The 558,184-nt window shown below is 39.7% G+C and overlaps 5 protein-coding genes across 25 annotated transcripts; 3 read left to right on the top strand and 2 right to left on the bottom strand.

Moving 5' to 3' along the window:
- Positions 1–155,502: 155,502 nt before the first annotated feature.
- On the top strand, positions 155,503–384,517 carry Mycbp2 (MYC binding protein 2). 17 transcript variants are annotated; one of them, XM_075950190.1, is made up of 85 exons: positions 155,503–156,100; positions 174,628–174,703; positions 189,591–189,806; positions 196,320–196,473; positions 200,995–201,191; positions 203,167–203,409; positions 203,624–203,695; positions 205,363–205,459; positions 209,352–209,425; positions 209,550–209,688; positions 211,509–211,585; positions 212,363–212,567; positions 213,763–213,927; positions 216,126–216,284; positions 217,444–217,648; positions 221,888–222,033; positions 222,343–222,444; positions 228,973–229,080; positions 235,180–235,299; positions 237,872–237,953; positions 244,426–244,543; positions 248,194–248,398; positions 248,872–249,025; positions 249,645–249,817; positions 251,514–251,639; positions 251,723–251,850; positions 254,863–254,954; positions 256,735–256,869; positions 258,348–258,431; positions 261,369–261,465; positions 262,739–262,931; positions 263,309–263,583; positions 267,656–267,877; positions 271,463–271,654; positions 273,750–273,956; positions 275,414–275,545; positions 278,842–279,020; positions 280,611–280,753; positions 282,134–282,234; positions 282,831–283,049; positions 285,485–285,710; positions 286,685–286,803; positions 287,357–287,444; positions 289,466–289,515; positions 292,413–292,585; positions 293,097–293,241; positions 295,514–295,729; positions 296,279–296,334; positions 300,204–300,319; positions 303,420–303,517; positions 304,192–304,308; positions 306,513–306,653; positions 311,762–311,836; positions 314,072–314,188; positions 315,155–315,287; positions 316,408–316,530; positions 319,083–319,262; positions 333,230–334,873; positions 335,725–335,894; positions 336,451–336,695; positions 339,288–339,455; positions 342,680–342,837; positions 345,115–345,314; positions 346,089–346,238; positions 347,715–347,875; positions 348,823–348,979; positions 349,131–349,355; positions 351,717–351,782; positions 353,027–353,266; positions 353,676–353,774; positions 355,579–355,659; positions 356,896–357,162; positions 357,795–358,078; positions 360,720–360,816; positions 362,512–362,631; positions 365,663–365,764; positions 366,443–366,571; positions 366,916–367,048; positions 368,888–368,991; positions 373,143–373,331; positions 374,074–374,181; positions 375,393–375,602; positions 378,126–378,233; positions 379,426–379,591; positions 383,692–384,517. In XM_075950190.1, the coding sequence occupies exons 1-85, from the start codon at positions 155,799–155,801 to the stop codon at positions 383,805–383,807; spliced, it is 14,184 nt and encodes a 4,727-aa protein (XP_075806305.1). In that variant the 5' UTR covers positions 155,503–155,798; the 3' UTR covers positions 383,808–384,517. The 17 variants fall into 17 exon arrangements, 16 of the variants coding, with proteins under 16 accessions (XP_075806305.1, XP_075806301.1, XP_075806300.1 ...); XM_075950186.1 differs by having other exon boundaries at positions 314,072–314,296; positions 319,107–319,262; positions 345,118–345,314; positions 353,676–353,765; XM_075950185.1 differs by having other exon boundaries at positions 314,072–314,296; positions 319,107–319,262; positions 345,118–345,314.
- A 6,065-nt stretch (positions 384,518–390,582) lies between these two features.
- Positions 390,583–409,354, top strand: Fbxl3 (F-box and leucine rich repeat protein 3). Of its 4 annotated transcripts, none has more exons than XM_075948986.1 (5): positions 390,583–390,914; positions 394,847–395,195; positions 398,636–398,758; positions 402,150–402,321; positions 406,876–409,354. In XM_075948986.1, exons 2-5 carry the CDS (start codon positions 394,848–394,850, stop codon positions 407,517–407,519), a joined length of 1,287 nt encoding a protein of 428 aa, XP_075805101.1. In that variant the 5' UTR covers positions 390,583–390,914; position 394,847; the 3' UTR covers positions 407,520–409,354. The 4 variants fall into 4 exon arrangements, with proteins under 4 accessions (XP_075805101.1, XP_075805097.1, XP_075805099.1 ...); XM_075948982.1 differs by having other exon boundaries at positions 390,600–390,732; XM_075948984.1 differs by lacking the exon at positions 390,583–390,914 and adding an exon at positions 391,080–391,300.
- A 3,008-nt stretch (positions 409,355–412,362) lies between these two features.
- Positions 412,363–420,762, bottom strand: Cln5 (CLN5 lysosomal BMP synthase). Its single transcript, XM_075949411.1, has 4 exons — positions 420,519–420,762; positions 417,585–417,750; positions 416,011–416,236; positions 412,363–414,201 (listed from the first exon to the last, which is right to left on the bottom strand). The coding sequence occupies exons 1-4, from the start codon at positions 420,632–420,634 to the stop codon at positions 413,693–413,695; spliced, it is 1,017 nt and encodes a 338-aa protein (XP_075805526.1). The 5' UTR covers positions 420,635–420,762; the 3' UTR covers positions 412,363–413,692.
- A 15,529-nt stretch (positions 420,763–436,291) lies between these two features.
- Acod1 (aconitate decarboxylase 1) lies at positions 436,292–443,592 on the bottom strand. The gene is made up of 5 exons (XM_075949215.1): positions 443,535–443,592; positions 441,480–441,641; positions 440,720–440,809; positions 439,057–439,262; positions 436,292–438,379 (listed from the first exon to the last, which is right to left on the bottom strand). The coding sequence occupies exons 1-5, from the start codon at positions 443,544–443,546 to the stop codon at positions 437,386–437,388; spliced, it is 1,464 nt and encodes a 487-aa protein (XP_075805330.1). The 5' UTR covers positions 443,547–443,592; the 3' UTR covers positions 436,292–437,385.
- Positions 443,593–496,480: 52,888 nt separating this feature from the next.
- Positions 496,481–502,646, top strand: Kctd12 (potassium channel tetramerization domain containing 12). Of its 2 annotated transcripts, none has more exons than XM_075950319.1 (2): positions 496,481–499,174; positions 499,222–502,646. In XM_075950319.1, the coding sequence occupies exon 1, from the start codon at positions 496,709–496,711 to the stop codon at positions 497,684–497,686; it is 978 nt and encodes a 325-aa protein (XP_075806434.1). In that variant the 5' UTR covers positions 496,481–496,708; the 3' UTR covers positions 497,687–499,174; positions 499,222–502,646. The 2 variants fall into 2 exon arrangements, with proteins under 2 accessions (XP_075806434.1, XP_075806435.1); XM_075950320.1 differs by having other exon boundaries at positions 499,219–502,646.
- The last annotated feature ends 55,538 nt before the right edge of the window (positions 502,647–558,184 follow it).

Raw genomic sequence — 558,184 nt, 5'->3', positions numbered from 1 at the left:
AAGCATACACAGACACACATAAGAAATAAATAAATGAAAACAGGTCCTTAGTGACTATGTCAGCATGACCACAGTTCGGACCGGCTGCAGTATTAGTGACTATGTCAGCATGACCACAGTTAGGACCGGCTGCAGTATTAGTGACTATATCAGCATGACCACAGTTAGGACCGGCTGCAGTATTAGTGACTATGTCAGCATGACCACAGTTCGGACCGGCTGCAGTATTAGTGACTATGTCAGCATGACCACAGTTAGGACCGGCTGCAGTATTAGTGACTATGTCAGCATGACCACAGTTAGGACCGGCTGCAGTATTTATGGTCATCATTATTACAGTCGCATTTTTTCTCCTGTTCTTAGAAGAAGTTAAAATGAGAAGACTTCTCTGAATCTTAGAGCATTGCAGACTTCAGGCGCTGGGCCTAGTAGTCCTAGGTTACCTTGAAAGTGGGGTTTAGAGATCTAAATTCAGAAAAGTCCTAGGCAAATGTAGACAGCTAGTCATACTATATGGGTACTCATGTCTTTTGTGACATCCATCCCACAAGGTAAAATACTGAACTCGGAGGACCATCCAATCTTAGCCAAGAAGTAAATTTAAGGTCCCTGCTATCATATTCTACAGTCATAATGTTAACTTTCCCCGCCAAATAGGGATAAGGAAATTTGTCACCTTCTTCATAAGGTTATTATTATTATTGTGATGATGATTAAATGAATAATGTTCACAAAAATACCTTGTTACACTATAAATGCTGTTAGTGCACTGTCTGATGAAGATTAGCTTGGAGGTTCTTAAGTTCTCTGCTTCCATCTCTTGGTGTCAAACGTACGTCCATCGGTATTGTCATAGCCATAAGGGCTCATCCATGTAACCTGGAAATAACTGACTCAGGAGAAAATGTGAGTCCCTTGTCTCAAGGCAGAGGCAATTCCATGAGGATAATGTACTCCTGGGGGCTTACTGGAGGGGTCTCACTGAAGCTCACTTGGCACACAGCATGTCCTTGCTCAGCTTTTTCTGTCTGCCTCTCCATCCCTCACTTCCTGCTCCGGAGACTACACCTGCCACAAGTCACAGACACCCAACTTTCCTCTCATGCACTTTTTCCAAGGAGCCATATACAAGGCTAACAGCAACCACCATAGCCACTGCCTTCCTAAGCTTGGAGTCACTTTGGGACCTCAGGTTCCTCATCCACAAAAAAGGCAAAGTCAAGCTGTTGTGAGAACCAAATGAGGACACACATACCGTGTTAAATCATGGCCCAACTCCACTGGTACTCAATAACTCTTTATGCCTTTATTGTTTTGCCTTGGAAAATAGAAGGGAAAACAGGAAAGGGAGGGAGAGTTAGGAAGGGGTAGGGCAGGTTTGAACATGAGCAAATGGGTATTCAGTGAGCATGGGACAGTCCCTGGCTGGCTCAATTGGAGGTTGACAAGCTGTGTTAGGAAAGTGGAGTAGAGAGAAACCTAAAAACAAGCATAGGGTTATTGAAATGGTTCAGAAGATAAAGGTGCTTGCCGCCATGCCCCATGATCTGAGTTCAACCCTCAAGATCTACATGGTGGAAGGAGAGACCTGACTGCCAGGGAATGTCCTCTGACTTCCATATGTGTGCTGTGACAAGTGTGGCAGGCACCTGCACACACACACACACACACAAATAAATAAGACAACACATATCTCAATTATTCACTAATTTTACCTCAACTTTAGTCCTATTTCTTGGGATTCCTGGCTTACACATTTCCTGTTTCCAAATAAAATCCGTAAATTTTCCTTCTTAGCTAACAAGGACATGGAACATCTCATCTGACTGAACTATGATTCTGTGATGGTCAACATATTTAATGTATATTTGATAACACTTGTGTGAAGATCACAAGTTCAATTGTGAGGCCAGGAACAGTGGGCAAGTAGAGAAAAGACATATATTATCTTTTTTACTGGGCTGTCTCTTCTAAGAAGCTTGGCTTCAATAAGCAAGACTTAGTCTTTCTCTTTTGTTCCCCCTGTAAGATAACACAGACACTGCCCAGCTATTTCCTACACTGAGTCCTGCCCCCAAATCCACATGTTGACCTCTAATCTTACATCAGACTATGGTGACATTTGGGAATAGTGACTTTCAAGAAGGGGGAATTAAAATAAGGCCTTTGGGGTAGCAAGGACCATTCACCTGCAAGCCAAGGAGAAAGGACTCAAGTGAACACATTGACACCTTGATTTTGGACACCCAGCCTCCAGAATTCTCATACAATACATTTCTGCGGTCAAGCTCACCACGTCTCTGTGTGGTATTTCGTTATGGCATCCCTAGAAAACCAACCCAGGGATTGTGAAAGGAATGGTGAAGCTTCTCTAAAGTAGTGAAGTCGTTTAAAGATCTGGGTGCCACACTGCCCCTAATTTGTGCCCTCAGTGTCTTCAACTGTTATACTGCACAGAGCAATTACTAATATCATAAACATACGTTAGCTGAGCCCTGGCTTTGAGAGCAGAATGTACCTCATGGGCATTATCTCTCACCATCCGGTGAACTCTGTGAGGTGGCTATTATTGCCGACACTCAGATAAAGCATGTGAAGTTCAGGGACAGGATAACTTGTCCAAGGTGCTCAGCAGCAGAGGCGGACTCCTCAAGCAAAGTCAACTCTTACCTGAGCACCCAGTAATCACGCTTGTCATGAGTCACTGAAAGACTAGATGGGTACCCTGGAGATAGAGTGACAGAGAAGAGACACAGTGCTAGCTGGGGGCCTGCCTGACTGTAACACCTCACACATCCAGCAAGTTCTACTCACAATGCATCAGGACAACCGAGGCAGCCTTTCAAGGAAGGCTGCAGATGAACCTTCACAGAAGAGCCTTTACTGTGTATTCTTGAACAATATCTGGGTTATAATACATATGTCAACACAAAAACCTGAATGTAAGCAGTCATAGCAACATTTTTTTGTAATAGCAAAATCCAGTGAAACTAATCCAAATAGCTATCAAACAGTGAATGGATACATAGTTTGACTTATCCACACAATGGACTATTGCTCTCAGCATTGGAGTATTATTTCATGCTAGAACATGGAGGAAACTTGAAATAGGCTAAATGAACGGAGCCAGACACTAAAGAAATGTGAACAATAGTCTATGGAGTGTGAACAATAGTCTATGGAGTGTGAACAATAGTCTATGCAGAGTGAACAATAGTCTATGGAGTGTGAACAATAGTCTATGGAGTGTGAACAATAGTCTATGGAGTGCGAACAATAGTCTATGGAGTGTGAACAATAGTCTATGGAGTGTGAACAATAGTCTATGGAGTGTGAACAATAGTCTATGCAGAGTGAACAATAGTCTATGGAGTGCGAACAATAGTCTATGGAGTGCGAACAATAGTCTATGGAGTGCGAACAATAGTCTATGGAGTGCGAACAATAGTCTATGGAGTGTGAACAATAGTCTATGGAGTGTGAACAGTAGTCTATGGAGTGTGAACAGTAGTCTATGGAGTGTGAACAGTAGTCTATGGAGTGTGAACAGTAGTCTATGGAGTGTGAACAGTAGTCTATGGAGTGTGAACAATAGTCTATGGAGTGTGAGCAATAGTCTATGGAGTGTGAACAATAGTCTATGGAGTGTGAACAATAGTCTATGGAGTGTGAACAATAGTCTATGAAGTGTGAACAATAGTCTAGGAAATGTGAACAATGGTCTATGAAGTGTGAACAGTAGTCTATGGAGTGTGAACAATAGTCTATGGAGTGTGAACAATAGTCTATGGAGTGTGAACAATAGTCTGTGAAGTGTGAACAATAGTCTGTGGAGTTTGAACAATAGTCTATGGAGTGTGAACAATAGTCTATGGAATGTGAACAATAGTCTATGAAGTGTGAACAATAGTCTATGGAGTGTGAACAATAGTCTATGGAGTGTGAACAATAGTCTATGGAGTGTGAACAATAGTCTATGGAGTGCGAACAATAGTCTATGCAGAGTGAACAATAGTCTATGGAGTGTGAACAATAGTCTATGCAGAGTGAACAATAGTCTATGGAGTGCGAACAATAGTCTATGGAGTGTGAACAATAGTCTAGGAAATGTGAACAATGGTCTATGAAGTGTGAACAGTAGTCTATGGAGTGTGAACAATAGTCTATGGAGTGTGAACAATAGTCTATGAAGTGCGAACAATAGTCTATGGAGTGTGAACAATGGTCTATGAAGTGCGAACAATAGTCTAGGAAATGTGAACAATGGTCTATGAAGTGTGAACAATAGTCTATGGAGTGTGAACAGTAGTCTATGGAGTTTGAACAATAGTCTATGGAGTGTGAACAATAGTCTATGAAGTGTGAACAATAGTCTATGAAGTGTGAGCAATAGTCACGCTCTCAGAAAAAAATTAACTTGTGCTTTTTAGAAGCTGGGAAAAGGAAGACGCTAATGGAACTTTGGGGCCAAAAACCTTCCAGAATTAGATAGTGGTGATGGATTACAAATTGGTGAATAAAAAATAATTAATTTTATACTTTCAATTGAATAAGTAAACTTTCAACTGAAAAACCCCGAACTAAAACCTGTCAGCAAACACAAGACACACGAGAGATTGAGGGACAGCCTGATTTTGCCCCCATGGCTTTGCTAGAATAAAATGAAGTAAGACTGTATTTTACCAAATTACTTTAGGTCAATCAGGACTTATATCCATCCAATCGTTGAGAAACATCCTTGCTTTAAGATTCCTGGTTCCTGACCAGACCCCAACGTCTATTTCTGGTTTGGAAACAGAGTCACCCATTTTACAGAAAAGCATGAATGGGACTCAAGAGAAAAATGTCACTCCCACTCAAGACTACATCCATATGGATTAATAAGGTGGTACAGCAGATTGCGTGACAGTAAGAAAATGTAATATTCTACCACGGGGAACAAACCTATAACTATTGGGTACTATGTTTTCTGATATTTCAGTTAGTGTGCTATACAACAACATATCATATATATCCTTTTTATAGTAAAAATTGGATAAATAAAATATTTAGTGCATTATGATAAGTATTTACTAGATATAGTTTATTTACAAACAATTAAATAATGCAAATATCTACTCCTATATAATTGAACTTAAAATTCAACGTACAGAGGACATACTTGTGCTCATTTAAAACACATAAATCTCATATTATGTGTGCCATGTTTTATCCATACCACTTACGCTAGCTTTCGGAACAATTATCTCCTGCACGTTGTAATTTGTCTTACCATCTGCTGGAATGTTAATAATGCCTACTGGATCTTTATACATATATATCTTTATACTGGATTTTTTGTACTTTCTACTTCCCTCCCATTTCTATGCCATTGTCTCTTATCCCAATTGGATCCCATCTTGGGCTTCTTGTTAGCCCCCAGAACTTTCTATTTTTCTCAGACTCTTATAACCTGTCTCTCAGTGTTGCTCCGTCTTTCTGACTCCTAGCTAGCATAGTAAATTATGCCTGGGTGAGGATCACATGAAGGCTGAGCGGTGGCTCAGAGGAGACTGTGAGCTGTGGTTTACACTCAGGCTCAGGCTGAGTCCCAGCTGGGACACTCATTAGCCACGTGGACCAAGTTATTACGTTGTCTCTGCAAAGTGGGGGTTAGATTGGGCTTAGAGGGTTATTGTGAAAAAAAAGAAAGTGTTCTATAAATTATAAATACTATAAATCATCTAAGTTGTTCTTATTGTCTGAACTCTCCCCTTTCCTCACCAGAGCCCACAAAGGCAACAGATGCCTGGGCTGAGAAGAAGACTGAGCGGGGCATGGGCAAGAGACCGAGGACAATCGAAAGAAAATGCTTACGAGGATTGGGAGCCAGAGAGCTGCACACCATGGGAGAGGCAACCAGGCTGAAACCACGTATCCAGAGAAAGAGAGCAAGGCTCCCCCTTAACTGCTTACTCCTAGACAACCCCAGAGGTTCTATGGTAGAGCCCTTGAGTGTTTACGTGACATCCAAATTCAGTCATTAACAGAGAGGAAGAGGTGAAGGCCTGGAAACTGGACCAGATACCTATCTCCTCTATTCCAGCCTTCTGAAGAATAATACCTCACTACTAAAGTATGAGAACGCCACACCTTCTAGGAGGATGTTGGGTCTGTCTTGTTGGAGTTAGTCCTAAACGTGAGGTGAAGAGGCAATTCCTGTTGTTTTGTTTGGTCTTATATGCAGCACTCTGTAAAGAATTGACGATGTGACTGCCAGGATCTTACCCACCCCTGCATTGTACCCAGACCCTGGTTGCAAACCTGATGATCTGGGGATGCAGAGCTATGAAAGATGGCAGCCCTGCGCTCCTGTAAAAAGGATGCCGACAAATGTGCCTGCACTCAGAATCCACACTTTTATTAGGTGAGTGCCAAGTACTAGATCCATCATGTCTTCTGTCAGCTGGTAAGTCACTCAGTATATAATTGGTCTCACATGTGGGACCATAGAATGTTTCTTTATTTTTAAAATGGATTTTTATGGTCAAAAAACGAGACCCTGCTTGGACCACAGAGTGTGTTCAAAGCCAGCCTGGGGAAGTGAGTGAGATCTTGTCTCAAATTTTAAGGAAAAAAAAACATTAAAAGAAGACTGTGGATCCTGCTCAGTAGTAGAGTCCTTGCATAGAATGAAAATGAAAAAGAAACACTCTCAGGATACCATGGCTGCTTCTTTTTTCATTAAAAATACTGCTCACATGTTTTTTAACTGTGTAATTCTTCTGACATTTCAGGGTCCATCAGAGAAACCTTGTGCACATGGGAAAGGTTGAAAAGGAAAAGCCCAGACACAGGGTAATCAGGATGTTCTCAGAGACTCGTGACACAGAATGGTGGTCTCTCTAGTGTCTATTCTCCACAGCCCCCTTACTTAAAACCACACATTGAAGCTACAGGTGGATACGCTTATAGTTCAGGCTATCAAGGCTGAGGGGAAGTCCCTCTTCACTTCCAGCTGCTCTTCTCCGAAGGTAGGAGTGCCCATCTTGGACTTGACAGTGTCATAAAGCTACCACAAGTATCATAGGTTATCTGTCTTTAACTTTTCCTTCTAGAAGAACAACAAAGCTCCTATCATTAGAAATTAAATTTTTTTTGTTGTTGTTGTTTATTACTCAAGCCCGATGCTCTCCTTCCATGTTCCTAAGATGTATGTAACAAAATAGGTTTAACATCTGACAGAGGTCAATGGAGAGTCATGATTCTTATCTTGGTGAACAGCACATCTATCTGTGATCTAGGTTTTTAGCAAAAGGGGCCACTTGGTGAGTTGGTACCATGTGGCAGTTCCTGCGATCGAGTGCATGATCTTATTTAGTTTTCTCAGATGGGTACTATTATCTCTAATTATAGGAGTCCAGGTTGTAACCTGCACAGATTACAGTGAGTGGGGAACCGGGACTGTAATTAAGTGTGTATGACCATAATGCAGTAAGTGATTCTATATAAACTCAAAAGTGCTATCTGATAGGGCCAATATAATGCATACAGGGAACCACTCTGGTACAGCAACAGATGAGCAGCAATGGAAGGGTGGTTGGGGTAAGAACAGTAATAAAGGCCAACTCCAGCATCTTCAGACAGCTCAGCCTGGAGCACCTCAGCTCCCACCACACTACAGCCAAAGTAGTTGTGATAACGCTGCTCCCCTGGGGCCATCTTGCTGCCAGACCGCTGAGCAATGCTTCCTATGCATTTCCAAAACTAATGCTGTTCATGGACGCAACCTAGATAACAAAGGAAGATGCATTGCATGCCCTGTTCAGGTCATAATTGTTCATTAAGAATTCTGTTCTTCCTCTGAAATAAAAAAATGAATGATACTACAGAAATTATTTTTTCTTTTTGGTTTAAGTGTTATTGAAATAATGGTTGTCTGCTCAGTGGTTGAAGGTGGGCAGAGTCTGCTGTGTGGACTTTTGCTGTCTCTCCTACATAACTTTCCTCAGCTAACCCTCGTCAACCTGCCTTCTTCTTTGATCAGTCCATTTGGTGCTCCAGAGCCATTTCTAGATGCTTCTAATGCCTCTGTAATGCAAGTCCCTCTCATCCAGTTCCACCTCCTCAGACGCTCTACTGCAATGGAACTCTTCTATTCTGCCCAGGATAGAAAGTAACATCATTTTAATGGACAGATAGTTCTTAAGCAGTTATTTAAAAGGGATCAACAACATACATTTGAAGAATATTCTTGTTAAAAAATGACGTTTGGGGAATGCTCTGTAAATCACAAGACTCTCAAATTGAATGCTAAAAATTAACTGCAGCATGGGACCAATATTCATCCCTAGTACATGAACTGGTTTTTTGGAGCCCATTCTCTATGGAGGGATACCTTGCTCAGCCTAGATACAGGGGGGAGGACCTTGGTCCTGCCTCAACATGATGTGACAGACTTGGTTGATTCCCCATGGGAGGCCTTATCCTCTCTGAGGAGTGCATGGTCGGTGGGAGGAGGGGAGGGAGGGGAACTGGGATTGGTATATAAAATTTAAAAAAAAGATTGTTTTAAAAAATAAAATAGAAATAAAAAATTAACTGGAGCAAAATCATATTTTTATGAAATTCTTGAATGGAATTACTTTTTAAGGACTGGAATTGCCTAGATTTTAAATCACTCAGCATCCAACTAGCTCAGACCACTTTAGTAGCCTTGGTTCATCTAAGTGGGCTTTTTCTTAAGTGCCATCTTCCAGTCTCATTTCCGTAAAGTGTATAGTTTCCTGGGAGAATGATGAATCTCCTCAAACAGCTGCTGCCCGCTTCTGTGTGGTACAGTGGTACCATCAGCAGCTCTGCCACTCCGCTTCCATTTCTGTGAGACAGGGTCTTACCATGAAGGCCAGGCTGGATCCCAGAAGCTGCCTCCAGTTCCCAGGATTTGGGACTACAGGAAAGCAACTATATTTTAAATATGGAAATTTCCAAAGTCCTTACAAGAACATTGTGGTTTGTCAGTATTGTTTGCAAATGAGGAGACAAAAACTCAGACACAGGATCCAATAGCTCATAGCCAACCAGAGTTCTGGACTAGAAATTCTCATTTTAAATCTAGTGTTCTTGCCACAGTGCCCACATACCCATAGTCACAGTTTAGAGAGCCATAGATGTATTGTTCAACATTCAAGGTTAAATCTTCTTTAACTTCCAAAGCCTAAGTTTTGAATTCTAACCATGAAGCCAAAATTCTCAAGGACAATAGCATAAACAGAAGACAACAAAGTCAAACTAAAGCAAATACCTAAAACTGTCACCCCCCAGCCTAGCTTTCATTTCCTCTCTGTGGCTCAGCACCAGAAGGCGGTGCTTCACATCCACTGTTCATACGCTCTGCCCAAAGACATCCGTCCTTGGGGTTTAGATGAAATCACTCTTAAGCTCTGAATCAAGAAACCATCCAAACTTCTCAGTTCTTGGATGCTTCAGAAACCCTACATCCCTGCTTCTTAAATCTGCACTCCGTCCGTGTTCTTTTTGTCCCAGTTGTTTGTGTGGGCATTCAGTCCAAGGCTTCATGAATGCTAGGCAAGCATTGCAGCACTGAGCTACATACCTGGAATTTTATGTTTTTACTAATGACATTCCCTGGGGCAACTTAAATGTCCATCAGTTCCCCTTGCCTATCCTGAACTCCCTCGGTTTCTGGAATTCCCTAGGCCACCTCCCAGTTCAGCAACCATTTCTTTTTTCATCTTTGGCTCTTCTCACTAAAATAGACTTTAAAAATCTTACCCAAAGATAAAAAAACCTCTTGACTCGGGGGAATAGTACCTTTATTTCTTTCTGCTAGCTTTCTCTTAGCATTGTGAGAACAAAAACTTAGACTGGATGGATGAGGGTTATAGAGAGGGAACAAATGGAAGGTGAACCGGAAGAGGAAAAAATGTGAATCTGGAAGTAGATGAATACAACAGAGGATAGAGGAAGAAAATGGAAAAGGTAAGGAAATTAACCCTGTGTCCTAGGGTAATGAGTTTCTGTTGTCTGCACATCATCTCATTTAAGACTCACACATTTCTAGGTCGGTAGTTCACAGTGATTATCCTGATTCCATAACTACACGACATGCCACGACACTGTGAGAGCTGGGGAGTAGAATGTGATCGTCTGAGTGAAAATGCTCGCCACAAGCTCATGAACTTGAGGACATGGTCCACAGTTATGGTGCTATTTGGAAATGCTTGGGTGGTTCCGTCTTCAAGAGGAGGTACATCCCTGGGACGGACATTGAGATGAAAAAGTCTGACCCACTTCCGTCTTCAGGAGGAGGTACATCCCTGGGACGGACATTGAGATGAAAAAGTCGGACCCACTTCCGTCTCCAGGAGGAGGTACATCCCTGGGACGGACATTGAGATGAAAAAGTCTGACCCATTTCCAGTTTGCTCTCTTCCCTTCATGCTTATTTTGAAGATGTGAGTTCTCTGCTTCCTACCCCAGCGCTATGCCTCCACTACGCCATCACGAACTCTGATAGCCTGGAACTATAAGTCAATATTAATTCTATCTTCTTAAAGTTACCTTGTCTACGGTGTCCTATCACGGCCAACAAAGAGCAGTTAATGCCACTGCTGTGATTAAAGTAACATCAGAGTCATTGTACAGAAAGCTAGGACAAGGCATTGAGAGACCATTATCTCAGGATGAATGGTTCGCCTGGGGTTACACAGCTGGTGAATTACACAGTGGAGGCTCAAATTCAGACCAACCTAATACCCAAGCTCCTGTTTTAGAAACGGCAAACTAAAGGGGGCAGTGAGTGGCCAGTTACTGGGTATGGCGAATAGAATAACAGCCCCTTTGCAGCGGACTCTTGTGAAGGGGCAACAGCTGCATGAGGCAAAGCACATGTTCATGACCAATGACACCAGAGTATTAGGAGATCAGCAGAGAGGAGCAATCGGATAGGTTAACTACTCCAGAATCCCTTTCCAATTTAGGGAACTCCTCATGCATTTATGGAAATGGCTGACATTTTGGAAAGCAATGAGAACATTTCCCTAGGACAAATATCTGTAGAATGGGAAGTAGAAAGAAGTGCAGCGGATGTGGTTTAGAAACCGGTGTAAAGGCATTGGCCTGAGTGGTATGTACCTCGGTTTATAGAGAAGCCCTGGGTATGCTGTTCCTTGGAAATTACTGTGACATGTGGTATCACACAAACAGCAAGAGGATGATGTCTGTAAAACTATTTTTAAAAGAAGAATAAGAGGGAGCCAATAATGACAGACCTGGAAAGAGAAGAACTATCCTTAAAGAGCTATTATCACCCCCACCAAAACCACAAAATCTGAGGGAAGGAAAAGACAAATAGCTATTTCTAGGTGCCTTAGCTATTTATATTTATTTTGATAAGCCCCTTAGGTTAATTTGTAAATGGGTTTGAGAGAATAAACATCTCTGTTGAGTCTAACCCAATGGAGGAAAAGCCAGCTTCTCAGCTGGTCTTGAGTCAGCCTGCTAGGAGGGTTAGGAATGGGTCATTTGTTTTCTCTCGGGCTGGGAGCCTAAGCTTAGCATGGCAATCTGCCTATTGGTGATGAAAGGAACCCAAATTTTAGCACAAATGAAATCTTTTTCTAGCTAGATCTCTGAGTGCCTCCAATTTTCTATATCTCTATAACTGCCTCACATAAAATTGACTTTCTGATGGTTCTTGGTTATAACACATGAAACCCTCCTGATCCTTGCTGCAGGGTAACCTGACGTTTCACCTTAGTGATATCCTGATTACTGGGAGAATTGTCCATTTCATCCGACAGAGACCCTGGTTTAATACTCATTAACAAGTCATTAATTCTACAAAAATTACCTCTCATCTGAGTCCTATCGTGGACCATTTCTAGCTCCAGTGGATTCAAGGCCAAGCCAACTGGGGATAGCCCCTTTGAACTTTTTGCACACAGATGTCTTTTAAGCTTTTGCACACAGCATCCCTAATGGCGAACAGAAGAAACAGGCTTATGCAGGTAGTTTTCCATAGACCTCTTCAGTGAAGTTAGTTTTTTATGCATCCATACTCTGCTTATCATGTAATTCTCACGCCCCATCAAGGAGCCTGCTACAATCTCCTGGGATGTATGCACTGCAATGAACTTGGTAACTAGTTCACTGTGTTCTAGAGTAACATCCACATAAAAGAGATTTACTAACATTTTAGAGCTGAGAACGCTGGGTTTAGAGAACAAGGATAAATTATTTCGATTCTTAGCGTTCTTGAGTGTGCAGTTACAAGGACCAGTCAGGACAATTGGTTTTCTTGTCTGGATACAAACCTCCTGGCATTTCACACACAGCTATAGCATTCACTCTTCTGAGTAATGATCACAACGAAAGGGCAATCCATCTCTTTAAAGAATCTGACAACTGACATAAAACACAAGCATTATAAATAAAGCCGTCATCTGCAAAGCACGTACCTGAGGAAGAACCACGCCCAAGCCTGGAAACCATAACAGATTTGCACCATGGCAAACAAGGCACACAGGGCAGCTGCAGATGGGTGTATAGGAACTAATATCTGCCGCCTTTATTCATTCAAAGTTCTTGAGAGGAGAAAATAGAAAAAGATCCCCAAATGGCTGAGAAGTGGGCTACTGCCAGAAGGGAAGCTGGGGGGGGGGGGTGGATAGCTCCAATTTCTCTCTAAAACTCCTGGGCTAAGGATCTCACCTCCTTGCTTTTAAAGAGAGCTTGGGGTTGAAGGATTCGCCACACCAGATGCTATCTGAAATCACGTTTTCTTGAGCTGACTGCCTGGGGGACTCTGCGGAGTTCGTTCCTCCGAATGTACTCAATCATGCAAAGCATTTACAAAGTTCCCAGGAATGGGAGTCTCTCAAGAAGAGCAATCAGAATACAGAGCCTAAAGAATGGCAGCGGAGGTGCGGAGGATGCTGACTGTGGGGGCCAGACCAGAGCCTGCCCTTATCTACCAGACAACTTCATGCCAAGGGGCTGTTGGCACTTAATGTTTAACCCTACAAATACAAAAAAATAAACAGGCCAAGTCCAAATGCCAGAAAATGAAAATGTATTTCTTTGTCAAAATCACACCACATACATGAGCTTTGTCATATATTGCTGGGCAAGGACACTCTTGTTTATAGATCACTTGTGGTCCTTCTGTAAAGATAGAGTGTAGTTTGTTTTATTACTTCTTTTTATATGAAAGAAATCTGAGAAGTCATTGAGACGATCTGATAAGGCGAATGACAAAGATCTGACTTCACGTTCTGGTTCTGCTACTCCAGGCCTGGGATGTTGCCTAATACTTAGTCTTTGTTTTTTTTCATCTTGAAAATTCAAAGGTGGCTCGGTGCCTAAAGACCTGATTTGATCCCTGAAAACCAAGTTAGAAACATTCAGTGTGGTAGCATATGTCTGCAGTCTAAGCTCCCTTGCAGTGAAAAGAGAGGCAGAGGCAGGGGGACTGCCCTCAAGCTCGGAAGGCCAGCTAGACGGTCCTACACCGCACAGCAGAAACAGAAGAGAGATGCTGCCATAATCCGGTAGAGGAAGAGAAATGGCTCCCGAAAGTTGTCCTCTGATTTTCACATACGTGCTGTGGCATGCACACGCCCATCCTCACACACGTATCACAAACGTACAGAAATACACACACTAACAACAATGATGGTAATAAAGAAGTTTTTAAAAGAAAATGTAAAAACTGGACTATATGATCCATAGTTCCCTTCCAGTTGAAAATTTATGCCAATAAGATGCTAAGATTAACATATACCTAAATTTCTATAAAATTCTGACCTGTTTCCATGCATTCTCTGTATATCTTGACATCTAGAATCCAAATGTCTTAGTAAACTCTTAAATGCTTAGCTTTTCCAATATTTTAGATACTAAAGCATAGCCAGTATCAGAAAGGCTGTATATGTGTTGTCATCTACAGAAGAGGAAGACAGTTTTCAACTTCATGAAAAACAAAACTGCACTCCACATATCCTGGAGCTTTCTGTCCTAAACATGTAGACAAACCAAGCCATCAAACTCGTCAGTAAACCTCTGGGAACTGAGCACTGGCACGTCCCAGCTCCCGAGACAGTCAAGAAAGCAAGGAAACCTCTAGCTCTTAAACAGAGCCAGATTTGCAGGAGAAAGGGCTGCTACTACAAGCTGGACTTGGTTCCCACTACTCTGTATCATAAACAGAAGTGATAAAAGAAAAAAACGTCAGACAAGCCAGCTGGTTTTCCAGGAGTAAGAGGGGCAGAGAGGTTGAAAATTGCCTCTGCAAACTCTAATCTATTCTCAGACTAATTCAGAACTTCAGAATGTAACATAGCAAAGTCCTCACAGACACCTGTGAAGAACCACAAATTTCCATGCCATCCCATCCTTACTCCGTCCCATTTTTCTTATTTCAGAAAGTAAGGTTGAATGGGTTTGCAGTATTTGTCACAGTTGAGAAAAAAAATGACGTTATTTATACATCAATAAAGTTTAAAATTTCGCTAGAAACATCAGCTATGAAAACAGGAAGATCCTTTTATAAAACAATTTTATAGTCACTGGAGAAAACAGACTAGTGAGTGCTGAGTGAGAGCTTCATTATCTTTATGTGAAGTCGAATTCCCAAGCTGCCAGCTCCCACGGGAAACTCAAAGGCTCTCCGTCTCTGTGATGCTATGATGTGTACCACAGCCAAGTTAAAAGCCATGGGACCTGCAAGTGCGGAGCTACTGGCATACAGGATGCTCATCAGAGGCCGTCAAATTTAACTGGAAACAAGTCAAAGATAATGCAGACAGCCCCGATCTGAATCGTTTGGAGGGAAAGCAGAGAAAGTTCAGCGCGAAATGCAAAGCAGCTGTATTTATCTTTGCAAGTAGAACCCAGCTTACCTTTCTTGCGCAGAAACCCAGGACTCTTGCCTCACTGGCCAGCAGCGATTCCCCAAGAGGATCTGACTGAAACAAATGGGCACCTGGAGCTTCCTAGGAGCCGTTCCCACCTCCACTTGACTCTGTTAATGAACAGCTTACAGGCTTCTCTCTCAGCACTGAGTCACGCAGGGAGGAGGTAGGCGGTGTGAAAGAGGGTGTCGCCTTGTACAAATACCAGCTCAACAGAAACAGTCTCATTCACAGGGCTACTGTCTCTGTTGGTGAGTTCTTCATATAACTTTGGTGCTGTGCCCCAAAATGCTCTCTTTTTACTTTTTTAGCTAATACCCACAACACACGACACTGGCAAGCTGGGATCCCAGCCAACCACTTGCGAACGTGCTTTTAAAAGCAAAATGAAACCTCGGGTAGAAGGAATCTCTCCCTCCATCCCTCCCCATACTATTTGGGATGTGGGGCCATAGACATCTGTACTGCTCAGTTGGGAAGGGAACATCTGCACGAAATCTAGGACCAGAAGATACAGAAGGAATCCCTTACAGAAATCCCACATGCAGAACGTTTCATAGAGATGTCAGGGGACTATCACAACCCAAATGTAAGACTCCTCATCCTTATATTGTTTCACAATGTGTTTTTTTTAATGAAATTTAAAAGAGAGCCAGCAAGATGGCTCGGTGGGTAGAGGCGCTGGCTGCCGAGTCTGATGACCTGAGTTTGGTCCTCAGGGCCCACGTGGTGAAGGGAGCAAACTGACTCCTGCAGGCTGTCCTCTCAGCACATGCAGACTCTGACATGCGTACACACACACACACACACACACACAATACAATTTTAATGAATTTTTAATTTTTAATGCTATAAGAATGGTTTAAAGTTCTCTTACAACTGATGCTGGCATAGCTTTCATAGCAGCAAGGAGGACTTAAGGAAGCTTAGCGTTCTGGAACATGGCTAAAAGGAACTGGATCATCTATGCTTCCTGGGTCATCTTAAATCATCAGCACACCAATTAACCTCCTTAAGGCTGCTCCTAAACACTGCAGTCCAGCTTAGCTGTGCCTTCGACAAGAAAAACGGATAGACACATCCAGGAGGGAGAGCCAGACAATGCAAGATGGATTGCAGCTGATTGCAGGAGGTCACTTCCTGAATGAGCCTTAATCCTAGGCTGAGGGATTTTGAAAATCTAAAGGAATGATGGTTTTTATACTGAAACATATAGCTCTGACTTGTAGTGTATGTAAACTAGTTACATGTGATTTTTGTATGTCTTTGTGTGTGTGTGTGTGTGTGTGAGAGAGAGAGAGAGAGAGAGAGAGAGAGAGAGAGAGAGAGAGAGAGAGAGAGGATAGGGGCTGTTTGCGCGTATTCATATGCTGGAAGTTGATCTCAGGTGTCTTTCTCAGTTGCTCTCCACCTTATTTATGAGACGGGGTTCCCTGCTGAAAATCTCCAAGGATCCACTCTCTCTGCTTCCACTACCACAGGGCTAAGGTCATAGACATCCACTGTACCCAACTGAGCGTAGGTCTTCACACTTGTACTAACTGAGTCATCTCCCCAGCCCCCTAAACTATTTTTTAAGATAAAATTTAAAATTTTGTCGTAGTGACAAGCATGGATTAGAGTAAGATTGGATATTAATAACCCCCATGAGAAAATTAGAAAATCAAATGTGACCCATCTTCCATAAGAGCAAGCCAATCCAAATCCCTGCATCGATAGGTACGTGGTCTCCAGGCCTCACCCCCACAGTGAGGAGTTACTGGCATCACAGAGGAGACTCATTCTTTATTAAGGATATGGCAGCTGGTATGTTTCCCATGCTCTGGCAGATGGTCTCACACCCATGCACATGGGCAGCACTAGCTGGGCTTAGCATGCAGAAGAAAAATGGGGTTTCACTTCATGGTGAAGTTCAAAAAAATAGCTGTCCAAGACACATTTGACATACTTGAGCTTACAAACAATTACTCCTTTCTGGAATGAGCATCTCTCTGTCAGGACCCCTGATTTACTAAGCCAAACCAGTATCTTTCAACTCTGACTCAAAAGAGGACTCATTCGAAACACTTGAGCGAAACCCAGACTTCTTCACAGTAGGGGGGCAATCTTCAGTGAGACTGTCTGAAGCTCGAGAATTCCAAGGAGTGGAAAGAGGTCAAATATGAAAGTGTCTGGGCGTGGTGGTAGCTGGGTAGGTGTGACCTTAGTTTCTCTCCAGCCTGAACTGCAAAGCCTTGACAATGCTTGGAATAACCGGGCTTGGTCAGCCACATTGCACCCTAGGTTCCCGAGGGCTCCGAATGAAAGTTCAGAAGCTGCAATGGCAATTTTATGTTGGGTGGCCGTGACAAGATTGGTGGCAGCTCCCTACAGAGATGAAATGAGGTTTATAAGGCAAATCTGGACTTGACAGGATTGCCCAATAGCACTGTCCACTGTATACCCTGGACCCTGTCCCTCAGATATCATAATGCCCTGCTGCTTTATCTATGTATTCTAAGGAAATACCAGCTCCTGTGAGCACTTATTCCATATAGCATTGGAAAGAGAAAACAGGTATTATACTTTCTGTGGGCTCAGCATTGCTCTAAAAAGCCTTCACATATTATTTTAATAATTGTTATTAAATGACCATTATCTCTTCATCTCAAAGTTGTTTCAAAACTGATAAAGACAAGTCATTATCTCTAGTCTATTTTTCCTGAAATTTGGGGATTTTTTTTAAAAGAGGACTCTTCATTTTTCTTCCAGGTTAGTAAAAATGTGTAATATACCTGTTAGCACAAAAGACATCATTACAGTGGTGATTACAGAATCAGTTTCTCTTGTCTAGGAGTAGATAGATGCCATAATTAATGAATTGCTGCCAGCACTGCTAGCGCTGGTGCATTGCGTAATGCACTTCTTCATGTGCCATCAGGACACAGGCCAGGAAGAACACAGCCCAGATCCATGCGTGTTGTGGAATATTAGTTAAAGATATATTGCATTTGTGTATGCTGGGGAATACTTGCTTAGTGATGCAAAGATGGATTGCATTCTTTTATGTTGCATTTGTTTAACAAAGTTGTGTTACTTTGCCTGCCTAAAACACCTGATTGATCTAATATAGAGCTGAATGGCCAATAGCTAAGCAGGAGAGGGATAGGCAGAGCTGCCAGGTGGAGACAATAAATAGAGAAAAGGAGAAGAGAGAAAGAGGGAGAAAAAGGATAAGGAGTGGGGGACACAAGGAGCCAGCCAGTCACAGAGTAAGAAGGAAAGAGAGGTATATAGAATAGGGAAAGGTAAAATCCCAGAGGAAAAGGTGGATGGGATAATTTAAGTTAAGAAAAGCTGACTAGAAACAAGCCAAGTTAAGGCTGGGAATTCATAAGTAAAAATAATTTTTATGTACTTATTTGAAAGCAGGGTGGTGAGCCCCTAAAGAACAAAGAGTAAAAATTAAAAAAAAAAACTACACATGTGAGCCTGGGTTTAATTTCCTGTGGACTCAGTATTCACTATAAGCAAATCATTCAACCCTTGAGCCCATGTCCTAGATACAATGAAGTTTGTAACTACTGTCTCTTTCCCAAATGGATGGATCATATTATGATGTTTTTGTTATGAGCAGACTCTAAGCCTGTGTTGTAGACAACATAAAAAGGAACCAGGAAAACTCGGTTTGCTTTCTGTGTCTTTTTAAAGCTCAAAACAAGTACAGATATCTTCTCCATAATGAACACAGCTCTGGTTTGGGTGATCCAGGGCAGAGCTGGTCCAGTTAATAGCAGAAAGAGGAACGGATACAATCAGATGAGGGAGATCTATAGCTTCTTGGGCATAGTAGCGCTTGGGGTTCTTTATCTGAATGAATGAATGAATGAATGAATGAGGACAATAAACAACAAGTGGTTTAATTGGTATCAAACAAAGGTTGGTCTCTCTTAACAGAAGTTTAATATATCTCATTTAAAATTATGATCTGATTTGCTTGTTAGACTTTTCCATCTCTATCTGGAAAAATACATAATTAGCTCTGATCCTCACTGCTTTCTTCAAACAAACATTTCTTAGTATTTTATAGATATTGCTCAAATAATAATTATCATAGCTATATTTATTGTCCAATGTTGAAATCTCCATCATCATTGCCTCCTTCTTCACAGTCTCCTGATGTTCTAATCACATCCAATTAGTTGGTCACTGGACCAGACTCTTAATTCTACATCTCTATTTGATGGGACCTCCCTTCTACTTGACTGCCATTGCTACTTCCTTCAGACTTCCCAGTCTTGAGGGGGAACTCTGCCTCTGCCTTTTCTCATTTCTGGAGATCATCTAGATCCCCTTGAGACACTCTCTTCCAGATATCATTCCAACTCTAGTTCTGTCAGCACAGCTCTTACAACAGATGAGGGTCCTCTTGTCTCCCTCTTATGAGGATGCTTGAGATAAAACTGGGCCTTTTGTAGACAGTCCAGAATGGTTGCCTGGACTCATTCTCACTAATTTAATCACATTTGCATAGTCTCTTTTGCCAATCAAAATAGCACTTCTCCCAGTTCTGGAATTCAGATGTGGACACCTTTCAGAAGGCCACTATCCAATCTTCAGAATCTATCATGTTTTCGTGTATTTACAAGCTCCCTAAAACGTCATCAATTTTCATGAGTTAAGGGGATAAACATCTCATTAAGTAGATAAAAGTTCAAAACGCATATAAGAATTTGAATGAGTAAATCAATACAAAACAGAACACATTCTTGTGACCTTCAACTTAAAATCGATGGCATATTTGTGGTCCCATCTAAAACTTTGTACTCAAAAACTGCATAAGAGAGTAGGAGTGTGGTTTGGCAATCTTGGAAAAAATACTACCTAAACTATGATAAATTGCGTATGTTATGTATGCACATACATGTACATACTTCCATTTACATGTGCAATTTCTATTTATACATTCTTTACACATATGTGACACATATCTACCAGCTTCTCCAGTCTCTCTCTCTCTCTCTCTCTCTCTCTCTCTCTCTCTCTCTCTCTCACACACACACACACACACACACACACACACATACACACATACACACATTGAAAGTGCTCTCTGAACACTTTTCTTTGCTATCAGGATGCATGCAACTCGAAGGTGAATCTGAGTTTATTTATTTGTCTTGAGTCCTTTTTAAGCCTGACCTAGTTCTAAGAGACAGTATATTGTTTGAATGCATTTGTATTAACTAGGGCCAATGAGGAAAAAGCATCGAAATGAAATGGAAGCCAATTGACTACTTCTTCCTTAGTGTCCCAGGCCTTCACTGACTAGAAAAATGTGGCTCCCGTAGTTTTTCCTCTCAGCTGTGTTTCTGTTACAATTTTCCTTTACTTCACACACATTCTCTCAAACCTCCTGAGTCACCCAAAATGTGACCTGGCTTTGTGCCCATGCAGCCTCTGAGAGCCCTCCACTCCCCACCCTTGCCCCTCTCCTGCCCGCTCGCTCCTTTGCTCAAACCCTCCTCACAACCCATCTGCCAAGTGTCTCCCAGTCCCTGTGCCCATGTAATCAAATAGGTGCATCTGATTTTATTATCTACTTTCAGATAGTTCTGGAATTTTCAAATCTTCCAAGTATTATTGTAAAACTGTGAGTGATTCTTTACTGTAACAAATCTGTGATTATTATTATTCTCTAATTGTGTCCCTGGAAAACGGTGAGTTGTAGATGCTTTGACATAGCAAACCTTGTCAACCTTTTAATTTTACACCATTTCTCCCAACCAAGAGTCTCACATTCTTACTGGAGCAGTTATAACTAAAGGCTATTGAGAAAAGTTAGATTCGATAATTTGAGAATTGTAGTGTGAATGTGTGTATATGAGTATATGTGTGTGTATATGTGGTTGAATATGTGTGTGTGTGGTTGTCTGTGTGCGTAGTGTGTGTGTGTACGTGCAGACACACACCTCCATGCGCCTGTGGAAATCAGAGACAACTTTGTGAATTCTCCTCTTCTAGCTTGCTGAGGCAGATGGGTGTCTATGGCTGCAGTTTGTGCTAGCACAAGCCAGCTTGCAAGGTTCCAGGCTATCTCCTTTCTCTGCCTCCCAACTCGCCAGAGGAGTGCCGGGATTGCAGCTATGCACTATGACATCTGGAGTTTGACACAGATTCAGAGATCTAATTCTATCCATCAGTGTCTTTGTCTGCTCACCTATCTCCCCAGTCCCAACCTGCTGCCTTAGTTCCTGTATCTTGTGCTCCTTTAAAGTTTTATATGCTTTTAGGTTTCCACCACTGATTTCCACTTTGTCTTCCATTGTGTCTACTTAATAATTGCTTTATTTGGGAACATTATACCTGCTAACTTTCCCATGTCTTTCATAAAAACAAAATCCAACTTTATCAGTTCTGTTACTAACACCAGATATAGAGAAGGTGAAGGCGGGCTAAAACATGACTCAGCTACACTTATCTATATACAAGTATTGCATAAATGATGTAATAACAACTTGAGATTCCAAAACTCTCATTAGCTTAAAACATGACAACTAGTTAAAAAAAAATACATCTTATAAAACATCTCCTCCCCATTAGGAATTTTCTTAAATTCCCAAGAATTTAAGAAACCTTCAAATCTAACAATAGAGAATATAACATGGCAGTCCTTGATTCCAGCATAGATGGGGCACAGGCTCATGGCAGCATCCGACAGTAAATGTGGGATGCCTCTCATGTGCAGCTCAGCCAGAGACAGGACATCTTTCTCTTAAAGGCTACTTAGGAAGTATGTCATTTGGGGCTCTGCTGGCCATATGCAAACCCCTCAACTCTGCCACTGTAGTGTGAAGAAGCAGCAGCAGGCGACATGGAAAAGGGAGAGCATGGCAGAATGCCCAGCAGCAGCCGTGGCTGCTGACACTTAACCCCCGACCTGTGCAGACCAGTCCTATTGGAAAGATGCGGCTTTTGCTTTTCTCTCCCTTCTTGTTCAAGGAGAAGTTAAAGAAGAAAAGGGGGATAGGATTTATCAAATATTTTATTTTATAAACAATAAAATGAGCTTCTGAGTGGTCTGGGAGACTTGAATAACATTCATTAGCTTAGCAGGCAGTGGTGATGCTCGCCCTTAATCCCAGCACTCGGGAGGCAGAGGCAGTCAGATCTCTGATTTTGAGACCAGTCTGGTCTACAGGACTAGTTCCAGTACAAGCTCCAAAGCTACAGAGAAACCCTGACTGGAAAAATTAAATTCATTAACTTAGTTTGTGTGGAAATGATATAGCTGTCCATTTAAAACCAGGGGATACATCTCTACCATGCACCATGTCAACAAGCTTCCAGCCTTATCTGACTTTCTTTTCTCTCTTCTTAATTCTCCTCTCTCCCGTTCTCCCTCAATTCCTCCCTCCTTCCTTTTCTTTCCTCCTTCTCTCCTTCCCCCCTTCCTTTCTTCTTTTTTTTTCCTTTGGCAGTGTTTCCCTATGTAGTCCAGGCTGGCCTCAAATTTGCTGTCCTTCTGCCTCACTCTCCTCGGTGCTAAGACTACAGACTCAGGGCATCTCATATCAGCATGACAAAATACTGTCATCTCACAGGAATAAAAATGAAACCTGAGACTTAGAGACCTTAAGAACATAGCTAGAGTTTGACAGCAGGCAAATGGCCAGAGGAGGAGCTCTGCTTCTCAACATTTCTTCCGCCCCTCCTCCTCCTGCTGCCATCTCTCTACTTATCACCCCCTGCCTCGTGTACCTGTGAGAAGCCTTTACAGTCAAGTCCCCATAGGCTCTGTGCTGAAAAGTCAACCCTCAAATTCTCACCAGTCTTCGGATCTCCCTCCCCCTCCAACATCGCCACATCACCTGACTCGTCCATCCAGCCTAACTATAATTCTGCAACACAGAAACAGGGAGGGAGTCTTGACTTCACACACCCATGGCCAACCCTTCAGAGAAAGGCTGGGGAGTGTACATGTTTGGTCTCTGTTACGCAACAACATGAATCTGCAGACAGCCGTAACCACAACCACAGGGCCTGCTAAGCAGAGTCAATGGACTTCAAGCTTCTTCTCTATTGTGGGTCTCTTGGTAAAGTTCAGTGAATCAGACTATTGTCCAAAGCCTCTGAGAGCCAGAGCAGGTCCCCAGAAAACTAGATTGAATTTCCTTTCATTCACAGCCAAACTCTGATGCTCGTAGGAAGCTCACCAATATTGATTACATGAGGACCCACCCACTTCATTGGACTTGTTTTCCCGGAATCCCTGACCAGTCAGCTAGATGAAGGTGCATGCAGAGGAATAAAGAGACACTCAATGCGCACTTCTTCACTCATTAATGTTTTTCTTTATGAACCTTTGATAAGCTCTGTAACTAGACTCCATCCTTGAAAGAAAGAGCCATCAAAGTCTGACTGGCACTGAATGGCAAGGCAAGAAGAGGAGGAGACAGTTTTTAATCAGATATGTTCATGTTGCAGAATCAATTATTGCTCTTCATAAATTCTATTAATAAAAGCCACTACTACTGACCCATTTCCTCACAGAAATGGCTGTAATCTATACACTCTGATTTTTACCTTAGATTCTAGAATAAGGCACATAAAAATGTGTTAGCCTCAGATTGCTACTACTTAAAAAAACATGAGTTCTTTCACTGTCTTTTCTTTACCAAATGAGCCCCATTTTTTTAATCTGTCAAAGTAATTCGTGACTGTTAGATTAGAGAGAGATCACTAGTCTTTCAGGAAAAATAACTCCCGTTAGGTCCCAATAAAGCCTCTTTTGTCCAATCTTTATGATTTCCAATTGTTAAAAAAAAAACAAAACTGTAGTGTCCCTTGAGTGGGGCAGCTCATAATAAACACAACACTTGATGGTGATGAAGCCAGAGTGGACTCCAAAGAGGAGTTTGACACGTGCCTTTGTTTCCCCCTTCTCAGCAGAGGCCTGGGGAGAGTGTGAGCTTCTGTGGGCACTCCCGGAGTAACCCCAAGAGCAGAAGGAAGGAACACCATCACATGCCACATGACTGTGGCTTGTCGAGACCAGAGGCCCACCACAAAATGTTAAAAACTTGGTCAGTCATGGTAAATGGAGCAAGTTGGGCACAGAAAGACAATTACTGCCTTGTTCTCACTTAAGTGTGAAAGCTAAATTGTCAACTTCGGAATCCAGGAGCAGGACTCTGGTTACCAGGGAAAGATGGGGGCTAGCGGGTGAGACAGACAGGAAAGTCAACAGACCTAGAGGGGAAGTCAGACAAGAAAAGTCACTTCTAGCATTCCATAGCACAGTGAGGTAACTGTGGTTGGCATACTTAATTAACAATATTTCAATATCAATATCACTATTTCAAAATAATAGAGATGATTTTGAATGCTCATAACACAAAGAAATTATAGGTATTTGAGGTTGTAGATTATCCCAATTACACCAGTTACTCTGATCTAATCATCTTTTAAGGTTGACACATTGAAATGTCACTCCATATGCATGTAAATGTGCAAAATTATTACGTGAGAATTTAAAGATATCACAGTAAAAGAGCCATCAGTAAGGACACGTGACTGGGGGGTTTGGTCCTGCCTCAACTGAATGTGCCAGGCTTTACTAACTCCCCATGAGAGGCCTTACCCTTTCTCAGGAATGGTTTGGGGTGGGTTAGAGGAATTCAGGGGGGAGAGAAGGGGGAGGGAGAACTGTGGCTGCTATGTAAAGTGAATAAAAACATATAATATAAAAAAATTGTAACCACAAAAAAATAAATAAAAAGACAGGTGACTGGTCTGTTTTCTTTCTTTCTTTCTTTTGTTCTTTCTTCCTTCCTTCTTTCCTCCTTCCTCCCTTCCTTCTTCCTTCCTTTCTTTTTTGTTTTTTGTTTTGTTTTGTTTTTCAAGACCAGGTTTCTCTGTAGCTTTGGAACCTGTCCTGGAACTAGCTCTTATAGAACAGGCTGGCCTTGAACTCAACAGAGATCCACCTGCCTCTGCCCCTTGAATGCTGGGAATAAAGATGTGCGCTACCACCACCAGGCTAAGGGAATCGTTTTCTAAAAGTAAAAGAGCTTATTTTAAAATAATAACCAACAACTACCATTTACACACACACACACACACACACACACACACGAGGGGGGCCTGGGGAGGGAAGAGAGAGGGGAAGAGAGAGGGGAAGAGAGAGGGCTCTGAACACCTCCAGGTAAAATTCAAACTCCAATAAACACCTGAAGTAAGACTCCCAAGCTCTTCTGCCCTTTGCTTGTGGGGCAGCTTCCTGGTCTCCCCAGAAAGGTATGCAGCCTGCTCCCTGGGCTGACCCGCCCTCCACAGAAAAACTTGACAAGGCCTAGCAAATACACTCTCAAAGGCATTCTTTGGGGATTTGTGTGCAGGAATTTGGCAGCAGTGTCTTCCCCATAAGGTGTGGCACAAAGAACAAGTTCCTCAGCCAGAGGCACGGCATCATCTAGAGTTTCTTGAAAGGAGAAACTATTAAGTTGTATTTACCCTGAAATCCATATTTATATTGAAATGTCTATAGACTCCTTCTGGTACTGATAAGATTAAAGAAAAAAATTACAGTGGCAAGTGATGTTAGACTAACTCAGGTAAGGCATGGACATAACACTGGACACTTTGCATGAATATCCCCTGGATCCTCTTTCTTCACAGGCTTCCCTCTGTGAAATATTAGAGATACCACTGTCCTTCTGCAGGCCAGAGCAGTCACTGGAAAAAGCAAGGACTCAAGAGGAAGAACTTGATTCCAATTTCGTCTTTTTGGACTTTTATTTCTACTAGATTCAAGTTGAAGCTACCCCCGTCTATCTTGACATGTGGTCTGCTTATTTGTGCAATTTACTGCCCTGCTGACCTTGTCATGGGTGCTGAGGAGCCACATGTCGGGTGGGTGAATCATGGAACCTGCAGAGATGAGCTGTGCTACGTGCCATCCTGGGCCTTGTTGACTCAACAGGAGTCAGCTCTCACGGTCTGTGAATCACTTGTGAACCATGCATGACCCTCCTGGAGTTTGTAAACAAGGAAGACTGAGTGGGTCATCCACGGGGAGAGGCAAATGAAATAAATCAGCCACTTCCTATTCACCATAATGACCACCTGAAAAACAAGAAAGATACAGAGACAGCAGTTATATAAAATCCTCAGGACGGTAGCGCAGGGACTACGTCACAGTCACCTGTAGGCAGTCTATGATCATTGCTGACTGTTGCCGGAGCAGAAGAGACTCGTGAATAATGGTCTCCTGCCCTTCTCCCTCTCCAGCCCACTCCAGTGCAGAGCCTGTGAGCTCTGGCCTCTCAGCTTCCCCTCTAATCATTGTTCCTATTTCCCCAGAGGATACCCAGGGAGAAGGACTCCTGGATAAAGATCAGCTGCACACTGTGATCCCTACACCAGATAGGAGAGGAAACTGCAGTCTCTGAAAAGGCTGTCCATCAGATGACATCACAACTGAGAGGTGAGCACAAAGGAACACTATCCAAAACATGCTTGATTCCACACTCCCAGAGCATAAAGTCACTGTGACTACAAACCACCTATAGATATAATTGTGGTTACTTTTTAAGGACTATAGTTGTGTGATGCACAGATTATATAAACACCATCCACAAATATACCAAGCAGGGGTGTTAGTTTAAAAGAATAAATATATGAAAGAAACATACTAGATTAATTTGCATTACCCTCTATAGACCACATAGAAAATTAAATGAAAAAAGTGCTTAGAATATGAAACTCCAAAATATACATCTAAAAAAAGCATGCAGGACATGGAGTGGGGATTATTAACTTTACTCAAAAAAAAGTAAAGAAGTACTAAATATATAGTGAGATAAAAATATTTTATAAGTTAAAAAATATGTTGATAGTATTGTAAAAGAAGCAGCTAGCTTCCATCACAATTTATTTTCCCTTTATTCTATGATAACAGAATTGTGAATGAGCCCATGGCTGCCCCGCTGCAAAAGGCAGTTCTCAGGCCTTTTTAGTATGGTGTCCTAATGTAGCTGACTTCCCTCCCACAGAAGGTAAATTGAGACACTGCTTCCAGCATTTATCGAGAGCACTTTCCCTTCCCATTGGCCAAAATCTGGATGTTGCAACAGGACCGCTCTGCAGGTTTCTAGGCTATCAGAGGCCTTTACTACATCTATGTGATTTAAATGTGATTATAGTGCATAAGAATGTAAATTTGAATTGAGCTATATAATTAGTCTTGTTGTAGGGAGGCCGTTTGTTGGTTCCCGGCTGCTCAGCCCTGAAATAACCGCACAGAAACTACATTATTTAAACACTGCTTGGCCCGTTAGCTCTAGCTTCTTATTGGCTAACTCTTACATACTAATTTAACCCATTTCTATTAATCTGTGTACCACCACGTGGCTGTGGCTTACCAGGTAAAGTTTCAGCATCTGTCTCCAACAGAGCCACTTGACTTCTCTCTGACTCTACTTCCTTTCTCCCAGCATTCAGTTTATTTTTCCCTGCCTACCTAAGTTCTGCCCTATCAACAAGCCAAGGCAATTTTCATTATTAACCAGTGGTATTCACAGCATCCAGAGGGGACTCCCACATCAAAGTCTGACCATTTTACTGTGTTTAGGTTTTGCTTCACATAAAGCCTTTTTCTTTTTCTTTACAAAAGGCTGAGCTGGCTACAGCAATCCAACGTTGGTGAGAACATCTAGAGGGAGGCACCACACTTCAGGCAAGAGATGACACTACTCTGAAAGAGAGTGATGAGGAGACGAACATCAAAAGGGCCTTGAACGTGGAGAATAGTGCAGCACACAGAATGTAGTGGGTGATATATTTGCTTGTGAGTGCAGAGAGAGATGTATGAAGAAAGAGTTCTTGTGTTCTAGATCTATTCCAATAAACTGACACAGGCGGTGAGCCTGAGAAGTCTGGATCTGAGCTGTGAAAAGACTCTCCCTCTGATCTTCACGTGTAGTAATATGGACGGTGGCGGGGCTGCGTCCCCATCACCCCAGCCGCCTGCCCGGCTAGCTTTTGCCCCAAAATAATTACACAGACACTGTATTCATTTAAACACTGCTTGGCTCATTTCTACCTAGAATCTTCTAGGCTAACTCTCCCATCTGGACTAGCCCATTTCTCATCATCTGTATAGCGCCGGTCTTACCAGGAAGATTCTAGCCTAAGTCCATCCTGGGTCGGAGCTTCATAGCGTGCATCTTCCCTGGAGCGGGGAGCATGGCGTCTCTGCTGCGTCTGCTCCGGAGAGCAGAGCTGTCGAGTCTGACCTCACTTCCTCTTCCTTCCAGTGTTTTGTTCTGTTTACTCCTCCCACCTATCTCCTAACCAATGAGAGCCAAGTAGTTTCGTTTTATTTAACCAATGACCTTCCTCCATCATTTCCCCTTTTTCGGTTTAAACAAAAAAAAAAGGCTTTAACTTTAACATAGCAAGCAAAATTACATATAACAAAACAGTTATCAAGTAAAAGTTACATCAGAAACATTCATACATATAACAAAATTGACCGTAAATCTCTATCAATAAAGCAAAATCTATACTAATGCAAATTATTTATATCTATATCATATCCCCCCTTTAAATGTAAAAGAACATTTATAAACAATATTTTGGGAACATGGGCGCAGTTTTTTCTCTCCAAACTGCTTCCTGCTAAATGGGGGCGTCGTTAATTAGGTCTTTCATGGTATAACCTGTGTGCTAGTTTCATCTCAGTTGGCAGTTGAGCAAAGCAATTTTCTGAAGATGTTCACAGCAAACCTTCAGGAGGACGTGGTCCATCATACCAAATTGGAATAGAAGAAATGAACAGGGTCTCATCCTCTGTGAAAACAAAAGAAGACTCTCTCCAAAGCATCATATCCTTAGACCCAAATTCTGAAGTCATACCCTCATGATATCCGTTCTGGTTACACTTGGCAGCCCATATAATGAAATGTCTCTCTGTACTTAGCTCCTTCACAGTCAAAAATTTTAAAGAAAACACAATGTACATAATCCAGACTCTCTGTGAATTTTCCATTTTTACGTGGCTTATATTTCTTTATTTCTTTTAATCTTTTAACTATCTGTACTCTGTCTCTTTAAAGACTTTACCTTTTTTTTTAAACCATTAACTTTATTCTCTATATTCTTTTTCTTCTCTTTCCCAAGCCTACGTACATTCATCCAACAGTGTGACTCATTTAGTGGTCTGAATCTGTCCTATTGTGAATCTGCAATTTTTTACTATCCAGGAGCACTTTTGATTTGCGCCTTTAAATCACTAGGCACTTAAGAATCTAAGCTGTGACATTCCTAAGTTAACTTTTTGCTTTTTGAGCCTATATCTTTGACCTGTAGACCAGGCTGTCTTTGAACTCTCAGAGATCCGCCTGTCTCTGCCTCCCAGGCATTGGGATTAAAGGTGTGTGCTACTACACCTTGAACTCACAGAGATCTGTTCGTCTCTGCCTTCTAGGCACTGGGATTAAAGGCATGTGCTACCATGCCTTGAAGTCACAGAGTTCAATCTCCCTCTGCCTTCCAAGTGTTGGGATTAAAGGTGTGTACACACAATAACTCTCTTCCTTTTATTTTTACTTTAAGAACTTTAACTTTTAGCTTGCATATATTTTTAATACACTTTAAACCATTCAGAAATTTTCTCTGTCTTTGAATCTCTCTTTACTGTATATCTCTCTTTTTCTGACCACATGAGTCTTTAATTTACCAAGCAATCTCAGTAGGACTATAGGCGTGGCTTTGCCAGCTAGATCCAGTCCATTCCTTAGCTTTCCAGCCTCATGGCGGATATACAGGCTGCAGCCATGTTTATAGCCACACCTCTATGGGCCAGCGAGCTACAACAGACAACACTCAAATCCTCTCTCAGTAGCCGGCCCTCCTGCCTCAAACAGTCAGAGTTTGCCCTGGCAGGATGGCCCAGAAAGCCGGCATTTTAAAACAACACAGGTTTGTTCCTGCTGCTGAGTCAGGAAAATTTCAAAATGGAGGACGTACCATTTTGTGCTAGCTCTGGGGCTACCAGGTAGGAGCGGCACTCAGCACTTTAATTCTGAGACTGAGCGTGCAGCACAGAAATTCTTTTCATCCAAGTAACATCCAAATCTGACACGCAGAGCACTGCGCAGTCTGAAAACACGTCTCTGTATGGCGGCAGGAATCCGCCATGCTCTTCCGCCTGCCTAAGCCTGATTCGGCCGTCTGCCCAGGTGCAGGCGGGGAGTGCTGAGAGCCATCAGCACGGTCTCAGAGCACTCTCCTTCCGATCCCAAGTGGGAACACAACATAAAGCCAGAGTTTGCACTGGCGGCACAGCCCCAGGAAGCCACGCTTTGAAATGACACAGCGTTTTTTCTGCTGCTGTTGCCGAATCAGGAAATCTCTCTACAGCACGCCACCAACAAACAGCAAAAATCTGTGTTAAACTCTCTCTCCCTTATTTTTAAGCCTTCTCAGGTTTTTTAAGTGGGTTTAGTCCATCACGTGGGGCGCCATTTGTAGTAATATGGACGGCGGCAGGGCTGTGTCCCCATCACCCCAGCTGCCTGCCCGGCTAGCTTTTGCCCCAAAATAATTACACAGACACTGTATTCATTTAAACACTGCTTGGCTCATTTCTACCTAGAATCTTCTAGGCTAACTCTCCCATCTGGACTAGCCCATTTCTTATCATCTGTATAGCACCGGTCTTACCAGGAAGATTCTAGCCTAAGTCCATCCTGGGTCGGAGCTTCATAGCGTGCGTCTTCCCTGGAGCAGGTAGCATGGCGTCTCTCCTGCGTCTGCTCCGGAGAGCAGAGCTGTCGAGTCTGACCTCACTTCCTCTTCCTCCCAGTGTTTTGTTCTGTTTACTCCTCCCACCTATCTCCTAACCAATGAGAGCCAAGTAATTTCTTTTTATTTAACCAATGACCTTCCTCCATCATTCACGTTCTTTGGGAAAAAAGCATGAGATCCTCAGCCAGGATTTCTAAGCATCATGCCTTTCTCTGTGTCTCCAGGTTCACCTAAAACACAACAGAGCCGGGAACACACCAAAACCTCTCAGAGAATTTCTATGTAGCTTCTTGGTATCATCACAGAAAAAATTAAATGAACAAATATTAGCTTCTCATTTCTCTCCCCCAAATAATCTTTTGATTTTATAACTGCTGGTAACGTGTGATATAATCCTGAATTTTACTCTTTTGTATACATTGCATACACATTTCTTAAAGGTGAATTTCGGGTATGTAGTGCCATACAGAATACTTCACTTCCCTAAGAATCCTTCTCCACTTATTCATGCCTTAAGCTTCCTTCCCTAAGGCTTACAAACCACAGGTTTATCTTACCATTCCTATGATTACTATTCCTATAATTCTGCCTCCTCCCAAATGGTGGATTCACTCAACATGCAGACTTCCCAGATTGACCTTTTACACTTTGCAACATGATACAACTCATTTCTTTTGCTGAGTGTTAAAAACAAGAAATGTATGCTCATAGTAAGCTTTAACATTTAGACAAACACTTTTACTTACCAATAGCCATCACACATATGCATGTATGCACAGCAACATATATACACACATATCAGTCACTTAAGATTTACACTCAGCATTATTAATGTGCCAAACATAAGAAACACTGGATTCTGGAGCAAAAACCATTTCTAGTCTTCTCAAGCTATGTTTATAGTCTTAGGCCAATGGAATCAACAGGAGTGCACACTGATTCCACTTTAAACTTGTTTTGTTCTTAAAATAATATTTATGGAGTGAAAAGAGGGTGGGTATACAACTAAAAACAGGTAATCTATTTTTATTGTATTTTAATTGTGTATGTTTCTTTTTATGTACATGCACACATGTGCATGCAGGTACCCATGGAGACCAAAAGAGACTATTAGGATTGAGCCGTGAATGAGTGATCTTATACTGTTGAAAGTCGAAGCCTTGCTGTGGAAAAGGGGTCACATACATATTTTTTTAAGGAATGTATTGCAACTAGAGAGATGGGGAGGGGAGAGGAGGAAGTCTCTTACCTAAGGTAGGTAGCTGAGTGCTGGCAAGTAAATGTCGGGGGTGGGAGGAGATTGAAAAATAATTTACACTATCATAGTATCAAAAGGAAGATTGAATCAGACAAGAAACACCATCGGATGCTAAATCTAAAAAGAGATTTTGATGAAGACCAGAAACTTGGCATGGACTTAATGGGTCTTACCACACATGCTGCTAATTAATTTCAAGGTGAAAACAAAGCAATTATACAGGGTGAAAACTAAGCACCACTTTCACTGCCTTATTGACATCAGGAGAGAGGAGCAGACACATAGGATGCCTGGGGAAGGACACGGTGACCTCGGAGAAGCATCTGGTGTAGAACGCATACTTGACTCTAACTAAGAAAAAACAGAAGATCAATGAGGAATATTCGAGTAAAAAGGAGGACAGTGACAGTCTTCAAAATGTTATTGAGACAGAAGACAATTGAAGGTTATGGAAATATCTGAGCACAGATCGTGTCCTACATTGGAGGGAGAAATGCAACGAAGTAAGGGGTTGAGACCTTCAAAAGGCTAACAGCTTTGTGGCCCCAGTGCCTCTGTGTGATATTCCCTTCAATTGTAGGCTGGATTCTTATTATTCAGGAAGATATTGCTGCTTTTAGGAAATGTCTAGGGGCTAGTGGTGCATAAGAAAAGGACTGGGGTGGACAGTTTAATATTCATATAATGGTTAATGTGTGGTGAGGAAACAAACTAGCAAAGACAGAGTAAAATTGCAACAGTAGTTGAATCCAGTGGAAGGCTGAAAATGTGCTCTGAATACTCTTCATGTTAATTTTTAAGTATGAAATTATTGAAAGATCCAAAATCATAATTAAATAGTTTTTAATGAAGCTTGTGTTAGAAATAAGCAATTTCCAAGAGTTCCTTATCTCCTATAACTGCAACAACTCCTTCTAGGAAGACTTTAAACAGTGGTTAACCTGTGAGTGGTGACCCTTCTAGCAAACGTATATCTTAAAAAAATATTTACATTATAACTCATAAAAGTAGCAAAATTACAGTTATAAAGCAGCAATAAAATAATTTTATGATTGGAGGTTACCACACCATGAGGAACAGGATCAAAGGGCTGCAGTGTTAGGAAGATTGAGAACCACTGCTTCCTTATGATTTTGCATTTTTGTTTTTCGAGACAGGATTTCTCTGTGTAGCCCTGACTATCCTGAACCTTGCTCTGTAGACCATGCCAGCCTCGAACTCACAGAAACCTCCTGCCTCTGCCCCCAGAGCACTGGGATTAAAGGTGTGCGCCTCTACCACCCAGCAAGAGCCACTGCTTTAAAATACTCTCTCAAGACATTCCTGTCTTTCATAATTTCCCCAGCATCTTTCTTTCAAAATAAAAAACAGCTTTAGCATCACCTGGAGTTACACTTACAGTGATCATACCAAGAACTTAATGCAGAAACAGATTTCTACATCCAAGTTCAGGGAGTGTTTGAGTCATCGGTGTCCTGGCTCCTTCTGTCTCTGTGTCCTGCCATGTTTGTACATCTGTTTATCATCCTTGAAGGCTAAAAGTTCCAGGATTCTGGTCCTCCAAGCTTGTTTCTGAAGCACCAGCCATTACATCCACGTTCAGGAAAGCAAGTATCCATTGCTAAAAAGACTTAGCTAGGCTTTTGTTGTGCTGGAGTCCTGGGACCCCCAAGAAGACCACCACGGAGCCACACTTTCCAATGCAAAAGCAAGGTTTCATTTATAACAGGCGAGCACAGGTCCTCTGCCTCACAGTTTGGCACAGCAGATGGAGGGAAAAGGACCCCATCTACTATTGTAAGGGGTTTATAAAGACAAAAATTACAAAGCAGTCACAAGGTTATAGTTTCAAAATACAAAATTACGTATATCATAATTGGCTAAAGGTTAGCTAAAGCTTAGCTGTTAGTTCCTGATAGGCTATTATTATCTAAGGCAGATAGCAACAGCCCCTCGGTTATGTCCTCCAGACATCCGCTGACCCTTTGCTAACCTCAGGGGCTGTTTGAAATATTACCCAACTGATAAGGGAAGTTGGGTGGTCAACATTCTCTGTCTGACTCTGAGTTGGGAGAATAGGCTGTAGTCAGCAACTTTGTATTAACTTAGGTCCTCCGTTAACTAATACTTCCTCTAAAGAGGGGTCCCATGGTCTTCAACTTATCCTGGGAGCTGGAGTGCCAGCCTTCAGCTTTTCCGTGGCCTTCAACTTATCCTGGGGGCTGAGGTGCCAGCCTTCAGCTTTTCTGTGGCCTTCAACTTATCCTGGGGGCTGAGGTGTCGGCCTTTAGCTTTTCCAGCCTTTCACTTTCAACCCCAAACCTTTTCTTTCTTTTTTCTTTTTTTTGAGACAGGGTTTCTCTGTAGCTTTTTTGGTTCCTGTCCTGGAACTAGCTCTTGTAGACCAGGCTAGCCTCGAACTCACAGAGATCTGCCTGCCTCTGCCTCCCGAGTGCTGGGATTAAAGGCGTGCGCCACCACCGCCCGGCCTAACCCCAAACTTTCTACTTCCTTCTCATTGACCAGAATTTCACCTGACGATCACATCTAATTTCAATAGAAGATGGAAAATGAAACTGGGGATTGTGTCTCCTCTGCCGTCCGGCAGGATCACAAATTTACAGCCTGCCTGGGCTACAGAGCAAATTCACACCCAGCCTGGATAACTTAGCAACACCCTGTCTTAAAATATAATGTAGTGAAGGGAGGGCATGGTATATAGCTCAGTGGTAGAGCACTTAATAGCACGTTCAAGGCTCTCAGCTCAATTCCCAGTACACAGAAAGGAAGAAGTTTTAATATAAGGTTGGGAATTATCAATATCTAAACACCTATTGTTGTAGCATTTGTAGATGTTTTATTTATGGTACATTATTGTATTTTGTCTGCATTCATATCAATATTGTAGCTATAACAAATAGGTTTTGGATATGAAATACCTCTACTTATTTGTTGACAGAGGTTTCTGTCCTGCCCAGTCTCACAGCCGTTCAGTCCCAAAGAAACACACAGAAGTCTACATTAATTTTAAACTAGTTGGCCTATTGGCTCAGGCTTTCTTATTTACTAACTCTTACATCTTACACTAACTCATAATTCTTGTCTGTGTTAGCCACATGGCTTGGTACCTTTATCAGTAAGGCATTCTCGTCTTGCTTCCTCTGTGTCTGGGTGATGACTGAAGACTGAGCCTTTCATCTTCCCAGAATTCTCCTGTTCTGGTCAGCCCACTTATACTTGCTGCTTGGCTACTGGCCAATAAGCATTTTATTAAATCAATACAAGTGACAAATCTTTACAGGGTACAAGAACATTGTCCCGCCGGGCGATGGTGGCACATGTCTTTAATCCCAGCACTCGGGAGGCAGAGGCAGGCGGATCTCTGTGAGTTTGAGACCAGCCTGGTCTACAGAGCTAGTTCCGGGACAGGCTCCAAAGCCACAGAGAAACCCTGTCTCAAAAAAACCTAAAAAAAAAAAAAAAAGAACATTGTCCCACAGCACTCAGTTTTGAAGCTCTAATGCTGGCTCGCGGAGAATGGCACTATAATTAGTCATGAAGGCAGATGAAATCGTGTGTCATTCATAGCCATTGACAGCAGCCTCCTGACAATTCAGGTTGAGTACCATGAGCACTCCACACAGATGCCCTTCAGTTACAGAACGCCCTCGAGAAATTATTTCTCCAAAGTTTAATTTGGTTATAAAACATAGCTTTAATTTTGGTGCTGTTGAAATTTATTGATGATTACAGGTCATAGAATATGAAAGATATTAATCAACTGAAATTTTTAGCAACAATAAAATCTAGTGCCAGAGAGATGACAAAGACATCTGCCACTCAAGCCTGATGATCTGAGTTCAATCCCTGGAACCCAGGAAAAGAAAGAACCTGCTTGACAAGATTGTCATCAGGTCTTGTATGTGTGTGGTAGCATATGCACCTGTCCCAACACATTATCATAGCATTAATAACAGTAATAATGATAGACTATAAAAACCCTTTCCCACTTTTCAGCTCTGAACACTGAGAATTCCTTTATTTGGATACTAAAACAGTTAATATTAGATACATTTCTGATCTCATTTAATCATTAAATAAGGAAATAGCTTCATAAATAATTTCAATAAAAAAACTATGATTATTTTTTATGATCATGGGAGCAGGCAGCCAAGCATGTCAGGGTTCTGAAAAGTGTTTCATCTTTCAGGCATGCATTAGCCTGCAGAACTGAACTGTTCTTCAAAAAGCAGCAAGTCACTCTCTTTGTGTGTGAAAACATTAGCTGAAAGAGAAAGCTCATGCACAGAAAGAAACAGAAGGAACAAGCAGTCCTATAGTTTTATTTTAACAATATGTTAGACACTTTGTAGACAGAGGCATAAGAGTGCTAATCAAAGATCCCTGGCCTCACGAAGCCTTCAACCCCAGAGAGTTCTTGCTTGAGTTCTTTCATGTCATTAACTCCTAAAGCTTACACATCTGGTCACTATGTTTTTGCACTAACAATTAGTCCTTCACAAAAATTTCCACCTTAAATTTTAAATCTAAAAATACAAAGCCCAGAACCAATATCTTTAGTAGTTATGACTTTTATTAAAAAGTAAAGTTGCTAGTAAAAACTAATAAAAGTAGAATAACACTTCTGGTAAAATAAAATGTTCCTTGACAATTTATTTTATGATTTTAGAAAACTTTTTATTTAAAAACTTTTTTCATAAAATACATTTTCATCACGTTTTTCTTCTCCCCATACTCCTCCCAGGTTTTTCCCCACCTTCTTACCCACCCAATTTCATGTTCTCACTCCTTCTCAAAATAAAAAAAAAAAAAAAAAGTAAAACAACAAATAAACCCAAAAATGCTAAAGTGAAATTAAAAGCCTAGAGAATAAAAGCCACGGAGCACGTTCTGTGTTAACTAACTCCTCCTGCAGCCCTGGGTCATGGTTGCTATATTCAGTCACACTGCATCGGAGAAAACTGATTTCCCACTGCCAGCAGGTGTCAATTGCAAATAGCTTCTTGGCGTGGGGCCTTGTGTCTCCTTCGCCTTCTCAGAGCTGGGACCCCATCTGATGTGAGCTTCTGCAAGGTCCTGTGTGTGGTACCACAGTTCCTGTGAGTTCGTGCGTGTATGGTCCACTGTGTCCTGCAGGCACTGGTACCTTGTAGTCATCATCCACCGCCTCTGGTTCTTGTCACTTTCTTTTGTTATGCCTTCTCCCACATGGATCTCTGAGCCTTAAGGGGAGGGTTTTGATGAAGACATCCCATTAACAACCGAGTGCTTCAAAGTCTATAACTCTCTGCACATTGTCCAGATCTCTGTGTTAGTTTCCATCTCTTGAAAAACTTAAGCTATCTGCAGCACACTGAATGATGCATTGATCGATGGGTACACAGTGTGACATTAGGAGTCATTTTGTTTATAATAGTGCTATGCTTCTTTAGCTGAATAATAGCAATACAGTTTTTCCCCTAGGCCCCTCACCTACCTAGTCTCAAGTTCTTGGCCACTTTAGCAGTATCGGGTATGAGTTGCATCTCATGAAGTAGGCCTTAAATTCAATCTAAAGGTGCTTGGTTACTCCTATTCTCGTGCCGCTATTGCACCAGAGTGTCTTGCAGTAGATCACAAAGTTTGTAGATGGGTGACATTAATGGTTACCTTCCTCCTCCAGTAGTGTAGAGTACCTTCTAGTTTTGTGAATGGTAGTTAGTAGGGATGAATGGTAGTTAGTTAGTAGTAGTCGGGCTCCAGCTCGACTTCTGCATGTTTGATGACAAGTAAGTGAACTTTACCATCAAGTTATGGAGAGCAACCAATAGCCTTGGGGCTTGTAGTTTTATAAGTATATATAATAATGAACTATCCCAACTTGACCAATGCTTGCCTCACTGTATCAAGCAACTCTGAATTGCAAGGCAATCATCCGGCTATTTTTTTTTCTATTTGATGGAACAAACAACCAAGCTTAATTTGCTTCTAACTTGCCAGAGAGTTTGGCACTGTGGGATGTTTCAGCACAGCTGCCTAGCATATTGAAGAAAATGCTACCTCAAGTCAAAGGTGGGGCTCCAGGACAAGTAAACAAAAGCCATGCCAAGAAAGATGAACAAACCCTCTTTTGAAGATTGCCGCCAAGTGTCTCTAAGCCAAAAAAAGCATCTCACCCAGCCTTGCTTCATCTCCACCGTACCTCTTCCCTTCTTAATACCAAGGATGTCAATTACAGCCCAACAATTCTCCCTGAAGTTTCAAAAGGATATGAGGTCTACAGGTAGATAGTGAAGGGTGAGAATGATTACAATATATTGTATGCATGTATGAAATTATCAAAGAATTAATAGAATAAAATGGATTGTTTCTTAAAAGAGAAAGTAACCTTTAATCCCTAAAAATAAAAAGATTAAAGAATTGGCTAACTAAAATCAGAATGATGCTTCTTTGCTGTCAGGTTACTCTCTGATAGAGAGCAAGCAAAGACAGGGCATATATGGTGGCCTGTGGCATTGCTGGGAGTACAAACAATTCGGTTCACAGTGCATCTTCTTGTCTGGGAAAAAGGCAGAGGCGTCGCTTGCTGACGAGCCCAACTAGATTCTTTGATTGCTGCATCTGTCACTAGGGAGAGCCATCTAACCTGAAAGGTGAGATATCGAATCTTGGAAATGTGTTTGGTGATGCATTGCCGGCCTTTGAACAAAGGGGACTTTGAGTGGGTTCTGAATCACAGTTCCAAAGCATGAGGGGTATCATGTAGATCATTAGCCAAGTAGCAATACTTGCCCAGTAACAGTTCCTGCTGAGACAAGCTTTGAATGTTGTTTTCTTCTACAATACTGAAAAAAAAAACCATAAAAACAAACAAAACCAGGTGCCCAGGCATAACCAAAAACGGGACAAAGATGCTGTTTCTGAGATAAAAATGGGGTGCAAAACACATGAAATCTAAATTTTCCTAGATTTCTCCTTCCTTCAAAAATGTTGTGTTATACTATAATGAAGCCAACACTTCATTATAGTAAATTATTCACCTATAACATACAAGTTGAGTCTGTAATCTGCACACCTTTATGATTGCTAGTATTAAGTTTAAATACAATTTTTAAAATATTCCTTTTATTTTTTGAGATTATATGATGACATCATTTCTCTTTCTCCCTCCTTCCAAATCTTCCCATATACCACTCCTTGCTCCTTTTCAAATTCATGTCTTATTTTTCATTAATCTTTGCTACATACATGAATATGTATGTATATACATGAACACTTATTTATTTATTTTATTGAGCTCTCTATTTTTCTCTGCTCCCCTCCCTGCTTATCCCCTCCCCTTTAACCCTCTCTCATGGTCCCCATGCTCCCAATTTACATGCTGGAGAGGTTGTAGGGTAAAGGGAACATTCCTGCACTGCTGGTTGGAATGCAAACTGGTACAGCCCCTTTGGATATCAGTATGGCGATTTCTCAGAAAATTAGGAAACAACCTTCCTCAAGACCCAGTAATACTACTTTTGGGTATATATCCAAAGGATGCTCAATTGTGCCACAAGGACATGTGTTCAACTATGTTCATAGCAACATTTTTGTCAAAGCCAGAATCTGGAAACAACATAAATGCCCCTCAACTGAAGAATGGATAAGGAAAATGTGGTACATTTACACAATGGAGTACCACACAGCAGAAAAAAATAACAACAGCTTGAAATGGATAAAATCAGGCAAATGGATGGAACTTGAAAACATCATTTTGATGAGGTAACCCAGACCCAGAAAGACAATTATCATATGTACTCACTCCTAAGTGATTTTTCAACATAAAAGCAAAGAAAAACAGCCTACAAATCACAATCCCAGAGAACACAAACAACGATCAGGACCCTAAGAGAGACATACATGGATCTAATCTACATGGGAAGTAGAAAAAGTTTTAAAAACTTTTCAAAAATGTAGAGCTGGACATTCTATACAGAAAAACACATGACCATGTGCTTGGTCCTTAGAAATCCAAGTATCTCCAGGAAAAGGAGGTGTTGGTGGTTTAGAGAGACGGAGTGGGTTCAAATCTTTAAAACGACGAGAGGAATTTCTACAGCTTCCTTCTGATGAGCAAATTCATCGGGCAGGACGTGTCCGTGTGTAAAATTCCCCATGCATGTTTCACATTGAGACACTAGAGGGAAGCAAAGCAGGAAAAATAATAAAGACTCGCACATTGTGCTTCTGAAAGAAAATCATTGTTTTCATTCTAATGTATTCTGTCATTTTGTTGGGTGAAAGGAGATTAAATTATTTTTTTAAAAAAAGTTCGGATTTGATCCCCCCAAAACACCAAGTTCACTTTCCAAAAGCAGATGTACAGATGTGTCTCAGAAGAGGCCTTACCTCTGTTGGAGTTGAGAAAAACAGCAAAGCCCAAGTCAGGTTTGAGAAGGGCTTGAGTTACACAGACCTGTTATTCAAGGCTTATTCAACTCTGACTTCTTTCTCCTTTTAGTGCACCAATGTTTTCAGAAACCAAGGAAGAAGTGCACGACTCAGTGTATTCTCAGTCCTCATCTCCTCATCGAGGAAATGGAATGTGAGAGCTCTGTTATATGTAGTAGTAAGCTCTCTGGGAGTTCCTAGTGGCTAAATCTTCATCTGTTGTCTCTTCCTTCTCTTCACAGGAGCTGACGAAAAGGAAATGAGCAAACTTCAGGTGAGAGAGGGTTCCTCTTCTGCCAAGTTAGTGACTACATTCAAACATGTTTTACAGGTGGAAAACTTAAGGATTAGTTTGACTCACTAATGGTGAATGGAGACCCGAACTTGAACCTGTAATGGGCTTTATCAACTAATCTTCAAACCAAGGGTTTTTGTTTGTTTGTTTGTTTGTTTGTGCTTTGTCAGGACAGGGTTTCTCTGTGTATTCCTGCTGTCCTAGAATTTGCTCTGGAGACCAAGTTGGTCTCCAACTCACTGAGATCTGACTGCCTCTGCCTCCCAAGTGTTGGAATTAAAGGCACGCACCACTAACACCTGGTTCTAAGGGGTTATTCTTATTGAGGGAGAAAAACCCACCATGTCTCAGCAATTTGTTAGACAAATTTGGTGAGGCATATTTGAGTTTAAGACATATAAAATTCATGTATATGTTATGTTTTTTCTGTTTGTGTCTTTGTTTTGGTTTGGTTTTTGAGGCAGGGTTTCTCTGTGTAGCCCTACCTGTCCTAGAACTTGCTATATAGACCAGGCCTCAAACTCACAGAGATCTACTTCCCTGTGTCTCCTGAGTGAGAAAATTCAAGATGTACACCATCATGCCCAACATGTAATGGTTTTAAAGACAGTTTTAAAACAGGAAAAACAATGTGATTGATGCTGCTTTGCTTATGATGTCTTTGTAAAGTCAAAATTTGTATGTCAAAAGATCTGTAAATGTTTATTTGTAAGAATAGTGAGAATACTTGAGTGTAACTTAGTTCTTAGTCTTTTCTGAAATTTTAACAACTGAGATTTTACAAATTCAGGCTCAAATTTAATGATGCTTAATTGCCTAAATTTTTTCACTTTAGTAATAGACCCTGAAAAAATAATTTTGAGTGGTAGAATAACTGAAAATATTATACTTGTGTTTTATTTATTTATGAGTTTCAAAATGGAACAGTTTCCACAAGTCCTAAGGTCTGTAAGAATTACAACATTAATAGTAATAAAATGATTGTAGCCCTTTTTTTTCTATCGTTGGGTTTTGAAATTGGCATACTCAACTAAGAATTACAGAATACAGCAATCCCATGCCCTACAGATATTTTCCTAAGCAGAGATGGAGAGTCTGTTTTATGCTACACATTTACAATGTGTGGAGTGGTTTCTACAATGTCAGTTCCATGGGAGAAACAGTTTTCTTTCCCTTGCTAGTACCGTGCCTCTTGGTGTGGGATACAGTCGAGCACAGAAAGCTTGATGAACAGAAAATGAAAAATACATCCTCAGTCTGAAAATATATTTCCAGTAAAAGCTGCATTAAAGCAACAAGAGAATCTGAGTGGCATTAATTCTGAATTTTCTGACTCAGTGAAAGGCCACCTGGAGCGAGCTATGCAGAGGACTTTGAAAAATGAAGAAGCACATGTAAGCCAGAGGAGCCACTGAAGTATTAAACATGGAAATACTATTAGCATTACCCCGGTTTACAAATGGCTGAACTAATTTATTTTAGTTTCTAGGAGAGGAGCAAGGTTTGGGTTGGCTATGGAAACAAAGACAGTGAGAGACTGGTCTTTGTTCTCACTACAGTCACGGGCAGAGATCACAGTCCATAAGTAGAATTAGGAAACATACAGTTCCATGACCTGCACTGCACGCCTTTGGGATTGACCTTTCAGAAAATGAAGAAGCAACAAACACACACAGAAAAGCTGGGGTTGCATGGACAATGTGTCCGGATGGTGAGCTTTCCCAGCACCCCAGAAACATAGCATATTTTTACACGTAGCTGATAGAGGAGGCAGATTAACCATCTCATCTTGTAGAGGGTTCTGTGCAGGAGCAGTCGCACATTGCAGCAATCTGGGAGGAGGAAACTGTGGTCAGTACACACTGCCAGCATCTGTGGAACCAAGGGAAGGCCTTGCTATCCCCAGGGATGTGAGGCACTGTGTCTTTGACATGGCTATACTAAAGTCCACAGCACACATTCTTTCAGGACTTCACCTGCTCCCCATCACACCATTTTTATTAGATTGGCAGAAGCAATCTAATATTCCCAATCTAATCACCCCAACATGAGAATTTCTAAAATGGAAACGAAGTACACAATGTCAAACATTCCTCATCTCCGTGCATCTCTGAGGGTCTTGACATTAATCAGCTTCTGATTCAGCTACAATGGGGTAAGTCCCACCCTTCTTCATTCTAACTGGTTGATACCAATCTACTAGTCTATGCCCTGATTGGTGAGTTGCAATATTTACCTGTTGCCTCTCTGTCCCATCAGTTCAGATTCATATCTTTTCATCAAATGAAAGTTTGACACCCACGTTTTCAGGCTTTGCCACACTGGAACAGGTACGGTGCAGCCAGCTGTACCAGGAATAAAAGGTATCGCAGCAGGCTTAAAGTGAGGTTTTAGAAACTAGAAGGGCGTTTAGGTGGAGCACTATCGTGCAAATTTCCCAGCACACCTCCCTTTTGACTCCCACATTGAACCTGGCATCTGTCCTGAACGTCTCGTCATACAAAATGTAAATGAAAACACCACAGAGCCAAGGCTTATCATAATACACAGGATACACGATTTTTTTTATATTTTTAATTTCACATTGGGTAGTAGGGAAGGTCACACTATATTTTTAATCTGATGTGTGATCATCCAAAGCTACATTCAACCTTTCTTTCTGTGTTTAAAGTAATGTGTCAGAATACTTGCTAAGTATTTAAGTGCACTGTGCTCTTTGTTTTCCCCAATAACTATATGAGTACCACAGCTGACCCTAGTTTAAATACGATGAAAGTAAGGATTTGGGGGCCAGATGATAAAGCACTGGAATCAGTCTGAATGAGAGCCTGAACTCTTAGCCATTTGCTTCCTTCCAGCAGTCCTTCTGAAAACAAAGAATTTCTAAGTTTTATTTTGGATTTTATTTTAGAAAAAAAAAGTGAAGATCTCTTCTATAATAAGGTAACAAGATAGTTCTAGCTTGGTATGGGAAGCAGTCCTACCTTGAATGGACCATGGCCCAGATCACAAAGAATTATATAATTTCTGATTTAATCTACATGACAATAATTTACTTTACCTGTGTGCATGCATGGTCCTTTAGAGAATTCATGTACTTTATGCATCTATCTACCTTCCACAAATATAAGTTGCACACACAACTCTTTCTTCATGCAGCCTATAGGTAATGAATATATAACTATTAATACATACTTATTTTATTATTGTTTACATCCTTCAGCTAAGGCTTAGAGCATGTCAGGCAGACCTCTCCTTTGTGCTCTGAATCACTTGGGGGTGGTAAGGCATAGCCATATCATCAAGGGCTTTCTAGAATGGGTGGAATAAGGAAATGTACCTGGAGAGGAGAAACACCTCCCAGTGGTTCAAGCAATCCTGAAACAGCCAAGGTCCAGAAGCCCAGAATGGCAAAATGGGTGACCTCTTAACCTCACAGACAGAGCACCAAGTCAGAAAGTGAATGTAAAAAGTGGGGTGCTCTGGATTAAGTGAAGAGGTTACGGCACTTGTCCCACGGATGATGAAAATGTTGGTACCCATAATCCTATTCTGTGAACTTTAAAGTAAACACTTGATTAGGAACAGTCAACATTAAAAACTCAAGCGCAGTTCTTAACTTGTGGTCTTCATTTTTCCACCTCCAGACCAGCACACAAGGAAACTTGTGGTCTACATTTTTCTACCTCCAGACCAGCACACAAGGAAACTAAGAAAACCCACCATGGGAGTTTCACAACTAGCTATCTGTCCACTTATGGAGGTCACTGACAATGCTGCTTCTTTGCTTTCGTTGTGAAGTTACAGATTAAAATTAATGGGTTCCTTTGCGGGAAAACTCAGTAAATTTGGGGGACAGAATGACTCAAATTCTTAGGTAAATATCTAGGTGTGCGTGTGTTGTATCGGTTAACAATATTTTATCAATTATTTGAGATTTGAGGATGATGCATTTTAGTATTTGCGCCCACTCCTTCCTGTAACTCTTCTCAAATCACCCTACCTTCCTACCTATTTTTCTTTATAAGAGTTGCCATAGCCATGGTGTCTCTTTGCAACAATAGAAACCATAACTAAGGTAGAAGGACCAAGGACTAGGGTATTGCTGTGATAGGCCTGATCTTGTTTTTGTTTGGAATTAGATGGACTTTGGCACTTTGGGTAAGGAAAGCAGTAGAACGTAATAAGCTCTGCTTAATGGGCCACATTAGTAGGAGCATGGAGAACAGCGGTGCTCAATGTGATTCGATGAACTGTGGGGATCAAGAGGTTTCAGAGGAGAAAAATATTAGTATGTAGCCTAGAGATTGGTCTTATGATATTTTAGTAAAGATAGTCATTGCCTTTTGCCCTTGTCTGAAGAGTCTGCCTGAGGTTAAGTGTACAATTTTGGATTAATTCCATTGGCAGAGGAAATTTTAAAACAGTTTAGGATAGACTCTGCTAGTTACTAGGGTTAATTCTGAAGAAGAGATGTAATAAAAAGAAGCAAGTTGAGCAAGGAAAAATATCTGAGGAAAAAAAGAGCACTAGAAAGCAAAATGGAGCTAAGTTCTGTGTTCAAGGAGATAAACAGATTAAAAAATGGAATAAATGAAGTGGTGACCTCAGGGCAATGTCTTACCCAGCTAAGTTTCCAACTTGTTAAAAAGAATTAAAGAAAAGTTTAGAGCCGGGTGTGGTGGTGTATACCTCTAATCTCAACACTGGAAAGAGAGAGGTGGCAGATCTCTGAGTTCAAAGCCAGCCTGGTCTACAGAGCAAGTTTCTTGACAGCCAAGCTTAAGCAGTGAAGGACAGAAAACTAGTGAAGATGTAATTGAACAAAAGGGCCTTGTTCCAGTCCCAGCAAGCAATGGAACTTTGTAGCTTTAGCCACGTGGTTCTGGGTTTAGAGTTAAGGAGAGAAGAAACAGGTTATTATATTTGCCTATATGCCTATAGAAAGTCACTGAGGCCAGGCATATGTTATGGGTGTCCCTGAATGGAGGCCTAGTAAAAAAAAATTGGATGAAGTTATGAAATTGAAGCCTGGATTGCCCTTGAGATCCCAAGATATTAAAGATACAAGAGTCATTTAATAACTCCTGAGGAGATCCACTAACAGGGAGTGAAACCAGCCCAAGAAAAATAATTATGTTGCAGCCAACAAAACTGAAAAGGAGCTAAAGATATGAAGAATATTTTGACATCAGACATGGAGATGCAGTTTGGAGCTTGCCTGGTTAGTTTTTAGTCTTGCTCTGGTTCAGCATTTCCTCACTCTGTATACCCCGTGCCATTTTATGTTGGAAGTACGTGATCTGGTTTTTTATTTTGATTTTATTGGAGATTAAAGCTAAGAGGTTTCATGAATCTCAGAAGAGACTTTGAACTTTGGACTTTTAAACATTGTTGAGACTGTGATAGGCTATGGGGACTTTTGAAGTTGGACTAAATGCATTTTGCAGTGTGATATTGCTACAAGCTTAAGGGGCCAGGGAGTAGAATGTGGTAGTTTGAATGTAATTGGCCCCCATAATCTCATAGGGAATGGCACTATTAGGAGATATGGATTTGTTAGAGTGGGTATGACCTCGTTAAAGGAAGTGTGTCACTGTGGGGGTGGGTTGTGAAGGTTTCTATGCTCAGGATACTGCCCAGTATTTCAGTCAACTTTCGGTTGCCTGCAAGATGTAGGATTCTCACCTACTTCCAGTATCACGTCTGCCTGTATGCCACCACGTTCCCTGCCATAATTACAATGGACTGAGCTTCTGAAACTGTGAGGGAGCCACCCCAATTAAATGTTAATCTTTATAAGAGTTGCCGTGGTCATGCTATATCTCTGCATAGCAATAGAAACCATAACTCAGACAACTTCATACTATTATTCCCTGGAAACTACATGTCCTAGTTACTTTCTACTGAAGTCATGAAATATCATGACTGAAAGCAACGTGGAAAGCAAAGAGCTTATTCGGCTTACATATCCCCAACTACAGTCCATTTAGAGAAGCCAAGGCAGGAATACAAACAGGGTGGGAAGCTGATGCAGAAGTCATGAAGAGGAACTGTTTACTGACTTGTTATTCATGGCTTCCTCAGTCTCCTTTTTTTTGTTGTTTGTTTTTGTTTTTCGAGACAGGGTTTCTCTGTGGCTTTGGAGCCTGTCCTGGAACTAGCTCTTGTAGACCAGGCTGGTCTCCAACTCACAGAAATCTGCCTGCCTCTGCCTCCCGAGTGCTGGGATTAAAGGCGTGCGCCACCACCGCCCGGCTCAGTCTCCTTTTTTTAATAGAACCCACGACCACCAGCCCAGGCCTGGCACCACCCACAATGGGGTGGGTCCTCCTACATCAACCATTAATTAAGAAAATGCTCTAGATGCCTGCCTGCTTACAGCCCAATCTTCTGGAGGTATTTTCTCAGTCTAGGTCCCCTCCTTTCAGATGACTATAGATTATGTAATAAAACTCACCTGGACACTAAGCTTAAGTAAATAGTAGGTGAAGAACTGGTGGGGTGACTGTACTGGGAAAACTGCTTGCTGTGAAGACCTGGTTACCTGAGTTCAACCTCTGGAGCCCACATAAAGGTCGAAGGAGAACACCAGCTTCACAGTTATCCACTGACTTCCATGTACTTGCTCTTGTTGCCTGAGTCTGCTTGTTCATTTCCTGGCCACCCAGACCCAAATAAGCACATAGAAACTGTATTAATTAAAACACTGCTTGACCTATTAGCTTATGCATATTTCTAGCTAGCTCTTAATCTTAAATTAACCCATTTCTATTAATCTGTGTATCACCACATTGTTATGGCCTACCAGTAAGATTCTGTCCGATGTCCAGCGTCTGTCTCCTGCTGCGGCTACATTGCTTCTCCTTGACTATACCTGCTTTTTTCCTTTATCTCTGCTTGGTATTCCTGCCTTGCTCTATTCTGCCCTGTCATAAACCCAAAGAAGATTCTTTATTAACTAATAATAATAAAACATATTTACAGCATACAGAAGGGAAACCCTCATCATGCTCTTTCTCTCTCTCTCCCATGCATGTACACACACACACACACACACACACACACACACACACACTCATACACACCCTATAATAATCATAACTTCAAGAAGAAGATGAGGAGGAAGAAGAAGAAGGAAGAGGAAGAGAAAAGAGTTTATGACCTATATAAATCTGGTAGGAATAATAAACTGTAGGTTTCCCCTGAGAGATGCTAACAGGGGAAGAGCCTCTAGCCTTCACATTAACTGTACCATGGAGTTGTCCTGTTGTTAGTTTAAATATACAATTGACAGACTTCTGATATGGCCTACAACTGTATAAAACTTCACCTTCCTGTGTATTGGATGAACCAGTGAATATGAAGCAATTTTTTATGTTTTTCTATGATTACATATGTTACTTAGGAAAGGCAGGGGTGGGGAGATTCACAGAATTAAGTCTCTAACCAATTAACCCTGAGTTCATCAATAAGGAAACTATCCTGGGGAAGAAAGATCAGGATAAATCAAGTGAGCCCTTTGCATGGAATTCTAAAGGGTATCCCTAAAAGGAGAGATCCCTGTGGCCTTGAAAAAAAATCAAGTCATAATACATCCAGGGACAGCAGAAAAGGAATTCTATCAACAGCTACTTTGGCCCAGTCCCAGATTAAACCACAGACAAGCATCATGTGAAGTGAAGCCTTTGAGTGTGATTAGGGACTCTAAACTGCGGCAAAACTACTGACCCACAAAGATGTGAAGTAATCTGATCTTTTAATTTGCTAAGTCTGTAGAAATTCATCATGCATTAATACAGTGTTTAAAGAATTTTTTGTAGTTTAAAAAAATAAATTTGGGCTCCACTGCTCTGCATTTTAATGGTTTGTGCTTTTCTGGAATGATCTCTGTTGCGAAGAGAAGTTTTATCAATAAGGGAAGAAAACTACACTGTAGGTCTAAGACAAAACATTGCTACACCTAAGGCTCAAGGAACTCTATGGAAGAAGAGGCAGAAAGGTAATATGACCCAGAGAATCAGGGAGTTTGCTGTGAGGTTGTGTCTCCTGGCAACATCAGAAGCTACAGCCATAAAGTCTCAACAACATTACTGTCCAAATATGAATTAAACAAGGAAGACATCAAAGAACATGCCAAACTGAGTGGGGGAAAGGCCACAAGGCCTCAATTCTCACAAAGTACTACAGGTAACTAAGTAAAACTGGGAGCAAGAAGGGTGGGTCCTCCCTAGGGAAGAACATGCTAATTGTCCAGTATCAAGCAGTCATCCATAAAAACATACATACAAGTCACATTATATGGGCTTAACATTATATTTAGGGATACATGTGTATATACAAATACATATTTGTAGTAAGGAAGGAGCTGCTTGTTTGTCTCAGCTACCCCAAACTGAAATAACCACATGAAAACTGTATTAATTAAATCACTGCTTAGACCACTGGCTCTAGCTTCTTATTGGCTAACTCTTACATACTAATTTAATCCATTTCTATTAATCTGTGTATCACCACATGGCTGTGGCTTACCAGGAAAAGTTCCGACATTTATCTCTGGCGGGGCTACATGGCTTCTCTCTTGTTCCTCCCTTCTTTCTCTCAGTGTTTAGTTTAGTTTTCTCTACATCACCTCCCCTTTTCTGTTTAAATAAAAAAGAAGGTTTTAACTTTAGCATAGTAAAATTACATATAACAAAACAGGTATAAAACAGGAATTACAGTTAAAATATTTATATCTACTTTATTTTTATCATAACTAAGGAAAACTTTAACTATAATTATAAATTCTTTAATTCCATCAAAGACTCCAAAAGGATATAATATTACCTAATTAATACATTATAAGTACATTATAAGTAACTTCTAAAACTCTAGAATTGACAGAGACATCTCACTGCCTGGACAGTCACCCAAAGTTCTTTTGTACCATTGTGGCATCCATCTTCAGCCTACAGACCTACAGTACCTTCTATGAAGCAGGAAATTTCAAAGACAGGTCTACCTATTTTGGTAGTTTGTCAGGCACTTTTTTGTGTGTCCTGTAGAATGTCTGGCAGACTGTTTTCCTAAAGCAGGAAACCCGAAGGATCATCTTACCTTTAGGCAAATTTAGCAAACATTTTTCTGCAGGTCTTGCATGTCCAGTTCATCAAGCAGTCCAGGCAAGAGCAGTTCCTTGCCCAAATAGCTAACCAACTCCATAAGGAGGCTCTTCAATGCCCATCTTCCTCTTGAAGTAGATTGGTGCTGCCAGGAGCAAATGCGTCCCATTGTCATCAAAAAAAAAACCCTAAATTCTTAAACATTTTAAATACCATATTCTATAGTCTTTGAAAGGTTTGAAGAATGCCTATCCATCTGAAATATATCTATGTACACCTAGAAAATCTAACTAACATGACTACAAGCTTGACTATTATAGATGATTATTTATTATATTACATTTTTAAATGAGCTGCACAAACCCAATACCTTAATCAAGAGCAGAAATATACATATACAAAATTGACCTTAAATTTATGTCAATAAACCAAGATCCATACCCATGCAAATCTCTATCACATATCACCCTTTAAATGTAAACAAATATTTATAGACAATATTTGGGAATATGTCCATAGTTCTGTCCAAACTTCTTCCTGCTGTTTATTGGCAAAGTATATTTTTGAGGTGTGTTCAAGGCAACCTTTCAGAGGGTCTTGATTCATCAAACCACATTAGTCTGGAAGGATTCCCAGGTTCTCATCCTCTGTGGAAATAAAAGAAGAACCTCTTTTCCAAAGTAGCATATTCTTAGACTCAAATTCTGAAGTCAAGATACATATAAAGTATATCTGTTGGTTACTTAGCTCTTTCACAGTCAAAAAGTTCAAAGAAAATACAATAATATACATAATCCAGACTCTCTGTGAATTTTCCATCTTTACATGGCATGTTTTTCTTTACTCATTTTAATCTATGACTATCTGTACTCTGTCTCTTTAAAGATTTTGTTTTATCTTTTAAAAAATGATTTACTCTTTTTTATAATGCTATGTACTCTTTTTCTTCTCTTTCCCAAGCCTACGCACATTTCTCCAACATTGTGACCCATTTGAGGTCTTTTATGTCTGAATCGGTCCTATTGGGTGCAAATTTATAGTAAGGAGGGAGCTGCTTGTTTGTTCCGGCCGCTCCAAACCAAAATAACCACATAGAAACTGTATTAATTAAAACACTGCTTGGCCCATTAGCTCTAGCTTCTTGTTGGCTAACTCTTACATATGAATTTAACCAATTTCTATTCATCTTTGTATCACTACATAGCTGTGGCTTACTGGGAAAAGTTCCAACATCTGTCTTTGGTGGGGCTACATGGCTTCTCTCTTGCTCTGTCTTTCTTTCTCCCAGGATTTGGTTTAGTTTTCCCTGCCTACCTAATTTCTGCCCTGCTATAGGTCCAAAGCAGTTTTTTTTTATTCATTAATGGTATTCACAGCATACAGAGGGAAATCCTACATCACATATAAGTATGTAATAACAATTAATGAAAAAAAGAAGTCATGAATTTGAAGGAGATGAGGAAGAAGTATATTAAAGGATTTGGAGGGAGAAAGGGAAGGGAGGAATGTTGTTATTAAATCACAACTTTAAAAAAAACCTTCTGGGTTTGAACTGAAGAATAAAATCAGTAAGGAAAATCAAAATAGGAAACTCAGGATGGGCTTCTAGGAAAGAGGATTAAAACCTTTTTTTTTCTTAATCTGTTAACAAAGAAATAAATCTAATATGAGGATTGAATCCAAAGTCAGCCAGCTCAAGGGCAAGAGCTAATACACTCTGTGTAATTGAACTGACAGTTTCTGAAACAGAGGTGTTGAAAGACAAACCTGAGTTTGAACCATGTATCTCTCGCAGAACTAATTCACTGAAACCACCCCAGACACCAGCACCTGTCATGGCACCCCACTGATTAATGATAGCAAAACTAAGTGGAAAGAGAATCTGAAACAAACAATACAGCTATCTATCAATCAAACGCAGAGATGATAATATCCACACACCGGGCAGGGCTCCATTCTAGCACTGCTCCATGGAGACCTGCTGCGCAGCTGAACACTCAGGGCAGAGGAGCACAGGGTCAGTTAGCCTGAGGGCTCAGAGAAACGTGGCATTTACTGAGTACCCACAGTGAGCTAAAGCCTCTTCCGTGTGTGCAGAACTTCCATTTTAATGCATTATAGACTGACAAAGACGTCTTTCTGCAATGGCTATCTGTCTCTTGCACCAATCAATGGGGCGAGAAATCGTTTTTGAATACTTTAAGCCTCCAAATCATTCTGCTTCTTCCAGGAGAGTGTAAGTTGTTTGTATTTACTAGCTTTTGTATTTGACAATATGCATTATTTACTATTTCCTCAAACTGTGTTTTATGTAGGTCAAAACAGTAAGCCTGGAATTCCCACAGCAGCCCTATCCCCTCTATTTTAATCCCAGTGGGCTCCATGAGAAATGAAGACCAAATGACCCCTCATCTCACCCCTAATATATATTTTCCCCATAGAGTTAGTCACTGCCTGGTATATCCTACATGTACTTACTAATTTGTCTTCTTCCTCTAAAATGTTACTCTACTAAGTATGGAATTTGTATTTGTTCTGTTCCTAATAATCAATCTTCAATGTATATAATATAGTAAGCAATCAATTGTTAAAACAAGAATCAAAATTAAAAATAGTCTACTACACAATGTAACTATACCATTCCAGGCTATTTTTTTCTGAAGGACTCTAGGTCAATATATCAGGGAGATACTTGCCCATCAATGTTTGTTGCAGCCTTATTCTCAGTTGCTAAGCCATAGAATCAACCTAGGAACTCAACAACAAAGGAATGGACAAAGAAAACAGGTTATGTATGCACAATGGAATTTTACTAGGCATAAGAAAGATCAAAGTTATGTTATTTGCAGGAAAAAAGAATGTTGGAGACCAGCTTTGATAAAAATGCCACTTACCAGGGTTGGGACGTGGGGATTAGAAAAACAGTAAGGAATACAAAGACACGAGTGAAATAATAAAAACAGAAGCATAGGGTAGTACCGGGAGGGAGGTCCAGTACTGAAATTGGCTGCATTTAATTTCCATTTGCTTAAAATACCCTGATTCCAAAAGGTAGGAGTAAGATTTAAAAAAAAAAAAACCTGCATTATCATGATACAAGGAAATGAACATACCAGTTGAATATTGCAGGCTACATTCTTAGTTAAACATTCTGTTGCTAGAACAAGACAAGTAAGGCTCACATCCTAGACCAAAACATTCTGTAGGCAAACCACTCCCTGGGTGGAATCCACAGTTATCTCCCTAAGGGCTTCTGAATTTAATAGCATCCTTAGACTTTTGTTTGGGATATAAACATATTTACTTCTCTATTTCTGAAATAGAAGGGCTGGCTATTAGCCACACCTGTTGACAATAACCTTGAGAGAGCAGAATTCTCTGCTCTAAATCTAGGTGGGAAATCTGTTTGAGGTAGAAGCAGACAACAACCTTGAAAGGAGCAGAAGTAAATTCCAACTCTCTGGTTTTTGGTCAGGGTGGAATGGGAACAACTTTGAGCAAGCTAAAACTCTGACCTTCAGACAAAGTAGAAAAAGGCTCACATTTTTGGGCCTCCACAAAACACACAACTGAAGATACATTAAATGAGTCAAGCTAGTCTTGGAATGATAAATATCTGTTTTCTATCATTTGTGATCCCAATGAATGAATGTCTGCATGTGTGTGTATCACATATATTATACATAAAAATAGAAGTAATATATATATGATATCATATATATATATGATTCATAAAAATAGAAGTGACCTATTTTTCTATGGGGAACAAAAGGGACTAATATTAGGAGACATGAGAAGTGGGAGGAGAGGAACATGGGGGAAGATGTTTAATACATAACACATATTTCTATGAAAATGTCCTCTTATGCAAAAACAATTTGATTTTCCACTTTCCTTTAGCTCCTAAAAAGACATAGTAAACTCTAATTTCCCCCTAGATTTCTGCAAGTTTATTACTTTTAACTTCACTTGGCACTACTTTATAGACAGGATTTTCTATGTACATATAAAAGAAACTGACTTTAGCTAATTAAAGACGATAATAGAAATTATTCTAAGGTTGCTGGGAATTTCACATGATTCTCAAAAGGCTTGAGAAGCATATTTATGAATGTTTCAGCCATAACCAATTCCAAGACTACAATTTATTAAGCAAAGCTATCTGGAAGTACCTGCTAACACCAGACCCCATAGCACACTAGGGAACCCTTATGACTAGACTCTGCTGCTATTGTCTTTGGGAAATGGTTGCTACACCACTCCTGAGTGTTCAAATATATTCTCAGATGCCCAATGGGCAGAGTATGTGGCCCTGATCCTTAGCCTAACTCCAGGCCCTCATACAAGTGTATGGAAAGATGAACAGTTAGCATCTCATCTCAAGGAAAACATTTCCCAGAGAATGGGTTCTTATGCTTGCATAGGAAATAAAACTTTAAAATAAAATGTTTGCATCTCTGCTTCAGTGAGGCTTAGTGAGAAATGGCTGGCACTAGCTGTAGCTTCAGCTTGTCCATTTCCTTCACTTCCAGCTGACTGCCCTCCTCCCTGCTCCCTAATCCTATTTGCTGCTTCCCTTCCATTCCTCACTAGTCTTTCTATTTTCTTAACATATGCATTTATTACCTCTCCATTTCCCATTCTAGGTTAGCTATGTAAGTTTCTCAATGACAAAAAAAAAAAAGACATGAAGCTGTGTTACACAAATTAAGTACAATAGGATGGGAGCCAGGTATTTCAACATCTAAAGCTAGTACTTGAAAAAAGAAAAACATATAGGCATCCTCCTGAATATTAACCTTCAGCAGGTGATGAAAGGAGACAGAGACAGAGACCCACATTGGAGCACCGGACTGAAATCTCAAGGTCCAAATCAGGAGCAGAAGGAGAGAGAGCATGAGCAAGGAACTCAGGACCGCAAGGGGTGCACCCACACACTGAGACAATGGGGATGTTCTATTGGGAACCCACCAAGGCCAGCTGGCCTGGGTCTGGAAAAGCCTGGGATAAAACCGGACTCTCTGAACATAGTGGACAATGAGGACTACTGAGAACTCAAGAACAATGGCAATGGGTTTCTGATCCTACTGCACGCACTGGCTTTGTGGGAGCCTAGGCAGTTTGGATGCTCAACTTACTAGACCTGGATGGAGGTGGGGGTTCCTTGGACTTCCCACAGAGCAGGGAACCCTGATTGCTTTTCGGGCTGGGGGGGGGACTTAGTTGGGGGAGGGGGAGGAAAATGGGAGGCGGTGGCGGGGAAGAGACAGAAATCTTTAATAAATAAATAAATTTATAAAAAAAAAGAAAAATTCCTCAAAACATAATGTATTCAATAGGCCTCCTCTTGGCAAAACATTCTATCTGACTTTTTGTGTATTCATGCCTATTCGCTCCAACTATAATTATTCCAAATTGTTAATTATGTTTAATAGTACATTTCCTCCAAAGCAGTAAACACATACAGCACATACACACAGACACATACAGAGAGAGATCCACACTCTGAATTGACATCCAAAATTATGAATTATAATTATAAGCCAAAATGAGAGATAACAGCATTTTATGCTAGAAGAGTTCCTCTATGTAGCCTTGGCTATCCTGGAATTTGCTCTGTAGATCTGGCTGGCCTCAAACTCAGATATCCACCTGCTATGATACTTTGTTTATGACCCAACAAATAATGCTTGCCTGAGGATCAGAGTGCAGAGCTAGCCACACTTGCTAGCCATAGAGGCCAGGTAGTGGTGGCACATGCCTTTAAATCCAGCACTTCAGAGGCAGAGGGATCTGTTAGTTCAAGGTCACGTTGGGTTACATAAAAATAATCTAAAAAAGAAACAGAATTCATACAAAGATGATTCCAGTATTTGGAACCCCAGGCCTTTAATCCCAGCACTAGAGAGATGGAGACAGGAGCTCAGTGCAGTCAGTCTGAGAATGAAGTCTGAGGACAAGTTCGTCCCTTTGGTCTGAGCATTGGGAGAGGTAAGAACTCTAGTGGCTGGCTGCTCAGCCCCTCTGATCCTTCAGCTTTCACCCCCTGATAGCTGACTCCGAGTTTTTATTATTAAAACCAAACAGAATTCATGCTACATCCACCCGCCTCTGACTCCATGTACAGCCGTCCCTGGCTAGGTTTCATTTTCCTTTGATTTGGGCATTTCCAAGAAATAATCCATGCTAAGATCTGCTGTGTTCTCATATCGAGCAAGGTCAAGTCATCCATGCAGTCTGTCTTCACACAGTCCATCTTTGCGTTGTCTGCTCAGGGACAAACTTTTAATAGTGCCCTGAAAAAATCCAGATGGACCCCTTGTCCTTCTGCCCTGGGAGTATACACCAGGAAGGTGGCCATCAATGAACCAGGACACAGGACCTGTCTATCAGGTAACAAACGCACAAGTGCTGTGACTATGACCTTCTCCAGCTCCAGAGCTGAGAGGACAAATCTCTACTGTGTATGGTGCTCTTTGTCACTTCCGTGTGAGCACACTAAGATGACTTTATTCTATCTTAAGCTGACCTCAGAGACTGTACACATCATGACACCAAACACAACATCACAATTAGTAGCTCAGACAAAATTTCCACCTACGGAAACTAGGTCACTTCACAGAAAAACAAACGGTAGTGTTTGCGAAGGGCAGGGTAGACGCAAAAGCATACTAGGTTTCCTATACAAGTCACCCACAAAAAAAGAATCAAGCCACTAAAACCAGCTCGAGTTAGTTAAAATGCAGTGATAAATATATTTAAAGTGTGTATTATTTTTAAGCCACCATAGCAGTGAAGGCTATTCCCACTAGCCTTAACTAACTTCCTAAAGTATAATTTTATCAGTTCACTCTTTCCCTCAGATTTCTCACTGACTCTCAAAATAGAACCCGGCTCTACAGAAATGGAGATAGCATGTGAGCGCTAGTAAACAAAGCCTGATTTAATTCGCCCAGCAGTCCCTCCTCCACTTGCCCAGTGCAAGAGAATGGAGTTTCTCCTGTTGTCATTACCACATATTAAACAGTCTATCCTCCTAGCAGAAGAGGAAACCGGGCCTCCTAATCCTCCTCCCACGCGATGACCCTAGCAAGTCCTGCGGCTTCTCAAAGTTCATCTTCCGCATTTGCAAGATGACGAACGGAGACATTAGGTTTCCCAGTGCTGAAAGATTGTCATCATTGGGTTGCCAGTCCCCTTGGACGTGTTCCTCCCCACCCCATGCTGGTTCTTTCCATTTGGCTTCATTAGTCAAAGTCACCGGCCAAAGGAGAAAAAAACACAAGTTGTACAGCTGCAAATTCTGAGTCAGGTAAACAAAATAATAATAATAACAACAATAATAATATAGTTACTCAGCATTTGCATAATGTGTTACCTCTTCAGGCAATTGTATTTGGCCATTAATCAACACGAAACGCCATCATAGGCTGTAAGAAACAGTGACATGGGAAATTGACATCGACAGAATTTTTTTTACCAGGTCAAAAGCAGAACAAAAGAGAAAGACATTAAAATATTAAAATGGGGAATGTATGGCTATGCTTATGCAAATCACAAGCCGTCTTTCGGAAGGAGCATGAGGCAGAACACCTCGGAAGGTGACAGCAAAGTCTGTCTTAGACCCATTCCTGTGTCTGGGTCCTTCCCCTCTGTATTCCACTCGCTGGGGGACTGCAGCTGGAGACAGACTGTTTTCCTCCTTTACAGGTGGCCTGATGTGGGCCCTGCTTTGACCTTCCCATAGGCCCCTTCCCTCTTACCATTGCATTCAACCTGCCCTGCTCATTCCCTATGCAAGCCAATGTTTCCCTTAACCTTCAATAAACCAAGCATTAAAATCTGTCTGTCTTGCCTTCCACACTCATTGTCTATCTGGCCTCTGCTCTTCCATCTCCTCACTCACAAACTCTCCTCCTCTTTACCCAGAAAGACTCCTCGAACCATCCTCCCTCCCTTTCCCTGTTCCTCCCGGGACTCTGTCCACCCCGCCTAGGCCTACCATTTCCATTTCTGTCTTCACCTGCTCCCCCAAGCCCATTCTATTGTGTTCTGCCAAATTTCAGTCTTTCCTAGGCCTGGTGTTTCATCTTGAACGAGTGAGACTCCTTTGGGAAATCACAAAAACCTATCAGCTTTGACATAACATCCCAAACCCCATCTTCCTCCCCTCATTTAAATTTCAACACATTAGAGGTGACATTAACCGATAATTGAACTTTAATTTGGGTAAAGGAGAAAATTTTGTGGGATTTCAGAATAAAGTTTTTAAAATAGTAATAACCAAATAAAATGTTATCTCTGGGGCTGGGGAGATGGGGAGATAGTTCCAGAAAGTACTTATCTTGCAAGAACGAGGACACAAGTTCTATTCTAAGATCCACATAGAGCCTGATTTAATTCTTTAGTTACTTGATTCTTTGTTTTTTTTTTAGATAAATATTTTTTATTTGTGTGGGCTTGACATGGGGAAGGTAGGGTAAGCCTGACCTAAGCTCCCAAAGTGGGTGGCTTAGATGCATCTGCGCCCAGGGAGATCCCCAGACAGCTAAGACCCACATTTAAAAAAGAAAATGCCGAGCCTATTAGTGCTTGTAATCCTAACAGCAGTGGTAGGTGAGAGCCCTGGAGCTCACTGGCCAGCCTGGTCTCCTTGACAAGTTCCAGGTCAGAGAGAGAACCTGTCTCAAAGAAGAAAGGTAGGCAGCTTCTTAGGAACAACACCCAAGCCTTCTGACACTATGAATGCACAGGTGCATAAGTACCACCACACGCACACACACAACCAATGTACTGACTATTATACAGATACACGAGAAGTAGATATGCAAATAATAAAAAATGCCAGCATGTCTGTTGCAGTAGAGGCATAATTTCAGAAAAAATATTACAAAACCAGGTGCCACCCTGTCATAGTTCTATTAGAAGACAATAAGACTGGATGTTTACATTACTAACACTGTGTATTTGAGCCTTTTGCTGGACAGAATTATTCTCTTGATATCTTCACATGCTGCACTTGTGTGTAGTACACAATGCTTGCTGAACAGGACTGCGGCATTCGTTAAGCCTAGTGCCAAGAGAAAGATTTAAGAGTTACAGCTGAACTGAATCTTAAAGGATGAGTTGGAAGTTCCCATGAAAATAAAATAATAAACTAGGATTTGTAAAATCATGGCAGTGTGAAATGGTAATAGCAATAACGACAGCTACCATATGTAACATCTAGTATCCCAGGAAGTCTGCTAAGTTTAATGCTTACATCAATTGCGCAATCCACATAAGCATAATCTTATAGCTGAAGCTGAGACATGCAATAATTTATTTAAAATAATAATAGCAACAACATGCATGCTACATCTGAGCAATGAAACTGATACGTGCGTGCATGCGCGCGCGCGCACACACACACACACACACACACACACACTCACAAGGGACAGTATGTGCCTATTAGCCAAAGCCCTCAAGCTAGATCACACTGGACATTCCTTCAAAACCAAGCCAGCTCCTGAACCAACCCACTCATCACTACATTGCCCCTGTCTCAGCGCCCCTCTGAGTGGATAGCCTCTGTCCTCACACCCTTGTGACGACCGTTTTCGTGACTCGGCTCTCCTATCTGATTGCTGCTCTTGGGGCCTATCCCATCTTTCCTTCTCTCTGCTACTAGTTTTTCTGGTTTTAGTTGGTATGTCTCTGTTTCTAGTACTTTCTCATCCTGCTGCCTCTGTCTCATTTTTATGCCTTTTGAGAGAAACTCACTGTGGTAGGGGAATCATCTATAGTCGCCATTTGTGGGTTTGATCAACCCAGCAAGCAACTCCTATTTTAGTAGAGTCCTAGTACAGACTAGGGTAGTGGGAGAACACACATACTGCACGGTAGTGGTGAACCAATGTGTTCTCTCTCCTCTCTCTCCCTCTCTCTCCTCTCTCTCCCTCTCTCCCTCTCTCCCTCTCTCTCCTCTCTCTCCTCTCTCTCCCTCTCTCTCTCTCCCTCCCCCCTCTCTCTCACTGTCTCTCTCTGCCCAACTTGCCCATGGACCAGTGAGTCATTTGGCCTAAGATAAACAAGCTCAGAGACCTCTACAGCTCAGTGCTTCCAAGGATCAGCAGAAGCAGCAAGCTGAAATGTTTCTCACCTGGTAGAACTTTTGTTGTTCCTCTCTATGCCCCCAGACAGACAGATGCTCCAGGGAACTCTCTTTTCTAAAGCTCTTGTAGGCTCCTGTAGTTATGAGAACCAGCCATCTATCCAGTGAGTTTCCTATTGAGGTTAAATTAAATGGATTCATTTTCTATTGTTTGCAAAGAGGAACGCAAACGGAACTACTGTCATTTTGGCCCTCACATCCGAGCTGCCTTTGGCGTAAGCTCCTATACACACTCCAATACAGTAAAACCAGGCTGGCAAGACCATGGGACCAAACTCACGGCAGCTTCTATCTACAGACCCACAGTAGCCCCTACATTCAGGAAGAGGCAGTTTCTCCTCCTCTCACAGAGTCTAGAGCAGTATTTCAGGAGAAGTGGTGTGGTGTTTATATCCTGAGGGGATTAAGACAGCGACCAGCAAAAGTCTGAATATACCTGAGAAGGAAACAGGGGTGTAGACAAAGATGGAGATAGACGTAGCAGAAGGATCCTTTTGGAAAATGAGAGGCATCCTTCACCCTCCCCTGGAGAGAAGAGATAAGCCTGTGTCTGTAAAGGTAAGCATTTTCAGTTACTGAGAGAACAGCATGGAGTTATGTAAATAGTCTGTATCCTCTGGAAGGAGAGAGCCAAGGTCGTCGGCTGACTAGAGTGTAGGAGTGAGAGGGGCAATGGCTAAGATGACTGAGGTCTTGGAAAAGCTGCCGCGAGAATCTGGCAAGGGAGGCCACTGGTAGCTGGCAGGAGGACCCTCAAGCTGCAGAGGCTACTGCTTCTATTTGCATCTGCTAAGAGCAATTAGCCGCACAGACACATTTCAGACAAAGGATGCACAAATCGTCCCTGAAATTTTTCCAGAGAAAAATCAGGGACTTGCAAACGGGAACTGATTTCACAGAGCAGCAAGAGATTCAGTGTAGCTTTTCAATCTTGCAGCTTTGCAACTATTCAAACTGAGCTCCTTCGCTGGTCCAGAGAAACTGGTCCAAAGGAAGCGGGAGAAGGCTGAAAGTTGTTCTTAGAGAATTTGGATGTTTGAGACGAAGTTGTCAACTTCGCATACCAAAGTATGACAGAAAAATTAGGCAAAAATACCTTTACTGGATACTTACCAGATATCATATATTAACTACCAGAGCATTTAGAATTGATATTCCTCTCAACAAGTTGTTAAAAGTGATTTTTTAAAAATTATTGTTGATGGAAAATGTACCCATCAAAACGGCCCTTGTTTTTACTGATGAGAACAATGGAAAGCTTGTGTCCCAAGCCTCTCAGGAATAACACACCCGGTTTGGACACACTGTGTGTGCGGTTGTGCGCAGGGATGCACACGCAATGATTGACTCTTAACACGCCCCATCTGCTAGATCTGGAAAGCAATCGCCCCCATCCACCCGGTGTAGACTTCATTGTAGATTGCTAGTTAGACTCAAGTACACGTCAGGAAATGAGTAACCGCATCAGCTGGCCAGGCCCAAAAGAAGACAGCATCTGGACACAATTCAACATGCAATTTCAGCTTTTGTTTCATTTTGAATGAAAAAAAAAAGTTGGCTGAACAAATACCTACTTAAATCCTGAAAAGCTGGTGCTCGCAAAGAAGACTCCTGTCTTATAATCAGAGTGGCGGGGGCTACCGTACTGAATTTCAAGGATCTGGGTGGAATTCCTGCCGAGATCTAGTGGTTTCAAGTCAAGACAAATTGAGTCAAAATAGAGATTAAAATCATTTATCTCTTGTGCTCTTCGCAAACCCCAAAGCATCACACTCTTCTGGGATGACTCTCAGGCAATCGGGTTTTTATTTGAGACAGGATTTACTCTGGGGAGAAAACAAAAAGATAATCCATTTGAAAGTTGATGTAACTTATCGCAGCCGCTAGAGGTCAGTCACGACACTGAGGATGAGGGGCGAGTGCTCCGATTACAGCCTTAAAATGAAAGCCGCTGGCACGATTTTAAAAGCATTTGCTTGAGCAATACAAAAGAGGAAGAGAAAATGACATTTTGCTGATCCCGTTCATGTAACCTTAATGAGAAACAGCAGTAAACAGGTCACACGAGCCTGTGCACGCTTTCATTTCCAGGAGAGCAGACTGCGGCCCGTGCCATCTGATGACAGTTGGAGGACCGTGATTCAGCATGTAGGATGCAATGAGGTCAGGCTCTCAATCCACTCTGTGATTTCACCTGCCTACGAAATAGCAAAAGATCACGGCGGCCGGGCAACCGCACCACAACAAAACACAAATCACTGCCACCTGACCTTACTGGACCTTCCACCATGGCTGCATTAGTAGGTTGTTCGTATGGTGGTGGTGGTGGTGGTGGTGGTGGTGGTGGTGGTGGTGGTGGTGGTGGTGGTGGTGGTGGTGGTGGTGGTGGTGGTGTGTGTGTTCAATATAAGTGACGCTTTTTTAGATTATGAAGTCAAAATGATTCTTTATTTTAAAAAATCCCCACAGCTCTATTTAACCCACGCTATTTGTGGGAGGTGAGGAAGAAGTGACTCACAAGGCCACAAAAAATGCTTGTGAAAACGCAGAGAAATGGTGACAGGCATTGAAGCACTGGTCTCTGAAAACACACGTAATGAACTGGGCTGGGGGTGGGGAAGACACAATCAAGAACTGATTCCAAACGCTAGGGAAAATATCTGCTCTCAAGCTAGTAAAGAAGGCTAAGATCCTGAAGCATGAGTTATTTTCCGTTAGTTCAATGCTTACATATTGCTCTTAGCCATTTTCAGACAGAAACGTCTGTGTGCTGTGTAGTGCACCAGGAAGCATTTTGGACGTCTGCTATTGCTGAACTCGTTGTGGGCATGTGACCATTGAGTTTGCAGATGTTAAAATTAACTGAAGACCCCTCGGGGACTCCAGGCACGCATGTGAAGAAGGACAGAAGTCCAATGCTGAACTCTGATGGCCAGTGTCTGTCCTTCCACCCATGACAGCCTGGATTCTTGAAGAAAAGGTCTCTGAGATGCTTTGAAGAACACCCAAGGCTTAGTTCTTCAAAGTAAAATGATTTGTCCCAGTTCGTTGGCAGGAAAAAGAAATGAGAGAGAAACTTAGTTCTGTGACCACTTCCCCAACAGTCTGTCTAAAACATAGCTGCAATTAATTTATTGAACATATTTTCTCATACTCTATTTTTAGAAAACTGCTTCTCACATGAGTACAAAGAGAAACAAACCACACGATCAAATGTTAATATGTTCTGTCATAACTCTTTGGACCACATTTTGCTCTAACTCCTCTCTGAGAATCTCTGTGACCTTGGACTTGCTGTTCCTATTCTTTCCATAATAGTGATTTGAATGGGAACAGTAGAACCAGCAAGGGTAGAAGGGTCCATTGGAACCTTTCTCCTTACAGTGAGAGACAACTCCCACAGTTCCTGAAGAGAACCTTCGTGGACCACAGGCTCCGAATAGCAAAGGCGTTTTATAGACCTACTTCTACGGCAGGCAGAGAGCCCAGACTGCCCAGTGCAAATGCACAGGCACTTATGCAAGGATGAAAGCCCAGGTCCTGAAGTGCCTGCAGGTTTTAGATCTGTTGATGCCCAGGTAAAACGTGCAGTTGAATAGATGGCAGACATTTCCCTCTGAAGCTTGCCTGGTCTTGCCAGGAAAGAGAAGCGCCCCTCTATCATTCCTAATTGTACCTTTTAGACTGTTTTATAATTACTGCACACTTCTGAAGCGGAGCTGTGTCTCACACATCCAAAAACTTCCCAGAACTATATTGCTCATTTGGAACTCCCTGAAGGGTGACTGCCTGAACGAAGCTGCAGTGCTCAGAAAGGAAGGGGCTCACCCCACACATTTCCCCAGTTACCCCTCACTTGTAACATACCTCAGTTCCATCCAGAGGTGCAACCCAGAGCTTACACAAATGTAAGTGAAAAATAAACTTGATGTCAGAATAAAAAGTGAAATAAAGCTCTGTTTGTTTTTCTCAGAGTTGAGAGGAAGACCTCAAAATTCATTTTGATCACTTAGTAAATAACAGCACCAGTCAGGAAAAATAAGTGTCGGGTGCTTGTGTCCAGAACCCCATCCTCCCTTCGTATGCTCCTTTCCCTACTACTTTCCACTTTTTTCTCTTTTTCTCCACTATTACACTTTTAAATAGATAAAATGAAAAATACAAAGTAAGGGAAATGTGAAGGGACCCAACTGATGTGGGATTTCCATCTGTAAATGTTCTGAAGATGTTCTATTGCCATTGGTTAATAAAGAGGCTGCTTTGGCCGATAGCTTAACAGGGTAAAGCCAGGCAGGAAATCTGAACAGAGATGTAGAGAGATAAAGTAGGCGGAGTCAGGGAGAAACCATGTAGCCTCGGCAGGAGACAGGCACCTCCTCCGGAGTCCGTGGAATCTTTGCCGTGACCTCGTGGAGATGCACAGATTAATGGAGATGGGTTAGTTTAGGATATAAGAGTCAGCTAGAAATATGCCTAAAATATTTGCCAAAAAGTATTGCAAATAATATAGTTTCTTTGTGATTATTTCGGGTCTGAAGAGCCAGGAGCGAACTAACAGCCTCAATCTACACCCAAAATTCCACAAAAATGGCCCAGTGTAATGGAATTGTCTTCAGTGTGCAACAACAGGGTATGCTTCACTGTGGGGGGAAATGGCAAATTCATAACTTTACTTGTCAACTATGTATATTTTAAAAGTCAATATAGTTTCCAAAAATGTCCTTCTTTACTTAGCATACGAAGTAACAGGTTTCTTTATGGCATTCCTTGCACAGTTTCTCTGGACCTCCCCAGTCCTCCTTCATCTCCCTGCCTCTCCATCACCCTTCCTCCTCATACCCTCCCCCTTTAAATGTCACTTTTATTCTATTACTCTTCGTACTCCTTCCCTCACAGCCCGTTTTTCCATTCTCATGGCCCCTTCCCAGTTCCCTGGCCTCTGCCCACACTCACTCCCACATCAACACATGCTAATAAAATTTGGAAGCTAGGATTCGCATATGAGGAATAACACGTGGTAGTTGTCCTACGCTATCTTATTCATAATATTTTTCTAGTCCATCCTTTTGTCTGCATATTTCAATTTTCTTTACGGCTGAATGAAATTCCATCATGTATACGTGGGTGCCACATTTCATTGTCCAGCCCCCTGCTGATGGACACCTAGGCAGATCCATTCCCTTGCTATTTGACTTTATTTCTGTAACTCATTTTACCAAAACACAATAGTTTCCCAACTGCATAGATTTTCTAAGGCATTATACATGCTCTTCAAAGCTACCATGATTTTTTTAATGTTATAGGATCATTTGATTAGTAAAATCAAAGGAGGGAGCTGGCAAGGTGATTAAGCAGGTAGAGTCACTAGCTGCCAAGACTGATGACCTGAGTACAGTCACCAGGCCCACATAGTAGCAGGAGAAAAATGACTCCACAAGCTGTCCTCTGGCCTCCACTCACAGACACGCACACACACACAAAAGCACGTGTGCACTCACAAGTGCCAGACTGGTCTACATATGGTTTCATGACAGCCAAGGCTACATAAAAAGAGCCTGTCTTTAAAAAAAAAAAAATTAGAATAAAAGGACAGATTAACTCATGACATCTGTGCCCACAACTAGTTACTTTTTCTCCAAACTATTTTTCCTTTTCACTTGAGGACATTGCTAAGTGACATGTCACTGCCGTTTTCCCGTGGGATATAGCCTGGTGCAGGGTGTGGGTCAGGGGAGTGTAAAGAGACGTGATGTGGCTTCTGGGCTCAGCACCTCCCTTCCATAGTTCTTCCTCTCTTCATTTTTCCACCTGCACTTACTCAATCTTAAGGATCCAGAGAAGCTTCTAGAAGCCTAAATTGCTACTTGGAGGTAGGCTACCCAGAAGACTTAACTAACCAGGCTAACGCTACAATACAAATATTAAACTTAACTTGGGATTTTTTTCTATGCAAATGTTAAATTTTGAAAATTTGAAGATACGTTTAACTTTCTTAAATTTTCCAAAAGCCACCCAGATTTTTTTTTCTCTTTTAAAAAAGAATATACCTAAAATTTCCGCCAAAAGTAAGAAAGTTACTCCTATCTAATTTTGGCCTCTGCCAGGCAAATTGCCCAACTGAGGAAAGTGACATTGTTCTAAAGATCTTCATGGGGGGCGTTAAGCTGAAAAGAGATGGGTTGAGCTCCCTGGCAGTGTGGTGCACATAGCTGCTGGGTTCTCCCTGCTGTTAACCCAGGCAGCATCAACATGGTGAAGACACTATTCAAATAAAAAGTTAGTACATACGGGGACTGAAGACATGGTTCAGTGGTGAAAAGCACAGACTGCTCTTCTGGAGGACCTGGGTTTCATTCCCAGCACCCACATGGCAGCTCACATCTGTGTGTAGCTTCAGTTCTGAGAACCTGATTCCTCTTTCAGACAATACATGCAGGCAAAATACCAATGCATATAAAATTAAAAATAGATAATTTTTTAAAACTCGTAAATGTAAGCTACATGCAGGAAACCAACCAGGAGGGTCTTTCTCTAATACATAGGTAGTCGGGACTGCGTAGAGACCCACAAAACACCGAGGTTTATTAGGACAATTAGTTAAAGGACACAGGAGGACAAAGTATGACGAAGTGGAGAAGGAACATGGGAAGGAGATGAGAACAGAAGTGTGCAGCAGGGATCAGAAAAATCCCTCGAGACTCCCCTAAAAGACTCCAAAGTACCCTTAAGATTCTGACCACGAATGGGATGGAAATAGTAACAGCCATCTTGGACCCCACTTTCCAGGCCTTCTCGGTATCTCATCCATTTTATTCTCCATCTCCTGTGCGTCTATTGTCCCGATTTTGTCACTATTCCTATGTGCCCTGCTCAGACTGCTTCCTTATCATGCCATCCCCCCAGCCTTCTTGGGAGACAGCAAATGATTTTCTGATTTTGCATAAGAAGCTTGTAGCCCAGCCCACTAAACTAGATGCAAAAGGCAGACTGACCACTTTCCCGTTCTTCTCCAGGCTGTGCCCCACAGGAAAGCCTCAAGGTATATCCCAGATCTCTGCTTACAGTCACAGGAACTCTGACCTGCCGCAGCTCAGCACAGACCACCCACCACGCCAGACGTTGTGTTTCTATGCAGCAATTTTGTTCAGATATGAAAATAAGTAACTCTTGCCCTCAATATTTTTTTTTTCTGATTCTCTGGAATTTGCTGCCACTGAGGAAGATTGAGCAATCGATTTCTCTGAAGGGAACACCCGTTTTTCTGGGAAAAAAAGTTAAGCACATTCCTTCCTAGAAAAGAAAGGAAAGACCGAAAGGCTTTTGGCAAAATTTTCAGGCCTCATTGTCTAAGAAAATGACATTTCACAATTATAAGATGGTGCAGCAGTAAATGTTTTGATTTGATACTGTCTGTTCTCAGCAAAGGGTTCCCAGCTCCCTTTCCTCTCTCACTTGTCCCTGAGATGATGAATTGGCTAACACTTGGATAGCCATGTCTTGTCCAAGACCTTGTAGAGATGAACAGATGCCTATACTTAGTGCTTCTGTTTAAGGTCATTAGACTAACTGGAAGCAGGGCTTATCCTATGAGCCTTAGAACCTTGAGCTGGTTGGTGACTCTGCCCTTTGTTTCTTTATCTATGAATGAGAGGAGAGTGGTAGACAAAGCTATGATCTCCTGCACCACCTTGACCGCCCTCTGAGTCAAGAGAGACTCTTTATTTCTATAGTTATAGTTAGCCTCAATGGAGGGACTTTCTTAGTATAATACTGGGATCTTTATGACCTCTTATTCAACAGTTCTCTATCACATTGCCCTGATTGATATCCAGAAGCAAATTTTGTTATTTGATAAAATATTGGCTATTTATGCTCTAATCCCTATTATTTGAAATTATTCCTTTAAAAAAAAAAACCTCCATTGCTTCAATTGTCAGTCATATGCACACACCCTCCACTTACACAGACCACGTTAGGAGTAAGTTAGATAGGTACTCACTTCGCGTGCTTGCTCCTTACTGCACAGTACAGCATCCAGAAGTCAGTACGTAATCATCATGTTTAGTGAACAAGGGCACAAGCTCAAAATGCGCTATGAAGCATGATATTGATCTTGCTGGCCTTGGGGTGCTTCCCGAGAAAGAGGAGATTCCACAGAAGACAAAAGGACCCTTGTGTCCTAAAGCCAGATCTGAGGGGAATGCTGATGAGAGGAAGGAGTCAAGATGGACAGAGAGCAAGAAAGGATTTCAATGACTTCCCGCTAAGAACAAATTCGGCAGCCGAGGGATGCAGTAGAGAAACATCTGCGCCTGTGCTTTTGTATTTCAGTATCCCTAATAGACACATTGAGCCCGAGGCCATTCTGACTGGGCTTCCTAAGCCATTTGAAATGTAACAAGGTGTTAGATCTGTGATACTTATCTCCCTGTGGTAGTGCAAGGATTAAAGTGGATTAAAGTGCATCGTGTCTGTACCACGCTGCTACAGAACAAGCATTCGTGTTGGCTGCCTGGATCCCGCCTCTCCAGGAATCTTCAACATCTCCTTTGGCACACATTGTTCCTTTCAACCTTTAGACGTAGCCTCAGAGCTCATGTTTAAAATAATCTCCCGCCGTTGCATCTTTCCCTGTTAGCCTCCCTGCTTCTCTGATCCCCGTCCACAACAAAGCTCCCAAAATGAGCGCCCCTCTGTTAGTGGTTGGCCCACCATAATCCAATTACAGACACTGCTCCTTCCAGGGCCACCACGACTTCCCCATTGTCAGAAACCAGAAGCACATTCAGAACCATCTGTCTTTGCAGTATCCCACATTCTTTAGTACTCGTGACTTGAATTCCTTTTTCTTGATCTCTCGCACACCATGCTCACCACAGCTCCTCCCCATTGGGACGGCCACTGCTTTGTCTCTGAAATGCGGACTCTTCCTTGTACAGTTGGTTTGTAAATGCTGCAGTTCCTGCATACACGGCCTTTTAAATGTCTTTCAATATTCTCATCCATCTCTAGTCTGTTTTTGTATCTGTTTATATGGCAACTTCCAAATTAATATTCTCTCGTTTTTGTATCTCAGTTGCAGATGTTTATGTGGCATGTTTGCACTCATGTCTTACAGATATCATAAGCCTTTTGTGCAGAAAATCAGGTTCCTGCCTTTCCCCAGTGCACCCGAACCAGCACGTTCATTTTCCATTCTTTTCCATCTTGATAAGTGGAGTCCTCTTTGTCCTAGGAAATAGGAGGAGATTTCTTCCTTAAGTATCATGACCAATGTACCAAGTTCTGCTTTTTCTCCCAATCCTTCTCCTCTGAATCATCTCTACTTCCTTGACTATGACCTCTGCTTCCACCATCTCTCATCTAAAATAGTCCAATCCCCATCAGCTTTCTCCTATTGTATTTTTTTTTTTGATTTTCGAGACAGGGTTTCTCCGTAGCTTTTGGTTCCTGTCCTGGAACTAGCTCTTGTAGACCAGGCTGGCCTCAAACTCACAGAGATCCGCCTGCCTCTGCCTCCAGAGTGCTGGGATTAAAGGCGTGCGCCACCACCGCCCGGCTCTCCTATTGTATTTTGCTAATTGAATATAATCATAGCCTAAGAATATAATATTTAAAAATAATTTCGGTCATAGCAAATAGAATAGAATTTAACTTTTCCAAATCCAACTCAACATATTGAGCTTCTGTCCACATAAAAAATTAAGTTTCTTATCCTTACCAGGCACCAAGCACATGGTTCTTGTCTTAGTCACTATTCTATGGTTGTGAAGAGACATGGTGAACAGCACAGCTCTTTGAAAAGGCAGCTTTAAATGGGGGGCTGGCTTACAGTTTCAGAGGGTTAGTCCACTGTCATCATGGTGGGGAGCATGGTGTCAGGCAGGCAGGCATAGTGTCAAGCAGGTGGATCCTGGAGTAGCTGTGAGTCACATCCTCATCCATAGGCAGCAGGCAGAGGCAAAGCCCCCTCCCAGTGATACACCTCCTGCAACAAAGGTGCACCTACTCCAACAAGGACTTACTCCAAATCTTTCCAAAAAGTTCATCAACTGGGGACTAAGCATTCAAATATATGAGCCTGTGGGGTCCATTCTCATTCAAACCACCAGAGTCTCCTCCCATCCTCTGCATTTACTGAGAGGTCCCCATGCCCAACCTCTGCACACCTAGTCCCCTACATGAATAGCTTCCTCTTCACTTGCAAACTCGTAGGATCTCTGAGGGCCCCCATTTAACAATCATTAGGATTTGATAACCAAACCTAATTCCTTCCTTATTCTTTCCTATACCTTGCTCTTTTCTTTTTATATCATTAACTTGATTTGTATTTATAGAACCAACATTAGGCATTGGCTGCTGCTATCTAGCACCTAGCACAGGGCTTGGTGTATAATCTGCAAATTACAAATTTATTTTTTTTATTTTCAGCATTTTTAATTTTTTTCGTATATGTTTGTCTGTGTGCAGGTGTGTGCATGAGAGGACAGCTGCCCATGAGTCCAGAAAAACAAAACTGTTGAATCCCCTGGAGTTGGAGTTACAGGCTGCTGTGAGCCACCTGACATGGGTGCTGGAAATAGAGACTGAGTCCTATGGAAGAGCAGTAAATGTTCTTAGCTGAAGAGTCATCTCCACAGTCCCCAGATAACACATATTTCAGGAGATACTATCATTACTTAGTTGCAGCAGTATTGAAATTTACAGTAGCATCATCCTACAGATCTTATAGCCAAGGGTATTTGGGAATTCAGAAGCATCTGACACACCTGGAAGGATTTGCACTGACACCTGAAGTCACATGCTAGTATTTTTAGTGAAAGTTACAAACATCCACATATAAGGTCAAGTCTAATATAATTGGCAACAAGGCTGTGAAAACAAAGGTTTTGAGTTCTTTGATTGAAGTGCTTTTGTTGTTCTTGTCCCCTGGCCCCATGATGCTTAGCTTTCATGAGCAGTAACTACAGAATGGATACTCTCATCGTTTGAAAAAAACATTTGTCCTCCACCTGTATTGAATGGAAGGACAGTCACAAGACTTGAGAGGAAACACTGACCCTCTGGACGACAGACACGAACTCTCCACCACGGAATTCGTCTCACCGAGATGATGGCCTCTGAGGAATATGTCAAACTCTCCATCTTGAAATAGATTTGGGCGAACCTGGCTCTGCTGCTATTCATGACTTACAGAGCTTTCCCTTATGAACTGTCCGTAAGCTGCCCTGTGCATTTCTGTCTGCACCTCGAATGTTTCCCCTCTAAACTCAAGGCAGCATCACAAGTTATTAAGTAGTCTGAGCAGCAATTGTTTTATCCTAAATTGATTTATCTCTAAAATTAGACAATCCTGAAATTTTCAACTGAATGTTAGTAAGTATTAACATTAAAAGGCTCATGCTAAGGAATTTTAGAGTCCATCAATAATATGCCTAGATACTTTCAATCCTGGGCACCCACCTACCTTTTAGCATCATTGTAGGTGTAAATGCCTGAGATAAATGTCACACAAGTGTTTGGAGGAGAAGCTTCATTATAAACACCTGATAGGCTATTGTAAATTTCAGAAACAACAGTACAATTATTCCCACACTGGTATCATTGCCTTGAAATTTTGACACTAAAAGGTAATCTTGAAAATTATTATGACAAAAATAAATAGGAAAAATAAGACTTTTAAGGCACTATAGAAAAGTGACAGAGAAACAGTTAAACATTAATAGGAAAAATGGTAGACAACTAGAGAGATTGGCTATAACAAGGAAGAAACTATTTTGTAAGTATCTTCAACTTAATACCTAAACATGAACCTCTAAATATATCCAAAATACAAAAGGCCATGGAATGTTCCTATCTTTAATGTAAATGGGGATTTTCAAAGATGGAATACTGCTCTTTTAAATTTATATTTAACACTTGAAATTATAAAATAAATCCAAAGTTAATTAACTCTGCTAGTTCTGAATTCAAAGGCACAATGGTGTATCCTAACATGAAGGGCCTGCCAAGAAAGATACCCAAGCTAAAACAAACAGAAAGCTTCCACACGCATGCTACTAAACATGAGAGGAGTGAAAACTTAGAATTTAGGAAAGCTGAGCTTACCCCATCTGAAATTATGAAAAAGGCCAACCATGAAGCTATAATTAAAATAAGTTTGAACTTTGTCCTTTCATTTTTCTAAATTGTGGTAAAATATATGTAACGCATAATTTGCCATTTTAACCAGTTTTAAGCAGCAGATATTTTGTGGCTTTGCATCCATTCACTTTGCTGTGCAGCTAGTACCTTAATCCACCCCCAGATCATTTTCATCTCTCATCTCTCAACGTGACCCTTCCGGCCACTTCACAAAGGCTGAATCATGCGACATTGGTCTCTTGTAATTGTCATTTCACTTTGCATAATGTCTTTAAGTTTTATGGAAGAAGAATTTCAATACAGTGATGGTGTATTCTGTCCTATCAATTTCCCACATTGGCTTTATCTGTTCATCAGTAGATGGTAGAAAGCCCCTGTGCTGCTTTCTCCCGTTGGTGACTGTGAATTCTGCACCTTCTAAACTCTTTTTTAAAAAGTGTTCCTTGTAAAAATGCTTTCTGGAAAATTCTCCAGCAAAGCAGAACAGACACCTACTGCAGTCAAAAGAAAAATCTAGCCAGGAGTGATGGTGGACATACTTGTCCAGTTATTCAACAGGCTGTCGTAGACCCTGTCTCAAAAAGAAACTAAAACACATGACAAGTCAGGAAAGATGCCTAGTTTCCTTGTCTAATACTGCAGTTACGTTCCAAAGTCACAAACTTCATTCGCTGAAAGTATATTGTTCTTTTAACCATCCGCTCTGCCAGGCATTAATTTTAGAGTTCATGTAATATATTGATTGCCATTAAATAGCAATTCTTGCTACTGAAAGATAATATCCATTTGCCAAACTTACCAAGACAGTAACAAGAACAAAGGTCAAATACTTATTTCCTGATTTAGTAGGGAATTAAATTTGTGTCAGCACTTCAGAATCACTATAGTCCAAACACCAGGTAGACTATGGGATAAGTGAGGTTCTATTTACGTCCTATGAAAAGGTTATTTTTAAGATTCCCCTATATATGACCCTATGAGATGAAGTTTGAATGAAAGACTCCCAGACATCATACCATAAAAGTGTAACATGGAAGATACCTTCAAACTTACCATGGGAAACTCCATTTTGTATGAGGCCAAATAGCAGCAATTTTCCAGCATATCAAATACCCAGGTTCTGCAAATCATCTTTAGAAGTAAAGAGATTAACCAGCTCGTAGCATCGTACATCTTACCAAAAGGAACAGCATGATACAATTTAGTAATTTTTCTAGGCAACTTGTTGAGAAGTTCTTTCAGATTTCCTGGCCCCAGAGACTAGAGACCATAAATCCAAATCTGCTACGCTTTTAAAATGGATGAGTTTATCAAAGGGAAAATCTTTTGGATAGCTCACCTTATTGAATGCTTATCCGAAGTGAACCATCGTTTTGTTCAGGAATACTTGCACCTTTTCACAGTCGAGCCCTGCTTCATATGATGAAGACTGGACCATCTCTCCCACATTCAGCTTCCATCTGCATGCTCAGGGCTGCCTCTCAGTGAGATTTCATCTTGAAGCCACTGCGGACTAGCTGTAATGGAAGTCCCGTAAAGCAATTCATAGTAAGACACCCGACTGTTGCTACCAAATGCATGCCACTCTGAGATGACAATGCTGACACCTGTTTAAAAATGCTGTTTTGTCTCTCCAACGATATCACAGTTGGCAACAGAGAGGAATAAAGATAAGTCACTCATCTTGTTTGTCTAATAAATGATTCAGTCCAAGTTACAAATGCTAAACAAACAGAGTTTCTTGGTTCCTGGGGAACAGGAAAGCTGTTTATACTTCCAAAATAAGATGAAATTTGAGAGTGTATTATTTTCTTACTTTTTAAATATTTGTACTCACTGGGCCTCTGTTTATGCCATTGGAATCTTCTGTGTGCATTTGGTGGGTAGGACATAAAGTATTTCTGAAACACAGAAAATGAAGGGATCTGGGAACACACAAAATGTGGAAATAAACACTGATTATATGCATATATACATGTGTGTAGATAATATATATTTATACACACAAAAAATAAACTCAAGAACATATGGCAATCAGGCAGGAAGGCTCCTGTTGCCTCCTGTCACCTGCCATGGCCTGCATACAGAATGTTTCATCTATAGGTTCTTCCTTAGTGGGTTGAGAGGGTTGCAGCAATGCTTTATTGAAAGCCGCACTTGGTTTTACTCTCTCGACGTCACAATTATTCAGCAAAGTATACCTCAGACAAGCAAACAAACAAACGAGATAAAAAAGAAGCCAGTTAAGCCTGGAGATTCAATTTTCCATTTCTGACTTAGATGAGGAAGGGCTATTTTTTCCTAAGACTTTTCCTAAAGCGGCCAGCTGGCTTGCGCTTCATAAGCCAGTTCCAGTGTGTGCTCTTGTGTTCACAGCTGAGTCTCTGTTATTTGGCAACATTTCTTGGTTATTTAACCTAAATGGAAACAAACAGAAACCACAGTCATGTCCCTGGATGAACGTATAGTCTAGTTCATTTCATGAGCTCTTACTCAGCAGCAAACATTCGTACAGATCACAAGCAAAGTGAGAATTCTCAGCCTTATTTCAGCAAAGGCTGAAAGTATAAAGAGAGACTGTAAAGATGCACAGCTCAAATCCCAGTCTGATTGTTGATATAGAAACACGCAAAATTAGTATAAACACACATGCACATGGAAGAGTGGAACGGGCAAAACCACACAGGAGTGATGCTGGGCGACGTTGCTGAGGCAGGTACTCAACTTGTTCACAGAATTGGGCTTCTGCCTTTGTCTTCTTGCAGTTCTGGGGATTCAACCCCCAGCCTTGCCCATGCTCTACCACTGAGCTAGATCTCCAACCCCCAAACCCTTTCTAGAAACAACAAACAAGTCTGCAAAACTCTGCCCTCATGCTTCTGAGAACATATCTACATTCACACCCACTTGTGCCAGTTTTCCTTCAACAGTGGATAGTTTTGTAAGTTTGTGATTCCGCATGCATAAAAGCTGCAGGTCACCAGGCAGTGGTGGCAAAATCCCTTAATCCCAGCACTTGAGAGGCAGGGGCCCAGGCCATTCCCTCAAAGGAGTCCACAATCATAATACACATTTAAGGAAGAATTTTCCTTAAAGTGACACTATCTGGCAGTCATTAAAAAGCATTTTGCCAGGCTGGAGAGATGGTTCAATGGTTAAGATAACTGTTGTTCTTTCAGAAGACATAGGTTTAGTTCCTAGCACCCATATGTAGGCTCACAACTTTCTGTTAAGTCCAGCTCCGGGGGATTTCATCTGCCGTACCTGGGCACGAATATGGTGCACATACATGCACGCAGGCAAAACGCTCGTATACATAAAATTCAAAAGAGAAAAGGAAAGAAGAGGGGATGGAAGAGAAGAGGAAGGAAGGAAAAAAAGGAAGGAAGGAAGAAAGGAAGGGAAGAAAGAAAGGAAAGAAAGAGAGAAAGAAAGAAAAAGGAAAGAAAGAGAGAAAGAAAGAAAGAAAGAAAGAAAGAAAGAAAGAAAGAAAGGGTTGCTGATAATCTGTATCTCCTTGAACTTTTCAGTGACTTGTCCTTATGTAATTCTCTTCTCACCATGGGTACCTGCGCTTTTCATATTTAATCATATGCTGTTTTTGTAACAACTGTTGTGGATCTGCGCATCATCTTTACTAATCAAGAACAAGAATTATTCCATTTTCCTATGGCCTATGGCCTCATATCCCTTAAAGCAAACTCAATAACTGGCATCAATTAAACAAAAATCTCAACAATCAAAACACACATTTTAGTTGCTTTAACCCTGTCTCAAAAAAAAAAAAAGAATTAAACCCTGTGGTGGTGGCACATGCTTTTAATCCCAGCATTCAGGGAGACAGAGGCAGGTGGATCTCTAATTTCAAGGCCAGCCTGGTCTACAGAGTGAGTTCCAGGATAGCCAAAGATACACAGAGAAACCCTGTCTCGAAAAACCAAACAAAAAAAAATTGAATATCCATTTTAACATTCTGTACATTATTTCCTATTAATTAATATTGTGAAATTTCTTGGTTACATCAAGAAGAAATATGTAAACAAATTTAAAGTTTTTTGAAATATAAATTTGGTGTCATTATTTCATAATTCTTAACTTCCTCTGCTCTGAATATGATCTTTAAGCAAGTCACATTTATGGCCAGTTCTCAAGGAAATGTCTTTGCTTGAATGTTACAGTCTGAATGTCATCTACTAATAAGATTGGAATCCACATTATTTAATTTCCTACTAAGGGTCTTGCTCCCACAGGTTGTTAATAATCTCTTGTCTGCATGACCTCTTTCTCCTAGTAAACTGTGGATTCTTCAAGGACAGAATCCACGAGATAGGCATATTAAGTGTTTGTTGATGAGTTGCTATGCAGTTGAAACCATACTGGTCTAAAATACAGCTCACTGGGTTCATGGTATTACATCACCTCAGTGATTACAGTTATACCTTTCATTCCAAATACAAGATGGCAGTGTATTCCTTTGATTTCCATGGAATCTGTAAAGAAAAAAGAACAAGGATAAATATTATAGAACACAAAATAATATCCATGCACCATTACTAAAGACATCATCTAGTTATGTAAAATTAGTAGCAAAAGTGCAAAATATACAGTGATTTTTTTTCAGAACCAGCAACAACTACCTACCCAAATATTCACATAAAGAATTTGAAAGTATAATGTACTCTTAGGTCAGGGCCTACATGTATTACAGTTCTTCTGTGCTTAAAGGAAGGAAGATCAACCAAGAACTTTACCAAAACTTTGAGAAAGAATCAGAATCGTTGTGGTTATTTGTTACAATAGGAACAGTAAGCAAATATAAGATCACTAATCTCTCCAAGGTCTGTTCCAAATGCTAACAGTGCACTGCGATCATCAGAACTACAGCACAATCCATACTTAGAGGAGTCGAGGTAGATTAGAAATAGGAAGGGGCGTTTTCATGGTACAGTTTCTCTGGGGGACTCGCCATTATCAGGAGGTGTTTCTCTAGTTACTGTAGGTACGCTACTACCTAGTTAGTCCTGTTCATCTTCCTATCCCCTCTGAGCCCTTTCAGTCACCCTGGTGGCCTGTGTTTATTGGGGCTGATTTTGTTCCAAGACATCAAGCAAAAAGAAAACTACAGTCTCTGTTTCAAGAATCCCTTACTCTTCCTTCATCTGTTCTTCCTCAAACATCATTGCAAACAGGCATGGCCCTTTAATTTTATAAATTCCCATTTCCTGGTATCAGGTGTTTGCCAAAAATGCACATTATTAAAAACAAGGGTTTCTCTTCTCTCATCCACAGCAGTGGAGTTAAATTTTAGGTGGCATTTTCTGTAAATGCAAGCTCACTGGTCTAAAAGCCGAAGAGAGGGGACCTTGTGACTACCCTGGGAACCCAAGGTGGGAGGAGCAGGGCTGCAACACACAAACTCATTAGAATCATTGCCAGCCAGATGGTCAGGGCCTGGGTTGTGTGGTTTTCTGTTTTGTTTTGTTTGTGTGTTTGTTGTTGCTGTTGTTTTAATAATTTTAATAAGGAATAATGTTGATTCCTGCTTTAATAATAGAGCATCACAATAATAATAAATAGTCCTGAGACATCAGAGTCCTCATTCACTTCTGAGTTTAGTGTTAGTGTGGAATAAAGAAGAGATGAGAATCTGGTGGGTAGTTGAGTCATCTTTACCAGCTTTTGCCCTGGCAGTTCTCACTGGCAAATACTCAGTGGGAAGGAGCCTATTTTCACTGCCCCGGGGAAAACTTGAGCAAGGAGACATGGTTGCAACATTGTAGAAACTGAGAAAGAAGGCAAAAGGAAAACTGGCCTTCACTCAACTTCAGAGCTGTTTGAAAAATGACTATTATTAGAAAAAGTCTTGGGTGTTAATCTTGGGAAATTTCATAAGTGACACAATGTTTTGGATCCTCCTTTAAGAACTTTTGGCTTCTGCCTTGGCTGTCTTCTCTTATCCATCCCAGAGGGCTTCCCAGAAGCATGCTTCCTGGATCATAGCTTACTGCTCAGGGCTTCCCTTCATTGGAAGTGGGTCCCTTTAAGTCCCAGCTCACTCTCTGTCAGCAGCTACCTCTCTGCTTGTCAGAGGCCTGTCTTCCTCAGGGACTGTTCTTCCCCATGCTGGGTACCAGTCCTGCCCTGGAACTTGAGAAATGCAATGTAGCAGATTTCCATCATTAACAAAGAAGCTTATCAAACAACAGGAGTCAAAATGGTCAATGCCCTCTTTCTGGAATCCCCTGATTCTGTGGGAGCAGCAGTAGGGATCTGACACAGAACATCATAGCAAGCTGAAATCAAGCGAGTACGATGAGACTCTCTCTTCTGACTTGCAGATGAGCAACGTGTTGGGGAGAGAGTGAAACATCATGTCATATGGTACCTCAGGTGGGTTTGGTTGACTTGCATGCCTCTTCCTAGCTCCTATGGTAACAGAAGGTACCATGCAAGCTTCTAAAGGACAGAAGCAACCAACAGTCCTACCCAGGTATGACGCCGATGAACCACATGACTAGCGCTTTTTGTTTGTTTCACCAGATTCAATTTTAGAAGACTCAACAACCGTTGCAAAGGTTCACCCTTCTTCTCCACAGCAACAGTTCCCTGCTGACAGAGATGCTCTTCGTCCGCCCTCAAAAAACAGCCTAATAGAATTTCACTGTCGTCTACAAACAGCTCTGCCTGGTGTTTATTTTTAGACCCTTAAATGCTTTCAGTACATCTTTATAACGGAACAACCAAATTCATAAAGAGGTTCTATACATTGTTTATTAAGTGACAGTAGTTTTCAAAATGATGTAAACACTTCCACTACTGGGCATATTATGCTGATCCTGAGCATCAGTTTGTAGAAATTAAAAGGTAATTTCTACAATACAAACACTATCATCATTCCTATAGCTATAAACATAGCAACATCACATGGGGCCGATAGCTGCCTCTGAAAGCCGCAGGGAAAGGTTTATTAGTAGGACAGGCTGCTTAGGAGATGGTTGGTCGATATGTCTAAGGCAGAACAAACCATTGTCTTTATTGCTATCCACACTGGGGGAAGCTATTTTAAAACCACAACCCAGGAAAGAGTAAAACATGCAAGGCGATCGTTGTGGCAGTTGTCCTTTTAGATCTATCTTTTCTGGTTGCCACTAGCAACAGGAAAATTAAGCTGAAGGAATTTTAATAAAATAAATACTGCTTTGTACGTACTGGTAAAATATCCTAGTGCTTTGTAAAGTGAGTGAGAGAAATTATTGGTCTGAGTTTTCTGGACAGAAATTTTAAAAATCTTAAAACAACAGTCATCAATCATGAGATGTGAATGTTGGAGCCGGGAAGAATAAATATCTGTGGAGCGTGTGGAGCATCTCTCTGCTCTGCAGAACCTGAAGCAGGGAGATTTACTTCCTTGGCACTCACACACAGAGGCAGAGATAAAATTAAATATCCAGCGTTTGAACTGGAAAGGGATCTGAGCTCCAACAATGCCGACAGAAATCCTGCAGGCTTTGATCAGCTGAACACATTCGACCTTGTAAATAAAACCTTACTAACCAAAAGCTTTAATAGCACAAAGATGAAATAACCGAAGCTTAGTCCAGCATTAAGTCCTGGGCAGGATTCTGGAGGTTTGCCTATCTTTACTAATTTCTTCCTCGTGTGTCTATAGATCTGACAGATGATCAATCTTCCTATGGAGAAAAGTTTACTGAAAGAAATACAAATGAGTGACAAGGAAAAGTAGAACCTACCTTTGTGCAATTTTATTTTTTTTTAATGTTTATGGGTAATTTGCCCAAATGCAAGCATGTCTACCACATGTGAGTCTGGTATCCACAAAGGCCAGAAGAGGGTATCAGATAATCTGACACTGGATTTTTAGACAGCTATGAGTCATGATATGGGCCCTGGAAATCAAATGCTGGTCCTCTGAAAAAGCAGCAAACGCTCTTAATCACTGATGCATCTCTCCAGCCATTTGTGTGACTTTAAAGGCCTTTTCTTTTCATTCTGCCACCCTGGTTCTTAAAGACAAAACATAAAACAGTGTTTATTGTCCAGCCTCTGCATCAGAGGATCCAGGAGGGTTTCCTAGGTCCCAGGTGCTTCACTTACATAATTCTTCAAAAGCACTGCAGGCCATAGCACACTGTGGCCTTGTGAAATAGGTATTTAGAATACCAGCATGGACCCATTGAGGGACTTAACTGAGATTACAGAAGCACTAGGGGCCACAGCTGCCATCTGAAACCAGAGCTGTCTGACACAAACATGTTATTTATGCCCTCCCGTTCTGTCTCTGACAAGACACAACCTTCCAGTAATGGTGCCGTATGTGTGTCAAGGGCGGGGAGTGAGGGATGTGTACCAGCATCGTGGCAGATGACGGGTGTGTTAGGGTGGGGGGCGAGGGATGTTACACAGCACCGTGGCAGATGAGGGGTATGTTAGGGGTGGGAGTAAGGGATGATGTACCAGCATTGTGGCAGATGAGGCTTTCCTCATTGAGTGCAGTTTGATTTTACAAGCTAAAGTCTGACCTCTGGCAAAGTCAAACATGTATATATACATTGAATGTTGTTGCATAACGAAATTATTGTGTATGTTCTACAAGAAAGACTATATATCTTCAAAAGAAGAATTTTGGCTTCTGTATACATTAAAAAACAAAATGAAAAATACAATGAAGCAAAGGATTTTCTGGACAAATTATATCGGATGAAGTGTTGTTGCTCCATGGCGGCTCTCTCTCTGACTCTGCTTTCTTCCTCCCAGCATTCAGTTCTGTCTTCTCCACCTACCTAAGTTCTGCCCTATCAAGGGCCCAAAGCAGTTTCTTTATTAACCAATGAAAGCAACATAAAGATAGAAGGACCTCCTACACCATTAACTGGTTGTCGCAGTCAAGTTATTTAAGATATCCATCACCTTGGATAATTACTTTTCTTGCATATGATGATAAGACCTGCTTTAGAAAATTTCAAGTATCAAAGTTGTTGGGTCAAGGGATTGGGGGTGGGTTTAAAGAAGTTTGGGGAAATCCACTTATGAAATTCTTAATTAAGAAAAGTATGATAAACCTTTAAGTATAAAATATAGCTTTGTTGAGTCTAGTCACCATCTGGAATTGAATCTCCAGAACTTATTCAATCTCTATAAGTGAAATTTTGTGCCATTTGACCAACATTCTACAATGCATGAGTCATCCTCAAATTTCACAGCATGGAGCAGACTCCAGGGCCTTGTGGCACAGGACTGTCATCCTATCTACTCTGGAGAGGGAGCCAAGTGGAATGCAAGGCCAAGGCCTGTCTGTGCTACAGAATGAGTTCAGGTCTGCCTAGGCAATTTGGGAGGATTTATTTCACAGTCATATTTAAAAGAAAAGAGAGAGCTGGCAGTAATAGTGTAGAGGACACCCAGCATGCATAAGGTCCTGGGTTCAGTCCCCACACTGGAAAGGTGAAAAAGACCCAGCAGACTCTTTTCAGACAACCTCTTGATTTTGCACTAAGACCAACTGGAAAACTGAAGGCACTACCCATGCCCCATGACCTATGCCCCATGACCCATGATCTATGCCCCATGACCCATGCCTGGAATCTATATGGAGCCCCCCATACTGCTGAGAACCAACAAACGAAAGGTCAGTGGAAAGACAGAGTTGTTCGTCTAATTCAGCCGAGTAGAAAAATGGAGAATTCAGAAGCATAAACACACGATTGTCGAGTAAATACTAAGAATTTAAATTTCAAAATACTATTAAAGGTGCACAACATGGTTTGTACAGTCCTTCAAAGGAATGTGTGTTCTCACATGATGTGATGACCTTGTGGGTGCTCTCACGGCAGACCTGTGGTCTTCACAGCCGACACCCCAGTCCCCTGAATTCTCCCTGACCCTTGACTTGGTTATATTTCTCGACTCGTTTCTCTGTTTCACTGATATCTGCTCTTATCTTTATTTGCTCCCTTTTCATTGTTTTCTCTGTTTTCCATTTTCTAGCTTCTTGTGCGCACATGTGCACACATGGGTCGGAGCCAGAGGTCAACATCAACTGTGCTCTCGAGCTGCTCTCCTGCGTGTTTCTTGAAACAGGGTCTCTCCCCTAACTGGAACTCACTGACGCAGCCAGACTCGGAGCAGGATGGCTCCAGGGACCCTCCTGTCTGTGCCTCCCCAGCACTGGGTTAGAGAGTGACTGCTGTGCCCAATTTTCTGTGTGAGTTTAGGGATGTGATCTCAGGTCCTGGTAACATGTTACTGCCTGAGCCACCTTCCCAGCCCCATTTCTACCTTCTTAAGGCAGACCTTAAATTGTTGATGATAGATCTTCTTGCAGGATAAAAGAATTGAAAGATTTTAAATTCTCTACCAGTACTGATTTTTCTGTGTCCCATAGGGTTGAAAATGTTGTTATTTTGTCATAATTTTAATTCGAAATGTTTTCTATCTTCCTCATTCCCTCTTTGATCTGCAGGTTATGTAGGAGTTTGCTTTTTAGTTCCTTATATTTGGAGTTTCCTTAGATATATATTTGATTATTGACGCTTAATTCAGTTCTGCTGTGGTTAGAAAAGCAACTCTATATGATTGCATTCCTTTCAGGTTGATGATGTTGTTTAATAGTCTAGAATAATTGAAGGACCATCCACATCTTAAAGTCATACACATTTTGTGGTTATGTGGTATAGTGTTCCATAAATGCAAGCTAGGCTGTGATGACTGACCACCTTACTCAGATCATTTATGACCTTAATTATTCTTTTGTCGGTTGCTATATAAACTAGTGGTATAAGGATATTGAAATCTCCAAATATGATTATGGATTTTTTTATTTTTACCTTTAATTGTCTTAACTTTGCTTTCTGTATTTGGATGCTGTATTAGTATTAGTTATATGAACATTTAAAATTATTGTGGCTTTCTACTCCATAGATCCTTTTAACATGATAGACGATTTCCATTTGACTCTAATAATGTATTTTTGTTCTAGTATCTGTGTTATCTGACATTAACATAGTCACTGCAGCATCGCTGTAGCATTAATTCTAATTGGTATTAATAATAAAATCCCAGAGTCAGATATAGGTGTGAATGCTGAAGATTAGAGAAGCAAGGCAACCAGCCACTAGAGAGACCTTTTACCTGTCCCAGTGATCAGACCGAAGGGGCGGTCTTGTTCTCTGATTGTCTCCTTAGACTTTGTCCTCTGACTACATTACTGAGTTAGAGTCCTGTCTCTTCTACCCCGGTGTTTATGTTCCTAGTTGTGCAATGGAACTTTTTACTTTGGGGTCTTTTATTTTTGATCTCATACAAGATCCACGAGGTGCAAAGCCTAACCCTAAATTAAAGTTTTTCTCTTCCTGAACTGGACAGATGTTACTAATTCTATTATCCAAATTCATCTAACTGAAAAGTTATGACAGAAACCCCTCTCTGGAAAACCCCTGACACAGCTCATCCTTTGTTAAGTTGAATCTTGTTGCTACTAGATGGAATTGAAATTCACATCAATGGAAATAATTCAATCAGCTAAAAGGGTTCTGAGTCACAGCAAAGGAGGGTTTGTGGAATTCCATGAGTAGTTGTGAAATCAGCAGCAAAGAATTTATTATTTACCACGCTGACCAAACTACCTATTGATTTTGACTATACTGATTCCAGGGACAAAATCCGCAGCCCAGCAGAGCACACAGCAGGTGCAGAAGAGAAGAGTCTCTCAAGTCCTCGACCCTAGACTTCAACTCCAGGTCTTCTATTTGCCAACTCTGCAGCCTTGAAGATAGTCCTTAATCTCTCTGTTACTGCTGCAGCCATCGAATAGGAACAGACGGTTTTAATGTGCACCTTTACTGTAAATGCTTATAAAGCATTTATTTAAGCCACATAGCAAATAATGTTTATACTGAACAAACAGAAAATAACGTACCCCTTTCGGTGGCATCATTACTATTTTTATTTATATACTTATCTGACCAAGTTCATTGGAAACATGTAGTAGCTATTAAGGCTAACTTAGTAGACACCCTCGGCAATATCACCCAAATTCAAAAGGTTTTATTTATCCTATATATTCATGGTGCTTCTAAATCAACAGAGGAGGAAGGACTTTCAGAACTTTTTTTTCTGATAAGCATATATTCATAGTAGGAAAAGATTTATTTACCAACCACTGAGAATAACCCAGGCACTCTGTGCTAGGTGTCTTCCCTGCAACAGCCATTTAAAGTAAAAGATGATGGAAATGAAGGAAACTGAAATGCCTTTGAGAATTTGCCAACGCTGCAAAACTGGAACTTGAGGTTTATTTCTAGAGCCCTCACTGTCTGACTTTGTTCAGAGCTTTCCCCCAAAATATGCAAGCCCTCTCTTGGTCTCTAGTCCTCCCCTAGTTCACCCAGAGGCCAATCCATCGTAAGCACCTGCTCAAGGATAACGTCAACATGGGCCTGAAGAGAACGGATCTTGGTTTCTGGAAACAATATCATTCTGAAGATGCTGTGAATTAAATCCTATAGCAAGCAGAGAATAGCCAACACTGTAGCAGGCATTCACAAGCCTGACAACGGGTCAGCTTTTCTTCTAACACTTGCCTATGGCCGTCACTGTACTTGCCAGCATTCTCTCAGCAAGATGCCTTTGCCTTGGTTACCAAAGGAGAGAGCAGAGCCAGTTCCCATCTACAAACCTCACCCACGCTGAGTGACTCACCCTCAGAGGGAGGACAGGGACAGGATTCAGCTTCAGGCTCATAGGTGAGAATTTTCAGGATTATCAGGAACATTAGACAGTGGTGTCCCCTGAAATAACACATTTTCAAATGCATCTGGGGACAGGGTCGAGGTTGAGGGCTTGTGAATGGAAAGAAAACATATAGTTCTCCCAAAAATAAATAAAAATAGTCTTTGGTACTTATTTAAAATAAAACATTAATATCACTCCTAAAAGGCATACTGTAGTAGCAGTGCCATAGTCAACACAGCATGGTTTAATTGGCCTGGGTATGGTAACACATGCCTTTGATAAGAGGCAGAGGCAAACGGATATCTATGAGTTCAAGGCTAGCCTGGTCTATATAGTGAGACCCTGTCTTGATATATCAATCTCTTTAATTCCTACATTTTTGGAACATTCGTATGTCTAAGTAATCCGAGACCAGGTGTTCAAATGTAAACTTTAAGAAGCCCTTCATGAGAAACTATTGCTGCCCTACTTGAAAGATAATTCCTGGTGGGCCTGTGAGACAGCTGAGCAGGGAAATGCACATATCAATGAGCCTGATGGCCCGAGTGTGGTCCCCGGGACCCACAAGGTGGAAGGAGAGAACCGCCTCCTCCACACGTGTGCCTTGTCATGAGTACAACCAAACACATATGCACATACATGCACAAAATAAACAAATAATTGTAAAAGATTAATTAAAATTTTAAAAATGCATTTACTGACATGGTCATTTCTAGTTAATTGATGTTATCTGTAGAGACATTACTTCCAACAGAATCCCTACATCCTTTGCTTTGAATCAGGTTACCCTTAAATTCCTAAATAACACAGGAGAGCAGTTTCTGTGGGTGTGTTTCTGCATTTCTGTATGTGTACACATGTAAATATGTACATTTTTTTTCCAGCACATAACTGGAAAGGAAATAGAATTCACCTGTATGTGACACTAGATTTGAGTAATTCTCCAGTGGCTCAATAAACACAGAAGATGAAAAATCATTGAAGAATTCATACACTGATTTAGGGTTTGGTAGTTTTGTTTCCAAACAATGAAAATACCCAATATAAATTATATATGAATCATAATATAAGGATGAAAATAATAGCCAATCAGTCTAAAGCACTGCCCTTGAAAAGTAGACTGAGACTGACATGGACAGTGAATAAAGTATAAATCAATAGATGCTCTCATTTTCTATATTTATGAGCTAGACAGAAATGGAAATTTCTTAGGAAAGACAAAAGGACACTATTCCTCCGTGCACATGTACACACAGAAAGACACAAGCCACAAGATTTATGTATATATACATTTTATGGTACCCAAACTTAAGTATGCCAGGCCAAAGAGAAGGTTGATTTGGAAATCTATTTCTTTTATTTTTCTTTCTTTTTCCTTTGTTTTGTTTTTGGTTTTGGTTGGGGTAGGGCAAACAAGGGGACAGATTGTCATTCACTCTGCAGTCCAGGATGTCTCAGAATTGCAATTATCCTGCCTTCGTCCTGAGACATACGATTACAGGCATGAGACACAGTGCTTGAAAAAAATCCACTATAATGGATTCCAGGGCTGAGCTGGATCTTCGGGAATCCACCTAATTTATTCACCTGGCAGAGGAATTTTTCTAAGGCATCAAAGGGCCAATGTGAATTGACTGAGGGCTGAGGAAATAATCTTGATTTTTATGATGTGCCCTTTGTTGCTATTGTTTAGAAGTGACATTGCTTCTGTTTGCTTTTTTGTGTTCAGATCATTAATATTGAGATACTGAGTTCTTGGCTTTGCCAGACACCAACTAGAAACAAAACACAAAGCCTAACCACAGATTTTTAGTCTAGGGACATAAGCATGTCACAACACAATGACTTTTATCCCTCTGTTGAGCTCTGATCCTAAGACTGGAATGCTGTCAAAAGCAAAGCCGGTATAATTCAGATCTGGAAAATCAGTGGGGTTCTGAAAGGATCCCGTTGTCACAGCAACCCAGACTACCCCATGTAGAAGGCCACTCTGACAGGAAGCACTTCTCTCCAGGAACTTGGCTCAATTAATCAAAAACATGGCTGCAACCCTAAGGTCTGGGAACTAGGCTTTCTACCAACCTCACAATCTGTGGGTTGTAGAATTAGTCTCTCTGGGTCTCATATAACCTCTGCTTTGTATTAGTATATGGACTAAAGCAGGTTCTTTACCACACCTTGTGGGTATGGATACCACACACAGCTAAGTTCAGGATGAGGATTAAATGAAGTGAGCCATGTAAAGTAGCAAACACACTAATAAATATCTGTTCCGCATCCTCTTTGACATCTGAAACATCAATATTCTGACAAGTTTGAGTTTAGTGATTTGGAATCATTGGGGTTTTATTTAGTTCTTGTTTGTATACTCACTTCTGCTCTCTGTGTGATTATTTTCACAATTTCAAAAAAATAATGTTTTCCTCACAAGTCTTTTACAAACACCATGTAACTAAAAGCTAATGAATCTGAGGGATGCAGAGCCACAGTTAAATATATATGTGCTGGTTCCAGAATTCACCCAGCTGCTCCTCACCCTCAGCTCTCACATGTCTGATCGGATCAGTCTTGGAATTAGTGTGTATCTGTACAGTGTGCTCCCTCTTCTCCACAAAAAGCTATTGGGAAGTAAATAATGTTTGTGGGTTTATTTTTATTTTGTTTTGTTTTATTTTCATAATCTGCAGTTTCTTGCTATTAAGAAAATGCAGCAATTTGGGTAACAATCAATGGTTTGCTTAAATTTCTTAAGTGACTGTTTCTTTACTCAAATACCTATCTTATTCACAAATCCACTTATTGTTCATTATTTTGTCTTTTTGTTGTTGTTATTTGAAATAAGCTCTCATATAGTAGAGCACTGTGGGTCTTGTACCCTGTAAATGTTTGTCACTTACATTGTTTAATAAAATGCTGATTGGCCAGTAGCCAGGCAGAAAGTATAGGTGGGGCGACCAGAAGAGGAGAATTCTGGGAGGAGGAAAAGCTCAGTCTGTAGTCATCACCCAGATGCAGAGGAAATAAGATGAGAATGCCTTACTGATAAAAGGTACCAAGCCATGTGGCTAACATAAACAAGAATTATAAGTTAATTTAAGATGTAAGAGTTAGTTAATAAGAAGTCTGAACTACTAGGCTAACCAGTTTATAGTTAATGTAGACCTCTGTGTGTTTCTTTGGGACTGAAGGGTTGTAGGACAGAAACTTTCTATCAACAGTAGAGGTTGTCACTGAACTCCTGATCTTCCTGCCCCCACTTCCTAAGTGCTTCATAAGCCTATATTTTCAAATATGACAAGAAAATCGATGAAATAATACATTTACAGTGTCTTGCATGCTCTGGTATTTTGCATAGAGAAGTTTAAATATAAAAGATACTTTCTGAAATAAACCATAAACTAATCCTGGATAGAAACATAGAATTACAACAGCCCAAATTTTGACATCTAAATGAATGGAAGGAATTGCTGTTCTATCTGACTATTTTGACAGGACAAGTACAGATACCCAAAGGAACTGACACATCAAGTCCCTGGGAACCATTAGTAGAAACTATCCTTAAGGAATCTGTTCTTAGAGTGTGACTGGCAAGATGCACAGCAATTAACCAGGTAAGTACGTGGAATGCACCTTTAAACAAGAATCCTTACATGATTAAAAAAAACAAGCCAAATAACAACAACAACAACAAGAGAAAACAAAAAACATTGCTTGTTAGAGGCTACTCGGTGTGAATCATCACAATTTACCATCACATAGCTTGGTTTCCACCTGTTGTAATCAAGTATTTAAGAACAGAAATTTCAAGGGGAGAGGTAAGTATACTCTGCCTTATAATTTTGGAGGTTTCAGTCCAGAGTTTGCTGACTTCCTAGTTCTTGGACCTGTGACATGGCAAAGCATCATGGAAGGGAAGGCATTCGTTTTAGCTGTTTCTGAATCTTGTGAAGAAATGCCTGACAGAGACAATTAAGGAAGGAGATGTTTATTTTGAATCATTCTTTCCAAGTGATTTCAATTCACTGTAATGGAGAAGGCAATGTGGGGTAACTCCATCCCTGGTGGCAGAAAAGTGAGTTGGAGATCTTGTTTACGCTGTGGCTGGCCAGAAAGCAGAAACTGATACTAGAATCAGAAGTGGGTATGTCCTTCGAAAATCCATGCATAGCGATCTATTTCCATCAACCAGGTCTTATTTCCTAAAGGCTCCAGAACCACCAAAATAGAACAACAAACTATGGACTGACTATTCTAAACAGAAGCCGAGAGGAAACATTTTAGATTCCAGTCATAATAGTGCAGCAAATACTCTCACCTCAGAATGCCATAAAACACTTCTAACCACTGGTACACACAAGCAACAACACAGAACAGCACGCAAGAAGGATGCCTGGAAACGTCAGAACAGAAACCAGTATAACTAAGCAATCAGCATATACACAGGTATAAATAACCAGCCCAGTGCACTATTTAGAGAATTAATGTCAGTTCTACTCATAGGCACTTAAAGATGATTAGAGAGTAAAGAAAAATTAGTAAGAAGAAAGAACATAAACCTAGACTGTAATGGAAGAATTTGATTTTAGAAAAGAGACAGACCTTCTAGAACAGAACCACATACTCTGTATCAGTTTTAGCAAGACGCTGAGCATGGTTCAGCTTGGATATCTGCAACTGGATGATCTCAGTGTGGACCGATGATGATGGGATTGGTGCGATAAGTTTTCACGTAAAACTGAACCTTCAGATCGAATGGGATCACCTACTTTAGCTGACCTTAAAACGAACACCATTCTGTTAGTGCAAACAGCCTCTAGTCTCCTTCGTTCTTTTTCATTCCCGACTGATTGAATTAGCTAGAGTTGGTCTCTGTTGCATGTAAGATAATAACTGGAACACAAAACAATTTGCCACAATATCCCAATTAACGTTATCTAGTCTCACATCTTAAGAACAAACTATTGTTTACTCATTAAGTGTTTTTGCAGGTGTTTTTGGAATTTAGGAATTTAATTTAGGAGTTTAATTCTGAAACATTTTAATGCAAAACGGAGAAAATTTGGCAAGATTTTCCTACATAAATAGTAAATGATTCCCTACACCCCATACACATGCACAAGAAAGACGCCATTTGTTGATTACTAGCATTGCTAAGTTGTAACACTGTTTCCTCCACAGCTCCATGGCTTTTCTTTCCGAAACGTCCCTCCTTTCCCAAAAGAATGATTTAAATTTCAGCTCCACCAAGCCTTCCCTGTTTCCCAGACATAAGTAATCACCCAAATCTGCGATTCCTGGCAGGGCCGCTATCGTTGGAACAGTGCTTTCGGCTGCCTTGAGTTGCAGATAACTGGATCCCTTGAATAATTCATCACAGGGTCCTCATCATGAGGTACTCATAGCGATGAATATTAAACACTGAATTTTATGATATTGACCCCAAGGTGACTATATTAATAACATATAATAAAATGCTTATTGGACCTAGAAGTTCTTTTTTTTTTTTTTTTTTTGGATTTTCGAGACAGGGTTTTTCTGTGGTTTTGGAGCCTGTCCTGGAACTAACTCTTGTAGACCAGGCTGGTCTCGAACTCACAGAGATCCGCCTGCCTCTGCCTCCCAAATGTTGGGATTAAAGGCGTGCGCCACCACCGCCCGGCTAGAAGTTCATTTTAAAGAAAGTAAAAAACCACTTTTTTTGGACATCGCCAAGCAAAGTAGAGCCCTGGAGCTATGCACACTGTGCCCAGTAGGTGAGTGATTTCCACATTAACTCCAATATTAACTCTTACAGAAATCAAGGCTAAACAAACTTCTCTGAAGGAGGGTGGAGTGGCCCTGATGCATGGAAAAATTTGAGGTGAGAGTTATACGATTCAGTTTTGGGGGTGTGGTCTTTTAAAAAAATAGTTTGAATAATTTCAAACATTTTCCAAAAACTTCAAGATCCATTGATACTTTGTTAATTAAGTAATACCAGAGTTACTGTGGGTGTTGAATCATCTATTTTGTTTAAGTATATTCCCAGTCAAGTTTATCTGAAATAAGTGTCCTTTGTGTGATGCTTCACAAACAACAAGGCACTTTCGCTTGTATTATGCACATGATCCATACACCAAACCTGAAAGGGTCTCATCTATCTTCCCGAGGTCACATGACTGTTAGGGCAGTCTAGGAGTCATGCCCAGTTCCTCTAATTCCAGAATCTCATAATTCTTCTTGCTACATCATTCTGCCCACAGAAGAAAAGCACCGATGTAGACACATGCTTAAAATGTCAAGTCTGTTCTCTAAATAGATTGATGTTCTTTTAGAAGATCTAATCACAATCCTGGAGATTTAATTTTGTTGTTGGTTTAGCTCTAAAACTCTTTAATGAGAAAATAGTTGACAAAATTTACTTTCAATAGAAGGCAGAATTAGCTGAATATTTTAATTTACATTTTCTATGGATCACAAAATTGGCCCAGAATTCTGACAAATATGTATATAGATTTTAGCTTTTAAGATTGACAGGGATGCATATGAATTTAGTTTGAAGTTCTTAATTGTTTTCTTAAGTGGTGAGATCTTGCTGTCTGCTCTTTCCCTGGTCTCTTCACCTACCCTCTCTGAATGAACAAGCAGAAATAAACAGGACCTTGAGAATTTAAGCATCGCCTTTGCTCCTGGAAAGAGTAATTTCATCACAGAAGAAACACACAGAAAAGGAAATGGTACCAAGCAATCTAGAAAAATATTAAATTCTGAAGAGCATGAAGACTGAGCCATACACTATACAGGGAAAAATGAAGTTTGATTGAAGTTAGGCAGCATGGAGCTTCATGCTTTAGGGAAATCAGGTAAAACAAAGAAGGAGACTTCAGAGATTTCAGAAGAACACAAGAGTGAATGCTAGAAAATATCCAAATTGACCACGCCAAGCACAAACATGACAGTGCTTTTCACTATAAGTTGGACTGACCAAAAAGAATTATATTTGGCTAAATTTGCAAGGCCAGGAAGCAAGCAATTACATAATTGAATGCGTACCTCATATCTTCGCTCAATTCATTTTGATTAGCTACAGAAGAGTTGAAGAATATTTACAAGATGTTTTTCTGGTATACATTTCAGAAGTTTTAAAATATGCATGCATCATTTAGACACAGTGTCTGGATTTTTATTGCTTATATCTTCTTTTCTACTCTTGCAATATAGACGCAAATACAGTGTGTTTTCTCATAAATAACCAAACTTTGTTATGCAGTCTATATTCTTCAAGTTTTCAGTCTCTGGATCGTGAAATCAAGGACATATTTCATACTCAGACCCCTGACGCTAGACCGGATTGCCTACAGCCAACACCTGAATCAGAAAGCCAGCAGAGGAGAGGATGCTCTGCAGCACCCTGGCTTCAACACAGCCTTGAGATGCTTCAGGCAATGTCAGCACAGCATGCAGTCCATCTATGCAGGATATTAGCTACTACGGCATTGAACTTCACTTAAAAACACCAACAGGACTCTCTGTTCCTCCCATATTTTATTGATTGGTAGCTAGATTGGAACCCAATTGTTAGATAAGCATTAGAATGTAGAGGTAATATGGATGGGTTGCATCACATGTCAAAAGATCTGAGTAACAACAAATGTATTTCTTGCGTTTAAAAACTTTTATCAACAAGAAAATTTCTAAACTACAAAGGCAAATATAAGCTGTTTAAAGATGCTGTTTAGAAGTGAATGTACACACGTTACTATCTGAATTTTTTTTGGGTGACTTAGCCACTCAGCTCAAGCACACAGTGTTGTAAGCAGTTTATAAAATATTTAGATGACTCAAGCAAAGCACTGATTTGTTTTAAAATTTGAAACTTACCCTATTTTTGTCATACTTGTGATATCTGTATGTTTCCACTGGTATAATGATATAGCTATATAGATTATTAAGAAACCTGCACAAATGTCATTGCATTCAAGGGAAAAAATTCATTTTCAAAAAAATGTAATGGCAGCTCTGAAAATATTAAAACTTTCTATCCATTAGGCCTTTAACAGCTATAGATCCCAGTATGCCCTGAGATTGCTTTGTCTGACTGTTCCAAAAACTAATGTCAATAAGTCTGAGCACACCCATTAATTTCAGAAATAAAGAAATTGGTTTCATTAGCACCAAGGAGACCATAAGCTGGAGGATGAGTTTGTCCACTGGAAGCCAAACTCTTATGTGAAGAGTCTGGGGAGCAGAGTGCTCGGAGAACAGTGTTCTGCAGAGATGTCTGCGGGAGCACGGCCAAGGGCCAACGATCTGCAGAGGGAAGAGAAAGGGAAGGTGCTGCCGTTCCACAAAGGAATGAAGTCCCAGACACTGCAAGGGAGACCAGAGAAATAAACTACAGGCAGCTTTGGCCTAGAGCAGGCAACAAGACTTTATAATTATACAGCCATGGTAATTAGAGAAGGCCCAAGGCAAACTTTCTCTGTCTGGGGTTGCTATTGACCCTATTGCCTTGCTTTACCTGAGGAACATACAGGGTTAAGAGGAGGAGAAATTTTGCCCTTCAGGCTCTTCCTTTCTTTAGACCCCTCTTGGAAATCTTTTGCACCTCTCTGAAGGAAAATCCTTGAATTATTAACTGTTTACCTGAAGCCTATGTATTTGTGCCTTGTGACTCTGAGTAACCCATCCAGTATCTATAGCATCTCCTCTATCCAAGTTTGGACATCTTTACTATCAAAAAGAATCCTTTCCAACTTCAGTCACTTTCATCACTGAGACTGCTGTAGAGTTGATTAAGAGGAGGTCAGTTGCTCCTCCGAAAGCATCCTCTCTGCACCCTTGGGATGTCTCCATCTTCTCTCAAAGTGTAAGACAGCATCTCCTTGACTACAGAAAGCATGTTGCTAAGAAGCACTTTTCTGTGCTTGCTCCATGACAACAGCACCATCAATAGAAACAGCTGGGTGGTATAATTGATTCCTATCTGTGATTAACTTTGGGGCCTTTGCTAAAACCCAGCAGAGTCGATCTGGAAAACAGTATGGTTTGAGGTGAATCAACATTGTAAGAAAAATCCAGAAACTCCTGCTAAAAACTGTGCACTGTCATTAAATATACTCACATGTAGCTAGCAAATAAATACTGTTCAGACAATTGAGTTCAATTACCCTACAATTGAAACAATACAGCATTAGAAAAAGCAGCATTTTAGCTGTCAGTACTGGGCATTCCCCCAGTCTCCCATTTTATTTCTTCAGATGAAAACATTCATTTTCTACCTCTAGCAGGGTTATTTGGGACTTGAGAACTAAATAACGTTCAAAATTCTATAGTAGCACAATTTGTCTGAAATAATGGAGGATAGCCGAAAATTTGTGTAAGTCACATGATTAGCAGACATTTATACAAACAAATGATAGCCTAAAGGTGGAATTTCTGTTTTATTATGTTTCCTGTGTCTAAAAATTCAAAGACGCTCAAATCCGTTATCAGGCTTCTTGCATGCTACCTCATCTTAGATGTCTGTGTTATCTTTCCATATCGGGGCTCTCAGCCTCTTGGACACGTCTTTGCATCTGCAGCCCTTTAACAATGGTGAGTCAAGTTAAGTGAATAAAATTACCAGCTGTAATGAGTTCCCAGCAAGGTGAGCATTTTTATTGCCATTGATAGGGAAATGAAAGGATTTGTGTGAACATTCTCTGCTTTTCTAACATAATCAAAGTTCAACTCTGCTGATTAGACCTTGTCTTTGGAATAATTAGGACCCTAAGGAATTTAGCATATTTTGCTTACCTAATGTTAAATATATAGCATGCTCTTTCTATTAGAATACATTCTCTTAAGGGAACAGTAAACATCTTTTTTTTTCTTTTTTGTCTTAGCCAAGATACACAATAAACCTGCATGAGGCAGCTTCTAGAAGCACACGAAAGCTCATGGCAGTAAATTAATTTACTCCTAAAGGTCAGACTCATCAGACGACTCATTCATTAGCTGCTGGATTTGTGTGCAGCCTGGAAATGGCATGGAGGAATCCCACCAAAGGATCTCTTCACCCAGCTCAAGAACAGCAGAAATGGAGCCTTTCTACCTCCCAGGCATGCATTCAGGGCTTTGAGTTGACCCACCCCAACATCTAGCCCATCTATGACCTGCTAGAGGGTGTGAAGGAACTGGTTTTGTGGAACCATAGCCACAAGATCTCCATGACTTGGGGCAACAGCAGGATATTCGAGAGAAGTTTCAATGAGGGTCCAGTGTTGATGATGTGCCAGAAGCCAGTGGCCTTGAACCACACTAACAACTCATTACACAATGAACATTTGCAAGTAAAGCTGTTTGGACAAAAGGGTTCACTGCATGCCACTGTGTGGTACATTGCAGCTCCCAACTCCACTAAGACCAATGGAAAGGTGATGGAAGAGCAGGAAACACAGAGAATTGAAAGGGGGGTTGTTTGTTTGTTTGTTTTGCTATTTTATTTTTCTTTGGTTTTTTAATTAATATTTTTATTTTTAATTTTTTAAACTTTACTTTTGGAGAGGACATGACAAGGGTGAAGGGAGGGTATGGAGGGACTGGAAGGTAAGTGGAATTGGGGTGCATGATGTGAAATTCCTAACAAATCCTGGTTCTTATTGACAGAATGAACTCTGGCTCTTTCATGAGATCCTGCAATTAAATGGGGTCTGTAAGCAGCATGTTACAAATCGCTTAATGGAAACATAGACCCACTATGTCCCTGGAGCTTGGGCAGTATGCATGGCTCACAGAGGTAGTGAACAAGCCTCTATGTTGGATTGGGCAGAACCATGGAGTTTGTTCTAGCCACACTCGCTTAGCATAAAAAGAAAAGTACTTCTGGTCAGAAAATGATTCCAGATACTCAACTAAGACAGATTCAGATGAAAAAGACCTCTGAACGGGTCACAGTGTTGGATAGATGTACATAGGCTTGGGAGAGAGAAGAAAAAGAAAATAGACAGCTATAAAAAGAAATAGGCTTAAAAAATAAAACAGTCTTTAAAGAGACAGTAAAGCAGTATAAAAGAATACAATCATAGATTAAAGGACTAAAAAGATAATCCATGTAAAGATAAAATATACACAGAGAATCTGGATTATGTACATTATTGTATTTTCTTTGAATGTTTTGACTGCAGAGAGATATTTGATTCTGGGAACTGCTAAGCTAAACCAACATAAAGGTATTTTGACTTCAAAACTGGGGTCTAAGAATATGTTGCTTTGAAAAAGAGGTTTTGCTTTTGTTTCCACAGAAGATGAGAACATGTGGATTCCTTCCAGGCTTATGTGGTTTGATGGAAAAAAAAACCCTGAAAGGTCTCTGTGAACCCTAAAAATATACTTTGCCCAACAAACAGCAGGAAGCAATTTGGAGAAAAATACACTCAAATTCCTAAAATGATTGTTTATAAATGCTTATTTTCACTTTAAAGGGGTTGATTATAAGTGATTAACAGTCATAGTCAATTTGTAAAAACAAAAAAGGAGGATATGCTATAGAGATGAATACTTTGCATTGGTATCAATCTTGGTCTAGTAATACATATTTAAGGTTGATTTTGTTATACTGTGTATGTGCATTTCTGCTCTTGTTTAAGATATTGTGCTTGTGCAGTCCATTTAAAAATGCAATGTATAGTTAAGAAATACAGATTAATAGATAATCATCTGTAATAATCAAACATTGTAGTCATGTTAGTTAGGTTTCCTAGCTGTGCAGAGAAAATTTCATATGGGTAGGTATTCTTCAAACCTTTCAAAGAGCTACAGACCACAGCATTTAAATGCTTTAAAAACTTAGACTTTTTTTGACAATGAGACATATCTGCTTCTGGCAGTACCAAATACTTCAGAAAGGTTGAAGGGATTTGAAGAAACTTGTTATGAAATTTGCCTTCAATGTGACAAGGCTAGCCATTTGGGCAAGAAACTGCTCTTGCCTAGAATGCTTGATGGTATGCTGTATGAACTGGACACGCAGGACTCACAGAATAATGACTGCTGAACATTTCAGAAGATGGAATGGTCCTTCAGGGTTCCTGCTTCATGAAAGAGTCTGCCAGACATTCTGCAAGACAGAAAGTGACTGACAAACTGCCAATACAGGCAGAACAGATCTTAAATTTTCCTGTTTCACAGAAAAGTCTGCCAAATACTATGGGGCTGTAGGCTGAAATGAATGCCCAAGCATTACAGAAGAACTTTGGGTCACTGTCCAGGCAGTGAAATGTCCCTGTCAATTCTAGAGTTTTGGAAGTTGCTTGATTGCACTTCCTGTTTACTTAAGTAATATTATATCCTTCTGAAGTCTTTGATGCAGTTAAAGACAAATTGTTATAGTTTTCCTTAGTTATGATCAGAGATAAATAAGATATGAAACTTTAGACTCACAAAGATAGGATAGATGAAAGTGTATTTTCCTTAATTTACTAAATATAAATGGACTAAATGTTGTAACTATAATTCTTGCTTAATAAATTCTTTGTATATGTAATTTTATTACGTTAAAGTTAAAGTCTTCCTTTTTAATTAGACAAAAAAGGAGGGATGATGTGGATGTCCTTGTGCATATGTGTTGCTTTTATTGGTTAATGAATAAAGCTGCTATGGTCTATAGCAAGGTAGAATATAGCTAGGCTGCAAGAGATATATAGAGAGAGTAGGTGGAATCAGGGAGATGCCGTATGACTGCTGAAGGAGAAGGACATACCAGAACCTTACCTACGGTAGGCTACAGCCTTGCAGCAATACACAGATTAATAGAAAAGGGTTAAGATGTAAGAACTAGTTAAAAATACACTAGAGTCATTGGTCAAACAATGTTGTAATTAATATAGTTTCTGTGTAATTACTCGGGTCTGGGCAGCTGGGAAATGAATGGGCATTCTTTAATTACAAGCATACTGTGATGTCTCTTCATCACTTAACAGAGATGCTGAGAGATCCTACCTAATCTCCAGAATTGTGTGTATGATGACAAAATCTCTTCAGAAGGAGTAGGGTATAAAGCATATAATTATCAGAGACTGTGATCAATTAGGCATTCTGGATAGGAATTTTATTCAAGCATAGAATCGACACTTTACAATAAGTAAAAACTGAAGAAATTGCTTTAGTTTGGTTTCATTTATTTATCTTTTTTTTTTATACAGGGTTTCTCTGCGTAGCCTGGGCTGTCTTGGAACTCACTCTGTAGATCAGGCTGGCCTCAAACTCACAGACAGCCACTTGCCTCTGCCTCCTGAGTGCTGGCATTAAAGGGGTGCACCACAACCAACCAGCTTGAAATTTTGGTTTTCAAATTGAATAAATTTAGTGTTTGGTTTGTTTTTTTTGTTAGAGTTTCCCAGATATACTGTGAATTTATCCTTATTAGATCCAGACTTATAACCACATGAAGCCAATGTGTTCTGTGAATCCCTCGGGTCTTGTACTCATATCTACTTATAGGTTATTAAACTTTAAAAGTCATAAGTATAAAGCGAAGCCATATTCTTATAACCTAGGAAATGTTAAGACTGCAAAAATCATGGAAAGCTTCACACACCCACAGCCTCACACCCACACACCCACACATACAGTCTTCTGCCATAAAAACATACAAAGGCATCTGAATAAATCTGAAGCCCTTAAAATGTGCTATGTACACGAAAAGTCCCCAGAACTGTTTTTAAACAGCTACTGTGACCTGTGTATCTGAGCGAACAGACACACTTGCCACTCTGCATCACAGGGAAGAGGGGCAAATTATTCTCTGTTTCTTCCTTTACAAGCTGTGCAACCACAGGGAGCCACCTAACTTCCCAGAACTTCAGTTTCCTCCCCTGGAAAAAAAATTTTATTAAATTAAGAGATTACATAAATTGCTTTCCACTCAGTCAGGAATTTTAATTTTATAGTCTCAATATTCACACAGTAAACCCCTATTATGAGACATTTGAAACAAACCATATAATTTATATTCAAAACAAAATGTTAGGAAGAAGCCAGTGTTAGAACTGATATACTATCCTCTTAAAGCCTAAAGACGAAGCTGCCAAAGAGAGAAATGACATGAAAAGAAAATAAAAGATCCTTCTATCATTAAAGTCTCTCTTCCTACCTGCTCCTGTCTGTATAATTCTCCTGTGGTAGCTTCTCTGAAACTCTGGTTGGATTTTCCAGAAGCTGGTGAAGTCCTAGCAAAATGAGAAGAATAGCAGTTGCCTGACCTCCTTCACAGAAGAATTCAAGAACTGTATACAGGTGTGATCTTATATCAGAACTGGAAAGAACACAGAGGCAAGCTTTTTAATGTCTACCACGACAAAGAATTTTTTAAAAGCATTCAGACTAGAGGTGCTGCAGAGGATCGTGGACCAACAGGAAGCAGAGGGACAACTCGGTTGCAGCAAGTCCTTTTCTTTCAGAATCTCTTGTCAATACATGTTTAACTTTTAAGTATCTCTTTCTTGGTTTGGAACATACCTGGCCTGCTCACCTTTGGTGATTACCCCACCACCAACCAGCTGCATAGGAAGAAAAATCAGGCATGTTTGCAGAGAACAGATAGCTGTATATGTGTGTAGGCAATTTTGTCTTCCCAGAATTACCAGCCTGTTCTAGCAGTCAGGTTTAGGGAATGGAATGATGGAACCACTTTGTTCAGACGAAGCAAAACATCACCATTTCTCTTGCTTGTGCAAGTGGAAGCAACATGGATGTCCAAGAAGATGTACCAGGGCTGTTGATGATTACAAACAGTGACAGACAGTGTCTACGGTTGTCCTGGGACAGCTTAGGACATGTTCCATTAGATATCATACATGGTAGTGTGGACCGAAGCAAAAGGAAACCTCTAACCTTTCTAAAAAGAAAAAAAAATATTTAAATTAAACCAAATTTGTGAAGGGGTGCAACAAAGAGTCTTTTAAAACCAAAATATCATCTAAATGGCTGAAGCTTGACTATCAGGAAGACAATGGTTTTAAAGACAAAACAAAGTTTAAAAGATTCACTAATTATTTTTATCGTAGGTATACTCTGAGCTGCTTAGACCACCAATGGGTTCTTTTTTTTTTCTTTCAAAATCAAATATAGGAAGTGAAGAATCTCAGTACTTTTCTTTAGAACATGCTACGAAGAATGCAGTGTTTCAGAAAAAAATCACGTTCTCCAGTGGAGTTTAAATAAGAAAATGTCTTCTTTCTGTAGCTTGTTATTCTGCATCTCTCACTAGCCCTTGGAGACAAGCTTGGCATATTTCCATTTCCTAATGGATGGCTACCCTTTAGACCTGGTGTACTGTTATAAAAGAGTGTGGACCGCGAGGGGTGCACCCACACACTGAGACAATGGGGATGTTCTACGGGGAACTCACCAAGACCAGCTGGCCTGGGTCTGGAAAAGCCTGGGATAAAACCGGACTCTCTGAACATAGCGGACAATGAGGACTACTGAGAACTCAAGAACAATGGCAATGGGTTTCTGATCCTACTGCACGCACTGGCTTTGTGGGAGCCTAGGCAGTTTGGATGCTCAACTTACTAGACCTGGATGGAGGTGGGGGTTCCTTGGACTTCCCACAGGACAGGGAACCCTGATTGCTTTTCGGGCTGGGGGGGACTTAATTGGGGGAGGGGGAGGGAAATGGGAGGCGGTGGCGGGGAAGAGACAGAAATCTTTAATAAATAAATAAATTAAAAAAAGATTAAAAAAAAAAGAGTGTGGAGAAGGTGAAACCAAAAATCGTAGAGAATCAGTCCTGAGTTCTCCTCCTCGGTATTGACTTAAGAAGCAGATAGACAAGCAGATACCATTATTGCCCAAACTTTTCAAGTTCTGCAGTATCATAAAGCGTTAGATGTGGGGGTTAGGTAGTCTTTGTAACTCCCACGCGTGATGCCGTGAGAGCGCTTGCATGGGGCCCAGGATGACGCTCTCCACACTGAAGCTTGCCCCAGTGTAAGGCTGCTGTATTCATACCCATGGATATCAAACATTCATATGCATCACTATTACTCCTTTAGACTTCCTCTGGGAATATTAAATATTCATATTGGTTGAAATTGTTCTTCTGTGTGTGGTTTCTGAAAAATAATTGAATAGCTTTAAGCTTAAGCTTCGGGGCAGGAAAAGCCTGTCTAGACTATGTATGTATCTGTCTAATGACAAATCAGTAAGCTCTGAAATCAACTGTAAGTGATGTTGGCCACTCTAGGCACACTAAAAGTACATGGCCACTGGATATCTGCACAAAAGAAGCAATAAGGACGTGTGAACACCACCCTTCAAATAACAAGTGAAGCATTGGGTGGTAGTTTCTTTATGACAGATTTAGAAGTCTCTTGGTTTGATTCTGGTTCTCTATGTGTGTATGTCTCTCTCTCTGTGTCTCTGTCTCTCTCTCTCTCTTTGTCTCTCTCTCTGTCTCTCTCTCTCTCTCTCTGTCTCTCTCTCTTTCTCTGTGTGTGTGTGTGTGTGTGTGTGTGTGTGTGTGTGTGTGAGAGCTTACATGTGCATGTGGCAATGTAACTGAGCAAACCAAGACCAGAAAAGTTATTGATTGTAGTTTCTTCACTCCCAAAGTGCCCTGCAAGATGCATAAGCAACTAAACAATTTAGTTAAAACCCTATCAAGCCACTAACTGAATTCCCATCAGCTCCTGCTAAAAACAAAACAAACTGCCATTTCAATTATCTACAAAGGGACACAAGTCTGAGGCTGCGATTTCAAAATTCCTTCTCCAGATAAGCCATTTGGCCACAGACTCTAGCAATTATTTCCTGCTAAAAGACAGAATTATATTTTCTCCCAAGTGACAATAGACAGAAATCACTCAAACTCTAAATAGGACATGTCTGGGCTGTAACCAGATTATCTTAATTGTATAAGTCAAATGTTTTTATATTATATTATAGAAGCAAGCAGCAGGACTTCAGCTTTTGTGTGTGCATACAGCCATATGCAGTCCCTCAAAAATGTCGATGTGGGCATGTAAAAGCTTTAAAAGCAGGGAGGTTGTCCATTTTTTAAAAACTAGATAAATAGGGGTGAATTTTGATTGTATCTTCTCTACCTCACCAGTACAGCTCTCAAATATAGTTCTAATTTTTCAGTTGATTTTCATTAAAAAAAACCCACTTTATTTTTAGCCTTCTATATCAAAGATCCACACAATAAAAAAGGATTCAAGGTCATAGTATGTAATGAACTTTAAAAATTCAAATAGCCAAAAATATTTCCTATTAAATGTGTTTAAGCTATTGTTGACATTTTATTTTCTGTCTTAGAGACGTTATAAAAAGCAATTTTACAGAACTCCTTTCTCCAAATACAACTTGCCTATACTTTGGTAAATATTGGTTTTCCTGGTAATGTGGCTGGAAGGAAAGATTCAATCTGCTGGGGGAAGATCACAGTACTTAAGCAGATGTTTAAACATCTGTTTCTTAGTAAACAAATAAAACGAGCGGTCCCTCGTGAAATGAGTATCTACTGTGTGACATTGCTTAGCTTGTGTTGAGCAGTTGGTTATACAAATTAGAGGATAAAGCCAGGGACTTGGAAGGAGTCCAGAGACGAAACAATGACGCTCCCAGTGACTGCTTTTGGGCAATGACGACACTGGGTTTAGAGCTGACTTGATGTGTGTGTTCAGACTCAAGTTTATATAAATCATAGTGAAAACAGAAACCAAAGATTTCCAGAAGGACCTTGCAGACTGCAGGCAACTGCTTTGCTTAAGCCCGTGAAGGAAGGCATTCTGGCTTCTGTGGAAACAGCCAGAGAGCTGCGTGCCAGTCCCCAAGGAGGAGGCTGATGTAATGGTGCCATCGCCTGTAGGTTACCAAGCTGCAGAGAAAAAAAGCCCACGGGGCTGTTAGCAGAGCTGATACTGCTTTTACCGGGTCTCCTGTGGAAACACGTTAAGTGGGGAATCAGAGCTGAAACTGCTGCCTGCACAGATAGACTGCACGGGCAGAGGCGTTCTGCGCGTGCTCACACCGAATTCCACCCCAGGAGAGTCTCCTTGTGGAGCATGAGATGAGATAAGGACCCCTCTTTTTGCCCAGCTCAGGGACCAACCTGCAGAAGAGCACTGGACTCAAATTCCAGGCTCCAAACTCTAACTGATCATCAGGCTTCTTTCTGAGATCTGCCTCCTGGTCTCCCATCCGTCCCTCCTTCCATCCCTCTGTCTCCTCAGTGGGTTTAGCTGTCAACGCCTTTCTCAAGCACTTAAAGTCTCCTAAATTGCCTCTCTTCACGTTTCCAGCCCATCCTTCGAGAATAATCTGTTCAAGGTCACATTTGCTCTTCAAATACAAAAGTAATGCATGTCTGCAGGAGAGATGTTAAATAGAAAAAGGCAAAAGGTTTAAACTAGATTGCCTCCTCTTTTTAGTGTAGGAAATCCCCTTCTTGTCCTGAGGTCAGCTCCATCTGTAGCCGTCATCAACATACAGGAACATACATTGTTACTATTGTTTCCTCACATGAAAATAGAATCAGGCTATGACTATGCTTTTACAATCTGCTTCTTGTTTCATTTGCTTCAAATTTCTACATACAAATTTGCTTTCTATCTGCTCTAGAAATGACCTTTAATGAATAGTCTGTATCCGACGCTCCTATTTTCCTGCGGAGAGTTCTCCACCATTTTTTCTATCCACAGATAGGAAATAACATCTCTGTAACAAGGACACATCATGATCAACGAGATTATGTTGAAGAAATTCTGATTTACTTACTTTGCAACGATGCAACTCACAAGCACACATAGAATCATTTTGATTAATTCTTCTAAATTATTGTAAATATGAAGCATACATTAATGTGCAAAAACAGTAAGAAAGTACTCCTTCTTAAAGATCATCCCATTATGTGGTTGATAGAGAAATCTGTCATCTCTGTAAGCCAAGAGGAAACCATAGCTTCCACATTTTTCAGAGCATGTCATGATCCAACTCCAATTAAGAAACAATTTATTTTGTGCAAAGAGACAAAGTAAATGGCTCACAGTAGCAATCATTTTGCAACCATCAGAGTTTGAATCCAACAGAAATATTTTTTCACAGATGGGTAACTCCCAAGAGACCTAATCTCTGCAATTGGCCCTTAGAAAATCTGCATTTAGAAAATATTTGTTGCAACACAGAAAAATATTTTATATTAAGCCATATTCTAACACCAAAGTACAGAAACAATCTTTAAAAATACAGATTATTCAACAACCCAGACAGAGTGAGCATAGGGGTTTAACACTGTAGGCATAGCTGCTAATGAAAAGCACTTCTTCCAGCAAATGTTCTCTGCTGCTGAAACTGCAGAAATTCTAGAAAGAGAATGCATATATTGAGAGAGGGTGTGAAGGAGATAGTTCAAGATTATAACCCTAACCCAAAACTCAGGCCTTCTGAGCCCCTCCAGCCTGCACCATCTGCATGCGGTGCAGACAATTTTGTGGAAGCAATGAATGGACATGTATACAAATCACTGCATTATTAATGTCCTTCACACTGGGAAGGTAAATGATGAAATGCTTCCCAAATTAGCTTGACATGAAGATGTGGATTTTGTAATCCACTAGGCTGTCATCATAACCGCTGAAGTCCATTCAAGCAGAGGTCCTACATAACTGAAGAGAGTATGAAAGGGGTCTGCCAAGCGATTCGTAATGAAGCTGAGGTCAGCAGAAATCAGTGGGCATCACCACGACACACACAGATCAAGTGTTCCCAAAGGACTGCCAGCATCTGCCTGCACACCTGAGTCTCTGCTCCTTCTAATGACAAAGGCAATTAAGCCGGGCATATTAAAACTGCCTTCTCGCCCTTTAATGGCTGTACATGTTCCTATGTTCTGTGCCTACATTTATGTATAATTATCATGCTCTCTCCACAGAACAATGCTTTCCTCATTGTCTAACACATCGCTGCATCTTTTACAGTATGTAGCACAGTTTCTGGTACTACGCGTCCAGTAAACATAATATAAACAGTATGCACTCGCAAGTCACAATAGGAAAACTATGTTAAGCATAAAATATTATCTCGAATAATATCACATAGGTAGTTAGAACAAAATATTCTTTAAAACATTCAGTACTCATGTGAAGATGGTATACTAATGGTAAAGTACATCTAAGACGTGGTCATTAGTAATTTTTAAACCACTACACAGAAAAAAACAGCTTGAAGAGTTTGCATAAACTGATAATTGGTCTTCTCACATTCCTTTGCATAATTATAGTTCTTACATTAGATAAAAATTACTGCTGAGAAAAAGGGGGCAGGGCAGAACAATATGCACAAAATAATGAAACTTGTGTAAAATGTGATGTATTTATTTGCATATATTATTATACATATATTATTATTTCAGAGATAAGCTATACATGAAGCTTATCTCTGAAAGAATAAGTAAAAAAAAATCAGTAAGTAGCTATTAAACCATATATGTCCTTGTGCATGTTTTTAATATGTCCTTCAGAGCTAAGCAGGAAATAAAATATGAAACATCCCCCCCTGGAGGGGGGGCAAAGTCCAGATCAGTTGATCTGGTTATGGGTTACTCAGATGCTCTTACTTAGAATAAGAGTCATATCAATCTCATGGTTCTGAAATATCCAATTTGTTCGTATTGGGTTTTATAAAGAATTCTCAAAAAAGAAGTTGATAAGATTAAGGCAGAGTATGGGAGCCTTTAAATTTCACTTGCTTATATGTGTATCTTAGCTGTTAAGTCATTGATAAGTAAGCTAGAGTCTATATAATCACAGAGGTTAGGTAGATAGTAAGGGACTAGAGGTTGAGGGATAGCTCTCCCTAGAAAGGGGAAAGAGAATAGACAGTTTTGGATGGTTGAGCGTGAGGTGAAGGACAGAAACAGAAGGATCAAACAGAGAGGGGGAGGAAAGAGGAAGTGATAAAAAAAATACAATGAGGGACAGTTAAACCAAGGGTCATTTGAGGGATTGTATGGATCCCTAGTACAATAGAACCTTCCTGATATATTTATATATTAATATATATATATATATATATAACATATACATATTAAGACAATCAAATTGAAATCACCAAATAACAAGAGAGACAGAGCCCTAACTGGACACCTCTTGTCACCAAATGAAGCTTAGAGTACTAGGGACGGGTTACATCTAATTGAGTTGGTGGCCAAAGGGGTCTAATGGGAATCTCCAAACAATCCAGGCTATTGTCAAGGCTATTGGTAGCTCTCCACAAACTGACAGTGAGGCCACATTGCTAAAAACAGCACCTATACAACTCACTGAACATGGAGAAGTCAAGCTGGTGCCTACATAGATTCTTCACTCGTATTGACTAGCGTTCATGGTACAGGAATACACTCTGCACCCTACCAAAGGAGAAAGGTAAAATGAACCCAGCTACAAACCTTCAATCTATAATCCCACTAAGAAACACTGGTGCCATAGTGGCGCAATGCTTATGGGAGCAATCAACCAATATCTGATTTAATTTAAGGCCCATTCTAAGAAATAGAACTCATACCCAGCATTGCTTGGGTCACCAAGAACCTGAGACTAGACAAGACAAGGACCTAAGGGAAAATCCAATGTTCTGCTAAAAGAATGTAGCAATAAAATGATTCCTAAGGACATTCTGCTATACTCATAGATCAGTGCCTTGCTCAGCCATCATCCGAGAAATTTCCTCCTGCAGCAGATGGGAAAAAATCCAGACACCAACAGCCAGGCAATATGCAGAGAGTGAGCGACTTCATGGCTTAGGGAACTCTGTGGAAGAGAATGGAGAAAGAATACAAGATCCAGAGGGGATGAAGGACACCAAGGAATCAAGGCATTCTAAACACAACAGTGCAGGCAAACATATGAACTCATGCACAGATCTGCAAGTTCTAGAGCCAAAAGGAAAAGTGGGATCATGCCCCATCCCTAGCCCTGAATTTATCTCTAATTGATAGTCTCACCGGTAAAGCAAACCATTCTTAAGAGCAAGACCCCTGCCCTCTAGTAGAGGCCAACAAAGAACAAACTCAGCAGCATCTTTGAGAAAAAAGCAATTAGGAATCAAAAAGTAGCATCATGATACAATACTCTAAGCCAAGATCAGTAGCATTGTCCAAGACATTGAGGTAAGGAAAGACAGCAGGGAGCGTATGCAAGACAACCCAGAACAGCAAAACTAGATCCAGGACCCCAAATGGAGAAAACGTCCACACATGGGTTTAGAATGACCACACCTTCCTTCTCAAAATGCAAAGATACAAGAAAGGCAATGGTCGATGAAGGTTATCTTTAGAAAGATCTAATAACCTAAGTTCATGAGATAGAAAATAGAAAGGCAGTGCAGGGTGACAAATGGCACCCAAAAATCAGATACAGTAGCCTTTTACTAGCCCAAGAAACTTAGTTAAACCTACAACTTAAAAGAATCTACTTCCAAAACATCTGTGAGAACATTTAGAAAGCTCCCCGTAAAACTTGCTGCTTACCACCCTAATCGATAACATACTATCATCTCTAACCAGAACGCACCACACAGACTGTGTCACGTGCCCAGACATGGCTTCTCCCTTCCTCTCCATACACATACCGTTCGATATGCCCACTGCCAACACTACCCTATGTTATACTTTCATTTCCCTAAGCATCCTCGATTCAGTAAGACAAATTCAAATTGCACATCTCTCGTCAGGGCCTTTCCAGTCATCCCCACTTGAAATGATTTCCTACTCAACTGAGCTCTCTGCTTTCTCATTTGACCCCCTACACTGACTTGTATTAATTATATTTCATGTTCCTATGATTAGTTGAATTGCTAACTCTTTGAGGAGATAGCGGTTGTACTCAATCACTTTTTATCCCGACTGTTCATTAAACTATTACAGGATTTATTGAATGAACTTAAACTTGGAATTGTCATCTTATCTCTGTGTCTCCCTAATTTCAGAATATGTCCCACTGTAAATTAGCCATAAAAATGATACTCAGAATCCAGATTCATAAAATATAACCACTTGTGCATTTTTTAATTTTGTCAATGTACTTGTCATCCTTTTCAAAGCACTATTGCATTGCTAGAATTTAAAAGTTCTGTAATGGCTGAGAGTGGTTGGCACACACCCTTAATCCCAACACCTGGGAGGCAGAGGCAGGTGGATCTCTGTGAGTCTGAGAGCAGTCTGGTCTACATAAAAGGTTCCAAGACATCTAGGATTATATAGTGAGACTCTGTATCAAAAGAAAAAAAGAGTTTGAAGCAATTTTCTAATAAATGTAATTAGATCAAAACTACAAGCTACAGGGGTAAAAAGCACAAACAACTTTTTGGTGGTATCATGTTCTGATTTCCAAAATCACATAATCATAGATAAATCAGAAATAAAAAACACAAATCGTATATCATTTTAAACATTACTTATAAGTTTACCACTCAGAGATAACTACTAATAATTTTTAGAACATATTATTGCTTCTCTAGAGTTACTCTGTGCAGCCTGTTTCCACAGGCCTTTTCTAAATGAAACGAGCCTCCTGGCAGCTTTCTCTTATATGACACTAACTGCCCCACCCCACCACCCCAGCTGTAGATACATCTGCCTAATGGAACTCATCACCAGGATGTCCAGAAGCAAACACAGATCAATAAAATTAACCAAGCAACTACTCTAATAATTTAAACCCGAAAAATAACCCTCCGGTTGACAACCAGCAGGCTAGGAATTGGAAGAGGTGCAGTGTGCTCCCCGGCACATCAGATGTCCTCGAGGCTGGAACTCTTGAGCATGCCGGTGAAAAGCGGGACAGAATCTGGAGAGCTCCGAGTTTGGTGGCACATCCTATCGCAGCCAGTAGAAGCTGAAGCAGGAAAACCACAAGTCCCAGACAAACCTGGGCTATGTGGTGGGATTAGGCCATATCGGGATAAATAGTGAACCGCGGTCGCTGAATGTATAAATCTGATGAAGTGGTGCTACTGAGCCTCACAAATCCGGTGCCCTGGAGGCTCCTGAAAACCAGGAGTACCTCCAGCTCCGGACTTTATGACATCAGAGGCAGAATGGTTTCCACTACCGGGGTTCCCAAGGGATTTTCCCCTTTAAGCATTCTTCTGGGATCCATCAATCCACTACTGAGCTCTTTCCAAACATTTTCTATACAATATATGTATTTCAAAATATCTACACTATTTAGAATCTTACATCATTTGAGATCAGTATGCCATTATGAGATATTAGAGGTTAATGTGCTTTTTCTGTACAAACAAATTTGAAATATTCTATCAAATCTATTTAATATATCATACTCTCTATTATTGAGCATATAGTTGTGTCTAGTTCTATTCTACTTATAAATTATTCCTTAGTTGCTACTTTAGGCATATATTGTCTTTTCCACCTACTTTTTCATGATAAGAATACACTCTTGTCATAGAATTGATTTAATGAGGTCACTGAAATTCTATACTTTAAGTTTTATGCTGAAAATATTGATTAAAATCAGCAAGCTAGAGTTTGGGAGCAAAAGTGCTGCTGTATTGTACTCTATAAGCACAATGTGGGTTACTCAGAACACAGATGCCTGATGTGGGCGTCCAAGGGTAGACTTCGTAGGACCCATGGACCTCCTAAATTTATATGCAAACATTTGTGTTTATGTATATATTTGCATATTTTCCTATTCAACTCCATAATCCAAAGCGGTTAAATATGTCTGACATGGCAACTTAGTCTATGAAACCAAATCATAATATAGAATGCATATAATGCACTTAGCATTATGCCTAACATGTGAAATTTGAAATAAAGTTAGTTAGCAATAACTTCATACACCAGATTTTTATTGCATTTACTATTAAAGTATACCCACAGAAATGATAATTTCTTAATGGCCAAATATTTTTAAAAAAACTTGTAGATCTATGTCTAGACTCCTCGTGTACAACTGTAGATTTATTTTTTTTGGTTACTTATATAAAAAGAGAGTATATTTTCTGCTTGATAAGGTAGGTGATGGTGGGTTAAGAAAACAATTGGTGTGAATAATTCTGATTAGGAAATTAACCACTGTATTATTTTCTCTTTAGCAACTTGCTAAAATTATGCTTAATCTTTATTGGTTTGATTGTGGTCATTTAATCTTTCTTGTGAGACAGGAATTTTATCAAAAAAAATCACCTATGAAAACTTATGTTTTATATATCCTAAGCTAAAAAACATTTAAAATGTTTACCAATGCATTATGCATCATATTTTCAAACTTACCTATTCATTTTAATGTGCCTGAATGTTTCACTTACATGTATATATGTGTACCACATGTGTATCTGGTGCTTATGAGGGCCAGAAGAGGATATTAGAGTTCTTGGAACTGGAATTTACAGATAGTTGTGAGTTTTTATGTGGGTGCTGGAAATCCAATATGGGTCCACTGAAGAGCCGTGTAGGAAGCAAATGGTTATGGTCCATGTTCAGTATGAGCTGCTCTTACGGTTCATTGGAGTTACAGACAAGCAGGGCTGCTAGGCCACTTTCTCCCCTAAATGGCTGCTGGTGCCTGATTGAGTTTGTGAATTATAGGTCATCTGTTATATCACTAAGCCCAGAGTCACAAAAGTGGGGGCCATTGTAAGTCCCAAAGTGTTTATTGGATAAAGCTTTGGGTCCTAGGTCAATAAGATGGGGAGTTTGGGAGGTGCAAATCTCAGCCCAGAGAAGAAGAGGACAGAAACTTCTCAGGTTTGAGCAGTTTTTAAAACCACCCTCTGATACTAAATCAGCATGTTGGCTATTGTTTTTCTGTGCTGGTTTCCCTTTCTGCAGAGTTGCACATTAAAAACTGCTTCATTTTCACTAGTGTCGTGAATTTATTATCTTATTTCCAAGAGCAGCAAGTGTTCTTAACTACTGAGTCATCTTTCTAGCTCCATGTACTGTATTTTTAATGATGGGATTGCAGCAACATTTCTTGAAATTGTCTTAGGGTCTCTATTCAAAACACAATTTGATTGTTTTCACCAGAAACATTCTTGACTGTCTTTGTTAATGTGTGGCCCACAATCTGATTCAGTATTATTAACATAGACATAAATAACCAGTTTACATAAAAAGCACAACTATTTCTTAAAGCCCTAGGGCTATCTTATTTCCTATACTAATATACTCCTAGGAAATGCTGTGGAAGTGTCTGGAATGTCTATTGATCATGAGGAAGAAGGACCATATATCAACTATGTTCTCTTCTCAATATGTAAATCCTAAGGCTGAGCTCAGCTCCTACATCTGTAAAATGAAATTAACGCCTGTTTCACTGATTTAAGAATGAAACGAAGTGCATACATAAAGTCAGTGTAAGCAGAGACTGCTCATTTGTTTCCCGGCTGCCCAGACCCAAATAATCACACTGAAACTTTATTAATTACAACACTGTTTGGCCAATAGCTTAGGTGTATTCCTAGATAGCTCTTAAATCTTAAATCAACCCATCTCTATTAATCATGTATTACCTCATGTATTACCATGAGGCTGTGACCTACTGGTAAGGTTCCAGCGTCCTTCTCCTATGAAAGCTACATGGTTTTTCCTTAACTCCACCTACTTTCTCCATATATCTCTGTTTAGATTTCCTGCCTGCCTTTCCTATGTTATGCCATTGCCTGAAACAGCTTTATTCATCAACCAATAAAAAGCAATAACACCAATAAAAGCAACACATATGCAGAAGGACATGCCACATCAGCTCAGTATATGACAGCTCAGTATAAATGCTTGATAAGTATGTATTATGTTTGAATATAAATTGGGCATCCTTAGGGAATGTAGTACAGCTCATATACCAGAATAAAGTCTATAATAATCTCCCAAGAATTTGTGACAGATTTTCTGGAAATAGTTCTATTGGTAAAATCCTCAAAGAAAATATGGAGAGATAGCAAATTCTCAGTATGGGGAGAGATAACAGATTTTACAGAAATAGTTCTGTTTGTAAAATTCTCCAAAAAAAAAAAAATGGGAGTGGTAGCAAAGTCAAATGAGCTGCTTTCTCAATGCCACACACAGACATGAAGACGTTAGACAGAAAGAGGCCCTCAGATTGTTCGATTTGTCTTCTTTCTAACGGGCTAAATTTGGACAAAATGTATCAGATTGATCTAAGTAAACCAGATGGCATTAAGAAATAAATAAGTTATAAGAATATATGCAATCCTTAAAAAAGAAGAAAAAGGGGTCTTAAAATGAGTTAGTAGAACATAAGAACTCCGGTACAGAAGGCACTTGGTTTAGAAGATGAGATTGATACCTGGGCAGGCGAGAGAGTATTAGCAGTGGATACTGAAGCTGGCTCAGGCTAGACTGCAGGTGGAGTAAACCCTAAGATCCATCACAATGCTTTTCTATTTTTAATTGTTTGTGGGGGCGGGGAAGGGGTCTTAGGACAACTTTCAGGAATCCTTCCACCAAGGAAGCAGAGTTTTCCTGTTTCCATAGTGCAATATACGCTAGGCTTGCTGGCCCATGAGCTTTTAAATGACTCTCTTATCTCATCCTCCGTAGGAGTACTGGGATGTACTGGTGGATACATGGATCCCACCACACCTGGCTTTTTATGTAAGTTCTCCCAGGTTTACACAGCAAGCACTTATACCTGTGTAGCAATTCCTTAACTCCATCACAATTCTTGATAATCTTCTTTTCTGAAAACAACCAAAATCTAACACTTTAGTATCAATAGTAAAATGAAGAGAGACAAAATTTTTTGTACTTTTACCTGCTGAGCCATTTTTCTGATCCTATCACAATTTTTGGATTTTTTTCTTAAAAAAAATAAAAAATGAAAACAAACTAACATTATTATATAATCTACAATGAAATGAAAGTGTTCATTTTTAAAAATTTACTTTCAACATGGCAACTTTTCCAAAAAGTGATTTTAACTAACATTATTAGTTTATTTAAAAAATATCCCAACAACAACAACAAAACATTTATTAGTTGCTAAATCATCAGTATATCCTTAAATATTTCCCTGTCTTTCAGAAACTTCAAATGACCTCAATTCCCTTTTGGAATTCAATTCTCTTTTATTTCTTTTCTGTGGCTCAATTATAAGTCTACTGTCAAAAGAGACATGATAAAGGTGATACAACAAACAGCCTAAAAAGCAAAGGGCTGGAGGTCAGTGGTTAAGAATGTTTGCTGCTCTTCCAGAAGATCAGAGTTAGGTTCCCAGCACCTACGTTCAGTGGAACCACTGACCTAGGGCACCCAGTGGGTAGAAAAGCAATCTAGGGAGGAACAAGCTGTAGGACTGCTTCAGGAGAGCAGAGAGTAGGCGCTCAGTGGGAGAGCAAGAGTAGTCAGCTTTGGTTAATTGGGAACTAGATGTCCTTTGACATTTGGGGGAGGAGAAGTGAAGTAGTGGCTTTCCTGACAGACAGAAACCCATTGTGATGGCTATTCTTTGTTGTCAACTTGCCTACATAAATTACCACATTTTAGGAATTACTCAAACCTAAGGGATTTTTTTTTTCTTAATTAAATCATTAGACTAGGAAGACCCACTTTTAATTTGGATCTTTGAGGTAGGAAGATCCACCTTTAATCTGGGTCACACCTGCTGGGAGCCTATTTAAAGGGATGGAAGAAGGAAAGCTTACTCTCTTTGCCTGCTTGCCCTCACTCACTTTCACTTGCTATTTCATTCCTTTACTGGCAGTAGAACCTATTTCTTTGGGATTTTTGCAGATACTGAAGAGCAGCTGAGACAGCCAGTCTCCTGTACTGAATAGCTACTGGATTCTTGGACCTTCTGTAGTAGACAATTATTGTTGAACTAGCTGGATTACAGTCTGTAAGTCGTTCTAATAAATGTTCTTTACATATGTGTGTGTGTGTGTGTGTGTGTGTGTGTTCATTCTATAAGTTCTGTTCTTCTAGAGAACCCCAACTGATAACTAGTAACCCATCCAGTGAGATTTTTGAGGAATTGCTGAGCTTAGATTTCTGTTTTCCTGGTAAGACCTGGGACTGGATTCGCCCAGGTCATCATCTTAGGACATTATCAGCAGCTCTGCCATTTTGGGATCAGTTTTGTGACTTAATAGTTATGTCCCCTCTGTGACCTAACAGTAATGCCAGCTTTGGGACCTGACAGTAATGTCCCTTTGTGACATCATTAGTAATGTCCCTTTGTGACATCACATTCTCCTTTGTGACCTAACAGTAATGACTTTGTGACATCATAGTAATGTCCACTTTGTGATAGAACAGATATGTCCCTTTGTGACCTAACAGTAATGTCCCTTTGTGACCTAACATTGAGACATAACAGTTATGTCCCTTTGTGACTTAACAGTAATGTCTCATGCATGAAGAGTCTCAGAAAGCTTCACTTCTATACATTTGTTTTTATTATTATTTTGAAATAGTCCGCTATCCATCTGAGGAACATATGTGTTCTCAAAGAACATGAAAGGTCATTATATATAGACTGCTGTCATTATGCTGGCCTGCCCTGTCGCCTGGGTACCCTGTCCCTTTAAGAAACAAGCTCGGCTCACTCCCAATCACCCCCTTCCCATGGAGACAAGCTGATATCAGCCTCCTTTGTCTTCCTTTTCTCTCTCTGTCTGGTCTTCTTCTAAAGAGGCAGCTTCTGCCTCCTCCTTCTCTGCCGCCCGCTTTTCTTTTCCCTCTCTTTTTCTGTACCTCTCTCTCTCTTTCTCTCTCCCCTCCCTCCATAACCCTGCTACCCTTACACCCTCCCAATACCCACTAAATAAAACTCTCCATACCCAAGCTCTCTCTGCATGACATGTAGGTCACCGGCACCATAAATCATAACATAGGCGATCCCAACATCTGAAGTTTGTGGACTCCTCACCAACTTGAGGATTCTCTCTCTCTCTCTCTCTCTCTCTCTCTCTCTCTCTCTCTCTCTCTCTCACACACACACACACACACACACACACACACACACACACACACACCTTAATTAGGGCAGACTCTAAGCAATAGATAGCACCATGAGAATCATCACTGGGAAGTATTGGCTAGATGACACATTCCTGGAGCAAACAGTGCCATTAAGATTTATGTCAATTTAAATCTCACCTACACACAAAGAAATTGATATTACTGGGCGTGAGAACAGATCACAAGATACACAACAAAACCCACTTTAAGAGTTTCATTAACAGAGCAAAGAGTGTGGAAGGGAAAGAGGATAGTGCACAGGCCTGTCTGAAAACAGCATGGTCAGAGAGTGGAGCGGGCATGTCTGCTTTTAAAGGCCGGCTAGCACATGAGCACAGGGGCTTAGGTAGGTCACCCATAGATTATGAGACCACTCTGCCTGTTGATTATGTTGTTTAAGGTCTTGGGGTGGTCAGGCAGTTTGCCTGAACACTGATGGTGCATTCGCGGCCCTGGGTCCCGGAAGCACTAAGCCTCGGGTGGTTAAGCATTTTGCTTAAATGCTGACAGCTGGTGGGAGCTCTCTGGATGTGATGGAAATAATAGTAGAAACAGATACAGCATTTACAAGTCCCTTGCTCCCCAAAGGAGACTCTGTCATTAAAACTCACACCATTAAAGGTGAAACTTTAACTCTGGAGAAACTTCAATGTGCTGAAGGCATGCTGTGCTGTCCAAAAAAAGAGACCGTTCTCCCTTCTTTGCTTTGTGCCTGGAGACCAAAATAGCGATTCTTAGTGTCCCCATATCTTCAAGAGATGAGAAAATCTGTGGACACTTTATCCTCCGCTGTGAGACCTGGGACAGAAGTGAAGAGCTAACAGGGCACTAGGAAAAAAAATCGATGATCCCATTCTTGTCTGGAGCATCTGTTAGGCCAAGCTCTCTGGCCTGACTCTCTTCCTAAGTAAGAGTGGCTTCCCAAGAGTCTTCCTTTAGTCATGCCAATTGACCTCTGGCAGTCCAGCCTGCAGCCAGCCAGTCATATTTGCATCTGGGCAAAGATGCAGCTTTGATTCCAAGAGGGTTCTCAACTATACTAAAACACACACACAGACACATACACCAACAAACAAAAACAAAAACAAAAAAAACCTGCTGTGGTAGCCAGTTATCCTTGAATACAATTACATACTTAGGGGACTAAAAGATCCAAATGAAGAGCAGAAACAAGGGGTATTTTAGACAATGGTCCACGGAGTAATCAGGAGGTGAGGATAAACATATGGATGGATAGTAGTCCACGGAGTAATCAGGAGGTGAGGATAAACATATGGATGGATAGTAGTCCACAGAGTGATCAGGAGGTGAAGATGAACATATGGATGGATAGTAGTCCACAGAGTGATCAGGAGGTGAGGATGAACATATGGATGGATAGTAGTCCACAGAGTAATCAGGAGGTGAGGATAAACATATGGATGGATAGTAGTCCACAGAGTGATCAGGAGGTGAGGATGAACATATGGATGGATAGTAGTCCACAGAGTAATCAGGAGGTGAGGATAAACATATGGATGGATAGTAGTCCACAGAGTGATCAGGAGGTGAGGATGAACATATGGATGGATAGTAGTCCACAGAGTGATCAGGAGGTGAGGATGAACATATGGATGGATAGTAGTCCACGGAGTAATCAGGAGGTGAGGATAAACATATGGATGGATAGTAGTCCACGGAGTAATCAGGAGGTGAGGATGAACATATGGATGATAGTACAGAATAGAGATTCCAAAAGTGAGCACCTGCATAGAGAATACCTGACACGTTTTTTAAAATGTGTCCTAAAATATATTTTGGTCATATTCTTTCCCTTCCTCCAGCCTCCCAGATCTTCCTTACCCCCTACTCACCTAATTATTTGGTGGGTGTTCTCCACCCCCCAAAAAACAAAACAAAACAAGAAAGATAACACCAAATATTAAAAAAAAAGCACACACACACAAAAACACCATTAAGTCTGTTTTGTGAGACCCGTTCTGAATGTGGATGATATACCTACCCAGTGTCACTACACTGGAGAAAACTGATTTTCCACCTCCCAGCAGTTATCTGTTGCAAATATCTTCTTGGACTCTGTTTTCACTTCCCCTTCTCCTTCTCCATGGGGATGCTTGGCTTGAATCTGTGCGGGTCTTGGGCATACTGTCAGATATCTGTGAGTTCATATGTGCTATCTGGAAAATTAGCTTTATGCTGGAAGTGGAAGGTTTATATTAAATGAAGGGATTTTTTTTTGCATAGGTTTCACTAAATCCCCCAAAACCTCATGAAGTATGTCACAATATTAAAAAAAAATTAATGCCAAATCCCAAAACATCTGGTCCCAAACATTCAATATAAACTCCATTTGACCTACAAAGAGATTCTAGTACAGGAGTCTTTTATACCCAATTCCACGCAGTCTCCCCAAAAGTCAACAAGGAGACCGAGTTCCATATGTAAAAACAAAGAGCTTTTATTTTAATCAAATTTGCAAACTTGGTCTCTCTGCATGTCCAACATATTGGAATAAATGGAGAGCCCCGAGCTCAGTTAGAATTGGGTTTTTATAACAGTAAAGGTGGGGGTGAGGGGTTTTTGAGATTTAAGACCCCTGAGTGGCTGACATTTGTCTAGGGGTGTCCTGGTGAGTGTGTACTGGCAGGTGATCCTATCTACAGCAGTTGGAATGTTAGGCATTCCTTTGGATGGTCTGTTTTTGGGTGGTGCTAGGTAATCTCAGTTTGTGGTTCTTTCCACAACCAGGTATTGCCTCGGAGTAAACTACTGAGACTCAGGTCTCTTATTAAAGTTATCAATGGCCAAGTTTTACTCTGGCAGGTGATAATGGTTGGAAGTGAATAACTTCCTTCGGGTGACCTGCCCATACTTAGTTTATCATGGCTGGCCCTACAGAGTCCACTCTGAAATCTTATCAGAAAAGTATAGAACACAACGTAAAACAGCAGGATGTTCTAGCCTGCCAACTTCTGAAGGCATTAAACAGATGTAAGGTGGCATGTCCAAAGGTCCATTGCCTTTAGGATAAGATGGAACGCTTTAATCTCACCAATATGGCTCATTGTCTCTTCCCATGCCAGGCTTTCTAGGTATGCCGGATATTAAAAAGTCATTAAGGTCTCGGGATGTAGCTCATTTGGTAGAACGCTTGCCGAGCATGCATGAAGCCCTTAGGATCTAGCCCCAGCATGCCATAAAACCAGTGGCAGAGAGTGCTTGTCAGTGAGGGCAGATCAAGGTCATTCTCAGGTACACAGCAAGTTCAAATTCAGCCTTGAATACATGTTATCCTATCTCACAAACAAAAAATCTGTATGTTCTCTGCCTTGAGAAACTCAGTTTAGTATTATCTTCATGTCAACATGTCGCTAATCATATCGTAGATATGACTCAGCAAGCACTGATGATTATATTTATAATGTAATTGTTTCATGAATGATGTTCAGTTGGAACCTCCAGCCCTGCATGACCCAGGAATCCCCATTTCTGTCTCTTTCTCCAAACCCCATCTAGTCAGAGAGTCTCCGAACAAAGCAAAGGCACCAAGAAGTCCAGTTCCACTATCCTGGCAGCTACTGCAGCTTCCTCCCCTGAAATCGCCAGCCACCCAAGTCCCCATCTAATGTGGTCAGCTTTGGCCACACTTGGGCACAAACCCAGCTGTGGTAGACACACCAGCATGTCGTGCCTGCGACCTATAAAGTCTCCCTGCTTTCATTCGTGGGCACGACTTCCCCGGCCTCCATCTCTGCGAGTACAGAACCCTCCCAGGAGTTGCTTTGCTCAAATAAACCTATTGTTAAACTTTTTAAATTAAACTTGATCTGGCTTACTGTATTTGGTGGAGAAACCTAGTGGGGGGAGGGGATGAAAACATATCATCTTGTGCCAAAACCCTGGATTCATGTCATTTGTAAGAGCCAGCGGCTGACTGTTTTGCTTTTCGGACCTTCGGGTTAGACCCCAATTTCTGACCCTGGGCTTTTATTAATCATGCTTCAGGATAGAGCACTATTTACTATTCAGTCACAAACACAAGAATTTAAATTTCCTTTGGTTGTATTTATTCTAAGTATAGCCATTAAGGTGTGTTTCATTGAGCTAAAACCAGGCTCTCTAGATATATAAAAAATATTTATGCTTTTTAACCCAAAGCCATAGCCTTGCTATGACACCAAGGTGTAAATCTATTCCAGCTGTTGTACAGACACCTGCATGTTCCTGGGGAAAGAGTGCTGCTGCTGCATCAATGAATCTGGCCTGGTGGAAACTAATATTGAGTCACTCCACAAACTGTCTGAAGAGCTTTGCCAACACAACCAGGACACACCTCTGTTTCGTTCTTTCTGGCAGTCTTGGTTATTCCCATGGCTAGCCCCATTCATAGGGCCAATAGTAATAATCAATAATCTGTCTATTTTTTTCTCCTAACAACTTGTCTTCTCCACTTCCTCCAGGAATACATTCGTGAGGTCTCCAGGATGGCAGTTAATCAAATGCTTCTTCACCCAAACCTTGCTCTGAGCCTGAGCCCACTGATGCCCAGTTTCTACTCCGCACATCATCCCATGCCAACATGAAGTAAGCAGATCTGAACTGGCACTCACATACCCCCCAAAAAACATAACCTAGCGGACATTGCTGCAATTCTGTCTTTGCAGAAATAATAATTCTGAACACCGTAAGAAGTACTGTGTTATACCCAGCGAAGAAGTTTACTTTGAGACCATGTGGTTTTGATTTGTGGACATTATGGGAATTCTGACCTAAAAGAGATCAAGCATAAAATGTGCACAGTGCAAACTAAGGGGGAAATACAATACCACCTGGCAATTTACCTCACTAGACCTGTATTAGTTAGTTCTTTATGAATCATCTGATACAAGGTGCTTATGAGAAAAAGGCTTATTTATTTAGCCTATGGTTTAAGAATTGGAAATCTAAATAGCTTAGACTCCGGGCCAAGCCTTTGGCTGCAGGTCGGCTGCACTACATGGTGGAAGCATGTGTCAGTCAACAGTTATATCTCTATCCCTAAAGGAGAGGATAAGAGAACGGTCATGCTTGCAAGAACCAAAGGGTTCACATAAGAACTACCTCAATGTTCGCCATGTTCAGAGAGTCCGGTTTTATCCCATGCTTTTTCAGTCACAGTCCGGACCTTGGACTTTCCACAGGGCAGGGAACCCTGACTGCTCTTTGGACTGGAGAGGGAGGAGGAGAGGAGTGGGGGAGGGGGAGGAGGGTGGAAGAAGGAAGAGGGTGGGAGGAGGAGGAGGGTGGGAGGAGGAGGAGGGAAATGGGAGGCTGGGAGGAGATGGATACTTTTTTTTTTCCTTTTCTCAATTAAAAAAAAAAAGAACTACCTCAAGCCCCCAATGACCTAAGGACTTCTCATTAAATTGACCCCACCTCTTAAAAACCCAATACCTTCCAATACTAAGACCTTGGAATGTAGTCTTTTATTCATATAAATATTTGAAGGACCACAATTAATGTATACCCCAAACCATGCTAAGGCCCATCCTATTTCTCATTTTAGTTTAATTTTTGCCAAATATGAAGGCTGGATTTACACGTAGACTTTTTTTGTGCATCTGCAAGCTGGTTTTCAGGTTGACTCATTCCCTTGGTGACAGACTATGTAAAATCCTATTTCTAGGCTGTCTGTGCAAAGCTCAGGACCAAGATGATTTGCTGGTGCATTCATTTCTCAGACAAATGTGTATCACTCACCTAGATGAGCCCAAGATTACGACCAGGGCTTTTAAGTAGACAAAACATCTAATGAGGACCGTCCAAGCGCAGTGAGTGTGCTTCGGGAGGGCCTTCTCTCTAATGATTTTTGATCTTTTACAATAGCCCTCGCTCCTGTTAACATACTGTTATGTTTCTGTACTTAACCCTGTTTGAGACTGTGGTTTAAATCCTAAATGCTTTGTCTGCGTCTGTTCAACACAGAGCAAAATGTACACCTGGGCAAATGAAGCTGGATTCTAAAAATCTACATTATGCAAATACATAATTCTGACCTGTGAAAGCTAAATACCCAGCCCTGAATTTATCCTCTAGTGAAAGTAAGGAACTTGTTTAGGCTGACGACAGAAACTAAAAATAACTACACGTTATATCCCTGATTCTTATGCCCAGACTCAACTAAGAGGACTCTGGAGAAGAGCATGAGGCATTTTGACTCATTCTGCAGCTTCACCTTTTATATGTGAAAATAAAACATAGTAGCAAAATTCACAGGAAGGAGAGCAAACATGAGCAAAGCATGACACACATATGACTCATGTATAAAGACACCATAATGAAATCCATTGCTTTGTATGTCAGCCCTTCAAAAAGTGAAAAACCAAAATTATATTCTGAGCTTAATAAAGGGAGACAACCTATTATTTTGCAAAGCAGTATTGGTTGGACAAGCAATTAGGAGACGATGCTAATAGAGCTTGTTTTTCTCCTTAGTCAAGAGCAATCACAAGTCCAGTGATGCTGTAAAGATGTATTTCAGCCATCAAAAATCAGCGTTAAGTTGGCTCCTATTGATTTAGCTTCCATTTAGCACACGTTTAGTATAAACAGATAGCCATGTGTCTACTCTTTTCTGATATTCCCAAAGGCTAGTGAGTGACTGAGAATAATGCCATATTGTTTTTTATGAATGATTGTAATGTCATATAATTTAACCGAACATTTTAATAATGAAGTAACCAGTGAGAATAAGAAAAATATTACCTTCCTTTGGTAATTTGTAGAATGTGTGCTCTAGCATCAGCAAGAGAAATGAAGGTAAAACAGTTTTCATGATTCTATTCTCTTTTTAGGCATTCCTTCACTAAGAATGTTCCTACACATACTAGTTTTTATGTACTCGAAGATAAAATACTATCAACAGGGACTGACATGTGCAGGGTTGTTTAGAGAATTATAAATAATTCTTTCTCCTCCAGTGCTATCTGTCCCATAACTACATACTTGAATTGCACTAACATTATGTCTCTTGGGAATTTACATTAAGTGATCAATCAGTCCATTAAGATCTTTCCCCTCCCATCATATTAAGCTCCTGCTCTCATTTCTATTTTTTCTTCTGTTAGTGCTAACTAGATACCATTGACTCAAGGGGAATAATGTTGTTCTGTCTTGGTGTCAACTTTATCTATTATGCATTGAATACTTATGTTTTGTTCTGAAGAATTCTGTATGACATTGTAACTTTCAGCTTGTCTTTCTTTGAAAATCCTTAAACTATCCTATCTTTCCAAAGCTGAAGAAATGTGTGTATATACATATATATATATATAAATATATATACACATATATAATACACAAATATGCTGACTTTTTAATTGTTACTGTCTTGAAGCCAGGACATGTGGGTGTCATGTTAAAGCAGTCTTTTGCCTTCTCCCCCCTTTTTGGTTTGGGGTATATAAGCATATGGAAAATAAATGCGGGTAGACTCAGTATTCATTGGATATCCCTCCAGTTCTATCTCTTTTTTCTGTATTTCTTTCATATCTCTGTTCCTCCTACCTAATTTTTCTAGTCCACACACCCCTACCCTGGAATGCGTGGACCCTGCAGAGGCAGTACACTGATAGGTGTTGCCTGTATGCTTGGTGTTATGCTGCATGAACTGTACATGGAGGACCCACAGAAATGACTGCTGAACTTACCTAAAGGTGAGATGGGTCCTTCCTGCTTCTTGAAAGAGTCTGCCAGACATTCTGCGGGACATACCTCCACCTCAGCCCGAAATGGTGATCCTGCCTCCAAGAATCTCAGAATGAGACTCTGTGTAAGAGCTGTCTCTCAATTAAGTGCTATATATAATACTATAGCATTTATTTTCATGCACAAAAAAAGCCACTTGCCAAAACTGATGAAGTATGGATCATAAATCAAGTCTCAGTGAATTTCAACCCATTAAGACTGTTAATCTTGGGAAATTAGGCAAGAACTCAATAACAGAAGTAACTAGGATAGGCCCAAATGTTTGGCTGGAAGAAATACACATCTACACAAGCCATTGATCAAAGAATCCCTCCCCAAAAGAATCTGGGTCCCAGAATGACAGCAATGTGACATTTCAGGACATGTGTGATGCAGTTACGTCTGTCCTTAATCAACTGGCTTTCTGAATGGAACTGAAGCAGTCTCTGTAGGAAGGAGTTCATGACAGGTACTAGGGACCTGACCAAATACCCACAGCTGAAAGGTTACAATCACTAGAGTTGAACCTGCTTGCCTTTGGTACTGCTCTACTGCTGTGAAGAAAGGCCATGACCTTTATAAAAGGAAGCCTTTAACTGGGGGCTTGCTTACAGTTTCAGAAGGTTAGCCAGTGATTGCCATGGCCAGGAGCGCTGGGGCAGGCAGGTGCGGGAATGGGTCATGAAACAGAACCGGAAAGTCATGAAAGAGGGATGGGGGCTGGGTAGGAGTCAGGAGGAGAGGACTTAATGGACTCGGGAAAGGATAAAAGAGGAAAAGGCTGAGTATGACCGAAGTGTACTATATACATGTATGAAATTGTCAAAGAATTGTTTTCAACATAGAAATTTTGAAAAGAATAAACATAGGTAGCGTGAAACGTGGAGCCTGGAATGTCAAGACCAGAGAAATGAAATAAAGGGCTGAGATTCAGTGGTAAGTGTCCACCTCAGTAAATGAGCTTACACTTTCAGTTCTCAGTGTTTTCAACTTCTTAAAAACTAGGAAAACAAGCTCCTCAAGATCCAGTCTCAGGCTCTACAGTACTGCGTGAATCTCCACGTCTCTGAGTGTCCCTCACAAACTGGAGCTAACTTTCACTCTGTCTGAATAGTGCGTTTGCGACTCTACGCGCACCCTAATCCCCAAGAGGCTTTTGTTGGCGTTTTCTCCTATGTGTTTTTTATCCGATAGTCGGATTATGCTTCTCAGAACCATTCTGCGGCAGAAAGTGACACCCTGGCTGACTCAGACTCACCCTTCCAGAGGCAGGCAGGCACAAGCCTCCAGGCCAACAGACAAAACCAGTCGCCCTGCTGGTTTCCAGGTCGCCACACCCAAGCAGCTGGAAATGTCTGTTCGGCCCCTGCACTGCCGCTCTGGCCTCAAGACAGGATTGGTTAAGAACAAAATTACATAAGCAATACCTTTACGAGGTTTTTATAAAACTTGAAGGTTGCACGCTTCAGATTATGGAGCAAGTAGTTCATTGTTGCCATCTACTGTAATAAGCCTTAGTCAGGAGATGAACAGTTTGAGGAAACTGTGCATTCAATATTTAGTTTGAGCGTGTGTATATTAGTATAAAGTATTCAAATTCCTTCCCCACATGTATTGAATTGAATTATCTGTGAGTACTAGCTAGAAACGATTTATCTGGAAACAGTAGTATCCATATGATAGAAATCCTCAACCACATCAAATCATCAAGAGCCTTGAAATTCTCTTGCTTTCTTTTATAACACTTAGCGTGATAGTGGTCCATGTATATGGCTTCATTAAAGGAAATAGAAATTGCTCTACTGAAAACATTAATTCATTTAGAATATCCTACTTACAGAGTATTAAGTACTGAGATCAATACTCTTGAGAATCTAGAAGCCAGATGTCCTCCATCGACGGTAATCAATCAATTTCCTTAAGGACAGCAGAGGAAAGAAACCTTATCCCATGGGGTACCTAGGTTTCTATGGGAGCAGGTAACTTTGATAGCCAATAAAATCAGCTCTCCTCTAGTGAGGAAAGGAAAATCAGAAAACAAAACAAATCAAATAGACAAAAAGAAAAAGAAAACAAACACTAACCATTTTAAGTACTTTTAAAGCTAGGTGGTAGTGCACAGCACAACTCTTTAATCCCAGAGGCAGAGGCAGGTGGATCTCTGAGTTGGAAACCAGCATGGTCTGCAGAGTTCCAGGGCCGTCGGGGCTACAGAGAGAAAGCCTGGCACACATACACATGCACACACACACACACACACGCACACGGAAACATACACACAAACACACAAAAACTAGGTCAGTATAATAAATATTTTATTTACTTAGGATTTTTGAGACAAGGTCTCACTATATACCACTGGCTGGTCTGGAATGCGCCATGCAGACCAGGATGGCCTCAAACTTATAGTAATCCTCCTGCTGCTGCCTCCTGAGTGCTAGAATTATCGGGATTGTATTACCACAACTGACTAGTAAATAACTTTAAGTTACAGTTGTATCTCCCCCTCTTACGAGTTTGCTAACTAGTGAACATTATCATAAAATGATTTTAAAGGGTGCTAAATAGGTTTGGACCAACGGCTGTGTATTCTTTTAATAAACCTGGATGTTTTTCTTTTTAAAAAAAAGTTTTGGAAGGAAGGCATGTACTCAGCAGAAGTTTGCAACAGCTTGCCAAGCAAGAAGGGTGTCTGCAGAGAAGCTGGAACAGATACAAAGTCCAATTAACTGGGAACTGCCAGCTGAACAGAATAGCCATGCGCCTTTTGCAATGTAAGTGTATCAGGCGCCGCCCTTTGTTGAAAGCTCATAAACATCTTCCAGATCTCTCTCCACCCTCCTCTGTTTCCCCATTCTCATCTCCTGCACAAACACAACAGTCGCTCTGCTGTTGCTTTATCACTGGTTTCGGCTTGCTATTCTCTATGTAAAATCTTCCTATATTGTGCCAACTGCCACTGGAAATTACTAATACTCTATCCAGATCAAAGCTAAAATATTTAAGGTAATTATCTTTCAAAACAAATATAACTTATTTCGGTGTTGAAAATATTCTGAATTGTAGAATCAAATAATCGACATATAACCACAGCCCTTAAGTGCAGAGAAAAAAAACCAAGAGCTTTTCATGTATTAGGGTATTATCTAAAATAGTCTTAAATGACATTTTATCACTTTCCTCATGTACTTGTCATTTTTTATCAAATTCTAGTACCATGGTAACCATTCTCATGAAAAAAAATGTATTTCAGAAAGAAAATAAAATACCTCTTTCCACCAAAAGCTAGACAAATATCAACTCAGATAATATTTAATGTTGGATATCATTCTGGTCCCTCACTATTTTGAGAAGCTGCCTGAATTTCATGTCTCAGATTTTACCTAAGGGTTGCAAGGCATTTCAGCACCAGAACCAGACAAGTCATCAGGCTAATACAGCATTATAGTCCCTTCTCTGTAATTATCTTTTTGGGCATCCACAGACACTCACACACTCCTAGCAACAATTTATCACTATAGATACTATCTGTGAGGTATTAAGAAGCGTATTTCATGTTGGGGACATCTTTAAAACAGAAATAAAGATGTCAAGCATAAATCATCAGAAGGAGAATAGAAACTAAAACCATGTCTCCCCAAGAGATGCACATAGCTTGTTGTAAGCATGACCCAGAGTCTGCTTTTGGCCTGAACACTCAGACTCTCAGAATATAGGCCTATATGCAAGGCAGAGTAATTTCGTCTTCCTTCACCCAGAAAGCTTGAACTCTGTTTCCAAGTAACAATACAGGAATTCTAATGAAGCTAAGCTTGCCTAGGGAGGGGCCGAAAGATGACTAAGGGAACCACCCAGAGCTAGGTGTGGTAGCACACACCTGTAATCCCAGCACTCAGGAAGATAAGACAGAAAGATGAGTTTAACACCAAGCTACATAATAAGAGTTGCTTCATTATTGGAGCTGGTCTACCATAGCAGAGAACTATATGTTTATTTAAGATACTGATAGGTGTGTGTGTGTGTGTGTGTGCGCGCGCGTGCATGTGCACACACACACACATTGCTTTTATAAGATGCTTCAATGGTTTTCCAGCAAAATAACAAAATTTTCAAAGGTTACTTATTTATTTACCAATAGGGCTAAATTACAAGAGCAGAGAAGACTCTCTAATATAACCTCCAAATAATATGGAAGGGAGAAGAATGAGAGGGAGGGAGGGGGGAGGGACAGGGGAGGGAGGAAGGGAGTGGGGAAGGAAGGAGGGAAGAACTTACTCCTGACTCTACCCAAGAATTTCTGGTGCTTTCTGGCACTTCGGTTGTATAATACATTTGAACATTTCTGAATTTCTAAATTTAGCTTTTAGCCTCATTCTTGATTATATTCTTCTTCAGATTGACTCATGAGCTTTTAAAATGCCACTGTCTGGTGGAACCCTACAGGTCAGGGCACTTGTATCCTCCAGCCAAACGGGCAACCTAAATATTATCATTCTTGACTCTAATTGCTGTTAAAGCCATAGTCATTACCAGGCATACATAGTCTTACCCAATCCCATAACAAACTAGATTATAATTTAGGAGTTATTAGTAGCTGCTTCACATCTGCTTTGCTTTGTTCAAATAGGCTGGCCTGCCACTGTTTGGTGCTTTGTTTCTCATGAGTTCTCCTACCTACTCTGTGATTGAATAATATCTCAACCAATATTTGCTTTTCCCTTGTCTCTTTTCCACCAAACTAAACTTTTTCTTGCTTTCTTGGACTTCAAGTCAGGTAGTCCACCCATTAAGAAGCTGTACTTGAAGCATAATGTATCTCCAAATGCAACTCTATCTCATTCTGCCTGCTTCTCTTGGATTTCCCTGTAGCTCTATACTTCAGTCTCCATGCCTGTTTCTGAACTTTATTTATAATGGATAACCATGCCCCCTTTTAAGGACCTGTGCTTTGTTGGTGTTCTTTATTTTTGATTTATCCTCACTCTAATTTTCCCCTTTTAATCCAAATTTAACTTTCAGAACTATAGTCGTCCCCATTACAGATAAGAAGAAACAAATTAAAGGGCAACCTGTCACATTATACATTTCTAAGATAAACTGTTCCTAAATGTTCTCATTAAAAGTATTGCTTTGAGAATTCTGGCAATAACACTGAATAGAATAGCTGATTTAGAAGGACATAATGAATCCATGAAAAATGAACAGTCAGAAATAACCAGTGAGTGTACTCTACAAACCTTCATATGACCATATCGTGGCCACGATGTTTCTTGGTATGTCCATTTTTCTAAGTCTATTTTGTGTAGAAAGCAAGAACCACCAATGGTTTGGCTTCCCAGCTTAGTTGGAGTGCTGCTATTTAATCACATTCTCTTGAGAAAGCACACAGCCAACACTTTCAAATTCCTGAGGGTCCCATGACTGTTTACACCAAGAAAATACAATGACATTCTTTTGCAAATTCCTGCTATATAAGCCACTGTCAACTTACGTTTTCCTCATTATGAATTCTTAAGACCCAAAGTATTGTATCTTCTTTACCCCATCCTCATTCCCAAGGGTCACTGGACCAGGAAAGAAAACCTATTCTGTAGTCTAGATAGCCAGACATTAAGAACCAAGAAAATAAAAAAAGGAGTGTCTGGGCTCAGCTAATCCTCCCCATAAGGCAAAGAGGCTCACTTTCTTAAACCTTGATTTTTGAAGAGGCTGGTAGCCCACCAAGGACTTGGCACCTTAATAAAAGTGCCCAGCAATGACCTAAAGGTCAATCTTAAAAGAAAGAAGAAAGTTGGTTTGTATGAGAAGCCACCTAGTAGAGGGAAGAAGTCAAGGATTACTGTCTACACATTTGTTTCTGGGATATGAGCCATCCTGATTACTGATGTTGATCCATTTATTCATAACTGGTTACTTTGAACTTAGCGTGGGTAGCTGATCATAGCAGATCAGCTCTGGGCCCCTGATAATATCTCTTATTTGCCTCAGGCTAGTACTGTCTTTTTCTTCAGTTTCCACCTGGTTCACAAAGGCCATGCACCAGTGACCCACATTAGAGGTCCTGAGAACAGACAGGCCTGAGAACACTCAAAAGAAATTTGAAAAACTTGGATATCTTACCTAGGTTTGCAAACTGACAATTTAGCTTGTTATAATGTCTTGGATACTGAAAAATGACGTGCAATTCCTGGGTCAGAGACAAAACTTTTATTACCCACGACACACCCAGCATCCTAAACTGCGTGTGCATGTCAGTTCCGCTGTTCTCTAGAATCCTAGAGGGGTTACATGGAGCAGCTTACTTTGATGCTGCTCATACAATGGTCTTGAGCTGAGAAGTCCTAAGTTTAGAGCAACTTAGAAGTTTATTAGAAAAGACTGGGCTGCAAAAAAGATCTTGTCAAAACAATGTTCCAGAGAGAAGCATTGCTTTCATTGTATAGACAACAAGGAGACCTACTCCAGAGTTTCATAGTCAGAGGGAAATGCTGTCTTCTGTTTAGTATCAAAATTGCTGTAAAAAAAAAATGGTTCAGGGGGCTGGAGAGATGGCTCAGAGGTTAAGAGCACTGACTGCTCTTCCTGAGGTCCTGAGTTCAATTCCCAGCAACCACATGGTGGCTCACACCATCTGTAATGAGATCTGGTGCCCTCTCTGGAGAGTAGGCATATATGCAGACAGAACACTGTATACATAATAAATAAAAATCTTAAAAAAATGGTTCAGGAAAAGGAACCTTCATTATTTTTGCTCACAGAAACCTATGGAAATATTCTCTCAACAGTTAGGTTTAAAGAGTGATTTACAAGAAGAAACGGCAGAATGTATGGGCATCTCAAAACAACTAAGCAATGAGCACTTGGCACAAATAGCCCAGCTATTCCCTCTTCCTCTAAAGAACTTGACAAAGTTAATAGATCTGTTTATACTCAAGATGATTCTCATTTATCTATTAATGCAAATATCAAGTATAATTAATTTCTTTCAAACTTTGACTTGTGTCGTTACCAGGAAGAAACTGTACAAAGAACAACTCAGTCTACTAGTCACTGATATGTATTGGTCTTCTATTCTAAGCCAAACATAGGTGCTGGAGATACAGCAACAGACAGGATAGGTCTAGTTCTTGCTCTCATAGAGCGTTTACATCTAGTTGTGACTAAAATAATAAAAAGTGAAGTTTTTATTAGTTATCATCTCTAAACTAAAAAAAAGCATTAGTTACAAAGGGAATAAAAACATACATTGTAAAATGTTTGTTCATTTATCTAAGACATTATATTTTACTGTCTATTTTTAATCTTTCTATTGATTCAAAACTTCAAAATAAAAGTTGGGGGGAAAGTTTAACAAAAAATAAGTTACTTTCTTAAGAAATTCACTGTTGTTCTAAAATCTGATTGTATAAACTGACTCCACGACACATGATGCTCCATGGAATGGCTAAGAGGAAGGATTTTATTGTAGACGTGAGAGAGAAAACAGCCAGAGGCATCTGAAAGAGACCAAAGCAAAAGGAGAAAGTAGACAGAACATGTCCAGTGGACTGGACCTGCTCTGAAGAAAAACAGGAGCAGAGCTGAGAGAGGAACCTAAAGGAAGAACGAGACAAGGAGAAAGCACACCTCTCCAAGGGCGTGGACTTGAAATGTAGAACGTGTACTTTGTTACTAAGGAGCCCAGAGCCCAGCGTGTGCTGTGGAATGCTGCTGGGCACCACGTCTGCTTGTGATATGGGAAATGACTTCTTTAGGTAGTGGGGAACCAGCTTTACCAATTCCTGAGGAATGCTGGCTTTTATCTTATCACCAGAAACTTTCCTAATCCAGAACTGCCTGTTGGAGCCTTTGGACCTGACACTAATGCCCTCTTTCATAATTACGATATTTCCATGACAGTAGCATGGCTTTTGGTTCTATTGTTTTTGTATCCGCACCCCCAAGGCAGAAATCAAATCATTACCATGATGGATAAAAGCAATCGTGGACTATATGTTGCCTCCCACAGAATATCCTGCTGTAAGTGGACACTGTGTCAGCATTTGTTAGGAAGTTCTGTTCAATATTCTGTAAATTATATCAGCACATTTAGTTTGTGGCTAAGAACATAAAGAAAAACATGGAAATCTAGATATGGAATTTGTTACCATTCATTCAGTGTTCCTTAAGCCACTCTCCAAGTCAAGAGTATATTTAATGATTTGGTAATAATCTGTGGTTACTAAACTCAGTGGATTTGCTATCTACATGCTAAGACATACAAAGTAGAATCTCTTCACCTTACTAGTGGAGAGACAGAATTAATAGCACCTGAAATGTATCCAAACAATGGGAAGTAAGGAAAAACTGTTTTTTTTCCTAGTATCCTTAGTTCGAAGCTTACCAAATAGAATTCATCATTATTTGCATTTTGCTTTCTTACCATTTTCAAGTTGCCAGACACATCTGTGTCTCTAATATGTGATAAATCTTCTTGTTCAGGAAGGAATATTGTCAGGAAGAAATACAAGGTTTAAGTGATGAAAAGGAAAAGAAAGCATGGAAGAATTCCATGAGGAAACAGATATGAAACTAAAGGAGCTGCTATACCTCTTTCTCCAAAATGGAAACGTTGGCTAATGACTGTGAGATATCCCCTTCCACTCCCCCGCTCAAAAAGTTCACTACGTGTCCACCATATGCAAGACATGGAAGACAGTGATTATAAAAGAATACATCATACCTATAAAAATTTTTACTAAATTCAAATAAGAATATAGGTGTGAGACTAAAACAGGAACAATATACCTTGTGAGTTAAGGGTTCTGTTTGCAGTTCAGACTGTTAAGTTCCTGTTTGTCCTGTGCAGGTTAAAGTTCCTGTTTGTAGTTAAAGAACAAGTTCCTGTTTGTCCTCTGTTAAATCCTTGCCTAGTTAAAGAATAAGTTCCTGTTGATCCATGTTAAATGCTTGCCATAGCTAAATCCCTGGGAGTTAAAAGTTGCTATTATAATTAAGTTCCTGTTTGTTAGATCTGTTGTGAACTGTAAAACATGTTCTTCACCCTCCACTAGTCTTGCAACCTCTTCCACATGACGGATATCTTTACCTTGTTCCTTACCTTCCGTTGTGTTTTTCTAACAATGTGTAACAGCTGCCTCTCTTGCCCCTATGGACACCTTATCTCTCCTATGAAAATGACCTCAAGAAGCTGGCAGGTACTGCTCCCTCAAATACCAACTTAGGGAGAAATAGCTTGCTGGCCAGTCCTGCGTACACCCCAAAATTTAGTTTACTTTAGCTGGACAATCATGGATTTGGTCCTTTCTCCTCTCAATTCTCAGGTTTAACAAAGAGTCCAGCACACATAGTAGTAAAGATATGTGGTAGGAAATAGCAATGCGGATCAGGAAATCAGAGCCAATTAAATCTCTGTCATTTAAAACCATTACATGGCCGGGCGGTGGTGGCGCACGCCTTTAATCCCAGCACTCGGGAGGCAGAGGCAGGCGGATCTCTGGGAGTTCGAGGCCAGCCTGCTCTACAAGAGCTAGTTCTGGGATTGGCACCAAAGCTACAGAGAAACCCTGTCTCGAAAAACCAAAAAAAAAAAAAACAAAAAAAAAAAACAAATAAAACCATTACATGAACCAATTCAGCACATCTCTTTGCTGGCATTTACTCATCTGCTAGGACTTCCATGTTAAATGACACATAGGCCCCCATGTGAGAGCTCTCGGTCCCTAAGCTCTCTGTACTATTTTGGGAAATCATAGGTCCCTCAGAGTGGGAGGTATTACTGCGGAGGACAGTCACAGAGGGTGGCCCTTTCAGGGTCTCATCCTGCCCGCCTTCCGGCCTGAACTCCCTGTTTGCTGATCCACCGTGGTGTCAATGACCCACAGTGTATGTTCCCACTTAGGTAAAGAGAAAGGCCTTAGTCTGTACTCCTACCGTGATCATGACTGTACCCTCTCAAGCTATGAAATAAAATAGACCTCTCTCCCTGACATTTCTCTGAGATGTATCACCACAGAGATGTACTATCCATAAAATACTAAATAGACTTTCATATTAGTTGGGAGGTAAGATGAACACACATGAAATAAATAAGAGATTAATATACGACAGGTTATGGAACACAGTAAGGAACTGGTGTGAGGCTGGACCAAGTATCCTCTGGCAGCTTATAGAAGGTCTTTGGTTTAAGGCACAGTTTTTGAATTTCTTTCTTTCTTTCTTTCTTTCTTTCTTTCTTTCTTTCTTTCTTTCTTTCTTTCTTTCTTTTTTTGTTGTTGTTTTTGAGACAGGGTTTCTCTGTAGCTTTGGAGCCTGTCCTGGAACTCCCTTTGTAGACCAGGCTGGCCTCGAACTCACAGAGATCTGCCTGCCTCTGCCTCCTGAGTGCTGGGACCGAGTGAATTTCTTTAGATAATGCCAGGAAAGGAAATGGAGAGACAAGAGCCTTAGAAGCATTCCAGTAGTAGCCTAGAAATCTGAGCAGTCTGGTTTGCGGGTCAACCTACTCAAGGAATGAGGGTAAATGTTCCTTACTCTTTTATTTTTTCTTTACATTTCCACGATGAGCAACAATCAGCCTTCCTAACATCTGCTTTCAACATTGTAAGGCGATCACATAAATCAACTGGCAGAGGATAGCTTCTCTACTTGAAGTGTTTCAGTACTTCCTCAACTCACCGATTTCCATTAGCTTTTCAAGACTCCACTTGAAGAGTGGAAGAGCTGGCCCTGTCCCCCACCAGCTGCAACACTCAGGAGAGTGCACCTCACCTGGACAGAACAATAGAGTCAGTCCCATTTGTGGAGGTGTGGGTGAGCCAGCTCTGAGGTTGTGAGAATGGGAAGCTGTCCCCTCTACCTGTCTGTCATGGGGAGACAAGGGTGGGGGAAAGATTCCCTCCTCCTCTGCCCATCTGAGGCAGGTGGGAGATCTGACCCTGAGGCCATAAGAGGAAGAGCTGACCCTGCCCCTCATCAGGTGCACCACATCTGGGCAACACGGTAGAGCTGACTCTGAAGGTGTAGGTGTATACAAAGGGACGTGGAAGTGAATGGAATGGAGATGCATGATGTGAAAGATGAGAATAAATAAAAGAAAACTATTCCACTTATGCACGAGTGGTGTGTTAATGAATATTCCAACTAAACCAGACCTTCCAGTGAGCTCCCAAAAGATTTAAAAGGGTTACTTTACAATTTATATTGGTTCATACATTTACTTCTGAGAAATTTATGGTATTGATTTACTTCTTCATTCCAACATAAAATTTCATTATGTGTGTGTATGAGTGAGTGAGTGTGTGTGTGTATACATGTGTGTGTGTGTGTGTATCATTCACTTCATTCAGGATCAAATGAATTGTCTAGTAATACAGCTTCATGCTATGCTAATGAAGTTCTGTACCCTTTGAGACAACAGCGGTACATTTAAACATATGGAAACTCTAATACCAGCCTTGATAAATAAAATCCAGATCCTATTATATATCTCATCCTTCGTTGAATAAAAAACTAGTATTCAGCTAGCACTCATTTATATTTTATGTTTTTTTTCACAAAGTAATAATTAAGGTTGTAATTTTTTATTTCCTAAGCATTCTTATGGGAACTAAATCACTATTGAGCCTGGGTAATTCTGAGTGAATGATCAGAATCACCTGTGGATAGATGCTCGGTAAATTACTGCTTTTTTTTTCAAAACATAATAATGATGAAACTGAGGAAAATACATCCATTAAGCAAATACTGTAGGAAGCAAAATTCCTAGCTGGACTCAACAGCTGTATAAAGTGGATGTACAAGTGGAGAAGTTACAATTTTCACCTCAGATATCTAGAAAATATGACCATCTGGGATGCAAGAAAGAGTCCAAGTGAGAAAAGGTGATATTGCTGCAATCTCATAAAAACTTCCCCTTAACTCAGGCATCTGTCTGGTTTGAGACTCACTTAAATCAAGTAAGCCCATAAACTTCCAAATCAATTTGGAACAAAATCAAAACTACTCATTCACTTATGAAATAAGGTTCTGTGCTGCCACCTTGCTTGTGTACTTTAAGAGGACATGGAGGACACAAAGCACCATAAATGTCACGTGTAACATGCTAAGAGGCAAAGAGGTGAAATTTACTCGCAAGGCAGATACGTTGCACAGAGCATCCCATTTGGCCTTCATAGTGACCCTCTTGTCACAGGATTATTCAGTCAGTACTACAAATAGGAATATAGGTAAAAGCACTCAGTGAGACTATGGTTATCCGACTAATGACTGACAACACTCCAATGCCACTGCCACATTTCTGACTCCAGGGTTCATTCGCTTTCGTTCACTACACAAAAAGTTTTTCTACAACAAACAAGCCAAAAACAAACAACCCAAACCAACCAAACAAACAAACAAAAAAAACCAATATGGCGTTGTTCATCATGCGATGAAGTTTTCCATGGAAATCCTGTTTATTTTCCTGCAGGGAAAAAGAAATATTTTTCACCCATCACTAGGTTCATGGATGAATCGACGACGGTCCTACAACAGAAGACAGGTTAGTGAGTGAAGAGCACAGACTGACATAAATGCTAAGTGACAGTAGAACCTCCGAACACCAACCTAAGGCATCAGAGGAACCTGCATATTTTGTTTAGGTTTGATGAAGAGTCAACAGTTGGGGAAAAATATAGTAAGACAAATGGTATAAAATAACACAGTGAACTGGGGGCTCAAAAGGACTCCAGCTTGTTCTCTATATCCTCACAGACATAAGGAACCCTTACCCCCACGCTGTAGGGAAGAGGTGCTTCTGAAATGAGAGCCTCAAGGGAAAGGTGAGGAATCCTATGTAGTCTGCCTTAGGAGAGAGGGTGAGAAGGACTTCCCTGTGTCTGTTGTTTTCTGAAAGACCAGTTTGATGGTAATTCTTGATTGTCAGTCTGATGGGGCTTTTAAAAATAGTATTTAATTAATTGAGAATTTCATACAATGTATTTTAATCGTGGTCACAACCTCCCCGAATTCTTCCTATATCCATCCCAATGTTCTTACCACCCAATTACTTTAATGTGTCTCTCTTTCTTCTCTCTCTCTGTCTGTCTCTAACTTATTGAGTTCTATTTGTGTTGCCCCCAAACCCTTGGGGTACAGATCCTGCCTTGAAGCATAATGGACCGACAAGGGTCCATACTTAAAGAGAACTGACTCTTCTCCTGGTAGTTCGCAAATGCCAATATCTCTTCAGTTAGGGTTGGGACTTTGTGCCCACCTCTTCCCCTCTGTGTTGGGACTTTGTCTCTCCTGAGTTTGTCTATCTTTTGTGCATCTCTCACAATTACTGTATATTCATATGTGCAAACACCCTGCTGTGTTCAGAAAATACTGCTCTCTGATAGTCTCCCGCTTCATCTTGCTCTTATAATCTTTCCGACTCCTCTTCCATGAAGATTCCTGAGCCTAAGAAAGAGGGCCATCATATAGATGCCCAGTTAGAGAAGAGCACTCTTGTCTTAGTAACTTTTAAATTGCTAAGATGGCTAATTTTAGCAATGTTGAAAAGACCTATTTCTGTGATAAATGAATACCAAAATGTGGCAGATAATGTCATAGAGTCACAGTAAAATTTGAAGAGGCCTTTTTAGCCATGTTGGCTAGGAACATGATAGCATGTTATGCATTCAAATTTAGATTTAAAAAGTAATAGGGAAATTACCAAAAATTAAGATTAAAACATGCATATGTCCCATAGACACTTTACTTTAGAGAAAATCCAAATGCTAAGCATTTCTAGGGCCAATAGGGTTGTTATGTAAATTGATGTTTATTTTTCTGTTAATTTGGCTTCTTTCTCAGTGAAAATGGAGAATATTTTTATATTTAAAAACAGAAATTAAACTAATTAAAAATATACAAGGACATGCAACAAAATTGCAAAGTGTGTTTTCCTATAATTAATATTTCTCAATGACCCTTGTCTTCTGTATTGTCAGAATGCACTGTTCCCACAATTTGAATTATTTGCTTTGCCATTCACTAGTATTCAGAAATTTTGTCTTTCAAGAATAGCAAATACCTCATCATTGGTTAAAATGTGTGCAGAAAAGCAAACAAAAGTCCATATGCAAGATTTGTATGCATTTACTATTTGTAAGAATTCCCGCCAGCAGAATGTAGGGCTGAGACTGACATTTATTTCGCAGCTAATTTAAACTTTGGGAATCTCTATGAACGAAAACTTCTTGTTTACTGAAGTTCCTGAAAAGAGGCTGTACCTATACCAAACATTCTACAAAGGTGATCAGCTGATTGAGGAGATGTGGAAGGTTGCAGATCCAGAGCCAAATTCTGTCGGGCTACTTCACCCCTTCAGTAGCCATTCATTGCCTCCTCCTTTGGTGACCCCATATCCTAACTAGTAGCATAAAGCCTTTGGAATGTGTAGAAAAGTGTGCGTGTGAGTTCAGTGCCTGCAGAGGCCAGAGGATCAGATTCCTTGGAGCTGGATTAGAGTTGAGAACTTCTTGTCCTGTGTGGGGACAACCAAAGACTACGACTGTCACCTGATCTCATCCGAGGCCTATAGTAGCCATTTCCTCACTTGGCTGCAACCAGGATAGCTAATGTACTCACCAATATATTTGAAAAATGTTTTGATTTATAACTTTCTTTGTTCTGTTATTATAAAATTTTATGATACTATTACCTTGCTTGGACATTATCTGGGACAACTTAATGTGTTCCCAGGCAACGATCTCTGCTATTTGGCCCCAGAATAAACCATCTCTCATTCTCTTTGAGGTGAGACCTGTGTTTTTGATTGACATGCTCAACATTATCAATTTGTTCGGGTGACTGGTCTTCAGTTTTGATTGTAAAACAAAGAGAGACCCTCACAGTGACAAGAGCCCATTGATCTTTATGTATTGAATCCATAACCTGTTACTAACCAAAAACTCTCTTATTCTTTGTCAACAGTGCATGGAATGTACCTCTTCCCCATGTCCTTATGTTATCCTAATAGTAAAAACAAAATCCAATCACATACAGGGTGCCATGATGTCTCCAAGGACAAACTGGCCGCCCATCTGTATTTTACATGGAAAAACCTCAAGCCATAAGGAAGACATTTCTTGAAAATGCCATCCTCGTGACTAACAAAACTTGGAGACTTTAGATCAATTCAACAACCAGATAAAATGCCTGTTATTTTCTTTGTCCGGTGGGCAGCCTAAAGGTCTCACCATCAGTGCTGTTCACTTTTCCATTCAATCAAAGCTTTAGTCTGAGAGGTCAGCCAATATCTCTATGACCATGGTGTTGTTTCCTTGTATTCAGCATCAGTGGGACACTGGGATGTCCATTGGGAACCAGGGAACATACAGGCAAACCCTCTCCTGCTAGAGCCGGGACCTTAACAGTCTTACTCATCCCTCCACATAAGGAACTGAAGTACTTGAAGATTCTGTTGCACACACAGTAAGTCTTTAAAACCATTATGATATAACCAGCCAGAATACTTGAATGTCCCAGTGTCAAGATAATACTACCATTATAGGCAAGAACTGGGCTCCAGAGGGTGTCTATTGATATTTGCATGTTCTTGTGTTTCATCACAAGGAATTAGTCCACAGATAGGCAAGTAGAGGCAGAAAAAGACAGTTTTTCTTTTAATGGAAGAAAAGTATCTCTGAGGTTGGAAGTTGGCCAGGGCTACAGGAAGATCAATGGATGAATGGTGTCTGAGCCAAACAGATTAAGGCGTTCATAGAGTGCTTTTTCCGACATGCTTTGTTGCATGCCAACTTTGGTGGGGGTTCCAGTGTTTCTTCCCACTGGCTCCTTTCATACATAAGTCTTGATACTTCTGTCTTACTTTCCTGCTGCTCTAGTGTTACACTCGGAAGAAAGATTACCTACCCCTCAGTCCTCTCATTTCCTACCACCCTCCATTTGATTTCCTTCTCTCTGTATGGAAGTTGCCCAGAGATTTCAGCAAGTCACATAGATTACTCACTGAGCATCATACCCTTAACAGAAGTTGGAAAATGTAGGGATCTGCTTTATGCTGATAATGTTAGGCAGCTACCACAATGACATAATGTGAGTGCATTTCCTTCACCCCAAAAGCGAACCTACTGTACTAGATGTTTAATAGTTACTATGCATCACTGTTCTCTCAATCTCTGGCAATCACCAAGACCTCCATCTTTATAGATTTTCTTATTCTAGAAGTTGCATATAAATAGAACCACACCATATGGCCTTTATAGTTAACGTCTTTCACTCAGCATGATGTTTTCAGAGTTTATCCATTTATCATATGAATCAAGTGGTACTTCTTTAATCTTATGTGTGAATTTTATAATGGAGGAGATATCAAACTACTTTGAAACCATTAACTCTATTGGGAGTATTGATTACCTTACAATGAAGAAAAATTCTTGTCTTTACAAGTGGAATATTAACTGTTTAGCAGTTACATTTCAAATGACTTTCAATTATTCCTTCAAAAATGAATACATGCCTGTACATAGAAATATTTTTTTAATTTGGCAATGGGCTAATAATTGTTAAACTTAGTGGACACAGCAAGGAATGCTACTGTGTCATTCAACTTTACATTTAAAAGAGTAAGTTGTAAAAATGTGAGTTTAAGGGACTGGAGAGATGAATCAGTGGTTAAGAGCATGTATAGGATGAGAAGTTCACAACAGTAATCTCTAAGGAATCTGACACCTCTGGTCCTGCAGGTACTAAATTCACATGCACACCTTTCCTACAGATACAGATATATACACATATAATTAAGTTTTATCTTAAAATGAATTTAATATTCTTATTTAACTACAAATAAGTCTAAATAATAGAACAAAAATGCTAGTTCCAGACATAGTATAACAAATACCAACGAAACCCAACAAGAACAATAAAATGACTATATTTACATTTATGCTCTTCACCCTATTCTCCATCTCCTCTTCGTCTTGATACTTTAAAAATTTACTACAGAATTTTTGAGCATGTCAGTGTACTGATTAGTTTCTTGTCAATTTGACACAGCTAGGTTCATTTAAGAACCTCAATTGAGCCTGGAGGCAAGTCTGCAAGGTGAAATAAACCCTTCCTCCCCAAGTTGCTTTTGGTCATGAGGTTTATCACAAGCAATAGAAACATCACGAGGACATGCACAGTGCCCTACTCCAAGCTGTGTAGCTCTGTTCTAGAATATCAGAGACTATACATAGAGAATTCTTTGATTTGTAAAGTCAGTAAAGCCTCTGGAATACATTTATCAAGAACCCCCTGTAAAAAAAGACTCCCTCAGCCGGGCGGTGGTAGCACATGCCTTTAATCCCAGCACTTGGGAGGCAGAGCCAGGCGGATCTTTGTGAGTTCGAGACCAGCCTGGTCTACAAGAGCTAGTTCCAGGACAGGCTCCAAAACCACAGAGAAACCCTGTCTCGAAAAAACCAAAAAAAAAAAAAAAAAGACTCCCGCAGAGCTATTTAGCCCACCATGACGTCATGTCGGATGTGCAAATCCCAAACACAAATCTTAAACTTTCTGTGGATGCACAGTACTTTCAGTAAGAGTCAGTTCTAAAAGAGCAGTGTTGTTTTGTACATGTTTGTTTTTACATAAAAGCAAACTGATATTTCATAAAAAACGGAGACTATGGCTTGTAACTGGTACCTTCTGAAAGACTCACTGTGATACCCCATCCAGTTCATCCATGGCTAATGTGAAAATTGTTTGAAACACAGAATTGAAAGTTACCTTTCTGTCCTAAGAAGCAGTTAAATGGAAAGCAAGTACACCACCAAAGCACACAGAGATTCTAGCAGTAATTAGTATGGTAGCAAAGAGCCAAAGATGAAGAAGAATTTCTGGTTAATAAAGGAATAAACTGAAAAGCACAATGAATGATTGAGGAAAAGGAACAAGGAAGGAAAAAGGAGAGAAGGGAACGAGGAAGGGGAGAGAGACAGCAGAAGAAGGGAGAGAGGGAGGGGGGGGAAAGAGAAAGAGTGTGTTGAGTCACTGTGTAGAGAGTATAGCTAAAGAGGAAATGAGAAGAGGAAGTGGTTTACAGAATAAGGGGTTTTATATATTAACTCAAGATGATTTTAGCCTATATTGGCAGAAAACATAACGATCACTATAAAAAGAAAAGTAATACGTTATTAGAAGAAACTGTTAAAGCCATAAAATAATTATGTTTTCATGTGGATCACATTTCTGCTATGACTCTATTTGATGTCTTGTGTTTTGGCTATAGAGTAATAGAATAGCATATGTTTAATATGCACTAGAGTTCCTCACTCTCATTTAGTTTTCACACATACAGATGCACATGCATGCACACACACACACACACAGAGGCATGCACATACATGCAGAGGCATACATGCACATACACATGCATGCACACATGCACAAGCCCTTTAAGATTAGAATAATCCTCTGTTTTATAGCTGAGTTCATTAGGGCTCAGGGAAGTATGAATACAGATTGCAGAACTAGTAAGGGTTAAAAATGAGCTTGAACTAAAGTGTCTCTAGTTACCATATAAGGCCTTTTATCTCTAGCCTAGAAAACCAATAGCCTAAATAAATTCGGAAGTTGAACTAAACTTCATAAGACATGAGGTCTCTGAGATCTTAAATGCAAGACTAGACAAGTTAAATATGAATATGAATGGCTCCCCAAAACAGTACTTACCAGAATGAGCTTTTAAAACCTGACAGTAAAGAGCCCATGAGAGGAAGATAGAAAGAGGCCTTGAGTAGAGTAGGAGACATCAGGATACATGTGATTTGAAGCTGTGATATGGAATGTCGAAGGAGGAGAGTATGGAGAGAGTGGTATCCAAAATTTTTAAAAAAAGGTTTATGGAAATTCATTGCTTCATAAATTAATTTAAAATTATAATTTAAACAAGAGCACTTGCATGGAGGTACCCTGCACGAGTGGATAACGCTGTTTTCAAAAAAAAATATTATTAAATAAAAACCTTATGAAAAGAATTAGTGTTTTTTTTTTGGGTTTTTTTTTGTGTTTTTTTTTTTTCGAGACAGGGTTTCTCTGTGGTTTTGGAGCCTGTCCTGGAACTAGCTCTTGTAGACCAGGCTGGCCTCGAACTCACAGAGATCCGCCTGCCTCTGCCTCCCAAGTGCTGGGATTAAAGGCGTGCGCCACCACCACCCGGCTCTGAAAAGAATTAGTAACTCCTTTAAGAGCTGGTTTCTGAGGTCCTAGAGGCCACCCAAACAATACAGCTTATTGCCACTGCTCTTGATTGTCACCAGAAATAGATGGTAAGATGAAGACACCATACATTTTGGTCATAGGGCATGCAGAATTGTAATTGAGCTGGAAGCTTCCTCCCTTCTGGCTACCTTTCACAGTGCTAAGGTTCTATGTAAGTTGCTGGGGGAGAACCATTAACAGAGGTCTTAGCAAATGGTAGACTCTGTGTGCTGCAATATTGACTTTCCAGGCAAGGTGTGTCCACTGGTGTAATAGTGGCATGCTAGTCATGAAGGTTGCTAACCACTTTTTGATAGGATTGATGCCTGTTCCATAGGAGGAAATCCATGCTTGCTACTGTAAATCTTATCAAAAGCCCATGACTAAGAAGGTAGTAGGTCCCTGGTTGCTTTGCTAAATGGATACGTGAAACCATTTTCTAAATATTTATGTTTATACTCATAGACCTTATAGGAGGAAGTGTATCACGGAGCATGGGGTTTGAGGTTTCAGAAGCTCAAGCCAGGCCCAGTGTCACTCTTTCTTCTTACTGCCTTTGGATTCAGCTGTGGAACTCTTCAATGTCATGTCTTCCCGCATGTCAACATGTTGATAATGGACTAAACTTTGTAAACTTTGTAAGCCAGCCCCAGCTAAATGTTTTTCTTCGTGAGAGTTGCCATAGTCATGATATCTATTCACAGCAATAAAAATCTAACTAAGAGACCTCACATACATGAAGTCTGCCAAAAAAGAAATAAAATTTAGAATATGGTTTCTTAGCTAGACAAACACAAAAAAACAAAAATCCCTGGGAGTCTTTGGGGATAGGGATGTAACTCAATAGTGAAGTGCATGCCAAACAAGCACTACCTAATATGCATGAGATTCTGGGTTTAATCTGGGGAAGAGGGAACTAGTGCTAGAAAAGGAAAGAGCAGTTGCAACGGCGAGGCACAAACACACATGTAAGTGCATGCACATACAAACCATATGTGTGTGGGATACACACACACACACACACACACACACACACACACACAGAGAGAGAGAGAGAGAGAGAGAGAGAGAGAGAGAGAGAGAGAGAGAGAGAGAGAGGATCCATCTGTTTTGTATTTAACTTTGGCTAATTTATTTTAATAGTGGCGAGAGTACTTTGACACAGATGCTTCCATAATTATTTTTGGGATTTAAAATAGAAGTCATCTTTCTTGGCAATGTACAGTATGTTATAGTCTTAAAAAGAAGATTTGTTTACTTAGTATTCCTACTTCCAGGAATGTAGCTCAACACAAATAAAATTGGTGGGCATGACAAGACTTTATGGAGAATAATTTACATCCTCACACTATTTAGAAGAGTAGGAGATGGGAACAAGTGAGCAACAAAAGAGGAGTTGTTGAATAAAATATATTTTCATATGTTACTTATTACATTCACTAACTTTTTAAAATCATTATATAAAATATGTTACTTATTACATTCACTAACTTTTTCAAATCATTATATAAAAATTACTACACTAACTTTTTCAAATCATTATATAAAAATTACTACAAAATTACTTTTTGAGTTAGGAAGATACAAATGTTAGTAGACAGTATAATCCTGAAATATCTTTAGAAACATATGCATGCAAAAGAAGGAATAGTAAATAAAAATGGACAGAATATTAACAGGTGTTATTTCTGGGTTGTGGGGCTGCAGATGAGATTTGTATAGTACTTTTCCAAGCTTTTCTATACATGAGCACATAGTGTTTATAATAAAAGGGCTATAAAAATAACTTTAAGTGTCATGGTCTAGTCACCTTTTAGTGATGAAAATGGCATAATGATGATAATAATATTTATGAAAGAGCAGTGTCAATCCTTGGATTCATTTATTTTTCACATTTGTTTGCATCTCTTCTGGGTCTGAATGAGTATCATATTCCTTAAATCCTACTGATGAACAAAATGAACCAACCGTATATTTCACTATGTCCAGAGTCATCATGGGACATGACTATGCTCAGCAGCATCATATGAGATGGCTTGTTTTCTTCAGTCAGCCAGACTGTTGACAGCATGCTCAGTGGGTTCCAGGTTCCAGGTCCACCCACTTTTCCTTTGCTTTTTCTTCCTCCTCCCCTCAGTTTAGCTTGGCGTGGTAAACAGTCTAAGACTGGAAGACACTGCAGTCGCTCTCTCTTCTCTCCTTCCTTTCCCTTCAGGGCTTAATGAGCAGCGCTGTTAAGGGAAATTGCATCCAGGCGTTGGTCCTCTCCGTACGAGATTGGAGTCTCTGGGCACCATAGGCCACATGCATTTAAAACACCGACTTTCACTTGAGGGTCTGTATGAGTTCTTTGGGTTTCTGAACTACAGAGCCCCTAACCTAGGTAAACTGGCTCCAGATGACTCTCTTGTACTCTCGCTACTCACATGTTCCCTGCCATCTGGGGAACACCCACAGCCTCCAGCTATGGCAGAACTCTCTTCTGGCAGCAAGTGGTCCTAGGCAGCATCCCATCCTACTCCTTGGACCCAGAGAAAATCAGTGCTATTGAAGCACAATTGGAACAGTTGACTGTCCTACTGCATTCCATACCCTAGTGCTTTGTCCTGCTCTATCCATACCCTTTAATATAACTGCATAGTTTCACTAAAATCCTTATATCTATTTCCTTATTCTCCCAGTTAGGACTTGTCATGGGATTTTTTTCCCCTCAAATATATTTATTTCCTTTCATCAGTGCTATTTTAGGTTGAGAGATTATTTCATATGGTGGATTATTAACAAACACGTCATAGGTAGTAACTTGGAAATAATTTACTTGGACTTGCATTGTCTTGTTCACGCTAATAGAAAGATGCATTTTTTTTTTTATTAACTCACTGACTCAGACTCAACCAACATACCTAAGCTATTCTAGCTGAGAACATATAAGGTAAGAACTTCCAGAAAAAAAATAAGTAAATCCATTCTAAATCATACTCTTAGTTTTGAAATGCATGCTCAGAATCTCATTGTTGTTATGTTATATTATTTTGACCAAAGACAACTATGTTCCCAGTCCATTGGTGGTCTGAAAAGTCGGCACTCAAGTTCTTCTTTCTATACACAATCTTTCTGGTTCCCTGTTCTATGCTCAGATAATCACCAAAGAGGAACATTGCATCCACCTCTCAAGCAAATTCTTGGAAACTATAAAGGATGTGAAACTTTACCTTAATTGCAACAAGTTAGCCTGCCATAGTCTCAAGGATATTGGTAGGATGCACACAACTGTTGACTCAGGAAACAGTTTATTCTACCAATAAGCCAGGAGCCAGAGTATTAATTGTGTGCTGGTTCCCACAAGTAGTGGACCAGAGGGCACCTGTATAAAAGTGGGTTGCATATCAAGGCAGAAACTTTGAAGTTGGCATGGCAGTTAACATCTGTAATCACAGAACTTGGGAAATAGAAACTAGGCTCTAGCAAGCTTACACATATTCATCTTCCTCTGTGTATGGACTGTGGAAGTAGTGTAATGGGCTGCCTCAAGCTCCTGATGCTTTGACTTACCTGCTATGGTGATTGTACTTTGAACTGTGAGTTAAGCTCTTTCTCCTTAAGTTGTGGTGTCAGGTAATTTCATGGAAGCAGCAGGAAGAGAGGCCCGGGATGCTCCATTTGCAGGCTTTGCTTTGGCTTTTCTTTGAGTGATCCAGGTTCTCTTCGTTGTCTTCAAGGTCCGATAATTCTCTCTTCTCTACTATTGTTAGGCCTTCCTTGGAGGGTTTTGTCCTTGATTTTTCATTCTATGCTTTCACCTCTTTTTAAAATTCTATTTTTGTATTTTAGATTGCTTATTTATTTGCCATCTTCAGACACTGTTCATATTTTGAATTCTTTATCATATTCATTCTTTTAAAAGCATTGTCTTATAAATTATCTAAGTCACTTGCTCTGGGAACATTATTATAGCAGTTTTAATTTTTTTGGTAGAGATTTATTGTCTTGGTTATTCATGATTACTGATTTATTCATTTTTTTGATGTGGCTTAAACATCTGGAGTTAGGTCACTGGTGGTGTTTCTCACTATGGGAATCTTGTCCTTCCTTTGTTGTGTGGGTGTTTGAAACTCAGTTGTCTGTTACCCCAACTTGTCATGTGTGGAGCTTAGTGTCAGTCTTGTGGGAGGGAGGTTGATGTTGCAACAGAGTAATCACAAGTAGTCCCAGTTCAGCTCAAGCTAAGTGAATTTCTAACGTCAGGTAGAGTAAGAAGATAGACACATTCAATCTTCAGGAGTCTGCGGGAGGTTCTCAGGACTGCTCAGGCAGCGAGAGTCACTAAGTTGTCCATGCAAGTCTAAGATCCCTACCTAAAGAGATGGGGGCAAAGGGTAAATCACAAGACAGACAGGTTTTCAGGCAGGTTATATGCTAGCACTGATGTGTTCTTGTGTGTGTTTGTGTGTGTGTGTGTGTGTGTGTGTGTAATTGTTGGTATGGTCCATACCTAGAGAGGAGTGGTTTGAGTAACAGGTATGGGTGGAGTTAGTAGTGTGAGTCCAGTGTCCCTGCCTAGAAATGGGGGCCAAAGGGCCAAAGGCATGCTGTGGGGATGGTTGGAATTGTCAATCATGTCTGGGGGCCTTGCCTAAAGAAGAGGAATTGGTGGGGTGGAGAGTCACTTGCCAATCACATGGTCTTCAGGTAGATCACTGGGTGGAGTTAGCAGTGTGAACTTAGGCTCTTTATTTCAAGGGAGGAGGCTGGAGTTTGGGAAAAGGGTCCAGTAGGGCTGGCAGCATGAGTCCTACCTGAGGATGGGTGTAGAGAGCAGCTGGAAGGCAAACATGGCACAAATGATCCTCAGGCCAATCACAGTGGGAGGTGGAGTGGTGGTTTGGGTCTAGGGCCCCTGCCTAGAGACCAGGAACCAGCCTCTTTTATTGTTGACTTTATGTGTGAGTAAAGAGAAGTTTTAGGGTGATCTTTGTCTGTGATAAATGAATAGACTATGGATTATTAGGGGGAACTAGCATATGTGCAAAGAACATGCAAACACTTAGAAGCAATGCTTCCATTCAAAAATACTTTCCTTTGTAAAATGTTTTAAAATTTTATTTATTTTTATTTTATGTGAATGGGTGCTTTGTCTGCATGCATATCTGTGTACCATGTGTGTGAAGTGTCTGCAGAGGCCAGAAGAGGGGATAGGATCCCCCAGGAGCCTAAGGTGTTACAATGGTTTGTGAGCTACCATATTGGTGCTAGAAATCAACCAGGGTCCTCTGGAAGAGCAGCCAGTGCTCTTAGCCCCCGGGACATTGCTCCAGCCCTGCAAAATTTTCTCTTGAATTCTACAGGTATCTTTAGGAAATGCCGGTGTTCACTTTTTAGAAGTCTTATGTGGATTTTAAATAAGATCTAAAAAGTTTTCTATATCATAAGTAATATCGATGGGCTGACTTCTAGATTTACTACTATTTCATTTTCTTATTATGTCCTTCTTCATACAAAACAAAAACCCAAACTGTAACAGTCTTCAATACTGTATGCGACCAGAATTTTAAATATTAACAATTGATTTAGTATTTGCTTCCACACAAAAAACAACTTTTCTTCTGACTTCCTAGAAACGAGGCGGACATAGTTGGCCATACTAAAACCGTTGGCTTATTCAGGAATTTTTCTCTGTGAATTCCTACAACGGTGATCAGTTTTATAAATCATCTAGATAAAACCTGATGTAAAAATGGACTCCTTGTGACCTCTGTGAAGTAGGTTAAGAAAGGCACTAGATATCTAGCATTTACCTGAGTCCACCGTAGCAACAGTAACTAAGTAATTATGGCTTGCATTCTTTCTTTAATACACTTCATGCCTTACACCAGTGGTACCTAGCAGAGAACCATTTACTATCTCCTGAGTTAATGCTGAAGACTGATTTAAAGGGTGGCTTTAGCTTCAGATATTGCCTTTCTATTGCTCCACCAGGGAAGCATCTACCTAACCCCAATGGAAGGGCAGCATCTGTCCATTAGACCAAGAAAATATAATCTATCAAGTGTGCAAAGAGCATAGCGTCTAGTGTGCAAGGAGCTAGTGCCTTCCAAAGCAGGAGGATAACATATGCTGTCCAGACCGGGAAGACACACCTATCCAAAATAACCAAATGCCAACAACTGTCACCAGCCGGAAGGTAGCTTTCATCTGCTAGAAATGGGGGGTGGGATGGGCTGTAACTTTTTAATGGAGCCTACAATAAAAGGCATAAAGCGAATGTATTTTATTTCTGGATTTGTATACTTGCTTTATGGTATTTAATTATCAAAGATCCATTTATGTATAGTGGTATGAAAGATAAATACTTAAAAAAACTCCTGAATAAATCACACAGAAACAGATTATGAGTAGTTCCAGTTGTGCAGAGCATAAAGCACTGAGGAAAGCTATGAGACAAACATATCTGTATACTAGAATGGTACTGATTAAAAGGGTTAATAGTTGTTTTTGTAAGAATAACAACATCAGGCGAAACAGTTTGGAATGACAGAAATCTAAAACAGTAATTCAAATATTAAATAGTGCACATAACAAAATACTCATATTAAGATATACAATCAAAATGTAAGTGTTAATGCCTATATAAATCTTGCCAGTAACTTGTTCAAACTAAAAATAAGAATTTCAGTGGGAGAAAAGATAAATATTATATATCCCATAAAATTATATGTTTTAATAATTAGAAAAACACTGAAGAAGCATCTGCTTGTTTGTTTGTTTGCTTGTTTATATTTTTCATGTTGCTGCTCGGAAGCTTGAGTTAATTTGGGCACAGAGGATATATTTTGAGGCAATAAAATATAAATCAATGTAGAAGATTAAAATAAAAAAGAAGACAATAAATTTAGAAACAAAACAGAAGTGCCTGAGTATCAATTGTCACTTTCCAGTCTCCTTGCTACCGGGGGTCCTGTGACAGCTCCCAGCCCTGAATTTGGGGGGAGGTAAAACATCCAAACTTGGCTCTTAGCATCTCATGCAAACTCTCAGCACACTGTGTTGCTCCTTCATGTTGGAGACTACATATTCCAGACGCTAACATTCCAAGAATAAAGAATGCTGTCTGAACCTGTATCAGACTATAACATGTGTGAAGAGGAAACCTGCATTAATCACTGAGATATGAGATATTTCAACTAAATTCTGTCAGGAAACAAGTTGTGGCAGACAATCCAAATTAATAGCTTTGAATGAAAGAACTCTCAGCCCTGTCAACAGAGGGAGAGAAGAAGCATGGGGACAGGAAACTGTCACCGCCTCTAGAACTAAATGGACAACAAGGAATGAGCTCTGACTTGTGCCCCGGAGGAGATGCCAGGCAGGAGCCCTAGTGAGAAACTGACTCAGCCTTTGTCATAGGTGCTGACAAAGCGGGGAATCTGGGACACATACCTTGGCATGCCTCTTCTCCACTATTGTGTCTCCAGAGAAAGCACCCTCATTAGTTAACCCCAGCTTGGGGCCTCAAAGGGGTGCAGCTGAGGCAGTGCATAGAAGCCAGCCTCCTGGGGCACAAGGAAGTTCAGCGAAGGGACAGCGAGTAGATCTGGGAGGAACTGCCAGGGTTTATCTGCTGTGGCAACTAGATTTAATCACTCTAATAATAATTTTGAGCAGACTTTTAAAGTAAGTTTCTTCTTTTCAGTGCTGGACTTTTAGCCCAGCATCTCATGCATACTAAGGAAGTGTTCTGCCCCTGAGCCACACCCGGCTACTCGAGTAACATTTCATCACACGCAGCATGCTTTCAAAAACATCATAAGGGTATACAAAAGAGGCTGACGTGAGCCAGAATCAGAGGCAGCGGCATGTGTGTAAGTGGAGAAACGACTATACTCTCTGAGGGCATTTTCTTAAGGTCTTTTCAAATGAGGGAACAAGCTAGGGACCATAAACAACAGCCAGTATGAAAATTCCTTAAAAAAAAAAAAGCAAATTTTCAGACGATCCAGCAATCCCATTGCAAAGTATATCCAAATGTGAAAAGAAAGGAAAGAAGGAAGGAAAGAAGGAAGGAAGGAAGGAAGAAAGCATTAGCTTCTAGACTTTGGACAATTTACAGATGTCCCCAAATCAATGTAAGACAGCTAGACCCCTACCACGATTCTCTTCAGCTACCTGGAGTGTACTGCCCTTTGATATCACCATTGGCCAGGCAGCAACCATCAACTATGACTGTCATTAGCCAACACTTCTGTTAGCTGGCAGATAAGAGATTCAGTTCTGGAGGAAGAAGGATCAGGTAAAGCAGGCAGTATCACTGAGTCTGCTCTTAATATTGCTCAGTTCCAGTCTCTCTTATAGAGTGCCTACTACCTACTCAGGGATTCGTATGAGGTTCTGTTTCCACTGTAGAAGTCGGTCACAGCTGGAACCCCAAATGCTCTTCTCCCACACCTGCACAGGAATGCCATTACCTATGATTGTAAAAGCTAGAACCGTCTTGGTAGCCCTGAGAGTTGAGCCTTTGCTCGCCTCCTTTAGCCATGCAGATCACACTTGATTTAACATTACAACTAAGTCGCAGGCACCAAGAAAATCAACTTGTATGTTACACATACTCTCTGCTCCTGTGTGTACCTGCAGAACCATTTATGTTTGAAAAGACAGGTCAGTTACTTTTGCCAAGAGAGAGATTCCCCTTTTTACGGGTCTCTTGAATTAAGACATGAATTAAATTGAGTATAATTTAATATTCCAGTGGGGCTCTTATGGGTCAGTTGGTGACACTGTTGAGATTCAGGTCCCTGAGCAGGGCATAGTAAACAAATACTTTAAGGGGTCTTGGGGACCTGGGCAACTATTTTTCCACTCTTTTTCTAAACACTTGTTCTATTTGAGAAAAAGCATTTTGGTGCTATACACGAATTCCAGCGGTCCTTTAGCGGGTAAGTATTTACAGTTGAAAGTGTCTAATGTTAGTAATAAAAACCAAAACTAAATATTATTTATAATGATAGTGAAGATTTGGGGTTTTCTTTCTTTTGTGTTGTTGAGGAAAAAAGGTCTCATTCTTATTGGCCAGGCTGACCTAAAATTCATCACGTAGTCTAAACTATCTTCAAACTTGTAGCTGTGCTCCCGCCTCGGCCTTCTGAATGCTGTGACTGCAAGGGTAAGCCCCTACACTTGGCTTCACAGGAAATTGTTCAAAGTTGAAACACTGTGGTTTAAATTCTCCCTCTAGCAGGATTACACCTCATATGACTTTCTATGTTGGTCAAGAAAGCATACACTGGTGGAAATACAGCATAAACATGATTTTTCAAAAAGTTGTGGTTTGTATCCACATATATCATAGAATTCACAGACCTGAAGTAATATTTGAAATTGATTTTTAAGGAACAAAGATGTCCAAATGTAAGTCAGTCCTCTTAGAACCCAAGTGTGTTATCTGTGGGAATATCTGGAATGGTTAAAAACTAATATAGAAACACTAGTTATATACCAAAGCCCCCGAGAGCATTTGCATACCATTTATATTTAACCTGATGTGGTGGCTTCCTATAGTTCCAGCTGCACAGAGGATGGCTGGAGGCCAGGTGTCTGGAGCTAGCTTGGGTAACAGCGAGACACTGTTCAATGAACACTGAAGAATTCCAACTACCTTAGTAATTTGTATCTTCAGCTCGGTGCTAGTAATGCTATCCGAAATACTCTACATTGAAATGTCATCATAGCTGCTAAGAAGGCAGAATTCTATGACCCTTAAGATTGTGGAGGTCACTGAAGAGGGACACATTGCTTCACTTTCCCTCATCACCCGCTTGTTCTCAGCTGCCGAGCTTGCCTTAGAAATGCTTTCAGGTGCCAATCTTGGTTTCAAATGCGTTCGTTTGTTATTGTATACACAGGCTTGTGACCCCACATCTCCAACCTCTTTTGTGTTTGCTAGTATACATGCTTCCTGTGCTGGAAGCTGGTCACTGCTATTTAATTAAAAATATTTTTGTTATTTCAGAGACAGAATCTCGCTGGACTTACGGATATCTTCCTGCCACAACTCAGCCTCCTGGTGCCGGGACTACAGGTGTGCATCAGTATGCTCCGTAGTACATTGATCATTTAAATAGAATTCGGCTTGTTTTCTTATTTTACATACACACGATGGCTCCTGCCTTGTAATTTACTATACTAGCAAAGGTAGCTTTCTTTTAAAAACGTATTTTTTTTTAAAGATACAGAAAAGCACACATGTTAATGGGATAAAATTTTTTAAAAAAATGTAGCCCTGATTTACAATGTCAAGTTGAAAAGAATGGCAAAAAAAAAAAAATGTAATCCTAAAAGTGGAAGATGAAGCCATGGTCTCATTACAGGACGACAGAATAATCTTTTGAGAAATGAGCCTATTAACCACAAAGACAGAAAAATACGCCCACAATAAAACCGTCAAATGCGGATCTGCCTTAGTTGTAACGCTGTTCTTTGAAGGCAAATGCGTCATGCACTGGGGTCGGCTCCAGATGACACCTTGCCATCCCAGGGTGGCCCCCTTGCTTGCACCCTGGGGAACACAGTGTACAGGGCGGTAGCACAGCTGCAGCTAAAGCTAAGATGGCAGCGCCCGAAGGACTAGAGCTGCGGTCACATGGGATGAAAAAATAAATTCCAAATCCTCTCTATTCTTTCTTTTTGCAAAGTGCGGTGTGGAGCAAAAGATCCCCTCCCCCCAGTACTCAGACTGCACAGGTCATTTAGGATCTTAGATTCTCCCTTGGCTTCCCTGTTGGAAGCAAAGCAAGCAAGGATCCGCAGGGATGGCTAACGTGGTGGTCAGCATGACCTGACTTGGAGACCCCCACCCCCTCCTCTTAGTTCCCTTGTCAGTGGAAGGGTGACTCCAAACACTCTCGCCTTTCTGGTTATGTGCCCTGTTCCCTGCCATCCCAGGGAAGCCTTCCAAGGTAGCTAGAGCTGCCAAGGCAGTAGCTGTGGCAGTTGCAGGAACCAAGAAAAAACAGTGCAGTGCAGAGGAAGGAAGAGGAGGAGGGAACTCCCCCCTACCCCCCCCATCACCCCCGCTGCATTGGCTATCAATTTAGAGTAGGGCGACCGCTGCCGCTGCCGTGGAAGGAAACGCTGCCAACCGCAACAGAACGCCACTCTCAGATACCTAAGTGAGCTTGTGTGGGGCTCTGCGCACGCCTAGTGGTGCAGCCCAGTGGCAGCGGATTTCGGGGGGAAATCCAGATGCCCTGTTTTGTCAGTACCCCGAAGTACTAGGAAGGGGCTAGTCTAGTACTCTAAAGGACAGTAAAGGCCTTAAGCAAAATTTAGGAAGAGGTGGGTGGAACCTGGAGACCAGAACAGAGTCTGCATCCACTAGAAACTCTAATTGGGTAACGAGGGCTATGCCACCACCTAAGTCCTCACTAGAAAAGTTTCTCTGTGAATGAAAAAGAAAGGTGTGTGTGTGTGTGGGGGGGAGGACGGACATCATACCTGCTTCTAGGTATGATGGAGGAGAAAGTTTATTATAGATATGAGGAAGAGCATAGCCAGAAGCAGGGACATCTGGGAGAGTCCAGAGTGAACAGAACCATGAGCCAGGCCATATAAGGAGAACAAGGAGGGGAGACTCCAAGGGGCCAGGAAGGTACAGGTATATAGAAAAATGGGGGGGGGGGCAGGTAACCGAAAATGGCTAGATTATATAGGCAAGGGCAACGGAGGAACGGCAGGCAGCCCAGTCCCTGGGCTGGGGAAGCTTAGGGTAGAGGGCAGGGTGTGCCATCCATACCCTGCAACAGGTAGCGGCTGAGGAATGGTGTGAGAACCCGCAGCCAGGTCCACTTTGACATGTTATAGAAGTACAGCCATTAGCCATTTGCCCTGGGTTTGAGAGCTAACATTCTGAGCAGACATTCATTTGCTTAACCAATATCTGTCTCCCAATGTGCCCTCAGTGGGTTGCTCAGAGACCATTCCCACCCTAAGCAAAAGCCTAGTTGTAGATTTTGTCCAAAGTGTATTGATTGCCATTCCAGGAATAAATTGCAGTGTGACAAGATGGATATCTTCGATGCTTTAAGGGTCCCTCAGCTTTTCGAGACAAGCATTGTTTTGGCCCCTAGTTAAAGAAGGAGCCTTACTCAAAGACATACAAGTATAAAGAAGCCAAGTCAGGATCCAAAACCAAAGTCACCTGACTTCAAATCCTTTTAGGTAGCCTATTCTGACTCCCACAACATAGCACCCCGTTGTAACTCCCACTTGCCCAAATTTTTAGGGGCCTGCAGCCTCTACCTGATTCCAGAGCAATGGTGCGATAGAATGCATCCTGTTCAATACCGAAGTTTGTAATTTTCTACTCGGACACATCAGGATAGGAACCTAACTTAACACCGGCTACAGGCTTACTACGTGCAAACTTCCAGACTAGCAATTAAGGAAGACACAAAAATAAATAAGAATTTATGAGTGAATTTACAATGTAGGAGAAGAAACAAAATAAACGAGAAGCTTGCTTAATTCGCATTAAAATACCAATTCCTCATATCTTTGTTTCTGTGTTTTCATTATTCCATGTCTAGAGAGTTTTTAAATTTATTACTCTAAATGATATAAGCCTATCATTTAAATTAAAATTCAATCTTATCAGCATCCTTATCCATCCAATTAATGTACTTCCCTAGTCCTTGTTTGTATTTTCAAATACTAAGGTGGAACTTTCATTAAGATAAATTCATTTAAGATATAAGACCAAAGAGTTGCTACATTTTGTAGAGAACAATGGTAAGATTATTGCTAGGCTTGGCACAGATAGTATAATCTTAATCACGCCTCTAGTTTCAAGTCCTATTCAAGACTCATCTTTGGTAATTTAACTCTGGGCAGAAAAAGGTAAGTCGCTATGGTCAATATAAAAATTCAGCTTTAAGTTAAATAAGGAGCAACTAAGAGAATATTTGAGAAAAATAATTGCACGAAGATTTATTTCTGATAGGAATGCCGACAAGAATTTGGGAATAACTCTGGCTTGCTAATAACCTCATTATATTTTCACAGTGGGGGAACTGGGTGTTTGGATTACTACCTTTCCTGGTCAAAGCTGTCTGCGTTTGTATTTTGTTTTTTAAGATCAGTTCTCACTTCACAGCCCATGCCAGGAACTGGACAGAACTCACTACATAGTCCAGGGTGACCTCGAACTTGTGGACAATCCTCCTGCCTTGGAGGCTCAAGTGCTGAAATTCCAGGAGCTAGCCACGGTGACTCCTGCTTCTCAAAGCTATTTTTAAGAGACTTAAATATAATGCTTCCCTCCCCCATTTCCAATTAAAATTGCCAAAGGGCTAATGCGTCCTGGCCAGCACTGGGCACAGTTCATCTTCACGTTGGCAGCACGGTCCTGGGAGCAGGCAGCTGGCCCTTAGACCGACTGGCACCTCTTTCAGTCAGGTTCGGGTTCTCTCACCTGGAGCGAACCACATTACCTGAAGAAGAACGCGGCCACTGACAGCTTCCCCGGCACAGCCCAGGCTCTTCCTCGTGCTGTTAGTAAAACCCGGAGCCGCGGATTCGGTGCGGCTTCGGAACCACCCGGCACCCGCAGCCCCGTCGCTGGCGGAGGGGGTGGGGCTGGCTAGGGCGCCAGGCTCGATCACTGAGCATGTGCGAGATGGTGCGCATGCTCTGTGAGGCCGGCCGCCTCCCATTGCGGGCAGCTCCGGCGGTGGCAGCGGCGGCGGCGGCGGCGGCGGCGGCGGCGGCGGCACCGCCTCCTCCTCACACTCCGCGGGTGGCGGGGTTAGATGAGCGGCCCCAACAGCGGCGAGGGCGGCGCGGGGAGGAGGAGGAGAAGGCGGCGGCGGCGGAGGAGGTCGCTGTCTTTGTAGTGTCCCTGCTGCGGGCGCCCGAGGCCGCTGCTCCAGCCGTCGTCGTTGGCGGAGGCTGTGAGGGCGCGCGCCTGCTTGCCCGCCCGCCCGCCCGGCCCGCGGGGACGAGGCGGCGGCGGCGGTGGCGAGGATGATGATGTGCGCGGCGACTGCCTCCCCCGCCGCCGCCTCCTCCGGGCCCGGCGGGGACGGATTCTTCGCAGCCGCCACCTTCTCTTCCTCCCCGGCGCCGGGGGCGCTGTTCATGTCGGTTCCCGATGGCTCGGTGGCCGCCGCGGCGCTGGGACTGGGGCTGTCCGCCACGGACTCTCGGGGTCACTATCAGCTGCTGCTGTCAGGCCGCGCCTTGGCCGACCGCTACCGGAGGATTTACACCACTGCGCTCAGTGACAGGGACCAGGCCTGCAGCAGCACTGGACACCCGGCCTCCAGGTGAGTCTCGCGGACGCCCTTCCTCGCGCCGCATGCATGTGCATATCTCTCTCTCTCTCTCTCTCTCTCTCTCTCTCTCTCTCTCTCTCTCTCTCTCTCTCTCTCTCTCTCTCTCTCTCTCTCTCTCGTGTTTGTGTGTGTGTGTGTGTGTACGCCCGCGCGTGTGTCCACCTACTTAGCACCGGGCTTGCAATCAGCGCTGGATGCTGATGGGAGAAGCACTTTGGTGATAGCAAGAGGGTGTGGTGGTCACAAGTGTGCGTGCGTGTGCGTGTGTGTGTGTGTCTTTTGGAGGGGAAGGCAGGGAAGATGGGTGCGTGTTGGTAACGCTAGAGAGGGTGATGGTACAGGTCCGTCATGACACGTGTGTGTATTGTTGAGAAAGGAGGCATGGTAGAGAGGGATGAGACCCTAATGCATCAGGAGAGTTTGCGAGAGTCCTAAGGGGAGGTGCTGACGTTTCTGTCTGAGCTGCGGTGGTATTTGCACGACCTCTCCCCATTGCCTGCCTTCCTATAGCTGCCCTCCATAAAGGCTGCCTTTCACTACTGGGAGCAATGGTGTAGGTTATAGACAGTGATGTTTGTAGGGTGTGTTAGATACCAAGCTAGGTGGAGAGTTATGAATAAAGGATATAGATGGAGATTTGTGCAGATGTGAGAAGTGGTCGATCGGGATTTTGAGGAGAGTAGTTTGGTTCTGGGGCCTTTGGCCTTGATTGTGCTTGCAGCTCCTGCCTTGTTCTGAGGTGCCATCCGGCCATTTCCCTTCATCTGATGTTCTGTTTCCTGTTACTGACAGGTTTGAGAGCACAGGGAGTTTTGTAGGGAAAATGGGAAAAAATCTGAAGAATTTAAAAATATGACAACTGGTTAGGGTTTACCTGCTGTCTTAGTAGCTTGCTCACCTCTTTCAGTTAGACTGGCTACACTGTCAACTTCCTAGATAGAGGTGCTGTATCACTTTCATTTTCTTTTCCTTAAAATATGGGTACCTTTTTAAGCTAAAGGCTCTCTCCTGCTGTTTCCCTTTCATGCCTTCACTTGTCACATGCCCTGAAGGAGCGTGGTCGATGGGAATCACCTTTGTTTCTTCCCACAGTCTCTTACAGAACACTCAGAAAAGCACAGTAGGATTTTTAAAAGTGAGTTTGGTGAAGCCGAGTTTTTGTTTTTGTTTTGTTTCCCTTGCCTTTGCCCTAAGTCAGTGTGGCTTATGATGGCCATGTGGCCATCTTTTTCTCCCATTAGGAGAGGTCTAGTCTGTCAGTCTAGTTAGGGTACCCGTCTGTATTAAGGCTGATCTGTTGGAGGATTGTAAAGATGGAACTTCCTCCACACTTTTTTCTGGATAAACCACTTGTATCTATTTGTTGGCAGGATTGTGTGCATCAGTAGTTGAGCCGTGGATTTAGATGTGTGTAGTAACTACACTTTGCTATTTAGAACGAAGGTAAGAATGTCACAGTGTGTTTCTTGCTAATGGTTTTTGGAAAGCAGCACAAATCACATTAGAGAATTTACCCTGAGAATTAGGTCTAAGCTTGAGCTGTGTGTCTCTGAATTATTGCACTGTTCTACACCTGCACAAATCCTTCTTAAAGATTTAAAATTATTTTTTATATTATTTCCAAACTTGTGCAATAATCTTTGTTGCATATTCTTGCTTTGACTTTCTACTGTTTTTTAATAATGCCCTTTTTTTTAAATCCAGAACTGTACTAGGAGTAGTAGACAAAATTAAATGTAGGTTAACTTACTTAAAATTGGTGATTTTTAGATTGATCATTATCTGCAAGCTATCAATAAAACATGAGGAATTGATTGAATTAGCTCAAGAAATACTCATGGAGACCAACATTACTTTGATAATGCTGTCCGGTGCTTGTTTACAATATGATTGTGTATTATAGTTCACCTGCAACTGTTCTTTATTGTGAATTGGATTAAATTCAGTCACTTGAAAAATTAAGGATGCTAGGGAAGAAGAGTTGGGGTTTAGTGTTATTTTTATATGGCACTGAGTTAGAGGAGATAGATGAGAACAGGGCTGAAATTCTAGAGAGCATCATGGTTAAAGGTTTGAGAAAAGGGGAACAATAGAAGAAACAGAGAAGAGTTAGAAAACTAAAAAACCGACCAGGAAGTAGCACCTCAGGTTCTAATAAAGAAAAACAAAACAAACAAACAAACAAAAAACGTTTTCAGAAGTGCTAGATATCGAGTAAGTGAGAACACCTTCCCAATCACTGGTACCTTTGGAGCCAAGTAGTCATAACTGGAATAAGTTTAATGTGTGTGTGGGATGGGGTGGCGGATGGAAAGTGTTTACACCACAGGGGAGGAAATGCAGGAAGGTCATTCAAGTATTGGAGGGCAGGTGGGATGGTCAACTATGGGAACTTAAGTAGAGAGGAGGATATTAAAGAATTGAAGGAGGGGATGATTGATAGCAGTCAGTGAAGACGGGTTTATGATGATAGGGTTGATTTTCTTTACTATAGAAAAGGAGGTATTTCTAAATATACAGACTGATAATTTCTTGAAGATGGTATTGTATCTGTGCTTTCTGGTGATCTGAAGAGGAGGCATCATGTTTTGGCATTTATTCTCTAAATACCTGTCCACGGTATATACTGTTGTAGGTACTGAAGGCAGAGTAGTAAGTACAAGACAAAATCCTTAATGTTTTTGAATGTGCATTTGGGTGGTGCTAACAACTGGTCATTTCTTGTGATAAGTAATGATAAAGGAGATGCAGCCATTTTCACCATTGAGCATTGAACATTTATAGTTGAACTACTCTAGGTGATAGGGTCAGCAAAGTTCTCCTTGGGAGTTGGCATTGAAGTTGACATGCCTTGAGGAAGGAGATTTAGAAGTGCATATGAGGAAATTAGAAAGATTTTAAGAGAAGAACAAACTTGTGGTTCAGGGAACAAAAATGTAAGTGAATTATCAGGGTATGTTGAACAAATCCGGTATTTTCGATTGTTTTAGGTATAAGATTCAAACCCAAGGTAGTGTCTAGGATTTTGAAGGTATTTTAACAAAGTGACTAAGAGTTTGGACTCTTGACATTAGAGTGGGTTTAAGTCCTGATTGTCATCTGTTGTTTGCTAGTTGTGTAACCATGAATGCTACATAACTTTCATTCCTTAGTTTTCTTATAAATATAGGTGATAACAATGTGGGCTGTTTTGTAGATTAGATGGACAAATATGTGTAAGTACTTGGCACATTATATATTACTAAATATTAGGGGTTTGTTTTCTTTGCTGAAAGAATTTGAGCATATGGATAGAAGCAATAGTCTTGCCTGTTATTGTTGGTTTGGGGATCAGTGATTTTGAATGTAGAAATAATTGCTTTTATGTATTCAGTGGATGAATATGTATGCTTTTTTTTTTATTTTTTTCGTTTTTCAAGACAGGGTTTCTCTTTAGCTTTGGAGCCTATCCTGGCACTAGCTCTTGTGCTAGTTGACCTCGAACTCACAGAAATCTGCCTGCCTCTGCCTCCCAAGTGCTGGGATTAAAGACTTGCACCACCACCGCCCAGCCTAGGTATGCTTTTTGAATTAATGAAACTGATTGGAATTATAACATTTTCTTGGGGAAAGGGACTGGCCAGGCAAGGCAAGAAAAACAGTGTTTAACCAGTTCTCTGAATGGTAGTACAACTTCACATTTGAGAAGTGTTACACTTCTGTGGTAGAATGTTACAGACTGTAGACTGCCTTAGTACACATTCAAATTTTACCTCTTTTTATGTGTTAAGTTGGGCTGTTTGTGTGTGTTTGAAACATGTTCTGCTCTGTAGACTTCACCAGGCCGTGAACTTGTAATCTTGCTTCTTTAACTCCTGGTGATTGGAGTGTAAACAGAGACTGCTTGTTCGTTTCTCAGCTGCCCAAACCTGAATAATCACACAGAAATTATATTAATTACAAAACTGTTTGGCCAATAGGTTAGGTGTATTGTTAGCTCTTACATCTTAAATCAACCCATTTCTGTTATCTGTGTATCACCATGAGGCTGTGGCCTAAGGCATCTTTCTCTTTCTTCAGCTACCTGGTGTCTCTCTGACTCCACCAATTATCTCTCTATATCTTTGTTTGATTTTCCCGCCTCATTCTATTCTGCCCTGCCATAGGCTGAAGCAGCTTCTTTATTAACCAATGGTAATAAAACATATTCATAGCATACAGAGGGAAATCCCACATCATTGGAGTTATAGTCTTGTGTCATTAGGCCCAGCCTGAATGTTTTGTTTTATGGTTTTTGGGATCTTATGTAACCCTAACAGAATCACTATGTACCCCAAAATAAGAACAATCCTCCTGAGTCAGCCTTCTGATTGCTGGAATTACAGGTATGCACACTACAGCTGTCTTTCTGTTTCTTGTAACTTTTTAGGGTAATCTAAAGGCTTCATGCCCATACATGTTAAATGTCTTTTAAATGTGAGGATACTGGGTTTGCAGTGGTCGAAGAGCACCCCTGCCATAAATATTAGAGGACATTATGACCAAAATGAGGATTCGTGTTCTTTTCTGGGTAAATTAATTAGTTCCTTTGCTACTTTTTTCCTTTTTAAAAATGCCACTTGCCTGGCATGCTAGTGCACCCTTACCGTCCCAGTCCGTGGATAGTATGAGGCAGGGGTTCAGGAGTTGAAGACCAGCCTCTGATACCTAACAAGTTCACGGCTAGCCACTGGTAACATGGTATACCATCTCAAAACAGAACAGAAGAATGGTCCATTCCCTCTGTGTATGGAATTTGGGTTATAAGAGGTTAAAAAGTCAACTCCGCAAATACTGAGGATTATTACTTAGAACTAACCATTTGTCTTATTAAGACTTAGTGTTGAAGTTCCCAGTTTTGAGTGTATTGTCTGTTTGGGGGGTGAAAGTTACAAATACTTAGGGGAAATGCAAAATGAAATCACCAAGAAAACAACTATTATGACAAAGAGATGGCACTCTGGGCCTGCTCAACTTCCTGAGTAGAGGTGGGGAAGGCAGTTTGGATGTCAGTATAATAAAAATGTTAACATTAATGCTAGAATGTAGCTATCAGGGAGGAGAGAGGGCTGGGGATTCATTCTAGGATTGGAGAGATTAACCAAAAGGACTGTATCTGGAAGAACAAGAAAAATTAAATTTTAATCAGAAGTATTGGGAAAATCCTGATGGTTTTGAGCTAAGAAGAGACATTATTCCAGAAGTGGATTAGGGAACAATGTAGGTTGAATTATATGTGTATCTGTGTTAGTGAACAGATAATACTTCACACAGCTGTTTTTCTGTGGAATCCTATATGTTCTATAAACACATTAAGGCAAAGATACTACTCTGTTGGCATATTAATTGGTAGAAATGTAAAATGCATTAGTCTCCTAGCACAAGAGAGGTAAAAAATCTTGGCTCTCAAGAAAACTATGTTAATTTAAAAAATAATAATTTAATAGATGAAAATATGTTAACTTAATAGCAATATTTTCATACTAGAAACTATTCTGTATAAAAAAATCAACAAAACCACTTCCTGTTTTTCTCAACAACAGACTAAGTATGCAGATTTCTTTTTGTGTGGGGTTAGGTTAGTGAAGATTTAATTTACATACAATAAACTAACCCTCTTTAAATATTCATTTAAAGAGTCTTGGAATCATCATTACAGTCAAGGATAGAATAGTTTCATCATTTCAGAAAATTGCTTTAGGCATTCCCAATCTCCTGGCTACTTATATTAAGCCGAGATCTAGCATTATATTTTTTCTATAATGCTCTATAAATCTAGCTCCTTTTAGGATGGGTCCTTTCCTATTGTTCATGTTTCTGACATTCATTAGATTCTTTGTAGACGTTTTTAGTATAGTATAGTATTGAGTACTGTATGCTGCCCTAGTCTAGGTTGCTGGATTTCCTTACTGCAATGATGCTAACACCAGTACCCATCAGACCTCTCCCCTGTAATTTATGCTTTTCTCTTTGCAATGAGCACATCACTTTGGGAGTAAGGACCTTTCACCTAATGGTTTTAATGTCTTTTGATAGTCTTTGCCTGAGTCAGTAATTATAATAGAAGTTTAAAATGTTTTTTTCCCTTTTCGATTCTGTTATTTTTTTCTGTATTTATTAGATAGTGCCTTTTGGTATTCTAGTTCAGTGGTGATGCGACAGGGGCTACAGTTAGATTATCCACCCTCCTTCCCAGAGATGGAGGCACATGCTCTTCTAGCTTTGGGGCATATTAAGAGTTGTGGAGGTAGCTGAGTTCCCCAGGCATGCCTTTTATTCCCTGCACCTATAGATTGTTCTGTGCTGATGTGTAAGTGCCTGGCTCATTTGTCTCGAGGGAAGACAATTGTAAAGGAGCATTTCTACCTGAGCTTCTCCAAGGTAGTGGCTGAAACCTTTCTCTGGCTGAATTGTAGTTCAGCTTCTGCTCCATACTACTTTGATTACTTCCCCTTAGCACAGAGCACTCCACGGTAAGTTCTGGTGTGTCTGTCACCTTTCTGTTATTCCACTTGCTACCAGGAGCCATCGAGGAACGTGATTGTGTTCTGGCTGCACTGAAAACCCCATTCTAATAGTGTCAGCTGAACACTGCTGCTGCTGACCCTCTGCATGCTCAGTTGCCACCTGGGATGTGGCTTCCATGAATGGGCATGTTCTGCTGGGTACGATATCTTGGGCTTTTGAGAGGCTCAGGGAAGTATTTATTATAATGGTAGGATATGAAGCTGTCTGTTGCTGAGTGACATTAATTGATGGGAATGATGAAGAAAGATATGAAAGGTAAAAGGAACTTTCTTTTTCATTTTTAGCAACATGTACAGGAACATCCACAGTGGTCATAAGAAACAAAGAATGGGTTTACTTTTAAGGTTCTAGAGTGGGTAGAATCCTCACTTGCCATACCACCTTCAGTGTTCTGACTGGGTTGAAATGGAATCCTGACCCTTAGAATAGAACCTCTGAATTGATGTACTCCTTCACTGTCTACTGACCTTCTCACTCTTGGCCGTAACAGACAAGTAAATAGAGTCAAGTTGTGAAACCTGTTTCAAGGCACTGGACCTGTTACAGGGACTACGCATGTTCCTGTGTGCATGCACACACACACACACACACACACACACACACACACACACACACACACACACACATTCTTGTTCCTAAATGGAACTGAGATGCTCTAAAGCATCATAATAGATATGTAGATATTTGAATTTTCAAAGGAAATACAACAGTGCCTGATTCAAATTGCTAGCTTGAAGTAGTTAATGGTTTTGACTTTAGCTAATAGTACATTCTTTTGATGGTATCCCATTTTTGCAAAGTTAGGTCTTTTGGTGGTTGAGATACAAATCAAGCATTACTTGTTACAGCAACTTATCCAGTCTGACTCCATGTTTGAGAATTGTTACAGTGTCCAATAGTTTTCCTTCGCACAGGGATGGTTTTAGACTAGAAACCCACTTTATATTAAAGGAGGACCTGTGAAATCTATTTGTCTCATTGTACACCACGTGCCCGGAAGGCGATGATCTGACAAGGCATACGAAGTCTTTTGGTGGCAATACTGATGACAATACCATGCCTTGAACACGATACTCTGCAATATGAGGGGGCATCCTTTGGTATTCCCAGAAAGGAGAACAGTTGGGAATGGTTCTGTGCAACATCGTTTTCAGTGATACAGCCGGAGAGTTTGTGTTTCCTCTCTCTCTAGTCTGAGCAGTAGGAATTAAGAAATACTGGTTCTTAAAAGAGAAACATTTTAGAAAGAAAATACAGAAAACTTCTGTTATACTTGAAGCTACAGTTGGTGAGGGTCAGAGCTCCAAAGAAGTCTTTCTTTGGCTGGGGCTTATGACTGTCTCTGGAAAGTAAGATTGTCAGCACATCAGAGCACAGATGTTTGTCACAGAAGTGATCTGCTGGGTGTTTCTCAGACTTTGGTACTGTCCTTATCCTCATAAAATGAGTTAGACAAAATTATCCTAGATTAAAAATTGCATAGGCATGGTGTTCTTAAATATTTGATAGACTCCATCAGAGGCACTTAATGGTATGCTTCCTCTCTTTAGTGGCCTGATAGCATATTTCTTTTAATACTTAATAATATCTGTCATCTGGAGGTGTCATAGTTTGTTCTCTGGAAGGGAATCTTGGCAACTCCTAAGTTTTGACAATTATGAGTTAAACTCCTATAAACGTCATGTGCAGGTTTTTGTGTGGACGTAAATTCTCAGCTTCTTTGGGTAAATACATTCCAGAATCTTTAATTGTTGGATATATGGTCAGGGTATGTTTAGTTCTGTAGGAAACTGCCGAATTTCTCCCCTGGCTGTACATTTCATGTGTGTGAAATGAAACTTTTCGTAGTTGGTGTTCCCCTGTGTCCTTGCTGACATTTAGTGTTGTCAGCATTCTGGATTTTGGACATTCTGATTGATGGATCTCATTGTTGTTTTAATCTGTATTGCCGGATAACACCTGTTTTAGAGCATCTTTTCAGGTGTGTATTTTTATTTTTGTATCTGATTTGAGGAAGTGTCAAGGATGTTTCCTCATTTCCTCCCGAGATGATTGTTTTGGTATTGTTGGATATGAGAGTTCTTGAATAGCCTGGGTAACAGTCTTCTGTCAGATATGTTTTTTTGTAGCTATTTTTTTCTAGTCTGTATCTTTTCCTTCTCATTGTGTGTATATATACATACATATATATGTATACACATACACATATATGGGGAGGAGGCATTTTTCTATCAATTATTATTTTCCTGGTTCATGCTTTAGCATTTTATTTTAAAAACTGTTGCCATACTCAGTGCCATGTGGGTTTTCTCCTGTTACATATTCTAAACACTGTATTGTTTTGAGTTTTGCATTCAAGGTCTGTTTTCCATTTTGAATTAATTTTCGTAAAGGATGTAAGATCTGTATTTAGAGTCCCCTTTACTTGGTGTCTTTACTGGGTTGTTATATCATTCTTTTTTATTGCTTTGCTTTGCTCTTTGCTAAATGCCTTTTGACTATATTGATGTGGGTCTGTTGTGGGTTCCCCTGCTCTTTGTTTTGCTGATGATCTGTCCTTTGTTTCTTCAGCACTACACCAGCTTGATTACTCTAGCCTTATAGCTACTCTTAAAGTAAGATATTTACATTTTTATTTTCACATTGTCTTATCTATTATAGGTGTTGTCTCTCTCATAAACTTTTGAACATTTGCTAGAATCCCAGAAATAACTTACTAGGGTATTTATTGATTCATGGATTAATTAAGAGTGAAATCTTGATAATAATGAGTCTTTCTGTCTATCTATGAAATATTAATTATTTTATTTCTTTCATCAGAACTTTGCAGTTTTCCTCAGTTAGGTCTTGTATGTATTTTTATTAGATTTATACCTTTATATTTCATTGTTGAGGATATAATATTTTCATATTCTACTTTGCTTTTGGTATATAACAAAACAGTTGACTTACCACTACTAATGTTGTATCATGCAACCATGTTATTTATTATTTATTAGGTACAACAGGGCTTTTGTTTTGTTGTATTTTTTTGTTTTTTTTTTCTGTTCTTTTGTATTTCTGACATAGGCAGACATATCTGCAAATGAAAATGAAGGCAATTCATTTCTTCTTTTGTAAGCAGCATATCTTTTATTTCCTTTTCTTGTTTTACTGAATTAACTAGAGTTCTCATAATGATATTGATATAGAGTAATCAGACAGCATGCCTTTACATTGTTTTTGATCTTAGTGAGAAAACATAGTTTTTCACAAAGTAGGATGCCATCTGTAGGATTTTCTGTAGATATTCTTTTTGCATGTTGAGGAAATTGCTCTTGATTTCTAGTTCACTGAGAACTTTTGTTACAAGTTGGGAGTTGAATTTGCCAAGTGCCTTTCCTGCATCTATTGCTATGACCATGTCATAGATTATTTTTAGCCTGTAATTTATCTTCAAATGATACATACATAGCTGGGATATATTTGCTTTGGTTGTTCTGAATGTTTTTATACCTTTCTGGATTCAATTTGATAAAATTTAGAAGTTTTCTTTTGCATATGCCTTCATAAAGATGCTGGTTTGTAGTTCTCTATAACTTATTTACCACGCCAAGTTTACTGTTAGGGTTATCCTGGCCTCATGAGATGAGCGAGGAAGTATTCCTTCTGCTTTATTCTCTAAAGGGATCAGAGTTGCTGTAGTTTCGTTCTTAAAAGCTGATAAAATTCACCAGTGAGCTTTTGAAAGTTTGCTACTTTATTGATTTACCCTCTTCACATCGTTCCCACAGTTAAAGGATGTCTGTTTTGTTGCATAAATTCTGGCAAGTTGTGTCTGTCAAGGAATGCGTTTTTCACCTCAGTCACCAAGCTTATGCATATAGTTATTAGTATTCCCATTATTATTATTTTAATGTCTGTAGTGATGATTCCTCTTTCATTTATGATAGCATTTATTTATTTTTTGGATTATTCTAGCCATCCATTTTCCAATTTTGCTTTTGATGGTTTTATTTCTATTACTTTTGTTTTCTTTTATATTTCCCCTCAGAATTGTCATTTACTGCTTTCATTTTGAATTTTACCCTCCCACCCCCCAGTTTTGAATCTTATGTCAGTTACTTTAGATTTTTATTTTCTAGTATGAACATCTTTGAATTTTCATCCAAATACCACTTGAATTGCATTACAAACATTTTAGTATTCTTGTCATTTAGTTAAAATATTCAAAATTTTTATTTATGGCTTTTATATTTGATTAGCATAGTGCCTAGAATTAATTTTAATTTTCAGATATTATTGCCAGTATTTTAAATGCATTCTTTATATTATTTTGGTTTTTAAAATTAATTTATTTGAGTCTTTCATGCATAAGTATTGTAATTATATCATTTCCATTCTCCCTCCCCTGTGGAAGCCCACGTGTGACTCAGTTTCCATTTGGAGTCATTTCTGACTTAACGAAGTCACTTGAGTTTAAGCTTGCCTGCTTCACTTTTTTCCTTTAACCATGAGGGCTGTGAAAAAGTTCTGATTTAGCCCATGAGAAAAGAATACTCTATCTAGTAGACAGTATACTGCTGACAACAAACCTCAGGACCATCAAGATAGAAAGTAAGGATACTTCCGAGCAGCAGGCACGTGTTGGAGAGGAGGCTGCTCACTCAAGGACAGGAATCTTGTGGTTAGACACTGACTGACTGTGCCGTGCTTTGTTCTGCTTTTGTATATAAACAAACTCTGAATTAAACTCGGAGCTGTCTGGCTGCTCCAGCATGACCAGATAGTCCTCCCGATTCTTTCCTGTCTTCTGTTTCTTTTGACTTTTCTTTTTGGCCTCGAGGATCCCCTATCCAGGAACCCTAGCTGATGGTGTGGGAGCCGGCTCCTACAGGTGGCGCCTAACCTAGCTGACCTTGCAGAAGCTGGCTCCTACACTCCCCCTTCCAACGCTTCCTCTGTTCCCCTTCCTTCACTCTCAAATCCATCACCTCTTTTAAAAATTTGTATTGTTATGTATATGTACAAACGCATGCACACACGCACGCACGCGTGTGCACATGCACTCACAGGAGCATGTGGAATCTACTGAATCTGTTTAGTGCCACTCAGGAGTATGTGTGTAGTGTGTAGGGCTGACCACTGGGATTGGGTAACCTATCGGGTTTGTCCCTTGAGAAGACTGATTTCTCCCTCTTTGGGTGGGGTCTTGTGAAATATCTTCCATCCATATTAGTATGCCAACTGGTATTGTCTTTAAAATTAGTCTTAAGTTTTTTCTTTTGCTCACAATCTGATAATTGTGCCTTTTGAACTTAAAAAGAGTAATGATTTTAGATGTAGAGTTCTAGAAAAGACTGCAGCTGTGATGGACACCTCCACAGAGTAGGCAGGTGAGGTTGATTCTGGCTCAGTTTCTGAAGTTTCAGTCATGGTCCCTGGCAAGGCAGAAACACCATGGAGACGTGTACTAAGGAGGCCGCTAGTTTGTTCCTGGCTGCTTCACCTTGATATAATAACCCAGAAGCGGTATTAATTAAATCACTGCTTGGCCCTGATGGCTCTAGCTTCTTATTGGCTAACTCTTACATATTAATTTAACCCATTTCTATTAATCTGTGTATCGCCTTGTGGATGTGGCTTACCGGCTAGAGTTTCAGCATGTCTGTCTCTGGCGGGCTACATGGCTTCTCTCAGACTCTGCCCTTCTTTCTCCCAACATTCAGTTTAGTTTTCCCCGCCTACCTACGTTCTGCCCTGCTATAGGTCCAAAACAGTTACTTTATTCGTTAATGGTAATCACAGCACAGAGGGGATCCCACACCAGAGAAGGGCATGGCAGAGAAGGGCAGCAGCCAGGAAGCAAAGAGGAGTAACAGGAAGGACTCAAAGCCCAGATTGATCCCCCCAAGGCACACCCCACAGTGGCCTTCTTCCTATAACTAGGCTTTCTTCCATAGTTCTCCCTGATAATCTTCTATTCAAAAACTGAATCTACCAGTGGGTTAAGTCATAAGTTAGGTCAGAGCACCTTGGATCTAATTGTCTCTGGAAATACCTTCCTAGCCATATCCCACGGGTGTTTCATCCTGCTCTTCTAGGTGTATCTTTGAACCTAATGAAGTTGACAGTCAGTATTAGCCACCATAGTCAATTATTTAAATTTGGGTGGAGAGTAGTTTGGATATTTTATACATCTGTGTTCCTTTTTTTTTTTTTTTTTTTTAGTTTCAACACTAACTATAGATAGCATTAACATAGTTTTGGTCCTTTAATTTTATCAATGGTTACCTTACATAATTTAGTTTTTTTTCTATCATCTATCTGTCTGTCTGTCCGTCCGTCCGTCCGTCCATCCATCCATCCATTTATTTTTGGTTTTTTTGAGACAGGGTTTCTTTGTAGCTTTGGAGCCATCACAAATTGCCCTTATTTCTGTAGTCACCTGAGCAGATGCTTGAGACAGGATCATGAAGGTAACATTAAAAGGTCATACTAGGGGCTGGGGAGAGGGCTTATTTGCTACAGTGTCTGTCAAGCAACCCCAAGGACCCACAAGCCTATGAACACTTGATTTTTGATAAAGGAGCTAAAAGTATACAATGGAAGAAAGAGAGCATCTTCAACAAATGGTGCTGGCAGAACTGGTTGTCAACCTGTAGAAGAATGAAAATAGATCCATATCTATCACCATGCACAAAACTCAAGTCCAAATGGATTAAAGACCTCAATATCAGTCTGAACACACTGAACCTGATAAGAAGAGAAAGTGGGAAGTACTCTACAACATATGGGCACAGGAGACCACTTCCTACATATAACCCCAGCAGCACAGACATTAAGGGCAACATTGAATAAATGGGACCTCCTTAAACTGAGAAGCTTCTGTAAAGCAAAGGACACTGTCACTAAAACAAAAAGGCAAGTAGGAGCTGCGGGCTGCGTTCCTGCCACCCGGCTCCCGGCCGCCTGGCTAGCTTATGCCCCGAAATAATTATATGGAAACTGTATTCTTTTAAACACTGCTTGGCCCATTTCTATTAATGTGTGTAGCACCACGAGGTGCGCTTACTGGGAAGATTCTAGCCTACCTTCATCCTGAGTTGGAGCTTCATCGTGTCTGCCCCAGACAGGAGCAGCATCGGTTCTGAACTCACTTCCTCTTCTTCCCAGCATTCTGTTCTGTTTACTCCACCCACCTATGTTCTAACCTATCAGGCCAAGCAGTTTCTTTATTAATTAACCAATGAAAGCAACAGATTGATATAACACTCCCACATTAGCAACCCAGTGACTGGGAGAAGATCTTCACCAACCCCGCAACAGAGAAAGGTCTGATCACCAAAATATATAAAGAACTCAAGAAACTAGACTTTAAAATGCTAATTAATCCAATTAAAAAATGGGGCACTGAACTGAACAGAGAATTCTCAACAGAAGAAGTTCAAATGGCCAAAAGACACTTAAGGTCATGCTCAACCTCCTTAGCAATCAGACTTAGATGTGTGTCTTTAAAAAGTGACCTGGGTTCTTTTGTAAAGAATAGCTTGAAGGAGGTGGGGGTGGACATACAGAAGTGTTAAGCTTTGCCATGATCCAGGTGCTAGAGGTCATTTATTAAAGTAGCTGAAGTAGAGATTCTGTGTACATAAACAAGAGCTATTAGGAGATATAATTGTCTAGCTTTTGTGATTATTTTGATGTGAGGAGTGGAATCACAGGCAATTTTTCATATGCTGATTGCCTGTGTCCATCCTTTAGTAACTTGAAAATGGAGCACACCCCCCCTTTTGTTTTAGCAGATTAACTCTGTTACCTGACTTTTTAATTTGGAAATAGCCTTCCTGCCTACAAATGACCTAGTTAAAACTTTTTTCTTTTTCTTTCTTTTTTCTTTTTTTTTTTTTTTGCATTTTTGGCTTTAGAAAAAGGCTTTTATTATTTTTTTTTGCATAGATCTGGGGGGCGGTCACAATTTCAAGATCAATTGTTATCTCCTCTGTGAGCCCTACTCTCTTACTTTGGTTAATTATTTATTTCTTTTTCGTTTAAATTTTTTTTGTATAGTATATTTTGATCGTATTTTCTCCTCTTAACTATTCCAAGTCCAAGATCTACCCCCCACCCAACTTCATCCACTCAACTTTATGTTCTCTCTCTCTCTCAAAACAAACAAAAACAATAAGATAAAAAATGACAAAACAAGAAGTGCACATGCACATACACAGACACACACACACACACACACACACACACACACACACACACACCCCAAATTGGTTTTGTGTTGGCCAAATATGCCTGGTCTTGGCGCCTGCCTTGGATTGTTAATATACTCAATGACAACTCATTGAAGAAAAGGGACTTTTTCTTTTCCCAGCAGGCGTGAATTGCAAATAGATCCTTGGTTAGGAATGGGCTTTGTGTCCACTTTTTTTTTTTTTTTTTGGTTTTTTCAAGACAGGGTTTCTTTGTAGCTTTTGGTGCCCATCCTGGAACTAGCTCTTGTAGACCAGGCTGGCCTCGAACTCCCAGAGATCTGCCTGCCTCTGCCTCCCGAGTGCTGGGATTAAAGGCGTGCGCCACCACCTCCGGGCTCCACTTCCCCTTTTTTTTAGTGTTGAAATTTTTTTTTAAAGATTTATTTATTCATTAGATATACATTGTTCTTCAGGCCAGAAGGGAGCACCAGATCTTACTACAGATGGTTGTGAGCCACCATGTGGTTGCTGGGAATTGAACTCAGGACCTTTGGAACAGCAGGCAGTGCTCTTAACCACTGAGCTAACTCTCCAGCCCCCCCCTTTTTTTAAATAGTTATTTATTTATTATGTATACAATATTCTGTCTGTGTGTATGCCTGCAGGCCAGAAGAGGGCACCAGACCCCATTACAGATGGTTGTGAGCCACCATGTGGTTGCTGGGAATTGAACTCAGGACCTTTGGAAGAGCAGGCAATGCTCTTAACCTCTGAGCCGTTTGAATCTGCAGGTCTTCTGCTTACTGTCACAACCTTTGTGAGTTCAAGTGTCTGTCAGTCCTGTAGTATCTGGACCATTCACTACCTCTGGCTCTTAAATCTTTTTTCACTTCCCTTTTTACCTAGACACCTGATCCTCAAGGGGAATTGTTTGATAAAGTCATCCCATTAAGGACTAAGTGTTCCAAAGTCTCTCACAGTTTGCACATTGCCAGATGTGGGTCTCTGAGTTAATTGCCTTCTACTGTAAGAGGTTTCTCTGACCAGGGCTGAGTAAAGTTCTGATCTATGGGTGTCTTAGTCACTGTTCTATAGCTGTGAAGAGACATCATGACCAATGCAAGTCTTAGAAAAGAAAACATTTATTTGAGGACTTGCTTAAGGTTTCAGAGGCTTAGACCATTATCATCATGGCATGTAGCATAGTGGTATGCATGGCACTGGAGCAGCAACTGAGAGCTGCATACATTCTGATCTACAGGCTGAGAGTGAACCTTAAAACAGCCCCGTGTCGCTTTCTCCAACAAGGCCACACCTCCTAATCCTTCTCATCCTTTCAAAGGGTCCCACTCCATTGGTGACTAAGCACTCAAACATATGAGGCTTATTCATACCATATTCAAACACACACACACACACACACACACACACACACACACACACACACACACACGAGTCATTAGGAACTGTTTATTGCTGTGTTCTATAAACAGAGGGCCCACGGCCTGTCTAGTCTCGGGTTCTTGGCCTCTTTAGCAGTGTCACATACGGGTTCAGTCTCATGGACTGGGACCTTAAATGCAATGAAAATGTGGTTGGTTACTCCCATGGCATTTGTGCCAAAATATTTATGAGCTGATGAATGGATAATGAAATCGATAATCAGTATTGTGATCATCTTTATCCCTGCATTATGTCCCCTCTGCCTTTCTCCCCATTCAGTTTCTCTACCTCCTTCTTTTATATCTTTAAATTATTTTATTACATTCATCTATTTGCTATTTGTTAATACTCTCCCATTGTCTCTGTTGGTCTCTCTCTCTGTCTCTCTGTAATCAGAGAACAACTGTGGGAGTTGGTTCTCTCCCTTTACCATATAGAACCCAAGGTTTGAGCTCAGTTTACTGAGCTGTCTCACCACTCTACCCTTTTCTGTATTTGTTTTATTTTTAGACAGTATCTCCCTGTGTAGCATAGGATGTCCACAAATTTCTGATTCTCCTGCTTTAGCCTAATGAGAACTATGGATGCTGAAATTATATGCAGAGAATCACCATGCAGACCCTCTTTTGTTTTTATTAGAGTAGTAGGAATCTCTTACTAGATAGCTAAATTGTGCTTTCCGTTTAAGTATCTGCTCTCCTCCAGAGCAAAAACTGCCTTTTGTGTCTTTGCTGCTTAGGAGTGTATTTCTCAGCATAGCAAGCATTCAGAATATGGAGTTGTATGCAAATGAGATATTTTCCTAGCTTCTTATTTCTCCCTCTTTATTCTTTACTATTGGAGAAGGGCCGCCTGTTGGTTCCCAGCCACCCAGCTAGCTTATAGCCGAAATAATCACAAAGAAACTGAATATTAATTAAATCACTGCTTGGCCCATTAGTTTTAAATTCTTATTGGCTAACTCTTATATTAATTTAACCCATTTCTATTAATCTGTATATCGCCATGTGGCTGTGGCTTACCGGGTAAAGTTTCCAGCATATGTCTCCAGAGGCTTCATGGCCTCTCTCTGACTCCGCCTTTCTTTCTCTCAGCATTCAGTCCCTTCCTTTCTGCCTAGCTCTGCTCTGCCCTGTCCTGCTCTGCTATAGGCTCAAAGCAGTTGTTTATTCATTAATGGTAATCACCACATACAGAGGGAAATCCCACATTACTTTACTGCTTTGGGTGAGAGCAGGGATAAAGGGCATCTTTCTCTAAGTTACTCAGAAGGTCCTTTACCTTAATGCAAAGATTAGGCCTGGGACAGAGGCACTCAGAAATAGTTGCTAACTATTATGAACTCAGGTTTTCTTTTCTCTTTTTTTCCAAATCTTGATTTTTATTTTATGTGTCTGGGTATTTTCTCTCTATATATATGTATCTGTGTACTGTGTGCATACAGTGCCTGCAGAGATCGGATGAGGGTGTCAAATTCACCTTGACTGGAGTTACCTACCCATGGTTGTGAGCTGTCATGTGAGTGCTGGGAATTGAACCCTAGTCTTCTGGAACAGCAGCCAGTGCTTTGAATCATCGAGCTGTCTCTCCAGCCCCTCAAGATTTTCTTTATATTCATAGTAATTTAATAAAAATTTACTTGAACTTTTCTGTATTGCCTCTTTCACTAGCATAAAGAACATGTTTTCTGTTGTTGTTTATTAACATAGCCACTGAGGAAGAAAAAGTTGGTTCTTTTACAATTATATTTACTTTCTATGTGTGTACATATACATGTGTGTGCAAGTGTGCTACCACATACATGTGAATCTCAGAGACAGCTGGCCTGCCACTATGTGCCTTCCATAGACTGAACTCTGGTTGCCAGATTTAGTGGCATCCATTTCCATCCACCCCCGCCTCCCCTTAAGCATTGGTTGGCCCTAAAGAAAGTTTTTTTTAAACTTCATTTTATGCCTTAAATGCTTCACTTTTATGAAAAGGCTTTATACCGTACCGTCCTTTTTGTAATTATTAGTTTAATATGTATTTCCTGTCTTTTTTTTTATTTGGTTTTTAAAGATAGGGTTTCTGTGTGTATTCTGGCTGTCCTGGAACTTGCTCTGCTACCAGGCTGGCCTCAAACCCAGAGATCCACTGCCATTGCTGGGATTAAGTATATGCATCACCACTGCCCGGCTTTAAATGTTGTCTTCTTAAAAGTTACTTAAATACTAGTTTCTATATGCATATTTGGAGTACGTTGCTTTATAGAAGCTCTAAGAAACATGCAAGTGTCTATTATTTGTTTTCACTGGTTTTGTATGCCTTGATGTAAATATTTATAGTTTGCACTTTTGTTTTTAGGAATAAGAAAATTTTAAATAAGAAGAAATTGAAACGAAAACAGAAGAGCAAATCAAAAGTAAAGACAAGAAGCAAGGTAAAGTTGCTAGCAACGTGTTGACATAGTAATTGGGACAAAAATGAAAACACTTAAAAATAGGAGTATAATTAGCAAATGATTATGTTCTGTGTGCTAAAGTAAGTTTTCAAAGCATCTTTTTAAAAGGTATTTTTGAATTCATTCTTTGAAAATTTTATGCCTGTTACTTCCAGGTCCCACCAATCTGCCTGCTTCCCAGTGTGATGTCTGTTTAATAAGAAGGGTCACCCACTGGGGTGTGCACTACCTGCCATGTCCACATCCCCATAAATAAGTGATTTATTATTTTTCTTTGTGTGTGTGTGTTTTATTTAATCTACTTTGAGTTGCTTCTTGGTTAGTATCCTAGATGTTATTATCTGGAGATGAAAATTATTCATTTCTTTTTTCTCACTACATTTGCTCATTACTTGAGGGAAATATATTTGCTACCTTTTGCTTTTTCCATTCTGAGTACTTATACTAGAAACATTAAACTTGAATTGTGCATTAGGATTTGGATTTGGATTCATTATATGCTTTTCTTGATGAATTAAGGAGCCTCTTGATGTATCTGTACTGCTCAGAACTTCTTTTGATTAGTCATAAATGTACAAAAGAAAAGGCAGTATATACTGTTTTAGTTGGAGGCCTTAAGAGAACCGGTATTTCATTTCACTGATTGGAGAAGTTGTGACATAAAGCCCCTCCATTTGTCGTTTGCAGTGACCAGAGCCTACGTCTTCCCATTGAACAGCAGTAGTGTGTACTTAGATAGGAGGAATAGTTGTAGCTGTCGTTTCTTAACTGTTCTACTTTGGGCTATAGAAACAGGAGCTTAACCAGATCTTTATATTGTATTTAACTTCCAGAAGGAAGTATTTCTTGCTTTTTTAAAATAATGATTTTGCTGATGTTAATTGAGCAAAGTCTACTTTAAAATAGTAAACCAAAAATAAAATAGTATGGGAGGGATTTGAGTTTATTTGGTAGCTGGATACAGGAATTAAATAATATCATTAAGTTTGTATCTTTATCTCTCATTCTTTTCTTTCTTTGTATGTGGGTGTACTGCCTGTGGCTGAGGACTGAAGCTTCTGGCAGTTTCTATAGTAAAAGGCAGTCACTTACAAGTTCTAGCAGAGTCTTAGGTAGGATATTTTATTGGATTGTAACAATCACCTTGGCCAGGAAAAATGTATGATTTTATTTAAACTGAATTATGTTTAATAATTAAAATTATTTTGTTTGTATTCAGCAATGAGTGGGTGTTCCATGTGGACAAGGTGAGAGTTCCTCTGAGGAAAATATTGTTGGATAGATAGATAAATAATAAGTTTTCTTTCTTTTGTTTTTTTCTTTTTTGGTTTTTCAAGGCAGAGTTTCTCTGGTTGTCCTGGAACTCACTCTATAGACCAGATTGGCCTTGAACTCAGACAGATCCTCCTGCCTGTGCTTCCCAAGTGCTGGGATTAAAACCCAGCACCAACACCACCCAGCAAGTAATAGGTTTTCAATGTTATCACCTGCCATTTCACTTTTGGAATAGAAAAGAGAGGTAGAAATTTTTTTTTCTTTTTTTTTCAAATATATAAAACACCAACTGCTGAGGTGGTATATGATATCCACGAAGATTTAGGAAGTCGAGATTGTTTTTTCCTTTCTTTTAGGCTCTAGTTAGTTTTGTGCCACTAATAATTCAAATTTTCTCTTTTCAATTAGGCATTTCTATTTTCAGGAGGTGTTTGTGATAGCAGTAATATTAATAAATTGGTCATTCTGCAAACATGAATTGCAGCCATCATTTTAGGTGACTGGGACACAAAGATGACTAGGAGTACATGCCTCTGATGAGTATAGAAAACAGTAAGGTGCTGTCTTCGTGCCCTCTGAGTTTTCCAGATTAATTTCCATCTACCTTTGTTTAGTTTTTAAAAATCTACCACTTAGTCCTACAACTTTATAGCTCTATGGTGTTGCTGATTTCCTTGTACTCTTTCCTCTTATCAGCCATATTATTTATGTAACTTAGTTGGTTAAATAACATATCTTTTCTTTATAGAAAAACTGTTTGTTGATTACCTATAGATACTAAAGTATTAAACTGGTTGCTTAAAACAGCACAAACTGGTTGTGTGGTGGTGGTGAAAGCCTGTTGAAAGGAACCGCTTATTTGTCCTGGCCACCCAGAACCGAAATAATCACACAGATACTATATTAATTAAAATACTGCTTGGCTCATTAGCTCTAGCTTCTTATTGACTAATTCTTATATTAATTTAACCCATTTCTATTAATCTATATATTGCCACGTGGCTCTGGCTTACAGGGTAGAATTCCCAGCATCTGTCTCCAGCGGCTCCATGGCATCTCTCTGATTCTGCCTTCCTCCCAGCAGTCTACCCTTTCCCTCCTAGTTCTGTTCTTCCCTACTATAGGCTCAAGGCAGTTCTTTATTCCTTAAACAATGAAAGCAACACATAAACAGAAGGACCTCCCCACACCAAAAGCCTTTTATCCCATCACTTGCTTTGGAGGCAGAGGCAGGCAGATCTCTATGCGTTCAAGGGGTTTAGGTGCTAGTACTTATGTGGTAGCTAGCAACCATCAATAACTCCAGTTCCAGGAGATTTGATGTCCTCTTCTGATCTCACCAGGCGCTAGGCAGTCACATGGTGTAGGTACATATATGCAGCAAAACACTCATACACATAAATAAATCTTACAAAACAAACACTACACAAGATATTTTAGAGTTCTATTAGAATGAAGATGCTAGTGAAGCTACCTTCCTTCTAGCGGCTCTAGAAAGGGCACATATTGACTGTCTTTTCCAAGACGGCGACCCTCAGATACCAGTGCCATCTAACATAAATGCCGTCATCACCATTATAGTCCCCAGCAGTGACAAAAGCCTGAAACCTGGTCCCCTAACTAGCCCGAGTCTGCTTTTCTGGCATGATCTTTAGAACCTCATCCTTTAGGGGTGCACCCAGGAAAAATCCATAATCTCGGATTCCTTAGTGGTCAGGGAGAACAGGTGGATCTTCACGGATTGATCTTCGTGTCCTTAGTCGGGTGGCCCAGCTTGGTGATGGGTATCAACTCCTTGTGTTTGGTTTTACCTTCATGAACCCCAAGGTCTCAACCATTTCAGAGGCCCTTAAGATTACTGCTGAATCCTCTACATAAGCCACCGTGGGCCTCCTAATCCTGGGCCCCTGGGGCCTCTGTACCTTCCCACTGCACTGCAGTCATGCACCATTTGGTATTTTCCCAAAGAGTGTTCCTTATTCATTTTTTTTGGGGGGGGGGTTTCGAGACAGGGTTTCTCTATGGTTTTGGAGCCTGTTCTGGAACTACTAGCTCTTGTAGACCAGGCTGGTCTCGAACTCACAGAGATCCACCTGCCTCTGCCTCCCGAGTGCTGGGATTAAAGGCATGCACCACCACCGCCCGGCTTCCCTTATTCATTTTGTTATTGTGATATGTTTGCTCAGAACTTGCTTACTTCTTTTAACTATTTTCTTATTATTAAGTTGCCAGTATTTGTATATTCTAGATATCTGTATTCCAAGCATTTTATCCTTTTCTGTGATTTGCTTTTTTAAAATTTTCCCACCTTATGTAATATATCCCACGGGATCTCCCTCTGCAACCCCCATCCCTACCCACTGCAGTCCTCTCGATAAAATATGTTCTATTTCCTTCTGCCAAGGAGGTCTGTGCTTTCCCCACTAGACCACTCCTCTTTACCTGACCTCTTTGGGTCTATGGATTGTAGCTTTGTTATCATTTACTTAATGGCTAATATCCACTTAAAAGAGAATACATACCATATATATCTCTCTGTTGTGGGATATTTGAATACTGTGTGAAGATATATTGTGGTAATTGATTTAATAAAGAGCTGAACAGCCAATAGGTAGGCAAGAGATACAGGGAGGACTTCTGGGCAGAGGGAGAGGAAGTAGCAGATGAATCTGTAGGCAAGAGAGACACCATGGAAATGGGAAACAAGTTAGACACACAGATTGGGAGAGATTAAGGCCATGTGATAGAACATAAATTAATAAAAATATGGATTAATTTAACTCATAATAGGATAAGCCTAAGCTAAGGCCAAGTTTTCATAATTAATAATAAATCTTCATGTAATTATTTGGGAGCTGCCTGGTGGGACCGAGAAGAACTCATTACAGGTTACCTCACTTAGGATGATTTTTTTTCCAGTTCCATCCATTTGTCTGCAGATTTCATTGTGTCAGATAGCTGAGAATATTCCATCATATATGTACCACATTTTCCTTGTTCATGTTTTTGTTGAGGGACATCTAGGTTGTTTCCAGTTTCTGGCTGTTATGAATAGACATAATGAACGTAGATGAGCAAGTATTTTTGTAGTAGGATGGAGTGTCCTTTGGGTGTATGCTCAGGAATGTTATAAGCTAGGGCTTGAAGTAGATTGATTCCCAATTTTCTGAGGTATTGACATAATGATTTCCATAGTGCCTGTACAAGTTTGCATTCCTAACAGTAATGGGAGTGTTTTTCTAGCTCAACAGCCTCACCAACAGGTACTGTCGCTTGTGTTACTGATTTTTGCTTTTCTGACAGGTGTAAGATGGAATCTCAAAGTAGTTTATATTTCCCTGATACGTAAAGATGTTGAACATTTCTTGAAGTGTTTCTTAGCCATTTGAGATTCCTCTATTTGAGAATTCTCTGTGTTTAGAATGTACTTCATTTTTAAAATTGGATTATTTGGGATTTTTTTATCTTATTTCTTCATTTCTTTATATATTTTGGATAGTAGTCTTCTATGGGATATGGAGTTGGTAAAAGTCCCATTCTCGAGGCTTCTTTGTCCAATTGATAGTACCTTTACCTTTCAGAAGCTTCTCCGTTTCATAAAGTCCCATTTATGTTTTTATTATTTATTTATTTATTTATTTGTTTATTTATTTATTTATTTATTTTTGATTTTCGAGACAGGGTTTCTCCGTAGTTTTTTGGAGCCTGTCCTGGAACTAACTCTTCTAGACCAGGCTGGCCTCTAACTCACAGAGATCCGCCTACCTCTGCCTCTGGAGTGCTGGGATTAAAGGCGTGTGCCACCATCGCCCGGCTAGCCCCATTTATTAACTGTTGGTCTTAGTACTTGCATTATCAGGGTTCTGTTCCGAAAGTTGTATCCTGTGTCAATGTGTTTAAGGCAATTCCCTACTTTTTGTTCTATCAGTCTCACTGTGTCTGGTTTTATATTGAGGTCTTTGATCCATTTGGAGTTGAGTTTTGTGCAGGGTGATGGATGTGGATCTCTTTGGATTCTCCTACATGTAAACATCTATTTTGACCTGCACCGTTTGTTGAAAATGCTATCTTTTCATGTGTATTACTGGCTTCTTTATCAAAAATCAGCTGTACATGTATATGGATTTGTGTCTGAGTTTTCAATTAGATTCCATTGATAATATGTCTCTTTTTATGCCAATACTATGTGGATTTTATTACTGTAGCTTTGCAGTACAACTTGAAATCAGGGATGGTGATGCCTCCAGCAGGTCTTTTATTGTTCAAGGTTGTTTTAATTATCCTGAGTTCTTTGTTTTTCCATATGAAGTTGAGAATTATCATGTTAAGGTTTATAGAGAATTGTGTTGACATTTTGATGGGAATTGCATTGAATCTGAAAGATGGCCATTTTTACTATGTTGATTCTACTGATCCATGAGCATGGGAGATCTTTCTGTCTTCTGATATATTCTTTAATTCTTTTCTTCAAAGACCTGAAGGTTTGTTGTTGTTGTTGTTTTGTTTGTTTGTTTTTTTTAATCATGAAAGTTTTTTACTTGCTTGGTTAGAGTTGCCCCAAGATATACTATTTGAGGCTATTGTGAAAGTATTGTTTACTTGATTTCTTTCTCAGTCCACTTGTCATTTGTATATAGGAGGGCTACTGATTTTTCTTTTTTTAAAAAAAGTTATTCTTGTATCCAGCTACTTTGCTGAAAGTGTGCCCTGGTGAATTATTTAGGGTTACTTATGTATAGGATCATATCAATTGCAAATAATTAGACTTTGACTTTTCCAATTTGTATCTTCTTGATCTCCTACAGTTGTCTTCTTTTCTCTAGCTAAGATTTCAAGTACTATACCGAATAGGTATGAAGAGAGTAGACCACATTTTATTGTTCCTGATTTTAGTGAAATTGATTTGATTTCACTAATTAATTTGATGTTGACTATGGGCTTGTTGTAAATTGCCTTTATTATATTGAGTTATGTCCCTTGTATCCCTAATTTCTCCAGACCCTTTATCTTGAAGGGGTTTTGGATTTTGTCAGAAGTCTGCATCTAATGAGATGATCATTCTTTTAGTTTTTTTTATGTGGTAATTGCATTTACTGATTGCCTTATGTTAAACCATCCCTGCTTCTCTGGGATAAAGCCTACTTGGTCATGGTGGATGATCTTTTTGATGTGCTTTTGGGTTTGGTTTGCAAGTATTTAATTGAGTATTTTACATCAATGTTCATGAAAGAAATTGGTCAGTAATTCTGTTTTCTTGTTGGGTCTTTATGTGGTTTGGGTTTCGGGGTAACTGGCCTCATCAAATGATTTGATAGTGTTCCTTCTTTTTCTATTTTATGGAAAAATTTGGGAAATATTGGTGTTAACTAATTTTTGAAAGTCTGGTAGAATTCTTCACTAAAATCATTTGGTGCTAGGTGGCTTATTTTGGTTGGAAGACTTTTAATGAATTCTTCTATTTTGCTAGGGAGTATAGGTCTGTTTAAATTTTTTCCTTACCTTGATTTAACTTTGAAGTAATACCTATCCAGAAAATTATCTATTTCTTTTAGATTTTACATTTTGGTGGAGTCTAAGTTTTTAAAGTACATCCTTATGATTTGGTGGATTTCCCTGGTATCTGTTGTTATATCCCCTTTTGGTTTCTGCTTTTGTTAGTTTGTATATTCCCTCTGTCTTTTAGTTTGGATAAGAATTTTTCTGTCTAATTTTTTTCAAAGAGCAACTTTGTTTCATTGATTCTTTGTATTTTTTTTTGTTTCTATTTTATTGATTTGAGCCCTCAGTTGATTATTTCTTGACCTCTACTCCTCTTGGGCATGCTTACTTCTTTTTGTTCTAGAGCATTCAGGTGTGCTATTTAGTTGCTAGCATGAGATTACCAGATTTTTTGGTAGACACTTACTGCTATGAACTTTCCTGTTAGCACCGCTTTCATTGTTTCCCATAAGTTTGGGTATGATGTGTATTCATTTTCATTGAATTCTAGGAAATCTTTAATATTTTTAGTTCTGTCTTGACCCATTATTCATTCGGTAGAGAGTTTTTCAGTTTTCATGAATTTGTAAGCCTCCTGTTGTTTCTTTTGTTGATATCTACTTTAATCTGTGGTGTCTGATAGGATGCAGGATGTTATTTCAGTTTTTTTTTCTCTGTTGAGACTTGCATTGTGTCCAAGTATGTGGTCAGTTTTGAAGAAAGTTTTATGAGGTGCAGAGAAGAAAGTCTGTTCTTTTGTATTGGGGCAAACTGTTCTGGAAACATCTGTTAGGTTCATTTTTTTTTTGTAATGTCTTTTAGCTCCAGCATTTCTTTATTTAGATATCCAGATGACTTTGTCTGTTGGGGAGAGTGAGGTATCGAAGTGGTCCCACTATCACTGTGTGATGGTCAGTATGTGATTCAAGCTGTAGTAGTGTTTCTTTTACAAACTTGGGTGCCCTTGTGTTTGAGTTGTAGGTGTTAAGAGTTGAAATGCTGTCTTGGTAGATTTTGTTGTTGTTGATGATGATGAGTATGTAGTGTCTTTCCCTATCTCTTCTGATTAGTTTTGGTTTGAAGTCTGTAGGCGGAGAAGTCTGCACTTGCTTTGCTGGCTACCCAGAGCCGAATAATCACACAGAAACTATATTAATTACAATACTGTTTGGCCTATTAGCTCAGGATTATTATTAACTAACTCATATCTTAAATTAACCGCTTTCTATTAGTCTGTGTATTGCCACGAGGCTGTGGCTTACTTACCTGTAAAGGTTCCTTTGGCAGCTACATGGTGTCTTCCTTGACACTGCCTACTATCTCTCTATATCTCTGTTCAGATTTTTTTTTTACCTGACTGTACTCTACTAATCCATTAGCTGAAACAGCTTTATTCATTAGCCAATGGTAATAAAATATATTCACAGCATACAGAGGGGAATCCTACATCAGAAGTCTATTTCATAAGATAATAAAATTGCTGCACCGGCTTGCTTTTTATGTTCATTTGCTTGGAATATCTTATTCCAACCCTTAATTCTGAGGTACTATCTATACTGTTCAAGTATGTTACTTGTATGCATTAGAAGGATGGGTTCTGTTTTCCCATCCATTCTGTTAGTCTGTGTCTTTTTTGGGGGGGGGATTAAGATTGTATATATTGATTAATATCAATGACCAATGATTGTTGATTCCTGTTATTTTGTTATTGTTGATAGTGGTGGTAGCGTGTTTGTGTGGTGTTTCTCTTCTTTTGATATTGCTGCTGTGAGACTACTTAATTCCTGCATTTTCATGGATGTGGTTAGCCTCCTTAGTTTTTTCTAGCACTGTCTGTAGGACTGGATTTATAGACAGATACTATTTGAATTTAACTTTGTCATGAAATATTTTATTTTTTTCCATCTATGACAACTGAAAGATTTGCTGGGCGTAGTAGTCTGGGCTGGCATCTACAGTCTCTTACTGTCTGTAGTACATCTGTCTAGGCCCTTCTGGCTTTTAAAGTCTCCATTAAGAAGTCAGGTATAATTCCTATAGGTCTGCCTTTATCTGTTACTTGGTTTTTGTTCCTCTACAACTTTTAATATTCTTACTTTGTTCTATATGTTTAGTGTCCTGATTATTATGTGGCGAGGGGACTTTTCTTTCCTGGTCAATCTATTTGGTGTTCTGAAAGCTTCTTTCACCTCTAAAGGCATCTCCTTCTTTAGGTTAGGAACATTTTCTTCTGTGATTTTGTTGAAAATATTTTCTGGACCTTTGAGCTGGATTCTTATTCTTCTATTCCTGTCATTCTTAGGTTTGGCGTTTTCATAGTATCTCTGATTTTCTGGATGTTTTGTGTCAGAAATTTTCTTTAGATTTAACACTTTCTTTGACCAACATATCCTTTTCTTCTATTGGAGCTGTTAATATCTAGGCACACCCTGGGACTGCGCCCTGTGTTATACCTGCCTACATAACAGAGAGTATCCTGTCCCTTTAAGAGACAAGCTCCGCCCACTCTCTCCTTTTCTGCCATTCTTTCCTCCTCTCTTCTATCTCTCTTCTGTCCCTCCCCCTAACCTCCTTTCAATACCCTCTTTTCAATAAACTCTATACCCTAACTCTGTTAGCATGGCATATTCTGTCACCTGCTGGCGGTCTTAACCCACCCTGGGACCCGCCAAGATCCCAACTCATGCTGTATCATAACAGTAACTTCAATGCCTGAGAGTCTGTCTTCTTCCACCTCCTGTGTTCTGTAGGTGAAGCTTGCCTCTGTATTTCCTGTTAAATTTCTAAATTTTTTATTTCCAGAGCTCTCTTAGTTAGTATTTTCTTTATTGTTTCTATTTCCATTTTTAGGTCTTGAACAGTTTTGTCTCTTTCAACTGTTTGTGTTTCCTTGGCTTTCTTTGAGGGATTTATTAATTTTGTCTAATTTTTTTTATTTTTATTCTCCTGGATTTCTTTAAGGGATTTGTTAATTTTCTCTTTAAGGACCTCTATTATCCTCATGTAGTTGGTTTTAAGGTCTTTTTCTTGTGCTTCTCCTGTGTTGGAATATTTAGGAACTGCTGTGGTAGAATAGCTAGACTCTGGCCCTGTCTGTTACTGATTGTCCTTTTATGCTTACATCTGGTTTGGGGATGATAATAGGTCAAGGTGCTGATTTCTGAGTTTGGCTTTGTTGGATGCGTGTGTTATGCCCAGTTTGTGGGGATCCCAAAAGACGACCAGAGAGACCGACTTACCAAAATGCAAAAGCAAGGTTTATTAGGTGCACATAACAAGCTGGCAGGAGCCTCATCAGTGCAGCAGCAAGAGGAGGTATCCTGCCCTTCTAGAGGGCATTATTTAAAGGCCAAACCCAATAGTTACCTTAGCAGGGTGGGGTGTCCTGGTGAAAAGCAATGGGTGTGTGCTGGCAGGTGATCCTATCTACAATGGTTGGAATGCTGGGAATTTCCTTTGGATGGTCTGTTCCTGGGTGGGTGCCTTTGTAGTCTCAGTTCGTGGTCTTTCTTGCAACCAGGTATTGCCTTAGGTAAAACTACTGAGACTCAGGCCTCTATTGAGCTTGTCCTGACTGGGTCCTACAGTAGTATGTTTTGTTTCTTAGTTTGTGTTTCTTCACTTGAAGTGTGTTGACTGTGTTGCTGGCCTGCTCTGCTATTGTGTTGACAGGGAATGCCTACTGGTGTTGCAGGCTGGGATGAGTTGGGATAAGGGAGATTTGGGAGAAAGTCTTTGTGATTTCCTGGGGAGAGGAAAGGGAGATGGCAGTGGGTTTCCTACTACACTTGAGGATGAGATTGGATCTGAGGGAATGGAGAGAAAAGAGGTCTTTTGTCAGCCTGCCTTGTTTTCTGACAGGTGTGGCCTGTTGGTTAGAAAGGAGTGCCTGCTACAGTTGGGGGTTGGGATAAAGTAACTAAGTGGGAGTAGGGAGGTTAGAACGTGGTAGACTGTGGGATCCACAGGAGATGTGGGCAAGGGAAAGGAAGGTTGTACGTGGTATTCTGTTGTAGTGCTTGGGACAAGACTGCGGAGTTGGATTTGGAGGGGTGGAGAGATATGTGAGTTAGCTTATCTGTTTTTTTATACCTGAAGATGAGACTGTACTTGCTTTTTTTTAAATGAAGCTTTAGAAGAACAAGTATTTTATTAACCCGGTAGATTAGTATATTCTTTATATGGTTCATATATGTTGTTTCCTAAAAGTGTTGGTCTACATTAAAGTTGTAGAAATTATATTTTTTAGAGTTTATCCAAAGATTTACAGTTTTATCTGATACCTTTAAGCATATTATCTGTTTCTAGTTAATTTTTAAGTGTTAACCTTCATTTTTCTCATTATTTCATTATTATCTAGTTGATCTGCCTTCACTTGTTAAAATGGTTTTATTTAGTTTTCCCATTGAGTTATCTTGTAAAAGAGCCAGTTAACCATATTTATTTTGGGTATAATTTTGGAATCTGTTTTGTTTAGTTGATCTATATGTGTGTCTTTCTGTCAATACCATATCTAGCTTTATTTTCTAAGTCTTAAATCGAGTAGTAGTATGTTTTCTAAGATTTTGTCTTTTTTCTAAAATTTCTAAAATTTTTCTAAAATTTCCAGATGTTAAATACCACACCCCCAACCTCAAAGAGACTTGATCCCCAGGTTGACACTCTTAGACAGTGGTAGAACTTTTGAGAAGTGAGTATTACTGAGAGGTCCTTAGACCCTGGAGATCTGCCCATTCAAGTGTATTATGGAGCCTTGGCTTCATTATCTTTATCTTTTTGGCTTCCCAATCATGGGTGAAGCTGCCATGCACTGCCATGGTACACAGCCTTGCCACTGGTCCAAAAGCAAGGCGAGTAAATGCTCATAGACCAGAACTTGACAACTGTGAATCAAAGTAAACCCCTTCCATTCATAAGTTGATTATGTGGTAGTTTGGCTAAAACAGCTGCTTTTTGTCCTTTATATTTCTGCGTAACTATTACGGTGATCCTTGTTAATTTCTTTTATTAAAAATCTTAATAATTTTATTTGTGTTACATTGAGTCTATAGGCTTGGTGAGATTTGTTATTTTAATATTGTACGATTCTTCAATCATGTTACCATGACTAGGATACAGAACAGTTCCATCCTAGGAGTCCCTTTTGCTGTTCATTAGAGCTGTACGTGTCACCATCTTCTTGGCTTCTGACAGCTACAGATCTGTTCTTCGTTGCAAAGTCTTACTATTTCAAGAATATTACTTTAATGTGCTAGTATATAAACTTACAGAATTGAGTTTTTTTTAAAAAATTGATGTAATTTCTTTGAATTCATCCAACTTGTCACACATATTAATACTTCATTTCTCTGCCGGGCGGTGGTGGCGCACGCCTTTAATCCCAGCACTCGGGAGGCAGAGGCAGGTGGATCTCTGGGAGTCGAGGCCAGCCTGGTCTATAAGAGCTAGTTCCAGGAAGGCACCAAAGCTACAGAGAAACACTGTCCGAGAAAACCAAAAAAAAAAAAAATACTTCATTTCTTCTATTGCTGATTAGTCATATTCCATTCAGGAAAAAGACATCTGGGTTATTTTTAGTTTGGAGCTAATTTTGAATAAATCTGTGAAAATTAACTTGCTGGTTTCTGTGTGAACATAAGTTGTTTGTTTTTTTTTTCTTGTTTGCTGACAAATGAAATGACTAGATTACTTTATGGGTACATGTTTAGTTTTGTAAGAGATGCATTTTTTTTCCAGAGTGTCAATATCATTATTATTTACTGACTAGCATTGTAATTGCATGTGTCTTTTCCCACTTTTCAAGGTTGATGCTATTGGTAATTTTAGAGATTCTTTTATTTTTATTTAAATAACATTTGCTTTTTTCATTTATTTTATATACCAATCAGTTTCTCCCCTCCTCTTCTTCTGTGCCTTTTAGTTGGATTTCTTCTTCTAGACATATTCTTAGGTTTGGTCTTTTCATGGTGTCCCAGATTTCTTAGATGTTTTGTCTTAAGAATTTATTGAATTTACCATTTTTTAATGATGGATCTATTTCCTCTATCATATCCTCAACATGTGAGATTCTCTTACCTCTGTTGGTTATGCTTGCATCTGTAGTTCCTATTTGCTTACTCAGATTTTCCATTTCCAGAATTCCCTTGGTTTTTGATTTCTTTATTACCTCAATTTCAATTTTCAGGTTTTGAACTGTTTCCTTCACCTGTTTGATTGTTTTTCTTGACTTTCTTTAAGGGATTTATTGATTTCTTCCAATTTTTTGTTTGTCTTTTTCTCGATTTCTTTAAAGGAGTTTCTATTTTCTCTTTAAAGACCTATCATCTTCATAAAGCTATCTTAAAGGTCATTACTTTCTGCTTCATTTGCATTGGGATGTTCAGTTCTCTTGCTGTTGATGAGCCACTAGGTTCTAGTGGTTGCCATATTGGTCTTGATGTTGTTGAATATATTTTTTACACTGTTGTCTACCCATCTTTTCTTCTAATTGGTGCAGGTGGTGCTTGTGTCTCTAGGTACTGCTGCTCTTGCGGGGGATGTTTGGCCATGGGGAGGGTGAAGGGTTCAGTGGGTTTGGGTGACAGAGTGAGTCTGTAGGTTACAGTGTCCAAGGGTTGGAAACAGTGGTGGAGCAGCCAGCCAGCAGGACTACTACCTGCTAGCTGGCTCGATTTTAGAGATTCCAATAGCTTGTACTATATCTCATTTTCATTTACTTCTTGCTTAAGGTCTAATGACATTGACGCTGTGTTTATTTATTTATAAACTTCTTTTGTGTCTTCGTGTTATATCTATTCATCTCCATTCATGATATACTTATTGAACTCTTGTTTTACTGTTGAGTTTTGAGAATACTGTATACATTCTGATACTTACTAGTCTTTTGTAAATAGACTTTTATAAATAGAGATGTTTTTCTCATTAGAAACTTCATGTATATTCTTTTTAAAATGGCATTAATTTTGTTTATTTTATTATTTTGTGTGGATTAGTGTTTGCCTGCAGGTATGTATGTGGGTGCTGTAAATCAAACCCAGGTCCTCTACAAAAGCAGGAAGTGCTCTTAATCACTGAGCCAACTTACTCACCAGCCCCTAACAGTACTTTTGTTCATTCTTCATATATGGATGTTGCTTATTTTATACTTTGTATTCTGTTATTTTGTTACACCTGACTATTATTTCTAGGAGATATTTTTTGAAAATTGTCTACATGGCTCAGGAAATAAAGACATTGCTAAAAGATTCTTTTCTTCTTAGCCATTTTTATCAGGTTATTGCATTAGGAAATAACAACACTGACTTGAATTCCCGAGAGTGTTTGCCGTGTTTACAATCTTGGAAGCAAGGCAATTAGTCTGTTTCCCTATCTGTTAGAGTATGTCATAGTTACCCTTTGTCTAGTTGAGAATATACCTTTTCCATTACTACTTTGCTGTGCCTTTTTTAAAAAAAATGTATATAGGTATTGAGCTTTTGTCAGTTTTTTTTAATCATTTTTATTTATTGTATCTTAAGTTTACTACTTTATTCCATTTTGTTCTTTTGGAGAACTACACTGCATCTCTATCATATCAACATTGTTTCTGGGTTAAATACCAGTCATGTATTACTTTCAATATATTGTTAATATAATTGTTTGATTTTTTAATAGTTTGAAAATGACCTTCCCAAGTTACCATACTGACTTAACTTTAACATATTTCATGTTTAGAGAGATATTATCTTTTGCCCTTTCCCAATTCTTTGTTTGATTTTTGTTTTTGTGTTTTTTCGAGACAGGGTTTCTCTGTAGCCTTGGAACCTGTCTTGGAACTAGCTCTTGTAGACCAGGCTGGCCTCGAACTCACAGAGACCTGCCTGCCTCTGCCTCTCGAGTGCTGGGATTGAAGGTGTGTGCCACCACCACCTGTCATTCCAATTCTTTATAGAAGAAGGAAGTCATTTTCAGACTACATGTTTTGATACTTTAAATATAATTATTTTTATTTAAGAAAATTTGTTTTATTTATGCAGGATATGAAAGTCAGTTTAATCTGTCTATACATTTTTATTTATAATGAAATGATATCTGAAAAAAATTTTGAGCAGAAATGTTCTCTTTTATATTTCAGTCTGAAAACTTGGAGAATACAGTAATTATACCAGATATCAAACTTCATAGCAATCCCTCTGCCTTCAATATTTACTGTAATGTACGGCATTGCGTTTTGGAATGGCAGAAAAAAGAAACATCATTGGCAGCTGCATCCAAGAACTCTGTACAGAGTGGAGAATCAGACAGTGATGAGGAAGAGGAATCCAAAGAGCCCCCTATCAAGCTGCCAAAGGTAAGCACTGAATTCGATTTAGATCCATTACATACAAGTGTTCTGGTTATTATACATATACATACGTTCCTGAGATCCCTTGCTTTTTCTAAAATTGTATTTCTAAAAATAACATGGCTTATGGATAAAAATAGGATTGAGGTAGACCAGGAAAGCTCTGTGGGACTTGTAAACTAGCTCACAAAGTTGGTAACTGGTGACTCAGTGAGATGTCCACGGTAAGCACTCAGTGAGGTCAGTGTGTTGTGGCTTGCTAAGGGCTGTTTAGTGTACAAAAGCAGTAAGTAGCCTGGATATACTTGTGTGGAGCATGGAACAGTGGCAGATGGAAGAGGAGCACTGAGCTGGTGACCTCCCAATTTGATGAGCATAAAAGGAAGGTACAATCTATTGCAAACCAAGAGCTAGAGGTGTACCCCATTGAGAGCAAGCCCTAGAAACAGGTATATATTTAAGTTTTTCTTGATATAGAACTGGAAAGGTTCCTTAGCAGCAGCTAAGTTCAAAGCTTTCTTTTCTTAAGTCTGTTTAATCTTGTAACTGTACTCTTGCTATTCTGCTCACCTGACCTAGGGGAAAAATCAGATGAGAAACAGTTCAGTCCATACTGTTCTGTTGTTTCCTATTACCAGAAACATATAGACTATTTCATAGTTTAGCTGAACAAACTATTTGTAATGTACTTTGTACTAAGTATTGGTTTACTTCATGACTAATTTTATCACACATGATGTATGTGTGTGTGTTTATATTCAGTATAAAAGATACAGTCTTTCTTTTCTTCCATCCTTCTCTCCCTCTCTTTTGTTTTTGTTTTCTTCTTTTATAATGATGAGGATCAAATCCAGTCGCTTGTAATCCAACACCATTACTGTCCATGAGTCACGTCATCAGCCTCAGAGTTACGATAGTGTTCCTAACAAAGGGGGAAAATTCAAACATTTTAACATGATACCTCACTGTGTGATTCATGTGTATTGCTTTCTTATAAAGTAACTTAAAAGTGATTATTTTATCAAAAATTATCCATACACTATTAAATTTGTGCTTTAAAACTGTCCTGAAAACTTATTTACATCCCCACACCAGTACATAAGGTATCTTTTTAACTAGTTTTTGCATGGAATGCCTTACGTGAGCTATCAGGACAGGTGGAGCTCGTGTCTCGGACTGGCATGGTTTGTGGTGACTTTTCCTAAGTATGCATTGTTCTTGACTGTGCTGTTGGGTTCATCACCCCCTAGTCAGCAGATAACTTGCTTTCTGTTTCATATGAGTGAAGGCTCTGTGACCTTCCTTACTTCTTGACCAGCCTTCTTAGAATGTCTTTGTGTCTTTCTTTTTTCCTTTTCCCTGGTGTTTTTAACTGTAACTGCTCCCCCAGCATCTTCTTATAATCGAAAATGAATATGCATTATCTTTGCCCTCATGAAGGCGTAGACCATGGTCTCTTAATTGTGATTTCTTCTGCTTAGTTAGGGAGGCTTTATAAAAAAAAAGTAGGATAACCCCCAGAGACTTTGTGTTGTATACTTTTTGTAAGAGTGATATGCTATTGGGGGAAGATCACACTGCATCGTGGTAACCATGGTGATTAAATTCAATATTGGGAGTGAAATCAAAAGTTTAGAGAAATCTTTCATATGAGAATACAGAGGTTGAATAATATACCAACAGCTAGATTAGAAAATGTTACACAATTAGGAAAAATATATTATTAGGCTGTTTTAAAACATTAGAATAAGTGAACAATGGAGAAAGACTCAGACATTTTGTACATTTTCATAGCATAATTAACAGGGTTTAAAGGAAATCTTTAAAAAAAATCCTGAAGTAATAAATCCACCATATATACTTGTTTTCTGGAAACAGGGAATAATGATTAAAAAACACAGTTATTAAGCCAAATTAATTAAGCTGAAACACTATTAAAATTGCTAGCTATTTAATACTAGGTAACTGGGTGTCTCTGCTTTATTATTTATAAATTGAGAGTATTATGTACCTCATAGGGTTACAGTTAGGATTAAGTGAGTTAATGATGTTGAGTGCTTAAGAGAACAGTACCCAGTATATATCAAGTCTTCAGTAAATGAGAACTGTAGTTAGAAGTGTCAGGTTTGGGCCAAACTTCCCTATGTATCCTGTAATTTAGCAATAAATACTTCAGATTGCAAGGAAGTAGAACTTCCAGAAACTCAATGTGATCCTATAATGAAAGAGATGTGAAGACAGAGGAAGCAGTAGTTAGATGCCTATTTGTGGTAACCACAGTGCCTCACGGGAGATGCCATGAGTGGGGAGTGAGCATTTCAGGTGATAAGTCTTGGCAGCCTTTGGCATCACCTTGGGACAGACACAATGGAAGACTGGGGCCTGCATGATGAGGATTGAAGGCAGATTTTCTTTCTCCCCCTTTCTTCCTAGATGTTGTGCTGCTTCCTGTTATGAGGCTTGAGGCTTTCTCTTGTCATCTGAGATTTCTTTCTCTCCTACTATTTCTTTCATCTGTTTATGGCAGGTTTTGTATTATTAGGCAGTCTTACAATCAGTTGTAATGCTTACATACTTTAAAAAACTCAAACAGAAATGAGATACATATTTATGTCATTACAAAGCAAAGTACATTGTCTGCCTTTTCTGATTGTTTCTATAAAGCAAATAGTAGTAGTATTTACAAATAATAAAAATAATAAACTTAAAAGGGAAGAAGTGGAAGAGGCGGCATGAGAGGGAGAAGAGGTGGAGAGGGAGAAAAAGAATTTGCTTATCGGGATATGGATGTCTACACTGCTATTCTGTGTCACATAATGAGCCAGTGGCTCACTATGAACAGTCTTCCTCCCTGCTTTTCACACTCAGAGGGAAAGCATTCTTTCAACTTTTCAAGGATAATTTGTTCATTCAAACTGTGTTCTTGATTTTGCACTCCTCATTTCTCATTAATTGTTTTTGACTTGTGTCTGTGCAGAGAGACTTCTCAAATCTGCATTCTATTTGGTGTCTCTCCTTAGAGTTTTAGCCATGAACCAGATGTCTCCCTTCTGCTTTAAAATCAGGATGAGGGGGGGAGAGGGAGGGAGGGAGGGGAAGTGTGTGTGTGTGTGTGTGTGAAAGAAAGAAGGGGGGAGAGGGAGGGAGGGAGGGAGGGAGAGAGAGAGAGAGAAAGAGAGAGAGAGAGAGAAAGAGAGAGAGAGAGAGATTGAGCATTAAATTTCATCATCGTTCTAGCCAGACAATAAATAATCTCCCTCTAGTCTTTCCTTTTCCCATAGATTGTTGATATTGCCACCCAAAAACTTTGAGAATATGCTCATTGTCAGCTGATTACTAAATGTTACATTGTGAATATAAAATGTTACCTGATGCTTACTGTACTATTGGGAAAGGTTCTGCAAACTGTAGGAGGTGGAGTTCACCTGGAGGAAGGGGTCACTCGAGGCTACCTCCTCTTCATGGGTGAACAGATATGTCCTTTACATTCTTTCAGTACTATATTCTACTCCAGTGCATGGAGCCAACCAATCATGAACCGAACCTTCTGAAGTCATGAAACAAAATAAATTCCTTCAAGTTTTTCCTGGGGTATTTTTTTTCACAGCTATGCAACTAATTCTTATCAATTCTGCTTCTAAAACAATTCTTGTATAAAGGTATTGTCACACAGCATTCCCAGCCATCATCAACACCTCTTAAAAGTGCAACAACTGCCTGCCTCTCTCTTTCTTTCAGTTAATTTGCCTGAGGAACATCTGAGTAACTTATAGTCTGATGGTCGTCTTTTTACTTAATCCCTTGAGTAGGTTTTATTCAGAAGACAACTAAATGAGCTGACACATAAAGCCCTTACCCCAGTGCTGTGTCTTTACCCATGCAGTCTACTGTATCTAGCACATTCTGTAATTTTCACGGCATTAGAAAACTTATTGATTGATTTGTTTGTTTTCTGTACTAGAGAATACTTTCTTGAGGAAAGGGAGCACATCTCAACTCTTTTTTCTCACAACCTAATGCACAACTGCCTACAAATTCAGAACGAATTTACTTATTTAAGAACTAAATACATTAGTCAACCTAAGAGTATATTTTTAAATAAATATGCAGCTAAACTAGCTTTAAGCATGTTGAGATAGGAAACAGGAATCCCACTAGAAAATTATATGGCTCTAAAACTTCTTTATTTCAATGAGGAAACATCATATAAATGATTCCCATCCCTTAATTTCAACTCCAAAGAATCCTTGAATTATGAAAATTATAAAATGTCTTAACCATAATTGTTAATAGATTAAGTTTATATTATAAGTTAATATAATTAATTGTAATAGAATATTGTAGTCTTCTATTGCTTGAGAAAAGAGATGCACACTTTGATTTTCTCTAATTATATAGGCACATGGAAATCATCTTTTCGTTTTCTAGTCCATTCCAGCAAAATAAACTAAAACAGATAAAAAAAATTATAGAAGTGCTTAATGAGTTCAAATTCTCTGCATAAACTTGGGTAAATTTAACTATAGTCAAGACTAGGATTTTTAGATAACTTCTGTAAAGACAAATTCTATTACTTACTTTGACTTCTTAGTTGTATTTATGCCCTAAAGAAACCTTACAAATGATAGAACTTTGGGATTTGTCTGCAATTTCATCCTTTTCTGAAAAAAACCCAACTGTTTCTGAATTACAGTAATTTTTTGCACACAGGTGAGTAGTTAGATGAATAATAATTGTATCTCCATATTTGCTCAGCACTGGGCTAAGCACAGATGTTCCTGTCCATAGTTGGATACAGTTTAGTTAGAAAATGAAAATACATGTTGTCAGTTGTACTAAATGTGAAGAAGGACGCTAAAAAAGAAATCCCACACTAGCTCAGAATTGAGTATAATAAAAGGTTATTTATTTAGTGGTAGACTCACAGATCACAATCCTCTGCTGGAACAGGGAACAGCAACTGAATCCAGCAGCTAGGAAGGAGGCCAGGCGCGAGCTTTACATTGGAATATACAGTATAAGAGGCCACGCCCAAGGGGATGGATAACTTAAAGGCTATTGGAGGTAGGAATTCTTACAGCATTGTTGTAATAGGAGCAGCGGGGCTGTGTCCCCGCCACCCGGCCGCCCACATGGCTAGCTTATGCCCCGAAATAATTACATGGAAACTGTATTCTTTTAAACACTGCCTGGCCCATTAGTTCTAGCCTCTTATTGGCTAGCTCTTACATATCAATCTAACCCATTTCTAATATCCCTGTAACACCATGAGGTGTCTTACCAGGGAAGATCTTAACCTGCGTCTGTGTCCAGTAGGAGAATCATGTCGACTCCTTGACTCAGCTTCTTTCTCCCAGCATTCTGTTCTGTATACTCCGCCTACCCAATTTTATGTCCTATTAAAGGGCCAAGGCAGTTTCTTTATTTAACCAATGAAACAACAGATAGAAAGATGACCCTCCTCCATCACAGCATAAATGTATAAATCCTGTAACAGAAGTTGGTGTTGGTCAGGGTTATGTGCACAGCTCACTTACCCACTTAGATTACAAGCTCTCAGAAAACAGGGCCCAGTCTATCTCCTTAAGTCTTTTAGTGAGCTGCAATAAACAAGGATTTAGAACGGTGCATCTATGCAACATATACATTAATGTAAAAGCCCCATCAAAAACAATATTATCTTATTGTTATGGGCATGGAATTATTGTTTGAGGTGTTTCTATGACTTTGTTTTATTTTAATTCTTAATGTCCCTTCTGCATGCACATAATTTAACACATCCTGAAGTTATATATGGTTCTCAAAATATGTTGGCTAAGAAATAGGATTTTATTGTTTAGTGTTTTATTAATCTTCCAAAGTTACCATAGCAGTTCATTGTAACTTTTCTCTTAAAATCTATAACTAAAGATTTACACTCCTTTTGCTAAAGAGGGTCAGGGATTTCTTGTCCCATTGAGGACTATTATCATTAAACTAAAATATCAAGTGATATTTTTGCTGAATAGCCTTCCAGTTCCTTTCATGATCATCATGCCCAAAGGAAGGGAATACTGCCTGTAAGTAATAATTTTGCAATTATACCATCATGGGAAGGATTGAGATGAAATTAGTTTTAAAAGTCACCTTTGCTGTGTATGTTATGTTGTCTTTATATTTGGTTCTAAGTACTGTAACAAAACTAGTTGCATATAACCAAATGTATTTTAAATTAACAGAGCCTATTTCTTCTGTGTGAATGCCACCTGTTCCTTAGTTCCAGTTTACAAGGTGTTTCACTATGTCTTGCTATGACTTCACTGTGTCCAAACCAATATTTAAGTAATGTCACTAGTTCTTGCTTTGTATATAGCTACGTGGTTTTCATGTTAAATCTGGAAAAAAGTGGTTTTTTTTTTTTGTTTTTCCATTTAAATATAACTCTTTATTTGGTGTTGAGATAACTTGCAAAAACTAGACTATAGAAAGTATTATTCACTTACATGTTAGGAAGTATAATTTTATTTTCATATTAAACAGATCATTGAGGTTGGGCTTTGTGAAGTCTTTGAACTGATCAAGGAGACTCGATTTTCTCATCCATCCCTGTGTTTGAGGAGCCTCCAAGCCTTGTTGAATGTACTTCAAGGCCAGCAGCCAGAAGGCCTCCAATCAGAGCCACCAGAGGTCCTAGGTAAGATCTTATGCCTTCATTGAAACACTTAAATTGAACCACTTCTCTTAGGAAATATGCATAAGAACAAGAAATGCAACATTTGACTGGATACAGAAAAACAGGAATTTAACTTTGCTGTTCTTTGTTGTGTTTTACTAGAGTTATAGTCTAAAGAGTTTTGGTTTATGCAGATTCGAATCTTGGTTGTTGTAACAATAGGGGGAAACAAGCCATAAATTTCCCAAGATGACAGAATAACACCAAACCTCTAAAATCCCCATTAACTCAAATCCCGGGGTCCAAATAGCAGATGCTCATCTTTCCTACTCACTTGTTACTCTAGAGGAGTTAAAATCATAGCCTGTGGGCAGTAAGTGACACAGACCCCAATGGTACAATTAACTTTTAAAGAGAAGATATTTCTTTTGTACTCTTCAAGCCTCTGACTTAGTAGCAAGTTTCCTTACATAAAAGTGTTAGCTTTTCTTATTATATTTAAGTTTTAGCATTACTTGCTTTTCATGTTAAGGGCCTAGGCTCAGCATATAACCACATAAGAAAGACAGGAACTTTATGCACTGATAGAAATGTAGGTGAAGCATATCCTTTAGCTGGCTTATTGTTTTTCTCTGATGCTAAACCATGGATATCCTGTCAGTCTAGAATTTTCTAGATCATTTTATCAATATAGGAAAATACCCCTAAAACCATAGAAATATGATTCTCATAAGCAGCATGTATCTAAGTCATCTTTGACCCAGGTGTGGGGTTTTTCATTCAGTATATTTAAGCTGGGACCAAACATTGTTAATTTGAATAGGTTTCTGTGTGATACTGTTACTGATGGCCTGGGGACAACATTATTGACTGTATTAGATTTTGATTCCATATTGTCTGTATCTGGCTTTACTCACCCCCCCCCCCCCGATTTAATTCTTTTTTTTTTTTCCTTTTTCCTTTTAAGGCAAAGCCCTTCTGTGTAGCCCAGATTGGCCTTAAACTTCATTCCTCCTTCTCTGGCTTCCCAACTACTAGAATTAATAGATGTCTACAACTATGCCCTAGCAAAGTATTTGGATTTTATTAGATCCACATTTTAAGAACCTAATTATATGTCAGAGCTTCCTTTGTTTGTCGCATATAGTAGTTTAATTTTTGATTTTAACTTTGTTTTATTTTATGGAGGAGGGACGACATCCTGAAAAAACTGAAGACAGCATATACCTCTCTCCCCAGCGTAAGGCACTTAACTGCTGCTACCAAACAAAAGTTAGCACAGGTTAAGAACCACTTTACCAGTTCCCTGTACAGTAGCATCAGTAATCCTGTTAATATTGTGTATTTAATGTGATTTGATAAATCTGTCTACAGCCCTTTCACTCCATGCTTCTACCACCACTTTTTTTCATCCAAATTTCTGTGCTCTTTTTTCAAAGCCCACTTAGTCCACTTAGTGTTTCCATTATGTGCATGGTTGTAGGGTCATGTAGTGGAGCCCAGACACCTTATTGGAGGCCATCCTTAAGAAAACTGACTGTCCCTCCCAGCATCTGTCAGTCATCAATAGCTCCTTATCTAAGGGAGGGATTAAGAGAATTTTCTTCGGTTTTTCTATTTAGTTTAATATTAAATATATATTTTAACTATTTAAATTTAATAGATTTTTCTTTGCTCGTGCCTTAGTTACTTTTTAGTGCTTTGATAAGACACCATGAATGGGAAAGTATTTATTTGGGTTAGTCCATAAACATCATGACCTCTCAGAGCATGGCAGCAGGCAGGCAGGTATGGCCCTGGAACAGTATCTGGAAGTTTAAAATCTTGATCCATACAAGATACAGGGCAGAAGAGCTAACTGGGAATGACATTGGCTTTTGAAACCTCAAAGCTTGTCCCCAGTGACACAGCTTCTTCAACAAGGCCATACCTCTTAATCATTCCTAAACAGTTTCAACAACTGGGGACCAGGCATTAAAATATATGAGCCTGTGGAGGCCATTCTCATTCAAAGTACAACAGTTTGGTATTAAGAAAGTATTATAATGTTTCTTTGGTTGTTGACATTGGCATCAAGTGATTGTACATATATGTAATTACAAATATAGACAGATAGCATGGAGTGAGTAGAACTCTGAGAGTCCCTTCCTTAAAGATACGACATCAGTAAGAATGAATAAGAAGTAATGATGATAAGTGATGATGACATAAGTAAGAAAGAGTAAGGAGTGAACCAGATTATAAGTATCTAAGGCAGAGAGAACAGCGTCCAGTAAGGCTCTGAGATGGGGAAAAAATGACTGAAGCAAGTTTTGTAAGCCTAGAATATAGTGAACAGAAGGAAAGCCTCATAGGAAGGAAGTAGTGAAGAAGAGGGAGGGACTCTGTGGAGCTATATGTACGTGTTTATAAGGTTTGTTACAGTGCTGGGAAATATAGAAAGTTATTCTCTACCTCATTACCCATTCTAAAAATACTTTCCTTGGGGATGGAGAGATGACTCAGTGGTTAAGAGTTAATAGTCCTCCTAAAATGGGCCAAAATTTGTTTCCCAGAACTCATACAAGGGAGTCCACAACCTCTTGTAACTCCAGTTCTAGGGGATCCAGTTCTCTCTTGTGGCCTCCACGGGCATCTACAGTCACATATGCATACACACATATATATACACACACAATTAAAAATAAATAAATCATTAAAAATAATTTATCGTTGGACTGATGATATGGCTCAGCTGGTAAAGCTCTTGCCACACAAACTTAAAAGCCTGAATTAGATCCCCAGGACACACACAGAAGGAAAGAAATGACTCCTGAAAATTGTCTTGTGACCTCCACATGAGCACCATGGCATGCACACATGTACACACACACACACACACACACACACACAGTTTAAAATTAGAAATAGCAAAAGTAATTTATTGCAAAAATACTTATTTAAATTATTAACAATTTTCTTCATCTTAAATCTAACATTTTAAGGACAACAACATTTCTTTGTCTTGTTTGACAGTATACTTTTCCAACTTAGAGTGTGTCCATATGCAGGAAGACTTCTGTATTTGGTGAATGACTGAAAGATTGAATACTGAAGCCTAATTTCTAGAGGGAGGATGAGTGGGGAGACAGCTAAAGAAGGTAAAGAAGAAATGATAATATTTTAAAGGAAAGAAAGGGAATAATGGATGGAAAAGACAAGTAAGAAGAAACAGCAAAAAAAATCACAAAGGAGAGGAAAGAGGACAGAATTAACAAAAGATTGAGCGCATTTTAAGCAGGAAACTAGATTTTTTTATTTGAAAATTCTGTGACTATAAATATATGAAAAGGAATGGTAAAAGTTAATTTATTAACCTTTTTTGTTTTTCTGTTAGCTCAGTTAGCCACTGGTAATAGATACCATGGATTGGGATGATATGGTAAGATAAAGAAAATTGAAGAATTAATTAAGAAGAAAATACACAGCTTCATTTGGAATTAGGAAGGTGAAGAATTGATGTGAAATGATCACTAGATGTCTTTGAATTATTGAATGAATAACAAAAATCTTCCAGTTTTCAGAGAACTACCTTCTTCCTTCCTGTTCCCCTCTATCCTGCCAGGGGTTTTGTCAGCCTGTCTTGTCTTCTCAGTGTCTCTGCTGTTTCACTTTCTAAGAGTTTTCAGTTCCTCTTTTTCTCTCTGCTGAAGAAATGCCCAGGCAGTATTTGATTCTGTCTTGGGTGGTGTTGAGGTGCCTGGTGTGGTAACAGAATACGCATGTGTTCTCTTTTCAACTCTGTCACTAAATGGCTTTATGAATAAGGGAAAATCTTTTCATCTGCCTTGGTCTCAGTTGTATTACCCATTAAAGGAAGAAGATACTTGTCCTGTGACCTTGGATAGTTTTTTAAGATAAATGAGTTATATACCCCTTTATTACTTTAAGATGTTATTATGTTAATTATAAAGTTTTATATTAAAGTTGTAGCATTTCCTTATTTTTTGTAAATATGCTCTTGTGGTCCAAATAGAAGTGCATACTCTTTGTATTTTGAAATACTGTGAGTAGTCCTCACCTGAAGGACAAGGTTGTTGAAAGATAAACTGCAACGTTAAGGGTGAGTTTCTTGTGTAGGCAAGATTGTTTTGTAAGGCCTTAGGCCATTTTTATTACTTCAGTTACAAAAGTAAGGGATAGAACTAAATGTTTTCTTTCTTTTTTTTTTTTTTTTTTTTGGTTTTTTGAGACAGGGTTTCTCTGTGGCTTTGGAGCCTGTCCTGAAACTAGCTGTGTAGACCAGGCTGGTCTCGAACTCACAGAGATCCACCTGCCTCTGCCTCCCGAGTGCTGGGATTAAAGGCGTGTGCCACCATCACCCGGCCCAACTAAATGTTTTCTAATCCCTTGTTATATAAATGCTTTGATTGTGGAGTGGGTTGACCAAACAAAAGCTACTACAAAATAATAGTTCGAGATGCCTTAAATTTTATATATAGTGAAATATATATATTTCTCTGCAACTCAAATGAGTATAACTGAATCTTGTTTTATCCACAGAGTCTCTCTTCCAGCTCCTTTTGGAAATTACTGTTCGGAGTACTGGGATGAACGACAGCACAGGACAGTCCCTCACAGCACTCTCCTGTGCTTGCCTCTTTAGTCTGGTAGCTTCTTGGGGAGAAACTGGAAGGACACTCCAGGCCATCTCTGCTATACTAACCAACAATGGGAGTCATGCTTGCCAAACTATCCAGGTATTAAGAAATTTAGAAGGTGCCAAATTGCACTTTTCTTCATTCTGTCAGTAGAAATTCTCTAAATTTTTAAGTTATTTAATATTTTGATCTCTCCATGGTTGATGTACAGATAATGCACATCGTTTGATTTAAGCTGCATGTGTGTTTAATTCTGTATCATGAAAATAGCAAATGGATTTTGAAAAAAATTCCAAATATTTAAACTATGATTAATGAATACAGTATAAGACGTAGTCAGATTAGGAAAAAATGAAATTTAACTCAAGGAGGTAAAAAATCAAATAACTACAATTAGAAAATTGAAGGGGGGTTAAATAGTGGTAGTATGGTTGAAGATGCAAATAGTGAGCTAAAGATAAAAGTGAAAGAAATTATATAGAATCCAGCAGAAAAAGAGGAAACAAGAACCATGAATAGAGAATAAGAAAGGGAGTGTATAATAAAACAGTGTGTTACCATATAGAAGAATGAAAATAGACTCGTATCTATCACCATGCACAAAGCTCAAGTCCAAATGGATCAAAGACCTCAACATGTAAGCCAACCACACTGAACCTCATAGAAGAGAAAGTGGGAAGTACACTTGAATGCATTGGCACAGGAGACCACCTCCTAAATATAACCCCAGTAGCACAGACACCGTGAGAAACAATTAATAAAAGGGACCTCCTGAAACTGAGAAGCTTCTGTAAAGCAAAGGACACGGTCAACAAGACAAAACGGCAGCCTACAGAATGGGAAAAGATCTTCACCAACCCCACATCAGACAGGGGTCTGATCTCTAAAATATACAAAGAACTCAAGAAATTGGTGATCAAAAGAACAAATAATCCAATAAAAAATGGAATACAGAGCTAAACATAGAAGTTTCAACAGAGGAATTTAAAATGGCCGAAAGACACTTAAGGAAATGCTCAACATCCTTAGCCATCAGAGAAATGCTAATCAAAACAACTCTGAGATTCCATTTTACGCCTGTAAGAATGGCCAAGATGAAAAGACTGATGACAGCTTATGCTGGAGAGGTTGTAGGGTAAAGGGAACACTTCTGCATTGCTGGTGGGAGTGCAAGCTGGATATCAGTATGGTTATTTCTCAGACAATTAGGAAACAACCTTCTTCAAGATCCTGCAATACCACTTTTGGGTATATATACAAATGATGCTTAATTGTACCACAAGGACATGTGCTCAGTTATGTTCATAGCAACTTTGTTTGTCATAACTAGAACCTGGAAACATCTTAAATGCCCCTCGACTAAAGAATGGATAAGGAAAATGTGGTACATTTACACAATGGAGTACTACACAGCAGAAAAAAAATAATGACATCTTGACATTTGCAGTCAAATGGATGGATCTAGAAAACATCATTTGAGTCTGGTAACCCAGACCCAGAAAGACAAATATCATATGTACTCACTCATAAGTGGCTTTTAGACATAAAGCAAAGAAATTCAGCCTACAAATCACAACCCTGGAGAACCTAGACAACAATTAGGACCCTAAGAGAGACATACGTGGATCTAATCTACATGAGCAGTAGAAAAAGACAAGATGTCCTGAGTAAATTGGGACATGGGGACCACTGGGAGAGGGTTGAATGTGAGGGGAGAGGCAAGGAGGGGAGCAGAGAAAAATATATAGCTCAATAAAATCAATAAAACAAACAAAGAATACAGAGTATGTTACCATGGTCTGATTTCCACAAAGTAATGATAGATAGTAAAGACAGAGAACAAGGCATCCTAGCCAAGACTTTATAGAAGGAAGGGATAGAATCCTTAAAGAAGTCAGTCCCATTTGCTTGAGGGTTACTTCTTATAGATGAACTTTTAGTTTGTACCTTTGCAAGCCTGCCAAACATGCATCAGTCTTTATAACTTGTTTTGTCATAAATAATATCTTTATCGTGCCTGTTTTGGGTTTGAAAGCAATTTAAATTGTCTTTTGATTTCTTCTCTTTTGAATAGGTGCCAACGATACTAAATTCACTACAGAGAAGTGTACAGGCAGTTTTGGTTGGAAAGATTCAAATCCAGGACTGGTTTAGCAATGGCATTAAGAAAGCAGCTCTAATGCACAAATGGCCATTAAAAGAAGTATCTGTTGATGAAGATGACCAGTGTTTGCTTCAGAATGATGGATTTTTTCTTTACCTCTTATGCAAGGATGGATTATACAAAATAGGCTCTGGATACAGTGGAACAGTTAGGGTAATGTAATTCTGTACAGTTCTTGATTATAACAGTAATAGCCATATCTCAGTAATTGAGTTATATTCTGTTTCTAAACCCTTTAGTACTAATTTTGGTTTTTACTTGAAAATTATAATTGAAATGCATATATTAAATATTATTCATATATTTTATTATTTTATTGTTTTTTAATTATTAATCTGTACTTAGATAATTTTTTGTTATTTTACAGGGCCATATATATAATTCTACATCCCGTATCAGAAACAGAAAAGAGAAAAAATCCTGGCTAGGGTATGCCCAGGTAGGAAAATATCCTTAATAAATGAAATTATCTTCCCTTTTAAAACATATGGTTTGTGCTCGTTGAATGAATCATACAGGAATGGTGTATTTTTATTAATATGGCTAGGTAATGGTGCAGAGCAGGGTAAGGAGTGTAAACTCAGATTCATAACTACAATCCTGGCTCTGCTTCAGTAGCTGAGCGGCTAAAGAAAAATCAGTTTACTTAGCTCTGTTGTTTACTACCTTCAGAGGGGGAATTGAAAATACCTCCTTTGGAGTTCTCCTTTAAGCAAATCTGGAGCTAAGAATCAAAGACCACCTTTTGCATTAGCAAATCTGAATTGAAAATGAATAAGTGACTTCTGAAACCATATTAGGACTCCTTGCCATAAACTCTTGCATTCTATGTCTAGATCCTGTTCCTTCTAGCAAACACTTTTTAGGGGACAGCACTTGCTAGAGATGCATGCAAAAACTCACCCCATGGTGCTTTCTGAATGCTGTGGTCTCTTCTGCAGTCAGCACCGTCGGTTTGTTCTTACTGTTTTAGCACCGGATACAGTAACTCCTCCTCTCACGAAGAAAAGTAAATGAAAGATGGAGAGAAAGAGTCAGAAATATGTAATTCTGTTGTTTTCCTGTCTGTAAGACAAAGCCCAGTTTCCTTTGGGAAGGATAAAGAGTAAAGTTTTCCCTATACTTCATGATTTCTTGAGCTAACAGAATCTGCTGTCAGCATAAAATGATAAAAGGACATTTGAAAGTACTTTGAAAACTAAAGTACCTACAACGTGGCAACTTTGTCACGTTGCCTTAGTTAATGTTCAGTTGCTGTGAATAGACATCATGACCAAGGCAACTTATCAAGAAAAACATTTAATTAGGGTTTCCTTGCAGTTTCACAGGACTAGTACATGACAATCATGGTGGGACGGTCCTGAAGCAATTAGCTGAGAGCTCACATTTGATCCTCAAATTGCAGGCCGACAGAGTGAGAGTGAGACAAGGGGGGAAATGAGGGAGTAAGGGAGGAAGGAAGGAGAAGGGAAGAAGGAGAAAGAGGGAGGGAGGGAAGGAGAGAGAGGTAGAGTAGGCTTTTGAAAACTTAGAGCATACCCCCAATGACACACTTCCTCCAAGAAGGCCATACCTACTAATTTTTACCAAATTAGTTCCACTAACTGGAGGCCAAACATTTAAACATGAACATTCTCATTCAAACTGCATGTGAAGAATTATTCTGCTATATCAATTATTGAGGTATTTTGAAAATTTATATTAAAGTGATTGTCTTTTAAAACCCAGTGTGCCCAAACATCTGCCTCATTAATTTATACTTATGTTTTATCTAGGAAATAATATGGCCAGTGTATTAGTTTTAAGAGTTATAATTTATTATGTATGTGTGGTGTGTGTGTGCTCATGCAAGTGTTTGTGATATATGGGTGTGTATGCATATGGCATGTTCTTGTAAAGGCCAGAGGTTGACCTTAAGTTTTTCCTCATTTGCCTTCCATCTAAAATAGAGTCCTGTTCTTAAATTTTAATCGTTTCTATCCCTTAGATAGCTTTATTAATTTATTGTGCATCAACAAAATATACATAGCCATACAGCTGCTTTTTCTCTTTGTAATGAAGACATATCTTAAAATATATATACATATATAATATTTTTATTTCCAGGGTTATTTATTATATCGAGATGTGAATAACCACAGTATGACAGCCATAAGAATAAGTCCTGAAACACTGGAACAAGATGGTACTGTAATGTTACCAGGTATGTTTTATCTAACCATATTTTTCTTCATAAGTAGTTTTAAAAAACATGCATGCTAGGATATTTAAACATGTAAATGGTAATTAACAAAGAATATTCCTTGCTTAAAAATGAATTCTTAAGTATTGTGACATGTAAAACATTTTACAACCTACAATAAATGAATATATTTGAAGGTACTAGACATCAGAAACAAAGTGAAATGAGGTTTAATATTTATTTCCAAATCCATACCCATCTACATGCTTTAACATCATACCCTTACCCATCAAGACTTTATTTGCTCACTTAGCAGGGTAGTGTTATTTTGTTGCTTTTACTAGAACCACTACTTTAATGCTCACATTGCCCAGTACCAGAGGAATTTTGGTTATTTATCACCTTAACATTGCACTAGGGGTCTCCTCTGTCTTCAAGGACTCGCAGTGATAGTGCTGAAGGTGGTCAGGAAACTGAACATTCCATCGTGCCCCCTTCTTACTATGGCTCTGATGCACAGACTTGGGGCACAGTCCAGTTAGTTCATGCAGTTATACTACGTGCTGTCTGGGTTCTGAGGCACTAGGTAAATGTACAAATATTCTTTGTTGGAAACTCTTTAAATTTGCTTATACCATTGCTGCTTTCTAAAGTTGGTCACATTAAAGTCTTAATATTCAGTGTATTTGTTAACCTCATGGCAAACATTCCAATATTCCTAAGTATTTGATCTCTTAAAAATGTGAGATTTATTTTTTAAAAAAGAACACATTGAGAGAGATAACTGATTATTGTCTGTTTGTCAAGTTTTAAGGTATTATTATAGATTCATTAGAAAATGATTTGAACTTTTATATTATTGCATTTTCCCTAAGTAATATATAGACACCATTGTAGAACAAATGAAACATTTCATGTCTGTATAAGTGGCCTCACAAAATCATCCTGTAATAGCTCTTTTCAGAGTCCACTTTTTGTTTTTTGAATGACTTGGGTTGTGTCATTTGTTTAATAATAACAAATTAAGAAATGTTTTTAAGTATCAGCATATATTTGTTGCACAAAACAATGGTCTCCTTAGGACATTTTTATACATGTATGTCATATACTTTAACTGTATTTCTACCCCCAGTTCCAGTTTCCTTATATCATTCTCCTCTTCTGCTTGCTTTCCTTCCTTCCTTCTTTCTTTCCTTCCTTCCTTCCTCTCTCTTTTTTTCCTTTCTTTCTTTCTTTCTTTCTTTCTTTCTTTCTTTCTTTCTTTCTTTCTTTCTTTCTTTTTTATTCCTTCTTTCTTTTCTTCCTTTTTTTTTTTTAAGGACAAGGTCTCACTATGCAGCTTTGACTGGCCTGAAACTTGTGTAGACCAAGAGGCTGGCCTTGAAATCATTGAGATCCACCTGTTTCTGAGTGCTGGCATTAAAGGCATGTATTTATCATGCCCGACTGATCTAAAAAATATTTTTTATAAAAACATACTGATAAGCATATGTATATAGTCATAAAAATCATATTCTACATGTTTTTTTTGAACTTACCCTTTCACATATTATGGAATATTTTTTTCAGGTCTTAAATTTTGCAGCATCATTTTATTATTACAAATTATGTTTTATTGATTACTATATATTGAAATGGAAGTCTTCCAATTTTCTTTCTTTGTGTTTCTTTTTGTTTTGGGGGGGTTGTTACAAAAATTACAATGGGAAAATCATCTTTTCTCTCGTCTCTGTACCATTTATTTTAGGATGATGTCATAGAAGAAAAGTTCTTTATTGACAAAACATGTTCTCCTAAGTAGATTGGTACAAAAGAGTAACTTCTGCCCATTTCATTCATAAAGACTAAAAGGAAAACTTAAAAATAACGACCTAAAAAGGTGTTTTTTAATTCACCATATTTAAAATTGATTTGTCAATGTCTTTATTCAGTTTAAATTCTGCATCATTTAACATAAATGCAAATTTTAACCATACAAGTGTGGCTTTCTGTGTTTCATAAATATGTGCTGTGCTCACAGTGAAGAACAAATCAAACTTTGGGAGAATAGTCCCAGATTGTGTGTCTTCCAAGCTTGCAGATGTTGCTTGATATATTCCTGAAGATGCTGCTTTAAAATATTACACAGTGGATAAAGAAAAGATCAAGAGAAAATCTTGATATGACCTGACAAGAAGACTCAGCCCTCAAGTCTGAAGAAGCATGTTATCATTTGCTCATTTCTTTGGCATGGAATGCATTTTCTTCAATAAAGCCATTTGCTTTCTCCCTGGGAAGGGACAACTCTTCTCTCTAGCCTTTCATCACGAAGAGCAGTAGTAAACTGGCAGATTTGTAGGTGCTAATGGATGCCATGTTTAGAGTGAACATAAACTGATAATTCATCCAGTTCATGTTCTAGTTAGTCTTATAGCTATTTCACTGCAGGGTGGATGGACACCCCTTGTTGAATTACATTGTATTCTTTATATTTCAATTTTCTTTCAGATTGTGTTCTTATGTCATTTACTGTCCATGTCCGGTGACAGGGAGCCTCAGAATATGAGGCTGTTTTGCTACTCTTCTTGCGCCACCTCATTCCCTCACACCTGCGTTTATCTGAAATTATAATGAGTTTTTCTTCTTTGCTTTTTAGTTTAAAATCTTACTGCTTAGAGCTTGAGAAGCATCTTTCTTGCGCCTCTTTGTATTCTGTACAGTGGACTAGGAACTCTTTCTTTCGATTTCTCCTCTCTTTGATTACCAAGTCTCTTGGGCTACCAGTGGGCCTTGTCTCCCAGTTTCTATTTCCAGTTTGTGATCACTGAATTCTCTATTTGGTAAGGGTCTGCCTGTGTTTTGCATATTTATAATAAGGAAGTATGCTAGTATGAAGCTCTTGGGCAAAGATTTAGCTTATTTGGGTGGGCTCCATTGCCATATTCCAAAAACCAGACTTTTATGTTTTGTTGATTCAGGTTGAACTAGAAATGTATTTTCTTTTTTATATTGTGATTAATGGAGAGGTTCATCCTAGTTCTCCATGGTTACTGTAGAAAGTGTGTGTGTGTGCTTTTAGACTTGCTTGCTGAGTACTTGTTTTCTCATAGGATACAATTTATACAGATGTTGATTTTTGCTTATAGTTTTGTGTTATTTAGCAGCAGTCACTAACACATGTTCCAGTGTCCTTCTGTGATACTGGTATCCCTTCTCACAATTATAATTTGATCAACATGTACAGTGCACTGTTTATTTATAGAGATATGTTCAATGCTGGCAAATATGGGTGTTAGCTGAGGTATTTGTCTGTTTTGAGACAAAAAGTAAGATGAGTATAGATTTTTTGGATATGAGAAGGATAAAGTTAGAAAGTCTAGAACATTATAAATACTAAATTTGGTGCAATACTCATTGACTTTCTACATGGGGAATATATAAGTAGTTTTGACATTTATTCTGTAAAGCAAGGGATATCTGCAGCTGGACACCATAGACTTCAAATACAGAAGCTTTATTCTCTCTGTATTTCTATGATACTAATGACTGTAATGTAATACATGTCTGATGGTAGTGTTGCCTACATTGCATGTGATTGTATTGAAATGATCATAACCAACATTATTTGTTTATCAAGATGCATGTTCAGCCCTCAGACTGTACCTGATACTAATACATTTTGAAATTAGGTGGGCTCTCAGATCCTTGATTATGCAAGCTTTATGAATATAAGCACAACGTGCGACCAGAACTCTTAGTTGAAATATTTTTTTTCTTAATTTGTAATTCTCAGTTTTAAAAGTCTTTTTTTGAGTATAAGTCTATTCTTATCGTGTGAAGAACTCTCATTCTGACTTCAACAGAGGAGTAAAATAATTCCACAAGTTGGCTTATTTGTTGTGTAATATAATTACTTTTTCTTTCATTTGTATAGATTGCCATACTGAAGGTCAAAATATTTTATTTACTGATGGAGAGTATATTAATCAGATAGCTGCTTCAAGAGATGTAAGTTCTTGGGATCATCAGTCGTTGTTGTGAATGAAACCACTTTTTCTTAAATTACTTGGTTTTTATTAACTTCCAGAAGACTGATTTATGCAATGTAATATTCTGGACTTTTTCTTTTAAGGATGGCTTTGTTGTCAGAATTTTTGCCACAAGTACTGAACCTGTACTACAACAAGAATTACAGCTTAAACTGGCCAGGAAATGCTTACATGCCTGTGGAATATCACTGTTTGATTTGGAAAAAGATTTGCATATAATAAGTAAGATGACAAAATAAGTCTGTCTTTTTTATTACTTTTAAAAACTCTTTGTGTATTCATCAGTTTGATTCATAATTTAGTGATTATTGTGCCTATGAAACAAAATTTATGATTAATATATAGAAGTAATCAGGAAATGCAGCCTGTAAATAGACAAGTTATTAGAAAGTGTTGAGAAAAGTAACTAGTAATAATACTTCCCACTATCAATTTGAATAGGCAAAAAAAATAAATGTTTATTAAGGATTATGGATGGACAATGCTTGGTGTCATTTACTAACCCCACTGGAGATTTATTAGTGAAGTTCTATAACTTAGGGAATCTATACAAGTTCTGCCTTTTACATTTTTCATCTTTGGGAGTTTAATAATCTTGCCATTAGTTTTTTAATCTCACATATTTTCTTTTTGTATATATTCCTTTCCATGGGAAAATTGCCAAGTTGAGCTCAAATTTTCCATTTTTTCATAGAATCGTTGGTTGCTTGTATGATTGGCCAGGCATCATAAAATATACTACAGAGAAAAGTTTAATTTACTGTTTGAAAATATATGCATGTATGTACACATATTTTTAAATTTAGGAAATTTTCTTACAAAAAAAAGCTCAGGACAAAGAATCTGAATTTATACCCAGATATTTCATATTATAATTCAGTACCATAGAGCTAGAGGTTTTGTATGAACTCCTAAGCTTTATATTTGTTCACTTAAAAAATGGGTAATATAATTATGAAGAGCAAATCAGCTAAAATATATACATCTTATGATGTTTACTATGTTATGCTTAATGAAAAAATATTTTAATACCTTAATTCACTGACTACTGGTGACATTGAATTATTAATGTTTTGTTATAAAGTGTTATTTGGTAGTGATTTAAAATATATCAAGATTAGAACAACTTTTATTTGTGAAGTTGTGGGCCTATCATTATATCTTCAAAAACTTTAGCAAGTAATGATATTTTGTTTTGTTTTGTTTAATTGAGAAAAGGAAAAAAAAGTTTCAGCCTCCTCCCAGCCTCCCATTTCCCTCCCCCTCCTCCCACCCTTCTTCCCCTCCCCCCACTCCTCTCCCCCTCCCTCTCCAGTCCAAAGAGCAGTCAGGGTTCCCTGCCCTGTGGAAAGTCCAAGGTCCTCCCCCCTCCGTCCATATCTAGGAAGGTGAACATCCAAACTGGCTAGGCTCCCACAAAGCCAGAACATGAAGTAGGATCAAAACCCTGTGCCATTGTCCTTGGCTTCTCATCAGCCCTCATTGCTCACCATGTTCATAGAGTTCGGTTTTATCCCATGCTTTTTCAGTCATAGTCCAGCTGGCCTTGGTGAGCTCCCAATAGATCAGCCCCACTGTCTCAGTGGGTGGGTGCACCCCTCGTGGTCCTGACTTCCTTGCTCATGTTCTCCCTCCTTCTGCTCCTCATTGGGACCTTGGGAGCTCAGTCCAGTGCTCCAGTGTGGGTCTCTGTCTCTATCTCCATCCATCACCAGATGAAGGTTCTATGGTGATATGCAAGATATTCGTCAGTATTGCTATAGGATAGGGTCATTTCAGGTTCCCTATCCTCAGCTGCCCAAGGGACTAACTGGGGACATTGCCTTGGGCTCCTGGGAGCCACTCTAGGTTCAATTTTGTGACCATCTTTCTAAGTAGCCTAGCATGTTCCCATGCCTCAGCTTAAGTGTGTCACCATATCCAGACTGTATTTTAACAATACTAATTGAATTGAGTGAAATTATTTGATAGAGTATATTGTGGTAATTAGAATTGCTTATGTTAGAAATGTAGTCATATATAATAGTACTGTCTTATTGAAGGCACAGGATTTGATGAGGAATCAGCAGTACTTGGTGCAGGAAGAGAGTTTGCACTGATGAAAACAGCAAATGGAAAGGTAAATTGCTTACTTTGTTTCAAAAATTAAGTTTTTCTCCTTGAGGCAGTACAAATTGTTACTTAACTCACATAGTTCACATATTTAAATATTGTCCTAGTTTTTATATGGTAAATTTTATTCCTGTTGAAACTAATAGTATGCATGAGTAGTGACATATAAGACCCTAAACATTTTAAACATTAAAAAAGTTATAGTTTTGCTAGTATTTACTTATGGATTCCGTTAATTTTTGAGTTAGTATAAGTTTGTATTTTTATGTTTATTTTGATATCAAAAATTTCTAAATGTTTTAATGTCCAAAACAAATACAAGTTATAATTTAGATAACATAGAAGCATGTTTAATTAACTTATGCATTGTATATGTTAACCTATCTAGATTGAAGTGGGTTTTTTTTGTCTAATGTGAAGAGGAAAGAATGATAACTAAAGGAATTCTGGAAATATAAATTATCAGGCACATATAACTTGGAAAATTAGTAACAAATTTTTTTGATTTCCTCCTATGAATATAATTATGGAAATATAATTAAGAAAATTTAAAAATTTTTAGCTATTCAGAATGCATATAAAAATAAACTTGAGTGCATCAATTTCTGTCTCCCTCAGGTTATGAAATTTGAATACTATAAAAATTGTGAAGTTTTTGTTATTTTTCCTTTAATAAAATATGGAAGCTTTTACTTTTCTTTCTTGTGAAACCTGCGGCACCATTCCAAAGAAAGTCTTATGTATTTTTTTTTAATTTTCTTTCTTTCTTTTTTTAACATACAAGATATATTACACTGGCAAGTACCAGAGTCTTGGAATCAAACAAGGTGGTCCTTCAGCAGGAAAATGGGTTGAGCTACCAATTACCAAATCTCCCAAGATCGTGCACTTCTCTGTTGGACATGATGGCTCACATGCCCTTTTGGTTGCAGAGGATGGAAGTGTGTTCTTTACAGGATCTGCAAGTAAAGGAGAAGACGGGGAGTCAAGTAAGTCCCTGAGAGTGGCCCTTATGCATGTTACTGTGATCATCTCAGCAGCCTGCGTATGGGGCTTGTTCAGTTAAGCATGCGCTAAGAAAAGGTGGTTGTCTATTTCACTCTGCAGTTCTTGTGAATGAATTTTTATCTTTATGGATACAAGACTGTTCTGAGAATAGGTGGTTGGTGATTTTTTTTCATTTAATTATTCTAGTAGATTACTTTAAAAAAAACTAAAACTTAGCAAGGACCATGTATTTCAAAAGAAGGATAAACCTTATATAGCTTTGTTCATAGGTGATAATTATGGATAACTGTTTGTGGGATTCTTTATCTGTGAGGAAATCATTTGTTCTGCAATGAAAATATAATTTGATCTGATTTTTTTTTCTGTTTAGATCCTTCTTCGAAGCATTATTTTTCTCTCAAATAATTCTTCATATTCCATCTTACAGGGATTAGTTTTTTTGAACTCAATACATAATGGAAAATTAAGTGAAAATTAGTTACCCTGAGATAGCGCTTTCAAAAGCCACAGAGTTTATTACCATCTCCTAGAAACCTGGACAATAGAGAGCATTCATGGAAGCTAGTTCCAAGTTGTGTGTCAGTGTCAAGCCATATGAAATCCATAGTGGTATTTTAAGCTATAGCATAACAACATGGTTTTATTCTGAAAGCACGCAGGAAATTGATTAACCAAATGAACAGGTAGTTGACATTCCATGTTTGATTTATTTTGATGCTAGAATTTTTGGGAATGGTGACTTTTTAATCACTCATGTTTCTATTTACTCCTTTTCATATGTGTATCATCTTTCTTACAAGCACATTGACTTGTAAAGAAAAAAGGTGATAAAAGTGTATATTGTGGGGGTTAGGGTGATATGTAAGTTGTGGCAGTTGTATGGATAAAAGTTAATGTAGAGATTCAAACTCCCAGTTTATTGGAAACTGGTGTTTCCTTTTGGGAATTTCACTACACCACAAAGAAAGAGGATCTGTCAGTGATAGCCTAAATATTAACTGACTGCAGGAGACTAACAAGGTCCTCTTTATGATCTGCTTGGTGGTAAGCCCCAGCCTTTCTGAGACTTACTGAAGTGTATCAAAAAGGTAAACATTGTTTATTTTGTTTGGTTTCATATCATTGTTATTATTTGCATATAGATACCTTACATTCATTTTATTTGTTCCTTTTTAGCTAAGAGCAGACGGCAGTCAAAACCCTATAAACCTAAAAAGATTATTAAAATGGAAGGAAAAATTGTGGTGTACACAGCCTGCAATAACGGAAGTAGTTCTGTTATTTCTAAAGATGGAGAACTATACATGTTTGGGAAAGATGCTATTTATTCTGATAGTTCAAGTAAGTTAAAAATCTAACAATTACTTTACTTTCATGCAAAAAAGATTCCAATATGAATCATTGGGCATAACATAGATGTGTCTAGAAAATTAACATTTGTTTTATGCTTTCTCTATATTTTGGCATTTTCATTCAAATGTGAAACTTTGGGGAATATGTTTTATATAAATATGTTTATTTATATTTGTTGCTAAAGATCTGACATTCATTTCACACAAAGTGTGATGATGCAAACTTTCCCTTAGCCACTTTTTCTGGAAAGCTTTCCCTTCCCACTAAAGTGTTCATGTAACAATACTTCGGGTTAGTGTTAGTCACTATCAGCAGTCAGTTTTTTATAAGAGCTTATTAAAAATTATTGAATTCTCTGTTTCCTCACTTATACAGTGGAGTAGTATTTTTCTTATTTATTAGTCTAATATCTAACATTAATAATATCAAAGTCTCAAAACTTTTTATCAAGGGCCTGACTGCTAAACCTAAAATTAAAGAAGTGGATATGAGAGATAGAAGTAGCTAAATAGTTTTATAAGTTCTAATCTGATAGCCTTATATTACTTGATTGCTGGATTTTCCCCCTAGTAATTAGCAAAGAATATAGTGAATGAGTCATCCCACTTGGGAAGATTTTACATGAGACCCGTGTAAAATGCCTTTGAATTTTGCTGTAAAAAGGAAGCCAGAATAAATGAAGTTTATGACTGGAAAGTTAAGTGATTGTCCCAAGCAAGGATGGAGAAGTCAAGCATGTGGAAAATTTATAGCAGTTAATTATTAGCTGGAACCGCTCCTAGGTAATAGAAGTGCTGACTTAATGTGGTAACTTTCAGATTCTCAGTGGGCTGAAATTGCTACAGTGAATCAGACTTTGGGCTAGCACATTAGTGTTTTTAAAATAATGTTCGGCATAACTGTTGCATGCTAAAATGCTAATTGAAACCGAGTGTGAATGTGTAAGTGTTTGGATGGACCAGACAAGAGCTCCCTGCCTTTCTGCAGAGAGAGAGTTATTCATGGTAAACTTGTGGGTGCTGGTCAAAGACTGTAGACAGTCAGATTTATTAGTAGCTGTTTTTACTTGGATAACCTTTACTTAACTTTGAGTTTTCCTTTTGCCCCCCCCCCCCTTAAAAAGAGGACAAGGATAGTACCCACTTCATAGTTTATTTTTGTAAGTCTATAAGAACATTTAAGAAATGCTCTGCATAAAACCTCGAACATAACAAGAGCTCAGTGTATAATCATTTGGTATTAGTACCAAACTTTGTTCCATGAAATATGTATTATACGTATTTTTTCAAGTGTGCTACATACTGAAATTAGGAATTTTTATAACTTAAATAATTGCCTTAAATTTTGGAAATGTTTTTTTACTATATCTTAGAAAATTAACTCTTTAGTTGTTACTATTATTACTTTTTTAATAAGGCTAAGGATGCTTTTGTAATTTTAAAATTATTGCAAATAAGGGTAGCAAATGGCTATGAAAAGCATACTGAAAGTAACATGAGGGAAGTTGAGGAATTACTGGGGTGGATTGTCAAAGAAAAAATTAAGAGTTCAAAAACACTCTTTTCAAGGCTGATGATAACTCAACATGAAAAGGCAGTTGCTGCTAAGCTTAACGACCTAGTTAATCCCCAAGACTCAGGCAATGAAAGGAGAGAACCATCTCCTATAAGTTGTCTTTCAATTACCCATGTGTATCATGGACACACGTATACACTTGAATGCACTTGAATTTATTTACAGGAAGTAAATAAATTAACATATGTGCTTTTACAATAAATACTATTACTGTTTTATAAAATCTTACAGGTTTTATAAAAACAATAGTGATTCATTATACTATTATAAATGTTTTACTATTTTTTTCCTGAGGCAAGTCTAAACCGTTAAGGATCATGACTTACTTGCACCTGTAGTAGATATTAGTGAGGGACTGGCCCTTCTGAGTACTGTTCGAAGGTGTTGGCACTTGGAACAAGCAGGCAGGAGAAGTTATCTGGAAATAATGTTACAGGAAATATTTGTCCCAACTACATGTAATGTTTTTGATAATTATCTACCAGTAGTTCAGTCATCTGTTTTTCTTGTGGTGTATTATTTTTCCCAAGAAAACAACTTCTGCATTGAAGTTGTTCTTTAGTTACAAAATGAGTTTTGTTGTTTTGTTAATTTTGTATCTTTTTTTCTAGGTTTGGTGTCTGACTTGAAAGGCCATTTTGTAACTCAGGTAGCAATGGGCAAAGCTCATACTTGTGTTTTAATGAAGAATGGAGAGGTTTGGACATTTGGTGTAAATAATAAAGGACAGTGTGGACGAGACACGGGTGCTATGAACCAAGGAGGGAAAGGTAGGAGTTTAATTTTCAGATATTAAGAATCATGTGTCTTTTTATTAGCTTTTTGGAACATAGTGAAGAATCTTACTCTTTGTAAAATGATGACTCAGGCCTTAGGGATGGCTCAGCAGTGCAGAGCATCTGCTGCTCTTCCAGAGGAACCAGGTGCTGTCTCCCCCATTGTGGGGTGACTCACTCCATCTGTAACTCTGTTCCAGGAGTCTGACACCCTGGTACATGTTTATACATGCAGGCAAAACTCACATAAATAACAATTTAAAACACTTTTAAATGAATGACCCTTTAATTTCTTATAAATTTAAAAACCCTCAATTTTTATTTTATAATAACTATTGATAAAAGTCTATCTTTGCAAAAATAATATTTTTAGTTTTTGAGCACGTGATGCTCCTAGTTGTTTAATATTTTAAAAATCTACATAAATAGTAGTAGTACTTCTTTAATTTAACATTTTGATGATGAATTATTCACGGAAAACAGAATTTTCAAATGGTTATCTTCAGTTTTAACTATTCTTTGGTGGTAGGTTATCAACAAATATTATCCTCTTTGTTTAATCATGTATTCTACCTAAAGTAAAATTTCAAATAGCTAAGAAGAACTTAAAGAAATGGTCAACATTCTTAGCTAAGAAATGCAAATCAGAATGACTCCAAGAATCCATCTTACACCTATCAGAATGACTAAGGTCATTATGCTGGCGAGAATGTGGAACAAGGGGGACTCTCCTCCACTGCAGGTGGGAGTGCAAACATGTACAGCCACATTAGAAATCAGGATAGCAGTTTCTTAGCATATTACAAATCAAATTTATCTATAGACCCCTTTATTCTACTCCTGGGCATGAGTCCAAAGAATGCTGTACCATACCACAAGGATACTTGCTTGGCTATGTGAGTTTGGCCTTCTAATGACTTAGCCACCTCTGTAGCTCCAAGCTGATTTCTTGATTAGACAAGGTACCTTGTCTCTCTGTGCCTTAGGTTGTATGCTAACATAAGAGATAAATGAATAAGTTTGATGAGGAATAAGATAAAGTAAATCGTAACTTTGATTATAGCAGGTTTCATGTATGTTCTTAAGGTGGGAAATACTTGTTTTTAGACATGGAAATAATCTACATAAAATGATAAACTGATCTGTCTAACAGGGTTTGGAGTTGAAAATATGGCAACAGCAATGGATGAAGACCTAGAAGAAGAACTAGATGAAAAAGATGAGAAGTCCATGATGTGCCCTCCAGGCATGCATAAGTGGAAGCTGGAGCAGTGCATGGTATGCACAGTGTGTGGAGATTGCACGGGCTACGGAGCCAGCTGTGTTAGCAGCGGCCGTCCTGACAGGGTTCCTGGAGGGTAAGACAAGATTTCCTACTGAAGAGAACAAGCATATTCCCCCTTTGCTTTTGTTTTTGTCTTTTGTTGTTTTTCAAAGTTATCTCAGAGTGTACATACCTACCTTTTATGTGTATGTGCGTAGGGTAGTGGTGTCTTGGGTTCAAACCCAGGTCTTTCTTGGTACTTAATAGGGAAGAACTCTACCTCTGAACTACTCATTCAGCCCTAAACTTATTACAATTATCTTCTGCTGTATTGAGTTCATCTTTAAGTTTGCTTTCCTTTTATTTGATTTATTGAAGCCATTATTTAAAATTAAATTATAATTCTTCTCAATTCTTGGGCCTTATTTTTATTTTTTTCTAAACTTTCTAAATGCCAAATGTAATTGATCTTTTCTAAGTAGAATTAACAAATATATGGGTTGCCTGAGTAGAAAGCATGATGCAACATATCTATCTACTTATAGACTCTTGTTTTAAGGGTTTGTCCTGCTTAGCGTTTTTTTTTTTTTTTTTTTTTTTTTTTTTTTTTGTCAACACCATACAGACCTATACATACCTGGAAAGAGGGCTTCTTAATTGAGAAAATGCTTTTATAAGATTGGTCTGTAGACAAGTCTGTGGGGTATTGTATTGATTATGATTGATATGAAAGGATCCTGTCAAAGCAACCTGAGTAGGCCAATGAAGACAATCAGTAAGCAGCTCTCTTCTGTGGGCTCTGCATCAGTTCCTACCTCCAGGTGCTTGCCCTGACTTCCATCCATGACAGACTATGATGTAAAACTATGAAATGTAATAGATCCCTTTTCTCTCCAGTTTGCTTTTGGTTGTGGAATTTATCACTGCAATAGAAACCCTAACATAGGGTTCTATAAGATTGTTAATGCAAAGATCATATGTAGGCAGATTTTCTGTCTTGTGTGCCAGCTCCCAAATAACCACATGGAAACTTACTGTTAAGTATTATAACTTAGACTTGTTTCTAATGAGCTCTATAATTTAAATTAGCCTATTTCTATTAATTTTCTTTTTACTTCATGACATTATTACTTTTACTCGGTATGGCCCATGCTGCTTTCGTGATTATTTTGATTAATTTTGATCTAGAATGATTCTATGTTTCTTTGTAAGCAGTGTTAGAATTTATTCCCTCAAACCTTTCCCATCCTTTTTTATTAAAATTCAGTCCCCCAGACTCTGAGCTTGATCCAGAATAAAGGATCCAGAAATATGGACCTATTTCTGAATTTTCTGTGTCCGCCTAAAATTAATTTTCTTTAAATACCCCTTCACAGATACACAGTTTTTATTGACTGTACCTCTTATACATAGTCAAGTATAATCATTTTTGTTAATAAATCAAAATGAATATATGAAGAAATTTAGGGTACTAAGAGCTTTTAAAGATGACTTCAAACATCATAGATCACACTTTATTATTATAGTTGCATAATATAATAATTATATAATTTATAGTGCATTTAATATTAGACATTTTCTTCAGTTTCTTTTGTGGTAAGGCACATATAGCATAAAACCGATCATTGTTATCAGTACAATGTATTGTGTGTACAAATATACACTCCATTGGTTTTTAGTATTTCTTATACACACGTAGTTCATCTTGAGAACCTGTAACTCTACTCATTAAATAGTTATTGCCCATTTCCTCTTCTCTTCTATCCACCATCATAGTTTCTGTTAGCTTACTCTAAAGATGTCATACATTTGGAACATATGTTTTTAGGTCTTTTCACTTTCTAATTCACTTAGGAAAATGTCATCAGAATTTATACATATTTTAACACAGTTCAGAATCTCCTTCCTTCAGAAGAAATTGAAATGTATGTATGTTTCCTTAGGCTTTTGTCCACGGACAGACAAGAGTTGCCTCCATATCTAAGCCATCATGAATAATACTATCATACGCTTAAGTAGACAGTTTAACTCTTGGGGATTCTGCTTGGCCTTCTTGTTTATACCTAAAGTAGTGGAATTGCTAGATCATGGTAATTCTAGTTTTAATCGTTCAGGAAATTTTTACTGTGTTTTCTACTTCACCTACCACTTTGCATTTCCACCAAAAGTGCATAAATGTTCTAGTTTTCTCCATGTTCTCTGTTCCTAGCTTTGTCTTATTTGTTTGACTTTTATGGCCCCTAAGGTGTGTGAAATGGCTCCTGTTTAGTTTTGATTTTAGTTTCCATGATGAGTAGTGATGCTAAGTATCTTCTCATTTGTTTATTAGCAAGCTGTAGCTCTTTGGAGAACTATCAATTTAAGTCTTTCACCAAGACTTTAATTGGGTTATTCTTTTTTCTTTTTTTTTTTAAACTTACTTTTGTAGTTGTCTGTTTACTGTAAATTTTAATCCCTCGTGAAATACATTATTTTAAATGTGTCTATGACCTGGCTTTTAATTCTGTTGGTACTAGTTTTTAATACAAAAAATTTTTATATAATTTTAATAAACAAGTCCAATATGTTTATTTTTGTGGTGTTGTTGCCTGTGCCTTTAGTGACTTATCTAAAAAAATTACTAAATTCAAGAAATCATTACCATACATAGAACATCACTGATACATCATGAATTGTTTTCTAGAAAAAAATTTATCACATTTATTATATATATTGTTGTTGTGCGCATGCCATCGTGCACATGTGGAAGTCAGTGCTTGATTCAGAGGAGTCACTCACTTCTCTCTCCTTATATGCAGGGATCAAAGTCAGGTCATCAGACTTGGTGCGTAGTTCCTTTACCTGTTTCCCCTAGAAAAGCTTCTTTATAGTTTTAGGCCTTCCATTTATTCCTTTGAGTTAATTTTTGTCTATGGCATATGACAGTAGATAAAGACCTAATAGTATTGTGTCATATGTCGATGTCTAGTCTTCCAACACCATTTGTTGTTTAGGCAGAGCTCTGCTAGGTTGTGTTGAATAGAATTAATCAAATTGGAGTCCTTGCTTTGTTTCCAGTCTGAAAGGAAAAGCTTTCCATCTTCATTGAGTGTAGTGTTCATTGTATGTTTTCATATGCGGCTTTGAAGGTGTTGAAGTAGTTTCCTGCCATTTTAGTTTGTTGAATTTCTTAAATAATAAAATTATGTTGAATTTTGTTAAATGTTTTTTGTGTAGATTAAGAAAATTATGCATTTTCCCCTTTGATACTGTTAGTGTGGTATAGTATATGATTTTCCAATGTTACATTCCCGGAGTCCCACTCTCGTGGTATATTATCATCGAAGTATGGTGTTTAGTTTGGTTTGCTAGTATTTAGTTAGGTATTTTTGCCCCATTTTTTCTGAAGGCTATTGATCTATAGAGTGTTTTACTTTCTTTATTCATTTTAATGTCTTTAGTTAAATATCAATGTAATTCAGAATGAGTAAGAAATCTCTGTTCTTCAATCTAGAGAAATTCAAAGACCAGTTTTATAAATGATAGTTTAAAATAATTTCAATTGAAAAATCAATAGGGAATCTTATAGCATACTCATTACTGTAAAGTACATGATCTTCTGAATTGTTATCGATGCCTGTTCTTCAAATCTCCCAGTTTTGTAGGATACATTAACAGTTCATTTGAACTGCTGCCATACAAATCTTGCTCTTGTACCTTTACAAATCTGTGTTACTATGCATGTGACAGGGCTATTAAAAGTTTTAAAAGACCAACTAGTAAATCAGTAAAGCTATGATTTCTGCATCTGTGAACAGTGTTTCCAAGATATTAGTTCTTCAGTGTCATCCTAGCCAACTTCAGGGAATAATTTTCTCTTTATTTTGTAATAAACACATTATATGGTTTTCAATTTGTATGAAAGTGAAAAAGAAGCAGCAGTGAATTAAGTAGCTTCAGTGAAAAGAGAAAAATGGGACATGGTAGTATGCCAAGAATGAGGAGGAAGAGACAAATCTAATGCTGATAAGCTGACTGATCGCTGAAGTCTGACAGCACCCCCTTAGCTTCTCTGAAAACAGAGTTAACTTGTGTTTGCTAGCCTCCAGTCCATCCTGACTCTTAGTGCTAAAACTGTTGCTACTTACTGAGAAAACTTGTAGAAGAATGTACAGTAATAGGTAACTGGATGGAAATAGCATCTGTTTGGATTTTATGTAAAAATATATTAGTTGTACTCATTATTCGCATTATTTTTTGAAAAATTCCTACTTTCCTTTATAATCATTGGAAAGGTGGTTATAGAATACTTTCAACTAAGCCTGTTTTTGTTTGTTTGTTTGCTTCTACATAGGATTTGTGGTTGTGGTTCAGGAGAATCTGGCTGTGCTGTGTGTGGATGTTGCAAGGCTTGTGCAAGAGAGCTGGATGGTCAGGAGGCAAGACAAAGAGGGATTCTTGATGCAGTGAAAGAAATGATACCTTTAGACCTCCTTTTAGGTAATTTATTTATTATGTTGACTATTTTGCCCTCAACAGCAATTATTATAGTTTAAATATTTTCTATCATATACATGTTAAAATCATGGTAATCACTAATTACCATGATTACCATAATACTTTTGATAATTAATATAGCCATGCACGATACTCTTTTTGTTTTCTTTTTTGAAAAGAATTCTTAAAATAAAACATTGAGTATAAAGTTGTTTTTTGCTAGCTTTTACTCTATTGAATTTTGCATAGGTATAACTATTATATGCTTATGCTATATAACGTGCTCTTTTATTTTCTTGGCCAATTATCTAGCTGTCCCTGTACCTGGGGTTAATATTGAAGAACATCTTCAGTTACGGCAAGAAGAAAAACGGCAACGTGTCATTCGAAGGCACAGATTAGAAGATGGAAGAGGTAAGATGTAGCGACATAGAAAAGGTGCAGGGAAACTTTCATATTCTCTCTGAGACCATTGAAACGTTTACAGAATACCCTCATTTTGTAAGAAGTCAACAAAGTTTGTAACATTCCAGTACCATGTGAAAGCAACAGGAACGTATTTGTGACATCTCTAATTATGCTAGTAAAAATCCATTTATTTCAGTAGCATGCTAATCACCTCACAGTAAAATGTGTGCCATGTAACAGCATGATGGCTCATGCCTATAATCTCAGTACTCCAGTGTTAAGACAGGAGGATTGCTACAAATTCCAAGCCTGTCTGCAGTTAAACTGTTCAAAAAAATTGTGCCATTGCAAAATATAAATACCATTAGTAATGAGAATTACAAATATAAAGATCAATGTTTTACTCAGACTTTTGTCTCATCTATATTTGACCATGGGCCAAAACTTAGTTTAACCTAGACTTTTTATTTTACAAAAAAAAAAAAAAAAAGAGAGAGAGAGAGTAAAAGTCTTATCTGCAAAGACAGGTGTATTGCTCTTATTATTTATTATTTCCTTATTGTTTGGGACACTTTCTTGGCCTGAAAATATATTTAATATTTGTTGTATATAAATGAGGTTTCAATATGTATCCAGTAGGCAGAAATCAATGTTACTAAAATTGTTCTCCCACAGAATTGTTTCTATCTACAATTAAGACAAATCTTAAAAAAAATCTGTACTCTTATTGTGTTAAGCAAATTCTTAATCAGCAAACTGTATTGACATCACATATCTTGAATATTTCTTAGAAAGTACAGGATATTTGGTGCAGAAATAAGCTTATTACTGCTTTTACATGTTTTTAATCAACTCATGGTAGCTATTACCGTCATTGTCCATTTTTTTCTTAGTTATTCTTTATGAAATACAATAAGTAATAAAATGGTGTATCTGAAAAAAATCTAAGAAACTTTTGGAGTGTAGGGGTTATTGTTATAGGAACTTAGAATCAGTGTTGACTGTTGACTTCATGCACATAAAGTTATGGGTTTTAAAATATTTTGATGAGATTAATACATATACTGTTCTTATTTGCATTTCATAAATGCTTTGGAAACATTCTATTGTATATTTCTTTTATTAGTATTTTTGTTTAAGGTTATTTTCTCCTTACTATGCATTTTTTTTATTCTTTGGTCTGTTAGATTGGGTCATATGAATTGACTTACAATCTCAGTAATTTTATAGATTTCATCCAAAGTAGAGCTTTTACTTATTCCAGTGTGTCTCAAATGGAGCATCATTACATGGGCACTTACCACAAGTACCAGTTCTCAGGCCCTACCCCTGCTCTGCTGAATCTGGGACTTTGATATTAGGGCCTAACAAAATGATCTTTAGCAAGATTTTCGGGGGTTCTGGTGATACCACACTGGTAAGCCAATATTTTAGGTCAGTGTGGTTCAGAGTTTTTTTTCCATCATTGTTCTCTGTGTGAGTCACTGCTGGGTGAGTGGTCAGTGTTCAGTGCTGGAGAAGACTGCTTGTCTGTCTCTTCCTATATAAGAACAGTGATGATAGCTCCCACTCTTACGTATTCATTAGTGAGGAACTTATACCCATGTGTGTATGGCGAGGGTTTAGTTATGTTACTCACTTGTTTTCTTCATCATATTTTCAGTCTGTTTAGTTGTTTCAAAGTTGATCAACATTTCAGCCCTTAGCTCTGTATCAAAGCCTATTTAATCAATTAACCTATTAAGGTTTATTGGTGCAATTTCAATACTGTTTTATATGATACAAGCTGTTGTCTAATGCTGTCACTCCCAGTGGTGCCTCAGCTGGATAATTTACAGTGATAGCCTAGCTATACTACTGTAAGGATAAACCCTGGGAACTTAACCTCCCTGAACCTCAGTTCCTCCCCTTCAGTGAGCACCCGCTGTGCCTGCCTACCTACGTTGGTGACTGTTGGCCAAGTGCTCAGTGGTGATGGCTGCTGAGTCATGGTGGGAGTAGTCCATTTTCTTTCCCCTTCAGCTTTGACGTGGTTGCTTTTCTTACAACATTTTGATTCTGATGAAGAAAAGTCCCCCTCTGCTTCTCTAGAGTAACACAGATTCCATTTTGATACGTAAAAATTTCTTCAGTCACAAATTAGAATATAAAAATAAATTTATTGCAGTCTATAATTCTAAAGTAGCCATATTGATATTTCTATTTCTAGGACTCTAAAAGTGTTATTTGATTGATTTGAGAAATGAAATACAGTATTAGTTCAAATTTCTATGCCACATGAAAGTCTTTTAAAACTAAAATATATGGACAATTTAGGAAGTATCAGTTAAAAAAAATCTGTATATCAGTTAAAAAAGATTTTCATGCAAATCTATAAACAGAATTTTGGTATTATTTCTTTTAAAATTTTATATATAATTTTGCTTATAGTTATTTTAGGTGATTTTTCTCCTATAATACATATTTATATCTGTTTTTTAATAATGCTTTCTAATATTTTAAAACTCTTTATTGCATATAAAATAATTGAAATAATACAAGAATTTAGGTCCTTTTCTTTGATTCAGTTACAAATTTTACTTATTTCATTGTCATCTTCTAATCAACGTTTTATATATTTCTGTTTATATGCTGAATTTTGTTTTATAGATTTGTTATAAACTTTTTTATATTTTGATAGATCATTTTCTTTGTTCTACAGTGTTCTTAATAATGTTACTGGTCTATTTTAGATGTTTTCATATTTCTCTCAATTGAGATACAATTTCTGGAGGTATCTATGCATTTAAAACATATGGGCATATATATATTTAGGGAAGTGGCCTAATATATATATATATATATAAAATAGGGAAGTGCCCTATTGTTATATATACATTTATATATGATATATATACATTTGCAACATTTTATTTTTATTTTTGATTAATTCTTAATTTAGAAAAGCATCAACAGTTTCTTTCATAAAAATGCTTCATAAGTTTCAATTTAATATTTGAAATCTCTTCTATTGAAGGGATACCATAGTATTTAAATGTAATTTTTGTATGGGTTGATTTTGGATTCTTGCCTCAATTAATAAGATACAATTTTAATAATCACCTTTGCTGAAATTTCTTCATAATTTTTAAAGAATTTTGCCAAGGATAAATGGGAGAAAGAAAGAGACAGACGCAGACAGGAATAGGAACAGGGAGTGAGGGAGGGAGAGAGAAAGAGAGGGAGAAGGAGAGGAATACATGTGTAGTATGTATGTCTGTGCATGTGTGTGTGAGCAGGAACATGTATCCATGTAAACATTTGTGGAGGCCCTGGGTGGATGTTGGAAATGTCTTCCTCAGTAACTCTTCACCTTCACTTTAAATTCCCCACCTTTAAGAGTCTCTTCCTTATATCTAGAATTTCCTTTTTAGCTGAACTGCCTAGCCAGAGAGTTCTGGCTGTCCACTTCTCTCTGCCTTATTCTTCTGGGGTTACAGATGTCCTTGCTCATGCCTGCCTTTTAATGTAGGTTCTGAGAATTTTCTTTCAGGTCCTCATGCTTCTATATCAAACACTTTACCAGTCCCAAGAATAATTTTTACATTGTTGGTTTAAACCATTAATAGTTGTCTGAAAATTTTGTCTTATTTAATGCTCCCATTGATTCTCCATTCTTTTTACCTGCCTGTGAATTGGCCCAAAATAAGTATACTTTATATATATATATATATATATATATATATATATATATATATATATATATCAAATTTTGTAGTATTTCAGGCTTGTTTTAGTCACTGTCTTCCTACTGAAATACACCAGTAAGTTGTACTCATTCAGACTCTTTAATACCTTAGTAGCTTTTTTTAAAACTTTTGAGAACGCTACTGTTTCCATCTTAGTTTAGACCACCTCTTCTTTTCAGTGTTGCCGCAAAAAGTCTTGTTCAGTTGTTCCTCACCCCATTATTATCCCTTTGCAAGCCAATATTCACTGTTATCCAAACTAGTTCTTATGCAGTGTTCTAATTAGTAGCACTTCTGTATTTAAAATCAAAAGAATCTTGACTGTCCTCATGTTCAGTTCTCATTCTTTTCCCTGCAGGCTTGGATCTGTTTGTATTCCTATTTCCAGCACACACCCCCTTTATTCATCAGTGAACCTTTGTAGTACTCCATTTATTTTATTAGATATGTTTAGCTGGTGTTTCTAGTATTCTTTCAATCCCTGCTTTTCCAACATTTGTTTTTCTCACTGTCTCTTTAGGGTGTTTCTTTTTAATATACGCTGCTCATAACTTCTCAATAGGTTGTGTGTGTCCCACACTAGACTGTATTCTGGTCATATTTACTAGTTGTTACCTCATTTGGAGCTTAAATTGGAATATCTTTGTTGGGTGACTGAACACAATTTTGGAACTTCTGATTACCTGCAGAATGGAAGTTTATTCTATTAACATTACAAGTTTGTTTTGAGCCTGGGTCACACTACATAGATGAGATTGGACGGAAGTCAGGATCCTCCCAAGTGCTGGAATTATAGAGGAGTACCATCATGCCAGGCTCACAAACTGATTTCCCATGACTCTATAAGCTTTTTGTACTTTGGTTTCAGGGTTTTTCATGACTGAGCAATATTGCTTAACATTCTCAAGTTATTCTAAATCTTTTAACTGCAGTATCTTCCTTTCCATTTCTCTAGTTAATTTAACTCCACATTTTTTTAAAACCTGAGTCAATTAAATTGAACATAGGTCTTTTCTTCATAAATGACACACGAATGTATTTTTTTGCACTTGTTATATAATACCATACAGTTGTTTTCATTTCTGTGTTTCTATTGTGGTCCCATGTCTTTATAATTATATCTGTGGTAGCTACTATCTACTACTTACTCAGTAGCCAAAGTTTTGTGAATAAGTGAATGATCGCGTTCTGTACCTAAAAAACGATTTCAGTATACAAGATACAATGCTGTTTTCTAGCTTTAGGTTTCTAGCCAATGTACTGTATGTGTTTATACATCAGAAGATTCCTAAAAGATTAAATTTAGTGAGAGACTAATTAATAAATCAATAGCTGTATTTTTCTAGGTAAAAATATCTTCATTAGACTCCAAAGTCAGAAAGGGGTAATATAACTTATTATATTATGAGTTGTGATTCCTTCAGTATTATTTTTTAATGGAAAGTAATTAAGAGTAATGTATGCTAATTTCTTTAATAAGCCACTTCATAGTCAATACATAATGAGTAAAAAAGACATTTTGTTCTTATTGAAAGAACTTTGCTTCCTTTAGAAATAGAGCTCAGTTTATATAAATTTACTGCATTATAAGGAAATAATATTTAATTCTTCTAACATTAAATTTTCATGTTTGTATTATAATTAATCATTTAAAATATTTTTCTTGCCTTTTCAAAGTATTGGTGCTACTCATCTTTTTGTTGAATCTAGGAACATAATCTAGATGTTTCTTTATTCACTTGTTTTATGTTTGCTAAAAAATACCATATAATTAAACTGTAAAATTTTAAATTTATTATGACTAGTTTCAATTTTTCCATTATTAGCGAAATTAATTAAATTGAAGACCAGTAGAGAGTCATGAAAAATTTTCAGCATTTATATATATTCATAATTATCTTTTCAAATGCTAATGGGTTAACTCTCAAACTTAGAGTAAATTTTGAAGACTTTGTTGATTATTCTACTTATATTCTTAAAGTGTAGTCCAAATTACTTTTTCTTTTCAAGCTAAATGTTCACAGGAAAAAATGATCTTTTAAAATTTTTATTAAAGCTATTTTGACTGTAAATATTTTCCTTAAGAAGTAAAAAAGGGAAGTAACAAATGTGTATGATTATATTTTATATAATGATGCTTCAGAAATAAATGGCTTAATGAATGTTAACTAATGTTCCTAAAATGTTAATTGAAGTAGATAGTCCTATCTACTGTCTATATGAGACTCAATCTCAGTTATTCTTGTTTCTACACATAGATATTTATTTATGTATGTGCTCATTCATAAGTGTTTAGGGTTTGCTTCTGAACATCTAGTCTAATAATACTTTTACAACATGTAGAAATGTCAGTAACAATTTCACCTTGGTTTTATAGAAAAGCTGATAAAGATCTGGAATTATCTGGAATATCTTATTGATTAACTTAAAAATTAGTTGTGTTCTGTTATTTCAAAAGGAAACAAAGTTGTTTTTATTCAGTATATGTTTACTAATCTTTAATATATGTTACTGAAAAATACTTTTAAGATTATTTTAGTAGAAGGTCTAGATTATCTGTTTGAGACTATTAGGAAATGCCCAGTTCCTTTAAAAATATAAGATTGGATTTTTTACTTTATAAACTGTACTTTAGACAGTAATGTCTTAGATGTTGAATAGGTCATGGGATGGGAAATTGGAAAAAAGTAGAGTCCAAAACAGTTAAAATAATTTTCTCATGCGTGTTTGCTTTAATTATTTTTATTCATTATAGTGTTTTCATTTTGTGAGCTTTTCTATGCACATACAAAATGTTTCTCCTCAGGCCCCCTTGTATTTGCTGGTCCTATTTTTATGAACCACCGAGAACAGGCTCTAGCCAGACTCAGATCCCATCCTGCTCAGCTAAAGCATAAACGGGACAAGCACAAAGGTATTTGGTCTTCCTTATCACCTAGGTGGGATGCTCTCCCAGCCTCTTCCACTCATTGGGATTTTGTTTCTGGGAAAATGCACAAACTGACTCTGCTGCTTTGCTTCTGTGTGTGGATAGCCTGAGGAGAAAGAACACACTGAGAGTGGTGCTGTCTGTGTGGATGTGTGCTTCTCTCTTTGTTGTTGGGAGTGTGTTCACAGTGTGTCTCTTTCATTTATTTCCCTGTGTCCTAATTAAAAAAGGTAAAAAGTATCATTCCTTTCTCTTTTGATTCTTTATCCTTGGATTTTTGATGATCATAGTGTAGTGTTTTAGTCCTTCTCAATGTTTTTAATATGGTTTAGCATTAACAAAATTATTAAATACACTATGTAAAATATGTTAATACTGCCAATGTATTTTCCTGTTATTTTAATGCTAACAGCGTACAGGAATATAGAAATAAATTCACTTGCTATCTGAGGGCCATATAGAAAGATGTATAAGTAGAGGATAAAAATATATAAATGTAGTTTTCAAGAGTGGTCAGAGTTCTTACTAAAGAGAGAGACTGAGAGTCTCCTTCTGCATCATTTATTTCATGAGCAGAGGTCTGGATTATAAAAATAATCCCAAGATGTGCTTATAACTAGTTTTGAACTACTAATTGCAGCTAAGCTAATATCAGGAAATAATTAGTGAAGAAAAAATTTTATTTTTTATATAAATTATATCTTGATTTCTAGCATGGGAAACAGATGCTCTTCATTAGCTAGTCCAAATTATATCTGATGTTTCCTAAAATGTCTAAAGTTGGGCTGGATATAGTTGAAAATTTTGAAAGTATATTCTGTATAGACAGGTTAATCTAACTGTGTATATCTTACTTTTTTTCTTTGGCCGAAAGACTTTAACCCATCTTTTAAAAATTACTTTCATGGACTGGAGAGATGGCTCAAAGGTTAAGAACACTGGCTACTCTTCTAGAGTCCCTGAGTTCATTACCCAACAACCTCATGGTGCCTCACAACCATCTGTTGTAAGATCTGCTGCCCTCTTCTGGTGTGCAGGCATACTGCCAGCCAGAACACCATATAATATAAATATAAACACCCTAAAAATAAAAATTTAAAAAACTAACTTTTAAAAGTGACTGATAGTGCCAGCTTTATTACTTGCCTTTCTCAGATTGTCAGTTTGCTACTCAAAGCAGACAAAATATGGAGTTCAAACTTAAGTGTTTTAAATGTAATATCATTTGTTAATATAGGATTTGTGTTTGCTTTATTTACTGAGTAATCAAACAATTCATGTATATGAAAATCTGTAGAATAGTTTTTAAATTATGTAAATTTATTTTTTATTTGCCATAATCTGTGATATCATACTCATCTTTTAGTGCAGATGTTCTTAATTTATTTTATCAATAGATGTATGACTAGGATTCTAAGATTTTCCCTAAAGTTGAATAGTATATTCCCTTTTCATGAGACAGATTAAAATCTTAGTTTCTTATGGATGAATCATACCTTTAAAAAATTGTTTTGGGTATAGTATTAAATGTAGACTGGTGTTACAAATTTAAATATTACTTCCCTTAATGCTATAGACTCATTAACTATAGAAACTCTTAAACAAAAGCTAGTCTTAAATCACTTTTGTGTGCCATTGGATTATTCTTTCTAATACTGTAACAGTCTTCGAGACGGATGTGGCATTCCAGTGGAGAGCCAGGTTTGTTTGTTCATTTATGTATTTTTCCTGGTTTTATAGAGTAAGTCAGTTTCATCTCTTTACTCCCGAATGAATGTAGTGTTAACTTATGAGATAGTGTCGTATTTCTGTAAATGATAATTTACCACTCACTACTTTTTGTTTGCTTATTATATTAATTGGCCGGCTATTATTCACTGTCCCGTCTTTTATTCCTCTCTTTCTATTGACTGCTCTTATTACATTTCACTATCTTTTAATATTTTTCCTTTATACACTTTTTCTTTTATTACTTTGGCCTATAGTTTATCTACTTAGAAGTTCACTGTGCCAATTGTTGCCTTCTGACCTAAGTATAATTATAAAATATGTTGTGGTTACAAGTGTAGGAAGATAAGAGTTATTTTTCTGCCCTGTAGCTTTTTAAGGGTTAAAAACTAGATTTATTAGCAGCACTGCTTCCTAGGATGGGAAGCCGAAGAGCATTTGGTCAACTGCACGGAGCTCAGAGATACTTACAGCATGGCAGACTTTGATTACAAACTTCGACTGTGTAAGACTGAATCGCTCAGTACAATTCTTCATAACATATATAGGTTGTTTGAAAATGGGATCATAAGCTAGATTTCTAAAATAATTCCTAGATTAACTTTATCTCCAGCTACTTCTCAGCATCAAGGAAGTTTTTTGATATGACATATCTAGTTAGGAACATCTGAATTATTATAGGAATAGTCTTTGAATCTATTTTAGAGTGACTGGATGTGACATTTTGAAGATATTCTGCTAAGCACCTGGGAATATTTTCTGCTCTTTCTGTTTGGGAGTGCTATAGAATATATTGGATATATTATGACCTTGATTATGGTTCAGTTTTATACAACTGTACACCAGTTCATAAATTTGTTAGTCTCTTTAGCTTCCATGTCTTTATTTTATTAGCATAAGTAACTTGCAACCTGATTATCTTAAATATGACATGCATGTATTATATTTGCACATGAAAATCCACCATGAATGCTAGCCTCAACTCTTTTAACTGCACTATTAGCTTCTGATTTAGAATTCTCTTGAATGTACAGAATCTGCAATTTTATTAAGTGTGTAAAGAATTTATAGTTTATTTTTTTAACTAGAGATTTGATGTGTCAGTGATTTGATGATAAGAAAAACACACATGACCCTTATTTATGTTCAAATTCTAAATTAGTTCTACCATTTGTGACATTGGACTGGTTGCATAACCCTTTGAATATTAATAAATGGTAAAATAATACCTATGTCATTGGACTGTTATGCTGATTAAGCAAATAACAATGAACAATCGTAGTAAATATTGATTGAATACTTTCTATAAATTGCTTGATCCTCAAAAGAATATTATGAGGTGTACACCATTATTGCTGTTTGATAAGTGGGAAAGGTAATTGAAAAGGTCCAATATCTAGTTGTTACACCATTAGCTAGAATTTTAGTCTAACCACTTAGCCACTGTGGCACCAAAAGTTTTATAATGTTTAGCACAAATAAAGTACTTAGGATATTGCAGGTACGGCTGCTCTTTGTGTTTTATTTAATGATTTTTCTCAAAACACTCACTGTGTTCCATGATCAGTTTTAGGTTTGTATGACCAAGGTTAGCTCAAAAATGCATGGCTTGAAGTAAAAATTTATATGGTATCCAGTCCTTTAGATGTTATTCTATCTTCTACACAAATATGTCACAGAAGATAAATGCAACATTTTAAACATGTATCTGCCAAGATTTCATAGATTTAATATATATGCTAGATACATTTGAACATCAATTAAAAAAGACAGTTATGCACATGCCAACGATCTATTCAGACTTAGATTATTTTCTAACACAAGATGAAGTTCTTTAGCTGCTCATTAATCTTTTTGTAGTAATGAGTTTTAACATATTTGACCTTACTCAAGTGTACTTACTGATTCTTGATTTGGACTACATTTTCCAAACTTTAAAAAAAAACCTAAATTATTATAATTAAATTATATTTTATATCAAATCCCAGTGTGTGTGCGTGTTTAAAAGTCTGCCATTGACTAAGACTCATCTTTTTTTTTTTTACTAATACTTTCACAATCTGTGATATTAAGGTATGGTTTTATATATAGGATGCATTTTACATGAACATTTAACAAAAAGTTTCTAAATGGAATTTTGATTTCTCCAATAAAATCTTTCTTTTAATAATATGAATTTTATTTACTAAATTATTAGGCCTTTAGTATTTTCTCTTCTCTGATGCTATAGTCTTTTGTGGGATTTGTATCTAAATTAGCCTCTAATTCATAGGAGGAGAAAAAGCTTAAAGTCAAGGTAAAAGTTTCTAAATGGAAAATACATTCATATAAAGTGGACTAATATTTAAAGTGTTTCATTAAGTCTGGTAAAATGTGAAAATAACTAATGTGATTTTTAAATCACTTTTGCTTTTAATAATTTTATATATTTACCAGTTATGAGGAAGTTATAGAAATTCTTCCCATCTAGTGTCTGATTAAGTAAACTTTGGAAAACATAGTCTTATTTTTTTTCCTGAGGTCATGAATGTGTTCCATCATCTTCCCAGATGAGAGAGAAGCCTTTAAATGGGGGATACATTTCATCCGACTGAAAGTGTTAGGACTTTTTATTTAATTTGTTTTTTTTTTCCTATGGTTTAATAGACAAACCCACATTAGAAAACTTAGCAAAAGAGGTATTATTTTTTTTAATCCTGTTATAGTAAAACCTCTCACTAATTCCGGTGTAGTTTTGTGATATTTTTTAATAAAAAATTCAAAGTAATTTCTTCCTCTGAATTTCCAGGGTCATACTTTTTAAGGGGAAACCTGTCTAAAATCACTAGCTTTTCAAACCAAGGGCTCAAGAAATGAAGGATTCCTTCAACGTGCCTTCAACCTCTGGGTCCAGCCGTTAATTCTTGTATGTTAAAGGACTTTCATGTTTATGCTACATTTTAATGTAACGTTGACCTATTTTGAAGTCTGATGTAGGGGAGCATATTTTCTTCATTGTAGTATTTAATCTGTAATCTGTATTGCTTGAAGATAACAAAACTGAGCTTTAACTTAAATATCCTGATATTAATACTTCTTCAGTAAGTCACATGGGCCTACCCATTTTATGCTATTCCGAATTAGTGAGGTTTTACTCCCTCGTGTTAGTAAGTATTTAAAGGTTGTTAGGAAGTATTCAAAGTTTTAAGATGAAGGCCATTGTCTTACAAAGAAGGTTACACTTTAGATAAAGTTTGTGTTAACTAAATAGTAATGAAAGTAACAGAGTGAATGAAATGAAAACTAAATAATTGGATGTTCTCATATTTAGTATTTAAAATGTGTGTCTGCATGTTGTATACACTTCTTTATCGTTCCCATGCTACCATGGAGTGCTTTAGCCCAGGTGCCCTGTGGAAATTCCTTCCAGATGTTCATTAGTACTGTGTGAAAGGAATTTGAGTATTGATATAAAGGTCATATTTGTTTCAGAAAGCAAGCTGTCAGTCTGATTAACACATTACCAACTTCAAATTTTAATATTCTAGAGTGTGAATGCTATGGTTAGAATATAATACATTTCTAAATCATATGTAGAGAACAGTGGTTGAAAGGAGCCTAAAGCAAGTTGAGAGGCAAATGTGAGGGAAAGAATAAAGATAGAAGATTTGGTGGGCTCCAGCGAGTGGGGACAGAAGAAAGCCACAGACTAGAGTATGGAGGGAAGGAAAGAGAGGGAGATGAATGGGAATAGGCCATTGACCTACAGCGTCTTCAGTAAAAATCTTTGGTCTTTATGCAGTTTTTTAAGTTTAGTTGAGTTCTGCCGTCCTGGTAGGCAGAAAGGCAAGAGCCTTTCTGAGAGCTGGATAAGAAACCTGTCTTTTGTGAGTCTACTAGAATTTTGTAAATAGTGAGTACTAACAGTATCACTGAGTGAAATTATTGTTAAATGACTTTGCATGTTGTTATTTTTATGCAGACTAAATTTTTCCATATCAAATTTAAATTTCACATTCAAATTTTATTTCTGTTACTTAATTATGCATTTTCATTACACAGCTAATTAGCTGACTAGGTTTTATTTATACCTTAATCCTATTTTTATTTGTATTTGTTTAATAGTATTTATAACTGAAATACACACACACATATATATATACATTTATGTATATATATTGTATATGCATAGATGTATATATATTTGTTCAAACTGTCTTCTTTGCAGGTAGCTTCTTGATCTATCACTTCTAACAATGACAGGGTCTTCTTGCTTATTCCTTTTAACATTTTTCTTTTTTTCTTCCATTGTAAAGTATTTTAAAAAATTATTATGAATCTGAATAATGGTTTAATCATTAATTATAACGTTTTCAGATGGAAGTGGAGATAGAGGGGAAAAGGATGCAAGCAAAATCACCACCTATCCTCCAGGCTCTGTGAGGTTTGACTGTGAGCTCCGAGCAGTGCAAGTCAGCTGTGGATTTCACCATTCAGGTAGCAGCTGAAACTTTGGGGTATACCTTCATTTTTACAATTGTGCATACCTTGCTTCTAATTGATAAATTATAAGTTGTTGCCTGCATGTCAAGGCACAGTATCTGTCAAGTTAATAAGTTTTTTATAATTGCAGAAGCTCTTAAAAACTATGGCATGATGAAAGAGTCTAATTCAGTTCAAGAAGTTACAGGAGATGAAATAATTACTAAAGTGCCATTCAATTCTAAAATCTCTGTCTCTTATGATATTACCCCATGTTTTATTAGTGCTAAAGTAGAAATATATATATCATTAAAATAAAATATATTTTAGTAAATTATTGGCATTCCATTTAAATAGCTTAAGTTACACTATTAAAAATGAATCTATGTTTTCTCCCTTGATAAGACATTCACAAATCTTTTTTTTAATTGAGAAAAAGAAAAAAAAAGTTTCCGCCTCCTCCCAGCCTCCCATTTCCCTCCCCCTCCTCCCACCCTTCTCCCCCGCCCTCCACTCTTCTTCCCCTCCCTCTCCAGTCCAAAGAGCAGTCAGGGTTCCCTGCCCTGTGGAAAGTCCAAGGTCCTCTCCCCTCCGTCCATGTCTAGGAAGGTGAACATCCAAACTGGCTAGGCTCCCACAAATCTTAATTTCTGTTGTTTTGTGGCTGTTTATAGTCGTTTAGAGACTACCCTACCTGCTTGCCTCTAACATTCTAGATATTAGAGAACAGAATTTTATATATGCTTACCCATTATGAAGATAAACCAACATGTATCACTAAATGCTAATGTTATCTAATGGTATTAGTCAGAGTTTTAAAGGGTATAATGAGAAACATGAATTTTATGACTTATAAAATACTCTTCAGAAATAAAATTTTATTAATTTTTTAATAAATGTAGAATTATGCAAGCTACTCTTGCCTAATTTTTATATTGTATATTTTTTGATACAAGATCTTATTGTGTACTCCTGGCTGGCCTAGAATTTACTGTATAGATGCAGATTTACAGAGATCCCTTTGCCTTTGCTTTCCAAAGACTGGGAGTCAAGGTGTGCACTGCCACACCTTTCTTACCTATTTTTAAATTAATATTTCTCTTTTTTGAGAATTTTATATAATGTATTTTGATCACATTCACTTTCCCCATCCCCCAAATCTTCCCAGATCTCTGCTTACCTCCATACCCACCCAGCCTTTTTTGGCTCTCTTTCTCTTTTTTAACCCATTAAGTCAAGTTTGTATTGTCCAAAGACCTGCCCTGAAGTGTAGTTAACCTACCAGGCTTTACATCCTTAAATAAAATGCTATCAAATTCCAAAAGCTCATGTGCTTGTGATGGGACTTCATACCCACCTCCCCTGCTCCATGTTGAGATTTTGTCTGTTGTGGCCTTGTATGGATCTTGGTCATACTGTCACAATCACTGAAAGTCCTTAAATACACCTGCCCTTTTGTGTCTAGGAAATGCTATTTCTTTGTAGTCATCTCTGGCTTTTACAATCTTTCTACCCTTGTTCCATGAAGATTCCTTAGCCTTGTATGGAAGGGTAGTGTATTGATGTCCCATTTAGGGTTGAGAACTCTGAAGTTTTTTATTCTCTGCAGGTTGGCCAGTTGTGGTCTTTTTTGCTAACTGCCATCTACTACCAAAAGAAGCTTCTCTGGTGGGAGTTGAGAGATGCCCTTATCCATGAGTATATCCATAAGTCATTCGGATTTATTTTTGCTATATAAATTATGTCCATTTAGCACAGTAACAATAGTAGAGTCTCCCCTGTGGTCTATAATCTGTCTAGCTACAGGTTGGCCCTGTTAAGGGTGTCAGGTGTGGTTTCTATTTCATGAAGTGGGTCTTAAATATAATCCAAAAGTGGTTGGTTACTTCAAAAACAATCATGCCATTATTGTTCCAGGAGGATTATTTTGCCAAGATGGTCATTGTTGTGGCTCAAATGGTTCTAAATTAGGTAAAAGTGATGATTACTTTCTCTGTGGGTAGTGTGTGTATATCACTGTTAAAGCTAGCCAAGAGGGTGAATCCTCAAGAACCATTCTTGCTTGACTTTTCAATTTTTTATGGTTCAGGTATGTAGTATGTGCAAGTATGCAGTAGGGTTTTGCCATCAATTTTTAGAGATAAACTAAGAGAATTTTCAATAGCTTAAAATGTTTAAAGGGACTCTATGAGACCACAATGGACAAGAGCTAAAAAAGAAATGACCCATTCCTGGCATTGGGTTGTTTCTATTTGTTGTTGTTATTATTATTATTATTGCCAGTGTGTGTTGTCTAGTTGTAGTATTGTCCCTCCACCGTAGGGTAACTTGATTTAAACTCTTGTTATAAGTGTATATTTTAAGGAGCTTCTACTTTAATAGGTTTCCACGTGGCTTTTTCAAAGCTTGTTATGTAAGTTATCCCTCCCTATATTCTTTGCTGCCTTTCCATCACTCATTCATCTAATTTTTTTATTATCTATTTTTAATGACTACACATTTAACAGTGAAAATTATATTGCTTTTATTATTGCAATAATAAAAATATAAAATGCTTATAATAAAACTATTAAACTGTTGGTTTCAGTGGTTTTGATGGAAAATGGAGACGTCTATACATTTGGATATGGGCAGCATGGCCAACTGGGACATGGGGATGTCAATTCCAGGTACTGACTAGCTTTATTTTTCTATAGTGTAATCTTTTTTCTCATATTTCTTTCTTTTCCCCTTTTTGTTTGAGCGTGCATGTGTGTGTGTATGTAAGTATGTGTACACTGAAATAATGCACTACTGCTTTTGCAAACATGCCCAAGAATTATTGGTGGTTTTTGATTGTGTGGTTGAGTTTTATGGAAGGTAGTTTATTTTGTAGTTTAATGAGAATAGTTGATAGTATTTTAGGTACAAGAGTGACTAGAACTACTACAAAATTCTTTCCAGTTACATTTTATTCACACGTTCCTCCTGGAGATAGAAAAGGTACTGAATACACCAAGTTATCCGAAGATAACATTTAGTACTGTAAATCAGCTCCGTATGCCTGCAGTAGGTTATTGTGAAGAAAATCCATGTTGTTTAGGTCTACTGAGAGCAGACTTGTTTATCTAGTCAGCCTTGACTCAGAAGCTGAGTTTGTATAAGAACCTAATTTCCATTCTGCCTCACTTCTCATTCTATAGTCAGTATGTGAAGTTGAGTCATTGCCAGAATCAAAGGGACATCTACAATTTCTTATTTATATTCCTTGAAAGAAAGGACTCATATTTTTCTTCTAGATATTAAGTAAACCCCACAATTTTCATTGTGTTAACTCACCAAACTTCTGTGCCATCATATAATAGTGGCCAATGATTCTGTAAGGTGTGTTGAGAATAAGTCAACACTGTTCTGTTTCTCACTGAAGACTTATGGCATAGAAAGGTTTATCACAGTTACAATGGTTAATGTTGATATTTAACTGGTAATCACACTGAAGTCTTGTGAAAGAAAGGATTTTGCAGTTAGACATAATAAAACCTGCGTTGTATGTCGTGAAAAGACCCTTTGTAAAGTCAGACTTGGTACATTAATATCATTCTACAAATAAATACTTGCCAATCAACGTATTAGAATACGAAATGCTGTGTTGGGAGTGCTGGCACATACTTTTAATCCCAAGATTTAGGAAGCAGAGGCAGGCGGACCTCTATGAGTTCAAGGCCAGCATAGTCTACTGAGAGAGTGAGTTACAGCCAGGACTGCACAGAGAAACCCTGTCTCAGAAACAAAACCAAACAAGTGTGTGTGTGTGTGTGTGTGTGTGTGTGTGTGTGTGTGTGTGTGTGTGTGTGAGAGAGAGAGAGAGAGAGAGAGAGAGAGAGAGAGAGAGAGAGAGAGAGAGAAAATGAAAATATTGATAATCATAACTATACTCAGATTACATCCCTCTGGTTATTTTAATTTCTGTGCAATATGAAAATTGAGCAGTATAAAAAAAGATCCCTGTCCTACTTTGGTGAAAGAAAGGTTATTTATATCAGCTTCTAAAATGAAGAAGTTACCTGAAAATCCCATCTGTTTTTCTGATTGTTCTAGTCACAGCACCATCATCAATTTGTAGTAAGTTTCTGAGGTAGCAAAATCACAGTGATATGCCCAGTTCTTTGGGTAACTCAAATTTATCATCTTTTGAAGTTGGAGCAGAATTATTGTTTCTTAAAATTAAATATTTTAAAATTTTATTTATTTATTTAATAAGTACGAGTATTTCGTCTGCATGTGTGTCCATGTATCACATGCATGTCTGGTGCTTCTAGAGGGAAAGAAAAGGAGTCAGATCCCACAGAGCTGGACTTATATCTGCTTGTAAGCCACCGTCTGAGTGCTGGGGACAGAAATCTCCCATCTTCTGCAAGTGCAAACAATGTTTCCAGCTAATGAACCATCTCCAGCCCCATGAGATGTGTTTTAATTTCCCAAAACTTTACTTTTCCAGCATGAAAAATTTTACTCATGCTTTCATTTTAATGTGTAACTGAAAGACTCAGTACATGCTGTAGAGCAAAAAACCTGAACTGAATTCAGGGACTTGAAATTCCACCAATCCCTGAGCTCACCCCAAGCTCAGAACTTGAAATTCCACCAATTTCTATCCTGGATATGGCTACTCTGGAAAACTCTGCCCCCATGATGTAAGCTCGCTTCCCACTCTGTTCTCCGTTTCTTGTATCTTGAGCAGAGACAGTCACCTCCGTGTTTTTCCCAATAAATTTCTTGTGTGAGGTTTGCTGAGCAATGTGACTGTGTGGTGTTCCTTAGATCCCAGCTGCCAGCTTACACTTACATGTGTGACTTTGGCAGAGCTAATTTGGGTGACACAGCATAGTCTGCCTTTATCATACCCTAGTGGATCGAAATTCCTCCAGACCACTTCTATCTTTATCAGCCTTCTTGTGACCTAGAGCGATCTGTGATTTATAAGATGTTAATTAAATTTGGAAGAGTTCATCACTTATTTGGAGGTATAATCCCACAGTTAACAAAGCCTCTACAGAACATGTATTGATTACCACAAAAGCAAAGCATGTATAGATGTTTGGTTTATATGGTTGGATGTATTTTTAAATGTTTCTATTAACCAAGTGAACATTATTCATAGCACATGTTAAAATATATTGACTAATATAAGGAAACTATAGTGTATATAATGATAAAATATAGAGGAGATATTATTGATATTCTCTTAACTGTGTCATTTTGTCAGCTTCCAGCTTGGGTCTTGATTTTTTTTTTTTTTTTAGCATGTGGTAACTATTTTTAGTCAAGTTTCTTAGCCTTGTGTTTCGTGTTTTTCCTTTATTAAGTAGTATAAAATGTATCTTCCTCAGATGTATGTATGAGAATTCAGAGATGATGTAGGTCATATACTTATCATGGAACATAGACTGCAACAAGTATTCAATAAATGCTAAACATTACTATTAATGCCTTTTAATATTTTAACTCTTTTAAGCAATAGCCCATGCTAGAGTCAAAGCTGATCCTGTTGCCTCAATTGTTTTTCACTGTAGTAACCCCACTCTTGGTGCTTTTGGACAATGGATGTCCAAAGGTTTATAAGGCTTTTACTCATTTATTCCTGAAATTGGTCTAATAAGATTTAAAAATTTTAAATTTGTTTGTTTTGTTCATTGTGCTTCTAAGTTTCTGAATTCCAAATTAATTTACCATTTGCTGTAAACTGTCTTCAGAACTATATAGTTCTGGTACATTGAAAATAAGGTAATATTTCTGAGTTTTATCTTTTTTTGCTTGTCCTTCTACCCAAATACACTATTTGATCATAGTGTGTGAAAGTATATAGAAAGGGTTCACATCCTTGCCTCATCACTTCCTGCAAATGATGTGATTGTAATGTATTTGAGCTTTAGTCTTCAGTTCCTGTCTAAGGTTGCAGAATCTATGTTACATGTAAAGGCATGGAATGTATACACACACACACACACACACACACAGGTGAAATTTTTATTTTCTGTTCTTCCCCTGTTTTCCAATAATTTAGTAAATGAACCCATGAGTATCATGGGAAAAAGTCAAAGAATGTTTCAGAGACCTGCAGTTAACCTTTGGAGACATCTTAAAGATGTCAGATCTGACAGTGCACTTACTTAGAACTCAGTGGTAGCATTCTGTAAATAGTATCTATAAACTGTAGCAGTGCTAGGACCTCTCCCTTTAGTCTTTGTTTGATTTGAACTGATGTGTCCATGAGGACATTAATTCACAGTGCATACCTCTGAAGTGGCAATAATTTATTACCCATTTGCTGTCCTCAGAATTGAGAATCCCTTACCCTTTGACTGATCTTCCCATTCATATTACTGAATTCTCTAATTGAAAAACAAACAACAAACAAACAAAATACCTGCTTCATTTATTTATTCTACTTTATCTTTTATTTATTTATTTATTTTGAGACATGACTTTTCTGTACTCTACTTTTATTGCCTACTATGTATAATAACTGTTTTTCATTTATTGAAAATTTAGTGTAACTCACAGTGTTTTTTAATACCCAGTTTTATTATGATAATAAGCAACTTCAATATAGTGTAATGGTCCTATATGTTAACTCTATCTTGACACTCATAAAGTAGTAAAATATATACATAGTTCTACAAATATATTTCTATGTTTTTATATATGAAAAATGTTTTTTATAAAAATTCCATTTTTAATTTTTAAAAAATATTTCACTACTTTGTGAGTGAATATACTATACATAAATACATATATTCCATTACATATGTGTATGCATACACATACATACAGAGGACTTGAGTTTATTAGTGCTGTATTTCCTACAGCCCCCTACTCTTAGTCTTTTTTCCTTTTCACTTTATTTCTTACACAGTTTAGAAATTATTTCATCTTTTCACTCTTACCAGTGTGCTACGTAAATGTACGAATCTGCCTATATTTTTCATATCTGTGTTTAAGGACCCATAAAGAATTAAATCACCATGTTCATATAGATGGACATCATTTCAGATTCAGCTTGTGTCTCTCTACAGTGAACATAATTCTGCTTTTGCATGACGTTGTTATTATTTGTTTTTTAAAACATTTTGAGAACTTGCTGATAGACATTCCTGTCAGGAAAAGAAATTATAAAATTTCTGCAGTGTATTACAGGTAAACTGAAAGCTTTTTTACAAGCTAAAGTTTTTTTTTCAGGTCTTCTGTAGGTCAGTTGTGTTATTCCTAGAAATCCTATTGGTTTATTTCAAAAATCAGTTCTTTTAATTCTAATCTAGGCATTTATCTGTTCCTATAACCACCAACTGAGCAAATGATCTGATTTTGAATTGTTCTGTTCACCAGACCTTTTCCCAGCACAGGATCTGGGAAACATCACAACAAAATAAAATTGTAGAATGGGCAATTCTTCCTCCCACAAGCCGTATAACTCTGCTTTCTACTCTCATCGTCCCCCACTCCTTTCCTTATGCTATAAGTGAGAGAGAGGTGTACTTTCATCATTCCTTGGAGCCTTTTGCCTAGGTATTTTTTTTTTTTTAGAATCTGTGCAATTCTGTTTCCTATCTCCCTTCTGACCTTTTAAGTCTGTTTATCTATATTAATGCTTTCACACTTCCTCAGATCTTTTATTTTAAATGGAATAAACTTGCTCTTCAACTGCCTTTTTGTTTTTAGCCATGATTCTTCTTGGTTTTTTCTTTTGCTACTGTTATGTTTGAACTGCATGTCTGTTGCAGTGCTTTGCTTGCTCCTGCCTGCCCTGGCGGCTCCCTGCCTTCCTAGAGCATTGGCATGCACGTTATTGGTCTCATTTCCCAAGATTTCTTTCTTCAGTTCCTCTTCATATCCAGAATAGCAAAAACCACTTCATCCTGCTCTGTAACAAGCTACACAGATTCATTCCTTTTCTAAATAGAAGCGAATGCTTCTACCATCTAATCTGTTGTTTCCTTTCCCCATACTTGATCATTTCCCAAGACTGAAGATTATAAAATCAGTTACTACATCTAGTTGCTTTATTGAATTCCTGCTAAGATGCCACAAGCCATTGAATTCACAAGGTCAGCACATTTCTTCTATTAAAGGACACAGCTGAATATCTGAAAAATTAAAATTATATCTGAAAAATTAAAATCATGTATAACTGTCAGATATAACCATCTTTTCATACCTCATTCTTCCTAGTTTATATTTTATTATTACTTACTCTAACTTCTATTTCTAGTTGACAGTCTTGCTCTTTTCCAAGTCATTTTCAGTTGTATTCTATCGAATTTTAGTGGAAAAATTTTACATAATTTTGAAGTATAATTTGCTCTCAAAAAAGCTTTCTTTTTGTGTTTTTCTTCATAATATATTTCCAATTACAGATGACAATTACTAAAAATGGTTAATAACATAGTTTATAAAAATAGGTAAGGATACTAGGCTATCATTTTCCTAAAACATCATTTATCATGTGTTTACCATGTGCCAGGCATGGATCCAGACACTTCTTGATTATTTCCAGGGATCACATGGGACAGACACAGTTTCCTACTCTTCTCTATATTGTAAGGAGAAAACTGAAACACTGAATGAGTTTATCTATCCTGGTCTCTCATCATGAATGGAGTAGGACAATCCTGGGCTGTCTAGCCCTAGATACTGAACTGGTAGCTACATACTGGCGGCTCAGTGTGCATGTTCTGAGTGCTTAACTATTGCACTGACATCAAGAATATATCATCTATTAAAAATTATAACAGATTATAAAATTATTTTATCTAGTTCCTTGATTGAATTTCTGTTGCGGAACCACATGCTTAGGTGCTAAGCCAGTGCATAGTCTTAGCAGATTTCTCCTGTTAAAGTCAGCATTAATATATGAAAAGTTTTAATGATGTGTTCATGATTAGGGCAGTACATTTCAAGAATCTTTTTGTTTATCTCCTTAAAGTCATTGTCCATTTACCTGGTATCTAGCATGGAGGCAGGTGTATAACACCTAAACAAGTGATTACTGAATGCTCCTAGTAGTGCCTTGACAATTTCAATTCCTTATTTTACTGTTTATTCATTGTTTTATATTTCAGTTGAATCTTATAAGAAATTGACTTATTCTTTTTTTAAACCTAGGGGATGCCCCACACTTGTTCAAGCCTTGCCAGGCCCTAGCACACAAGTCACTGCCGGCAGCAACCACACGGCAGTCCTTTTAATGGATGGACAGGTCTTCACATTTGGAAGTTTTTCTGTAAGGAATCTTTCGAGCATTAATAATATTGTATTATACAATTGCCTTATAATTTGCTACGTTAGCTATTTTTTTCTGGTTCCAGTAAAATTCTCGTATTAAGATAATTGCATATGCATATTTCTTGCCTATTCAACACATACAAAGCCTGAATGACATACTTTCACATAATTTTCATCTCTAGTTCAGCATTAGAATTTATTGAATTTAGCAACTGTGTTAGAATTGGACATGTTTATTGCAAATCAAAAGCTTTTAAACAATCAGTGGAGCTGATATCTGTCATTTGAAAGGACATTTCTCATCTAATTTGTAACACAATAATTTTCTTTAACATGAAGAACTGTTTCTATTTTAGAATATTTTGAAAGCTTAGATTTTAAATTATTTTAAAACTATACTTTCTTATGGCTGCTTGTCCTTTTACCTAAGATCAAGTGCAAAATTACTTTTCTTTGTCTTCTCTGTTTTTGTTTGTGTGTTTCCCTCTTTGCCTCTGCCAAAACTTGAAAAAAAAAATGAGAATGCTGTGAGGGTTTTTTAATAGTTTGATGTAGTGGATATCAAGAAAATCTTTCTAAGACTATTAGTAAGTGTATACTGTATGATGTGGGTGACTCTTCTGACCTAAACAGTTTACGTCTTTTTAATTGTGCCTGTGTTCTTTTATGCCTGTGCGGGGACATGTATATGTGAGGTGTACATGCCAGGACACATGTAAAGGTTAAAGGACAACTTTGAATATTGTTCTTCAGAAGCCGTCCACCTTGTTTTTTGAGGAATAATTAAAGCGTAAAAGGTTTGCAGTCTATTTTCCACAAGGCAGGTTTGGCAGAGGTTTGGTGCTGTGAGCTGTCAGGTCCTGACCCATTTACTGCTTTGCTATTAAGGGTGTGGTTTTTCTGTTAAAGGAGGCCATGGTCATATAGTGTTTGCCTTCATCTTATTTTTTGCTCTCTTTCCTCCTCTTCTTCCTCTTCCTCATCTTTTTCCTCCTCTTTTTCTTCTTTATTTTGATATAGGATATTACAGTAAAGCCCTTACTAGCCTGAGCTCTCTATGTTGACTTGTCTCAGCCTCTACTTGCTGGGTGCTGAGAGTGAAGGCACATGCCACTATGCCTGGCTTTCACTTTGACTTTTCACTCCTATGTAATTTCAGCTCATGGAATGTTGCTACTCCAAATAGGAAGGGTCTTCACATCTCAACTGACCCAGTGCAGAAACTGTGCTCACAGAAGTGCCCATGGTTTGTCTTCTAATTGATTCTAGATCCTGTCAAATTGATAATATTAACCATCTCACTGTCAGTTCATGCAGGTCTTACCTGTCCTTTTTTATAGCCTTTGTAATGATTAAAAAAAAATCTTTGGCAGGAATTTAAATTATCTCAGGACATTTATTGTGTATTCTAACCATGGTTGCTTGTTGCTTTAATGGTATGTGTATAAAGTAAGACATAAAAAAACGTAACATTCCATTATTGTGAGCATATTTTGGCACATACATTCTTAAATATATCCTTTTTCGGTGTTACTGAAATAATGCCTTGGAATCTCAATCCTTCTGGCTCCACCTCCACAATCGTAGGATTACAGACATGCTCTACTGTACCTGGCTACGGTTTGCTTTATATTTTCTTACAGAAGGACAGATATTATTCTTCCTCATGGTGTGTCTATACTCTAGTTTTTCAGTGTTTTGTGCTTATACACGTAAGTGATTTACATTTTAATTCCTCAATAATATTATTAGATGTGTGTCGTTTAGATAAATTCTAAGAAATGGGGATTCTGAGTCAAAAGTTAATGTCCTGGTAGGTTTGTGCATGCTAACAGTCTATTTTCTCACAAGCTGTGTATGAAAGCGGCTTTTTCCAGAGCTCTGACAACAGAAGGTGCTGTTGATTCTTTTAAGCAGCACTGATCTGATAGCTGAGGAAGGGTCTGCTCAGTTTCAAGTCCCTACCTGTGGTTGGTACTATGAACTGTCAAGTTCTGACCTATTGCCAGTTTGCTATGAAAGGTTTGGCTTTATTTGGAGAAATTTTCTGTGTCCTCTCTGTTCATTTCTCCTTTTAGGCCTCCTCTTTTGTGCCTCCCATACCTTTAGGCTTGCTAGACATGTGGAAGAGAACTCTGGGTATTTGGTTTCTTCCTCTGGTTACATGTAATGACTTCTACAGAATCTTAACGTGGTTAAAGGTTTAAGTCATGTACTTATTTGCTTGCTTTGTGTGCTGGTTTTGTGTCTTCTGGTGGGAAATGTGAAATCAGTTATGGCTTTCTAGACTAAGAAATTCTAGTTGCAGACTTGACTTCAAGGATGGCTGACCTTTCAATCCCTATGGAATTGTTTAAGCATCTATATTTTTTTACTTTATTCAGATGTTTTGGGTGGTGGTAAGGGAATACATGGTTATTTTAATATTCTGTGTGACTTTCTTTTCTTCACAGATCTGAATATATTTGAATATTTTGTGCTTTTTCCATTGTTCACCTTTTTTATACTCTTTTTTTCCTTGTAAAAAATAGACATTTGAACAAGGATAAACACAAGCTATTTGGCTACTTACTTCTTTATTGTGTAACTAACTTCTCCTTCTCCTTCCCTAGGTTCTCTTACTTCTTTTATTGTGTAACTTCGTCTTGTCCCTCTCTAGGTGCTCTTCTAGGGATTGAGGCTTAGTTGCTTCTATAGTTAGTCTGTGTGTTGTTTTCTGGTTGTGATGTTGAAGGAGTAGAAGTATTCCTAGGAACATGATAATTGAGTGAGTGTTCGCAGCAGTCTGTGTTCCCTCATTCCTAAGGTGTTGGCTTTCTCTCCATGGCTTGTTGCTTCTTCTCATTGGTGCGGTTGCATTAAATATTTCTAGGACCATGAGCTAGTATTTCTTCTCTTCAGGGGTTTATGAAAGGAGAGTTATGTGAGAGATGGCTCCTGAGCCATATGGATTGATTATCTGCTGTCAGTGGACTTTTGTTTTTTCAGGTACTGTCTTAGTAGTGAGAAACTCCCTACTTTTGAAATACATTTCTGTAGCTAACCAACTACTTATAGGCAGCAATACTTTTGAAGTGAGCTATCTTGTTTTAAACACACACCTTATTGTATATTTCTATTGTTTAAAACATAAATAAAATGACTAACTAGAACTTTATATAAGAATTATATGGAAGTTTTCTAAATTTACTCTCAGTTCCTTTATTTAAGCTTTTATCTTATTGCAAAATATCCTCTCAGTGTGAGCTTGAGTGACTTTCTTTTATACTGTTACCTTCAAATGCCAAAGTGATTGTTTTAAGTGAATCATTTGTAACAGTACTTTTTAGACATTGTATATATAAGATACCTTTCCTTTAAATGTAGGTAAATACAGAGCATTTTAAGAACGTTGCTTATATAGAAAATATTTCAACTTATTACAAACATATACATTATGCATTGTTAAAGATCATCTAGGAATAATAGAAATTACTCTATTACTTTGAAAATGTTAAGTCCAAATTTCGCATTTATTTATTAAAAAAATTAAAAGTCTATAAAAAATAAGATTTCATAAAGCTACTTTTATACAAGTTATTTTAACTTTAAAGAACCTGCATACCACTTCTTCAACAATTTGTATGATATGATTTATTTAATTTTTAGAAAGGACAACTGGGACGACCCATTTTGGATGTACCATATTGGAATGCAAAGCCAGCTCCCATGCCTAATATTGGATCAAAATATGGACGGAAGGCCACTTGGATAGGTGCAAGTGGAGACCAGACTTTCTTACGAATTGATGAAGCACTTATAAATTCTCATGTACTTGCAACATCAGAAATTTTTGCTAGCAAACATATAATAGGTAAATAGCTTGTCTTTATAATGAGATATTTCTGTACCTTTTTATATTTCTGGTAATAGAAAAATGAGGTAATTGGAAATTTAAAAAGCAGCATATTGATAAGCTGCTCAACAGCAGACATATGAGCCTTGTTATAAAGGGGTCAAACTTATATTTTCCTGAGTGGTTTTCTACATTAATTCTTTTTCTGTATTTATTGAAATTAATTTTGTGGGCGATCATGGTAATCACAGTTAAACCTATGCCCATGACACAACAAGTAATTACACAGTAGAGGCTTAGAGGATAATACTTACTATCATTAATTGTAGAGGTGTTGTCCTAATTCTACCGTTTAAAAAAAGATTCCACTTAAACTATTTAGGTATATATCAGCTTCTGCGTGTTAAAATATAATAGTGCTTCCCTTGTGGGCTTGGGGGAATATATAAAGGTAATTCAAAGTAAAATATATTTAAATGTGTTTTTGTAAGGTTTGGTACCTGCTTCTATATCAGAACCTCCACCATTTAAGTGTCTTCTGATCAATAAAGTGGATGGAAGTTGTAAAACTTTTAATGACTCTGAACAAGAAGATCTGCAAGGATTTGGTGTGTGTCTTGATCCTGTGTATGATGTGCTTTGGAGGTAAGCATATGACTTTATAAAATACAGCATCAATAAGATGGTACAGAATTGGTTTCAGGATTTTTTTCACTAAAAAAAAATACGTTTAACAGTTCTGGGAGTAAAAATTTGTTTGGACTAGTTTACGTTTTCAGGTGTGTAAACAGAGCTCTGCTTTGTAACATAACTGGTTATACCTTCCGCTTTTTATATTTGATGGTAGCAGTGAATGAGAGAGATAAATCCCAAGTACTTTGTGCTAGTTTCTTCATCATTTTCATTGTTCCAAACGAGATTTAAGAGACAGTCTTCTCCTGTGTTGTTATTGTGAAGCTGAGAGGTGTTCCTCTTTAAGTTGGGTTCAGAATTTCTTTCCACTGTCTGGACCCTCGCTACTCTGTGTCTTGGGATTTCCCACACAGTCCTTGGATGCAGATTCCTCAGCTAAGTTTCACTTTGCCTCTGCTTCATGTCTGCGCCCTCTCAAATTTCTTAGGAGCTCACTTCTCATGAATAATCAGAAATTTAACATTTTCCTGTGTACATTAATGTATTACTTATTTTATAGTCAAGTATAATTTAGGAAATTTTCAAAGTTAACTACGTGTTGAAGTGCTGTAATTATTATCTTTCTTGATAGGTTTCGACCAAGTACCCGAGAGCTCTGGTGTTACAATGCAGTGGTTGCTGATGCCAGACTTCCCTCTGCAACAGACATGCAGTCCAGATGTAGTATTCTAAGTCCTGAACTTGCTCTGCCAACAGGATCACGGGCTCTGACAACCCGGTCTCATGCAGCGCTGCACATTCTGGGTAAGGTTGCCTTTTGATGTAGAACAGAAGGACATTCATGCATGCTATGCTGATGGTCAGAATTTTTCTTAAATGGTTAAATTTGTATGCTATTCTACCATATTTGTTATATAATAATGAGTGCTAATCACACAATAAATTAAATCCTAAGAAGTTTGTCTTCCATGAAATGATACGAAGATCTCAATATCATAAAATAGCAATGGGTGCCTAAGTGTAAGGCATCCCTGAATATACTTTTCTCAATGTAAAGATAATGAAGGATTCTCTTTAACTTGAACACATAAACTTTTAGAGCTGTAATCCAAATACGTTTCTATAGTGTCTAATTTATGTATATACTTATTAACTACTTTGGGATTCAGAACTTTTGTAATAAATAGTTGCTAGAATTTTGGAGGGGTTGTTTGCTTGCTTGCTTGCTTGCTTGCTTGCTTGCTTGCTTGCTTGTTTTTAAGTCAGTTCACACACCTGTGTATTGTTTTGATTTTAGAAATGTTTATTCAGAAAGATTCATTAGGAGCTAGCACGACTCAGTGGGTAAAGTTTGCCTTCCAAGTGTCAGGACTAGAATTCAGATTTCCAGAACCTTTGTCAATGCTGGGAAGGTTTGGTTGACTTCCCATAATTCCGGTCCTTAGGAGACAAAGACAAAGGCCCTGGAGCAAGCAGACAAGCTAAAATGTCTATGTTGGTGGTTCTGAGTTCAATTGAGAGGTCTTACATCAATAAATACAGTAGAAGACAACATAGGAAGGCTCCCGATGTGATGTTAGCCTTAGGCCTGCACGTACACGCACACACATGAATGTTTATCCTAATAAACACAAACACTTTCACATATGTAACCATATGTGTAAGAATTGTGTATGCATGCAGATACACAAAAGGACATACTTATGCTTATATAGCATCTACACTATAAGTTCATATTTGTTGTAGGTTGGTTCCCAGCTGCTTAGCCCCAAAATAATCACTCAGAAACTGTACTGATTAAATCACTGTTTGGCGCATTAGCTTTAGCTAACTCTTACATATTAATTTAACCCATTTCTATTAATCTGTGTATTACCACGAGGCTGTGACTTACTGGGAAAAGTTCTTGTGTCCATCTCTGGCAGGGCTACATGGCTTCTTTTTGACTCTGCCTTCTTCCTCTGAGCATTCAGTTTAGTTTTTTCTTCCTACCTAAGTTCTGCCCTGCTATAGGTCCAAAGCAGTTTCTTTATTCATTAATGGTAATCACAGCATACGAGGAGTATCCCACATCACATATTTCTAAGCATAGTTAGTAGATTATAAATTTATTTCTTCCTTTTTTCTAAGATTTTATTTTAACCATTGCAGCCATCCAAAGCACACATCAAAGTTATTTAAGACTATGTCTTCCTTTAAGAGTACTGTGAAAATCGAATTGGTTTAAGAAGTTCTGTAATGAACCAAAAGTAAAGTGGTTCTGACTTTTCAGAGGTTTAGTTTTGTGGAAGATGTCATATAACTTATGTTTTAAGTGTGATAATTACTATGCAGAGAAAAATTTATTGTATGTATTCTTCTATGAAGTGCTTAATGCTGGGAATAGATCATGTCTATTGAGCACATTCATAACTTATTTGCCCTATATAGCGTTAAATAACATCAGTACTACTGAAAGTTTTTGTTTCAAAGTTTGAAGTTGACTTATTTATTGTTTTAGGTTGTCTTGATACTTTGGCTGCTATGCAGGACTTAAAGATGGGCATTGCAAGTACAGAGGAGGAGACTCAAGCAGTAATGAAAGTCTATTCCAAGGAAGACTACAGTGTAGTAAACAGGTTTGAAAGTATGTATACTTAGACTTAGGAAATGCTATCTAGTAGCAGTAATAGACACATGTTTAAAACCATCTTTATTTACATCTTTCAGGTCATGGAGGAGGCTGGGGTTACTCTGCTCATTCAGTTGAAGCCATACGTTTTAGTGCCGACACTGATATTTTACTTGGTGGTCTTGGTCTGTTTGGAGGCAGAGGAGAATATACTGCTAAAATAAAGGTAGAGTTTATGATACTGTAACTCTGTTTCACCTGAAGACATTTGTTTTTACTTAGTCTGTCACCTTATGTTTCCTTTTTACTTTGGTTTGTGGTTAATGGTTCCTTTAGAGAAAGGAAACATTGCTAAGCTCTTCCTCAAAACTATGAGATCACTGACCAGTAAAAAAATCTAATCCAAAATGGATTCAACGCCAGTCTCATTGCTTTGTGTTGAAGTTCAGGTAGTTGATTAGCTGCACCCTGTTATGTGGTTGCTGCCCTAGAGCTGTCTTAGTACCAGGATAAACTCCTTTTGTGCATGTAAGTCTCCACCATCTTTATTGCCAAATACTATGTAAACAGCAGGGACGGGGAGAGGAGTGGGAGGCTGGGAGGAGGCGGAAATTTTTTTTCTCAATAAAAAAAAAAAAGAAAATATATTAAAGCCCTTGATTACTTTTGAAGACAGTCTACATAAACCTCAACCAGAACTGAAAACTTTTTTAAATGTTTACTTTTTCTGATTTTTTTTTACTTTTTTTTACTTTTTCTGATATTAATGATTATATAATCCTTTAAAATTATAGATACCATAAGAATGAATTTAGTAAAAATTAAAGTTCTTATAGTAATATACATCATAGGAATAATGGTTAAGAATACCTAGATCTCATCTCTGTTTATACTAAAATTCCAGTAGTCTTAGTCTTTTAGTTGTGTTTAGTGCACCTCTTTCTAAATGATTCAGAATGGTTTGATTCCGTAAGACAGGAAAGCAAACTCAGTGAGTTGTTTTCTAGAAAATAATACCCAGCAAGTTCATCAGGGGGATATATATGTAGTTGTTAACATTTATGTATGTATATTTGATAATATCCAGCAAGCTCTTCAAGATTGTATGTATTTCTCCCTTCTAGTTTTAGAATTTACGCATCATGGTGAACTTCTTCCTATTTTAGAGGAAGGCCTTTAAGGCGCTGGTTCTCAACCATCCTAATGCTGACACCCTTAATACAGCTCTTCATATTGTGATAATCCCCAAACTTAAGATTATTGCTATTTCATAACTGTGTTTTCACTACTGTTATGAATCTAATGTAAATATCTGATATGCAGTATGTCTGATATTGGAACCATAAGTGGGTTGTGACATCCAGGTTGATAACATCTGTCTGACTATGTTATACTTGCTGTTTCACTGTGCTTTATATACTATGGCTTGCTGATTCATCCTCGGAATCTTTGCTCTCCTTCTTCTCATTAGCTGCAACTCTTACCAAGACCTGCATATCTCATTTCCTCATCACCTTTGACCTTACCTCCCTGCTGAGTCTATTTAAAATATAAATTCTATTCACTGCTACAAATTTTATACCAATAGCTGTGTTTTTGTTTTGTTTTTTCTGGTCTGCATTTTTTACTCTTATATATTCCTAGAACTGTGACTAGCACATTGATAAGTTGGAAAGTATTTGTGGAGTACCAGTGAAGAAGCAGATTATGGTCATATCATTATATTATGACTAAGAGAGGCAACTAAGGACTTTTACCGTGAAGTATTGTAATCAGATATTCTTTTTAGAGAAATTACTAAGTGCCATAGACTTGGCTAGCATGTAAGGACCAGAGTTCAATCACCACCAGCACGATAGATAGATAGATAGATAGATAGATAGATAGATAGATAGATAGATAGATAGATATAGATAGATAGAGATAGAGAGATAGATAGAGATAGATAGAGCTGAGAAATATAAACCGGATTAGAGGGAAAGGCAGCTAAAACTAGTTTATGAAATCCCATCTTTTTGTGCTGCTGAAAGAGTAGACCCACTGATGACTGAGAAGTGTGGGCACAGGCATTTTAAAGACACTGCCACTGTACAGAGCAGGGACAGTAAGAAGAGGAAGATAGGTAATTTACTTTAGAACAAAGAATATTGGAGTCTGTGGGTATGCCAGTGAAGTCTGAGATAGAAATAGGTTTCCAGGCCCTTGGAAATGATTGAAAACTTGGCGCTACAGGCATGGTACTGTTCAATAATTTTAAATTTATTTTAACATCTTTGCTGCAGTTTACCTGCTATAACTCTCCAGAAAAGAATGAAGATTTTACAAATATTAGTTTCCTTTTATTCAAAAATTTTTAATTAAATTATAATTGTATCATTCCCCCAACCTTCCTGGTCCTCCCTCCAATCCCTTCCATGTCTCCTCCTACCACCCCCCCACATTACCCCTCCCTCCCCCTCAACTTAATAGCCTCTTTGATTATTATTGTCACATTTATAAATATATAACTATGTAAATACAGTCCTCTGAGTCTGTTTAGTATGGCTTGCGTGTGACTGATTTTAGGGCTGAACACTCAGTAGAGGATACCATTTAGGGTCTTCATTCCTGGGAAAAGCTAATTCTCATATTAATCCATTTTTTAAAAGATCTCTTTTCTCATAATCTCTTTTTCCTTACCTAAACTCCTTATTTCAAGTTCTTCATCGTGTCCTTTCCCTTGCTAGTTACTGAACTAGCTTTTGCTACCTGTATTTTTTTTTATTGTGAATCCTCAACTCCTCTATAGTAATATCTTCATAATCTTTTGAACAACGGTTTTCTCTCAGGGTTCCACAAATATTTTTCATTCAATTTGCATAATTACTATGAGGGGAACTCTGTTAATGTCCACCCATTTTTATGGAAGAGGACACTAGACCCTAGATCTAGTAATTAAGTAATAAAGCAAGAGTCTGCCTCATTTTAAAAATCTTAGTTAAAATGCTTTCTTTGACAACTTGCAGTAGGGAGCTAGAATTAATGTAACTATAAAACACTGCATGATTTATATTTTAAACACACATATATTTATATTTAGTTATTAAGTTTAATATTTAGCTTAGTAATTAAATTTTAAATAGCAGATACAAATTTTTATATCATTTATAGTTTAGTTCTATTGGACATGGACAAAATTGTAAACACTTATATGTGCAAAACTGAATGATTGGAGTCAATTTGTTTCTCTTTACTCCAGCTGTTTGAGTTGGGTCCTGATGGAGGAGATCATGAAACCGACGGCGACCTTCTTGCAGAGACTGACGTGTTAGCTTATGACTGTGCCGCTAGGTAAATGTTCTGCTCATTATTCAGTTGTTTTTATATACATGAAATTAAAATTTTATTTTAATTTAACAAATACTTTTTTTTTCTTTTGGTTTTTTTGAGACAGGGTTTATCTGTAGCTTTGGGGCCGTTCCCAGAAGTAGCACTTGTAGACCAGGCTATGCTCGAACTCACAGTGACCCGCCTGCCTCTGCCTCCCGAGTGCTGGGATTAAAGATGTGTGCCACCATTGCCTGGCAGCATATACATTTTTAAAAGGAAGTTTTGACTAATCTATTTATAAATTGGGAAATTTAACTATATAAAGTTATGTTTCACTTAGTGATGGAGATACATTCTGAGAATTTCATTGTTAAAAAGTTTCATCCACTTATGAATATCACAAAGTTTTTCCACAGACCTAGATGATATGACCCTGTATACCCAGTGTACACCTTGGTCAGATAGTTTAGCTACCATCCATTGTATGTGATTTGTTGTCTGAAATCTTGTTATGAAGTGTATGAAGTGTTGTTATTACTTGTAATAATGTTATATTAAAACTATTAATCTTAATTTTTATGTAGTTAGATGACTAATTCAAAACTCAAAATATTTATTGCCCACGTAGTTTCCTTAAATTCTTAGAGAACACAAGTGTGCAGTGCTCTAGTATTTAAAACAATCATTTGTTACATGTCACATTATATATATACATATAAATATTCGAGTAGTCGTAGTAGGCCATATTTCAGATACCCCCTGTTCTCTGACTAACATTGAACTCCCAGAGATCCTCCTGTCTCTACCTTTCAAGTTCTGGATTAAAGGCCTGCGCCACCACTGCCTGGCTCCTGTTCCTTACCTTAAGCAAAAGACCAGTGATTTTCAACCTGTGGTTCATGAGGCCTTAGGAAAACTTCTGTCTCCAAAAATTTTTACACTATGATTCATAACAGTTGCAGATTTATAGCTATGAAGTAGTAACAAAAATTATTTTATGGTTGGGGGCCATAGCAACACGAGATACTATAATAAAGGGTCGCAGCACTAGGAAGGTTGAGAACTACTGCATTAGACTGTATCATATTGTTGTTACTTTGTAATCTTTACTGCTTATACAAATCCACGTATAGGAGACATTTCAAAAAAGATAATTTTCATTAAAATTTAATATACATTATAATTTGCTGTATATTTTTAGCAAATGATTATGATTCTAAGATATAAATTGTGATGTCTTTGGTAGAGAATCACCTAGATTTTCTTCATTAGCTTACTCACCAGGCCCCAACTTTTATGGGGAGCAGTTGTATCTCTTTAGCAATAATTGTAGTAATAATTGAAGACTTGCCCCAGTCTTCAAAATAGCAAGTCATTGCCCAGGATACTTGCCCCAGACAGTCATTTTCTTAATATGCTACCCCTCAGAACACTTAGCTGAATAAATAACCCACAAACGAAGGGCAAAATTTTTTGTCTGGGTAATTTCTAATGTTTTTATAACAATTTAAAAATACTTTTCTTGTTTTAACTTGAAAATTTTAAAATATTTAAACATATTATTGAATCCACAAAGAAAATAAAGAAATATAATTTGATTTTCTAAATATAAAGAACTGAAATTTGTTTTAGTGTCCAAACTTTAAAATAAGATTTTTTTAAATCTTATTTTTTTTAAATAAAGTTCTTGTCAGATAAGAATCTTTTAAAAAGCAGTATCATGGGTTTTGGTATAAGGTATTTGAAGGTAAATGCATGTACTAGACAATTGCAAAGGTATTTGACTTCTTAATTCCTGTAGAGAAAAATACGCAATGATGTTTGACGAGCCAGTTCTCCTACAAGCTGGATGGTGGTATGTAGCTTGGGCTCGAGTGTCAGGTCCCAGCAGTGACTGTGGTTCTCACGGACAAGCATCTATTACCACAGATGATGGGTAAGCACAATGTTGAATTTGGACTTATGCAACTCTTACTTTCCTTTGTGGGATCTTGTTCTGAAATCTCAAAGAGTATTAATATAATTGCTAAAAGTTACATTTATGTAACCTGTATGTTATATAACCAAATATACTAGATTAAAATCTAGACAAAAGGGAGAAGACTGCATATTCTTGTCAGATGGCATATGTGTCTTTCTGAGTATTAAATTGTTTATAAACTTTATAACCAAGTTAAAGGTAACATAGAGGAAGGGTGCAGGATACTGATGAATTTATATATATATATATATATATATATATATATATATATATATATATATATATATATATATATATATTCACATTAGGTTGATACTGCATATGCAGAAGTTTGGAAGACACAAAGTTTCTGTCATATGAAATGATATTATCTTAATGAAATTTAGACAAAAATTTACCACTTTCAGATTAGGAAGAAAGCTTGGCAGTAAAGGGTTTGCCATTGGAGACATTACTATCTGAATCCAATGTAAAAAATGTGATGTTGATACCATTCCCCTGTAATTCTAGCACTGGCCAGGCATGTGCATCCCTGGAGCTTGCTGGTCACCCACTCTAGCCCACTTGGAAAATTCCAAGCCAGTGAGAGACCCTTTCTTAAAAACCAAACCACACAAAAGAAGCAAAATAAAGCAGTGATTGACTCTTCAGAAGTGATACTCATATAGACCTCTGGCCTCCGTGTATACACATGCCCAAGGGCACAGGCACCCACAGCAACGTGCACATACACACATACACCTGCACAAAATAACTACACACTTCCAGATACATTATTTCATTTGGTTTTCTCAGTACGTTTTGAAGCAAGTATTAGTCTCATTCAAACTCAGGAAATTAGAGAAATAAAATGGGAAAATGATATGCTTAGAGTAATGATGTGGTTACCATATACAGAACCCAACCTTCTTTCTGTTCTACTTATTTCATCCTAATGTTTGAAAATATTATGATTTGCAAGAGAAATTACATTTGTTTTTGTTCATCATGAACACAGTAGTACAAAAGGTACATGCTAATTTTTGAGTAAATTCTATGCTGATGAGTATTTAAGTTGAATCTGCCATGGGATGCTTCTCTTTCTGCTCACTGTTAGATTTTTGCTAGAACTGCTAATGTCACAACACTTAGAGGCTGAAGTCCCTAAATGTGTCTGTTTAAGCTGCTCTCATGCTCTCAGATGGAGATCTTTAGTTCAAAGCTGACATGAAGGATGGGAGGCACAAGGGTCCTCATCTAGGAGTTCCCATCAAGTTCAAGCGCCTCATTTTGTTGATAATTCAGCAGCTATAAATCAGTGACTGTTTCATATGTCAGTCTTTAACAAATGAATAATTTTCATTACCATAAAATTTGAAAACATTATTATTAAATTCCGTATTAATTTTAATGAACCTTAAAGCTTCTCTCTTTCTATCTCTCTCTTCTTTTAGGGTTGTTTTCCAGTTCAAGAGTTCAAAGAAGTCAAATAATGGTACTGATGTAAATGCTGGTCAGATACCTCAACTGTTGTACAGGTATTTAAACATTTTATAATTATTCTTTTCTTGTGCAGAAATAAAATCACTATAAATTATGCAGTATAATAATGGAGAAATTATTGAAGCATTGAACAAATTAATGTTACACTTGTGAAATATAGCTAATTAAAAATATTTAGATAGTATTTAGTAAACTTTTTGAGAACTTTCTGTATCAAACCTAATTTAACATTTTGTATAACTCATGGTATCAATATAATAACAATACTATACCAATAGCTGTTTGCTTAATTTGCTTATTGATTGTAATACCAATTTCAAAATGTTATAAACTAGTAAAGGATATACTGAGGAATGCAAGGTAGGATGGGAGGATGTTTTAGATGTGGACCTAGTCTATTTATTGTAATCTTCCTTTTCTTTGTGCTCGAGATTAAACCTAGGGCCTGACACATGCTTGGCAAGCTTCCCAGTACTCTGCTATATCTCCAGCATGATAGTCTTACTTATTTTGTGATAGGACACATTGGAAAATCCGTTACCATTAATTTCTACTTTTACTTAAAATAGCAAATTGTTCATGTTTATTATATTTTAGCAGTAAAAATTTTAATTAATTTGCAGTAATTCAAACATGTATCGACATATGTCATGCCAATGTATTTGTCTGTTTTTAGATTACTTATAAAACCCCATTAAAAATACATTTTTCTTGCTAAACATAGTCCCCAAAAGTAGAAGAAATAACTGTCTTCCATGACTTCTCTTTTAGTAATCACTAAAAGAATTTGAATGTTAGGAGCTTCATATTTCTCCAGGAAGGAATTTTGATGATTTTTACATTATCTATTGTAGCCATTATTTTTGATATTGGTAGCATTTTGTGTTTGTGAGCCTTTGCCTTTAACAGCTGAGCCATCTCTCCAGTCCAAAAGTTCTTTCTGAACATAGCAAATTGTACTGGACCGTCTTTATGGACTACTGTTGAATAAGTATATGTACATTACTAGTAAATATGACTTTTATATGTTTTAGTGGTAAAATATTAATGCAGAGTATTTTATTATGGATATATATATATATATATATATATATATATATATATATATATATATATATATATATTGGTTTTTTCGAGACAGGGTTTCTCTGTGGCTTTGGAGCCTGTCCTGGAACTAGCTCTTGTAGACTAGGCTGGTCTCGAACTCACAGAGATCCGCCTGCCTCTGCTTCCCGAGTGCTGGGATTAAAGGCGTACGCGACCTATGTTATTTTTATTCTTTGAGAATTTTACAATATATTTTGATAATATGTACCCCATTCTTCTTCCCCTAACTCATTCCAGATCTACACTAGCCTTACTTCATGCTCCTATTTTGCCTTTCCATTTTTTTCTGATTACTTAAGATATGTATTTTTGAAGGTGAATTTTCATTCTTTCTAATAATATATATTCTTAAATCTGAAGTTTTGTCTTTAATTGATTGAATTTTATAGTATTTGATACATACTGATTTTAATATTTTTTCCTGATTACTTAAGATATGTATTTTTGAAGGTGAATTTTCATTCTTTCTAATAATATATATTCTTAAATCTGAAGTTTTGTCTTTAATTGATTGAATTTTATAGTATTTGATACATACTGATTTTAATAATTTTTCCTGATTACTTAAGATATGTATTTTTGAAGGTGAATTTTCATTCTTTCTAATAATATATATTCTTAAATCTGAAGTTTTGTCTTTACTTGATTGAATTTTATAGTATTTGATACATACTGATTTTAATATTTAGTTATTAAATTTTTATATTTCATAATATATATTCATATATGAATACTATGTTTATATAATTTTTAATCCTTCTCCCTTTTCTTCTTCTACTGTGACCACCACTCCCTCTTAAATTCATTAAGTATTATCTTCTTTAAGTATTATTGTTATACACCCTCCACATACAGATACATGTACATATGTATGTGTGTACATATGTGGATAGGTTTGTAAGTAAATAGGTAGGTAGGTGAGTAGGTAGGTATGTAGGTAGGTGGGTGGGTGAATAGATGATATATCGTACTGCGTCTTGCTCTTATGATTTAGTGCTGACTACTTGGATTTGGATAACCTATCAGGAGCTATTCCTTGGAGAAAACTGGTTTCTGTTCTCTCATAGCCATTGATTGTCTGTAGCTTTTCATCTGTGGGTGGAATTATGGACGGCTTCTCCCATCTACATTGACATTTCAACCGGTTTCATTATGCAAGTCTTGCTTGGACAACGATATTGTTGAGATTTTTGTGGATATAGTTTCCCTGTTATATTTAGAGGACACTCTAGATTCAACCTTCCTGGTCCCTCCATCTTAAAATCTTTCTACCCACTCTTGCATGATTCCCTGAGCTTTAGATATAGGGTTGCACTGTAGATATGTCAATTGTGACTCTGTAGCCCACAACCATTTGTTTTCTGCTTTATGACCTACTGTGGATCTCTGTAGTACTTTGCATCTGTTGTGAAAGACCACTGAGTTCCGTTTGTACTTTCATATGCTCCTGGACGTGGGGCCATACTGGAGCACGCTTGGCCTGCCAAGGGCTATCCCCTAAAGAAAAGTGACCACTCTTTTCTCAGGAGTCATTGCCTGTCCATAGCTTCTCCCCTTTCCTTCCATAATGGAAAACTGACTGGCTTGATCTCGTGATGGGTTTGTGCAGGCAGCCACAGCTGCTCTCCATGCAGGGGTGCAGCATTCCTATCGGGACCAGAAGATGCTGTTTTGTCCTGTCTACCCAAACCTCTACATCTGGAAATCTTCTGGTCCCTCTTTTATAATGCTCCTCGAGCCTTGGGGTAGTGGGAGGTAATGTAGATTCGTAGCTGAGCACTTCACTGATCTTAAAAAATGTACGTTAAAAAGTTATCATTGGTCATTAATTTGAACATAATATATTGTTTGTCTTCTACCACCAGACTCCCAACCAGTGATGGCAGTGCTTCCAAAGGCAAACAGCAGACTAGTGAGCCTGTACACATTTTAAAGAGATCTTTTGCAAGAACTGTCTCAGTGGTAAGCCATTTAAAAAAAAATGTCAGCTTTGCTACTTGTTGCAGAATTTTAATTCTAAGACTGTCTTAACTTAGTTTTATGAATTCAGATTTGCTTTTATTTAGCTGTATATTTTAGGCAAAGATAATGTATACTTTAAATAGTAAAAAAGTAAAGATGTTGCCTATGTCAACTCAGCTGAATTGGCTTTTGTATGTCTGAAATAACTTGTGACTTTTCTAACTTGACATTTGCCCTGATAAACAATAAATTTGGTATTTTTTTATTAAGATAAAATATAAAAACCATGTGATCATTAGGTTATTGAAATTGTTCATATAAAAATCTATTCAGTCAGCCAGGCGGTGGTGGCGCACGCCTTTAATCCCAGCACTTGGGAGGCAGAGGCAGGCGGATCTCTGTGAGTTCGAGGCCAGCCTGGTCTACAAGAGCTAGTTCCAGGACAGGCTCCAAAACCACAGAGAAACCCTGTCTCGAAAAACAAAAACAAAACAACAACAACAAAAATCTATTCAGCCATTTATTTTAAAGCTTTCTTTTATTATATTATACCAGCAGTCATCTGGGCCTTGGTGAGGAATGGGGAGCAAAGTGCTCCACTCTGAGATGCTTTAATGTTTGCTGTTATGTAAGTGTGATGGTCTTCAGACCGTCTAGAACTGCAGAGAAGCCAACCCTAAACACATGCGTGAGAATTTTTAAAAATCTAAATAGTGATTTTTGTTAGTAATTTCAAATCAACTTTTCAAGAATTGGTTATAGTTGTTACTATACTTTTTGTGTTTTATTTTGTTTTGTTTTTTGTTTTGCGAGACAGGGTTTCTATGTTAAGGCCCTGGCTGTCCTGGAACTACTTTTTGTAGACTGAGCTGGCCTCAAACTCACAGAAATCTACCTGCCTCTGCTTACCAAATGCTGGAATTAAAGGCATGTGCCACTACTGCCTGCCTATAGCTTAATATATAAGTAATTTATATATAGTGATATAGGTATTACTGGTTTATAATACTTTAACACTACTTTAAATTGTTATACTATATTAGCATAATTTCAAAGAAACATGTAAATTATAACTTTTTTCTATATATTTTTAAGATAAATTAACTAGGCTGGCAACAGGTAAGTGTAAAAATGTGCACACGTATTTTACTTCAACTATCAAAACTCAGTAAAAAGTTCAGGATATTTTTGAAGTTGCATGCCATTATTGTTCTCTTTATTCGAACTATGATATGTTTTAATAACTAGTGTGTTTTTTCATATTGTGGATTAGGAATGTTTCGAGTCATTGCTAAGTATTCTTCACTGGAGCTGGACCACCTTAGTCTTAGGAGTTGAAGAACTTCGAGGGTTAAAAGGGTTCCAGTTCACAGCCACACTTCTTGATTTAGAGAGACTACGCTTTGTGGGGACCTGTTGTTTGCGGTTGTTGCGAGTCTATACCTGTGAAATATACCCAGTATCAGGTATGGTAAATTTTAAAAAACTTTGGAAAGAAATCATTTCAGAGATTAAGAAAATTAATGTAGAGATACCCTAGTATTTTAAGATCCCAAGATACCTTTAAGTTGCTACTAAAATTAAGAGAGAAAAATATGTTACTTTTAAACTATATTTATCAAATAGAAAAAAATTCAATTACAAATTTAGACTTAAATAATGATGCTAGTTCTTTTTTCCTATGTAGATTTTTTTTTAAATTATTTTGTAGCCCACTTAGTCTCTAAGCAGTTTCATTTCTGAGTTTTGGTGTTTGATTTTTATTTATACAGTAAATGATTAAATTATTATTGTCGTGTACATGCTTTGGTTTATTAGCACTTTTTCTTTTTATTTCTCAAAGCTACAGGAAAAGCAGTTGTAGAAGAAACTAGCAAATTAGCAGAGTGTATTGGAAAAACAAGAACTTTGTTAAGAAAAATTTTATCGGAGGGAGTTGATCATTGCATGGTGAAGTTAGATAATGACCCTCAAGGGTACCTGAGCCAGCCCTTGAGTCTTCTGGAGGCTGTTCTTCAGGAGTGCCATAACACCTTCACTGCCTGCTTTCACTCCTTCTACCCGACTCCTGCTCTACAGTGGGCTTGTCTCTGCGATCTGTTGAATTGTTTGGATCAGGTAATTTAAATTTATAAAATGTTGATTGAAAATAAAATATATTGCTTAATACTGTGCCAGAAAATTAATTTAAATTTTCATCCTTTGTTAATTACTCAAGGTCAGTTAGGAAATCTACCTGGTGTGTGTCACGTATATAGCTAAAATTTAAAAATTTGTTTCATTCTCTGGTGTCATCTATTTGTTATAAAATTACCAGTCATGTTTCTATAACTGCCGACTTTCTCTTTCAGTCTATAGGGGAGGTTATTTGAGAGTGTGTGTGTATGTGTGGAAACAAGTGGCCCTCTGCGTCTCCACAGATAGGTGAGAGGGGAATGAGTGAAGGACAGGGTAACATCATTTATTCACTAATGAAGACTCCAAATCCCAAATGCTTTGCAGAGCTCTAGCGCAGAAAGAGACATCACCACTGGTAGTACTGCAGTACTCATGCTGCAGCAATTACCAATGCAGCTAGACAAAAAGAGGAGGGAAAAGATTTGAATAGTGATATAAACTATCTTGATCTATATGATTTTACTTTTATTTTTAATTGTATGTGTGGTAATATTTTGTTTGTGCTCTAACAAATAAAACTTGCCTGGAGATCAGAGTGCAGAACTAGCTACCATTTAGGCAAAGAGGCCAGGCAGTGATAGCACACGCCTTTAATCCCAGCACTAGCAAGACAGGGGAAACAGAGGCTACACTAGATTGATCCAGTCTCAAAGAGAAACAGAGCCAGGCCGTGGTGGGGTGTTGGCTCACACCTCTAATCCCAGTATTTGGGAGTCACGCATCTTTAATCCCAACACTAGGGAGGTGGTGACAGGAAGGAATGTGGCTGGGCAGAGAGAGGAGTGTAAGGCGGGAAGAGACAAAAGCTCAAGGCATTCAATCTGAGGACCTGTAGACACAGAATACTCGGGCTGACGATTTCGTAGAAGAAAGAACTAGTGGCAAGCTGCTCTGCTTCTCAGATCTTTCAGCTTTCACCCCCTAATATCTGACTCTGAGTTTTTATTATTAAGACCAATTAGAATTCACATGACACCATGTGCATATGTCTTTTGTATATGTGCAGGTGAGTAGAGCTTGAGAGGGCTGTTGGAGCTGGCGTTACAGACAGTTGTGTTCCATTGAATATGGGTGCTGATACTTGAATGTGGATCCTCTGGAAAAACAGTGTTATTTTTTAATTATTATTATTAAAAATTTCCACCTCCTCCCCTCCTTCCATTTCCCTCCCCCTCCCCCCCACTTACCCTCCCTCTCCCTCTCCAGTCCAAAGAGCAGTCAGGGTTCCCTGCCCTGTGGGAAGTCCAAGGCCCTCCCCCCTCCATCCAGGTCTAGGAAGGTGAGCATCCAAACAGACTAGGCTCCCAAAAAGCCAGTACATGCAGTAGAATCAAAATCCGGTGTCATTATCCTTGGCTTCTCAGTCAGCCCTCCTTGTCAGCCACATTCAGAGAGTCTGGTTTGATCATATGCTCGTCCAGTCCTAGTCCAGCTGGCCTTGGTGAGCTCCCATTAGATCAGTCTCCCTGGGTGGACACACCCCTCGCGGTCCTGACCTTGTTCATGTTCTCCCTCCTTCTGCTCTTCATCTGAACCTTGGGAGCTCAGTCCAGTGCTAACTGCTGAGCTGAATCATCTTTCCAGCCCCACCTTAATCTCAGAGACATTTATAAACTACAATATGCGACTACAGGATGTATATTTTTTTTTAGTACACATTGATAAATGTGTTTCCAGTTCAACAAAATCAATCATATACTTACATGCATTAATCTAGTAAAATTTAAATGATTATCCAAACTGCCTAGTTTGGATGCTCACCTTAGGAGACCTGGATAGAGGTGGACGGTCCTCGGCTTCCCACAGGTCAGGGAACCCTGACTGCTCTTCGAGCAGATGAGGGAGGGTGACTTGATCGGGGGAGGGGGAGGGAAATGGGAGGCGGTTGAGGGGAGGAGGCAGAAATCCTTAATAAATAAATAAATAAGAAAATCTAAAAAAAAATTTAAATGATTAAAATTTTAAAGTCAGGACTGGAGAAATGATAGCTCAGCAGTTAAGATCACTAGCTAGCTACACATATAGAAGACTCAGGTCTTATTCTCAGGAACCACATGGGGCTCACAACAATCTGTAACTCCAGTTCCAGGACCTCAGACATCACTTCTGGCTTCTTGAAGCTCCAGGCTCACATGTGGTACATAGTCTTACATGCAAGCAAAATGCTCATACATATTAAAAAGAAAAACAAAAAAAGACTTGAAAGAGTCTAATCTACATAGCAAGTTTCAGGCCAGTCAGGTCTACCTTTTCTCAAAAATAAGGACAAAAGGGGGATCATAATTGTCTTGTGCCTATTAAGAAATAGAATTCCTTATTTAAAACTTTCACCCAAAATTCCTAACTCAGATATTGTCGTTTGTAGAGTCTTTAAACATTTATAAAGAAATAACACCTCTAACAAATTCCTTCAAAGAACATAGAAGGTTCATAGATGGCATGTCTGATATCAAAACCCAACATAGTATGAGAATAAGAAATGGACAAATACCACTGAGACACAGTTATTCTGATAATCCTATTGAGTTAAAAATCATAAGTTACTGTATCACTCACTACCAAGTGATATTTATCTTGAAATGCAGGATTAACACCTAGAAATCAATACAATTAATTTGGCTGGGACATGATTCAGTGGTAAAGTACTTTCTAGCACAAATGAGAGTTCAGTTCCCTGTACTGAGTGTAAAGAAAAAGAGTTCATTGTAGTAACTCTTTTAGTAATTTGAAATAGAGAGACCATATACTTTCAATACACTTTAAATTTCAGTCAGTTAAAATACATTTGACAGAATTAGCAGTTAGTCACTGGTGAAAACATTGCAAACAACGATGTAACAAAACTTCCAAACCTGATAAAATCTAAGAAGAATCTGTCACTAATATCTTAATTAATGGTAAAATATTATTGAATGATATATTAACTTAATTCTAAAAGAGCAATCTGTAGCTAACATCCTAGATACCAATGAAGTAGTGGATGTTTCTCCTTGGAACTGCCTGTTCTTGCCACTTTGGCTACTCTTGTAATGGAAATGATAGCATCAGGTCTTTACCCTGCTATCCCTAATTCATTATCTTCCCAGTGGTACCCCAGTGAACTCTGATCCTAGTAAGGAGGGCAGTGTATTTCTTTCCTAGAAGGAGAGTATTCCCTGGACTAGCGATGGATTAAGGAGGGCAGTGTATTTCTTTACTAGAAGGAGAGTATTCCCTGGACTAGCGATGGATTAAGGAGGGCAGTGTATTTCTTTACTAGAAGGAGAATATTCCCTGGACTAGCGATGGATTAAGGAGGGCAGTGTATTTCTTTCCTAGAAGGAGATTATTCCCTGGACTAGCGATGGATTAAGGAGGGCAGTGTATTTCTTTCCTAGAAGGAGAGTATTCCCTGCACTAGCGATGGATTAAGTCCTCTCACCATAGCAGTCTCCATGTGCTAGGCTAGCTTTGCAGCATTGGATCTCGATGACATGTTGCTTTGATTTTATGTCTGACTGGTAGCACAGATGTGTGAAGAACTAAGTAATGTGTGCATGATTTTTGTGAAGTAGAATTTCTAATGTTGATAAGTTTAAAAAGTTTGAAAAATTGTCCAGCTGTGCTGAGATTTCTCCATAAACTTGAGAATGATAGTATAATTCTGTGACCTTAGTAAAATGGTATCACAGAAGTGTGATTTGTATTATTTATTTTTTTGTCAAAAGTATTTGCAGTGCTTGCAGAATGAGTGTGTGTGATAGATTCTAATGGGAATTGATAATGATGCTAGGAAGATCTGGTGATTGTAAAGATATATACATGTATAAACATTGGTTTGCTATAGGACTTTTCTTGCCTCTACTTCCCCCATCATTACTAGATGATAATTTAATTATGTTTTAATGTATCTATGTGGTATTATCCTGTAATAAAGCCCCTTACATAATGGAGTGGTAGAAAATATTGGTGTATTTGTAGAAACTTGGTTTATATTGATGCAGTATCTGAGGGTTCTTATTGTTCTTACAAGGATATCCAGGAAGCAAACTTTAAGACATCCAGTAGCCGACTCCTTGCAGCTGTTATGTCTGCTCTGTGTCACACTTCTGTTAAGCTGACATCTATCTTCCCTATTGCATATGATGGAGAAGTATTATTGCGATCAATTGTTAAGCAAGTCAGCACTGAGAATGACTCAACACTAGTTCATCGATTTCCACTTTTGGTGGGACATATGGAAAAGCTAAGCCAGGTACGTGTCTTCAGAAATCTCTAACAATGGAAAAGTAAAACAATAGGAAGGGGAGATATGCATAGGTTGGTGCCTCATCTTCCTTACTGATAATTATGTATGACAAATGATTATCTGTTTTGTAAGAGCTATTCTCTAGTTCTCATGTTCACCTGAAAGATAAGTATCTTAGTTACTATTTTGTTTTTTTGAAACAGAGTTTCTCTTTATAGGTCTGACTATCCTGGAACTTTCTCTCTAGTCCAGGCTGGCCTTGAACTCACAGAGATCTGACTGCCTCTAACTACTGAGTGCTGGGATTAAAGGCATTACCACCACGCCCAGCTAGTTTAATTATTGCCATGATAAAACACCATGCCCAAGGCAACTTATAGAAAAAGCGCTTATTTGGGGGGTTGTTTACAGTTTTAGAAGGTTGGTCAGTTATCATCATGATAGGGTGTGTGGGGACAAGCTGGCACAGCACTGGAGCAGTAGCCTCTTGCATCTTGATCTACTAGCAGCAAGCAGAGAGAGATTGGGCTTGGTATGCACTTTGAAGCCTCAAAGACCTCCAGTGACACCTCCTTTCCAGATATTCCACTGACTAGGAACCTATAGGAACCATTTTTATTTAGACCACCACAATAAGCAATCTTATTTTAAATGACAACTCACTTTTAAAAAGGTGAATATAAAGTAAACACCTATGTAAATTTTTATTGCTGTATCATAAAAAAGTAAGTTATGGATAGTAAAGGAATCTTTACTGTTCTAAAGTATAATTACCAAAATGTCACAGCCCATAAAAGTGCACAACAACTTGAATTTGATCCACAACCTACATGGTGGAAGAGGAGCCTACACTCCCACATTATTCTCTGACTACCACATGTGTGCTGTACACACACCCATGCACACACCCACAATATATAAATGTATAAAATATAGAAAGAAATAACTTTTATGAAAATGGGTTCTATAAAATATTCTAGCACATTAAAATAAAATAAATTTAAAAACAAAAGACATAAGAAACATTGTTTAATAACTGATTTTGCATTGTTAAAAAGAACTCTAGAAAAAAATTAAAAACCTATTTCTGTAGGATCCTTATAGAAATTTAAAATATTACAAGGGCCAGCATCAAAAAACCTCGGACTTACTAGTAATTAATAATGAATGTCAGGGAGATAGCAAATTGTTTCTAGAAAATTAGAAAAAGTTAAACTTTTTTCTTATAAATTTCTATGCTGTGAGGTTATGAAAAAATATAGTAACCTTATAGATGGATTTTTACAGTTTAAATTAGTTTGAATATCTCCTTCAACCTTTTAGCAAGTATTTATTGTGGGTTTATTTGCTGTAATTTTGATTACGTTGTAGTTGAAGTGGATAAAAAAACAAACACAACCTTTGATTGACTGCTACAAACTACCAGATATTTTTAGATGGTAAATGGTCATTTCACTACTTCATGTTGTCAGTGTTTTCACAGGGAACTGTTAGAATAATTGGAAAACTAAAAGTTGCATGTTTATTTGCTCAAGAGAAAGCTTAGAAACCTCACTCAGACTCTTAAATGTTCACTACTAAGTGAAATAGCTGAATTTGGTTTACTAACTTAATAGACCTTTATTCAGCCATTTAAATTGTATATTTACATTTGATATCAAGGCAAATATTTAAAAATCAAAAGTGTATATAAAGAGTGGTAACTATGTAAAATACTACACAAAAGACTACTTAAGAGTATACTGAGATAAAGTAACATGGGAGATGAACTTAGGGGAATTTTCTCCTGTTTTATTTAGGAATTACTATTAGAGTTTTATATTTTAATACTAATGTATAGTGAGTAATAACTAGTTATGTGTTTAAAGTTTTTGAAAATATAGCAATAATTAATATTATTTAACTGCCTTTTTTAACTCAAATTTTTATACATTCTTAATTAAATATAATTTCTCATGCTCCCCCTTTCTTGCCTGCTGGACATTGTACCTTTTAACATTTTGTCATAAAATGATCAGCCATTCTCATACATACATATATTTAGAACATTTCAAATATTTAAGTATTTTTTATTTTTTTAAATATTTAAGTATTTTAAACAATGTATCTTTGCTTAGCATTTCATTTAAGGTCATGATTATTTTCCCAGTATAATATTTTTAAGTATTAAATTCTCCTTTTCCTGTTGTAACCTAAGCTAGCTGGAGCTTTCATCCTTCTGCCTTAGTGTCTCAAATACTGGGAAATTTTCTAAAGTCGAAGGAAATTATATTAAAGATTTGTTAAAGATTGTCAGAAATCAGTTAGAAAGCTAGTATCACCTTGCGTTTGACATGTTTCTCTCTACCATGTCATATTGGCGGACTATTATTGGAGCAGCTTTTTAAATTACTCTTGACAACTACTGATTAGAAACAAAACAAGCATAGACTTTTTTCCTGCAGACAATTTTCTGAAGGAAGCACCTCAAGATTCTTGGTGAAGTACAATTAGTGATTGAGTTTTTTTCAAAGCAGACTTTCTGTGAAGGTGAAGTTTCTAGAGAATGAAAAGATAGAAGGGATACAATACAACTTGAGTTTTAGTAAATAAAAAATGGATTATTTTAATTGCAAAAAATTATTAGGTTAGAAATGAACCAACATGTTATAGTAATTATACTCATGATAGTAGACTAAAATATAAAAATATCTTTAAAATGATTTTGTCTGACATTAAAACTATACTGTAAAAAGGAAATTGATAGTCCTGCTAGTGATTGCTTTAACTGAAAATTATGTAATTTCTAAATGAATTTATTCATTTACATATTTGATTTGAGAAGAAAGTAACTTAGTTTCTAGGTCTCTCTTCACCCAGACTGTACACTTTCATGAATATTTCTGTGTGTAAGGCAGTTAAGGAATATAATTATTATGAAAGAACTTATCCAGGGACTAAGAATGTGGTTTTGAAAATTAAGCCACACCCATGATTTAGGAAAGCCAAAGTTTGATGAAAGAATTACAACTAGATACCAAATAGTCTGATTCTCCAGTCCTTGGTAAAACTGAAAGATTGATTGGTCACTGTGACTACCTCACAGAGAGTCAAAACACATGAGAGTGTAATAAATGGTAGCCGCTGAATTACAATCTTAACAATATTTTCTGAAAAATATTTTTGGAGTTTGGATTTTAATTAAATTCTAATTTCTTATCCTGTAATTTTCTACTGGTAGAGTATAGGATTTTGTTTTCTTTGAGAAATTAAATCAAGTAGTAATTATAAAAGGAGTAGCTGTGATTGATTTTTATAGACTCAAGTTCTACTGAAATCTTACCTTGTAGGATAAGAGTTTCTAAAAGAATGAATAATTGTCTGTCTGCCATGGAGATAGACACAATTTATAGACTGCTATGTAGTTCAAATAAGGAAATACGTGAAGACGTCACTAAGCTAATAAAAACAGGTCATGTAAATTATGAGTTAAAATAGAAATAATTCAGGCCTAGAACTTTAGGTTATCAAGTGGAAAGAATTTTACACCTGAGAACCTCTGTGAGGTTAAGTAAATCAGTGTGTTGTCCTCTCTCTTCCTGTGCATCACAGAGTGAAGAGAACATCTCAGGGATGACAAGCTTCCGTGAAGTCCTAGAGAAGATGCTCGTCATTGTTGTGCTTCCAGTAAGAAACAGCCTTCGGAGAGAAAATGAGCTCTTCTCCTCACACTTGGTCTCAAACACCTGTGGGTTATTGGCCAGTATTGTCAGCGAACTGACAGCATCGGCCCTGGGATCTGAGGTAAGGAGCTTTATTTCACAGCGGGATAAATAAGCACATATTCCTGTAGAACGGTTATCCTGTCTCTTTAAGTCACAATATAAAAGTAAGGCCTTCTCCTTTGTTCAGGAGATTCCTCAGAGTTTCTCCTCTGAACCTGCCACCCCATCTACCCCCATCACCTAAATCACCTGTCTATAGTAACTTTTTCGTTTACTTAGCAGTTTTAACAAATCTCCTCTCCAGATGTTAAAGGGAAGCATCTCTTTCCCATTAAAGCCCCATCATATTGTCTCTCACATGATTTACTGTCTTCCTAATCCTTACCTACGTGAAGAGCTGATCATGGCTGCCATGTACGAAGAAAGCTCATTTCTGATGGTCATTTCATGTCAGTTTCATTCCCAAGCCAGCCTTACCTTCTTACTTTTAACAGCATCATTCGATGTAGTACATGCCTAGAGTCTCAGCACTCAAGAAGCAGAAGCAAGGCGAGGCTGGCCTGGGTCATTTAGGAAGAACAGTAACAACAGATATATTTAACTTTCTATGTCATTTCTTTATTCATACATTTTTAGATTTTTAGAAAACTAATTTCCAGATAGTTCAGGAATATGTATTAGAAACAAGAAAGTTCTTGTTTAAAATAAAAAAAAATCCAGGACTGAGAAGATGACCCAGCAGGTAGTAATGCTTACCCATGTACAAATTCCAGTATGTCCATGGGCCTGCACCTGTAAGCCCACCACTGGGTGACAGAGGGTCTTTGGCTCTTTGTGCTGCCCATATAACTCCATTTTCAATGAGAACACCCAGTCTCAAATGAGTAAGTTAGAGAGTGACGGAATAAAACACTGAATGTCCTTTGGCTTTTGTGTGTGTTCATGCATAGCATATACATACACACAAAATAATAAAAATCATTTTTCCTTCCTGTTCTATGAGCTACTTATTCTATTTTTACTTTTTAAGATTCTCTTTCTCCTTCTCTCCCTCTCCCTCGTTCTGTGTGTATGTGTGCACACACATGTGCACTTATGTGGTATTATACATATATATATATATATATATATATATATATATATATATATATATATATTCAGGTATACCTAATTAAGTGTGTGTGTGTAGGTGCCAGAGTTGATGTTAGGTGCCATCCTCTGTCCTTATTGAGCATATTATTGAGACACAATCTGAAAATGAATGTGGGAATCAACAATTGGCTAGACTGTTTGGCCAGAGTCCCAGGTTATCATCTATCCATCTAATCTACTGCTGGGTTTACAAATTTGCTGTCATTCCAGGTTTTAAATGGGTACTGGGGATCTTCTCACAGGTCTCTATGTTCATAGTATAGATACTACTAACAGAGCCATTTCCCCACTTCAGTCCCATCTTTTAACTGCTTCCTTATTATCATACCCAAGTTATTAAAGTATGTTAAAATATGCATTATCTTCTTAGACTAGGTTTTATATGCCACATCATACAAGTCCATGAACTTGCAGCAGTTGTTCCATTGCTAAGTGATAAGTAATATTCAGAAGTCAGGCTAGTAATAATAAATGCATGGAACAAAAGGTGCCATAGCTTTTTTCTGTCTCCAGGTACGTGCCCAAATGCATATTAAAAACTGGGCAGAATCTTAGTCTCATCAATAATATACCATAGTTCTTGTAATTGTGGTAAGATATTCATAAATTAAACTTTATTATTGTAACAGTTTTTGTGTGTATAGGTCAGTGGTAGCAAGTATGCGTTTGTTCTGTAGCTATTGTAACAAAATTTAAGAAGTATCAAATATTAAGGATTTGGTAAAGTCACCTTGAAACACTGATAGGTACCTTACATGTTGTGAAGTATAATTATTTCTCTCTGCCCACTGCCTTTCTTAATTGTTCTTAACTTGAACATGTTAACTGATTTGGTGCTTCTGGTTTTTGTTTTTCCCCAAAACAGATTATGGCTTGATTTTGAAAATCCTCTCTTAATATGGAATATTTCATTCAGATAAATGTTTAATATCCAACATGAATCCATAAGATACTTTGTTTCAGATATTGCTAGTAATACACAGATTATCAGCTGCTGATAGACTTGTATGTGTTATTCATAGGTTGATGGACTTAATTCTCTTCACTCTGTAAAAGCCAGTGCTAACCGATTCACAAAAACAAGTCAGGGAAGAAGTTGGAACACTGGAAATGGATCCCCCGATGCAATCTGTTTTGCAGTAGACAAACCTGGCATCGTTGTGGTTGGTTTCTCTGTCTATGGAGGAGGTGGCATACACGAGTATGAACTAGAGGTCTTGGTTGATGATGTGAGTATCAGTCCTGCAGCGTGGTCATCAGAGTTGACCATTATCAAATCACAGTGGCTTCAAACCTCCAGAATCTAACAGGTCACATATACATGGACATTAATCAGAATCAAAAGATTTACTTTACATGATTGTTTAGGAACATCTTGACACACTTTTCCTTATTTCATTTTTTTTTTTTTTTTTTAGTTTTTGGAATTTCAGAAAGGGAGAGATTTTAAATGGAATTGAAAACTGGGAAGTAGATAGCTAAGCTTTTTATTCCAAGTCTTGTGTAATATTTTTTCTACTATTGTCATTTTTCATGATTCTAGAACAGGGTTTAGGTTTAGGTGGATACTATTTGTAATGGATTTTTAAAGATTGCTGCTTATCCCCAGTTGCTTGCTTGGGATCCCCTGCAGGCAGGGGGCAGCGGGTCCTGAGAGCAGCCAGTCCCAAATGGTAGGTCTCCAAAGGTGGCAGGTCCCTGGTGGCTAGCCATATGGGCGGCAGGCAGGCAAGAGAGACAGATAGGCACACCATGTAAGGTGAATTGGATATTTATTTAGTAGTTATGGAAGGAAGGGGAGAAGGGGAGAAGATGAGAGAGACAGAGACAGATAAGAGGGGAAGGGGAGAAGTGGGGAAAGGCAGAAGCTGCCTCTTCCTGAGAAAGATGGAGAAAAGAGAGAGACTAAGGCTCTAAGCAGGAAGGGAGTGGGCGTGGCTTGTCTCTTAAAGTGACAGAACATATAATTATACTGTTTCCTCTTTCAAAGGCCAAACAATTTTGTTAAAATGCTAATGGAAATTCTTACTAACTAAAAATAGTGTTTATTGATTGTGGCTGCATTTTTCTCTATGATCAAAATTATTTTAAGTGCTTAAGTTTTTTACAAAGTTTAATAATGAGACAAAAACATGAAAATGAGTTTCTTGTAAATAGCATCTGTTTAACTGATTCTTTCGAACAATTAATTTTAATTAACATCTACTTGATGAGATTGTGTGTGTAGTGTCTCATGAAGATACTCAAACACTTGCAAGACCTAAGAGAATACTAGTCAATTTATGTTTTAATCTCTTCAGCAAATAAAATTCAATAGCTTAGAGTAGCAAAATCTTTCTTTAGGACATATAAAGAAATGCTAATAACTAATTTCAGTTTTTTATACATTTATTTGTGTATGTGAGTGTGTGGGCACACATGCATCCATATGCTAAGGTGCATATGTGCAAACCAGAGATCAACTTGTTGGAGCCAGTTCTCCCCACCTTGGGATTATCAGAGATCAAACTCAGGTTGTCAGACTTGGGGTCAAGTTGTTTAAACTGAGCCATCTTCCACAGTCCATGACTAATTTTATATACAAGTCAATAAACTAACTACCTAGAGACAATAATGGATTATAATAAGAATTGTTTCTGCAATAAAGTTAAACATCTTGTCCATTTTGTTTTTATGTATTCATTAGAGTGAACATGCAGGAGATTCAACTCATTCTCACAGATGGACATCTCTAGAATTAGTTAAAGGAACTTATACAACAGATGATTCACCCAGTGACATAGCTGAAATCAGACTGGACAAAGTTGTTCCTTTAAAGGTAATTTCAACCAGATGCTTCTTTTTAGCTAAGAGGTAATAATATGCAGTTAAAACTAGTGAAAAGTGGACTGGAGAGATGGCTCAGTGATGAGGTGTGTGGACTGCTCTTGCAGAGGATGTGCGTTTGAATCCCATGTTTGTAGCTCACAGTTACTGCTAAATTCAGTTCCAAGGCACCCAGCGTCTTCTTCTGACCTCTTCAAGCATCTGCACTCATGTGCATGTACTGCCACATATTTCACATGTTAACTATGCCTTCTGCTTAGTTATCTGTTATATACTACTTCAACTACTTATGTATTTGCCTACTACAATGTAATATTTGTGATATTGTACTGTGTTCTACTCTGGTTTTGCACATATCCAACTCCTGGTATACTAGGAAGAATCACTAGTTTTTATTGTCAGACAGCTTTAGAGTTAGGGTAAGAAATACTTAACTTTTTTTTTTTATTCATGTTACATACCAACCACAGTTCCCCCTCCCTCCCATCTTCTTGCTCCCCACACATGACCCCCAAATCCACCCCCACCAAGTCCTCAGAAAGGGAAAAGCTTCCCAGTTGAGGCAGAATCAAGCTTCTCCCTGCCCCTGTATCAAGGCTGAGCAAGGCATTCTACTATAGGGAATAGACTCCAAAAAACTAGCTCCTGCACCAGGGATAGATCCTGGTCCAACAGCCAGGGGCCCCTCAAACAAAAAAGTGTATGTAACTGTTACCAGTCTAGAGTCCATGAATTCCCACCAGTTCAGATCAGCTGTCTCTGGATTTCCCTGTCATGATGTTGACCCCTCCCCTGCTCATATAATTCTTCAGACTTAACTCTTTTAAAGGATAAATACAGTATAAGTAGGAAAGATGCAGAGTAGTATTTATTCATTTTCAATACATTCATTCTCTGCTGTCAAGTTTCTTAAACCTGGCATGTTATCATTTTAGTACTTTTGGTGAGTAAGCAGCATATATACTGCAGTGTTATACTGACTAAATAATGACAGCAGAGAATGTGCTTTCGTGTATGGCATAGTATTAAAACTGATTAGGTATTAGCCTTCGTCTTTCCAATTTATACTGCACCAGAAATGCTTCAAAGAAAAGATGTGATCTTAAGAGTTAATATTAATGGGGCCATAAAGGGAGCTCAGCAGTTAACAGCATAGTGGATTCAGGTTCTGTCCCCAGCATCCACGTGATGGCTCAGAATCATCTGTTACTCTAGTTCAGGGTTTCTGATGAACTCTTTGAACTACACAAGCGCCAGGGATGCACATGGTACACATACATGCATATATGTTGATAAAACACATATACACATAACATAAAATAAATAAATAAATATACAGAAAAGAGTATTAAGATTTTGCCCTTATTAATTTTATAAATACAAGAATTTACAAAATTAGATAAAAAGTAGAAAAAGTAGATAAATTATATTAAATAAATATTAATGTTAAAGTAATATTAAGTTATGCCTGATTTAAGTGAATAAATATTTTAGAATATAATTTAAAATATAAAGGAGACTCATCAGAGACTTTATCAAAAACAGCTTTGATGGCTGGTGCACTAAATCAGTGGTTAAGAATATATAATATTCTTGTAGAGATCTGGAGTTTAGTTCCCAACACACACATCAGGGGGCTTATTTATCATCTGTAACTCCAGCACCAAAAGATCTTATTTGATCTTCTGTCTGCCACAGCATTACATTCACACACACACATGCACACACACACACACACACACGTATGCACGCACATAAAATAGATTTTTTTTTGGGGGGGGGGCAGGTTTCTCTATGTATCTCTGGCTCTCCTGGAATTCACTCTGTAGACCAGACTATCTTCCAACTTACAGAGATCCTCCTACTTCTGCCTCCATGAGTGTTGGAATTAAAGGTGTGCCCCACCATTGCCTGGCCCACAAAATGGGTCTTTAAAAAAAAACAGCTTTCGTCTTAGTCCAGGTTTTTATTGCTGTGGTAAACACCATGGTGAAAGCAACTGGGGGAGGAATGGGTTTATTTGACTTACATTCCCACATTGTTGTCCTTCACTGAAGGAAGTCAGGACAGGAACTCAAGTAAGGCAGGAACCTGGAGGCAGAAGCTGATGTAGAGACCATGAAGTAGTACTTTCTGGCTTGCTCTCATGACTTGCTCAGCCTGCTCTCTTATAGAACCAAGGACCACCAGCCCAGGGCTAGCTCCTCCCACATCAGTCTGTAAGAAAATGCCCTACAGGCATGCCTGCAGCTTAATCTTATGGAAGCATATTCTCAAGCAAGGTTCCCTCCTCTCAGGTGACTACAGCTTGTGTACAGTTAAAATAAAACTTCCAGTGCAAATATGGAAAAAAAACCTTCATAAAGCATGAGTATCTGTAACTTGGTTTTCCTACATACCATACTCTGAACAGTTTTGCATGATTTTTTTCCTGTGTTTGTGTGCATATTTTTGTCTCTGAGTAAATTTCTCCCCAGATAAAAATGCAATAGACTCAATTATTTTTTGCATACTTAGAATTATTTTAAGAACTTAAAGTCATGGAGAAAGTATTATCTTATAGTAGTATTTATGACTATCTTAGTCAGTGTTCTGTTGCTGTAAAAACACCATGACCAAGACAGCTCTTATAAAGGAAAGCATTGGGCCTAGCTTACAGTTTCAGAGGTTTAGTCCCTTACCATTATAGCAGGAAGCATGGTGGAGTAGAGGCAGACATGGTGCTGGAGAAGGAGCTGAGAGTTCTCCATTTGATCTGTAGGCAACAGGAAGTGAACTGTGTCACTGAGTATAGCTTGAGCATAGAAGACCTACTTTCACTGTGACAAGGCCACACCTACTCCAACAAAGCCACACCTCCTAATAGTGCCACTCCCCATGGGGGCCATTTTCTTTCAAACCGTGACATTGACTAATATTTGATGTTTGTTATTAAGCACAGGAACTACCCGTATTTGATGATCATCTGCTAGTCTCACTGCTTACTAGTTATGTTACTTTGTGCAAGTTGTTTTACAATTGGACCTCAAATTCTTCTTTGGCAAGTACCTACTGAGGACACTGGAGATAATTCAGTTAGATCATATAAAATATTTAGGGCAGCTTCTATTACTCAAAATGTATTCAGTAAGAATTAGCTATTAGATTCATTAAAAATTCATTTAATGAAATTATTTATAATGACCACAAAGTTTTAGTATATTTGAATAGTTTACTGCTAGAGTTCTTTCTGTATCCTCTCCTTATATTATGAGCAGATATATTATTCCTTATATTTCCGTCATGAAGGAAAACGTCAAGTATGCTGTGCGCTTGAGGAACTATGGCAGTCGTACAGCCAATGGAGATGGAGGAATGACCACCGTGCAGTGCCCGGATGGAGTGACTTTTACCTTCAGCACATGTAGTTTGAGCAGTAATGGCACAAACCAAACCAGAGGGCAGATCCCACAGATACTGTACTATAGGTAGGTGTACTTATAGTTAGAAATGAAATGTGCTAAAGTGGTGTGTGACATTTGCTGTTGTATAAAACATGCCAAGTTGATAATGAAACTAAATTACATAGTTTATCTTCCTAGCATATACTTAGTCAAATTCCTGTGAAGAATCTTCATTTAAAAATGTAAATTCGGTGTTAACTATAAAGGTGAATGCTTTTAAATGTTCGTTATTCTTTTAATATCATTGAAGCTTTGGGTTTTTTTTGCTTTTATACAGGCATAAATGTTGTTCATGTTATATTTTAATTTGATTGTGCTTTAAAATGCAAGTAGAATTTACTCATTACTTTTCATGAATATTTAACCTAAGTCGAGGTATGAAGAAATAGTTTTATATTTAAAGATCTTTTACCTGCTCAGGTAGCCTGTGGGACTCACACAATACAATAGTATGGTTTTCTTGTATTATTTTAGCAAACTACTTAGTAGATAAATGGCGGAAAACAGAAAACTGTAATCTTTGGGTAAAAAAATACACATAACTCATTCTGTCTGCTTTTTTTTGTATAATACCATACCTGTAGTCCTGGTGCCATTAACCACCTTTGTCCTCAACCTCACTTGGATTCAGTTCACTGATGCTGCTTATCTACTGCTTCCTGTGGTTGCCTTGGCTAGCCACACAGTAGGCACGTTTCCTGTCTCTGTTTCACAGAAGAGGGAACTGAGCCATTGAGTGGTAAACATCTTTCTCAAGTCACATTTGTAGTGACTTATGGTAAAGGGATTTTTACATAGAAAGTTGGACTCCAGTTAAGACACCGTTAAGTCACCATACCAATTATCCTCCTTAAAGATGCTTTCTGTGGTTGGCTAATAGATGTTGTAGGTTTAATGTGTCCTTAGTAGTCACACAGTTATAGCCAAGCTCCTGGTCATTCTAGATGCCTTTCTTTTGCATCTAGTTTGATAGTTCCTGACAGCCGAATGCTCTGCATCTGACTTTTTCTATCATTCCCATGTTGAGACTGCTGATCACCGACCCCTTTACTTGTAAAATACTAGTATCACAGCTTCTCCCTGTTGTTCTAAACAGTACCATCTGTTATATGATAAAAACAAAAAATATACCCACTATACCCTGCTCAATTCTCTCTTGATTCTTCTTTTTTGATGAAATATGAATTTGTTACTGTGGCCACTTCACTCTATATGATCTGGCCCATATCTACCATTCCTTCAGATTTTACTCTTTCCCCTCCATTGTAATGATACTTGTCTGCATTGTCTTCTTTAAATCTAGTACCTGGTTCCCTTCATCCTGATACTTTCCTCTCATATCTTTTGTGGTCCCTTCAGAATTTATCTTTAAACTTAACTCTGGCCTTTGTAAATATTGGTTCACCAAAGGTTTATTTAATTTAACAGCCTTTACTGTATACTCTTCTGCTTTGTTTTTGTTCAAAGTCTTTATAATTTCATAAATGAGCATAATTACACATATATGTCTTAACTGTAATTGTTTTTTACTTCAAGTTTATTGAGACGCTCTGACCTGAATATAATTCCTAAAATTACCAGTGCAAATTATTTTCATGTTTATTCATGTCACAGGAGTGAATTTGACGGAGATTTACAATCCCAGCTTCTAAGTAAAGCCAATGAGGAAGATAAAAACTGTAGCAGAGCTCTCTCTGTGGTAAGCACTGTTGTTCGAGCTGCTAAGGATCTGTTGCACAGAGCCCTTGCTGTGGATGGTAAGACTGTCCTTTTCCTTTCTTCATAGTCATGGGTTAGAGCCTGTAGTTCTTTCCTGGTTCATAGTTAGTTAAGGAGAACCACCTTGTAGAATCCCATCTATACAAGTATTGATTTTGGATCATTCACACCCTTCATACTTAAAGGAAGGTTTTGTTTTGTTTTGTTTTGTTTACAGTGATTTAAAGAAATTACCTGATGCTTTTAGTTTTTTAGTTCATATAATAAGAGAAAATCCCATCTAATTAAATTGGGTTTCTTGGCTTTTTTCCTGGTTAGTAGTGTATTTTTTTTTCTTTCTGTGTATCCAGTTACTGTTAAGTATCACCGTTCCCCGAAATGTCTGGATAACCCTGCCCATCTCCTCAGACCCACTTCTCTGAATTAAGCCCTGGGTCTGTTTCTTCACCAGAAACTCCAGTTGGCATTTTCCTCTTTCTCTGTTCTCCAGTACCTAGTTCAGGCTGCCATAGTGCAACCTCACGTGCACTTTGTCTTGGATGGAAATGTCCACATAATCTCATTGCTGCCTTTCTCCTTTTACCTACCTCTTGGTATCTGGGCCTCCTCTGTGATGTCAAAAGAATTGTTAGTGCCAAATATTCAGTGTTATCCTTTCCCCTAAAAATTTGGTCAATCCCATATGTTTAGGCTGTGTTAAAGTATTTTCTGAATATATGTCATTTATTCTTATGCAGCAGATGTAGAAGGCCAAATAGTGGAGGATAGTTGTCCTGTAATGTCAATGTCTAGGCTTATGGGAGGATAGTTGTCCTGTAATATCAATGTCTAGGTTTATGGGAGGATAGTTGTCCTGTAATGTCAGTGTCTAGGCTTAGCCCATCTTTTAAGCCTCATGTTCATGGAAAAATGGCTATCAGCAAAGTTCTTCATGAAAAAATAGAAGTAATAATAGCTCAGTCACAACAAATGCTTCCTGGAATGTTTATATGTGCAGACATTGTTTTAAGTATTTTATGTATGTGTTTACTCATATAACCCTAACAGCACTCAGGGAAGAAATGTTGTTATCTTGCTTTTCAGATTAAATAATTTGCCTAGTGTCACTCATATAGCTGTGTTTAAAACCACTGCTCCTTGCTCTAGCGTTTTAGATATATATATATATATTAAGAATTTATTATAAGATATACAATCACTGTGTGCCTTGGTTTTATCCTCTAAAATGTGGGAAGTATCTATTATAAGATTGAGATAACACATGGTAGTAAATCCTTTACAATAAATTGAACCAGTCCTTTATAAACATGTAGTTAATGTCAACCATAACTTTCTAAACTAACAGGGTATAGGTTAGTTTAGCATGTGTACAGTATAACAAAACCACCTTCTAACTATAGTTTTAATGCTTTTTTTAGCTGATGACATTCCAGAACTGCTTAGCTCTTCCAGTCTGTTTTCCATGCTGCTTCCCCTTATTATAGCCTACATAGGACCAGTAGCTGCTGCTATTCCCAAGGTGTGTAATTAAATTCTATGACTTTGATCTCTTACCATTTATATCTTCCCTTTAAAGATATAGTAAGCATTAAGGCACTAAGGTTATAGATAACAGATAAAATACCTCACGTGATAGAAGTTGTTAGTTAAGCCTCTTGTTCCCAGCATTGCTTATTAGTGTACTGACATACTGATTTCACACTTGAAGATCCATTTTATAAATATGATATATAAAGAAACATTAACTTATCTGCTTATTTTAAAGTTTCTGAGTTTGATTCCAATTCTTCACCTTAAATAAAAATAACAAAAGAAAAGGAGTGTTTTACAGTAGTAAGATAAGACATGAAGAAAGTTATAAACTATTGAGTCTCTGACATATTTAAATATTGAGGAAAGCTATTTATTTTAGACTACAAAAACTTTTAAGATATGGATTATTTTACTATAATAACTAAGATAAAATTCTTACCCATTAAAAATATTTTTGTTTAAAAATATAGAAACTCTATTATATGGAAGTTGTTACTGATAAGGGTTACCAGCAATTAGAATAGTTCATTAGTAAAATGAACTTCACATTTATTTAATCATGTTTTTTTTTATGTCTACTAGGTTGCTGTAGAAGTTTTTGGCCTTGTCCAGCAATTGCTTCCTTCAGTTGCCATTTTGAATCAGAAGTATGCACCCCCTGCATTCAACCCCAATCAGTCAACTGACAGCACGACTGGAAACCAGCCTGAACAAGGCCTCTCGGCTTGTACCACCTCTAATCACTATGCTGTCGTTGAGAGTGAGCATCCATACAAGCCTGCCTGTGTGACGCACTACAAGGTGAGCACCATTCTCAGCAAAATTCAAACCCAACCTTGATCTGAGATTCTCTAATGATATCAGAAAGAGTATTTTGCATATGTTTACAAATGTCATTTCTTTTATAGTACTTAAGTATAAAGAATCCACAGATAATTAGGAACTGTTAGACTAAAGAATGCCTGAAGACAGAACTTCTCTCCCTTTTATTTAACATATATTCTTTTCTCATACATTATATCCTGTTTATAGTTTCCCCTCCCTCCCTCTATTCCTTCCAGTTCTTCCCCACCTACCCTCCCTAAGGATCCACTCCCTTTCTGTCTGTCATTAGAAAGAACTGGCTTCTTGGAGATAACAACCATACATGACAAAATAAAATATAATAAGATGAAGCAAAAACTATAACATCAAAAGTTGGGCCAGGCAACCCAACAGAAGGAAAAGAACCCCAGGAGAAGGCACAAGAGTCAGAGACTTATATTTGTAACAGTATTAACCTGAAAGCTATGGTGTATATGCAGAGGGCCTGCTGTAGACTTCTATTGGCCCCATTGCTGTTTCAGTCTCTGTGGGCTCATATGCTCTTTGCTCAGTTTATTTAGAGGAGCTTGTTTTGGTGTCTTCCGTCCCTGCTGGCTCTTAGACTGTTTCCACCTCCTCTTCCACAGAATTCCCTTAGTCCTCAGGGGAGGGATTTGATGAAGACATCCCATTTAGAGCTATGTGTTCCAATGTCTCTCTCTCTCTCTCTCTCTCTCTGTATGATGTCTGGCTGTGGGTCTCTGTATTCCTTTCTGGTGCGAAAGGAAGCTTCTCTGATGATGAATGAATATTGCACAGATCTATGAGTATAGCAGAATGTCATCAGGAGACATTTTATTATTACTTTCTTTTTTAAGATCAGTAGTTTTATCTTAGGTCTGTGGGCTTTCTAGGAAGACAGAACTTTACCTTACAGATTTTATACTTTGATAGGTTTTTGAGAGTTGTTTACAAAATAACAGCATTGCAGTATATAATGCTAAACTCTGTGCTTTATATTATAATTATAGTGAATATAAATCTTAAAATTTGTAAATAGTATTTTTATATGTGTTCCTGTGGGCATGTTTGTTCATGGATAAAGAGACCAGAAGGCAGCCTCCCAAGTTATTTCTTAAGCACTACTACATTGTTTTTGAAACAAGATCTCTCACAGAAATAGAACTTGCTAAGTGCACTAGCCTGCCTGTTCAGCAAGCCCCAATGATCTTCTTTTCTTCACCTCCCAAACCCTGGAATTAAAGCTTGTACCACCATGCCCAGCATTTGTTTATGTTGTTTGGCATAGGTCCTGGAGACCACACTCTAGTCCTCAAACTCTTTACAGACAGAACTATCTCCCTAGCCTTTAAATTATACTTTGTAAAACTTGCATTATTGGTACTACAATATAAACTCTGAAAATTGAAAATAGTCTACTTAGAATATTATATAAAAAATAAAAGTGAAATATTTTAAAATTTAAAGTTATTTTATTCAAGCCCTTTTAGTAAATAAATGAGAGCAAATCATGTTTTTTTCAATTGATTTTGTTCTTGCAAAACTTTCAACTTGGTGTAGAAATAGGAGATACCCAGCAGTAGACAAGATAATGCAGTAGCCTACTTACTCATCTCCTGGTTCAAGTCTTAAGTCCTTAATCAAACCATTTCATTTGTTTTCTACTTCATTCCTTTCCTTTTATATTATCGTAAAACAATTCATGTTATTTTCTTCTGTATTTCTCTAATGTAAGAATCCTCTAAAATAGCTATAGTGATATAACACTGAAAATGAGCAATTCCTTAATATTATAAAATATGCATGTTTTATATGTTTGTTTGAATTTGAATTCACATAAATGAATATATTTGGGATTGTTTATTTCTCTAGTATCTCCCCCTCCAACTTTTTTTTGTTTTATGAGACATGTTAAATCCCTGTAAATATATTCATCCCCTTCCATCTCTGTCGTTTGGTTTCCTCAACTTTCGCTTATTGAGGAAACTGGCCCCATATTTCAGCTGGATGTGAGTTTTCACTTTACCATACTAAGACTTTAGATTCTCCCTGGTGGTTTTTCTTGCATCTTTGTTCCCTGGAACAAGCAAATATTTAGACTTAACATTTCCTGCTTAAGCTCTGGAATGAGCCAGTTAAAAGGGAAACAGGCTCTGGTTCTTGTTATGCAATATAGAATTGTTGTATGAATTTGTTTTAAATTGGATTTTGTTTTATAATATGTAAATAATCGCATACTCCAAAACTGAATTATGAGACAATCTGTCTTGTTTTCTTCACTTCGTTTCTCTGTTTTTGTGGTGTGTCATTCTCCCATTTCATTTACTACAGGCATACGTACACATGTATTTATACATACAACAGCAGATATAGTTGTGTGCATATAAATTTATATCTTCTTGTACTGCTAGGTGACATTCCCAGAATGTGTTAGGTGGATGACAATCGAATTTGACCCTCAGTGTGGTACTGCACAGTCAGAAGACGTTCTCCGCCTGCTTATTCCCGTCAGAACTATTCAGAACTCAGGATATGGACCAAAATTGACAACTGTTCATGAAAATCTTAATTCATGGATAGAATTAAAGAAATATTCAGGATCCTCTGGATGGCCTACTATGGTTTTAGTGTTACCAGGTGAATCATCTCTTCTATGTTTTGTTAATATAATACATGTATTATACTAAAGATGCATTATTGAAAGTGTTTAACTGCGGAGAAAATTATTAAAGACTTCTGGGTCTTGGTTTCAATCAAAAAAAATAAGGTATGTGAATGAAGGGCATAGTGGGCTCTAAATTTCTGAAGAGTGGTTATTTGAAGATTTTGAGGGGAGAAAAGTTAATACTGAATCTTCTGTATAGTTGGGAACAAATTCCAAAAAGAAAAAAAAAAGTGGATTTGATTTTCTATTTTCCCAGGAAATGCTGTCTCTCAGAAGTAGGATTCGAGCCCTTCCTCTGAAGATTTATTTATGTGTGTGTCTGTGTACATGTACATGCACTTATTTCTGGTGTTTATGCCTTTCTTTTAAAGAAGGTGAAGTTTTTAAACTCTTTAGTCTCTGTGGTAGTCTAATTTTAAACAGCTAACAATAATTTTTCAAACACTTAAAACCATACAAGGAAGTTTTGTCATTTTTCCTATAATCTAATCTTAATGAGTTTAGAGTTTTACCTTTGACTCCAACCCACTTTGTTGAATGGTTAATTTGCTAAGAGATCAGAAAATGTCACTTACCACAGAGGAAGATTACTTAACTCAAAACAGAGTGTTTTAGCCTAGGTACTCAGTAACTGATAGATCATTGAAGAAAATGCTGATATAACTTAAGGGTAGGCTTAAGGAAATGGATTTGATTATAATGGAAATTAGCATCCATTCATTAGGGATAGTTCTATTGTTGATAGTATTGCTTTTAATATGATTTGTGTAAGTGAATAAAGAATTCACCATCAAAAAGTCTTCTTTACTTTTTAATAACTGATTTGAAGAATTGTTTATATTTATATGATAAAATAGTAAATTTTATCAAGTTCTTTCATATTTTGACCTACTAACAGAGACTAGTGCTTGCTCACACAGACACACACACTTTTTGCTTTTTTAAGGAAATGAAGCCCTTTTTTCACTGGAAACTGCTTCAGATTATGTGAAAGATGATAAAGCCTCCTTCTATGGTTTCAAGTGTTTTGCAATTGGATATGAATTTAGCCCTGGGCCTGATGAGGTAAGAAGTATCTTCCCAGTCTGTTAATAACAGTTGCTTTTTTCAAGGTTTCCCTGATTTAATTTGCCTTGCAAACTAGAGGTTTCTGTTTAAAATGTTGTATAGTTTAATTGCCTGTTAACGTTTTGTTACTCATCACACGTGGGCGGGCTGAGTTTGCGCAGCATGGCCTCGTGTGAGTGAAGCAGACTTTGAAGAATAACTCTGTGCCCCGTGCTAAGGATTTACCTTTCGTAATGACAGAACCTAGCTTTACTAAGTGGCTTAACTTATCCTAGAAGTCCTATGTTAAAACATGGAACTATTCTTACCTGTTTTAAATCAAACACTAAAAAAAACAATGCCAAGGTCATAATCTTTTTAAATATGAATGAGAATGATTTCAACAGTGAAGGTATAAAGCCAAACAGCATGTAATATTCAATCTTTTTCTCTCACAGCTGCCAGCTAAGCATCTTTCTTCCCAGTTTTATCTGCAGAGCTTGACTTTGATTTACAGTGTTTTCAGAACCCACGTTCAAACATTTCTTAAGTAGTGAATTTAATTCTACAGGGAGTTATTCAGCTGGAAAAAGAATTAGCCAATCTCGGTGGGGTCTGTGCAGCAGCTTTGATGAAGAAGGATCTAGCACTTCCTATCGGTGAGTCTAGTTAAGTAAGAGGTGTTGCTAAGGATTCAGACGCAAATTTAAAAGCAAGACATACTTATCACAGAACATTTGAAGATAAACTTTCAGCACAAATTCTGTGACTAAATGTACATATGAGTAATAACTATTTGGTACACTGATTTTGTTTAAATGGACTTAAGGGTATCCTAAACCTTTTTACTCAGATTAATATATATATATATCCTCCACATATAATACATATATATATATATATATATACATTTATGTATACCCTCCATATATATACATACACACACATTTATATATACACATATTTATTTTTCACTTGAAAAGTCCATACAAATTCTCATTCCATCTTTTACTTCTTTAAAATACTTGTATTTCTTATTTCTTCTTATATTCCTTTCTTGCTCCTTTTCAGTCTCAGTTTCTTCAGTTCTGCTTTTTATTAGGCCCTTGTGCTGTTCTCTTAATTTATTAATATTTTTATAGATGAAGAGAATTATTAGCAACATTATTGGAAGAACTTTGTCAATAGCTGTTAACATTTTACTATTTGATGTGACTGGGATTTTGTTTGTTTGTTTGTGTGTTTTTCTCCTGGTTTTTCAAGACAGGATTTCTCTGTTTAGCAGCCCTGACTATCCTGAAACTCACTCACTGTGTAGACCAGAGTGGCCTCAAACTCACAGAGATCCACCAGCCTCTGCCTCCCAAGTGTTGGGATTAAAGGCTTAAAGGCATACACCACGACCGCCTGTCTTGATGTGGCTGTTTTTTGTTGCCTACTTACAGAAACAATCAAAATATATATATTGAGTTAAGGATGAAGATAGCAGTGCCTTTGTTACCAAACCTAACTGGAACCAAATCTGTGTTTTGGAGCCTTGTTAGAGAGCTAATTGGAGTTTGTGCAGTTGATAAAGTGTAACTATATGGCTTGAGAAAGTTTATATTATATTAAGTGAAAAAAATAAGCTCTCACAAAAGGTTACATTCTTGGTGGCAGCATCATATCTATGTATGAGTTTATGCATCTTAACCTTTTTTTTTTTTTTTTGGTTTTTCGAGACAGGGTTTCTCTGTGGCTTTGGAGCCTGTCCTGGAACTAGCTCTTGTAGACCAGGCTGGTCTCGAACTCACAGAGATCCACCTGCCTCTGCCTCCCGAGTGCTGGGATTAAAGGCGTGCGCCACCACCGCCCGGCTGCATCTTAACCTTTATGTACATTGGCATACACACATGCAGTTAAGATTTGCATGTAAAATTTCTAGAATAATACGTAAGAACTGTTGACAGTGGATAGCTTTAGGGAAACTGTTATGATTAGAATATATTTATTCCACACTTTCTTCTAGTCAGTTGGACTGTTTCCCCTGAGCCATATTACTGTTTTATAGCTGTCAGAGAAAACACAATAAATAAAACGTTCTGTATTACACGATCAAAGAGAAAATGCTGAAGGACATAGGTAAGTAATACCTTAGGATGTTATAAGTCATCATTGTTGCCTGAAATGTAGCTATATTGTTAATCAGTGAGAAAAGTTAGCTTAAGTTTTTGCAAAAAAATATACTAAATATAAAACTTCACACATAAATATATTCATATAGTCACTGTCTCAGACTTACACAACCTTTTTACATTGAAATATGACATTATCTACAAAATTCACACTCAAGAACCATGCCATTGACTTACACACACACAAATTATATACAAAACTATTTTCATAGTGTTGTAGCTATGATTTTGTGTTAGACCACATTCATAGTCATATCAGGCCACTTGCCACATCTGCACCTCGGGTTAAACATGCCAATTTCTTTACATTGTTTGGAGAATGATACTCAATTACTAACTTAACTGTTATAGCTTATATTCATACCAAAATTGCTGTACATTTACTACAGTATGTAGGATTGTAAATCTTTTCAATTGATAATAACATGATTACAAAAACAAATAGGGAATACAAAGGATTGGAAAGGTTAGTATATTTTAGTAAATCTTTTTAATTTGCATAACAGGTAACGAGTTGGAGGAAGATCTTGAAATTCTTGAAGAGGCTGCATTGCAGGTATTTTCCTAAACATTTTAACTTTTGTTCATTAGTTTAAAACTATTTCAACAGGATGATTGTTTTCTTTAACATAAGACTCAGTGATTAAGCACTCCATTCTGTTTATTGGTATTCTAGAAACGAGTAAGTTTCCTCATGATGAGAGGGCCCATATGAACACTTAGTGCCATGTGCTTGGGGAGAATGAAGGGCTAAGATTCAGAGATGTTCTTCAGAGCTGTGTACATTTTATTTATATCTGGAAAGTCTTTCTACCAACAAACAAAAAAAAAAGCATTTGTCAAAGGATGTCAGTTTCATAACATCATAGAACCATTTGGCTCTCACAGTTAGGAAGCATCAGTTTGTTGCCTTGTTATTTACTAATGTATTTATTTGTAGAAACATTAATTAAGTAGAACATTTGACAATATAATGGAGATAAATATATATTTTCATTGAAGTACTGGACTTCTTTATTAATTTGTTATTTTATATTACTAAGATCATTATATTCTTTTAGCTTAAGTACTCTTAATTTAAATAGCTAGCAGTCACTGAAGGCTAGGAGGAGCCTAGTAAGCAGTATTTTCAAATTATAATGCCTGCTTATCCTAGGCTAGATATTGGGCGTAGTAATTGAGAATTTATGTAGACTGTACACTGAGACCATCAGTGACGGTAGTGAAACAGCATGAAGGTAAAGCATAGGTTGATTCCATTGTATCCAGACCATAAAATTTCATGAATTTGCAAAATTGTCCACACTTTTTCCCACAAATATTACTTTTATTAAGGAAAAATACTCCTTAAAAATATGTTGTTTTATCGGCAGTAATTCATAATGATCACTTAATAGCCCAAAATAGAAAGGTTGTATTTGTAAAATAAAAGATTCATTTTACTAGACCTAATTTTCCCAATTTTACCATATATCAGAGAATATTGAGTTCGCATAAGGGTAGCAGTGATTTAGATGGGGCCTATATCCTGTACTAGGTATATGTAGTTAGCAGTGTGCTTATTTACATAATAATTTGTACACTTGTAGTTTATAGTACCTTTAATATTATTTCTCTAGTATTTTGGCAGTTACTCCTTGGAGTTAGTATTGATTCTTTTCTTCATCTTACAGAATCTAAAGTTCACAGAATTTACATGATTTATCTAAGAATCTGGATTTGAGACATAAAAGCTTTTGTCTTATTCCACTGATTCTAAGTTATTCTGTTACATTTATTTCCTGAAATTAATTGATCAAAGGGAATTAAACACTGCTTTGTGTTAATTTGTCAAGCGATATTTATAAATTTTCCGATTTACTTTAGTTCATTTAGTCGTCACACAGCTCTATAAACCAGATACTTTTGTCTCCATTACAGAAAACTGAGGTAAAGCACTTTGATAACTTGCCTAGAAAAACACAACTGGAAAGGGATTTTACCTCTGATAGCTTGCTGACAAAATCCATTACTTTGACCACTTTGCTATAGTCATAGGGAGCTCTGATTTGCTCTGTAATTTAAAAGACTCTTGAGATTTTAAAAAGCTACCAGGTGTGTGTATGTATGTGTATAGATACATGTTTAATATTAAGTCTTTGTACTTTAGGGAACAAAAATAATAATTTAACAAACATTTAACAAATGGTATATGTCATGTCTCATTCAAGCCTGGAGGTAGTGGCACAAACCTTAATCCCAGCACTCGGGAGGCAGAGACAGGCAGATCTCTTTGAGTTCGAGACCAGCTGGTCTACAGAGTGAATTCTGGGACAGGATCCAAAACTACAGAGAAACCCTGTCTCGAAAAATCAAAAAAATAAGGGGTGGGTTTTTAAGAAATTCATACATTATTATTTCCTCGAATATGGTCTATATAAAATAACACTTAGACTCGATACTATTTAAAGAAAGAATAGACTTGTTATGTAGTTGGTGTGATATAACATATATAAACAATGTTCTATTTCTCAAACACTGTAGTAGGTATTTTATCCATATTATTTAACTTAAATTTAATAGCTATGACTTAAGAGATGTATGGTTTGAACACCAGCTGATATGGTAATTTGTTTATTCAAAAGTATATAACATATGTATAACCAGGGTTTTCACTAAAAGTCCATTTGACCCAAAACAAAAAATAATAAACAAAACTGTTTAGAGTTGTATGGTTGGTGGGATGAAAAGTTACTTTTAAATGAATAAATATCCCTGGAAAGGGTAACATTTTTCTATTATTTTTTTTTTAATTTGTTACAATTTTTCTGGAGTCTCAGCATTCCTGGCAGATCTTCAAAAGAAAGTATGGGTTTTAGTTATCAGATAGGTGAAAACTAAAATTTCACTTTTTTCTTCCTATTTTCCTTAACTATCATAAGACTTATATTCCAGAGTTATATGTGCAACCCAATCTTTAAAGACCTAGGTCCTAAGGTCACCTCCCCAAGACAGTAACCACAGCTTACCTATGATTGGCAATGGGAACTGCTGCCTACAGGAGCTCTGGCCCTGCCGGATGTGCATGTAATGTAGGAGCTGTGCCATGTCATCTAGCATGGAGAGTTTGCAGTGATGAATTTTGAGGAAGACAGGCAACTGGTACTATTCCTGAGAACAGTAGTTCCCTCCTATAATTTGTACTTTATAGACTAAAGACAGTAAGACTGAAGCATAGGAGGAAATTATTTTCTCCAGAAAGACATACCAAAAAAGGTGTGCTTGTTGAAAAGCTCATGGAAATGTTTATAATTTAATATATTGCTGTGTGTAATGTCATATATCTGTAAGCCCTGCAGTCAGAAGGTCGAGACAAGAGAATCCTACATTCAAGGCCAGCCTAAACTACATAGTGAAACCTTTTTATAAATAAATAATAAATAAGTAAGATACATATTCTTTTATTCCCAATAGGTGTGCAAAACTCACTCAGGTATCCTTGGAAAGGGTTTGGCTCTTTCTCATTCACCAACCATCTTAGAGGCGCTTGAAGGAAATTTACCGCTTCAAATCCAAAGCAACGAGCAGTCCTTTCTGGATGATTTCATCGCTTGTGTCCCAGGATCAAGTGGTGGAAGGCTTGCAAGGTACTTTTAATATGAAAATTAATTTTATTTAAGTATTCATCTCTGAGAAGGAGTTAAAGGAGGAAATAGTCATTTTGATGTTAAAATAATCCCGTCAATAATCCAGATTATGTATTTTGAATGTGAAGTAGTAAAAGTTGATATTTTAAAATATATAACAGTTAATGATTTTAGTTTTTTCCATTTGCTGTTTTTGGATGGATGAAAAGAAAAATATGCTAGCTGGTGATAGCTTATTAATAAAAAAATAAAATAAAAATTTAACCTGTTTCTGGTTTTAATTTTTAAATTAAATTAATAGAGATTAAATTTAATGGAGATTACACTTTAGTGTTTAAAACCACTTCATGCATTTTTTGTGAATGTCTAGTGGACTTACATTAATTGCTTCCCAGGAAGACACTTGTAACTGTTACTAATCAGAAATCATAACACTGGCTTAGCACTTTGTTAAATACAGGTTTAGTTTGTTTGGCTTAATTTCATGTTCTCTTGTTTTTAACTCTTTTAGATGGCTTCAGCCGGACTCCTATGCTGATCCTCAGAAGACATCCTTGATCCTGAATAAGGATGATGTTCGTTGTGGCTGGCCCACCACCATAACTGTTCAAACGAAGGACCAGTATGGAGAGGTGGTCCATGTTCCTAACATGAAGGTAATTGTGTGTGAATGTCCACACCTGGACTGCTGTGTCTGATAAGGTTTGAATGGTAAGTCTGCAGAACTCACCTGCCCTTCTCTCTGCCTTTGTATAATGGAGGACACGGAAGAATTGCTTAGGTGATGAGGACTAGGTGTGTGCTATGGCGGCTGCAAAGAAGACAGCTCAAATTGTCTATTGGAAGAGCTGTATAGAGGGAGGGTCTGTAGTAAAGAGGGATTGAATGCATTGTTTAGTTTTTTCTATTTATTAAAAGACTCATATTTCCTGCTCTTAACTGAATTCCCATTTTAAAGATAATATTGATAACTCAAACTTAATAGACAAATTATAAATATATAAATTGAAATTATAAAATAATGACTAATACAAATATACTAATAAATAAAACATATACTTTAAACATAAGATATTAGTTGATACAGATATTTATATTATATTAAATGAAATTAGTGATACAAACTATCGATACAAATATTTCATTTAAACCTTTTATGTGTTTCCAAATAATTTAAGCCAAATATAAATTTGTTTAGGTGGTCTCCAGTCCTTTTCCCTTCCAAAGCTGAATTAAGATACATAATCTTCTCTCTCTCTTTTGTTTTTTTGTTTGTTTTTTTGATTTTTCGAGACAGGGTTTCTCTGTAGCTTTGGAGCCTGTCTTGGAACTAGCTCTTGTAGACCAGGCTGGCCTCGAACTCACAAAGATCCGCCTGTCTCTGCCTCCCGAGTGCTGGAATTAAAGGCGTGCGCCACCACCTCCCGGCACATAATTTTCTTATGTTTGAGAGCACTAATTTTTTTTTATCACTTGAATAAAACTATTTCAGCTGCTTTATACCTTCTTTAATATGTAGCATGAACAAAACACAATAGCAGTGTAGTCTTTTATCTGTCTCAGTAAAAAATGATTGATTGACTCATTGTTCATACCTGTTAAGATCAGAAAAACTAAACTTATATAAAAACATCTGACTCTGATGCTAAGCATACGTCAGCATTTAACAGTGCCTTTAAACACTCTGATCCCAACTCACAGAAACAGTCTGTGTCGTGACCCAAACACGGGAGCAAAAATAGAATGGCATGTGCTCTGGAGCACCTACAGTATGGTAGGTGACATGCATATACACTCAGCATGATATCCTATGTATTGTCTCGTCTTTGTTGTTTGAGACAAAACATTTTAATCTTACCACTATTCAAAGTTCAAAGTGTAACAGAAAACAAATGCTTTCAAACTTTAAGACATTTGATTACAAATATACTTCTATATGTACACCTGTGCTTCCCTGGCCAGCCAGCCTGGTATACTTGAGAGTCCCAGGATACCAAGAAATACCCCCCCCAACCTCCTCTCATGCACACTGGGTGGGGTGATCCATATTCTTGGATTAACTAGTTTTGGTAATCTCAAAAGTAGTACCCATGATATGATATGCTTGTTGTATGTGTTATAAACATGGGGCTACTTATAATTCAAGTGTTCTTTTTAGCAGTATACAAATAAGCAAGCAAAAGCAGAATAGAACTTTTTGTTAATAGTTCTTGGCAAGTGTTGCCTTTTTCTTTGGCTCATGCTGTCTAATTATGCTTTCCTTGCCCAAAGTAAACAGACATCCTTAGATTTCTGGTATATTTTAAACCATCAATTCTAAAGATTTCTATTAATGAGAATATTTTTCTTTGTAGACTAATTTTTCTAAGATTTCTTTATTTTTATATGTATTGGTATTTTGCCTACATGTCTGTCTGTCTGAGTGTGCCAGATCTCCTAGAACTGGATCACAGTAGTGAGATGCCATGTGCGTGCTGGGAACTGAAGCCAGGTCTTCAGAGAGATCAGCCGGTGCTCTTAACCGCTGAGCCATCTCTTCAGTCCCCTTTGTAGACTATTAACATCAATAATTCAGACAAATTTTTACAAATAAGATGTGATTATGAGATATTTGAATTATCTGATAAAATAATATTACTTCCTGAAAGAATTCAGTATACATTCTTTCTGTTTTCTTTCCCAATATCATACTAATGGTAGATTTAATATTTATGTTTTGAAACCCTGATTATTTGTTCTAAAGTAGTGGCACCTCTGTTTTACACCGTTTGAGTATAAGAAAGAGGTGAGGTCTTCCTGGAAATGGAAATAACCGTGGTGAACCAGTGTTAATAAAGCTTGTATCATTGACTTTGTAATTGTAAATGGCTTCTTTTTGATGTGTCAAGGATAATTATATGTATTTGATTTTTATATTATTGTGAATAGGTGGAAGTGAAAGCTGTACCTGTTTCTCAGAAAAAAACATCTTTGCAACAAGAGCAAGTAAAGAAGTCTCAGCGGATTCCTGGCAGTCCTGCAGTAGCAGCAGCACCTTCTAACACCGACATGACTTTCGGTGGGTTGGCGTCACCAAAGCTGGATGTTTCCTATGAGCCAATGATAGTAAAGGAGGCACGATACATTGCCATAACAATGATGAAGGTAATTTATTTTTACTTATCAGAAATATTAATCTTTGACCATTGATTTATTTATTGTTGCTGTGACAAAATTCCTGATGAGCAATTCAAGGAAAGAAGGGTTTATTCTGCTTACAACATCCTCCATGGTGGAGCGGCATGGTTGCAGTCACAGGAGGCAAACTGCACAAATTTGATCCTCATTCAAAAAGCAGAGCGATAAATACTGCTACTTATCTTATTTTCTCCTTTTTATTATGATCAACATTTGGAAATCCTTTCCCTGTCTCAGTTAACCCAATCTAGAAAATTCTTCACAGATATAGCCAGCCACACATTTGTCTCTTTAGTGACTCTAGGCCTTGTCAAGTAGACAGTATTATCAATCATATCATAAAGTTTTTGATTTGGTTTTGGTTTTGGTTTACATTTGGATCTCTATCAAATATGGAATTCATTTTTCAAGTGGTCTTGCCATTTTCTTTTTTTCCTGTGTAGATGGATAGTGTTCTCAGTTCCTTTACTGGATATTCTAGCATTGCACACAATGTTCCTTGTCTCTTTCTTATAGGTATATGAAAACTACTCATTTGAAGAGCTGCGTTTTGCATCACCAACTCCTAAAAGGTAAAAATTTCTTTCTCAAAGTGTTGCTAAAACTAAAACCTAATAATCCAAACTGAAATCATCAAAAATTCCACTCTTATTTTGTTTTGTTTTAAAATATTTTTTGCTAATTCTTTAAGTTCATATGTGCAACTGCCCTGTTTTGTGTCTTGTGTGGAAAAGAGGTTCCTGGAAGTCATACACCACCTCGAGCCCTTACCATTCCATCCCCTTCTTCCCTGATGATCCCTGAGCCTAGTGAGAGGTGTTTAAAATAAAATAAAAATAAAAGGCTCATTTTAGGTTGATCGCTCCAAAGTCCTTCAGTCTGCATGTTTGCCAGTCGTGAGTCTCTGTTAATTGCTGTCTACTGTAAGAAGCTTTTTGGATGAGGGTTGAGATCTATGAGTATATCAATATTTAATCAGTAGTCATTTCAATACCATGTCCATTTAGCAGAATAATAGTAATTAGTTCTCCCATATGACTTATGACCTGTCTAGCCACAGATTCTAGACCCCATTAATGGTACCAGTTCTGGTTTTCACATTGTGGAACAGGACTTAAATCCAATCAGAAATGGGTTGTCCCATGATATTTGTGTCACTATTGACCAATGGGCATATCTTTGTCTTTACATTATCTCTCAGGATTCTCAGCTGGATGAGATTGATGATTATGCTTTCCACTTCCAGATCAGTCGCTGTCTTCATTTCTCTGTGTTTTATAACTCAAATATGTAATGCCTTCAAAATAGGGTGATAAGACCTAATAAGTTTCAGAGAGTGACCAAGAGCAGTGGCAGTAACTTGTAATGTTTATCAGTCTCTGATTTTCTATTGGTCAATAGCTCAAAAGGAGATAGTGGTTAGAAACTAGTAAGGGCTCATGGAGGTGTCAGCGTGGTCAGGTTCACTCTAGAGAAGGGGCATAGAATACACTAACATAAAGCTGAAAGGGAATAAGGGAACCGAAGGATTAAAAGGATTAGAGAATGGGAGGGCAGTGTAGAAGATGTAACATGGGGAGGAATAGCAAACATTAAAGACCTTTTGAAAAAACATGTGAAAACTACTATCATAGAAGCTTCCTGTGTATGTATGTGTATGCATGTACATACATATATGGGCTTCATCTAAGGAGCTTCTTGCAGTAGATTGCAATTAACACAGAGACTCACAGCTGGAAAACATGTGGAGAACAAGAGAGTATGCAGCAGTCAGCCTAAAATGAACTGTGCTTTTGTTTTGTTTTTTATTACATCCCTCACAAGGCTCAGGGATCTTCACAGAAGAGGGGGATAGAATGATAAGGGTGAGAGGTGTTGGTGACTTCCAGGAACCTCTTTTCCATACAAAATACAAAGCAGGGCAGTTACATATATGGATTCAAAGAATTAGTAAAATGTACACACACACACACTCACTCACACACACACACACACACACACACACACACACACACACACACACACACACGCACACATGAGTTTATATGGAGTCATTTTGTACCAGGGAGGACAGTACCTCAACAAGATAACACATGCTAACAAATAAAATGCCCATACCAGGAATAGATACCTAACCTTCTTTTCTTAAGTGACTTTTTACTTGAAATCTGTAATAAAGTGTTCCTTTATATGATGCAGACTTTCTAGTGTCATTTATTTTTAGTCAGCTATAATATTACTAATGCACAACATAAAACGAAGATACCAGAGAAAGAATATTAAGTTCCCAAACTGTATACATGGGGTGGTCTAGATGGGTTAGAGTGGAATTCCTGGGTCCTGTGGGAGGTTGACTGTAGACATGGGGTGGTCTAGATGGGTTAGAGTGGGATTCCTGGGTCCTGGGGGAGGTTGACTGTAGACATGGGGTGGTCTAGATGGGTTAGAGTGGGATTCCTGGGTCCTGGGGGAGGTTGACTGTAGACATGGGGTGGTCTAGATGGGTTAGAGTGGGATTCCTGGGTCCTGGGGGAGGTTGACTGTAGACATGGGGTGGTCTAGATGGGTTAGAGTGGGATTCCTGGGTCCTGGGGGAGGTTGACTGTAGACATGGGGTGGTCTAGATGGGTTAGAGTGGGATTCCTGGGTCCTGGGGGAGGTTGACTGTAGACATGGGGTGGTCTAGATGGGTTAGAGTGGGATTCCTGGGTCCTGGGGGAGGTTGACTGTAGACATGGGGTGGTCTAGATGGGTTAGAGTGGGATTCCTGGGTCCTGGGGGAGGTTGACTGTAGACATGGGGTGGTCTAGATGGGTTAGAGTGGGATTCCTGGGTCCTGGGGGAGGTTGACTCCCAGTTTCCTGAGAAACCACCACACTGATTTCCAAAGTGGTTGCACAGTTTGCATTCCCACCAACAATGGGTGTCCTTTGCCTTTTGGAACAGCATAGAACAGATTCCAGCCAATTTTTGTTCCCAGACCAAATCTGACCTGCTGCATGTTCTCATAAATGTTACTATAACACAAATTTGCTCATTCGGTAGCTACTTTTCAGTGCAATGATCAAAGGAAGTAGTTACCACAAAGACTTTTTTGCCTAAGAAACAAATTTTTACATAAAGTGTTTACTGACTCCTGATATTTATTATAATTTTTATGACAATCAGTAATTCCTAAGAATAAGCAGGTATTTATATTTTTCCTGTGTTATATTGGTCTATAAAGTGTATGTTTGATTAGTGAGAAATAGGAGCTTTTTGTTATATATATTAAAATTGAGATTCCATATTACTTCTCAGATATTTAATATTTAAGTGGAGATACAACTGAGATTGCAAATAGTTGAAGGTCAAGAGAAAAGTAAATTTCACAGTCATATATAGAAATGATATTTAACATTAATGGATAGGTCATTAACCAACTAAAAAGATGATTCAAGAAAAAGAAAATCTAGACTCAATCCCTGGGTGTTTTCTAAATTAAAGTACAGTCAGAAGAATGACTAATGAGGTGAAAGGAATGTCAGAAGGAAGTCACGGAAGCCAGGGGACAGAGCTTCAGAAAAGTGAGAGTTACCAACCAATAAGTGCTACCAAGAGACTGCTGAGGAAGAGAAATGGCCTTCAAGTCAAGCATGGGATGACACCAGTGGCTGATGTCAGCAGCTGCCATGACCAGTTGTCCTTTTAAATGTGTCGTCTTTCGTAAGCATGAGTTCAGAGTGATCTTTAAATTTGATCATGGCCTTAACCGACAAACCTCACCTTTTTGTTTTTTTGTTTTGTTTTGTTTCCATTGATTGATTGATTGAAAGTGTTAGGATCAGAGTACTAGAAACAGTCAGGTGTAGAAGAGTAGACAGAAAAGGAGGGAGTCTTAGGTGAGTGTCCATGTGTAGGGGAAGAGACAAAAGACTTCTTTAGAAAGGAGAGTATTCTTAGAGAGGAGCAAGGGTTAAGATTGAAAATTCTAAACATTTTACGATAATAAAAAGGGCCTAGTAGAGTAGGAAAAATAAATGATGAGCGAGAAAAAGTAAGGTGACTGAGGAGACCAGATTCACAGTTCAAATGGAAAAACTAGCTTTGGATAAAGAGCCACACTTTTCCATCAATTGGAACAAGAGAAAAAAAATAAGGCAAAATAGATTTAACAATCTGATTCCTTCATGGAGATTATAGCCAATTGCTTCTATTTTCTCAGAAGGGAAAAGTGAAATCATTTTCAGCTGAGAGAAGGAAAGTGGAAGTATTGGGGCTTTAAGGTGAAAAAAGGTGACATTCACTTGTTTGTAAGTTTGGGAGCATACTATGATGGCTCTAGCATTGCCAGGCAGTATGATAATACAGACGGATATTTGCTGAAACACCAAATGATCCTAACTGCATAATCAAAAGTAAATTTTTTGATATCCACCTGTATTTTGTTTTGTTTTTTCAGGCCCAGTGAAAATATGCTAATTCGTGTCAATAATGATGGGACTTACTGTGCAAACTGGACTCCAGGGGCTATTGGCCTCTACACTATTCATGTTACCATTGATGGCATTGAAATAGGTAAAAATCATTTTAAATAATAGTTGCTGCAAAGAACTAGAATTGAGATCATCCCTGTGTTGTTTGCTCTTTGTGTTATACATATAAAAAGGTTTCATGACTTCTTTGTGTCTTCATTTTCTTCTTTCAAAATGAACATTTAATTAGTACTTTGCAAAGATCATAACATTTGAGGATAATTCACAGTGTTGAATCACTCATTGTAGCTATCATCAGTCTTTGCCCCATTTTCTAGTGTGTCAGTGAGGTATGATGTCCTCCCTGCACTATCCTATACATGCCTCATCTCCCCCTCTTCAGTCACTCTCTCCTGGTTAGAGCTGATACCATATAGTCCACCTCTGATCTCCCAGTTTTGATACAGTGCCTGCATAGAGTATCTACTTAGTAGATGTTGTTATTTAAGATTTTATTCCCACTAAATTTTAAAAAAACTTGATTTCTTTTATGTATTAATACTTCATTGTGTAAAAGGATAATAGTAGAATAAAAATATCATATATTGATGTCATCAAAGAATAACTTTAATAGTAAAATAGCATTGTAATATCCTTTGGGAAGCTGTACTGTAAGCTCTTTATTTTCATATTGGAGACAAAGAGGTTCTTTATGTTTTTGCATATAAAATTTGTAACTGTATGCCATCAGATATGTAAATTATACAAGTCTTTGTCACAAACTCTTCTATTTCACCACATTGCTAAAACCTTTTATGAGAGAAAATATTCCCAAGCATTAAAAATTTGTGTTGCTGAGATTAAATAGACAAGTAAAAGTTACTTTAAGTATAATAGAAGTCCACACATACAGATTTCAGCAGGAGTTTCAAGGCACTAGTTAGTAATAGAGAGACACTTACACTTTCATGTTGATTTCTGCATCATTCACAATAACAAGGAAATAGAATCAGTTTAACTCTTCACTGACAGAAGAATAGAAAATGAAAATGTGCATATATACACAATAGGATTTCACTCAACAGGAAAAATGATGGATCCGTAAAGCATTACATTAAGTGAGGTCATCCAAATTTTCACAGAAAACAATTGTATGTGCTCCCTCTGTACAGATCCCAAGGAGGAATAGGCTGTGAACTAGGTAGGGGATAAGAAAGGGAGGAAAAAGGGCTGGAGAGATGGCTCAGTGGTTAAGAGCATTGCCTGCTCTTCCAAAGGTCCTGAGTTCGATTCCCAGAAACCACATGGTGGCTCACAACCATCTGTAATGGGGTCTGGTGCCCTCTTCTGGCCTGCAGGGATACACACAGACAGAATATTGTATACATAATAAATAAAGAAAGAAAGAAAGGGAGGGAAAAGCAAAAGGTGAGGAATGGAGAGGAGGCTCCTGAGATAGAGGTTCTTCATATTAGGTATATAGAATATGTACAGAATATGTTAGGAACTGTAACAGCAGACAGATTTTAGTTCATAGTCTTTGCCACGGTCTCCTTTATTATCAAAAGGGACAGCCAAGTGGAAAGGGAAAAAGAGAAACAATCTTTTTTTTGAAAAATGATATGGCTGTTAGCTTGTTGCTTTTATGGGACTCCTCTTAGTGAGGAGCTGTTGTAAGAAGGCTGCTTGTTTTTCCCAGCTGCTCAGCCCTGAAATAACCACACAGAAACTGTATTAATTACAACACTGCTTGGCTTATTAGCTTATGCATATTTCTAGCTCACTCTTAAAACTAGAATGAACCCATTTCCATTATTTTATATTTTACCATGAGGCTCATGGCCTACCAGCAAGGTTCCAGCTGGCAGCTTGTGTCTTTCCCCTCTGGCGGTTCCATGGTGTCTCTCTGACTCTGCCTTCTTTCTCCCAGCATTCAGTTTAGTTTTCCCCACCTAGCTCTATACCACCTTGCACAGGCCGAAACAGCTTCTTTATTAACCAATGGTATTCACAGCATACAGAGGGGAATCCCACATCAGGGAGCAGGTGTGTCTCTGACCATTTTTGCCTATTCTTGGGACTCTTTTCCTCCTGTTGGGTTGCCTTGTCCAGTCTGGTTATATGAGAGCTTTTACCTTCTTTTATTGTATCTTGTTTTGTCCTTTTTAGCTGTTGTGTCTTCTTTTCTGAAGAAGAATGGAGCATGAGTGGATCTGGGGAAAGGAGAGTGGAGGGAAGAGAAACTGGTTGGGATATAATGTATGAGAGAAGAATCCATTTTCCATTAAAAGGAAAATTATAATGAAACATAATTCTTGTTAAAAAAATATTTGAAGCACTGACTGTTAGGAATGGCTTTAATAGATAAAGTCTTCAATCTCAGGCAGTAGTGGAATAAAGATAATGGTGTATGCTTTATGTTGAAACTGAAGTAAAGGTACACATTTACTTAGAAGCATCCTACTAGACTCTTGCTCCTTTTGTCCTAACTCAACCTTTTTCTAAGCTCTCTTTAATCTAGCACCTTTCTTGGCCACAGACAAGGGCAGATAATAATAATAATAATAACAACTAGCATTATTGAACATTTAATACATGTACATTGTTGGGTAGATATTTTTTAATTCTTATAATGTGATGTAGATAGTATTGTCATTGAGACACATAAGTTAGATGGTGCTCATGTAGGAACTCAGGTGGAACAGCACCAGAGTCTCATATCTCCTACCACGTTTTATCACCCTGTCATCTGCCATCAGCCTATCTGTTAGTCACAGCTTACCACTGTGGGTAGTGAATGGTGTTGTCACCTCTTGCTGTTGGATAGAACTTGGCACAAAGGGGCTTCTCCTTATCATTCTGAACTTGTGTAGGAGCATTCCATATGTTCCAGCTAAATAGTCTGTGATATGGGGCTGGAGAGATGACTTAAGAGTTAAAGGTGCGGAATGCTCTTCCAGAGGACTCAGTTGCACTTCTCGGCACCACATGGTGGCTCAGAACCAGCTGTAACTCCAGTCCCAGAGGGCGTGATGCTTTTTTGTGGCCTCGGCAGCCACCAGACATGAAAATGGTGAACAGACAATCACGGCAGCAAAACGTTCACATAACATAAAAAATAAAATAGTCTATGATATTGTTAGATTTCACAATTCCCCTACCTTTTGTAGTCAAATACTATAATTACACTACTTTTCTTACAGATGCTGGCCTAGAAGTAAAAGTAAAAGATCCACCAAAGGGAATGATCCCACCAGGAACTCAGCTGGTCAAGCCAAAGGCTGACCCTCAACCAAATAAGGTAAGGGAGGGTAAAATCAAAAAGGGAATTGTCAAAATGTTACATTTTTCATTGATGCCTCAAAGTAGCCCTCAAGTGGCTAATATTTCACTTGATTTATTTTAGTATTTGAATTCTCAGTGTCCTTAAATCAGTCTGAAGAGTCATTCATAACAGTTAATCATTTCAAATTGTAGAATTTTACTTTTTGGTTTCTTTGTGTATTCTTTAATAGTTTTATGTACTTTCTGATATTAAAAGTGTAGTATTGACAGAAAGTTTACTTCAAGGTTAAAATGTTCGGTACCATTAAAAGAAACATTAATTTCCTTACATCTAAAAACTAGTTAAAGGAATTAGTGTAAACTATTAAAAACAAAACAATGATAATGGAATTTATATCATGTCCTTCTATAAGGTCACCTTTTATATTTTTGTTATATGTCATCAATACTTAAAATTGGAAATCATAAATATATTAATAACTTTGGTATCCAATATTCTTCAGTACTTAGAAGTACTTATTGCTGTTATAGTAACTGATAATTGCTTGCAGAAGGAAACTAACTACAGATGATTTTGAGGAAACTTTTGGGGATTGTAGTTCTTTCAGGCCTGTTGATTTTATGACGTACTACTTAGCAAATAGACAGTCTGTGTTTTCTCTATCACTACTGTATCTTTTCTGTTGTCAGATTCGAAAATTTGTGGCCAAGGATAGTGCTGGTCTTCGTATCCGGAGCCACCCTTCCCTTCAGAGTGAGCAGATTGGCATAGTGAAAGTCAATGGAACTATTACTTTTATTGATGAGGTAATTTATAAATATGTATTAGTAATTTATTTTGGACACTATTTTTAACGTTTACATAATAAGAAGGAAACTATGTTTTAATATTACTGGGTTCTAAACCATTTGGGGAACCTTTTTATCTCATTTTTTATCAATTCTTTGAAAATTTTCTTTACAGTATTTTGATCATTTATTACCTCCCTAACTCCTCCCAGATCCATTTCCCCAACCTACCCAATTTTGTGTCTTGTATTTTTTATTATTATTTTATCGTTTTATGTAAATGGGTGTTTTGCCTGGATGTATGACTGTGTACCACATGTGTGTCTGGTACCAGTAGAGGCATCAGGTCCCCTGAAACCAAAGTTGCAGATGCCTGTGCAACACAAGTGGGTGCTGGGAATCAAACCAGAGTCCTCTGTAAGAACATCCAGTGCTCTCAACCAGTGAGCCATCTCTCCAGTCCTTATTTTTGTTTGTTTGTTTTGTTATGTTACGTGTTTTTAAACCCATCAAGTCCTCATTGTGCTGGCCATAAACTCTTGGATGGTGGTCACCACTGAAAACTTGAGCCTACCAGGCAGGGGGCATGGACCCTTCTTCATGCAGGGATTTTGGCTGGACCTTGTGCCGATCTTGTGGATGCTTTCTCAACTACTCCAAGTTCATGTGTGCAGCTGCACTTCTATGGCCAGTGGTTTTTTGTCATAATTGATCACTTCTAGCTCTTCCATCTTTCCTCCCTATCTTCTTAAATGATTCCTGAGACTTGGGAGGAGTGGACGTGATAAGACATGTTCCCATGTAAGCCTTAGCAGTCTCTTTTTCACTTCATCTTGAATAGTTGTGTGTTGCTGTTAATCACCTTCTACTACAAAGGAAAAAGAAAATAAAAGAGGTTACTGAGGGTTGATAGATGTGCTCAGGTCTGTAGTTACTTAGGTGCCAGTTTACTGCAATGTCCATCTAGTACGGAAGCAGTGGTACACTCTCCTCTAAGGCCTGTGCCCTGGAGCAGATGATGGTGAGTAGGATTGGTGATTGTGTGCACAGCACCTTCAAACATTATGAACGTTAGGCAATAGGGAGGAAGACTCAGGTGAGTGCCAGCTTGATATCTCTGTGCTCTGAGCCACATGTGTGATGTCCTCAGCAATAGCCTTACCATCAATTCTGGAGCATCACCAAGAGCACTGGAACATTTGGGGGTCTTTGGGACCTCACTTGCCAGTAACTCCAGGAGAAATAACTTGTTTCTGACACTGGACTTCATAGAATTGCTATGAATAGTGTGTTATATAAAATTCCACTCATGATATTGACAATAGTAACCTATAATAAAATAGATATAACCAGAACTAGATATGCAGAAATATCAGAGGATTTAGTGGAAATAGAAAGAGGTAGCAGGTGGCAGGGAAAGTTTCTCTGCATACTTGGTAGTTGGGTGCAATTACTACCCATTTTGAAAGGCACTTGTTTCAAACAGTTTGGGAAATCTTTTGAAATTTTTTATAGGATATTTTCATTGAAGTTTATGTGTTTAATTTATTTTCCTTTTTCAGTAAAAACTGAAAAAAATTGCCCTTTGAGCATGAAAAACCTCAATTGAACACTGTAATCAGAACCTATAGAAATACCATTTTCTAAGCCGGGCGGTGGTGGCACACGCCTTTAATCCCAGCACTTGGGAGGCAGAGGCAGGCGGATCTCTGTGAGTTCGAGACCAGCCTGGTCTACAGAGCTAGTTCCAGGACAGACTCCAAAGCCACAGAGAAACCCCGTCTCGAAAAACAAAAAAACAAAACAAAAAAAAAAAAAAGAAATACCATTTTCTAAAGATAGATGTATTTTAAATGAATTTTAGAATGGTTTTAAAACCTATTTCTTTTATTGCTTTAACTTTGGAAAGTCCATTTTCCTACAGTGCAACCACATATCCTGCATAAAAGACACATTTGTTTGGCAAATGACTGATTTTGCTATTAAATTATTTAACTGCATGTGATTTCTTTTTGCTTTTAACGCCTGGGAGAAGTTGCTTTCACAATCTAACCATGATCTTACTGTTTTGGTATTCCTTGCTGGAAGTTCTCACACATTTTTCTTCTTCTAAAACTAGATGTACGATCTCCACTTCTACCCTTCTTTACCTGCTTTGCTTATTCGTAGTCCTCATTAGCTTCTTACAGGAAAGCAAACTTGTTTGGTTTTTCTTCCTCTAGATCCACAATGATGATGGCGTGTGGTTGAGACTGAATGATGAGACGATAAAGAAGTATGTTCCTAACATGAATGGTTACACTGAAGCCTGGTGCCTCTCTTTTAATCAGCATCTTGGCAAGAGCCTTCTGGTCCCTGTTGACGTAAGTGAAAGATGGTTTTTGAAAGCATCATAGTTACACTCTGTCCTCATTATAGATCTTTCTTTAATTAAGGCTTTTCAGTTCTGAGGTAATAATTCATACCTATAGCATTTTTACTTCAAAAGTGCTTGAATACTCAAGGGCTTCAGTGTAATGAAAGTGGAATTTGTGGAATTTGGCAGGGGTAAGGCTCCTCATGCTTATTTTGATCTGTCACTAACAGTAAGTAATAAATTAAAACTAAACTTAATGAATTACTTTCAAAGAGGTAGGAAGTTAAAATGGTTGTCCTTTTTTTATTATTTACAATGAATTCCAACCCAATAGTTAAGAAAATAGAATTACTATGCATTCAGAAATAGGTATAATTGTTGGTGTGTTCTGTTGATCGTTGGCAGTTATTTCTGTGTTGTGTTTATCTCTGGATCCCTTACGTCTTGATTTACAGTACTGTGTGTTAATGTAAGATGTTAATTTTAGACTGTATTCCGTATAATCTTAGATTGGGAGAACCATTACTGTTCCTTAATATTGCAGTGTTTGGTTAAGTCGATGTATGCTAGAGTGCTATATCATGAAATAGGTAATAAGCACACTACTTTTTTGGTTTAACTACAAAGTGTGAATTTTCTACTTCACTATGTATTCCATATGACATCACTCATAGCAGCACTGGTGTGGTAGACTTGGGAATCGATAACTAGTATGGTAGCAAGCAGATAGGTACTGTGTACATTAAGTTTCCCTCTTATTTCAAGTTGTACGTCGTCTGTAAGAGTGGAAAGGGCTTTCTTCTTTCTCTTACTACCACTATTTATTGAATTTAGGTTTCTTTATCTTCAAACCATTTATGGTGTGTGTATGTGCACACACCTGCGTGAATGCTTGCACATGTGCACACATGGGTCTTATTTTAATTTTAAGATCCTTAGTGGTAAGAACTAAAAAATATCTTTACTAATGTTTCTTGTGTCTATAGTGTTACTCATAGTAGTCTGTCAGTATTACTTGATAACTAATTGGAGTGCTTTTGTCTGGTATAATCATTCTGCTTAAAATAATTCCTGACATGTATGTGCTTCTTACCTGCTTGTTTCATGTCATTTTTACTGTGACACTGTCTTATTAAATTTATTGTTCTAATTTTTCCAAGATTTTAAATGTTAGTAGAACAGGTGCTATAGCTTGGTGTGGTTCCAAGGGGTCTGTTTCTATGTTTATTTTTCTTTGATATAAGGAAGAGATAAGTATAACTATAAAATGATAAATAGCTGCATAACCAGTCATTTTGTTTTTTGATAAGCTATAGAATGTCTTAACTTAGGAGGTAACATCTAATGCAGATGTGAAGGAAAAGTTACCAATGAAAAAGGCAGAAATGAATATTGTGTAATTTAAAGTAATAGAACCTATTACAAAAATCACTATTAGTTGGAATAAACTGCCAAATTTAAGTATGAATATTTGTAACCCTAGTGATTAAATGAAGATAATAATTATTATAACATGCACTGATGATAAATACGTCAATGAAAGTTTTAAAAATGAAGTTCTATGAGGGGTTGGCTCAACCTGTAAAGTTTCTTGTCTGGTGGCAGGTCCTGAGTTCAGTCTCCAGAGCTCACATAAAACTTCAGGGCAAACTGATAAAAGCTCTTATAATCCTAACTCTGGGGACACAGAGACAGGCCTATCCCTAGGACTCATTGTTCTGATTGGTGAACCCCAGGCCAGAGAGAGATCTCAAAGGAGGTAGACAGTCTTCAGGATGACACCTGAGGTCATACACATACACACGTTGACGACATACACATATAAACATAAAAATCAGTTAATAAACTAATTCTGTAATTTGAAAACTACAAAGCATAATGTGACCCTTTAATTCAATTCCTTATGCTCTGGTGACCCCTAACTGTAAAATTGTTACTTCATGCCTGTATTTTTGCTGCTGTTATTAAGTGTAATGTAAACATCTAATATGAAGGATATCTGATATACTACCCTCAAAGAGGTCGCAATACACAGGTCAAGAACCGCTGCCATAAAATATTAGTTGCAATAAAATTTTATACCTCTTAAAAAATATAACTAAAGAGAAATACATATGGCATAGGAGACATTTGCCGACCTAGAATGAAAAGCTTAAGTTTTTAAAATGAGGTTATTTTTATAATTGGATGTTTTCATGACTTCAGACTTAAATTCCCAATTTTTATGTACTTTATCAAAATGTCAAATATACATTGGAAGGAATATTGAGGAGAAAAGAGAATAAATATCAAGGAAAGCTAGTGAGTGTATTCTGAGTCCTTGCAGAAGCAATGAGGGTGTCTGAACATTTGCATGCACATGTGCGGATCACTTCCTATCCAGACTAGTTGTTGCTCACCTAGAGAAAGTACAGTGATATTAAAAAACTAGGAGTACTAAAGATTTGGAGAAGAATTAAAGGAAACATTGCCAGCTTGGGATTCTCTTGTAGCATCATGAAGTTGGTAGTTAGCAAATATTTCATGTGTTTTATAGACATTCTTTTGAAATCCTTAATGCCTGGCAGTTCAGGTTTGACATACTTGAGGTTTCCTTCTTTCTGTCTGTGAGTCAGTTTGTGTTTCTGTGTTAGGCTGTTTTAATACTAATAATATTATTTATTAATAATAAATAATCGTTAAATAATTAATAATAAATATTAGAGATAATTAATAAGTATTAAATAGTAATTATTTAATGCAGAATAAATGTGCTGTTATTAGATTATTTTAATCTGTACTATTTCATTCATTCATTATTTATTTTTTAAGGAGAATGAGGTCAAGACAGTTAAAGTAATACTGTAATATTTTATACATGTACAGTCTTGATTTTCTTGTATTTTTCTGCATTAAAATTAGCAGCCATTAGCTCTGCTTTTCTCGTAGAGTGATTTTTTATGGACTTTTGACGCATTGAATAATACATTTTCATGGCAATAATTATTAGTTTATAAAAAGTCTTCTTTGACTTAAGAAATTGTTATTTTAGAACTGCATGTTGCTGCTGGTTAATTTACTTGGGTTTCTAATATGCGTTAATATTTTCTAGTGAAAAAATCTGTCTTTAAAATAGAATTTAAGAATGAATTAATTTAAATTATTGTGTTTGTGCATCTTTGGGGTGCCATATTAAGCTTTGAAGGTATATAGTATGAAAACTATCTTTTGTAATAATCAGGAATTGAGACTTTAAATAAATTGCTATTTTGGTAAACATTCATATCATTAGCTAAAATATTCCTAAGTCTTCAAAAGAAAACTCTTCAGTTTTTCATTTTTAATCTCCTAATTTCAGTTATCAAATGTCTTAATACTTGATAAATAATTTAAATTTACGTTAAATTTTCATAGTCTAAGAATTTTCTTCAACTGTAGGAACTAAAGAAAAATGTGCAAATTTACAATTTATGTATAATTTTAATATACAAAATTTATTTCATTGGCAATCTGTTGCCAAAGCTAGTAGCTTCATCATTTTAAATATCATTGTACATGTTACTGACTTAGCAGACACAAGTTTGCACTATGAAATTAAAAGATTATAAGCTTAAAGAATCACTACATTTAGTCTGTAATGCTGAATCGATATGCATTGTTTTAGCACTTGCTTTTCGTGTTGCTTTTAGTACTAAAGTAATGTATAATAAGCGTGAGATACTTTGAAAATCTTGGTTTTGTGTTATGTCAAGCTGTCTGCATCACTATTTTCTGGGAGGGAGAACAGCCATGGAAGTTCTTGTTTACATTGATCAACCAATATGGATATCATTTTTCTCAGAATAGCATTTTGGAATGCTTTATGAAGTTTTTGTTTTACTTAAAGAGAGAGGACCTATTGACCACGTGTTCTAAAATTAAGGGAATGACAACTTTGGTTTCTCTTTTGTTTTAAATTTGTAGGCACATTACTAGAAACTCGTTTTTATGTATCTGATATAATTTGTACTTATACATGTGTGTTGTGTGTGTATATATATGTTACTGTATTCACCCACACATACTTTAAGGAAATAGAGATAGAAAGCCAATATCTTCTCATTGTCTAAAATGACTTAAGTGATTAGGAATTTTTATTTTTTCCTTCCATGTTAAAAGTCTTCAGTGATGGATACTTCAGTTAACACTTGAGTGCCCTCCTTTTTTGTCCAAATGAAATAAGCTGTGAACAGTCTTTACATAAGCAATATACTTATGGGGTTGCTGCACATTGAATAATATTTAGTTTCAGGTAAAATTAAGTATAGGTTAATAATATGATGTATCTGTGTAAAACATGTGTCATGTAATTGTCATTAGAGTGTTTGTAAAAATACTTTTATTTTTAGGACCATATTGTAATGAATAAATTTTCCTTTAACAGACTGCTTTTAGAATTCAGCATAGTCCTGAGTGCATTCGACTTCCTAAATTCTAAGATGAATCAGTTACTTGTCTTTTTATAAGATTCAGCTGGCATTTCCTTATGCTTTTCTTAAAATATTTGCTAATAATTTTTGGAAAATTTTCCAAAGGTTTGTTTTTCTTTCTTGCTTGCTTTCTTCCTTCCTATCTTTTTCTTTTACTTTTTCTTTTTTTTTTCTTCCACTTAATAGAAGGAAGAAAAAGTACTTTAATGACTTGTTTTTCTTTTGGGTTGATTTTGTTTTTTAATTTTGATATTAAAAGTGATGGCCACACATGCCATTATTTGTAAAAGGTACATTTTCTATGTAGTTTCTACTGTTGACATCTGTATAAAACAACAGCTTATACTCTGTTATGAAACAAATCTGGCTTGTACTTGAACAAGTAATGTTCTCATTTAAGGGAATTCAAGGTTTCCTTCATGACTAACTCTTAAGCCTTCCAGCCAAGTCTGGCTCTTGATGTTAGTAAATGGCATGACACACTATATCTACGGAGAGCTTTTGACAAAACCTTGTGGTTTACTCAGGCGGCTTCAGTTTCACTTCAGGAAAATACTATTTCATGCTGTGTTGGAGTTCAGAAATATGACTGTGTGCGTGTCTTCTGCGGATGATACTCTGATCCCTTTCCCTTTGATATTTTTCTTTCTTAAACTTTGTCACTCAGAATATCTTTAATGCTAGCCAAGGAGTCAGGGATTTGGACGTATTTTCATGGACTTCCAAAGCTTTTTTCCCCCAGGTGAGTTTACTGTAAGGAACAATTGTACATTGTCCAGGTGTTTCCGCATGTACAACAGGTTTTACATTGTGTCTGTGAGGCTTTGCTTAGGACTAGTAACTGAAATTTACCAGCGGGAGGAGTCTGCAAAGTTCTGCAGTTTCCCCTCTCATTTTGCTCAGACATATCTTACCATTCTAAATGAAGTTTTTCATGGCTTCATGGGTGCAGTGGTTTTCTGATGAGCTTCTCCAACAGTTTTCTGCAAGTTACTTTGTTCAGAAAGAACTTATGTAGGCGGTGGTGTTGTGAGCTTATAACACTTCTTTTTACCCCCAGCCTACTCTTTCGAATTGACCTTTTGGATATTTATTTTAGAGGTCGGGAATTTAATGAGAAATCAATATACATATATATGGTTGAAATTCACCAATTTTATATTTTGGTATACAGTCTCACATATCTATCTGTATTGAAAAAATATATACTTTAAGATTGCTGTACAATGGCAAGCACAGTCATGATTTTATGTCCATCAATTATTTTCATACAGTTTACTACAAAAGAACTACTTTTATCTTTTACAAAAATGTCTTGTTTTCCATTCATTTTATATAGCTTCATTAATAGATAAAATATTGTCTTAATAAGTCTCTCCTATATTCCATTTGATGACTAGGTTACAATTATCATTAGCTTTGCCATGACTTGCTCTCCACTGTTACCCTTGAAGTTGCAGTTACTGTGAAATCTTGTAAATGTTGCCAGAAGATCACTAAATAACACTGAAATCTTTTCAGCCCCAATCGTGCTCTTGCTGTTATTTTTAATGTCAACGTGAAACTTTAAAAGACATTTGTGAATAGGGCTACAAGTTACCTCCTTTAATTATGACATAATGTATTTACTAAAATTTACCATTGACAAGTAAGAATTTTTAGATGTTTACTCAAACCTCTTGTAATTCTATTAGGACTGTTTTATCCTATTATACTTTTTATTTTTAATGTACTCTTCATACTTATAAATATATATAGAGAGAGATAGATAGATTTACAGGAACCAAAAAAAAAAAAACTACGGAGAAACCCTGTCGTGAAAAAAATTTAAAAAAAAGTATATATATAGATTTTTTTTACAAAATATATACATAGTAATATGAATGCCTAATTTAAGTTTAATTTACTTACAAATCTAGTATTCTTCCCAAGTCATTAAAGGTCTTATTTCCAATAAATAGTCAATATGTAAAGGCTATTGATATATGCAGTGTAATTATAATAAATGCGAATAAATTATTTCCATAGTATTTATTTGAGTAAATCTTTATGGTCTTTCATTACCACCATGTGATTTACAAAGTTTCTTGTGAGGAGCCTAGATTATAGGTACATACCTGGGATCCCATGACTCAGGAGACTAAATAAGGAGAGTTATTAATTACTGCCCAGTCAGGATTACATAGCAAGACTTAGGCTCAGAACAACAATAAACAAGCTAGTCATTATTTTTATAGCATTACCAAGGTATATAAAAGTTTCTGAATCTATATATATTTTAGCCCCAGTACTTATTTTAAAAGCCTATTGCCTTAGTTGAATACACATGCATCTGCTAATACAAAAATGCTTGTATAGAAAGGTGTTATAAAAGTTTGTCATGTGTAATTCTAGTTTTGTCATTATTTAAATAACTTTATTTTTGGTTTATCCTATTTTTATATGCATCAGATGGTTATTTCTTCTCAATACAAATCATAGAGTACTTACTACTATATATACAACTATATATATATATATATATATATATATATAAAACTATATATAAAGTTTTTTTTTTAAGAAGTGATTATTGTAGGCTGGAGTTGTAGCTCTCTACTTTTCTTTTTCTACACCAGTGTTGATATGTAGTAGTGGTAGTCTAGCAAATCCAGAAAAATATTTTATTTGTATTGGGTTTGCTAAAATGTTATAAGCATTATTTCATGTACTATAGTATCGTATTTCTCAAATTTGGGGGTACAAAGACAGAAATTCATTTAATTTCCTGTTATTGCCAGGTTTTTTTCTCCTCAAATTTATTTTGAATATCAGTGTTCAAAATTGAAAGATTTCTTACTAATAGTATTTGCTAATATTTTAATTATGTATTCTTAGTTGGAAATATTGTGGACTTGTTCAGAGGTTCTCAATAGGATTATGAAAATAGTAATAGATTATATTTTGTTCATTTTTCTTTTCCTATTCAAATTTTCAGGAACCTAAAACTAATACTGATGACTTTTTCAAAGACATAAACTCCTGCTGCCCACAGGAAGCAACAATGCAAGAACAAGATAATCCATTCTTGAGAGGCGGACCAGGCATGTACAAGGTAGTGAAGACAGGACCTTCAGGTCACAACATCAGAAGCTGCCCTAACCTTAGAGGTATCCCAATTGGAATGTTAGTTCTGGGAAACAGAGTCAAAGCAGTGGGAGAGGTATGGATTCTTGTAGCTTCATGACTTTTATGATACTCTTGTTTAATGTAATATAATCAATTATCACTTTCTTCCAGATTGTCATTTCCACCTCAGGTTCTTAAGTGTTCATATTGTTGACTTTTACTTGTATTGGAAATAGTAAAATAACTTTCTGTGCTTTTTAAAAAAAGTTATTCTCGTAATTATCTCATGAAAGCTATTGTATTGTTATATTAACAAATAAGTTGTATTGTGTATGTAAGTGTTCGTATTTGAATATATCTTTTCACTATTATGAATGCGCTGTTATGGCTTGTCAGCAATGAAAAGATTTTCTATGAATTGGAATGGAGATGTGACCTTCCAAAATTTTTCATTTTTTGTTCCCATTCACAGGTCTCACTGAAGTCCTGAGCAAATAAAATTATTCTTTAGACCACTGTGGCATTTGCCTCCGCAGATAAGCTTGAAGATGTAGTGTGTCATGCTATTTCTTAGGGTTAGGGTCATTTTCACATTACACTGTAGGCACCAATAACTTAGGAATAATAAGGAAGTTTTGTCAGGACATTTTAGACTAAAAGATGAGGTTTGGGTTTTAAGCATATTAAAATTATTCAGACATGATCTGAATTAAATCATGTCTGGTTAAAGATAATGTTTTAATTAATGGCTTAAATAAAAAATATTTTACAGAAGTTTTTAATTCTGTCTTACCTCAGGCTGTGGTCTTAATTTCAGAAACTAATTTCACAGTAGAAAAGTATTGGAGTCATTCATTATGTTGTTAAGAATCACTTGAGCTTTTTACTGGTTTTCATTCTGGGTGCCCTGAAAGAATCAAGCCAATCAATCATGCTTTCTGTTATGTACCAGGTAACCAATTCTGAAGGGACATGGGTGCAGCTGGATAAGAACAGCATGGTAGAGTTCTGTGAGAGTGATGAAGGAGAGGCATGGTCCTTAGCTAGAGACAGAGGCGGAAACCAGTACCTACGGCATGAAGATGGCAAGTTGGCTTAAATTTGTGATTTATTTTGATAAAATTTTAATATACGTATGTTTTATGTTTATTGCATTATCTTTTCCTCAAAGAGGTTTTTCAATGTTTATTTTTTAAATAAAAGAAAACCCAAAGGTTTAAACATTTTACAGCTTACAAAATTGACTTGTAAAATATATAAGCACTAAATGGCCACAAAGGAGAAAATTACAAGAACTCTGAGAACATTATTATCTATCTTCTCTAATACTAGGAAAAACTTTGTTTTGTTTGACTAACATACACTTGTATGCCTTATTCTTGAGTACAACTATGGACCTGAATTTTCCTCCTACCATGAGCTGCAAGTTCAGTTTTCAACCAGTTGCAGAATTGTGTGAGGAAACCTCTTAGCCTAGTTTTCTCTCAAGAAAGGAATGTTGAATAAATGCTCAGCATTTCTGGTGCAGAGTCCTATTTGTTGTTGTTAGAGTTAGCTTTAGCTTTCAACACTGATCTCACTAATATTTCCTTTTTGACCCTCTCTGTTTATTCTGATGGTGACAAAATAGCTTTCAATGTCTTACCAAGATGCAGAGTCTCTTGTGACAGATACAAGGCTGCAATCCTTATATTCCCAGTGTGTCGTTACAAAGTTCAATAATTGTGAACTAATTAATAAACACTATAATTAGCATATCAAAGTAAGTAGACTTGTTGAAGGCATAGATAGATAGATAGATAGATAGATAGATAGATAGATAGATAGATAGATAGATAGATAGATAGATAGATAGATAGATAATCTTTATTCCTGGCATAGTGTCCACCTTATTTTTAAAATGCCCTTGTATAAATTGTTTGCAATAAGATTTACTTACCCAGAAATATACTCAGTAATATACCATGCCACGTAAGAGCAAGATCCAGTTTTTAAATTTCTGTCTTTATTTGATTAACAAAAGCAAAATTTGTTATATTGTTTGAACTGCTAGCTGATCTGATTCAGAGCTAGACTTAGCTCTGCCTGTGGGGGGGTCACATTAAATTTAACCATAATAAAAACTCTTTATTGGAATTTTCTCTGACATATGAATAGGGAATAACATATACAAAATTAACTTGGTAGCTGTGACTTTTATTGTAGAACAAGTTCTTCTGGATCAGAATTCTCAAACTCCTCCTCCAAGCCCTTTCTCAGTACAAGCTTTTAATAAAGGGGCAACTTGCAGTGCCCAAGGATTTGATTATGGCCTCGGAAATAATAAAGGTAGGCATCTGAGTGAGTCTTTTCCTTATGTCTTCAGTAAGTTTTCGTTACTTTTTCTCATCTTTTTCTTCCCACATAGCCTCATGAAATTAAAGTATATGCATACAAAGCTAACACTGAAAATGTTTAAAAGGTGTTCTTTTTCACAATAGACTGTTTTATGCCACTTTCAGCTTATGTTTACTTGAGATCTTATATTGTTTCTGTTTCAAAGGCACTCATTCTGAAGTTCTGAATCACTACATCTAGTAAATAATGTGGCCTGTTATTGGAGAGAAATGTAAATGAGCAACAAAGAATTTTCCTAATCTTAGCAATGTTATATGTGGGCTTTATAAATATATGTGGTTTTAAATCTCTAACCTGGATATGTTAATTAAATTACAGTTATATAAAATAATGCATTTGAACATGGTCTGTATAATGAACTAGAAAGCAGCAAAACAGGAAAGGCTAAAGTATTTGAATATAAAATGTGTTTATAACAGGTGTTTTATATGCATTAATGAATTGGTCAACATCATAGAAACTCTAAACAGTTCTGCTGGGATAATATGCTTTTGAAATTTATCCAAAATTGCCTTTCTGGGTAAATTCAGATAGGTTCTTTCTAATGCTCCTAATCTGAATTCCTTGAAAATGTTTAGTATTGTGAGATGGTAGCAAAGCGCTGAGTGATGTATAGCTCGGGGCAGGTTCTTGACACGGAGTTAGTTTGACTTTTAACGTTTATTCAAGCAGATGTAATGTCTTAGTCCAGTAGTCTCAGCATAGACAGGGGGCGGGAGGCCAGCCTAGACTGGAGAGTTGATTTGAAATCCAGGAAGGTTACATAAATAACAAGACCCTCTCCAAAAAAAAAAAAAAAAAAAAAAACAGTATTTTTTTCTTAGGGGTTCATTTCTAGGAACACATACAATGTGAATGTACCTGACTTGGAGTTATTGAAAAATAAAGCCACTTTTGTAATCAGCCTCATCCATGTCGACAGGCTTCCTTTGCTCACTCAGTTTAGTGACTCTTACAGCACAGGTCTCACCTGCTGCATGCTTCCCCTTACTCTGATGTCTGTTACCCTAGGCTCATTCTCCATATCACAGAGAAGGTGTGGGTAGTGTGTGCTTTATGTTCCCTTTCTCTGTTAGCTTCAGTTCTTAAATGCCACTGGCCATATAGAATAAAGCGTGCTAAAGCCATGTTTTGTTGAAATGTATGCTTTCACCCTGAAAGTGTTACTGTCACTCTACTGACTGCTGCTACTCTCAGTCAGTCTTTAAAATGGAATTTAGTAAAGCATCGGAAAATAAAATTAATTTTTAAGAAATACAGGCATTTCTGTAAGCATTTATTAAATGGAAATCAAAAGTACTTTTAAAGTGCTTTTGTAAATATTGTTTAAAAATAGCACACATTTAGGACTTGTTATTTATATTGAGAAAAAGCATTTAGACAGTTAAATTTGATGAACTACGTCTAACTACTGTTTAACTTAACAAATGTTCTCATTTTCTCTTGGCTTCTACACTACCCAAGATTAAGAAATTATTTACAAAAAGTATTTTTATTTAGAACAACAATTTATATAGTGTTTATAAACTATAAAATATTTTCTGAAATATAAAGTGTTTATTTAAAAGAAATCAGTACTTGTGTAACTTAAATACATAATTCCATATAAATTTGTGCCACTTGGCAGCTCAGGTGAGATTTTCCACTTATATTTAGTAATATGTAGCTCGTAATGTACTGTCAGATTCTGCTTTGACCTGTCTGAATAGGAGGTTTCTCCCCTTCAGCATCATGTAAACTACAGCATATATTGTCACAAATTGTTTTTTGTCTAATTGCATTATTTTGTCTTAAGCTATTTTATTAATAGCCTTCAAATTTAATTATAAGGATAATATCAATCAAATTAGGTAACTCATTCATATTTTGTATTATAGGAATTACAAAATTATCTCTCTAAGCAAAATAATTCCTGCTTTTACAAAAATACAATTTTCTTAGCAGTAATCATTTTTAAATGAAAGTATTAACTTATTACTACGATATAGTTGTATTGCTGAGTGGAAAATATACTTTGTCCCTATTAAGAATACATGGTATATATGGAAATGAAGTTATGCAGTACTTATTTCTGCAGGTAGTACAAGTTAGGTAGGGTGGCATTAGTCCTTCCTGAGCACCATGGAATAAATACCTTTTTACCATACCTAGCATCTTCATTTCCTTGCTCCCCAGCAACACAATGTTGAATGAACTTGCATACATCCCTCAGATCCTTTATTCTGTCATAAATAATGGGGAAAGTTATATATGGATTTTAGGTGGATTTGTTTCTGTGGACTACTGTATAAGACTGGTGGAGTATGTCCAGTGAAAACCTCAAAAGCAGCCAGCGTGTAGAATCAGACCCCTTATCTAGGACAGTGATCACCAGCTTTCCATTTTCTGAACTGGCGTAGCCTTCTCCTCTGTTCAGTGTGCCTGACTGTCATAAAGCACCATTTACTTTGCCATTTTGGATGTTAATGAGTAACAAGTTGTAGTTTTGACTGTTTTGCCCACTGCAGGTGATCAACTGAGTGCCATATTGAATTCCATTCAGTCACGGCCCAATCTCCCAGCTCCTTCCATCTTTGATCAAGCTGCAAAACCTCCCTCTTCCCTAGTCCACAGCCCATTTGTGTTCGGACAGCCCCTTTCCTTCCAGCAGCCTCAGCTTCAGAGTAAGTCTGTCAGCCTTACTTGCCTCATCAAGCATTTCTGAAGCTTTTTTCTGAGTTATGATCAGTCTATTCGTGATAAACTCTCCTGACTGGTTTTACTTAATTAGATATTATCCCTCCCATATTTTTGAAATATTTAAACTATCCAGAGCTAAGACATTTGTTTTCAATTATTTTTAAATTACATGGAGTTATTAAATCTGACCATTGTTCTTTATATTCTAACTATAGCAAATTCATACTATAAAACATGATAAGAAAGAATTTTTTATTTCACATTTTATTTTTTAATATGCATGGCTTCGGTAAGCATTAGTTATAGTGATAACGTTCATTGAATTTTTGTTATTTGGTACATATCCAAAAATAATAAAACTATTTCACTGTGGCATTTGGGTAGAAAGGGGAGATGCATGTCTGTTTCTTCTACATGAATTGGGTATTCATAAACTGTATAGCAATTTGGATTTCCAAGTTTTCTTTGTCATTTCCTCACCTCTTTTATATTTTCTTCCTCATCCATTATATTGATTATTTGATTACAGTTTTACTGTCTAGGGTTGCGCTAGCCCTTTACCTATAATAGTAGCCTACATTGGTTTAGAAGATAAATTCAAATAAATCACACTTAAGTGAGTTTTCATTTCTCTTAAAAGTTTTCTGAGCCTTCCCACCATAAATAAACTGCTCTGTGACAATAGGTTCTTTTGTCATTCAGATGCTCTTGTATTCAGATAAACACACTGACTAAAATACTTTATGCAAGCCTCACTTCCTAGCCCTTTTTTTTCTTTTTCTTATTTGCCTGAAATTCAACTTTATTGCTTGTACCTCAATTTACAGACCCATTGTATGGTTTTAAATGCCTGACCTCTTCCCTTACAGTACATTCACATTTAAGACTAAAGTACTATTTTACAACAAGATTTTGGTAACTGTTGTTAGGGTTGCTGAAGAGAATACTGGGGATTCTATGTAGCAAATTATATTGTTTGTTGTAGTATTATCAACGTGAGTTAAAGAATATATAAGAATGTGAACCTTAATGGGTTTATATTATGTGATAGGCATGTTTAATACAGGTAGTTTGTACATGTGGTTGATATCACTCTCTACCGTATTGACGTGTCTATTCCCATGCATTATCTCTTAAGACTCTCAAGGAAACAGACTAGTGTGAGATGCCCTTTTCCATTGATGATAAGCAGTTTTTCAGAAGAATGAAAAAAAAAGTGAAGACTCAATCTTAACTTACTAATTTTATGAAGCAATGGATGTTTTAGAATTAGATATGCTCTAGTTGCAGGATGTTCTAAAAGGGAAAAGGAAGACAAACAATACACTCAGACCAACAATTCTTATTAAACAAATTTAAATTCATTAAAATTTGATTTTAATAGTTTGAGGATTGAGTTTGTCTTGATGATAGAGCACTTGCCTTTTATGTGCCTCCCCATGCAATAGAAAGATCACAATGAATTGATCTTTCTAGCTATATTACGTTCCCAGTGTTTTATGACATTATATTTTTACTCACATTGTGTTTGTGTGTACCACCAGTTCCTGGCCTCTGCCTTACAGTGCATCTGTGGCCTAGGCCTGTCTTCTGACCTATTCTGAATCATTACTTGGCTTTACCCCAGCAGTGCGAGGAGGTTCTTAGATCATTTTCAAATCCTCGATCTCAGCAGAGTATCCCTGAACTCTGTCTTCCAAATTACAGAAAACATAAGTCTCTGTATCATAACATTAAAGAAATATGGGACTGAAATATAGTCTTACCATTTTGAAAACAGGGCTGGAGAGATTGCTCAGTGGTTAAGGGCATTGGCTACTCTTCCAGAAGTCCTGAATTCAATTCCCAGCATCTACATGGTGACTCACAACCATCTATAAAGGGTTTTGATGCCCTCTTCTGTCTGATACCCTCCTCCATAATACATTCATAGATCCAATTAGAACACTCATGTACCTAAAATACATAAATAAATCTTAAAAATTATTTCAAAAACAATTTAAACAGTTTACTCATTACAGGCGAAAAACAAGTTGTCCCAAGAACCCAAATACATTCATACCCAATCAACTTGTTATTGATTTAACAGAGTGTAAGTAAGCAAGACATTTTTCTCAGCAAGTTCTTTCGCTGACAAGCTGTATTTTACGGTTACAAAGAAAGAATCAATCACTTTACTATTTATCTCAAAAGGTAATCTTATAAGAAATCTTAAAGGAATCACAACTCTGGACTTTTATATACATGAAAAACAATTGGTCAGCTACTTTAAATCCTCAGGATGCATACCGATTCATCAACATTTCTGAGGGCAGAAATGGATACAAGGAATTCATCATCACTCTTGATCACAAGCACATCCTAGCAAGAAAGGCTCGTCATCCAGAAATAGCCAGGCTGCCACTGTTTTTGTTCCCTGACTTCAGCGAGTCCCTTGCTCAGCCATTATGCCTTTTAAAATTATTTTTCAAGATTTTCTACCTTAAAGCCATTAGCAAAAACATCTTTACCTAACCTTAAGTCATTATTTAAAGCTATGATGCACACCGAAAGCAGTGAACACATCTTTCAACATTAACATTAAAAGAACTTGAACTAGTTGAACTTCTGGGACTCAGTTGCTTTTCTTAATCATTAACCTAAGTCAGAGTCTACAAGGCTCCTCAAGAGAAACTAACTGTGTGATATTTCTTTGTTCTTATTTTCTGTCCTCTGCGGCCCCTGCTGTATCAGGGCAGTGACAACATCATATCTTGCTTTTACCTATATCAGTTATCCCACTAAGCCAATCTCTATGATAATCCCTTACTATATATATATTAAAGGCTCTTAGTCATCAAAAATCCTATTTAAGCTAACATTATTATTGTATGAAATCATTGCTCCAGTTCAATAGTGCAGCTTAAGAGAAAATCATCTTCATAATAATCCAAAGGTAAAAATGCCCAGTAGAACAGGGTAATTCTATGAGACAGTCACATTGCATGATTCACACCATGTCAGATACTAGAGAAAAATGTCAACATGCAAAGCCACAGCAGAAGCAAGAGACGTTCTAGCGGGGAGGGTCTTGGGGCCTTGCCTGTCCAAGATCCACCCATTAGAGCCTTACTTCCTGGTGGGCCAACCTCCTAGACTGCATTTGCCTCCTGCTGCTCCTCTGGCATAATTTAATAATTTTTGTAGGTGTGTGGTTTTTATGTATGAGTCTGTATGTGCATGTGTTTGTGCGTGCGTGCTTGTGTGTGTGTATTTGTAGGCTAGAGGACAACTTTTAGGTGGCTCTACTTGCTTTTTGAGACAGGGTCTCTCACTGAGCCAGGATCTGACTCACTGATTGGGCTGGGCTCTTCCCAGCATGCTCGAGGCTTTCTCAGAGCTAGGTCTGAGATATGTGCCACAGCTGGGGATCTAAACCCCAGATCATAGAGTTTGGAAAAATAATAAGTGCTTTAGGAATATGATTCCAGTGGGCTAATCTGAAGAAGGACAACTGTGAATAATAATATTACATTCCTAAAATAGTAACTGTGATTTCTGGAATTATGAACTGTATAGTTTAGACCTGACCATTGGCTGCTTGTTATAGGAGCCTGTGATGTTAAAAATATCCAAAGTTCTATTCACAAAGTAGAAATATACAGTCAGTAGGAATTAAATTGAATGAAGAAACTCAGCAACAGTATCTTTATTGACCCACGTTGTTATCACTGTGAAGGCTTTGAAGAATTAGTTGGTTCCTGTCCTACATTTTAAACAACTATGCATACATGAATATAAGCTGCCAGGCCAACACCACAATTTGAGCATTATTGTAAGATCATTTTTAAAACATTTCAAAGTTTTTTAAAATTCATCTTCTAGAATTATGTCTACTAATTTTAATAAGACAGAAAATATTATGTTTCTTAGAATTGAGAGGTAGACATCATTGAAAGCAAAAGCATTATCTCTTGTTATTTGTAGTATCTTATGGAATATTCCTCAAGAACCCTATCACTGTTTTTTTGATGGAGGAAGGTCATTGGTTAAATAAAAAGAAACTGCTTGGCCCTCATTGGTTAGAAGATAGGTGGGAGGAGTAAACAGAACAGAACGCTGGGAGGAAGAGGAAGTGAGCTCAGACTCCACAGCTCACCTCTCTGGAGCAGACGCCTCAGAGAGATGCCATGCTCCGCTCTCCCAGGCAGACAGACGCGATGAAGCTCCGACCCAGGATGGATGTGGGCTAGAATCTTCCCGGTAAGACCGGTGCTCACAGATTATTAGAGATGGGTTGATTGGGATATCAGAATTAGCCAGTAAGGGCTAGAGCTAAAGGTCCAAGCAGTGGTTAAAAGAATACTATGTCCATGTAATTATTTCGGGGCATAAGCTAGCCGAGCAGGCAGCCGGGGTGCTGGGGACGCAGCCCCGCCGCCCTTATTACTACATTTTTTTCTTCCTTTCTTGGCATTGCTAGTAATCTTGTATGTACTGTGATTAGATAACCTACCCTCCTGAACTCATTAAGTTTAATTTCAATCATATTGTCCTTCCTAATCTTTTTTCAGTTCTTAGTATTATCTAACAGTACCCTTTAAATTTCATTGATAATGTAACAGTTTAATGATGGCAAATAATAGAAAATTTGAAAATTGAATGCAAAAATGAATTTCATAATACGTTTATCTTTTTCTAAAGTAAGTGCTCAACCAGATTTTACTTCATATGTATGACACTGTTGAGCTATGACACTTAGAGGATTTTCTGTAAGAATCCGTGAAGAGTCTTTATGTTATCATAGTTCTCTCATGGACTACTTATTTTTGATAGTGAACATTCTGGATGTAAAGTCTGGCATATCACTTTGAGGCAACACCAGGCCTCCCCGCCACCTGTGTCTATGCTGAGCAAGATATCCCTCCTTGGAAAATGGCTCCAAATACCAGTTCAAGCACTCGGGATAAGTTCTTTTCCCACTGTCAGTGGCCCCACAGACTGCCCCAGCCATACAACTATCACCCACATTTAGAAGGCTTAGTTTGGTCCTCTGCAGACTCCCCAACTGTCAGTCCAGTCAGTGAGCTCCCACTAGCTCAGGTGGGGTGTTTCTGTGAGTGTCCCCATCATGGTCTTAACCGCTTTGCTCATATTATCACAACTTTCTCCAACTGGATTCTGGGATCTCAGCCCAGGGCTTAGCTGTGGATTTCTGCATCTGCTTCCTTCAGTTGCTGGATGAATGTTCTATGGTGACAATTAAGGTAGTCATCAATCTGATCACAGGAGAAGGCCAATTCAGGCACCCTTTCCACTATTGCTTAGGGTCTTAGCTGGAGTCATCCTTGTAGATTCCTGGGAATTTTCTTAGTGCCAGGTTTCTCTCTAGCCCCATAATGGCTCCCTCAATCAAGATATCTCTTTCTTTTCTCACCCTCTTGTCCTTTCCCCATCTCTACCATCCCATTCCCTCATGTTCTCCTCCCCCTCATCTTCTGCCCTCCCTTCTCTTGCCCCCTCACCCAGCTTCCAATTTTCTCCTTTCAAACAATAGTTTATGACATCTGTTCTGAGAATATGCAGTTTGTGAGCTTGCCACAAGAGGGCGACAGATATCTTGATTCTTTGAGTTTATAGTCTTCAGCAATGCCCCAGGGGCCATACCTTCATAGTAAAACCCCAAGTTTTTAGAATGCTTTACTTACTAAAATATGAAGGTTTTACTATTTGCTTATCCTAAATACCCAATAATAATTTTAAAGCTTGGTTTTTGTGACAATAAGTAAAATGATCAGGAAACTTGATCCTTGGGATTCAAAGCAAAGAAAGAACTAATGACATGTTAGTGAAAATCATGTTGTTTTAAGAGTAAATTTTATATTAAAGTGAGTATGATTCTCAGGATTAAAAACAAAGTGACACCCACAGAGGCATGGTTTTTGAGGGGACTTTTACATGGAACAGATAGCATTAGCTTCAAGTGAGCACTGGAGAAAACCTTTGATTTTTTTTAAATATTTATTTACTTATTATGCATACAATATTCTGTCTGTCTGTATGTCTGCAGACAAGAAGAGGGCACCAGAACTCATCACAGATGGTTGTGAGCCACCATGTGGTTGCCGGGAATTGAACTCTGGACCTTTGGAAGAGCAGGCAATGCTCTTAACCACTGAGCCATCTCTCCAGCCCCATGCTTTTTTTTATTGACTTTTTGTTACTGTCACTGGTTAAGTATTTGGTGTTAAAAAAGGAAATAATGTTAAGAAATAAATCAGGTAATTGGTTGTTTCACCCATAGAGTTAATTTTTTTAATACTTATAATATATTTTATACTCATCAAGTGTCTTTTTTTTTTCCCAATTAACTGTGGCACACGCCTTTAATCCCAGCACTTGGGTGGCAGAGGCAGGCGGATCTCTGTGATCCTGGTCTACAGAGTGAGTTCCAGGACAGGCTCTAAAACTACAGGGAAACTCTGTCTCGAAAAACCAAAAAGAAAAAAAAAACCAACTTTTTTCCCATTAAACTTGTCCTTCGTGGACAGAAACGGCCTTGCTCTCGTCACAGTCTAATGTCTTCAATCATTAACAGTATTCTTCAGACTTCTTATTTCCTCTGAATGACACGTGGTTGGAGGCAGACTCTAAAAAGAAATCCCACACTAGCTCAGAATTGAGTATAATAAAGAGTTATTTAGGGGTGGCCTCACAGATCACAGTCCTCTGATTGAACCGGAAATAGCAACCAAATCCCTACAGAAGGAAGAGAGGCCTACATCAGCATTTATAGTATAAGAGGCCACGCCCAAGTAGGCGGGCAACTTAAAGGCTACTGGCTGTAGGAATTCCTACCACACCTTCTGATCAAGATACTTATAAATTGTTTACATTTTGAGGTCATTGTCCTCATTTGTTGGACATTTTGGAAGTTGCTTAGTTGCACTTCCTGCTTACTCAAGTTAATATTATTTCCCTTCTCTGGTCTTCAATGGGGCTGAAGACTAGATAGTTGTAGCTACTTTGCTCTCATGACTTTGCCTTGTTATTTATAATACAGTACTTAAACTCCTTAGGATAATTATTGAGGCATTTATCACATGTTTCTTGCTTGATATTGTTTGTGCTGGTTGTAATTCTAATTTTTATACCTGATTTATTTTGTTCTTATTATATATAATTTTGAATTAGGCTTAGAACTTTCTTATTTAAACAAAAGGAGGAGGTTCTGTAGGAATTCCTACAGCCGGTAGCCTTTAAGTTACCGCCCACTTGGGCGTGGCCTCTTAAACTATATAGGCCCATGTAAGTGCCCTCTCTTCCATCTCCGGGATTTGGTTGCTGTTTCTAGTTTGAGCAGAGGACTGTGATCTGTGAGTCTACCCCTAAATAAATAACCCTTTATTATACTCACTTCTGAGTGTTTCTTTTTAGTGTCCGTCTTCACATGGTCATCAGGCAGAGGATGTCACACACTTGAAATGACTTTAAGAAAGTTTTACAGAATAGGGCGGTGGTGGCGCCTGCCTTCAGTCCCAGGATTAGGGAGGCAGAGGCAGGTGGATCTCTGTGAATTCAAGGCCAACCTGGTCTACAAGAGCTAGTTTGGACAGGCACCAAAGCTACAGAGAAAACTTGTCTCCCCCCCCCCCCCCCCAAAAAAGGAAGTTTTACAGGGGTTTTACAAGGAAATTTCTGGTTAATAGGTATTCTTTGGCTTTCTCACCCTGCCCCTTCTTCCTGATAAGACTGTTTCCTCCTGAACTACTGGGAGTTCTCTGGTTTGTGTGAGCTTTGACAGTCCTTGAACTTTGCTCTCCTCCTAGAAGCATATTCATTTGCCTGTTGAATATGTTCTCTTGCTGACTACTCTTTTCTAGTCTTCTTCTTGTACCCTTCCCACAAGTATCCATGGCTTTATACCTGTGGGTCCAGCTCCCTAGGTGGTCTTATCTAGTGCTGGACTGATAGCAGCATTATATGCTAATGACTCCCAAGTTTCTTGATACCTAGCTTTATGTTTTCTTCTGTTTCAGCTTTCACGCAACACAAGTGCCATAAGAGTGAGGACTTTTTTCATCATTGTCTTTTCCATGCCTAGACTAGTCACTGATACATAATACTCAGTATCTTTCACTGAGTTGTTTTGTTTTAATTTGTAAGTCATGCATTTTTAAAATCAGCTATACGAATAAATCAGTCAAAAGTAACACTCATATTGTTATAGGATAGGTTATATGTAGCTTATTTTCTTTATATAGGCATGTGTGTATATGTCTGTTGTTTGTATGTGCATATGTATGTGCAGCAGCCAATTGTAGAGGCCAGAAGTCTTCGTGTGTGTCTTCTTCTGTGGCTTTGTTCCAGACAGGGTCTCTCACTGGATGGTTAGCTCGCTGTTTCGCCTAGGCCAGCTGTTTAGTGATGCCCGGGGTCTTCCAGCCTCCATCTTCTCAGCGCTGGCCTTAAGGTGCTTGTTCCCACATCCAGCTTTTGGCCTGGTACGGGGATGCAAAGTCAGGGTCCCATGCCTGCATATCAGCACACCCACTGGACCATTTCCCTAGACCCTCGATATTTTTATTTTCAAAAATGTTTTTAAAAGTTGTCAAAGTTTATTTCAGAGCTACTGATTAATTTTAATTGCCATGGTTGAAATGTGTTGGGGGGGTGGGCAGGAATTCAGATTTTGTTTAGCTTCTACTTTAAAGTTTATATGATTTAATATTACATACACATTCAGTTTTGCATGAAAAATCAGTAAAATGTCTAACATTTCCCAATGAGTTTTAAATTGCTTTATTTGTGTTGTGAGATTTGCCAACAATATTTAAGATCTTAGATAAAAGATCTATACAACAAATGCTACGTACTAGGGTTGGCCTTCAGAAAAGTAGCAAATGCAGACTTCAGAATGGGGCCATTTTGAGATCTATACTTGGGAAATCATAAAAATGAATCTGTTCAGAAACCCAGAAGGCAACAGTTAAACTACAAATAACATTTCTTTCTCTACCACCATTTTTTCTATGTATAAACCCTTATTTACAGGTAAACAAGCACAGAAACTTAAGAAACTAAAGCATTACTAGTCTAAATAGTAATACTCAAATTTGATCTCGGAGATCTATAAGACTTACTAATAACACATTTGGATATACTATACATACAGTTCATCTAAACACATTAATTTGACCTCTGTTTGAAATCTAAGCTTTATATAAACCTTTTGAAAATCTTAGGATAGTTTTAAGTAAGTATATAATTGCAGACCGTTTGAAATGCTTTGTTTTTGCTTGTGTTCTCTGTAAGCTTTTTTTCCATTGAATCTGTGCTGCTTCTTTGCCAATGTTTTCCACTGTAGAATCTCCATCTCGCAACCTTGCTTCTCGTGAGCGCATTTACAAAACTTTTGGTGTAGCTGGGCCTGCCTCTGCTCTCTCATCTCTGTCTCACAAACTGAAGGGTGGGTATGCATGCATCTGTGAGTGGGCCATTTCTAGGAAGTTTCATCTCAGCTCAGTCATCTTCATCCCATTCCATTTTTTAAATTAAGGTTTATCATTTTATTTAGAATCTTATGTGTTTGAAGTTATTTATGATGTACCTATTCATATTATATTATAAGCTATCCTATTATGCATGTTTATCATATTTGTGGTTACAGATATCATTCTTGTTAGCCTTTAAAGACTAGCCTTTTATAAGTTAAATAGGAATATGAAAAGAATTGCCACAAGCTGGTATGTGCAAATTAGAAAGCACGTGGGTAAATAAAGTATCATATATGCAAAGCTTGATCTTAAACTTGTGTTACTGTATGTGGCCTGAATACATTATACCATTCTAGTTTTTTATAGAAATATTTTGAAAATTAAGTTAAAACCTTTTTTAAAATTTGATTATTAAAGAGTAACATATATGCACATGTGTGTATATGCACTAACCCCTTTATACCATGAATTTTTCTTACAGTATTCTTATAGTGACTTACTTTTAATAGTTTAAATTTAGAAATGTTAAATGACTAATAGATACATTTTCTAAATATTTGAAAATGTCCATTTGGTTTTTTAGAGTACTACAAATGTTTACTCAAATATGTTTACCATAAAGTGATCTTTAATTAAAAGTAAGGCCACTTACTGCCAAGTGTGGCACCCTGTGTTCCATCCCTGGATCCCTCATAATGGAAGGACAGAACCAAGTCCCACAAACTGTCTTTTGACATCCAAACACACACAGACACACACACACAAACAGATGAATAAGTGTGAAACAAAAATTTTAAGAAAAAAGTAAACATATAAATAGTAAATATAAAGGACAGTTAATAGGATTATAAAACAGATCCATAGATGCGATATTATTTATCTTATTAGGTTATATAACCAAATATATGCAACATGTTGTGACATATCATATTGCAATAGTATTCTTTGTGTTTTATTCGTTTATGGTATCATATGCCCTGACAAATTTGTCTAAGAAAAATCATGTTAATGATTTAGTGAATAAATCCTTTCTATTTAACATGTTCAGTAATATTTAATTTATTTGACTCCACATTTTATAGCCCATTCTTCTTAATGATTCCTTAGAGGTTAGAAAATTTTGCTTACTGCTTAAATTTACATATTGTAAATATAATTATTAAGCCAAATTTTGTTCTGCATTTGAAAGTATGTGTTCAATAATTTTAATAAAATATTTATTTTTATTGTTATTTGGGGACATCCACATGATAATTTTTAGTAACGCTTAATACATGCTACAAAATTATTTGAAAGTTCCATGAGAACTGTAAACAAAAATTAGGTTACACATTTACTGCTCTTAACATTCTTCTGAAAATAATATTTTTAAATGTTTTGAAGACATATGTCCTTCAAAAGGATTTAGTTATGATTTGGTAAATACATCTTAGAAAGAAATTCCCTGCCATTACTTATACACTTGAATTCCATCAGTTTCTTAGCTGTTGTTACTTACAAATCTTAAGAAAATGTAACCTCTACTAGAGACACAAAAGTAGAACATATAGATGTTTTTGGTTTCTAACCCTCTCACTACAGCATATGCACATCCAGGACAAGTGATGTTCCCAACACTTGACAGATTGTATTGTTATAACCCACTACAGTGTGTGTGTGCATTGTAGGGCAGTCCCAGCACTGTGCATGCGTGTGCTCCTGGATAGATGTACACCATACCATGTAAGTCAGCCCTTAGGACACACCCAGAGCTTCTGTGATTAAGGTTGCCAGAGCCCTTCTAATTAAATAGAAATCCTAAAATAAGTTGGTATTTTCTCTGAATTAGAAAATTCAAATAAATGTAATTTTTGAAATAAGGTTTTGAAATATAAGATATAGTACTTTTTAAAAAAAGATTTGTTTATTTATTTATTATGTATACAGTGTTCTGTCTGCATGTGTGCCTATGGACCCAGAAGAGGGCACCAGATCTCATTATAGAGGGTTGTGAGCCACCATGTAGTTGCTGGGAATTGAACTCAGGATCTCTGGAAGAATAGTCAGTGCTCTTAACCTCTAAGCCAACTCTCCAGTCCAGTATAGTACTTATTTATCTTGATTCCTTAAATTAAATGCAATGTGGGTGATCTTAAAACTTCCAACTCTTATTTGAAAAATAACAACAACAACAAAGTCCCAATAACCCAAACATAGCAAACTTGAAATTGGATAGGAATAGACTGATGTTAATTCTACCAAACACAATGTATTTGTTTGTAAAACTCGCTTTGCACTATTGTTACGTCAGGAAGGAACAGCAGCCCTTGGAGCACCTTGGAAGACTGTGGGAGCACTTGCTTGTCAAACATTCACCTGGTTTCTTGTTCTCCCAGTTAGCATTGATACGTTCTGTTTTTCTGATTTCTATTTACAAAGGTATTCTAATCTCAAAATGTAGTTTGAAAACATAATAAAATTAACACAAAGGGCCAATACCAAAATAAAGGAGGGAGGAAGCAAGAGACAGACCAACCTCCATGTTTAAGAAAGAAAATTCACAATGGAATAGTAAAGCATTACAATAGTGTTCACAAAACCTGTATTCTTTCACAGAGCCAGAACTGTTTGCTGAATAGTGGATGTTGCAGCTGAAACAAACGTCCAGTGCAGTGCAGTGCTGTGCCCTCCACAGTGCGGTGCTGTGCACTCCATGGGTGTTACACCCACTCATTTCACTACAGGAATGTGACTCCTGTCACCTCTCCATAATATAAGAGTAGATCCTCACAGAGTCAGAATGTGTTGGAATAGTAGAAGGAAAAAAATCAAGAAAATGAGTATATATTGTTTATCCAACCATTTGAGCCAATACCATATTCTAAGACCTTAGTCCTTTATCACTGAAGGATAAAAGACACAGACCTGCCCTGGATGACTTTCCAGGAGGAAGACAAATTCTCTAACAGGTCCTGTTCTGACATGTAGATGGCTCCCGTGTGACTACATTACTCACACTCACATCCCTTTTCTGGGTAAAGGAGAAGAGGCTGCATTTAGTCCCAGGTAGCAAACTCAGTTTCCTAGAACCCCTTTATCAAAAGAATGTTGATTGTCTAGCCATTTTTGTTTCTCATAACATTTGAATCACTTGGATCAGATTATTTTTCTTCTATGGCAGTTTTTGCAGTATAAACAACAGTGGTTTTGCTGTGAGGAAAAGTAATATTAAGCCAAACCAGCAGCTAGGGCCAAAGCCTGACTGTTGCTTCAAAGGGAAGCATAGTTTGCAGGAAAGAAGAGTTGAGGGAAGCCCAGACTACCCAAGCCAGATGGTGTCCATGTACATTTATCTAGTAATTTGCCTTAGAACAAGATTTGTCTTTCTGTTTTCTCTAGATTTGAATAGCCCAGTTGAGACTTGTAGTAATCACTGTGAAGATCTTATGGTTTCTTTTATGTGCAGGGTTTTCAGCTCCAGCTAAGCTCACTGAGATAGTAAAATGGAACTGTTTATAAGTAACAAAGCACTGAGATTCCATGGCAACACACAAATAGCTTTAGGGTTTAGTTCTTTACTGTGCCATTCTAATCAAAACATGAAATGAAGATGTCTCCTCTACAAGCTCTTTACTAGCCTAACTGTATTTATTTTACAATTGAATATTATAATTAAAGAAATGAAGTTTCTTTGTTCAATGAGACCTGTGTATAGATAGAAACTTCTATCCTGCCTGGTCCTGCAGCCATTCTGTCCGAACAAAACACACAGAGGTTTATATTAATTATAAGCTGGTTAGCCTATTAGCTCAGGCTTGTTATTAACTAGCTCTTATAACTTAAATAACCCATAATTCTTATCTGTGCTTTGCCATGTGGCTTGGCACCTTACTCAGTGGGGCATTCTCACCTTGCTTCCTCTGCATCTGGCTGGTGATTGCAGACTGAGCCTTTCCTCTTCCCAGAATTCTCCTAGTCTAGTTGCCCCACATATACTTCCTGCTTACCTACTGACCAATCAGCATTTTATTAAACCAATACAAGAGACAAATATTTACAGTGTACAAGAGCATCATCCCACACCTACACATACCATTAAAGTAGGCCAAGTTTCACTCTCCTGAATATCTGAACTTGATTATTTCATATGGAGAATTTTTTTTTAGTTTTTAAAGTGGTTTTTCTCTTCATTTCTTGACGAATTTAAATTATAACTAGTTATAAAAGGACTGTGGATTGTATATATCACTAATAGTTCATCTGGGGGATAGGTACTCCTTATTCAATCTGTTTTGCATCTATAAACATATGTATTGTGTGTGTTATGATATTGTATAAATTTTATTATGAAATACATTTCTTATTTTATTCTTAACATGTTTTGTATATGATAAGTAATGTAGATCTTGTAGTTGTTTTTATTTTAGTGTTTAGTGATTAAATTATCATTAAGTTGCATTTCATTAACAAGTTTCACTGTGAAATGGATCATACAGGTGATAGAGGAACTGTCTCAACATCTTCAAGACCAGCCTCTACATCAGGAAAATCAGAGCTGCCCTCTAAACACAGCAGATCAATTAAACCTGATGGGCGCATGAGCCGGACTACTGCTGATCAGAAGAAGCCGAGGGGGACAGAAAGTTTATCTGCTAGTGAATCCCTTATGTTAAAATCTGATGCTGCGAAGCTGAGGTCAGATTCCCATAGTAGGTCACTGTCCCCTAACCATAACACCTTGCAGACATTGAAGTCTGATGGGAGGATGTCTTCTAGCTTCAGATCTGAATCCCCAGGACCAGGGTCTAGGTCCTCATCTCCTAAGCCAAAGACTATCCCAGCTAACAGGTCTAGCCCATCTGGTGCTGGTTCTCCACGCTCCTCTTCACCGCAGGATAAAAATCTACCTCAGAAAAGCACAGCTCCTGCTAAGACAAAGCTGGACCCTCCTCGGGAACGTTCCAAGTCAGACTCCTACACGCTTGATCCAGATACCCTCCGGAAGAAGAAAATGCCCCTCACAGAACCATTAAGAGGGCGATCCACATCACCAAAACCAAAACCAGTACCAAAGGATCCAAAAGACTCCCCTGGATCTGAAAACAGAGCCCCTTCTCCCCATGTGGTACAGGAAAACCTCCACAGTGAGGTAGTTGAAGTCTGTACTTCAAGTACTTTAAAAACAAACAGCGTCACCGACAGCAGTTGTGATGAAAGCAGTGAATTTAAGAGTGTGGATGAAAGTTCAAATAAAGTGCACTTCAGCATAGGAAAAGCACCCCTGAAAGATGAGCAGGAAATGAGAGCATCCCCCAAGGTCAGTCGGAAATGTGCTAATAGACACACCAGGCCCAAAAAAGAAAAATCTAATTTCCTTTTCAAAGGTGATGGGGCCAAATCTCTAGAGCCAGCCAAGCAAGCCATGTCTCCATCTGTGGCTGAGTGTGCCAGAGCCGTCTTCGCCTCTTTTCTGTGGCATGAAGGCATAGTACATGATGCAATGGCATGCTCTTCCTTCCTGAAATTTAATCCTGAACTTTCCAAAGAACATGCTCCTATAAGAAGCAGTTTGAGTAGCCAACCACCCACAGAGGAAAAGGAAATAAAGTTAAAAAATAGACATTCTTTGGAAATATCATCTGCTCTAAATATGTTTAACATTGCACCTCATGGACCAGATATATCTAAGATGGGTAGTATCAACAAGAATAAAGTCTTATCCATGCTTAAGGAGCCACCTCTACATGAGAAATGTGAGGATGGAAAATCCGACGCCACTTTTGACATGTCCATGCACCATACAATGAAGTCCAAGTCTCCACTTCCCTTAACGTTACAGCATTTAGTGGCTTTCTGGGAAGATATCTCTTTGGCTACAATCAAAGCTGCTTCCCAGAATATGATTTTTCCAAGTCCAGGTTCCTGTGCAGTCCTTAAAAAGAAAGAGTGTGAGAAAGAGAATAAGAAAACAAAAAAGGAAAAAAAGAAAAAAGAAAAGACAGAAATTCGGCCAAGGGGCAATTTGTTTGGCGAAATGGCCCAGCTGGCAGTAGGAGGACCAGAAAAAGATACTATCTGTGAGCTGTGTGGAGAGTCACATCCGTACCCCGTGACTTATCACATGAGACAAGCGCACCCAGGTAAGAAATGTAGTTGTGTATGGATGCGCTCTAGTTGAGTAATCTAGACCACTTTCATTTGAATTATATCAAAGTATAGGGAAAGAGTTGCCCAAAATTATAGCATCTTACATCATAGACTGCCATGAATAGTTTATTTAAGGAGATAGAGAAATTGTCATAATACTATGATCAAAAAAATTAATATTATTTCATTGAAGTCTAACAAATTTTGAAATTTAAGAATTTTATGTGTTACCCAAAGTATGACATGATGGTTTTACACAATGACATGTCTAAATAAGAGGGCACACTTCCATCCCTTCTAAATCAGAAGGTCTAATTTAGAACCCTGTTTTAAAGTTATCAGTTAAACGGATTATACAGAATGTAATGGGAGATTTTCCTATATAGGTATTATTAGTTTTATTGGAGGACTAGATGTTAGGTAAATATTTTCAAATATTAATATCCTGTCTCAAAAAAACAAAAAAATTACTTTAAGTATCAATATTTTCTTTCCTTTTCACATATGGTATTGCAGATATTTGATTTCTGAAACATTCAGTCTTTTATATGTGTATATTTTATTGACATCCTTAAATAAATCTTTAGGTACTCATATTCCCTGTTTCTTTAATGTGCTCTCCAAAAATAGAATATCTTAAACATTTTGAGCATCTTTTAATTGATAGACTTTTTTTTAAAAAAAAAAATCAAGCATGCTGCTTTTTCTAAAGTACTAGCTTTTTAAAAAATTACAAAGTTGCTTCAGGGATTTGCTTACTTTGGAAAGATGCATCTATTGTTGGTATATAAGTAATAAGGACTACATTCAGAATGTTAAATATATGTCTTATGTTTGTTTCAAGGTTGTGGCCGATACGCTGGCGGACAAGGGTACAATAGCATTGGGCATTTTTGTGGAGGCTGGGCTGGTAACTGTGGTGATGGGGGAATGGGAGGAAGCACTTGGTACCTCGTATGTGATCGCTGTAGAGAAAAATACCTCCGTGAAAAGCAGGCTGCTGCAAGGGAGAAGGTATTTTTTATTCCATTCAAGTTATATATGTCATGATATGGATGTAACTTATAGGAATATATAATCATCGTTACATTAGTTAATTTCATGCATTGATATTAAAATTCAGCTTGAATAACAAAAAAATACAAATTCAGTATTCGTTAAGAAAACTGGTTTTGATTTAAAAATAAGTTATAACTTGGTGCAAATGTTTGTGATGTCATTCTTTATTGTTGCCTCCTGCACTACACATGTAGAAAAGTTTCACTCTTCTTTCTTGTCTCTTTTGCCTTGCTACTCTTTCTCTCTTGTCTTTTCCTTATACCCAGCCACATCATAGGACTCTTGGAAATTTGAGATCATTCGTACTAATAACAAACCAAGGCAGAGACTTCTGCTAAAGCTTCCTCATACAAGTTCCCCATTGCTGGTTTTTATTGTTTGTTTCAGCAATCACTATCACTGTTTAAAAATGTCTTTTCATTTCTTTTTTTCCCCTAGAAACAGCAAAAGTTAAGAAATTATCTCTTTAAATATAAGCAGGAAACAGTCACTTCAATTCTTTCTTTGCCAGGTCAAACAGTCTAGAAGAAAACCAATGCAAGTAAAGACTCCTCGTGCCTTGCCCACCATGGAAGCACACCAGGTGATCAAAGCCAATGCCCTCTTCCTGCTGTCCCTGAGCAGTGCAGCAGAACCAAGTATCTTGTGTTACCATCCTGCAAAGCCATTCCAGTCTCAGCTGCCCATTGTGAAAGAAGGAGTTTCTGAGGACCTTCCTGTAAAAATGCCTTGTCTCTACTTGCAGACACTAGCTAGGTAATAAGACTGTTTTTATTTGTAATTGCCTTTGGATTTACAGTTTCTGATGATTACTATCATACTGTAAAATGGTCCATACTTGCTCTGCACATCCACAGTGCTGCATGTAACGGCGTAAACGAATGCAGACAGATTGTAAAAATATATATAGTTTTAATGTAGAAATAGACTTACAGAACCACTGTTCCCGCGGAGACCAGGAAAGCAGAAGAGCAAGCTGGGAGCATGCTCGCCAAATTTATAGGCAGACATTAGCCCGAGGCGAACACGGCCCCCAAGGGGCGGGACTTATCCCTACAGCTGCAGACAGTGTACAGGAAACAAACACTCAGAACTTGCTTTCTCTGTTGCCCTGGCTGACACGACTGGGAGTGGAGTGCACTTTTATGCCAGTGGGCACTTTGTCAGTTTGTTCTGTTACTGTTAATACAAACCATATCCTAGGGAGTAAGACTTGCATTTTTCAGTCTCAGTCTGTTAGGCAGAAATGCTGAAGAGGAAAGAAACTGATGTTTCCTGTAGAAGTCTTTTCTTTATTCATTCTATTTACATTTAAACAAGTGCCAGCTGAGTACCAAGGACACTGAAATGAATACATAAAGTCCTGACTATACTCAACAGTGGTGGGCAGATAGACATGTCATTCAAACCTTCACAGTGTCGTGTTAGGTGTATTCAAACTGAAGTATTTATTATAGGATGCTGGGAGAACTGATAAGAGTACTTGAGTCTTCCTAAGCAACTTATGAAACACTTACCCTAGCAAGGGTCAGATGTAACTGGAGGTTACTCTCCCACCCACCAGTTACCAAGTAACCACTCTGAGGCTTAATATTAATTATAAATGTTTGCCCAGTAGCTCAGGCTTATTACTAGCTAGCGCTTACATTTAAATTAACCCATTTGTATTCATCTGTCTATCACCACATGGCTTACCAGTGATGTTCTCGCATGTTGTTCCTGGGGGCTGGGTGGTATCTACCAAACTCCACCCTTCTCCTGTATCTCTGCTTGGATTTCCCGCCTGGCTCTATTTTTTCTGGCTATAGGCCAAATCAGCTTCTTTATTATCCAGTGGTAATAAAGCACATTCACAGCATACAGAGGGGCACCCTACATCAGTCAGATGCTTACCTGAGTCTTTCAGGATTGATAAATAGAAATCCGTAGGGCAAGTGAGGGAGGGAAACAATTTCTAGCAGAGTAGACTGCAGTGAGAGCTCATTCTATTTTACTGCTCGAAATGGTTATCGGAGTAACGTGGGACTCTGTAGCTCGTGCTGATTCCCCTGTAACCAGAGGCAACAAAGGAAGGATTTTAAATGGGGAAATAGTCAATGGTTTGGAATGTGAAAACTAATACAGAAATTGCACAAAGGATTTCATTCAAGATGGAAAAATGCTTGTTGATGGTGTACTCTTCTATTCCACTGGGCTTGGACTGTGCAGCATGCACTTTCTTGGTTGCATACTAACCCTACAAAATAGTCTTTCAGATTCCAAAGTTAGATTTTTTTCCCCACTCACTGATAAATGAAGTTCTAGATATTGCCGGCTTTTGTGGCTTGCCAGTCATTCTATTAAAAAGTGTCTTTTTATGGCAAAGTTATGTGGCTTTAAAATTGTTCATACTCATTAAAATAGGACAAATTGAAAAGGAAAGGCAAATGTGAAACATTCAAGATGTGGAAGAAAGCATCAGACATGCCACATACAAACATATCTTGAGCTATCTTAGGTTAACAATATTTTGTTCTGGTTTGAAAAAGAATGAATCAAGGTAGGATGATGAGATAAAGTTGCTTGCCACCAAGCCTAACAAGAGTGGAGTTCAAAGTCTTAGACCCACATGGTAGAAGGAATAAAGCAACTTTGACTACCACATATGTTGTCTCCTGACCTTCACACATGCACCTTAGCATGCATTCATACCCTCCACACACACATACAATAAATAAAGAAATGTAATGTCAAATGGGAATCAAATTGTAAAACATGGGAAGAAAAAAAAAGTACCAGCATGGCATATCTAAGGAGGTTTCATTCTTAGCTCTCTGGGGAATGGATACACACACCCTTACCCAAGGAATATTTTACAGTTATGTTTTTTCAAATTTGACATATGTATATTCCTACCAAGAAAGCAAATGTTTCAACAATCCACCAAAAAAATGATACCAGCCTGGACTATGACAATGATGATATAAAATGAGAAGAGAGAATGGTGTAAAAGGAGGCTTGTTATCATAGCCCTGCATGACTAGTGATGTTTGAGACCTAAGTCTGGTCTGACACAGATATTCTCACCTAAGCACCGAGATAGTCTGTGGGATCATTCACCAAGAACTGAAAGGTGGAAATGTTCTCAAAATAAAAGAAAATGAGTTCCATTTGAGTTTGGGATGTATGTGGTAGAGAGAAAGTAATATTAAACTTTTATTTCTACTAGTCTGTTTCTGTGATTATTTAATATTTCCCCCTACTTGTAGATCTGCATGTACTGCTTTGCCGTTTTTAAAGGAGATTTAAAATGCAGAGGATCTATATAACCATTGTACTCTTAAGATTCTTGGGTTTGATTTAATGCAGGCACCATCATGAAAATTTTGTTGGCTATCAAGATGACAACCTATTCCAGGATGAAATGAGATATCTGCGTTCAACATCTGTCCCTGCCCCATACATATCAGTAACTCCTGATGCAAGTCCCAATGTATTTGAAGAACCAGAGAGCAATATGAAGTCTATGCCACCAAGGTACTTTAGTTCTGTCTTTCTGAGTGACAAGTGTTTGGTAAAGAAAGGCTGAACTATAAAAGAATATTCTTGTAGTTCTTTTGAACAGCTTTCTGTCTCAGGAGGAACATTGAATCATCTGTGCTAACTATTAGAGAGATATGAAAAAGTGTGTATATATGAACAGAGTTCTTGATGGGAGGCAGACAACTGGGAGAGAAAAGATCAACCAATGATACAATGAAAAGATTATATTGAAGCCTATAATTTTGAGTGATGCATTAAGTCAGAGGAGGGAAAGTTGACTTTGAGGCAGCACTTAGACCCATGGTAGAAATGGCCCAGAGCATGAATCACAAATCTTAAGTCTCTTGGATCACTGTTTACTGTACCTTCTCATTTAACTCTGTCGTTAGCACCAGACAGACAGCTCCTGGAAAATGAAGGATTCAGGTTAACATTGCACAGAGAAACTTGACTACCTCTGAAACTTTGAGAGGAAAAGCCTGACAGAAATGCCAGAGTAGCACAGTGTCATTTAAGAAGCTGATAATGTATTGATAAATTGAAGCTAGATGTGTAGAATTGGAGTGTACTGACAGCAGTCATGAAGAAAATCGCTGAAGGAGCTATTTTGTGTGAAACAAATCAGTGTGACTTGACTGAATGGACAAAGGTGAGCTTAGATGGCACCTGAACTTCAGGAACTGTGGACATGTTACTTTTCACAAGACAACAAATGTGAACCTGTGTCATTGGAAAGGAAGAGCGTTTCTGAAGAGCGAGAACATGCTTACTCGGATATGTCATCGTTCTGTACTGTATAGTCATAGCAGTAAACTAAACTGATAGGTACATTGTTAGTTATACTAGGGCATACAAAGCCCAGTATGTGCCATCTCTACGGCTACAGCTGCATGCAGCTAAGATCCCAGAGACTGCTTCCACACAGCTATCTCTGCCTTACCATGTAAAGTAAAGCCTTGTGTTTTCTCTGGGAGGAATAACATGTGTATCAAGTATGGCTGGGAAAGAAAATCCATACTACTTTATCAGAGGAAGCTGGGAAACAAAACAGTTTACTCGCTGAAATGAAGTTACTGGTTTATCATATAAGAAATAAAACAATCTGGAATAAAATTCACCTGAAGGAAGAGAGGAAAATTCTTCTAAGTAACTTATAATAGAAAAAGATAATTATGACATAAATTTAATAAAAACATAAGCTCAAATGTGGAAATCAGAAAGAACCCAGATGAAGTGAAAAGATAAATTGTGGAGCTACAATGACAGACCAGATGTCAAACAAACACTATCCTAAAACTAAGAAATTAGTTAGAAATGTATAGAACCACTACATTATGAACAAAGGAAAAACTTGTGACAGTTACAGTGAGGTGTATAAATAAAGATATTAGTTACTAAAACTCAGAACAACCAAACAACAAATGTAGAAATATTTCAAGTATTTGAGCAAGAAAAACAAATCATCTTAAAAAAGGAAAATTAGGTAGAAATCAAGCTGTTTATAATAATTTTTGGATCAGAAAAAAAAACATTAAATGTTTTCTGAAGTATTAAAACAAATAAAATGTTACCCAAGAAGGGTATCTAATGTCACATATTTGAAGCAGACATACTTGAAAACAAAAAACTGATAACATTAATACATATGTGGCCGTAGTCTGTTTTTCTTTTAATCCGGTTCTATTACAAACCCAAGATGATTAATAAACTAAGATCAAATAATTAATGAAAACCTTGTTTAAAAGACTATCCCTGTCTGTTTCCTCCACTGCCCCCTACTCCCTCTCAAATTCATCACCCCTTCTTTAATTATTATTGTTTATCATTTTTATATATGTATGTGCATATGTATGTATACATACATGCATACATACACATCCCACCTGAGTCCATTTAATGTTATTTATATGTGTATATATTTAAGGATGATCATTTAGGATTAATTTAAATTTCATCCCCGTGAAAGTTAAATCTTGAAAAGATCAAACCTTGAAAAGACTATTTCTTCCTCTCCCAGCAGCCACTGATAGCCTACAGCTGTTCATTACCTTGGCGGTAGCCCACAGCTGTCCAGTTGTCTCAAAGCCTGCTTGGTAGGAGGGTATTCATGCTGGTACTGTAAAACTACCCAACTCCCTGTGACTTAAGAGATCATGGGTCCTACAGGAGAACCGCCTTTTCTAAACCAGTATATTTTCTAACTGTATTCTAAAGACTTATTCTTAAGTATAACTCTCACCTTTTATTACACTCTGGTATAGCCATATGGACTTTTGACAGCACACCTTCCCAAGAGTGTAAAACCTAACAGAATATTCAAGTATCCAAATAACGAATGAAGGTTCATTTTATTTATGTTTACTTTATATATCATTTCTCTGTATTTTCTGTATTTAGTATTATTCCTGCCTGTTTTTTTTTTCCCCTTGAATATCTTCAAACATTGAATTTTAAGTTAGGAGGCTGGGGAGGTGGCTCAACTGTTAAGAGCACTGGCTGCTCTTGCAGAGAACCAGATCCAGTTCCCAGCACCCACAGTGTAGCCACAGCGTCTGTAGCTCCAGTGCTAGTAGATCTCCATTCTCTTCTGGCCTCTGTAGACACAGAGCATACACATGATCCACAGCGTCTGTAGCTCCAGTGCTAGTAGATCTCCATTCTCTTCTGGCCTCTGTAGACACAGAGCATACACATGATCCACAGCGTCTGTAGCTCCAGTGCTAGTAGATCTCCATTCTCTTCTGGCCTCTGTAGACACAGAGCATACACATGATCCACAGCGTCTGTAGCTCCAGTGCTAGTAGATCTCCATTCTCTTCTGGCCTCTGTAGACACAGAGCATACACATGATGTGTATACAGGCAGGCAAAATATTCATATACATAAGAAAAATAATCTTTTAAAAGCACAGAAGTCAGGACCTTTGATACCTTTTCTTTTTTACTTGAAATGCAAAGGATTTAAGAAAAATAAGTTTTAAGATACAGTTCTGGCATCAGTCAAAATGTCGCATTGTTAGAAAAGATTACATTCCTTCTTTTGAGATTTTATTCTATGTGTGAGTGTTTGCCTGGATGTGTGTCTGTGTACCAAATGTATTTTATGCTTGCAGAGCCCACATGGACTTTCAGTGTCTGACCACTGTTACAAAGTAAGCATAATCGCGCTTCACTTGCTCCGTTCTTGTGAATGTTTACTGTGTTCTTTTGTGTCTGCAGTTTGGAGACCAGCCCCATAACCGATACTGACTTGGCTAAGAGGACTGTCTTCCAGCGGTCATACTCGGTTGTCGCTTCTGAATATGACAAGCAGCATTCCATTTTACCTGCACGAGTTAAAGCCATCCCTAGAAGAAGAGTTAACAGTGGAGACACTGGTAGATATAAAAATAGAAAAGAGCTTGACAGATCAGGCTGTCAAAAAATTTTCTCTGCAGATAATTTGTAAAACGTAATACCTGACAGGAAAGCAGTGTATTGGTTGACTTTTATCTGACCAGTCATAAACACACCTACAATTTGTATCTAAGTGAGAATAAATATTTAGATCAGTCAATTTTTATTCACTATATTGAATTTTAAAATCAGCACTAATCCCCACACACATATCGCTGTTATCATCCTATCCACCAGCCCTTGTAACAACCGGATCCAAATGTACTTCAGCATTTGGTTATTTCTCACCATCCACAGAAGCACATGACGCTTCCAGGCACCATTACCTTGAATAGATAGAAAACCTCAGCAATATGAATAACTTTTTACGGGTTTCTTACTTTATGTAATCTGGAGTAATTGCAGTTTATAAGATTTTTTTCATTTTATTTTTAGATACTTACTGTATTGCAGAGGCTTGCTTCAAACTTGCAACTCTCTTGTCTCAGCTTTTCAAGTGCATGGATTGAAGGAGCATGTTACCATACTAGTTTATGTATTTTAATATTAAAGGTCACCAGAAAAAAAATATTACTGAACACAGTGAAACAATTTGTAGGCTTATTCAATAAATATCTTTGAGTTGGTATTGAGACACTGCTTTAGTTTTAGTTCCTGTTTCTGTGATAAAATAGCTTGACAGGGAGAAAGGTGCTTTTTATTTATTGGTTGATCAGGCTAGTCACATTATTTCCACAGTCATGAACAGAGAGTGGATTAATCCGTGAATGCTAGCGCTCAGCTTTCTCTCTTGCCTTTTCCTTCAGACCTGGGCCTGGCCAGTAAATGGTTCTGCTCACGTTCAGTGTAGGCCTTTCCATGGAAATTAAGTCACTTAAGGAAATTTCCTTTTTTATTTTGTTTTTTAAAAAAGAAAACAAACTTTTTTCATTATACATACTAATCCAAGTTCCCACTCCCTTCCCTCCTCCCATTCCTTCCACATATTTCCCCATCCCACCCCCAGCCAATCCTCATATAGGGTAAGGCACATTGCTTTGTGGAAGGTCCAAGGCCCTCCCTACTATATCTAGGCTGAGCAAGGTATCCTTTCAAAAAGAATAGGATCCCAAAAAGACAGTACAAGCAGTAGGGATAAATCCTGGTGCCACTGCCATGTAGCTGTCAGCCACATTCAAAGGAACTAGTTTGGACCTATGCTTGTTCCTTTCCAGTCCAACTGGTGTTGGTGAGCTCCCATTAGCTCAGGTACACTGTTTTTAGTGGGTGAACCCATCATGGTCTTGACCTCTTTGCTCGTATTCTCACTCCTTTTGCTCTTCATCTGGATTTGGGAGCTCAGTCCAGTGCTCCAATGGGGGTTCTCTGCCTCTATTTCCATCACTTGCTGGATGAAGGTTTTATGATGACATTTAAGATATTCATCAGTCTGATTACAGGGCAAGGCCAGTTTGGGACCCTCTCCTCTATTGCTTAGGGTCTTAGGAATTTCCCTAGAGCTAGGTTTCTTGCTAATCCCATAATGGCTCCCTCCATCAAGATATCTCTTTCCTTGCTCTCATCTCTGTCCTTCCTCCATCTCCACTCAAGTTTTATGTCCTTAAGTTTTCCTCCTTTTCTCCCCTTTTCCCATCTCTTCCCCTTCTAACCTCCCTTCTCCCTCAACCCCCATGCTCCCAATTTTGTCAGGCCATCTTGTCTATTTCGACTTTTCAGAAGGATCTATATATGTTTTTCTTAGGGTTCACCTTATTACTAGCTTCTCTAGGATCATGAACAAAGCCTTAATAATATCCTTTGTTTATAGCTAGTATCCGCTTATGAGTGAGTACATACCATATGGGAATATCCTCATGGAAACCTAATCCAGACCGTTCCCCATTGAGAGTCCCTTCCCAGGCGTTCTTGGATTGGATCAGTTGACAGTTAACACTAAACACTTTTGCTCAGTCTTTTGGGAAATGATGAACGTGGGGTGTAGATTTCATGCAGAATACAGCTAGTTTGCTATTACAGTGCTGTAGGAAGCCTGAAATTTATTCAAGCCCTGGTTCAAAACCTACCTGTTTAACATAATTCTGAGAGAAATTAGGAATTACATAGTTAGAGTTTCTTCCTTACCACTAATAGAAGTTGTTAGGATTTGGGTCGTGTGCGGAAACAAAGGATTATCATGCGAATAAGCTAGATATTTTCAATATTTAATACATCCGTTATATACTAGCTATGAAAATTACTAATTTTCTTTTCCGTTTTAGAAGTTGGGTCTTCCCTCTTGAGACATCCATCACCTGAACTTTCCCGGCTAATCTCAGCCCACAGCTCTCTTTCCAAAGGAGAGCGAAATTTCCAGTGGCCAGTTTTAGCTTTCGTTATACAGCATCATGATCTAGAAGGGCTTGAAATAGCAATGAAGCAGGCCTTGCGGAAGTCTGCTTGCCGAGTGTTTGCTATGGAGGTACAGTACAATAATGTAATTTTATTTCTTGCACAAGTACATAGCATTCCTATTTAACATTGCCACTATTTTAATCAATAAACACATTGGTCAAATTCAAGCCATGGGCCTAATTTAAAAAACGTATCCAATCAAATAAAATTTTTAGGTTCATGAATAAATTAATTTAGAAATTTATATTTAATATGCTAAATCTTTATTTCTATACAACATTATTACTTGAATCTGAGGTTATCTTTTAAACCTTTTTATATTTAGGACCTTTCACTAGAATGAAATGACATAATAATCATGTAAAGAAAATGAATGGGACTTTTGAGTTAAAAATTTACCAATAATAGCTTATCAGGCTTCCATTTTATGGAATAATAGTCATGCAGAGTCCCAAGACCTATATATAAAATAAATGTTTCTTCTTTTTAACATGAATGTAAGAGTAATTTGTCACACTCACATTTATTATTAGAAATGATATATTTAAGGAAATAGCTGCTTGTGTAAAACTTGTAAAATATTCTATAGTAGTTTTAAATGTGGGTTAGGAAAACATGCCTTGAACAAAATAAATTGATATTATAAAGAATTTTCATTGTATTTTGTAAATAGTATTTTCTTGTTGCTTTTTTGTTATTAAGACCAGAAATGACTGTTTCAAATTTAGTGTGTTTTCAGAAAAGAGAACCAAGTTTTCTAGCATGTTTATCTCAATAATAATGATAGTAAACCTGCATTTTATCTCACATTTCCCTCTATCTGGTCCATCGGTTTACTCAGGCATTCAACTGGCTCCTCTGTAACGTCATCCAGACAACTTCTCTGCATGATATTCTCTGGCACTTTGTGGCAGCACTGACTCCTTCTCCAGTGGAATTGGAGGAAGATGAGGATGAAGAAAATAAAACAAACAAAGAAAACGCGGAGCAAGTGAGTCTTTGTTCTTTTTCATTCCATATTTTCCTTTTTTAATTACATATTTTATTCTTTGGAAGTTTTATACATTTATATAATGTATATTGACCTTACCAATCTCCCACTACTTCCCTCCAACTACCTCCAGTGCCACCCCTCCACCTCCCTTCCTGCTTTATTCCCTCTTTGTTGTTGTTGTTATTGTTAATAACAACCAGAATCCAATTAGCGCCTACCATATGTACATGGGTCTGTGACCATAACTCCTTGTTTTTATAGAACCAAGTAGTATGTGTTCTGGTAGAATAGTATAATGTTTTACATGAAATCATTGACATTATTTGGCCTGAAAAAAAAAAAGGCAATACAATGATAGTATGAGCAAAGTGTTCATCATACTTGGTGAAAGTTTTCTGTCTGGCAAAGATGCCCACTAAGCTGGTTTCTCATTGACTGTCATTATCACAAAACAATCAAGAAGATGTATATTACTGCAGTATTACAAACAGCATCACTATTATATAGGAACCTAAAGCTGGAAAGATTCCCAGTCTAGCCTAGCAGTAAGTAGGATGAGTGTGGTGCCCCAAAAATAGGGAACACACTTTAGCAGGACAGTCAGTGTCTAAATGTAAAGCAAAAATGAAAACAACCCGTTAACTAGGTTGAATACCTCACCTTGACTGAGTCTAGATGGGCTGCTAGAGAATAAAACATAGTATGTTTCAGAAGAAGATGATGTAACCTAGAACTTGTATGATGTATTTAGACATACAAAGTAGCAAAAGCATGTCTGTATTTTACTTGGCTCGTTGACATAGTTCAAAGAATTTGATAAGTACTCATTAGCAACAGAATGAAGAAACAAGTGAATTCATGTTCACTGTGTGGTAACCGCCTCGTGGAGAAAAATTTGGCAAAACTTGTATAAAAAATAGTAATTATACTTCTGTGAGCTTTCCTATGTGAATATGTGACTCACTATAGAGATTGTTTCAAAGGAAGGAAGGAAGCAAGCAAGAAAGCAAGCGAAATGATTATTCTGATGTAGACGGATGAGTAAACTGTGCTATTTTCATTCACGAGAATACAATCGACCAGAATACTGTATGTTGTGTACATAGATAATAAGTCATGATCCCTGTTACAGATTGTCTGTTAGTGTGTAGTGCACATAAAAAGTTCTGTGAACTAGGAGTACCCAAACTTCTAGACATGTATTATTTTTAATAGATAAACATATACACAAAATACATGTGTGTACAAATACATACATATACACATACAGATACATGCATACACACATGGATTAAATATTCTAATGATATGCAAAGATACTATAGTTGATGTGTATATGGAATGTTCATTTGTTTGAAAATATTACTTGTAACTTACCTTATCAATTTTCTCTTATGTTTATTTACCTTTCTTTACAAAAATTGTTCTTTCCAGCATACAAGCTGATAAGCTCACTTTCCATTTATAATTTAGGAGAAGGATACAAGAGTGTGTGAACATCCACTCTCAGATATAGTAATTGCAGGCGAAGCTGCACACCCTTTGCCACATACATTTCACCGTTTACTTCAGACCATCTCTGATCTCATGATGTCCCTCCCCAGTGGCAGTTCATTGCAGCAGATGGCCTTAAGGTAATTTTGCACCAAAATATTTTAATACAAAAAAGATTTTATGGAATATGCAAAGTAGTAAGTACTTGAAAGAGATTTTTAAATGGTATGATGCAAAGAATGGAAATAGCAGTTCTCCTTGGCTTATCTCAAGTTATAACCTTTTTTCTTCTTAGCTAGTATCTGTTTGCACTTCTTAGTACCCCCAAATGATGCTGTAACCATCCTGCTCGCCTTTCTTTTTTTTATTTCACTGGGACCAAAAGGGAAAATATAAATGAAATCTCAGAAACCAAAACAAAACAGGAGCCATGGGGCTTGAAAGTAGATTCTAGATTCTAGTATGTGAGGCCAGTTAAAATCAGCTTCAGTAGTATCACATAATTTTAATTTGAAATTTGTTGAGAATTTGGCATTAAATTGTTGTTTTATATTGATTCAGTTGACTGTAGACATAAATAAATGCTCCATGATATATATATAGCAAACAAGCTGATGGAAAGATTGGGTTTCTCATATCCCTAATAATAAGGCCATTTGAAAACAGGTTTGATTTTTGGTTTTGTTTGTTTGTTTGTTTGTTTTTGTTTTTTGGTCATCCTCATAAGTGTAAGAAGTGTTATACCCAGTAATTGTTACAGAATTACCACCCAGATGACATTGCAAAATCTGCTAGAGTGGCATAGTGCTGATCTTCACAGGAGACTTGTTTCTGTTTGTGTGGCATTGACCTCCATAGCCCCCTTTTTTAATATTTAAAATAGATTTTCTTTAGAACTTACCTTTATTTCTCAAAACAAACAGAAAATGTTTCTATGATTTTATTCTCTGAAAATTTTCAGTGTTATTTTTTTACTAAAGCATGTACATTTTTCTTGATATATTTAATGCAAAATAAAGTAGCCTCTTTGAGAACTTTTAGATATGCCTAGAAAATAATTATTTTGTATATTATTCATACATTTTAGATGCTGGAGCCTCAAGTTCAAGCAGTCCGATCATCAGTTCCTCCACCAGAGCAATGTCTTCCATCACATTAACAATATTCTGTCTAAGTCCGATGATGGGGACAGTGAGGAGAGTTTCAGTATCAGCATACAGTCTGGCTTTGAAGCCATGAGCCAGGTCAGTCACTCATGTGTCTTCTAATAGTTAACAGTGGGGAATGTAGGAAGTGATTCATACACCATTTGATTACATTATTTACTATTGAATGCTCGTTTTTAAATCATGAAAGATTTTTAATACTATGAATGTTTACATTTCTTTCTGTTAGGAGTTATGTGTAGTTATGTGCTTAAAGGACTTGACCAGCATTGTTGACATAAAAACATCAAGCCGGCCTGCCATGATTGGCAGTTTGACAGATGGCTCCACAGAAACCTTTTGGGAATCAGGAGATGAAGATAAAAACAAAACTAAGAACATCACTATCAACTGTGTAAAAGGAATTAATGCCCGTTATGTATCTGTTCATGTGGACAATTCCCGGGATCTTGGGGTAAGAGAGGGAATTTAATTTTTGATTTATTTGTTCTTTTATACTATGTACATACACATCCTCATTTCTGAGTTTACAAAAGAAGTGTATCTTTTGGGACTTCTCCAACCAAACATTTTTATATTCCTCAAATGTTTCTTAAACCTAAGAACAGATTTATATGGCTGGAAACACTGGGCTCTAAATTCTAAAGGGAGATCTGATCACAAATATACCATGGCTACAACTGAACAAGAATAAGGTCTACCCTTGACTTTTCCACCTCTGTGTGCTTGTTTAAGCAATTTCATTGGCCTAGAATTTCCTTTATAATGTGTTCCCCAGATCCTAAGAGTTAGTAGAGAAATCCTCTTTAGATGATAACTCTGACATAAAAATTACTCCCTTTTTTCCACTGGGATTTTGGTTATTTTTGTTTTATTCTGTCTGTTTGCAGTACCGTAATGATCTGCTTTGACCCACAGTATACATAGTTACAGGCTTCTTCCTCACGCCCTCAGTCATCAGGGCTAGAGGTGGATGATCTCTACACTAATGTTAATAGTCATGATCTACACTCTTCCTAGCCTAGTCTCTCTAACAGAGCATTCTTCCTTAAAAGTCACTGGACAATAGAAAATAATCTTATTTACTTGAGCCAGAAAACAGCACCAGCTGCTAGACTGCCTCTTTTGTCCTCTGTCTTGGGGAAGGAGACTTCTTCGAATTTTTACTTCAAAGTAGATGGTTTTAGTGGATTTCTGTAAACTGTTGCTGATCTGCACCCATCCTTTTGCATATTTATTTATTGAAAAAATGAAAATAGTGGGGTTTATCTCAACTAACCTGCGTGTAAAGCCAACCACATTAGTTCCCTCTACAAGCCACTTACAGTAACCTACCATCCACACCAAGTGCCAGCTCCTTAGTCCATGCTTCCCTAGTGACAAATAAGAAAAGAGGCCCAAGCTAACATAACATAAGCTTATTTCCTCTTTAGAAGCAGGATTTTCCAATGGGTATAAGTAATTTATCTTACAAGAAAAAGTCAAGACGTTTCTGACTAGCTTTTACTGCTCAGTACAAATTTATCTTTGACTCATAGTACATCTTACACCAGGACATACTTCCCCTCACAGTGATTATTACAATCAAATTGAATTTCTGTTTTTATTAAATAGAGAGAGTTTAACAATAATCATTGTGGAAAAAAAAACAAAAATCTAGTATGTCAGGTAAGGTCTGCTTTCCCTTTAAAAGACAGCTATATTAGAAATATGCTCCTTGAGAAAATACATTGCTTTGTCACCCAAACTACCCACCAGTGAGCCTTTGTTTTGAGTTACATTGACATAAATAGTCCATAATAAGCAACTCAGGAGAAGTTACTGTTAGTCTATTTTTTGATGTACTTTATATCAACTACTTAACTCTAGTGCCAGGGTGACTGGTCCCCAGAACTGAAACACAGCACATGTACTGTTGAATATTTACCTCCTGTGTGAATGTGGCCTTCTCTCACTTGACAAGTATTTTAAAGGAATAGAATACAACTTACTAGGATGACCTATCGAAAGTCATCATGACACCCACAAATACCTGTTAGCTAAGTGACCTTTCTTTTTCATGTGCTTCCAAAACAGTAAATATAGCAAGCAGGATTGTTAAAAATACTACATGAAGATACAGAATTGAATGATTAGAACCTGATTAAAGGGAGAAAGGTCAAATTGAGAAAGCACATATGTTGGAGCCTGCTCCAACAAAGTCGGGTTGGATATCTGGAAGCAATCACGAAGTTGTAAGAAACTGAGACAGAAAACACATAATAGATCTGGAAGATCTATTGGTGAATACCAACCATCCGTGAGTTTATTTCAGAGCCTGCGTATATATAAAAACAGAACCAAGCACAGCATAGACTGTCGGTCAGTAACTAACCACAGTCAGTATCTAATCCCTGTCCTTGAGCAAGCAGTTTCTACTTCTATCTGTGTGCCCTTGGCTGGCATTCACCAAGTTTGTGTCTTAGTAGATAATATGGTCTTTCTCATGGACCAATTGCTCTTTCCCGTGTGCTCACAGCCGTCAAGGATGCAGGCAGAGCAGGCAAGCTTGAACTCAAATGACTTTTTCAAGTCAGAATTGACTCCAGATGGAAACTGAGTCACATGTGAGCTCCCACACATATTAAAATCTAAGCATCTGTAAGAAAGAGATAGCTGGAGTTGTAGGTACTGTGGTTAGTTCGATAAATGGTATGGAGTCAATTAGGACTGACAACACAGCAGAGCAATAATGTGGCATTTGTGGGTTGTAAGGCATTATTATAGATCTTCTGAGCAGGAGCATACTATAACTATTTTGAATTGTCTGTTATAGAATAAAGTTACCTCAATGACCTTCTTAACTGGTAAAGCAGTAGAAGATTTGTGCAGAATAAAGCAGGTAATTGAAATTTTGTCTTTTTTTCTTCATCTCTGCTTTTACCATTGAGTTTCCGTATTGGCATGCTACCAGGAGAACATGAAAAATCATTTATTTACAAAGTAATAAATTGACAAATAGTCTGTGGACCAAGAACTACCATACCAGTGCTTGATGTCTTAGGAGTATTTCCTCAAGTGTCTTTGATAATGAGCCTATAATGTTACATTATAACTACAGTCTCTAGTCTCATTGCTTTACAAAAACTTGAATGCCTTTAAATTCATCTGATTCACGGTCACCAACTTCATGCACCTATATCTTAAGTTAAAATTGGTTGTTAGCCTTAACAAAATTGAAAAAAAGAAAAGAAAACTGGGCTTTGGCTAAGTAGCTATATCTAGGTTGCATGACTGTTTACAAAACAATTCTAGAAACAAGTAAAGCCATTTCTGGGCACAGGTCTGAGGTTACGCACAAACTCAAAACTGAGATAACCAAACCCTTTCCAGAGGGCACTTTGTTACACAAAATTTAATGAGTTTCTTTGATTTCTTTTCTTTTCTCAAATCATATTGAGATTTAGGATGAGAAATATTCCAATGCTAAAGAATCTGGGGAAATTATCCAAAAAGTAGGGCGCTTTTCCTGCTTCGTCTCTCTAATTTAGAAGTGTTGACGTCACAAATTTAATAGCAAATGTCTAAATAAATCATCTTGAGGTCTCCTGTTCCCTTCTTAGTTATCAAATATAATGAGAGTAATTTTAATTTCATTGAAAGAGTAGTGTCAAAACCCATTTTTCTCTGTATAGGCATTCAATCCTTAATAAAAGTCACATATACATCTGAAGTATCAGCACAATGAAAGTACCTGTTTGTTAGTGGTGTTTAACATAAGGATGCATAAAGCAGGGCCTCATTGTTTATCTTCTATTGAGAAGCAGTGTAGGTGAATCATGTAAAGTATATAGTTCTGCTCTCATAATTCGTTAGGGGAAACCATATGGTAGTCAGGCCTGTATTAATTCTGAACTCCTTCACCTCCTGAGACTTTCAACCTCTGTTAACTTCACTTTCTTCTTTATTTCATCTGCTGTAAATAATACTACTTGACCTCACAAAACTTAAATAAGATAATGGGACTAACCTGATAATATCTTTGCAGTTGTTTGTTATTCGAGCTTGCCATTACTGATGCTAAGCCCTGGACAGTGATAAGTGATTCTGCTGTATCAGGTTCCTGTCCTGTTTCTGCTCAACCAGGTCGATTTGGATTCCAGGCATATTGGCTGGGTAACAAGTGAACTCCCAGGAGGCGATAACCACATCATCAAAATTGAATTAAAGGGCCCAGAAAATACATTAAGAGTTCGACAAGTAAAAGTCCTGGGTTGGAAAGATGGTGAAAGCACAAAAATCGCAGGTCAGATCTCAGCCAGTGTTGCTCAGCAAAGGAACTGTGAAGCTGAGACTCTCCGAGTATTCAGACTTATTACATCTCAAGTGAGTGTCCTTACACTATAAATTGACATATATTTTGAGAATACAACAAATATTGTATTAGATTTTCTGTCTTCAGATTCAGCCCATTTTCATTTCTCTTAGGCCTTCACCAGTACCCACGGCTGCGTTTGTAGTTTGAGAAAGGTGGTGATAGTGCTGTGTGAAGGAGCGTTCTTAGAGGGGCTCCTCAGAGTCGAGGTTGAGCGTGGCAGCCAACAGCTGCTGAACTAGCATCAGGACTTAAAGACAGCCTGGGCTACAGCATGAGTTCCAGAACAGCCTGGGCTAGAGTTCTACCCTGTCTCAAAATCATTAATTAACTAAAACTCTTCAGAATTAGAAAGCTGGCCAGCTTTCCAAGGGTAATCACTCTGTTAGCTCTTTCTCATGCGGCTGCTTTCTTTGTCAGGTGTTTGGAAAGCTCATCTCTGGCGATGCTGAACCTACACCAGAGCAAGAGGAAAAAGCACTTTTGTCATCACCTGAAGGAGAGGAAAAAGTACACAATGTATTTATTTGTAGCCTAAAATTTTATGTCTCATTTTCATTTTCTTACTTTTGGTAAGACAACTAACTCTTTGGTTACTGTACATTTTAATGAGTATGTGGCAACAGTTTATATGTAGCTTATATTTTTATTTGCATTAGAAAGAACAGGAATTATCTGAAAGCAACTCACCTTTCCATATCTGAGCTAGCTGGAGTTTTACATCTACTTTATATAGAAGCTGCTAAGTACTGGTGCTTGCTGGTTGCTGTTGGAGTCTTTAAAATCACTAAACTCTACCCATTGGTTATCTTATCCTTCCTCCATTGTATTTGTCCTCTTTGGTCCTAGCACAAAAATAGGAGGGAACGTCTCTACAATTTACTCAAATGGAAAACAGTTTTTTTGTCTGCTAAAGTTCATAATACTCTATCTTGCTTCTGTGTCTTCTTGGTTTCTTTCATCTTGTTTGTCTACACATGCGTCTCATCTCTTCCACTGAATCATAGCTTATAGATCACATAGATATCTAATTTGTGTTTGACCCATGTGGTATTGTTAAACATGTGTGCAGTAAATTTTCACTGAAATAACTACTCTTTAATGCTTTATGACTTTGTTTTAAAGAGTTACTTTGACGCTTCTGAAATAAAACATTGCACTTAAGGGGAAAGCCTCAACCTTGGGTTACAGTATTGTGTAAAACTCAGCACTCTATGCATGTTGAGCAGAGCAACAGAGCAGATAGCTACCTTGTTCTGGATCTTAAAGGAAAGTGTGATGTTATCTGAAGATTTTTTGTGTGTGTGTGTGTGTGTGTGTGTAGATACTATTAATTAGATCAAGGGCATTTTCTTCTCTTCCTAGTTTGCAAAGCAATTACATCAAAATAGGGAGTCTTGTACATTTCTCTTTTTTATTTTCTTAACTGTCATTCAGTAGAATAATCAATGCTATGATCTCTAGTTAATGAGTAGCTTGTTTTCAATAATAATAAAGATGCTAGAGGATGATAGATACATAGTATAGTATCTCTTTGGGGGTGATGACAATGATCTCCAGTTAACTCAGGAGATAGGTACACATATCTGTGAATATGCCAAAAACAACTGAAACTGCTTAGTTCAAAGAGATAAATGGCATATATGCTTTGTTTTGTTTTTAAATATTTTGTTTAAAAATAAATAAATGAGGAAAGATGTAGACACAACTAAGATGGAAACAACTATCTGCAGAGTTATGTATGCTCTAGCTCATGGACGATAAAAAGCTGCCTCCTAGAAATTTGCTTTCTGTACTAAGTACAGGGCTCTTCTAATTACCCATTTCTTCTTGAGAAAGCTGTAATAGTTTTGTTAGTCAGTCTGTTTGGGTTACTGACTTGTAGGCATAAATCATGTACAATACAGTGTTACTATCTTTTTAGTATCTGTAGTGAAGCTTGTTTATTCCTTGTGTCTTCATTCCCTCTTGGGTAGTGTAGAGTGCATTCAGTGTTTTTGAGGAAATAGCTTTTAGTTTTATTGTCACTTTTATTTGTAGAAATCATCTCCTTTACCATTTATTTCCATGTATTTGCTTTGATTTTTATATCTTCCTCTTTTTCTGATTTTTAAGGGAGTTTGAGACCTTTTCTTTCTCAAATTTTGTTTATTTTATATTCACTTTGTCAAAATTATTTCCTTTGTCTTAGTGCAATACACCTCAACTTAAAATAAATGCACCTCAGAACACCTGCTTAGTTATTTCTCATGGCACTCTAGAAGGTCAAATATACAAATTTTTTTCTAAGGAGTCTTTCTTGTTTCTATTTTCCTATATAAAGGCAACATCCGATGCTGATCTGAAAGAACACATGGTTGGAATCATATTCAGCAGGAGTAAACTGACTAACTTACAAAAGCAGGTTGGTTAGCATCTGTTCAGTGATCTTTGTCTGTTAGGTTGTCTGGGGATTTTCAGTCTAAAATATCAAAATTCATTAAGGCTTTTTAATGCTCCTTTTTCATTGTGGAATACACATTGTAGAATGTGTGTCTGCCTTTTCCTAGAAAGGTGACTGCATTGCCATATCTGCATCATGTTGAAGAGTTAGTCCTGGTGTCACGTGCCTGTGACCCCAGCACTTAGAAGGTGGAGGAAGGAAATTTGAGTCTAGTCCAGGCTATGTTGTGAAACAAAATAAAACAAAAACAGAAGAGGGGAGAGCGTTGGTTACAGACATTAACTCTCTTCTCTCACTATTATTTGCTGCCTCACTTTGTTGGTCCTCTGTTTTCCTTAGCTAGGTAGCTGCCAAGTACCCTGGATAAATACATTGATTGACTGATTGATTGATTGATTGACTGATTGATTGATTGATTGATTGATTGATTGATTGATTGATTGGAAACAACTATACTATGGTAGCCAGACCTGCCTTAAACTCAAAATCCTCCTCTCTCAGCACCCCAAATGCTGGGAGTGTAGATGGGAGTTTCTACACCTACCTGGGTACATTATTTTATTTTAGTTGTAAATACCCAACTGTAACAGATGACATTTTCTTCCCATCTTTCTCAATTAGGAGGGATAGGTCTGAGCAGTTAATAATGCTAACTGTACCATTATTAATATTTTTATAAGTAGGTAGTGGAATAAGTCTAGATTTGTACAGGAATGCTAGGTACCTAAAATCTGCACTTGAGAAGACAGACAGAAACTAAGCACAAAGGCACATCTGTGATCTCTCCTTGGATGGCAGAGGAAGGAGGGCTTGAATTTAATCCTAGTCTAGGTAGCATAGGGAGATTCATCAAAAACTGGAGAGATAAAATACTGATTTCTTTTTACCCTATTATTTTTTCATAACATTAAATCTTCTTAAAGAGAAAAAAGCAGCATAAATTTAATTTATATTTTATTTTTTGCTTCACTAATTTGGCTATTTATATCAAATGATTTAATTATTGAGATTTTGTAATAGTTTCCCCTAGTTTTGTTCCATTGTTTTTAAGATGAGTTAAGAGGATAATATAATTGAGACTATACTGACAAAAGAGTATTAAGTCAAGCATTAACTTGCATTTCTTGCTTATTCTAGTAATAGTAATAAAAAGACTTACAAATAAAATTTTATATTCTTTATGCTGCCTTCGCATAGGTTTGTGCTCACATTGTCCAGGCTATTCGCATGGAAGCCACACGAGTTCGTGAAGAGTGGGAACATGCCATATCCAGCAAGGAAAATGCCAACTCCCAGCCCAACGATGAAGACGCCTCCTCAGATGCTTACTGCTTCGAGCTGCTCTCCATGGTCCTAGCATTAAGCGGCTCCAATGTTGGCAGGCAGTACCTGGCTCAGCAGCTGACTTTACTTCAAGACCTTTTTTCTCTGCTTCACACAGCTTCTCCTAGGGTCCAGAGACAGGTGACCCATCCTTCCACATCCTTCTGTTTCTTCTCTGTTGCTTGACAACTTAAAAACCAGAAGTCCTTAAACATGAGCTTTTATTACTTTGTTTTCTTTGGGATCAGATTTTAACTCTGTGGTTTGTTTTTGTTTTGTTCTGATGAGACAGAGTTTTTCTGTGTATCCCTTGTTGTCCTGGAACTCACTTTATATACCAGACTGGCCTCAAACTCACAGAGATCCACCTGCCTCTGCTTGGGTGCTGGGATTAAAAATATGTGCCACAATGCCCTGCAACTCCATGTTTTTTATTGCTGAAAATTCTGTTCCAGTTTACCGCTGTAGTGTGATAAATAGTATTCTGTATATTGATTAACTTCTTGCCGAGAGACATATTATGTCATTTAATCCAGAACAAAGGTAAAAGACTTATTTTTTCAAGCTTTCTTAGGTGGTCACTACCACACTGATAATTCAAAAATGTTTAAGTCATATTCTTTCCTTCTCAACATTAAAAGTATAACTTATTAAAAGTATTAAATTGTGTTTCTGTTCTTTCCATAGATTTCAAAGCTACAGAATAGGAATGAGGTATATTTTAAATAACTGTAAAGCAGTGTTTAAATGTATTCTTTCAATCTCCTTATCAGGTGACCTCCTTACTAAGACGAGTTTTGCCTGAAGTGACCCCCAGTCGCCTGGCCAGCATCATAGGAGTGAAATCTCTGCCCCCAGCAGACATCAGTGATATCATTCACTCAACCGAGAAAGGAGACTGGAATAAGCTGGGTATCTTGGACATGTTTCTGGGATGCATTGCCAAAGCACTCACTGTCCAGCTCAAAGCCAAGGGGACCACCATCACTGGGACAGCTGGCACCACGGTGGGCAAAGGTGTTACAACAGTCACCCTGCCAATGATTTTCAACTCCAGGTTTGTCATTCCCTCTATTTTAATGGCAAAAAGTTAAAACATAACAAATTTCACCTGTAGGTAGACTTTCTTTGTACTGCCTGCTCCCAAATAATGACACAGAGACTTCTTATTAATTACGGAAGCTTGGCTTTAGCTTAGGCTTGTTCCTAACTAGCTCTTAAACCTTTAACCAGCTTATATTAATCTATGTTCTACCTCGTGACTTTTTACCTCTGCTTAGTACCATGTGTCCCATAAATGCAAGGAGACTTAATCTTCCTGGTCTTAGCTTGGCTTGTTTCTAGCCAGCTTTTCTTTCTTTCTCTCTTTTTGTTTTTTTCCCCCCCCCCCGGGTTTTTTGAAACAGGGTTTCTCTGTAGCTTTGGAGCCTCTCCTGGAACTTGAATTGTAGACCATGCTTGCTTTTAACTCATAGAGATCTAACTGCTTCTGCCTCCTGAGTGCTGGGATTAAAGGTGTGCGCCACCACCACCCAGCTAGCCATCTTTTCTTAATTTAAATTAACCTGTCTACCTTTGCCTCTGGGCTTTTACCTTTCCCTGTTCTTTATACCTCTCTTTCCTTCTTCCTCTGTGGCTGGCTATGTGACAAGCTGGCCCCTGCTGTCCTCCTCTCCTTATCCTTTCTCTCTCCTCCCTCTTTTTCTCTTCTATTTATTCTCCCTGCCTGGCAGCACGGCCTATCCCTCTGCTGCCTTCTTATTGGCCCAGTCAGCTCTCTACTAAATCAGTCAGGTGTTTTAGGCAGGCAAAGTAGCACAACTTCACAGAATTAAACAAATGTAACATAAAAGAATGCAGCACATCTTTGCATCATTAAAGAGATGTTCCACAGCATAAGCCAATGTGACACATGTTAAAATAATATTCCACAACAGGCTGTAAGATTAAAATAATGTTTATTAAAGAGCAAAAAAAAAAAACCAGTAGGTAAATAGCAGTAACAGTTCACAGAAAAAGTTACAGACGTCAGTGAACAGAGGCCAAGAGGCCAGGGGAATAGAAAGGAAACAACTACTGGCCAGGGAGATTGCTCTGCCTGGAAAGGACTTGCAGCATAAGCCTGAGACCCAGTGTTCAAATCCCAAAACTTATGGAAAAGCCAGCTGGGTGTGGACCCTGCCTATTTTCCCAGGGGTAGGAAACAGAGACAAAGACTTCCCTAAACAAGCTGGAGGACCAGACTAGTAAACAAAACAATGAGCTCCGGATCAGTAAGAAACCCTGTCTTGATAGAAGGTGAGACATGAAGACATGAAGACATGTAGGCCCAGTGTGTCTTGGGCCTACATATGTACCCACATCCACAAGCAAACATATGCATGCACACATACCTCACACATATATGTAAATATCATTATTTAAATAACAAAATACATAGAGTGCTTAAGAACATTATGAAAGAATAAACGTTTTCTTTTTTATTTGTCTTTATTTGATGTACATGAATGTTTTGCTTGCAAGCATGTGCATGCACCGCATCCCTGCAGTGCTCTTGATGGCCAGAGGAGAGCACTGGCTGTCCTGGAACTGGACTGCAGCTGAGAGCTACCGTCCTGCTGCTGGAATCTGAACCTGAATCCCCTACAAGGGCAGCAAATGCTTTTAACCACTGAGCCCTCTCTCCAGCCCCACGCATTTTCTGGGTGCCAGTTACTAATGCCTCGTGTTTTAAATAGGCTTATTTTCTGCCACCAGTTCTTCTTAAAAGTTTCTATACATGCACAAAGGTGTATGTGCCAGGATGTTCTGTACTTTTATGCAATAGTAGAAAATTAGAGAGATGATAGAATAATGTAAATTATGTAGCCAACCTGTGACAATAAGCTGCTGAAACCAGAACATTATAAATGTCACTTCCTCCATGTAGACAGTGTGCTTACAGGAACACAAAGTCAGTTAAGCAGTGGTTTGCTTACTGATGTAAAGTTGCCTTATATCCAGCCACACATTCTGTTGTATTTCCATGTGCACTGGAAATCATTTGTGACCATGGAAGGTACACTGAAATAGTGGTGATATAGCAGGTTGTTTTCTTAATATTTAATAAAGAGACTTATGGTAGGTAATGTTTTAACTTAAAAAATATATTTCAATTGCAGGCTGGAGAGATGACTTAGTGATTAAGAGCAATTTTCTGCTTTTGCAAAAGACCAGGGTTCTCTTCACAACACACATGGTAGTTATAAATCCAGTTCCAAGGTATTAACACCCCCTCTTCTGACTTCTGTGGGCTTCTGCATGCCTGTGTGCACATACATGTATGCTAGCACACACACATACACATGAAAATAATAAGTAAACATGTGATTAACAAAATAAGATGTCATCATTAGATAACACCTGTAATGCTAGCATCCATGTAAACAAGGAAGGAGATTAGTAACTTAAAGGCTAACATAGGCTTCATAGCAGGACTCCAGTGAGATGGCCCGTGTAGAACCACCTGCCACCAAGCCTCATAACGTGGCCTGATTCTCATCCCCCACACAGTTGTTCTCCGACCTCCACGTGTATACTGTGGCATACTTATACATACAACAAAATACATGAATAAAAATGTAACAGAATTAAAAACATTCAATTAATTCAGTCAAACAATTAAAATGCTCTGCTGAAATAATGCTGTTTTCTTGTAGTTACCTCCGACGTGGTGAAAGCCACTGGTGGATGAAAGGCTCAACTCCTACTCAGATCTCAGAGATCATCATTAAACTTATCAAGGATATGGCTGCAGTAAGTTCCCTTGCTTCTGATGACAGCAGCAGTGAGCTAAGTAGGGGTCTGATTGACACAGAAAACAGCTTGCTCTGCTAAATTAACAAAAGTACATTATTAGTATTTAAAGCTTTATTTAAAGACTTTATTTAGAATGCTCACTACTGTACCATTGTTCTTGTCAGTGGATGGTAAATTTGTCATTAAAGTGTGTTCATTTCAAACTCCCAATTAATTTGCCTGAGAATTTAGCTAAGTTTTCCAGGACCTTAAAACATAAAATAAAATACATTCTTCCTAACGTAAGAAAGAATCTATGTTGAAAATCCAAAAACAAATAAAAAAGACCGAGAAGTAGACATTTTTCATCCTTCTCAGTTCTAAGTTTGAATTTTTATATTCTTTACTGATGTCCTGCACCACTGTCTGAAGGTACTGGCTTAGGGAAATCTGGGTTGTAGGAACAGGGACGTACTCCCCCGAGTGCTAGCTCCATAAGGTCACTGCTCACATTTCACTGTCAATAGGAGACAGCCGAGGAAGAGACCAAGGGAACAAAGGCAATTTAAAGGAGAATGACCAGTTGCCCACTAACAGACTGCCTGCACGTGGTGTGGGAGAGCTGATGTTCTATTATTTTTCTTTACTGTGGGCATTTTCTTAAGCTTCATGGCAAATAGGCCTTCTCTGGGATGTCTGTTGATAGAAAATGCTTAAGAATGTTTTGATCACCTGAATTCTATAATAAAGTGTTAGTGCTCATTAAAAATCTATATTACAGTGGTGAAAAAATAAATAAATATATTACTAGGGCTGGAAGGATGACTTAACAGTTGAACAAACTGACTGCTCTTGTAGGAGGACCTTTGTTCAGGTCCTAGTGCCCATGTGATGGCTCACAACTGTCTGTCATTCCAACTTCAGGAGAGTCAACATCCTCTGCTGGCCTCCACACACAGTACACATACATATATGCAAGCAAAGGCAAACATTCATTCATATAAAATAAAAATAATTTTAGTTATGTGTATATGGTGGTAGGGGGATTGTACACAGAAGTACAGCTCCCTGGAGAGGCTGGAAGAAGGTGTGAGATCTCCTGGAGCTACAGTTACAGACTGTGAGCTGCCTGCCATGGGCTATTGGGATTCAAACTCGAGTCCTCTGGAAGTACAGCACTCAGACCATAACCACCAAGACATCATGCCTGCCCCTCAAAATGAATAAACCTTTTTAACACTGAAAAAAATCTGCATAGCTGTTCACAGGGTCCTGGGTTGGATTTCCAGTACTGAGGAGAAAGAAATATACTTGTAGATTGAACCTATGTATACACTTAGGTTCTAGAACTAGCATCTAAAGCAATTAATTTAGTAATTAATAGGTATATATGTTTCACATTAGATATTGAGGTTCTATCACCAAAACTTAAAACTGTAGAAGCTTTATTTGTACCTTTTATTTTTATCCAAATAGGAAATAAAATGTTTTGAGCACTACATGTAAACAATGTTCAGACTTTAAATTTTTTGTTTACTTTAAAATTATCAAAATAGAAATTAGCTATTGCATTTTCATAAGACTGTAAAGGATTTGTAGTTTGTGCCCCTTTCCAAAAGCTCATGGTCTTACGATAAGTGAATACTCTCTGTGCTGTGGGGTATCGATTTAGAGAAGAGAGTTTACTGGGTTGACACTGTGTCCTGCCGATAGGGTCACCTGTCCGAAGCTTGGTCTCGAGTGACAAAAAATGCTATTGCGGAGACCATCATTGCCTTGACCAAGATGGAAGAAGAATTTAGGTCTCCAGTGAGGTGTATCGCAACAACTAGAGTAAGTTTTTATCATTTTGTATTTACTCTGTGTCATTATGTGTGATCCATAAGTCAGCTTTGTCCACATTTGTAGTTAAATAGGTATTCATCAAAACGACTGTTATGAGGTAAATGTGGTAGTAATCATTGCTCACTATGGTGCTTTTATCAACTTCTGTTATTACTTATGAAGCTGAGGCTATACTGGTTAGGAAAGTCTAAGTTATGCTGTGTATATCATCTTTCTGCTGACCTAGTTACCGTAGCTTACCTCAGTGAATTGAGTAGTTGCACTACGCTGTGACAGACTGGTGACCCTTAAAAGATAAGACTCCCTTCTACACGGTCTTTCTGATGACAAACCGTAACACAACTACTAGGGTTGTATGCTTTGTTTTTACAAAACAATCCTTGGGCTTGGAGAGAAAACTCAGCAGTTAGAGTACTTGTTACCCTTGCAGAGGATCAAGTTCTGCTCCCATCATCTGTCATGGTGGCTCACAACTATTATAACTCCATTTCCAGGGCATCTGACACCCAGTCCTGACCTTCACCGTCATACAAATGGTGAACATGTATATATATTGCAGGCAAAATACTCAGCACATAAAATAAAATAAATGACCATAAAAATTCTTTAATATAATACTTACCAATTTTAGGTGGGGTTGAACTTTTGAGGAAATAGGGTTACATTCTTTAAATGAGATATCTAATTTTTAACATACCAGGTTTTATGAGCCTTATAATTCCAAAGATAATTTAAAGTATTAGAGGGCAGTGTGACATCATTAGGAACAATTTACACTAAAGAAATATTTTAGATTAATTCACTAGTCTGTAGAAGATAAGTTATATCTTGTTACAACAGAAAATGCTAGTTTATGTTACCATAATAATAAATTTGACACTTAAACAATTTTTGCAGTTAGCCCCTTTCTACTACTCATGAATTCTTTCATTCTTCATTTCCTTTTCACTTATATAAAGTTTTTTTAATTTTTCATTAATCACTGAATATATCATTCTGTGTAAAACTAAAGTTCACTCTTTATATTCCTCAAAAATGTTAAAATGTTTTGTATGCTTGTGTCTGTGTATCGCATGCATGCATATTTGAGTGATATGTCTGCATGTTTGTGTACATGTTCGTCTGTGTGAGCACAGATGCTTTTGTGCCTATAGCACATGTGGAGGTCAGAACAGCTCAGGTGTTGGTCTTCACCTTCCACCGGGTTTGAGACAGTCACTTTACTGCTGCAAACAGCAGGCCAGCCCACCAGCAAGCCTCCTAGTTGCGGCGAACTTCTCGACCAGCGAGAAAGAACGACCACCACACGAGGATTCTTCTCAGATCACGCTTTAATGGAGTGCTCTTGGTTGAGGGAGAGCAGGAGAGCAGGAAGCGGGCCCCGAGAGCACTAAAGCAGCTGCTTATATAGGGAGTAGGCACACGGGTTACCCTGTGATTGGTTGCCACCATCAGCTGACATTAGACTGCGTCAAGATAGGCCCAAGGACTCTAAACCACCGTGCATGCGGAAAGCGGGGGAGGGGGACGACTACACTCAGCTACCAAAGGCATAGCCAAATATGGAGTTGTGTATTTCCAACAAGACACGATGTCGGCTGGCGATCCTGCCCTGCTCCCTGCACTAGTAATCCCTAGTCTCTGTTTCTTATCTTGCACAGGAGCTCTGAGACTACAGACATACACTCTCTCATCCCCAGCTTTTCATGAGTCCTAACAGTTTAAACTTAAACTTGGGGTCTCACATTTGCATAGCCATCTGACCCAGTGTAGCACGAATTCTAGTTGGTCTTAATAATAAAAACCAGAGTCAGATATAGGGGCGAATGCTGAAGATCAAAGAATCTGAAAACCAACCACTAGAAAGTTCTTACCTCTACTGCCAATGCTCAGACAGAAGGGGTGATTCTATCCTCAGAGTGCATATCCAAGACTCCATCTGTCTCCATCAAACCTCAGACCGCACTGAGCTCCTATCTCCTCCTGCCTTATAGTCCTGTCTCCAGCCAGCCATATCACTCTTGTCTCCACCTCCCTAGTGCTGGGGTTAAAGTCGTAGGATCCTAAGTACAGGGATCACCTTTGTGTGAGCTCTGTTTCTCTTTTAAACAGATTCAATTTTATGTAACCCAGGGTGACTTTGAACTGAGATCCCTCTGCCACATCTCCCAAGTCCTGGGATTAAAGGTGTGTGTCACCACTCCCTGGCCTCTAGCCACGTAGCTCTGCACTCTGATCTTCAGACAAGTTTTATTTGTTAAAACACAAACAAAATATCACTACATCCCATATCCTCCAATTTTTAGGTGACTTTTCTAAAGTTTTTTAGATATTAATTTATGGCAAGTGTACAAAGTAGGTCATTTGAGACAATAGAAATGTCTGAAGAATTATTATTATGTAGGATAACTTATTATGTATACAAATACTTATGGAATGCAAAACTAACTACTTACCATCTCATTGGGAATATAGAGCTTTGGATAGATATGCTAGCTGGAAAAATACACAGTAGACATGTAAAATAAATATTATTCCTGTAAATGACTGATTTTTGTACATCTTTGATAAAGGACACTTTCATGTCAGGTAGAAAATGGTGGTTCTGTATAGAAATAATCCTCTGTGGGGCTGGAGAGATGGCTCAGCGGTTAAGAGCATTGCCTGCTCTTCCAGAGGTCCTGAGTTCAATTCCCAGCAACCACATGGTGGCTCACAACCATCTGTGATGAGGTCTGGTGCCCTCTTCTGGCCTTCAGGCATACACACAGACAGAACATTGTATACATAATAAATAAATATAAAAAAAAAGAAAAAGAAATAATCCTCTGCTCAGTTGGTGTCCACTGGGTGCATGTCACATATGCAGTGACGTCAGGAAGATGCAGGTACTCCTGAGTGTCTGTGCATTCCCAAACTGAGCCAGCAGTTATTTGGCTATTATCTGTGTCAGACAGTGAGTATTTGGTAAATGTGCTCCCAACATAATCAGTAATGCAGCAGCCTTTCTCCTCAACAGCTCTGGCTTGCTCTCGCATCACTGTGTGTTCTTGACCAGGACCACGTGGATCGCCTCTCATCAGGAAGGTGGATGGGAAAAGATGGGCAACAGAAACAAATGGTAAAGTCGGATTGTTTCCCCTAAGTACTTTTTCTTTGTAGTTAGTCATAGTTTGTAGGGAGAGCTCAGATCAAACTCTTGAAAACATGTCCAGTTTGCCCACGTTCATTTCATAAACGTACTTCACGCTTTAGAAATAGGAGCTTATATTTGACTATAAAAAAAAACTTTATCATTCTCTGATTCATGTTTCTATCAACAAAATTTGTAACCTGACTGATTTGTGCTAAAATGTGATTATTCTTGGGGCTAAACGGAAGAAAAACAGTAAGAGGAACAATGTGATGTACCCTCTTTGAAGGGGTAGCTAGAGGAGGCTCATGACCGCTTCAGTCATTTCAGAGAGGATATGTCATTGGCCTTCTCAACTTTTTCTGATAAATGTTTAAGTTTTGTTATAAAAGTTTTTATCGTTCATAACATTTGAGTATATAACTGGGAGAATATTAAGTTACTAAAGAAAGTGCTGCATCTTCCTTTCAACACCACATGCACATTAATCTTATTAGATAGTTTCGAGAGATTTTGATAACGGAATATACCTGCAATAACTAGTTCTGTTTGACATTCAAATTCTAAAATTCTTACAGATTTTATAATGAAGTCTGTCAGTATCATAAACATTTGTCTGAGGTCTCCTGTAAGTCTAATGTAGCGTGTAAAAATATCTTATTCCAGCCTATGTGTGATAACCATGATGATGGTGAAACTGCAGCTATCATCCTATGCAACATCTGTGGAAATCTGTGTACTGACTGTGACAGATTCCTTCATCTGCACCGACGAACTAAAACTCATCAAAGACAGGTGGGATTTCTGTCTTCTTGCCCTAATAAGTGTCTGGGGCATGAAAAGAACCCTGTAGTAATATGGAAGTAAAGTAGGGGAAATGCTCGTTGGAATTTGTGGCCTTATTTGAACTCTCAGTTGTCTTGCTTATTAACTATTACCTGAGCAAATGTTTATCTTTTCCAAGACTTAGTTGGGACCCTAATTATAACCATGGAGCTGTTGTAAAGACTGAAGAGAACACTGGAGATGTCTGGAACTTCTTATAGTGCTTTATGAAGAAAACCATTGCTGAGTGTTTAGTTTATGCTTCTACCCAGAAACACAAACACATTTGTCCCTTTTCTGTAATGGAACAACAGGTCTTCAAAGAAGAAGAGGAAGCCATAAAGGTTGACCTTCATGAAGGCTGTGGTAGAACGAAGCTGTTTTGGTTGATGGCACTAGCAGATTCTAAAACAATGAAGGCAATGGTGGAATTCCGAGAACACACAGGTAAAGAATTAACTTAAAAAGGGAAGGATGAACCATGTCCACAATGTATAATAAATTATATGTTACTTAATCTAATGTAAATAGATGCTTACTGATGGCATATGCTTTGGTAGACACAGCCCTCTATGTTAGAAAGAGCATCAGACTAAAAGTCATGAAACCCCATCGGTCACTAACACCATGACAAAGCAATCTTATCAAAGAAAACATTTAATTGGGGTGTTGCTTATAGTTTCAGAGGTTAGTTCATTTCATCATGTGGAGAGCATGTTGGCACATGGTGCTGGAGAAGTTGCTGAGAGCTTTATGCCCTGATCCTCAAGCAGGCAGGCAGAGAAAGGGACTGGACCTGCCATGGGCTTTTGAAACTTCAAAGCCTGTCCCCAGTGATATACTCCCTCCAACAAGGCCACTCCTCCTAATCTTTCTAATACAGTTCTGCTCCTTGCAAAGCATTGAAATACATGAGCCTATGGTCCCGTTCATATTCAAACCACCACAGAGACTTTGGGCAGTCCACTAACCTCTGTACTTCCATTGTGTGATGTCACCTACATCTTTGTCAGGGAGCCTCCCACTTTAATGAAGACCGCAAAAGTGAATGTGCTACTGTGGGTACCACATCTGTGTTGCTGTCATCTGCTCGACTGTAAAGTCCTATAACTTTGTGACACTTCTTAGAGTCTCTTGTACATTTAGTGCTTTGGGGGGCTTTCCAAATAGTTCTGTGGTACTAATTAATAAAGATGACTAGGCAATGCCCTAAACAATCTTTTATATATGTCTAGTACACTTGAATTTCAAACAGTTTTGATTCTATTTTTTTTGTTTTGTTTTGTTTTGATTTGATTTGATTTGATTTGATTTGGTTTGGTTTGGTTTTTTGAAAGAGAGTTTTCTCTGTACAACAACCCTAGCTTTCCTGGAACTCTCTCTGCAGACTAGTCTGGCCTAGCATTCACAGAGATCCCCCGGCCTTTCCCTCCTGAGTGCTGGGATTAAAGGTGTGCACCACTACTTGGCTTCATTCTATTTTTTTATAAAATAAAATTTTACAAACTTAGAGTTACAACAAAGCATGAAAATCTGTGGATTTCTGCCAGTTGTCCCACTGACACAAATTTCTCTTCTTGGCCTTGGACATGGATCTGAATAAATGCACTCTGTATGAAGGTGACATTCATGTTACAACATAAGCCTCTCCTATAATCTGTCAGTTCTCTACATTAGTAAATGGAATGTCAAACCACCCTTGTCTGATGGTTTAGGTGCTCTGCAGTCAATTCTGGAATCAGTTATTGATCCTAAATCTTGTGTGCCTGTCTGGGAGAATGCACAATACCTTTGTTTTAAGGAATCCTTATCCTTCTTTAAATATTTCAGCATATTTAAATTCTTTTTGAAATTGCAGAGTTTCTTGGGTAGATTTTTTTATATTTTTCAGGTTTATAATCTAATCATATTTTATACTGTCTTGTAATTTTGTTATATAAAATACCAAGAATTGACCCTTTATTCTATGTCCTTTGAGTGTTTACTAAAATCTTTATCTAGTGTTGTATATTTTGATAAGGGCTTCCCAGATCTGCTCAGTCTACTAACTTTGAGTAGTTACATAGTCTGTTTCTTCTGCTAAAAAGGTCAGGTTTCTACTGAAAACCTCTCCAAGTTTATTTCAGATATATCTTTAGTTTCTTAGCTCTTTGGTGATTATTTATATTTAAGGTGGCTTACAGCCTTTAGTAACTGAAAAAAATCTAGTTTGCTATTTCAAAATTAGCTATATTGTATTATAAATATCATGCCTCCATGGAAGATTTTTTTTCTGCTTGAACCTAGGCAAACCCACCACAAGTAGTTCAGAAGCTTGCCGCTTCTGTGGGTCCAGGAGTGGAACGGAGTTATCTGCTGTGGGCAGTGTTTGTTCTGACGCAGACTGCCAGGTAGGTATTAGTTAGAGGTTATGTCATCCTAGAAAGAAAGAGCCTATGGTCCTCACAAAGCATCTTCACTTATTGTAATTAGGAGTTGGAGTTCTGCCTCAGTGCAGTTTCTCTTTGTTCCAGCCCAAAGGTGACCCTTTGTGTTGCCTATTCATTTCTATCATAAGTATTTTTTTTAATTTTGTTCTGGAACCAGTTAAAGTATCTAGCCACATGAGGCAGAAGAGATGGCTCGGTGGCTGCTCTTGCAGAGAACCCAGGCTTGATTCCCAGCATAGGCCTCCATGGGCAAACACACACACACACACAACACACATGCACAGACAGCAGACACACACACAACACACATGCACAGACAGCAGACACACACACAACACACATGCACAGACAGCAGGCACACACACAACACACATGCACAGACAGCAGGCACACACACAACACACAAGCTCAGACAGCGGGCACACACACAACACACATGCACAGACAGCAGGCACACACACATGCACAGACAGCGGGCACACACACAACACACATGCACAGACAGCAGACACACACACACAACACACATGCACAGACAGCAGGCACACACACAACACACATGCACAGACAGCAGGCACACACACATACATACACACATGCACAGACAGCAGACACACACACATACATACACACATGCACAGACAGCAGACACACACACAACACACATGCACAGACAGCAGGCACACACACATACATACACACATGCACAGACAGCAGACACACACACATACATACACACATGCACAGACAGCAGACACACACACAACACACATGCACAGACAGCAGGCACACACACAACACACATGCACAGACAGCAGACACACACAACACACATGCACAGACAGCAGACACACACATACATACACACATGCACAGACAGCAGGCACACACACATACATACACACATGCACAGACAGCAGGCACACACACATACATACACACATGCACAGACAGCAGACACACACACATACATACACACATGCACAGACAGCAGACACACACACATACATACACACATGCACAGACAGCAGGCACACACACATACATACACACATGCACAGACAGCAGACACACACACATACATACACACATGCACAGACAGCAGACACACACACATACATACACACATGCACAGACAGCAGGCACACACACATACATACACACATGCACAGACAGCACACACACATACATACACACATGCACAGACAGCAGACACACACACATACATACACACATGCACAGACAGCAGGCACACACACATACATACACACATGCACAGACAGCACACACACATACATACACACATGCACAGACAGCAGACACACACACAACACACATGCACAGACAGCAGGCACACACACAACACACATGCACAGACAGCAGGCACACACACAACACACAAGCTCAGACAGCGGGCACACACACAACACACATGCACAGACAGCAGGCACACACACATGCACAGACAGCGGGCACACACACAACACACATGCACAGACAGCAGACACACACACACAACACACATGCACAGACAGCAGGCACACACACAACACACATGCACAGACAGCAGGCACACACACATACATACACACATGCACAGACAGCAGACACACACACATACATACACACATGCACAGACAGCAGACACACACACAACACACATGCACAGACAGCAGGCACACACACATACATACACACATGCACAGACAGCAGACACACACACATACATACACACATGCACAGACAGCAGACACACACACAACACACATGCACAGACAGCAGGCACACACACAACACACATGCACAGACAGCAGACACACACAACACACATGCACAGACAGCAGACACACACATACATACACACATGCACAGACAGCAGGCACACACACATACATACACACATGCACAGACAGCAGGCACACACACATACATACACACATGCACAGACAGCAGACACACACACATACATACACACATGCACAGACAGCAGACACACACACATACATACACACATGCACAGACAGCAGGCACACACACATACATACACACATGCACAGACAGCAGACACACACACATACATACACACATGCACAGACAGCAGACACACACACATACATACACACATGCACAGACAGCAGGCACACACACATACATACACACATGCACAGACAGCACACACACATACATACACACATGCACAGACAGCAGACACACACACAACACACATGCACACACAGCAGGCACACACACAACACACATGCACACACAGCAGACACACACACACATACACACATGCACAGACAGCAGACACACACACAACACACATGCACAGACAGCAGGCACACACACATGCACAGACAGCAGACACACACACAACACACATGCACAGACAGCAGGCACACACACAACACACATGCACAGACAGCAGACACACACATACATACACACATGCACAGACAGCAGGCACACACACATACATACACACATGCAAGACAGCAGACACACACACAACACACATGCACAGACAGCAGGCACACACACATACATACACACATGCACAGACAGCAGACACACACACATACATACACACATGCACAGACAGCAGACACACACACATACATACACACATGCACAGACAGCAGGCACACACACATACATACACACATGCACAGACAGCAGACACACACACAACACACATGCACACACAGCAGGCACACACACAACACACATGCACACACAGCAGACACACACACACATACACACATGCACAGACAGCAGACACACACACAACACACATGCACAGACAGCAGGCACACACACATGCACAGACAGCAGACACACACACAACACACATGCACAGACAGCAGACACACACACAACACACATGCACAGACAGCAGACACACACATACATACACACATGCACAGACAGCAGGCACACACACATACATACACACATGCAAGACAGCAGACACACACACAACACACATGCACAGACAGCAGGCACACACACATACATACACACATGCACAGACAGCATACACACACACAACACACATGCACAGACAGCAGGCACATACACATGCACAGACAGCAGACACACACACAACACACATGCACAGACAGCAGGCACACACACATACATACACACATGCACAGACAGCATACACACACACAACACACATGCACAGACAGCAGGCACATACACATGCACAGACAGCAGACACACACACAACACACATGCACAGACAGCAGGCACACACACATACATACACACATGCACAGACAGCATACACACACACAACACACATGCACAGACAGCAGGCACATACACATGCACAGACAGCAGACACACACACACAACACACATGCACACACAGCAGGCACACACACAACACACATGCACAGACAGCAGACACACACATACACACATGCACAGACAGCAGACACACACACAACACACATGCACAGACAGCAGGCACACACACAACACACATGCACAGACAGCGGGCACACACACAACACACATGCACAGACAGCAGACACACACACAACACACATGCACAGACAGCAGACACACACACATGCACAGACAGCAGACACACACACACATACACACATGCACAGACAGTGGGCACACGTATATACACACATAAGAAGTTATTATATATCTGACCAGAGTTTCTTGCTAATTTATTTGCCTAAAGCAAACTTGTAGTATCTCAGTAAATATCCTGAATAATATGAATCCTGAATAAATGTGCTCTGGATTGAATGGTATTCAGATTGTGAGATAAGTAAAGTGTGATTTTGTTGTTTTGGCTTTTCAGCCTCTTTTTTGGCAAAAGAGGCTCGTGACTAGGAGGAGATTTTTACATCAGAACTTTATGGTTAATGCCTGTGTATATGACATCAAATCATAAAGTCGTAGCTCACTTTTGATCAGTGCCTTTTATGTGAAATCAAATCCTTTAATTATATTAAAAGTAAAAACTCTGTCAATCCTAGTTTATACTCAAAGCACAGAGTAGTTATTTTCTAATAGGTAATTCATGTAAAGTAGTGCATGCCCTTTGTATCTGTTGTAAAGTCATTGCAATTCATCTCCACTAGGAATATGCTAAGATAGCCTGTAGTAAGACTCATCCTTGTGGACATCCGTGCGGAGGTGTTAAAAACGAAGAGCACTGTCTGCCCTGTCTGCATGGCTGTGATAAAAGCGCGACCACTCTCAAGCAGGACGCCGATGACATGTGCATGATCTGCTTCACTGAGGCGCTCTCTGCAGCCCCGGCCATTCAGGTTATCTCAGCTTTTAAATGGGCCTGGATTTCAGCAGGAGGATGTAGAAACATGTTTCTGAAATATAAAGATTATCAGAACTTTCTTTGGGTTTGCCAAGGAAAAGTGTCCTGTAAATATATATCACTAATATATGTTGAGAAGACATTCTGTTATGTCATGTTCTGCTTCCATCTGCGGGTCCACCTATCACTTGATGATTTATGTGAGCCTGTGTATGAAATGATATGAAAGGAAAAATGACTGGAGTTTCAAATAGCTAAGCTCGTCTTAATTTCAGACAATATTAGTATGTACCTAGTCTGTATTTAGTGATATGTAATTCAGTACATAATAGAAGTTAGCACTGTATTTGCTAAATAAGAGCTTTAACTTTTGACTTTTATGTGTAAATTCTATTTCTATAATTAATTCTTAGATAATATTCTCAACAAAATTTTAACTCATTAAATGAGTAGTTTCTTTAATCTATATGATAGCTATATGATACATAGTTTCACATTTCCCTGACCTAACCTACTTTACATATGTAGTTCTTACATTAGTGGAATTAATGCATTATTAAAAATTATAAGTTGAAATCCTAGTCAATAGTTCCTCGTAAAGTCCTAAGATCTCGGTACTAAAATGCTTGGTTTTTCTCTGCCACCTTCGCACAGCTCTCCCACATTGGAGAGTCTCCCTGCTACTTGAGTGTTGTCATAACTGCATTTGCTTACGTCCTTCTGGTTCTTTCTTTAAGCTGGACTGCAGTCACGTATTCCACTTACAGTGCTGTCGGCGAGTTTTGGAAAACAGATGGCTTGGTCCAAGGATAACATTTGGATTCATATCGTGTCCCATTTGTAAGGTGTGGAAGTAACCTGAACGTACTTACTTATATTTTATTTCTTCTCATATTTGCTTTCATCTCAGATAGCTACCAGGTGTTTTTTCCTGTTCCTGTTTTCTGTCCCTGCCCCCCAGGCTCTATTATTTTCTGTCTGCATCCAAGTAGAACCTGAAATAAAAATATAAGATCTCCCTAGAGTAGTTATGGGTTACTAGAGATATACTTCAGTGCCAAACTATTTTCTTATCATTTAGACCTTAGGGAGGTGGCAGTTATTGTCATCCAATTGTCAGGTAAAAGCTGCCTAAATTTAATATGATATAATAAATATAATATAATATAATTATATAATATATGGCTGGAGAAATGTTACTTTAAGCATCATTGTTTATTATTGGTGAATGCATCACTGTTCAGACCTACTGAGAGTTATATCATGTGACATGGTTGTCAGTGACTAACAGGAAAAGGACCTTCTGGTGCTTGCAAGACTTGAGATTTGCTATTAAAAAGTGAACTATTGGCATTTAGTACCTTTAGAACAGATGCTCTTAGAACTAGTTAAAATAAGAACATTTCCCTGGCATTACAACACTTTTCTATAAAGCAGTAAAGTAGGGAATTGCTTAGGCAACCTAATAATGATTAATAAAACACTTCTGTTAAAGAATGTAACAGTGTCTTTTCTATCTTTCTTGTTTTGTTAAGTACAGGCTGTTGTAATGGGCTTAGTATGAAAGAATCTTAGCCTAATCGTCACTTAGTTGGACTAGGGGATAATCCAAAATTACAGTATTTTTTCTTCCTTTTCATGGCGCCACAAAACACAGTCATGTTCAGGAGTATGGAAAAGGCAGAGAAGATGGTATAGAGAAAATTAGTCATCTCTGACCTGACACTCTACCCCATCTCCAGGGAGCCAGGACACACTTAAAACCCACACATGAGGTCATGAGTCATATCTGTGGCAGCAAGATACCCTTTTTTCTCAGAACAGTTAAGACTAAGGGAGATATCTTTCAATCAGGAAATACAAAGCCAAAAAATGGAAAATTTTAAGCAGAGCTCTGATTCTCCCATATTCCTTGCTATTAGCAAAATAGAACTTTTAAAAGTACTTTTCAGAATTATTTTTAAACCTGGCTCAATGGTTGGTACTTGAGTATACACTAAATGTTTATTGAACTGTTCCATAAATGCTTCTGTTAAAAATATTATTTGTATTTCAGAACAAAATTAATCACATAGTATTAAAAGACCTGCTTGATCCAATAAAAGAACTCTATGAAGATGTCAGAAGAAAAGCCTTAATGAGATTGGAGTATGAAGGTCTACATAAGAGTGAAGCAATCACGACTCCCGGTGTCAGGTTTTACAATGACCCAGCTGGCTATGCCATGAATCGATATGCATACTATGTTTGCTACAAATGCAGAAAGGTATGCTACAAAGTATCCTGAAGAGCCAAGCACTGGAGATTGCCCATATAATTAAGTTAAATTATATAGTGACATACAATTGTTCTTAAACCTTAGAGCTAGAAATTAAAAATTAGAATGTTTGATGCAGTATTTCAAATTCAAGTAATTTAGTTAACTGAGGAGAGGGAAATCCTTTTTACCTAAACAAACTTTTTCTAAAGTTTATAGTATTTCTATACAAAGGATATTTCTCACCATGATTAATCCGCTTTTGCCTGTACAACTGATTCTCAAATAAACCTCTCTATTGCTGCTCTGTGGATCTCTCTTTTACCAGCTTTCCTACTTACTAGACTGTATCTCCTTATTTTGGGTGATCTCTGGTACATTCATGACTTTTCCTGCCCCTTACATCATTAGGACATCCCAAATTCTTTGAGGTTTATTTACCAGACATTTGAATTTCTCACAGATTCTTCAGTGTTGCCATCTGATATAATATACTTCAACCTTCACTTCCCCAGTGTATACTCCACTGATTCTGCCCACAGATTTCTGAGTCCTTGTTTTCTGTTATTATCTTCACAAGTCTGTCTTCTTTTGTAACTGTAGTATCTTCCTGAGTTTTTCTGTGCCATCCTTAAACTCCATTCTTTCTCTATGGTGCTGCTAGTAGATTAGTGTTTCTAAACTCAGCTCTTTCTGGGTCATTCTTCTTTTCTAATCTTGTAGCGCTGTCTACCACTGCAGTCTCACCTCCAATAATACACTGAACAACACACGTTCTCCCAAAGTCAGCCTTGACTGCACCTCCACCAATGGTCCTTGTGCTAGTACACAGTTGGCTTCTATTTCTGGAATGTTCTTCTCTACCCCTGCTGGACATTTACTTCTACCATACTAAATACACAGTTACACTCCATCTGACTACTTCAGAACTCAGCTCTGGTTTCTCCTCCTCTGTAATGTGCTCACACTTCCCAGCATCATCACCTCTGCCTACAATTCTCTTGTCTTGCATACATCCATTGAAACACTTAACATACACTATTTTTGTTGGTTTACTTGTCTCTATGTCCCATTTTATAAGCTCTATAAAGACAAAGAATGTATTGTTTTCATTTCTCTATATCCAGTACTTGATGCCTAGTAATACTATGAATACTAGATTAATTAAAGAATGAATAAATGAGTGAAAGATGATAGGGAGGCCTTCACTGTAATAAAGAAAATGAAAGTAATGAATGGGAGGCTAAATAAATGATTGATAGGCACATAAATATACAGATAGATATAAAAAGGAAAGACCAAGGGTATATATTTGTAAGAGCTGTATTATTACAAATAATAAAATGTCCTTTATGTGTGATCACTGTGCAGACATCATAAATGAATAGTGTGCTACAACTGGGGTAGCAATCTCAAGTTTAAGAAGCCAAGCCAAGTAGAGGATACAGAAAACTGAAGCAGCTGGAGTAAGCAAACTGGCCTGGGATAAACGACATACTAGAAAAGCCAGATTTCGCTGACAAATGGCCATTTGTAAGCTCTGCATCAATGGAGCCTGTCTTTTTGACCTGTTTTTCTAGGACAGATAATAGATTTATATTGACTCACCTTATTTGTTTTCAGTTGGATCTAGCTTTTTGACTACAGACATAATGTACATGTAAATTGTCCCAATTTCTTGGCCTCATTTATTTTGTACCCAAAACAAGTAAAAATAAATTGGCCATCATGCTAATTTCATTCATTCTAGTTTTCATATTGGATATTGTTAAGATTCTGAATATAATTATGATTTATAAGTATGAATAGTATTCTGAATAGAATTCATTAAATTTCTGTTCATTTCAAAATTATATGATCAGAAGATATTTAAATTGACTTTTTGCTTTCTTATTAAGCTTAGAATTTTAATTCTGTCCTAATTTATGTCAGGCACACTTTCTTATGTCTTACTGTGACTTAGGAATTGATAAGCATGTTTTAAACACTACATTTAAAGAAAGAAATACGTTGTTTAAGATTTCAAACTGAGAAAAACTCCAGACTTTGCCCTGAAAAAACATCATTTGTATTTACTTTATAACTTATTCAATATATTTGTTTGGAATATGTATATTCTCTCATCTTTTTCCTTTAACAGCACAGTTTTTTAGGCTCCCTCCTTCTGAAAATGTGTCTGCATTCCAAATTGGAATAGGTTTTTTTTTTTAAAAAAAAAAAAGGAAACAGACATGGTGGCACACGCCCTTAATCCCAGCACTGGAGAGTGAGAGACAAGCAGATCTCTCTGAGTTTCAGGCCAGCCTGTTGTATAGAGCAAGTTTTAGTACAGTCAGGGCTGCACAAAGAAAGCCTGTCTCGAAAAAACAAAACAAGAGAATAAATAAGTAAGCTAGCTTTATTTCTGACCCTGATTCTCCCTGCAGTTATCAGTATAGATGTGTTCGCGTGGCATTGTGAGGGATCGGATGTCCACTGCAGCCACCTTGTGTCTCTGTGCTTGAGCTTCATGTGAATATGGTTTTTCCATAGGCGTATTTCGGTGGTGAAGCTCGCTGTGATGCTGAGGCTGGACAAGGAGACGATTATGACCCCAGAGAGCTCATCTGTGGTGCCTGTTCTGATGTGTCTAGGGCTCAGGTATGCAGAACATTTTATTAGACACTATCAAAAGTCAAAGTTGGGCCTGGAGAAATGGCTCGGCAGTTAAGAGCACTTGCTGCTCTTCCAGAGGACCTACCTAAGTTTAGTTCTTAGCACCCTCATCAGGCAGTTCACACCTTCATTAGTGCCAGCTCTGAGATATCAACGCCCCTAGCCTCCAACGGCGCCTGTACTCATATTCACAAACACACATGTAGACATGCACGCATCTACAAAGAATTAAACATAATAAAAATAAATATTTTCTTAGTCAAAAATCTGTCTTTAAAATCAGGCCAATTACCGATGCCTCACTCTACTCTTGCACATAGTGTATTCCAGTATGTACCAGGATCATACACGATTTTCCAATGTTCGTGTATATTCCAGTATGTACCAGGATCATACATGACTTTCCAATGTTCGTGTATATTCCAGTATGTACCAGGATCATACACGATTTTCCAATGTTCGTGTATATTCCAGTATGTACCAGGATCATACATGATTTTCCAATGTTCGTGTATATTCTAGTATGTACCAGGATCATACATGATTTTCCAAATGTTCGTGTATATTCCAGTATGTACCAGGATCATGCATGATTTTCCAATGTTCGTGTATATTCCAGTATGTACCAGGATCATACATGATTTTCCAATGTTCGTGTATATTCCAGTATGTACCAGGATCATACATGATTTTCCAATGTTCGTGTATATTATTTCTTTTTACTGTTTTCATTTTTAGTTGTCTTCCATGAAGTGATCACTATATTAAACAAGGAAATAAATTTACTTATTTCATGTCATAAACCTGCCCTAAAACTTTCAGGCTTTCCCATCTTTAATGCAACTTTCATAGTAGACCTATGAGATTGGTAGGTAGTAAAATACCACTGTGCAACTTGCTAGCTCACTCGTGAGGAAAGTAGTTTGCTCATTAGTCAGATAGATTGTGTGGGAGATTAAACTTGAATTTAAGGCTTTAATCAGATATTTTGGGCCACATATTTACTCATTAATTTTTTTAACCTATACCATTGGTTTTTCAATCAGCTTTTGGAGCTACATATGCTCTCAAAATAATAATAAGTTATGTACTTATTAAGTCTACTATGCATGTATTCAACTACTTAAGTGTAGTTGAAATGGCTCACTATAATCTTGTTTCTCATCTTTGGTCATAGATGTGTCCCAAACATGGGACTGACTTCTTGGAATACAAGTGTCGCTACTGCTGTTCAGTGGCTGTCTTTTTCTGTTTTGGAACAACACATTTCTGCAATGCTTGTCATGATGATTTCCAAAGAATGACCAGCATTCCTAAAGAAGAGCTCCCACACTGTCCTGCAGGTATGTGTTCAATATTGTCAGCTCACAGTTATGGTCTCTATGGTATTGAGTTGTAAACTGTTTCCAATGATGGAAGACGGTTCCTGATGGCTTTCTGAATGTGATAAAAAGCAGAGGTCATGTAAAGGATTAAGAACCTCGAATGAAGCATCTCCCGAGGAAGGAGAGGAATGTCTACTGAGAATAAGAGAGGCCTGCTGCCGGGGAAGGAAACACAAGTCATATGAATTTTAATGTCTTAAAGTCATGGCAGAACAACATGTTTGTTTTAATTGATTTTCGGGGTGGGGAGATTAACTGTGGTGCTTTGAATATACTAGCAAATGCCATGCCATTGAACAGAGTCATTGTAGTTTTTAATTTGGTGACAAGGTCCCAGTAAGTTTCCCAGGCTAGCCTAAACTCACTGTGTAGCCCAGGTAGAACCCCCAGCCTGCAGTCCTCCTGCCCTCGCCTCCTGGTTGGTTGGGATAACAGGCCTGGCCACTTGGCCCAGCTTGTATTGTTGTGGGGCTTGTGGTTTTTTGGAGGTTGTTTTTTGTTTGTTCATTTCCTTAAGGAGTTTTCCGTAAAGGGGACAGATGATCTGATGTCGAATACCTGGGAGGTGACAACACAGTGAGCACCAGAAAGCGGGGAAATTAAAGAATCCACCAGGAATCAAGAAGAAAGACTATCCATGGAGATCAGGCTAAGGAAAAAAGAACACAAAACCCAAGAGTCTGAAAAAAATTGTAAGATGTCAGGAACCTCGTGGTCACAGAGAAGAGAATACCAGACGTGAGAGTTAGTAGGTAGGGAGAAGTAAATAAGAATGAGAGGAGAATTCCATATGAGCTGTGTCTGTAGTTAGTATTAATACAAGTTTACAAGTGACAATGTATAGTTTTGTTCAAGCTCGGAATCATACCTCCCACCTAGGGCTTGTACAAATGGAGGGTCCCCTAGAAAGTGGTGCAGTAGCTTCACCTCTCATATTCACCACCCTGCAGTCCTAACTGGGATATACTATATGGGGAAGGACAAGTGGGCAATAGACAGGGCTCATTGCAACACTTGATGTCCAACAAGGGAGTAGGCTGATGACAGTAAACACTGTCCGTTACCATTTAAAAATAGGGGAAAGAGGAGACAAAGAATGAATGAGTCTCTGTTCTGATGTGCATGGATCTCTAACACAGAGCACAGGTCAGAAAAGCACTGATCAGTGTTTGCACTGTGCTGCCTTTGAGACGAAAGGGGAAAGTGGGATATACACGCACTATGTGCATAAGTAAATATTGCGAAATAAACGGGAAACAAGAAAACTGTAATTGATTAATTGTTGAGGAGAACTGGGATAAAACTGTAGAGATGGGAGGATAAATAGGTGATTTAAAAGAATCCTTTAACATTTTGACTTTTAAGTCATATGAAATATATTGCCATTTGATTGTGTCAAATTGTTTTACTGATCTCCATCAAAACCTTGTTTAACTGGTAGCAGACTTAGAATTGAGAATGAGAATGATTAGAGAGACCAGAGTATTAAGGGTGACTGTTAGTAGACAAAGATGAGAGCCGTGAAAAAGGAAGAGGATTGAACTAAAGTCAGCAAATAGAGTGAAGAGCAGGGAGTATCAGAGATGATTTTAGCTCTGAACAAAACAAAAAAAAAAACAGCATTCAATAGAGGTTGTAGGTCTGGAAATAAACAGGAACCAGGAGAAAGTCCATTGTGCTACCTGCCCTTATGACACGGGAGGCGCCTGAGCAACAACCAGTTTTGAGTTGAGAAGATTTGAAGATGAGCAGAGTCATCTGGGAAAATCCAAATTTTACTAATAAAGGGAATTGTATTTTCTTAAAACAAAAGTGCTAAAAATTACGACATTTGCAAAGAAATAAGTTCAGTGGTGGGGTAGTAGTGTGGATGAGAGGTCAGGCCATGGCAGGGCTTCCATGTGCATGCAGATATCCAAGTCAGACCACAGAGGGACTTTGTCCTTTAGCAAGTGTGAGTCACAGGAGTGAGACAGCTCAAGAGTGAAGGCACTAAGTAATAGTCATCCCCCAGGCATTTTCATGCTTTTTTCTTATGTAATTTTTCCAAGCCTCCAAGGTAGAGAGTATTATCTCCATGTTCACAAATTGAAAGTTGAGCCTAAAGAAGTTGGTGAACTGGAATAAGCTGATACATTTTGCCTAAAATTTGCCTTCCCAGCCTCACATTCCCCTTTGTCAACCAGTCAGAGAACTGGAGTAGAAGTTAGCAGAGTGTACAGTGATACCGGTAGAGGAGCTGGCCACATACAGTGTGCTTGAGGGATGGTGGAGCCCTTCTCTAACCACCCTCCACTCTGTTCAGGAGGAGAGGCTAGGAGCTGAAGTAGACTGTCAGTCTTTTTAGAGTCCGTGACAGAATGATAGGAATTCTCAAGTATACTAATAAGTTTAACTGATCCATTCTGGAGTTGGGCAAGTCTGGCATCAAGGTTCTGGCAGCTTAGTGTCTCGAGGGAGCACTCCCTTGTTCCTGGGCAGTGCCTTTTTGCTGTGCTCTCACATATCAGAAGGCCTCCCAGGTCCACTCACTCACAATGATCCCCTTCCTCTTGACTCAGGCCCGTCCCAAGGCCCCACCTCCTAATGCCATCACTTTGGGGATTATGTTTCAGGCTGTGAATTTGCGGGCCATCCAAATGTTCAGGCTATACTATAATTCCCATATGTTCATTCCTATTTAATGTTTATACTGCCATGTAAGTAAAATATTGTTGTGTCCATCTAGCAGGTGACAGATCTAGGAATCAGGGCAGTTAAGTTAATTGTACCTTATAATTAATAGTGTGAGGGTTGGATTTATACAAAAAATAGTGGTAATAGGGTTGGATTGCTATGATGCTTACAGGTGCTTACTTCATGTCGTCTGATTTTACTTTACTGTTGCTGTTTCTCACCATAGTGTCAGGTAATGTTTGAGCTCCTTGGAAATACAAGTCACTCTGTCCACTGTCAGTCCCTAGTACCTGGCAACACTATTCACACTCTTAGGTCGTGAATGATTGTGAAGTGAATGTCCCCATATCTTTTCTTTGTGGAAATCCAGTCACTGCAGTATGCAGAAGCTGCCGCAGATGGTATCATTGCCTGCACTGGATCTGCAGTGTTGTTTGAGATGGGAGGTCTGCTCCAGTTTATAATATATGACAAGCAGAATCAACTCATCACCCAGCATCTGGTGACCTCCCTTGTTGATCCATCCTATTTGTTTAAAGCAATATAGCTGCCCTGGTCACTGTCAGCTCAGACCACTGCCCAAACCAGCAACTGGTGTTTCCTCTGAGAATAGCTGTCTTCACTTCCCTACACCCATGCCTTGCCCTCTTCTGTCCATGTTCAGGAATGGTAATGGTGGCTAACATTCATCACATGCTTTCACCATGCTATTTATTTATAATATATCTTAAATTTTTAGTAGGAAGGGTCAGGTTTTGTTTTTACATTTGTATAAGGCTACTTGGTTTCAGACTGGTGTCTTTCCCACGGTGTTTTTTCTGCGATTACTACAGTCTATTACTGTAATGTTCGTAGTTTAAAAGCATCTTGACTCTGCTACTAATCTCCTTTCAAACACTTTTAACAAATGACACTCATTAACAATCTTCCCATTTGCCAGTGTACAAATTTTTCTTCAGTGATTGTAGATATGAATATGGTTTATTTGTATTTAAGTTTGATCATACTTGTAAAAAAATTCCCCCACAAAAATCTCCTGTTTTTCTGTGCAGAATAATTTTCTGCTAAGCTAAGGTGGGAGATTTTTGTGACCATTTTTGCTTCTTTCTTGAAAATGAATTATCCATCTCATCTACCAATAGAAAAAGCTTTGAGGCTCAGTGGTTCTCTGGGTAGGACATTATAGGTCAAGGACCATTTCACTTTATTACCTGATATAGATTCCTGTATTTGTCATGCCCAAGTTTTCATGGTGAGCATATTTATGGTTTATTTATCCACAGTAATATTATTTCTTTGAATAACTTGATTTTTATTCATATGACATTTATTTGTATGTGTTTTAAAATTGCATTCCTTTACCTCCTTCAAAATGCGTGCAGGTCCCAAAGGCAAACAGCTAGAAGGAACTGAATGTCCACTCCACGTTGTTCATCCACCCACTGGGGAAGAGTTTGCTTTGGGGTGTGGAGTATGCAGAAATGCTCACACGTTTTAGAGCATTCAGATCCTTTGTCTGCAGAGAGAATACTTGCCTTCATGCGATGGGAGGATGCAGTGAAGCTTAAACTCCACTCAGGATAAGAACGGGACCACTTTACATCCGTGAAAACGAACCATTCACAGTGCAAGAATGATGCCAAATACATGTACATAATTCTTGCTACGGAACGTTTCCCTGTTATTTTGGTTTATCTTCTTTTGAACCAAGATATCAAACTTGTGAGGTGTTTGCATGTGGCCATTTCCGTCATTGGCCTGTGAAGCATTGAACATTTATAGATAATTGGTATAAAAGGATCACCATACTCATGAACTAAGAGTGATGCTGGCTTTCAAGCAGAAAAGAAAAATAATCACTGTTTATTGTATACTGCCTTTTGTAATCCTGTACAATTGCATCACGGGTGGGGATAAAAAGAGGAATATTCTGGTTTATTTCCTAGACTGTTATTTAAAAAAATTGTGTTAGTAAGACCTATAAATGTAATAAGTATCACACTGTATATAAAGCTATCATTGTTTGTCCTGTATAAGAATTACTAAATTACAAAAGCAATTTCATTTAAACTTCTAGGTTAAGTTTGAGCCTGAAATTTTAATGAAGTGCAATACTGAGTGTGCCTCATTATCTTGCAGCTGTAAACATATTGGAATGTACATGTCAATAAAAACCACTGTACATTTTTATACAGTGATAAAGTCTAATATCTGTGTAAAGAATTTTTTGAAAAACAATTTAAACAGCTTATGAAGCCTAAAACCCACCTGTAACACACTCATAATTTTCCTGTTCAAGAAAATAAAAGTATCAATAAAGCACAGGGATGGTATCTTAAACACTGGGTAGAAAATCATGAAAATAAATACCTAAAGATATGTCTTCTCATAGACTCATGTGCCAAAGACAGACAGAGGTACATAGGAAAGGAGTCTGCATCACCTTTCTCACCTTTTACAAAACAGTTGTCTCTTCTACATACTCTAATGAGCACAGCTTTCTGCATACTTAATTATTGGTTACCTATTTGTTTTGCTGGTGTTTGGATTTTCTTTCCATTTGAGTTATTGGAAATGTTAAATTTTAGATTTATAATTAATCATAAGTCAGATTTTATGTATTTCTGGTTATGTCTTGTCAGGTCTTTTACTGGCAGGCTGCATTTTGCAGTTACAAAGAAAGGGCCAATTACTCCATTACTTATCTTGAAAGGTAATCTTATAAGGAGTCTTAAAGGAACCATAAACCTGAACTTTAACATATGAAAAAGAATCAGTCAGCTCTACTTTAAATCTTTAGGGTATATATCCACTCATCAATAGTTTCTAATATCAGGAGATTGAGGCCAAAAATGTATATAAGGAATTAATCATCACAGACTTAGCAAGAGGAGCTAGCAACAATCAGGTCTTTTTGTAATTTTGACCATAGCCTAATGAGTTAGGCAGCTCAGCTATGTATCCTTGTGAGCTTTAGCTTGTTTTCTGGGGTCATTTATCTTAGAATTCTTAGCAAAGCATCTGGTCCAACCTAAAGTTATTTTAAAGTTTTGTATTAATTAATGGTGCATGGCCGCCTTTTTCAGCAGTAGAATCAGAGCCAGCCCGGCTCCTGGACTCAGGTGCTGTCTTTTCATCATTAACCTGAGCATCTCCTAAGGTGAAGCTCATCGACCTTGGCGGTGACACATATTCCTGTATTCATTTTCATTCATCAAAACTCTGTATAGGCTATCATTATTATCAGATTAGACAGCTTAGAGAGAGGTCATCTTCTTGACAATCCACAGGTAAAAATGCCCAGTAGGATAGGATGTTTCCAAAAGATAAACATGACAGACATAGTACAGGCGTATTACAGGAGATCTCCCCGCCTCTACGCACACCCTGCTAGACACCAGAGAAAGAGAGCTGCAGCAAACATGTAAAGGCACAACAGAAGCAAAAGCCATTCTGGGGTCTGCAGTCCTGTGTCCTCGCCGAAATGAGAGTGGCCCATCTGGTGGGCTGACACCTGGAACTTTCGCTGCTCGCTGCTCCTCTGGCATGGCCAGCAGCATACAGTGTGTGCTCAAAGTGACTTCTCCATGTTTATGAAGAAGCCATTCTTAATCTTACAGTCCCCAAGCTTTAGGAATAAATTACGACAAAGTACATGAAGAAGACGGTTGTGGCTACCCCCTAGTTCACACATCCCTGTTAGACCAGCCTGCTAATACTTTGTATAATGCGCTAGGCAAAAAAGAACAGAGGCACAATAGTCGGACTTAGTGATTCTTTCTGTAAATAAACGTTTCCTATTTCCAACATTTCTTCTTAACCATCTGGTCCAACTCATTGTGCCCAAGATCTCCCTCATTCTGCCAATAATGCTATTTGATAAAACATTTGCAGTACCCTGTTCACTTTGGACTCAGTGTTTACTAGTTTGCTTGTTTTCCCAGATCCTTTTCATCCTCTGCCTCTCTTCCCATCCACTTTTGTCATTGTGTTTTATTTGGATGAAGTCACACGTTCCTGGTGGTGACGATACATCAGGACATTTCAGCTCAATTTCCTAAAAACTGCCAATAGCACACAGTGCGGGCTGGATGGGACAAGACTTGAGTGCCAATCCTAACGTTGCTAAGCTACTCATTCTGTGTCCTGTATACCTGTATACCTTCACTGAGCCATTTGTTTTAACTAATTTTTATTTTTTTTCATAATATGAAATCAAGCCAATTAAGAAAGTATGTACAAGAGTGATTTAATTCCACAATAAAATATTTGGGAGATGTGTGCAGAGGTGAGAACTTTCACTTCACTTAGTATATTTTAACATTTTCTTTTGTGGAGTCAAAAGTTCTTTTATTTTTTTAACATTTTATTTATTTATTAAAGATTTCTGCCTCCTCCCCTCCACCGCCTCCCATATCCCTTCCCCTCCCCCTCCCTTATCAGCCCGAAGAACAGTCCGGGTTCCTGCAAATGGACTGAAATAGAAAACACTATCCTGAGTGAGGTAAGCCAGACCCAAAAAGAGGAACATGGGATGTACTCATATTTGATTTCTAGCCATAAATAAAGGACATCGAGCCTATAATTCGTGATCCTAGAGAAGCTAAATAAGAAGGTGAACCCAAAGAAAGACATATAGTCATCCTCCTGGAGATTAACTTTCATCGGGCTATGAAAGCAGACAGAGACAGAGACCCAAATTGGAACACCGGACTGAAATCCCAAGGTCCAAATCAGGAGCAAAAGGAGAGAGAGCAAGAGCAAGGAACTCAGGACCGCGAGGGGTGCACCCACACACTGAGACATTGGGGATGATCTATCGGGAACTCACCAAGGCCAGCTGGACTGGGTCTGAAAAAGCATGGGATATTTTAACATTTTATTTAATCTATCAACTGCTGATGTGGGATTCCCCTCTGTATACTGTGAATACCGCCGGTTAATAAAGAAGTTCCTTGGGCTTATGACAGGGTAGAACAGAGAAAGGCGGGAATTCCAAGCAGAGGTAGGAGAGAAAGTAGGTGAAGTCAGGGAGATGCCATGTAGCCACCGGAGGAGAGAGATGCTGGAAACTTGCTGGTAGGCCATAACCTTGTGGTGATGCACAGATTAATAGAAATTGGTTAATTTAAGAGGTGAAGGTAGCTAGAAATATGAACAATCTAATAGACCAAGCAGTGCTGTAATTAAGATAGTTTCTGAGTGATTATTTCAGGTATGGGGCAGCTGGGAAACGAACGAGCAGCCTCCGCCTACACATTGGCACCCAACTGGCATGTCAACATGTGCCAGCTAAATCCACATAAAACCTGAGAAATCTTGGAAAGGAATTATAATTATAATTATAGAATTATAGACAGAGTTAAGCATGACTTTCTTGGCAGCTGGCTTTTTTTTTCCAGATGGGCTCTGTTTGCTGGCAGTAGGCATTGGTGCACGCCTTTAATCCCAGCATGCGGTGGGGGGGGGGGGGCCAGAGGCAGGTGGATCTCTGAGTTTGAGACCAGCCTAGAGCCTGGTCTACAAGAGCTAGTTCCAGGACAGGCTCCAAAGCTACAAAAAAAAAAAAAAAAAACCCTGCACTGTTTCTAAACAGTGGCTTCCTGGTTTGTCCTGCCAGCATGAACTCTGGCTCTTTCAGGAGACCAAGCACTTAAATGGGGTCTGTGAGCAGTGTGTTACAAATTGTTGAGCCATCGGAGTTCTACAGAGAAAAACAGAAAATAGCTTAATGATATTTTTATATTGGTTACACATAGAAATAATATCCTGGACGTAGATTAGGTAGAGTAAATGAAACTGATTTTATCCATGTGGGTCTATGCATGTGTGAGCAGGTGCCATCAGTCCCCTGGAGCTGGAGTTATAGGCAGTTGTGAGTGACCTGTTTGGGTGATGGGTACTGAACTTGTGTCCTCTTAACCACTGCGCCATCTCTCCAGTCCTCCTCCACCTTATTGTGTGTGTGTCCCTGAGGGAGTCAGTTCCCTACCTCCACCTCTGTTTCCAGGGATAAAGCTCAGGTCAAGAGCCTCATCAGCAAGTGCCTATGGTAGCTGAGCCACCTCGCCAACGACCTTGAACTTTTTAATGTGGCTTCACAAGCTCTTAAATTCACGTGTACCTTGCATATACTTCTAAAAACAGTGCTGTCCTAGACTCTCATCTCAGCGGTTTGAGTTTCTCATTTGATTTTTTTAAAAAAGAAATCCATTAACTAATGCATAAAAATATACATGCTAATCGTGTGGTGTGATATTTCAATTAATATATTCACTTAAAAATTTTAATATTGAAGCTTATGCATAGGAGCGTTTGCCTGCATGTTATGTCTGCCCACCACTTTCATCCGGCATCCGATCTCCTGGGACAAGAGTTACGAATGGCTGTGAGCCACGGTGTGGGTGCTGGGAACTGAACTTGCGTCCTCTGCAAGGGCAACAGGGACTCTTAAGGGCTGAGCATCTCTCTATCCTCATCAAGTCATGTCTACAATGTTTAATGTTTAGATTAGGTCATCGTTCTGACCCCTCAAACATTTTTTTTTCTGACAGAAACATTAAAACTCCTTTCTTCTAGTTTGTTTAACTGCACGATATATTATCATTATCTATAGTGACATTACCATGCTTATGGTCTTACGCTGTGACAGAACTTTTTCTCGAGGCTACAATTTTTTTTCCTATAAGAAGAATATGCTTTTGGCTGGAAAGACAGCTCAGCAGTGAAAAGTGCTTGCTGTTCTTCCAGCTGGCCTGAATTCAGTTCCCAGCCCCCAGGACTAGTGGCTCAAACCTAATCGAAACTCCAGCTCCAGAGAATCCAAAATCCCTTCTGGACTCCATAGGCACAGGCACACACACACACACCACATAGCTACAACTAAATGAAAATAAAGTTTATAAAATGACAAAAAACAAATGCATAAAAGCATCTTAAAATTCAGCATATTTTTACTGGGCATGGTGGCACATTCCTTCAGCCTCTGCACTGGGTGCATAGAAGCTGGCAGATCTCTGCGAGTTCCAAGCTAGCCAGGCTAAGGAAAGGAGAGTTGGGTGGTGGTGGTGGTGCACACACCTTTAATCCCAGCACTTGGGAGGCAGAGGCAGGTGGATCAAGGCATAGTGAGCTCCAGGATAGGTTCCAACGCTTCACAGAGTAACCCTGTCAAAAATAAAAATAAAAAAGAAAGGGAGAGAGAGGGAGGGAGAGAGAGAGAGAGAAAGAGAGAGAAGAGGAGAGGAGAGGAGAGGAGAGGAGAGGAGAGGAGAGGAGAGGAGAGGAGAGGAGAGCAGGGAGAGGAGAAGCTGGAAGTAGAGTTATTTGCTTTAGAAAAATAACACAGAAAGTCAAAGGCACGTATAAAGGCTTTGCAACTGTGAACTTTCCTCATTTTAAGAAAATCCAGCATCAGCCAGGCAGCCCTCAGGTGGCAGAGGCAGACGGTCTTTGTGAGTTCCAGGCCAGCCTGGTCTACAAGAGGTAGTTCCCCGAGAGCCAGAGCTGTTACACAGAGAAACCCTGTAAAAAAAAAAAAAAGAAAGAAAGAAAGAAAGAAAGAAAGAAAGAAAGAAAGAAAGAAAGAAAGAAAGAAAGAAAAAAACAAAAACAAAAAAAAAAACACCACCACAACAAAAAACTTTTTAAAAAAGACAAATAGCATTTAAAAGACGCTTGATTTGCAAGACGCTTCACCAGGGGTTTTCTTGTAACCAACCATCTGCTTTTTTACACTTTCCCTGGGCATTTTAGAAAAACATTTTCAGATTTCAAGGTTCTAGTTCATAAGTAAACGTGGTTTTGAAAAAGTTACGAATCATTAAGAATAGTCTTGGAAAATAGTGGAGGTGCAAGTATTGTTTTAAGAAACCATTTGCAATCCTCGCATTAACCACACTGATTTATTAGGCGTGCAGACTGCAGCCCTGGAGGCACCCTAGGCCGCGCCTTCCTCACGGAGGTAGGTCGCTGTCAGCTGTCAGCTGTCAGCTGATGTTTACGTCCGGGAGGGGTGGGTCCAGAGGCTGCAAACACGCCCTCCTTTTCTGCACCCAATCCACCAACCTAAACTTTCCGGTTTGAACCCAGAGACAGGCCCGTGGCACCTAGCGAGCTGCTGCCCGCCCACCCTCCGCCCCTAAACAAAACTTCTCCCGTGACAGTCCCGAAGGCTGGAGCCGCCCTGGCGCGCGCTCCCGATCCTGCTCCGCCCCCCAGCCGCGCGCGCCCGCCCCCTCGGGCGGAGACGCGCAGGAGCAGGCGCGCACCCGCGAGGCCCGGGCGCCATCTTGGATTCTGTAACTGGGCCGCGGCTGTCTGAGGGCGTCCGAGGCGGCGACGAGGAGGCGCCGAGGCGGAGGACGCGGACTGCGCGGGACGGAGAAGGGAAGCTTTTTCCCCGGCCGGCCGGAGCCGTCAAGGTGGAGCCGCATCGGCGCCCGCCGCGGGAGCAGCGACTCGGATGCGGGCGGAGCGTGGGGGGCCGCGGCGGCGGGAGCGCGGAGAGGGGGCCCCGGGAGGTCTCATGTGAGAGCGGCGGGAGCCGCCGCCTCCGCCCGCGCAGCCCGGGGTGCTGTGTGGGGGAAGCCGCCCCCGGCAGCAGGTACGGCGGGGGTTCGGGGCCACGGCCCGCCGTCGGGCGGGCGGGGAGTTTGGCGGCGGCCGGGGGCGCGCGCGGGCGGGCGGGGCGCGACCGGGACCTCGGGACAAGTCAACAAGGCGCGGTGCGCGCGCGCGAGCGGGGGCGTGCGGCAGGGCTGGGTGGCTGGCGCCGCCGGGCTCGCCCTCGGCGGAGCGGGTGCGGGCGCTGGGAAAGCCGGGGGCCTGGGTAGGGTGCGGAGAAGTATCAGGGAGAGCCAGGCCGGGAGGCGGCAGCGCCCACGCCGGGCGGCCAAGTGGAAAACTTGGCCAACTACGGTGCGGCCGCTTCGGGCGAGCTGCAGACCGGCTCCCGGAGGCAGTGGGGTTTGTGCGTCTCCGAGCCGAGAGGTGAGAGGGGAGGCGCTTTGTGGCTAATGGTGTCTGTGCCAGTGGCCCAGGTGGTTTACTTACGTGAAAAAGGTAACTTTTAAAATTTCTCTGAGCTCTTTAGAAAACTATCTGTAACTAAACTCTTAACCCAGTCCGGGTTATGTTTGCCCACCCCGGGTAAGGTCCGTCTATAAGTCCGCTCCTGGTTGTCTGTATCTCCACTGAGCTCACCGTTCTGAGAGTTAGTCTCTCTCCTATCTTTCAATTCTTGTATTTTAGCCAAAGAGTGTGTGTTAGGTTTCCTTCTATCCAAAGCAAAACATAGGACGTTCTGGAAATTATGCCAAACCAGACTTTCAAAGCTTGAGTACAAGTGGGGTCTTTAATTACTTCACGCCCAGTATATATATGTAAGTGTCTGAGACACCGAGAAAACTTTTGACTCTTTGTTGCGGATTTTGGAAATGTTTGATTGGCTCACTAATTCCGGGTGCCGCTCAACTAGTTTTTATGTTTTCTTCATTAGGTTGCTTCTTTGGCACTTGACACAAATACCAGCAGACGTTCCTGCCACTGTGGTTGTATTTGCTGGGTTCCTGAAACACTACAGTAAATCAAAACTGCCAAAGTCCAGGTTTTCCGTGCTAGAAAATCTCACTGACACTTAGTGTCCTGTTTTGGTACACTACACTCCCTCCTAGACATAGAAAGCACTTTCTCTTGGACAAGAAGCAAGCAGTATAAAACCCATTGCTGTAAATTAGTTTATATTAGTGAATGCTCTGAATTGTTCAACTGTCTGCATAGCAGAGCTTCATGTGTAGATAGTTAAAATAAAAGGCATTGGAAGTTTTCAACTAAAAGGGCCAACTTTGAAAAATGATATTTCAAACTTTAGGTGTTCATTCACGAATGTTATTTTCATGCCTAAATGAGAATAGTGCATAGGACATTTTAGCAATTGGCCTTTTATTTTTGTATTGCTTCATAAGATTTTGACATTAATTTCATAATGCCTTTGACAGTCCATAGACTTTTTAGCTATTCATAAACTACTAAGTACTAAATACATACTTTGGTGATCTATGTATTCCGTTTATATTTCAGTCAAGAGCAGTATTTAGAATACTGTTACCTGGTGTTGGGTAATTGTATATTGTCCTTTCTGACTCCACCCAGACGTGGAGCTGTGCTGAAATACACTTCATTTAGACCAGCACTGTGTGGGGAGGCAGAGGCAGTGGATCTCGGATTTTAAGGCCAGCCAAGATTACAGGGCAAGGCCCTGCCTCGAATAAAAACTGTAGAATCTTAGGATTAAAGTATTGTAAGGCTATCATTTTTGTTAGTTTTGGTTTTGAACCTGTATACTTGACAGTAAAATGAACTATTTCTGCTCCAAGTTCTGGCTTGGGAAGATTTCTGCAGAAGCAGCGAAGCTTCTTATGTGGACGGAGGAACAATTGTTTCATTTTTCTCTGGATCTCCGCAGCTCAAATTCTGAGTAGATTTGGGGAATAAGAAAGTCCTTGGTAGCAAATTCTGTTTCTTTGACCCAAATTAAAATGCTAAAATTAAAGCTAAGCCTTCAGGGTGAGTTAAAGTGGGAAAATGGATCATAATGACAGGCCAACCTCTAGTGCGACATGTTTATTAGTGGTGGTGGTTGTTTCTAAGTTGGTCCTGTAGGTTATTCTAACCTTTCTCTGAACACACTTACAAAATCTATTTTTAGATTCATAAATAAGTTAGTCTTCCATAAAGCCATCTTGTCACCTCTGTCATTTTGTTTTCTGGGTTCTCTTTCTACTCACGAATAAGCCGTTTTTGTGTGTGTGCATATAGTCAGGTGTAGGAACACAGGAACAGACAGTTCTGTTACCGGTTTCGGTCGCCTGCACTGACGTGATGTAAGATCATGCCCTCCGCCATTCTGTTTGCTCTCCAGCCCACAGTCCTTTGCACAGAGTTTGCAGCGGCTAGAAGAGAAAGTCTGTACATATGCACATCCTCCATTGCACAGAGGATTAAGAATGTGTTGTTTGTCACTAGTTAGTTGGAGTCACAATCCCTGTGAGTCTTATTTGGACCAGTGCCTTGTCAGAACTGCTGTCTAGAAGCAAAGCACTGTAGGTCCGAGACCATATAATAGCTCTAACAAGTGGTTTGTGTTAGTATAGAGTGCAGTGTACTTAGTCAACTAACCAATCACAATGTGTCCTTTAAAACTTCGGTTACATTATAATAATGACCAAAAATAACTGTATCTAATGTAGAAAGAAAAAAAGCAGATGGGGAAAATTTCCTGTAGTCCCACTGCTTGTTGTATGCTAAGTTAGCGGAGCTCTTTCTGGAGTTTCTGTCCACCACTACTCCCTGATATGCTAAGTTAGCGGAGCTCTTTCCGGAGTTTCTGTCCACCACTACTCCCTGGCCCCTTATTTAAAGTTAAAATTAAATTGTTCCTTGTATTGGGCAGGGGTGGGGGCATCACTTTTTTCTACTGAATCATGTGATAGCTTTTCTACTGTATTTTTTTTTAACAGATCAATTGGCTCACCTTTCAAAAGCTCTAATATTTCATTCCTTGTAAGAGCCCTGAATCTTTTACAAACTGAAGCATCTGACAGTCTTGGAATTTATCCATAGCCATAGAATTAGTTAGAAGTGGAGCTAAGATTCAAACCTAGGGAGCCAAGACCAAGAAGCAAATGGAATGGAGTGGGTAAAAATACCTAGAAAAAACATGGAAGTGTCATTCAGGGAAAAAAGAAAGAAAACGACAAGACGGGAAAGCAGAGTGGCAGAAATGTGTTGGGGGAGCTGAAACTGCGCATAGGCAAGGTAGATGCCTTAATTAATTAATGCCGCTACAGGTTGAGTTCAGGCCTGGATTCTAAGACAAGGGCTTTAACATTGGACTATACTCAGCCTGGAGGATGGCTAAGAGGTCAGGAGCACTGGGTGCTCTTCCAGAGGTCCTGAGTTCAATTCCCAGCAACCACATACATGCAGACAGAACACTATATACAAAATTAAAAAAATATTAAAAAAGTTGGGCTGTACTCTGAGCCCAGGTTTACTTAACCTTACGTAGAGGTTGGATGCGTGTAGCAGCAGTTCCCTTGTTATGTCATAGGCCGTAAGTGCAGATCTCTGGACTGCTTACCTTTCATCCTCTAGAGGTGCGTGGGGACCGTGATCCACCTCAGATTTAAAAACGCAAATATAGTTATCCTTGGGTGACTGACGAATTTGGAAAGTCCCACTCTAGGCTCTTTTATAGTCACTTTAAGTAGTGCACTACAACTCTTGAATTGGAATTTTGTGGTTTACTTAGGTCATAAGTAGTGTTTAAATGTAAGTATTGGAAATCACCTCAGGAATGTTCATCTCCACCAGCAGTTTTCATTGTATTTTTATATTCTCCTTGGATTGTTGGTTCAGTTCTTTGTGCATTTTTCTGTTTAACCGTATAAATACAAATACGTCTCAGTGATAGAAAATGAATTTGTGATTAAAAGTTAAATAAGACGGGAAAAAATGATGGATTTTTCTAAATAGGATGAAACGAGGAGGAAGACATGGTGACCTTGATTCACCTGAAGAAGGCACTGCAGAGAAAGCTAAGAAACTGAGGACTGCACATGAACGTTCTCAACCTTGTGATTGGGGTAACCTTCTGCAGGACATTATCCTCCAAGTTTTTAAGTATTTGCCTCTTCTTGACCGGGCCCATGCTTCACAAGTGTGCCGGAACTGGAATCAGGTATTTCACATGCCTGACTTGTGGAGATGTTTTGAATTTGAACTGAATCAACCAGCTACATCTTACTTGAAAGCTACACATCCTGAGCTGATCAAACAGATTATTAAAAGGCATTCAAACCATCTACAGTATGTCAGCTTCAAGGTAATGCTTTCACTCCTTCTGTGAAAAAATAAAAGTGTTTTAATGGCTTTAATGTCCTAACCAATACAGCTTCTTATGTCTTTAAAATATTTGACTTTTTAGATAAAGCGCTTTAAGTTTTAAAATTATTGCACACCTTAGAAGCCATTGAGAATAATTTTTAATATTAGCTGGAACTAAAATACTCCTTTACAATTTATTACTTAAATGAGCAAAAGCAGCCACTAAGTAAACATAAGTCGACTAAGTTTTAAGTTAACAGTACATAGTTGGCAACAAACTTGAGGAAAGGCAAACGTAAAACAAGAAAGTGGTTTTCAGCCTCTGAGTTGAGACTCTTTGGGTCCACACCAGATATCCTGCTTATCAGATACATACGCTGCAGCTCATAACATTGAATGGGGTCCACACCAGACATCCTGCATATCAGATACATGCGCTGCAGTCATAACATTGAATGGGGTCCACACCAGACATCCTGCATATCAGATACATGCGCTGCAGCTCATAACATTGAATGGGGTCCACACCAGACATCCTGCATATCAGATACATACGCTGCAGCTCATAACATTGAATGGGGTCCACACCAGACATCCTGCATATCAGATACATGTGCTGCAGCTCATAACATTGAATGGGGTCCACACCAGACATCCTGCATATCAGATACATGCGCTGCAGCTCATAACATTGAATGGGGTCCACACCAGACATCCTGCATATCAGATACATGCGCTGCAGCTCATAACATTGAATGGGGTCCACACCAGACATCCTGCATATCAGATACATGCGCTGCAGCTCATAACATTGAATGGGGTCCACACCAGACATCCTGCATATCAGATACATGCGCTGCAGCTCATAACATTGAATGGGGTCCACACCAGATATCCTGCTTATCAGATACATGCGCTGCAGTTCATAACACTGAAGTGGCAGTGAAGTGATTTTACGGTTGGGGTCAGCACAACATGAGGACCGGGTAGAGTGTGGCAGCATTAAGGAGGCTGGGAACCATTGCGTCAGGGGATGATTATTGAGCAGCAGTTACTTGCTGTTTTTGTCTGCTAGTGAGTATTGCTTTTGTTTCATTTTTGTTTTTGAGACAGGGTCTCTCGGTGGAGCCCTGGCTGTCTTGGAACTCACTTTGTAGAACAGGCTGGCCTCGAACTCAAAAATCCATCTGCCTCTGCCTCAGGAGTGCTGGTGTTAAAGATGTGTGTCACCACCACCCATCAAGTGTTTGTTATTCTGATGCATTTTTATCTTAAAAAGACCTTTAAAGATGGTATCAGAACTAACTAGTTTGAGTATATACTAGAGGAAAACAAGAGGATTAATGGAAAATGTGAGCGAGCTGTTTGCTTCATTTCAGTGATACAGGGGACATGTGTAAACCAGTGTGAGGGTGAAATGAGTGAAGGAAGGTGGGTTGTGAGATCTGAAGAGCATTACATGAAATCATAGTAGCATGTGAGAACAAGGGTTTAGCAAGTTGTACTTTGAGATAAATAAAGAAATACAGGATGTTTGCTGAATCCTTGACACTATTTTCCTTTAACAACTGATAGTTATTGTTGGGCATGGTGACTTCCACATGTATCTCACACATGGGGAGTCCGAGGCAAGAGAATCAACAATTGGAGGCCTCCCTGGACTATATATAGTAAGGCCTTCTGTCTTACAAATGTTAAAAACAAAAACTTAAAAAGCTACAGTAAAAGCATAGAATTGCCTGATTTACCCTATTTACTAAAGGAGCAGGTTAAATCTGTACTAACTGTGGTCTTTACCCAGACTTTCATGCTGTCTCTCAATGCTATCTATCTTCCTTGTAAGAACTTGGTAATAGAAGCGATTGCACAGACTGGTCATACAAGTACTAGGTTAGGTAGGATTGCCAATTATAGCCAAAAAGAAAAAAATAATGAAATACCTGTTAAGACCATCCTGGGCTATGTAGTGAGTTTAAGACTAACCAGAGATATTTAGCAAGAGCCTATTTCAAGAGGGGAAAAAAAAGATGCCTTGTTAATTTCAAGTTTACTAGACTTCATTGATAATTTTTAGTGTAGATGCATCCCAGACAATGGGACACACTTACTGATACAAATTATTTTTTTGTTTGCCTAAAATTCCAATTGGGTGTAGCATTTGTTTGACATGGGGTAGGATTCAAGCAAACAAAAGTGAGGACCTCCTCACCACCCCTCCAGAGAGGAACCTGAAGTGCTTTCCCTTGGGGTTTAGTCATCCCTGAGATACTTAGAGTGTTTTAATGGCAGCTACATGGACAGAGGAGCTAGAGATCGGAAAGATGGTTCTGTACAGTAGGTTAGTTGGGTTCTTGGAGTTTAGCATACAGCCTCTCAGAGTGCTGTGACAGCTCAGGTATACCCACCCAACTTACAGAGCTCACAGAACCATCTGTGCTAAATTTAACGTTTTTGTTAGGGATGTATTTGTCTGAGGAAGTAACTTCTAATGTAGAAAGCAAGCACACTGCAGGGATTATCCTGACCTGGTAAGAGTTAAGTGGACACTGTAGGCTGAAGAGAACTTAGTCAGGGTTATTAGTCCAACAGTGCTCTCAGACTGTGCTCAGTTTACTCACCAAGGGGGTGTCAAGGGAGAGCTCGGCAGTCCCACTTACAGCCTCTAATTCAGATGGTTTGGTTTAGGCATAAGAATTTGCGTGTCTCCAGTACTCAGGTTATTTTCATGTGGTCTGGGAGCCACATTTTGAGAGCTACAATTGGTACATTACTTTCACAGACTATGGCATTGAAGAGCACCTTTGGGATGCAGTAAAACACATATTTATTTGGAAATAAAAGTAATGTATTTAACATGTTTAGTCTAGGAAAAAAACCTAACTCTTACCCCTTCCATGTGTTTGGTCATATTATTTTTTTCTTCAAGAGATGTCTAAACACAATATATACGAACAGCTACTTCTATTTTGGTTCAGTTTATTTTGTGCTTGTTTAGTTGGACACCCTTGTTTTACTCTAATGAATCTTTCTATTTAAAACACTAAAGAATTTCAGGTTGTGTGGTTAATTTAAAAATTCTCAGTGACATTAGTTCTTCAGGTGACCTGAAACTGTTCATCTTAGACACTGTTTACATGTGTTGCTTGATTTTTATCAAGTACAAATTATTAAAGACAAAATTGATTCATTTTGTACAGTTACTTTGAAATGAATCAACTTAGTCTTTTAGTTCAGCACTGAATAAATAAATATAAATATGAATTATAGTGAACTCTGTTGTGAAAATTAGACTGAGGTTTTGGGGGAGAGATGATTAAAGATAAATGTCCTTTAAATGATAATGCACTGAAGTAATAACTATATGTCTTGCCTTTATAAAAGTAAGCTATTCAAAGAGAATGTGGCTCTCCCGTGAGTAAGACCTGTTTCCTTTCTAAGGTGGACAGCAGCAAAGAGTCGGCCGAAGCAGCTTGTGATATACTGTCCCAGCTTGTGAACTGCTCTTTAAAGACACTTGGACTCATTTCAACTGCTCGGCCAAGCTTTATGGATCTACCAAAGGTATCTGCTGCCTTTGTCTTAGTCCCTTTTGCAGAGCATTCCAATGAAAGCCCCAGCATTGTTGGTATTGACAGTGAAAGGGTAGCAAAGCAGTATGTGTAATGGAATCTGGCTACTGTTTACAGTGTTGAAAAATAGTATTTAAAATATGCTTTTAAAGAGTGTTTAATGGGAAGCAGAGGCAAGCAGATCTCTGTGAGTTCGAGGCCAGCCTGGTCTTCAGAGCAAGTTCCATGACAGCTAGGACTACTACACAAAGAAATCCTGCCTCAAAAATCCAAAACAAAACAAAAATTTTTTTCATGTGTATGAGTGTTATATTTGCATGTAAGTATGTGCACGTCATGTGTGTCTGACGCCTGGGGATGCCAGAAGAGGTTGTCAGATCCCCTAGAACCTGGAATTGCAGGCAGTCTGCCATGTGGGTCCCGGTAACCAAACCTAGGTCGTTTGAAAGAGCAGCAAGTACTTTTAACTACTGAGCCATCTCTCCAGCAGCAGTAAAACATGCTGTCAAGCATTACTTTGTTCTTCATTGGTACAGCTAAAGAGTAAGTGAGTTTATAGAAGATTGTGTAGCTAGTGGAAGTGCTAAAAGACGTGAAATAGACTTATACCCTGCCTGAACCAAAGAGAACCATGGACGCTTCTTCCTGAGCCTTAGAACGGGTTGTTGAAATTAAAAGTCAAAAGTAGAGAATGCTAGTATTGAGCAAGTAGGGCCCGCTTATTATGTACACACTTCTGGTAAATGTAATGAAAAGAGTATTTTTGAGGAAAGTTAATGTCAGCATACCTTGAACTGTCTTACAGATTTTATTTTAGACCGTTTATTCTTAGGAGGATTTAGCTGTTTGTGTTAGTCTTATACATAATCAAAGACTAGTCTCTACTATACAACTGTTCTTTTTAAACTTTTTTTTTACATAAAGTTGGTGTGTGTGTGTGTGTGTGTGTGTGTGTGTGTGTGTGTGGAAATCGGGACAGGGTCTCATTTGGTAAGCCTCGCTAGCTAGAATTAAAGGTTTGCACCAACTTGGGTTGTCAGGCTTGTGATCTTACCAGTTGAGCTATCTTAGCCTACAACTCTTCTCTTTGAGACAGAAAAATTATCAGAATACCTCCTGAGAAAGGCCAGTTGATAAAAGCTGCAGTCTAGCTTGCTAATGCTCAGTAGGTTAGTTAGTTAGAGAGAGAGAGAGAGAGAGAGAGAGAGAGAGAGAGAGAGAGAGAGAGAGAGAGAGACAGTGAGAATTATACCTAGGGCCTTACCAGTGTCCTACCACTGAGCTGCATACTCAGACTAGCTAACAGCAATAATTTGAAGGTTTTTTTAAAAAGTATACCACAAAGTATACTTTATGCTTTTTTAAGAGTATACATATATGATATGTAGGTTAAAAAAAGATTAATTTTAGTTTTATGTGTATGAGTGGAAGGATGGGTGCCATTTATGTGCCTGGTACCTATGGAGATCAGAAAACACATCGGGTCCCAAGAACTGGAGTTGCACACAGTTGGGAACTGCCATGTGGGTGCTGGGAACTGAACCTGGGTCCTCTGGAAGAGCAGCTAGTGCTCTTAACTGATGAGCCATGTGTCCAGCACCAAAATATGTAGACTCATCTCACAGTTCATTTTGCTAGAGTGCTTCAGGAAGGAATATTTAATATGAATTGTAACTCTAGGTGACTGTTGCATTTGAGTAACAGAACCAAATGAAATACTGTGATTTCAAAACCTCTGTTTGATTTTAAGTTTCATTAATTTGTATGTTTTAATTTGGAATGTTTTCTCATGAGTTAAAAAGGAAAATGAGACTCTGGCTAACATTTAAGATTCTTAAGTACCTTAGTCAAGTCCCAGTAACTTGGATCTAGCTGTGCATAGATTTCGGACTCTTACTCCTGTTCTAAATGTGGATGAAGTCAAGTCTTCTACAGTCCAGAGGCTGCCCAAGGGCCTTGCGTTAGGAAATGAGTTACATACAGTGTAGTGCCATCTGCTTCAAGCTCAAGGGAAAGGAAATGCTCTGAGTTGATATTTTACATACCTGCCATACTATATTTTTAAATTGTGGTATATATAAAGTAAACTATATTATAAAGCATGTTAAACATAATTTGATTTTTTTTTATTATCTGGGGCTCTCAGTTTGCATATTTGTAGTGCTAATTTAAGAAATGTTGATGTAGCTAGAACTGCCTCAAATGCTCATTGTCCCTTTTGCCTTTTTTCTTTTTCCTTTTTCTTTTTTTTTCTTTTTCTTTTTTTTTTTTTTTTTGTAGAAAGGATTGAAATAAGGTGTTCCTATACTTTGGCTATCCTGAACAGAAGAGAAAATAGAAGAACATATGTGACCATAGCTAAATCAGGACAATGAGGAAAGAAGTTAGCATGCAGCCATGGGCTTGCTAATAAAGAACTGTGATCGTGGAAGATGTAGTTGAGTTTGACATGAAGATACTGTGATGTTAATGAATAAGTTATTTAACCAAAAATTTCGGAAATCAGTTGTTTAGATGCAGTAAGGCAGAAAGCAAGTTAAGGATTGTGACCAAGGAGGTAGTATTTCCTTGTACTTCATTGTCTGTTAGCATGGCTTCATCCTCTGACACTGCTGTGGAGATTCTATTAAGGTAGGTTCAGGGTGAGGTTGGTTCTATAGACATGTGTTGTATTGGTCTTTTTTTCCCCTTTCCCTAAGTATTTGCCCATTGATTATAGCTTATTTTAGCTCTGATTCTCAAAGTCATGCACTTTAAATGTGCTGTAATCCTTGTTTTCTTAAGAATTTTCTTTGATCAGGTAGATCTCTGTTCATTGTATATAAGAAGTTAAAGGATATCCTATAATATAAGTAAAATACATTAATATCAGGTCTTGAGAATCTTAGATACAGTGTTTTGAGAGGGTTATAAATTTGGGGTTTTTAAATGATTCTTGCTTGTTTTTGTATGTGCTTCCTGGTCCAGTTGAGTTAGAACTTTGAGTTGTTTGACCTCAGTCTTGATGATTGTACCACTAATTTCTATGTTTTTGTTCTTTCCCGTGTAGTGCAGTGTACAGGACATTAGCTTCCAAATACGGTGGCATGTTGGAGGGAGACTCTTAGTCTGGTTCCAGGTCCTTTTGCTCTCACTGAGGTTGCTGTGATTTAGAAATAGTCTGAGGCCTGCAGTGACATTTTCTCCCACAGGTCCAAAGGCTCTTCTCAGAGACGGAAATTAGTCCCTCTGACTGTGCTTTGGTAACTTCATGCGGGGTGCTGCCTTTTATGGTTCTGAAATTCTTCATTCAGAACAGAATGCCATGCCTAGCGTTGTAAGGAAACCTTGTAAGATGCCATTGCTAACGAACTGAACCAGTGTTTTAATCTTTTGTCTTTCAGTCTCACTTTATCTCTGCACTGACAGTTGTGTTTGTAAACTCCAAATCCCTGTCCTCACTTAAGATAGATGACACCCCAGTAGACGATCCGTCCCTTAAAGTGCTAGTGGCCAACAACAGTGACACACTCAAGCTGCTAAAAATGAGCAGCTGTCCTCATGTCTCTCCAGCAGGTATGTCATGTCTTTATCAGACGTATTTTAGTAAACTATATTGCTTTTCAAATTAAGAAAATTGTTTAGTAATTCTGTTAGTGAGCTTGTAAATGAATTAACTGTATCTTCTTCCTCCACATGAAAATATTCAGTGTCCTAATAAAAATAGGACAGTATCTGCAGCAGTCCACCATAGACTGATTTTCATTCTATTTTCGAATTGTTTTATGTGGAAATTGAGTACAATATGTGCTAGAAAATGGATGAAATGAGAAAGGGGGGAACTTTTTAGCCACTTTTTGCTGGGGCAGAGTATCTGATAAGCAGCCTAAGGATGAACGAAGAGTCTAATTTCGCTCGAAGTTGGAGGGTGCTGGTCAGTCTGGTGAGGAAGGTATGGTGCAGGAGCATGAAGTAGCTGGTCTCACTGCCTCATCTGCAGTTTGGAAGCATAGGTGAAATGGGGCCCGTCTGTAAGACCTCGGGCCTTACCCCAGTGACTCATTTCCTCCAACCAGGCTCCAGTCCTGAAAGTTCCACAGCCTTCCAAACCAGCACTAACAGCTGGGGACCAAATGTTCAAACATGAGTTTCTGAGAGACATTTCACATGGAAACCACAAGGCAACAACTGTACTTGAGCTCCAGGGGATTGGGTCAGAACAGTCTCAAATTCCCACTAGTAGGGGAGAAGAGGTGTAAGGAAGTCTGATTGCCTTTCTGAGAATGCTCTTTAAAACTTAGATTTTAGAAATAACATTATAAAAGGTCTTTTCAACTACTTTTATGTAGAATTTTCTAACTATTAGTGCATTGTTCATTTTGTGGTTGTTTAAGTCACAAGTAGTTTGTACTGAAAAGTAAATGTAAACATGGTTTTCCTACTTGGTGCTTCATTGTTGACGTTTCCCACTTTTGAATCCCTCCCTGCCTGTATCTGTGTTGTTCAGCAAAGTCTTTCTGTGTTTGTTTTACTTTCTTGCCATAAAAAAAGGTTTGAATTTCCCCCAAAGAAATGACTCACTGTTGAATAGAGAACACTTGGTTTCTCCAAGACCACCCACAAGGAAGGAGGGTCTTGGTGATAGGCATAGCTAGGCCTACTGTTGTGTTTACCTACTTGTCTCAGTCTCTAGATAATCACTGAAAACATTACAAAATAGACTTTGGCAACTATTTTCTGTGTGACCTTGATCACATTTTATTGTCTGTTATGAGGCTGAGAGCCATCTTCTGTAGCTTTATAGTGTTCAAGGTCCTTTGTGTCCTGACCTCTTCCAGCTTGTTTGTTCTTTACTCACAGGTCCTATGGGCTGTGAGCACTGAGGGGCTGGGGTTATTTGTTTTGACCTTCCCAGTGTAGTCAATACACTGTGTCTTGTAAAACAGTCTTTAGAAATTGTCTTACCTATACTCATTAATATATCATCTTCATAAAACTTTTATTGAAAAAGGATTTGTGAACCATATAATTTATAATTCATGTAAAATAGACAATTATTGACCTTTAGTGTGGTGATTAGTAGTGTATACATCATCATCACTATGAATCTTAGAATATTGTCATTATGAGCGAAAAGAAGCCTGGCTATCACCCTAAAAACTCAGCTATTCAATCCTACCCAGTCCTAGGCAACCACTATTGCATTTTCTTTTTCTGCAATTTGTCTAAACTGGGTAGTTCCTATACATGGAATTGTATCGTGTGTGTCTGTCTGTCTCTCTGGTTTCTGTTATTTAGCATGTTTTCAAGGTTGTTTTTACTATATAATTGATTAGAATTTCATTATTGTTGCTATGTAGAATCCATTATAAGTTTATAGCACATTTACTGTTGACCAGTTGGTGGATATTTGCGTTGTTTTCTACCTTTTGATTAAAACAGATAGTGCTTATGTGAAAATTCACATACTTTTGTGTGGTTGTATTGGTTCTCTTGGTGTGTATAGCTAATAATAGGGTTGCCACATCATGTATAGCTGTTACCCACGTGAGGAACTGTCCTCCTACATGTCAAACACTGGCTCTAGGACAGATAGCTTCCTCATTAGACAAAGATGTACTCTGGGAGTTCCAAACAAAATATGATAGCTGGTTTCCAGAACAAAAAGGATTAAACCCAAAATACAGGATGAAGGTGGAGAATTGCCATCATACAAACTTTTTGTACATCTTTACTGATGCTTTTTATCCTTTTCATTATACCTATCCTAGTTGGTATATACTAGTACAATCGTGGTTTTGATTTACACACAGACACCCCGACCCTGCTGCTACCCTTTCAGGCCTCTTACTCTTTGAACTCATTATATAAACGAGGGTAGCTTTCAACTCATGGTGATCCTCCTCCCTCATCTTCCCAATTCCTGGGATTACATGCATGAACCATAATGCCGCGATGCCTTTCCTTGATAATTTTGGTGGTTTTTTTTTGTTGTTTTTTGGACAGGTTCTCTGTATGTAGCCCTGGCTGGCCTAGAACTCAATGTTTATCAGGCTGGCCTTGAACTCTCAGAGATGAACCTCCCTCTGCTTCCTGAGTGCTGGAATTAAAGCATGGGCTACTATTCCCTGCTATTTGGTGACTTATTTTTCATGTGCTTAGTGGCCATTTGAATATCTTCTTGGAGAAATGTTATTTGGATTTTTGCCTATAATTTTTCCTTTGCTTATTTTTAAAATTGTCTTTTTATTATTGACTTGTGTTTGTCCTTATGCTGTTATGTATTTAAATGCTCATAACTAAGCATTAGCTGTCTCTGGCTGCATAGCTAATTACATATGCAATAGCTTATACTAATGCCTGATTATCAGTTCCACAGTTTATAAGGCAGAGTTGTAGGCAAGTCTCAGATGGCCTCTGTGCTTAGGGTCTTAGGCCACAATCATTGTCTGTCAGGCTGGACTCTTGCCCTGGAAGCTCCAGGGAAAAATCCACTTCCATTCATTCTTATACTGTGGGTGAGTTTGTGGTTTTGAGGTTGACATCTCCTTTCCTCACTGTTTTGTGTGGTGGGGGTGGTCCCTGTTAGAGTATGCTTGCTTACTTAGTTTTACTTTTTATGTATAAGAAGTCATTTGATACTGTTAACATGGATCTATCTAAAACTTGCATGTCTTAAAGTTAGCAGTTAACAGTTTGAGTTCCATTTGTTCTCTGACTCTTAACTTCCTCTTCTGCATCTGGCCAAGAGTAAACTGCTTCTAAAAGAGCTCATGGTTAGATTAGGAGTGTCTGTATAGTTTATTTCATAAGGCCAGTTGTGCCGTATAGCACAGTACCAAGATAGGCAGGGTATCACAGATCTTTGAGGGGAAAGGGCATTTTGAGAGTTACAACCGGCAGCTGCTGCAGTGGTTTCTCTCGTTTGCATCTTTGCAGTTTTCTAAATGTTAGAAGAACAGGAATTTGCAGTGACTTAAGTAGTGACCTAGAGGTCTCTTCCTCCTCCTTGGGCTGAGTCTTACTTTGTGGGTCACTTTGTCCCTTTTCTGATTACATCGCCTATTTTCACCCACTGCTGTGAATCTGTACTTTATTGATGGACCTATCTAGATTTCTTAAGCAGTAGTTTTACCTACCATCCCCTGCTATTTGATTTACGAACTTACAGTTCGTTTTTGTATTCTAGCTTTGCTGTCTTTAGCTAGCTGTATTTCTGCTTTGAGCTAGAAATACTATTTAGATCCTACAAATCCTATTATTTGTAGGCAAACATATTTAGTACTTGTGAAAGAAATAGTAATGAAAATGTGTATGTTTTGTTAGTCTTGCCTGTTTCTAAACGTAAGAACTGGATAGAATGTTGGATAGAGTGACATTTTGGGGCAGAATTCTTAAAGGCCATTTTGGAGATTAAATACTGATTTTTGGTAAAGTCGTCTGTTACTAGAATAATAGTTTGGGTGAATATGTCTTGAGTATGGGAAATGTTTAAGAAATTGTTTTCCTTAGAGCTCAAAACTCATATTAATGTTACCATTGACTCATTTAAGAGTGATATTTTCATATTTTCTAGAAATTTGACAAGCTTATTAGTACTATTAGTTGTTAAATTATAACCCTTTGATGGTTTTCTCTGACGTAAATATTCTATTTATATTAGGATTACATTTGTAATTTCAGGAACTATTCTCATCTCTGTTCTAGTTGAATGTGGAATTTTTCTTAAACTGTGAGTTTAGTGTAATGATTTTTTTTTATATAATATGACTTCTGGTACTCCAAAGGACTATGAGCTTGGAGCCAACCCTGGGCTACCTAGTGAGTTTATGGGTAAGGAACAAACAAAAAATGACATTGTACATTTTTAGAATAAATCTTAGTTATGGCATATTTTTAAAATGACATTAAATAGTTTTTTTAAGTTATAAATGATCAACAAAGATAAAGAATTGGTTTCATATTATAAACAATATGATGTGACTTCTAATTCATTATTACAACTAAAATTTTAAAAATTGGTTTAATTAGTGAAAAGGAAAATACGGCTATTTTATAGGACTTGATTAAACATTTAAACAGATAAATGGTACAAAAACTTATAAGTAATTGGGCTTTTTTTCTTCCAAGGTATTCTTTGTGTGGCTGATCAGTGTCATGGCTTACGAGAACTGGCTCTGAACTACCATTTGCTAAGTGATGAGTTGCTGCTCGCACTGTCTTCTGAAAAACATGTTCGCTTAGAACACCTGCGCATTGATGTTGTCAGTGAGAACCCCGGACAGACACATTTTCACACCATTCAGAAGAGCAGCTGGGATGCCTTCATTAAACACTCGCCCAAAGTGAACTTAGTGATGTATTTTTTTTTATACGAAGAAGAATTTGACCCGTTCTTCCGTTATGAAATACCTGCCACTCATCTTTACTTTGGGAGATCAGTAAGCAAAGATGTGCTTGGCCGTGTGGGCATGACCTGCCCGAGACTAGTAGAACTGGTAGTGTGTGCCAACGGATTACGGCCCCTGGATGAAGAGTTAATTCGCATTGCAGAACGTTGCAAAAATTTGTCAGCTATTGGGCTGGGGGAGTGTGAAGTCTCATGTAGTGCCTTTGTTGAGTTTGTGAAGATGTGTGGGGGCCGCCTGTCTCAACTGTCCATTATGGAAGAAGTGTTGATTCCTGACCAGAAGTACAGTTTGGAGCAGATTCACTGGGAAGTATCTAAGCATCTTGGCAGGGTATGGTTTCCAGACATGATGCCTACCTGGTAAGGATTGCATGATATAGGGCATGATGAATAAATAGCACCTTAATTTTAAGAAAATGTATTATAATAAAAGTTTATTTGCTCTAGTTCTGATATAATTCTACTATTTTGTGGCACAGAAATTTGATATCTTTGGTGAGCTTAAAATGAATGATGTTTGTTGGAAGACCTATAGTTTGGGTCAGGTAACTCCTTTTTTGTAACTTAATCACAATCAAATGTTTAAAAATTAAAGTGTGGTTTCATATTTGAAAGTAATATCAAGTTATATGAAAATGAGATCATTCATAGTCTGAAGGAAACAACATGTATATTCTAATATCTAAGAAGTATACTAATAGGCTTTCTGAGATGTCCTCTATGCATTTTTTTAAAAAAATGTAAACTTGACGTTTTAGGTCTTCAGTTATAAATACACCTGTTATAAGGTGTTTAATATAGCTCAGGAAAGTGAGCATTTTGTGAGAGAAATGTATGGTATAGCTCATAGGAGGTTGGTTAAATGGTTTCAGATATTATGAAGCTGTTTTAAAAATTAAGATATAAATATCAGAGTATTTAGAACACTGATGAATGTGGCAGTGGTCGTTGAGGGTGGCACACAGCCAGGGTCACTCTAAAGGAACCAGTGGAATAGAGAGGTAGTAGTAGTGTGGTATGAACCTTAGGTTTTCTGTGTAATATGCTAAACCATGTGAGCTCTTTTCTGTTATATTATTAACGTTGTGGTGCCTGAGGCATTGTATGTAAAGGAATGCTTTAATCTTTTTTTAAAAATCTTTGTTTAAACTAGTTTTAACTATTACACAATTTAAACAAAAATCCTACTTAAAAACCAAATTGAAATAATTAAAAGTAGAACTTTATAAATTGTTTATGAATAGTTTTCATAAAAGAATATTAGTCTCCAGTGAATTTTAGTGATGGCTTATGCTTTAATTTTGGAATTACATAGCTAAAATAAATATAACTTTAAAAATCAAAAGGAGTATCTGTACAGTTCAGACACTAAATTTAAAAGATATATAAATATATATATATATAAGTTCAGAATAATTTTTGAGTAAATATTACTCAGTGAACTGGAACATTTTAAAAATATCCGCAGTTTTGTGATTGTTAATCTGGTTGAAACTGGTATTTTATATTTAAGTTATGTAGCTTTTCGTACTACTTTCATATGAATAAAGATAAATTCTATTAGAGTGTAAAAAATAGTAAGTTTTGGTTATATATAGTTTTTTTTTTCAGGTACTTTATGAGCTTGTATTCTAGGCACTAGTGCAGGAGATGTCTCTCCTGAGAGAAACTAGAAGTGATTTACTCCAGCAGAATACTTCAATGCCTGACATGGCTCTCTTTAGTAGTGCAACCTTTGAGAGAACCCTGATAGCTAACAGTCTTAAAAACAGTCTTTATTCTTGAGAATAAAACAAAATGTGGCTTTCTACACAATTTGTGCTTTCCAAAAATGATATTTTTCAGCTACATATGGATGAAAAGAAAGACTGACCAGAGCTCAGCAGTAAAAGCAGCTATTAGAATATCTCCCTCTTCCTAAATAGTAATAAACTTTGACTATATGTACAGGAAATACCTGTGTTAGGTGTTTTGGTTTTTTTTAAATTTTTTTGAGCAACTTTGGAAAATGGATTTGACGGTATATAATCAGTTTTACTAACCAAAGCTTTATTTGAAAACTTACTTTTTGTAAAATTGAATTACATGCTTGAATACTTTAAGTCACTTTATAAGCAAAATGCATAGCACTTAATTTGTTTATACTGTAAAATATATGTTAAATGGTTTTATCAATTTGAGAATAAAGATAGTTACTAATGCTGTTGTATTTTTATAACCTTAAAGAACTAATCAAATACACATTACAAAGCTATGAATTTTAGCTTCATATGTATTATTTGATAAGTGTTTAAACGCAGTAGTAGACTGGCTTGTTTGAAGATACAAAATTAAGGCACACTGAATTTGTTCTTATGCTCTAATAACTATGACGTTTGCCATGAAAGAGATTAGATTCTTCATCTATTCAGAATGAAGCTGTACTCAGAATTGTGAGTTCAAGAGATTGCTGAAAGGTGGTGAATCCTCTTGGCAGTTCTCAGCGCCCACATCTTGCCATAGCTGTCCAACTCCAGTTCCTCTGGCCTCCATGGGCACCTGCACTCACTTCCTGTCCACACTCCCAGACACCCACATTCATTAAAACATAAGGATGAATACTTTTAAAAGTTTTTTAAAAGAGTTTTCTTTAAGCTAGCCAGCCATATTGAAAATCTATATAAGTAAGAATAGCTTTTTAGCCTTAAATATTATTTTAATCTACTATCTTAAATAGGTTTCAGAAAACAGGTCCAATTTGGTGTGGTAATATAGGCTACTCAAGTATTTAAAAATAGGCCTTGATAACAGTAAGTTAATAAACCTATTTGTGCAAAACTTATTTATATTTGAGGCCAGTTTTAATATTAACAAGAAGTAAGAAAAGTCCACCAGTCTGCTGGCCAAAACTCCTTTAAGAAGAGAAAGCATTTTCAGAGACCAAAAGCTGACCCCCCCCCCCCACACACACACAGTGTAAATACTTAAATTGTTTCAAAAAGGAAGAAACTCTTGAAGGCACTTGGAAGAGCATGAAGCTACCTGGTGTGTTTGTTTAAAAAGTTGGCTGGGTGCGGCGCAACAGACCTTTAAGTTATTTAGAAGGCTACGTCAGGAGGATTGCAGTTCAAGGCCCACTCAGGCTACCAGTGAAAGGCCAGCCTGGCAACCTCATCTCACAAATAAAGGAGGCTGTAGAGATGCGCTCAGTGGTAGAGCACTTCCCTCCTATGTGTGAGAGAGCCTAGGTTCACCTTACAGAAACTCGGTGTATTTTTATTGTGCATTTCCACTCCCCATTACTCTGTCTTCCACTCTTGCTGAACCCCCTTTTCCCCCAGCAAGTTTTTCTTCTACTTTAATGCCTTTTTCTTTTTTCTTGGGACTCACTGAGTTTAATTGGAGAAGCTTGCCTGAGCAGAGTGGGAGACTACTGAAGCATGGGCAGCTAATTAGTGGCAATACCGCTGGAAAAAAATGACTCCTCTTCCCCAGCAAACAGTTTATTAGAGAGGGCTGTGGCCTCCTGAGCCGCATTCCCCATTCTGGTGGAATGTTTACTGCCCCATCGAGGGCAGATAAACACAGGTGCTGTGAGTTCCTGGATGCAGGAGCCATGGCCTCCCCAGGTGGCAGCATTTCATAGCCCTTGCCATCCTCTAGCTAGTGAGTTGTTTCTGCCACCTCGTCCTTGATGCCATCCTTGATGCCGGCTAACCCTTGGAAGGAACGACAGATGTCCTGCTGAGGGCTGAGCACTAAACTGTGACGTCTCAGCACTTTGACCCAGGTATTAGAGACCTGTCATTTTTTTTCCTTCTGATTCTTCTAAGGAACCGTTATTGAGTACTTTCTGAGTGCTGATAGTAGTTATTGCACCTTTTAGCTGTTTTCTTCTATCTGCAGTAATAGATATTCACCTTATAATGGGCTAGATACATTTACTCTGAATCCCTAACATTTAGCTTTAACACAGAGATTTTCTAAAAAGAAATACTACACATTTGTAACTCGAACTGACAGAAACACATCATACACCAAATGGCCACAGAATTTAATTCGTAGACCTGTTTTTTGATGAGAGCAGGAGAGTGAAACTGGCCAGACAGTTTAATGTAGGAGACCCCCCCGAAGGAAATATTTTCCTTGGCTTAAAATCTGAAACTGTCCTTGCCAAAGCCAGACACCAGAAGGGAGGCCCATCTCTCTCCCTGGTGGGCGTGCCTGTCTGGAGTCCTGCCGAGCAGCCTGGACCCTCTGATGATGGGGCCATCTGTCTAGTCCATCCCCTCCTCGTGTTCATTTCTGCTGCGAATTCAATAAAAAGCCCCTAGACGAGCAACAGTTCCAGCTCTCCCATTTCCCAGAGTCTGCGTGGCTACACAGCTCTGCCTCTTTTTAAGCTCCCACCTGTGAATTGGGAACAAAACTGCTTTCTGAAACCATGCTCTTGTTGCCTATGAACTGCATTCTTTGGATTTGCACCCAAGAACTCAAGAGACCACTGGCTCAGACGTTTCCTGTGGCCACCAGCTTCAGACACCTGCAGTTTTGAAGCCGACCCCAAAGCAGTACAGAAAGCTGCCTTCAAAATCAGAGACACCCCATTGTCCCCATATTTTGGTTTCTCTACTACTATTTCCAAGAATTTTCTGAATCATCTCTGCCTCGAAGTTGTCCTCCACCTTACAAATACATTTCACAGCTTGACAAGCTCTTGGGAGATCACTCACAGGCTTTCTTCATTTACTAAGCTCCACAGTCAAAGACCCAGCATGCTTTTTAACACAGTAGAATCTCATTTGAGAAGTCACATTCCATGTGTATGTTCCCTGCCCCCTGTGCTACAAACCAAAGTCTGATTTAAAAGGACGTGCTTGATACAAAACTCTTTGCTTATCACCTCTGGGCTGCTGGGAAATACTAACTTTTCCAGATAACTCAATGTGGTGTAAGTTAGTGTTGCCTGAGTCTGGCCACTAGATAGTGGTAATGTGAATAGGTTCTCTCTTACACCACATTCTGAAGGTGATCAGGTCAAAGAGGCCACATTTTGGTTTGGTTTAGGCACGGTAACGAGGAGAAGATAAACTGGTGGCAGTGGGAAACGGTTCCCTCTTTGTGATAGACATCCAATCGTGATTCCAGTTATCCGGAGTCACCTTGGCTTTCTGAGGCTTATACTTGTAAACAATAAAGAGCAAATCCCTAGACAAACAGGGTCAAAGATACAAAGTCCAAGCCTTGGTTTTTGTCTTTTGTTTTTATTAGACTGAACAGGAACGACAGACTGGTAACACCTAGTGCACAGATACACTGCTGAAAAGTGTCTGTGCATCCATTTAACCTGAGAGAAAACACAGTTCCAGGTTCACTTGACCTCGCTAAGCCCTGACTTAACGCATCTGGGCCAGCAGATCTGTATGATGAGGCTTTCTATGACAGCTCACAATAGTGTACTGACCTCTCAAGAAGCACTCAAACAGTAGGTGAATTGAATAACTGGCACATTTGCATATTACACAGACTCTTTCCATTATTGTGCTAGTGTGTTTTTATGAGTAGGAGAGAAGAACAAAAGAAAAAAGGTGGGTTCAACTGATAAACACGGGACCTTGAGAGCTTGTCTAATGCCTGTAGTACAAGCATAATGAATTAAAGGTCCTCGACAAAATCCCATCCTTTCCAAGAAAGCGTACCCTCTTCACTGTGCTAGCCTTGCTAATGGGTGAAGAACCAGAGGGCTCACACAAGAAGTCAGAAGTACATTTCGCCCAGCCATGTCTGCAGCCAGATACTTCATGGCCTGTACTGGAAAACTGCTGAAGCAGACAGTATTGTCTGTCAGCTCAAAGTCCCAGTGATTACGAGACAAGAGCTGACAGCCTGCAGTCTAAACTAGACAGCTTGTGTTCTTTCAATCCCAACAGTCCTCTGAGACCATGTATGCATTCAGTGTGCCCTTCCTATGCCAACACGGGTGTCTGCAATCTTCCTATTCCCGGCTGATAAATCATTGGAGGCAAGGACACAAATCTGGAGATGTTAAGTTGCTTCTGTTACAACAGCCAGTTAGTTGCTAGCCATTCTCAAATGCTGGCCAGAAAATCTGCTCTTTAACACACCGTATTTCCTGTGTCCAGGGGCACTGCTCCAGCAATGGGTCCGAACCGGTCTTCGAGGTCATGTGACTAGAAAGCAGACAGACCTGGACCCCAGAGTTGCAATAGCTGTAACAAGAGCTATTCTTTAGATGATCAGGAAGCCCTTAGACTAAGAAACAGCACTGCTGTAATAGAAAAATGTCAGCATTGGATCAGCAAACTCCACAGCTGGTATCAACCCATTCCCAGTAATATTGAGATCTTAACACATTCACTTTGGCCTGTACAATTACGGCTTCCACTTCTTTCCAAGAGTCTTGATCTGTCAGTACACTGCACCTCCAACTGTGAGCACTTCACCTTCCTGCCCCGAGGAGAAGAGAATAAAGACACAAAAGTAAAGACACCCCTGAAATGGGTGTAGGTGGCTGGAGAGAGCCACGGACTGCAAGCCTCACAGGTCAGGAAGTGGGCGTCTGCTAGGCAGAGGGATTTCCTCGTATGTTATTTTGATGAAGGGGAATTTCATTGGTAGGAACCAATATTCAAAGTTATAAAACAGATAGAACTCTCTGTGCATAATCACTGTATCAAAAATTTTCAAGAGATTCAACAGAAATTCTCTCGTTGACAAGTGTGGTTTGAAGAGGTTATAAAATTTTTTTATGTCGGAAGCAAGAGTCTTGTTTCCTTTTGGCCCAAAAATAGAAGTTTCGTTTCCCAGGTAAGCAGGTTCTCCGCTGTAAAGAAATATTCTTGTATAGTTTGTTTCTATCTTCTTGAATTCTGCTCCGAATTCAGCCAGTTTCTCGTAAGTTCTTAACACAAATTTCGAACAGTCGTACGATTCAAACCATGTCTCCGCCCCTTTTCCGGGGCTGGCCCGGACCGTCCACGTCTCATAATAGATCCCCGTGTCATTGTCCTGCTTCACCCACTCCGCCAGCTTGTTAAATGTGTTTCCTGGTGGAAAAGGCAACAAAATAAACTGCTTACAAAATGTGCTGAGACCCGATAAAGACCAGGATGAATGAATAAGAAATACTTAGACTTCAAAACCTGTATCCCACAGCAGGAATGCAGGCATAGCTACATCCTCTTCTAGCCTTCAAGGCCTTTGAGTTGCAAATACAAGATACAATGGGGATAAGATATAAAGGGAACTCTTAAAATTCTGCAGTTATTAAAGCTAGGCAGTAGCTATCTTTTTCTTTTTGGCAAGTCTTGGGTTCAGAAGCAAACGAGAAAAGGGAAGCAAGAACTGAAGCAGGAAAGGCGAAAGACACTGTAAGAACAAGAGAGAAGGTCAAACAGATAAACTGGCAAGAAGTGTGGGACGCTTAGTAGGCCTGGCGGCTGAGGTGCAGCTCCTGCCTAGGCTTAATGTCTGCTTTAGAGTTGGAAGCATGGTCCTTAGTAACGTGGTAAAGCAGGCTTTGCAAACACTATGTCATAACATCCAGAGAAAGTCATGAGACAGGATTAGTCATAGGCAAAACTGAATTTACAAGCTTCAAATTCTAGCAGATGGAAGCATTTTACAGAAGAGCGATCACTACTTACTATGATTCTCAGGTTATGTGAGGAGGAAGGAAGGTGTGAATTAGCTTGGGATGTAAGACAGAAAGCACTCATCTGCTGAAAGAGATGGGTTTTCGTCAGGTGAATTAGAAAGTAGAAGGAAAGACTAGAAAAGCAGTGATTGTGTTAGAAGACTGTGGGTTATACTTAAAAGACCTCAACTGTAGGCGTGGCCTGTTCCATCCAGCTCTGTGACTGAAAGGGTCAGTCAAGTCACTGACTGAACTCACCTGTTAACACTTCCTTACCTGTGAAACCCAAGGGCGAGGTCTTACCCTCTGCCACTGAATTATGTGTTAGCGCACCTTAAATTGTTGTGTAGAAACTAACAAACAGACACTGATTGGTTCCTCGAGTCCTGGGGCTTGTGGGATAATTAGCATCACGAATAATGCTCTCATTTCAGCACCCTGCTTTTGTGGACAACACCATGCACATAGCAGGTTTACACGTAGTGCAAGCAGACCCCAAATTCGTCACAAGAGGCAATGGGCCAGTAAGGTAAATGTGAGGCAAGGTCACATAAGTAGCTCCTGACAAAAAAGTTCCCATGATAAAGCAATCAACATTGCAGAATGCGGCGAATGCAAAACTACAGTGGTGTCATCAGCTTTCCAGATGAGCACTCAGCCATCACTCAAGAGGACGGGAGACGTATCACAACACATGTACCAAAATGCTTAAGAGAATGAGCTAGAGTCCCGTTACTACGCTTGGGTAACTTTAATCGTACCTCAGGTTCCCTATCTGCACAAGGGAGGAAACAGTAATGATTCTCTCAGGAGTCTGACGCTGGTAAGTGACACGCTCTAAGTGTAGCATTCAGAACAAGGCCAGACCCAGAGGAAGCAAGCCCTTAATGTTTCCCCATGTACAAATAATTTATAGCCCCTATTTTTTTTCAGATATAGTTAAGAGGACTTCCCAATGGGGCATATTTTATAGATTCCCTAACTGTTGTTTCTGTAGACTTCAATTTAGCTATACAGAGTATTTGTTTCCTTGTGTCTCTCATGGACAGAGCAGATGAGCCATGCATCTCCTAGCAAAGCTCTGCATCCGGACCCATTTGCTTCACGGTGGGTGGCACCAGAAGCACAGACTACAAATGACCACCATGAGGCCGAGCATGAAACCTCCCGCTTGCATACCGATGCGATCGTCCACCTGTGCTCCATTTCTGAAACTTACCGGATATGGTCGCGACTAGAGCTAATGTCCCATTCTCCTTCCAGTGTCTGTCATCAATTCCTTCAAAAAAGCAGGCTGCTCCTTGGTTACACCAGAACGGAGCATCCATTTCAGGCCGAAGGTGCGGAAATGTGCAGTTGCCAAGCTGAAAAAGCTCATACCACTCCATTGTGTAGTTCTTGCCCGTCACTGCGTTCCTGAATCCAATAGCATCGTGCATAATTTTCTGTGTAGAGATAACGCAGGTGTAAATGCATCTTTGGAGTAACCACGGGCTCAGGACGCCTACTAGGAGAGACTGATATACAGAAAATGCACACCAGGGAGAACAACTTCTGTCACTATCCTTGCGGTGACCCCGCAGCCCCTCAAACCACTGGTTTTGGCAAGCTAGGGCTCGTTTTAGTAAGGATGTGAGCTATCTGAAGACCTGGGGAATGTTCTCACAGCTTATAGTAAGCAAGAAAAGCCATCATGAATATTCCAGGAAAGTGTGCACCTACCTCCCAGGGTGATTGTCAGCTGGGAAAGGGCTCACAGCAGGGCTTAGAGACCTGATTCCTGCTGCCTTGCCCTTCTCTCATTCCCAGGAGCTGGGGACAGTAGGGAAGCTTACTTTGTTGCCATGCGACTCCTCCTGAGAACACATGTCCTCTTAAAGCCAACAGAAACAAAGTCATTGTTCCCAGACCCTAGGGCTATATAGGGAACTTGCTCAAGTTGTGTCGTCATGAGCCTGACCAAACTTGGCTTTTTATGAACAAAAACATATCCTGGTTAACAGACTTAACAAAAACCATGAGCAATAAATGGAGCTACGTAAGTCAAAAAGCAAGGTCTGTACATTTAGGGACTGACCCAGAACTATGGACTATGACAGACTGGGTCTTTGTTTTCTTTTGGGCAGGTGTTGGGGTCTACGTGCTAGGCTCTTAGGTCAGAATGGTGTCTTGGTGCCTCTAACATGGAGTTGTGCTAAGGCCTGGGGTCCATTACAAGATCCTTCATAACAAAACATGTTAAGGCCAAGACACCGGTTACTCGCTGGAACTTCTGCTTTGTTTTTGAGACAGTCTTATTGTGTAGCCCCGACTGACTCTGAAATAGTGATTCTCTTGCTTGGACCTTCCACGTGCTGGGATTAAAGGTGTGCAGCGCCATGCAGATGCAATGGTGACTCTTTCTACCAATTGAAAGGTGCTAAGAAGTCTGTCGTGGGAGGGAGAGATGGCTGAATAGGTAAGAGTGCTTGCTAGACCCAAGTTAAATCCCTAGCACCCAGGAATCTCCACTTGTGTCTGTTTGCTTAAGGGGAGGAGACAAGCTCACTGGCCAGGCCGTTTAGACGAAAATTCAAGCTACAGACAGTGAGAGACCCTGTCTCAAGGGAGTAATATGACGAGTGACATCCAACATGCGCCTTCAGCCACTTCATGCTTGTGAATAGTACACACACACACACACACAAAAAAAAACTATAGATACAAAGTATATCAATAAATATGATTACTCATTTAAGTTAAATAATAACTAAATTACTTAAGCAAAGTTACAAGATCAAGATGCATTCTTACAAAGTGTCCCAGGAGGTCTCCATATTTAAATTCCCAAACAGGGGTTTGTAGTCTTAAGACTTCGATGATGTCATTATCCTTCATAAGTGGGATGGTTGAGCCGGTGGGACAGAAGGTGTACTTAGCTTGACAGTAGGGGTCTGGCTTCGGACGGAAAGCGAAGCGTCTAGTGAGTAAGAGAACCGTCACATTAGATCTTAAACACATCAGAATCCCAAGTTTCCTTTCAGGCTTGCTTCAGTGCTCTGTGTGTGTGTGTGTGTGTGTGTGTGTGTGTGTGTGTGTGTGTGTGTGTGTGTGTTGCGGGCGTGTTACATGTAGTATGTGCACATGTCCAGGTGTCTTTCCTTGACGTTACACCTTGATTACACTAGACTGGGTAGCCAATGAGCTTCAAGAATCTGCCTGCCTCTGCCTCTCCCTCCATAGGCTAGGGTTACAGGTATGCACTGCCATGCTTGTTTCAGTTCATGCTGGTTTGAGTTCAGAGAATCCAAGCTCATGGCCTGGGGATTATGCTGTGGGCAGAGCCATCTCCTCTGTCTTCAATATTTTTTAGGGAAAATATTTAAAGCTTAGAGCATATAAACTAAATATAAATGTGCATTTTACTTGTTTTCATATATACATTCCCAATGGTGTGTTAAATATCAAATCATAAAGCAGATTTGGCATTTAAAATTAATCATTCAACTAACATTTCCTGAGGAACTGCCATTTACAGGACTATACTGAGAAGAAGGGGAACAAAAATTACAACCCTGTTCCCTTCCTCACCAAGCTCGGAGCTGGGGCTTGGAAGACATTAAGTCAGGCAATAGCTGTGGTAAGAAGTGAGCTAAGGAAACAGAGACCTAAGCACAATGGAGGAAGAAATCAGTTCCAACCGTTGGGGTGCATGGTGCTATTAGGAGAAGGCACCGGGAAAGAAAGCGAGGCCAGAAAGGGAAAGAGAATTATAAAATAGGAAATAGCTCAGGGGTTCTCAACCTTCCTAATGCCATGACCTCATACTGTGGGGACCTACAACAATAAAATTATTTCATTGCTACTTCATAGCTAATTTTGCTGCTGTTATGAATTGTGATATGTAGGCTATCTAATAATGAGATCCCTGTAAAAGGGCCACCCAACCCCTCTAAAGGCGTTGTGACCCCCAGGTTGAGAACTACTGAAATTCCAGCAGTGGCAGACTAGAATCCAGGCCTCAAGATAAGAGCAGAAAGGGTCTAACAAGTCTGTCATGGGAAGTGTGAATGGCATCCTACAGCCCCTGACATGGGGACCTTGTGCCCTCAATAAGTTAGGGGATTTTAAAAAGCAGATCTGATCGGAATGAAAAGACCAAAATAGACCCTTAACTGTACAAATTAGAAGAGTCATGGGGGGGGGGGGGCTCTCAAATTCAGGCAGAGACTAGTGCAACAATGCCAAAACAAAACACTTTGAGACAGATGTAGCAACTAGAGCAGGCGGGACTGTGGCTCAGCACACTTGGTCCAGAGTCACCTCCCAGGCCTGGCTGCACTGGAGCAGACACAGGAGGAAGAACACTAAGATCACAAAGGCAGAGTATTTTATTACAGTCTGAACACAGGAACAAAAACTTTTTTAGCCGGGCGATGGTGGCGTACGCCTTTAATCCCAGCACTCGGGAGGCAGAGGCAGGAGGATCTCTGTGAGTTCGAGGCCAGCCTGGTCTACAAGAGCTAGTTCCAGGACAGGAACCAAAAGCTACGGAGAAACCCTGTCTCAAAAAACCAAAAAAAAAAAAAAACTTTTTTAGCTGGCTTAACAAACATATAGCTTCATTACCCACAGAAAAATCTAGTTTAGGTCAAGGGTAAGTTTATAGGTCTAACTCAAGTGAAATTTTCATAAAGGTAAATATGCCAGTGGCCAGGAGGGTGTGTCAAGTTGGGGCTTGTTTGGAAGCAAAAATCAGTCAGTCTCCTCCTGGTGTGAAATAAAATACTTTCAGATTTACAGCCTCTTCCTTGTTTTATTGGATATTTAGTTTTTATTTCTTGTGAATGTTTTCATAAAAGTCAGTTTCGGACCTAAACTTTTTCTTTACATACATTAAGCAGAACCAGTTCATGAACAGAACACACAGATATTTAAGTCTGGCAACAGTTGGTTTTCACTGGAGATGATCCTGCCGATGATAGCGCTGCTATCATTTCCTCTTTTCGGTTAAGGGCATGTGAGCATGAAGATACTGAGTAATTTTTCCTAAGACCACACCGAGGAGAGGAGGAGCTGGTCCAACAGATCCGATCTGCGGACGGACGCAGAACCAGGAACTCCCTGGCAGACTATGCCATCCCTTCACCGTGCTCACTCTTATGCAAAACATTTGTTTTCAGAAGCTGCGGTTCCTTCCACGGTTCCTTCCACTTCTTGACGTCCATACTCTCTCTCCCCTACCAAGTCCCCTCCCACGGGCTGTCGAAACTCAGCTAGGTCAAAGACTCCAATCAGTTTCTCAGGTCCAGAGTCTGCACCTCCAGGTAGAAGTGGACCGACGAGGTGATCCTGTTTGTCCCAGGGAGGAAGTTTCCCTAAGTCCGGAATTTAGAGCAGTAAGATTGGGAAATCTGGGGCACACCTGAACAAGCGACCTCCCTGTAAATTCTGTAAATATTATGCAAAAACGGCTGGTAATAAAGCAGGAAATAAATTTAGTATGCCAACCGTGTTTTAACCTGCTCTCCGAGTCAGTCGGTTGTACCGAAAAGTCACTCAGTGTAGTAATGTCACGCTCCATTCCTCCCAGGACTCCGGACTGCCCAGAATCGGTGAGGACCCCTCAGCTTCCAACTAGCTAGGAATTGCGTCCCCAGTGTCGCTCTGCGCCCGGGTCCCCAAGCACGTCCCGGGGTCTCTCTGCACCCTCCAAGTCCCGGCCAAGTCCCCTTCCTCCTCACTCACTTGTAGGGCACCGGCCAGCGGTGCCCCGAAGTCGGGGACGCGCCCAGAGTCACCGCCAGCCCGAGCAGCGCCAGCGCCCAGCGCCAGTCCGCTCCGCGTCGCCTTGCGCGCGCCATGCACGGCCCCCCGAGATCCCCCGTGGCTCCCGGGCCCGCGTCGGTCTAGCGTGCGCGCCACCGCGACAGAACAGACGGGCGCGCGCGCTGCCCCGGGCGGGCGGGCGCGTGACCTCAAAGCGCGTGACGCCTCTTCTGGCCCGGCCTGGCCGGAGCACCTCGGCGCCACCGCGCGTGCGCCGGAAGCCAAGGCAAATGCTTTGTCCTCCCGGAAGAAGCTCGGGGTTGGCAATGCAAACCTCACTCCAAGCAGCCTTGTGGTGTGAGGCTCATTGTGGTGTGAGGCTCATTCTCGGAGAGGCGCCTGTCAAAGGTTGGAGATGCTTTATCCTTGCTGATAGAGTTTCCAAAAGAAAAACACAAGTCTGTGAAGTTTAGGAGACAAAGTTTCTCAATGACTGAAAGAGCAGGAGGGAGATACTACTTCCTAGAAGTTCTCAGACTGATTTTATCTGACTTTTGCTTCAGGATGACGACTAGCCAGGCAAATTTGTGAAGTCCAAGCTAATCTTTACTCTCTCATTTATAATTCGATGAACACAATGAATCATTATTTTCCGAAGGGGCTCCAGGTTGTGGAAGGGTTCTATGGAACACGGAACCTTGATGCACTAATTTTCCAACCACATTTTAAAGCAAGAGCCAAGGAAATTTTGTTAACGAAAACGGAATGATCTCCTCAGGTTTATGGTGTTTGTATACACTCTTAATCCCAATGACAAGAATAATAATGTCTTCGAGCAGCAATGATTCTAGAACTCTTTTTTCTGACAGGTGATCAGGTTAGTGAGACATTGGAGGGCACAGGGCCCGATTGGGATAACAAGTGGATATAGTATCAGAGGGCCAATGAAGGCAGAGGGCCATTTTAGCCCAAAGGGCCAGTCAAACAGACACTGAAGGAAAAAGACATTATCAACGGGAACACCAGCCACAGCTTTTAGAACATTAGTGGGGGATGTGCTATTTTGTCCCCTGTAATCCTTGCGTATTTTTCATAAGAAGCTCCTATTCCATACAAATATCTTTTTAAAGCCCAGGAATCGAGGGATCTCTTCTCACACAGGAGTTTTCTCGTTAACTTTTTACACAAAGTTGAGTTAGACAGTCAAACCTTGGAAAGTTTGATTTTTTTAACGGTCCTTTTTCAGTCACTTTCCACCTCTGGAGGTTGGGCTCCTCTTCCGTGGGTTTCTCGGGTGACAATCTTGAGGTGTGAGCGATAAACTCAGGCAGAAATATCAGCAGTTTTGATAGCAGTAGGATCTGGAGAACACAATGTAAGGTCCTTTCCATTTAGATTCAAGCCAGTAGGTTTGAAGCAGTGGACGAAAAACAACAGCATTTCCGGGTTGGAAAGTGTGATCAGGTGGGCAGCGCCCAATATGCTGAGCTGCCTGGACCTGAGAATCTTACCGAAAGCTGATTGCAATCCTCAATCCTTTTAAGGACTCAGAGATTGGAGTGGGGCACCTAGGCACATACCCGAGGGGTCACAGGAGGAGGACTATTTCCTATGTGGTCAACTTGTCTCTGTCTGGGGTACATCGGACTCTGAGAAGGGCCTAAGGCAAGAGGTCAGCCATGTTACCACCAGTTTCAAGAGAAGATTTAGTATAAAATCTCCTGTAATGCTCTTTTCATCCTCTCTACCTCTCCCAGGATGATACATACAACGGAGTTTCCAATTTATATTAAGAGCCTTAGAGAGCTATCGCGATAACTTGGCAGTGAAGGCCAAGCCATTGTTGGACCCCAGAGATACGAAGAGGCCAAAAACGGGAATAATTTCTACTAATTTCATAGGTACAATTTTGGCCATTTATATTCGGGACAGAAAGGCCTCTAACCAGCCCGTGATGTATCAACAAATGCCAGCAGTCCTGGCTTGACTTCAGTGAAGTTCATTTCCCACAATTCCCTGGGTACTATACCTTGACTTTGTCGGCCTGGGGGAAGCATGTCCTTCTTCACATTTACTTGGGTACAGGTCAGGCAGTGGTCTGAAGTGCTCTGAAGTTTTTCTCAGTATCCAGGTAGACATGAGGGGAGATGAGTCCTTAGATCTTAGGTGACGCAAGGCTAATAGCCAGATTCTTCCATCAGGCAAGCTCCCCAGCGTCCATTAGGGCTCCTCAAGCCCCCAAGTCAGAATGTGGCTTTCATCTCTTCTGGGTCATACTCAAGAGCATCTTCTTCAAGACAGAGTGGAGGCTCAGCAGTGGTTCTAGGACAATCTGGGCTCCCGAGAACAGCCTCTTTGACAGCTAGACCTGCATGGTTGTTACTCTGAGTTTGGGGGCTTTTTTCTTTTTGCTGTCCTGCTCAGGGAATAATGGATATATTTATTTTTATAGTCTTTCCCTCTGAGGTGAGTAAGCCACTCTGTTCATATATCTGCTCATGAACATGTGGCAAAAGCACATGGCTGTCCGTTTAGATGTTCATTTTTTTCCCTTCAGTCCATCTTAAAGCCTGTGCCAGAGCAATTATTTCTGCTTTCTGGGCAGATGCACCACTGGGCAAGGCTTGTGCCCAAATGACCTCCTTCTGGCCTGTGATCACTGCCAGCTCTGCAGACCTGGTTCCCTCCTGAGTGAAGCTGCTGCCGTCACTATGGAGATCTGTATTTCTGGTAAGAGGAACGTCTGTCTGGTCAGGTCACATACCCCAGATGACATACAGCATCACCAGGCAGCCATGGATGGGTTTCTAAGGGTTGCCATCAAGCACCGGGGTGGCAGGATTAATGGCTAAAGATTTATCAAAAGTCAGTCTGTCCTTATCTAAAAGAAGGGCTTGGTTCTGGGCCAGACAGGCTTTAGACATCCACCTGTCGGTGGCATCTTTCAGCAGGGCTTCCATGGCCTGTGGAGCTGTTACAGTTAGCATCTGTTTCAACATGAGCTTTTCGGCTTCTTTTACGAGAATCACAGTGGCTGTGCTGGCTCTTAAACAAGGGGACCTTCCAGATACTCAGGATCCAGTCTCTTGTCAAAGAGACTTAAGCTATCAACCTTTCCTAGGGACTCAGAGCCTGAGTCAGGACCCCCTTGGCAATGCCCTTTCTTTCATGGACATACCGGTGAAAGGGCTTGGAGATATCAGGGAGAGATAATACAGGGGCTGTACCAGGGCCTCTTTTAAGTTCTTAAAGGCCTGTTCATGTTCCTCAGTCCATTCCAAAGGGGCATTGACCCTGGCTGTAGCAGAGTACAGGGTTTGGGATTTCAGCAAACTCGGGTGTCCAAAGATGGTAACATCCACCAGTTCCGAGCAATTCCCTAACTCGTTTCTTGGTGGTTGGGCTTGGGATCTGCAATATGGCTGCTATGTGGACCTGGGACAACAGTCTTTTCCCTTCTCTCAGTTCTTATCCCAAGTCAGTAACTGAGGGTGAGTGAATTTGGACTTTCATTTCACAAACTATATAGCTTGACTGGGCTAGGGTTTCCTAAAGGCCTTTGGTGGCTCACAGATAGTCCTCCTCATCCTTAGCAGCCAATAACAAATCATCTTCATATTGAAGTAAGGTTATCTCAGGGTACTCACTATGGAAGAGATTTAAATCCTGCTTGAGTGCTTCACTGAAGATGGTGGCAGAGCTTCCGAACCCTTGAGACAGTTTGGTTCAGGCTAGTTGTACTGATATCCCCAGTTTAGGGTCAGATGCAAAGATGGCCTGACTTAATTTTGACAGAGGGAGGGATGGAGAAGAATGCATTTTTGAAGTCCAACACAGTGTAAAGTTTATGCTTTAGTAGTAATAAGCTTTGAAAGGTATAGGGATTTGGAACAGTTGGATAAATGGATTAGACCCTCTTGTTCGCTTCTCTCAAGTCTTGTACTGGTCTATAGTCTCAAGTTCCAGGCTTTTGGACAGACAACAAGGGGTTATTCCAGGCTGACTGGCAATGAGTAAGTATGCCTGTTTCAAGGAGGTGCCTGGTGTGAATCTTAATTCCTTCTCTCTCCCGATGCTCCCTTACCCCCCAATAAAATTCTCCACGTGAGTGTGGTCTGTCTCTCACCCGCCATGGGGCTTCTTGGATCCAACCTGCCAAGGTTCCTCTCACCATACCATAATAATCATGCAGATACATTGTTGCCTACATGGTCAACTTTAATCAGGATAGTGGTAAAATCACATGATATTTACCTCCAATCCTAGCATAGATGGCTGCCAGTCATGTGACTGCCTAAAGATGGTGGCAACCCATGTGTTGCTTATGCCCCAAGATGGAATAACACCATGATGCCTTTCAAATTACTCATGCATAGATTTTAGCTATCAACTCCCAGTGTTCCTAGTTTTAAGTTAACTTATCTCATAGATTTTTAACCATATCCAATAAACTTACAAATCCTGAGGTAAAGAATGTTTACATAAACCAAGTCTTGAGAGTGTCTCCAGACAGAAGACCCACCCATTTTGTCCTCCTCCTCCATCTTCTGTCTTGTGTAAGCTATTTCCTGTAAGACATTCCAGTCCTCAAAAACAGGTAGGGGCAAAAGTAACAGGGTAGCCATCTGGAAAGTACAGGTAACCACAGAATGTCCTCATCTGAAGGTCAGCCGATAAGAAAACTTGACAAGCAACTTTCCGAAAAGTCCCTAGGAACGAGTCAATCAGTATTGAACCCGTCACCCCACACCCTGCTAATGTAACTTTCCTGGCTTTTGCCTTTAAATAATGCCCTCTAAAAGGCAGAATACCTTCTCTTGCTGTTGCTGCACTGACAGGTCCCTGCCAGCTTGTAATTAGCACATAATTAAACCTTGCTTTTGCATTTTGGTGAGTCATTCACCCTGGTGGTCTTTTGGGGTCCCTACCTACTGGGCACAACACCATCAGGGATAATAACCTCAAACCTGAGTCACCCTAAACCTCCTTCCTTAGCTGATTTTGTTAGTTATATTGTCATAGCAACACAGTAATCAATACATCCTCTGCTTGAACTCTTACGAAGTAACCTGATGTTACCCAACCCACTTTTGGGATTTCTGTTTTCTTTTACCCAAGTTACCTTACAAAAGCTAATCTTTGTGCCATGCCATTAAATCTATTTTAGATGGAATGCTGTCCTGGTTATGATTCAGTAATGAAAGCCAACTAGATTTTAAGTCAAATTTGTAGATATATCTTCAGACAAAATTCACTGGTATAATCTATTAAATTTAACTTAAAATTGAGTTTCAATACACATACTGGTTCTGAAAGTCCACCACACAGCTCTCCTGAACTTAAGAGATTTACCACTAAGCAACACCCCATCTTAACTACCCATATCAAAGAAAATGACGAGCACAAACCATTCACTGAGCAAAAGTCTGTTAGTGACAAGGTTTTGACAGAGATGATATTTGCCATACAGTCGTACCCTGTGACAAACCCAGGGAACACTGGCTGGGAGACATGAGCACATTCTGAGTATGACATCATCAGGCAGAGATGGAGACAGACCTTACATCCAATGCTCAGAACCAGACCAGATGCATTTCCTTAACTCAGAATTTTTATCCTGCTTTTACTAACAATGTTCATTGACACAAGCTCTTCCTTCTGCTTGCTACGGTTGTCACGTGGGCATCTCTTTTCTAATCTGGACCTCTGACCCAGTGTTCGGCCCTGTAAGTATCCTGCTAGGCCAAAGGCCAGAGGCAGTCTTCCAGGTGTGCCGCATTCCTCTCCTGATTCTGAGCAGGTCAAGGTAGACTTCTGCTTGGATGTGGATTCAGGGTGTTACTAAACGTTGGAAACCTAAGATCACTGCGAATATGCACTGGAAGACGGGGCTAATAATTTAATGATCCAGTAATAGAAGCAGGTGTTACTTGAGATTTCAGATCTTATTCTTTAATAATAAAATCACATTTCTTTCAGATATTTTGTGTATAGAAGAATCACAGCTTGTTCTAGACAAACAAAACAAAATGCAGCGTAAATCCATTTGTTACTATTTCTTTCCTGTCGTCATATGAGAAAATGAGCCTATGTATAAGGAACTCTGGAATTTCTGCACTGCGAGACAGCGTACAAATATGGAGCTCAGCTTCTATCCTGGTCAAAACGACTTTCTCGCAACCCTTAGTGACAGTCTGGGCTATATCAAGACAGAAGGTTACAAGAATCCCAAGGCATTCTTTGCCCTCCTGTTCTGGTGTGGATGAAACAGAGTTGCCTACTCAGTACTCTTTGTTAAAAATACTTCAAGTTACAGCTTTGGAACTTGAGCAGTTCAAAATTTTATTGTAGAAAATGATCGTATATCAATATTGACATCTTTTTGGAAATAAGTTTCGTGGAAGTTACCATCTACTAGTCCTACAAAGAAGAGAATCCATTTATTTCCTTTGCTGTTTCATTTACTTATTTATTTATTTATTTATTTATTCATTCATTCATTAAAGATTTCTGTCTCTTCCCCGCCACCGCCTCCCATTTCCCTCCCCCTCCCCCATCAAGTTCTCCTCCCTCATCAGCCCAAAGAGCAATCAGGGTTCCCTGCCCTGTAGGAAGTCCAAGGACCACCCACCTCCATCCAGGTCTAGTAAAGTGAGCATCCAAACTGCCTAGGCTCCCACAAAGCCAGTACGTGCAGTAGGATCAAAAACCCACTGTGATTGTTCTTGAGTTCTCAGTATTCCTCATTGTCCGCTATGTTCAGCTAGTCCGGATTTATCCCATGCTTTTTCAGACCCAGGCCATCTGGCCTTGGTAAGTTCCCGATAGAACATCCCCATTGTCTCAGTGTGTGGGTGCACCCCTCGCGGTCCTGAGTTCCTTGCTTCTGCTCTCTCTCCTTCTGCTCCTGATTTGGACCATGAGATTTCTGTCAGGTGCTCCAATGTGGGTCTCTGTCTCTGTCCTTTGCTGTTTCTTTTAATGATTATCCTTCCCAGCCCATGCCGTTATTGAAAACTAGTTTATGGTTCTCTGGCGCCCTCTATCATCAGAAGGGAAAATGGCAGGCTCTATAGGTTCCGCACGCCTTACTTCTGTAAGTACTGAATTCTGTAAGTGACTGAACTGTCTTTGGAATTTCCTGCTTGATGAAAATGTCTGCTGGAAACTATGGGCCTGTAGGCGGAAGATGGATGCCCCAACGGTACAGAGAAACTTTGGGTGGCTGTACAGGCAGTGAGATGTCTCTGTCATTTCTAGAGTTTTAAAAGTTGCTTTTTTCTTGTTTTCTTAGGTAATATTGTATCTTTCTGGAGTCTTTGATGGAGTTAAGAATAGTTAGTTATAGTTTTCCTTAGTTATGATAAAGGTTATTGTAATTTTTACTTGATAACTGTTTTGTTATATGTAATTTTGCTATGTTAAAGTTAAAGCCTTCCTTTTTTTGTTTAAACAGAAAAAGGGGAAGTGATGTGGGAGTGTCATATAGCAATCTGTTGATTTCATTGGTTAAGTAATAAACAAACTGCTTGGGTTCATAGCTTAGAACATAGGTGGGTGAAGTAAACAGAACAGAATGCTGGGAGGAAGAGGAAGTGAGGTAAGACGTCTCAGACAGAGACACCATCCTCTCCTCTCCTGGGCAGACGCACACGATGAAGCAAGCTGCCAGGTCAGACATGCTGAATCATTCCCGGTAAGACCGGAGCTACACAGCTTATTAGAGATGGGTTGATCGGGATATGAGAATTAGCCTAGAAGAGGCTAGATAGAAATGGGCCAAGCAGTGTTTAAATGAATACAGTTTGTGTGTTGTTATTTCGGGGCATAAGCTAGCCAGGCTGCCGGGGTGCTGGGGACGCAGCCCCGCCGCTCTTATTACTGAATTACTGAAGCTTGCTTGCAGGCAGGGACCTTGAAATGCCATAGAGTTGTGGCAGTAAACATGGCTACAGCCAGTACCTCAGCTATGAGGCTGGAAAGCTAAGGAATGGACTGAATCCAGCCGTCAAAGCCTCGGCTTTAGTCTTACTAATATTGCTTGGTAAATTGAAGACTCATGTGTTCAGAAAAAGAGAGATATACAGTAAAGAGAGATTCAAAGACAAAGAAAATTTCTAAATGCTTTACAGTGTGTTAAAAATATATGCAAACTAAAAGTTAAAGTTCTTAAAAGTAAAAAAAATGAAAGAAAGAGGGTAGTTGGGTGTGGTAGTATACACCTTTAATCCCAACACTTGGGAGGCAGAGGGAGATTGACCTCTGTGACTTCAAGGTGTGGTAGCACACGCCTTTAATCCCAGTGCCTAGAAGGCAGGGACAAACAGATCTCTGAGAGTTCAAGGACAGCCTGGTCTACAGAGTTATTCCAGGCCAAAGATACAGAGAACCTGTCTCAAAAAGCAAAAAATAAACAAAATAGAGGTAAGTACTGAATTCAGTACTTCTGAATTAAGCAGAAGGGGGAACTCAGAGAGCTTTGCTGTCTGTAGCTAGGCAGGGGCTCGGCCCTGCAGGCCCAGCCCCTGCGAGGGGGCGAGCCCCGGCACAGCTGCAGAAGCAGCTGTCAGAAGTGGATCGGGATGTTGCTCTGCTGCAGCTCAGCTCCTACCTGGTGGCTTCTGGGGCTTGCGAGCGAGCAAGCATGGCAATGAGGAGCCAGGAGCTAGGATGGTGCTGATGATGCAGCTAGGAGGCTGGATTGTGACATGGCCGTTGGATTCTGAAGGTGAGGGGTAAGGTGGACCTGCTGCAGTTCCCCACATCTTTTATTTTGCTCCGCCAGTTTTGTCTCGTTGGCTGTAGCCAACACTTGGCCCACTGCCCACTCCCCGTGATAACTGAGCTTTTGTGGGAAAGTGGGTAGAAAGGAGACCATGTTAGTATAAGCGCAAACAGGAGGAAAATGAGTCTCTGGCACATCTCCCTGCAGCAGCCGATGAGACAAGTCCTCTGCTCCTCTCTGCCAAGGCCTTTTTCTCTTCTTTCTATTCCTTCTTCTATTTCTTTTTTGTAGCGAAATACACATAGCACAGAGCTTACAACCGTAGCTGTTTTGAGTGTGTAAGATCCAGCGGACTACAATGTGGACCCACCATCTTCATCACCCAGCTCCAGAAGTTTCTCATTGACTCCAGATGAAATTGCATTCATTAAGGGATAACTTTGTGTTTTCTGTGTCAGCCTCTAGGCACATCCGCTCTACATTCTGTCTGCATGTGTTTGCCTCTTCTGGGTAATTCATAAACAGATCCATGCACTGTATTTTCTTTGGTGTTTAGCTTCTTTCGTTGTCTTCAAGGTTCACTTATACTAGAGCATGTTTGTAAATTTCCTTGGGGATTAATGCTACCACAGGTGTGGGTATAACACCTGTATTAACCTATAGATACCAGATTTTCAACAAAGAAGCCAAAAAAAATATACAATGGAAAAAAGAAAGTATCTTCAACAAATGGTGCTGGCATGACTGGATGCCAGCATGTAGAAGAATGCAAAGAGATCCATAGCTATCACCCTGCCCAGGTCAGTCCCATGCAGCTCCCTGGTTGTCGGTTCAGTCTCTGTGAGCCCCTATGAGCCCAGGTTAGTAGATGCTGTGAGTTTCTTGTGATGTCCTTGACCCCTCTGTCTCCTACAATCCTGTCCCCTCCTCTTCCGCAGGATGCTCCAGACTCCGTCTAATGTTGGGCTGTGGTCAGCATCTGTTTCCATCAGTTGGTGGCTGAAGCCTCTTTGAGGACACCACGGGCTAGGCACCAATCTGTTCGTAGGAGATGGCCAGTTCAGGCTACATATCCGCTATTACAAGGACTCTTAGCTGGGGTCATCCTCATAGATTCCTGGAGATTCCCTTGCTCCAGGTTTTAACCTGAAATTCCTCTCCCCTTTCCAGTAGTCTCCTTCAGTACTCTTCCCCCTGCCGGAATCTCATCGTTCATGCTCACATACCCACACACCCTCTGTTCACTAATGAAATCTCTTCTGTTTCCCCTCCCAGGGACATCCCCTCATAAACCTCCTTGTTACCTAGTCTCTCTGGGTCTGTGGATTCTATCATATTGTCCTTTATGTTAGAGGTAATATCCACTAATGAGTGAGTACATCACATGCTTGTCTTTCTCAGCCTGGGTTACCTCACTCAGGATGATTTTTTTTTTAGTTCCATCCATTTGTCTTCAAATTTCCTGGTGTCTTTGTTTTCAACAGCTGAGTAATACTTCATTGTGTAACTGTACATTTCCTTTATCCATTCCTCAGGTAAGGGACATCTAGGTTGTTTCCAGGTTCTGGCTATTACAAATAAAACTGCTATGAACATAACTGAGCAAGCGTCCTTGTGGTATGATTGAGCATCCTTTGGGTATATAATCAAGAGTTGTATAGCTGAGTCTTGAGGTAGATCATTTCCCAGTTTTCTGAGAAACGACCACACTGACTTCCAAAGTGACTGTTTACAAGTTTTCACTCCCACCAACAACGGAAGTGTGTGGCTTTGTCTTCTTGTGGGACTCCTAACAGTGGAAACAGAGTCTGTCTCTGACTTTTTTGCTGGCTTTGGGACCCTGCTCCTCATACTGGGTTTCCTTGCCCAGCCTTAATGCAAGGTTTATTCTTAATGCAACTTAATATGCCATGTTTTGTTGACATCTACGGGAGGCCTGCCTTTTTCTGAATAGAAATGGAGGAGGAGTGAATAGGGGAGGGGCAGAAAGGAGGTGGGGGGATGGGCTGGAAGGAGAGGAGGGAGGGGAAACTGTGGCCAGGATATAAAATAAATAAATAAATGTATTAAACTAATAAATGTATAAAAAAAACCAAATGCCTGTGTGAGTCTGATTTTAATTGCTCTGTATATAATGCATAACTCTCCTGGGACACATTCACTTAACTGTGTATTAAGCCTTTAGAGGTACTGCTGTAGTGTAAAGGCTGAACTGTGCCTTTAAATATTAACTTAAAAATGCTTTTCAACATCTTTACTCCATTTTCTGGCTGAGTTTCCCCAGGTGGTCATTACTAATTAGTGACCAAGATGGCCACAGATGTCAGCTCTCTTTCTCTAAAGCCTAGGTAAGAAAATGTCTCTTAAGGAGCATCAGAGTTAGTGCGACTGGTGTCTACACAGCCGTTCAGGACACAGCCATTAACATCCGGGTGGCTGGAGAAGTGTCCTGCAGCTCTGAGCCCCAAGGTAAGGTCTAGAGGAAGTAGGAAGTACAAGCTTATTTGCTGTTGATTAAAATGCAGTCATTGCTTCAGAACTTCCTAAGGGATCCAGGAGACCTGCACATGTTAACATGTTCAGTTCTTTTCTGTATGCTGAATTATTGATTTGGAATAAAATCCATGATTTCTTTGCATGCATATACATGTCCATGTATAACAAGGCCCAAAGTTGATATCAGCAATCATCTTCAGTGGCTCTTCTATCTTATTTATTAAGATAGAAGTAATACTGAGTTGGAAGAGTCATCCCAGCCTGCCAAGTGCTTGGATTCCAACTCCCAGCGTGCCAAGCGCTGACCCCTCCCACTGGGTATTTAGGCTTGTGCTCCAACAAAGGAACACATGGTTTTGGGTTTTGGGTTTGTGCTCCCTCTGTCTTCCTTCTGCCATGCTCCTGGCTACCCTGGACCGCCATCTATAAAACACGGGCATTTAATTTGGATTAATCTGGCTGATTGGAATTCCTTGCACCAGCAGAGAGGCTCTCTTAGAAGAGTCTGTCAATCAAACCCAGAGCTTGCCCATATGGCTATATTGTTAGCTGCCTTGCCAACAGGATCCCGTTTTCCCATTCTGGGGCAGGGATTACAGGTAGGCTGCCATGCTCACTCACTTGATATTTGCATAAGTTTCTGGGCATCTGAAATCTGGTCTCCATGCTTGCAGTAAGTTCTTAACTGCCAAGTCATCTTCCAAGCTAGAGAATCATGGTACTGTGTACATAATAAATAAATAAATCTTTAAAAAAATTAAAATAAAAAAAAGAGAGATGATGGAGGAAGGTCATTGGTTAAAATAAAAGAAGCTGCTTGGCTCTCATTGGTTAGGAGATAGGTGGGAGGAGTAAACAGAACAGAATGCCAGGAGGAAGAGGAAGTGAGGTCAGACTCGACAGCTCTCCTCTCCAGAGCAGATGTAGGAGAGACGCCATGCTACCTGCTCCAGGGAAGACGCACGCTATGAAGCTCCGACCCAGGATGGACTTAGGCTAGAATCTTCCCGGTAAGACCGGTGCTCACAGATTATTAGAGATGGGTTGATTGGGATATCAGAATTAGCCAGTAAGGGCTAGAGCTAAGGGCCAAGCAGTGTTTAAAAGAATACAGTGTCCGTGTAATTATTTCGGGGCATAAGCTAGCCGGGCAGGCGGCTGGGGTTTTGGGGACATAGCCCCGCCGCCCCATATTACTACAGAGAGAGGGAGAGACATGTGTGGGAGGAAAGTGCCAAGAGAGCCCGTGGGGACACAGGGACACGATCTGGCAGTCTTTAACTTCACTGTGCTTGCTGATGTTGTTATGTTATACCTGGTGAGTTAGCCTAAAGCGGTGAGGTGAAATATTCCTTTTAAATCGATGCCCACTAATCTTGAAACCATCTTATGGAAAGTGCTGCGTGCCCAGCCCAGCTCTGTTTGTTGCTTAGACTTTGCTGCACTTGAGAACCAATTGGGACCCTTTAAAAACGTGTGGCACCTGGGCCACACCTGAGAACAGTCAACTCCCGGATGGAAGGCAACATTAATGCTTTCCAGTGCCCCTAGGGTATCGCCTAGTGCTCCATTCTGTAGAGCCCTGGTTTCTCCTGGTTTCCAAAGCCAGCTTCAGAGGATGCATGCTGCCACCCACAGACTCTACAACATGTACGTGGTGACAAGTGGTGGCGAGATGAAGGCCACACTTTGAAGCCTTGAGGCTTTGGAAATCACACAGAGAGTTTGCGTTTTCCCTTTTAGCACAAGAATCACTTCTTGATCAGTGATGTCATTTCCTCAAATAAAAGAGTTATGTGTTTCAGATTTTTCCACTTGTTTATTCACTTATTCTCTTTACTTGAGGCAGGATCTTATCACATAGCACTGGACGGCCCAGGATTTACCGCGTAGATCAAGCTGGCCTTGAACTCACAGAGATCCACCTGCCACTGCCTCTCAAGTGCTTGGATTAAAGGTGTGCGTGCGCTGCTACACCTAGTCTTGTAGTTAAACATTTTCCCCCCAAAAAGAGGAATTTTAAAATTAGAGTCTTGTTCTTACAATGTTAAGACACTCTGAATATATCCCATAATGAGAATTGGAACTCATTATGGGGTAGTTGGTTTTATAAACTTTTAGAATCCTCTGGGAGACAAACCTTTGTGAGGGCATTTCCAGAGGAGATCCCCTAGGTAGGGCAGTCCAAGCTGGGAGGAAAAAGCAGAGTGCCCTGCCTACCTTCCCTTTACCTGAGTGAAGGGCTATGGCCACCCTCTGCTGGCGCCAGACTCCAGCTTCCTTGACCTTTGGACGCGGTCTCAATACCGGTGACTCTGCAGAGAACTCCTGGCTTTCAGCACTAGCCTGGAGCTGCCAAGGCAGTGACAGAGGCTTCAGTCTCCTTTGCTGCTCTCTGCATGGGGAAGTGAGACTACATTCCAAGAGAGATTCTTAAGGAAAAGGAAAATAGGAGGCGCCATGGGACACTGTCTTTGAAGTCTTCTTATGCACTATGGTTAAAATGCAATGTTAAATCTCACAAAGCTGGAGAGAGGCGGGATGAGGAGAACCCAGTGAAATTTCTTGTTACAGAAAATTTTTGAGGATTTCTGTTCATTGCATTGGGTTGATCTGAGCAAACTTTGCAAAGACCGCTACTCTGCGGGCCAGATGCCTAGATTCCTGATTTTATATATAGGACAGCATATCTTGTAAACCTAAGAATTAATCTTCAAAGATATTTTTATTCTAGCACATAAATACAGCTCTTTGTTTTTACAAGATATGAAGTTATCTTAAATTCTTTTTAAGAATATAGTTTTACTTTGTACCAAACTTGAACTATTTAGCATCTTGTTGCCATGGATAGCTGAGCTTGTGGTTTCAGAATTTGTATTGTTGATTAAATCTTGTAAAGAGCTCAACTGCTTTGAAAATATATTGAATTTTTACTTTCTGTCAACTGTTAATGTGCTTCTTTCTTTCTTTCCTCCTTCCCTCCCTCCCTCCCTCCCTCTCTCTCTCCCTCCCTCCTTCCCTCCCTCCCTCCTTCCCTCTCTCCCTCCCTCCCTCCCTCCCTCCCTCCCTCCCTCCCTCCCTCCTTCCCTCCCTCCCTCCCTCCCTCCCTCCTTCCCTCCCTCCTTCCCTCCCTCCCTCCCTCCCTCTCTCCCTCCCTCCCTCCCTCCCTCCTTCCCTCCCTCTCCCTCCCTCCTTCCCTCTCTCCCTCCCTCCCTCCCTCCCTCCTTCCCTCCCTCCCTCCTTCCCTCTCTCCCTCTCTCCCTTCCTCCCTCCCTCCCTCCCTCCTTCCCTCTCTCCCTCTCTCCCTTCCTCCCTCCCTCCCTCCCTCCCTCCCTCCCTCCCTCTCTCCCCTCTTTCCTTCCTTCCATCTGTCTGTGTATGTGTCATGTGAGCATGTGTAAGTGTGTGGAGGTCAGGGGTTGATGTTGGCCTCCTCTATTGTTCTCCACCTTATTTGTGAGACAGGACGGTTTTACTGAACCTGCAGCTCACTGATTTGGTTAAACTGGCTGGCCTGTGAGCTCCCATGATCCTCAGCACTCTGTCTATGCAGGACTGGGATTACAGGTGCAGGCCAGCATGCCTGGCTTTCTCTGCGGACGCTGAAGTTATGAACAAAAAACACCCTCAGGCTCTACTGCAAGGACTTTGTCCAGAGAGTCACCGACTCCCCTCTATCCTCTCATCTTCCAACGACTGAAGACAGGATGAACAAAACATTTTCCAACACAAGCAGTTGTGGGTGGGTTTCTGTGGACGGGAAAGGACGCCACACAAGCCACATACACTTGCAACGTTCCCTGGAAGGATGTTGACTTTTTCCCTTCTCTGAGTCCCCCTAGCCTTGCTCTATTCTGGATCCTGCCAGAGTTGAAATGGAAGCCACATTCCCAAGGTTTCCCAGGTTGTATCACAGCCCAGGGATTACTGTTTTTAATTGTGTTAGGGAAGGCTCTCCTAGTTTGAACCCTGAACACAGCTCAGTCCTTGGAAACTGGCAAACACATCTGGACAGGAAAACAGGAAGTGGAGCCTGATCAGAACGGGCACTAAGGGTGTTCCTTGTCCAGTCATACTAGATTGCTAGCTCATGAAAACAGGTTAGACCTGTTTCATTGATTGTCTTTTCACCTGTACTAGGGACATCCCTTGGCATGTACTAAGTCCTCACCATGGTGTGTTAATTCTTAAGTGATAGGCTTGCATTTATCCATCTTCCTTGAAGATTCCAGGTTTCCAAGCACAAGCTACCATAGGCACCAGCAAGGAAGGGCATAAAGAACTGATCCGCAAGTGGAAGATGCTCCAAACCACTTAACTAGGTTAGCAGAAGCCAAGCACACTGACCAACTACCACAGGACTCTGTCTGTGTGAGATGTGCTGAAAAGACAAAACCATATTTTAAAAGCTCATATTGGGCTAAATATGGGAGGTGGGCATGGGGCTTTATGTCAAATATATGTGGAGGAATTTTTTTTAGTGGTAATGGTAGTATTCCAAAACTCAGTTATGGCAGTGATAGCAGAAATTTACTAAATACTTCAAGTGGGTGATTAATAAAACATCAATAAAAGTGCTAAGCATTTTTTTAAATGAAGCCATGTTCTAACAGTTTTGTTTTTGAGTATCTGGAACATTTATTGTTACCTTTTTATTTGAATTGTAGATAAAACTAGAAATTCTATCATTTTATATGGTGATTTTCAAACATCCTGGGGTTTTTTTTTGTATTTATTTTCCCCTTCTTTTTTCCTTCCCTTGGATTCTCATTTTTCTAATTATGTTTTTCTCCTCCTATGAACTGGGGAGTGACGTATTCTGCTGAAGTTCTCAGCTACCCAACACATTTCCACATAGATGCTTGCAAGTCAACATCTGAAGCTAAGAGTCCCATTCTTTCTTTGAACACCTGGAATTCAGAGCACACTCACCATGATTGCTAATGTGGCATCTCTATGTTGTATAGTTGATATTTTCATTACTCATACATCAACATCTTTCCCCTTTTCATTTTTATTGTATCTCTGACTTTTTCCTGTCAAATTTTCTCAAAATAATATTCAGAGCTAACAGAGTGAAACTGGGGGTCCTAAGCCACACTGCTTCCCTGCCCCATATCAGCCTGTCTTTATCTCTTTAGTAGAGGGTTAAAGCAGAGGAATTCTTGGGTACAAACTCAGGACTGTGCGTGGAAAGAAAAAGAGGCAATATTAGACCTGCTGATCACTCAAACCAGCCATGGCAGGAAGGGTTTGGCAGTACTTATCCTCTCTGGGCAGGCGGTGGCCCAGACCAGAGAGCTTGCTCCTCCTGCAGCCAGCAACATGCAGGTTCAATTCCCTCCACATCTGTGAAGTTCCCAGAGTTAACAGATAATTACTCAGGAGAGATAATAAGCAGATGGCAGGGGACTCAGACTTTACCCTTGTGAATACACATAAGATCTTGTGTTGTTTGTTTCTTGAATGTTATCTGGAAGGTAGTGGAAATGGTCTCTCAAGACTATAGGACAAGACTCCTTCCAAAGACACATATCTCTGTTCATATCTCTACTCTGCTCTGTTCATTGCTGGGCGAATGGAGCAGCAGAGCAAACAACTAAATCTCCTCTGGTGCAAAGCTGTTCAGACATTGGTAAGTCTAGACATTGTGTGAGGGAAGGAGAACATGTGGGGTAGTTTTGAGTCCTCCTCTTGGACAGAGGGTCCTTTCAGAAGCGAGGTCAACACAGAACAGTCGTCCAGGTCCTCGAGGCTTTCTACCACCTTTATAAGGCTCTCTACCGTGTCCTTGGACAGCATCCTGGAGGCATTGGCTCTGAACTTCTTCTGCAGGTCCTCTTGGCTCAGTGGTTTCCTCCAGTGACCGTAGAAGGTATCGGAGCGCTCGGTGAAGGTGGTTCCGTCCTTCAGGGTGACGCTTATCTCACAGTACAGTGTGTTAAAGCTTGGCAGGTTGTCAGGAGGGTGTTCCAAAACCACTTTTTGGAGCAACTCTTTCACCTGTGGCCTGTTGATTTGCTCACTGCAGAAGGACGGAACCGTGACGCTACCATCAAGCAGCATGGCACAGGCCACGTACTGGAAGGAATGGCGAGCTTCATGCTCTGAGTCTGGGAAGGGCCTGTTTACATACTGGACATCGGGGATCCTGAGCACAATTCTTTCGATATGGTCAGTAGGAAGCAGGACTCCTTCCGGAATCACCAGGTGCTTTCTCACAGCTGCAGCGGCGTCTGCCACCCAGTGCGTAGCCAGATGTGCTGGGAAGCTCTTGAAGGCCACGTCCTGCTCATCCAGCAGCCATATGTGAGAATCCAGGCTTGGAAGGTCTTTGGGGGAGTAGTTGGCATAGAAGGCCCCAAACCCTGACCCCAGGTCCAAGATGCGCTTGTTTCCTTGGAGACCCAGCATCGCTAGAAATGTGGCTTCCATCCCATGCTTGGCTGCATTACCGATGTGAAGGGGCTTTGTCTGAGTGGCAGCATTTGCTATGGGTGCCCCAGCATGAGAAACAGCAATAGCTAGGGCCTCTCGACACTTTGTCAAGCTGAGTCCTAAATATTTGGATGCGGCAGCGGCACTTCCCAAAGTCCCCACCACAGAGGGAGGATGGAACCTGAAAGGCAAAAGCAAGAAATTCACCTGATGGTGGTTGGATAAGGAAAATGTGGTACATATAGAAAATGGAGTATTACTCAGCTGTAAAGAGAAACAAAATCATGAAATCTGTAGGTAAATGGATGGAAGTAGAGAATATTAAATTGAGTGAGGTAGCCCAGACCCAGAAAGCTAAATACTGAATATTATCTTTCATATGTGGACCCTCTGACCAACAACTCCTAGGGGGGTATCCCTTGCTTGTCACTGAGGTTTCTATTTAATAACATAAAGGGACCCAAACACAATGCAAGCTACTGCTATTGCTCTTGATTACCAATTGTCACCATATTGTAAGATCCTATTGCTGAAGACATCCGTCAGTTTGGATGCAGAACACAGAGAAACCAACCTCAGATTGACCAGGAAACCCTCTCTCACCTTGGAGTGGCAGACCTTTAAGTTATCTCATGGTCTTAGTAGCTAGCTTGGTTTTACAAGCCCAAGGGAAGTTTTCACAATCATTTACGAATCATATCTTTCTGTATAGACATAGTGCATGCTGTATGTCTGAAAATGGTCTCTCTCGGAGTGGTGATAACAGTCACAGAGCCAGCCTTCAAGTCAGGCAGCTCTACACAGTCACTGACAGACAGAGGGCAGTGTGGCTCTCCTTGATGGGCACTGTCTCTGTACCTCTTTGGGATGTCCTTGGCTTCCTTGGAGAAGTGCATTAACCGTCCTTGTACTTCAATACCAACATTGAATGCCAGCAGCAGGTCAAGGCCAGAAAATTTTGGAGTATGAGGCAGGGCTTCTGATAGAGCTGTGAGGACTGGCAGGACTGCCCCGGAAGGGTGGGTGGCTGGGTGCCATGTGTCATCAAAATCCATGGAGTGAACCTGTATGAACAGATACAAACAGCCCCCCTCAGAAATGCCCTTAAATGCCCTGGCTTTTGGACGGCCTGAGGATTTAATTTAGCAATGACCTTGAGAGGTTTGGGGCTCCATTATCTGAAATTACACCCCACAAATTGACTGTGATTTTTTTAAAAAAAAATTCATACAATATATTTTGATCATGGTTTCCCCTCTCCCAACCCCTCCCAGGTCCTCCCCACTTCCCAACCCACCCAACTCCATGCCATTTCTCCCTCTCTCTTAGCAAACAAACAGGCAAATAAAAAAACGCAAAACCCTAACAAACTAGAATTTTAAAAAGAGAAGTAAAACAAGATACACAATTTGACATTGTTTGCAAAGGAAAAATTAGTTTTTTCCCAATGGAGTCTCTCTGGGTAAAGGGTAGGCCCCTGCCCAGTGCTAACTAACTGGCTGTGATTCCTAACCTTGCTGTGGGAAGACAGAGGAAGACAGAACCATGGACAGGAGCCAGTGACTTCCTGGAGGATACTGAGTCCTGCCCTGGAAACCACAGCTCTGGCAAGATCTACATCCTCCCTCTCAAGGATGCTCTGGCCTTCTCCATTCACCCTTTAAATAAGTCACACTAAAAATTTAGTATCATTTATTATACATTGGGCCATATATTTTTATGTCTCTGTCATGAAGTAATTTAAACGTTTTTATCAGAGTTGCAAGAACAGCAAAGAGCTCTCAAACCTACATTAGCTGTTAAGCTGTATTTTCAAATGGTTATTTTATGCCCTAAGTTTTTTTTCCCTTTTCATTCTAGTTATTTAACCAGAAGTTCATTTACACTTAGATATTTATGTCTATCTGATGTGGCTGGTGTTTCTTATTGCCAATCCAGTGGGTCTCATTCTGTTACTCTGAACTGCTGTTCCCACAAATTAGTTAGTATATCTCTTGAATCCCAACATGTTTATATCTATATTACGTCTTGTAGGCTTTCTCTGACACACAGAAAATAACACAAAAATTATCTGTTAGATGAGAGGTTCTAAATTTTCATTGAGAAAATAGAGATACTGTGTGGTCATTGTTTTTTTTTTCTGAATAAATACTCAAATGACTAAGTGAAGAGAACATTACTGTACAGAAAGATACTGGGGCCCACAACAGAAGCATCAAGAAGACATTATGTCTGGATCCTGGATTGCATAGACATCATATAGTTTTGCTATATCCATTCAAAGTCCAGAATTAGAATACCTTAATGGTATTTTAAAATCCAGATCCTTCTACTTTTTCTATTTTATAATTTGTTGGAAAAGTTTCATTTTATTGTGGAAACATGAACATGAGGAGAAAGGACAGGGCATGCCAGATCGCTGAGCCTCAATTATCGCTGAACCTCAAATTATTGTAAATAATATTCCTGCCTCTGAAGCTACAATGGTCTAATTATAGAAAAGGCTGGTGAACATCCTTACAGCGACGCCGTTCACAAAAGCAGCATATGTGGGTGGGAGCCTGAAGTCTGGTCGCCCCCAAACGGTGCTGGAGGTATTGGAACTGTACATCTGGAAGGGAAGCAAAGCAGTTAAGGCAACAATACGGAGTTGATGTCTCAAGAATTATCCTTCATCCTTGAGGCATCCTGGCATCAGGCTGCACGGAACCCTTAAGAGGGCAGCCTAGCTTGTAAGGGAGATGAGATGAATCTGCTTAGTCCCAAGTCACAATCTAGAAGCTCCAGTCAAGTGAGGCTGGATCTGCTCTTACTTGGTCTTGGGATAGATACTGGGGGTGGGAGATGCGATGGGGGCAGATTAGCTCTCTACAGCAAGTCAGCCCTACTTAGAGTGGCTGCTCTGCCATCCACGGAGATACCTACTTTCTGCTCAGAGCACTTGAACAGACTTTTCTCTGGAGAATATTTGCATGGAGAAGCTGTCCATGGCTAAGTGTTTTATAAGATTTCAGGGTTGAAAAGTACTTTTAGTCACATGAATAAATAGCTGTGAGACATGACCAGTGAGCGGTGCTGGGCCTGAATTAGTAATGGGTAGGAACGGACTTCAAAAATCATAGGATGAAGCAGAGGGACTCATAAAAATGCACGGAGCAATGCTATACACGTCAAATGCAATCAGACTAAGGGTGGGGTGAGCTGAACACAGGCAGAGACCTCTGGAGCATGCTTGTGCGCACGCTTGTTTTCATCTTGAAAGAAAACTTTGGACTCCTTACCTTACTATATTGCGTGACTTTGTGGAACACTTCTGTGCCTGTTCCCAGGAAACCAACACCCAGAGAATCCAGAATCATCCTCTTGCTCCTCCGAATGACACCATCGGTCAGGTGGTCCACCTTCAAGCCGTGAACCAGGCTGGCGAAGCTCTCTGTGACAGACTTCAAAGAGAAGAAGGTTAGAACAATGAATGCTCCGCTCTGCTCTGAATACACTCACTCCTTTTGTTAAGAGACCTTGAGGTCAGGTTTTGCTCTGGGAGAAGAGGCCTGGTTGATCGTGAGGCACGAGGATGTGGAAATATGCAATAATTCAGGTCTTTGCCCAGTCACACTCATAATGCAGGCTGCTTAGCCGATGATGATGACAGAGGATGATGGAGGACAGTGAAGCGAAGCCTAAACAGAGCGGGAGGGTGGAGGACGCTGTGCTCTGTGGTCACTGTATGTGGAAGGAAGTCTGCCTCTGCTCATAAACCAGATACAGTCTCCAGGGCAGGATGATCTGTTTCTTAAGTGGTAGGTAGCGGACTTTGCAAGTCCTTTCCATGTCAAGCCCTTCAATGCACGAGTCACACCTGTGTTTCGACATGCCCTCACAGAAGACAGCTCAGAATCTCCAGCTGGAAGGGTATGTCACCGCACGCCGAGCATAAACTGTCCAGTACTTTCCCTTTCCTCATCTGAAGAACACACTGTTGCTTAACTTCCTTTCTGTCTCTGACCGTAACATTCACTGATTACAAATGGTAGCTAGAGGACTTATCAGATTAAGGAGTCCAAAGTGTTTACGGTCTCTCATACTGGCTCGCTGTCAAAGTAGAGTCACCGAAACAGAACCGGCGCCTACATGGAAATCTTCCGCTTTTGCTATTCTATTTACTAGTTTTACTTTATTTTACATTATTTTATTTTTTTCTGAGGCAGGCTCTTTCTATGCAGCTAGCCTGGACTCACTATCTAGCTCAGGTTGGCCTTGAACTTTTGACAATCCTTCTGCTTCAGCCCTAACCCCATTCTCAGAGTCTTCAGATTTACCGTAGGTCAGATGAAAGCAGTCATTTTCAAAACAACAGAGCATTTGTAGCATCTTTAAGGCCTTGACAGAAAACGAAGGGAGCTTGGAGTAGGACAAAGCAGGAGAGGGGATGGCTGGGTGAGCAAAGGATGCTGCAATGGATGTTTCTGCTTAGGGCAGAGGAAAACCATAATCCTGCTTTTCGCACTGGTAAATATTCTGCTAAATCTTTTCCATGCAGAAGAGAGGGGGAAGAGGGAAAACAACTGACTCAATACTCCGCTGACTTTATTTCCAAGTACCACATGAACACTGGATGGCTGAACAGCAGGTGAGGGGCACCAGAAGAGGTGTGGGTTCTACAGCATGCTCATGTCACTTACGACCCTGAGACCAGTGGGCTCCCCTGTGGGTGCTGATGTACTCAGTGAGCTAAAGAACAACCCACCCTGACCTTGAAGGGTGAGAGCGTCAGGGGAATGATCACTGCTGCTCATATCTCTGAGTCACACTTCATTTCTACTCGCTTGACTTTAAAGTGGCATTTGCACATCTTTTCAGTGAAGTGCTGTGACTAACGTATAGATTGGAGCAGAGCATGGGGTCAGTTAATAGCAATGCCAGGAGCTCTTGTGAATTCATGATGCCTTCCTCTCTAAACTGCCAATCCGGCGAGTGAGGCTTCTGACTCAGCAAGCTTACCCAGAGACCACGGGAATGTGACAGCCGACAGATAATTGGAGAGGCAATCTATTTGGAGCACACAGAAGGCATGTACAAAACCAAGAGCTTGAGATTCAGTGAGCTTATCACCACATACTTCTTTGCTAGGAGTAAGCAATGGGATCGTGTCTCTCATTCATAAACACAGACGAGAACTAACATACAGCCCAGACTATTAGGCTGCCCAGACTCCGAGGAAAGTCAAAATGTTATTTCTGCAGCAGAGTGGATAACTTTTTAAAGACCAGCTGATTGAGAGAAGAAGAACCAAACCAGGAAAGCAGTCTAGGCAAGCTACAGCCATTTAACAATACCTTGAGCATCATGTCGTTCTGGAGGGGGAGCTCTGGCTCAGGAGAGAATTGCAGGAGGAGCTGCTGCTGGCTGTGCGCCTGTACCAGCTGGGTGCCTTTATACTCAACCCTTCCCTCTAGTTTCTTCTTTTTTGCTTTTGTTATAGCCATGGAATTTCCACCATTTCAACACTTCCCAAATGACCTCACTTGAACTTCTTTTGTAATGACGTACTGAGCTCACAGAAGGCTGTATGGTAGCCAGGATCTTATGATTGTATATATATCTATATATATATATATATATATATATATATATATATATATATGTGTGTGTGTGTGTGTGTGTGTGTGTGTGTGTGTGTGTGTGTGTGTGTATGTGTGTATAGTTAAAAAGGAATGGGCTGTCCATATGTGCTAGAGACCATATAGTAGACAAACACACACTCTACTAGGTACTCCACTCTTGGAAGTTTATTATATATAAGGAAACAGGCACAAATATGATGAAGGTAGAAATGGCCCCAAAACCCCAAGGGCAAGGAGTCCCTTACGGTGGCCTGTAGATTCACAGCTCACTATCAGCAGTCAGTCTGGGAATGATGTGAATAAAAGAAAACATCCTGGATGTGTCCTACTGGACTTCGACCCTGTTTAACTGAAGGGAATTCATGCTTGGTACTGCAATGTAGTCACTAACCAGTGGGCTAGTGAGGCCACAAATTCAGAAGAGAACTTTCTACTGCCGTTTTTTAAAATGCTGTATCTTCTATATACCCACAGATTTTATAGCTCTAACCGCTCATCAAAGGTGCTTCCCTTTGAAGCACAAGGAGACGGTTACAGATATCCACAGCTAGTCAAAATGCAAAGAATAAACCAGTGTGCAGCACCCAACCTTAAGTGCAATGAAACCCCTCCACCTAAAGCTCAGGGGCAATGGTGAAAGAGGCGGAAGTATTGTAAGAGTGAGAGGATCAGGATGCCTGCTGCTAGATAGTGTTTTCTAGACAAGGCAGGTAAGCTGCGCCCGTGAAATATCAACAATATGTTTGCCGAAATAAGACCTGTGTACGAATAACACTGGTTGACATTCATGCTATGATGGATGGGAAAATTCCATAAGACTCTCCCCAAATGAAGAGCTATAGGCAGTCAATGGCTTCTGATACAAGGAATATTGGTTTGCTCCAGGGATGAGCTCCCTGATATTATCCAATCAGAAGCAGTCAACCCTAAAAACATGAACAGTTAAGCAACCCTAAATGGACTTGTTAAAATTTTTATAAATATATGTGGTATCTCTTTCTCTTTCTCTCTCTCTCTCTCTCTCTCTCTTTCTTTCTTTCTTTCTTTCTTTCTCTCTCTCTCTTTTCTTTCTTTCCATCTATTATCTATCTATCTATCTATCTATCTATCTATCTATCTATCTATCTATTATCTATCTATCTATCATCTGTCTATCATCTATCTATCATCTTCTATCTAGTGTGTGTGTGTCTTCGTTACCCCTTTATTGCTGTGTAGAGACACCATGACCACAGCATCTCTTGTAAAGGAAAACATTTATTGGCTCTGGCTTACAGTTCAGCGGTTTAGTCCATTATCCTCACAGTGGGAAACATGGTAGGCAGATACGACGATGCTGGAGGGGTAGTTGAGTGTTCTACATCTGCATATGCAGGCAGCCGGAAGAGACTGTTACACACTGGCCAGGCTTTAGCTTCTGAGACCACAAAGCCACCTTCTAGTGACACACTTCATCCAGCAAAGCCTCCCCAACTCTAACAAGACCTCCCAAATGACCGCCTATGGGGGTCATTTTCATTTCAACCGCCACGGTGTGTATCAATAATAAGAAAAGAGGAGGTGGGGAATTTGTGAAGAATTATGGCCAGAGATGAAAGGAGAAATGGAGGAGGGGTGGAAATAATGTAAATATGGAATGTATAAAAAATTATCCTCCCCCTCATGTACCAAATAAGCAAATCAATCAGCCCTAACTGTACACACTCTCACAGGAAGAGCAATGGCAGGAAACGGACCATGAGACTTGACTGGGAACTTTTGCTGGACCCAGCATTCTTCTCCGAACTCTTAGGTTTGACAGCTCTTTCCCAATTGGCCCCACTGTGTCTTATTTCTCTTGCACACACATTTGGTCAATCGGGAGGCACCTGGTCAGGGTGGTAGAGGAGAAATCTGGAAAACCAGCTTTCACAGATTGTTACTTGGAGGCGAGAGAGGAGGAAGGCTTTTGGAGCCAGGTGCTCAGCCAGGCTGGATTCTGGCTTCCTGAACTCTCCTGGTTCTGACCTGTGTCCTGGTCCCCAGATGCTCCTCCTCTATGCAGGAACCTGAAGATGGAATCCTGCTCCCATCTGGCTCCGCACCTGGCCAGAAACTTAGCTCCTAGACATTCTCCAGTGAAGAAGCCTGCCTCTAAGGATTGCGGGAGAGGAGATAAATTGGCCAGACTGCGGGCTTCTGCCCCAGGCAGGGAACTTGATCAGATCCGTTTCTAGGACTTTACCTGCAGCTGGAGGTTGGGAGACTCATTCCTTCCTCGGCCCCCAAGGCTCCACATTTTGGCTGCAGAAGGGAATTTATCGACCTCCATGATACACAGCTCCAGACCTGTGGAAACCTGCAGCTCCAGCCTTTTAGACCTGCCAGAGACAGGAGAAGCGCCGCTCCTGTTACCCCGTCAGCAACCACTGTGCAGAACTGCTCTGCCAGGGATGGATGTCGGCTAGTACCCCCAAAGACCCCCAAGAGCTTTCAAACTGTAATACTTGCCAACAGACTTTTGGCTGTCACCCTGAAGCCTGCTGAGAGCTCAGGGCTATAACATTTGTAACTTCCGGCCTAGGCACCTGAAACTTATTGAGAGCATAGAGCCGTAGCACTCACTTCAAATCTCGTTTGGAATCCTGCTGCCCCCCCAAGAAGCTCAGAGCATCTGCTTTTCTACCTGAGTTTTTAATTTCCCTCTGAATTGTTCCAATGTGGTAAAACAGGTTTCCTAGCTTCCCCTTTGCTGTCCATTGACTTTAATTTTCGAGGATAAACAAGTCAAGAATGGGAGGCTGGAGAATTAGCCATCTCAGCTGGTGTAGGCGGGCATTCGACACACATTAAATGGGGGAACCTGTGGGAAGTCAACAGGAATCATTGCAATCAAAAGGACATTTTTGGGACGCTGAGAGGGGTGAACTTGGCCACGCTCCAGCTGTTGGGGGCGTCTGTACTCCGCTGTAGTTCTTTAGCGCAAAAACAAGGACTCTTTAATCACTTCAGAGTGATTAGCACAGCTGTCGGTCTACAGGGTCAGAGGTCAGGCTTGCTGAGGTGAGCCCTCCCATCCCCCTGTGAGGAATGTTGGTCTTGTTTCCTTTCATGGAAATCTGCTGTCCACCATGAAGGGCTGAGGTGAGTTTCTGAAGAAACTGAAGTTTTCCAGCAGGAAGGACACCAGGGTGTTACTAGAAGGTGTCCTGACCAACCCTGGCCTACCTGCCGAGGTGTTCAGGGCAGAGAGCTGCATTTTGTTTTTTTCTGCCTGTTTTTCAAATGGCACCTGACCAAGGACTTTGCCTTGTGGGCCTCTTGATTGCTGGTTGTCACATGCCAGAATTGTCTATTGCCCCACTGAGGGGATGGATCGTTCTGGAACCCTAACAAGAACTGGCAAACTAAAAACTCCCAAGAGGTTACAACATTTTTTATTGCTCTTCTTCAGTTTTTCACATATCTAAAGTGTAGGTTGATTGTTTTTTTTTTTTTATAATAGACTTGGGTGGAATTTGTTGACTTGAATTTGGTGACGCTCAGGGTACCTTTTGATATTTTCTGTGGAAATGCATTTGAGATGAGTGTTGTAGTTCCCCTGGGCACTATTGTGTAGCGGTGAGCAGATGACGGAGCCTATGGGTGCATTGGAGTTGGATCTGAGTGGTGTTTCCTCAGGGTGCCATCAATCGGTCAATAACTTCAGTGATTCTAGAAGGGGTTCTATATGATAAAACAATGCGGAACACATCTCTCTGGTGTCCCTACTGTCAACTTCTCCAGGAGATTAATATGTTTTCCCCAACCTTCCCTTCTAACTAAGAGATAGGATCCCATCATGCACAATCTTTGAACTGCTTATGAAACTGAACCTTAAGGAAATCAAAATTTGTTTTTTTTGTCCTGGCTTTGTTTAAATGTTGCGCAAAAGTTAAAACTAAAAGGTTGCCTTTTGGGGTATTTGGCTAGCAAAGTCTGGAGGCCTAGGAAGACAGAAGGACTAAAATGACAGGCAATAAATAGTTGGTTCTTGCCCTTCAAGATCAATTAGAAATCAGGGCCAAAGGGATCCTTTTGAAAGATCCATAAATCAGTCATCCTTTTGATCAGAGAGGCCACGAAGAACCTCAAGACTAGACTGCAACCAGGGTGCATCCTGCAGAGAGGAAAGTTCCCTGTGCTCCCAAAGGAAGTCACATAAAGACCCGAATCCACTCCAGCAGACAGTGTATGCAGGAAAGAAACAATACCTTCCAGGTCCCTGAACGTAACTCTTATTAGATTTTTTTGTTGGTTTTAGTAGCAAAACAGTTAATTCTTGACTACCTCTATTGTCTTAAACACTCAGCATGAAAGGTTAGCTAAAGTACAAACTGATTGCAAAGGGGATTTGGGTCTCTGATTTATGTGAGCATTTTTAGCGAAGAGGGTTCTTCTAACTCTGAAACCACAGACTGTGCTCTAAGACCTTGTTATGAAATATTCAGTGGGTGATTTCTTACAGACAACATGGGACAGAGCAGAACTTTGAGCAATAGTTCTTTGACTTCATCAGATGACTGAAAAGGCCTCTAATTAAAACTTCTTTTCCACTTGATTCAGAGGGACAACTGGTCTTAAAGATGTTAAGGAACAGGCCGGAGCCCCAACCTTGGGCTCTGATGTTGCTGTGGATGTCCATGTGTTTGCTGGTCCTTGAGGTGTCTAACTTGGGCCAGGAGGGCCTGTCCAGCTGCCTGCAGGGTAAAGAAAGAACTTGGGGACCAAAAGATCAACAGCCTACCTATGAGAAGTAGCTGTGGCCACCGTTATTTTGATCCTAGAAAGCACAGAATTGACTTTTATGACAGAGCAATGGCTTTATTTCGTTTGGAGATGTTGAGTATTTTCTTCTTATCCATTCTTTAAAATTGACATAACTCTTAATAACCCACTTTTATTAAAAAGTCTTAAGGTAAAAATTTAAATATGTCTTTTCCCTAGAATCCCTCCCATCATTCCCCATTCTCTCTCAGATTTATGACCTCCTTTTCTTCAATTATTATTGTTGCACACACACATATGTGCATTAGCACAACCTTCTGAGTCTGTTTATTGTTGCTTGTATGTATGTTTTTAGGGCCAAACACTCGGGACTTTATCTTGGGTAAATATCTAGAAGGCTCATCTCTGGGGAAGATGCATTCTCTCTCCATCAGCAGTCATCAGGAACCCACATTCCACTGCTCCTTTGCAGCAGACATCAGGGCCAAGGAGGATATCACTCTTGTGGCACTGGGATTGGGCACTGATATGGGAGGACTTGATACCCCTTTCCCAACATCAGAACTTGTTTAGGAGTCTCCCTGGTAGCCTGGACCAGATTGTAAAAATAGGGTTGCACTACAAGGCCAGATAGAGTCTTTGGCAATTGGAACCCTGTGGAATGGAAGGCGACTAGAAGAACGTTCCCTGTGTTCCCAAAAGAAGTCACATAGAAGACCCTAATCCACTCCAGCAGACAGTGCATGCAGGAAAGAAACAATACCTTCCAGGTCCCTGAATGTAACTCTTATTAGATTTTTTTTTTGTTGGTTTTAGTAGCAAAACAGTTAATTCTTGACTACCTCTATTGTCTTAAACACTCAGCATGAGATGATAGCTAAAGTACAAAATGATTGGAAAGGGGATTTGGGTCTCTGATTTATGTGAGCATTTTTAGCGAAGAGGGCTCTTCTAACTCTGAAACCACAGACTGTGCTCTAAGACCTTGTTATGAAATATTCAGTGGGTGATTTCTTACAGACAACACATTGCTGAGGTGGGAACAATGCTTCCTCCTAGAAGAGTGGCCAGGGTGCATAAAGGAAGAAAAATTAATGCTTGTGTCATTTACCTAACAGTGGGCCTGATTTCTGAAGAGTTTTGGTCTCTGCTGTTCTCATCTAGTTGTAATCTGAGTTATCCCAAACAAAGACCATCCTCTTTATTGAACTGCCTAGCAGCAAATACGGTAACACAAAGGAACGAGGAACTTGTCTTACCCGATCTTTTACAGAAATCTCACAGGGGAGAAAATTGTTTCTCTATCCCTGCTGACTGAGAAAAGCACACAAAGCCACAATCGGGTATCAATGTGTATGTGGCTTCTAACACATTGTGTGTGTGTGGCAGGGGGTGGGGGCAAAGTTTCAATGCTTTGTTGCTTTCAACAAATGTTCTTAGATCTGGTCACCACGTCTCTCACACACATACATTGTTCTGAGCCAGAGGCATGAAAGACTTACAAAGGAGAGATGGGGAACAAGGCACAATCGAGGGTGTGCATTCAGCTAAATTTGCGGGAACTACTTGCATTGGCAACACAAAGTATAGCCAGACTGATTACAATGCTCTCTCATAGGTCAGTTAATTCTGAGTGGACTGGGTTTGCGGGATGGAAGAAGGATGGGTACAGTCTCAAGGCACACTCGTTTGGTTACCGGCTGGGTGGATGTTAGATTTGTAAAGGGAAGCTTCATATAGTGTCTCTCAGAGAAACAATTCCCATAGAAAAGAATTGTCTGTGCAAACCAACCAGAAATTGTCAAGGACATAGTGTGACAATTGACAGAGTGTGCTTCCTAGTTCTACCAACAACCAGCAGAACTGTGGGGTTCATGCTTCAAGACATGGCTTTGAGTGTCCTGTTTGCCTCCCCTCATAGGCCTTTTTTTTTTTTAGTTTTTCGAGACAGGGTTTCTCTGTAGCTTTGGAGCCTGTCCTGGCACTAGCTCTTTAGCTCTTGTAGACCAGGCTGGCCTCGAACTCACAGAGATCCGCCTGCCTCTGCCTCCTGAGTGCTCATGGGCCTTTTATAAATACTCTTTAGTAATAATCTTCTTGGCCCCATTATTTGAACTGTGTTTATTGAGCTTCTTAAAAATCCATTTCTTATTGCCTAGAATAGTTCAAGGTTGAAATGGTACTGGGGATGTTTGGAAAAGCCCTGTCTTCTATCCCTAAACCTTGCATCTTTCTAGCAGAAGTAGCCAGAGCCATTGCCACCCTTATCCTAACAGCAGATCTGGTAACTTCTTCAGAAGGGAATGGAAGGGGTTGTAAGAGTGCTAGAACCCTGTGGACAAGGTGCTGTTGATAGTAGACTATCATTTGGAAGGCCACCTTGCTGTCTTAGCTGTCAGTAAAGTGACTTCTGGGATTGAAGCAAAATCCCCACTGGACAAGAACTGACAGGAATTGCCCTGCACACACTGAGGTCAGGGAAATAGACTGCCACCCACAAGGACTGAAGCACAGGATGGCTTCTGAATGACTGGAGGAACAACCTGGGTACAGAGGTGAAGGGAGGGTCTCCGTAGGTGCCAGAAGCTGGCAGAAGCTCCTTTGGGCAGCGGAGTTCTCATTTCCTTCTCTTCTGTAAAAGTACTGCCTTGGTGGACTCAGTGCTCGGTCCCCACCCTGGGTTTGACAGCTCTTTTGTGGTCAGTTCTTGTAACGTCTCATTTGCTGGCACAAGCATTCAGACACTTAGGGTCCACCTGGTTCTACACAATGGAGAGAGGAACTGGGGAAATCACCCTTCCAGATCGTTCCTTAAAAGAGGAGGGGAAGAAAGACTCTAGAGGGAAGAAGCCTGAGGATGGAGTCAGGCTGGCTCCTAACTAGCTCCTGGCTAAGGGCTTGTCTTTCAGATGTTCTTTGGAGAAGGAAGACAGCCTTTCCAGACTCGCTGGTGATAGAGTTTCTGCCTAGGCAGAGAACTTGCTCAGGTGTCATTGTGTAGATCACACATTCTATGATTCTCCAATTCACTATGGAGAATTTATGTCGCTGGTGTTTAGAGTAGCCTCACTGGACTGACAGGAAATAGACAGCTGTTTTTGACATGAATTTTGTATGTGTGCACATGTCTGTGTGTATCTACATGCTTATGTGTGTGGGTGCACACATGCTCGTGTCCTTGTGTGGAGGTTAAAGAACAGATTTCAGGAGTTGATTCTTTCCTTCCACCCACCATCTGTGTCCCTGGTATCAGATCCTTCCATCCACCATGTACGTCCCTGGTATCAGCCTCAAGCTGTCAGGATCAGCAGCAAGTGCCTTTACCTCTGAGCCATCTACCCACTCTCAGCTTCCACAGGGGACTGAAGCTTTGTTCCTCCAGGTGGGGCTGGAGGGACATAAGGAAAGGGGGAACTGAGGTGATTAAATTTTAATTAACATAATAATCATTAAGAAAAAACTATCTCAGTTTGAAATTCTATTTTTTCTAGTTTAAATGTCTATTATATTTGCTCAGTATATTTGTATATACTAATGTTGTAGAAACTTTCATTTTTACAAAGATACGCTGTGAGTGTTGTCACCATTATTACTATCAATATATTTTTGGTTTTTTGATTTTTGAGACAGGGTCTTGTTTTGTAGCCTAGATTAGCCTCAAACTCCCAATCCCTCAGTCTCAGCTTTCTCAGTCCTGGAGTTGGAAGTGTGTGCCACCTCATTTGGCTGTTACTCTCACTTTGAATAGGAGAAAGCCAAAACTCTAAGTGATAAAATTTATTTATTTATTTTTTGTGGTTGTTAGTTTTAATTCTCAACTTGACACAGCCTAGAGAGAAAGAGATAGTCTCAATGGGGGAATCATGTAGATCCAGTTAGCCTGTGGATACACCAGTGATCAGTGGTGGTTGTTTTGATAGTTAATTGAGGTAGGAAGACCATTCTGAATGTGGGTTGCCTGAGCACTGGATTGGATAAGAGGACAGGAAGCCAGCTGGGCCCTAAGCAAGCCAGCAAGCAAGAAAGCAGGAGTTTATTCATTTTCTTCTCTCTATTGTGGATGAGAACACAACACAGCTGCTTGAGTTCCTGCTTTAACTTCCCCAAAATGGTGGACTGAAATACGGGATTGTAAGCCAATACCTGCCCCCGGGTTGCTTTTGATCAAGGTGTTTTATTGGAGCAGAGACGATGAAACAAAAGCAGTGGGGTTTGGAGATGGTATTTGCTACCAACTGTCCATGAAAATGAAGAAGTTACTATGATGCTCTTAGCTGTCTCACCATAGACAGACAAACAACAGAAGCAAGAGGCATGCATTAGAGACAGGGACATCTTCATGAAACAGCTCTAGCAAATCAGAGCCACGAAGATGTGGTTATCTCAGAGGAAGATGAACAATGGGCAACTGGCTTACGAAAGGTTGCTCAACCTCAGTAGTGGGCCAAATACACATTGAGAACACAAAGTGATACTCATTTCACCCTCAGAGGGGCTAATAATAATAATAATAATAATAATAATAATAATAGGTTAGGAAGTGCTGGTGAGGGTGTGGGGCAAAGGAGAACTTGCACCTCTTGTGGGAAGGTAAATTCATATAGCCATCAGGAGAAACAGGACGGGGATTAAAAAGTTGAATTACTGTATCACTCACCAAACTCACTAGTGGGCTGATACCCAAAAGACATGGAAGTTGTCTATTAAAGAGCCATCTGAACTCCCATGTTCATTGTACTGCTATTCCCAATAGCCACGGGGTGGAAACAACCTGTGTCCATTACGTGATGTATGTGCAGAGAGAATGGGACATACACAAAGAGTAATGCTGTTCAGGCACAAAGAATGCACACCTCTCAAAAGTGACCGAGTGGATGGCACTGGAGATGGCTCTGTTTTGTGAGAAAAGCACAGAAGGACGATTACTGCATGACCTCAATTATCTGGGGAATGGTAAGACTTAATCTCATTGGGACTGAAAGTGAAGTGGTGGTTGCCAGAAGCTGGAGAGAGTGCAAGAGAGGACGGTTGGGGAGAGGTTGATCAGAGGGTGTGAAATTACTTAGGCTCAAAAAAAGTTCTGGTGTAAAAGAAAAAAAAAAACACCAACAAGAGCCCCAACAGAAAACCCAAGCAAACAAGTTAAGAAGAACAACCAACTCTCACAAAGAGAAGTTCTGGCCCGCTGTTGAACAGTAGGGTGACTATAGGTAATTCGAAAACCTGGAGAAAGGATTTAAAACGTTTTCACCATGAAGATAAATGATGCTATTGGAAACTGCTGTGTCAGGAAAACATGAAGACTTGAGTTTGGCTCCCCAGCACCTAAATAGAAATCAGAGCATGGTTGTGTAGGTCTGTAACCCAGCGCTGGAGAGGTAGAGACAGGAGGATCCTCAGGGCTTAGTGGATAGCTCCTCATCTAGCCAATCAGAGAGCTGCAGCAGGTTCAGGTGGCTCTTGTCTCAAAAACATAAGGTGAAGGAAGACTGAGGGGTGACAGCCAAAGTCAATTTCTTTTCTCTATGTACATGAGAACACCCATGCATTCACCCAACACACATATACCTGCACACGGACACATATACACAAAAGAAGTAAGCAGTGTTTGAGGAGATAGATTTATTTAATTGATTTCAACATTGCACATGAACACATATGTCAAATCATCATATCCTACCAACATGCACCGTTTTATGCCTTTATACACCAGTTGTGAATAAATACTGTCACAACATGTTAAAAGTTTGGTAAATGCCATGACTTTGTTCTTTTAGAACTAAATAGCTGTCAGAGCTTTTGTTTTCCAGCAAAATTATGTTGATCAGTGTCCTGGACAAAACAGTGTTGGGTGTAGCCCAGGGGGGACCCACAGAGTGGAACTGAAACTGCCTGTGTATAGCCAGTGTTGGCACATCTTCAGAGTCACTATGAAACCCATGAATGACCTCCATGCAGAGCCACATGGCTCAGGGGCTTCAGGTTGTCTGGCACTCCCCCCCCCCGTGTGTGTGTGCATGTGTGTGTGTGTGTGTGTGTGTGTGTTTGCATGGGAGGGCAGGGAGGAAAGAGAGAGAGAGGGGGAGGGTTCATTACAGTGGTTGTCACAACCCCGTAGAGGCTAACAGGCCCTGGGATAAGCAGTTGATAAACCGGAGACCTGGAGGAGCTCTTGGGTAGTGCCAGGATGCATCTGAAGACTAGAGAATATGAAGTCAATACTGAAGGTCTAGCTCAAACACCAGCACCGAGACTCAAGAAGGGCAGCCGTGTTCTACAAATCTCTTCTTGCCAGCTCAAGGGCTATGTGGAGGAAGAATTTCCCATCTGCTCAAGGAATGCCTGTTACTGACTAGATAAGAGCTATTCATATTGGGGAGGATAATGTGCCTTACTCAGTCCACTGAAGCAATAATCTGTTTAATTTTGTGGACGGTCAGAAGAGCTGGCTTGGGGCAGGTGTTTCGATTTCAGTTTCCTTTCTCTGGCACTGCCTTTCCTTCTTGTAATGCTCTTGAGCAAAATCTGATGATTCAACAATCAGGGTTGTTTCACTTTGTAGTAAGCTGACATTTTAAGAGAAGCCCAACAACCCTTCATCCCCTGGGGTATTTGTCTGTTGTTCACTTGGTACATAGTCACCAAATGGCAAAAGTAGGGAGATGCTTGTTGGCTTTCCCTAAGCTGCACCCCAGCACGCTCTCTTTCTGCCATTGTTCTGGCTGCATTCTCCACAGCCCTTAGAGAAGACAAGAGATCAGATTTTAACAAAGAAAGTAAACATGAAGATGAACGAGTCACTGCAGATCTGATGCTTTCTAGAAGCCAACCACAATAGCACGAGTAAAGTTTAGTGTTCTTCATTTCCAAGATAAACGTGTCGGGTGTGTGTGCACAAGTTCCTGTGTGGGGTTGCACGTGCACAGGTGTGTCTGTGTGCATATGGAGGAAAAGGTTCAGGGAAAAATATGAAAATGCAATTATAGTGAATTACCATTTACGTTGTGAAAAGTCACGAGTCTGTGTTTACTCTGCATGTATGTATGCCACTTCTGCATTCTTTACCAACTTATTAAAACTTGGGTGGAATTTTACAGACCTGAAGAAAAGGATTGAGTTCCCAGGTAATGAAGTGAGGAATAGGAACCACTGAATAAATACACAGCTATACAATCATTTCATTTATTTAATTTTTTTTTTGTTTTGGATTTTTTTTTTTAGTACAGGGTTTCTTCATGAAGCCCTGGCTGTCTGGGGTCTCACTCTGTAGACCAGGCTGGCCTCAGATTCACAGAGATCCACCTGCCTCTGCTTCCTGAGTGATGGGATTAAAGAAGTGCACCACCAACCTGCCCAGCAGGTCCTAAGTTACTCCAGGGTCTTGAAGAGGCACTATCTGAAAGACATGGGGGGGGGGGGGGAGAAACGGACGCCAAGCAGTATTCGTTGCAAGTTTCATGTCTTAAATACTCCTCAGTAAGGAGCTCGGGCAGGGGGAACTGAGAAAAGGTGGAAGGGAAGGAGGGGCTCTGTAGCTAGGCAACTAAGGGGGGGGCAGTTTGGCAGCTAAGCAGGGCAGTTGCAAGGTAAGTGGCTAGAACACCTGCTGTTAGTGATAAGCAGCAAGCAACGAAGACACTCTGTGGTGCTTTCCAGAGCTTGAGTCTCCACAGTCGGCACGTAATGTTGCGGCTAACTTTAAGTTTTCTGTCTCAAGATTTTTACTTCAAGGCCCTGTCAGATGTGAGAAAAAGAAGCCTGAAATGGCTCCTGACACACCACCACCGCCAGAGGAAATCACTCTTAAGTGCAATCAGCAAAATGTGTTGTGAAGAAAATCTCCCTGTTTGTGGGTGCTCAGACTGTTGCTAATCAATTAGAATTATTTTACCTTAAAGAAAGATACCGTGTGTGGTTTCCTCAGAAGCAGAAAATAGTTTGGTGTTGAGTCCTAGTTAACTAGAGATTGTTGAGGGATTATCTGCAGGCTGTACTGCCTTACACTGGATTCTTGATAAAAGCAGGATAAAATGGACTTTCCCTATTTAAATAAATATGGCAGACTCTAAGTAGCCTGTTTAGAAATGTTTTATGCACACGTAGGAGGCAGAATAGAAGCAAGGCATGCCGTTCTTTTGAGCTACATGTAAATGTAAAACTGTAGTGTAGACTTCTTTACAGGGAGATCCGGGTTCATCTCTTTGACATTTCCACATCACACCAAAGACTTTGCTGAAAAGTCAAGTCTTTTTCTTCATCCCAGAGAACTTTTTTTCTGTCTGTAGTTTTAGTTCCTTGTCTATTTCTCTTTTTGAGTGCATTAGATCAATGGTGTAACTAAGCCCTCATCCTCCACGTCTCCACAGCGGAGTCTTGCCAGCTGCATCTCTCCTTCATTTCTGTTCAGCATTCTGATAGGATTAGATCCAGATGGCTTAGTTGTCTAATTTCCTTGGTTGTGTCTGCTCTGCTACCTAGTTCTGTAAATGACTTCCTTATTTTGGTGAAGTATTACTCGAATTTCCATCACTCTATCAATGTACGTGAGCTCATTAACTTACAAGGTGAAACAGCTTGCTTTGGAATCTCTAGTCGATGTTATGATTTGCTGACCCTAACTGTCGGAGCCAGGAAATAACATTGTGAGGGAGTGTGTCATGAAGCAAAGCCACCTTCACTTAGGTGGCTAAACAATGAGTCAGTGAACAAAGAGCTTGAGGGGTTGGTGTGTCACAATCCCCTGCAGAAGCACACCCTCCGTGATCCAAACACTTCCTTCTAGGTCCTGCTTCTCAAAAACTCCACCACCTTTCATCAGGGTCACCCTGAGGACTAAACTTTTAGCACATGGACCTTTTAGGGACCCTTGGGATCTAACTGAAGCAGATGATCATGATTTTATCTGTCTGTCTATCATCTATCTATCTATCTATCTATCTATCTATCTATCTATCTATCTATCTATCATCTATGTATCTACAAATCCACCTACCTACTTATTTATTCACTCACTCACTCACTCACTCACTCACTCACTCACTCATTCATTCATTTTATTAGAATTCTTTCTTGTTTGCTGATTAACAAGCTTTCTCATTTTTTCTTTATACTGCAACTTCTTAAAATCTTTGAGAAAATTTCTTCAGAAATAAAAGTTTTCTCCTAGGATCAGAACCAGTGCTTCATCTCAGTTCCTCTCTCCAATGCAGTGGGGACAGCTCATGTCACATGATTCTGTTGTTCTTCTGTGTGCTGTGTCCTGTGTTACACTCATCACTGGTGTTGAGATGGGACTCTTGATGGAAAGATCTCTGGTAGTGGCGGATGCACCTCCTGTCTTCTCAGTTCCCCACGCTGCCATGACCGTCCCAAGCCTTGGAAGTCAATTTGAATAACAGTCGGAAAGACTGTCCCAAGAACACATTTATCTGAGAATAGCAGAACATGGCCATGCATCTGTTATTATTAACTATGTATTCCAGAAGAGGGAAGCACAATGAAGGTTTTCAAGGTAAAATGAGGCATATTACCTATGGTATTTTGAGACAACCCTTAGCTGTAAAGATGGATAACATTAGTCCAAGATGTAATGACCATTGTAAGTGAGACATCCTTGGAGAATACCATGTGTGTGAGGCTGTAGTGGCTTCTGTACAGACTGTGGGTCTCGCTCTCTTACTGTGAATGTGGTCATCAGGCAGAGATGCATAAAATTCCATATGATGTTAGATATCTATCACATTAGGGCTCTACAGAAGTGACTCCTTCGATTCCGGCAACTTGTACAGGCTTACGAGGCCTCTCCTGGTCGAGCAATAAGAAAAGTTCCTTATTCCTCGGAGTCAGGTAAAGTAAGAAATGCTAGCCAGCATGCAAACCCAGCCAGGCTGCCACGGTGAGTGCCACTTCCATGTCACACTCACACACCACATCACATGCTTCACTTTCAGTGGGTGTTTGTCACACTCACACACTGCATACTTCACTTTCAGTGGGTGTCTGTCACACTCACACACTGCATACTTCACTTTCAGTGGGTGTTTGTCACACTCACACACCACATCACATGCTTCACTTTCAGTGAGTGTTTAAAAAGCCTTCAACCTGCAAGACTCCTTGACCAGTCTCTGCTTTACTCCCTGTCTTCTCATTGCATTTATCTTATTAACTTAACTTTTTAGTTACAATAAATGCTCACAAATTACCTTTATCTTATTGACCTTTTTAGCTTCTTTTAGATAAATATGATGAGAACGTACATCACAACTCAGTCAGATATCCTTCAGTTTTACATTTTATACTTTTAATGCATCAGCTTCATCTAGTCAATGAGTGAGATTCGTGCCTGTCAAAGACTCTCAAACTCATCACACAGTCAAACACAGTCTGTGAGTGGAAAAGGAATGATAGTGATGTTGGACACGACTTCCCTCTGAGTCCAACAGCTGCCATCTTCAAAAGTTTATGTGTATCAACTTGCAAAAGATCATGACAGCTGGGCTTGTTGACTGTTGACATTCCCTCATAGAAGAAGGGCAAGGTGATGGTCGGTGGATCCTCCCCAACCCTCTAGCATCCCTACTGGTTTTATCCACCTGTACCCTAATTGCAAGTAAATTCAGTGTCTTGGGGAAGGGGTTAGCGCATATGGGCTGGGGAACATTAAGGGGAGGGATCTCTGTGTAGCTATAGGGAAGCTTCCATCCATGGCGGGTAAAGACTTTTTTTTTTATTTTATTATTTATTTATTTATTAAGGATTTCTGCCTCCTCCCCGCAACCGCCTCCCATTTCCCTCCCCCTCCCCCGATCAAGTCACCCTCCCTAATCTGCTCGAAGAGCAATCAGGGTTCCCTGACCTGTGGGAAGCCCAAGGACCGCCCACCTCTATCCAGGTCTCCTAAGGTGAGCATCCAAACTGCCTAGGCTCCCCCAAAGCCAGTACGTGCAGTAGGATCAAAAACCCTCTGCGATTAACTTACACCTGTCAGAATGGCTAAAATAAAAAACACCAATGATAGCCTTTGCTGGAGAGGTTGTGGAGAAAGGGGGACACTCACCCATTGCTGGTGGGAATGCAAACTTGTGCAACCACTCTGGAAAGCAGTGTTTCGGTTTCTCAGGAAATTCGGAATCAACCTACCCCTGGATCCAGCAATACCACTCTTGGGAATATACCCAAGAGAGGCCCTATCATACAACAAAAGTATATGCTCAACTATGTTCATGGCAGCATTGTTTGTAATAGCGGGTAAAGACTTTTGCAGTACAGTTGCTTTGGTGATCAGTCTTGCTACTGTCGATAGCCTCGCACCCATGCTCTTTATTTAAGCCCAGGAAACTCATTGGGTCCCCAGTGGGAGCTGATAGAATTGAACTTTGGTTTGCCATTGGAATCTTACAAAGACATGGCGGAATATTCCCCAACCCGTTGGCAGGGAGAGAATTCTCACAACCCTGTTCCAATGACAGAAGTTCTGTCGGAATGTTTGTCATTACTCACAGTGCATACATAGGCTATGTGTTTGTTTAATGCTATTTTAATATTTCCCCATAACTTTAGAAAACCAGAAATAGCAGTGCAACCTCCCAGGATGGTTTAGAGATGTGTTGCTTTCCACGTGATCACTTCGATCTGGCTTTGCAGAGTTCTCACTTAGCCCTGCTCTCCTTCCCCTTTCTGCATTCCTTCCTCTGCACAAAGAATCTTCCCTTTGTCTTTTCAAGACTTTGAAAGTGCTTTTATTTTTCGACAGGATTATGTGTATTATACATGACACATTTCAGTCATTTCGCCCCTCTTTGCCTTCTCTCATCACTTCCCTGTTCCTGCTCAAGCTTCCTTCGGCCTGACAATTCCCAGCCTTCCTCTCACGTCTTCTTTTGTGTTTGAGCCTCTGAGTTTAGCCGTAGTTTTCTTCGTGAGCACGGGTGGGAAGTCGTCAGTGGTCAACCTATCAGAGGCCACATCACGGAAGAAAGTCATATCTCCTGCCGCCACCATTTACTGTCAGCTGTCTTCCAGGAAGGAGCAGGTGTCACAAGGGCTTCTCTCTCCCATGATGAAATAGCGACAGATTCAAACTTGTGCAAGCCTTGTGTGGGTAACCACAGCTCTAGTGAGCTCATGAGTGAGTGAAGCGGCTGCTTCATGTCCAGATGTCTTCTGCAGAGCATCTCCCCATCCCCTTTCTTAAGTGGGTGCTATGGATGATTCCCATAGGACTGACTCTTTCCCTGTCTTTTGTTCTCTGCACTAACGTTAGCTCATTACAGAGAAAAGGATGTTATTCTTTTTCTCCAGTTGAACATAATTAATAATTTAAACTGGTTTGCATTTTTTAAGATTTTCTGATAGTGGTTTTATTTCTTGAATTAGTACAATATTATTTTGTTCTTCTCAACTAAAACTATTGGCCTTGATCTGGGCTTGTGAAAATAGGGATGACTGAAATCAACGGAGAACATTCTGTATGTGAGAAAACACTGTGCAAAGCATGCTGGGTATGGACGAGTGAGACGCTGGCAGAATCTCATTATATTGAGAGCCTCCTAACACAGGCACACTCCCTACAAGCAGAGAACGAGCGTATGCGCTTGGAAAGGGATGTGCATCATAGACCATCTGCCAAGAGAGCAAAGACTGTTGGCAACCTCATGCTTATGTACAACCGAGGACAACATGCCTCTGCATGCCCATGGCCAAGATAACTAGTCCTTATGCGAACAGACTTCACGTGGCTTGTGTCACAGTTTCCATCTTAACCTCACCAGCTAATTCAGGTGACCAACAGTTATAGGTAACTGGCTTTGTTCAGAGAGAGAGAAGAAGTTTCTCAGATTCTTATGACAGGAGGCAGTTTTGCGATTTGGAGTCATCCATACAAGTTAGGCTCCTGCCTTTCCACAGAAAGAGAGGGAGGGAGGGAGGAAGAGAAAGAGAGAGAGTTAGAAGTTCTAGTTTCTAAAATAAATGAATTAAGAAAAGGGGGTGGCGAAGAGGAGAGGAACCGTCTGTTACTTTCAATAGGGATAAATAAGCCTCCTCGTTAGCCTCCGAGACAGTGAGAGGCAGATGAGAAATGAATGGGTCAAGAGTCCAATCTGTGCTCCCAGGGTGGGGTGGACCTTGAGGGGAAGTCTCGGGAAGTTCCACAGGAAGGCTGACTGTGGGTTGGGTGGGTTGATTCCTATGAACCTGGTAAGTCTGGCTCAGGGGACTGTGAGAGCCAGCTTCTCTTCTTTGGTATCTATTGCCATAGAAACAGGTACTAATTGGGCCTTAGCACGCTGAGTAGGAGTTAGGGCTCCCTTTTGGCAAAAGGTTTGGGGAGTAAGGGAAGGGAAACCTGAAGGCAAAGCTGATCTCCCCTCTTTTACCCCTCTCTCCTTTCTTCCTTCTTATCTTCTTTCCTCTTTTTCCTAACCAAGGAGTGGCTAATGTCCGCACATACTGTTTCGCAGGCGTTTCCTCAACAATATCAAAAGATCGTAAGTTCATGTTTGCACACATTTATCTTCCACTTCTGAAAACTTCCTGGTTAAGCAGATCTGGCAGTGAAGTGTTATGGCACAGTGAGTTGATTTTAAAATTAATCATGTTTCAGTTGATGTACAGAGGGGTGGGTTTCACTTGGGTATTTGTCTATATCATTGGGCTTTGCTCATAGAGATTTTTTAAAAAGAAACTCTTGTGTTTTTTTAGTGATTAAAGTAAGTCTGTCTCTGTCTCTCTGTGCATGTGTGTGTATGTATTTTTTCACACAAGCATGTAAGTGATGGGGTGCTCGGGGTGGCAAGGTTGGGAATAACCCTTTCTGGTCCATGGAACATACTGTACTATAGACCTGGGATGATTAATTTGTATGTCTGTCTGGCTAGGCCATGCTAGTCCAATGGTATTCTAGATGTAGCTCTCAGAAGGCCTGGAGATGTGATAATATGTTATGAAGTAAGTTTTTAGTGCAGCACACTGGTTGTTCTACTCCAAGTGGCCTTGTCCAAGCAGCCAAAAGGCTCATGAAAAGGGATGAAGTTCTCTGGAGAGCAGGCCGCTGTCCTTCCTGACTTCCTGTGGAACACAACGTGACCCATGAAGTCTTTCCCCAGCCTCTACCCTGTTGGGCTGCACTGAAGATTTTGGACTTTCCATGATGGTGTGAGATTAGTTCCTTGAAATAAATAAGATGAATTTGCTTTGGTCCAGACACTCACACCTACAGGGCTGCTGGTTTTCTGAAGAACCCCAACTAGAGCAAAATGCTCTAGGGTAAGGGGCTTCCATGTTCTTTGCCTTTGGATCTCTGGTACCTGTTACCAGACACATTCTAGTGGCTGATTGGACCAGCATTATAAATGAATAAATGGGAGCTGCAACTTCCTATCTTATTTTCACTGTAAACGGTTGAGAAATCACATTCCAGCTATGGGCGTAGCACTTCTGCTTGCACTATTTTTTTAAAAAAAATTTTAAGGATATTTTAAAATTAAAATGTAATTACACAGTTTTGCTCTGTGTCTTTTCCTTCCTCCAACTCCTCCCATGACACACCCACTTCCCTTCAAATTCTTTTCAAGATGTTATTGTTACATATATATTCATAAATATGTAAGTATAAATACAGTCTGCTGACCACTTGGTATTAGAAAATCAATTAGGAGCTCTTCTTTGGGAAGAGACTACGGCTCTCAGCCTCTCTGTAGTTCTTACTTTTTTGCTGGTTATTTATGTAAGGATGGAGCCCCATGAAGTTTATCCCTTCCACATTCCTGGGAAGTTGGAGTGTTTGCCATCAGGAATGAAAAGGGAGTTCAGACAAGACAAGGAGCTGTTCCAGCAAGGATGTCCTGGGAAAATGTCTTCCTAAGACACCGGAATGGTTGTACTGGGTCCAGCTCTGAGCAATGAGCTCCAGAGGTGTTCTTCCACTGGGGTAAGGACTCTTTCCCCAGCAAACATGCATGTTTCAAGAAGATGTCAATGCATTTTTATACTTTTGATGTTTCTTTACAATGAAAGCTAAATACTTCTATTGGGTTACCACCCACCCCATGGCAGTGCGGCTAGGAATCCAGATGAGTAATTGGATGTTGATTCCTAGAGATGTAACCAGAATGAAACAGTTAGGGGGTTTAGTAGGCAACAATCTCTAGATAAATAGATTCAGACATACAGATATCAACCAAAAGATGTCTGTTTCATTTTGTTATAAGAAAATATCTGAGGCTGGGTCTTTTATAAAGATCATAGTTAAATAATCAAAGTTAATAGTTAAAGAGGATCAAGAGCTGGTCCCGAGGCATCAGTTTAGATCTGTTGAAGACCCCATGGTAGGTAGTATCACAAACGTGAGTCAGTATGGTAACAAGGCTCCAAATGGCTAACTAGAAAGCCAGAGAACAATTACTGAAACTAAACTGTGTTAGTCTTTTATAGGGGCATGCCCCTAATGTTCTTTTCACTTCCCATAGTCCCATCTTCAAAAGGTCACATGTCTTCTTAACCTTGCCATGGTAGAGACCAAGATTCCAACACGTGAACCTCCAGAGAGCTTATACTATGCCAATAGATTTAGTGTGGGGATGCTCTCTTGATTATGGAGGCTGAGTAGTCTGATGAGCTGCTCTTTGGAAACTAGAAAACCGGGAAAACAGGCAGTGTCAGTATGAATTACCTTAGATCACTGCTTTGTCTTCGTTCCCCTTTGAAATTCCTATAGTAATCATCTCCAGGTTGTTGCAATATTTGGGCACATGACAGCACACATGTGTGAGACTACTGTTTCAGTGAACTTTGGATAAAAGGTTAAATTTGAGTCAGGCAGCAGCCCACTTGCGGTTCACCACCAGACATGATACGATGTCTTTTTATATCCACGACGCACTTTCTAGAAGTCTTTTCTTTCCTATTGAGTTTTGGAGTGGTCAATGGAAACAATTTGCAGGTGCCATTCCTGTGTTGAATCAGTCCTGTAACCAGGATTAAGCCTAGAAATATATGGCTGATCAGATCTAGATCAGATGTGGAACCTTAAGGTAAATAGTCAATAAAAAATTGAAGGTTATGTAGTAATAACATGATCAAAAAATCATTTTATTTTGATTATCTTGAACTTAACCCGACCTGGAATCATCAGGAAGAGGGTCTCAATGAAAGACTCCTACATTGGGTTGGTCCAAGGCCATGTCTGTGCAGGATTGTCTTAATTAATTAAAGTGGAAAAACTTAGCCCTCTGTGGGTGACAGTGGTCCTTCAGCAGGGGGATTCTGCACTATGTAAGAGTGGAGACAGAGCTGGACATGAGGAACGGAGGAGCAAGTGTACATGCGTGTGTTCACTTCTCTGTGCATACATGTGCTCTTGACTGTGTGTGTGTTCACTTCCCTGTGCATACATGTGCCCTTGACTGTGCATGTGCTCACTTCCCTGTGCATACATGTGCCATTGACTGTGCATGTGTTCACTTCCCTGTGCATACATGTGCTCTTGACTGTGCGTGTATTCACTTCCCTGTGCATACATGTGCTGTTGACTGTGCGTGTGTTCACTTCCCTGTGCATACATGTGCCCTTGACTGTGCGTGTGTTCACTTCCCTGTGCATACATGTGCCCTTGACTGTGCATGTGCTCACTTCCCTGTGCATACATGTGCTGTTGACTGTGTGTGTGTTCACTTCTCTGTGCATACATGTGCCCTTGACTGTGCATGTGTTCACTTCCCTGTGCATACATGTGCCCTTGACTGTGTGTGTGTTCATTTCCCTGTGCATACATGTGCCCTTGACTGTGCGTGTGCTCACTTCCCTGTGCATACATGTGCTGTTGTCTGTGCATGTGTTCACTTCCCTGTGCATACATGTGCTGTTGACTGTGCGTGTGCTCACTTCCCTGTGCATACATGTGCCCTTGACTGTGCATGTGCTCACTTCCCTGTGCATACATGTGCTGTTGACTGTGTGTGTGTGCTGTTGACTGTGCATGTGTTCACTTCCCTGTGCATACATGTGCTCTTGACTGTGCATGTGCTCACTTCCCTGTGCATACATGTGCCCTTGACTGTGTGTGTGTTCACTTCCCTGTGCATACATGTGCTCTTGACTCTGCATGTGTTCACTTCCCTGTGCATACATGTGCCCTTGACTGTGTGTGTGTTCATTTCCCTGTGCATACATGTGCCCTTGACTGTGCATGTGCTCACTTCCCTGTGCATACATGTGCCCTTGACTGTGCATGTGCTCACTTCCCTGTGCATACATGTGCCCTTGACTGTGCATGTGCTCACTTCCCTGTGCATACATGTGCCCTTGACTGTGCATGTGTTCACTTCCCTGTGCATACATGTGCCCTTGACTGTGCATGTGCTCACTTCCCTGTGCATACATGTGCCCTTGACTGTGTGTGTGCTCACTTCCCTGTGCATACATGTCCTCTTGACTGTGTGTGTGTTCACTTCCCTGTGCATACATGTGCCCTTGACTGTGCATGTGCTCACTTCCCTGTGCATACATGTGCTGTTGACTGTGTGTGTGTTCACTTCCCTGTGCATACATGTGCCCTTGACTGTGCATGTGCTCACTTCCCTGTGCATACATGTGCTCTTGACTGTGCATGTGCTCACTTCCCTGTGCATACATGTGCCCTTGACTGTGTGTGTGTTCACTTCCTTGTGCATACATGTGCTATTGACTGTGCATGTGTTCACTTCCCTGTGCATACATGTGCTCTTGACTCTGCATGTGCTCAATTCCCTGTGCATACATGTGCCCTTGACTGTGCGTGTGTTCACTTCCCTGTGCATACATGTGCTGTTGACTGTGCGTGTGTTCACTTCCCTGTGCATACATGTGCTCTTGACTGTGCGTGTGTTCACTTCCCTGTGCATACATGTGCTCTTGACTGTGCATGTGTTCACTTCCCTGTGCATACATGTGCTGTTGACTGTGCATGTGTTCACTTCCCTGTGCATACATGTGCCCTTGACTGTGCATGTGCTCCCTTCCCTGTGCATACATGTGCTGTTGACTGTGCATGTGCTCACTTCCCTGTGCATACATGTCCTCTTGACTGTGCATGTGCTCACTTCCCTTGCATACATGTGCTGTTGACTGTGCATGTGCTCACTTCCCTGTGCATATATGTCCTCTTGACTGTGCATGTGTTCACTTCCCTGTGCATACATGTGCTGTTGACTGTGCATGTGCTCACTTCCCTGTGCATACATGTGCTGTTGACTGTGCGTGTGCTCACTTCCCTGTGCATACATGTGCTGTTGACTGTGCGTGTGTTCACTTCCCTGTGCATACATGTGCCCTTGACTGTGCGTGTGCTCACTTCCCTGTGCATACATGTGCTGTTGACTGTGCATGTGTTCACTTCCCTGTGCATACATGTGCTCTTGACTGTTTGTGTGTTCACTTCCCTGTGCATACATGTGCTCTTGATTGTGTGTGTGTTCACTTCCCTGTGCATACATGTGCTCTTGACTGTGCGTGTGTTCACTTCCCTGTGCATACATGTGCTGTTGACTGTGCGTGTGTTCACTTCCCTGTGCATACATGTGCCCTTGACTGTGTGTGTGCTCACTTCCCTGTGCATACATGTGCTCTTGACTGTGCATGTGTTCACTTCCCTGTGCATACATGTGCTCTTGACTGTGTGTGTGTTCACTTCCCTGTGCATACATGTGCTCTTGATTGTGTGTGTGTTCACTTCCCTGTGCATACATGTGCTGTTGACTGTGCGTGTGTTCACTTCCCTGTGCATACATGTGCCCTTGACTGTGCATGTGCTCACTTCCCTGTGCATACATGTGCTCTTGACTGTGCGTGTGTTCACTTCCCTGTGCATACATGTGCTCTTGACTGTGCATGTGTTCACTTCCCTGTGCATACATGTGCTCTTGACTGTGTGTGTGTTCACTTCCCTGTGCATACATGTCCTCTTGACTGTGCATGTGCTCACTTCCCTGTGCATACATGTGCTCTTGACTGTGCGTGTGTTCACTTCCCTGTGCATACATGTGCTCTTGACTGTGCATGTGTTCACTTCCCTGTGCATACATGTGCTCTTGACTGTGTGTGTGTTCACTTCCCTGTGCATACATGTCCTCTTGACTGTGCATGTGCTCACTTCCCTGTGCATACATGTGCTGTTGACTCTGCATGTGCTCACTTCCCTTGCATACATGTGCTCTTGACTGTGCATGTGCTCACTTCCCTGTGCATACATGTCCTCTTGACTGTGCATGTGTTCACTTCCCTGTGCATACATGTGCTGTTGACTGTGCATGTGCTCACTTCCCTGTGCATACATGTCCTCTTGACTGTGCATGTGCTCACTTCCCTGTGCATACATGTGCCGTTGACTGTGCGTGTGTTCACTTCCCTGTGCATACATGTGCCCTTGACTGTGCATGTGCTCACTTCCCTGTGCATACATGTGCCCTTGACTGTGCGTGTGTTCACTTCCCTGTGCATACATGTGCCCTTGACTGTGCATGTGCTCACTTCCCTGTGCATACATGTGCTGTTGACTGTGCATGTGTTCACTTCCCTGTGCATACATGTGCTGTTGACTGTGCATGTGTTCACTTCCCTGTGCATACATGTGCTCTTGACTGTGTGTGTGTTCACTTCCCTGTGCATACATGTGCTGTTGACTGTGCGTGTGTTCACTTCCCTGTGCATACATGTGCTGTTGACTGTGTGTGTGTTCACTTCCCTGTGCATACATGTGCTCTTGATTGTGTGTGTGTTCACTTCCCTGTGCATACATGTGCTCTTGACTGTGCGTGTGTTCACTTCCCTGTGCATACATGTGCTGTTGACTGTGCGTGTGTTCACTTCCCTGTGCATACATGTGCCCTTGACTGTGTGTGTGTTCACTTCCCTGTGCATACATGTGCTCTTGACTGTGCGTGTGTTCACTTCCCTGTGCATACATGTGCTCTTGACTGTGCGTGTGTTCACTTCCCTGTGCATACATGTGCTCTTGATTGTGCGTGTGTTCACTTCCCTGTGCATACATGTGCTCTTGACTGTGCGTGTGTTCACTTCCCTGTGCATACATGTGCTCTTGACTGTGTGTGTGTTCACTTCCCTGTGCATACATGTGCCCTTGACTGTGCATGTGTTCACTTCCCTGTGCATACATGTGCTCTTGACTGTGTGTGTGTTCACTTCCCTGTGCATACATGTGCTCTTGACTGTGGAGGTGATATGGATGACTGCTTGAGGTCTTTGTCTTGGCTTCCTATGATGATGATTCCTCGCTAGCAACTTGAGCAATCTGGAATTAACTAAAACCCAAGTGGCTGCATTCACTTGTGAGGGATTTTTGAAGTGGGAAGGCCCACTTCTAATCTGGATCTTTGAGGTGGGAAGATCCACCTTTAATCTGAGACACACCTTCTGTTGACAGCCTATATAAAGTTCATGGAAGAATGCATTTTTCTGTCTTTGCTTGGTTAATCTGGCTCTTGTTGGCAAGTCTGTTCCTACCCTAGCATTATAGACTGCTTCCTTGGTTTTCCAGTGTCTACTGAAGACCGGCTGAGACATCTAGCCTTGTGGAAATAACAACTACTGGATTCTTGGACATTCCATTGGTAGACAACCATTGTTGGACTAGCTGGACCACAGCCTGTAAGTCATTCTAATAAATTTCCATGAATATGAGATTATATGTAGAAATACACACACACACACACACACACACACACACACACACACATATATATGTATATTCTGTTACTCTAGAGAACCCTAGCTAATACACTTCCCTATGATTGAATTTAAATTGGAATTATAAGATCAAATAACCCCTTTAATCCCTAAATTGTTTTTGTCAGGATATTTTATCACAACAGAAATGATGTTAGACATTCCTAAGCATGACTGACCAGGACTAATTCAGAGCTGACAAGAGCTATGGAGTGAATGTACTTTCCCCAAATTCATGTGCTGAAGTCCTAGTCCCCAATGGAGCTTTGCTTGAGGATGGATAGGGATTTTAAAGAAGTACTTAAGGTTGAATGAGTTGATGAGAGTAGGATCTTAACACAAAATATCAGTGCCCTAATAACATGTGATGTAGCTGTTTCTTCTGGGCATCATAGAACAGAGATCAGTATAGTGACCTGTTGCAAGGAGGACCCACTTGTTCGTCCCAGCTGCCCAGCTAGCTTAACCCTGAAATAACCAAACATAAACTGTATTAATTAAATCTCTGCTTGGTCCATTAGCTCTAAACTTCTTATCGGCTAACTCTTACATTAATTTAACCCATTTCTATTAATTTGTATATTGCCATGTGGCAGTGGCTTACTGGGTAAAATTCGGCATGTCTCTGGCGGCTCTCTGACTCTGCCTCCTTTTTCCCAGCATGCCATTTAGTTTTCCCTGCCTACCTAAGTTCTGCCCTATCAACAGGCCCAAAGCAGTTTTTTTTTTATTAGTCAATGAAAACCACACAAAGACAGAAGGCCCTCCTACACCAGTGACCAAGAGAATAGCCTTACCTTGAAGTCATGGAAACTAAGTAAACAAAACAGGAGAATGATCCGCTGGTGATGGGACTATGAATTCCTTCCTAGGGGTAGAGGGAGGAGGGTCATCAGACCCTCCCCTGAGATTCTAGCTGCCACTTCCTCCAGTCTTCTAGCTACTTGTGGTCCTGGGCCGCTAGAAGATGTAACAGATGGAGGATTAACTGGGGATGGGACTTCCATGATGTAGCTCTCATGAGCTGTCTCCCTTGTTGGGGTGGGATTTTTTGGTAACATCTGCTTTTGAGTCACTGTGCTCCTGCAGCTAACCACAAGAAAACTTATGACACCCACAAGCTGGACCTGAGTAGAATTGTATCTTTAGTCTGTCAGTACATGGAGCATGTGATGAACAGGTGTCTCTTCAAATCTCCATCTCCCCAAAGTAGCACAACAGAAGAGGAGGTACCACATACTAGGCATTATTTTAGGAGCTTTATACACATCAATGTGTTGGATGAATTTTTTCAGGGACATATAAATTAACATCTGCCTCAGACTTGGATAGCACCAACAGCCAAAGGATGATTCATACAAGTTCATCTTGATGAGTCGAATTGGTTTATTAGGAATTACTTACAGAGCTGCTGGTGACTAGGAAGACTTAACATTTCCCCCAAAGCTGCCAATCTCCCCCGCCATCCTGCCTGTCATGCTCTTATTTTACATAGCTCTAAATCCACAGCAGAATTAAGGAAAACCTGGGTTTAGAGGTTGCCTAATGTTACAAAAAGTCCATGTGACCACAAGCTCAGACTGGAGACACAGAAACTCGGACTCTGGGAAAGTTACATGCTCATGGGTGTTCTATACTTACCTTTAACCAGGGATTCTGCTAATCTCAGAACACATTAGCTCCAGGAAAGATGGTGCATGTGACTGCCATCTGTCATGTAGACCAGCTCACTCAAGATGGACTTAGAATTTAGAGGTCTGGTATTACTACATAATGTAGTGTTTAATTCCTTCAAAATGTTATTATCCCCACTTCACAGATGAAGAAACCAACCAGGCAATGAGAGACTAGTAACTTTCCCACAGTTACCTCCTGGCCTATGGAGTAGCCTGTCTAGAGACAAGCAAGCCTTCTCTCCAGGGACTACCCTTAGTAATATTGAGCATTAAAATTAGTATGAAGAAGTTGATAACATAATTTTACCGAGTAATCTGCTTTGACTAATAATCTCATTTTGGAGTATGCCAATTTTTTTTCCAAGAAACTTTCTTATAATTTTGGTATCCCCTCTTGCTATGACTAAGAACCTAAATGTTCCCCAAAAGTTATGTGTTGAAGGCTCAGTCCCCAGGTGATGCCACAGGAGGTAGTGGGACCTTGAAGAAGTGAGCTGTTCTAAAAGAAAGTAGGTCGCTGTGGGTGTCCCTCTGAACGGAGACTTGGGGACCCTGCTCCCCCTCTCTTTCTTTGATTCCTGGCAACTATGAGACAAGCAGAGTTCTGCTCTACCATGTCATTTCTGCCATCATTCTCCGCCTTCCCAGATCCCAGAACAATAGTGCCTACCGGCTATGGGTTGAAGGCTCTGAAACCATGAGCTCCTATAGCATATTCTATGAAGATGGTTGGTGTTGCAGGGGCATTTTGGCGATGGAAAGCTAACTTACTTTCCCGTGAAGAAGATGCCTTGTGTGCACATGACCTACCTCCTCTGCTGGGCAACCAGGTGCTTCTGTGTAATGTGGACCAGTCTTTCCTAAAGCTGAATGCTGGTTTCAATTGTGCATTTGGACACGGGGACTGATGCCATTTTAGCCAGCATGGACAGCAGAGTCTACATCCAGAGTTTTCTCCTCAGTGTGGACAGATCTTCTATGTGTTTCTTTCTTGTGTGCTTCAGAATTGCTTAAAAGATATGTGCTAACTCCCATTGCCCTAGAGATTTTGTTTAGAAAGCTTTCATTCATTGGGTACACACCCAAGACTTCTCGAAAAGTTAAGGGTAGCATCTCCCTGGCAGAGAATGGTTGTGGCATTGGTTTTCAGGTTTTCATGAGTAAGGTTAGAGTTCTTGAATAGATCCATGGACTCTGCAGTATTCACCTCGGCCTCCTGTGATCTCCCTCCACGACAGTCAGGGAGTAAAGGGAACCTACCCATGAAAACATGACTCTCATGTTGCCTGATATGTTGTAATGCACTTAACAACAATTAACAATGAAGAAAAGCATCTTGGGAGGGGTCTGACAGCTTTCATTCCTTCAGAGTTACTCCATGGTACCCATGTGGCAACCCCAGAGCAGCCCTCTGAGGACATGGTCTTAGGCTGTGTTCCTGAAGCCTGCGCCACAGACAATCCAAAAGACTCCCAATATACATCTGCTCCTAGTAATCTAATACTAGGTGAAGGGACCCCCACATAGTGGGGTACTCCCTCCTAGATCTTTGCACAAACCACACCCAAACATCTATTTTCAGAGAGATCCTTTATTAAGCAGGAAAAAAAGTGGAGTGGCTGATTTCTGACTCAGAAATTTCTCTGATGCAGAAACAGCAGAAAATGACCTTGCAAGTATGATTTTTAAGAAGAGAAAGGGGAGTCTGAGTTAGAATGGGCTAGGATTCGGTGGTGTGTTTTGATTGGGCATTCTAATTAGGGTAGCCAAAAAGGGGGCCTTTGACTACCAGACTTCAATATTTTGATAGCCAGACCTTGGTGTTTAGCCTAGGGATGAGCCTGGCGTAAAAAGGTGTCTAAATAAAGGAACAGACCTTTGTGGCTAACTTTAGAGATGTTACCTATGGTTTACAGGGAGAGGGAAGGGGGAAGGGCAAGGCCTGCCTGTGCCATTTTTGCCGTGCTCTGGCCTGCTAGAGCCCTTAGCCAGGTGAGGAAGAAAGACACTCTGAACTCTTACTCTCTTCTTGTTGGACTGGCACAGTGTGAGACTTAGAGTTTGAATATTTTAAAAACCAGTCAACAGTTAAGAGACCTTCCTGCTCCCCTGGAGTCATGTTGAGATCTCCATTTAGAGCAGAGCCTCCCACGTCCCTCATTCTCAACAGTTCCAGCGGTTATGCCTCACTATTTCTCATTGCCATCAATGCAAAGCATCTTGGACTGTTGACACATTTTGAAGCAGTCAAAAAAGACGAGAGAAAAGAAAAGACAAGAGAAAGTAACAGGAATAACAGCAAAGCCACTACTTCAAATGAGAAGTGTGGGAAACGGGAACACAGAGTCGATTTTAACACATAAACTCTAAGTGCTAGGGAAACTTAACTTGCAGTTCAACTGGCCAGTGCATGCAGGAACTGAGCTGTGTTCTGTCTCATCCGTGGAGTTCTTGCCCAAGCTCGGTGGCTCAATGGTGGTATCTTTCACACAAGGAAACTGAGCCTCCCTTGGCTAGAATGGACTTTCCGTTCTTGCCTTTGCTGAGGAGCACTGATGGGGTTTGTGGGGGTCGCTATGTCAGATGAGAGTCCGTGTGGAGCCAACACTTGGCAGACTGGCCGGAAGGAAAAGAGATGGGAACAGCCTTAAATGACCCCCACCATGGATAATCTCAGGGGCTTCAGACCTTTGACCTTCTATGCCAGCCTTGGCAATAGCAGACAATAGTTCTCTCAAGGTCAACAGACCCATTTGGGAATAGAGAGCACCGCGATGGGAAAGCATCTGCCATAGCAAAGGTTGGGAGTGTCCTGGGAGGGGAGCCTGGGGTCCAGGGGTCTTTTTAATAAGAAGGAGAGATTCTGTGGCTGTGGATACAGAATCCATAGGTATGGTCTTGGAAAGTGGAGAGAGGGCTCCACTCCGGCTCATCTTCAGCAAACATTCTGTAGTGATTGTCGTCTCTGAACAGCTACAGTCTTAGAGAGTGTCAAAGGTCACTACACAAGTGTGTGCATACATACATCCACCTACACGTACACACATCCACAGATAAATAAATACATACACTCATATGTAATAATACACTCATATAACCATACATACATACATACAAGCATGTGCATATAGCCATATATAATACACACAACCACACATCGTTCCCACGGTATACACTTCAGGCATTAAGCCTTTCAGCATGTTTTCAAAGAATTTGATAGTGAAACACCTGGAGTTTGAGTCTTGGTTAGAACTGTACAGTTAGGTAGATAGATAGCCACTGGTACAGTTCAGTGTGGTTTTTAGATCTCTTTGATACTTGTAAAAACTATACATAATTTCTATGGGTAATGCTCATTCACATAGGGAATGTAATTCATGAGGATTTCAATGAAAGCTTTTGTGATATCGGTTTTGATATCACTGTGATATCGGTTTTGATATCACTGTGATATCAGTTTTGATATCACTGTGATATCGGCTTTGATATCACTGCACAGAGACTTCCCAATGACTTAAGCAATTCCCATCGTATTCTTAGCTTTAAAGATGGCTACAGAGATCAAGGAGAGGAGGGGACTTTAAGACTGTATAACCAGATATGTCTTTCTCTTCTAGATCCATGTATGAGTTTTTAGTAATCATTCTAGTCCAGTTTACAGAAGAAACCAAGGTAAAACAGCTGGCTGTGCTGGGTGTGGTGGCACATACCTGTTTTCTCAGCACTTGGGGGCTAGAGGCAGGAGGGTCAGATACTCAAGGACAGCTTCAGGCACATAGTGAGTTTGAGGGTAGCCTGAGTTAGATGAGACCTAGCACATTAAGAATATAAACAAAAAACCAAACCACATTGTTGTGATGATCAGTCACAGATAGAATGGTGAAAAATCAGGGGTCTCAAAAATCAGCAGAATTCAGCTAAATGTACTCAGAAATAAGTACATTTGTAAAATAATGTACTCAGTAATAAGAAGATAAATGTTAAACACATATCAGGTTTAAAGTTGCTTTTTTTTTTAAATCAGGAATCAGTCTAGAAACACACTTAGTATGTCAGTTGGCCACAGACAGAAGTTATTACTGTAACTTCCTTTGCATGAATGCCACAATTTCCAAATCCCTCACGTGGCTGACTGCGCTTCTGGGCAAGTTAGTCTGTGAATAACCCACTATGTGCAAATCAGGGCAGAGCTCAGAACATTGACGCTCAGAAAAGTGCACTCCAGTGACCCCTCATTTGGTTCTGGTTCTTTGGACACTGGCTCTCAGGCAACAGACTAGCACACTCTCCACATAGCCAAGGAGGACCCTGAACTTCTCCTGCTTCTGCCTCCTGAGGGCTGGGATTGCAGACATACAACATCACACCCTGTGAAAGCCTGACGAGCTCTCTCCTAACAGAGCTATATTCCCAGCCCAGAGATCGCTCTTTGGATGGCACCCTAGGGTAGAAATAGGGCCAGGGGATGAAATGATAAGAGGGTGGTTTCTTGCTCAAATGTAAGAACCAAAAGCCTAGAGTGATGGGGAAGTGAGTTGAAGGTAACCCGGCTTTCACCCAAATGTTAGAGTGGAGATGAGCACCGTGGGTGTTGGGCACAGCCTTAGATGAATACGGACGTTGAACTGGGTGACTTCTATGGTTTCTTCAACTCTAGGGTATCAGGAGTACCTGGAATCACAAAAATAGGTTCTTCTTATTTTTGAGGAAAGGAAAATCAAACCCTCAGTGGGTCTGCACTCTAACTAATTAGCATCACAACTATCGAACTGAATAGGAGTTCCCTGTAGGCGTTTTTTGTTCTGCAAATATTTCAGGTATGCCAGTTGGAAATTATATGCCATGGTCAGGTGTTGGGGACACAGGGAGTTAAAAAATGGTCTCTGTCCCTGAGGAAGGTGAGTGAAATCATTAAAAACAGCAGAAACCAACGATATTGATGGCAATAATAGTAACAACAAAGCAAAATACTGTATATTAATTAGGAACACAGTGTGAACCGGCTACGAGTCTTAATGCCTTCATATTAACTTATAACTACATAGTCTTAATGCCTTTATATTTATTAACTTATAACTATATCACTGTAACTGAGTGAGATGGTCACATCCTGTTTACAGAAGGAGAAATAGGAAGCAGAGCAGAATTACTTGCACAGTTCCCACTTAGTAAGTGATTGGCAGGCTTGGAGGCAAGCCCAGACCTGACCTTCCTTAGGCAGTACACACTCTCTGCAGCCCACACTGGACTCCCCTGATTTCCTCCTCCCCCCCCCCCCGCCCAGCCTATCTCAGAGATTCCTCTAGACCCCCATGGTTTCTCTTCCTCAGACCACATTACAAAGCTCTCCCTGAGCTTCCATGGAGAACCTTTTCTCTGGGTCTTGCTAGATCTTGTGTTCCTGGACCACAGACTCATGGTTGTCTCTGGCTCAGACTTTCGCTGCCTCTCAGTGTATCTCTTCCTGGATGCCCACAGGCTGCTGGTGCTCTGTGTGACTCTGATGAGAGGCATCATTTCTCCCGTGATGTGTCCTCCTCTTGGGCATGCTCTGTGCCTGAGTCCCATCATGTTAGAGAAGTCAGGGTTGTCTTTGGCTTCACAGACAGAATCTCTTGTTACCAGGTTTGGGGTATTTTAATTTTGCACTGACTATTCCTCTTATGGAGACCCTGATGATTTTATTTTTAACCACTTAAAAGACCTCTTGAGTAGTTTCTCTGCCTTTAATCTTTATTTTCTTTCATTTTAATTTTTGAGACTGAGTCTCACTATGTAGACCGGGCTTGCAGCTTTTCTGCTCCAGCTTCCCAAGGGCTAGGAACACAGGTATGTACCACCATCACTCGGATTCTTGTCATTTTATCCATGAAAGCAATCTCTTTAAAACACAGAGCTTTTCTTTTTCTTTTTTGAGACAGGGTCTGTATAGCACAGTCTAGTCTCACACTCACAATGGACCCCCTGTCTCAGCTTCTTAGGTACAAGGATCACAAGCACCAGTCACCACAATCAGCCCGCAGATTATTAAAAGTTTGTCTTATTCCACAGAATTATAACGCAAAGTAAAGATTTTTATTTCTGGCTTTTCCATATTTATAATGTGTGTTGATTATAATATTTATCACCATTATTTTTATTGTTCTCCCTTCTTTTTTTTTCCTTTCTAACATACCTTTGTTTTACATTTTGATTTAATTTAATTTTTAGCAGTGCTGGGGTGGAACCCAGGTCCTGATGCACGGCAGGCAAAGGCTCTACCGAGTGAGCACACATCCTCAGCCTAAAACACAAATCTCACACTTGCATAAATAAACCCCTCAAAGGCTTCCCACCGCTTGTAGAAGTGTTCTCAAAATAGGTGGTTCTTGGGCAAGCGCCTCAGAGCCTTGAAGACTTGACAAATAGAAGATTTCTGGCTCTTTCCCAGACTCATTCTCTCAGGGCCCGCTGGCAGTGCAGCCTGTAGACGGGTGTTCCAATCGTGACTCTCAGTTGAGTGATTAGATAAGCACTCTGAAATGAAGTGGGTATTCTTCTCATCGTCTCTCCAGACCCACCTCTTTCTTGTGTAATCTCTCCAAGTTCCCCAGAGATCGCTGCTGTGTTATTTATTTACCGTGCTGCGGGTTAAATCCAGGTGTGGGGCTTGCATTTATCCCTGGGCTGTGCCCCCAGCTCTGTCCTGCTGTGTTTTCTGTCTAACCACAGGGATGAACAACTCCCCTGGGGTCCTTGCCACAGATCCTTCCGCCCAGGCTACCTTCCCTGCCTGCATATTGCTGATGGCCCCTTCCGCTGGCCATCTTAGGCTCCCAGTTTTACAATAAGGCATCTTGGCAGCTTTAGTCTCCAGACTCAGTCATTTGCACCCCCTCAAAGCGTCCCACACTCTCCTGCGTACCCTTTTCAGTCCTTACAACATCGTCCTGAGTTTCTTTCTTCTTCTCTAGCTTTTCAGCTTTTCAGCTGGTCCCGTGTACCAGCCGCCTTTCCGTTCCCAGGTCTGGGTACAACTTCTGCGCTGCAGTAAATGTTCCTTAGGAGTGTACCACAGCGAATGAAATTAAAGTGTAACCGTGTGGCAGTACAGGGTACACAGAACCGCAGAGAGAGGGGTTGCACAACTGCTTGGAAGACCCCAGAAGAGGTCCCAGGATGCACGACAGCATGTCGAGATGTTGAGAGAAAATGACCAGGAGAAATGCATAAGGTGGAGCCGAGCAGAAAAGGTGCTGCTGGCTGAGCGAGCTTCCGGGGAGAGTGGAGACCCTTGGTATAGTTCCACCCAGGTGACCTGAGGGTGGCCTTGGTGACGCTGGAGGAAGGGAGATACAGGACTCCCACATCAAGCTAAAAGGGCTCTTTCAGTCCCATAGTACTCGAGAACTCAGGGAAACAGTGCCACCTACTGTAAGCACTCAGGTGACTTCCCACCCACTGAGTGCAAGGAACTGGGCGACAGGCAGGACACCGCGTTTCCAGTTAAAATTTCTCTTAGTGGCAAATGAAAAATGTACAAAGAGCAGAAATGAATGTTAATGAAATTCGTGGCAAATTGTTGTCACAAAGTGCTTATAAAAGGGTCCCATTCTTATAAAAACAGAGTGGAGAGACAGATCACAAAACTAGAGCAAATATTCTAAGCCATAGCGTGGCAGGGGTCTGATGTCCAAGATACACAAGGAACTCAAGCTATCTATCAGCAAGAAAATGTGTAATAAAATCGGCAAGTGACCTTGACAGGCGTTTCTCAAAAGGAAACATACGAGTGGCCAATAGATCCCTGGAAAAAAATAGCCTACATCTCTAAGGGTCAGAGCAGTGAAGATTACGACCCCAGGGAGGGGTCACCTCGTTCATATTAGATGGGCTGCCGTCTAAGAGGAAAACTGTCAGTGAGGTTGTGGCAAACGGTGCCTCTGTCTTCGTGAAGCCACTCAAGATTGGCCAGACATTCTGGAAAACAGTAAAAGTTTCTTTAAAAAAACAAACAAACAAACCCCTAAAATAATATTACTACACGAGTGTGTGGTGTCTTACTTTTAGGTTTATGATCAAAAGAATTGAAATCAGTATTCAAAGGCATGTATGCACGCACACATTTATCAAGCACTACTGACAACAGCCGCCATATAAAAGCAGTCTGTGTCTACCAGCTGATACATAGAGAAAAACTGGGACTGGATAGATGACTAGGCAGTTAAGAGAGCTTGCTGCTCTTCCAGAGGACCCAACTGGTTTCCAACATCCACAGGTGCCTAGAATTCCCACTCCAGGGCCTCCGGTGCCCTCTTCTGGCCTCTGACATATTATTAATTATGACAGCTTGACCTTTAGCTTAGACTTGTTCCCTGTTTCTATTGACCTACATTCTGCCACATGGCTCTTTACCTCTCCTGCCTTCTGCACATCCAACTTCCTCAGTGTCTCGCTGGCATCTCCTCACATGCTTGAATTCTAACCCCGAGTCCTTTTCTCTCCCTGGAAGTCCCGCCTAGTCTCTCATGCCTAGCTCTTGGCCATTCAGCTCTTTATTAAACCAATCAGATGCCTTAGGCAGGCAAGGAAGAACAGCAAGACCTCTTCACATAGTGTGGTCAAATGTCCCACAACATGGAGTGAAGCAGCAGTGAGGAATGAGGCCTTTGTGTTCTAGTCCAGTTTTCCTTCCCTTCCCTAGCCTCCCTTGGCAAGCCGCTGACCCAGCATCCAGTTAGAAAGGGACTACTTGCTAGTCGTCCATTTGCTAATGGAAGTGGAGCTCTTTTTTCCCCGCCCCTTGGTCTGGGGGAAGAGGCAGGTGCCTCGGGACCTGGGGCATTCTTCTGAGGTGTGAGAAAGGATAACAGGGAACCATGCACTGTGAGGAAAAGCTACAATCGGCAGCACAGAATAGGAATTCCTGGGCCCCCAAGAAGAGACTGAGATGAGAGGGGGGCATTAGCAGCCACCAAAGGGCCAGGCAGTCCTGGAAAGGGATTAGGCAGCAATGCAGATTATGCAGCAAGTCCACGTGTTTATATTATGACACCTCAGCCATCCCTAAACACACATGACACCTAGCAACGGCATCAACTAAACACACATGTACACCTAGCAACGGCATCAACTAAACACACATGTACACCTAGCAACGGCATCAACTAAACACACATGTACACCCAGAGGCCACATCAAACAGCAAAGTGGAACTCATTTGGATCTGAAGAGACTGTCCCTCTTCAGGGCTGGTAGATGTTGACGTTGTAAGTCATCCGCCCTGAAGAAGAGAATTTGCTCAGAGTAGAGTCTGCTAACCTTGGTTGCCATTGTTACAAAGCAGAAAAGTGAGTGTGAGTGTGTGTGTGTGTGTGTGTGTGTAGGCAAGTTAAATATGTTACTGAAACATTCTGTGTGCTACCTGTTTCTTTTTCCTCTTCTTTTTCAACTTATTCTTTGAGCCCCTCTTTCATGCTTGTGTGTGTGGCATATACATGTGTGCACACGTGTGTATGTGAGTGTGCTTGCCGTGGGTTTGCACGTGGAGACATGGGTTGACACTGAAATGTCTTTTGCAATCCCTTTCCCATCTTTTTAAAAACTAAAAATAATTTTTCATGTAATATATTCTGATCACATACAATATATTCTGATCACACATGCCATATATTCTGATCACATACAATATATTCTAATCACACATACACTATATTTTGATCACACATACATTATATTCTGATCACACATGTAATATATTTTGGTCACACATACAATATATTCTGATCACACATGCAATATATTCTAATCACACATGTAATATATTCTGATCACTCATACACTATATTCTGATCACACATGCAATACATTCTGATCATGGTTTTCCCTACCACCTTACTTGCATGCGTTCTTTCTCTCTCTTTAGAAAAAAAGAAAAATAACAAAGAAAGCACAAGAACCACACACACAACAGACCCATAAAAATAAAAAATCGGAAATCGTAGGATACAATCAAAAGAGCAGTAAGACCAAACATGCCCCCAGACAAAGCAATACAAAACAAAAAGTCTACAGAAATGCCACTGAGTTCATTTTGTCTTGGCCCTCTACGGCTGGGCATGGGGCCTGCCCATGGATGTGGTTAATATTCCCAGTGACTCCACTGTAGAAAATCAATTTTTCTCTGCAAGCAGCTTCTGCCCCGGACTCCTCCTCATGCTTTACTAGGCAGCATTTGGAGGAAACAAAGTCACAGGAAATTATAGACAGAGGCCTCTACCTCTAACACCGGAAGTCCCTACGGTGGGTGTTGCCTTTGAGATGGGCGGATTGCAGCTGACCTGCGAGTCTGGGAGCTGAGCAGCCTGGACAAAAGGGTCTGGCGAGGAGGGAGGGGCACCTTTTGTTTTCAGGGGGAGGGGCATGGAGTAAGCATCTCATTAGCAGATTTGAAGGAGTGTATTTTTTTCACTGTCTTTTCAGATTAAGGCCCTAACTTATTTGTAGTTTTGAGAGAGGGAAGGATCACTTGGTGTGTGTGTGTGTGTGTGTGTGTGTGTGTGTGTGTGTGTGTATGTACAGGCATGGGCTGATAAAGTAGTTGCAGGCAGAATCAAATATCACAGTTTTGTCCCTTCATATCAGGGCTATAAGGACAGATGACCCATGGATTTTACCCATTAATGGTTTATTAAAAAATTACTTACCACCTTGAATGTAAACAAAACCGTAAACTATATAATTAACTAGTTTCTACCATAAAAATTTAAAGATGTTCGGTTATTAACTTAGTGCTTGTCCAGCATACGCAAAATCCTGTCACGTGCTTGGCATCTGCTGCTGGGGCTCGAGAGCCTTGCAGTAGCTGCAGTATTCCAGTGAAATCCGGAGAGCGACACCTTTGCTCGAGCGAGCCGGCCTCTGCAATACAGACCTCTTAAACTAAATCACGTCATCTAACAGGCACCTTTAATGACTTCCACCTGCGCATTTTCCCCAGCCGGAGTTCCTGCACCTGGAAAGACTTGGGGAATTCAAGTTCTTTTCTGAATTCCCGTATACATTTTTATCTGGACATAGGCAAGGACATAAAGTACGTTAGCTCTGAGCAAGTAGTTGACATGATAAATATCCATCGCAGTAATTGCGGACACCAACACAGATGCTTGGGATTCAGTATTTTAATGTAATTGAAACAGTTCAGACTTTCTTTTAATTCTCTGGTGACTGTCGTTAATAACATTGACCACTAGGTGGCACTCTTCCTCCACCATGTGTGATTTAAGCCTCAAGTGAGGGGAGTGCAATTCTAGCCTTTTCTCTTTTGGCTTTGACTTAAAACACAGGTATGGAGTCAGACGCGCTAGGAACCCTGATCGCTCTTTGGGCTGACGAGAGAGGGGGACTTGATTGGGGGAGGGGGAGGGAAATGGGAGGCGGTGGCGGGGAAGAGACAGAAATCTTTAATAAATAAATTAAAGAAACCCACAAGTATGGCTATTTTGCTTATTCAGTCACTATTACAGCCATCCAGTACTTGGAGAGTGGCTGACCAAGCTCTCAATATTTTGTAGAAAGTGAACTTATAGCTGCCCTCCATCTTTCATTTTAGAAGACTAGAGATTAATGCCCTAGTTGTTGTATATTTTATTTAATCATTTTATTTCATAAACGAATGATCCAGAAAAGCCAATGGCTTGTAATTGCATTGCAATTGCTTGTAAGGAGACAGCTACTAGGAGACACGATCTCACTGCACACTCCCTAATCCTGCGGCCCTTACACTCTTTCTGCTCCTCTTCCACAACGTTCCAGAGCCTTAGGTGAGGGAGCGAGGGTCTTACAGATGTCTCCACTGGGACTGGACCTGACAACTCTGCATTTTGATTGGCTGTGGTTTTCTGTGGTGGTCTCTGTCCGTTACAAAGAGAAGTTTCCTTGGTGAGAGGTGAAGAATACATAGGACATGCAAGTAGCAGCCTATGGACTCAACAGGTTGTGTTCAGGAACACTTACGCGTATAAAAACACATATCTGATTGCAATAACAGTGAGGGGAAAAGGAGGCCAAGGATTTGAAGGGCAGTGGGAGGGGTTTATGGGAGAGTTTGGGGGCGGGGAAAGGAAGGGAGAAACGTTGTAATTAACAGACATTCTCAAAAATAAACAACGACAGAAAGGAAGGCAGTTAACACACCCACAATCTCTCTTCAAATGGGTTGCATATCGAAACATCTAAATACTATCACTTGCGGGATAGTAAAAACCCCTGATTCTAAGTTATTTGTTATAGTGTATCATCCATAACTATTAACGTTATGACATCCATTTATGAAGGATGAATGTATGGAATCTGTTCGTTGTTCCTCACAAATGCTCAAAATAGTTTGGAAGCAACCGAGAGACGGTGACTCCTGTTTAGCCTGCCTGGAGCCGTCTCTGCACCCCTCTGCTGGGAATGAACAGTGAACATGTCTGAACACGAAGAAAACAAAAAACTGCTTTCATACTTACGTCTACTGGGTTCATTTGGGAAGTAATTTATAAATTTTTCCCAAGCGATCTGATTTTTAAATTCAGAGATGCTAAATGTTGAAACTTCAAAATACAACAGGAAATAAAGAAGTTTCATAACTTGTTATTTAAAATTTGAAACCAGTTAACAGAGCACATCAGTTAACTTTCGTTGAGCACGATCGTTGTTTCAGACGCAAATATGAAATGAAACAACTAGTTTATGGAAATTTCAGGTTTAGGAAACTTCTGGTTTGAATGTGGCTTCTCCCTGGGATTCGTGCTGGAGGCTCAGTACCAGGTGCACTGATATTAAGAGGCCTGAAACTTATAGATTGTGGGGGTCTACTGAGAAGTAGTTGGGTCATCAGGCAAACTCCCCAGGAAGCGACTGGTGCAGCTGTCCTGAGACCTCAGGGGCTCCTCTTTAGAGTGTTCTGTGAACCAACGACATCCCTAGAGGCTGCCTTTCTTCACCGGCTGCTCTTTCCTTCCTGGCTACTCTGTTATGTGTAAAGGAGCCAAGGGATCCTTAGCAGAGGCCAAAGACAGGGGACTGAGCAATCTCAGACCTTGATCTCCCGCAATGAGATCCAGAAAACACTCGTATTAGGGTTTCTACTCCTGTGGTGAAAGGCAACTTGGGAAGAAAAGGGTTTACTTATTTATCTATTTACCTTACCGTTTTTAGGTACATCACCGAGGGAAGCCAAGACAGGAACCCAGGGCAGGAACCTAGAGGTCTAAGAGCAGGAGCTGATGCAGAGGTCATGAGGGGGTGCTGCCTGCTGGCTTGTTTCCCTGACTTTCTCAGCCTGCTTATAGAACCCAGGACCACCAGGCCAGGAGTGGCACCACTCACAATGGACTGGGTCCTTCCCCATCAATCCTTAATTCAGAAAACACCTACAGCCTGATTTTATAGAGGTAGTTTCTATTTATTTATTTATTTATGCTTATCTAAAGAATAGAGGTAGTTTCTTAGTTGAGGTTCCCTCCTCTCAGATGACTTTAGCTCATGCCAAATTGACATAAAACCAGCCCGTACAACCTCTTTCTTATTAATATCTGGCCTAGTGGGTTTTGCTACAGTAATAGAAAAGAATGCAGTGTGGCTAGCAAGGACAAGAGCAGGTGGGACTCAGAAACAGAAATTGCACAGTTATTGCTCATGGGGTCACCTTTCATTGGGGTCTGATGACCGATGTGAACATGTGGATCTTCGAGGGACTTTTACACACCTCACATTTAGGTGAAAATATTTTGCTGTCACTAGACATGTAGCTGAACCTGACAATGACTTTTCTGTTCTTTGCCTGCCATGCCTCCAAGAACATTGTCCTCCCCACCTTCATAGATATGTGCACCATAGGACCCCATGACGGGGCCAGTCACTAAGCTTTGGCTATTGAGATTAGTATGATGATCTTGGATCAAACTTATAGAACAGGTAAGGGATACATGCCTTCCTCCCAGGTGTCAGTGCAGGTCACAGTCATGTGTGGTGACACCTAGTTTGACTTATTCTAATTGTGTCAAAAGAAAGGGAGGGAGGGATATAGAGCTTACACCTTTTTTCCTCCTGTATGTTGGGTCTAGTTTCCCAATTAAGACATCTGGAGCAAGGCCCTACTTTTAATTAGAACTCTGGAAGTAAGAAATTTATCTTTAGGCAGACAGAAATAGAGATACTGTAATGACCAGGTCTAGCAACAGGACCCTTTTCACACAAACAGGAGTACAAGCCACCAACAGAAGCTGCTTTTGAAGGTCGAAAGAGAATTTAAGTGAAAGGAGTATTGATTAGTCCAGGGAAGCTGAAAAGGCTTTGCTCTCTTGGCAGACTCTAAGCTGCGGGATGCAGACATGTATTCTTAATAAAGGAGGCTAACGGGGCACTGAAATAGACAGAGGGGTGGGAAAGGATCCTTCCATTATCCTCTCTCGGCTAGAAACCCCACTGGATGCCCTATTGGCTCCCTGAACTCCTCCTTTGAGGAGAAAGGCATATCCCTGAGTAACCTGGAGTCTGTAGTACTATTTTGAGGAAGCCACGCTCTGCCCTCGTTTCCCTCACAGCTAGAGTGTATTCCATCATTTTAATAACTCCCCTGTCTACCCCTTGGCTCACTCCCTCTGGGAAACCCAAATCTTAGCTTCTCCTGAGTTTCTGAGAACATCGCTGGAGGAAACACCAACAGTCTTTTGATGTTCTTGCATGGCAGGGGTTTTCATCGCCTTACCTGTGGCACAGGCTCGGAGCTCAGTCTTCTCTCCCGGGCATCTGAAGCATTGCCTGGAAACGCCGAAAGCCCCAATGCATGCTGGTAAATATTTAGGGCTCTGATGGAACATTCACGGATAATTGTTTGGTTAGTTGAAACTGCTGTCTAACTAGGGCCAACATTTAACTGTCAAATAAAAAAATAGGCAGTGCTTATTTGAAACTTATTGATAAGTATTGGATCCCCAGTTATCGGGAATCCTCCACCAATGCATTAAGCCAATCAAGCCGAATTATTAAGTCCAGGTTTAATAATTAGAACAAAGCAACTCCGGGGTGATTCTTGGAAAGGCAGGGGAGAAAAATCACACCGCGGGTCTGAGGACCAGGTCTTAAATACCATGCAGGCGTGGTCTTGGGCAGCTCTTGGGGAGGCGCTGAGCCTTGGTGGGTTCTGGAGAGAGCAGCTCCAGGGAGCTGCTGTTTGGCATGCTGAGGGCAGGGTTTGGAATGGGGCTCTGAGCTGAAGGTCCCCAACACATGTATCAATCAATGTGTCAATATAAATATTTTAATGATATACAGATTAAGCGGGATGAATATGCATTCATAACATCACTCCATCATCATCATCATCATCATCATCATCATCATCATCATCATCATCATCATCAGGCAAATTCCATGCTACATAAAGGAAAAACTCAGACGAGGTCATTTTCTGAAACAGAAAAATATTTTTCTTCAACTATTATTTGTTGGTTGCAAAGTACAGTATTTATAAACAGAGGATTGTCTGCTGCAAGATGTGTCTAGGGTCTGCAGCTTCTCCCCAGCACAGGAAAACTGTTTGCCTGAGCTATAGCTTTGTCTCCAGCACTCACACAGGACCTGCACTTGATCTGAGCCAGGACTTGAGAAGAGATTACACTGTGTTTCCCTTCCACACAGAAGGCACTCAACACATGGACCACGAGAGCATCCCCCAGTTCCTGGAGCAGCTTAGCAGAGTGAGAAGAAGGAATCTGATAGGTTCAGGAGAAAGGCTCAGACAACAGACAGGTACCACACCCTTGACAACAGTAACCACCCACCCTCGAGTGTTTTAAGGGCATCTGGTCTTAGACGGTTTGAGGTGGGATAGACTTCTAGACTATCCGGTGTACTGGCAGTGACAATTTCTGAAATAAACAAAAGCTTCTTGTCTCTGTCTGTAGTACGCACGTCTCCACCTCTGTGATCAAATATTTACAAACCCGTGCGAATGCACAGCGCTGGTCTCCATGGCCCTGGGGCCGATGAAATAGAGGGCTGATGAAAAATCTGGCTACTTTAAGCTTTAAAAATTGATGTTTCTTTTTAAAGCATGTTTGGGTTTTCAGAAAGACTGCCCAGAAAGTGGGGAGTGGTCATTTACTATTTCCATCCTTTGCCTGGTAAAATGACTCTAAGATTATGTTGTTTAAAATAAATGTCAGGTAAGGGGTGCTACTTATCAGTCATCCTGTGTCTGGAACTGTATGTGAAAGGGAGGTTGGTCCCCCGGAATTGGTACGGGACACATACAGATGCCAGATTCTCAGCACAAAGGAGATTTATTAGCCTGGAGGGGAAAGCAGGTGGGGAGGGAGTCTGCGAAGATGACAGCAGTAAGCACAGGCAAGCAAGGAAAGAGTGTCTCTTCCGGAGTGGGAGTTTCAGGGAAAGGGAGGAGTCTCTGCGAGGGGGAGTTGGTAAATTCTAATTAGACGTATTGGCCAAATAATGGATTTTGATTCGTAGAGCTTGGTGTTTTGTCTCAGGAATGAGTCAGTGACCAAATAAGGGACTGCATCTTGGGGGCTAGCTTCAGGAACGTAACAGTTTTTAGCAAGGGAGAGGAAAAGGGGTAAAAGGGCAAAGCCTGCAATGTTTGCAGTGATCAGGCCTGTGTTTGCCACCCTTGGTCTTCTAGAGACCCTCCAGTGCTTCAGCTTTGATCTATTAAAACTGGCTTTGCTTTGAATAATTCCCAAAGGTTAAATGCTGTTGTAGAGCTGGGGAGATGGCTTAGCCCACACAGTGTTTGCTATGCAAGCATTCAGACTTGAAGTCAGATCCCTGATAACTACACAAAAAGCTGGGCACGTTGGTGGTGCCCACCTGCAACCCTAATATTGGGGATGCAGAACTAGGGGGATCCCTGGAGCTTTCTGGCCAGTTAGTTTAGCCAATCAGTGAGCTCCAGGTTCAGTGAGACTCTATCATGGAAAAATAAGGTGAGGAATGATAGAGGAAGACACTCAAATATACACACACGTGTATGTACTCCTGCACATACATGAACATATGTGCACATACCAAAACCCAGACATGAATATGCATATGTGCATGCACCACACTGGTGTACAAAATAACAATAAAATGCTGTTGTGTATAGTATGTGTTGTGCATAGTATATAATATATTTAGTATTGTTATATTTGTAACATTGTATGAGTGCTATATTGTGTTGGTTTAATGAACTGACAGTCTTGGATCATACATCCCATTCCTGGCTTACAGGGAGTAAGTTGCTTCCCAGTGATAATTGCATGTGATTCATGAAATCTTGGTGGCCTCTGATATTGCTACTTTCTCACCTTTGTACAAAATGTGTGTGTGTGTGTCTGTTTCAGGGTACATTGCAGCAAGGCACGCATGTCATTCAAGGCATGCCAGAGGTCAACTTTTGGGAGTTCTTTTCCTTCTGTCACATGGTTTCTGGTGGTCAAACTAAGCTTGTCAGGGTAGGCAGTATCAGCGCTGCCCAGTACTCTTCTCATGGGCCAAGGACTCGTGGTGGTCCATCCATGACTCCCAGCAGTTTGAGGACATAGCGGGTGTGCCATAGATATTCAGATTCATAGATATTCATAGATATTGTTGAACACATGTGGAGAGGGCCAGAGAGCTTCTGCGTTGTTGGCATCTCTCCAGGAGCATCTGCTGCAGCCATCAGAAATTAGTTTCTTTCACAGTGTGCATGTGTATTCTTTCTCTTTTGGAGCCAGGGCAGCTTGCGTGCAGTGTGGAAAGGCCACAGTTGTTTGGAGGGTGCCTTTGCTGCCTCTCGGCTTGATTCTCCATCATTTTCCAGCCAAGGACCCAGATAAGACAGAGAGAAAGCCGTTGACTTTGGATTGTGAAGGCTCCTGACGTCTTCATGAATCAGATACAGCAGAATGAACCACTTTGTGTTATCTCAGGAGTTGGAGAAGATAAGCATTGTTGCTAAAATGTAACATACAACAGAGTTGAGAACATTTAAACAAATCTTCTTGATATTTTAGCTTTTAAGTGAAGTCAGGAAAAGAATACAGGACCACGGAACTGCAAAGTACATGCTTTGCCTGTCTATATTTGACTCTAAAAGACACCACGTATTTTCTCAGAATAAGTCATACTGAATAATAGAAATGGAAGGTTTAACATCCTTTAAGGCCATTTCTTTCACTGTAAAATATTATGGCACATTTCTGCAGTAACTGGAAAGCAACTTGGGGAAAGGATTTTTCCATCCATAATTATACCAAACAAATGATCGTACAATTACATAAAATGTTAACCATTGTAGTCTAGCCAGTGGCTTGGCTTCTCATCCAAACCTCACAATAAAATGTGCAGACTTCCTGGAACCACATATTAAAACCTCAGCAGTTGAATCAGGCCTTCATCCTTCTCTTTGAGTAACTTAAACTCGGTCTTACTCAGCATGTCAGAGAACTCCAGGGAGGAGATCTCTAAAACCCAATGTCAAAAGGTGACTACCTGATAATCGTCACCCTGGCTTCAGACCCACGAAATTGCCTTTGTTCTCGTTCAATTTTGGGCATGTGAGACTATCTCGCAGCGAGGCGACCCTGTTTTAGAGTCTTATAAAAAGAGATCACAGCACTGAGCATAAAGCAACAGTACAACATTTGCGTGTAAAATGCTTTTGAAGGAATGTCCTACCCCGATGTAATTCTGGCTTCTCTCAGATAGGTGTGTGGGCTCCAGGGTGGCTGTTTGGAGTGTCATTCAGCTGTGAGGTTTGACATGGGTGTTGAGGGGTGTGGCCGCACTGAAGATGGAGTCTGGGAGCTGCAGATCATCAGTTTGAACGACATAAGCCAGACTCAGACAAACAGCACATGCTGGCTCTCACTAATGAGCTCTAGATTCTTTTTTTTAGGTACATAAGATTGTTCCTAGGTGTATGGCATGAACATAGGTGGGGACTAGGAGCGAAGGTGACTGCAGGGACAGGAAAAGTGGGCCCACAGGGGAAGGGTCTGGAGTGAATGCAGTCAAAATGCATACTCTACTTAAAAGTATTGTCTGCGTGAAATCCAGTGATATAGCGAATATAAAACAAACCAAACCAACATACGACAACAGAAATGAAGTCAGGGCTTATCAGTCAGGGCTTGATCTCAGCTCTGGGAGAGGCAATTTGTGTTCCGATGATACTTGAAGGACGCCTGAACTCATCTAAGCTTTCAAAGATTGCTTTCCCTCATTTGTAGCTCAGGCCGAATGACTCTTCCCCAAACTATTGCGAACATATGTGAACCTGACTACAGGGAGGCACTGAAGACACAAAAGGACTTGGTCTGAAATTCCAGAATCACTGTGTGTGTGTTGTGTTATGTGTGTGTGGTGTATGTTGTGTGTGGTGTGTATGTGGCAGCGTGTGTTTATGGTGTGTGGTGTGTGCACGTGTATGGTGTGTGTAGTATTTGTGTGTGTGGTGTGTGCACGTGTATGTTGTGTGTTGTGTGTGTGTGTGGTGTGAGTGTGGGTAGTATTTGTGTGTGTGGTGTGTGTGTGGTGTGTGCACGTGTGTGTGGTGTGTTGTGTGTGTTGTGTGGTGTGTGCGTGTGTATGGTGTGTGTGTGGTGTGTGCACGTGTGTGTGGTGTGTTGTGTGTGTGTGTGGTGTGAGTGTGGGTATGTGTTTAGTTATTCTAGTGCCAAGCTTGATGTTTAAAGCCACAAGTCAAATGCACTTGTTCAGTTTTATGAGCCTCGGGAGACCAGCAGATATTGCTTGTGTTTGAAGACCAGAGCCTGGATCTCAGCAGTTTCACACACCCACTTTATCCTTGTCGAGAGTTAATGAGATCAGAATAAACCAAACAAACACTTCCAGAGTCCAGTGCTTTGCAGATCACGGTGATATATTAGAGCGCCAGAAATAAACCACACTCATTGTCACGGAGGCCAGAGTCGAGATGACCGTGTCTCTCCTCCACCTGTATCTCCTCTCTCTGTGAGGAGGACTGTCTCATGGGTAGAAGGAACGAGAACCAAGGACCTAACTTCTACTCCCATCCTTCCAAGGGACTACACTGGAAACCTCACTGGAGGGCACCAACCATAGGCTTTAGAAGAGCGGTACTAATACCACCGCTGTCTCTAAGTGGAGCCGCACTAAGACATCTTTCCAAGATACCTAACCTCCCTTTGCCTTGGGTTTAATGTCTGCAAAGTGGCAAAATCATAGAAACTATAGCATAACACGAATAAAGCACTCATTTAAGAGGCTGTGAGCTGAGGGTTGAAAAGCAGAGTCTAAAGCCAGACTCCTGGTTCAAATATCAGTGCAATTATTTACATGCTGTGTTATCTAGGGAAGGCAAATGAACCTCTCCCTGTTTCAGTCTGTTAGCTCCCCACTGGGCAAACACAACGCTGTAACACAGAACCGCTACCGTGGCAATTAAATGAGTTCATGTCTCTGTTGCCATATAAACAGGACTGATATGTGTTGAGGGCTAGGGAAACACTCACTATTATATAAACGGTTTCTGGAAATGTTTTAAATATCAGTTGTAAAGAAAACAAAAAAATCTGATACTTTGTTTCTCTGTTTGGTTCTATTAAATATAAAATACTAGATATAAAAACACCAACCCACAGTGATAATATTATAACGTTGGGAGACTCTTTGTTTCCTAGTAACTTAGCAATCTCTTTCACATGATATTCTCTTTGAAGATTAGATATTGGTGTATTTAAATCAAATCTTAATTAAGATCGATGCTTCCTCATTTACTTAAACCCAATGCCATTTAATTAATCCCTGCACCCAATTCTTTCCTCCCTCTGAATGTTAAAGTCAATGAATTTTTTAAAACAGAGAGGATTTACACGTACTTGAAGGATGTTAAATGCAACCAACATTTGTTCAGGACAATTTCTGATCCTGTCTCTCCTGCTCCTTCCTCTCGGCATCCATTCTACTGCCTCTGCCATTCATGAATTCATCCAGTATTTATTGAGCAGACTTGTCAGGCATCATGATAAGTGGTGGGAAACAATGGTTGTGACACTTGAATGGTGTTTTACGGCTTGCAGATCATCTTCGCATATATTAAACTCATTCAGTCCTCAGAGGCACTCACTTCATCTCGCTCCAGTTATTCCTTCCCTTTTAGCTCCGCATTTCCCTTAATGTTCCTGCCCTTAAATCATGGCCGAGCGTTTTCTAAGTGCTTTGGTGGGTTGAGGTGGGGGTGGAGAACACAGGTTGGAAAAGCCTAAGATGAGATTGTAGGTTAGAAATGTTATTAGTATCTTATACTTTAGTTTCAAGGTCGAAGTTCTTCCAAGGTGTGCTCACTTTTACTTAGAAAAGAGCCAAGATCACATGAAAAAGAACAGTGACCATCGGGGCATCCTTTGCTGGGGAATGCCTTGAACCTAAACATAGGGAGGATACTTTCGCAAATCCTTCTGGGTCTCCATCCAGCCTGGTGTGTTTAACATCCCGGATGCTCTAAAGAGCTATGGCCCACTTTCCTCCCAGACATACCCAGGCCAATAGATCCAAGCATCCAAGCTATTACGTTTTGTGATACTAACCTACCTCTCTGTCTGGGGGACCCCTCCAGCAGCACAGGGCTTTGGTAGGAATCTACAGAGTTGGCAAAGCTAAATTTTTCTATCTGGGGTGTGTGTGTGGGGTGGGGGTTAAGAAAAATGGCAACTCACAGACTCTCTTGATGTTTTGCTTTTTCTCCTCCTCCTCCTCCTTTTCCTTCTTTCTTTTTTCTTTATTCTCTCTCTTTTATCTCATGTTGTTTAACAGCTTAGATACCCCAAAGGAATCTTCCAGGCAGGACAAGAGTCAAAACAGTTGCAATCCCTTTCTCAAGTGAATGATTAGAGGTAAAACCATGATTTTCATCTCCTTCACATGGAGTAAACATTTTATGTATTACAGGTGAAAAACAAATGATCCCAAGAATCCACACACATTCATACCCAAGCAACTTGTTATAGATTAACCGTGTGGGCAAATGAGGCGTTCTTCTCAGGTCTTTTACTGACATGTGGCATTTTGCAGTTACAAAGAAAGGGCCAACTACTTTATTACTTATCTTGGAAGGTAATCTTATAAGGAATCTTAAAGAAATTATGAACTTAAACTTTTATATATAAAAAAGAATAAGTCAGCTCTACTTAGATCTTTAGGGTGCATAAATAATTCATAAATAATTTTTTACATCAGGATATTGAGGACATAAATGGGTATAAGGAATTGATCATCACGATCATCACCTTTGGTCATCAACCAAACCCAGCAAGGAGAGTATGTCAGCCAGTATTAACTGGTTCTTCATGGTTCTTGTTCCTTCGTCTTAAAGAGCTCTGCATTCAAGTATGTGTGTTTTTCTAAAACTTTAGATTGTCTTCTTGGGGTTTTCACCTTAAAGTTATTTAACAAAAACATCTTAGTCTAACTTTGTTATTTTTCAAAGCTTTGTTTCAGCTGTGATGCACTCCGAGGCCTGTAGGAGGCGCCAATGGCTGCCCGAGGCCTGCAGGAGGCGCCAATGGCTGCCCGAGGCCTGCAGGAGGCGCAGCAACTCTCACTTTCCGTTTGTAACCAGTGACTATGTCAAGGACACTTTGGTGTTTACAGCACACAAGTGGGTGGCACAGCGCAGAAACTTGTCCTGAGAGGCACCCAGACCCCTTGGGCTTGTTTAACATCTACCTAGACTGCTACTATTCTAGAATGTGCTATGGCTTTCTCTTTTCAGATCCCCTGTCGTTTCTACAGTGACACCTTTCCCAGACAGTCTACATAAGGTGTTATCCTCACATTTGTTCATTTATTTAATTTCACGAATTGTTTTTGTGATGTTCATTACTACTTGAACAGTGTGTGTGTGTGTGTGTGTGTGTGTGTGTGTGTGTGCTATAAACTCTAAGAGGGCAGTGATTATTTTTAACACACTTCCTGGAACACAGTGGTAGACCTTGAAGGAATATTGATGGACTAAGTGAATGAACAACATATTTATCAGATAACTACAAAACCCCAACTGTGTTCTAGATACTAGGGATACAGTAATGAATGAAGCTGACCAACATCCCAAAACCCTTTGGATCTTACATTCTGACACAGGGAAAGAGACTTTCATCAAATAAGGCAGGGAAGGGGAGGCTGCCAGAAGGGAGCTGAGCATCATCACACAGGGTGATGGAGAAAAGGGACCTGGGGAAGATAAGAAGAGAAGCAGTGTAGACAGTGGAGGGGGAGGATGGGCCATTTAGGCAAAGAGAAAAAGAAGGACCAAGAGTCTGTGTGGTCAAACCCAGCACACTATTTGCAAAGTGTTGATGCATGGGCCAGAGAAGCAGGAGGGGGTCAGACAGAAGCATGCAGTCTTCCAGGTCACTCGGAGGACTTGGTTTCACTCTTGGGTGATCTGGGGAGGTACTGGAGGGTTCTGAGCCGAGCGACGCACCCAATATAGGGTCTGACTCGATCCTCCTTTTCGTCCAGTGATAAAAGACTAACGGGTGCTGGCATAGAAGCCCAGGGGAAGCCCAGGCAGTGATCCAAGCAGGAGGAGATGCTGGTGTGATCCAGAGAGGGGGCAGGGCACAGAGGCGGTAGAATCCTCAAGATAGGAAGGATCCTGAAAGGAGACCTGACGGAATCTACAGAAACAATGAACGAAAGTAATGACCCAGTTGTGAGAAGGTGACACAGAAGTCTTTGCTTACAGAAATTTACAGAAAAGAGCCAGTCTTGTCAGGCCTCAGACGCTGATGTAACAGATTCTCTACTGGGACTTGGAGTTCTTGGGTCAACCTATCATTTATCCCAAAGAACAGTACAAAAAAGATGAAATATATTCAGTACCAAAAATCCGCGCGTGCAATTAAGCAGCCTGATCTGGGTCTTGATCTTATTTCAGCTCGCTGACACGAGTGCAGTAATTGTTCGGCAGACATAAACATTTCACAAAATGAAAATGACAGTCGTCCGTGAGAAGACTACCAAGCCCATCAAACTTGCACAGGGGGTAAAGATCATTATCCAGAACAAAGATCTTTCCTGGCTTATTGTGATAGACAAGCTGTCCTTCAGAGTGATCTGATAACTGTTCGGATCCCCAATCCTCCGCCTCTTGGCTGTTCTGAAGGAGCCTTGGCTAGTCTTCAGCCTTGAATTCTCCAAGGCCTGACACTGAGCACACAGAACAGCGATTGTTAGCCTCATGGTTTCTGAGATTCTCCTCTACCTCGGTCTTCTGCAACCCCTTACTTGCTAAGTACCAAAACCAGCAACCACATGGCCACTCACAATTCTGGAATTTCAGAAGGACCCTAGTGCAAAGGTGGAAATCTGAAGAGAGGGATCTGTCTCATTCCTCTGCTAGACCAGGAAAGGCTTCTCTGCAGAGGCGGAGCGCTGTTGGGGGCAATTTGGGTACCACTGCAAAAGTACAGGAAGTAGGAGGCCATAGAGACCAGGGCTGGATCTAAAGGGCCTTTGGACTTACACATCCGCTTCTCTGGTGCACGGCCTTGTTATGCACAGAAGAGAAAGACGGAGGGACCCGGAAACAAGCGTTCCTGGACCTCTAGAATAGCTGTCCAAGGGCAGAAATCCAACTTCTTGTATATGTGTATTAAAATTTCAAGGAACTATAAATAAAATATTACTAAAAACTACCTTAGATTTGAATTTTCTGATGCTGTGCGATTCGCAGATGACTGAAAGGAACCCGAGGCCTCACATTCCGCTTTGCGAGGCGCTAGGTAGCCAGCATGGGGATGCAGTAAAAGCCCCACCCTTCGCCCACCCAACTTCCTCTTTCATTTTGGCTCACTGCAGTTCTATGTTGAGGTTTTCTGATAAGACTTTATGCACTCGGAAAGTAAACGATCGTAGCATCCTCGAGAAGCATTCGTGTGTGATTTCTAGGGGATTTTCGAGTATATTTTGCAGTCACATGAAAACCTTTGGTTGCTCTAGGGTTTGAGTGACTCCTACGTCCCTCCAGAGTTTGTGCCTCTTATCAGAACTTCCAGAGGCGCGGGGATCCTCTACCGCAGCTCTCTGCACAGTTCGAAGCCGGTAGGTCTAGGGGGCGCTAGGTCTCATGCTATCAAGCCTTTCCCACTCTGCCAGAAAGTTTCCGACCCCTTCTGGAGTCCCCGGGTGCCGGCTGTGGTGGGCCGAGAAGGGGACCCCAGATGATCTCTTAAGAGAACAGCCTTCTGGGGAAGCGCCGAGGCTCTGACCCAACTGCGGAAGAGGAAGGAGAGCTGGGTCCCGGCGCAGGAGGGTGGTGACAGTCTGGTCGCCCCCCGGAGCGTGCGGGTCAGGGTGGAGCCTGCAGCCCCGAGCCGCGTCAGCGTTTAGCGTGTAAATCCATTCCCCGCTCCTCCTCCTCCCTTCCCCCCGCCCGAGCCCTCCCCGCCCCGGGAGCGAGCTCAGCGGCTCCGCAGCCGCCCACGCCTCCTGCGCGCCGCGGCGCCCGAGCGAGCGGCTCTACTTAAGCGGCGCGCGGGCCGCGACCCGCCACTCGCCTGGAGCGCGCGGGCGAGCCGGGCGCAGCGCACGGGGCTCTCGTGGGCGCATAGCTGCGCGCTCGCACAGCACGGCTCTCGCTGGCTGCGGCCGCCTGAGTGCAGGGCTCCCGGGATAAAAGCAGCTGCTGCTCCCGGTCGCGCCCCCGCTCCCTGTCACTGGCCCATCCTGGCCACTTCTTTGGCCATGGCTCTGGCGGACAGCACCCGAGGATTACCCAACGGGGGTGGAGGCGGGGGTGGCAGCGGCTCGTCGTCCTCCTCGGCAGAGCCGCCGCTCTTCCCGGACATCGTGGAGCTGAACGTGGGGGGCCAGGTGTATGTGACCCGGCGCTGCACCGTGGTCTCGGTCCCCGACTCGCTGCTCTGGCGTATGTTCACTCAGCAGCAGCCGCAGGAGCTGGCCCGGGACAGCAAAGGCCGCTTCTTTCTGGATCGGGACGGCTTCCTCTTCCGCTACATCCTGGATTACCTGCGGGACTTGCAGCTCGTGCTGCCCGACTACTTCCCCGAGCGCAGCCGGCTGCAGCGCGAGGCCGAGTACTTCGAGCTGCCGGAGCTCGTGCGTCGCCTCGGGGCGCCCCAGCAGCCGGGTCCCGGGCCACCGCACTCGCGCCGCGGGGTTCTCAAGGATGGCTCGCTGGGCGACGAGCTGCAGCCGCTGGGCTACTCGGAGACCGAGCCGCACGAGGGCGCCTCGGCCGGGGCTCCGTCGCCCACGCTGGAGCTGGCTAGCCGCAGCCCGTCCGGGGGCGCGGCGGGCCCCCTGCTCACGCCGTCCCAGTCTTTGGACGGCAGCCGGCGCTCCGGCTACATCACCATCGGTTACCGCGGCTCCTACACCATCGGGCGCGACGCCCAGGCGGACGCCAAGTTCCGGCGGGTGGCGCGCATCACGGTGTGCGGCAAGACGTCGCTGGCCAAGGAGGTGTTTGGGGACACCCTGAATGAAAGCCGGGACCCGGACCGGCCTCCGGAGCGCTACACCTCGCGCTATTACCTCAAGTTCAACTTCCTAGAGCAGGCCTTCGATAAGCTGTCCGAGTCGGGCTTCCACATGGTGGCGTGCAGCTCCACTGGCACCTGCGCCTTTGCTAGCAGCACCGACCAGAGCGAGGACAAGATCTGGACCAGCTACACCGAGTACGTCTTCTGCAGGGAGTGAGCTCCCCAGACCCCTTGCCGTTCCTGTGCCCGCTCCCTTCCTCCACAGGGGACCACGGGGTTATAGATGCCCTAGCCCCCTTCCCCTCCTTTCTTCTGCTCCCCACCCTGGCCACCCCCGCCCCGAATAGCTCGCCCAGACCCGTCAGCTCCCCACTTGAGAATCTGCAGTCACAAATTTTCTGGCCTTCTTTGGACCCCGCTGACCAAGAGTGCTCCATTCACCTATGCGTCCTCTACTCCTGGCCTCCAACTACCCTTCCCCCAGACTGTATTTGAGTCGAGATCTAGTGGCGGGCAGTGCGGGCTCAAAGTCACCAAGTACCTGGAAAGGACTGAATTGTTCAGAACTGGATTGGGCAGTGTCAGCGTGCAGTGCGGAAGAGGCTCTGAAATCTAGAGTCCTTTGACTCCATAGAGGTTTCAGAGCTCAGAACTGAGAGCGCTGTGTACACAGATAGTGTTCAAAAGGTTATTACAGACTTGATCCTCATTAGGAAGATAAAGTTTCAGACTATTGAGTGGAAGACTGTACTGGAATTAAGACCCCCATGGAGGCAGTTCAGAGACTGTAAATAAAGTAATTTTTTTTAAAGTTACAGGTAGAAAAAAAGTAAATCCTAGTACTGGTAACTGGAGAGGATTCTATTTCCCCCACACAATAGTTCTCCTGTGGCTTAAAATTGTAGAAAGCGATCTTCCTGCCTGCGGAGGCGCCCTTTCTCGTCAGCTGTTTGCTGGAGCTTTTAAGTTTTATTGGTTAAGGCTGCACTTGTAGGCAAGGAGCAGGGAGCAGGAGGCGAGGCTGCCCAGGCCCCCAGCGCTGCAGGACTCACCTGGCAGTAGTAGCCCAGAGCACTTAGGTCTAGGACTAGTGGGAGGGTTGGGGGAGGGAGGATGGAGGGGAGGAAGGGCGGGGAGGGGGCGAGGACATACTCATTTATTATTTGAAAGTTGGAAGTCTGTACCATCCATTTGAGTCGATGCACATTTTAAAAAAGATATCAAACAGTATGTGTAAACAAGATCAGCAAAAGGCCCACTTTCAGCTGCAAGTTTATCAAGCTCTTTTGAGTCCTACACTTTAAGTTGCTAATACTTGTATAACCTAACCAAAGAGTTAACCTAGTAGAGTTTTAGTGGTTTGACCGTTTATTTTCTTGTTGATTATATTTCCTTATTTTATAGCCTATTTACTTAAGCGAAGTAGGTTTGCTTTTAGCTACTTAGACTTAAGATCTCTTATTATTATTGTTGTTGTTGTTTTTCTAAGCCCAGCAAGTGTGAACTGCTGGGCTGTTCGGAAACCCCGAGCCACGCCATTTCTTTCTGCGTTTGTTTGGCCTTTCAGTGGACTCTTTTCACGTGACAGAGCTGAAGATGAACAGAGGCACCCGGAGCCGCCCATCCGTAGATAGCTGGAAAGGGAAATGTTTGTAAACGAAGGCCACGAAGTACTTCAGTGTGAGCCAAGCAATAACGTGGTGGTGTTTTAGGTAAATGCAGCAGCAGCAGCAGCAGCAGCAGCAGCAGCAGCAGCAGCAGCAGCAGCAGCAGCAGCAGCAGCAGCAGGAGACCTTATGCTCACATGGAATGAATCCTAGTGTGTGTCCTGTGTACACCACAGCCCGAGGGAGGCGAATCAGCTGCTTCCTGCCGAGCGGCATCCTTTGAATTATCTGTGAGATGGAGAAGCCTTTTTGTGTGTGTGTGTTTCATCATCTTTCTCCGAAATATGTTCTTAAAGATTTTGTAAGAGTCGTTTTAAGTGATTCAATTAGTGCCGTTTCCCTGTCTTTTTAAACATGAACCTTGTACTGTACTTCACTGTGTTCTTGGCAGATGTTGCGAATCGGGACAGTTTATTCTCTGACTCATGTGATCCAATCTGTACATACCATATATAAGCATTTTACACGAATCATTTAGTTTTTTAATTCATCTAATGCTGTAAAATTTACTATACTTACCCCTGGTAACTTGGATTTGATGGTGTATAAGCAAAAGCAACATGCTTTGGTGGGTTTCTTACATCCTTGTCCATGAACTTGGGTCAGGAAAACATTCATAACTGTGAGGCTGAGTTTGCTCCATACGTTTTTGCTGGGTTGTTAGTTGTATACTAATCCTATGTCAGTTAACGGTCTACCTGTATCCAAGCTATCCATATTTTTAATCCAATAATGTTTTCATTTTAATTGGAAGACATTTAAGTATTTTTTTTTTAAGAAAAAGAGAAGTTAGCTTTCTGTAGAAAGTCTTGCAGTTTTAAAAGAGGCAGCAAGGATCCAGGGAGTTGTGTTAACTTCAACGTTGAGCTCGTTTTTTTAGACAGTGGATCAGAACCTTTGTTTCAAGCCTGAAATGATCTCTGACTGTCACTCACCAGTCAAAAGTGTCATAGATTTCTCCATGCCATGGTACTCTGTTAGATCGTTTAACAAAGAAATGCATGACTAATAAAGCCCTTGGAACAGATCAAAATACGCTTGCAGATGGCAGGATGAAGTTCTGATCCCCCTCGTCAAATCTGCACAGCTTCGGGAGCCGTGAGAAAGTGCTGAATTTTTGCCTGCACTCCAGTCTCATGAATTGGATCTTGGAAAAACTGTTCAGTTGTCCCGTTAACACATAGGCATCTTTTAGTGCTTTCCACCGCACCCTGGCTGGTCTGGGAATTTCCTGTTAGGAAGAGTAAGTAGGTGGACCTCCTTCTCTGGAAGTGACTGTGCCCCCTACCGGTGAAACCAAGGCATGAAAACTGTGAACTTTTTAGCCCAAGTAGTCACATTATCCTATCGTATCACATTATGATAGGAACGTAGGATGGCAGAGTCAAGGTCGCCTGACATGGGCACTTTCCTCTGCCTGGGCTTTGGAAGAAACCTTTCAGGCTTACAAAATGTTCTTAAGTATTGGTTAGCACCTGTGAATTTGATTAGAGTACTAAATGGAACAAGGCTCTCAAGAATATCTTTGAAATGACCTGGGGGAATGTTGTAGACTATTCAGATAATTATGGCTACATTAATCTATCTGAGAGAGGCAAGAATTTGCATATGTTGATCAAATTACCATTTGATGCTGATAAATAATGGAATGACATTAGATTTAATAACTGACTTTTATAAAGAAGACTTGACAGTCATTGTGGTTGGAAAAAAATAGGTACCATGTTCCATGCTTGGTTATCAGATGCTTGATGTGTTGTTCGTTTTTTAAAAATACATGTGGATTATGAACCGCATTAATTCTAAATTTTCAGAATTGTAGAGGAAAATATTCCTTGAAGGTGTGAGAAAAATTTCCCCTTTTAATACTATTTTTATCTAGTGTTTCCTATTTAGGTTTTTCAATTAATAGCAAAGTGATAATACTAGCCCAACTTGTCTTCTTTTTAAAAACAGAATCATATATATTTTCAGTGTATGTATACCTGCTGCTTCTCTGAAGATATATATAATGTGCAAATATTCAGAGGAAACTGGCAGCATTACAACAGATCCCAATTTTTATTGTGGTTACCATGGAATGCTCTTAGTACATCAGTCATGTATGACAAAGCTTTGATAATTTTTTTAACTCTTCAAATTATGGTAAATTCCAATCTAGTATTCAAATCATTTTTGTACTCCTACATGTAAAATAAACTATAATGCAGATAGTTTGAAAAATATTGAGTGAAGGAAGTGAATTCCTTAAGAATTTCTTTTACAGTCTTAGTTACGAGTACTGTAAAATTGACATATTTTAAAAATAGTAAACTTGGTATTTTTATTGTTAAACTCTTAGTCAAGATTTTGCTTGCAGTTTTTATTATGTTTTTCATCACTACAAATCATTTAAACTTCTGGATATTCTGGATAATTGCAATCCGTCTCTTGAGTACTGAATGAAATGAAGTCTTCTTATTCCCAGGGTCTACAGGACCTGCAAGAAGTCTTCATATAGCCATAAATAAGTTATGTTGTAGTCAAAATTTCTTTGTGAGAGGTTTGGACAGTACAAATGTTATGGTATTAATGTGTGAGGATTTAAATTCTTCCCATTAAACAAAGCTGGAAGAACACCAGCAGAAGATAAACATCTGGAGTATGGTAGGAGGATGGACCAGTTGACCAAGAGTATACTGCTGTATGGTAGGAGGATGGACCAGTTGACCAAGAGTATACTGCTGTATGGTAGGAGGATGGACCAGTTGACCAAGAGTATACTGCTGTATGGTAGGAGGATGGACCAGTTGACCAAGAGTATACTGCTGTATGGTAGGAGGATGGACCAGTTGACCAAGAGTACTTGCCACTTCAAGTATTTTTCAGTTATTTTCAAGCCAGTTTTGTTTATTTCAAATGCATCTTGAAGTGTGTAGACATTAATTGTGAACTGTTACACACTATCTCTGTGACTTTACAGCCAGGTAAACTTTGGTTTAACTCTTGGGCACAGATGGTACGCATTCTCCTTCTGCCACCGTTAGTATCCATTTGATGACAAGGGATTGAAATGTTAGTCATGGCTATAAATTTTGAACATGTAAATTAAATTTTTCTGGGCATTTGCAAAATTCCTGTTTGTAATAATTATTTGGATTCTGAAATGTTGAACATGTTATTTGCTAAGCGATACATATCTCCGAGCTGTTTCTTAAAAATCTAAGGGGACGTGGAAAAGATCACACTGTCAGACTTTTCTAATGAAACATAAACCCAAGAATAAAAGCCCCTCTACATTAAGAAGAAAACAAAACACATGGGTGAAATCTTTTCAGAGGTGCTCAAACTTCGAAATTGCTTTCATCCATCCAAAGGCTTCATTTTGTTTTATCTATTCACAACCAGTTGTGTAATGGGAACACTCAATACTGGTTTTCCTGCTGTGTGTGAAGTAATGAATCATTGATTATGTGACTTGTTATGTATTCTATTAAACACTAAAGAATAAAGCATTCACTCCTTTCATTACCCCCTTTGGCTCCAGGGTGTGGATTGGCTGGGATACTGTTCTAACTTCATTTAAGGAGTTTTGGAAATGCTGCGAGTGCTTCCCACACTGCAGTAGGACTGACGGACGGTGAGCAGTGCTTCCCACACGGCTGTGGGACTGACCGATAATGAGCAAAGCTATTAGATCCGTAGATATCAACAAGTCAATTTCCAGCTGGGCCAGGCTGAATCAGGAGGCCTGTTGTCAAGAATGCGTAATAAACAGGCAGTCTGATAGTCATCTTTCACGGGATACTTCTTTAATTTCAGTCTTCGCAGCCACGGTTGTATAAGGGGTTATGATATAAATGCCCCCTTAGAGCGTAAAGGAGCAGGGTAGTGGATGCTGTAAGATTTGCCAGAAGTACAGTTCATGAAGGGGGTAAGGTCCTGAGAGTATTGGGTGGGAGCGGCTGTCTGTCTTCTGCAAGGACTATTTGCACCACTTTCTACAGCCTTTGAAGTTCCTACTTTCCAAAGAAGGCCTGGTGCCACTCAGACTAGGAAATTACAGAAACCCGTGGCTTGCTGGGTTATAGCACAGGAAGCTGGAAGCAAGGTGGATAGCGCAAGCCAGGTTTCGCCCTTCCTCTTTTGCCTGTACTTCCTCTGCGTAGCTTTTGTTTTGTATATATAAACACACATGATTTATTTTTGAAAATGTCATAGATATGACAAAAACCTTAGGCACAGCAAAAATGTAGCTAAGAAAGAAGAAATCTCCCCTTTCTAGCCCCTAGCTTTTCTCAGAGACAACATTCAGGGTTTCTTCTAGACATGAAGCACTATTTATCTGCACCTCTTCTCTTTTCTGCAGTGCCTGCCTCTTCCAAGCCTCTTGTTTAGACACATGGACCTGTGGCGATGATCTGACTCAGTTTCTGATAGTTCCACGATGTTCTGCACCATGTGCTAGTGTGCAGATGGGATGCAGCTTTTAACTTGTCCTTTACCGACACATATTTAAGTCTTTAGGGATTTTTTTTCCCCATTCCAAAGAATCTGTGTTGAATATTCTTATAGGCATGAAAAATGTATATCTAGTATTTTTGTATGAATTGGTGTTGGTGCAAAAATGGACTAAGGTTTGGAGAGAGTTCCTCCCCCCCTTCTTAGGGGCTGAGAATCAGATCTGACTTATGACTATTTAGCTTAAGATTTTTTAACTTTTGATAGCACAAAAGCATTCAGTATATACATATTTAATGGAAACCTAGCCTGGAATTTTTTTTTTCACAGACTGGTGTTATGTGGTATAATAGTGTCAGCGATGCTGAGCGGGGCATGAGCTACGGATCTCAGTCAACTGCCTGGTGGTCACGCTGACACCAATCCTCTAGAGTGCATTGTGTTGCTAAGCCAGAATGTTCTTTAGTTGTACATATAAGTCTACATTTTAATCTTACCATATTTTCAACCTAGAATGGGATAATTGGCCTGTAAACCCATAAATCAAAGGATGTCTAACTCTATATTCTTTTGGAAAAAAAGATTATTTATTTGTATGTGTATTTTGCCCATGTGTGAGCATGTGTACCATGTGCATGCAGTTGCTGCAGGGGCCAAACGAGGATGCTGGATCATATGAAACTGGAGTTACAGGCGGTTGTGAGCTGCCATGTTAGTATTGGGAACTGAGTCTGGCTTCTCTGTAAAGCCACCTAGTGCTCTTAACTGGTGAGCCATCTCTTCATTCCCTCTTGAAACTCCTACTCAATACAGTGTTTGAAATCCTAACTCATGCAATAAGTCAAGAGTAATAAAAGTGAAAATCGGACAGGAAGAAGTGCAATTGCCACGATTTGCAGATATTCTATTCTGAGAAGACCCTGAAGATTTTCCTGGAAAACTCTTTGATCTGACAAACAATTGCAGCAAAAAAATCTGGATGCAGAATCAAGCTGTACAAATATGTAGCTTTCGTATGTATCAAATAGTTATTGCCAAGAAAGAAATCATAAAAATCCCATTCACAGAAGCTTATACATACACACACACATACATAATGTACATACATACAGATGCACACACATACATACACATGCATATACATACATGCACACATACATATCTAAGAATAAAGCTAATCAAGGAGGCACAAAGCTTCTACAGTGAAAATATTAAAACACTGAAGAAAAATGTCAAGAAATCACGAGAAGATGGAAGCAGCATCTAGAGAAAATTATGTAATAGGACCCTCTACACCCTTCAGTGCAGGGACCTTTGGAGGACACAGAGGGTGTCAGATGGCTCGGAACTTGAGTTACATGTGGTTGTAAGTCACCTAATATGGGGACTGGACCTGGGTTCCCTGGAAGAGCACCAGGTGCTATTAGTCTTGAGCCATCTCCAGTCCCAGTACTTGGTTTTCAGAAGTTTATGCACATACAGGACTTAAGTAGTTCCATAGCAACTGTCCCTTTAGGACAAAACGTACCTTGGCATTTGCAGGTTTCCTCAAAGAGGCCAATGCTGGTATTTAGAAAGATCCGTAAAGCCGCATTAGGTCACTGACTCTTCACTTGGCTCCTGCAGGTTTACCTCCAGTTGTAGCTATTCATTCATTCATTCATTCATTAAAAGTTCCCTGAGTATACACTCAGGACAGACTGAATCAAACTGACTCAAAAGTGAATAATATAAAGCAACGTCATGATAAAATAACTTGAATATTTATCACTAAGATAGGCGCAACACTTACAGAAGTCAGAAAGGGGAAGATAAGGGGAAAATAAAAACCCTACACATCTCATCTTGCTGAAGGACAAAAGGTGAGGAAGAGGAAAGATAGTGATAAAAGAGCAAGCCAAGTCATATTTACCCCTCCCCCAATTCCTCCCAGATCCATCCCCCTTCCTTATCAACTTCTCCTATTCTCCTCCTCCTCCTCCTCCTCTTCTTCTTTTTCTCCTTCTTCTCCTCCTCCTCCCCCTCCTCCTTTTTCTTCTTCCTCCTCCTCTTCTTTTAGCCAAATATTAAACTCATCAAGTTCTGTTTGTGATGCCCATATTTTTGGATGTGTTGTCTTCCACAGGAGTGTGGTTGAGTGGCCAGTTGCTACACCATTAAAGAAAACTGACTCACCCCTTCTAGCACAGCAGGGTAGTTTCACATATGAACTTGTTGTAGGAGGCTGCTTGTTTGTTTCCCAGCCACTCAGACTCCAGAAATAATCACAGAGAAACTATATTATTTGCAATACTATTTGTTCAATAGCTTATGCATATTTCTGACTAACTCTTACATCTTAAATTAACTCATTTCTATTATTTTATATTTTACCATGAGTCTTGTGGCCTACCAGCGGGCAACTTGAGCCTCTCACAGCTCCATGGCACCTCTCTGATTCCTTCTTTCTCCCAGCATTCAATTTAGTTTTCCTGCCTAGCTCTATTCTCCTAAGCCACTGGCTGAAACAGATTCTTTATTAACCAATGGTATTCACGGTATATAGAGGGGAATCCTACATCGTGGACTCATAGTGACCATGACACAGTTTAAGCATTTAGTTAAATACTTACTAGTTATTTAGTAGATGGTTTGCTGAGCACCTATTGCTATGTGTAAAAAGTCATGAAACATCAACTCATCATTCCATTTGTCATTGTTCTATTGCTGTGAAAAGACACCAGGACCATTATTCTTATAATAAAAGAAAGCATTTAATTGGGGACTTGCTTACAGTTTCTGAGGCTTAGCCCATTATCAGCGTGGTAGGAGCACAGCAGCATGCAGGCAGGCTCCAGAACAGTAGCTGAGAGATCTACATCCTCATCCATGGGGAGCAGAGAGAGTCACTGGGCCTGTAGTGGGCTTTTAAACCTCAAAGTCCACCTGCGGTGACACACTTCCTCCAAAAAGGCCACACCTATTCCAACAAGCCCACATCTCCTAATCCTTTCAATAGTTCCACTCCCTTGTGACTAAGAATTCAAACATATGAGCGTGTGTGTGTGTGTGTGTGTGTGTGTGTGTGTGTGTGGTCATTCTTATTGAAACTACCATAGATACCTAGTTATCTCCTTTCAGGAATTTTTTTAAGTTGACTAACGAGTGGGTAACAGGTCAAGTTAGGGATCTTTTACAGCTATCAGAAATTATAGAAAGCTTTGAATCTCTGCTCACATTTCTGTGGCCTTCACAATTATATTAAATGTATTCATTTCAATCTTTACTAGTAATGGCCTGAATGTCCTTTTCATTTATTGTGTACATTCACTACACATACATACACACACACACACACACACACACACACACACACACACACACACACACACGGCTTGCAGTAGTTGTGTAATTTATACAGTCTTCAAACTGGCAATCCTCCTGCTTCAACCTCCTGAGTGATGGTAATATAGGTATGTACCTACCACTACTCCTGCTTATGACAAATGGCTTTTCCCTCTTATCTTCCATGTAGAAAAGATGAATTATGCTAACAATACATTCTAAAATTAGTTTTCTTTTGTTAATGTAACTGCCAGCCTTGCTATTCACTATTTATTGGTGTATTATCTGCTCGGTGTCCCTTGCTGGGCAGATACACCGAACTAGAATCCAAGGTAAGAGAATTCTAATGTCTTTGTACACAGAAAGAAAGGGCAATGCAAGCAGTTTCTTGTTCTGCCTTGGCCTTTCTTTTCTGGAAAACACAGATTGAAAAACATGCAGTTTTGAGTGAAAATTAAAACTGAATTGGGTCTCAGTGGCACCTGGCCTCTCTTGCTTTTACTGTGGACTTGCTATTCACTTACCCTTGACATCTGTTTTCCCACTTACAAAATGGGGAAAGGCACCTGTTTTCTTATTTTGCTCCAGGGCTCAAGAATTCAGAGACTTCATAGATCACCACTAAGCATTCGTGGTTAAAAGAATGTTTATACTAATTAATTCATTTTTAATGTATCAGGGAGAAAGAAATAACTAACAGAAAATGTACCTACGTCTACTTAGACAATTACAGTAGCAGAAAAAAAAATCTCTTTCTACTTGTATGTGCCCATATACACCCGAGAAATTATCCTGGCAGAGTCATCAGTGAATATCCGAAAATGATATCTGTCCCTCCGGACACCTGACTTGGCAGTCGCAGAGCTGTCTGTTTCACACCAAATTGAGATAAGCGGGTATTTTATTCCTGAATAATTGTGAACTTCTGGCTAACGGAGAAAATGCTAAGACAATGTTTGCATTGTGTGAGGAAGGCAAGCACCCTGACAGCCTCGTTTGTTTGGAACAATTTTTGAAAACCTCAGCTACACAGTTTCTTTGGGAGGCATGTGGAAGAAACACGACCGTCCTGCAATGCCGGAGTGTGCTCTTCCAAATGCACGCACTTCCTTTCTAAAAGTCCTGGCAACTGTGATTTTCAAACCCCAAGCTCTCCGTGGCGAAGTGTGGAAGACCACACTCCGGCTGATCTCACATGAGTAAAGGTTGGTGTTTCTCTCTGCTCAGAACTACGCAAATTCAGTGCATATTTTTCCCCCTGTGACCTATTATCGTTGACGAGGTGTTCAAGTTTTGCCCACTAGTGTTGAGAATGCAGCTTCTAAATAGGGAGTAGTTGTGGCTGCCAGTGCATGCTTGTCATTCCAACACCTGGAAGGCAGAAACAGATGGAGCCAGAGTTCGAGACCAGCTCGGGCTTCATAGTGAGACCCCCCCGTCTCAACAAAAGTGCATAAAACAAACACCAACAGTTGGACTTCACAGCATCATTAAAAAAGATTCCTTGATTATGTAGTATCTCTTTCCTTCTCTGTATTTTAGAAGAATTCTCGAGAGCTGTATGTTATTATCCTCATACAATTAATTCTAGGTTTGAGTCAAGTTGGGGTGAGTAAGGCTTGAACCCTTTGATATTTGTGTTTATACATTATTTGTTTTGAGGACCTACGTATAATTGATAAATCTATTAGTGACTTCTCCGTTAAGAAGATATTAGCAGCATGAGGCTGAACTCCTACCTCTCTAAAGTAGCGGCATTTGAACTGCCCTTGCGGAAGCAATTACTCTTAAGTGGGGTCATGCTGGCACCACGATCTGTTAGGATTCGTATCCTTTTGAGAAAAGTAAGAGAGAGTCCTTGAGCCAGGGAAGAAGATGAGGTCATATATACTTCAGGGGATGGTGGCCACCTCCGAGATGTGGTCTCAGAATGAGATCCCCCTTTCCCACCCGCAGAGCTTACCCCAGCCTGTGGACTGTGAGAAGCCATTTCTTTTATGCAAACCCCGAATTAATCCTTTTAGATACTTGTAATAGCAGCTCAAGAAGAATGATAAATTAGTATTCACTTAACTACAGGAAATTAAATGTTGATGATCTTTAGCCAGAAAAGCAGTCACTTTCATTAAAAAAAAAAGACAAAAAACTACAGTTTTATGAGAAATTGTATGGAAACACTCCTTGAATTGTTACATGATATTACCTTACAGAGAAGTCTATTTTTTATATTTTTAATTTTTTTTCTACTGGGAATTGAACTCATGGACTTACGTATTCTACCTCTAAACTAAATCCCTAGCCCTCCTTATAGGACACTTTTAATTCCAGGACTCAGAGTCCTATGAAGTTTTTGGCTGAAGTCCTGAGAAGGAAGTTGACTTTTGAGGCAAGTTTAGTGACTGTCACCATTACCATTCATTTTCTTCTAGAAAATAAGAATATTTGAGGCTCCAGCATGTTAAACAACAACAAAACTTAGAAATACTTTTTCTAATTCCAAAGCTTAGACTTTTGTAGTAATCTGATAAATATTTGTTTATTTGGAAACTCAAAGGACATTTTTTTGTAACTTAATAGATGCATACCAAGGCAGTTTCTATATTTCTCAGGAGCCACAGACAGTTAAAGCAAACATTATTAATCACGTTAGGATGATGGGAAGCTAAAGTAAACAGTATTATTAAAGTGTTGGGAAAACACTGTCTTCCTTAGTGGTCCTGTCTTGTGTTTGTTAAAAATGGTTCAGTCCAAATCAGAACACTTCAGGAAAAAAACAAGACAAAAACAAACACAGAGCCTGCTTTGTCATGATATACTTTGTTCAAAGAGCAGAATATCTTTTAAAAAGAAAAATGAACGCAGGGCGGTTGTGGTGCATGCCTTTAATCCCAGCACTTGGGAGGCAGAGGCAGGCAGATCTCTGTGAGTTCAAGGCCAGCCTGGTCTACAAGAACCAGTTCCAGGACAGGAACCAAAAGCTACAGAGAAACCCTATCTCAAAAATCCCCCCCAAAAAAGAAAAGAAAAATGAAGTATATTTATTAAAATGTTTCAGTTTTATAGATAAAAAAAAGCACCCCAGCTTCACCCACAGCCTGTGCTCTGTGTGCCATTCAAGACTGCCGGAAGTTCTTGGCCCCATGTTCTCTGGGGCTGATAAAGGCAAGCAGATGAAGAATGGGCTTAGGAAATGTAACTGAAAAAAATAAGGTTGCCTGTGTAGCCTAAGAAAGCTTAATATATATATATAAACTCTGTTCTTAAAACCATTTTCGAGAGTTTCCATTTACCTTAATAAAAGCTGTAGGAAACTAACTTAATATTTACCAGAAGTGATATTAAGAATGTTGTTGTTGGAAGTTGAGAAGGCAGCTCAGCTGGTAGAGGGCTTGCCTTGAAAGTACTAGGTCTTAGATTTGGTCCCCAGCACAGCATAGACTGAGTGTGGTGTCTGCCCTGTAACCCTGCACTCCTGAGATGACGGCAGGAAAACCAGGAGTTCAAGGTTCTCCTCGGCTGCATAGTGAGTTCCAGGTCGGCCTCCGCTACAAGGCGTACTGTCTGCAGACACAAAAACAAAAGTGTTGATTTTGGTGAAAAATGGAAAACTTGTGGAGATGAATGATGTTGGTGAATGTGATACAATAATATAAGTTTATATTTGCCACAGAACTATATATTCAAATAGTAAAAATCATAAGGCTTATTCTTCCGTCCTATTGATTGCTTTTGAAATTACAATGTAATCCCATTATTTTCCTCTTCCCTTCCCTCCCTCCAAACCTTGCGCTCTCAAATTCATAGCCTTTATTTAATTGCTGTCACATACATATATAAACACACACACATAATACGTATGTATATATATATATACATATGATTTACACAGACATGTATATGTATGTCTATATTCTTGAATATATAAATAGAACTTGCTCAGTCTCCATATGGTTACGTGCATGTATGATTTCAGGGCTGGCTACTTGTTATTGGATAATTGCTTTGGGAGCTCTTCCCTGGGAAGACTGTTTCTCCCGCTCTCAGAATTGTTTAGTTGCCTGTAGTTCTTTGTTTAGGTTTGAGACGCCATGAAACCGCCTCCTTCAATGCTAACACGTCTATCGGTGCATGTTGTCCTTGTTCAGGTCTTCATTAGGCAGCCTTGTTGATAAGACATCACAGGTAGTTTCTCTGACATTTCTTTCTTTTTTTTTAAATTTATTTATTTATTAAAGATTTCTGTCTCTTCCCCGCCACCGCCTCCCATTTCCCTCCCCCTCCCCCAATTAAGTCCCCCCCCAGCCCGAAAAGCAATCAGGATTCCCTGCCCTGTGGGAAGTCCAAGGAACCCCCACCTCCATCCAAGTCTAGAAAGGTGAGCATCCAAACTGCCTAGGCTCCCACAAAGCCAGTACGTGCAGTAGGATCAAAACCCCCTTGCCATTATTCTTGTGTTCTCAGTAGTCCTCATTGTCCGCTATGTTCAGCGAGTCCGGTTTTATCCCAGGCTTTTTCAGACCCAGGCCAGCTGGCCTTAGTGGGTTCCCGATAGAACATCTCCATTGTCTCAGTGTGTGGGTGCACCCCTCGCGGTCCTGAGTTCCTTGCTCATGCTCCCTCTCCTTCTGCTCCTGATTTGGACCTTGAGATTTCTGTCCGGTGCTCCAATGTGGGTCTCTGTCTCCTTTGTTTCTCTGACATTTCAAGGAGAAAAAAAAAAATCTCACAGCAAACTTTCCGTTCTTCTGTCTATAGCAATCTTTCTAACCACCCCCCCCCCCCCCCCCCAATCACCTTCCACGATCCCTGAACCTTCGGTGCAGGAGTTGTGCTGCTGATGTTTTAGCTGGGAATGGGCACCACCTGGTCACTTGTTCTCTGATCAGTTGTGGTTTTCCGTCTCTATCTGAGACATTCCGCTGATGAAGGGAGAGACCTTATCTGTGGGTATAATGAATATAGTTAGGAATTGTGCTGCTTAATACATTGGTGGTTGTAAGTTCTTCTCCAAGATCCAAAGTGTTACTAACAGTGAGTGGTTGGCTAGGTTTCTAGTCCCAGGCATGATTTCCCTCTTGCTGAGTGGACTACGAGTCATACTCAAGCGAGCTAAAACAAAGACTAGCATGGCACAATATCACTAAGGCTACAACAGTGGCGTGCATCCCTGGGTGGTAACCACAGCTCCAGAACATTTTAGTAGAGATTTTATAGAAGCAACACTAAGAATGAAGACAATTATAAAAGTACTGATAACTCTTGTATAAACCTAACTCCCCCCCAAAGAAGGTATTTGAAAGCACCTCAAATGATAAGGCATCATGCAGAGTCACCCACGTAGGGGTGCCAAGACAGTGACTTAGTGGTCAAATATGATAGAAATTAATCATTCGGGAGAGTTATATAGAGGAAGTTTCTAATTCCTGAAAAATGAGGAATATACATATATCAGTATGAGTTTAAATCTACATTATTTGAATTTCCTATTTTTGGTATTTTGCTCTTTTCTACTAGCCCAAATCACTAAGACTTGGTGCTCAAATTGAATTCAACTAAAATTCTTCCCAATTTAAAATTCCAAAAGGCTTTGTAGCACACTTTCTTCCCATTTCACAAGGCAGATAAAGAGCTGAACCATTGTTCACTGCGGTGAAAATGAGTGGTGGGAGCCAGTAAGATCAACTTAGCATCTCTAAGGATAAGACTGTGACTGAAAAAGCATGGGTTAAAACTGGACTCTCTGAACATGGCGAACAATGAGGGCTGATGAGAAGCCAAGAACAATGGCACGGGGTTTTGATCCTACGCAATGTGCTGGCTTTGTGGGAGCCTAGCCAGTTTGGATGTTCACCTTCCTAGATATGGACGGAGGGGGGAGGACCTAGGACTTACCACAGGGCAGGGAACCCTGACTGCTCTTTGGACTGGAGAGGGAGGGGGAAGGGAGTGGGAGGAGGGGGAGAAGGGTGGGAGGAGTGGGAGAAGGGTGGGAGGAGAGGGAGGGAAATGGGAGGCTGGGAGGAGGTGGAAACTTGTTTTTTTTTCTTCCTTTTCTCAATAAAAAAAAAAGAAAAAAGAAATACCTGACCTATGTTCTCCCCCTAAGTATGCTTTATAAATTAATTTAATGTTTTCATTATTTATGGTATAAGGCCAGTGTTTCTGAATTAAATGTGTGTAAAGGAGAAATCACAGTTGGAATACTCTTAAATATATATTTTAATTTTATCTGACACATAATATTTATGTGATACAGTGTTACATTTTAATGCACATATAGTGTATTATAATATGATCTGGATAATTAACATGCCATTTCAAACATCTATTGTTTCTCCATATTCATAATAGTCAAAGTCTTCTCTGCTATCTATTTTGAAATATAGAGTAGATTCTTGTCAACCTTCATCTCCCACCGTCCATCTCGTATCTACTGCCCGCCTTCCTTATAGCCTTTCTGCCCACAGGGGTCATTTTTAGGAGATTTCAAAATACATCATATTAGCCTGGATTGAAAGCCCACACACCCCAGTGCCACTCCCTTCGGCGACTCTTCTTTCAAATGACCATACCCAGGCAATGTGTTTAGTGCAGAGAACAGCAAGTCAGATCCTCAACTTCCAGTAGCAAAATGTCCACGAAGACACCACATATAGATGACATATCCTGGGCTTGGGCAGTGACTGTGAAAGGCTGGGAGGTCACATGAGAGAAGAAGCACACATACTTGTCACTTATAGGACATGAAAAAAATATGGCTACCCCCGCCTTTTCACGACTCAGTTGTATTCAAGTGTGCAGGTGGGGACTAGACTTCTAGCATGTGCATAGACCTTTCCAAGGGTTTCTCCTGAGCAGCTGGATGTGAGAACCGCTACTGTAGGTCAACAAAGTCTAGGATGAAGAGGCGAGGTGCTATGAGGAGTCTTTCAACCTAGAGGGTTTTTGTGTTCTGAAAGTATGATGAATTGTAGTAGCAATTACACATACAAGAGGCTGAGGCTAGACTTTGAAGGGAATTTTTCAGCTTAACTCCTGAAGATGAACTCTGAAGAACCAAAAGGAGGGGGAGTCACTTTTTTTTTTACCATGCCAAAGTCTTTGAAGTTAAACTTTCAAAGAGTCTCCAAAATTAAACCACTGAAGTTCTACTTTGAAATTAAAATGTACTAATCATAAAATTAAAATATTACTTTTTATTTAAAATATTTATGTGCATATGTATATGATTGTGTGAGGATGCATGTATGAATTTGTGAGTGTGTCAATGTGGTAAGGGCCAAATGTCAGCCTTGGATGATACTCTTTAACAGATGTTCACTATATTTGAGACAAGATCTTTTTTGGCCTGGAGCACAAGGATTAGCTTAAGCTGGCTGGCCAGTGAGCCCTGGAGATCTGCTTGTCTGTCTCTTTATCGATGGGTTCTATATTGCTGTCACCCTGCTTTGGTTTTTACGTGGGTCCTGAGATAGAACCCAGGTCCTCAAGCTTGCACGGTGAGCACTTTGCTGACTATCCACCACCTCAGCACCAATTATGTATTTAAAGAGAACGATCTTTACAACAGCAGAAATGCAAAGCCAGCAAAGCCAGCAAACCGAGAGCGTCTCCTGGGGAATAAATCACATGGCTTTGTTTATACGTAGTGGGTCAGGCTGCCTGTTTCTCCACCTGGGTTCTCAGCAGATGACGAACCTGCATGCCTCTCCCAGCCTTTGGCATTCATGGCCATCCCTTATCTGCAGTTCCCAGATCATTGCAAGCATTCATTTCTAACAGGAAGGCAACAGGAGCGAAAGCCTGCCTCGTCTGCAGATTCCCGGGACCCTTTCAAAGGGAGCGAGACAGTGGCTGGCGCTGAGAATCTGTTCTGATTTCATTTGTCTCCGGCAGGGCCTCATGACAATTTAATATTCTTTATTATTATTTTACATGCAACTTCCTCCCCAGCTTATGATTCCTGTCAGGACTGTGTATTATTACTCATTAGTCATTTTTCTTTGCTTGGCCCATAATGCTTCAGAGGAGGGCTGGTGTATTTCGGTAATTTTGCTTACAATTTGATTTGTGTTCTCTAGAATCCCAATTTAGTTCCGTCAGCACATTTTTGCACACAGCAGCTGGGCCCTGGACGGGAGCATTTGCATACCTTAGCAGCTGAGAGCGAAGCCCCAGGAATCCAGAGTCTGGACAGATATTTCCCAGAGCGCCACTTGACTTTTTGAAATAAATTCTGTCTTCCAATTTGTAGCTATCTGTCTCACTGACACAATTCTTATGCACACTTTAAAAGAAGTGGTCACGGGGCAATTTGTGAGCTAACATGCGTTCATAAAAATCCTTGCTGTGCCATCAGAGAACATGTTCCTCTTATGTGCGTGTCAGGTAAAAATATTGGACCTTCTCACGCTAAATATCTTTCTTATTAGAGAAGCAGCAAGGGGGGTCAGATGCTTAATTAGTCAGTGATTGCCTTGAAGGCAGGTAATCTATTCATCTTCAGGCATTGTCATGAACTCTTGAGCAGACTCTCCACGTATCTGCCCTTACCCATCCATGACATGAGGAGGCCTGGGCAAGGCTTCTTCTGGTCTCTTTCCATCATTTTCTTTGCTTATATCCAACCTCTTGAACCTGGTCTTGGTCTGTGTGATAGGTTGAAAAACAATGTCCTTTCCCCAAGAAGATCTTCATCCTAATTCTTGGATTCTAGGATTGTGAAGAACATATCTTTGCAGATGGTAATCAATTAAAGGGCTCTGCGATGAGGAGATTGTCCTGTGTCATCCAGGTGTCTTGGTTTCTTTTTCCTGCTGCTGTGATAACATGCTTGGACAAAAACAACTTGAAAAGCAAAGAATTTATTCTGATTCTCAGTTCATCGTGGCAGCGAAGTCAAGGTAGTGGGTACTTGAAACAGGGAGTCATGTTGTATCCACAATCAGAAAACAGAGAAGTGACAAGATCTCCTGAGTAAATTTGAAGCATGGCGACCTTGGGAGAGGGTTGAAGAGGAGGGGAGAGGCAGGGAGGGGAGCAGAGAAAAATGTAGAACTCTATAAACATCAATAAAAAAGAGTTAAGAAAGAAAACAGAGGAGTGAACATGCTTGCTAACATTCAGCTTGCTTTCCCCATTTTATACAGTCTAAGATCTCCTGCCCAAGAATTGTCCCACCTGTAAAACATCCGTTTGCTTTACACGCTACAGTAGGGCCTATGCTACTGCGTGCCTGGGCATACTACACGCTATGCTCTACAGTGCTGTTTAAGAGCCAGGAAATGGGCCTTGGAGATTTCCACACACACAGACAGAGACACAGGTCATCCTTGAAACAAGAATGCCAAGAATGCCAACTTTCTTGTGCTCTGGCCGTACCCCAGCTCTCGGGATCTTTTAGCTGCAGCCACCAAAAGCCACTCCCCTGCCTCGTGCTCAGAGCAAGTATAGGGACAGGTCACAAGTTGCTTTGCTCAGTTCATTGCAGCAGGCAAAGGGTCTGAGACAGGCTTTAGAAAGTCAAGGGGCCAGAGGTCTGCAGCCCCCAGCACCCACCCACACTTCAGATGGGTTATCTCACGTCAATTAAGGCAATCTAGATCATTCCCCACAGGTGCCCAGAGGCTCACAGGGCATTCTAGAGTCCTCCAGGTCAACGATTAATCTACACATCAGGATGGGCTTGAAGCACCATCACTAGTGCGCTCTCAGGGAAGTGGAAGGAGACTTAATTTTCTTATCAAATCTGCTACCAACGATGATGAAGATATGAGGCTTATTGCTGTTGTGTAGAACAGTAAAAGCCAGACTGGATTTCAAGGCAGTGACCTAGTTTGGTAGCAGGCGGATAAAATTGCTCATGGAAAGCCCACCAGGAGAGAAGAAAGCAAAACCTGGTCAGTAGGGTGGTGACTGTGGCTGCTTGTAGCTCTGGCCAATGTTGGTGATTGCAAAGCCACAGGTAAGCAGCATTTTCATTAATTCATACCACAAACCTTGGGTGCCAGATGTGGCACAACTAATAAAATCCCAGAGACAGATATTGGGTTCAAGCTGCAAAGATTGGAGAAGCAAAGCAGCTAACCACTAGAGAACTCTTACCTCCATGAAATCTCCAGACTGAAAAAAGAGCAACTTCCTGTCTCATCCACCTTATATTCCTCTCTAGTGCTGGGATTAAAGGCCTGCACCACCACCACCCAGCCTCTATGTGTGGCGCTGGGATTAAAAGTGTGTGCTGCCACAGACTGGCCTGTATGACAGAGTAGTATGGCTAGCTTTACATTCTGATCTTCAGGCAAGCTTTATTTATCAAAACACAAACAAATATTACTATAAGACTCCTACTTAAAATGGTGGAGACTAGAAGCGTTGAAGTATTTCAGATTTAGAATATTTTTGTTTTGGACTGTTTCCCTATACATAATGAGAAATTTTGCGAGTGTGACAACATGAAATGTATTTATGCACTATATATACCTTCTATAAATAGTCTAAAAGCAATTTTATCCAGTATTTTCTAGATACCTGTGTTTGAACAGTAATTCATCTTTTGAAGTCAGATGTGGAATTTTTCCATCTCTGGTGGCATGCTGGCCATGGATTTTGGATTAGAGATGCTTATCTTGCTCAAGTATAATTTCTATTTTTTAAAATAAACTCTTGATGATGATAATGCTAGTGACCAATTAAAAGTTTCTCTGAAATGACAACCTGAGAATTGAATGGAAAGATACCATATGAATTATGGATTTCATTTTCATTGCAAACCCCTGAGAATTCTGTATTGTATATATTAAGAATGAAAGTTCTCTGTTGCTAATTTATTTGCTTTCTTATCTAAAGAAACCACTTAGTTTTCTTGACCAGCTAGTTCAGTGCAAATGACATATGACAAAATAGTATGCCAAAGTTTATAACAGAGATGTATGTCTTATGTGACCATATTTTTAAACACATGTCAAGGGAATTTTGTTAACCGAAGACAAACTTTTTCTCTGTCACAATGTTCTTATCCATGTATGTAGTATGTTTTCTTTAGCTGAGAAAACATGCACGGACTATTTAATAAACTAAGAAGATCTAGGCCAGTAGTTCTGTGAGTTGTAACCCCTTTAGGTCAAATGACCCGTTTGCAGAGGTAGCGTGAGACCATCCCACATATCAGGCATTTAAACCATGACTCATAACAGTAGCAAAACTATGAAGTAGCAACAAAAATAATTGTACGATTGGCTCACCACAACATGAGGAACCTAGCGTCACAGCACTAGGAAGGCTGAGAACCCCTGATCTAGGTGGATAAGTCAATAAAAATAGTTGGGGTGCTGTGGATGTGAGGTGGGGGGTAGAGTAGGGGAGCAGTCTTTAGGGCCAGGGTTGTAACGCAGGGATGGAGTGCTCACCAGCATGTGTGAAGCCCCGGGGTCCTTTGCCGGTCACATCCTCCCCACACGCGCATGCTCGCACACATCACTGACACTGGAATAGAATGTCTTATGTTCAGAGATGGTGAAGAGTGCCCTCTGTTTAGAGGAGAAGGGAGTGGTGAAGGAGAGATTTAGTTGTTGGGGAGATGAGGCATTCTGTGGTGTGTGTGTGTGGTGTGTGTGTGTGAACAAACTTGAACTTCTCACCTTTTTGCATTCCCACAGGGGGCCGTCTTTGGTCCATGCTATGAGCCCCATAGCCCAGTCCTGACCCCAACAGTTATTTCTCCACATTGAACCTCCCAGGCTTCATGTAAGGTCAGACTCTCAACTATCTCAGAATCAGGTTGTTGGAGCCACAATTCTCATCTGATTGTTAGCAGGAGATGGTACCAACATGCCCACTTGAAAATGGAAGATGTCAATGCAGGAGTCTTACCTTTGAATCCCAAACACCAAACTTATTAAATCTGGGACCTGGGTAAGTCATTTGGCTTCTTTGTGCTTTAGTTTCTTACCGTGAAATGGAAGCATTTCGTGGCTATATTTTGATCATGGCATAAGATAGCACATGTAGCCGGGCGGTGGTGGCGCACGCCTTTAATCCCAGCACTTGGGAGGCAGAGACAGGCGGATCTCTGTGAGTTCGAGACCAGCCTGGTCTACAGAGCTAGTTCCAGGACAGGCTCCAAAGCCACAGAGAAACCCTGTCTCAAAAAACCAAAAAAAAAAAAAAAAAAAGATAGCACATGTAGCTGCACCTACAAGTGATTTGCGAGTGGTGAACATCGGGTCCCCCCTTCTCTCTCTTCCAATAGCTTGTTGTTTAGGCAGTCACTGAATCATCTTCTCTTGGTGATGATAATTGTTCTATGGGTTAAATGAGCAAAGAATGAAAGACTTTGTACATAGCTTTGTGTATGGGCGCATGTGTATGCCTATGTGTGTGTGCATGGGAACACCTGTGTGTGTATGTGTGTAAATACACATGTGTGTGCCTGCGCGGATGCATGTGTGTGTGGAGGGCATGTGTGCATGTGTGTGCTTGTGTGCATTTCTGTGTGTTCATATGAGTATAGTTATAGTTGGCATTTTTTCTCTCTCTCCTTTCTTTCCTCAGTTTTCTCAGGAGGGATAAGACACGCACTGAACAGAAGTGGAGCGTGTTGGCTTCCAGGCTGCACTAACCTGGGCAGAGGCTCTTGAAATTAGTATAGATTTGGCTCTTGGCAGAGCACTGTTAATAGGGACCAAGACAAGTTTGAGTTTTATTTTGGCAGTAATTTTTGGTACCTCTCCATTGCAGAGACTAGTCTTACTATACGCTATTTTTCATCCCTGCCTCTAGAGAATGCATTCATCTTGCTGTTTGTGGCAGTAAACCAGACTAAGGATCTTAGAACCCTTTGCACTTAGTGTTCCTCAGGAACTTTAGTAAGGACTGTGTTATCACATTTGGCAGGAAGAGGAGGGACAAAAAGGCTCCAGTCATTTTCCTCTCAGTAAAGTGTGTAGAGTCCTTTTTATGATTTCCTGGGGAGTGGAGGTTTTCCAGATGTAGGCCACACACATGATTAATTTGACTTGCATAGGATTAACAAAAGAATTAGCTAAAACATGTCAAACTTGGTTGGTGTCTCACCCAAATCTGAAACCAGATTTCTTCTTAAAATGTTTGATAACATCTCAGTAGGGTAAAGATTTGTCAGGGGGTCAAAGACATTACAAGAAAACCCACAGAAATAACTAACCTGGCTCATATGACCTCACAGAGTCTGAACCAACAACCAGGGAGCCACATATATAAGCCCTTTCTATATATGTGACAGTTTGTGGGACTTCTAAAAATGTGAGTAGGGGCTGTTCCTAATACTTTGGCTGGCTCTTGGGAATCTATTTCTCAAACTGGATAGCATTGCCCAGCCTAAATACAAGCTTAGTGTGACTGCAACTTGATGTGCCATGCTTGTTGATACCTATGAGAGGTCTACCTCTTTCTGAACAGAAATAGAGAAGAAATGGATTGAGGGTGGAGTTGGGGGGCAGAGGGAAAGTGGAGGGTAGGAGAAGAGGTAGGGGAAACTGCAACTGGAATGTAAAATAAATAAATAAAATAAAATAAAGATTTGTCAGTGACAAGATGGCTGCCCGTGTGGAAGGATAAATCATCATGGCTTCTGAAGCTTTTGACTGTGACTGCGAGGAAGAGCAAGTAATGACCGTGGCTTACTTCTGCCTTGCTAACTGCCCCAGTTACCTGGTGGACTCTTGTGGGCACTTGGGTTTGCCACACCCTCCCCACAGTCTGAATTGCTTCCCCCATTGTCTTAGGGTTTCTATTGTTGTGAGGAGACCCCATGAGCACAGCAACTCTTATAAAGAAAAACATTTAATTGTGACTGGTTTACACGTCTTGGCAGTGTGCAGCAGACGTGGTGCTGGAGAAGGAGCTGAGAGTTCTACATCTTGATCCACAGGCAGCAGAGGCAACTGTGTGTCACACTGAGAGTAGAAAGCAAAGGAGACCTCAAAGTCCACCCCCATAGAGACATACTTCCTCCAACAAGGCCTTATCCACTCCAACAGAGCCACACCTCCTATTAGTGCCCCTCTCTATGGGAGCTGTTTTCTTTCAATCATCCCCCACCACCTCTTCAGGAAACACACCCATCTTCCTGCTGCTTTGACGTCTGGCGGCACAGGTATGTTTATCTAACAAAGCCCAGGAGAAAATGAGAACTGGTCTTTAGAGAAAGGACTGAGCTTATCGTAGCAAACCCATCATCTCCAAAACCACAAGCTCCCATTTCCTAAGTGGCAGTTCTGTTTCTTGTTTCTTTAGCGAAGTGAATAATCTTATTTTGGAAAGCAAAACTGTAATTAGAGCGTTTCAGTGGTAGCTGTTTTATGCAATTGTTTAAACAGCAGAAGACACGGTAAAGGTTGGAACTAAAGGCAAAGAAAAAGACAAAACAGGCCAAGGAAAGTAGATGTAGCTAGATTAATTTATTTAAAGAAGAGGTTTAAGGGCAAATGCATTTCTTGAGAGAAAAACAACATGTTTAGTGAACAGGAGCCATGTGACAATTCTAAATTTGGATGCCCCTAACAATACAACTTCAAAATATATAGTGCAAAATTATAAAACTGCGAAGCGAGAGAAGCAAATAGTGGTTGAAGATTTTAATATGCCTGTCTTCATAATTAAAAAAAATAGTAAAGAGAAAGTCTGGACAACATGCAGCAGATTTTGTATAGTGGTCACAGATAGGATACACAGTAGCTGTTGGACAGGTTTCTGTTTAGAACAAATGGGACTGTAGTGCTGGTGCATGCTTGTAATTCTAGCACTCAGGAGACTGAGGCAGGAGAATGGACAGTTGTTCTAGGCCAGTCTTGACCTTGCCTCAAAAAGAAAAAAAAATAGTGTGTGTGTGTATGTGTGTGTGCGTGTGTGTGTGCGTGTGTGCGTGCATGTGTGTGCATGTATGTGCGCGTGTGTGCGTGTGTGTGCGTGTGTGTGCGCGTGTGTGCACGCGTGTGTGTGCGTGTGTGTGCGTGTGTGTGCACGTGTGTGTGCGTGTGTGTGTGTGCGCGTGTGTGTGCGTGTGTGTGTGTGTGTGTGTCAAACAAGCAAAAGACTGATGAGATGACAAATGCCCAAACAAAACAAAATGAAACAAAAATTCCACAACAAATAAACATGGAGTTAATTTTGTGTTGGTCTGGGCATGGGACCTGCCCTGGAACGTGGTTGATCCAGGGTGACATTCCACTGGAGAAAACTGATTTTCCCTTTGGCAGCTGGTACCGATTGCAACCAGCTTTTCATGCAGGGTGGGAACCTTTGTCTTTTCCCTCTAAGGGCTAGGACTCCATCTAGCTTGAACGTGCTCAGTTCTTATGCATGGTGCCACAGTCTCTGTGAGTTCATACATGCACAGATACTGTTGTGTCTGGAAAACACAACGTACTTGAAGTCATTCATCATCTCTGGCTCTTACAATCTTTCCTTTTTGTTTTTGTGTGCTTTTAATTTTATTTATGTGAGAGAGGGAGAGAGGAAGGGAGGTAGAGAGAGAGAGACACACACACGCACACACAGAGAAGGGGAGAAAATTTTGTGGGTAGGGAGGTAGGGAAAGTAGTTCTTGGAAGAGCTGGGCAGGGGAAACATGATATATTTATAATGAATGTACTCTGGATCATAATGGAAATCCTACAATTTTAGAAGGTATTGAAATAATACAGAAAAGTTTTCTGATCACATATGCAATTAAGATATAAATCACTAGCAATGACAATTAAAAATAATAAAGAAAATTTAAATTCCTCATGAGTTATAAAAAAATCATAGCAGAAATGAGAGAGCGTCTGAAGCCATATGCAACTGTGACTCATGTGTGGGACGGAAACAAAGCAACACAAAGAGGAAACTTCCAGCGTTACCGCGTGTATTTCTTAAAACATTGTGTGAACGCATTTGAGAACGCAAATCCTTAAAGGATGTAACTCTCTAAGACTCACTCCAGATAAAGTAAGCCCATTTACAAGGAACATTCTGAATCTACATAACTTCATCAGACGTGTTATTCAATGCCATACACATGCAGAGAATAGAAAAAAGGGGGGATGGCTGACGGAGTATCATCAGCAAGTCAAAATGAAAAAGAAAATATAGAAAAAGAGGTGAAAAATTGGGCATTTTTACAAAAGAGAGCACCCCCAAACCTAAAAGGCATGGAATCCTCCTAATCTCAGCTTCTCCTCATCCCCACCCCATGAGCCTAAACAGATTACATCTGATGGCTCAAATGAGAGATGTCCCCCACGGGCTCAGGGATTTGGAAACTTGGTCCCTACTTGGTGGCACTGTTCCTAGGGGTTTAGGAGGTTGATGGCCTTGGAGGAAGTACATTACTGAAGGTAACGTCAAGGCTCTGTAGCCTTACCCCACTGTCTGTTCACCCTGGGTTGTAGAGACTGGTCTCTCAGCCTCTTGCTCTGGCCTTGCTTGCTGCCTGCTGCCGTGCCTCCTTGCTGTGATGGACTCTTATCTCCATGGACTCATAAGATCAAAGTTCTTTCTTCCATAAGTAGCTTTTGTTTATGGTATCACATCATAGCAACAGGAAAGTTCGGGGACCTCCGTTGTCTTAGCTCATCAGTATTCATAACTTAAGAACCTAAAAGAGAGTTTGTCTCAGTGGATCCTGAATGTGTATTTATGTATGCTGATAAACATATGTGTGAAGTTGGACAATTAAGAAGAGAAGCTAATTAATGACGACATTCCAGAGCGCTAACTTGCAAAATGTCACAGAGTTGAGGAAAGTGCCTCAGGGCACATGGGCGTGGCAGAGAAGCCAGAAAGAAAGCACATGCCCATATCATCTTTGATTTCTTTGATTTCTAGGACCCAAGTTGCTCACTAAGAGTAGCTTAAACATTAGGATTTCCCATACAGGAAGTCTGGGGAGATGCTGTTCTGGCTGGGTGCTTCAGCATTTCCACCTTGCACAGAAGGCTCTGCACTGCCTTTTGGAAACCCCCTTATCCTTAGCACAAAATATCTGTTAGAGTGCCAAACATCAAAAACTGGACTCTAATGCATGAGTAGTGGGAGGATCTTCTCCTGGGGCCACCCTGGTCAGTGCCTGGCTGATTGTACTGAAATCTTAAGCCAATTACAGTGAAGTGCAGTGAGACCCATTTCCCTTGGACTGCCCCACACCTGAGCTTATGGCACTGTGTTAGGGATCAGGTGATGTTTGTTGCAGACACAACCCACAGTGCATTTCTACCCAGTGCGTCACAGGAGTCAAGAATCACTTGTAGCTAAAAGACCATTCATATAACACAAGCATCAAATGTGATAAGTGGGTTTGAGAGCAGAGAGAATGTTGACATCAGCTTTAAGGGTGGTTTTCTGTGGAGTTGAGGGAAGAAACCAAGGGCAGCAGACTTGGTTACGGTAACCGTTAGAGTTTGAATGTGAAATGTCTCCAAGAGGCTCATATACTTGAACAGCTGATCCTTAGGTAATGGTACTGGTTTTGGAGGCTATGAAACATTTTAAGGGGCGAAGCCAGCAGGAAGAATTAGGGAAGTAGAGGAGGGGTTTTGGAAAGGCAGAGAAGAGCCCAGTCTTGGCTCTAGTCTAGTTTTGTAGCAGTAATAAGAGATCTGTTATACAATCTCACTACAACGGAGTCCCGACCATGATGGGTAGAAATCCCTAGAAACCATGAGCCAAAGACATACCCTCTTGTCCTTAAGCTGCTTTTACCAGGTTTGTCAGAGCAAGCAGAAAAGTTATAGAGTTAAAGGTGAATAGAGGATGCAGACAGACAAGGGCCCCTCTGAAAAGACTTGCAGGGGAAGATGAGATGATGAAGCTGGACTGGACCACTTCCCTCTTCTCCTGAGAATTCTACCCATCCTCCCCCCACAGCCAGGATAGTGCCAGCTGCAGCATTCTCTGCTTGTTTTCGAATATTAGATCATAATTCCTGTAATTCCCTTACCTGATATTAAATCAGTTATGCATTTCTTAAATTATCCTAGCTATTTTTCCTTGACACATCTTAGTTTTAACATCTTCTACATAAGAAGTGGCAACAAGAACTATAAACAGTGTTTTATTTTGTGAATATATTACTGCAAGTCTATGAAGTTGTTGAATTAAAAATTACTATTTAAAATGCATACAAAAAGATTCAGAAGGGAAAGCAGAAATGATATACTATCTAGAGCCACAGAGATTATTAGAGATAACATATTGATGTTATTTCTTTTATCTTGTCTCCCCCTCGCAGATTTATTTTGTTAGTATAGTGAAATACTGTTGCATGAATGGGCCATTCAACACTCTTCAATTGATGAACTTTATATCTTTTCTAATCTCTTGCTGTAGTTGTTTATGCCTGGTTCTTATTATTCTGAGCTAAGTTTGTACTAGTGGAATGGAAGGCCAAGGTAATAAGGAAAGTTTTTGGTTGAGCAGTACTTTGGCTAAACATGGCTGTTTTGGTTATGTTTGGGCTCAAGCTTGGGTCTGCCATGTTTAGGTGCGTTATTGTAAGTAATTGACCTAAGTTTTTGTTTTCTAATTTGTAAAGTATGTATCATGATATCTACTTCATAGGGCTGTAAAAAGACTAAATAAATTTGTCTGCTATCTTATTGAGATTATCATCACTATAATGAAACACCATGACCAAAAATTAAGTTGGGGAGAAAGGATTTACTTGGCTTTCATATCCCGAGTTCCTGAGTCACAGTTTATTGAAGGAAGCCAAGGCAGGAAATCAAATTGGGTAGTGACCTTGAGGTAAGAGCTGATGCAGAGGCCATGGACAGGTTCTGAGTCCTGGCTTGCTCCTTGTGGCTTGCTAAGCCTGTTTTCTTATAGCACCTAGGACCACCAGCCCAGGGTGGCACAGTTACAAGGGGTCAGGCCCTCCAACATCCATCACTGAATAAGAAAATGCCCTACAGGCTTGCTTACAGCCTTGTCTTATGGAGGCATTTCTCAGTTGAGGTTCGCTCCTCTTGGATGACTATAACTTGTGTAAAGTGACATAAAACTACCCAGTACATCAGCCAAGGACTCTCAGCACAGCGTCTAATTTAATAAATACGACCTACTTCCAAAACTGACATCTCAATTTATAAAAGCAAGTTGTATTTTATTTTTAATTTAGTTATCTATAAAAGTTTTCAAAATCACTTTTACTTTTAAAATTTTAGTTAACTTATTTTTAAACTGTTCAATAAAAATCATATATATTTATTATGTACAACATGATATTTTGAAGTGCCTATTGTGGGATGGCTACAGTGACCAAATTAACATATGTGTTGTATGAGATACTTATTTTTGGGTGAGAACACTTAAAATATATTTTCTAAGTGATTTGAAGGACATGATAAATACATCATTATTAGAGTCACCATACTGTGAATAGTTCTCTAGGGTTTATTCTTTCATCTTTAAACTTTTAATTCATCATCCTCATTTTGTGTGTGTGTGAGTGTGAGTGAGTGAGTGAGTGAGTGAGCACACAGGCTTAGCATGTGTGGAGGTCGGAGAATAATGTGAGGGAGCCCATTCTCTCTTTTCACCATGGATTCCAGCGCTCAAACTTAGGTCACCAGGCTTGTGTGGCAAGTGCTTTTCTCACAGAGCATCTTGTTTGCCCCTCTCCCTCCAATCTAATGACATTTTGTATCCTCTGACCAGCAGCATCTTCATCCCTCAATGTCTCTGATAACAATTGTTCTCTTTTCAATATTTGTGATTCCAACTATTTTCAATTCCACATATAAATGAGATCACACAGAATTCATTATTTTGAAGCTGACTTATGTCAATTAACATGCTGTCCTTTTTTCATATTATAATGGAAATTTCTTTCTGTTTATTGCCTCCTAAGGCAAAATATTTTCCAGGTCTATCTAGACCACCTTTAGTATGGGTATTTATCAGAAAATTGAAGATAACTCCTGTATTCAAGTGTTCAAGACTGTCATGGTAATTTTTTTAATTTCCTTTTTTTTTTTGAGGCAAGGTTTTTCTGTATATCTCTGACTATCCTGGAACTCATTTTGTATCCGAGGCTAGCCTCAAACTCATGGAGATCCACCTATCTCTACCTTCTGAGTGCTAAGATTAAAGAGTGAGCCACCACCACCCTGCTGTCACAAAATCTTAATACATTTGAAATTAGTAAATTATCATCATCCAGCATTTTTCTTTTAGTCTAAATATTTCCCGTATGGAGGTAACATGTTGTTTGCAGACTATTCTCTAAAATAGTCTAAATGGTCTCGTTTTGTTCTTCTCTGAGTGTCTCTAACTAGTGAACTTTCTGTAGGATCTTTTGTATTTGAGGAAAGTCTTGAAAGCAATAGAGCTGGTGTCTGAGCATTTATTCCTCAATAGGATTTCCCCACTTCTAATCTGTTTTCCTCCCTATTTGATATTAACCCCCTAGAACTCAACAGAGCTCGAAGTTGGCTTTGAATAGAAGTAATACTTAGACCTGTGAAAACTGCTGCTCTCAAACGCAACCCTTAGGATTTCTGTAATCTCTCAGCGTGGAGACTAGGCATTCTCACAACTTTCCCTGAATGTCAAAGGATTTCTGAATGGCTAGTCAATTATCTGAGCGCTGAGAGTTTCTGACACGATTATGCTCTTCTCCACCTCAAGGTTAGTCCCAGCCCACGGATGACTTCCGGTCTCTGGATTGGCTATTCTGTGGCAATCATAGAGACTGGAGTTCTAATCCTGTGTGATATAATCTTTTTTCTTTTTGCTTTAGGATTAACCTTTGGAGGAGTGGAAAGAGCTACAGCACTAAGTTAGTTAACCTCATTTTGGCATTTTTATGTTTGAGAAATACCTCCTATTAATTTTTTCAGTTAGCAAATACACTCCTACATGTTATTCTTTCAGATATGACCTTATTTTATTTTCAAAAGGAAACAGAATTTAAGTAATTAAAATGCCTTTTTTATTATATAACTTGTTCCAGAAAATGTTGCTTTTCATATTTCTGTACGATTTTGCAGTTGCCTGCTGGAACTGGATTACACTGGTCCAACACAGACAACTGTTACATTTTTATGCATCCCATGAACTGGCTGAGGTCATGCTGGCAGCATGGATTATCCACAATGAGGGAATTTCTGCCATGGAAATCAGCCAACACCATAAATCAAGTATCGTCCTCAGCTCCAACCCCTTCCCTGAAGGTGGTCAGTAAGCATTTATCAGCGGACCCCTGCTTTTCAGACATTTTGGAAAGGCACCAGAAAATTTAACCCAGCAGACAAGAGTTCAATATACTGCATCTGAGGCAGAAGGAAAGGTTAGGTACCAGGTACTGCTTCTTCTACCAGTAGTTGTCTGTGAAATGCTATCATTTGCTCGAAAACAGTCATTTAAAACATGACAGACAAATTGAATGTGGGGAGAAAAGATACCACAAATAGAAGGCGCACATTACAGTCAATGTAGAGAAACAGACAAGAGATAAAAAAATAGAAAGCCAAAGGGAGGGGGAATCTTGAGGAATGAAAGACAGGAAGAGACTCTGCTAAACAAATCGACACTAGCATTGAATTTGAACAGAACCGGGCGGTTGAAAATGGCATCGGCACGGAACCGTTTTGAAAATGGTCAACACGTCAGCTTGGTGAAGTAATGCCTTCCGTCCAAGGTGACATTTCCTGGACGTGGAGAGGCAGTAAAAGCAGCAGTGTCTGAAAAACAGGACACCGTGCCCTTGGTGTCCTGTGACGCACTCAGGAAAGGGTATTATGGGATGGGGACCTTGTTATTTCGTCATCCAGCCAGGGCCCCAGTGGGTGAAAGAGGGAACATTTGGACAATAACATAAGGTGGAGTCAGCAGAGACTAAGTGGAATCTTTGTGCACATGAACCAAAGGCTTCTAATCCAACAGTTAAAGGATTTGCCTAGTAAACAATACAGGGAAAGCTAAGTGTTCCTCTAGTCTACAATTACATGTCTTTCCCACTACGAGAAGGTTAAAAAAGGAAAAGGACGTGATTCCTAACATCATTGACCGAACAAGACAAGGGAGAGCTGGAGCTCAGGTATGCCACAGGCACAGCTCCCGGCATCACCTCTCGTCCTTTCCGTCTGGAATACCTGTCCTTGCGACTGTCCGCTAGGGAAAACCATAGGTTTGGGCATGCTCCCCTATCTTGTGTAATTATTTTGTTTGTATTCTGACAAAAAAAGCTTGCCTGGAGATCAGAGACTGGAGCTGTCTTCTAGTGAAACATACAGTTGGGAGGCAGAGACAGGAAGTGGTAAGGCAGGGTAGACAGGATCTTGTCTTTTGGGACTGAGGAACAGGAGTGGAAGGAAGCAACCGGTGGTTGTTCCCGATTCTCTGATCTTCCAGGTTTTAACCCCAGTTTCTGACTCCGGGTTTTTATTAATTAAGATTGTCAAGACTAATGCTTCCCCCCACCTGCTGTTAGATGTGGAATCTTCTTCTTTATCCCGCTTCCTGTAATGGTTCTAGCCTGTTTCACTTTGTGCTGGTTACATCACTCGCTCTCACCGTCCCTAAACACCAGGGTAAAAATTCTCTAGGCTACTTGTTAGCATTGCTGTCTTTGGAGAAAGGAGTTCTGAGCTCTGGCTGGAGCCATGGTTCTTCCCCCCTGCATTTCCATTCCTTTCTTAGCCACATGATTTTCTTGTCAGGGCCTTGTAGAATTTAAAACCACCAATTTTATGAGGAGCCATCTTATAAGGAATTGTTGAATTTTGCATCTTACTTATACCTCAATATCCAGGCATACCTTTCTCATGATGCAGTGTGCCGGCCGCAGGAAGGGGAGCTCTTGCTTCCTTGTCCTCTGGGCATTGCCATCCAGTGTGTTTGTCTCCTTTTCTGGGAAGTGAAACAACTTCTTCAAAGATTTAGTGTCTGGCTGAGCTTGCCACTCAGTTGGGATAATGATTGCCTAGCACTCACAAGACCAGGGCCCTACACAAGCGTAGCATGCACAGTGGAAAGATTGCCTAACATGTACAAAGACAGGGCACAACACAAGTGGAGCGTTCAAAGTGGAAGCGAGTGATCAAAAGTCCCAGGTCATCTCAGCTCCAGAGTGAATTCACAGTCAGGCAAGGCTAGAGATCCTGTCTTTAAAAACAAAAGATGTCTGAGGAAAAAAACTCAAACAACCTATTTCTGGCAGCTCTCCTCACAAGCATCTTCCTAGGAACCCTAAGGTCTTATTTCCACGAGGATAACTCCGGTAAGACCACGCCCATACCCTTTACCCTCAACAGCACAGTTTGTGTGCTACGCTGGCACTGTTCAACAAGTTGGACTGAACACTGTGCATATCCATTAATCACTCTCTGTGATGACATAATGTTCTACTAAGTCTCTGTAAAGTCCGTTTATTCAGAAGTGCTTTCGTCAAGGTTTAGTTAGGTAATATTTCCCAAACTAGGAGGGATCTCCTTGGCCCTACTGTTTATATCTATCTCCTACTTCGCATAACATCAATGAGCTGAATTCAAAAGGTGTTAGAAAGTCTGGGACATAGTTTATTTTTCCCTTCCAGAGCTGAAGACTAAACCTAGGACCATATGCGTACTAGTCAAGTACTCTATCCCTGGGCTAAATCCTCAACCACTATGTGGTACAGTTGAATATTCCACAAGAACTTGAACTATTCCTGATCAAATACCATCTCCACTTGAAGTCGTTAATTAGCATTTCTGCATGCTCTCTAATATAACAGTGTAAAAAATAATAGGACCCACTTTAACATGATGAGTGCTGTCAACGCCATATAATTGCATTTTTGTTAGCACTATGGATACTGCCAGAGTCTTTGTTCCAATTCTCATTCCTATTGTAACCAAAGAGCTCCAAAGTCATCCCCAAAGGGACTGAGTAGAGATCAAAGAAGCCCATGTTGCTACTGCCACTGAAGGTTCCAGCTGCCTCCTCCATGGGGACAGACCGAAGGTTCATGTGCTGGCTATCAGCATCTGGCTTCTTTTTCTGCAAATAGCATTTTTTCCCTCTTTTGTAGACATGTGACATGTCATTATGTATTCACAGATCTTTCTGAGGAAACCTTTCCTGCCCCCCCCCCCCGCCCGCCATGAGGAAACTCTCAGATGGCTGAGCTTGGCATCCATGACTTATATCCAAAATTGCAGCTCATTACTTTGGATCCATTTGGCCTGAAGTGATGAGTTTTACCAACTCAATTGTCTTTCACAGTAGAGAGTGAGCTAGTATAATAAGGAAGACTCAGACCATAGGCATTGACGCTGAAAGGTTACCTAAGGAAAAGACTACGGAGTAGTGTTGTCTTTGTCAGAGTCAGGAGGAAGCAGAGAAGAGGGAGATGAAAACTCGGAACCATGACTAAGCAGAAGACACAGGCAGAGAATGGACAAAGAAATGAGGACTCCCTGCTGCGACAAACCAAGTCCCCAAAGCAAGCTGGAGAGGGAAGGGTTTATTTGGTCTACACTTCCGTATTATTGTTCACCATTGAAGGAAGTCAGGATGGGAACTCAGACAGTGCAGGAGCCTGGAGGCAGAAGCTGATGCAGAAGTCATGGAGGGGTGCGACTTACTGGTTTGCTCCTCGTGGCTTACTCAGCCTGCTTTCTTATAGAAGGCAGGACCTCCAAACCAGGGATGGCACCACCCACGATGGGCTGGCCCCTCCCCCATCAATCAGTAGTTAAGAAAATGCCTTTTAGCCCCATCTTGTGGAGGTATTTTCTTAATTGAGGTTCACTCTTCAGATAATTCTACTTTGTGTGTCAAGTTGACACAAGCCAGCACACTCATTGCCTATCTGCTAGGGAATGGTAGATACTCAAATTGAGTAGCAGAACCGTGTTGATGAGGAGTCCCAAGAGAAGCAGCTGTGGACCCTTATTGATGAGGTCCTTAATTGTAAGTGGGAATCTGAATAATGGTGGTTACCATGAGCTTGACTCCAGCTTCCTGTTTCTGGAAGAGCATGACTATTAGCTAAATGGGGCTCCCTATTTCAGATTGGGGTTAGCATTTTCAGAGAAACAGAGTCAGCATTACTTACAGCATTATCTATTTCTAAGTAGTCTAGTATTTTACAATGTAACTACTGCACAATGTCAAATATTACATGCTGTATCCTCTATCTGTCTGCTACTTACCTAGAGGCATTCATTTTAGGGTATCAGTTTATTTAATTTGTGGACATAAAAAGTGAAACTTTTAGGGCTTGAAAATTTAAATTCAGATAAGAGTTGATGCTCTTTTTCTCTGTCTGACAGGATTTCATTCTGTAGCCCAGGATGGCCTGCTACTCTCTCTTGTATACAGGAAGGTCTCACACTCATTGCAATCCTCCTGCCTCGGTTTCCAAGGTTCTGGAATTTGTGCACCTCTACAGTCAACTTTACGTTATCATTTGACCAAATAGCTGGGCATCAGAGCCTAGTTCAGTCAACATATAAATTTAGCTATTAAAAGATCCTTATTAAAACATCCTATTGCTTCTGGAAAATTTGTCCTCTGTAGTAAAGTGTATTGAGTTGTTCAGTGTCAAAGAGCCCAGGGAATTGACTTAAGGCTTGTATTTTAAAACCAAGAGTTTACATAAATTTGTCTTTTATCTATAATGATTCATTTCTTTATTCAGGCACAGGGATTGGAAACCTCTTAGATGGAAGGTGTGGCATTATCTTCTGTGAAACAGTAATCGAAGTACACAATATATTTAGTATATTGAATTAAATATGGTTTTTATACAGCTCACTATAATAGGTGCATTATATTGTAAATGCAACCTGGCACACGCTATACACCTTAATAAATTCAGAGAACATTTACATATGAAAAAAATCAAAATAAAATGTGGTAGTACACAGAATGAAGGCAAACACTGCAGGAGCAGGTGGTCTTAGGGAAAGCACCGAGAAGGCAACACCATGAGATTTGAGGCAGAGGGCAGATGGTGTAAGAAGATGCACAGGCTGAAGACAGGGCCAACAAGCACTAAGCATATAGCAAAGAAGGACAAGCTTATCGTTTTTAGTTTAGCCAAGTTCTCATTTACGTATCCTGAAGACAAACGACCCGTGTTTCTCCTTCTTCCCTCTGTTTCTCCATCCATCTGTCTTTTTTTCTGTCTCTCTTATGTTTTTGTATCCCTCATCTCCACTGCTCTCGCAGTCTCTTAGGAAAAAAATCATATATGCTATGTTCTTTATTAAAATAACTAAAAGATAGAATTGATCTTGATACACCAAGTCTCTCACATCTCATTACTTCTTTCTATCAGATACTGCAACACCAAGTTACATAATATTTCCTGTTCTTTCAAATAATTACCCTTTGATGATGGTATTTTCAATTATTAATGCTTTTCCTTTCCTCTTTCTGAATAGATAATCAGGAACAGTTGTGACTAAGAGCAGGTAGGCAGAGGAAGAGCTTGAAGATTCTATTGAGACCTAAACCCAAGCAGTGGATGCTGCAATGGACCACGGGGGAAACAGCTGCCACAAACATCTCCTGCTGGCAGCTGGCAATTAGAAAGGGGGAAATCTTGGAGTTAATTTGAACAGAACTAGTGGGCCATCTGGAGGACCTTACCAAAAGGTAGGGATGAGAGTCATGATTGATATTGCAAAAAAGAGGGTGTGTTTATGAGCCTGTGTGCAGTCGGCATGCGATGTCTTAGAGGTATTTTATGTCATGAGCAAGCATCTAAAGGAATGTTAATACAGAATGGGGGTGTCTATTAGCTTAAATAGTTAGTAAAACATTGATTTGAATTGTGTTCCAAAATTTAGAAGGAACAGTAATTTGGGTTTGAGATGGGTGTAGAGGAAATTCATCAGTGAAAATGTGTGAAGTATTTGTACATATATCTCAATAGCCTAGCAAACGTGACATAGTCAACTTTATCGTGCGTCCATCTGTCTGTCTGTCTGTCTGTCTGTCTGTCTGTCTGTCTGTCTGCCTCTCTAAAACCAGAGGATGATGTACAATGATAAGAATAGTTCATAATAATTCACTTGACTGTAATCTTTTGGATAAGAAAAATTCACAGGTTCATATGAGGTTAAAAAGGTTTTTGCACATTCATGTTTTTTATAATCCAAGAGTAGCATGACTATTGATGTTTTTATAACGTTTCTTTCGCTTTCCTGAGCTACAAGTTCTTTGTGTGAATGTGTGTGCACTGTATGTGTACAGTACACATGTGTGTGTGCACTGTATGTGTACAGTACACATGTGTGTGTGCACTGTATGTGTACAGTACACACGTGTGTGTGCGCTGTATGCGTACAGTACACACGTGTGTGTGCGCTGTATGTGTACAGTACACATGTGTGTATGTGTGTGCACTGTATGTGTACAGTACACGTGTGTGTGCACTGTATGTGTACAGTACACATGTGTGTGCACTGTATGTGTACAGTACACACGTGTGTGTGCACTGTATGTGTACAGTACACACGTGTGTGTGCGCTGTATGCATACAGTACACACGTGTGTGTGCGCTGTATGTGTACAGTACACGTGTGTGTGCACTGTATGTGTACAGTACACATGTGTGTATGTGTGTGCACTGTATGTGTACAGTACACATGTGTGTGTGCACTGTATGTGTACAGTACAGATGTGTGTGTGCACTGTATGCGTACAGTACACATGTGTGTGTGCACTGTATGTGTACAGTACACATGTGTGTATGTGTGTGCACTGTATGTGTACAGTACACATGTGTGTATGTGTGTGCATTTTATGTGTACAGTACACATGTGTGTGTGCACTGTATGTTTACAGTACACGTGTGTGTGTGCACTGTATGTGTACAGTACACGTGTGTGTGTGCGCTGTATGTGTACAGTACACATGTGTATGTGTGTGCACTGTATGTGTACAGTACACATGTGTGTGTGTGTGCGCTGTATGTGTACAGTACACATGTGTGTATGTGTGTGCACTATATGTGTATAGTACACATGTGTGTGTGCACTGTATGTGTACAGTACACATGTGGTTATGTGTGTGCGCTGTATGTGTACAGTACACATGTGTTTATGTGCACTGTATGTGTACAGTACTCTTGTGTGTGCACTGTATGTGTACAGTACACATGTGTGTATGCGTGTGCATTTTATGTGTACAGTACACATGTGTGTGTGCACTGTATGTTTACAGTACACATGTGTGTGTGCACTGTATGTGTACAGTACACATGTGTGTGTGTGCACTGTATGTGTACAGTACACATGTGTATGTGTGTGCACTGTATGTGTACAGTACACATGTGTGTGTGTGTGCGCTGTATGTGTACAGTACACATGTGTGTATGTGTGTGCACTATATGTGTATAGTACACATGTGTGTGCACTGTATGTGTACAGTACACATGTGTGTATGTGTGTGCATTTTATGTGTACAGTACACATGTGTGTGTGCACTGTATGTTTACAGTACACATGTGTGTGTGCACTGTATGTGTACATACACATGTGTGTGTGTGCACTGTATGTGTACAGTACACATGTGTATGTGTGTGCACTGTATGTGTACAGTACACATGTGTGTGTGTGTGCGCTGTATTTGTACAGTACACATGTGTGTATGTGTGTGCACTATATGTGTATAGTACACATGTGTGTGTGCACTCTATGTGTACAGTACACATGTGTGTATGTGTGTGCGCTGTATGTGTACAGTACACATGTGTTTATGTGCACTGTATGTGTACAGTACTCTTGTGTGTGCACTGTATGTGTACAGTACACATGTGTGTATGTGTGTGCATTTTATGTGTACAGTACACATGTGTGTGTGCACTGTATGTTTACAGTACACGTGTGTGTGTGCACTGTATGTGTACAGTACACATGTGTGTGTGTGCACTGTATGTGTACAGTACACATGTGTGTGTGTGTGCGCTGTATGTGTACAGTACACATGTGTGTATGTGTGTGCACTATATGTGTATAGTACACATGTGTGTGTGCACTGTATGTGTACAGTACACATGTGTGTATGTGTGTGCATTTTATGTGTACAGTACACATGTGTGTGTGCACTGTATGTTTACAGTACACATGTGTGTGTGCACTGTATGTGTACAGTACACATGTGTGTGTGTGCACTGTATGTGTACAGTACACATGTGTATGTGTGTGCACTGTATGTGTACAGTACACATGTGTGTGTGTGTGCGCTGTATGTGTACAGTACACATGTGTGTATGTGTGTGCACTATATGTGTATAGTACACATGTGTGTGTGCACTGTATGTGTACAGTACACATGTGTGTATGTGTGTGCATTTTATGTGTACAGTACACATGTGTGTGTGCACTGTATGTTTACAGTACACATGTGTGTGTGCACTGTATGTGTACAGTACACATGTGTGTGTGCACTGTATGTGTACAGTACACATGTGTATGTGTGTGCACTGTATGTGTACAGTACACATGTGTGTGTGTGTGCGCTGTATGTGTACAGTACACATGTGTGTATGTGTGTGCACTATATGTGTATAGTACACATGTGTGTGTGCACTCTATGTGTACAGTACACATGTGTGTATGTGTGTGCGCTGTATGTGTACAGTACACATGTGTTTATGTGCACTGTATGTGTACAGTACTCTTGTGTGTGCACTGTATGTGTACAGTACACATGTGTGTATGTGTGTGCATTTTATGTGTACAGTACACATGTGTGTGTGCACTGTATGTTTACAGTACACATGTGTGTGTGCACTGTATGTGTACAGTACACATGTGTGTATGTGTGTGCATTTTATGTGTACAGTACACATGTGTGTGTGCACTGTATGTTTACAGTACACATGTGTGTGTGCACTGTATGTGTACAGTACACATGTGTAGTGTGCGCACTGTATGTGTACAGTACACATGTGTGTGTGCACTGTATGTTTACAGTACACATGTGTGTGTGCACTGTATGTGTACAGTACACATGTGTGTGTGTGCACTGTATGTGTACAGTACACATGTGTGTATGTGTGTGCACTGTATGTGTACAGTACACATGTGTGTGTGTGTGCGCTGTATGTGTACAGTACACATGTGTGTATGTGTGTGCACTATATGTGTATAGTACACATGTGTGTGTGCACTCTATGTGTACAGTACACATGTGTGTATGTGTGTGCGCTGTATGTGTACAGTACACATGTGTTTATGTGCACTGTATGTGTACAGTACTCTTGTGTGTGCACTGTATGTGTACAGTACACATGTGTGTATGTGTGTGCGCTGTATGTGTACAGTACACATGTGTGTGTGCACTGTATGTTTACAGTACACATGTGTGTGTGCACTGTATGTGTACAGTACACATGTGTGTGTGTGCACTGTATGTGTACAGTACACATGTGTGTATGTGTGTGCACTGTATGTGTACAGCACACATGTGTGTGTGCACTGTATGTGTACAGTACACGTGTGTGTGTGTGCGCTGTATGTGTACAGTACACATGTGTTTATGTGCACTGTATGTGTACAGTACTCTTGTGTGTGCACTGTATGTGTACAGTACACATGTGTGTATGTGTGTGCATTTTATGTGTACAGTACACATGTGTGTGTGCACTGTATGTTTACAGTACACATGTGTGTGTGCACTGTATGTGTACAGTACACATGTGTGTATGTGTGTGCATTTTATGTGTACAGTACACATGTGTGTGTGCACTGTATGTTTACAGTACACATGTGTGTGTGCACTGTATGTGTACAGTACACATGTGTAGTGTGCGCACTGTATGTGTACAGTACACATGTGTGTGTGCACTGTATGTTTACAGTACACATGTGTGTGTGCACTGTATGTGTACAGTACACATGTGTGTGTGTGCACTGTATGTGTACAGTACACATGTGTGTATGTGTGTGCACTGTATGTGTACAGTACACATGTGTGTGTGTGTGCGCTGTATGTGTACAGTACACATGTGTGTATGTGTGTGCACTATATGTGTATAGTACACATGTGTGTGTGCACTCTATGTGTACAGTACACATGTGTGTATGTGTGTGCGCTGTATGTGTACAGTACACATGTGTTTATGTGCACTGTATGTGTACAGTACTCTTGTGTGTGCACTGTATGTGTACAGTACACATGTGTGTATGTGTGTGCGCTGTATGTGTACAGTACACATGTGTGTGTGCACTGTATGTTTACAGTACACATGTGTGTGTGCACTGTATGTGTACAGTACACATGTGTGTGTGTGCACTGTATGTGTACAGTACACATGTGTGTATGTGTGTGCACTGTATGTGTACAGCACACATGTGTGTGTGCACTGTATGTGTACAGTACACGTGTGTGTGTGTGCGCTGTATGTGTACAGTACACATGTGTTTATGTGCACTGTATGTGTACAGTACTCTTGTGTGTGCACTGTATGTGTACAGTACACATGTGTGTATGTGTGTGCATTTTATGTGTACAGTACACATGTGTGTGTGCACTGTATGTTTACAGTACACATGTGTGTGTGCACTGTATGTGTACAGTACACATGTGTGTATGTGTGTGCGCTGTATGTGTACAGTACACATGTGTTTATGTGCACTGTATGTGTACAGTACTCTTGTGTGTGCACTGTATGTGTACAGTACACATGTGTGTATGTGTGTGCATTTTATGTGTACAGTACACATGTGTGTGTGCACTGTATGTTTACAGTACACATGTGTGTGTGCACTGTATGTGTACAGTACACATGTGTGTGTGTGCACTGTATGTGTACAGTACACATGTGTATGTGTGTGCACTGTATGTGTACAGTACACATGTGTGTGTGCACTGTATGTTTACAGTACACATGTGTGTATGTGTGTGCACTGTATGTGTACAGCACACATGTGTGTGTGCACTGTATGTGTACAGTACACATGTGTATGTGTGTGCACTGTATGTGTACAGTACACATGTGTATGTGTGTGCACTGTATGTGTACAGTACACATGTGTGTGTGCACTGTATGTGTACAGTACACATGTGTGTGTGTGCACTGTATGTGTACAGTACACATGTGTGTGTGCACTGTATGTGTACAGTACACGTGTTTGTGTGTGTGCACTGTATGTGTACAGTACACATGTGCGTGTGTGTACACTGTATGTGTACAGTACACGTGTGTGTATGTGTGTGCACTGTATGTGTACAGCACACATGTGTGTGTGCACTGTATGTGTACAGTACACAAGTGTGTATGTGTGTGCACTGTATGTGTACAGCACACATGTGTGTGTGCACTGTATGTGCACAGTACACAAGTGTGTATGTGTGTGCACTGTATGTGTACAGCACACATGTGTGTGTGCACTCTATGTGTACAGTACACAAGTGTGTATGTGTGTGCACTGTATGTGTACAGCACACATGTGTGTGTGCACTGTATGTGTACAGTACACATGTGTGTATGTGTGTGCACTATATGTGTACAGTACACATGTGTGTGTGCACTGTATGTGTACAGTTCACATGTGTGTATGTGTGTGCATTTTATGTGTACAGTACACATGTGTGTATGTGTGTGCACTGTATGTGTACAGTACACATGTGTGTGTGCACTGTATGTGTACAGTACACATGTGTATGTGTGCACTGTATGTGTACAGTACACATGTGTGTGTGCACTGTATGTGTACAGTACACAAGTGTGTATGTGTGTGCACTGTATGTGTACAGTACACGTGTGTGTGTGTCCACTGTATGTGTACAGTACACGTGTGTGTATGTGCTTATATGTCATTCCATAGGCACTGTGTACCTTGTTTTTATGAGACAGGATCTCTTAATGACTTGGAACTTGGTGAGTTTTCTAGAATAGTTGTTTTGTAAACCCAAGGGTTCCACCTGTTCCTACATTCTTAGTGTTAGGCTTATAAGCACACACCGATATGTTTGACTTTTTGACATTGGTCCTGGCGATCAAACTCAGGTCCTCGGGTATCTGTAGATAGCACATTACTCAGAGTTACAGTTTGTTAGCAACATGGAGAGCCAAAGGTATCATCTTTTCTAGGAAATTTCATAAAATGTACATAGCAGGGGTATTCAGTTATTTAATAACAAGTTGCATAGTGTAAAGACTCATAACAATATACAGAATATGCAGTCATTTATTCAGGCCATATATTAGGGACGCACAAGGGCATTTGCTACTTGTTAGAACTAAGAGCATTGACACAACCGGCAGAGGAAATGCGGCAGTTTGAATGCAATTGACCCCCATAATCTCACAGGGAGTGCCACTATTAAGAGGTGTGGCTTGTTGGAATGGATTGGCCTTGTTGGAGGAAGTGTGCCACTGTGGGGCAGGTTTTGTGGTCTCTTTTGCTCAAGCTTAGCTCAGGGTGACACTCAGTCCATTTCCTGTTGCCGGTAGGATGTAGGACTGTCAGTTACTCCTCCAGCACCACGTCTGCCGCACACCGCCACACTCTTCTCCATGATGATAATGGACGGAGTCTCTGAAACTGTAAATAAGACACCCCAGTTAAATGTTTACTTTATAAGAGTTGTGCAGTCATGGTGTCTCTGCACAGCAATAGAAATTCTAATTAAGACAGAAAGTCTCACTTTCTTGGATGTCTTTGGCAGAAATGAACAAAATGTTGTTCATCTGTAACCCTCCTATCAACAAGAAGATAAATTTAAAAAAGAATCACAAGACGGAATATTCTGTAAACTAGGGACAGAGATAAAGAAATGAATTAGAGGAGCATTTAAACATGCTGGAGAGGTATTGGCAAAGTTAGGAGTGATACAGAAAAATATCAACTTGACACATCACAGTGGTTTCAGGTTTTACCAAAAGTGGTAAGTTAAAGGGTTACAAAGTGTTACAGTCATATTCCCTGCAAATTTTGGGTTAAAGTCCAGTAAAAAAATGAAAAAAAAATCTTTTTTGGTTCTTACATTAAAATTCAAAACCTACATTTTAGTTCAGTTTTAAGATGTATTTCTACATCTAAGAAATACTTTTAGTCTTGAAGGATCACTTGTGTCTTCTGTCAACACAGCTTGAATTTAAGGGGAAACTCTGGGATTACCAGGGGGTGGGTGGAGACGAGGGAGGGTAGTCTGTGTTTGTGGTGGGACAGTGACATACACACAAATTTCAGGGAAACCCATTACTGTACACTCTAGCTAAGACTAGCGACAAAGAAGTGATTGACTGAATGATGAAACACCTAGAAAATAAAATGCATTTCAGATTTGAAACAAGAAACAAAAGGCCCCATCCAATTTTTTTCTGGGCCTGTCTTTTCAGTCTTGGCTTTGGGCGTGGAGAAAGGGCAGCTGCTGTTGCAAAAAAGGGGTTCATGCATGTGTGACAGATTTCTAGTAGCTCGTGGGAGCATATGCTCTGGCTAAGACCTGACACCCCTGCTTCCTGTTTTGAAGGAATGATTCTGGTCAGCTGATCTACTCCTCTCAATGAGCTGGGGGAGGGAGTCAGGAAATGCTCTCCTGATATAGGGAAGAAGGTAAGAAGGAAAATGGCAAAGGTTGTGCAAGTTTGCATCTTCAAAGCAGACATACAAACTCTAATATTCTCGTGATTCTCTCAGGCAGAATTTTGGTTGGAAATTCAATCTTGTTTCAGAATTGAAAGGAGAACATTACTGCTTTCTGGACATATATGACATGTTCAAAGTCAAAATGATTAATTATTTTTTCACTCCAGCATGTAGGGAAAGTTGTCACTTTGGTCAACAATATGAATTAGCATCATAAAGAATTTGGAACTTTTATAAAAGTGAAAGTTTGTTTGTGGGTAGTTGTGTTGCTATTTCTCTCAGTTCTTTTCTGGCTTCCAGCACTTTCTATTCTCCTTTTTCTCAATTTAAACTCTTATTATTTTCTACTTTGATTTACTCATGACACTCAAAAGTGTTTGCTTAAGTGAAACTTTCGATATTTTGGGCATGCTTTAATGCTTTATTCTCTTTGAGGATGAATAATTTTAAAGGGAAAAGATGCCAAGTCATGGTCTCACTTTCCACACGTGAGTCATCTTCTGACCAGCTTTCACTGAGCAAGAATTTCTTCTCAGAGCAAAAACTTGGAGGAACAGAGAGGCCAGGGCCATAGAAAGCCCAATGGAGGATTATCTACAGGGGAGCAGCTTATCTTCAATTTATGCTGTAGTCAAGAAAAAAGTAGATAAACTCCCTGGACTGTCGCCCGAGGGAGGAGAAGGACAAATGGATGCTTCGTGCCTTGTGTCTCTTCTAACACATTGTACCAGAAGAAGATTTTCCTGCTTAAATTATCATTGCTAAATTTATCTACAGAGAGACTGCTACTTAATCAAATGTTGCAGGATTTCACTCTGCCATCCTAAAGAGAAAAATTACTCAGTGCGACAGGCTTCATGATTTCTTGTGAACAATCCCAGGAGTAGTTCATGAAATATTTTGGTCAACAAGTATTCCGGAGTAAGTCTCAGAGCTTAGGCTGTCAAATGAAAGCCGGGGTTACAGAGGTCTGCCAACGGCTTAGCTGCTACAGTGTCGAGTTGAACGACCAGCCCGTTATTTATTCTAGAGACGGAGACAGAGCAAATCATAGTGTTCTTATGATTGTTTCTTCTGGGAACATTGAAAGCATCTAGCTAATCCCTGAAACATTAGGTGAGGTGGTTTCACGTATCTATGTGTGATGTATTGCGTCCTGCTTCTGTTTGTATATAATTATATTACTATCTGCCCATCTGTGGCTTGTTTTTGGTCTGACTCTCCCATAATTTGAAGCTGACAGCAAAAATTACTCATTTCCCCCTCCTCAAATTTCGACGTGGCATACTTTATAGTTGTTAGGAATAAACAGTTTTATGGCATCTGTATGATTTGAACATTTGTATTCATAGAAAATAAGTTGCTTGTGCGTGCATCCTCCTTCTTCCCCTATTGGTTTACACAATTTATTAATTGTGATTTTAGAACTGAAACTCATCTCAAGCAGTAATAACAATTTTGACTTTGTTGAAGTCTCTATCTCCTTAACTATTAAATTATTATGGTATATTTGAAAACTTTTATAATTATCATTAGAAGTCCCAATTTCTGTGTACAACAAATGAACCTGAGCTAAAAAAATGATTAAATTAAAATGAAAAACAAACCTAACTACAGCTTTATTTATCTGTTTGTATAATAAGTCAACAACCTTATATACAGTTGTTTATATTTATCGGGAAAATGTAACATGAAGATTTACAAACACAGTGTAGAATAGTTTTGGGTTGGATGATCCATTATCTCAATTACTTACCTATTTTTAATGTTGCCTAATGTGGAGTTAACATTTTTCTTTTACTCATTTTGAATTATTTCTTAGAGAATTTCATAAAATGTGTTTTGATCATCTTCCAGCCCCTCTTCCAGCTCTCCAAGATCCACCCCCTTCTTCACTACCAGCCCAAGTTTGTGTCCTCATTTAAAAATTTCATCAAGCACAATTCTTGGACGGGTGGCCTTCCAGTGGAGCATGGTTAACTATACTTTTAAAGAAAACTGACTTTCTTAGCAATGGTCAAATGTCAATGACTTCTCAGCTGGATGTGGGCCTTTTCACCTACCTCCCTTCCCCTGGATGGTGTTTTGTTTCATTTGATATTGCAGAGGTTTTGTGCTGTTATAGTCATTGTGAGTCCTTATTCCCTGACTAACTTGAAGCTGTCCAGGAAACAGTGTTTCCTTATAGTCATGTATCACCATTGACTCTTTCCCCTTTCTGGGCTGTCTTCCAGAATGCTCCCTGAGCCACAGGAGGAAGAGGAGGTATGATATAGATGTCTCGTTCAGAGCTGAGCATTCTGAAGTCTCTTATTCTCTCATTGTTGGCTAGTTATGGGTCTCTGTGTTAATTGTCATCAGTGGCAAATAGAAGCTTCTTGATGAGGGTTGAAAGGTGAATTAATCTATAGGTATAACAATTAATTAACAGGAGTTGTTTTAATGCTAAGTTCATTTAGGGGCATATAACTGGTCTAGTTATGGGTTCTTGGCCATATAATGGTACCAGGTATGACTGTCATCTTGTGAGATTGGTTTTAAATCCGAGCTAGAAAGTAATTTGTTGCTCTTCCTCCTTCACAAAGAAACTAGTTAGGACAATGACTCCTTGACAACTTCACACTACAGTAGTACATTGCTATTAATTCACAGCTTTTTATTCCTTTTATCTCTAAGATCTCATATTAATATGAAAATCTTAATATAAAAAGCACATTTAAACCTATATAATCCCAGTCTTAAAAATTTAGACACTTCAAAATTCAATCAAAAATATTCATATTTATGTTATATATGTATATATATATAATGCTATTATTTTGCTTATATAAAAGTGAAGAAACTTAGAAACAAAAAGATAAACTTTTTTTCTTTTTGTATGAGGTTTATACTTTATGGGAATTTTAGATATGTATATAGGTACTTAAGCACAGTGTGCCCTCCTGACTCTTTAGCATATTAATCCTTTGGTTTCGGTACATTCGAGGAAAATAAACTAATTTTTTTATTAGCCTGGTCAAAATACAGGAAGTCATATCTGCTGTAATAGCATAATACACTATTATTATCTAAAGCTTAATATATTTGTACTTGTGCTTTAGGCAAATTCAATATGCTAAAAGATAGTTACATTAAAAAATCAATTGGATAGTTATTTGCCTTGCAAAATTTTCATCATGTGATTTCTACCAAGAAAAAAACCCCTACAATTTCCTCTAGGGCATTTGAAATTTGATTTGGTGAACTAAATCAGATTTGACAAACACACTTATCCTGATTAATAATCAAGGGGTACTAGTTAATGGGATAAATGTACTTTTTTATAGCTTAAGCTTGTAAATGTCAGGAGAACCATAGTGCTGAGTTCTCTGGCCTTGGCAGATTAAGAGGCTGGCTTTGTGAACCTCAAGCTAAGCATAAAGCGACAGAAATGACATGGATATCAAAATACGGGAATGCAATTTTGAGCCACAGTTAATAGAAGTCAAGGGTCCAGGCGTGGAGTACCAGGTATTCCACACAGACCACATGATGGACTGAGCTGATACTGTCATAGCTGTAGGGTCTAGGGTGCAGGGCAGCAACGAGGGGACGAATTGATGGTGTTTGGCTTAAAGGAGAGTGAGAAAGAGGAACAGAGAGAGAGAGAGGGGAGAGAGAGAGAGAGAGAGAGAGAGAGAGAGAGAGAGAGAGAAGAGGGGGGAGAAAGAGAGAGGAAGAGAGAGGCAGAGAGATACAAAGAGAGAGGCAGAGAGAGAGAGAAAGAGAGAGATGAGAGAGAGAAGAGGGGGGAGAAAGAAAAAGGTAGAAAGAGAGAGAAAGAGTGTGTGGGTGAGAGAGGAAGAGAGAGAGAGAGAGAGAGAGAGAGAGAGAGAGAGAGAGAGAGAGAGAGAGAGAGAGAGGATAAACTGCTGTCTACAAGACTGGCTTGTTCCTGTTTCAGGCTTAGAATTCAAGCCCAGGCTATGGAGAAGCAGTTCCTCTTTCTTGCAGTGTTGGGTGTTGGTGGAGCCTCCTGTGTGAGGCAAGAGGTTCAACCAGAGGCTCCCAAGGTCCTTCTACTGACTGCTGAGTCTAAACTTAACCTGTCAGGGAAGTTAAACAGCTGATTGGTTGGTGTTTAACGTGTGTACATTTATTAAGTGTCTAGCCCTGCTCTAAGTACAGTGTAAGTATCACCTCATTTCCCCCTTACTTCAGATCCTCTAGGATGGAGATTTTCTCCATTTTATTGACGCGGATACAGAGGCACAGAGGTGAAGTTATTTGCTAAATGAGCAGGGCAAGAGCAAGGACCCACAACTGCTCCCCTGCTTTCTCTCAGGGGGTGACCCGCCAATTAATTGAATTGTGTGTATGGATGCTTCACTCTTGGTATATTATTGAGCTGTTGTCTACAAATGACTTTTATTATTATTACAACAATACTTTAAAAGTTCTCCAAGAAGATTTTCTGATTATTCTGAAATTAAGTGTGTATATTTTACCAGAAAAATCTTATTTTTGCTATACTGTGACCCGAGTAATTTCTAGATAGAAATCGAAGTGGTTAAAAACTTTTATTTCGTCAGCACAGCTCCTACTCTTTTTAACTTATAATATCATATCATATCAAGTAATCTTTTAGCTTATAATATATTTTAAACACTTGTACATTTATTTATTTACTTGCTTATTTTTGAGCCTGTGTGTTTGTGTATGGTGTGTGTATGTGTGTGTGTGTGTGTGCAGCTCATATGTGAAGATGTTTGTGAGCCATGGCATGCATATGGAGGTCACATGACCACATTCTGGAATTGTTTCTCTTCCACTATGTGGATCTGATGGACTGACCTCAGACAATCAGGTTTGCTGGAAGTCACCCTGGCAGTTCCCTACTGAGCCTTCTCACATGCCCTTCTAATAAAAATTTAAAAACTGACACCTCTCATAATCTATTCCTTCATAATCCATGTAGTTCTTTTTTAGTTGCATGATCTGAGCCACAGTGACTTGCCAGAAGTCCCCATCCTCCAAGTCTGAACTCTCTGTCATGGGTTAGCTTGGTAACTAGAGCCTATATAGATTATTAAACACACAATGGAGTTTGGCATTCTGCTCACAGCTTCAAAACCCTCATCTGGTAGCAGACAGCTGGAACACCCCAGAATAGCCTTGCCAGTGTTTATGTTAGTAGTTCCTGAAGCAGAAAATACGACAGGGTCTGTGTTACCCCAAACAGTTTTTTGAACACTAGTCTGCCCACTGTCTTCCTAAGGCCAATACATCGTTTTTCTGAGCAGCAGGATGTGTTTATTTTAAGTCTTATATAGAAACTATTTGCTGATACAATTACCTAGTCAACATGACTGAAATATACTTCAGGATATTGGACTGATTTTTTTTATGAAAAAAATCAATCACTTCTTCCAAGTTTTAATCTTTTCTTTTTAGTAAAATAACTAAATAATTTTGGGTCTGGAGAGATACTATCTTAAACAGTCTATGACAATTAAAATATGTAAATGTATTTGTTTGAATGAGGTTTGACTATTTAAACAACAATACAAATTGACAGCTGGAAATACTACTTGGAAAAGGTTTGCAAATGGCTAGGTCTAGACAAGTCTACTGTGTATGCCACAGAAACAAAGTATCAGTTAAAGCAGGCGAGGTCAGAGGATTGGATAAAGGGCTAGATTCAGATCTGTTGCAGATGGACAAACTGGCAAAGCTTATAAAGCTGATAAGGTAGAGAGAAAAAAGTTCAACAGCCAATGGGAAGGTAAACACCTCTACGTTGTGTGTGAGGGGCTGGCGTGAGCGAGTGACATATATGTAGGGGGTTAAATCCACTGGTCTTCTGGAAAAAGGCCTTCTGGGATGCCCTGAGGATGTATCGCTGGAGGTGAGATCAATGTTTTTGAGCAAGGACCTAGACTGGGAAAGTTCTGGAAAGAAGTGCCCCCTAGATATTTCCTGAACTCAGTTTGTTTGGGAAAAGGTGGTCAATTGTTTACAGAAAGACCTAGACTTATCCTTGGAGAAGAAATGAGCCATGAGAAGGCAAATGGGTTGCATACACTCATGGTTCTTTTCTCCTATGCATCTTAAGAGCAAGGCAGACTTTTTTTCAGTCAGGAATAGTTTGGGCTGTGCACATGGGAAACCTTTAATAAGCATTGGGGGAGATGGCCCAGTGTAAAGCTCGGTCCTCCAAGTGTCAGGACTAGAGTCTCAATCCTAGGACCCATGTAAAAGCCAGACATGCATGGCTTTACTGTATTTCCATCTCTCAAGAAGTAGAGAAGGCTATACTTGAGGCTGGCTACTTATTAAGTAGAGAGCATGATTCGTTTCACAATCAGCATTAGGTCACTTCAGGTGAGGACCCCTCGGGAGATGACATCACAATGGTGGGATCTTGTGCAAGGCGGAGAGATCTCATGATGAGACAAATATCCAGGGAGAGGGGCCAGTATGGATTTCTTAGTAGGCCTCAACTATTAAAGTTCCTTCCACCTCTTACCATTAGCATAGGAGGGACCAAGCTTCTATCACTTGAGTCTTTGAACAAGCATAGCTAAATGCAAGACATAACCATACGTAGATTTCTCTAAAGAAGGTGTCAACAACACTATAAGGCAGGACTGAATCCTTTGAATGAGTAAGTGGCCAAAGTCCCCTCACCAGCAAGAGGGACACGTCTGTCACACCTAGTCTCCACTATTGCTCTTTCCCACCTTTTCTTTTTAAATTCTAATCCTTCACCACACTTAGTTCCTCAGTGTCATGTTTATTGTCGCTGCTTTCACCCTCAAATGATGTTTTTTTTTTAAATTTATTTATTTATTAAAGATTTCTGTCTCTTCCCCGCCGCCGCCTCCCATTTCCCTCCCCCGCCCCCGATCAAGTCCTCCTCCCTCATCAGCCCAAAGAGCAATCTGGGTTCCCTGACCTGTGGGAAGTCCAAGGAACCCCCACCTCCATCCAGTTCTAGTAAGGTGAGCATCCAAACTGCCTAGGCCCCTACAAAGCCAGTACGTGCAGTAGGATCAAAAACCCACTGACATTGTTCTTGAGTTCTCAGTAGTCCTCATTGTCCGCTATTTTCAGCGAGTCCAGTTTTATCCCAGGCTTTTTCAGACCCAGGCCAGCTGGCCTTGGTGAGTTCCCGATAGAACATCCCCATTGTCTCAGTGTGTGGGTGCACCCCTCGCGGTCCTGAGTTCCTTGCTCTTGCTCTCTCTCCTTCTGCTCCTGATTTGGACCTTGAGATTTCTGTCCGGTGCTCCAATGTGGGTCTCTGTCTCTGTCTCCTTTCCTCGCCTGATGAAGGTTAATATTCAGGAGGATGCCTATATGTTTTTATTTGGGTTCTCCTTCTTATTTAGCTTCTCTAAGATCACGAATTATAGGCTTAATGTCCTTTATTTATGGCTAGAAACCAAATATGAGTGAGTACATCCCATGTTTCTCGTTTTGGGTCTGGCTTACCTCACTCAGGATAGTGTTTTCTATTTCCATCCATTTGCATGCAAAATTCAAGAACTCCTTGTTTTTTACTGCTGAGTAGTACTCTAATATGTATATATTCCATACTTTCTTCATCCATTCTTCCATTGAAGGGCATCTAGGTTGTTTCCAGGTTCTGGCTATTACAAACAGTGCTGCTATGAACATAGTAGACATATACTTTTGTTGTATGATAAGGCCTCTCTTGGGTATATTCCCAAGAGTGGTATTGCTGGGTCCAGGGGTAAGTTGATCCCGAATTTCCTGAGAAACCGCCACACTGCTTTCCAAAGTGGTTGCACAAGTTTGCATTCCCGCCAGCAATGGATGAGTGTACCCCTTTCTCCACAACCTCTCCAGCAAAGGCTATCATTGGTGTTTTTTATTTTAGCCACTCAAATGATAATTTAATGATACATTCCTGACTAGACTAACAAATTTACTCAACACAAGGGTGGTATAGTTGGAGAAAAAGTACAGTTTGTGGGAAAAAGAACTTACCCAGGATAGAGAGACAGGCTGCACTCTTATCCGGTCTACAATTCTATGGCACTTCCGCTCTTTTTATCTCACTAGCACACCTTGGTAACACTGTGGCATCTGTCCTACTGTAGAGGACAGCTTTATGGCGTAGATCTGTTACTTGGCTGCACACTGGGAATGAAAAGACTCATGGCCTGAGGGGATTTATCTCAGAGATCGTTTCCTCCAGTCCCATCAGTAAAGCTGACCTATGGGATAGTTGAAGCTATGTTGAAGTAGAGATGTTGACTGGAATTCCATTTCATTTAATGTTGTGGTGGTTCTTGGAGGATCAAAGCACTTCTTATATTTGACCTTGAAAATTACACTATTTTTCCAAACCTAGAAATGCTGTTTTGGGCTGTTAAGATAAAGTCTGGGTCTTTTGTGCCCAACCGCAGCAGCAAGCAGAAGGTCTTACTTCTGTGGAGGACTCCCCCGTCCTGTGTTACTTCAGTGTCTTTTTCAATGCGGAACCCTATGGTCATCTTCCACTATGGCATTGTTACTCGTTTCCTGTCTTCTATGCTTCCCCTCACGTAAGCATCAATTATTCTTTCACTCCTCTCACTTTGTAGCCTACTTCAATTCAGCTTTCTCCCATGGCCCTTCTTTGTTTGCTGTCAGTTGAGTTGGCCATCCCTTCCTTATGGTGCTTTAATACACTGCGTCTTCTGTGGTGCGCCAGTGTGAGCTTCTAAGTATGGACTCCTGTGCTTTCCTTACCATACTAACATGACCTGAAGGAGACTAAGCTGCTTCAAGGTGGGGATGGTACGTTGATCAGTTTCAGATTTCCAGATCTGGTAGAGGACACATAGTTAATTCTCAATAAACATTTATAAAGTCTGTGAAACCACTAAAAGAAAGTTCAAAAATACACTCCCAAATATTCAAGTTGCAAAACATGGTGTTGCTCTAGCCAGGAGAGGAGTGGGATGTACTGTGGGGTTGTCTGTATGCTGACGGAGGCAATGCTACTATGGAAGCCTCTGTTCCCCCCCCATCCCTTTTTCTTTTGTGTACAACATGGGCCTGCAGTGAGATGCTAGTGGATCCTGGTCAACGGCGACCATTGGTAAGACAACTAAGGGTTATAAGGATTATAATATGAATAAGGAATATAAATAAGAATTTGGTTAGTTGTCCTTATTGACAAGGATATGATTTGGGTCCATACGCCTTGCTGGGTGATGTCTGCCATCATGTTGTCTTCCTTCCATCTCTGACATTTATTTTCTCTGGTGACTGCAGCCTAGATCTGTTTATGCAGCATGTTATTCTGCAGCTCAGTGAGAGACAAATTGAAAGTTTTAATACCCATAAAGCTTAGAGGTTGTAAATTCCTTTACTGGTGTCTAGACTCAGACTTAAAAGTTTTATATGTTATATAGTTTGCCATCAGAGATCTAAGTCAAAGCCAAACACCAACTGTTTATGGGTTGTATTAAGGGAGAAGTACCACAGCAGAAGAAAGGCAGGTGAGGGATGGACCAGTGTGGGAGGTGAGGTGGGGCGGAATGGAAGGTCAGGAAGAGGGACTTACATGGAAGGTTATGGGCAAAGATAATCAAATAACAAAACCCAAGTGTCCTTAACTTGTATGAATGTGTAGATAAATGACACACAATTAGAAGCAGGTAAGAGCACTGAACTGGACAGCTGCAGAGAGGGCAGGCTCTGTTGTGATGTTAAGAAACAGGCCTGCTACCTGCAGGTAGAGAGGAAGGGAGAAGGGGTTGTGCAGATGATGATTGGCTTGGGGTGCAGAGAGTACGGCACTGGAAGCTTGGAGGTGGACCAGTTCCCATAGCAGGGCATTTAGTAAAGGGCAGAGGTAGAATGATGTAGAAAAAGTCTTAAACCATATGCTGGCACTCAGAATTTTTTTTTTCCAGCAGAAATTTGCCGGGTGCTCTTTCTCTCTTGCCTTCTACTTAAGCTGCAGCTTGTGACTCACTAGATTTGGCCTTGATGAGAGTTGACGGTGGCCAGCGCTCATGTGCAACAGGGAGAAATGGAGGACTAGATGAAAAACTGTGCGGATTTAATTGAGAAAAAAAACATGGTTAATGACATTCTTATTATATAACTGACTATTTTGGGGTTTTACTTAGTACTTTGGAGGCGTGAAAGAACTCTAATTTCCAAAGGAGTACAGTATTTAACCAGGAAATTTCACAGACACAGTCCACACGTGAAGAATTGGTATAGTTCCTTGGAGCTTTCCTGGAAAATAAAAAAAAAATTAGAATTCTTTTCATGAAATTTTACTATAAAATATTGTTTAGTGAAGCGTGGAAACTTGAAAACTATCGAAGTAAATTAGTTGTTTAAAGTAACTTGCTGAATTTTTTTTTAAAAAGTATTTGTGGCATTGCTGAGGGAGGTATTTTTGGCATGTTGGATGGAGTTTCAACATTGTGAGCTACTTAGGTTCACTTAGGGAGCCGAAACCTAGACAGGACCTTTGGACCAGGCTTATAGCTTGAAAAATGCTGCTATACCATAGAACAAATAAATCATAATTTCAGGGCCTGTTTGGGAGATTATGTGTCCAAGACTGATCTTTTTCGGACCGACTGATCAAATTGTTTAATGCTAAAGTACAGGCACAGAGGGCTGACTAACAGACTCTGAGCCAGGTAGTCTATGACGTGAGATGGACTAGGATCTGGGGGGGAGGGGGAGCTTCGGATCAGTGGGGTGGTGTCAGAGGTGCACTAAGATTGGAGCCGTAACTAGGGAAGCAGGCAAGGTAACCAGAGACACGCAGTGGGAGCAGTTGCTAGGGAGAGGCAACAGCATCCTGCCAGATGGTGCCTGGCATCTTTGTGGCACTGAACTGCTTTTTTTTTTAAATTTTTTTAAAAATTTATTTATTAAAGATTTCTGTCTCTTCCCCACCACCGCCTCCCATTTCCCTCCCCCTCCCCCAATTAAGTCCCCCCCCCCCAGACCGAAAAGCAATCATGGTTCCCTGTCCTGTGGGAAGTCCAAGGAACCCCCACCTCCATCCAGGTCTAGTAAGTTGAGCATCCAAACTGCCTAGGATCCCACAAAGCCAGTGCGTGCAGTAGGATCAGAAACCCATTGCCATTGTTCTTGAGTTCTCAGTAGTCCTCATTGTCCGCTATGTTCAGAGAGTCCGGTTTTATCCCAGGCTTTTCCAGACCCAGGCCAGCTGGCCTTGGTGAGTTCCCGATAGAACATCCCCATTGTCTCAGTGTGTGGGTGCACCCCTCGCGGTCCTGAGTTCCTTGCTCGTGCTCTCTCTCCTTCTGCTCCTGATTTGGACCTTGAGATTTCTGTCCGGTGCTCCAATGTGGGTCTCTGTCTCTGTCTCCTTTCATCGCTTGCTGAAGGTTAATATTCAGGAAGATGCCTATATGTTTTTCTTTGGGTTCTCCTTATTTAGCTTCTCTAGGATCACTAATTATAGGCTCAATGTCCTTGGTTTATGGCTAGAAACCAAATATGAGTGAGTACATCCCATGTTCCTCTTTTTGGGTCTGGCTTACCTCACTCAAGATAGTGTTTTCTATTTCCATCCATTTGCATGCAAAATTCAAGAAGTCCTTGTTTTTTATTGCTGAGTAGTATTCTAATAAGTATAAATTCCATACTTTCTTCATCCATTCTTCCATTGAAGGGCATCTAGGTTGTTTCCAGGTTCTGGCTATCACAAACAATGCTGCTATGAACATCGTAGAGCATATACTTTTGTTGTATGATAAGGCCTCTCTTGGGTATATTCCCAAGAGTGGTATTGCTGGGTCCAGGGGTAGGTTGATCCCGAATTTCCTGAGAAACCGCCACACTGCTTTCCAAAGTGGTTGCACAAGTTTGCATTCCCACCAGCAATGGATGAGTGTACCCCTTTCTCCACAACCTCTCCAGCAAAGGCTATCATTGGTGTTTTTTATTTTAGCCATTCTGACAGGTGTAAGATGGTATCTTAAAGTTGTCTTGATTTGCATTTCCCTGATCGCTAAGGAAGTTGAGCATGACCTTAAGTGTCTTTTGGCCATTTGAAGTTCTTCTGTTGAGAATTCTCTGTTCAGCTCAATGCCCCATTTTATAATTGGGTTGATTAGCCTTTTAAAAGCCTGGGCTGGTTGCTCCTTGCAGCGATGGGCCTACAACTGCCGTTTCAGGAAGGTCAGTTCGGAAGTCAGAGTCATTTGACCTGGACAGAGTTTGTGACTGTCGAAGTGAGGGTTTTAGACAGCCAGAAATCAACATGAAGATGGGACCTGAGAACAGATAACAAAGAGAAACACTCAAGTATAAGAAAGTGTGAAGACAGGGAAGACTCCAAACACAAACTGTGCATTTTCTCGTCCTCCTTGGGGATGCCGTAGTCAAATCCACGCCCCTGACTATGCCAGTATCTACGATCACTTATAAAACAGATAATGGTACTCAGACCCTCTGTGTGCCTGTGTCAGTGTGAGAAGATGATGTAGGGTCTCTACTAATGACATTTCTTACGTCTTAATGGGATTCCTATGAGAATATACTAAACTCAGTGATGGTACTAACAAGTAATTGAAACAGAATGAAGCAGATTCAGATTTGTTTTAGTACAGATCTTTAAACACAAAAATCTTATTTCTTGTAAGAAATATTCTGTTTGTAGAAAAAAACATTTCAATTTTTGAGGGTCCGTGGCAGCAAATATTAGAAAAAATTCCCCACTTCCCAGTACCAAGACCTTTGACATGAACTTGAGCACCCAACCTGATTTTCTGGCTGCCCTGCATGGTGGTAATGAGGATCGCCCGAACTCCACTGAAACGAGAGGGACACAGTTGCTACGGCACAGATTTCAGGTACTGCTTCCCCTCCAGGTTCTGAAGAATAACAAACAAACTAAGCCGAGGGATACAGAAAAGCACTTTCCAGGCTCTGGGTGAGTCAGACAAACATAAATTATTATCTGCTTCAGTCTGAGACTGAAATAGGCCCACAGGAGACAGTCCTCATTCTTGGCAGAGGGCCCTGGTTTGTATTGTGCTCTGTCAGAGATTCAGCTGAGCTCCCCCAATGAGGAACCATAGAATGGACATCTTAGGGGGTGAAAGAAAAACATGTCAAACTTTGGCTTACAGGAGGATAGTGGCCAGGAGCTGGGGTGCAGCTGCTCCCCCCAGTTTTGGACTTGTTTTTTCCTAGGATGTCTAGGACTCAAAGGTTTAGGCAAGACCAGAGGCACCTGGAGTCTAGGAATGAACTAGTTAGGCTTTGGTGAGAGAGGCCAATGTTGCTTTAAAAACAAGTTTGGGAAGAAAAACCATGTCTTTGGCTTTTTTAGTAAAAATCAGTGATGAACTTAGTTTGTGGCTGTGGATTCAGAGAGCTTGACTACTTTCATTTTTACCTTAGAAAACCCATCACTATTTAGAAGAACCACTATTTAGCAAAATGTTTCAGAGGTGAGGATTAGCGACTTTTTAGAGAAGTGAGTTCTCCCACCATGCGGAACCAGGGAAAGCCAGACTTAGGGGACATCTGTCATCCCAACTTTCTCATCTACTTATATGGATGTGTCCCTGACACTCATTTCACTGAAACATGTTCCTTAGGATGGGATGTGAAGGACTGATACGTGTTCTCTCTCTTCAGGGAAGAATTTAGAGAAATAAAACCCATAGCCAACTTATTAATTCCGGATCTGACTGACAGGACTTGACTTATGATGAATCCCAGTCTAGTGAGCTGAAAACTTCCCAGTATACACTGTTTAATCATCAGGGTCTTTGCTGTTGGTACTACCCCCTCCTTTCCCATCTGATGCTGAACGACTTTCCTTTTCACCCGATATCCTTGGAAAGGCCAGGACTTCCCTCTTAAAAACTCCAACAATTCCTCTCTATAGTAACGAGGGACAGGTCTCTAAACTCCTGAAAACACATACAAGTAATTTTTGCTTGTTTTCCAAGGAAGAGAATTGATAGCTTCCATTATGCTCTGGAAAGGCCCCAAGGCTCCCTGAACACCTTTCTGCTGCCCCCTGTCAAGATCCCAGATGCTCACTGATGCCATTTCAGGCAGTGGGGAGCAGGTGGAAGAAATTATCGGAGGTCTCTGGGGTCTTTCTGGTACAGCTCTTAGGGGCTGCAGGCAGGTCGTACCAGTTCTTGGTGATGCACGGTCATCACCAGTATCCTCCTACTATTGTTTGCCACTGAGTGTGGGAACCTTTAACTGAGCCTCCCAGCCCCAGGAATCCAAAGATTGATACCTGAATTATTTAGCACTTTGCAGTTGCAAGTTAGTTTAAGCAGGAAAGACTACTTATTGGTAATATAAGGAAAACATAGTCTTCTGGGATGATCCAACTAGTGTCCTCGGGAAGCATTTTCTTCCTTAAGACAAAGATGGCCACTATGACGTCAGGCTTTTCTTTTGTTAGTTTAGTAGCCACAGTAGAAGGTTTTCTCTATTGGTCTCACCCTTTCTCCCTTCCTGCCCCTTTCCTTCCTTCTACCCACTCAACAGTTGCAGCATATGTCCTACAGAAGGTTTGTACCAACGCTGCACTGATTTCTTCACTGTTGCCAAGGTATGAGACAGGTAACTGATCATGCTTGGATCTTGCTTCTGAAGATGCCAGCAGTTTAGCTATGGAGACTGAGACTAGGAAAGGGGTGGATTTACAGGGGAAACTGCGGTAGCCATGCGTGTCTACTTCTGACTCCTCTGGAGCTCAGTTGTTTCCACCATTCTAGATGTAGAAGGTTATCAGAACACCTTATAGTTTGGCGACTTAGATTCTTCGACATTTTTGGGGCAAATGTTTTATCTAGAAGCAGTGGGCTTATGACATCATCACCTTTCTCAATGCCTTTGATATAAAATTTGGAAAGGACTCCTGATTACATGTCTTCATTTGCCAGCTGAAGAAACCAAGGACTCAGAATTCCCAGCAAGTTGGCTTGTTCTAGAAGATGATATCCATGATTCATCTACAACCCCAGAAGTTTCTAGAAGGACACCAGTCTCTGCACACTTTATTAAAAACACTTGGAAAACAGGTCACATAGTATCCATACCTGGAGATTCATAATGCATTTATACATATTAAAAGTTCTGAGGAAATGATTGTACAGAAATTGGTTTAACTCTGCTTAACCCAGAAACCCATTTGAATTCCGCCTCCTAAACCACCTGTATCATGCTTTAGGAAACTTTTCATAGCTGTGGCTGCTCCTTCAGGCAGTGCGGTGTCTCGTGGGCCCACCTAAGGAATCCAGGACACCTACTTTACAGGGCCATGTGCTTCCTAGCTATCTGGTTCAGATTCTGATTCCAGGACACAATTGCTTTCTGGTTCACAGAGGTGTCCTCCTAATCCATCACCTACAATTTATTCATGTCACAGTTCTGTGAGCCAGGAAGTAGGAGGAATGGGTGTTGATCAGTCTAGAAGAGAAACGGTCTCTAGAGTTTAGAGTTGACAGACCTTGGAACATGCCCTGTGTCTTAGATGTCCCCCCTTTACCCGCATCTGCACCTTTCCCCCCACGGTCCCTCCCTTTTGACTTCTCTCTGGGAAGCTCTTCTTCTTCTAGGTGGCTAGAAGACTTCTGTCTCCTACCACTCATGAATGTCCTTGGCCATTATTAACAGTAAGAGTAGTACTAAGCCAGGATTTACTGGGAGGCTACATTTCAGATGCAATTGTTTTTCTATCATTGTGATGGTCTGGGTATTAGTTTGTTTCCCTTCTGTAGTGGGATTTACACAGCTCCGAGGTTATAACAAAAAACAAAACAAAACAAACCTTACTGTGGCTGGATTATTGCTCCCTTGAGGCAGTCACTTAAGGTGATTACCAGTTAATATAGCCTCCCAAAGTACATGAAAATATACTGGGCACTAAGGATGCAGTGTGCTCCTTCCCAAGAAACATTTTACTTTATCAATTGTCCTGGGGAAATAGATGTCTTTGACATGATCCTGATGATGAGAATATGGGCTTCTGTGTGGCTTATGAGTAAACTAGGGTTATTGTTCACCCTCATTACTGTGGGCCATGCGGGGGGCTATAAAAGTGGGGATATTTTTCTCAAGTGTGTGGAAAGACATGCATGTATGTGTCTGTTTCCATATGTGTATACAGAAAAGGGTGGGAGGGGGGTAGAGAGACAGAGGCCAAAAGACACACATAGACACGAACAGAGACCCAGAGAAAGACACACACATACACACACACACACACACACACACACACACACACACACACACAGAAAGAGAGAGAGAGAGAGATAGTGAGACAGGGAGAGAGATAATATGAGTGATGGTGATTTCTGCTTCTATTTTCTGCAGGACCTTAGCCTATGGCAAGAATATGGAGCTTATTTCAATTTACTCATTTTCCCCAAGCTTCTCTGCATACCTGCCCACACAGCATTGTTCTCTTTCTTGTGGGTGTCTGATGTACCAGAGGAACCTGCTTCTCTGATATTGGTGTCTACCCTTACAATCCACATGAAACAGTCTGTAGGAGAATGAACGTCTTTCCCCAGGTTTTTGCTTGGCAGGCGAGGACTTTGGCTTTGGTGTCAGAACGTGGCCTGTCCTGCCATCGCTCAGGTTCTCTCGTTTGGTCTAGATTTCTGCTGTGTAGTGAAAGTCTAGGGGCTTTTTTCATTATTTTGTCTAAAATGCTGTGTTCACCCAAGGACAATATTTTATGTTCAT

The sequence above is a fragment of the Microtus pennsylvanicus genome, chromosome 15, assembly GCF_037038515.1.
Source record: "Microtus pennsylvanicus isolate mMicPen1 chromosome 15, mMicPen1.hap1, whole genome shotgun sequence".
NCBI classification, from domain to species: Eukaryota; Metazoa; Chordata; class Mammalia; order Rodentia; family Cricetidae; genus Microtus; species Microtus pennsylvanicus.
This window is presented reverse-complemented; position numbering and strand designations above follow the sequence as displayed.

Coding starts and splice junctions, on each gene's coding strand:
- Mycbp2 (XM_075950179.1), top strand. CDS start 155,799: ATGATGATGTGCGCGGCGACTGCCTCCCCCGCCGCCGCCTCCTCCGGG. Junction 211,586..212,362: donor TGAAAACAGCAAATGGAAAG/GTAAATTGCTTA, acceptor TTAACATACAAG/ATATATTACACTGGCAAGTA. Junction 379,592..383,691: donor GCTCCCACACTGTCCTGCAG/GTATGTGTTCAA, acceptor AAATGCGTGCAG/GTCCCAAAGGCAAACAGCTA.
- Fbxl3 (XM_075948986.1), top strand. CDS start 394,848: ATGAAACGAGGAGGAAGACATGGTGACCTTGATTCACCTGAAGAAGGC. Junction 398,759..402,149: donor GCTTTATGGATCTACCAAAG/GTATCTGCTGCC, acceptor TTTGTCTTTCAG/TCTCACTTTATCTCTGCACT. Junction 402,322..406,875: donor TCCTCATGTCTCTCCAGCAG/GTATGTCATGTC, acceptor TTTTCTTCCAAG/GTATTCTTTGTGTGGCTGAT.
- Cln5 (XM_075949411.1), bottom strand. CDS start 420,634: ATGGCGCGCGCAAGGCGACGCGGAGCGGACTGGCGCTGGGCGCTGGCG. Junction 417,751..420,518: donor CGCTGGCCGGTGCCCTACAA/GTGAGTGAGGAG, acceptor CTTACTCACTAG/ACGCTTCGCTTTCCGTCCGA. Junction 416,237..417,584: donor GAGACCTCCTGGGACACTTT/GTAAGAATGCAT, acceptor ATCTCTACACAG/AAAATTATGCACGATGCTAT.
- Acod1 (XM_075949215.1), bottom strand. Junction 440,810..441,479: donor AAGTCACGCAATATAGTAAG/GTAAGGAGTCCA, acceptor CTTCCCTTCCAG/ATGTACAGTTCCAATACCTC. Junction 438,380..439,056: donor GCCAAGGACATCCCAAAGAG/GTACAGAGACAG, acceptor TTTGCCTTTCAG/GTTCCATCCTCCCTCTGTGG.
- Kctd12 (XM_075950319.1), top strand. CDS start 496,709: ATGGCTCTGGCGGACAGCACCCGAGGATTACCCAACGGGGGTGGAGGC.